Source organism: Natator depressus, chromosome 16 (genome assembly GCF_965152275.1).
Source record: "Natator depressus isolate rNatDep1 chromosome 16, rNatDep2.hap1, whole genome shotgun sequence".
NCBI classification, from domain to species: domain Eukaryota; kingdom Metazoa; phylum Chordata; order Testudines; family Cheloniidae; genus Natator; species Natator depressus.
Genome location: NC_134249.1, coordinates 1,775,974 through 2,352,689, shown reverse-complemented (window position 1 = coordinate 2,352,689; position 576,716 = coordinate 1,775,974). Strand labels below are relative to the sequence as shown.

Sequence of the window (576,716 nt, the reverse complement as noted above, 5' to 3'; positions counted from 1 at the left end):
AAGAGGGGAGGAGCTGGAGTGGGGAGTGCAGAGGAGCAGAGGGGGAGGGTGGCAGGAGCCAGGCAGTGGGGGTGGATAGAGGGTGTTCTCAGGCACACCGTCACTGACTTCACTATGAATTTTTCCTAAGTACAAATTAAGGCTCTCAGGAGCTCAGAATCTTGTCACCCCAATATACCCGTTGTACCCTTTGAAAGCTGAAGGGAGATATAATTTATTGCACCTTCTTATAGCACCGCCCATGCAGAATACTGCTGCAAACTCAGCATCTCTTGACATGTATGAATGCATTTGCAAAAGCATGTGACTAAACTGCATTCAGACATAAAGATGCAGTTTTCAGTTTCCTAGCATGCCAGAATTGCACTAGCAAATGAAGCCTTGGGAGACTGCAAATGGTCAGCAAGGCCAGAGTCTCTGTCTCAGCACAAGGATCTGCATGTGTTATGTGGGCCATTCAGGTGTATAGTATCAGGGGGTAGCCGTGTTAGTCTGTATCCACAAAAACAACAAGGAGTCTGGTGGCACCTTAAAGACTAGCAGATTTATTTGGGTATAAGCTTTCGTGGGTAAAAAAACCACTTCTTCAGATGAATGGAGTGAAAGTTACAGATGCAGACATAAATATACTGACACATGAAGAGAAGGGAGTTACCTCACAAGTGGAGATCCAGTGCTGACAGGGCCAATTTGATCAGGATGGATGTAGTCCACTCCCAACAATAGATGAGGAGGTGTCAATTCCAGGAGAGGCAAAGCTGCTTCTGTAATGAGCCAGCCACTCCCAGCCCCTATTCAAGCCCAAATTAATGGTGTTAAATTTGCAAATGAATTTTAGTTCTGCTGTTTCTCTTTGAAGTCTGTTTCTGAAGTTTTTTTGTTCAAGTATAGCTACCTTTGATTGGTCCTGCTTTGAGCAGGAGGTTGGACTAGATGACCTCCTGAGGTCCCTTCCAACCCTGATATTCTATGATACCTTTAAATAGCTGTTATAGAATGTCCTTATTAAAAGAATAAATGGACACAAATCGGACATCAGGAACAGTAACATACAAAAGCCAGTGGGAGAACACGTCAATCTCCCTGGACATTCTGTAACAGATTTGAAAGTAGCTATACCCGGGCGTTGGTGACTTTCCTTGCTGTTGCCTCTGGGGAGCTAAGATCTGGCTGATTCCCCAACTTACAGCCTGTTTTAGTGACAACCATACCACACAATCTCATAACTTCATATCCATCAATGATACACATGTAGGGATAGAGAAATGACTTTCAGCAGATCATACCCTTTCTCCGGGTACGTTACCAGGCATGCTTTACATGTAAGATCACGATTATATAAAAATGAGGAATATGGGGGTTACAAGACGCTCCCCCAAGGTATAGAATGTCACAGTGGCAGATTCACAGGGGCTCAGCCTCTAACCATTCTCCTGGGAATATCCCTTTAGTGTGTTGTGCCCAGGGATCCACACATTGTTCCAAAGGGCAGACCAGTGGCCTCCACAGCTCCAAAACTGGGCCTTTGGACTCCAATCCCTGTCTCTCTCCATGGCTCCCTGCAGCAAGTCCAGCCAGACTCTTTCAAGAGATTCTTTTCACTCCTTTGGGGCACAGTGCTCTTGGCACCAGGCAGCCTTTTCAAAGCAAGGCAACAATGTATTAGTCACCTGGAGTACAGAAGCTGAATGTCTTTGGGTCGGCATGAGGGGGCAGGCTTAGGATATGCCTCCTATTGAAAGAAGCTGGGGCTTTGCCATTCTCTGCTTCCATAAGCCCCATCCTCACTCTACCCCCTTTATCAGTCCCAGGTGAGAGCTGTTGTGTCTCTGTGAGCCCTGTTCTTAAACATTCATGACACCTGTGTGACCATTGTCCTTTTGCTGCAAAACCATGCTGGTCTCCCATGTGCAGCTCCCTGAGCTTCCCGTTGTTAAGTGTCAATCGCTGGGTCGTTGGAATCCCATTGTCTTTTCCAGATCCTCCACTGAGATGTGTGTTGTTCTAGCCAGCCCTCGATGGCTCATTCATATCACCCAAGACAGCTACAGGACACAAACTCCTCGTGCCACCTGGTCTGCACTAGGAGAACCATTTTAAGGTAGCAATACCAAGTCAAATGGGTCAACTGCCATGCACACAGATGCCTAGACTCATAGACTTTAAGTTCAGAAGGGAGCATCATGATCACCCAGTGCACATTGCAGGCCACAGAACCTACCTCAGTCATAAAACTACTACAGAAAATCCGCACTGCCATCACAGTAACAGCTATGGCACCAGTTGAGTCTCCCTACAGCCAAGTGTCACAATGTTAATCACAACAGTCCCTGTCCATGCTGACAGCTAAGTCATGTTTAACACCAGGTTAGTTAACACAGCTCCTCAGGGGCATGAGCTAACACTGGCTTTGTCTTGTGAAGATATGCCCATGGAAGTAATGAAAGGTCTTCACGTGAAGAAGGTCTGCTCTGGAGGTGCAGTAGGGTCTTGGTCTGATTTCCCTCTGCCCTTTTACCCAGTGTGGGGGTAGTTCCCTCGCAATGATTCTGCACTCTTCCAGCCTGCCTGTCCACCCGGGAGCTGGGAGTGGGCCTGTGAGCTCTTACAGAACAACAGACACACTCCCCTCTCTGTCTCGCTCCAGGATATTGGAGTCTGTCTTTCTTTTTCTTTCCTTCCTTCCTCAAATCTCTCCCTCATGACCAAGTTGTCTGTCATACTTTCCACACATATAAGGCAAACAACACGCTTTCCATCTGAATACACTACAAAGAAAAAAAAGAACAAATACAAAGTTTCTTTGAGAGGGCAAGCAGAGTGTCTCTCTCTCTTTAAGAGCCTGCATCCTGAATCCCCCTTACCTTGTGCAGGCAGGGTGCCTACATCTAAAGGTGCAGTGTGTTGCTAACAGTCATGGTCTTGTCATGAGTCTCATGATAAATTAGTGTTTCCTTAAAGCCCCAGCTCCTGGAGTCAAGTGGAGATGTGATGATTTCAGCCTTCATTCATAAAGAAAAAATAAGTTTCAAGCCCTCATGTCTGTGCAGAAAGCTTCCCAATGTGACCCCAGTGAACCCTAAAGGCTGAAAAAGCAGAAGGCAAAGAAAGAGAACCCCACAGCTATTATTTGTACATAATCCCATGATTTTTGGTGAGCCTGACTCGTGATTCTTGACCATTGTGGTTGGCTGGGCTGAGTACAAAGAAATAAAATCATATCTGTGGTGCGTTGAGGGCTATGTTCGAATTGCAAGCTATCGCTTTAAGAGCAAGGCTCTTTCCTAGGCTTCTTTGAAGGCTAGGAGGGCTCAGGATCAAAGTTTGCAGTCATCAGGCTGAAAAGAAACGGATTAAAGCAGGGTGGGGTGAGCTGTGCCTCTCTGCTTTAGAAGGCAGCCTGCTTGGTCTCTTTCTGTTTTGGGTTCTTGTGTGGTCTCATTCTGAATTTTACGCATTTCTGTTTTCTAATTTCTCTGTTTGCACGGTGTGAAACGTAATGATGCCCATCGCCCTCACTGTGTTCATTTCCATTGCCGGTGACTGACTGGAGACTGGGTTCTGGCAGGGTTAGGAACACAGCATGCTTGTTCTGCAGCCCACATGGCCATGCTAAAGATCAATCTACCTGTCACCACACCAACGCGATTCTGATGAACACCGACTGCAGCAGTCTGCGAAATGGGTTTGATGTGCAGAGAGTGGGTAGCTACTGTACAACACGGAGATTGCTCCGGACACAGAGAAGACAGCGTGGGGGGATGGACGCCAGAGGAGGAGACGGTAGAAGAGTACCGAGAGGATGAGCCAGAGGGATTAGCTGCAGCAACATAAGCTGATCTATCCAGATATAAAACTCATCTGAAGACCTTTCACTTTCCGTGGGCGGAAGGAAATGATTTGTAATGATCCTGGCAGGGGAGATGAGAGGGTGACATGGAGGGGAGTGGAAGGGGTCGTTGTGCTTTGCCATATGTAGAGTCTGTCTGTCTGTTTCCAGGGGTTTCCACGGCTTCCCTCCATCCTGCTTGGAAAGCACATCTGAGTAAGAGACACAGTCCTCCCATGCCCATGCTGAGGTGTACAAGAGACCTATTCTATGGGCTCTGTCATCCCAGGGCAGTGGTGGTGATTTGCTCATGTCCTGGGGCTCTCTGTCAATACAGATAGAGACCAAGCCCTGGGATCGCACTGCTCAGTGAACTGGGGAAATCCAACAGCCTGGCCTGGGCTCAGAATATTTCTCATGGCCTGGTACTCATGAAAGGAAAGCAAATCTGCGAGGCCGGGGCAGAAGGACTCTTGCTCCGACAGGAGTTCTGCACACAGACCTGGGACAATCTCCCGCTCTTAGATACAAATAGGACATAGCATAACATATAGCCCTTGTCCCAGCTGCAGTGTGTAAGCCAGCAAATAGCCTGTGTCCAGGCACAAATGTGCAAGGAAAAATAAATTCCAAGGCTGCTGCAATTAAAATAGACTGGAATACAGGAATGACCTTTCTAGTGTGTCTGTGTGTGTGTGCACCAGGGTCTTAGCTTCTGGAGTCCTGTGATATCTGCTTTCAATTAAAACAAACTAGGTCCTAAGCCTCCACAATTGTGAAGAAAAGCTTGAAAAGCCTGACCTCTGTGGAACCAATGCACTGGCATCTACCAGTTAGCATCCAGCTGAAAACAACAGCTCAGAGAGGGGGAGCTGCCCCGTGCTTCTCATTGGGAACCCATCCCAGGATTTCTCCAGGGGGCTCTGCCAGTGCCCCCCCTCCCCCAACAGGGAACTGTGTGGGTGTGCAGGAGGAGAGCACAGGCCAATTGCACCTCCGCACTCACACAGAGACACTGCACTGCTGGGAGACGTACTGAGGGGCTGCTGCCTCTCTACAGGGAAGAGGGGTGCCTTGCTGCTGTTATGCAAGTGGAGGACAAGGTGCCCAAGATGCTAGCTCTGCCTCCTGGGAGGGGAAGAGGCCCCCCTGCCTTCACCACTCCATGTGGGGTTGGACCAGAGCCACAAGGGCTCCATGTCATGGTGTGCCTAGGGCCCTACGTGGCCTCAATATGGCCCTGGTATGCCAGAGACCAGAACAGCTGGGCTGGGCGCGGCTCTCAGGAACTAGAGCACATCAGAAACATTCGGCAACATTTCAATGGGAAATGACAACAGCGAAAGATGTGATTTTGACGCAAGTGGGTGCTATTTGGTCACCTTCTCCAGTGGTGCAGTGTGCCACTTTTCGGGGTGTAGTAGAAAGAGAGCCTGAGACATGAGGCCTCGTCTCAGAAGTCCGGTGTGAGCCCTGAGGCCTGAACAAAAGTAGTGGGCAAGTTTTTCTGATATAAAGCAAAGTTAGCAAAAGACAGGCTCACGAGCAGGAGTCAGGCTCTGCCTGTGTGCAAGCTCACAGAACCTGGCAAGAACAGGGCTGGGACTGCAAAAACCTCACACATTCCTACTAAGTACTAGGCACAGGACACTCATGCAAGCGTAGTCCAGAAGGGTGGTACCAGAACCCCCGATACCATGTATGGTGCAACCCCACCCCCCAAGGTAATGAGAACACACTGACCCCTCCTGAAGAGGAGGTCAGGATGACAGGGTGATGGATAGAGATGTTTTGATTGAATCAACATGTACAAGGTAATGGGTGGTAGCTAACGATGTCAGGGGGCAGCAACTAACTATGTCAGAGGCTCAACACGTAACTTGTTTGTATTAGTGTATAAAGAGGGGTCTCAAAGGGGTGTCTTTGGCCAGTCAAGTGGGGAATGGAAAATCCCGCCATTCACTGAGCTGCCTCCATTGTCACGGCATGCATGCCTTGAGTGTACTGGTAGCATGTATAGGGCACCCATGCCGTGCTTCGTCGATGATCAACCTGACCGAGTTCCTTCACCATGACTGGAACTGTGGTTATTGGGCAGGTCAATCGAGGTTTGTTGTGCCAGCTATCTGCACAGAGCTGGGGCGGCACCCAGAGAGAACACACACCTAGCCAACATCTGCCCACATGGGGTTCCTCGAGGTGTCAGGGTAAATCACTACCACCTGCTCAGGGCACGAGGGAGTCCTGTCTGTGCCACCAGGGGAAAAAAACCCAGCTGATGGTGACACAGGCACTCCACTCCAGGCTCCAGGAGCCCAGCTCTTTTGTGCTGGAGGCTAGCAATATACTCACCCAGCTCAAGTGCCCAGTCCCCATAACAGAGCTTAGCGCAGAGATTCATGTGCAAGCCAGGATAAGGGCCTGGAGGTGTAAGGTTACAGGTAAAAGAACAACATAACACACACTCTATAGCCTGTAACATCTTACCAAGTTACTTTCCTGGCTAATAAAGTCTCACCCCAAGGTTATTCCCTGCAGTGCTCGTCCTGTCCAAAGAGCTGGGCCCAATCCTTCATGAGCCCTCCCCACGAGCAGAAGCTCCGCCTGTGACGACTAGCCACTGGTGCCATTTTTTATCCAGTCACAAGCTACTGTCTCTTAGCTCCCGCCCCTTGCGCCCGAAAATCCCCCTGAGGTTCGTTTGCTTTTGTCACTGCTCAAGTGTGATGTTGACCAGATAGGAAAAAAAGTGCCACTCCCCAGACGGGCGCTGGCCTCACCGCTAAGCGTGTTAGCCCGGAGACCCACTCGCCACAGGTGACATGTCCCAGCTCACTTCAACAGGTTTGCAACCTAATAGCCCACAGTCTACATGGCTCTCGACCTTCTGGCAGTAAGCATGGCAAACAGCGAGGTCCTAGCTCTTGGCAGAGCTCCCGTATGACCCCCTTCGGTGTAAGAGCGAGAAGATGGAATATACCAGCCTGAGCACATTTGGGTCACTCATAGCTACAGTAGTGCAGTCACAGCAGGACCTCAGCGTTCTGGGGGCCCACCCAGTAGAACCCTTTCCACGTTAGGCACCATCGTGGTGACACGTATAGGCAGACTAGGCAGCTGCCTACCAGCCAGGGCTCTGAGGAGCAAGAAGCAGCCTCTGCCAGGCTGCTAAGGGAGCACTCCCGCCCACTGCCCAGCTCCCCACCCCCAGTACAGGCAGGGCTGGATTACCCAATAGGCAGACTAAGCACGTGCTTAGGGCACCAGCAAAGCAGGGGGCACCAAAAAAAAGAGATTTTTTTTTTTTAAAATTGATATTTTATATTTCAAAAAAAAGCATCGAAGTAGTCATCATGGGAAAAATCAGAACTTTGTTAGACTTCCTTACACTCCACTACACACTCTTCCCCTGTTTTTCTGTTCTCTTTTTATTACTTATCCCCACCTAAACCAGGGGAGCGTCCTACTAATGTAGATTGAAATAATGCGAGGAAATCAGATCCTGCAATACATTTATGTTTTATTATTGATATATTCTTCTGAGTATACCTGAAGACCAATCACAGAAGGGAGAAACTATAGGAGAGGCAGAAAACATTGCAAACAAGATGCAAGAACTAGAGTTTGTATTCATGTTGACCACGTGGAATGAAATTTTACAGCACTTTTACCACACAAGTCAAGCTCTCCAAGAAAAAGAATTGGATTTGAAAACATGTGCAGACCTCTGTCAATCACTAGCAGACCACTTACACACTTTGAGGAATGATTTTGAAAGATTTGAAGACCTATCAAAAGACATCTTGCCTGATACTAACTACAAAGAAGCCCAGTCCCGCAAGCGAATCAGGAAAAAACAAGCAAATGATAGCAGTGCAACAGAAACAGCACTGGCTCCTAGAGACAAATTTTGTGTATCTACTTTCTATGCTATGATTGGTACACTTGAAGCTCATATGAAGAGGAGAGGTGAAGTGTACAAAGTATCAAGTAGATTTTCTTTTCTAAACGATATGGACTTATCTGATGAACAATATTCATGAGGTTCCCAAAAGCTCGTTGGCTCAGACCCTGTTGATTTGAACATGTATCTCTGTGGAGAAGTACGACAGTTCCACTGTTATATGCGCGCAACGTTTAATGAAACAGGAAAAATCTTCATGACACAATATGGAGAGACGGAATACGATGTGTATTTCCAAATGCAGAGATCGCACTATGGATTTTTCTAACATTGATGGTTACTAACTGCTCCGCAGAATGCTCTTTTTCTCAGCTAAAAAGAATAAAAAACCCTCAGAGAACAACAATGTGCCAGGACAGACTTGATTCACTTTCCCTAGTGTGTATGGAAGCGGACATGCTTCATCGAGTCAGCTTCGATGAACTTATCCAGAATTTTGCAATCAGAAAATCTAGAAAGAAGCTATTTTCATTTCAGCATACAGGTAAGTTTTGTGTCATTTCGAAAAATAAAATTTTATTTTACGGTATAGCATTGTTTTTATTTTGAATTACATATGGGGGGGCACCATAATCTTGTCAGTGCTCAGGGCCTCTCAGCGTCTTAATCCAGCCCTGAGTACAGGTAAGATCGTAGCTGTGGCTCACACGCTGAGGGGCTTGGGTGAGCGCTGCCGGTGCTTCATGTTAGCGCCCAGCCCTCACCTGCCTCCCTTCCCCCCATAGGTTCTGCAGACCAGGCAGCCCCTGTCAATACCCTGGCCTTGCACTGTGGCCGCCCCACACTATGAGCCCAACAGCAAGGAGCTCATCCCAAAAGGTGCAGAGGGTAGCCTGGGGGGTGCTGTGGGGAGCCAGGCAGGGCGTGTATGTTGGGCTGGGCTGGACGCAGTGTGGGGGGTGGGTACATGTGTTGTGGGGAGGGCAAGCAGGGCATGTGGGCTGGGATGGGCTAGGGGTGCTGGGTGCATGTATTGTGGGGGGGGGGGCCAGGCAGGGCACACCTGATGGGGGTGCAGTGGGAGGCTAGGTAGGGTATGCGGGATGGGATGGAGGTGCAGAGTGCAAGGGGCAGGGGGAAAAGGGGTGCCTGGGTCCTGCTGTAGCTGAGCTGATAAGCTCCATGGGAAAGATTCGGGGGAAGACAGAGGGGATGAGAAACTGGTCTCCCAACCCCGAGGCGGGAGGCCAGAGGAGTGTTTCTGGGAAGGCAGATGGGGAGTGGGTCTCTGGCCCCAGGGGTAGAGGCTAAAGAGGCCAGGGGAGGGTTGCAGGGGATGGATAGGCAGCAGGCCCTGGTAGAATGTGTGTTTCCTAACTAGGCTAGATTCACTGGGGCACTCTAGCTCCTATTCAACACTTTGACAGTGGAAAACCATTGTCAGCCTGGTCTGATCAATCAGTTACATTGGCTTTATGAAGTGGCTGGAGCATACCAGAGAATCTTGCGCCCTATGGCCAACCCTATCAGAACAGTGTGTGGTATCTTAGAGCTACTGTATTTAGAGGAAGTTACATAGTATCATAGAATATCAGGGTTGGAAGGGACCTCAGGAGGTATCTAGTCCAACCCCCTGCTCAAAGCAGGACCAATCCCCAACTAAATCATCCCACCCAGGGCTTTGTCAAGCCTGACCTTAAAAATATCTAAGGAAGGAGATTCCACCACCTCCCTAGGTAACGCATTCCAGTGTTTCACCACCCTCTTAGTGAAAAAGTTTTTCCTAATATCCAACTAAAACCTCCCCCACTGCAAGTTGAGACCATTACTCCTTGTTCTGTCATCAGCTACCACTGAGAACAGTCTAGAGCCATCCTCTTTGGAACCCCCTTTCAGGTAGTTGAAAGCAGCTATCAAATCCCCCCTCATTCTTCTCTTCCGCAGACTGAACAATCCCAGTTCCCTCAGCCTCTCCTCAGAAGTCATGTGTTCCAGTCCCCTAATCATTTTTGTTGCCCTCTGCTGGACTCTTTCCAATTTTTCCACATCCTTCTTGTAGTGTGGGGCCCAAAACTGGACACAGTACTCCAGATGAGGCCTCACCAATGTCAAATAGAGGGGAACGATCACGTTTCTCAATCTGCTGGCAATGCCCCTACGTATACATCCCAAAATGCCACTGTCACCCCTAGGTCCTTTTCTGCAGAACTGCTGCCGAGCCATTCGGTCCCTAGTCTGTAGCGGTGCATGGGATTCTTCCATCCTAAGTGCAGGACTCTGCACTTATCCTTGTTGAACCTCATCAGATTTCTTTTGGCCCAATCCTCTAATTTGTCTAGGGCCCTCTGTATCCTATCCCTACCCTCCAGCGTATCTCCCTCTCCTCCCAGTTTAGTATCATCCGCAAATTTGCTGAGAGTGCAATCCGCACCATCCTCCAGATCATTTATGAAGATATTGAACAAAACCGGCCCCAGGACCGACCCCTGGAGCACTCCACTTGACACCGGCTGCCAACTAGACATGGAGCCATTGATCACTACCCGTTGAGCCCGACAATCTAGCCAGCTTTCTACCCACCTTATAGTGCATTCATCCAGCCCATACTTCCTTAACTTGCTGGCAAGAATACTGTGGGAGACCGTGCCAAAAGCTTTGCTAATGTCAAGGCAAGTTGGTGAAGGCTGGCTTTTTGTCTTGGTCAGGCATCATTTCTGTGATACAGAAGCAGACAGACCGTAAGTCCCTGACTAAGCTATTAATAGAACATCAACTAGGTATCATGGTCTGTGAAAAGTGCTGAGGACGCAATTGTTTTAACAGGGCTTGTTTGTTTAATTGCATGGCAGCGTGGAGCTGTGTGTTTGGTTTCTGTAATCCACCAACCACATTTTCAAAAGTGGCCTCTATCTTTGCATTTGGTGCCCAGCCACAATAAGTGAATGCAAAGCGAATGCTGTTTGTGCTCAGATTGCATGTTTTCCCACATGCAAACTTGTAGGTTGAGGTATGAAGATTTGGGGCTTGATTTCCCCATTGCATTATTCCCCTTTTGTTGAGAGGTAACGCCATTCATTTAGTGCCTAGAGACTTGCACCAGCTTGAAACTAGAGTAACTCAACAGTGATTCAAATGCTTGGCTTTTTGACTGACTACGTGTGTGCTTTGGATGTGCCTTGCTACAGTACTTAGTTTAAAGTTTGGCACAGAAAAAGCTGTATTAAGTGTGTTTTATGTTGCTAGGATATGTGTATTTATCACTAATATAAACTCCTACATGCCACAGGGGGCTACAACAGTGGTACCCTTAACTCATTCAACAATATTGTTAATCTATCCAACCACACACTCAGCCTGGCAGAAGAGTCTGTCCTATCTTGGGAACTCTCTGCCCCATCACCCCCACACACATGATACAGTTCTGCAGTGATCTGGAAGCCTACTTTTGCCATCTCCAGCTCAAGGAATATTTTCAACACACCACTGAACAGTGCACTGACCCACAGGAACCCTCCTACCAACACTACAAGAAGAAGAATTCTGTGTGGACTCCTCCTGACGGTCGAAATGACAGACTGGCCTTCTACATAGAGTGCTTCCACAGATGTGCTCAGGCTGAAATTGTGAACAAACAGCATCACTTGCCCCATAACCTCAGCTGAGCAGAACACAATGCCATCCACAGCCTCAGAAACAACTCTGACATCATAATCAAAAAGGCTGACAAAGGAGGTGCTATCGTGATCATGAATAGGTAGGAATATGAACAAGAGGCTGCTCGGCAGCTCTCCAACACCACTTTCTACAAGCCATTACCCTCTGATCCCACTGAGAGTTACCAAAAGAAACTACAGCATTTGCTCAGGAAACTCCCTGAAAAAGCACAAGAACAAATCCGCACAGACACACCCCTGGAACCCCGACCGGGGGTATTTTATCTGCTACCCAAGATCCATAAACCTGGAAATCCTGGACACCCCATCATTTCAGGCATTGGCACCCTGACAGCAGGATTGTCTGGCTATGTAGACTCCCTCCTCAGGCCCTACGCTACCAGCACTCCCAGCTATCTTCGAGACACCACTGACTTCCTGAGGAAACTACAATCCATCAGTGATCTTCCTGAAAACACCATTCTGGCCACTATGGATGTAGAAGCTCTCTGCACCAACATTCCACACAAAGATGGACTACAAGCCATCAGGAACAGTATCCCCGATAATGTCACGGCAAATCTGGGGGCCGAACTTTGTGACTTTGTCCTCACCCATAACTATTTCACTTTTGGGGACAATGTATACCTTCAAATCAGTGGCACTGCTATGGGTACCCGCATGGCCCCACAGTATGCCAACATTTTTATGGCTGACTTAGAACAACGCTTCCTCAGCTCTCGTCCCCTAATGCCCCTACTCTACTTGCGCTACATTGATGACACCTTCATCATCTGGACCCATGGAAAAGAAGCCCTTGAGGAATTCCACCATGATTTCAACAATTTCCATCCCACCATCAACCTCAGCCTGGACCAGTCCACACAAGAGATCCACTTCCTGGACACTATGGTCCTAATAAGCGATGGTCACATAAACACCACCCTATACCGGAAACCTACTGACCACTATACTTACCTACATGCCTCCAGCTTTTATCCAGACCACACCACACGATCCATTGTCTACAGCCAAACTCTATGATACAACCACATTTGCTCCAACCCCTCAGACAGAGACAAACACCTACAAGATCTCTATCAAGCATTCTTACAACTACAATACCCACCTGCTGAAGTGAAGAAACAGATTGACAGAGCCAGAAGTGTACCCAGAAGTCACCTACTACAGGACAGGCCCAACAAAGAAAATAACAGAAAGCCACTAGCCGTCACCTTCAGCCCCCAACTAAAACCTCTCCAACGCATCATCAAAGATCTACAACCTATCCTGAAGGACGACCCACCACTCTCACAGATCTTGGGAGACAGGCCAGTCCTTGCTTACAGACAACCCCCAACCTGAAGCAAATACTCACCAGCAACCACACACCACACAACAGAACCACTAACCCAGGGACCTATCCTTGCAACAAAGCCCATTGCCAACTGTGTCCACATATCTATTCAGGGGACACCATCATAGGGCCTAATCACATCAGCCACACTATCAGAGGCTCGTTCACCTGCTCATCTACCAATGTGATATATGCCATCATGTGCCAGCAATGCCCCTCTGCCATGTACATTGACCAAACTGGACAGTCTCTACGTAAAAGAATAAATGGACACAAATCAGACGTCAAGAATTATAACATTCAAAAACCAGTCGGAGAACACTTCAATCTCTTTGGTCACTCGATTACAGACCTAAAAGTGGCATCTCTTCAACAAAAAAACTTCAAAAACAGACTCCAACGAAAGACTGCTAAATTGGAATTAATTTGCAAACTGGACACCATTAACTTAGGCTTGAATAAAGACTGAGAGTGGATGTGTCATTACACAAAGTAAAACTATCTCCCCATGTTTATTTTCCGCTCTCCCACTGTTCCTCACATATTCTTGTCAACTGCTGGAAATGGCCCACCTTCATTATCACTACAAAAGGTTTGTTGTTTTTTTCCTCTCCTGCTGGTAACAGCTCACCTTACCTGATCACTCTCCTTACAGTGTGTATGGTAACACCCATTGTTTCATGTTCTCTGTGTATTGTGACAAAGTTCCTGCTCTACCTTGGTGGGTCTTGCTCTTATTGGCGGATTTGCTCGCCTTGGAGCTTCACGGCAGCCCTCAGCTTGGCCGTTTTTCTGAACCCACAGTCCAGGTCGACTCCTCCTGTGTCTGATCAGGAGTTGGGAGGTTTGGGGGGAACCCGGGCCCGCCCTCTACTCCGGGTTCCAGCCCAGGGCCCTGTGGATTGCAGCTGTCTAGAGTGCCTCCTGTGACAGCTGTGTGACAGCTACAACTCCCTGGGCTACTTCCCCATGGCCTCCTCCCAACACCTTCTTTATCCTCACCATAGGACCTTCCTCCTGGTGTCTGATAATGCTTGTACACCTCAGTCCTCCAACAGTCCGCGTTCTCACTCTCAACTCCTAGTGCCTCTTGCTCCCAGCTCGTCACACGCACACCACAAACTGAAGTGAGCTCCTTTTTAAAACCCAGGTGCCCTGATTAGCCTGCCTTAATTGATTCTAGCAGCTTCTTGATTGGCTGCAGGTGTTCTAATCAGTCTTAATTTTCTCGAGAAGGTTCCTGATTGTTCTGGAACCTTCCCTGTTGAAGGACGGACCGTCCCTAGCTTGCTCCCCAGCTATCTGCTTTCTTTTCTTTCCTAAAGCCCCCTGGCCCGGATTTTTCTTACTTTTGGACCCTGCCTTAGTCATCCCCCCCGGACCGGGCTGGACGCTTTGCTGATTTAGTTTGATTTTCCGCCGTTTTTTTGCTTTTTCTTTTTTTGGATTGTTGACAAGTCGCCATCTTGCAGTCAACACTACCCCCCCTCGCCTGCTTTCGGGCGCAGCTATTTGTTTTAGCTGAACCCCCGGAGGAGGGGGGGAAGATTGCCGATTTTACTGTTTGGAGGGGGAGTGAAAGCCCCCAGACCCAGCCGCTTTGCTGGCAACTCGGACTGTCTTTACAACATTCTTAGCATGCCGGAAGCCTTGGAACACAGCCAACACGGCCGGAGAAGAAGGATTTCAGAAGACAGGAGACATAATTTAAAAAGCTATGAATCATCGTGAACGGGTCGTAAGACTGAGGTTTTTTTTCGAATTCTACTCTCGTGGGGGGGAGCTTGACTGTGTTTTAATTGCATTTGTGGCGGCACAGGGGGTGTGGCAATAAGCTGCCCCCCTGATCCATCGGTCCCCGCTCCACCCCCCACCACCATTACTACAACTGTCACGACCCCCCCGCCACTTCGTCCCTGCTGGCAATTTGCCATCCGCCTTCGGATCCAGCTGTTTGCTTTGAACTTTGCCTTTCGGACCGGACATAACAGCTGACCAAACGAGACTCTTTGGACAAACGTGCGTGGGTTTACACCGCCCCCCCCCCCCGGATTGCTTAGCTTATAGCTTGCCCCTATTATTGGATTTTCCCCCCCCCTTGTTCACCCCATTTGGTATTCCTCTCCCCTCCTGTAGCTTAGTAGGGAGGAGTGGTTATTTTGTTTCCCCCCTCCCCCTTTTTCCTTCCGGTGTCTCTCCGTCCCTCCCTGCTTACAATGGCGGGGAATGAGGAAGGCGAGGCCCCTTTAAAAAATTTAGCTGTTTCTCCCCCACCCCCCCTGCCCAACCCCCAATCTTGCCCCCCCCACCACGATTGCCAAAAAACCTGCCACCGCCCCTGCTGGAGCACCGGCAGCAGGAGGCACCGGAGTGATTACTGCTGCTGCTATGCCCCCTCCCACCTCAGGTTCTAGGAACCCTCTGCCAGCTGGCCGCAAAAGCCAGGACGGGCAGAAAAGAAAGGGCCCCGCCAAAACATCTGGGCCCTCCATGGCAGGGGCGGCCCCCACAGCCGTGGCCTCGTCATCGACCGCGGCGCCCCTCCCCGCAATTCCCTCCACCAGCGCTACATATGTCCCCCCCCCGGCCCCCAGGACGTATGCCCGGGCGGTGGCAGGCTCCCCCCTGCCTGCCGCCTCGTCATCTCGCCCACCCACTGCCTCCGCTACAATCACCAGCAGTCGGGGCCCTTTTTCCGCCCTGACCAGGAAGCACGGTGTCCGTTGCCTCCTGGTGCCCGCCTCGCCCCACGTGGAGACATACGTGCAGGCGTTGGCGAAGGTGGTAGGACCCACGGCTATTGTGGCGGCCTCCAAGATGTATGGGAAGGTCGTTTTTTTCTTAGCTACAGAGGCCGCCGCCCAAGAGGCGGTGGAGAGGGGCCTGGTGGTAGGGGGGGTGTTTGTCCCCCTAGAGCCGCTAGAAGACCTGGGTGTTCGCCTCGTCCTTACCTCCGTTCCCCCCTTTTTACCCAATGCTGCCCTGTTACCCGCTCTCTCCGCCCTGGGGAAGCTTACCTCTGTCATCAGCCCTCTCCCGTTGGGCTGCAGGGACCCCACCCTCCGTCACGTCCTTTCTTTCCGCCGGCAAGTGCAGCTTTTACCGCCGGCGGGGGTGCGTGACGGGGAGGCGCTCGAGGGGTCCTTCTTAGTCCCCTACCCGGGAGCCCGCTATCGGGTCTTCTACTCCACCGGAGAGGCCCGGTGCTACCTCTGCCGCTCGGCCAGGCATGTCCGCAGAGACTGCCCTTTGGCCCGGAGGGGAGGGGCACCTGAGACCCCCGAGACCTGGCAGGATATCGGCCCCGTTGTTGCCGACGCCCCTGGCTGCCCAGCACCTGAAACCAACCCTCCTCCTACTCAATCCACTGCTGCTCCCGCCCGGGCCCAGGAGACTCCTTCCCTACTACGCCCGGGCGAGCAAGGGAGTCCCACCCTTGCTACTACCACCTCAGTAGAACCTATGGAGGAGGGCGCGACAAAGATATTATCGGGCATAGAAGAGGGCCCACCCCAAGGAGAACCCCCCCCTCCTCATGCTGCCTCACCGCTGCCCCCCCGAACCCCTGAACCATCACCTCCACCCCCTGACACGACCCCTGCTAACCAGCCCCCGGACGACGCTATGGAGGACTGGAACTTAGTCCAGGGGAAACGGAGCAAGCGGAAGGCTCGAGCTCCGCTGCATCCATCCGACGCGGAAGCCCCCCGGAAGACCAGGAAGGGACGCACTGACATCGAGCCCTCCGCTACGACCACGAGTGAGGTCCATCCGCTGGTGTTGGGAGGAGAAGACAGACTGGCTTTGGAGGGCAGAACTCCCCCTCCACGGGAGACCCTCCCCTCCGAGACCCCTGAGGACGCCCTTTCTGCTCGGATACCATCCGAACCCCCCGCGAACCCCGAGGTGACCGCTGAGGCGGGCCCTAGAGGAGAGGCCCCCGGGGTAGCAGGCGTTGGCCTCTCCTCTGTGTACGCGGAGATTGAGGCCCTAGATTTGACCCCGGTCACCCAGGGAGAGGATGATCTACTCCCGGCTGGCCTCAGACTGGGCAACCTCACCCCAGCCCCTTTTTCCCCATACTCCCTCCCCCTGATTGCCTTCCCGGGCGAGCACCCTGCAGAAGGTGGTCCACCACCTGATGCCACGGCCGCCAAGACCAACGCGGGGCCAGCGCCTAGCATTACTGGGAGCCCCCTCCCTTACCCCTTAATCCTCAACTCTGCTCAGGAGGCACCTTCCTTCAGTTGCTTGCCTCCTGAATTTCAGAGCCTTATCTCTGCCCCTGCCCCCTCCCCTAGCCCCACCCAGTTTATCCCCTCCTGCGATGCTCCTGTCGCCCCTGGGGTCGTTTCTTTTCCGCCTTCTGCAGATTCCCCCCAAGGAGCAGTCTTTGCACTTTCTAGTCGCGACCCATTAGGAGTTGCAATTTTTCCCCCGCCATTCCCTTCCACCCCAAGGCATGAAATGGATTTCATAACCCCAGCCTGTCAGACCCCCCGTCGGTGGTCCGCACCCTGCCTACCCGCCTTAGCGGACCTCGAGGCTGTATTAAGAGTCCCACCGGGGAATACCCCGGGAACCGTAACCCCATCCCCCCATGAGCTGCGGCATGCACTACGGAAGTTCTTAGAACACACCCGTGGTGCCCGCAATAAGGTACAGCTAGCTCTTCAGCTCTGGGGGGACTTTGAGCAAATTTTTCGGACCACAAGGGCCCTTATAAAGGAGGGCAAAGGGCAAGGCAGGCGCGGTGCTGCGGCCTACGAGCAGGCCCACAGCTTCCAAAGCGATCTACTCATCTATGAGATGGGTCACGGGTTGGTGCGCAACCCGCCGGGGGCCACAAACACCCCCGCCACCGAGAAACCTCCACCCCACCAGCCCTCCGCATGATGCCTACTCTTATTGCAACCTTGAATACCAGGGGCTGTAGGATGGCTCTCCGCAGGTCCCAGGTGCTCTCTTACCTTCGGGAAGGAGGGTACTCTGTAGTTTTCCTGCAGAAGACCCATATGGACCCGACCTTTGAGGACAGGTGGCGGCTGGAGTGGGGGGACGGGGTCTACTTTAGCCACTTCACGACTTGGCAAGCTGGAGTGGCGACCCTGTTCTCCCCCACCCTACGGCCCGAGGTGCTAGGGGTCACTGAGGTCGTGCCGGGCCACCTGCTGCACCTTCAAGTCCGTATGGAGGGGCTCGTGGTTAACCTTGTTAATATTTATGCCCCACAAATGAGCCCAAAGCGGCCACAATTTTATCAGCGGGTGTCCGACTTTCTCGGCACCCTAGATTCGCACGAGTGCCTGGTCCTGGGAGGAGACTTTAACACCACCCTCGAGGAACAGGACCGGTCAGGCGCCGAGCCGAGCCCGGCTGCCGCGAATATTCTTCGGGGAATAGTTGAATATCACTCCCTAGTGGACGTCTGGCGTGACCATCACCCAGATGACACCTCCACGTTTACTTTTGTCCGGGTGGAGGCCCATCGGTCACACCACTCTCGGTTGGACCGTATTTATTTATCCCGTTTCCATCTTTCACAGGCCCACTCCTCCACCATTTGGCCGGCCCCTTTTTCCGACCATCATTTAGTTACTATAACGGTCTCCCTCCGTGCAGAGAGACCGGGGCCGGCCTATTGGCACTTTAATAATAGCCTGCTGGAGGACGAGAGCTTCGTGACGTCCTTCCGGGAGTTTTGGCTCGCCTGGCGAGAGCAATGGCGTGCCTTTCCCTCGGTGCGGCGATGGTGGGATCTAGGGAAGGTCCGCGCCAAGCTCTTCTGCCGTGACTACACTCGGGGCACCAGCCGACGGAGAAATGCGGCGATAGAGCAGTTGGAACGGGAGGTCTTGGAGCTGGAGAGGCGCCTGGCCGCCGACCCCGAGGACCCGTCCCTCTGCAGAGCGTGCCGGGAGAAGCGGGAGGAGCTTCGGGCCCTCGAGGACCACGGGGCCCGAGGTGTCTTCGTCCGGTCCCGCATCCGCCTCCTTCGGGAGATGGATCGCGGCTCCCGCTTCTTCTATGCCCTGGAGAAAATGAGGGGGGCCAAGAAGCACGTCACCTGCCTTCTAGCAGAAGACGGCACCCCGCTCACGGATCCGGAGGAGATGTGTGGGAGGGCCCGCGACTTCTACACAAGCCTTTTCTCCCCGGATCCGACCGATCCTGGCGCTTGCGGGGTGCTCTGGGAGGACCTCCCCACGGTCAGCGTGGGCGACCGAGAGCGGCTAGAACTGCCTCTCACACTGGCCGAGTTCTCGGAAGCCCTCTGCCGCATGCCCACCAATAAATCTCCGGGCATGGACGGGCTGACCGTGGAGTTTTACCGCGCGTTCTGGGACATCCTCGGCCCAGACCTAGTCACTGTCTGGGCTGAGTCCTTGCAGGGCGGGATCCTCCCTCTGTCGTGCAGGCGAGCGGTGCTCGCCTTGCTGCCGAAGAAGAGGGACCTCCGCGATTTACGAAACTGGCGTCCCGTCTCACTCCTTAGCACGGATTACAAAATCGTAGCGAAAGCAATTTCGCTGCGGCTAGGGTTCTTGATGACGGACGTGATTTACCCAGACCAGACCTATACTGTCCCAGGTCGCAGCATTTTTGACAACCTATTTCTAGTCCGAGACCTTTTGGAACTCGGGCGGAGAGATGGTCTGTCGTTCGCCCTCCTGTCCCTTGATCAGGAGAAGGCGTTCGACAGAGTAGACCATGGGTACCTCCTGAGCACTCTGCAGGCGTTTGGATTCGGACCTCAGTTTGTGAGTTTTCTCCGGGTGCTGTATGCCTCCGCGGAGTGTTTGGTTAGGCTCAACTGGACCCTGACCGAACCGGTCAGCTTCGGGCGAGGAGTACGACAAGGGTGCCCCCTCTCGGGCCAGCTGTACGCTCTTGCGATCGAGCCTTTCCTCTGTCTCCTCCGCAGGAGGTTGACAGGGTTGGTGCTGCGGGAGCCGGAGCTGCGGCTGGTCCTGTCGGTGTATGCCGATGACGTACTTCTCGTGGTCCAGGACCCGGGCGACCTGGCGCGAGTGGAGGCATGCCAAGCCATCTATTCGGCAGCCTCCTCCGCCCGAGTCAACTGGGTCAAGAGCTCTGGCTTGGCGGTGGGGGACTGGTGGCGGGTAAGCTCCCTCCCACCCGCGCTTCAGACCATCCGGTGGAGCGCGGGTCCTGTGCTCTATCTCGGCGTTTACCTTTCCGCCACGCACCCTTCCCCGCCGGAGAACTGGCAAAATGTGGAGGGCGGGGTGATAGAGTGGATCCGGAAATGGACAGGGCTACTCCGATGTCTCTCCCTCCGAGGGAGAGCACTGGTGCTTAACCAACTAGTCCTGTCCACGCTCTGGTACCGGCTCAACACCCTGGCCCCGGCCCCGGGTTTCCTGACCCACCTCCGGAGATTGATTCTAGAGTTCTTTTGGTCGGGAATGCACTGGGCCCCTGTTGGAGTTCTTCATTTACCCCTGAAGGAAGGAGGACAGGGCCTGAAGTGTCTGTACACTCAGGTCCGCGTTTTCCGCCTCCAGGCCCTGCAGAGGCTCCTTTACAGTGCAGGTAGTTCGACATGGAGCATACTGGCGCACGCCTTCCTGCGCCGCTTCCAGGGGTTCCGATACGACAGGCAGCTCTTTTACCTTTGTTCGAGAGGTTTTCCGCGAGACCTCTCCGGGCTGCCGGTCTTCTACCAGGACCTCCTCCGGACCTGGAAAGTGTTTCTAACGACCAGGTCCGTGGCGGCCACCGCGGGAGCAGATCTCCTCACGGAGCCCCTGCTACACAACCCCCAACTCCGTGTGCAGGTGGCGGAGTCCCGCTCGGTGCGCCAGAGGTTGGTCTTGGCGGAAGTCACGAAGGTCGGAGACCTCCTGGACTATGACCGGAGAGACTGGCTGGATCCCCTGACGCTCGCTCGGCGCATGGGGCTCTCCAGCCCCCGTACTCCCCGGCGCGTACTTCAGGAGGTGAAGGCCGCCTTGACCCCTGCAGCTCGGGATTATGTCAACCGAGCCTTGCGCGAGGGCGCACCACGCCCATCCTCTACCCCGGGCTCGCCGGACCTTTCCATTGGGCCCCTACCCTGCCGATCCCGACAAACCCCTCACCCTTTCACTGCGAGCCGGCTGCATGAACTGCAACTGGTCAGTTTTCAACTTGCATCACGGAAATATTTGTATACACTCACGCTTCACACCCTTCACGCCCACACCCGGGTGTCCCGCCCCGACACAAAGTGGCGGGACCTCCTGCCACCTTTGGAGGGTGAGCAACCTCGATGGGCCAGCTTGTATTCCACCTTGGTCCCGAGGCCCGTCGGAGACATCAGTTGGCGGCTCCTTCACGGAGCTGTGAGCACGGGCGTGTTTTTGACACGGTTTACTTCCATCCCGGATACTTGCCCTTTTTGTAATGTGAGGGAAACCCTGGCACACGTCTATTTAGAGTGTACCAGATTGCAGCCCCTTTTTCGGCTCCTCACAAATATTCTGTTGCGCTTTTGGCTTCATTTTTCTCCCCACCTCTTTATCTATACACTCCCCATCCACGGCCCCACAAAGTCGCGGGATCTCCTGGTTAACCTCCTCCTAGCTTTGGCAAAAACAGCCATTTATAAAACCAGAGAGAGGAGGTTGGCCCATGAAACGTCCTGCAATTGTAGGGCCTTTTTCCTATCCTCAGTACATTCACGTATCCGGGCGGAGTTTCTTTGGGCGGCGACCACCGACTCCCTTGACACCTTTGAAGAGCGGTGGGCGCTGTCCGGGGTTCTTTGCTCGGTGACCCCATCCGGTTCCCTCCGTCTAACCCTTTGCTAGGAGGGCCCTATAATACGTGGGTGTCTACCCCCCCACCCCCAAACTGCCCACCCCGCAGCTGTGCCCATCTTGCCGGGCACTCTCAGGGGGGGGGATAATTGGTGACACTGGGCGCGGCCCTAGGTAACTCGAGGGGGTGGAAGACCACGAGTGTCGAGGAAGCCCCCCCGCTCTAGGCCACCAGGTAACTCAGGAGGGTGGAAGACCAAGCCCCCCGCTCTGGGCCCAGGCTAGCCTGAACAGTTCTCCCTCCTGAAAGCTGCTGTGTTATACCTTCTGTTTGCGTTGTTTTGTTGCATACTTTGATTTGGTTCTTGATAATTCTTGTAATTGTCACAATAAAATTTTTTTTCTGTTTCAATAAAAAAAAAAAAAAAAAACTTTCCCTGTTACCTTACCCAGGGAAAAGGGACCTACTTAGCCTGCTCTCCTACTGCTGCCCTCTGGCTTGGGCTTTTCTTGCTTTTTGCCCCTGCTTTTGGCTTCCCCCCCGACCGGGCCAGACGCTCTCCCCCTTTCTTTTCTTTTTGTTGTTTTTTTTTCTTTCTCTGCTGTTGCTAGAGTGCTGGCCGGCTGCCGGCTGGCTGTTAGTCCCTCCCCGCCCGCCCTTGGATGCTGCTGCCTCTCCAGCTGAAACCCCCCCCAAGAGAGGGGGGCCTGCTGACCCGCTCCCTGGAGAGGGGGAGTGGAAGGACGCAGCCCCCAGACCCAGCCGCTTGCTGTTTGTTTGTGGACCCGTCTCCGGCTGAGAGAATTTCTTATCACCTGCTCCGGCATCCCTGGAATGTTGGAGCTGCGAAAAAGAAAGCCCAGACAAGGAAGGGAAACAGCCGTCTACCGGAGGAACACCGCCCGGGGAATCTACAAATCGCCGTGGAGGGGGCCCAAGACTGAGTAACTTTCGAACTGTGCTCTCATGTGGGGGGAGGCCTTGACTGTGTCGTGACTATGTTTGTAGGGACACAGGGGGTGTGGCACGGAGCTGCCCCCCGATCCATCTGTGTCCCCCACACACACACACTACTATCCTCATCACTGCCCCCTCCATTGTCATTGCTGGCTGTTTAACATCTGCCTCTGGACTCAGCTGCTTGCCCTGATTCCACCGTCACCAAACAACCAGCCAACCAAACAGGACTCTCTGGACAAGCGTACGGTGGTTCATGTGCCCCCCCCCCAACTGCCCATCCCACAGTCTGTCCCTTTTTACCTGACCCCAACTCCAGTTAACCACCTGCCACCGCCCCCGCTGGGGCATCGGCAATGGAGGGCACCGGGGTGACTTCCGCCGCTGCTATGCCCACCGCCTCCCCAGACTCTAGGGGAGCCCCCCCAGCCGGAGGGAAAGGCCAGAGCAAGAAGAAGGGGAAGGGCCCTGCTAAAACCACCAGGCCCTCCGTGGCAGGGGCCACCCCCACTGCTGCGGCCCCACCACCGACCACGGCGTCCTTCCCCACTACCCCCTCCACCAGCTCTGCGGGTGTCCCTCCCTCGCCCCCCAGGAAGTATGCCTGGGCGGCAGCACCCTCCCCGCCTGCCGCCTTGTCATCTCTCCCGCCCACTGCCTCCACCACCATCAATAGCGGCTGGGGCCCCTTCCCCACCATGACAAGGAAGCACAGCATCCGTTGCCTCCTGGTGCCCACCTCGCCCCACGTGGAGACCTACGTGCGGGCGTTGGCAAGGGTGGTGGGGCCCTCAGCCATTGTGGTGGCCTCCAAAATGTATGGGAAGGTCATCTTCTTCTTAGCATCGGAGGCTGCCACCCAGGAGGTGGTGGAGAGGGGCCTGGCGGTGGGGTGGGGGGGGTGTTTGTCCCCCTAGAGCCGCTGAAGGACCTGGGCGTCTGCCTGGTCCTGACCTCTGTCCCTCCTTTTCTACCCAGTGCTGCTCTGTTACCCGCTCTCTCCCCCCTGGGGAAACCCGTTTCTGTCATCAGCCCTCTCCCATTGGGCTGCAAGGACCCCACCCTCCATCACGTCCTTTCGTTCTGCCGGCAAGTGCAGCTTCTACTGCCATCGGCGGCTTGTGACGGAGAGGCGCTCGAGGGGTCCTTCCTAGTCCCCCACCAGGGGGCCCATTACCGGGTGTATTTCTCCACAGGGGAAGCCCGGTGCTACCTCTGCCGGGTGTCAGGGCATGTCCGGAGGGACAGCCCCTTAGCCCGGCAAGGAGGGGCACCTGGGATCCCCGAGACCCGGCCAGACATCAGCCCCATCATTGCCGATGCCCCTGGCTGCCCGATACCCGAACCTACTCCCCCTCCTCTTCGGATCACCACTTCTCCCGGTGAGGCCCAAGGGGCACCTCCCCTACAACGCCCAGACGAGCGGGAGAGCCCCGCCCTCGCTGCTGACAATCTGGCGGGGTCTATGGAGGAGGGTGTGGCAGAGATACCACCAGGCATGGGGAAAGATGTGGTAGCACCGGAAGGTAGTGTCTCCCCTCCATGGGAGACCCTCCCCTCCGAGACCCTCAAGGAAGCCCCTTCTGTCCTGACACTACCCGAAGCCCCCGTGAACCCCGAGGCAACCATCGTGGCAGGTGCCAGCAGGAAGAACCCCGGGGCAACAGAAAGTGTCCTCTCCTCCATGTTCGAGGAGATCGAGGCCCTAGATCTGACCCCGGTCGCCCAGGGGGAGGACGACCTTTTGCCAGCAGACCTCGATTTGGGCGACCTCACTCCACCCCTCTTTTCCCCATGCTCCCTCCCCCTAACTGCTGCTTCTGCTCCCACCTCCGAGGAGCCCCTGGACTCCTCCATCGACGCGGCCGCTGATGGCACCCCGCTGATGACCACCGAGCCTGCTCAGGTGACAGCCGGTGCCACACGGCCGGGATACGATTTCCTTCCCGGGCGGGGGCCCAACAGAACATAATCCATCTCCTGATGCTGTGGCCGCTAAATCCACCATAAAGCCCGCTCCCAGTATCACTGAGAGCTCCCTCCCCACCCCCTTAACCCTTGAGCCTGATCGGGAGCTGCCACCATCTAGCTGTTTGCCTCCCGAAACCCAGAACCTCGCCTCTGCCCCTGCCCCTGCCCCTACCCCTATCCAATTTACCTCCTGCAATGTTATTGCCACCACCGGGGCTGTCTCCTTCCCTTTCCCAACTGATGACCCACAGGGAGCGGCCTTTGTGTTCTCCTGCCACGACCCATGAGGAGCTGCTATCTTCCCTCCACCTCCCGCTATCGCCCCAGAGCTTGAGGCGGGCCTAGAAGCTCCAGCCCATCAGGCACCCCGTCGGGGGTCTGCACCCTGCTTGTCCATTTTAGTGGACCACGGGGCTGCACCAAGGGCCCCACCGGGGAACAACCGGGAAACCGTAACCCCACCCCCCCCATGAGCTGCGAGGAGAGCTGTGGAAGTTTTAGAGGATGTCCGTGGCTCCCGCAACAAGGTACAGCTAGCTATCCAGCGATGGGGGGATTTTTTTCAAATCCTCCAGGCCACAAGGGCCCTCATGGGGGAAGGTAAAGGGACGGGGAAGCAGGATGCCACGGCCTACTGGCGGGTCCACGTCTTCTGTGACCAATTACTCACCTACGGGATGGGTCAAGGACTGTTGCGCGGCCTGCTGGGGGATGCGAGCATCCCTGCCAGTGAGGATCCCCCCGGCCCCCCCCATGACACCTCTCACCATTGCAACGTTGAACACCCGGGGTTGTAGGGTGGGTCTCCGCAGGTCCCAGGTGCTCTCCTTCCTTCGGGAGGGAGGGTACTCTGTGATTTTCCTGCAGGAGACCCATACGGATCCGACCGCTGAAGATAGCTGGCGGCTGGAGTGGGGGGACAGGGTCTACTTTAGCCATTCCACGATTCGGCAGTCTGGAGTGGCGACCCTGTTCTCCCCCGACCTATGGCCCGAGGTGCTAGGGGTCGCCGAGGCCGTGCCGGGTCGCCTGCTGCATCTCCGGGTCCGTATAGAGGGGCTTGTGGTTAACCTCATTGACGTCTATTCCCCGACATTGGGCCCAGAGCAGCTGCAATTTTATCAGCAGGCATCTGCCTTCCTCGGCACCTTAGATTCTCACGAGTGCCTGGTCCTGGGAGGGGATTTTAATACCACCCTCGAGGAGCGAGACCACTTGGGGACTGAGCAGAGCCCGGCCGCTGCGGACACCCTCAGGGAGATAGTCGAACATCACTCCCTGGTGGACATCTGGCGTGACCACCACCCGGATGACACTTCCACGTTCACCTTTGTCCGGGTGGAAGCCCATCGGTCGAGCCACTCCCGGTTGGACCGCATTTATTTATCACGCTTCCATCTCTCATGAGCCCACTCCTCCAGCATCCGGCTGGCCCCATTTTCTGACCATCACCTAGCCACTGTGACAGCCTCCCTCTGTGTGGAGAGGCCGGGGCCGGCCTATTGGCATTTTAACAACAGCCTGTTGGAGGATGAAGGCTTCATGACATCCTTCCAGGAATTCTGGCTGGCCTGGAGAGGGCAGCAGCGTGCCTTTCCCTCTGCGCGGCAATGGTGGGACCTGGGGAAGGTGCGCGCCCGGCTTTTCTGCCGCGACTACATCCGGGGCACCAGCCAACAGAGAAATGAGGCGATAGAGCAGTTGGAATGGGAGGTCTTAGTGCTGAGGAGCGAGACGGGACGCCAATTTCGTAAATCGCGGAGGTCCCCCTTCTTCAGCAATAAGGGGAGCACGGCTCGCCTGCACGAAAGAGGGAGGACCCTGCCCTGCAAAGACTCAGCCCAGACAGTGACTAGGTCTGGGCCGAGGTCGTCCCAGAACACGCGGTAGAACTCCACAGTCAGCCCGTCCATGCCCGGAGATTTATTGGTGGGCATGCGGCGGAGGGCTTCCGAGAACTCGGCCAGAGTGAGAGGCAGCTCTAGCCGGTCTCGGTCGCCCGCACTGACCGTAGGGAGCTCCTCCCAGAGCACTCTGCAAGCCTTAGGATCGGTCGGATCTGGGGAGAAAAGGCTTGCGTAGAAGGCTCTCGCCCTCCCGCACATCTCGACCAGATCCGTGAGGGGGGGGTGCTATCTTCTGCCAGGAGGCAGGTGACGTGTTTCTGGGCCCCCCTCGTTTTCTCCAGGGCGTAGAAGAAGCGAGAGCCGCGATCCATCTCCCGAAGGAGGCGGATGCGGGATCGAACAAAGGCACCCCGGGCCCGATGTTCCTCGAGGGCCCGGAGCTCCTCCCACTTCTCCCGGCACGCTCCACAGAGGGGTGGATTCTCGGGGCTGGCGGCCAGACGCCTCTCCAGCTCTAAGACCTCCCGTTCCAACTGCTCTATCGCCGCATCCCTCTGTCGGCTGGCGCCCCGGGTGTAGTCACAGCAGAAGAGCTGGGCACGCACCTTCCCCAGGTCCCACCATCGCCGCGTCGAGGGAAAGGCATGCCACTGCCCTCACCAGGCCAGCCAGAACTCCCAGAAGGACGTCACAAAACCAGGTCCAGTGTCCAGGTCCTGTGGATCCCCCTCTTAGGCTGTGAGGGGATCCTCTAGCCGTGGATGGGCTCACTCGCCCACTTCCTGGATCTCGATAGGGCTACTGCTGTTGCTGCTCCAGCTGCTCCCCTGGCTGGGCCAGACACCACCCCCCCCCCGCCCCTTCTCTGCTACCTGGTTGCTGGATCCCCCACCTTCGGGCGCTGCAACTGCTCCAACTGCAGGCCGCACAACAGTCTGTGACCTACCTTCGTTTGACCCTGTGACCACACTCCTGTCCCTGTTATTTCATTAGTTGTCCCCCGGATTTATTTGGTGTCTTAAAAAGATTACTCTCCTACAGCCATCTGGCCCGACCCTGTCACAGTATATACATCTCCCCACTGTATTTTCCACTGCATGCATCCGATGAAGTGAGCTGTAGCTCACGAAAGCTCATGCTCAAATAAATTGGTTAGTCTCTAAGTTGCCACAAGTCCTCCTTTTCTTTTTGCAAATACAGACTAACACGGCTGCTACTCTGAGAACTGATCATTGTAACTAATACAAAATTAATAGAGCAGGCAACAGTTGGGAGTTCCTCCTCTTGAAGACACTTTGATTATCTCCAGGGAGCAGGCTGGAACTTCCTGCCCCTTTAAAATAGACATTTGAGCCCGATTCTGTGCTGCCCCTCCAGGAGGTGCAGCTGAGGGCAAGTGGCTCTGCACCCCCTCTCTGCCCTTTGGGTGTTGCTGCTGAGCCCAGCCTGGTTTATGCTTTAATTTATGGTAGTGTTACTCAGCCAGAACATCCCTTCCTCCCGACACACACCGCTGCTAAGTGCTGCCCAGGGAGAGAGGCAGTGCAGGCTGCATACAGTGGCCCTTCAGCCAGTGGAAGTTTTTCCAGTGGCTGCAGGGCTTTTACTGCCCCTGTGAGCCGCCAGAGCGGAGGCAGAATAAGCCCCCGAGTCCCCAGGCTGATGCACGCTCTGGCTGTTAAGTGGAAAATCCAGCCCCTCTCTGCGATGAACAGTGAGGTGGGGCCAGCAGCCACACAGCTATCTCAGACTGCATGAGCCTTTGGAATTTTCCTCTCCTAAGTATCACCTTACTCCCGGCACACAAATAGCTCCTCTCCTCCAGGCTGGCCCTCCAGGCAATGACAATAGCACCCAGAAGGGTGAGCAGCTGCTGCAAAACCCCTGCCCCAGTCCTGGGTTAAAGAGAGTCCAGGAGCTAAGAGCGGGGGCAGAAGCAATGGGAATCATGCCATAAAGCTGAGCTTGTAATTGCGAGCAGCAAGGCTTGCATCCGCATGGGCTGCAGGGAGATCCTTCAGAGCTGTGGAAACAGAAACCAGCATCCATCCCATCTCTGGGCACCCTGACAATGTAAATCCACAATAAATGCAAATTCGATTGACTGCCCGTCCCCTACGCCGTAGGCCAAGGAGAGAAGAGGGGCCTTGCAGGCTCTGGTGGACCAGACTGTAAAGCTGAGACCACCCTGCCAGTCACCCGCTTCTGTTTATATCAAGGGGGGGCTCCAGTCTGAGAAGCACCAGTGATTTCAATCACAGCAGCATGGCAGGGAGAGAGGCAGCTCCCATGTACCCAGGTTCCCTGCCATTTAGAGCTTTATAGGATAAACCAGTCCTGCAATTCCTCCCAGAAACACATTAACAGCCAGCGCTGAGAGGCAGCATTGCCTAGTGGATTGGGGCACAGGCCTGGGAGTCAGGAGACCCGAGTTCTGTTCCCGGCTCAGTCACCAGCCTGCTAAGTGACCTTGGGACGGTCACTGCCTCAGTTTCCCCTCCCACTCCTGATCTGTTTAGATTGTAAGCTCTATGGGGCAGGGGCTGAGTGTTTATTCAGCCCTAGCACAAGGGGCTTTAGACATTACTGTTATATACACCGTAACACTAAATGCTGCTCCTGGTGTGAAACTCAGGCATGCCTGCCATCTGTACTCCCCTCGCTTGCTGCCAGGCTCTGCGGCATAACACGCTGCAGCAGTCTAACCTCAAGGTGACCAAGTGAGAGCTCACATGCTTCTTGCCAGTCCCAAAGGCAATAAAGCACTCTCGGCCACAGTTGCAGCTCACCATCTGTCGACACACCTAAATTACACACCTGCAACTGCTGCTCCCTGAGTCAGATCTAGCATTTCACCCATGGCTGAGGCAGGTTTTAGGACCCCTGACACAGCAAGCACAGCCCGGGGGTTGTGGGTTGGGCTCCCCAGCACGGGGGCCACTTCGGAAAATTCAGCAGTAAACCATGAAAGACTAAAAACTCCAGCTGTCACCGTTTGTCTACAGCTCTGCACACCAGCCAGCCCACTCAGGGCAGACGTCAACCCATTCCTCCCTGTTTCAAATGCAGGTTTCCAGTTTCCTAAAGTAATCAAATTACAAAACAAATAAAAGAGATGACAGCAAACAGAAATGGCACCTCCTGTCTCAGTCCACCTCGGCAGAACACCGGCCGAAATGCCACCCTGGGGCACAGGGCATTACTCTTTGCCAAGGGAGCACCCTGGGGATTAAAGCATGGAGCAGGGAGCCCGGAGGTCTTGAGGCAGCCTGTCAGGATGGGGCCTGTAAGGGAGGGCAAGCAATGCGCTAGTCTGTTACCTGCTTGCCCTGGCTTGGTCACAAAGTGACCTGAATCTGGGAGGGCTCAGTCTAGTTCCCCAGGGCCCCCCCTGCGGTCCCCCCCATTTGGCCCAGTGGGTGCCCGAAGGGGTCACAGTTGTGCAGTGAGTGGTGCCCGTCTCTCCCGGGGGCTGATCACAGCACCTCCGCAGCACTCCTAGCTACCTGCCAGCTGGTGTGAGCCCAGGAACCCACCCTCAGGCCTGGGCAGAGCAGTGCCAGCAACTTTCAGCAGCTGCTGTATAAAAACGCTGTGCTGAGCCTGTATTTTTAGCTTGACCAGACACATCCTTCAAGTTCATGGCATGACCTACTTTAGCCAAGTGAAGCAGCAGATCCTAGCAGGCACCTGCAGCTCTAGGCCCCTGTTCCATTTTGTCCTTGCTAAATGTGCCCGCTTCGCATGAGTGCAAAGGGCTGTGCGTCGCCAGATGGCCACGTTATCCCCAGGGGGCTCCCGTCACACATGACCGGCCATTCAGCAGATGAATGTGGCCACTGTGAGAACCCGTTGTCTCCCACCAGAAAGCTCGGGAGGTGCATGGCTGTGCTATCCCCTCCCCTGCAGAAGACCCTGTATTCACCATGGACGTGAGCCGGTGCTAGGCACCATCAACTCTCACCGAGGCCAAATGGAGTTGAGAGTGAGCAGGCTCAAAGTGACTCAGCAGCTAAAGCATTTATCAGCCTTTCCCCCGTTGCTTACAGGATCTTCCCCCCAGCAGCCTTTGGTATGGTATGGGCCCCTGCCCATGGTCTGCTCTTGCATCCGCCAGCAGCAGGATTTGAACCTCCTGTTGCTGATGAGGAGGTTTTTACTTTGCTCCCTATCAAGCCAGCCATTCACAATGAACGTCGATTTCCATCTCAGCCATTCAGCCCCAAAGAGTCCAAAGCGCTGTAATGGCCAGATTTCGAAGAAAGCCCAGCACATTGCTTGCTGAGCCCTTGAAACACCTGGTGCAATTGTGCTAAGTGGCTGAAAATCTGCATCAGAGTTTCATTGAAACTCTGACCTGAAATGTCAAAATCATCCTGCCCACCACTGAAATGCAGCCATGCCCCCCCCACGTCAGGCCTACCTGGCGAAATGGTCTCAGTTTTCCCGGTGGGCTGCTGATCAGGGCATCTCACCTGTGTCTGCTCCAATCCAGCTTATATTAGACTACCTCCTGCATCTTAGAGCCCAGGGCCTAGCGCCCTCGTCCGTCAAGGTGCACTTGGCAGCCATATCGGCCTGCCACCCACCAGTGCAGGGTCACACAATATTCTCTCATGCCATGACTGGCTGATTCCTTAAGGGTTTGGATTTCCTCTTCCCATATGTTAGGCCCCCAGTCCCACAGTGGGACCTGAACTTGGTGCTGGCCAGGTTAACTGGACCCCCATTTGAACCGCTAGCTACATGCTCCGGGTCACAACTCTTGTGGAAGGTAGACTTCCTGGTGGCGAAAACGTCTGCTAGATGGGTCTCAGAACTCCGGGCCCTGACCTCCGAACCCCCGTACACGGTGTTCCATAAAGATAAGGTCCAGCTCCGACCACATCCTTCGTTCCTCCCTAAGGTGGTCTCCGCCTACCACGTGGGCCAGGACATTTTCCTGCCAGTGCTCTGTCCCAAACCCCACACGTCCAGTAAGGAGCACCATCTCCACATGCTGGATGTGAGACAGGCTCTGGCTTTTTACCTGGAATGTATAAAACCATTCAGAAAGTCTTCACAGCTGTTCATAGCCTCGGCCGAACTCATGGAAGATCAGCTGATCTCCACTCAGCGGCTCTCCAACTGGATCACCTCGTGTATTCGTACCTGTTACGACCTGGAGGGACTCCCCCCACCGCCGATGGTGAGGGCGCACTTGACTAGGGTGCAAGCCTCATTGGCTGCCTTTCTGGCCCACGTCCCTATTCAGGAGATCTGTAGGGCCGCCACGTGGTCATCTGTTCACACGTTCACCTCGCACAGTGCGATCATCTCCCAGACCAGGGAGGATGCCAGGTTTGGCAGGGCTGTGCTCCGTCCCGAAAGTCTGTGAACTCCTACCCACCTCCAACAGATATAGCTTGGAATTGCCTATTGTGGAATACACATGAGCAATCACTCGAAGAAGAAAAGACAGTTACCTTTCCCATAACTGGTGTTCTTCAAGATGTGTTGCTCATGTCTATTCCACATCCGGCCCTCCTTCCCCTCTATCGGAGTTGTCTGGCAAGAAGGAACTGAGGGTGCGGGGGGGCGCACAGCACCCCTTATACCGAACCATGGCAGCGCCACTCCAGGGGTCGTGGGGGGCGCTCCCCTATGGGTACTGCTAGGGGAAAAACTTCTGGCACCAGTGCACATGGCAAGCACGCACACCTATTGGCCTATTGTGGAATAGACATGAGCAATACATCTCAAAGAACACCAGTTGTGGAAAAGGTAACTGTCTTTTTCCCTTGGAGAGGGCCCCGTGGACTCTTGACTCCAGAGTTTGGCCCTGGTAAATTCCTGTTTAGCTACAGAACTCTCCCTCCCTCCCCGTCCCCCCAGATCTTTGAAATCCCCAGCAGAGACTGGCAGATCCCCAAGCCCTAGGGCGAATTCACTCCATCCACCTCCCAGGGATTCCAAGGAAGCACCTAAGACTCCTTTCTCCTTTTGCAGATTAACACCTCATCCAGCCAGCTGGGCAACCCTTTAAATCCATCCAGCAAGCCCCCTCACATGGCAGCTCCTGCTGCCCAGCCAGCTGGCTGAGACCCAACCTGGGGCCCAGCCATGCACCCAGTCTGCTGCCTGCGTCTGAGATTGAACACCAGGAGATGGGGTGACTTTTCCCCTGGAGTTATCAAAGGCAGGTCTGCACAGAAGTACCTCTTTGCTGCTTGCTCTCCCTCTCCCCCACTATATTCTCTGGGGCCAAGCGCCTTGCCGGGCCATCCTGCTGAAAGCTCTGCAGTGCTGCTCTTCGTTAAAAGCTTGCTATTTTTAGCAATAACCCTGAGCAAAGGGAAAGGGGATTGTGATGACAACTCAACTGCTTGTCTTGTCTGAGCCAGGGCCAAGGGCAGGAGTTTGAGGAAAAGAGGAACCGATCGCATGGTCGCTCCTTGCACTGGACGGGGGTCCATACAGTCAGGAGAGCAGGGCCTTGCACTGTCATTTCTGCTTCTCCCCACAGCTCCTCACTGCAGTAATGTGTGTCCGAGACTGAAGCTGGTCTCTGGCTCCCTCCAGCCCTGCCCTACCTAGGAAAGACTGGAAATGAGTCTGTGTGAGAGATTTGCAGCCCAAAGTGCTGTGAATAAACAGACACACAAGACCTCTGCTGCTCTGGGGGGTTGCCCATCACTGAACAGCTTTCAAACGACACAAGCACCTGCACTACCAGGAATCTTGTTATCATTGAGAGAGGCCTGGCAAACAGCTCATGGCACTAGCCCCAGCATTAAAGAGGGGAACAATAATTTAGCAGGAGAGTTTGCATTTATATGGCTGCTTCCATACAAGGATCTCAGCCTCACAGGCAGCTCTGTTCTCAGAAGGGGACCTGGGAGCCCAGGAACAGCCCCAGCAGGGAGGTTTTCCTGGTCTGCTGCAGTTTGTTATCACTGCACAGTATCCAAATAGAGTGTGTCCATGCTGGACTCCTGTCAGGGTTCCTTCCCCACTCTGAACTCTAGGGAACAGATGTGGGGACCTGCATGAAAGACCCCCTACGCTTATTCTTACCAGCTTAGATTAAAAACTTCCCCAAGGTACAAACTTTGCCTTGTCCTTGAACCCTATGCTGCCACCACCAAGCGTGTTAAACAAAGAACAGGGAAAGAGCCCACTTGGAGACGTCTTCCCCCCAAAATATCCCCCCAAGCCTTACATCCCCTTTCCTGGGGAAGGCTTGATAATAATCCTCGCCAATTTGTTCAGGTGAACACAGACCCAAACCCTTGGATCTTAAGAACAATGAAAAATCAATCAGGTTCTTAAAAGAAGAATTTTAATTAAAGAAAAGGTAAAAGAATCACCTCTGTAAAAATCAGAATGGAAAATACTTTACAGGGTAATCAGATTCAAAACACAGAGGATCCCCCTCTGGGCAAAACCTTAAAGTTACAGAAAACAGGAATAAACCTCCCTCTTAACACAGGGAAAATTCACATAAAACAAAAGATAAACTAATCCGCCTTGCCTGGCTTACCTATACTGGTTGCAATATTGGAGACTTGGATTGGGATGGGTTGGAGAAGATGGATTTCTGTCTGGCCTCTCTCAGTCCCAAGAGAGAACAAACACGTAAACAAAGAACACAAACAAAAGCCTTCCTCCCCACCGCCCAAGGTTTGAAAGTATCTTGTTCCCTTATTGGTCCTTTGGGCCAGGTGCCAGCCAGGTTAGCCGAGCTTCTTAACACTTTACAGGTAACAGGATGTTGCCTCTGGCCAGGAGGGATTTTATAGCCCTGTATACAGAAAGGTGGTTACCCTTCCTTTTATATTTATGACATGCCCCCCAAATCACAGATAGGGTGAAACATTGGCTGTGATTTCTTCCTGGAGCTCTAGGAGAAAACAGAGTTAATAAGACACATGCATCTCTAAATATACTACTAACTATATAAAGACTAACAATATTTCCCACATCTTAAGGACGATTTGGACCAGTTGATTCTGGGAAACTGTCATGGGAGAGTGCATCAGCCACTTTGTTGGAAGCTCCTGAGATGTGTTGGATGTCGAAATCAAAATCTTGGAGAGCTAAACTCCACCGAATAAGTTTTTTGTTATTTCCCGTGGCGGTATGAAGCCACTGTAGCGCAGCATGGTTGGTTTGCAGGTGGAAACACCGTCCCCAAACGTATGGGTGTAGCTTTTCCAGAGCATAGACAATGGCGTAACATTCCTTTTCACTGATTGACCAGTGGCTTTCCCTCTCAGACAGCATCTTGCTGAGAAACATGACAGGATGGAACTCTTGAAGGTATGAACCAGGATTGAAGACCCATCCCAGCTGGGGATGTTCTCCAGAGACTTGATTTGAACCTGCAGTTTATTCCATCACTGCTGCAAGCCTGAACCAAGAACTTGGCCATCACTGGATGTCATTGATTCCATTTCACCAGTTCTAGCTCTCATCTCTATCCTTTTCCTTTTATGAATAAACCTTTAGATTTTAGATTCTAAAAGATTGGTAACAGCGTGACTTATGGGTAAGATCTGATTTGTATAGTGACCTGAGTCTGGGGCTTGGTCCTTTGGCATCGAGAGACCCTTTTTTCTTTTACTGGGGTATTGGTTTTCATAACCATTCATCCCCATAACGAGTGGCACTGGTGGTGATACTGGGAAACTGGAGTGTCTAAGGGAATTGCTTGTGTGACTTGTGGTTAGCCAGTGGGGTAAAGCCAAAGTCTCCTCTGTCTGGCTGGTTGGGTTTGCCTTGGTGTGCACAGAAACCCCAGCCTTGGGCTGTAACTGCCCTGCTTTACGCAATTTGTCCTGAATTGGCCCTCTCCGTTGGGTCCCGCCAGAACCAGCATCGTTACAGTGGCGTAGTCGTGCTTGGATCCACAGAACCAGGTCAATTAAACTTTGGGTTAGAACCCCACGCCATCCAAATTTGAATTATGGTATTGAGAGTTTGGTTGGTTAAAGAGCAGTTGCAATGGGTGAGCAAAGAGCATATGAGGGCCTTGGCAAAAAAGCCCTGGAACGTTTGTGTTCAGAAAAGGGGATAAGCTTTAGAAAGAAAGCTACGAATCAAGCACTGAGAGATTGTTAATGGCCAGTGATCAGGAGGCCGGAGCACAGCCCTTAGCTGAGGCTAAAGACGCTGCAGAAGCAATGAAACTGCAAGCCCTGAGAGTCGGCCTGCAGCCGGAACATGAACAAAAACTGGCAGAAATTCGAATGAGAGAGAAGCAAGCCTTGGCCCAGCTGGAGAAGGAGGCTGTTGAAAGTATCTTGTTCCCTTTTTGGTCCTTTGGGTCAGGTGCCAGCCAGGTTAGCTGAGCTTCTTAACCCTTTACAGGTAACAGGATGTTGCCTCTGGCCAGGAGGGATTTTATCGCCCTGTATACAGACAGGTGGTTACCCTTCCCTTTATATTTATGACAGCTCCACATGCCCAGAAACAACCTTCTCAGAGTTGCTCACCTGCCCAGTGGTGCACTCCACAACAGCACAGCCACTGTGCCCCCACATTGTCAGTGCCAGCCGTTATCCAAACTCCTTGTGCTGACACTCTGACTGTCTCCAGGAAGAGCCTGGGACAATTCCCATTGCCAGTCAGAGAGGACTTAAGGCACAAGTGAAGCAGGATGCTGACAGTGGCAACCCCACCTAAAGGGGCTTGGCGGAGATATTCATAGACTTTAGGGCCAGAAGGGACCATCATGATCATCTGTCTGACCCATTGCTCAGCCCAGGCCACAGAACCTCACCCACCCACTCCTGTGATGGACCTCTAACCTCTGGCTGGGTCACTGAAGTCCTCAATCATGGTTTAAAGACTGCAAGTTACAGAGAATCCACCATTTACACTGGTTTAAACCTGCCAGTGACCCATGCCCCATGCTGCAGGGAAGGTGAACCCCCTCCCCTCCCCCGGATCTCTGCCAATATAACCCGCGGAAAATTTCTTCTCATCCCAAATATGGTGATCAGTTAGACACTGAGCATGTGGGCGAGACCCACCAGCTAGATAGCTTGGAAAGAATTCTCTGTAGAACTCAGAGCCCATCTCATCTCTTTGCCAGCAGGCTGGCTAACCTAGTGAGGAGGGCTTTAAACTAGGTTCACCGGGGGAAGGACACCAAAGCCCTGAGGTAAGTGGGAAAGCGGGATACCGGGAGGAAGCACAGGCAGGAATGTCTGTGAGGGGAGGGCTCCTGCCTCATACTGGGAATGAGGGGCGATCAACAGGTTATCTCAAGTGCTTATATACAAATGCACAAAGCCTTGGAAACAAGCAGGGAGAACTGGAGGTCCTGGTGATGTCAAGGAACTATGACGTGATTGGAATAACAGAGACTTGGTGGGATAACTCACATGACTGGAGTACAGTCATGGATGGTTATAAACTGTTCAGGAAGGACAGGCAGGGCAGAAAAGGTGGGGGAGTAGCACTGTATGTAAGGGAGCAGTATGACTGCTCAGAGCTCCGGTACGGAACTGTGGAAAAACCTGAGTGTCTCTGGATTAAGTTTAGAAGTGTGTGCAACAAGAGTGATGTAGTGGTGGGAGTCTGCTATAGACCACCGGACCAGGGGGATGAGGTGGATGAGGCTTTCTTCCGGCAACTCACGGAAGCTACTAGATCGCATGCCCTGATTCTCATGGGTGACTTTAATTTTCCTGATATCTGCTGGGAGAGCAATACAGCGGTGCATAGACAATCCAGGAAGTTTTTGGAAAGCGTAGGGGACAATTTCCTGGCGCAAGTGCTAGGGGAGCCAACTAGGGGGGGCGCTTTTCTTGACCTGCTGCTCACAAACCGGGTAGAATTAGTGGGGGAAGCAAAAGTGGATGGGAATCTGGGAGGCAGTGACCATGAGTTGGTTGAGTTCAGGATCCTGACGCAGGGAAGAAAGGTAAGCAGCAGGATACGGACCCTGGACTTCAGGAAAGCAGACTTCGACTCCCTCAGGGAACAGATGGCCAGGATCCCCTGGGGGACTAACATGAAGGGGAAGGGAGTCCAGGAGAGCTGGCTGTATTTCAAGGAATCCCTGTTGAGGTTACAGGGACAAACCATCCCGATGAGTCGAAAGAATAGTAAACATGGCAGGCGACCAGCTTGGCTTAATGGTGAAATCCTAGCGGATCTTAAACATAAAAAAGAAGCTTACAAGAAGTGGAAGGTTGGACATATGACCAGGGAAGAGTATAAAAATATTGCTCGGGCATGTAGGAAAGATATCAGGAGGGCCAAATCGTACCTGGAGCTGCAGCTAGCAAGAGATGTCAAGAGTAACAAGAAGGGTTTCTTCAGGTATGTTGGCAACAAGAAGAAAGCCAAGGAAAGTGTGGGCCCCTTACTGAATGAGGGAGGCAACCTAGTGACAGAGGATGTGGAAAAAGCTAATGTACTCAATGCTTTTTTTGCCTCTGTCTTCACGAACAAGGACAGCTCCCAGACTGCTGCGCTGGGCATTGCAACATGGGGAGTAGATGGCCAGCCCTCTGTGGAGAAAGAGGTGGTTTGGGACTATTTAGAAAAGCTGGACGTGCACAAGTCCATGGGGCCGGACGAGTTGCATCCGAGAGTGCTGAAGGAATTGGCGGCTGTGATTGCAGAGCCCTTGGCCATTATCTTTGAAAACTCGTGGCGAACGGGGGAAGTCCCGGATGACTGGAAAAAGGCTAATGTAGTGCCAATCTTTAAAAAAGGGAAGAAGGAGGATCCTGGGAACTACAGGCCAGTCAGCCTCACCTCAGTCCCTGGAAAAATCATGGAGCAGGTCCTCAAAGAATCAATCCTGAAGCACTTACATGAGAGGAAAGTGATCAGGAACAGTCAGCATGGATTCACCAAGGGAAGGTCATGCCTGACTAATCTAATCGCCTTTTATGATGAGATTACTGGTTCTGTAGATGAAGGGAAAGCAGTGGATGTATTGTTTCTTGACTTTAGCAAAGCTTTTGACACGGTCTCCCACAGTATTCTTGTCAGCAAGTTAAGGAAGTATGGGCTGGATGAATGCACTATAAGGTGGGTAGAAAGCTGGCTAGATTGTCGGGCTCAACGGGTAGTGATCAATGGCTCCATGTCTAGTTGGCAGCCGGTGTCAAGTGGAGTGCCCCAGGGGTCGGTCCTGGGGCCGGTTTTGTTCAATATCTTCATAAATGATCTGGAGGATGGTGTGGATTGCACTCTCAGCAAATTTGCGGATGATACTAAACTGGGAGGAGTGGTAGATACGCTGGAGGGGAGGGATAGGATACAGAAGGACCTAGACAAATTGGAGGATTGGGCCAAAAGAAATCTGATGAGGTTCAATAAGGATAAGTGCAGGGTCCTGCACTTAGGATGGAAGAATCCAATGCATCGCTACAGACTAGGGACCGAATGGCTAGGCAGCAGTTCTGCAGAAAAGGACCTAGGGGTGACAGTGGACGAGAAGCTGGATATGAGTCAACAGTGTGCCCTTGTTGCCAAGAAGGCCAATGGCATTTTGGGATGTATAAGTAGGGGCATAGCGAGCAGATCGAGGGACGTGATCGTTCCCCTCTATTCGACACTGGTGAGGCCTCATCTGGAGTACTGTGTCCAGTTTTGGGCCCCACACTACAAGAAGGATGTGGATAAATTGGAGAGAGTCCAGCGAAGGGCAACAAAAATGATTAGGGGTCTAGAGCACATGACTTATGAGGAGAGGCTGAGGGAGCTGGGATTGTTTAGTCTGCAGAAGAGAAGAATGAGGGGGGATTTGATAGCTGCTTTCAACTACCTGAAAGGGGGTTCCAAAGAGGATGGATCTAGACTGTTCTCAATGGTAGCAGATGACAGAACGAGGAGTAATGGTCTCAAGTTGCAATGGGGGAGGTTTAGATTGGATATTAGGAAAAACTTTTTCACTAAGAGGGTGGTGAAACACTGGAATGCGTTACCTAGGGAGGTGGTAGAATCTCCTTCCTTAGAGGTTTTTAAGGTCAGGCTTGACAAAGCCCTGGCTGGGATGATTTAACTGGGAATTGGTCCTGCTTCGAGCAGGGGGTTGGACTAGATGACCTTCTGGGGTCCCTTCTACCCCTGATATTCTATGATTCTATGATTCTATGATTCATCTCCAGGTGTTAGAGATACTTGCTTATTAGCTGTCGCAGATCAGCTACTTGCCATTGTAGGCAGTCCCATCATACCATCCCCTCCATAAACTTATCAAGCTCAGTCTTGAAGCCAGTTAGGTTTTTTGGCCCCCACTGCTCCCCTTGGAAGGCTGTTCCAGAACTTCACTCCTCTGATGGTTAGAAACATTTTTCATTCCTCGGATCATCCTAGTAGCCCTTCTCTGCACCTGTTCCAGTTTGAATTAATCTTTCTTGAAGATGAGAGACCAGAACGGCACACAGTATTCCAGATGAGGTCTCAGCAATGCCTTGTATAATGGTATTAATACTTCACTGTCTCTACTGGAAATACCTCACCTGATGTATCCTAGAACCACACTAGCCTTTTTCACAGCCACATGATGTTGGCAGCTCATAGCTGCCCTGTGGTAAGCCAATACACCCAGGTCTTTCTCCTCCTCTGTCGCTTCCAACTGATAAGTCCCCAGCTGATAGCAAAAATTCCTGTTGTTAGTCCCTAAGTGCATGACCTTTCACTTTGCACTATTACATTTCAGCCCATTTCTGTTAACCCAGTTTTCAAGGTCATCCAGATGTTCTTGTATGATATTCCAGACCTCCTCCTATATTGACAATAGCTCCCAACTTTGTGTCATCTACAAATGCTATTAGCACACTCCCTCTGTTTGTGCCAAGGTCATTAACCAAAACATTAAATAAGATTGGTCCAAGACCAATCCATCAGGAACTCCACTTGTAACCTTTCTCCTTATTACCTGGGAGAATAACATGAAGGGGAAAGGAGTCCAGGAGAGCTGGCTGTATTTTAAAGAATCCTCATTGAGGTTACAGGGACAAACCATCCCGATGTGTAGGAAGAATAGTAAATATGGCAGGCGACCAGCTTGGCTTAACAGTGAAATCCTTGCTGATCTTAAACACAAAAAAGAAGTGGAAGATTGGACAAATGACCAGGGATGAGTATAAAAATATTGCTCAGGCATGCAGGAGTGAAATCAGGAAGGCCAATTCACACCTGGAGTTGCAGCTAGCAAGAGATGTTAAGAGTAACAAGAAGGGTTTCTTCACATATGTTAGCAACAAGAAGAAAGTCAAGGAAAGTGTGGGCCCCTTACTGAATGGGGGAGGCAACCTAGTGACAGAGGATGTGAAAAAAGCTAATGTACTCAATGCTTTTTTTGCCTCTGTCTTCACGAACAAGGTCAGCTCCAAGACTGCTGCACTGGGCAGCATAGTACGGGGAGGAGGTGACCAGCCCTCTGTGGAGAAAGAAGTGGTTGGGACTATTTAGAAAAGCTGAACAAGCACAAGTCCATGGGGCCAGATGCACTGCATCCGAGGGTCCTAAAGGAGTTGGCGGATGTGATTGCAGAGCCACTGGCCATTATCTTTGAAAACTCATGGCGATCGGGGGAAGTCCCGGACGACTGGAAAAAGGCTAATGTAGTGCCCATCTTTAAAAAAGGAAAGAAGGAGGATCCTGGGAACTACAGGCCAGTCAGCCTCACCTCAGTCCCTGGACATGTTATTCCTTGACTTTAGCAAAGTTTTTGATACAGTCTCCCACAGTATTCTTGCCAGCAAGTTAAAGAAGTATGGGCTGGATGAATGGACTATAAGATGGTTAGAAAGCTGGCTAGGTCATCGGGCTCAACAGGTAGCCAGGTACCCCAGATCCGGCTGGCTTGTCTTTGAACATCCCCTGCAGCTTAAATACTTCCCCATAAAGCCTGCTCAACAGCTTATCAATTGCTCCATGTCTAGTTGGCAGCCGGTATCAAGCAGAGTGCCCCAAGGCTCAGTCCTGGGGCCGGTTTTGTTCATTCAGGACCATGGGGATGACTTTTGTGAAAACTACCAGCTGCCTTGTTTTCCCTCGGACTGGCCCTCATGTTGGGTGAAGACCACATCTTTGTTCTAGGGCAGGCATAGCAGGGTTCAGGGGGCTGGGAATGCACAGACATTGCTCGAGGTTTCTGACCCTTTGGCCTTTGTGAAGTGTTCTGGTGTCTCCACTTCCAGAGGCCATGGAGAGAAACCCACCCCAGACACGAGCTGCTCAGAGCACCTAAGTCCACTACCCACTGAGCGCATCTACACGCAGCGACCCGGGGGAAGTCCCCACTGGGTTTCACCAAGACCAGTCCAGCTGGCAAAGCATTGCCCAAGGGCACTGGTGTGTCAACACCTAGTGGTGGGAGCAGGCGTCAGTCCTAGTGGTGGGAGCAGGCGTCAGCAGCCAGGAATAGGACCCAAGGGTCAGGGCCACAGTCAGAAATCAGAGTCAACGGTCAGAGCCAGGTTTCCATCAAGATAGTCATAATATTCCGCAGAGATTACTGGGACCCATGTCTCGCGTATGCTGCGGGCTGCCCAGCTCTTCCTGCTGATGTAATGCAAGGTGCACTTGTCTACCCCAGCCCCACCCCAGAACAGGCTGTGTAAAACCAGACAACTGCAAGCCATTGAAGCCACTGGCGGTAAACGGAACTTTATAGCAGGCAGGAGGCTGCGTCGCGGCAGCTGCAGTGCAGCTATTGTTAATCTGCAAGGCAAAGCCAGGCTGGCATAGCTCGCAGGAGGACGCTGGAGTGGCTGAAAGGCTGGTGGTGTGAGGGAGCTAAGCTCCAGCTACCGCACGCAGGTCTCCCTCAGGCAGGGGGTAACCAGGTGATGCTCAGTCCTGGGTGAGTAGGAGAACCATTACCCACGCGTTGCCTATACTATACTGAGTTTAATTTCTCCCCTGGGGGGAAATTAGCCCCCACTTGCTCTGCCAATGGCTCTTCCCATCTCAGGAAACATCTGGGCCAGTCTCTTTTCTGGCCGGGGCTCAGAGTGGCCCTTATTCGGAGACCAGTGATCACCCCTCCCCATCATCGTCTGACTCCAAGCAGTGAGCCTGCCATCCCGCCCCCACCTGGCCAGCCAGTCTCCTCAGACACTGCAATGCCCCTAACAGCTTGTCCCACAGCTGGCCTAGTGCACTCTTGGCCCCCACAGCCACCCCTGGCAGGAGGCTGGTTCCATTACTTTGGTTTTCATGCAGCATGTTGTGGGCCTGACGGTGAGGCTGCACTCGCGCCAGCCCAGGGCAGGTCTGCAGGGGGTGAGCACTCCGTTGTGGCCCAGCAGTCCTGCATGGCAGTGCTCCAGCAGCTCTAGTGCTGAGCCCCTGCCGCTCTGCTAAGCCGTTCCCCTGACCTGCAGCACCCGCACTACTCAGCCATGGGCCACTCGACCCCAGCCTGGCACGAGCTCTGCCACACTACGCAATGTGTCAGTGGCATGCACAGATCCCCACCGGGGAGGCACTGAAACCCCAGGACTCATTTCACTTATGCCCTGAAAGCAGGATTTGTTTCTAGGGTTAAAAGTCCAAAGCACCAACTCCAGGGGGACATCACAGCCTCCTGGTGTTTATTGTGGACAGGGCTGATAGCAAGTCCCCAGATCTGGCTAGCTTGTCCTTGAACATCCCCTGCAGCTTAAACACTTCCCTATAAAGCGTGCCCTTGGACAGACAGACACGGGGACATGTCCCGAGAGCCTCTGAAGCTTCCGAACGGTAGCTGTGCCCTGAGAGCTCAGCTGTCCATCTCACAGAGACTAACCAGCTAGGTTTGTTCCAACAGGAGAGACACAGAGCCCTGCTCCAGCATACCCAGCCCAGGTCCTGTGCCTGAGTGAGGGGAGACCCAAGTTCAAGTTCCTTCCCCATGATAAGCAGAGGGGGAATGAACCAAGTGTCTCCCACATCCTGGGGGAGAGCTCTAACCACTGGGCTAAAAGCTACAAGCCTGAAATCTTTACCTCCTCCTCTGACCATTTGATGTGGGTTCAGGGATGTTCTGAGAACACCTCCCGCTGGGCGAGACAGGCAGGGGAACACCCAGTCTGAGCGTCCCACTCAGGCTAAGGGGCGATATAGGCACGCGGGTGCCTAGACTGAAGCAGCCGTGCACATGCTCACTGGCAAAACTTGGGTGCCAAGGGACATGAATGGTAGAAATTGAGCCCCTCTGGACTTTAGGTGCCTACAAAGTTAGGCAGCAGCCGAGTAGGGGCTTGGGGATCTCAGTGGTGCCTACATGTTGAACATAAGCACCCAAAGGGGCTGGTAAGTACTTTTCTGGATCTAGGCCTTGGCTCTCAGTCAGCTCGAGCTCTGGGAATTTCAAACTACTGGTCAAGTGACCTGCTCTGGCTAAAACTGAATGTAAATCGGCTGGTCCCCAGCTAGGATTGTATTTATCCCATGTGAATGTCACTGCTTTCGTTCAGCAACTTGGCTAATTATGTGGATTGTTGTGGTCACCAGTGCAGGTCCTGACTCTGTAAGAACGTTTTACACTGCAGCACATCCCATGGCAGCAGTTCCATGCCTGCTGCTGCTGAATAGCCCACTGCTTTGCAAACTTCTCCTGAGGCTTCCTCCTTGGGCTGCACACATGCACTTGATTTCAGAGGCCCTGGGGGCAGAATGTCACCCAGCTGCTAAAGGTGAGGCAAGGGTTGAGCCGGAGTCCACATTTGTAAACTGCTACAACCTCTTGACAGCTGCTGCCAAAATGCTCCCCCTTTTCCAGCCTGGTAGGCTAAGGTGCAAAGGTGACCCATCACTCCTCATTTGATCAGCTGGGGTGCCCAAGCAGAGGCAGAGATTGAACAAAAACAAGGCAGGTGCCAGGAATCAGACATTCCCATCCTGCTGGAACTCCAACAGCAAAGCAGACAGACCAACAGAAGAGCGGCTCTGGAGGTGAGGTCAGGGTGATTTCAGAGGGGTTCTGCTTTTATGCCTCGCCTCCTTGCTCAGCAAGTGGAAAATAAGCACAGCATTTTCATATTTTGGAGTGGCTCGCACTGGATCCATTGAGCTCTGGGAGACATTTCACAGCCGATTGCACTCTGCTTGGCAACCACAGCCAGCAGAGGATGGGAACACCTGGGTTTGGGAGTTTTCTGTTTTTAAAATAATTTGTGGGCTCAATTTCCCTTCCCCTTGGAGAATGGAGATGCAAATCCCACCTTGCACGGCAAGTTGCTGTTTCTGTCTTGGCTACTCAAACACAGAAGCCATCTGGGATAACTTCTGGAGCTGGAATTTAGGAGCCAATAAAACTGCACTGCAAAGCAACCCCCCAAAATAAATAATCCATCCATATTTGTGACAAAGCCCTGGTCTACACTAGGAGTTTAGGTCGAATTTAGCAGCATTAAATCGATGTAAACCTGCACCCATCCACACCTTGAAGCCCTTTTTTTCAACTTAAAGGGCTCTTAAAATCGATTTCCTTAATCCACCTCTGACAAGTGTATTAGCGCTTAAATCAGCCTTGCTGGGTCGAATTTGGGGTACTGTGGACGCAATTAGACGGTATTGGCCTCCGGGAGCTATCCCAGACTGCTGTATTGTGACCGCTCTGGACAGCACTCTCAACTCAGATGCACTGGCCAGGTAGACAGGAAAAGGCCCGCAAACTTTTGAATTTCAATTTCCTGTTTGCATGGTCACCTGCAGCTTGCCACGCTGGCCAGACCTCATCAGCAGAGTGACCATGCAGAGCTCATCAGCAGAGGTGACCATGATGGAGTCCCAGAATCGCAAAAGAGTTCCAGCATGGATCGAACGGGAGGTATGGGATCTGATTGCTGTATGGGGAGAGGAATCCGTGCTATCAGAACTTTGTTCCAGTTTTCGAAATGCCAAAACATTTGTCAAAATCTCCCAGGGAATGAAGGACAGGGACCCGAAGCAGTGCCATGTGAAACTTAAGGAGCTGAGGCAAGCTTACCAGAAAACCAGAGAGGCAAATGGCCTCTCCAGGTCAGAGCCCCAAACATGCCACTTCTATGATGAGCTGCATGCCATTTTAGGGGGTTCAGCCACCACTACCCCAGCCGTGTTGTTTGACTCCTTCAATGGAGATGGAAGCAACACAGAAGCAGGTTTGGGGGACGAGGAAGATGATGATGATGAAGTTGTAGATAGCTCACAGCAAGCAAGTGGAGAAACCGGTTTTCCCGACAGCCAGGAACTGTTTCTCACCCTGGACCTGGAGCCAGTACCCCCCGAACCCACCCAAGGCTGCCTCCCGGACCCGCCAGGCGGAGAAGGGACCTCCGGTGAGTGTACCTTTTAAAATACTATACATGGTTTAAAAGCAAGCATGTTTAATGATTAATTTGCCCTGGCATTTGCGGCTCTCCTGGATGTACTTCCAAAGCCTTTGCAAAAGGTTTCTGGGGAGGGCAGCCTTATTCCGTCCACCATGGTAGGACACTTTACCACACCAGGCCAGTAGCATGTACTCGGGAATCATTGTACAACAAAGCATTGCAGTGTATGTTTGCTGGCATTCAAACAACATCCGTTCTTTATCTCTCTGTGTTATCCTCAGGAGAGTGATATCATTCATGGTCACCTGGTTGAAATAGGGTGCTTTTCTTAAGGGGACATTCAGAGGTGCCCGTTCCTGCTGGGCTGTTTGCCTGTGGCTGAACAGAAATGTTCCCTGCTGTTAGCCATGTGGGGGGGTGGTGGTGGTGAGGGGCTAGCCACGTGGTGGGGGGAGGCAAAATGCGACCTTGGAACGAAAGCACATGTGCTGTGTATGTAATGTTAACAGAAAGGTTTACCATGAAAGAGTGTAGCCATTGTTCTAGAAAATGTGTCTTTTTAAATACCACTGTCTCTTTTTTTTTCTCCACCAGCTGCATGTGTTTCAATGATCACAAGATCTTCTCCTTCCCAGAGGCTAGTGAAGATTAGAAGGCGAAAAAAACGCACTCGTGATTAAATGTTCTCTGAGCTCATGCTGTCCTCCCACACTGACAGAGAACAGATGAATGCGTGGAGGCAGACAATGTCAGAGTGCAGGAAAGCACAATATGACCAGGAGAAGAGGTGGCGGGCTCAAGAGAGTAAGTGGCGGGCTGAAGAGAGGGCTGAAGCTGAAAGGTGGTGGCAGTGTGATGAGAGGAGGCAGGATTCAATGCTGAGGCTGCTGGAGGATCAAACCAATATGCTCCAGCGTATGGTTGAGCTGCAGGAAAGGCAGCAGGAGCACAGACTGCCGCTACAGCCCCTGTGTAACCAACCGCCCTCCTCCCCAAGTTCCATAGCCTCCTCACCCAGACGCCCAAGAACGTGGTGGGGGGCCTCCGGCCACCTGGCCACTCCACCCCAGAGGATTGCCCAAGCAACAGAAGGCTGGCATTCAATAAGTTTTAAAGTTTTAAACCTTTAAAGTGCTGTGTGGCCTTGTCCTTCCCTCCTCTACCACCCCTCCCAGTGCTTCTCTCCTGGGCTACCTTGGTAGTTATCTCCCTATTTGTGTGATGAATGAATAAAGAATGCATGAATGTGAAGCAACAATGACTTTATTGCCTCTGCAAGCTGTGATCGAAGGGAGGAGGGGAGGGTGGTTAGCTTACAGGGAAGTAGAGTGAACCAAGGGGCAGTGGGTTTCATCAAGGAGAAACAAACAGAACATTCACACCGTAGCCTGTCCAGTCATGAAACTGGTTTTCAAAGCTTCTCTGATGCGCACCGCGCCCTCCTGTGCTCTTCTAACTGCCCTGGTGTCTGGCTGTGCGAAACCAGCAGCCAGGCGATTTGCCTCAACCTCCCACCCTGCCATAAATGTCTCCCCCTTATTCTCACAGATATTGTGGAGTGCACAGCAAGCAGTAATAACAATGGGAATATTGGTTTTGCTGAGGTCTAACCGAGTCAGTAAACTGCACCAGCGTGCTTTTAAATGCCCAAATGCACATTCTACCACCATTCTGCACTTGCTCAGCCTATAGTTGAACAGCTCCAGACTACTGTCCAGGGAGCCTGTGTATGGCTTCATGAACCATGGCATTAAGGGGTAGGCTGGGTCCCCAAGGATACATATAGGCATTTCAACATCCCCAATGGTTATTTTCTGGTCTGGGAATAAAGTCCCTTCTTGCAGCTTTTGAAACAGACCAGAGTTCCTGAAGATGCGAGTGTCATGTACCTTTCCCAGCCATCCCACCTTGATGTTGGTGAAACGTCCCTTGTGATCCACCAGAGCTTGCAGCACTATTAAAAAGTACCCCTTGCAGTTTACGTACTCGCCGGCTTGGTGCTCCGGTGCCAAGATAGAGATATGGGTTCCGACTATGGCCCCACCACAGTTAGGGAATCCCATTGCAGGAAAGCCATCCACTATGACCTGCACATTTCCCAGGGTCACTACCCTTGATAACAGCAGATCTTTGATTGCATTGGCTACTTGCATCACAGCAGTCCCCACAGTAGATTTGCCCACTCCAAATTGATTCCCGACTGACCGGTAGCTGTCTGGCGTTGCAAGCTTCCACAGGGCTTTTGCTACTCGCTTCTCAACTGTGAGGGCTGCTCTCATCTTAGTATTCTTGCGCCTCAGGGCAGGGGAAAGCAAGTCACAAAGTTCCATGAAAGTACCCTTACGCATGCGAAAGTTTCGCAACCACTGGGAATCGTCCCAGACCTGCAACACTATGCGGTCCCACCAGTCTGTGCTTGTTTCCTGAGCCCAGAATCGGCGTTTCACCACATGAACCTGCCCCATTAGTACCATGATGCCCACATTGCCAGGGCCCATGCTTTGAGAGAAGTCTGTGTCCATGTCCTGATCACTCACGTCACCGCGCTGACGTCGCCTACTCGCCCGGTATCGCTTTGCAAGGTTCTGGTGTTGCATATACTGCTGGATAATGCATGTGGTGTTCAATGTGCTCCTAATTGCCAAAGTGATCTGAGCAGGCTCCATGCTTGCCGTGGTATGGTGTCTGCACAGAAAAAAGGCGCGGAACGATTGTCTGCCGTTGCCCTGACGGAGGGAGGGGCGACTGACGACATGGCTTACAGGGTTGGCTTACAGGGAATTAAAATCAACAAAGGGGGGTGGCTTTGCAAGAAACTGAATGGCCCCCTCAAGGATAGAACTCAAAACTGGGTTTAGCAGGCCATTGATTTCACAGAGGGAAGGAGGAGAAAATGAATACAAAACAAATCTGGTCTATTTCTTGTTTTAAGCCACTTCATCTATCTTTATACATCTTGCTGGCAGCAGACTGTGCAGTACAACCACTAGCCATCATTATTTCCTGGGTGCTCGGCAGAAGACGGTGCAGTATGACGACTAGCCATCATCTTCTGCTGGCTGGAGGTTAAAAGACAGCGCACTGCTGGTAGGACTGAATCGCCACAAGACGAAACAAAGGAAATGACCTGGCTGAGTCACTCCCATGTTTGCCCAGGCGCCCGATTAAAAGAGCTTCCAGGACTACGTCGATGACGGCTACCAGTCATACTGCACTGTCTGCTGCCAAAAGGCAATGAGCTGCTGGGGTGTAGCAATCCAGTACCACGTCTGCCAGCACCCAGGAGACATACGGTGACAGTGAGCTGAGCGGGCTCCATGCTTGCCGTGGTATGGCGTCTGCGCAGGTAACTCAAGAAAAAAGGCGCAAAATGATTGTCTGCCCTTGCTTTCATGGAGAGAGGGAGGGAACGGGGGCCTGACGATATGTACCCAGAACCACCCACGACAATGTTTTAGCCCCATCAGGCACTGGGATTTCTACCCGGAATTCAAATGGGCGGTGGAGACTGCGGGAACTGTGGGATAGCTACCCACAGTGCAACGCTCCGGAAGTCGACGGTTGCCTCGGTACTGTGGACACACTCCGCTGACTACATGCACTTAGAGCACTTGTGTGGGGACACACACAATTATCTGTATAAAACCGCTTTCTACAAAACCGACTTCTATAAATTCGACCTAATTTCGTAGTTTAGACATACCCTAAAGACTTTAAATCTGCTTCAGATCTACCCAGAGCCACTCCCAAAGGGTATATGGTTTCCTGGTGCAACACTGAGCGAGCGAGTGCTTCTGTTTTTACACACACTGTACCACAAAATGCCTTTCCAGAGTGAAACAACGGAACTGGAGTTCGCATATCTTCATTAATGATCTGGAGGATGGCGTGAATTGCACCCTCAGCAAGTTTGCAGATGACACTAAACTGGGAGGAGTGGTAGATACGCTGGAGGGTAGGGATAGGATACAGAGGGACCTAGACAAATTAGAGGATTGGGCCAAAAGAAATCTGAGGAGGTTCAACAAGGACAAGTGCAGAGTCCTGCACTTAGGACAGAAGAATCCCATGCACTGCTACAGACTAGGGACCGAGAGGCTAGGCAGCAGTTCTTCGGAAAAGGACCTAGGGGTTACAGTGGATGAGAAGCTGGATATGAGTCAACAGTGTGCCCTTGTTGCCAAGAAGGCCAATGGCATTTTGGGATGTATAAGTAGGGGCATTGCCAGCAGATCAAGGGACATGATCGTTCCCCTCTATTCAACATTGGTGACGCATCTAGAATACTGTGTCCAGTTTTGGGCCCCACACTACAAGAAGGAGGTGGAAAAATTGAAAGTGTCCAGTGGAGGGCAACAAAAATGATGAGGGGACTGGAACACATGACTTCTGAGGAGAGGCTGAGGGAACTGGGATTGTTTAGTCTGCAGAAGAGAAGAATGAGGGGGGATTTGATAGCTGCTTTCAACTACCTGAAAGGGGGTTCCAAAGAGGATGGATTTAGACTGTTCTCAGGGTAGCAGATGACAGAACGAGGAGTAATGGTCTCAAGTTGCAGTGGGGGAGGTTTGGGTTGGATATTAGGAAAAACTTTTTCACTAGAAGGGTGGTGAAGCACTGGAATGGGTTACCTAGGGAGGTGGTGGAATCTCCTTCCTTTGGAGTTTTTAAGGTCAGGCTTGACAAAGCCCTGGCTGGGATGATTTAATTGGGGATCGGTCCTGCTTTGAGCAGGGGATTGGACTAGATGACCTCCTGAGGTCCCTTCCAGCCCTGATATTCTATGATTCTATGATTTTATGTGCCATGTTAAAGTTATGTCTTTTTAATTTTTTAATGAAAATATCATATAGTACTAAATCAAATGCCTTATAGAATTCTAAGTGTATTACTTCAACACTATTATCTTTATCAGTCAAACTCATAAATCTCATCAAAAAAAGATATCAAGTTAGTTTGACAGGATCTAATTTCAACAAACCTATTCTGATTGGCATTAATTATATTACCTTCCTTTAATTCTTTATTGAATTGAGTCCCATATCAACTGCTCCATTATGTTGCCCAGGATCAATGTCAGACTGAAAGGCCTATAATTACTTGAGCTGCTTTTAAATATTAGCACAATATTAGCTTTCTTCCACTCTTCTGGATCTTTCCCTTTGTTCCAAAACCTATTGAATATCATCATTAATGGACCAGTAAGCTCCTCAGCTAGCTCTTTTAAAACTCTTGGATGTAAATTATCCAGACCTGCTGATGTTAAAATATCTAACTTTAGTAGCTGCTTTTTCACATCCTCATGAGATATTAGTGGAATAGAAAGAGTGTTATCATATGAAATAGCTACATCATCTGTTTTTCCTTAAATAGAGAACAGAAATACTTATTGGATACGTCTGCCTTTTCTGCATCTAGTAATGGACCAATACCATTGCTAGGATTATTTTTGGTCATAATGTACTTAAAAAACTCATCCTTATTATTCTTAACTCTGCTGGTCATATATTTCTCCTTGTGTCCTTTGCTTCCCTTGTCATTTTTCTACAATTCCTAGCTTCTGATTTATATTCCTTACTATCAACTTCCTTTTTCTTCCATTTGTTATATATTATTTTTATAGCTGCCTTCAGTTCCTCTCTAAATGAGGTAAGTTTTTAACCAATACAGCCTTCTTCCTTGATTGTGACTTTTTAGCATCTTGCAAAGTGTTCTTAAACAATTTATAATTATCATTCACATTTTTTGATTAAATTCTTCCTCCCAGCTGATTTGACTCACAATTGTTTTCAGCTTTGTTATGTTTATTGTTTTTCTATGTATTTTTCAAGAAAAATTAGACCATACAGAGGTGTAAGTAAATCTGATGCTGATGAAATCCTGACTGACCCAGATAGACCTCAGACACACGGAGGCTAAATGGGAGCTGTTGTGGGGTGAAGTTGTGACGCAGTCTTCTTGCTAGTGTAACTCAAGAGCTCAAGGGCTGTGTATTTTGGGTGGAGCCAAAAGGAGGAGTTTTCTGTTCCTAGCTCCCCAGGTGTGTGATTTATCTCATAATTGTATCTGATTTTGGCAAAACCTGCATCTGCTCCAGTTTGCTCAGTGAAGCTCTCTCCCCTCCACTTAGAGATGGTACATGAGTCTGAAGGCTTCCAAGTTTCAGTAATTACAGGGATACTAGAATAACTTGGTCACTTTGCTGACCAACACTTGGCACATTTCACAGCACATTCAGTTTCATAGAATCATAGAATATCAGGGTTGGAAGGGACCTCAGGAGGTCATCTAGCCCAACCCCCTGCTCAAAGGAGGACCAATCCCCAACTAAATCATCCCAGCCAGGGCTTTGTCAAGCCTGACCTTAAAAACTCCAAAGGAAGGAGATTCCACCACCTCCCTAGGTAACCCATTCCAGTGCTTCACCACCAGCCTAGTGAAAAAGTTTTTCCTAATATCCAACCTAAACCTCCCCCACTGCAACTTGAGACCATTACTCCTTGTTCTGTCATCTGCTACCACTGAGAACAGTCTAGATCCATCCTCTTTGGAACCCCTTTTCAGGTAGTTGAAAGCAGCTATCAAATCCCCCCTCATTCTTCTCTTCTGCAGACTGAACAATCCCAGTTCCCTCAGCCTCTCCTCAGAAGTCATGTGTTCCAGTCCCCTAATCATTTTTGTTACCAATTTATTGTGTCCCTTTCTGCCCCCAATTCTAAATATCTTGAAAATTGGCTGGTTCTGTTTATCAGTTGAAGCACTCCAAATAAACAAGTCAATATTCTGAAGGAAATTCAATACTCAGCTCTGTACTTGCAGAACTGTACACCATTACTTCTGTGAAAAGAAAAGGAGGACTTGTGGCACAAATTTATTTGAGCATAAGCTTTCGTGAGCTAGAGCTCACTTCATCAGATGCTGTAGCTCACGAAAGCTCATGCTCAAATAAATTGGTTAGTCTCTAAGGTGCCACAAGTCCTCCTTTTCTTTTTGCGAATACAGACTAACATGGCTGCTACTCTGAAACTGTCATTACTTCTGTGTAATTACAGCTGTCCAGTAATTACAAGACATTACAAGAAAATAGTCATTCCTTACGTCTATTCAAACACAGTGTGCTACAGTAGCATGGAGTTAGCATTGCTGAGCTGCATGCATAAAACCACAAACATTAATGCCACATGACACCCTCAGAAAAGAGAATCTCCAACTTTAAAAATCACAGGGTGCTTGTTTTTACAAGTGGGGCTACAATGAGGTACTTCACAGCACACTTCTCCACTGCTAATACTCAACCAGCTATAGCAATGTCCAAGAGGCTGCACCCAGTCATCCACAGATGCTGCTGGGGTTGGAGTTTTTAGAAGTGAAATAATTAAAAATCTGCAGAACATGGATCATGCTGACACTGAGGCCAGACCATCCCCACAGGCTCAGCATCCACAGATGGGTACAGAAGGGCTCAGCACACTGGGTCAGGAGGGTGCTGTGCACTTTTTACTGGGCCTTTGAAAATCAGGAGGTTCTTTGAGATGTGCGGTCCTTGTCTATATTCCACTGTGCAGGTACACATGTGCACCATGTGCCTGGCATCAGAGAATTTTGAAAATAGCATCCATTGGTTGGTGCATGCACCCTGGCTCAACTCAGTGCTTCCAACTGCGGGGTGGGGTGGACCGACTGCCTCTTCAGTTCCTTCTCCACTGCAAAACAGATAGGATCCAAAGCAGATGGGAAGGAGGGCAAGTAGTTAAATATAGACAAGGACCACAAATCTTAAAGAACCTCCAAGTTACATGTAAGTAATGCCCTCTTCTTCTTTGTGTGGTGGTCCCCATTGTATTCACTACCCCAAATGAAGCATCAGCAGCTGAGTCCTGCACCAGGGCACAGTGTTTTGAGAATGGGTGGATGGAACTTCAAGTAGCAGCTTTACAGATGTCCAGGAAGGGGACATCCTGAAGAGCCGCCAGGGTTGTTGCTTGCGATCTAATGAAGTGAGCTCGTACCCCTCTAGGGGGAGGGAGGTTTGACAGCTGAGAGCAGAGTTGGATGCAGCCGGATATCCCTTTAGAAATTGTCTGGGTGGAGATGGCGTGCCCTCGACTCTCTCTGCTATCACAATGAACAGTCTCGGAGACTTACTGATTGGTCCTGTTCTCCGCAGGTAAAAGGCCAAAGCTCATCACACATTGAGGGACTGGAGTCTAAATTCCTCTGCAGATGTGAGGTTTCAGGAAGAATACAGGTGTAAGCAGTGTCAGGATGAGCTCCACCCTGACATCTGGTGGTGAGGTGTGGCAAGTTGTGGAAAAGAACTTCAGGGGCTGATCTCATTTGCATAGGCACACCCACCCTGCCTAGAATGAGGCCATAGCTGCCCAAATGGTCACTCTGGCTGCTGTGGGATCCTCAGTGTCTCTGTTATTGGGGCAGGAAGAATAAATTGTTATTACCCTGATTATGGGAACTGTGCTTGGAACTGTACTTGGCCTTTTGTTATGATGGAGGGACTCACCATCAACTAAGTAGCACTCACTAGGCAAGGGACATGGGTTCCAAAACCCTGTGAATAGAGAGAGGCTGGGGACAAGCATTAATACTTGGTGGTATGGGCCCCTTGGTGAGGGCCTTACATGTTAATTGCATTTCTGCCTCTCTCCACTGTGGAATATCAGAGCTAATTTTGATTCCATTAGGAGTCTAGTTACAGGCTGCTGAGCTCACTTTGGGCTAATGGTGCACCAGCACTGAGGCTTTCCTACTACAAGCTGAATTCACCTAAGAGCTGAAATCACTAACTTTGTGTTAAGTAGTGGGGGAGCCTGAAGATATATTGTGGAGCAGTTTGTGGGATGGCTGGAGTGCCTTGTGGACAGGCTGGTGGAGCAGTTCATAGGACGGTGGGAGCTGCTTGTGGGACATGGAGCAGTTTGTGGGGAGCGGAGCGGAGTGGAGCAAAGCAGTTTGTGGGGCGGCTGGTGGAGCGGAGCGAAGACCTATGGAGCTGTGGGGCGGTCAGCTTCAGATCATGTAAGGTGCCCCTTACCTCTCTTCCCCCCCCATCTCCACCCAGGTTGGGAGGTAAAGCTCTGCAGATAAACTTTCGAACTCTGGGGCTGCCCTGACCAGGGACAGAGACTTTTGGGTCATTGGACTTTTGGGACTTTGGGTGATTTCGGGTTGCTGGACTCAAGAACCAAAGGGAAAGGGCATGCCCCAATTTGCTTGGGGTGGGTTTTTTGCTCATGGGTTGTGTTACGAATCCTGTTGGTGGTGTTTCCCCAACATACTGCCACATTATTTCTCTCTGTTATTAAAAGGCTTTTTGCTACACTCAGACTATGTGCTTGCGAGAGGGGAAGTATTGCCTCTTGGAGGCGCCCAGCGGGGGTGGTATATATTTGTCCCAGGTCACTGGGTGGGGGCTCGAGCCGGTTTGCATTGTGTTATTGGAATGAATCCCCTAGATATTGAACCCGGCCCTTGTTGCTGCCATCTCTGACGGGCAGAAGGGTTACACAGGTAAGGGAATGGCTTGCTTACGGTGAAACCCTGAAACTGCTTTATGGATAAATCTGGGGTGTAGGTGTAAGGAAACTTTGTCTTTGCGGCACACAGGGAACGGAGGGTCTGCCATCCTTGCTCCGAGTTCACTGACCTTCTTGCTGAAGTGATGGCTGCAAGGAGGGCAACCTTCATGGAGAAAAGAGACATTCAACAAGTAGCTAACGGCTCCAAGGGGGACCTAGTTAGTACCAAGAGAACAAGAGTAAGGTCTCACTGGGGTGTGACCTTTTGAGGAGGTGGGAGGTTCTTAGGAGGCCTTTCCAGAGTCATTTGGTTAGTGGGTGTGTAAAAATGGAGCAGCCCACAGTAGGAGGATGGAGGGCATCGATCGCCACTAGGAGGACTTGCAGGGAGCTGAGGGAGAGACCTGATGTCTTTAAAAACAGGCTATAGGGGAATGTCTGCAGCTTCTGGTGTAACACCTCTCAGCTGTGTTTAGGAGGAGAAGCGTTTCCATTTAGCCAGGTGACACTTTCCAGCAGAGTTCTTTCTGCTATTAGAGAGCATGCACGTTCTAAGGATGATGCTCATTCAAACACCACACTCTGAGGCAGAGTGGTCACAGATTGGGGTGTTTGATCCTGCTGTTGTACTGGCTCAGGAGCTTGGGAAATGTTGAGATAGTAATCGGTGGCCACGACATGCACAGGAGGTTGGGGAACCAGAACTGTCTGGGCCAGAAGGGGGCGATCAGGCTGACTGTCGCCCTGTCTCATCTGATCTTGGGGTTTTGGAGGAGATAGCGTTACACACTCGATCCTATAGCCATAGTGGTCAACATATAGCACCACTTGTCCATTGTTATCATTCTCCAGGTGTTAAAAAAGAGTGCTAGACAACCCCCCAATGGAGTAGTGGGATTGTGAGGTTCATGGTTCAGAGGTTCATGGCTCTCAAGCTCATGTCAAAATATCTTCTGGTTGGGGGTTGGGATTGAGATGTTGAGGCCAGTGGGGTGGCATGGGGAAGTGGGACCTTTGATTCTATTGCTTTTTGCATGGTGGATCATGATGGGAAAAGTGTTGAGACCTACACCACATTGTGGTAGAACTTCCTTGTAGGGACAGGTATGTAGATGCTGATTGATCAAAGGGTAGCCCTAGAGTTCTTTAGGATGTGTAGAGACTCAGCCGTCTTCTGATTGAAGAGGTGAGATTCATCGAAGGGGAGGTCCTCCATGGTGTTCTGGACCTCACTGGGGAACCCTGAGCCATGGAGCCAGGACTCCCTTTGCATGACAGTGGCTGAAGCCATGGCCCTAGAGGAAGTATCAACCGTATCGACTGCAGATTGGAGGGCAGTTCTGGCTATTAAATTACTTTCCTCAACGAGAGCTTAGAAACTGGTATGATTCTTCAAATTTAACATAGTTCAAGAAATCATTTTTAGCCAATAGTACTTGGCTAGCCTGAACTGTAAACTGCACGATGAGAAAACCTTTCTCCCCAGTAAGTCTAAGTGTTTCCCTTTATCGGTGGACGTAGATCTAGGATATTGCTGCTTGGATCTCTCCAAAGCAGCCTGAACCACCAGCAAGCTGGGTGTCAGAATAAAAATTCTGAGCCCTTAGCTGGCACATTAATGTCTTTCTGCCCTTTTGGGGCTACAAGCATAGGTGGCAGGGGTGTGCCACACTGTCCTAGCTGGCTTCAGTATGGCCTTTTTGACAGGCAGGGCTTTTCTCATAGGTTCAAGAGCTTGTGTTGGGAGTCCTGGACTTCCTCTAGTGGGATCTGAGTTCCCCAGTGATTCTGTGCAGGTGGTCTTAGAACTGCTTGAAGTCATCGGCGGGGGGCGGGGAATGTCAAAATCAAGACTTTACCTGATGATGATGATGGTAGTCTAGCCAGTTCAGGTGGAACTGCAGGAACCAGAACAAGTACTCCTCCTCTGTCTTCAGATCTGGGGGCAAGTTCAGTGGTTCCCTCAGAAGGGAAGCAGGTGGTGACTCCCTGACAGGGCAGATGGACTCTGAAGTGGGGATTGGTCCCAGGGACCCCAACATGGCCAGTAGGAGGGATTGATGGGTAGTCATGAAGGTCCCCATGGCATGGGATACAAATGGCTCTGGGCAGGTGCTCCCCAGGATGTGCGGGTCTCCTGGGTCATTACCAGGGAGTGCTATGGGAGAAGCAGTTCTTTCACTTGTTCTGAATCCCCTGAGGAAGAAAAGGCTGATTTGGGCTCTAGGGGCAGCACCATCAGTGTGTGTTGTATATGGGCCGGGAGGTGGGGGGGCGCAATAGGTTCCGTACCATAGACGGGTCTCTTGGAGGAGGATTCTGGATCCAGGACAGCAAAATTGTCCTGTGGTGCAGCCATGGATCTGGATCTCCCATGTGTAAGAGGGACTGTGTCTATTCCAGACATCAGTGTCAGTGCTGAAGATGGTATCCGGCAGTGGTTGGTCTTCGCCAGTGCCGGAGAGTCCCGGGTCTCATGAGGAGCTGGGGATGGCACTGTTGAGGGAGCACAGTCTGGAGCTGGTGGAGCCCAGTGATTCTGGGCTTTCTTTTTGTTGCTAAGGGACTTAGGACGTTCTAAGTCCTCATGGGCAGAGCTGATGGATGGGATGTCCATTTTCTTTTAAGTGAACTTAGAGTCCAATGCTTATGAGAGAGCTCCCTAACTTCCTGACTAGGCCCCACCCTGGGGTTTGTGGGGGTGGATTCCTTAGCACTGGAGCTGGACTTCACAGGAGGAGGTGTGCTCCTTGCTGAGCCAATGTCTGGGGGAAACGGGGAGCAGGTTGCCCAGCCTGGGTCTGATTGGTGTCTCATAGCCATCTCCATGAGATATTGTGAGGGTGAAATGCCCGCCCTTCTCGGGAAGGACTGGCAAATACTGCACCAAGCCACAATGTGAGCTTCTCCCATGCAGTAGAAGCAGTGTTGACTGTCATTGCTGACCGAGAAGGGGGTGCAGAGTTTGAAGCTCGGAGTTCTGGTCATAGTCAGCGTACCAGGAAGGCTGGGGGGTGAGGATCCCTGTAATCTGATTCTACATTAAAACTATTTAAAATGAATAAAACTACTAATGTATAGGTTATTTAAGAATAAAACTACGTACAACTATTTATTTAGAACAACATCCGAGATGAGGACACTGAAGGTTCCGACCTGGAGCATGTAGCGGTGAGAAGGAACTGAAGAGGGGGCTAGTCTGTCCCCAACCCCCTTGTTGCCTCAGTCGGGAGCACGAGGCGAGCCAGGGCACATGCGTACCAACGGACACTCCTTTCAAAATTCTCTGACACTGGCAGCATGGTCAGCATGCGTAACATACAGTGGAATACAGAGAGAGATCATGCATCTCGAAGAACAACTCAAGGTTTTACCTAGAGATCAATCCAGGGGATGCGAGACATAGGCACCGAGTTTATAATCTGCTGGGGGGGTGCTCCCTGCAGCTCTGCCCAGGCCCTGCCCCTACTCCAACCCTTCCCCCAAGGCCCCACCCCCGTCCTGCTTCTTCCCACTCCCACTCAGTTCCACCCCTTCCCCTGAGCACGCTGCAACCTCGCTCCTCCCGCCTGCACCTCCTGAGTCCTGATGCTGCAAAACAGCTGATCTGCAGCAGGTGGTAGGTGCAATGAGGGAGGGGGAGGCGCTGACCGGCGGGGCCTGCTGGTGGGCAGGAGGCGCTGGGCAGGGGGAGGCTCTGGTAGGGGGCTGCCGGTGGGTGCTCTGCACCCGCCATTTTTTTCCCATGGGTGCTCCGTCCCCAGAGCACCCACAGAGTCGCACCTGTGATGCTAGATCTGCAAGGAGGCTTCGTTCCTCTGGGATTTGCTATGATGATAATGAACTCAGGGCTTCCTGTATATTTAATGTTCGTAGTTGTATGAAGGGAGGTTGGTGATGTTCATTCAGTTATACAGGTTTGAGCTTCCCTCAGGTTTTTTTAAAGTTATATAAACAAATAAATAAACACACATCACAATTTAATTGTACGCTCATGGGAGTGTTATGAATGAACACAACTTTGATAGAGGAAGTGCTTTTTAATGTTACAGAACATTTCATTGCACAGAACTTTAGGGCATAATGCAAAAAGCAATTAACTGATTTTCCCTATTTAGCAAAGCAATTAAGCATGGGCTTAAGTCCCACTGAAGTCATTTGGACTTAAAGTCATGCTTAAATGATTTGCTGAACTGAGAAGGGCCCAGGCACTGCTCAGAATGAAGTTCATGCTTTACAAGCTCTGCAGAATTAAGGTGCCAGTGAGAAAGGCTGAAAGGAAACCCGTTTGGAAAGTGCCGGAGTAGCAGCAGGAGAGAGCTGATGTCAAGCCAGACGCAGATGTAGTCTGGGATTTACAGGAGAAGGGGATGTGACACAGGCTCAGAGCTCATGTTGCCGTGATGAGGACAGCCTGCCTAGGACCTGGTACACATGCATTGCCTGGGCACAGAGAAGAAGGATGGTCCAGTAGTCAGGGCACTCGCCAGTGCTTGGGGGACCTGGGTTCAAGTTCCTGCTCTCCCACAGGCAATTCCTGTACATAAGAACAGCCATACTGAGTCAGACAAAAGGTCCATCTAGCCCAGCGTCCTGTCTTCCGACAGTGGCCGATGCCAGGTGCCCCAGAGAGAATGAACAGAACAGGGAATAATCAAGTGATTACCAGAAAGTCACTCATTCCCAGCTTCTGGCAAACAGAGGTTAGGGACACCATCCCTGCCCATCCTGGCTAATAGACATTGACGGACCTATCCTCCATGAATGTATCTAGTTCTTTTTTGAACCCTGTTATAGTCTTCACCTTCACAACATCCTCTGGCAAAGAGTGCCACAGACTGACTGTGAGTTGTGTGAAGAAATACTTCCTTTTGTTTGTTTTAAACCTGCTGCCTATTCATTTCATTTGGTGACCCCTAGTTCTCGTGTTATGAGAAGGAGTAAATAACACTTCCTTATTTACTTTCTCCACATCAGTCATGATTGTATAGACCTCCTATCATATCCCCCCTTAGTCGTCTCTTTTCTAAGATGAAAAGTCCCAGTCTTCTTAATCTCTCCTCATATGGAAGCCGTTCCATACCCCTAATAATGTTTGTTGTCCTTGTCTGAACCTTTTCCAATTCCAATATATCCTTTTTGAGATAGGGCGACCACATCTGCACACAGTATTCAAGATGTGGACGTACCATGGATTTATATAGAGGCAATATGATATTTTCTGTCTTATTATCGATCCCTTTCTTAATGATTCCCAACATTCTGTTCAATTTTTTGACTGCCGCTACACATTGAGTGGATGTTTTCAGAGAACTATACACAATGACCCCAAGATCTCTTTCTTGAGTGATAACAGCTATATTTAGATCCCATCATTTTATATGTATAGTTGGGATTATGTTTTCCAATGTGCATTACTTTGCATTTATCAACACTGAATTTCATCTGCCATTTTGTTGCCCAGTCACTCAGTTCTGAGAGATCCTTTTGTAGCTCTTCACAATTTGACTTGGTCTTAACTATCTTGAGTAGTTTTGTACCATCTGCAAATTTTGCCACCTCACTGTTTACCCCTTTTTCCAGATCATTTATGAATATGTTGAATCGGACTGGGCCCAGATCAGACCCCTGGGGGACACCACTATTTACCTCTCTCCATTCTGAAAACTGACCATTTAGTCCTACTCTTTGTTTTCTATCTTTTAACCAGTTACCAATCCATGAGAAGACCTTCCCTCTTATCCCATGACAACTTACTTTGCTTAAGAGCCTTTGGTGAGGGACCTTGTCAAAGGCTTTCTGAAAATCTAAGTACACTGTAACCACTGGATCCCCCTTGCTGACATGCTTGTTGACCCTCTCAAAGAATTCTAGTACACTGGTGAGGCATGATTGCCCTTTACTAAAACTGTGTTGACTCTTTCCTAACAAATTATGTTCATCTATGTGTCTGACAAGGGTACATCTACACTGTGCTAAAACGCCCAGGTCAGCTGACTTGGGCTGCAGGGCTATAAAACTGCAGTGTAGAGGCACGGGCTTGAGACCACATGAGTGTGGAGGGTCCCAGAGCCCAGGCTCCAGCCCAAGCCTGAACATCAACACTGCAATTTGATAGCCTCCTGAGCCCAAGTCAGCTGACTGGGCCAGTCACAGGTGTTCTATTGCAGTGTGGACATAAATGAAGGGTACATCTGCATTGCAGAAAAACCCACCTGTGGCAGCAAGTCTCAAAGCACAGGTCAACTGACTTAGACTCACAAGGCTCAGGCTACAGGGCTAAAAATAGCAGCGTAGCTGTTCCCACTTGGGCTGAGACTCTTCCCCCTTGGCAGGTTTCAGAGCCCGAATACCTCGGTTGCTATGCCTAGCCCTGCAGCATGAGCCAGAGTCCGTCGCAGGGCGCTGAGACTCACTGCTGGGAGGTTTGTTTGTTGCTCTGCAGATGTACCCTTACCCAGACCCTCCTAACTTCCATTGACTGAAATCAAACCACAGCCTCTTTGTTCCTCAGTTTGCCACCTGTACAATCGGGATAACAGCCCTGCCTGGCTGCACAGAGGGGGGTGAGGACAAATCTTTCGCAGACAGGGAGGTGCTCAGACACTGCAGTGACAGGGGCCATAGAAGTACCTAAGGGCACGTCTACACTGGCAGAGTGAGAGCACCGGCAGGTACAGCGCCGCTCAGAGAGCGCTGAAGGGAAACTGCTGTGGTGTGTTCACCCTGTCAGCTGCCTGCACAATAGCGTGTTCACACTTGCAGCACTTGCAGTGGTATTCAGAGCAGTGCACTCTGGGCAGCTGTCCCACAGAGCACCTCCTCCTCTTCTGCCGCTAAGACTTGTGGGAAGGCGGAGGGGGTCACAGGGCATCCTGGGTCCTGTCCCAATGCCCCATGATGCATTGCTTCGCACCCCAGAAACCCTTGTGCTTCCGTCTGCATTTGGCACCATCTTTCAACGGTTTGTGTACTGCGCGCCCTGCCTCCTCGGGCTGCAGGAATGGATCCCGAGCTGCTGACCAGGATGCTGCTCGCTCCGACCAGCACGTCACGAGTGGCCGTGGAGTTATTCCTTAAACTACAAAGGCAAGAGGAGTGAGACATTGATCTCGGCACATGTAGTAGCTACAATACAAGATTGCCTGTGGCATTCACGGAGCTGCTGACCACAGAGGAATGGCGCTTTTGGGCTCGGGAAACAAGCACTGAGTGGTGGGATCACATCGTGATGCACGTCTGGGATGACGAGCAGGGGCTGCAGAACTTTCGGATGAGGAAAGCCACATTCATGGGACTGTGTGATGAGCTCGCCCCAGCCCTGCGGTGCAAGGACAGGAGAATGAGAGCTGCCCTGCCGTTGGAGAAGCGCATGGCGATTGCACTGTGGAAGCTGGCAACTTGTGGAGGTAGGTTACTGACTGGATCTGTGCCAGTAGATGTTCAGTGCATGACCCCACAGGTCTGACACCAACTGGGACAGCACAAAGTGTTTTACACAGGGATACTGGAGTTTTCCAAAGTTGCAAGAGGTTGCTGTGATGGAATACACCACTATTCACACCCTACACACTACTATAATAATATCTGTACAAAATATGCCCTATAAGGTATAATTTCAAAACCAATATCTTGCTGGCCAGTATTGTCATGCTGAAATGTATGCAGCAACCAGACTGCTACCGATTGGTCACTAACCAGTTCAGAATGGGAAAGTTGACTGTTTGACTTGTGTTGACGGAAGTCTGCAGGGCCATTAATAGCATCCTGCTCCGAAAGACCGTGACTCTGGGCAATGTGTGGGACATTGTGAATGGCTTTGCACAAATGGGCTTCCCTAACTGCGGAGGGGCGATAGATGGCACACATATTCCAGTTCTGGCACCAGACCATTATTTGTAAGGGTATTTCTCAATGGTGCTCCAGGCACTTGTGGATCACCGTGGGGGTTTCACAGACATTAACACAGGCTGGCCCGGAAAGGTGCATGACGCACGCATCTTTTGGAACACTGGCCTGTTCAGGAAGCTGCAAGCAAGGACTTTCTTCCCAGACCAGAAGATCACTGTAGGGGAAGTCGAAATGCCCATTGTGATCCTGGGAGACCCTGCCTGCCCCTTAATGCCGTGGCTTATGATGCCATACATGGGGCAACTTGACAGCAGCAAGGAGCGGTTCAACAACAGGCTGAACAAGTGAAGAATGTCTGTTGAGTGTGTTGGTGGTGTCTGGGGGGGGCATGGAAAAGAGTTTTGCTTCAGCGGCTGCAGGGGAGGGAGGGCAGGTGCTGCTGAGTATTGCGTCCAGCTCTTTGTAGAACCAGCAGCTCGTGGGCGCAGCACCGGAGTGGCGGTTTGCCTCCCGCGCCTTGTGGTAGGCGTTCTGCAGCTCCTTCACTTTGACCCTGCACTGCAGTGTGTCCCGGTCATGGCCCCTTTCTGTGTCTGTAGGTATCCAAATTCCTACGGCTGGAGCACAGCTGGGACTGGACAGCCTCCTCTCCCCAAATGCCAATGAGGTCCAGCAGCTCGGCAACTGCGCCAAGCAGGGGATCGCCTGGTGCGTGGAGCAGGCCTGGCCACCTGAAAAGATGTGCTGAGACCACTGCACGTGTCACTGAGCAGACAGGATGGGGACTTTCAAAATTCCCAAGGAATGTCCAGGGTGGGCCTGATGGTTGGTCACCTGAGGACAGGGCAGTGGAGTTCAAACCGATGACCAGAGAGGCGAGAACAGGCATTGTGGGGCACCTCCCGGAGGCCAATCGCAGTGCTGTCATCGACCAGGGTGCCTACACTGGCCCCGCGGCACCGTACCCCCGGCGCAGGAAGCTCGACGCCGCTCGTCGGGGTGGGTTTTTTACAGCACAACAATTGTGCAGTTTCTGTGCACTCAGTGGCTTGGCTGCGTGCTCCCCTCAGGAGTTACAGAGCAGAATGCTGCTTTACTGCCCAGAAACTTGCCAGTGTAGACAGGGCCTTAGCTAGAGAGATTTGTGCCAAGAATGCTGTGTCTGAAGTCTCTGCTTAAAGGTGTAGAATGAGAGCAGGCATTTGACTGGGGCTTGCACACAAACGAAATGCTCCCTGCCTTAGCTGATGCTGATGAGGGGAGAGACAGCCTGGCCCTGGGGTCGGAGCTCCTCCCCTGCTCACAATTCCCACCTTTCTTCATCTTTGTCCCGGGGCAGCGCTTCAGAAAGAGGGATGCTGCATCCCTGAGGTAAGCGATTCCAGACTCTGTCAGGACAATCTCTCCACCAGCTGGACCCATGCTCAGCCCCCCACCCCAGAGGGCTCTGGGTGCCCAGCTCTGGAACACGTGAGCTGGCTTGCTCATGGAGTGAGTCTCTGAATGTGTGCAGGGTGGAGTGTTGGAGGACCATGAGTGTGGAAAGCATTTGCCATAATTCTTGTTTGCTGATTTTATTACCAGCTCTTAGTCACAGCAACAGTAAATTAAGCCCAGAAGCACAATAGAGCCCCTGGATCCTGACAGCTCAAACACAGACCTCAGAAGGCATGAAAGGAAAATTACACATTGGAGGTGGTCATGGGAGGAGGAGTAAATAAGACAAACTTAATTTTGGAACAATGTGCAATGAGAACAGCGTCTGCCAGAAAAAGAGATTATTACAAATGGGGAATTGTGCCTTAATGAGCTGACGCTGAAAGGTTGTGTGAAAGCTCAGATTGGAATAACAGGGCAATTTGTTCGGAAAGGGAGGAATTAAGTCTAAAATGCCTAACAGAGAAATAATCTCCCTGACAGTGCTGCGAGGTAATTATGAAGTACAATGCCTGGCTCCACCCTGGGCACAAATGGCAGCTGACACTGTGCCATGCTCCTAAGCCACCCAATGCTCACTGGCTGCAGCCAGCACTTACTCACACTGCGTGACGCAAACATCCCACGCACAGCTCTGCCAGTGCCCTTCAGTCCCAACCCACAGCCCCGGCTAGCCCAGTGCTGGGCTCCCCCTGCACACAGAGCTCTGTCCTGGTCTCATTAGGCTTTGCTGATGCATCTCAATGCTTCGCTGGAGCCCCCTCCCTCACCCATCACCATAGGCACGACTCCGTAGGTGCCCCGAGGCTGGAGCACCCACAGAGAAAAATTGGTGGGTGCTCTGCACCCACCGGCAGCTCCCCACCCCACCCACCCACCCCAGCTCATCTCTGCCTCCTCTCTGCCTCCGCCTCCTCCCCTGAGCACATCGTGTTCTCCCCCCTCCCTCCCAGTGCTTGGCGCCGTGAAACAGCTGTTTTGCAGCCCCTCAAGGGTACGTGTAGCACTGAAATTACGCTCAGATGTACCTGCTCATCCTGGGTACCATGAGCTAAATGTCAGTGAGGAAGGGGCACTAGCCTGTGTGTCAAAGACTGTATACATGCAAATGCTCTTGGCTGGCCAGTCTATTCTTGAAGTAGGGAAGTTGAAGAAGGTGAGGAGGAGAACACAGAAGATAACGTTGCAGAAGAATGTAAAGATGAGAAACAGGAATCATATCAACGGTCCTGGGTGTTAATATTGCACAGCATTTCATCGACAGTGCCAGGGGAGGTAGGAATTGGACATCCAAACACATTGGGCTTGGAAGCACCTGTCACCAGGCCACAAGATCAGAAAAACTTGTCCAGGTGTTTCACAATGCTGGGCACTGAATCAGCCAGAAGGATGTACTTCGAGTGGATACAGCACTGGCCAAGAGCACACTGATGACAAGGAATGAGGATGGAATATTGATCCCATCAAATTTGGTTAAAAGAAGATTGACCCATTTCACTGCAGACAGTGATATAAATAAATAACAGTGATATAAATGAGTGTACGCTTGTTGGGCCGATGCATTTCATGCCACATAGCATGCTGCCCGGCAGAGAGGACACTCAGCTGACCTGATACTGCAGGATGTTGAGCCAACTAATCATGCTAATTTCAATGTGAACACCATCTCTCCTGCTAATATCACAGAAAGTGCAGCAGAATCATAATTCCATGGAGCTGTCCTGGCAGAATGGTGGTATGGACACATAAATGATTGCCAGGCAGCTTTGAAAGCACGACCACAGGACATGGCATTTTTCTTCAAACATCAATTTGAAAATCCAAGATCTGGCTGGACAAGTTTTAATGAAAAGCAGAACAATAACACCTCTCCATTAACTACATGCGGCTACATGCCTATCATTCAGTCCCCAGCTCATGTATCTGATACCCAGAATATTGTCATGAAAAGATTTTCTCAAGTCACACACTATCTTCAGCAGAAACATACAGTCTTGACTGTTGACCAAGTGCTCTTCCTTGCTCTGATGGAGCTAAAATGGACTTTACCAGAATATAAAGATATCCTGATTCCATGCTTAGGAGGTCTACATATCAATGAACTTCCTAAAAGTGCTGGGGTTGTATACACAGGAGTCTGGATTCTTGAGTGTGTGGACAGAAAGTGGAATTTTAGGTAGACTAACGATAGAGCATGTAACTACTGGTAAAATTATGTAAAAGCCACTTGTCCTCACAAGATCACTCTACAGGCAATAAGAAAAGGAATACTTGTGGCACCGTAGAGACTAACCATTGGTCAGTCTCTACGGTGCCACAAGTCCTCCTTTTCTTTTTGCAAATACAGACTAACACGGCTGCTGCTCTGAAATCTACAGGGAATGTGGCAACTGTTAGTTCCACAACTTCTGAGCCATCTACAGCAACGTGGCAAGAAACTCAAAGAAGGCTCTGGGAGTTTGCAAAATCTGATGCTGCGGAAGATTAAAATAACGTCCTAATGTCTATTCTGTCATAGGCAAGTTTCTGTGACAAGATGGCACAGTCAGTGCTCAGCAACACAGAGAACCAGCCCAATTTCCAGTCCCGGTAGCAGTACTTTGATACGATGTGTGTACGCTTACTCTTCAACAGAGCTCAACAGGATGCAATCTGGGAGCCTTGTCTGTATGCCTGCAAAAGAATATGCCTGTTCTGTCATCAATATGACCACACAAATTATGCTCAGTGGGGATCTCTGTAATTAGCAGAAATGAACAAGCTCCCTCTGAAGGTACATGAAGAGCTTGATAGAGGCAACTGGGTTGTGAAAGGTTCTAGCCACAGATTCAATCAGGCAGGTCTGGACCACTCCCAAGAGCGGCTCAATGCCACTGGTGAAAGAGGAGGAGGAATTATAGGTCTCACAATAATGGCCTCAGCACTCAGCAGATGGACTCTCTCCTATAATCTGTGTGCCCAAATTGCAGCCCAAACCAGAACATTGTTCAGTCTTGCACTTGATGACCAAATGACTTGCAATGAATCCACACCAGCATGAAAGCTGCATGATTGTGTTGATGAAAATAAAGTGTTAATGAACTTCAAAGATACAAATTATTAACTGGTTAACTTCTCTGAAGAACTCCTAGCCAGTGCTCCACATAACAAAACAACTGTCGTATTTAGAAAGTTCAAAGGACTGTTAAATCAACAAAACCAACTCTGGATAAACGTGAGTTAGAATCATAAAATCATAGAATATCAGGGTTGGAAGAGACCTCAGGAGGTCATCTAGTCCAATCCCCTGCTCAAAGCAGGACCAACACCCATTAAATCATCCCAGCCAGGGCTTTGTCAAGCCAGGCCTTAAAAACCTCAAAGGGTGGAGATTCCACCACCTCCATAGGTAACCCATTCCAGTGTTTCACCAACCCTCCTAGTGAAATAGTGTTTCCTGATATCCAACCTAGACCTCCCCTGCAGCAACTTGAGACCATTACTCCTTGTTCAGTCATCTGCCACCATTGAGAACAGCTGAGGTCCATCCTCTTTGGAACCCCCCTTCAGGTAGTTGAAGGCTGCTATCAAATCCCTCCTCACTTTTCTCTTCTGTAGACTAAATAACCCCAGTTCCCTCAGCATGTCCTTGTAAGTCATGTGCCCCAGCCCTCTAATCATTTTTGTTTCCCTCCGCTGGACTCTCTCCAATTTCTCCACATCCCTTCTGTAGTGGGGGGACGAAAACTAGACACAGTACTCCAGGTGTGGCCTCACCAGTGCCAAATGGAGGGGAATAATCACTTCCCTCGATCTGCTGGCAATGCTCCTACTAATGCAGCCCAATATGTCATTGGCCTTCTTGGCAACAAGGGCACACTGCTGACTCGTATCCAGCTTCTCATCCACTGTAACTCCTAGGTCAGGGGCGGGAAAACTTTTTGGCCTGAGGGCCACATCGGGTTTCAGAAATTGTATGGAGGGCTGGCTAGGGGAGGCTGTGTCCCCGCCCCCTATCCGCCTCCCCTTGTTTCTCGCCCCCTGATGGCCTCCCCCGGACTCCTGCTCCATCCAACACCCCCTGTTCCCTGACAGCCCCCCCAGGACCCCTGCCCCATCCTCCACCCCCCCCACTCCCTGTCCCCTGACTGCCCCTGGAATCCCTGCCCCTGATTGCCCCCCACCGCCCCATCCAACCCCCCTCCTTCCTGACTGCCCTCCCCAGGACCCCTGCCCCCATTCAAACCCCCCCATTCCCCGCCCTCTGACCGCCCTGACCCCATCCACATCCCTTCCCCCCACCCCAAACTCCCCTGCCCTCTATCTACCCCCTGCCCTCTATCTACCCCCCACCCCGCTCCCTGCCCCCTTACCGTGCAGCACAGAGCACCAGTTGCTGGCAGCGTGCCGGTGTAGTGTAGTAAATTGCTCCCCGTAACTGCTACCAGGAGCACATTCCTACCCGGAGCAGTTTAATACACTACACCAGCAGTACGGCGTGCTGAGGCTGCGTGGAGGGGGAACAGCGGGGAGGGGCCGGGGGCTAGCCTCCAGGGCCAGGAGCTCAGGGGCCGGGCAGGAGGGTCCCGCAGGCCGGATGTGGCCCGCGGGCCGTAGTTTCCCCACCTCTGCCCTAGGTCCTTTTCTGTGAACTGCTGCCCAGCCATTCGGTCCCTAGACTGTAGCAGTGCACGGGATTCTTCCGTCCTAAGTGCAGGACTCTGCACTTGTCCTTGTTGAACCTTGTCATATTTTTTTTGGCCCAATCCTCTAATTTGTCTAGGTCACTCTGGACCCTATCCCTACCCTACAGCATATCTACCTCTCCCCGCAGCTTAGTGTCATCTGTGAACTTGCTGAGGGTGCAATTCATCCCATCATCCAGATCATTAATAAAGATGCTGAACAAAACCGGCCCCAGGACCGACCCCTGGGGCACTCCACTTGATACCAGCTGCCAACTAGACATGGAACCATTGATCACTGCCCGTTGAGCCCGACAATCTAGCCAGTTTTCTATCCACCTTATAGTCCATTCATCCAGCCCATACTTCTTTAACTTGCTGGCAAGAATACTGTGGGAGATCATATCAAAAGCTTTGCTAAAGTCAAGATATATCATGTCCACGGCTTTCCCCTCATCCACAGAGCTAGTTATTTCATCATAGAAGGCAATGAGGTAGGTCAGGCATGACTTGCCCTTGGTGAATCCATGTTGACTGTTCCTGACTGTTCCTCTCCTCCAAGTGCTTCAAAATGGATTCCTTGAGGACCTGCTCCATGATTTTGCCGGGGACTGAAGTGAGGCTGACCGGTCTGTAGTTCCCCGGATTCACTTTCTTCCCTTTTTAAAATATGGGCACTCTATTTGCCTTTTTCCAAACATCCGGGACCTCCCCCAGTCGCCACGAATTTTCAAAGATGTGGCCTATGGCTCTGCAATCACATCTGCCAACTCCCTCAGCACCCTTGGATGCATTAGATCTGGACCCATGGACTTGTGCACGTCCAGCTTTTCTAAATAGGCCTTAACCTGTTCTTTCACCACTGAGGGCTGCTCACATCCTTTCCATACTGTGCTGCCCAGTGAAGCAGTCTGGGAGCTGACCTTGTCTGTGAAGATCGAGGCAAAAAAAGCATTGAGTACTTCAGCTTTTTCCACATCATCTGTCACTAGGTTGCCTCCCCCATTCAGTAAGGGTCCCACACTTTCCCTGACCTTCTTCTTGTTGCTAACATACCTGTAGAAACCCTTCTTGTTACCCTTCACATCCCTTGCTCGCTGCAACTCCAATTGTGCTTTGGCTTTCCTGATTACACCCCTGCATGCTCAAGCAATATTTTTATGCTCCTCCCTAGTCATCTGTCCAAATTTCCAGTTCTTGTAAGCTTCCTTTTTGAGTTTAAGCTCACCAAAGATTTCACTGTTAAGCCAAGCTGGTCGCCTGCCATGTTTGCTATTCTTTCTGCACATCAGGATGGTTTGTTCCTGCAATAAGGATTCTTTAAAATACAGCCAACTCTCCCGGACTCCTTGCCCCCTCATATTAGCCTCCCAGGGGATCCTGCCCGTCAGTTCCCTAAGGGAGTCTAAGTCTACTTTTCTGAAGTCCAGGGTCTGTATTTTGCTACTCTCCTTTCTTCCCTGTGTCAGGGTCCTGAACTCAACCATCTCGTGGTCACTGCTGCCTACGTTGCCACCCACTTCTATTTCCCCTACCAATTCTTCCCTGTTTGTAAGCAGCAAATCAAGAGGAGCACAGCCCCTAGTTGGTTCCTCCAGAACTTGTACCAGGAAGTCGTCCCCAACACTCTCCAAAATCTTTCTGGATTGTCTGTGCACTGCTGTATTGCTCTCCCAGCAGATGTCAGGGCAATTGAAGTCCCCCATTAGAACCAGGACCTGTGATCTGTAAAACTTCAGTTACCTGTCCAAAGAAAGCCTCGTGTACCTCATCCTTCTGATCCGGTGGTCTATAGCACACGCCCACCATGACATTGCCCTTGTTGCTCTCACCTCTAAACTTAACCCAAAGACTCTCAACAGGCTTTTCTCCAGTTTCAAACTGGAGCTCTGAGCAATCATACCGCTCTCTTACATACAATGCAACTACTCCACCTTTCCTCCCGTACCTGTCCTTCCTCAATGGTTTATACCCATCCATGACAGTACTCCAGTCACATGAACTTCCCCACCAAGTTTCTGTTATTCCAGTCACACCATAGTTCCTTGATTATGCCAGGACTTCCAATTTTTCCTGCTTGTTTCCCAGGCTTCTTGCGTTCGTGTATGTGCACCTAAGATAACTAGCCGATTGCCCTACTTTCTCAGTATGAATCAGGAGGCTTCCCATCTTGTACCCTCCTCCTTCTGTTTCCTCCTTGTATCCCACTCCCTCACTTATCTCTGGGTTTAGGTCACCATCCCCCAGCAAACCTAGTTTGAAGCCTTCCTCACTAGGTTAGCAAGCGTGCCTGTGAAGATGCTCTTCCCTCTCTTCATTAGGTGGATCCCATCTCTTCCTAGCAATCCTTCTGCCTGGAACAGCATCCCATGGTCGAAGAATTCAAAGCCCTCTCTCTGACACCACCTGCGTAACCATGCATTCACCTCCACAATTCGACGGTTCCTACATGGGCCTTTTCCTTCAACAGGAAGGATGGACGAGAACACGACTTGCACCTCAAACTCCCTGATCCTTCTTCCCAGAGCCATGTAGATTGCAGTGATCCACTCAAGGTCATTCTTGGCAGTATCATTGGTGCCCATGTGTAGAAGTAGGAAGGGGTAGCAGTCCAAGGTCTTGATCAGTCTCGGCAGACACTCCGTCACATCCTGGATTCTAGCTCCAGGGAAGCAGCACACTTCTTGAGTCTCCCGGTCTGGTTGGCAGATGGATGACTCCATCCCCGTTAGGAAGGAGTCTCTGACTACCACCACCTGCCTCCTCCTCTTGGGAATGGTGGTCATGAAACCCCCATCCCTAGGACAATGCCTAGGAGTTGCAAGCGGACCAGGAAAAGGCAGACACCAGGACTGTACTGCACTGACTGCATACTGATACTGACTGTGTTATTGTGTCAGCACAAGACACTGATGTTCTTCTGTTAATGGCACACTATGACAAAATGCTTTGCAGCAAATTGTAGCTGAAGACTGGAACATCAAAAACCCCAAATACATTCCTGTGCATACTATTTGAGAGAAGCTTCTGCCCATATTTCCTCAAGCAGACACAGAAATAATATTCTCCTTCCATGCCCTGTGTTTCCCATGTTGCTGGGCACAGCAAGAAAACTGCTTGGACAATATTCACGGAGAGACATGGATGTGACAGAGGATGTGGACCTAGTGACAGAGGATGTGGAAAAAGCTAATGTACTCAATGATTTTTTTGCCTCTGTCTTCACGAACAAGGTCAGATCCCAGACTACTGCGCTGGGCATCACAGCATGGGGAGTAGGTGGCCAGCCCTCTGTGGAGAAAGAGGTGGTTAGGGACTATTTAGAAAAGCTGGACTTGCACAAGTCCATGGGGCCGGACGCGTTGCATCCGAGAGTGCTAAAGGAATTGGCGGGTGTGATTGCAGAGCCATTGGCCATTATCTTTGAAAACTCGTGGCGAACAGGGGAAGTCCCGGATGACTGGAAAAAGGCTAATGTAGTGCCAATCTTTAAAAAAGGGAAGAAGGAGGATCCTGGAAACTACAGGCCAGTCAGCCTCACCTCAGTCCCCGGAAAAATCATGGAGCAGGTCCTCAAAGAATCAATCCTGAAGCACTTACATGAGAGGAAAGTGATCAGGAACAGTCAGCATGGATTCACCAAGGGAAGGTCATGCCTGACTAATCTAATTGCCTTCTATGATGAGATTACTGGTTCTGTGGATGAAGGGAAAGCAGTGGATGTATTGTTTCTTGACTTTAGCAAAGCTTTTGACACGGTCTCCCACAGTATTCTTGTCAGCAAGTTAAAGAAGTATGGGCTGGATGAATGCACTATAAGGTGGGTAGAAAGTTGGCTAGATTGTCGGGCTCAACGGGTAGTGATCAATGGCTCCATGTCTAGTTGGCAGCCGGTGTCAAGTGAAGTACCCCAGGGGTCGGTCCTGGGGCCGATTTTGTTCAATATCTTCATAAATGATCTGGAGGATGGTGTGGATTGCACCCTCAGCAAATTTGCGGATGATACTAAACTAGGAGGAGTGGTAGATACGCTGGAGGGCAGGGATAGGATACAGAGGGACCTAGACAAATTGGAGGATTGGGCCAAAAGAAATCTGATGAGGTTCAATAAGGATAAGTGCAGGGTCCTGCACTTAGGACGGAAGAACCCAATGCACTGCTACAGACTAGGGACCGAATGGCTAGGCAGCAGTTCTGCGGAAAAGGACCTAGGGGTGACAGTGGACGAGAAGCTGGATATGAGTCAGCAGTGTGCCCTTGTTGCCAAGAAGGCCAATGGCATTTTGGGATGTATAAGTAGGGGCATAGCGAGCAGATCGAGGGACGTGATCGTTCCCCTCTATTCGACATTGGTGAGGCCTCATCTGGAGTACTGTGTCCAGTTTTGGGCCCCACACTACAAGAAGGATGTGGATAAATTGGAGAGAGTCCAGCGAAGGGCAACAAAAATGATTAGGGGTCTGGAACACATGACTTATGAGGAGAGGCTGAGGGAACTGGGATTGTTTAGTCTGCGGAAGAGAAGAATGAGGGGGGATTTGATAGCTACTTTCAACTACCTGAGAGGTGGTTCCAGAGAGGATGGTTCTAGACTATTCTCAGTGGTAGAAGAGGACAGGACAAGGAGTAATAGTCTCAAGTTGCAGTGGGGGAGGTTTAGGTTGGATATTAGGAAAAACTTTTTCACCAAGAGGGTGAAACACTGGAATGTGTTACCTAGGGAGGTGGTAGAATCTCCTTCCTTAGAAGTTTTTAAGGTCAGGCTTGACAAAGCCCTGGCTGGGATGATTTAATTGGGGATTGGTCCTGCTTTGAGCAGGGGGTTGGACTAGATGACCTCCTGAGGTCCCTTCCAACCCTGATATTCTATGATTCTATGTCTAAAACTTGGGGAAGGACGATCTACAGAATGAAACAATCGTTTCAGCAGAAAAGTTCATCTGCAGCCTGCAAAATTCTCCCGAAGGAGAGCTGCAACAAGGCATGGGTGATATTGTTCTCCGGGTGCCAATCATCAGAGGCATTGCCCCCAACTAGTGATGCATTGCATTAGTACATCCAAAGAGCTCATTTTCAAGCCATGGTGTGGAGGCAGGAAAACTCCAACCATCCCTCACTACCCTGACCAGAGATTATGGGTTGGCCCAAACACAATGGAGAACTGGTACCCAAGCTAATGTCACTGGAACCAATTCCCAACAGCTGTGCAGAAATTATTACCTGTGGATGTGTCAACGGGTGCACATCACAATGCCGTAGCTGCAGAAATGCCACCTGTGCATGCTCTGGGGCTTGTAATTACAAGGGGTGTGTCGGCACATGTAGGAACTGTTACATTACGCTGACCTAAACAATGTGTAGGATCTAGAGTAACTTTGTAGTGGAATAAAAACCATAGAAATCTACTAATTTTCCAAATTTTACTTAAATTTTGAACTCCAGTTTAGAAGGTGATATATTCAAAATTCAGCTTGGTAACTCATTTTGTTTTTTCAGACTCAGCACATTCAGATTATGACAGATAACTTGTTTACTTACTTTCCCCCCAAAATGCTTCCTCCATTTCATTTTATAGACAATGTGCTCACTCTATCAGCTGGGAGGAGCACTGCAGCAGGTTACAGCCTGATGTGATGGCACTGCTCTACAGGGCCTTGAATGAGCAGGGGAGAGTGGGATGGAATTTCAAATGCAAGCCAAGTAGAGACATTCCTTTCCAGAAGATTCTGGGGCTGTTGGCCTTTCTGTCTCCCAAAGCAGCAGTGAAGGGCAACTGCCCTTTAAATAAAGGCATCTTTACCCTCCATGGGCTGAGGATCTTATTTATGGGTCTGTTTCTATCTACTGTCTCACACCAATCTCTGCATGTTCACCCAGCCCTTGGCTATCAAAGGCAGCATGAAGGTGAGAGACAGAGACTTGATACAAGTGACTTCATTTGATTAAAAATACAACTTAGGACAGATAAGGAGGAAAAACTAAACAAAACCCTGGCCGCAACTCACTATCCCAAACACTTTGAATCTGGCCAGGAAGGACCTTCTCTCCTCACAGGCCTGCTGGGCAAAGTCCCCAGAGGAGAAATATTAGTGGGGCCGGCTAATTACAGCAGAACTCTCTGCTGTGAAAATCATGACAGATGCTAACACAACACTGGTTGCAAAAACCTCTCTGCGGCTGGATTCCTTTGGTGCATGTTATGAAACCGTTCAAGTACTGTACAGATCCCAACAAAGGGGCCCTGTGTCATGGAGACAAAACCACTTCACAAGTAATGCCTGCCTTTCAGGTGCCATTTCCCACTGGTTTCCAAAGAGCGATGCTCAGCTCCCCTGCAGAGCCTGGCATTAATTATTAATGACTCGCTTATTGAAATAATATCACAATAGCCCAAGTGACCTTATCACAGCAAGTAATGAACTAAAGAGACCTCTGCACTCACATGTCTCATTTGCAACCAACACTCGCCCTGCATGTCTGTGTCTGAATGATGCACCCGCGTGCCCTAGGTGCTGTTTCCCACCCCCTGTCCCGGCTGGAATGCACAGGGGATGAAACAGTGACTGCTGTAACAGAGTTGTGCTGCAGTGAGTCATCTGAAAATAACTCTGACATTCCAAACTGGCAGCCTGCGTCACTCTCAGGGGATGTCCAGATGCTTTGGAAAAAAGACATGCATTGCCAGCATAGCTCTCGCGTCTCTGCAGACCACAGAGCAGCCAAGTTACAACACATCACCAACTAAGGAGCATCAGCACAAACAAGAGCAGACTAACTCAATTGCATGATGCATTATGAGGCGTGGGCCAAGCCCACCCCAAGGCCTGCCATCCTGTACAGAGTCAAGCAGTTCTCCTCTGCTCTCTCCTCTCCCACCTCCGCTGAATCCATGTGAGCCTTGCTGAAGCAGCAGGAACACACAACCCTAGCGACCGGCTCATTTTTAACTAGAGTCTCATCCCCACAGGAGGGTTGAAACAACAACACTGAGCAGTTTGTGAGTTTAAAGTGCTGTACAGTCCTGGATGGAGCCTCACAGCCCACATGAGGCAGGGCGTACAGCAGCACCCAGCCCTTCCAGAGTGCTCAGCAATGTGCTACCCTGGCAATATGCGGCCATAGGACAGTCACACTTTATCCTGCAGTGACTGTAGTTAAACTCCCGACTTTAGCTTTTGAGCCCTGTAATAACAATCGGATTCTATGAATCCGTGATACACGATTGGACTGAATTCTGTATTCTTGCATACCTCATTCATGTCCTGTCGAGTGCAGGCTCATTAACTGCACTGTCTGTCTAAGATGCTTTACATTACCACAAAAAGAAAAGGAGGACTTGTGGCACCTTAGAGACTAACCAATTTATTTGAGCATGAGCTTTCGTGAGCTACAGCTCACTTCATCTGATGCATTCAGTGGAAAATGCAGTGGGGAGATTTATATACACAGAGAACATGAAACAATGGGTATTACCATACACACTATAACGAGAGTGATCCGGTAAGGTGAGTTTTTACCAGCAGGAGAGCGGGGGGGAAAAACCTTTTGTAGTGATAATCAAGGTGGGCCACACTATCAGAGGCTCGTTCACCTGCACATCTACCAATGTGATATATGCCATCACGTGCCAGCAATGCCCCTCTGCCATGTACATTGGCCAAACTGGACAGTCTCTACGAAACAGAATCAATGGGCACAAATCAGACGTCAAGAATTATAACATTCAAAAACCAGTCGGAGAACACTTCAATCTCTTTGGTCACTCGATTACAGACCTAAAAGTGGCAATACTTCAACAACAAAAATTCAAAAACAGACTCCAACGAGAGACTGCTGAACTGGAATTAATTTGCAAACTGGATACAATTAACTTAGGCTTGAATAAAGACTGGGAGTGGATGGGTCATTACACAATGTAAAACTATTTCCCCATGTTTATTCCCCATCCCCACCCCCCAGCTGTTCCTCAGACATTCTTGTCAACTGCTGGAAATGGCCCACCTTGATTATCACTACAAAACGTCCCCCTCCCCCCCGCTCTCCTGCTGATAATAGCTCACCTTACCTGATCACTCTCCTTACAGTGTGTACGGTAACACCCATTGTTTCATGTTCTGTGTGTATATAAATCTCCCCACTGCATTTTCCACTGAATGCATCCGATGAAGTGAGCTGTAGCTCACGAAAGCTTATGCTCAAATAAATTGGTTAGTCTCTAAGGTGCCACAAGTCCTCCTTTTCTTTTTGCGGATACAGACTAATACGGCTGCTACTCTGAAACCTTACATTACCACAGTATCCCAGAGCGCCTTCAGTGAGGCAGGGCTGGGCTGAGCTATTATGCCCAGTTTCCCCCCAGAGCCTAAGGGCCTTGAATGCTGTTCCTTCCAGTCCTAGGCTAGTGCTCTAACCACTGGACCACCCTCCTCCTGCCCCACCCTTTGAATTAGATATTCAAAGATATGGATAGTTACTCTGCTACATGTAACTATCCTAAAAAAGCATCCAAGAGTTCTAATTGCAAACTGAGAGAAATTATGGTAATAAGGAATTCAGTCAGGTCCTTCGCTTTCTGGGTACTGGAGTGATGGGAATTACAGGTATCACAAAAAACGGTTACTCACTTTCTCATAACTGTTGTTCTTCGAGATGTGTTGTTCATGTCCATTCCAACCAGGTGTGTGCACACTGTGTGCACGCCAGCCAGAAGATTTTTCCCTTGGCAGTGTCCGTAGGGTCGGCCTAGGCATCCCCTGGGGTCGCGCTTTCATGGCACCCAATAGAGCACCCTACCGACCCCCACCCTCTCAGTTCCTTCTTGTTGGCTACTCTGACAGAGGGGTAGGAGGGTGGGTATTGGAATGGACCTAAACAACACATCTCGAAGAAGAGTTATGAGAAGGTCAGTGTTAGGGGGCTTATTCCTTCACCCGCTTACTTCCCTGATCCTTTTCGCATGAACAGAGAGCAACAATACCCGAAGTCCAAAGGTGCAAACAATTCAATGTTTATTGGGGTGAACTTCCAGCAAGCATGATTCCAGTCTCCTTCCTTAGTGTCCCCCTTCCCAGCTCTGACACCACAGAGCCTTATCTGCGCCCCTGTTCCCATTTCCCCCCTTAGCAAAACATGATTCCAATTTCCCCACCCCCATTCCCCACCCCTTGCTTCCTGATTGACTGCAGACTATATAGTAAAACTTGAGTTCTGCTTAGCTATACCTTAACCAATCATTTTACTGAAATTTAACTAACCAATTCTAACATATTGTAATATGATTATTTAACCAATTATATCCCACCACCTTAATTAGTTTACACCCAGCAAAATTAATTATACAGCAGACAGAAACAATCACAGAACCAGACAGAGATTATACAGACAAACAATCGGGAAATGGGGACTACAGTGATAGAACAACAAAGAAATGAGGATTTCACATCCCAGCTATTGATAAGTGAGTTCTTGCCAGACAGGATGCTATCAAACTGTTTCCTTTTACATCTTCTAGGCACTTCCCTTTCTCTGGAGGCGATAGGAATAATGCCTAACAGCCCCAGATTGCCTTATTTCAATGTGACTAGTTTGGAATGTGAGGATGTGACCGGTCGCTTCCCAGCTTATGGCTGCCTCTGCTCCTTAGCCAAAGGCCTTAGCCTAAGCACAGGGCCTCAGACTGTCACAGTAAGAGAAGGCCCTTACACTGGCAGGCAGTGATTTTGATTCTTTCTTTTATACCTCTATAACTAGCTAAGTGATAAGAATACACCTAAATTAGAGTATAGGCTTTTACAGACAGGCCTGAATATCTATATCCTAACAGTGAGTAACCATTTTTTCTTCTTCGAGTGCTTGTTCATGTCCATTCCAATCAGGTGGCTCACAAGCCAAAGTTCAAGAGGTGGGGTTGGAGTCATCCACTGATTGGAGCATGGCTCGTCCAAGGCTGCATCATCTCTGGCCTGTTGTGTGATCACATAGTGCATCGTAAAAGTGTGTATCAAGGACCACGTTGCCACTATGCGGATTTCCTGAGTGGGAACCTGCACCAGGAATGCTGCTGAGGAGGCCTGAGCCCTGGTGGAGTGTGCGGTGATCGGCGGAGTGGGCACCTTCACCAGGTTGTAACACTCCTGAATGCATGACGTGATCCATGACGAGATGCGTTGGGATGAGACAGGGAGGCCCCTCATTCTGTCCGCCACCGCTACGAATAACGAGACGGACTTTCAGAATGGCTTAGTTCTCTCTATATAGAAGGCTAGCACTCTGCGGACATCCAGTGAGTGAAGCCTTTCCTCCCTGTCGCAGGGATGCGGCTTAAGATAGAACATTGGGAGGAAGATGTCCTGGTTGATGTGAAACTGGGAGACAACCTTAGGGAGAAAAGCCAGGTGAGGCCTGAGCTGAACCTTGTCCTTATGGAATACTGTGTAAGGGGGCTCTGATGTAAGGGCCCTGAGCTTCGACACTCTCCTAGCTGAGGTTATCGCCACCAGAAACACCACCTTGTATGAGAGATAAAGCAGGAAGCATGTCGCCAGTGGCTCAAATGGTGGTCCTGTAAATATGGAAAGGACCAGATTAAGGTCCCGAGCCAGGATAGGCTGTCGCATTTGCAGGTGGAGTCTGTTGAGATCTTTAAGGAAAGAGCTGACCACTGGGTTCGCGAAGACTGAGTGGCCTTTTGAGCCCAGATGGGCCTTGAGCCTTCCTGACACAGGGGAGAGGAGCGCGCACCCCCGTTTGTTGATATAAAACATCGCTGTGGTGTTGTCCATAAGGACTGATACACATCTGCCCGATATGTGGGCTCTGAAAACCTGACATGCCAGGTGCACCACTCTCAGCTCTCTGACACTGATGTGCTGAGCTAGGTCTGCCTGAGACCAGAGACGCTGTGTTCTGAGGTCTCCCAAATCTGTTCCCCATCCGAGATCTGAGGCATCTGTCACTAACGAGAGGGCTGGCTGGGGGCTGGCGAAGGGAACTCCTGAACAAACTACCTGTGGGTCGAGCCACCACAGGAGGAAGTCTAATATGGGGCGACGCAGGGTTACAATGCTGTCCAAAGCGTTTTGAGCCAGTCAACACTAGCCATGACTGGAGCGGGCGAAGTCTGAGTCTGGCATGCTGCACTACATAGGTATATGCAGCCATGTGCCCCAGCAGTTTCAGGCAGTTCCTTGCTGTGGTCATAGGGAACTGTCCGAGGCCCTGTATGATGTCCCCTAGAGACCGAAACCTGGTTTCCGGGAGGTACGCCCCGGCTTGAGTCGAGTCTAGCACTGCGCCTCTAAACTCTATCCTCTGTACTGGGGACAGTGTGGATTTGGCCTCGTTGAGAAGGAGACCTAGTTCAAGGAATGTCCTTCTTATGAAGCCAACCTGCTCCTCCACTTGGGATCTGGAGCGGCCTTTGATCAGCCAGTCGTCAAGGTACAGGAAAACCTGTATCTGGCACCTGCACTGGAACACTGCGACCACTGCCATGCATTTGGTGAAAACTCAAGGTGCTGCTGACAGGCCAAAAGGGAGGACAGTAAACTGATAGTGGCTGTCATTCACCACAAATCTGGGCTAACATCTATGAGGTGGAACTATTGCTATGTGGAAATATGCCTCCTTCAAGACGCGGGCGGCTTACCAGTCTCCTGGATCCAATGAGATGATAATGGAGGTCAAGGAGACCATGCGGAACCTGAGTTTCTTGACAAACTTGTTGAGCTCCCTCGGGTCCAGGATGGGTCTGAGGCCACCCTTGGCTTTCGGTATTAGGAAATACTGGGAGTAGAAGCCCTCGCCCCTTTGCTCCTGAGAAACCTCTTCCACTGCTCATACCAAGAGGAGGGAGTGCACTTCCTGTATTAGAAGTTGCTCGTGAGAGGGGTCCCTGAAGAGAGATGTGTAATGGGGAGTAGAAGGGCAGGAGAGCACAGAATTGGATGGAGTATCCCCTCTCTATCATGCAGAGCACCCAGTGGTCCGAGGTGATACAGGACCAAACATGGTAGAAAGGGGATAGATGGGACAAGAAGGTAAGAGGGGATGGATCCAGATGTGGTACTGGTGTGCCATCCTTGACCACACCTTCAAAAGGGGGGGTCTGGGGCCAGCCGGAGGCTTGCACTGGCCAGAGCTCTGCCCCGAGGAGGGATGCTGCCTCCTTCTTCCACTCCTATTCTGCCTGCGAGGAGCGTCCTGGCGGTTCTGGGGTTGGTAGAACCTGGAGAGAGGCTGTGTCCTGAACTGCCTATGCTTGGTGGCTGGTATATGGAGCCCTACAGATCTTAAGGTGGCCTTTGAGTCCTTCAGACTACGGTGTCTCTTATCAGTTTTGTCAGAAAAGAGGGCCGAGCCCTCGAAGGGGAGGTCCTGGATCGTTTGCTGGACCTTGTGGAGCAGACCAGAGACCTGCAACCAGGAGCTCCTTCTCAATACAACCCCCGTGGCCATTGTACATGAGGCAACATCTGCTGTGTCCAATGCCACCTGTAGGGAAGCTTGGGAGACCAGCCTCCCTTCCTCCACTAATGCAGAGAACTTAGAATGAGAGTCCTGCGGCAGGAGCTCCGCAAACTTGGCCATCGCTGCGCAGGTGTTGTATGCATATCTGTTCACGATGGACTGTTGGTTTGCGATGTGGAGCTGTAGTCCCCCCATCAAATAGATCTTCCTGACAACAGGTCGAGTCTTTTTGCCTCCCTATTCTTAGGGGAGGGACCCTGGATGCCCTGGCGCTCCCACTGATTGGCTGCATCAACCACCAGTGAGTCAGGGAGTGGATGGGTATATAAGTGTTCATATCCCTTAGAAGGGACAAAGTACCACCTTTCGTTCCTCTTGGCCGTAGGGGCCAGAGAAGCAGGGGTCTGCCACAGGGTTTTGGTCATTTCGATTATTGTCTTTATCAGCGGTAAGGAGACCCACAATGGACTGGAGGGTGCAAGGATTTCCACAACTGGGTCTGATTCCTCCACCATTTCCTCTGCCTGTATGCCCAGGTTTTGGACAGCACGGCATAAGAGCGGCTGGAGTGCCCTGTTATCCTCCAGAACTGGGGCCACTGACGTCCCCGTGAGCGCTTCATCTGGTGAGGATGAGGAGGAGAGGCCTGGCAGTGGACCCTGCTCACTGCCTTCAGCGCCCCGTGGATCTCGCGGAACACGGTATTCCGTGGTGTGCAGTGCCGGGGCTGCTGGAGGTGGAAATATCAGTGCAGCGGTTGGTGCTGAAGCTGCTACATCCAGCCGTGCCGATCTCGTCGATGCTGGTGGAGTCGCAGCCGAAGCCGTCAGCGGTGCCGCTGATGGGAGGGTTGGTGCGGGAGCTGTGGAGTGTAACAGAGGTGTCGGCATTGCCTGTGCAGGGGCGAAGGATTGACACCATTGCCAACCTGGACCTTGGGCCCTGGTGATGTGCCCAGGGTGTCCAAAAGGGCCACTGAGATGACAGCTGCCCCTGCGGAGGCCACGGTGCTGGGTAGGGCTGATGGCTATGGTGGGATCTGGACCTCCTGCTCCTGGTCCTACTGGAACGATAGGAGTCTGCCCCTGACTCCAAGGTCCCTGAGTGGGAGGACCACGGAGGAGCGGTGCCCTGGGCTGCCGGAGAGTGGTGCTGAGAGGCCGGTGATTGGTGTGGCTCCCCTGCATGGGTGGGCTGTGCCAGGGAGAGGTGCGCCGGGGATGGGGATCGGCGCGCCATCGGCACTGGTTTGCCCCTCAACTAGAAGTGGGGCCACGCAGTCACCGGCGACTTGTCCTTCCTCTGCGGGGAGGATGGCACCGGGAGGCGCATCAGGTCCTTAGCCGCCTCAAATGCCTCTGGCGTAGATGGGAGCTGGAGGTGGTCACCTTGGCGATCCGGGGACCATGTGGGGGTTCAGACTCACCTGAACCCCAGCCGGGGCAGGAGTCGACGAAACCTTAGAGGGCTGGAGGGAAGAGGTAGCTTGGCCCGAGGTGCTTGTGGACTCCACAGGACCGTTAGACTTTAGCGGGGGGGACCGACCCCTCTCCATCCTTTTCTTCTTTAGTGGCATCGGGGACTGAGACCGGTGCTGCACCAAAGACGGCTTTTGATGGCTAGAGCCATGGAGGTGCTGAGGGATTTAGGGTTCTTGTTTGGTGCTGGCTCGCGCACCGTCAGCACCCGAGGACTGTGGACCAACAAAGAAGTACTCAGTGCGGGTTCTGCAGACCTGGGGTCGGAATGTGGCCGTAGCGCCGCTTCCATCAGCAGGATCTTAAGTCTCTGCTCTCGGTCTTTGAGGGTCCTAGGTTGGAAACCTTTGCAGATCCTGCACTTGTCCTTCTGGTGGCTCTCCCTGAGGCACCGGAGACAAGAAGAATGTGGGTCACTCTTGGGCATAAACTTGCCACAGTCCTCACAGAGTTTAAACCCTGGACACCCACGCATACCCCAGAGGCAGGGAAGACATTGAGGGAGACCCCCCCAAACAAAACTAAACTACTACAAAACTATTTCTAACTATTTACACTATTGTACAAAAACTACAGAGGACACTGCCAAAGCGCTTGCAAGCAAGAGCGAGCAATGTTCCAGCTAGCCATCACTGGCGGTAAGAAGGAACTGAGGGGGTGGGGGGTCGGTAGGGCGCTATATTGGGTGCCATGAAGGCACGACTCCAGGGGGTGCCCAGGCCGACCATACGGATGCTGCTAAGGGAAAAATCTTCCGGCTGGTGTGCACACGGCGCACACACACATCTGACTGGAATGGACATGAACAAGCACGTGAAGAACATCATATCCAAAATGTGGTCACACTGGAAGGGCAGCCAGTGCACTATAAAGCATAACCACCTGCTGATTAGAGGATACGGCCAAGTGTTCTCATTGCTATTCTGTGAGCCCAACTTCAAACGCCCCCTCGCAAACCAGCCAAAGCCAAGTCAGACGTAAGAGCAAAAGAGAAGGGGCCTGACACTTGCCTTGACTCACACATGACCTCTCTCCGTGAAATAACCCATTCCCCCAGGCAGCCCCTTGTATCAGCTCCCAGAGTCTGATTAATCCTTGTGTCTTGTGCATTGTCTTTTACGGCATCAGGTGTGCTGTCAATCCTCCTCCCATCCTGGTTCTCACTAGTGCTCTCCTTCAGCCACCACCATCTGGCTGCTCCTTCCCATCACTGCCATGAATGCTTTTCACTAGGCCATGGTCACCATCTCCCATCCCGTCCTTTTGTCTGTCCAGAACCCTCCTGTTAACGTTAACTTCGCCCCCTGCCCTGCATACAGACCTCTTCACTGGCTCCCTGGGCTCCAGCACATCATGTACAAGGTGAGAATAAGGACAGGCCCTGCATCTGCTCATTTTCTACTCCCGCTCCCTCCACAACCACTCCTGTAGTCTCTCTCCAACTCCCTGGGCCAGCAGCAGTCCCTGCCAAGCACCCCTCTTGCCTTCTCCAAGCCCTTCCATTCCTATGGCCTCCCAGGTCTCTCCCTCTCTCTGAAGGGGGAATGGGGAAGAGGCAAGAGAACCCTGCAGCCTGGTGCTGAGAGCACTCGCCCAGGGCGTGGGAGACCCAGGATCCTGTTTCCCTGCTCCACTGACATTTTCACTCTCTATCCACCATGCAGCAGCTTCAAAAGGGGCCAGCGAGAATATCCCAGAGCCCAGTGCTTCGGCACTCCCCTGGGAGGTTCAGATCTCTTCTCGCCCCTAAGGGGAAGGGGGTCTTGAACTGGGAGTCTCCCAGCTCCAGGTGAGTGCCCTAATCACTGGGCTCAAAGTTATGCGGGAGCCCATCCTCCTCTGCCACCACCCACCTTCCTCCTGGGACTCACCTACTGGGGCCTGATCCAGTAGGCAGCCTAGGAGCACACCTACCAGATCGGGCCCTGCCTGTGTATTAGGCAGACCAACACCTGCCTTCCCCTGCTTTGGGAATTGCTCTGGGGCTCAGACAGGAGACAGGCAGCTGGAGGGGCACAGGGAGGCAGCCCAGAAACACAGGCTCTGCAGAACTTTTACTGCAAACAGTTCAGGTGCTTGCAGGGTTTCAGCAGGAGGTTTGTGCATCACAGGGGTCCCAAAACTGGGACTTCGGCTCCTAACTGCTTTGAGCAATCAGGCCACAGTGTTTGCAGTACGGGTCATTTGCTAGTGGCTGTAGCTCGATACAGGAAAGAACAGGACAGCAGGATTTGACCGAACTTTCTAATAGATGTTCAGACAGCCAAACTGGTTAATTGACTACGCAGTCATTGAAATTAGAAAGCAGTTGCTTTGAAAATACAACACACATTGCAGAAGAAACAGACCATTCCATTGTACAGGCACCAGACCAGAGAAACCTGGGACCGACGCCCTGGGGAAATTCTTACCGTTACATGGGAAAAAATCACACCCCTTTGTATGTGCATGCTTATACTACTCTCAGAAGTTTAATTCAATTGCTGGGGGGAGGGGGGAAGTGTCAGCTGCAGCTCAGGCTGCAGGCTAGAATCGTTCAGATTGCCTGATACATAGTGCCCTCCGTCTAGCTCCGTTACAGTTAGCCGCCAAGTACCATAAGCATGATGGTGCAATATGCTGCGCCGTCTGCAGAGTGACACCGGTATCAAATACGGAGTCTTATTAATTCCCTGGGAATCTCACCACTACACAGAATTAAGACAGAAGAGGGGGCTGGTTTTAATTCTGGGGGTTTTTTACACACAACATTTAAAAGCTATAGTGAAGATTCACAGGGAAAAGAGAGGTGCACCCACACCGCAAGGCTCATGAGAATCAGGCCCTTTGTATGCCAACTGCTCCTGGTAGTGCAGAACTTCAGAGTATGTGACTGGTTAGGGCTGGAAAAACCTGCTTTGTACTCTGTTCCAGTGCGAGATAGCACTTGTTTCCATGCTATTAAGCTGCAAGACATTGGCCTAAACCCATGCTACAGGGTATAGAATCATAGAATATCAGGGTTAGAAGGGACCTCAGGAGGTCATCTAGTCCAACCCTCTGCTCAAAGCAGGACCAGTCCCCAATTTTTGCCCCAGATCCCTAAATGGGCCCCTCAACGATTGAGCTCACAACCCTGGATTTAGCAGGCCAATGCTCAAACCACTGAGCTACCCCTCCCCCACATTTGAGCTCTGGGAGGTGATTCCATTTTTATAGACGTACCTGTGCTAGCTCTGCTCAAGCTAGCATGCCAGATATAGCTGTGTAGCCGGGATAGCACAGCACCTGGGATAGTGAGCACCTGTGCCAAATGCTATCCAAGCAGATCACACCAGGCCCCTAGGACCTGGCCTGATTGCCAACAGGTTCCCTGGTGGAATTCAAAGTGGATTGGGGTTCACTTCTAACCCCCAGAATGGTTGGAGACCTGCTGCCTATCTGTGAGCATGGCTCCCCTGAGGCTGGATCAGAGCTGCGACCAGGGGAGGCTGCTGAGCACAGTCAGGACTGAGTAGCCTGCAGGGTGTTCTCCAGGAACTCACATCCACTGTGATCCAGAACCTGGATTTGGTGCCTGCAGGGCATGCTGCAAAGCCCCCTTTTCCCACAGGCTTTTGGCGAGGGGCAGGGCTGAGGGGTGGAGGCAGCCTTAGAGGGTCACTTTTCTCCGGCCAGCTGGCAGATGAGCGTGTTATAAGGGGCGGAGGAGGCCTTTACACTGAACTCCGCTGTGTTTTTTCCATAGGGGAGGGGCCCCAGCAAAGAATGGGGCCAAGAGAGGCTTTAATAAATGTGAAGGATACAAAATACACAGAGCTATTTCTATATTTAAACAGGCATTACCAAAACCCCTGACCAAGCCCCAGCAACTGCTGTGAGCCTGCCACCCCAGAGGTCTCATCAGCACTGTCAACAGACAGCTTGGGCAGACCAGATGATATCCCAAAATGACACATGGCCAGTTTGCTCCCAATAAAACACTAGCCTTTCACATGAACAAACCCCAGCTTGCTGACTGGCCAGACTGCAATGGCTTTTACTGATATTCTTGTGTCAGCGTTTAGCCCTTCAACCAACTGACAAGAGTGGCAGCTGGCCCTAATCTGGACAATTCTGAGGTGACTGCAGTAGCTAAGGACAGTTGCTGTCTAAACTGGTAACCCTGACTTCGGATGGAAACTCATTCACACATGATGATTCCAAGGTTTCCTTTGTAAACATAACACTGCAGTGTCCTGGGTCAAGCGTGAGGACCAAGGACCCACCCTTGGAGCAAACACACTTCTCAGAGCTTCGCACACAGCAGTCAGTCACCCCGAAGGCTGGCTTGCAGCTATACAGCCCAGTTTCTGCTTGAATAAAGAGCGGGCCAGTGCATGTTGGGTCTGTTAGTATCCACAGGCCATACCTTCATTTTAAAGAGGATGGTGGCTGCAGTGAGCTCTATTTAGAAGGCTTAGCCATCTCTGCAGTTTAGCATATGCTTTCTGGGTATGTGTCTAATTTCCTCATCAGAAAAAGAGGTTCTGTATCATCATTGCAGATTCAAAGGCCAGAAGACACCAGTGGGATCATCTAGCCTGACCTCCTGTATAAGACTGCCCCAAAATAATTCCTAGAGCAGAGCTTTTAGAAAAACATCCAGTCTTGATTTGAAACTTGCCTGTGACAGAGAGTGCCCCTCGATCCTTGGTAAATTGTTCCGAAGGGCAATTACTTTCCCTGTTAAATAAATATTTACACCTTATTTCCAGTTTGAATTTGTCTAACTTCAACTTCTAGTCATTGGAGCATGTCCTACCTTTCTCTTCATTATCACCCTCATCCTGGTAAATCCCAAATGGACGTAGCCTCCTTGTAGACTGAGCACTGTAGGGATCGATCTCTAGGTAGGTCATTAAGATGGTCAGGCAGGATTTTCAGTCTATGTTCATCATTGGCAATTTTATCACTTCTATGCTGTAACCCAGCTATAAATGGATGGTGAAGAGACATTATCTCCTTTGTACCCTGTCAGTTTACTGACACCACAGGTCTTTGTTTCAAGATCTAGTCATGTTAAATATTTTTGGATGTTTTCTACATTTTCAAATATATTGATTTCAATTACAACACAATATAAAGTGTACAGTGCTCACTTTATATTTACAAATATTTTCACAGTAAAAAACAAAAGAAATAGTATTTGTCAACTCATCTAATACAAGTACTGTAGTGTAATCTCTTTATCATGAAAGTTGAACTTACAAATGTAGAATTATGTACCAAAAAAACCCCTGCATTCAAAAATAAAACAATGTAAAACATTAGAGCCTACAAATCCACTCAATCCTACTTCAGCCAATCACTCAAAAAAACAAGGTTGATTACAATTTTCAGGAGATAATGCTGCCCGCTTCTTGTTTACAATGTCACCTGAAAGCGAGAACAGTCATTTGCATGGCACTGTCGTAGCTGATGTCACAAGATATTTACAGGCCAGATGCGCTAAAGATTCATGTGTCCCTTCAACCACCATTCCAGAGGACATGCGTTCATGCTGATGACGGGTTTTGCTCGATAACAATCCAAAGCAGTGCAGACCAAGGCATGTTCATTTTCACCATCTGAGTCAGATGCCATCAGCAGAAGGCTGATTTTCTTTTTTTTGGTGGTTTGGGTTCTGTAGTTTCTGCATCGGAGTGTTGCTCTTTTAAGACATCTGAAAGCATGCTCCACACCTTGTCCTTCTCAGATTTTGAAGGCATTTCAGATTCTTAAACTTTGGGTCGAGTGCTGTAGCTAGTTTTGAGTTTTGTCAAATCTGTTATGAAAGTTTTCTTAAAACGAACATGTGCTGAGTCATCATCCGGGACTGCTGTAACATGAAGTACATGGCAGAATGAACGTGTAAAACAGAGCCGGAGACACACAGTTCTCCCCCAAGAGGTTCAGTCACAAATTTAATTAACACACTATTTTTTTTTAACAAGCATCATCAGCATGGAAGCATGCCCTCTGGAATGGTGGCTGAAGCATGAAGGGGCATACGAATGTTTAGCATATGTGGCATGTAAATACCTTGCAACGCCAGCTACAAAAGTGCCATGTGAATGCCTGTTCTCACTTTCAGGTGACATTGTAAATAAGAAGCAAGGCAGCATTATCTCTTGTAAATGTCAACAAACTTGTTTGTCTTAGCGATTGGCTGAACGAGAAGTAGAACTGAGTGGACTTGTAGGCTCTAAAATTTTACATTGTTTTATTTTTGAGTGCAGTTATGTAACAAAAAATATACATTTGTAAGTTGCACTTTCACAATAAAGAAATTGCACTACAGTACTTGTATGAGATGAATTGAAAAATACAATTTCTTTTATTTTTCATTTTTACAGTTGTGATACAGGAGGGCCAGGGAGCAGTGCTAGAGTGGTCGAGGGGAAATATATAAGCCCTAGGCTAATTAAGGCTTGGTTTCCTGTAGACTAGGGAGGGTTGCTACAGGTTAATTGGAGCACCTGTAGTCAATTAAGGCCCTGTCAGGAACCTAATAAAACCCCCTGCTTCAGGCAGGGCCACTAGCGGGGCCTTTGGAACCCAAGAGCAGGGGCAAAGGGTGGCATTTTAGCCCCCCACCAAGAAAAGCGCAGGACCCACCATACGAACCTTGGCCATCTTGTCCCACGTGGTGTCGGGAGTGGGGTTTCTGCGTTGTGAACATAGTCCAGGGGGGTCACGACCACCCTGCCCCAAGACGTGGTCAAAGCACTGGTGCAAGCCACGGCTGCCCAGCAGGAGGCTACCCGGGTCCAGGCAGCTGCCCAACAGGAGGCCATCCGGCTGCAGCAAGAGACCAATCGTCTGCTGATGACCCAGGCCACCCAAGATCGGGCCATGCTGCAGGAACTAGTGAACCAGGTGAAGGCCCTTATGGAGAAGAGCCGCGGGTATGACGGGACAGAGATCATACGGGCCAGCGACTATCGGCAGAAAAGGACCTGGGAGGAAGATGTGGAGGCGAACCTCCTGGCCTTCGAGAGCACAGCCCTGCGGGAGGCCTGGCCCTGAGGCCAGTGGTCGGGCATCCTTGCCCCATTTTTGTGCGGGGAGGCCCCGAAGGCCGACTATGATATGACCACAGAGGAGGCGGCAGATTACCCCCGAATGAAGGCGGGGATCCTGGACAGGGCAGGGGTAACGACGGCCCTGCGGGCCCGGAGGTTCCATGAATGGCAGTATTGCGAGGACAAGACACCGCGGTCACAACTGTTTGACATAATCCACCTAGCCCGAAAGTGGTTATGCCGGGAGGCTCTCAGCTCAGAGAAAATGATGGAGCTCCTGGTGCTGGACCGTTATACGAGGGGACTGCCCTCGGGCCTCCGAGCCTGCGTAGACCAGAATGATCCCTCCACCTATGAGAAACTGGTCACCCTTGTCGAGAGACAACTGGCAGCCCGTGAACTGTTCGAAACCCTGGGAGGTGAAACACGGCGTTTCAAGAAACCAGTCCCGACCCTGAGGCCCCGGATCATCAAGAACTCCAGGAAAACCACAGCGGGAAGAGCAGGCACCAAGGAGCGGCCTGAGGCCCCAAAGGGATCTGGGGATCCAGGGGGAGAGGGCTGGGGGAGCGTGTCAGAGGGCCCAAGACAGAGGGCAACCTCCGGGATGAGATATCACTGTTATGAGTGTGGGGAGTTGGGGCATATAACAGATCAGTGCTCCAATAGGGAGGAGCCCATGCAATGCAACCTGGGGGATCCCGGAGACCAATGTAGCCTAATCAGCCTGGTGGGGGTCACGACGGCCCACATGAGTACATGAGGCCGGTAAAGATGAACGGCATCCAGACCATAGCTTTGGTGGACTCTGGGAGTGCTGTCACATTGGTCTCAGGGAAGTTAGTGGGACTAACTGAGCCAGGCCAAGAGCACCAGAGTGACATGTGTCCACGGCACAGTAAATTTCTAACCCCACAATTCCAATACAGATTGAGATCCAGGGAAACACTACCAAGATGACTGTGGTCCCCAAGATCTCCTACCCGGTATTAATTGGCAGGGACTTTCCTGGGTTCAAGAGCCTACGCCCCCTCATCAAGTTAGGGGAGGGAAATAAACCCTGAGCAGAGTTCAAGGCGCCCAAGGATGGCCCTACCACAATTTTTGCTGGGTTTTCCCCAAGAGTTATTTTCACGCTCCGGGAAGTTCCGGAAATCCAGATGGGAAAGGAGGGCAGACAAAAGATTAGGAACCAGGATTTGGCAGCAAACCAGAGAGCTGCCCTGGTTGGGAGGAGGCCCCATGGAGACCCAGAGACGGCCCCCAGCACGAGCGGAAGCACCCCAAGAGAAGGAGAGGAGGCCAATCCAACAGAATCAGGCCAGATCGGTCCTGCACGCGAATGTTTTGGGCAGGACCAAGTCGATGACCCACTGTATGCGAACGTGAGGGAGGAGGTAGTAGAGGTAAATGGTGTGCCAGTAGAAGGGAAAACCAAAGGCCCAGGGCCATACTAGATAATCAAACAGGATCTGTTGTACCAGGTAGTGCCAATATGGGGGAGAGTAGTAGAACAACTCTTGGTGCCACGGAAGCACACAAGGGCCATATTAGAGTTAGCTCACAGTCATCTGTTTGGGGGACATTTAGGAGCAGACAAGACCCTGGATAGAGTCCTAAGGAGGTTCTACTGGCTGGGAGTATGGGCAGAAGTCCAGCGCTATTGCACCTCCTGCCCAAAGTGCCAGCTGCATAGCCCACGACCTCAGTTAAGAGCTCCGTTGGTACCCTTGCCTATAATTGAAGTTCCTTTTGAAAGAATAGCAATGGATCTGGTAGGCCCACTAGAAAGAATGGCCCGGGGCCACCGAAGCATACTTGTCATCCTGGACTACGCTACACGGTACCCCCAAGCCATTCCTTTAAGAAACCCCACATCCAAGGCGATTGCAAAAGAACTGGTGCAGGTTTTTGCTACGGTAGGCATCCCTAAGGAGATCCTGACAGACGAAGGGACTCCCTTCATGTCAAGAGTAATGAAAGACTTATGTACCCTGCTCTGCATCCAACCCTTGTGGACCTCGGTCTATCATCCCCGAACAGATGGTCTGATTGAGCGATTTAACCGCACTCTCAAGAGCATGATCCGAAAGGTGGTGGCCCAGGAGGGAAAAGATTGGGATACCCTCCTCCCATACCTGATGTTTGCAATATGAGAAGTTCCCCAAGGATCTACTGGTTTCTCCCCCTTCGAGCTACTATATGGTCGCCCACCCACGTGGCATATTAGACATCGCAAAGTAGGAATGGGAGGAACAACCCAACCCAGGGAAGAACGTAATTGCACACGTAGCCCAGATGGGAGAACAAATAGCCCAAGTGACCCCCATAGTACGAGAAAATTTGGAGAAAGCACAAGAGGCCGAACGAACCTACTACAATCGTCGGGCAAAAACACAGAAATTTCAACCAGGAGAACAGGTGCTGGTACCAACAACAGAAAGGTCCTGGTCAGTTGGCATGGACCCTATGAGATTGTGGAAACCATTGGGGAGGTGAATTATAAGGTGAAGCAACCAGACCGCCGAAGTCCAGAGCAGATATACCATGTCAACTTACTGAAACCCTGGATTGATTGGAAAACATGCCTGGCCGTCCTGCTGGCTCCATCCCAGGCAGATGGCCCACAAGGGCAGGTAAAGAAATCCCCCGAATTAGGTCATTGAAATGATCCAGCAGAACCAAGACGTGTTTCTCCACACAACCCGGCCGTACGATGCTGATCCAACACCACATTGTCACCTGTCCTGGAGCAAGGGTGACGATAAAACCATATTGCATACCAGAGGCAAAAAGAGAAGGAATTAGGGCAGAAGTAAGAAAGATGCTGGAACTTGGGGTGATTGAGGAATCATACAGCCAGTGGTCCAGCCCTTTTGTCTTGGTCCCCAAGCCTGATGGCAGCCTGAGGTTTTGTAATGACTTCCGGAAGTTAAATGATGTATCCCAATTCGATGCCTATCCAATACCATGTATTGATGAGCTGGTGGATCAGTTAGGTAAGGCCCGATACTTGACCACGTTGGACTTGACAAAAGGCTACTGGCAGATCCCCCTGGCTGAGGATGCCAAGGAAAAAAACCGCTTTCTCTACATCCAATGGCCTTTTCCAATACACCCTCCTCCCTTTTGGGCTCCATGGGGCCACCGCGACTTTCCAATGATTGATGGACAGATTACTTCAACCCCATGCCAAGTATGCTGCCGCCTACTTAGATGACTGGGAGATGCACCTGGGGAACGTGGAAGCAGTATTGGATGCTCTTAGACAGGCTGGCCTTTCCGCTAACCCATCCAAATGTGCAATAGGGTTAGCCAAGGCCAGACACCTCGGGTATGTAGTCAGAAGGGACCTGGTGAAGTCCCAATGGAACAAAGTGAAGGCAATACAGGAATGGCCACACCCGATCCGCAAGAAGCAAGTCAGAGCATTCTAAGGGATAGTGGGGTACTAGCGCCAGTTCATCCCTCACTTCGCCACAAGGGCAGCACCTCTGATGGACCTGATAAGAGCTCGGGGCCCAGAGACAGTTAAGTGGATCGAAGCGGCAGAAGAAGCTTTCACAGACCTAAGGACAGCCCTTTGCAGCCATCCACTGCTCATAGCCCCAGATTTCAAAAAGGAATCCATCCTATAAACAGACGACTCAGAGATAGGACTTGGGGCCGTCCTTTCCTTGGGGGATGAGAAGCACCCAGGGAGCAACGGTACGCCATAGTAGAAAAGGAATGTCTAGGGGTTAAATGAGCCATGGAGAGTCTACAGTACTAACTGCTTGGGTGGCGGTTCACCCTTGTGACAGAGCATGCCCCACTGCAATGGATGCACACAAACAAGGAGAAGAATGCACGAGTGACTAGATGGTTTCTATCCCTACAACCTTTCCAGTTCTGGATATAGCACAGAGCTGGAACCCAACATGGCACCACGAACAGCCTCTCACGACAACACTGTCTCTGGTCCCAAGTAGCCCAAATCCATGGTGTTGAGCGGGGGGGGTCGGGGGGGGAGAGGGAGGTGGGGGGAATATGTGATACAGGAGAGCCAGGGAGCAGTGGTAGAGTGGTCGATGGGAAATATAGAAATATATAAGCCCTAGGCTAATTAAGGCGTGGTTTCCTGTAGACTAGGGAGGGTTGTTACAGGTTAATTGGAGCACCTGTAGTCACTTAAGGCCCTGTCAGGAACCTAATAAAACCCCGTTTCAGGCAGTCAGGGGAGGAGGAGGAGGAAGGAGAGAGTACTGGAGCTTGGAGGTGTGTTGAGAGAGCTGAAAGACCAGAGAACCGAAGTAAGGGAGACCCTGCCCCTCCTCCAGCGTCTAAGGACCGAGGGTAACCCCACCCAAGGGGGAAGAGGGTAAGAAACCTGCAGGGGTTGAGAGAGGCTGGGACTCAGAGCAAGGAGCAAACCCAGACCCCTTCCCTGCTTCCTTCCTCTACCACCTTCCTGGGCCACTAGTGGGGCCTTCGGCGCCCAAGAGCAGGAGCAAAGGGTGGCGTCTTAGCCCTCCCGCAAGAAAAGCACAGGACCCACCATATGGACATCGGCCATCTTGTCACACAGTGCAGATATCTGTAATAAAAAAAAATAAAATAAAGTGAGCACTGTACACTTTCAGAGTAGCACCCGTGTTAGTCTGTATCCGCAAAAACGAAAGAAGGACTTGTGGCACCTTAGAGACTAACAAATTTATTTGAGTATAAGCTTTTGTGAGCTACAGCTCACTTCATCAGATGCATGCAGTGGAAAATACAGTGGGGAGATTTTATATACACAGAGAACATGAAACAATGTTCTCGGTGTATATAAAACGAGAGTGATCAGGTAAGGTGAGCTATTACCAGCAGGAGAGAGAAAAAAAACCCACCTTTTATAGTGATAATCAAGGTGGGCCATTTCCAGCAGTTGACAAGAACGTGTGAGGAACAGTGGGGGTGGAAGGAGGGAATAAACATGGGGAAATAGTTTTACTTTGTGTAAAGACACATCCACTCCCAGTCTTTATTCAAGCCTAAGTTAATGGTGTCCAGTTTAAAAATTAATTCCAATTTAGCAGTCTCTCCTTGGAGTCTGTTTTTGAAGTTTTTTTGTTGAAGAGTTGCCACTTTTAGGTCTGTAATCGAGTGACCAGAGAGGCTGAAATGTTCTCTGACTGGTTTTTGAATGATATAATCCTTGACGTATGATTTGTGTCCATTTATTCTTTTACGTAGAGACTGTTCAGTTTGGCCAATGTACATGGCCGAGGGGCATTGTTGGCACATGATGGCATATATTACATTGGTAGATGTGCAGGTGAACGAGCCTGTGATAGCGTGGCTGACGTCATTAGGCCCTATGATGGTGTCAAGCATTCTTACAACTACAATACCCACCTGCTGAAGTGAAGAAACAGACTGACAGAGCCAGAAGAGTACCCAGAAGTCACCTACTACAGGACAGGCCCAACAAAAAAAATAACAGAACGCCACTAGCCGTCACCTTCAGCCACCAACTAAAACCTCTCCAATGCATCATCAAGGTTCTACAACCTATCCTGAAGGACGACCCATCACTCTCACAGATCTTGGGAGACAGGCCAGTCCTTGCTTACAGACAACCCCCAACCTGAAGCAAATACTCACCAGCAACCACACACCACACAACGAAAACACTAACCCAGGAACCTATCCTTGCAACAAAGCCTGTTGCCAACTGTGTCCACATATCTATTCAGGGGACACCATCATAGGGCCTAATCACATCAGCCACACTATCAGAGGCTCGTTCACCTGCACATCCACCAGTGTGATATATGCCATCATGTGCCAGCAATGCCCCTCTGCCATGTACACTGGCCAAACTGGACAGTCTCTACGTAAGAGAATAAATGGACACAAATCAGACGTCAAGAATTATAACATTCAAAAACCAGTCAGCAAACACTTCAATCTCTCTGGTCACTTGATTACAGACCTAAAAGTGGCAATTCTTCAACAAAAAAACTTCAAAAACAGACTCCAAGGAGAGACTGCTGAATTGGAATTAATTTGCAAACTGGACACCATTAACTTAGGTTTGAATAAAGACGAAGTGGATATGTCATTACACAAAGTAAAACTATTTCCCCGTGTTTATTTCCCCCCCATACTGTTCCTCACACGTTCTTGTCAACTGCTGGAAATGGCCCACCTTGATTATCACTACAAAAGGTTTTGTTTTTTTTCCTCTCTCCTGCTGGTAATAGCTCACCTTACTGGATCACTCTCGTTACAGTGTGTATGGTAACACCCATTATTTCATGTTCTCTGTGTATATAAAATCGCCCCACTGTATTTTCCACTGAATGCATCCGATGAAGTGAGCTGTAGCTCACGAAAGCTTATGCTCAAATAAATTTGTTAGTCTCTAAGGTGCCACAAGTCCTCCTTTTCTTTTTACTGTACACTTTGTATTCTATGTTGTAATAGAAATCAATATATTTGAAAATGTAGAAAAACATCCAAAAATATTTAATACATTTCAATTGGTATTCTATTGTTTAACACTGTGATTAATCGCAATTAATTTTTTTGAATTAATCACATGAGTTAACTGTGACTAATCGACAGCCTTACTAAGAACCTTAAAATACTCTATTCCAGTTGACTAATAAAAGCTGTCTTGCTTTGAAAAGGCTGACCTGTGTCACTGCAAATATCTGCTGAGTTCTTCGCTCCAAAGGGGGAAAGTTTCCAACAGGAGTTCAAGTTCTTTTGGATTTGCTGAGGGAACCTGGTGAGAAACAGGGGTACTGAAGGCAGGGCCCAGTCTCAGAGTAGTAGAGCCACGGGGCTCCCCTTTGCAAAAAGGTGATGGCTAATGTCTAGCACTATAAAGTAAGCGACTCCTTGAGAGATGGTACAAAGCTCAAAGGCAACTTGCCCTGCAGATCCGTGACAATCCTGGAGGTTGCCCCAACTTTCTAGATGTTGCAGGGCCTTACGTGGATGAATGACCATGTGTACTGGATTGGTGCAGCCATCCACATCTTCCGTAGCCTTCTGGTAAATGACAACAGCAAGCATTGATTTCTCTGCTGCAATTTTATTTTAAAGTACATATATAAAAAGGACTCCAGCTGTGGTTATAAACTGAGGGTGTCTTCTTAAGTACAAGTGTCACCTTAGGAGGTTCTGATCTCAGCAGAAGTGACTTAAGATCTTTGGACTACTGGTGCATTCCCAAAAATCTTTAGCATTGAAACACCTTCCAGCGGGGTCATGACAGAGAGTACCATGCTGGGAATGGAACCTGGGCTGCTCCATTTTAGATGGCTGCAACCTTTGTGGAGCTCCTGAAAAGTTGGGCAAAGTTTTGCATGCCTGCAATGAGACCTTTAAAACATGAACTCTTATCGACTCAACATAACCTCCCTGGCAATTTATCACACTCCACAAAACAGTGACTGATCAATGACAGAATCTTGTAACCCACTGAGAACCACGTACTGGCATTTCATTTCAGCAGTTACTACTTTCTTTCACAAGGCAGCTACAGCTATGTAGCTACTCTGTAACTGCCTGGCAAATAGCAACTAAATGTGCCATCATTACATGCTCCTGCAGCTGGCTTGATTATACAGTATCTGAATCAAATGAGTAACCTTTAGAGTAATTAACTTGTAGCATTTAGATTTCCTGTTAAGTCTTCAAGCAGACAGAGACCCTTTATCCTACTATCACAGCATTGCTCCTACTTACACAGTTGCAAAATAAATACAGAGCTGAGTTAACAACGTGGCTGCCTGGCTCCTGTGACAAACACCCCTGCACGCTAATGCTCACGTATTGACCCTTCGCAGCAGTGGCCGTGCACATACATTCCAGCAATGTTTTTTTTTTTTTTTAGCCTTCTGGGCCAGAACAGCAAACAGAACTCATGGTGGCAGACAGCCAAAGCAGCATCTGAACACACTTCTAACCATAGACAACTCCCAGCACACCCCTTCGCCGTACAAACCCCAGAGAGATCAATGACTTGCAACCCACAATGGTACCTGGAGAAAGGAGCAAAGACATTGTAAATTTCCATGGCATGAGATATCACTGGGCATGGAGTTGTGGGCAGCGCACTGGCACTTCTTGTGCTTCATTATGGTGGGTCTCCTCTCAGGACAGTTAAACAGCCCCTCCATCCTGATCGGAGAGGGATGAGAAACTGCAACATCTCAACCAAGCAATCGCTTTATAAAAAGGGCTGTTAGTCAGTGAAACTACAGTTATGTGACCAAATGAAAGACAAGTCCTGATGGCTTCCCTGGGGATTAGCTGGGCTCCCCTGTGCTGTTGGGTCGACTCTCCTGTTTGGGGATGGTGGTGCGTTTTCTTATCTGTACATCCTCATCCTGAAGGAGGAAACAAACATACTCATCAGCAGGAGATATCGGATCTGAAATGATTTAACAGACTGTTCCAGATAAACAAAGACACTCCTCTCTCTCCTTCCTCCCCCAGGAGCCCTTTACATATCAGACTTCAGTCTCAGAAGGATTAGTTTAGCAGATGAAGATTTTAAATACAACTGGGAACATGAATCTGTGTGGATCTACGAGACAGCCCTCGCGCTCTGCTGCTATCACTTGGAAACACTGAAGCCATCTCACGTCCTTCCCTGTGTATCTTATTTGTGTAGGTCCCCAAACCTGTTCACATGCTCCCATCCAAGAACTGTTCATTCCAAATATTAGCAGGGATTTGTAGCTCTTTCAAACTGGCCAGGACCCTCCCCGTAAGAGAGAGAGAGCAGTGACATAGATTTGATGTAGAGTTTTTCATTACCTAAGTGGAGCTGTGTGATCCCATTTACGCTTTGCTCCAAGATGGAAGGTCAGAAAACTTCATGGTCGACACAAATTAGAGATGGATTATAACTATTTAAATGCCAGTACGTGAACTCTGGCCATGAGACACGCATTCTCTCTGCTATGTGTATAGGAAGGGACAAAGCTTATGTCAACACTCTGCTAAATTATGGACCCTTTAAAGGATGCTGACAAGTTTCAGCCACACAAAAGCTCCTGTTTATGACTTGGTTCCTTCCAACAATCTCCCCTAAGACTGAAAGGTTTGGCTTTGCAGGGTTGTAGGTCACATGTAACCAAAGATATCAAATAGCCTGCATATGTTGCTCTGTGACCAACTGCTGTACACCTGAGAGGGATGGAACATGGCTTAGGAATGCACTCAGTACCTGCACTACACTACAGACGGTCGAATTTTCTTCTACCAGATTCCTTTCAGCACCAGCCTTAGAGGCTGCTTCTCTCAACTGCCCCTTATCACACCTTCCCACGAAATTGTGATCCCACCACCTAACCTAGATAAGGCTCTATGCCTGCAGGAAAACATTTGGCTTTGACATGCTTGTCAGACTAAAGGCCGGCAAAAGGACACACAGAGCTAGTCTAGAGCACAGTTCTTACGGAGTCAGAATCCTCTTCCACCTGGCTGCTTAGGAAATTAGCGTAATCGTCCTTCTGGTTGTCTAGAATTTCTTCTTCATACTCAGTCTGATAGTCAGATTCATCTGAATAGGAGGGAAAAGAGAATAATTGGTTTTAGTTGGCACAAGTAATGGACAGAGGGCACTGCAGGAGAATTACAAAATGTTTGCTAACAACATCCTGAGCTACAGAGCACTCAGCCAGGAAGGAGAGTCAGGTTTGGCCAACTAATGGCAACTCAATGAACTAGTTACTTTTCCCTGGGGACCACAAATCAAGCTGTCATTTTAGAAGTATCAGTTCTCTAGCCTGCCTGGTTGCAGAGATAACCTTCAAAACCTGGATGTAAACTGATGTACCAATGTCTGCTAGTAGCTGCATTAAAATTGCCTGGTTAAGGAGGTGTGAAATATCCCATTCATCTCAATGGGGCCTTCCCTGTCAAGCCTAATGATAATGTAAAATGTTGACATATTAACACCACTGATCACTGCACACAAATATTACTGCCACTGATTAATACACACAAATATTAATACACTAATTCATGCAAACATAGAAGAAAAGGGACAATCTTGTTTGGCAGATCTGAACAATCTACTTTTGGCATCATGCCATGGATTGAGTTTGGAAGAGACCTGCCACTTATATATTCTCCAGCGTGACTCTGTTAAGATCTGGGAAGATCTATATTTGTGGAAGTCAGAGCAAAGCAAGGGACAATGAAAGGTGCTGTCCATGTTCAGTCGCAGAGATGCCTCTGTCAACACCAGTCCTTTCAATGCCAATGCCACCCGCAGGACAAAACCTTGGGACCTCTCTGTCCCTCTTTTACAATGTTGAAAATTGAGCCCGTATTGTTATTCCTTCTTTGCTGTCTCTTAGCCAGCCTCTGATCTTCCCATCACCACCAGTTTACAGAAGTTTCCTCTTAGAAGGGTCTTTGTCAAAGGCTTTTTGAAAGTTGAAATAAATAAATGATATTCACTAATTTGTTGATGTACTTGGGAGGTGTGATATTCCCCTATTAAACCCATGCTGGCTTGTTCTGATCATATAACAATTACCTGGGTGTTTTATCATTCTATTTTAATGTTGTTTCAACCCATACTCCTGGTTTTGCAGTATGACTCACTGTTCTGACATTATCAGGATAATCCCTAGCGCCAGTTAGAGAGTTAGGTAAGACATTAGTTACCATCTGGAATCACAGGCACTGAATTAACTGAAGGATCAGGGCTGTCCCTAAGCATACGGAGAATATGTGGCTGCGCAGGGCACCTGAAAATTTGGGGCACCACTGGGTCTTAGTGTCCACCCTCCCAGCTCTTCTTATCCCTGTTCTGACCCTTCCTGCAGGCTCCCACAGCTAGCTGCTGCAGCCTGGTGAGGGGATCTAGTGACTTAAAAGTGAAAGTCTTCCAGCCTGCCAGATCTATTAGCACAACACTGAAACTGTTAAAGAGCCATTCAAGTGGTAATGAAGCCATTTAACAGGCATTTGCCAAACCCCAGGTATATACTGTCAGTTTCTGAATTTACTGACAAAAACAGTTCTGCATTACTGTAATATTTACTCAGAACATGTTAGTCTACAGGACCTTAGTTTAAAATTTGCTTTAAAAATATTTCTTTAGTGAGTTGGTGAAGATTATAAAATCAAATCTCGAAAAAATCCTTGAATAGATTTTTAGATGCACAATCATCTTTAGCCTTAAATGCTTGGATCTTCAGACATATAGATTTTTAAATAAATCCTTCAAAAGACCACCCTTATCTAAAATACACATTTTAATTTTAATTACTATAGTAAAAAAAACCTTGCTTCCAAAGTTTTCCTGTCTTTTCTGTCCAACCCTTTCTCTCCCTTCCCCCTCCCAACCTTGAAGCGAGCCCTTAAAGGGACAACACCCCTTTCCTTCCAGAAAGCTGGACAAAGAGTTTCCCTTTCTTTACTTCTGACTAATCTGATGAACTAGTTTTAAGAGAACCCTCCAGCAAAATCAGCGCCTTAGTAAGATATAAAATCTTTTGTTATGCCTAAAATCTTTGGAAACATATTTTTTTAAAGTTGGTGAAATTTCATAAATATGTCTATTGTTATGGAGATCACACAAAGTAAATTAGTGTTCCCCTTTTCTAAAAGCAATGAACATTGTTATGAACACACTAAACCGCTGTGACTGATTAATTTAAAATAATGTCTTTGTTTCAGTGAGTTAAATATGTAATAATCTGGAATGATTACTTTATGAAGGTTTAAGAGTACATTTAAAATATGGAATCAGCTTAGAAATACTGATTGAGAAAATGTAAAACAGAGAAGAGCTGCATCATGTATCCCATAATATTTAACATTGTATTCAGCAAGACAGCTGACTCACCCTTACTACAAAGTTTTTGCAAATAAATCTCGACAAACTTCAGGGAATATCAAAAACCCTGTGACTGACAATTTTTATTCCCAAATTTACTGCTTTTAATTAGGTACCTTCTGCATGTCCTTTCTCCGTGAGGGAGAGGGTGCGGGGGTCTCTGCGGGGAACTGTGACTCTCCGCCACCATAAGGCAGGCAGGGCATCTTGCTATCCTTTTCTGCCTCGTCCCTCCCCCTGCACCCCTGGGCTGTGAGCCCAGGCTGTCATCAGGTACAGGGGCACCAGTTTAATAATATTGCATAGGGCCCCATAAATCCTAAGGACGGCCCTGTGCAGGATTGCAAATTTATGTCACCAGTTCAGTCCCTTTTATCTTAAACTTTTTCAGAACTCTTGGACATATCATCTGGTCCTGGGGACCTGACATTCCTTAATTTATCAGTTTGTTCCAGCAACTTCCATCTGAATTGCTTAGTCTACCTCTTTTATTACCTGAAGAGCACACGCATGGAGTATCTCCCCAATATCTTCTGTGGTGGTGACTGATGCAAAGAAATTGTTTTGCTTCTCTGCAAAGTGCACAAAATTCTGAACCACCCCTTAGATCTTTCACAGATTGCCTTGTTTCCAAAGCACTTACAATTCTTTATTTGATTTTTGTCTTTGGCTATTTGCTCTTCCCTTTTAGCCTCCTAATTTTGACTTTGTATTTCATCCACCCTAGTTTATGCTCCTTTCTCTTGGCGTCAGTAGAGTTGGAGCACCTTTTTCTGAGGGATTCCCTGTTTAGCTTGAATAAACTGTTGAAGTTAAATCACTGAACCATTTACATCATGCTCCCCCTGCCCCCCGACCCTCCCTCTTTCCTTCTTCCTTTCTTCTTTAGGGGTAAGCGTGCCTTTTGGTATTCTCTTATGGGTTGCTTAAGTAGCCTCCACCCTGAGTCTAAGAATTTTAATATCCTCTCTTTTGCCTATAGGTCTGTTTGATCAGCTACAGATGGGAAAACTGAGGCCCAGCGGGACCAGTGGCACAACAGTCCCCCTACAAACCCCAACTCCATTCACATGTTCTAAGCGCTAGACAATACTCCAGCCTAGAAACAGGATAATGTTACTTAGAAGATTTAATCATTTTCGAGTAATCACAAAGAAACCTCCAGATATATCACAAGACAGACAACAAGAGACTGTTACAGACTCATTCATGCTGCCCCACATCAATTCAGCATTCTATTTAAGAACTCAAGATGCTTTCAGAATATTGATCAGAAGGACTCCAGTGAACTCCCTGAACCTGCATTACTGTACACATCCATTGTAGCTAACTTCCAGCTCCTACCTTGTAAATCAATCCTGAAGCCACATGCAGCTCTACTCTCTAGACTGTGGCAGTTTCTGCAGGCACACCAAGGGAAATGCTCTGACTGCCAACCGGCGGGGGTAATAAACCAGCAAAGCAGTGGCATCATCACCACATGGGTTTGAGCTATTCCTGCTCTCATGCCCAACCTTTACCCTCAAAAATCAAACAAGATGCATATGCAGCCAAATTAAACAAATCTGAACTGCTCCCACTGGTCACGTTGGGCGCTGATGCACCTTGCAGAGCAGTTTATCAAAAAGCCCAGCTTTAGACTGGTTCCTTCTGCAGTGCCTGCAAGGAGTCTGTCAATAATCACAACTAAACACATCAAGCACTTTTAGTTGAGCCATCACACGTCTCAGCAAAGTGTGATACAGCATGGCCAGAGGGCAGCAGGAGAGTGGTTTTTTTTTTATTAAAAGCAGAAAAGAATTTTATCTGTGTAACACTTACAAAGAATCACCAAAAAGGATAAAGCAAAACTATGCAACAAAACAAAAGCAAACACAAGGTATAACAAAGCAGCCTTCAGGAGGGAGAAGTGTTCAGGCTAGCCTGGGCCCAGAGCGGGGGGCTTCCTCGACACTCGTGGTCTTCCACCCTCCTGAGTTACCTGGTGGCCTAGAGCAGGGGGGGCTTCCTCGACACTCATGGTCTTCCACCCCCTCGAGTTACCTAGTGCCACGCCCAGTGTCACCGATTATTCCTCTCCTGAGAGTGCCCGACAAGATGGGCACGGCTGTGGGGTGGGCGGTTTGGGGGTGGGGGGGACGTACACCACATGTGATAGGACCCCTCCTAGGTGACAGTGATGATGGTATCCGCAGCGGCAACGGCTGGGGCCTCTCACTCTTCCCCTCAATCAAAGGGTCAGACGGAGGGAACCGGTCGGGGTCACCGAGCAGAGAACCTCGGACAGCGCCCACCGCCCCTCGAATGCGTCAAGGGAGTCGGTGGACGCTGCCCAGAGGAACTCCGCCCGGATACGTGAGTGTACTGAGGATCGGAAAACGGCCCTACAATCGCAGGACGCTTCATTAGCCAACCTCCTCTCTCTGGTTTTATAAATGGCTGTTTTAGCTAGGGCTAGGAGGAGGTTAACCAGGAGATCCCGCGACTTTGTGGGGCCACAGATGGGGAGTGTGTAGATAAAAAGGTGAGGGGAAAAGTGTAGCCAAAAGAGTAATAAAATATTCGTGAGGAGCCGGAAAAGGGGCTGCAGCCTGGCACACTCTAAATATACATATGCCAGGGTTTCCCTCACGTTGCAGAAAGGGCAAGTATCCGGGATGGGGGTGAACCGTGTCAAAAACACGCCCGTGCTCAAAGCTCCGTGAAGGAGATGCCAACTAATGTCCCCGACGGGCCTCGGGACCAAGGTGGAATACAGGCTGGCCCACCAGGGTTGCTCACCCTCCAAAGGTGGCAGTATCGGGGTGGGACACCAGGGTGTGGGCGTGAAGGGCGTGAAGCGTGAGTGTGTATAGATATTTCCGTGACGCGATTTGGAAGCTGACCGGCTGCAGTTCATGCAGCCGGCTCGCAGCGAAAGGGTGAGGGGTTTGTTGGGATCTATGGGGTAGGGGCCCAACTGAAAGGTCCGGCGGGCCTGGGGTAGAGGGTGGACGGGGTGCGCCCTCGCACAGGGCTCAGTTGAGATAAGCCCGAGCAGCGGGCGTCAAGGCGGCCTTCACCTCCTGAAGTACGCGCCGGGGGGTACGAGGTCTGGAGAGCCTCATGCGCCGGGCGAGCGTCAGGGGATCCAGCCAGTCTCCCCGGTTGTAGTCCAGGAGGTCTCCAACTCTCGTGACTTCCGCCAGGACCAAACTCTGGTGCACCGAGCGGGACTCCGCCACCTGCACACGGAGCTGGGGGTTGTGTAGCAGGGGCTCCGCAAGGAGATCTGCTCCCCCGGTGGCCGCCACGGACCTGGTCATTGAAAACAGTTTCCAGGTCTGGAGGTGGTCCTGGTAGAAGACTGGCAGCCCAGAGCGGTCTCGCGGAAAACCTCTCGGACAGATAAAAGAGCTGCCGGTCGTATCAGAGCCCTTGGAAGCGGCGCAGGAAGGCGTGCGCCAATATGCTCCACGTCGAACTACCTGCACTATAAAGGAGCCTCTGCAGGACTTGGAGGCGGAAGACACGGACCTGAGTGTGCAGACACTTCAGGCCCTGCCCTCCTTCCTTCGGGGTAGATGAAGAACCCCTGCAGGGACCCAGTGCAGTCCTGACCAGAAGAACTCCAGAATCGATGTCCGGAGGTTGGTCAGGAAACCCGGGGCCGGGACCAGGGGGTTGAGCCGGTACCAGAGCGTGGACAGGACTAGTTGGTAAAGCACCAGCGCTCTCCCTTGGAGGGAGAGACATCGGAGTAGCCTCGTCCATTTCCGGAGCCGCTCTATCACCCCGCCTTCTAAATTTTGCCAGTTCTCCGGCGGAGAAGGATGCGTGGCAGAAAGGTAAACGCCTAGGTAGAGCAGTGGACCCGCACTCCACTGGATGGTCTGAAGCGCGGGTGGGAGGGAGCTCACCCGCCGCCAGTCCCCCACCGCCAAGCCAGAGCTCTTGACCCAGTTGACTCGGGTGGAGGAGGCTGCCAAATAGATGGCCTGGCAAGCCTCCACCCGCGCCAAGTCCCCCGGGTCCTGGACCACGAGGAGCACGTCATCGGCGTACGCCGACAGGACCAGCCGCAGCTCCGGTTCCCGCAGCACCAACCCCGTCAACCTCCTGCGGAGGAGACAGAGGAAGGGCTCGATCGCCAGAGTGTACAGCTGGCCCGAGAGGGGGCACCCCACCGTACTCCTCGCCGGAAGCTGACCGGTTCGGTCAGGGTCCAGTTGAGCCTAACCAGACACTCCGCGAAAGCGTACAGCACCTGGAGAAAACTCACAAACTGAGGTCCGAATCCAAACGCCTGCAGAGTGCCCAGGAGGTACCCATGGTCCACTCTATCGAACGCCTTCTCCTGATCAAGAGACAGGAGGACGAACGACAGACCGTCTCTACGCCCGAGTTCCAAAAGATCTCGGACTAGAAATAGGTTGTCAAAAATGCTACAACCCGGGACAGTATAGGTCTGGTCTGGGTGGATCACGTCCGCCATCACGGACCCTAGCCGCAGCAAGATTGCTTTCGCTACGATTTTGTAGTCCGTGCTAAGGAGCGAGACGGGACGCCAGTTTCGTAAATCGCGGAGGTCCCCCTTCTTCGGCAATAAGGCGAGCACTGCTCGCCTGCACGAAAGAGGGAGGACCCCGCCCTGCAAAGACTCAGCCCAGACAGTGGCTAGGTCTGGGCCCAGGATGTCCCAGAACGCGCAGTAGAACTCCACGGTCAACCCATCCGTGCCCGGAGATTTATTGGTGGGCATGCGACGGAGGGCTTCCGAGAACTCGGCCAGGGTGAGAGGCAGCTCTAGTCGGTCTCGGTCGCCCATGATGACCGTGGGGAGATTGTCCCAGAGCACCCCGCAAGCGCCAGGATCAGTCGGATCCGGGGAGAAAAGGCTTGTGTAGAAGTCACGGGCCCTCCCACACATCTCCACTGGATCCGTGAGGGGGGCGCCGTCTTCTGCTAGAAGGCAGGTGACGTGTTTCTTGGCCCCCCTCGTTTTCTCCAGGGTGTAGAAGAAATGGGAGCTGCGGTCCATCTCCCGAAGGAGGCGGATGCGGGATCGAACAAAGGCACCTCGGGCCCGATGGTCCTCGAGGGCCCGGAGCTCCTCCCGCTTCTCCCGGCATGCTCCGCAGAGGAACGGGTCCTCGGGGTTGGCGGCCAGACGCCTCTCCATCTCTAAGACCTCCCGTTCCAACTGCTCTATCGCTGCATTTCTCCGTCGGCTGGTGCCCCGGGTGTAGTCACGGTAGAAGAGCTTGGCGTGCACCTTCCCTAGATCCCACAATCGCCGCGCCGAGGGAAAGGCACGCCGCTGCTCTCCCCAGGCCAGCCAAAACTCCTGGAAGGACGTCACGAAGCCCTCATCCTCCAACAGGCTGTTGTTAAAGTGCCAATAGGCCGGCCCCGGCCACTCTGCACGGAGGGAGGCTGTTATGGTGTCTAGATGATGGTCGGAAAATGGGGCCGGCCGAATGTTGGAGGAGTGGGCCTGTGAAAGATGGAAACGGGATAAATAAATACGGTCCAACCAAGAGTGGTGTGACCGATGGGCCTCCACCCGGACAAAGGTGAACGTGGAAGTGTCATCTGGGTGGTGGTCACGCCAGACGTCTACTAGGGAGTGATGTTCGACTATTTCTCGGAGAATGTTTGCAGCGGCCAGGCTCAGCTCGGCCCCTGAGCCGTCCTGTTCCTCAAGGGTGGTGTTAAAGTCCCCTCCCAGGACTAGGCACTCGTGAGAATCTAGGATGCTGAGGAAGTCAGACACCCGCTGATAGAATTGCGGCCGCTTCGGGCTCACTGTCGGGGCATAGATGTTAACGAGGTTGACCATGAGCCCCTCCATACGGATTCGGAGATGCAGCAGGTGGCCCGGCACGGCCTCAGTGACCCCTAGCACCTCGGGCCGTAGGTTGGGGGAGAACAGGGTCGCCACTCCAGCTTGTTGAATTGTGAAGTGGCTGAAGTAGACCCCGTCCCCCCACTCAGCCGCCAGCTGTCCTCGGCGGTCGGATCCGTATGGGTCTCCTGCAGGAAAACCACAGAGTTCGCCCCTTCCCGAAGGTAAGAGAACACCTGGGACCTGCGGAGAGCCATCCTACAGCCCCTGGTGTTCAAAGTTGCAATAATGAGGGGCGTCATGCGGAGGGATGGGGGTTCCTTGTTGGCGGGGGTGTTCGCAGCCCCCGGCAGGTCGCGCAACAATCCGCGACCCATCCCGTAAGTGAGTAAATCATCACGGAAGCTGCGGACCCGCCCGTAGGCCGCGGCACCGTGCCTTCCTTTCCCTTTACCCTCCTTTATAAGGGCCCTTGTGGCCTGGAGGATTTGATCAAAGTCCCCCCATCGCTGGAGAGCCAGCTGTACCCTGTTGCGGGAGCCACGGATATCTTCTAAAAACTCTTGCAACGCTTTTCGCAACTCATGGGGGGGTGGGGTTGCGATTTCCCGGTTATTCCCTGGTGGGGCTCTTGGTGCAGCCTCGTGGTCCGCTGAGGCGGGCAGGCAGGGTGCGGACCACCGACGGGGCATCTGACAGGCTAAAGTTATTAGGTCCGTCTCAAGCCTTGGGGTAGAAGAGGACTGCGGAGGGAAAACTGCAGCTCCTAATGGGTCGCGGCAGGAAAATGCAAAGGCTGCTCCTTGGGGGGGATCCTCAAAAAACGGGAAAGAAATAACCCCAGGGGCGGCAATAGCATTGCAGGAGGAGGTGGATTGGGCAGGGACAGGGGTGGGGGTGGGGGCAGAGGCGAGGCTCTGGGCTTCGGGAGGCAAGCAGCTGAGAGGTGGTGCCTCCCGAACAGATTTGAGGGTTAAGGGGGTGGGGAGGGGGCTCCCAATGATGCTAGGCGCAGGCTCTGTGGTGGATTTGGCAGCCATGGCATCAAGTGGTGGACACCTTCTGCAGGGTGCTCGCCCGGGAAGGCGGTTAGGGGGAGGGAGCATGGGGAAAGGGGGGCTGGGGTAAGGTTGCCCAGATCGAGGTCAGCCGGCAGGAGGTCATTCTCTCCCTGGGTGATCAGGGTCAAACCTAGGGCCTCGATCTCCTCATACATAGAGGAGAGGTCGTCTTCTGCTACCCCGGGGGGTCTCCCCTCTAGCGCCCGCTACGACGGTCGCTTCGGGGTTCGTGGGGGGTTCGGGTGATATTCAGGCAGAAGGGGCTTCCTCAGGGGTCTCGGAGAGGAGATCCTACCTTCCAGTGCTATTTTGTCTTCCCCTCCTGACACCGGCGGATGGATCTCACTCTTGGGCATAGCGGAAGGCTCAGTGTCAGTGCCTCCCTTCCTGGTCTTCCGGGGGGCCTCCGCATTGGATGGTTGCAGCGGAGCTCGAGCCTTCCGCTTGCCTCGCTTTCCCTGGACTAGGGTCCAGCCCTCCATAGCATTGTCTGGGGGCTGGTTAGCAGGGGTCGTGTCAGGGGGAGGAGGCGATGGTTCAGGGGCTCGGGGGGGTAGCGGTGAGGCAGCATGAGTACGGGGCGGTTCCCCTTGGGGCGGGCCCTCTCCTATGCCCGGTAATATCTTTGTTGCACCTTCCTCCATAGGCTCTGCTGGATTGTTAACAGCAAGGGCGGGGCTCCCTCGCTCGTCTGGGCGTTGTAGGGGAGGTGTCTCTTGGGCCCAGGCAGGAGCAGCGGTGGATCGAGCAGGAGGAGAGGTGGTTTCAGATGTTGGGCGGCCAGGGGCGTCGGCAAGGACGGAGCCGATGTCCTGCCGGGTCTCGGGCGTCTTGGGTGCCCCTCCCCGCCAGGCCAAGGGGTAGTCTCTTCGGACATGCCCCGCTGATCGGCAGAGGTAGCACCGGGCCTCTCCTGTGGAATAGTAGACCCGATAGCGGGCTTCCTGGTAGGGGACTAGGAAGGACCCCTCGAGCACCTCTCTGTCACGTGCCGCCGGCGGCGGTAGAAGCTGCACTTGCCGGCGGAACGAGAGGACGTGACGGAGGGTGGGGTCCTTGCAGCCCAACGGGAGAGGGCTGATGACAGAAACGGGTTTCCCCAGGGTGGAGAGAGCGGGTAACAGGGTGGCATTGGGTAGAAAGGGAGGGACAGAGATCAGGACTAGGCGGACGCCCAGGTCTCCTAGCAGCTCCAGGGGGACAAACACCCCCCCCCCCCCCCGCCAGGCCCTTCTCCACCGCCTCCTGGGCGGTAGCCTCCGATGCTAAGAAAAGGACGACCTTCCTGTACATTTTGGAGGCCGCCACAATAGCCGTGGGTCCTACCACCCTCGCCAACGCCTGCACGTATGTCTCCACATGGGGCGAGGCGGGCACCAGGAGGCAACGGACGCCATGCTTCCTGGTCATGGTGGGAAAGGGGCCCCGGCTGCTATTGATGGTAGCGGAGGCGGTGGGTGGGCGAGATGATGAGGCGGCAGGCGGGGGGGGCTGCCACCACACGGACATACGCCCTGGGGGCTGGGGGAGGGACGCTCGCAGAGCAGGTGGAGGGAACAGCGGGGAGGGACGCCATGGTCGATGACGAGGCCACAGCGGTGGGGGTAGCCCCTGCCATGGAGGGCTTGGTGGTTGTGGCGGGGCCCTTCCCCTTCTTCGCACCCTGGCCTTTCCGGCTAACCAGGGGGGCTTTCCTAGAATCTGGGGGGGGCGGTGGGCATAGCAGTGGTAATAGTCGCCCCGGTGCCGATGCCGGGCCGTGGCAGGTGTTTTGGCAGCAGTGGTGGGGAGGGGGGCTTGGGGGTTGGGGAGGGGGGTAGATGGGGGAGGGGCAACTGAGGTTGTTAGAGGGGCCTCACCCCTCTCAGTCCCCGCCATCGTGAGCAGGGAGAGACGGGGAGACACCAGAAAGAGGGGGGGGAGGGGGAAGCAGATTAACCACTTCTCCCTGTTGGGCTGCAGGCAGGGGGGGGGCCAAATGGGTCGGACTGGACAGGGGAAGGAAACAGGAGTTGGGGTCAGGTAGGGGCAAACTGTGGGGTGGGCAGTCCGGGGGGGGGGGGCAACGCGGACCCACGCGCGTTTGTCCAAAGAGTCTCGTTTGGTCGGCTGTCGTGTCTGGTCCGGACGATGGAATTCAAAGCAAGCAGTTGAGGCTAGAGGCAGACGGCAGGTTGCCAGCAGGGACGGACGGCGGGGGGGCCGTGACGGTTGTAGTCGTGTGGGGGGGGCACCAATGGATCGGGGGGCAGCTCCGTGCCACACCCCCTGTGCCCCTACAAATGCAGTTAAGACACAGTCAAACTCCCCCCACACGAGAGTACAGTTCAAAAGTTACTCAGTCTTACGGCCCCCTCCACAATGATTTGTAGCGTCCCTGGGCGATGTCTCTGTCAGCTGTCTTCTCTCCCGGTCTTCGTGGAGCATTCCAAAAATGCCAAGCAAAGATAAGGAGATGATTAATTGCGGGTCCACAAACAAACAGCAAAACGGTTGGGTCTGGGGGCGTCCACTCCCCTCCTCTGGGGAGCGGGTTGGCAGTCCTCCCCTCTCCTCCGGGGGTTGCAGCTGAAGCAATAGCAGCGTCCGAGGGCAGGCGTGGGGGGGCTGGCAGGCGTGGGGGGGCTGGCAGGCAAGCTGGCAGCCGACCAGCACTCGAACGGCAGCAAAGAAAAACAGCAAAAAAAAAACCAAAACACAGAACGAAGAAAAAGCGTCTGGCCCGGTCACGTGTGGGGGGGGGGACCTAAAGCAGGGGCAAAAAGCAAGGAAAGCCCAGGCCAGAGGGCAGCAGGAGAGTGCCAGAAGGGAGCCTTCTTCCCTGGAGAGGAGAAAGTTTGCTATAGATTAATTAAAGCACCTGAAGCCAATTAAAGCACCTGAAGCCAGTCACATGATAAAACCTCCCTGCTTCAATCAGACAAGAGGAGGAGTTGAAGCAGAGCGGATTGGCGGTGGAGCAGAGAGCCGTTTGGAGGAGTTGAAGCAGAGCGGATTGGCGGTGGAGCAGAGAGCAGTTTGGAGGAGTTGAAGCAGAGCGGATTGGCGGTGGAGCAGAGAGCAGTTTGGAGGAGTTGAAGCAGAGCGGATTGGCGGTGGAGCAGAGAGCAGTTTGGAGGAGTTGAAGCAGAGCGGATTGGCGTTGGAGCAGAGAGCAGTTTGAAGGAGTTGAAGGAGAGTGGATTGGTGATGGAGCAGAGAGAAGTTTGGAGGAGTTGAAGCAGAGCAGATTGGTGCTGGAGCAGAGAGCAGTTTGGAGGAGTTGAAGCAGAGTGGATTGGCATTGGAGCAGAGAGCAGTTTGGAGGAGTTGAAGCAGAGCGGATTGGCGTTGGAGCAGAGAGCGGTTTGGAGGAGTTGAAGCAGAGCGGATTGGCGTTGGAGCAGAGAGCGGTTTGGAGGAGTTGAATCAGAGCGGATTGGCGTTGGAGCAGAGAGCGGTTTGGAGGAGTTGAAGCAGAGCGGATTGGCGTTGGAGCAGAGAGAAGTTTGGAGGGAAGTAGAGGAGAGTTTGGAGAAGTGCTGTGGTGGGCTAAGACAACCAAGACCCTAGGTAAAGGGACACCTGGTTTGTGCAGAGGGAGGGCAGGAAGCCCCACAAGCTGAAGGGCAGGAAAGGGAAGTAGCTCAGGGGAAGGAACCGCTAGTTCAAGTGGTTTACCGCTATCCCTAGGGCCCCTGGGCTGGGACCCGGAGTAGAGGGCAGGCCCGGGTCCCTCCCTCTCCAGTCCCCTCTTCTAGGACACTAGTGGGGCAGTTAATACCCCAGTTCAGGGGCACGAAACGGTGCCCTGAACCCCCTCCTCCCCCCAAGAAGAGAAAGCGCGAGACCCATCATAGTAGTGCTGGCAATTTGCCACAAAAGTAACGATGCCGATGTGCTGCTCCACTCGTGTCCACCGGGACCCTAGCCTTCTGTTTACTGCTTCTTGCCTGAACACATCACAGCTAAGACGAGGCATAGTGCTCTACCCACAAGGCCAGCTGGGACTCAGGAGAGCTGGATCCTGTTTCCAGATCTTCCCCCTGCCTCCCCGTGTGAACTTGGACAAGTCACTGGATCCCTCTGTGGCTCAATTCCCCATCTGTAAAATCCTGCTCCACTTCATAAGATGGTTCTGAGGATAAATGAATTCCTGTTTGTGAAGTGCACAAATAGCTCTCTGAAGGGGGCCATACACAGTGATCAGACAGATCCATCATGGCTACATACACAGTGCAAGCAGAGACCTGGGTTTCTATTTGTGTCACTAGATCACCACTCCTGCTTTTGGGGGCTTAGGAAAATAACCATCCTCTTGTGATGTCTGAAACGTTGGTGGGTTTGCAGTGAGTGGGCAGGGAGATGGAGCAGATGTGCCAGTAGCAGTTAAACCAGCTTCACCTAGACGCTTAACAGCTACAAAGTTATCTGTGTAGATACCAAGTATGGGGCATATACTGCGAGATGGATGAACACCTTCAAACATGGGAGTTGCTGGATCCTCCTAGCTGACCCCTACAACCCTAAACTAACTCCACATTTTAAATCAATTGGCCCCCTTTCCCATGGGGGGGCTGTCAGAGCAGACATGCCAGTGTCCCCAGCACTGGCCTGTGTGTGGAATCCTGCTCCCTATTAGCCCCCTAGGTAAGCCCAGATTCTCTTGGGTTTAAAACACCCGTGACATTTGGCTTGTCTGTTTTTAAAGTTTCCGTGAGGTTTGCACTTCTGCCCTAATCACCATTCCCTCCTGTGATGGTGCTAGAGCACTGCCATAGTAATTAAGACTTCGTTAGTCTCTAGGGCCTTAGCCTTGTAATAAGCATTGTGCAAAGTGAACCCTGAACCCATGTGGAGCCTTACTGATTTCAATGGGGATCTAACTCCAGTATCAATAATGTCAAACTGAACCCTCTTACAGCAGGTGTGGGTTTAAGTGAAATGTGCACAATCAATGATTTACTTGAAATCTCTCTAAGAGCAGAGAGATTTGCTGCGAGGGAACAGATAACTGCTGTGAGGGAACAGATAACTCAAAGGTTTAGCCTGGTGTCTATTTATAAGCAAAGGCCGATTTTGCCCAAATGGAAATGTTAAAGCCTCTGAGGATGGCATACTCATTGCTAAGCAGCAGTATAAGGGTAATCCCACCTGTGATCCCAACAGTCATGGCAAACGCAGACACCACTGGACTGTGTATCGAAGGGCCATACAGGAGTCACATGATAAAGAAGAAGAAAAGTCTTTTTCAACTTGGTTCTGAGGAACAGGTCTTGTACTTAAAATGAATTAGCTGATTACTTAAGTATTGCTCACGCTGGAACAGTCAATAGATGACAGTACATTCTGTTCCTTAGCATTTTATTCTAATACAATGGCTATAACAAGCTGGCAGAAAACGGATTAAAAACACTTGGCCATTACTTTTCCCTCTAGTGGTTCAGAGAGCAACTTGTAGCTTTAATTAAATATAATGGCTACGATTAAAAAGGAGGCCCTTGATATAAACTTGGTGAGGAAATGCTGGAATTAAACTCACTGCACCTGAAGTTTACCACAGATGATAATGTTTTCAGAGGTTTACAACTTTTTTGTTAAAACTTACTTTGAGCTAAAAGTGAACAAACAGCCTAAGATGGCTTTCTAAACAAATGCTTCCAACAGCAGTGTGGTCACTAATGTTATTGCGTACTTGTACTGCGAGAACAGAGCCCACTGCGGGCGGTGCTTTATTCACTTCCAATCACCTTGGTTCAGAAAGACAAACAATAAAACAAATGGCAACAGTCATTCTTGCAGACTGGAATGTGTTCACATGCACTAGGCTATTCCGATGCGGTAATTCCCCAAGGTTTTCATTATTCAGCAGTTCTACAGCACTCAGCAACAGTGCTCTAGACTAGAGAACAAACGGGAAGGCGTGGTCCCTGCTTCAAAGAGCAAACAATCCAAATGTTACACATGACAAGAGGTGAGTATAACAGAGAAACAGAAGCAGGAGAGGCAGGGGAAGACAAGGATGATGGTGAAAAGATCACATGGCTGCTCTGGGAGGCGCAGGCCCATTCTTGCTAATTCTGTGTGGTTTTTGTTTCTCTTTTATAACTCCATTTCTGCAGGTGATACAGCTGATGCGAAGGAATAAGGTTCTGTGGGTTAGATCTTTTGTGTGCCAATAACTCTTCCAAAATAGCAGGCTGGGGCCGCATCACTCCACTTCCCGCAGGAGGTGGCCAGCCCCTGTACATCATGGAATCAGGGGCAGTCTGCCACAATCTTATGTGGACTCGTACTTTTTAGACATTTATATTGAATTATTTTTTAAAATAGCCAGACCCTAAGGCTGCCGCATGTGCACAATAATTACTTTTCCTAAGGGGGTTTTAGAATGTCTTTAGTGCAGTAAAAAGATTACACACCATTTTATTGCTTAAATGCTGCTCGAGTCAATTATGCAGCTACGATAATATTGTGTGTCCCCAACAGTATACATTGACATAATGGACAGCACCACTCTTTTAAGCTGTCTTCTGTACCAGTGATCTACAGTGGAGAAGAATGGCTCTTTTATATATGTCCAGTGCTACTACAAAGAAAGGGCAAAGAAAATAAACATACAAAATTGTGTTAAAGGGCAAATGAAGTCAGAGCTGAGCTGTGCCATTTTTCACTTGCCCTATCAGGGCTGTCCTTACCCTCATGCAGCTGTGTAGGGCACCAGGAAATTTGGGGCACCACATTTCCTGGTGCTCTGCGCAGCTGCGTGCTGCCCCAGCCCCTGCCCTGCTCCTTCCCCATGGCTCCCGCCCCAGCCCTGCCTTTTCCCGCCCCAGCCCTGCCCCCACTCCCCTGAAGACTCCAGAAGCTGTCGGGCCTGCACTCACCGGTAAATAGAGTGACCCAGCCCCCGCCTGCTCCGCTCCCCGCTGCGCCACCGGTGAGTGCTGGAGGGGGCGGTTCCCCCCTCCCCCCAAGCCTGGGAGCCAGGGCAGCAGAGCAGCCTGGGGGCCCAGGCCTTCGCAGGGGAGGCTGTGCCCCAGGCCTCCGTGGGGGATAGGGGCGGGGGAGGTTGGCCACTTTCTGCAGGAAGTGGAGGGACCTGGCCCCAGCCTGCTCTGCTCCCTTGGCTCCCAGGCTTGTGGGGAGGGGGTAACCGCCCCCCAGCACTTGCCGGCGGCGCGGCTGGGAGCCAGGGGAGTGGAGCAGGCTGGGGCCGGGTCACTCCACTTCCCGCAGGAAGTGGCCAGCCCCTGTCCCCCACGGAGGCCTGGGGCTGCGTAGGGCACCAAAATAGCTAGGGATGGCCCTGTGCCCTATTACACCTTGGATTAAAGCACACTGGGCCTCCCAATGTCTCTTGCATTGACCTTTGGCCCTTTTAACATGTAAGCACCTTTGAGCTAGTTATAGATGAAATAGAAGCCTTAAGAGCACAGAAGTGAGGAAAATTAAGATTGAAGTCAGACTCATTAACTTCACTTTAAAGTGTGCATATGTGAATCCCTGAGCACAGCTGTCATAAATACAGAGAGAAGGGTAGCATAAAATCCCTCCTTGGCAGCTGTACTGAATCGCCTTACCTTAAGGGGTAAAGTAGGTCAAATAACCTAGTTGGCACCTGACCAGAAGGACCAATGAGGAAAGAAGATACTTTCAAATCTAGGGGGGAAGATTTTGTTTGTGTTCTCTTTGTTGTTCCCTCTCCAGATGGAGGGAGAGACCAAGCAGGTACAACAGCTCCTGAAAATATATCTGGAATAATAGATCTAAAAGTACAGAAATTGTAAGTAGGCAAGGAAATGCATTAGGTTATCTTTTGTTTTAGCTTGTGAATTTTCCTATGCTACAGAGGTAGTTTTATTCCTGTTTCTGTAACTGACAGCGCGGTGGGATCGTACCAGGCAGGCAAGCAGGAGGTTTACTGGGGATCAGGTTGCTGCAATAAAGCTTTTAAATCACAACTGGTCTAAATAGTCACGCCACTAGTAACCGTGTTATGCAGAACCTTTTGTTCCTATTCTTAATGACTGTTTAAATATATTTGATTAATATTTTCTTCATTAGGCACAGGGATGGGAATTAGCATGTCAAAGAGCTGCAGGGACATCGCAACAGAGTTGTAGATGGAGGGGCTGCTAACTTCTCAACCCGTGGCCCACAATGATAGACAGGTTGAGAACCCCTGGGAGTGTAGCAACTGTGTGCACAAGCAGAGCAGCCATTACATGTTCTTCGGTATTGCCCATTAGAGCCTGGTTAAGTGAGAGAGGGAATGGGAAATAAGAAATGCTTGAAAAAGCCTCTAATGTGCTGATGTTCCCAATGGGGGGGGGGGAATAAAATGTGAGCCAGTGAATCATTCAGCACTGTTTTAATAAGAGTGGGGAAAGTTCCCTGCATTGGGCCTCCAGACTACCTTCCTTTCCCATCTCAAGACTATAGATGACCAAGCCAAAAGGTGAAGACACAACAACTTGGGTGGCCACATCAACAAAGCCCCAATCTACAACTCAGCACTTTCCACACAATGTGGGGAGGAGGATTTGAAGGAGACCTGGCTTCTGCATGGCTGAGGCTGCACTGGGGCGTTGTCAAAACATTAACGCTGAGGGATAAAGGGAGAAAATAAGGCCTACTTCATGTACAGGGCATGGCACTTCACATCCCTGAAAGGCTCACAAGAAATGCAACTGAAAAAGTATAAATAGGATTCATTTCAGAAGCCTTGCCTATGGGGAATGGGTAGACTCAAGGCATGGTGGAGCAGAGGAAGGCAGATTAAGATGAATCCAAGAAGCATCTGAACAGCATTCCTCATCACTAAAGTCTAAGTTCCTCCAGGATGGGATAGAATCATAGAATCATAGAATATCAGGGTTGGAAGGGACCTCAGGAGGTCATCTAGTCCAACCCCCTGCTCAAAGCAGGACCAATCCCCAATTAAATCATCCCAGCCAGGGCTTTGTCAAGCCTGACCTTAAAAACTTCTAAGGAAGGAGATTCTACCACCTCCCTAGGTAACGCATTCCAGTGTTTCACCACCCTCCTAGTGAAAAAGTTTTTCCTAATATCCAACCGAAATCTCCCCAACTGCAACTTGAGACCATTACTCCTTGTCCTGTCATCTTCTACCACTGAGAATAGTCTAGAACCATCCTCTTTGGAACCACCTCTCAGGTAGCTGAAAGCAGCTATCAAATCCCCCCTCATTCTTCTCTTCCGCAGACTAAACAATCCCAGTTCCCTCAGCCTCTCCTTATAAGTCATGTGTTCCAGACCCTAATCATTTTTCTTGCCCTTCGCTGGACTCTCTCCAATTTATCCACATCCTTCTTGTAGTGTGGGGCCCAAAACTGGACACAGTACTCCAGATGAGGCCTCACCAATGTCGAATAGAGGGGAACGATCACGTCCCTCGATCTGCTCGCTATGCCCCTACTTATACATCCCAAAATGCCATTGGCCTTCTTGGCAACAAGGGCACACTGCTGACTCATATCCAGCTTCTCGTCCACTGTAACCCCTAGGTCCTTTTCCGCAGAACTGCTGCCTAGCCATTCGGTCCCTAGTCTGTAGCGGTGCATTGCGTTCTTCCGTCCGAAGTGCAGGACCCTGCATTTATCCTTATTGAACCTCATCAGGTTTCTTTTGGCCCAATCCTCCAATTTGTCCAGGTCCCTCTGTATCCTATCTCTGCCCTCCAACGTATCTACCACTCCTCCCAGTTTAGTATCATCCGCAAATTTGCTAAGAGTGCAATCCACACCATCCTCCAGATCATTTATGAAGATATTGAACAAAACCGGCCCCAGGACCGACCCCTGGGGCACTCCACTTGACACCGGCTGCCAACTAGACATGGAGCCATTGATCACTACCCGTTGAGCCCGACAATCTAGCCAACTTTCTACCCACCTTATAGTACATTCATCCAGCCCATACTTCTTTAACTTGCTGACAAGAATACTGTGGGAGACAGTGTCAAAAGCTTTGCTAAAGTCAAGAAACAATACATCCACTGCTTTCCCTTCATCCACAGAATCAGTAATCTCATCATAGAAGGCGATTAGATTAGTCAGGCATGACCTTCCCTTGGTGAATCCATGCTGACTGTTCCTGATCACTTTACTCTCGTCTAAGTGCTTCAGGATTGATTCCTTGAGGACCTGCTCCATGATTTTTCCGGGGACTGAGGTGAGGCTGAACGGCCTGTAGTTCCCAGGATCCTCCTTCTTCCCTTTTTTAAAGATTGGCACTACATTAGCCTTTTTCCAGTCATCTGGGACTTCCCCCGTTCGCCACGAGCTGCCCAAGCTGACAATAATAGTGAGGAATAATTTCCTACTTAATGAACAGAGCTCACGTGAGAGCAAACAAGAACACAGGGATGATTTGACAGTATTCCTTGGATTGCTATTGAGCAGAGACAAGCATGTGGATGGCACTATGTACTTTGTATATTGTAGCAATAATCTTCACCCAGAAAAGTGTATCATCTGTCATATAACTGTCTCGATAAGCCAACTCACCATCTACCAGAGCTGCTTTGACTGGCTCAATTCTGGACACGATTTCTGCCAAGTCAGTGAAAGAGGTACTAGGACAGGTCACAATCTGAAATACAACGCAAAATACATGTATAGTATTCAAATGCATGCACAGGAATAAGAAATACCAGGCACTGAAGTTGTATTAAACATCAGACACAAAGCCACAAAAACAGAAATTCTCAGTGATGGTTGCCATGGAAAACACAGACCCTTACCACAGTAACAGGATTCTCCAAAATGACGGCCCCCATGGAGCTCCAGTCTTGGGAGACGTGTGTTTGGGTTACAGTCAGCAGTCCCTGTAGGCCCATGTGCACAGGCACCCTTTCCCTACACGCTGGGGTCCCAGGGGGTAAAAAGGGGAGCTACCCTAATTACCACTCACCTCCTTCCATTATTCCTGGAATTCATTGGAAGAGACTTCAGAGAAGTTGGACAGCAAACACCCTAACGAACAGAGAAATGGGGGAGAGCCAATAGGGCAGTGTTAGGAGCCCTGAGCTGTGTTTGGATCCTGCCACTCCTTTGGCACTCAGGAGGCCGTGGCGGCCAGGTCCCTTTATACCCTCAGTTTCCAGCACATTGGGAGAGTTGCCTAGATGCCTCCCAGCCTGTGCATGAGAATGCACATATCAAAGATGGGGTCGTAGACAGCGCCAGGAGACTCACTCACTCTTTTCCTCTCTCTCAGACACACACTATGGCTCACATCCACTGGTGGGGGGCTCCCCGGAGAAGACCATGAGTATTGCAGCATGAGGGCAGCCAGCAAAAAGCTGACAAATCCTCAATGATCGCGGTAACTGGCACACGACTAGTATGAAGCGCATGTGCTGTGTAGTTGTCGCCATGTCGACCCCGAGATATGAGAGAGACAAGGTGGGAGAGGCAACAGCTTTTACTGGACCAACTTCTCTTGGTGAGAGACACGCTTTCGGGCCACACAGCGCTCTTCTTCAGGGCTGGGAAAGGTACTCCCAGCACCACAGCTACATGCAGGGTGGAATGGTCCCGCAGAACATGGATGCCTAACCTACGGCCTGCAGGCTACCATTTTAGTTTACACAAGTGTGTAAATAGACAATACTGTACATAGAAACAACCTATCTAAATACATACGAAACAAGCTGAACTTAAAATCTCAATCAATACAAAGTGACTTTAAATCTTATTAAAATATGTACAGGTTTCAGAGTAACAGCCGTGTTAGTCTGTATTTGCAAAAAGAAAAGGAGTACTTGTGGCACCTTAGAGACTAACCAATTTATTTGAGCATAAGCTTTTGTGAGCCACAGATGAAGTGAGTTGTGGCTCACGAAAGCTTATGCTCAAATAAATTGGTTAGTCTCTAAAGTGCCACAAGTACTCCTTTTCTTTTTAAAATATGTAGAATCTGTTTGGCCCACACAAAGATGTGCTAAGGTTTATCTGGCCCTTCTGTGTAATAAGGTTGGGCACCACTGTCTTAGAATCTGTACTCACTACTTATCCTAAACAATCTGTTCCACCCTGCATTTAGCTGTGATGCTGGGAATACCTTTCCCAGAGCTGAAGAAGAGCTCTGTGTGGCTCGAAAGCGTGTCTCTCTCACCGACAGAAATTGGTCCAATAGAAGATATTACCTCATGCACCTTGTCTCTTAATGAAATGTACAGGCAGGCTGCCAGCATAAATAAGTAACAGACCTAAAATCCATTGTGTTGGGGAAAGCAGGCTTAGAATTGGGGCACTTGTCTGATGCTCCTCACCTCATGCACTTTTAAAGTTATCCAGTGAGCTGGTAATATTTGATGCAATAGAGGATGCAATAAATAACACTCCTATAGGACGGACAGGAAAGCAGCAGCAGCAAAAAGAAACAGCTTTATTGCTTGGAGTTGGACATACATACTACTTTAGCTAACATCAGCAGCTTCTTTTACTACCTTGCAAAATCACTTGTTTTCAGAAGTGAAAAACGTACACAGTGAGCTGGGCAGAGTTTAAGTCTAATTCAAGTGGTTAATAACATCCTCCAGGATATGAGGTTTGCTCAGTTAGAGCTTCTGATAATTTCAGAAAGATTTCCCTAGAACAATCAAAACTGTAAAAAACAAAAAAAACAAAACAAAAAACCCCCTCACAAATCAAACACTCTGAGTCTAAAAACTGAGTTTTATCTCCACAGCTTCCAGGTCAGTAGTTCATTAACATTGTCTCCACTAGAAATAAAGCAGCCATGTCAGGGTATGACCAAGGCTAAGTCTGGTTATAAAACCATGTTCACACCATGTTTGTAACCAGGTCAGGGAATATCTATGTTGTAAGAAGGTTCTCTGGCACAGTTATATTTGTAGTGTAAACAGGGCCTTAATCATGTGATCTCCTCACCTACCAATCAGCATCCAGGGAGTCTTAAAAGCTAGGAATCAGAATTTTATCTTGCTGAGCTTAACTTCTCTCAGAATTCAGAGGACACAGCTCTCTAGGCCGAATGAAGAGATTGCCCTTCCACTACAGCCCAAGTGTGGAGGCAGAGCTGGACGCAGCACTAGACAATCTACGAATGCTTTTTTATTGTTTATGACATTTATAATTCAATCCCCATTACTACAGGTGGGGTGGGTAGCACAAGCCTATTTATAAAGCTGCCTGCCACGTCCCATTATAAGATCCTGTTTTCCATTGCTCATAACTTTACCAAACTTTAGCGGACAAAAGCTGGATGGGGAAGAGAGAAAGGAGTAGATTAGGTCAAGCCATCTGGTGAGACTGGAACTCGAGTGGTGTGCAGAAAAACTAGGACTGGCTGGACAAGGCCATTGGGGTGAGGAAGGGAGGTTGGTACTGGTGAGGTAAGGAGACTGGTACTGGGAGCTGAGGTGGGCAGGACTAGGACTGAGAGCTGGTGAGAGAAATATAGGGGGATGGAGACTAGAAGCCTGTTGGCTGGGGAGAAGGAACGCTGAGATTGGATGAGGAGCTGATGGGATAGGAGGAGACTGGGACTGGCTGTGCAAGGAGACTGTGAGTGAGTGTGGGAAGTGGGAGATTGTGATTCAGATAGTAAGCCCAGAGGAGGAGACTAGGACGGATTAGACAAGGAGACTGGGACTGGAAAGCAAGGAAGACAGGACTGGGGAAGAGACAGGACTGGGATAGATTAGAAGTGATGGGGCAGAAGGGGTCTAGCTTGGGGGAAAGCAGGCAGAAGAGTCTGTGCTCACTAGCGCACATTCCCCTATAGAGCCTGGAATGGAGCCCAAGATTCCAGAGTCTCACTCTTCCTTTGCTGTCAGAAACCTACTGGCAAAGTTGTGTCTCATTCCCCTCTATTGCTGGTTCACATAGAGTAATAACAACCTATGACTGCTATCAGGTACTCCATTAGCTCAAGTGGCAGAGATCCATGCAGTGGATCTAAATGTTCCAGATCTGCCGAGGAACCATGTGGGTGTCAATGATGACACACAGTGAAATTTCTGTTTTTTTCAGTTTGATTTTTAAAACCCCTAGGAAATTATACACAAAAAAGGACATGAAGGCTGCAAAGTCAAGAGCTCAAAAGCTAGAAAATATCAGAATTAAGGCTGTCTGTGCACCCTTAATTCGGCCCCCTTGTGTGTATACATTATGACAGTTTTTAAATTACATAAGCACATACTATTTTCCCATTGCACCCTGCCCCATTCAGTTCACAGGATGATGAGTCTCACTTAACAAACAGCTATTCAATATTTTGTTTCATTTTCACTGTCCATGTGTAGCTCAATCTGTTCCCAACCTGCCCCTGCCCACGGAGGGACCCACCTACAGAGTGCAGACAACAATGTAGTCTGCAATCCCCTTCGATCCTTGGCCTCTGCTGTGACAAGACAACAAGGAGACCAATTAGTGCTCACTGCCATGGTGGTTTATGTAGCCTGAACACATGGAAAGTAGGCTGTGAACATTGACTCAATTTACACAGGTCATCAAACAGCCATAAGACAGAAATGAGAACTATCATTTACTGCTCACCTGGGGTCCCTTTGTCCATGACTAGGTCTTAGTGCCACCCAGACTCTTCTAAGTCTTTTTAATATCTCTTTGTTATGGTGGCTCTTCACTTTTTCTGTCCACTTTAGACCTCAGTTCCTCCTATGCCTCTGACACATGGGTCAGTACAGTTCTTCCATTGATCATGGTTACTCACTAATTGTGGTATGTGTTCCTAGGTGATGCCAGTGCAGTCAGTATCCTCTGTCACCGTCTTCTGCCAGTTCTTCCTTGGCCTTCCTCGCCTTCTCTTTCCTCTCTCAGGTACCCAGTTCTGGGCTTGCTTCGCGTGTTCACTAGATGGAGGACATATCCCAACCAGTCGAACCAGTCTTCCTTTGGTGGTATTTCCTAACACGTCCTGCTCTGTCAGCTAGTTTACTCTCATGTGTGTTACATTTTGTCTTTCCAATAACCCTATGTATCTTCCTCAGCCACCTGTGATGGACAGACTCCAGTCTCTTTTTGCTAGCCACTGTCATCGGCCAAGTTTCTGCCCCCCACAGTAGCATGCTCAGTACTATCACATGGTATAGTCTGGTGTAGCCCTAGGTCTTACTTATTGAGCATTATTCAAACCCCACTCTGAAGACAGAGTTGTTAACTTCCTCACAGGCTTTTCTATGGTGCTCATCACTATACTGAGCTCTTCACAAACATTAATTTCTCTTCACAACCCCTATGAAGTGCAGGCAGGAGATTTACAGATGGGGGACTGAAGCACAGAAAATTCAAAGTCAAAAGTTTCCACTATTTTTGGTGTCCAGTTTGAGACACAGGACCTGATTTTTCGGAGTACTCAGCATTATATATAGCACTTTTTATGTTCAAAGCACCTGGGAAAAGTTTGGTTTAAGCGACTTGCCCAGCACTACATGGGAACTCACACGGAAACTCCGTGGCAGAGGCAGGGATAGAATGCAATTCTCTAGGGCAGCATTCACCTGCTTCAGCCATGAGACTCTCCTCTTTCTGCCTGCAGTCCCTGCCTTACTCATTATACAACTGCCAATTTCTCCAAGAAATGAAGCACAGCAGTCCTTGAAAAAAACAGCCTCCCTTACTAACGACAACCCTGATTCACCCCCAGAGCAGGCCTACCCTGTGCACTGAATGAGGCAGGGATCCTGTGGAAAAAACGCTATGTGACAATGTAATTTAAAGACTGTAACCTAATGTATATGCACAAGGGGGCTGACTTAGGCAACTTTAATTTTGGCATTTCCTGACTTCGCAATCTTAATAAATGTTCTTTTAGCAAACTGTGTGTGTAATATGTATGTGGACAAAAGGTTTAGGAGGTGATTTCCCACATTTAATTTCTATTAACTAACAGAAAATTCACTATCTCCTTTTCAAAAATGCATGTCATGCAGAAAAAGTAAAAGCAATGAATACACACTCTGCAGACAGGTCAACACGGTGCTTCTCCATCCCCTCAACTGCATACCATTGAGAGGCTATGACATTTTTAGCAGTGTAAGTGCTATGACATTTTTGATGGGGTTCCATAACTCCATGGCTTTGCCCTTCTGGAGAGTCCTCTGAGTCACCCCTCTCCCAAGAGGGCTGTGACAGATGGATCTCTCTGGACACTGAATTTATAACTCAGACAGTATGTAATACTGGTATGACTAAGGCACAGTGAGGATCCTGAACTAACAGCTCCCCAGGGCAATTGGGGACACAATGGACAGATGGAATTCTGGACAGGTAGGAATTAAGAAATTAAGTGAAATGAAACGTCAGGGACTCAAGAGGTAGGTTTCAGTGTAGAAGAAGGGAAGAGGGCTCAAAAGGAAGTTACACAGCTGAAGAGAAGGACGAGTCATTCAGTCCTGGTTTTGGGCACAAGAAGTCAGGGACCCTAGTGGGAAGCCTTTGACAGGATGGAGGTATGGCTCTTCCCGACAATCACTTCCCAGAACAGGAGAGGAACACAGACACGCTGTGGATTCCTGATGTGGGACACTGAGTGAAGGACACACAGATGCTTCCAGCTGTGAAAGAGATGAGGACATTGCAGTGTGCTGTTGAATCCACAGCCCTTTCCCAGCGGCGGGGACTCTGTTGTGTTTGGGGAGTCCTCTCTCCTTTCCTTCAACAAAAATGCAATTAATAAAGACCACCTGCACTCGTTTGTGGCAAGTGTTGATGAGGACACGTGCTGCTGGGTACTCCTGAGATAAATGGAACCAGAACTGACCTCACAGGAGACTGAGTAGGAACAGAGAGAACAGCTTGAGTCATAGATAAAAACCATGCAGGGCCTATTCCAAAAGATGCTGCAGGGAAACTAGCATAAGTTGGCATGGGCGCAAGGAAAGGCCAAAGACTTGAAGGATGCCAGGCATCACAAGGACACTATCAGAACCATAAGCACTTCCCTCAGGGGCATCTGCTAGTTTATACCAGGTGGAAGATTCTGTGCATAAGCCAACTGGAGGAGTGCTTGCACAGGCATTGTGCCCTGGAGCCCTGGCACACATTCTAGGAGGCTGGCATGCCATCCACTCCAGGAGCGTTTCAGTGCTTCCCCATCCTGGCTTAATTCTTCCCCAAAAGGAACAATGTAAAGAGGAGAGAGAAAACACTTAAACATCATCCACAAAAAACATGTTCCTGTCTCAGTTACATGGGGGGAGGGGCTGTCTCTTACTTATTAGATATCTTCTGAAAAATCCTGGGTTTTTAAATCCAGGAGGGAAAAAAATATTCTCTGCTTGATACACCCATTAATAAAGGAATGAAGATACAACTAAAGAGTCTGCTACACTGTATTAATCTTTGATCAAGGCCACAATCTTCACGTAGATGGGATCCCTGAAGAGAGCCAGTGGGAAATATTGGATTGTTCTCTGCTATGGGGATAAGTGGAGCTGGTCAAGTGAACTCTGTTTCTATTAGGCTTCGCTTGTTTCTGTCATTAGCATTTCAGCCTTAAGAGAGATAGTGCAAGAGTAAGGGTGTATTGAGGAGAATCCTAGAGATCTGGGTACTGTTCATGGTATAAATTCAACCTTGAAATGCTGGAAATAGGGAGGAGGAAAGTCCAACCCTGGGGTACAAGGGAGTTGAAGGCACGCAGCACTTTGCTGGATTGGGCCCTTGGTTTGCTCCTGCTATCCCTAGGCACAGGACCCTTTGTATCTTGTGCTGCCTCCCCAGAACATGTGGATAGGGAGTGGATTTTAGTTTGGGCCAGCAATAAGAATGAGAGATTTATTTTCTCATCCCGCTGTCTGCACACTATTGTACAACTGGACTGTTGTAGCACTCTTCCCTCCAAACCTGGTATTCGGGGGCATAGTGCTGAGGTTCCAATGAGCTGTGAAACTGAGGAACGCCTGCTGTCCTTAAAGACCCCATAGCACACACAGTATTTCTCTCCAGAGTAGAGGTATCTTGTATCTGGTATCTTGGCCGCATCCCAAATTGGGGTATTACTGCCAGACATTCTGCGCTCTGCATTTTGTACCTTGTTTTCTCCCATTGTGTAGTGTTGCTATATGCTGTTAAACAGCTGCTGTGTTCCAGCCCAGAGGTGGCTGAAGATAGACACACATACACAGCACTGGCACCTCTGTTAAAGAAAGGCCTAATAGGAAAGTAAAACATTGCTTCAAGTTAGCAAAGAACTTTCAAAAAGCAGGTGATTAAAAAGGACCCTGGAACCTATAGCAGCAAACCAGTTCCTTCAGACACAGAAGAGGCTGCTAAAAGAGAAGTTAGATGTCAAACCCAGCTTTGGTTTTCTTGATTTAATTTCAGAAGTTTTAGCATTGTGGCGAGCTACAATGAAATCCTTGCTAACCCCTTTGAACACTGGACCTTGATAAGGCAGAACCAAAGAACCCTGGAGCATACACCCCAAGCAGGTAGTCCTCACTAAGGAACCAAAAATGCAGGCATGTGTCCAAACAGCTGTTAGCCATTCCCATCAATCCATCATTTTTGTAACCTCAGGGTCTCTTAGAAACCCCCCTGCCCGCACACAGACCCTAGCTACCCCCTCCCTGCACCTTGAGCTAACCCCCTGCCCATATACAGCCCCTAGTTACCCCTCCCTCCACCCTGAAGTACCCCCTCCCTGCATCCTGAGATACTCCCTTGCCTGCACACAGTCCCTAGTTACTCCCTCTCTGCACCCTGAGCTATTTTCAAACTTTTTGAGCTGAGTCCCCCATCTTTGAGTTATAATTTTTGGTTGCAGTCCCTCCCACAACCCAGACAGATGGGTGGCCTGCTGAGGTGAGTCGGGGGTGAAGGTGGCGCTCCCTCCCTGAACCCCACCATGTGGAGCTGGCTCGAGCCCCGCTGGCCCTTGCCCTCCCCCCAAATAGAAGTCAAACTATGCCTATGCCCAAGGTCCCTTCCCTGAGGCCTCCCTATGCCTGCTGGGCCCTGGAGTTTTTATAGCATGGGGGGATTGCAGGGGGAGAGAAAGCTCAGAAAGAAAAGAAAGTCCTGTCTTGGAGCACAGGGATTCCCTTCCCCAATGAGCCATAAAAAGTCCTGTCTCCTGCTCTACGTGGAAATCTCAGTATGGTTATAACGACTCAGCCACACTAAGTAACCCTTAGGTTTGTCTGGACCAGCTCAATTCTGCAACCTAAACATTGGCTGCTCAGATGTGCTGAAGCAGATGGCACGAGTAGAGAAGGTGGTACAAGTAAAACCTGTACTTTAACTACCACCGATGGCAATGTCTCGAGCCTTCACAGGGTCTTTGATGGCTGCTGTATGAAATTCCTTTCCTGAAATAGGCTGTGCAGGCATTTTGGTACTGGACTGAACACAGTAAGGGCATAATGCAAGATTTCTGACAGTGGTTGAAAGCCACTTAATGCTTCATTCATGACAACCGAGCAGTGGATACGACAGACAGCAAGGCTTTTAACATGCCAACAGTGCCTGCTCAGCTGCCTGGGGCTGAGTACTATGCAGCTGATCAGAGAAGAGTCCCAGGCCTAGCAAACCATCGTCAGCGAGCAGGAGGGATGCCTGGGCACTGAGTATTGCATGAACATGATAAAAATAACTCCAGATGCTAAAAATCGGAGAATAACTAACTTTACTGCAATACATTTTTAATGAATGTGCCTATATTCCCAGTAAGGGTCCATGAGAAACCCCTCCTGCTTTGATCGCCTTTAACACATTATACAGCAAGGCCTTGGTCAGAGAGCTCTGCTCAGCTGTGTGCTGGCTGCTGGGTGGCATCACGTAATGAGAAGAGTACTTTTAAACTGAACACTTACACCTGATGTTTTGGATTTGCAGATCTCCTGCCTGTCTTTTAACATCTTGTCAAGGACTCCGCTCCTGCCCCAGACATTAAATACTGTCTTCCCATGCTGATATCCCACTTCCTGGAAAGAGACAATCAGAAATAAACACTCATCATCATCATCATCATCATCATCAACTGGACAAACACCATGCTCCATGCCACCTGCTCTAAAACCAGAGTGCTAAGCACAGCGCCACCCTCTGGGCCTGGGATTTAGAATGCAGTATCTACTGCTTCAGCTCGGAGTTACTCCGAACATTCAGCCAATGAAATGGGAAGCCATTAACTGGAGCAAGGTGCTATTTTACATCAGGAAGCTCACATGACCTTTGGCTCTAATGTACGTTATGGAACGTGCCACTTCTTATAATCATCTTTCTGGAGACGGCTTTGTGCAGTACTGCACATCAGACAGTGCTGCATATAAGGAGACATCAACGAAACATGAGCAAAGGATTTATTTGTATCCCAAGGCCTTCTTGTACAAATCTCTGTATGGGAAAAGACAACAGCAAAGCTAATTAATATGGGCCTCCTCCCTGCTGGGCCAGGTCTGACACAGGAATTACTATCAGCACTGCTGCCAAATGACCTGTACATGTGAATCATGAACACACACAAGCCAACCAGCACGTAGGGGCTATTGCTTTTACAAACAAATTTCAGGTTCTGTTAGAGGTGATATGAGTAACTACTGCTCAAGTGCCTGGGGGAGTTTGAATGCATATACTCCATCTTCCAGCCCTTTAGAACTCTAATTTGCACTGGGAATGACAACTTGGCACCCATATTGTCAGCATGAAAACAATTAAAAATAACTCCAGTCTTAGGCCTTGTCTACTCTGCCACTTTACAGCACTGCAACTTTCTCGCTCAGGAGTGTGAAAAAAACAGCGCTGGTAGCTACTCTCCTCGTGGGAGTGTTTTTTTTACTCTCCCAGCCCTGGTGCTGCGACTACACAGCCACGTTAAAGTGCTGTCGCAGCAATGCTTCAACGTTGCTAGTGAAGATATGCCCTTATTCTTTTTCCTACAAAGCAGCAGAAAAGGCTCTGGGAAGAATTGAATTCTAGTGCTTAGGGCAGTGGTTGTTAGGAGTCCAGGGTTCTATTCCCAGGTCTATCACTGACAGACAGAATAAGTGTCAGGAACAGCTCAAGGTTTCATAGCGACCATAATCTGCCCCAAGTGGTTCCTAGCTTTGTAGGTCACACTCTGGATCTTGTGTCTGGAATGGCACTGGAGGTCGCGGGGGAGTGGAACTCCCGGACAGACCACTGACTCTTGTGGTCTAGGATCGGGACACATCTTGACGGGGAAGAAAGGCCTGTTTAGAGGGGCTGTCCTTGGAGGTGAATGGAGCCTGGGAGATCACCAACAGGCCAGAGGGAAAATACTGTTCAGCCTTCAGACCATTCTGTCAATGGTTTCATAGATTCCAAGGCCAGAAGGGACGATTGTGATCATTTGGTCTGATCTCTTGTATAGGACAGATGAGAGAACTGCTCCATGATAATTCCTAGAGCAGATATTTTAGAAAAACATCTAATCTTGACATGTCAGTGATGGAGAATCCACCATGACTCTTGGTAATGGTTCCAGTGATTGAAAACCCATACTGTCAAAAATTTACAGGTTATTTCCTGTCTGAATTTGTCTAGCTTCAACTTTCAGCCATACTATCACGTTAAGACTTTTCTCTACTAGACTGAAGTGCCAATTATCAAATTTTTGCTCCCCAAATAGGTACTTGTAGACTGTAATCAAGTCACGCCTTAACCTTCTTTTTGCTAAGGTAAATAGATTGAGCTCCTCGAGTCTAATCCTTTAATCATTCACGTGGCTACTCTCTGAACCCTCTCACTGTGGACACCAGAACTAGTCACAGTATTCCAGCAGCAGTCACACCCGTGCAAAATATAGAGATAAAATAATTTCTCTACTCCTGCTCAAGATTCCCCCGTTTATGCACCCAAAAATCCCATTAGTCCTTTGGGACACAGCGTCACACTGGGAGCTCATGTTCGGCTGATTATCCACCATGACCCCCAACTCTTGTTCAAAGTCATTGCTTCCCCAGCCTATCAACATGACCTATATTCTGTGTTTGTTTAGAATGGCCCGAAATAGCCTGGATCAGGTGACCTTCAGGACATATGGCAAGGGCTTTCTAGATGCATGGGGTGCTGCACAGGTGGGTTTTTGAGGGGAATCAGCAGGGAATTGTATGCTCAGTGACTGTTAAATTTAATTGGTTTCAGAGCCAATGAAACCAGCCGTGTTAGTCTGTATTCGCAAAAGAAAAGGAGGACTTGTAGCACCTTAGAGACTAACAAATTTATTTGAGCATAAGCTTTCGTGAGCTACAGCTCACTTCATATTTGTTTGGCAGAGGTGTCTGGAATGTTGGATAGATACCCCTTTTTTATTTTGGAATAAATCTAAATAAATAGGTAAATAAAAACCTTTGACACAGTAGCCCATGAATGCCCACTCGGGTCACCATGGTTTACAGAGACCCTGCGACAGGTGAAGTCATAGGGTGTTTGGCTGGTATGCCAGTGGAGGAAGTCAAGAAATGTGTCTCCATCAGATCTGTTAAAGCAGGATGACAGCTTGGTATATCTGCATGGCCCCCAATCATCTACTGTCAAGCTTCTCTTGTTGCAAAGAATATAAAGTTACTTTGTGGCTTCAAATCACTCTCTTGGCCCTGAACTATCTGCTTCCACAGACAGAGAACAATGGTTTGAGGGGTCAATGCTTGTTCATCTCTTAGTGTCGGCCAGTCTCATTCACTGAGGCTCTGGAGGGGCTGGAATCCCTTCCCCACCCCCCTGATCCCACAGTTTGTGAGTTGGATCCATGCCCATCCTGACTGGTGAAGCACCAGGGCAAGTGTTGGGTCCGTTGCTGGTGGAGATTATCAGAATCTGCCCATGGGTAGCAGGATGCCTGACTGAAAAAGCTATCATGCAGCCCCTGGTTAATAAAGCATCACTTGACACTGACAGTCTCAACAGCTCGCAACCCATCCAGGAGATGGTGTGGGAAGTTCAACTCTCCTCAGATTTCCTACATTCTGGTCAGTCAGGTGTTTGAGCAGGAACTGCACTGGTTGCACAGGGTGAGGATTTTCTCCTACCAATGAACAAGAAAGAAGGGTGCATGCTGACACCACAGGCCATGAGGTATGATTGGGACGGCTGAAGACACAGGGTGCTGCTGAGTGTTCAGACCCCTCTGGGAGGTCGGAAAGAATGGTCCGGGGCAATTGGTCTTCTGCCCAGAGGACTCTCACGTGGAGCTCTGCAGGGCTGATTTCATGTCTCTTGTGTGTGAGAGGGTGTTAGGAGAGTTACTGAGGAAACGTGTCGCACACGTAGGAATCCAGTTTGCTGACGACGCTCAGCTCTAAGCTTCCATCCTTCCCAACACAACTAGGGCAGTGGAACGAATAACTGCTTGTTCTGAACTAAGGGAATGGATGAGGGTGAACACGCATGTAAGCAAACATCTATTCCGTTAGCCAGCAGCAGGTGGAGAACAATAGTACAGCTCTACAACAGTGACAATGAGCATAAGCTACTAAACAACAGTCCACTGGAAAGGAAAGAAACCTTATTCTACTCATTTTAAACTGCTGAATTATTTTTCTCTGAAAAACATCAGTTGCACATCTGGTGTCAGTACTTTGCATGCTGATTTATGACATACACAGACAGACAAAACTGAACCCCAAAGACCTGTGAACCTGATACTATCCCTTAACAGTCCTTCCACGGACACTGGTGGTGTTCTGCTGATCCTATATCAGGTGCAAAGGAAGTGCAGATGGTCCATAATAGTAATAGAAGCGTCGGAACGTTAACTGTGCAATAGACATTCTACTATTCTGCTCCCTTTGCCTGGACAATTCACAGCCCTTCCGGCTTATTCAAACCCTCCTCCTGACTTTATGAGCTATTCTCACCCACTCAGGGAAAAGAAACAATGCCATGTGACTTATGTGCCACTTATAACTAAACAAAACAACTCTGATTTCAAATACCTACAGCGAACGGTCCATGCCTGACCCCCAGAGTAAAGTTACTGGCAAAAAAAAAGGAGAGGAGTTGCAGTCTGCTCAGGGACGTGACACGAACAGGGTGAATGATTCTATTCAGGTTCTTATCCTGAGCCCCTTACCATATGTCTTTCCATGGTATTATTCAGTGTGACTTCTTTGCTCAGCTCTCATATGTACATAGCCTACAGAGAGCTAAGCAGTAAGAAATCGAACTCTTGAGAACAGCTTCCCCAAGACAGAGAGCCTAGAACTCGCCCCTAGCACTAGGTTTGTATTGCTGCGGTGTTCACAGGACTCTGTTGCTGCACAGAAGTAGCTACATCGGGGCCCCCTACACCCTCCAGATTCACTTACACAGATTTCATCAAACTTCCCAAAGTCAAGGGTGCCATATCTGTCGATGGGCGGCCGAATGTACTCGCAATATTCACTGTTCTTGACCATCTCCAGCTGCCGCACGCAGCACACATACGCAAGCCGGGTCTGGATCTCTGCCATGTTCAGCACCTGCCAATCAGCCCCAGACAGCCGTTAAATGCATTGCAAGACTTTCATTAGCACAACTTGCCCTGAACTGGCAACAGTAAAAGGGAGAAATGCACTCCAGTGACTCAGGAGTATCTGCAGAGGTTGTCACATCCCACATCCCTCAGCCTCCCAGGAGCACACTGCTGACCGCCAGTCAATCTGTCATCAATGGCAGAGACTCAGCTTCCATCTAACAAATGATGTTTCTGCAGTTCAAGCCGAACTTGGTCGTTAATTCCAGGAAATACTGGTACCTAGAAGGAGATATATAGGGTGACGTAGGAGGGTTGCTAAGCTCTCTCAGGGTGGGGATGAGTAACAAGCCAGCTTGATTTTCTAGTGCCAGACACCGCTTTAGGTAAGAGCTGGGTTTGATTTGCTGTCATAGCCTCTCGTTCCTTGGGACAGAGAACAGCCCAGTGTGCTATGGAAGCAGCATGTTCAACCCCACCCTGCATCACTCACAACAGACACCCACTGGAGGAGTCCAGTAGTACTGAGCTCTGAAAAGGAATCCTGTCCAGTCCTCAGACCAGGCTTTTTTGAGGAGGGGACTGCTAAAGAGAGAGACCCTAAGGATTACAGCAGGGACACAGGGAACCACAAGGAAAATGGAGGAAATGAAACGTTAATCCGGTCTGATCTGACTTCACCCAGGAAGGAAATCCTTAGCTCATGCAGCCTGTCATGAAAACAAACATCTAAGAATTTATTATTACTGCCCAATGCAAAAATCTCTATATTCAGCTGCTAAGAAACACAGAGAAGTGGACAAAGCTCCACTCACTTTCACTTGGAAAGCAGCCAAATCCTAACTGCATCAAGATTAATTGTGCCAAATTCACTCCAATTGGAGAGGGGCTCTTTCAGCTCTATCAAAGCCAGGTCAACTGCTCTTGTCTATATTCAAGGAGCATTTTGGGAGAAGAGGTATTCATTTTTGTTCTGTGATTGTACAGCACCTAGCACAATGAGGTCCTGGTCCATTTCCAGGGTTCCTAGGTGCCACCATAATACAAATATGGAATAATAATAATCTTGTAATTCTGCAGTCCCCCACTCAGCACCCAGCAGAATTTGCTCTTGCATGGAGAGCTGGAGTTGGACTCCTTAGAGGAAAAAATGATTGGCTATATGAGTGCCACTCCTAGTTCCTCCCCAGATTCGAACAACTGAATTCTCCCATAACATTGTATTTTCTTTTATGCTGGGACCTTGCCCAGCTTTCCCACGCCTCAAATGTCATCTTGCAACACAAGATGCACGTGACAGAGCAATCGATTCCCAGTCTTGTTTCTCGGATACACAGTGGGACAGTTCCCTTCTGCTTACTGAAAATCACTGTGATTTTAACATAAGCTTACGGTACCTTCACTTTTTCAACAAGGGGATTCCATCTCTTCCACAGCAGCCACCAGCCAGACAGAGTGTCGCCATAGTTGGTGAGGTCCATCTCATCCCGGCTGCCCACATCAATTGCTATCACCACTTTTGCCCCCATGGACCTTGCAACATCCGCTATTGGGAACAAAGCCACATCATCATTACCCATCACTCCTCTCTTCTACAGCACTTACCTGTCTGGAGCTGGCCACTGGAAGCAGGGAAATGTATTTCCAAGGATCAGGACAGACCACACAAGCACAGCATGGGACAGTACAACAGGATTCCTTTTCATACAGCTTCCAGCACAGACATTCATGAATGCTTTGCAGGGAGAATGACTTACCTCAGAATAATGCTATACTAATTATACTCTTCATAGTGATGTATGGTACCTGGGTATAACTATCTCTTTATAATCCCTAGTTATTCTAATAATTTTCTTTCAGAAACCAACACAAATGTTGATAATTAAAAGAAAGGCCTGTGGGATCATCCTCATCATGGCAAATACCAAAGGGACATGTCCTCCTTGCAGATCAAGCACCAGCCAGAATAATCTCTGGCTAGGTCCTTAAAGTGGCCTGGCTGTATATTCAGATTGGATCCGTCATAGGCAATATTATTGCACCACCAAAGCTTCTTGTACCCACATGATCACTGGCTGCATAGTTGCCTTCCTTGATATACGGATGAAGCAGCAGAAATGCAAGAGGACACAGAAGAGGTCGAGGCAGAATGACCAACTGAGGAGAGAAATTGATATCGGTCAGAGGTTGGGAGAATATCAGTCCATGAAGAGCTTTGAAAGTAAGAAGGAAAATTTTGCATGAATTTAGAAATGGACAGATTAGTGATGGTGATGGGATGGAGGAACATTTCCCACTTCCTGAGGGGACAGAGTGGTCTGGCCATGACGTTCAGGACCCTGACAGTTTAAGAAGCAGGAATTTAGAAAGATGCTGAAGGAGGGACTCGGGGTGCTGGGCAACTCACAGAAAAGAGAAATGTAGGGAGGAGAAAAAGCTCAAGATCCAGGATAACTATGTATATTAATTCCATGCTTGAATAAAAGACACTATAGGTGTGCGTGCTCGCCACGTGCACCAGTGTCGGAAGTTTTTCCCATAGGGGAGTGCCCCTAGCGACCTCTGGAGTGGCGCCACTTTGGCTGCGCGCTCCCCCCACCCTCAGTTCCTTCTTGCCAGACAACTCCGACAGAGGGGAAGGAGGGCGGGATGCGGAATAGACATGAGCAACACATCTCGAAGAACACCAGTTACGGGAAAGGTAACTGTCGTTTCTTCTTCGAGTGAGTGCTCATGTGTATCCCACAGTAGGCGATTCCAAGCTACATCTGTTGGAGGTGGGTAGGAGTTCACAGACGTTCAGGACGGAGCACAGCCCTGCCGAACCCGGCATCCTCCCTGATCTGGGAGACGATCGCACAGTGCGAGGTGAACGTGTGAACTGAAGACCATGTGGCGGCCCTACAAATGTCCTGAATAGGGACATGGGCCAAAAAGGCAGCTGACGAGGCCTGAGCCCTAGTCGAGTGCGCCCTCACAATTGACAGTGGGGGATTCCCGCCAGGTCCTAGCAGGTATGGATGCATGAGGTGATCCAGTTTGAGGGAGAGGGAGGCCGACGGCTGTTCTGAGGCTCCGGCCACGGAGCGAGCCCCCACTGGGGGCTGCGTCGGGGGCACGGTCCCAATGGTACCATTGGACTGGCCACGGGCCCGGTGCCACTGCACCTGCTGTGGCAGCGGCGGAGCAGGCAGTTTGGCCTGGCTGGCCTGATCCATCGACGGACAGCTACGAAGGGAGGCCGGGCTAACGTATGGCCGGCCGCTGTCCCTGGACTGGGAGGACTGGCAGCACTGGGAGTGGTGCCAACCCCGAGACCGTGACTCCGACGTGGAGGAATGGTACAGCTGGTAGCAGCTGCTCCGCGATCGGCTCTGGCGGGTGGATCCACGACAGCGAATCGCCAGCGATCGATGCCCGGGGCTGCAGGAGCTGTGCCGTGGCAGGGTCCTGGAGTGAGACCATGAATGGGAATGGCGTTGACGTTCGTGCTGCGACCAGCTACGACAGCCCCTCCAAGAGGAGGGCCTTTGGCTATGTCTGCCTCGATCACCATAGAATCATAGAATATCAGGGTTGGAAGGGCCTCAGGAGGTCATCTAGTCCAACCCCCGGCTCAAAGCAGGACCAATCCCCAACTAAATCATCCCACCCAGGGCTTTGTCAAGCCTGACCTTAGAAACCTCAAAGGAAGGAGATTCCACCACCTCCCTAGGTAACCCATTCCAGTGCTTCACCACCCTCCTAGTGAAAAAGTTTTTCCTAATATCCAACCTAAACCTCCCCCACTGCAACTTGAGACCATTACTCCTTGTTCTGTCATCTGCCACCACTGAGAACAGTCTAGATCCATCCTCTTTGGAACCCCCTTTCAGGTAGTTGAAAGCAGCTATCAAATCCCCCCTCATTCTTCTCTTCTGCAGACTAAATAATCCCAGTTCCCTCAGCCTCTCCTCAGAAGTCATGTGTTCAAGTCCCCTAATCATCTGTGTTGCCCTTCGCTGGATGCTTTCCAATTTTTCCACATCCTTCTTGTAGTGTGGGGCCCAAAACTGGACACAGTGCTCCAGATGAGGCCTCACCAATGCCGAATAGAGGGGAACGATCACGTCCCTCTATCTGCTGGCAGTGCTCCTCGGTGGCGGAGTAGTGCCCGGAGTCTCTGTCAGATGGTACCCAGCCAGACAACCTGATGGGAGTTGCTGGCGACCCACGTGGACTATGCACGGAACGGTTGCTGAGCGGTGAACAGCGTCAGGAATGTTCCCTCGACCGAGACCGGTACCAAGTTGGGGGTGACTGCGGAGACCCCAGCGGCGGCTTGCCTCTGGACCGCGGGGCCAACACTGGCGGTGCTCCTGGTACCGGCATGGACATCATGTCCCGAGCTACCTGCAGGGCCTCTGGTGTGGAGGGCATCTGGACATTCGGGGAAGCTGCTTTGAACAGGCCGGACTACTCCGCATGACTTGAGTCAGACACCTAGAGGCTGATGGGGATCGAGGACTGCCCAACATGGGTCTAGTCTCTGCCCCAGATTTACTCCGGTGCTGTGGTGGAGAAGGCCTCTTCTTAATCTTCTTGCCGTGCCCCGTGGACGGGGAGTGGTGCCGACTAGTAGATGGTGCTGGGGGGGTCACCACACACCAACACGGCAGTGCCCGATGCCGACTTGGAGCGGCGTGCAGGAGTCAGGGTCAACGCTGACTCCATGAGTATAGCCCGGAGCCTAATGTCTCTTTCTCTCTTGGTCTGAGGCTTAAACAACTTGCAAATCTTGCAGCGATTGCTGAGATGTGTTTCAAACAGCGTAAACAGTCCACGTGTGGATCACTCTCTGGCATCAGGCTTCTACAACTGTTGCACGACTTAAAACCCGGGGTACGGGGCATGCCCCAGCCCGGGCGCACTAGCTAAACTAAACTAAAAGTGTACTAGCTACAGGTCACATACCCTGAACGAACAAGCGTTCTGGGGACAAGCTGTAGCAAAGCTGGAGCAGAGCAGTTCCGAAACACCTTCACTGGCGGCAAGAAGAAACTGAGGGTGGGGGGAGCGCGTAGCGCCCCTTATACCGCCCCCTGGAGGCGCCACTCCAGGGGTCGCTAGGGGCGCTCCCCTATGGATACTGCTAGGGGAAAAACTTCCGATACCGGTGCACATGGCAAGCAAGCACACCTATAGTGGAATACACATGAGCAATCACTCGAAGAATAATAATATAGCAGTAGGAATATACTACCAACCACCTGACCAGGATGGTGATACTGACTGTGAAATGCTCAGGGAGATTAGAGAGGCTATTAAAATAATAATAATGGGGGATTTCAACCAACCCCATATTGAGGTGTCATTAGAGGAGGTTTTGAAACAAATTGATAAACTAAACAGTAATAAGTCATCAGGATCAGATGATATTCACCCAGGAGTTTTGAGGGAACTCAAATGTGAAATTGCAGAACTGCTAATTGTTGTGTGTAACCTATCATTTAAATCAGCTTCTGTACCAAATGATCTGAGGATAGCTAATGTGACCCACATTTTTTAAAAAGGCTCCAGAGGTGATCCTGGAAATTACAGGCTGGCAAGCCTAACTTCAATACCAGGCAAATTGGTTGAAACTATAGTAAAGAACAGAATTGTCAGACACATTGATAAACATGATTTGTTGGGGAAGAGTCAACATGGTTTCTGTAAAGGGAAATCATCCCTCACCAACCCACTAGAATTCTTTGTGGGGGTCAACAAGCATGTGGACAAGGGGGATCCAGTTGATATAGTGTACTTAGGTTTTCAGAAAGCCTTTGACAAGGTCTCTTACCAAAGGCTCTTAAGCAAAGTAAGCTGTCATGGGATAAGAGTGAAGGTCACCTCACGGATCAGTAACTGGTTAAACGATAGGAAACAAAGGGTAGGAATAAATGGTCAGTTCTCAGAATGGAGAGAAGTAAACAGTGGTGTCCCCCAGGGGTCTGTACTGGGACCAACTATGCCATACAGATCACAAATGAGCTGGAAAAAGGAATAAACAGTGAGGTGGCAAAATCTGCAGATGATACAAAACTACTCAAGAAAATTAAGTCCAAAGCAAACTGCAAAGAGTTACAAAGGGATCTTGCAAAACTGGGTGACTAGGCAATAAAATGGCAGATGAAATTCAATGTTGATAAATGCGAAGTAATGCACATTGGAAAACATAATCCCAACGTTACATATAAAATGATGGGGTCTAAATTAGCTGTTACCACTCAAGAAAGAGATCTTGGAGTCATTGTGGATGGTTCTCTGAAAACATCCACTCAATGTACAGCGGCAGTCAAAAAAGTGAACAGAATGTTGAGAATCATTAGGAAAGGGATAGATAATAAAACAGAATATATCATATTGCCTCTATATTAATCCATGGTATGCCCACATCTTGAATATTGTGTGCAGATGTGGTCACCCCATCTCAAAAAAGATGTATTGGAATTGGAAAAGGTTCAGAAAAGGGCAACAAAAATTATTTGGGGTATGGAACTGCTGCCATATGAGGAGAGATTAATAAAACTGGTACTTTTCAGCTTGGAAAAGAGATGGGGGGGAGGGATAGCTCAGTTTAGCTCAGATAAACCCAGGGTTGTGAGTTCAATCCTTGAAGGGGCCATTTAGGGATCTGGGGAAGAAAAAAAAATTGGGGATTGGTCCTGCTTTGAGTAGGGGGTTGGACTAGATGATCTCCTGAGGTCCCTTCCAACCCTGATAGTCTATGAGTCTATGACTAAGAGGGGATATGATAGAGGTTGATAAAATCATGACAGGTGTGGAAAAAGTAAATAAGGAAGTGTTATTTTCTCCTTCTCATAACACAAGAACCAGGGGTCACCAAATGAAATGAATAGGCAGCTGGTTTAAAACAAACAAAAGGAAGTATTTCTTCACACAACATACAGTCAACCTGTGGATCTCTTTGCCAGAGGATGTTGTGAAGGCCAAGACTGTATCGGGGTTCAAAAAAGAACTAGATACATTCATGGAGGATAGGTCCATCAATGGTTATTAGCTAAGATGGGCAGGGATGGTGTCCCTAGCCTGTTTGCCAGAAGCTGGGAATTAGTGACAGGGGATTATCACTTGATGATTACCTGTTCTGTTCATTCTCTCTGGGACACCTGGCACTGGCCACTGTCAGAATACAGGATACTAGATGGACCTTTGGTCTGACCCAGTTTGGCCGTACTTATGTTCTTATAACTGAGATTCCCAGAACGGCTATGCACAGTGACAGCTACAACTCGGTAGGGTCCTGCTTTGAGCAGGGGGTTGGACTAGATGACCTCCTGAGGTCCCTTCCAACCCTGATATTCTGTGAGTCTATGATTTAATTCAAACCAGAACTGAACTCTCACTAGGTTTATGTGACTGGACAATCCAGTCCATCATCCATTGTTGAACCAATCCTCAACATCATCTTCAGACACTGTGCAATCTTAGAATGTACAGATGGATAGCTGGGACAGGTGGAAAGATAGCTAGATTAGGAATTCATATTTGTAGAGAGAGGCCCAAGCTGCAAATGGCAGGTACAGTTTTCAAATTTGTGGGAGCATTTGTAGTTCTGCCCTTTAGGGAGATAAGGACCTTTTGCAAAATTTGGATCTGGGTTTGAATTTTTAACACCGTGCCCCCTCCCGCCCTCCCAGATTGGGCTGCTCAGATTCCAGGCCTTTTACTCAGGCTGCTCTCTAATTATTTGCACACAGCTCATGGAAAATGTACTATGAAAACAAATTTTCAAAGCATTAGATATTATGACAAAAACTCTGACCACCTTTATTCCATAAACATTTGACAACACAACTAAAAAAACACACACACAGTTTAACATTCCTGGCTTCATTTGGTGTTTAACATTCCTGGCTTCATTCAGCTGTCTAATGAGAAAAACATTTTAATAGGATGATTTTAGATTGATTTTCATTGATTTTAATGTTTCATTGAATTTAATAAAAAGAAAAGGAGTACTTGTGGCACCTTAGAGACTAACAAATTTATTTGAGCATAAGCTTTCTTGAGCTACAGCTCACTTCATCGGATGCATTCGATGAAGTAAGCTGTAGCTCACGAAAGCTTATGCTCAAATAAATTTGTTAGTCTCTAAGGTGCCACAAGTACTCCTTTTTTTTTTGTGAATACAGACTAACACGGCTGCTACTCTGAAACCATTGAATTTAATGTTATATGAATTCTCCAGTTAAGATAGACATTGCTTTGAATCTTAGACACTAAGAGCAGTTAATATTTCACCACTGTTGCATATTTAGAATCGGTTCATATTTATGCTCTGTTCTTCCAACAGATTCAAGGAAAGAGGTACATTTCTAATTTTATTCCTTCACTCCTCCCCAACCCTTTTTTAAAAATACACACTAGAATATGTTCTAATAATTAGCCTGATATATTTTTGACACATAATTTGAAAGGAAACATTCCATCCCAAGAGGCCGTCTTGGAAAAGCCTGTATAACAACAAAGCAAAGGCCCTGTATCCAGAGGACAATGCAGCTCTGCTAGCCGCCAAGAGATCAGAATGGAGTTGTTCTGGAAGGTAATCACACTGACATATGCCTGTGCAGATGGAGTTTTACCATCTGTCTTCTTGGCAAATTGCAAACAACTATCCACAAACATACCTGGAAGATTGTTGATATAACCTCCATCCATCAAGAGATGCCCATCCTTTGGATCACAGAGAGGGGGCATGTACCCAGACAGTGACATGCTGGCACGGACATACCTCCAAAGGGAACCTACAGCAATAAGAGGGAAGACATCCATACTAACCCACTATGGCAGGACTGGGTGGGGGTGGTTTCACAGTCATTACATGCAATTTTGTGACAGATATTATCCCAACGGTCGGATTGCAGAATGTTATTAAAGCACCCGAATGACTCCCAAATCATAATACAGGCTAGGAAAAGGGTTACTCAGTCTCCAACTCAGCAAAGCACTTAAGCTCATACTTAACTTTAACCGTGATCTTAAGCACTTTCCTGTATCACAGCCTCCACCACCAACCATGAAAGAACAAGGTTTCTTCTGCAGACAAATGATGGGGAGGAATCACGAGCCTCAACTGTCGCTGAAGGGCATTAACCCCCAGGAAATGCCACATGTGGCAGAATCATTACCGTTCATAGGAGCTGAACACATGGGATACACATTTGACTCCCACACACAAGTTTTACCCGTGTTTAGATTTTTAACAGGACACCAGAGACATCACTCTAAAGATGTGGGATTCACACCCTGCACCTTCTTGCTAAAACTGCAAGAGCCTCTCTGCAGGATCCAGTTAGTCAGGATGCAAACCTGGCCTCCTCTGATTAACACAGCACCTTTGAGGACTCCATCCAGACTTGTGCCATCCACTCAGTAACTTCAGCCCCCTAATCAGAAGGAGGTGTTACGCCTGCACCGCCAATCTCTCACAGAACATCTCAAGATTTTAATTTTACTGTACTCTACTTAGCACAGGTGCTTGAGCCCCATAATCGCATCTCCTGCCCAGTCCTGGGTGCTTCACAGAGGAAACAACCTGCTCTTTCATTTCAGTTCTACACAGAGAGCATTAGAGATTGGCCAAAACCAAAACCTCCCAAAACTTTGATGGTCCAGATCAAATGACACGCAAAGACAAACTACTCCCAGGGTGAGATGTTCCAAAACAAAACTCAGCAAGCAAGGATGAACAAAGCCCCAAATGACCCCATTTTGTCTATTTCAACAAAGCACAAGACCCGCAAGAGAGCAGCCTGTGAGACTGCTGTCATACCACAAGTACTCCAGGGAAGTGTTCTATACGTAGTGGCAATTGCTTTAAATCACCATGGAACGGTCGCACTTGGGAAGCTGTTATGTGGTACAGGAGGAAGCAAAACAACCATCTCTGAATCACCACGTTAATCTATTAATTAGCTGACCGAACAGATTTATTTGTTAATACAAGAGACCTTTTCTCACCATTTAAAAGAGTATGCAGCGGATGAGAGAACATACAGAGACCCAGTTGGCTTGGATTCCTTTGGCAGGGTCACCCATACGGTTCTCATCCCCAGACACCAATACTTGGCTTTAAAGAGTAATAATTACTGTATATTATTTGTATTATGCCAGTGTGTAGGGACGACCAAAAATGGGGCCTCGTTGTGCTAGGCACTGTATTAACTGAATCATGGATACTCCCTGCCTCAACGAGATTACAATGTAAATAAGCCAGACAGGCAAAGGGTGGGAGATACCACACAAACAGAGTGACGGTTTGCAAATGGCAGGTGACAAGATTTTTAATCTGTGTTTGTTTTGGGTGGGTTTTGTTGGGAGGGGACATTGAAGGGAGGGGAAATAAGGGGGCCAGAGCAGGGCAGAGGAGAGGGTTTCATGGAGAGCTGGTGGAGAAAGGCTGAGGTGAAGAGACAGGGAGGGAGGGAGCAAACTGCCAATCAGCATGGGGAGAACGTCTCTGGTCCTTCCCTGGAACTTCTTTCTTCGCCAGCCCAACCCTTCCCCGCCTGGCTGTTACAATGATAGTCTCTGTACCTTTCGTTCTAGGACCACAAAGCTTTTACAAACGTTATTTCAGCCTCACAGCCCACTGACAGTTGGGTAGGTAGATACCATTATACTATTTAGCAGCGAGGGAAATTGGGATCAGAAAGGTTAAAGTGACTTGCCCACGCTCATAGTTTCAGACACTGGCAGAACCAGGACTAAATCCCAGGATTCCTGACTCCCTGCTCCTTATTATAAGCACTAAACTTCCTCGTAAAGACAACAATGCCAGTACTGGGCAGGGATCGTTGAGATGTTTCTGTACTGCTGGTTTCATGCATGTTATACCGGGCATTTTTGCCCAAACATTCTATCATATAGACTCAAAGTCCTTAAATGCATGTCTAGGTGCATACTGACCCCAAGCTGGGTCAGCACGTGTGTTGAGCTGTGATTTGCTCCCTTACCACACATTTTGCACTGTGGAAGTAGTAAAGGTGCAGCTATCAGGGCTAGATAGTCCTCCACTGCTATTCCCACAATTCCCTGTACAGGAAGTCCTTGGACTTACAACGCCGACTTACATTTGGACGCCACTTACAACGCTTTTCAGTTGACTGCTCGTTTCGCCCTTACAATGGTAGATTTGCACAAAGTTCGCTTGAAATCACGTCCTGGTTGCATTATACTTGTATGGAGCTGGAAGGGGTCGCTTCTGATTGGCTTTGAAGCAGCAGGGTAGCTTGTTGCCAGGTAGGGTTGCTGCTTGTTTTTGATTGGCTCCCGGCCCTGTGCTCAGCCTTCTGAAAGCTTGAACAGTGATTGGTTAAGGCTCAGCATGTGTGCCGTTCTCCCTGACTTTCTGAGCCTGTGTTGCTGGGATTCTGAGCAGCATATGTGAGTTTTTATGTTTATCTGAATGCTTTTTACTAAATACAGTGTACAGTAAATACATTGATGTTGCAACATTAGTCATCTATAATTCATTGAGTACAAAAATCTGGATAATTGTGGGGAAAATAGTGTATCAAGCCTTGGTTCAGAAACCAATCCCCCCTTCATACCATTGATTCAACAAGGACAAGTGCAGAGTCCTGCACTTAGGATGGAAGAATCCCATGCACCGCTACAGACTAGGGACCGAATGGCTCGGCAGCAGTTCTGCAGAAAAGGACCTAGGGGTTACAGTGGACGAGAAGCTGGATATGAGTCAACAGTGTGCCCTTGTTGCCAAGAAGGCCAATGGCATTTTGGGGCGTATAAGTAGGGGCATTGCCAGCAGATCGAGGGACGTGATCGTTCCCCTCTGTTCGACATTGGTGAGGCCTCATCTGGAGTACTGTGTCCAGTTTTGGGCCCCACACTACAAGAAGGATGTGGAAAAATTGGAAAGCGTCCAGCGAAGGGCAACACAGATGATTAGGGGACTTGGACACATGACTTCTGAGGAGAGGCTGAGGGAACTGGGATTGTTTAGTCTGCGGAAGAGAAGAATGAGGGGGGATTTGATAGCTGCTTTCAACTACCTGAAAGGGGGTTCCAAAGAGGATGGATCTAGACTGTTCTCAGTGGTAGCAGATGACAGAACAAGGAGTAATGGTCTCAAGTTGCAGTGGGGGAGGTTTAGGTTGGATATTAGGAAAACATTTTTCACTAGGAGGGTGGTGAAGTACTGGAATGGTTACCTAGGGAGGTGGTGGAACTTCCTTCCTTTGAGGTTTTTAAGGTCAGGCTTGACAAAGCCCTGGGTGGGATGATTTAGTTGGGGACTGGTCCTGCTTTGAGCAGAGGGTTGGACTAGATGACCGCCTGAGGTCCCTGATATTCTGTGATTCCTATGGGAAAAGCAGTTTCGACTTACAACGTTTTGACTTACAATGCAATTCTGAGGAACGAATTGTGTCGTTAAGTCCGAGGACTCCCCGTACCTGTAGCTTCCAGCCGTTCTAGCAACTCACTTCCCACTCATCCTCTATACACCAAAGTCATCTGCCAGTTCATGTACCTTTGCTTGGTGTTTGGGGTTCTTCATTTTCCATGCAGCCTGCTCCAGTTTCTGAACAGCTCAGTCCAGCTCTGTCGAACAGCATCAAGGAGGCCCACCACCCAGCACGCTACTAGCTGGCTGGAGGAGCACACCAGGGTCCTAGTTAATCTCTGATGTAGACACACCAGGGATCATTATTCCAGCTGGAGCTCCAGAAATTCTATGAGACCATTTTGAAGAAACTGATGGAGGTGGGCACCCACCAGACTGGTGAGCAGTGCAGGAAGTGCATCAAGCACCTAAAGCAGTTGTACTACAAGGTGAAGGATGCAAATGGCAGGTTTGATAGGCACCCTCTACATGCCCCTGCTATGAGGAGCTAGACTGGCTGCTTGCCACCCTGAGCACAGAGCCCACTGTCCTCCATGACATAATATTGACCGGGGGCAATCTTACATGTGATCCAGCCTGAACGCAAAGCAGGGAAAATTAAATTTAAACACAAGTAGTGACTCTTTCAAACTACCTTTATAATTATTCCTGGCAAAACAATTAAAAGAGTACAGGCTTTGCAAGCATGAGCCCAAATCTTTGCAAATTCTGCTCTTTAATAACTCTGCCACATCGATGTAATCAGCGATGAGCTGCCAGAAGCTGAAGAACCAGTTCCTTCAGTTGCTCCGAGCCTTCAGCGGCACTTCGGCAGCACGTCCTTCAGTCGCTCCAGGTCTTCGGCGGCACTGAAGGACCTGCTGCTGAAGTGCCGCGAAGGCTCGGAGCAAGTGAAGGACGTGCCGCGGGGTGAGCAAAAATTCATAGGGGAGCTCAGGTTGGACGGACAGGACGGTCCTGAGGGCCGCATGTGGCCTGCAGGCCGGAGTTTGCCCACCCCTTTAACAACCGGTTCTAAACCGGCTTCTAAATTTAACAACTGGTTCACGCGAACTGGTGCGAATCAGCTCCAGCTCCCCACTGGATGTAATGATACAGATTTATACCTTGACTAGCAAAGCACTGTCCCAAACACCTTGCTAGGACTTCACCTCACCCTCTCAGCCAAGCCCAGATTTTTAAAACCTGGTTAACGAAACGCACATCTAATTCTTACCAGAATGTGTCTGTGGGCTGCCAACATTAGCTGTAATGAAAGCATTCCAAAGTGATAAAATTGTAGCCTGGTGCTGATGCAGAACATATAGTGAGGGACTCTTTCCTCTTTTAAATCATGACCAAAAAATGCTCTTTCACTGCCTTGGCAGGCACTTCCACCTCAGATTGACCGAGCCTCCCAGCCAGGACTCTTGTTGATAGGACTGTCCATCAGTAGGGTGTGATGAATATGGGAATTTTGACAATATTTTTTTTATGCCTTTGCATGCCTCAGTTTCCCCTGGGCTTTGCACTGCTATACACTGAGTGTAAAGGGAAGGCACAAGGTGTTTGACTCACACAGCAGCCTGGTTGGAGACCAGAGACATTAACAAACTGAATAAAGTCTGCACATGTGACGGGAGGATCCAGATGAGACAATGGAAATCCCAATGGCTGGGACAGTCACACTTAGCAATAACAGCCAAGAGGACGGAGATTCCCTTCCCGCCACACCTCTCTGCAGAAAAGGCCCCAAGCTAGAGAACAAAGTGGAAAGGTTCTGTGGCTATGATAAGCAGGGATCCTAGTTTTCTGTGATAAAAAAAACCTCCTATAAAAAAAAAAACATAAAAATTTGCATTTTTCCACTATTAAAATGAAATGCTGAACTTTAGTTTCCTTGGCCACTATATATATAGGTATCAGTTGAACACAATATTTACAATTTTGAAGCAAGTTCAAAGACTACCAGGGCCTTCAATTATTATAATAAAATAAATTAGTAGAATTGCAATTTGTATTTCTTACATATACCAAATACTTCTATGTCTGTATTCTGTATTTTCAGAAAACTGTTTTTTTAAATGCACAAAAAATCGAAAATTGCTTTTATATTAACATTATTCACTGTCTGAGTTAGTTCGGGAGGCTGAAGTGAAATCTGAGATGCACTAAAACATGAACACCTATACGCCGTTGGGTAACCTCTATACGCCGGAGGCAGTTTATTGGCGTATGTTTAGCTATGTAAATTTATAGCGCATTCAAAAATCAACCACAAGAGGGGAAGGTTGCGCACATTGAATAAGCGACATTGGTACTTTTAGTAAAATGTAGTTAATAGCTAATATATGTTTTTATTTTTTCACAAAATGTAAAAACTAAAGATTCTCTGTAAAAAACATACATTCCATGGTTTTCTGTGTCAAACGGATTTCTAGGCTCCCTAGTGATAAGAGTACAACAATAAAAATTGTTTACAAATTACAGGCCCCCATCACAGCATCACATCTCTTCATCCACATCCCCCTCCTTTCCAAGGATGGGGGAAAACTAGGCAACCCTTACTTCCTTTTCCTGCCTGGACCCAGCCCCAGTGATGCCAGGTCTACTTTCTGGTGGCCTATGCCTGGCCTGCGAATCACTCCATGTGAAAACACTCACTTTTATCCTCACAGATGTTGTGCAGAGTGCAGCAGGCCACAATAGAACAGAAGGCACTGGCCATATTGTCACTCTCACACCAAAGGGTAAAGTTTAATTATATTAATGTTAAATTGGAGTTGCAATGTTCCCTCCACAAGCTCAGCTCTCAATAGTTAGCCCTTAGCACATCAGACTTCAAATCTTGCTGGTCAAACTGGGTGTAGAGAATTTTGCATCTAGAATCTTTCATTACTGGATCTTCTGAGGTGGGTATGGATTTGTAACAGTGTTTCTTTTGTCTATCAGAGGTCAATGCTGGTAGGACGTTTGCTCTTCACTACTTTTGGTTATAGGTTTACTGGGGATCTCTAGATGGGGAAAAGCTTGGCTTTTGGGATCTCGTCAATAGAATACTGAAGACTGAATAATGCTTGAGGTGGAGGTGTTTGGGGGGTTTTCCCTCTATTTTTTTGATGCATGCACTGAATTCCAGAGACTGGTCTGAGCAGTTCTCAGGGTTTCCCCTATGCTTTAATATTCTGTTATTATTTTAAAACTTATTCCTGGAAAAAGGAATCTGTGTTCTCAAATGCCAAGCAGGATGTAGCTGGATTAACAAAACAGACACACTGGTGGGGGAGGAGGAAAGCAGAAAGATGTGCCAGCAGGAGCCAGCACTGATAAGTGGCTGCCTATTGATTTTACAATGTGTCTTCATAACTGGTATTTCAGATATAGGCTGTTCTATAGTATTAAAGGCCTCTCCACAAACCACTCCACCAAGATAAGGCTGCTGGTGCTGAACAAAATTTGACCATAAGATCAATTTCCATTAATGTCAAATGGTAACTCATTACATCTCAATAAATAGGAAGCAATTCCTATGAGAGATTTTTGGCACTTGAAGAGCCCATTTATGATCCCCTAGAAGAGGAGACTGCAAGGGAATGATGAATGAGAGAACTAAAAGGGAAAGCTCCCGGCTTCCTCTTATCCCTTTGCTATTGCAAGTGTTTAGAAGGAAGACATGGGAATCAGATGGGTATGTTTTACTGAGAGAAAAACAGAAGTGATCAAAGCCACACGGTGCAATGGCTGGTAGAGCGCAAAACTTGTCACTGTTTTCTTTCAAAGAGAAAATCACCTGACCAGTATTGAAAATGAACACTGTTGTGAATAGCGGCTAAATTCTAATCTATTGTCTTGGAACACTCCAGCTTGGTGTAGCATACTTGCAAGTTTGTCACTTCCCTACTAAGAGGCAAGTTCTCCAACAGCCCAGTTTAAAAGAAGCAGGGAGAACTCAGCCATATTTGTAAATGGTTTTGTGAAAAACCACAGAAAAGGACAATAATCGGGAGCCAAACAGAGGTGACTATAAAAAGAAAAGGAGTACTTATGGTACCTTAGAGACTAACCCATTTATTTGAGCATAAGCTTTCGTGAGCTACAGCTCACTTCATCGGATGCATATAGAGGTCACTATATTGCATAAGCAAAAATAGTCATCAAACCAATGGGCCTGGTTTCTCATTTACACTAAGACCCTTTTACACTGCTCTGGCAATGTAAGACAGCCTTAAAGTTATAAAGATCCCTATATAGTGCCAGAGCAACAAAGGGGCCTTATTGTAAATAAGCATCTGACCCCATGTCTCTTCCTGGGGAGAACAGCTAGATTCATGAGGGCTTTTATTTAAATGCATGATTTTTACAATTAATTCTGATTTAAGGGGGAGTTTTTGTATTCCATGCATGTTTTTATGAACACATTGGTGTCCATGAACTAATTTACACTCCACGCAGTGAATCATCTTGCCTATTTCAATTCCTCAGGTGCTATGGCTCCTTGTAATCTGTGTGCAGCCATGGATCTGGTGTTCAGCAGGTAGCACTGAGAAGGACGAAGGAAAAGTAAAGGGATGGAAAGAAATGAAACTATACAGAAAGGCTGGCATTCAAACATCACTGCAAGCTCAGAGACACCCCCCGCCCCGCAGAAGGCTATCTGGACACACTTACCATCTGTGTGGACTCTCATGGCTGACGCAGTAATGTCAGTCGTGATAGTGAAGTAAGGAATCCACAGATCCTGCAATACAGGAAGTGTCAGTTTTACAGTCATCAGTAACCCTGGGCATAAGGTGACAAGCAATTCTAACACAGGGACATATACGCATAAATGCCTGCACACAGAGATGAAAATGCGAGCCCTGCGTGGGTGGCTAAAAATCTGGCTCTAAAGCAAACACTTTATGTATAACCAACTGGGATGAAAAGCCATGTTCTCTTTTCCTAACACTAATGAAATAATATTTCCAGGAAAATAAGAAGGTTTTTGAGATTCTCAATATACAATACAGGGTATAGCAGATCCATAACCTATGTTTGTAAAAGTCTATATTTACTCCTTTTGGAGTTATGTTAACCTACAACATTAGCACTCTTTACAGCAAAACCCGTCTTACACAATTACAGATGAGAAAATGTGGATGCCCAGAAGAAGTCAGTTTTTAAAGGGCAAACAAAATTGTATTGGAAACTTTGGGGACGCTTTGAAATAATCCTTTAAGACAAGGGTTTGCCCAGTGGGAGTCCTCCTTAGCGCAAGTCTCACTGTTACTTTTAGGAGACATTCTTGTGTATACACATCCCTACATATACTCATTTTTCAGTCTCAATATCTTTACTGGCATGAGTAGTGAACAAGTGCTAGCAAAGTTAATTTCTCTCTCTCTGTACGGCAGGTATAACAGTGATAATGGGGTAGCTGGGTTCTATAACTGTCCATTTTGCATCAGTGTCTATTTCTGAGGTGGTGACAGCTGATGTCTTCACAGACAAGGTCAGCTTCCAGACTACTGCACTGGGCAGCACAGTATGGGGAGGAGGTGACCAGCCCTCTGTGGAGAAAGAAGTGGTTCAGGACTATTTAGAAAAGCTGGACGAGCACAAGTCCATGGGACCTGATGTGCTGCATCCGAGGGTGCTAAAGGAGTTGGCAGATGTCACTGCAGAGCCATTGGCCATTATCTTTGAAAACTCATGGCGATCGGGGGAGGTCCCAGATGACTGGAAAAAGGCTAATGTAGTGCCCATCTTTAAAAAAGGGAAGGAGGAGGATCTGGAGAACTACAGGCCAGTCAGCCTCACCTCAGTTCCTGGAAAAATCATGGAGCAAGTCCTCAGTGAATCAATTCTGAAGCAGAGGAAAGTGATCAGGAACAGTCAGCATGGATTCACCAAGGGCAAGTCATGCCTGACTAACCTAATTGCCTTCTATGACAAGATAACTGGCTCTGTGGATGAGGGGAAAGCAGTGGATGTGTTGTTCCTTGACTTTAGCAAAGCTTTTGACATGGTCTCCCACAGCATTCTTGCCAGCAAGTTAAAGAAGTATGGGCTGGATGAATGGACTATAAGGTGGACAGAAAGCTGGCTAGATCGTCAGGCTCAACGGGAAGTGATCAATGGCTCCATGTCTAGTTGGCGGCCGGCATCAAGTGGAGTGCCCCAAGGGTCGGTCCTGGGGCCGGTTTTGTTCAATATCTTCATTAATGATCTGGAGGATGGCGTGGATTGCACCCTCAGCAAGTTTGCAGATGACACTAAACTGGGAGGAGTGGTAGATATGCTGGAGGTTAGGGATAGGCCACAGAGGGACCTAGATAAATTAGAGGATTGGGCCAAAGGAAATCTGATGAGGTTCAAGAAGGACAAGTGCAGAGTCCTGCACTTAGGACGGAAGAATCCCATGCACCGCTACAGACTAGGGACCGAATGGCTCGGCAGCAGTTCTGCAGAAAAGGACCTAGGGGTTACAGTGGACGAGAAGCTGGATATGAGTCAACAGTGTGCCCTTGCTGCCAAGAAGGAGCATTTTCGGCTGTATAAGTAGGAGCATTGCCAGCAGATCGAGGGATGTGATCATTGTCCTCTATTCAGCATTGGTGAGGCCTCTTAGCAGGACCAATCCCCAACTAAATCATCTCACCCAGGGCTTTGTCAAGCCTGACCTTAAAAACCTCTAAGGAAGGAGATTCCACCACCTCCCTAGGTAACGCATTCCAGTGCTTCACCACCCTCCTAGTGAAAAAGTTTTTCCTAATATCCAACCTAAACCTCCCCCACTGCAACTTGAGACCATTACTCCTCGTTCTGTCATCTGCTACCACTGAGAACAGTCTAGATCATTCCTCTTTGGAACCCCTTTCAGGTAGTTGAAAGCAGCTATCAAATCCCCCCTCATTCTTCTCTTCTGCAGACTAAATAATCCCAGTTCCCTCAGCCTCTCCTCATAAGTTATGTGCTCCAGCCCCCAATCATTTTTGTTGCCCTCTGCTGGACTCTTTCCAATTTTTCCACATCCTTCTTGTAGTGTGGGGCCCAAAACTGGACATAGTACTCCATATGAGGCCTCACCAATGCCGAATGGAGGGAAATGATCATGTCCCTCGATCTGCTGGCAATGCTCCTACTTATACAGCCCAAAATGCCGTTAGCCTTCTTGATGCAGTACGTTTTTAAAAAAGCTGTTTATTAAACATAGTCTGATACCAAGAGGATTCCAAAGAGATTCACAGATTCCAAAGCCAGAAGGGACCATCGAGAACATCAAGTCTGGCCTCTTGTATAACACAGGTCATAGGACTTCCCTGAATTAATCCCTGTTTGAACTAGAGCAGATTTTTTAGAAAATCATCCGGTCTTGATTTACAAATCGCCACTGATGGAGAATCCACCATGACCCTTGCTAAGTTGTTCTAATGGTTAATTAACCTCATTTTTAAAACATATGTCTTATTTCTAGTCTGAACTTGTCCAGCTTCAACTTCCAGCCATTGGACTGTGTTGTGCCTTTCTTTCCTAGATATAAGAGCCTGTTATCAAATTTTTGTTTCCCGGGTAGGTACGTATGATCAAGTCACCCTTAACCTGTTCGTTAAGCTAAATAGATTGAGCTCCTTGAATCTATCACTATAAGGCAGGTTTTCCATTCCTTTAATCATTCTTGTGGCTCTCCTCTGAACCCTCTCCAATATATCAACATCCTTCTTGAATTGTGGACACCAGAAGTGGACACTATACTCTAGTAGTGGCTGCACCAGTGCCAAAAAACAGAGGTTATATGACGTCCCTACTCCTATTTGAGATTCCCATGTATACATCTAGGGATTGCATTAGCCCTGCAGCCAAGGCGTTGCACTGGGAGCGTCTCTGACAAACATGCAGGCATATGGATTACAGTTGAGCAAAATGGGATACGACCCCTGAGCTAGACAAATGCTCCCCTGATTGGGATTGCTGGGAGAAGAGTTTTTAATCATGTGCTTTATGACAGTGACAGTGGAGGATGAGGTGACATTTCACATGTCAGTCGTTTCACAGGCATCTTACACAGTGCCTAAAAATGACCAAAAAGGTCCTGACCTACAATACAGAGAGCAGAAACGGTTAACATTCAGTATGTTCATTCTTAAAAAGTCAATGCACATTTTAAAATGTTCACTGCACTTTTTTAAGCCCTTTCTGTGGAATGCACCCCAAAGGGTTACACAAACTCTTCTTTCAAAAGAGTGACTAGTTTAAAAGAATTACCGACTGGACTAGCGAGACAATAATGAAAAACCATTTAGGTTTGTGGTCAGGTGTACTCCCCACACCAACGCTGAGAGAGCTGAATTAGGCAGGCAGGCCCAATCAGCCAATTAAGCAGCAAATGAGGGTGAATTAGGCTGGAGAGCCTTGATTAGAAAGGACACCTGGAAGGGATCAGCCAGGGGCTTCCATAAGGCCAGGAGGCTGGCAGCAGGGAGGAAGTCTGTAGCCTCTCTCCCTGGAGTAAGGTAGAAGGAAGCGGGGAAGGAACTCCTGAGACCTACTAGGCCTTAGAGAGATCTGACTTGGAGACCTGGAGAAACACAGTAGGAAGTAGTTCAGGGGCTAGAGCAGTAAGGTGGGTGCCCTGCAGACCTCAACCTCTTGTTACAAGGCCCTGGACTGGAACCCAAAGTAGAGGGCAGGCCTAAGGTCCCCTACCAACCACTGCAGAGTATTACTGCTTGGGGCAGCATCAAGGCCTGGGCATGAGGAGGACTGCCTGATGCACTTGAGCAGAAAGACTCTGAAGGACTCCCCACTGGGAGGGGAATTACAGTGTGACCTGGCTGGAAGGCTAAGTCACAAAGCAGCTGTGCTGCGAATCTGTGAACGGGAGGAGAGGTGCAGACAGTGGAGGAGACAGAAGGGGGCGCTAAACTGGGCAGAGCTAATCCCCAGAACACCAAAAGGAGGCACAACCCAGCAGTGAGTGACAAGGTCACATGGCTCTGACTCAGGCTCTCAGCCAGGCAGGTTTAATTGGCAATCCAAACAGAAGTGATTAAACAGATATTTTACCTACCACATGGTAGGTCCAAATTCCATTAAAATGGCATTAGAGGTAAATCCTCCCTCCCAGGCTGGTGCAATGTTAAGTTAATTGTTACAGCATGCTGTACATCAGGCCAGAATACCTAAACTATTATGAGCATAGAAAAAACAGACCTTTCTATTGCAATCCAACAGCAGAACATTTGTTACACATTAAAGCAAACAAGCAAGTTACCTCAATCTGTTTGTCTTTGAAGATGTTGCTGATGCCATTGTTAAATGAAGCTCCAGAGAACATGGAGGTTATTGGATATGTCAAGTCTAGCACAGTCTTAAACACTGAATTCATTTCCTAAAAGTAGGAAGAAAATATTTCAAAGGTGAGCTATATGGTGGAAACCCACTGAAATCCTACTCATCTGCATTTGGAGTGAGGTTCTGTTCCAACTTTAAAAGCAAAGATGAGCGAGCTACTCTGGTGAACACAATCATCAAAAGAACCAAAAACATAACAGCAAGGGTCACAAACAATATCTGCTTTGTTGGGTGTCACAGATTAAAATAACTTCAAACTCTGTATTTAGCTTCTATTAAGGATACAGAAAAATATGCATCTGCATTACTTAGTTTATGTAAAAGTCCACACTAAAGTAGCAAACTCTCTACAGCAGAAAAACATGGGCACTGCCATTAGGTGGACATTTCCCACCCAATCTATTTCTGGAGACTGTGGAGTATGGAAGGATTAGAGGACCTCAGCACTTCCCATCTTCTTTGTTGACGCTAAAATGAGTAAGTTTTACTATACTGTATATGATCTGTCCCGTTGCTACATAGAAATGACACTATAAAGCTAGATTATCCTGACTGGGATGCACAGGGATATGGTATATGGGGCTAGAACAGGGGGCTGGGTGTGAGGATTTCTGGCTCTATTCTTGGCTCTGCCACTTGCTCATTTTTGGGCACGTCTATAATTTCTTTGTGCCTCGGTGTAACACTTCTTCAATCCATATAATTCGACGTGCAAGGGTGATGTCATGCTGAATTCATTCATCTTTTAGAGCTTCCAGAGCCTCTCTATAGAAGTGTAAATAATTTTTATTCCTAAATCAATTAGCACTTTCTTTATCTTTTTTCTTAAAAACCAGCACTGAGCTATGATGATGTTGGGCCTCCAGAAAAAACATAACACAGGTTCATCTAGTGTAGCTAAATAAATGAGTTTAGATTAGACAGGCAGGCAGGCAGGCACTCTCAAATATCTTCAGTGTAACAGGCCCAAACAAGAATTAAGCTTTCATGGAATTTCTTTTAATTTCAGATTTGCTAAATCTTTGTGCTAAACAATGTTTCCTTTATTTAATTTACTAGTTTATTAATTTAATTTGAAAATCAGGAAGCCTCCAATCCATTAGCATAGCTACATTATCTGGGCTTGAGTGAAATACAGGACTACAGAAGCGTAATGTCTGAGTATATTATACCGAATTAAATTAAAATTCAATGCAAGACATCTAAATATGCAAATGATATCTTCCCACTTACTGTGTCAATTTTAAATACCACACCAAGAGAATAATCCACTATTCTTTTTCTCAATGAAATAGCATTTTATTAGACAAAAATCTTTTTTCCTTTCCACATCTTTTCCACGACTTAATGAATGGGGCTTAGGCACGCAGGAACTGGGGCGGATTAATGCACCAACAAGGCCTCTATGGCTGCAGTCCATTAAATGATTTGTAATCAACATCTAGTTGCCTCTTCACTTTAGCAAGGGTTTAAGAAAGTGCAGAACTAGCCCACATCATGATTTCCATTCTCCTCTATCGATACTCTACCTGCTCCGAGACAGTGTGACTGTTAAAACAAAAAGAAAAGGAGGACTTGTGGCATCTTAGAGACGAACAAATTTATTTGAGCATAAGCTTTCGTGAGCTACACGATGAAGTGAGCTGTAGCTCACGAAAGCTTATGCTCAAATAAATTGGGTAGTCTCTAAGGTGCCACAAGTCCTCCTTTTCTTTTTGCAAATACAGACTAACACGGCTGCTACTCTGAAACCTGTTAAAACAAAGTTCTATAAAAACAAGTCAACTAAAAGCAGCTGAATAGGGAACCCCTAAAAGAGCTGAAATGCCTTAGCAGAAGATAACAGAACTGTCAGCTTCACACCTTTGCACACTTAAGGCTTTGAGAGGGTGGAGAAAGTTTGCCAAACCTAATAATGAACATGCTGGTCATGGGTCCAGAGTTAATAGTGAGGTAAGTTTTACACTTCAAGGAGGGATTCAACCTGTTATATGTGACAAATACAGTGAATCCGTCCAAAATTAAAGTACTTTTTTTAAAAAAAAAAAGTATAAAATTATTTTTGGGAACATACCAGAAAATCCATTAGTTTATGAGCTATAATTAAATTGTTAACTAGAACCTTCAAGAAATTTAGTGCCCAGTGTCATACCTGTTTTTGTCCCTACTGGTCTTAACAATGCAGACTTCCCATAGAGTAAATACTCGCTGAAACCTTGTATGTAAGGTACCGTGGAAGAAATATTTTAGAATGAATGGTAATTAATTCTACTTCAAAATAACATATTCTTATTCTTTATAACTGAAAGTTTCTCCTTTAGCTGAGCTGTCCTCTTCCAAAATAGCTGACATCTCCTATTGCTCTTCGCGGGGCTGAAGGTACAGGCTGCCCTTAGCAAAGATGGCTCATCGCCTGCCTTTACCTGCTCCTCCCTAGTGCTCCCTTCTCTACTTTTCGAAAATAAAGAAGGCCAATATCGTCCCTAAAAGTAGCCTGGCTTCACTCCCAAGGCAGTGTGCGTTTGTAAAGAGGACATCTTAACTGTGTACAGTCTGTGGCCTCATTCTCAATTGGCAGGATATGGCAGCCATTCTGAAAGATGGCAATTCTTCATGAGTTCATCAGAGAGATGATTTTATTGTTCACCCTCTGCTGAGGGATATATTTGCATTTTTAAAAACAAACAAACATGATCATTAATACTAAAACAGGTATTTTCAAAAACTACCTACTGCACCAGATCCACTCAATGAGCAGAGGAAAACTAGGGTTTGTGAGCAGGGGAATGTATGGGGTGCAGAAGTGAGAGGAAACTGCATGCAGGGTAACATGGAAGTCAGGAGACAGGGGCGCCACTGAAGCGCACACACCAGCTACTTTGTTTTTCTCTGGAGATGCAAAACTGCCATAAACTCATCTTAACTGGCCAGGACACTGGCAACCAGAGCGTCTGGGTGAATTTAACTGTATAAGCTAAAATTTTAAAAAATGGTTCAAAGTTAGTATTACATATTTATATTCTCTTCAGGTTCTTGTTTAATGTTCATGTATAATACTTTAATAATTTGAAAAAACCCAACAAGCAAAGAAATTCCCAAGGGAAATCTATATTAAAATTGATTAAAGGTGGAGCATACGTGTCAATATTTTAGAGTAAACTACATTGCATGGACGTTGTAATTATTCCAAACCCAACCACTTTAAACCCAGGAAATAAGACTGAACTTCAAAGAAATCCAGATAGTTCAAAGTCTGAAAATGCATGGTTAGAGCATCCAAAACCTTAACAATATTGTAGTGGCATGGGGGGGAAGGGGGAAGATATAATATTTTTAAAAATCAGTTTAAGTTCCTCTGGAACTATAAAAATTGAAAGTTTCATTACAGGGGACAGTTAAGGTTGTTTGGGTGCCTTTGGTGCATTGCAGGACCATAGGCATGTTTAGATTTCTTTTAAATTCACCCTTAGCTCTATATTTCCTGGGTTTATAATGCTTATGTTGGCCCCTTATTGAAACTTAGTGGGTTGGTTTTTTTGGTTGGCCCTCTCCCAGTACCAAAAGAAAGGAGAAGAGCTAAAGAGAAATGAGGATCTTGAGTTGACAGTCCCCAAGGCCAATGGGGAGCAGCCACCCTGATTGATAGGGTGGACAAACCAATGAGAGAGTCAGGAGCCTGAGGCACATCCTCTGTGTTAGGTGGAGCTGCCTGAGCCAGGATAGGGCAGAGCTAAGGGGAGAGCAGCAGACTGAGCTGAGCTGGAGGCAGAGCAGCAGCAGCCAGCATCAGAGGGGCCAGAGAAGCAGCCCAGAAGGCAGATGAGGCTGGAGCCAGAGCTGGGCTGGAGGCAGGGCAACAGCACTGAGCCAGAAGAGGCAGAGCTGGGGAGCTGGAACAGCCTGGAGCTGGGGAAGCACAGACCATCCGTGCCTATGGTGAGTAAGGGCTGAGCTACCTTGGCCAGCTACAGGGCCAGAGGCTAGATGGAGGAAGCTAGACATGCCACAAGTAACCCCACTGTTGAGCGCGGCGAGGAGCTGGGGAGAGTGAAGTGGGACCTTGGGCAGAGGGCTGAGTGGAAGGAGACGTTGCCAGACAAGAGGGCCTTGAAGGCTGGTCGGGGTGGGGGAGGGAGGAGGGGAGACGACGTGAAGCCAACGGGGGGAGGGGCCTGTACTGGGGGAGAAGTGTCCCTGGCACCTAGCGCCTGAGGCCACCGCCAGAGCAGGCGTCTGACCCACAATATCACCCCAGTGCAGCCAGGACCTGAGAGGGAGGTCTAGGACGGGTGAGGAACAGACTGTGAACTTGCCTTACATCCCAGAGATGGCTGTTTGTGGTGTTCCCTGTGCCCATAAGGGAAGATTCTTTATTTCCTTTACCCTTTTCCATTTTATACTTATTTTTCTTACAGTTGCTGTTTAATAAATATTTGGTTTGAACTTAATGTAGTGCTCACTAGGCCAAGGAAGTAGGAGAGAGCACCCTGGAGTGGGGACACCCTAACCCCTGTCCTAAGTGACCATGACAAGATTGGGGGTTCAGCCTCTCAGGAATCCTGGGCCCAGCCTTGTTGGGGTTCTGAGGACTCTGCTGCACAGGAGAGTGGAAGGGGAGCCCTCGAGGTCAGGCAGGGCTCTGGGTAAAGGGGGTGGGAGCGGGGACTCAGATCCTTTCTCTAGCCAATGCCACTGGGATACCGCAGGAGCCAGGAAAGCTCCCCACAGTAGCGGGACCATTCCCCCGCTTACACTTGGGTTGGGGATGGTTACAACATCTGGGTAAGGCATTTTACCCTAACTGACAGACAAGACCTTCTCTGCCCTAACTCCATATTACTGTATTGTCTGTGACTATTAAATAGCAATGTTTTCATGTTTGCTTTTTAAAGGCTTCCACAAAAAACATGTTCAATACTTCAATGTTCCCTTCTAGTGCGGGGACCCAAACACACCAGCACTTGGCTAGTGCATGGGAATCAAAGCAAGCTCACTTGAACTGTACTATAAAGGAGAAACCGATCAGCCTGCTTTCCTTGTCCAAATGGAATAGAAACCCTGGGAAGATACAATGAATAAAACCTTCACGATTGCTTAAAAAGATTTTTTTAATGCAATTTAAAATTAATGAGCTGTGCTAATGGCAGTAAATCGCACCAGAGAGTTCTAGAGCAGGCTGCTGATGCACTCCTCATGTCCACAGACAGGAGGCTAAAGCACACCTGAAATGTGTGTGCCCCGCTGCTGGTATTTTAAACTGCAGAATTATTTATCATTTGTTTACATGCAGCCTGTTATGGATCAGGGACTTTTTAAAAACTCTGCATTTCACCTTAAACATTCCTTGGCTTGTGCTATGACTGTGTTAGATCTGAAGCTAACATAAGAGCACTCACTCACGTCTGACTACCAACTTCTGCTATCTCTCAGCTGTATGTGCTATCACTCACTGGGACCTCTCACAGGGAAGTTTTCCCACCTCCTGAGAGTAGAATGAGCTCTCTTTTCCTTTAGTATCCTTGCCTGGTGTTCATGCCAATGCCTTTGGCAATGCCTGCATTTTCTTCTTAGGTTTGTGTTTGTTTACATTGTTTTGTACTTGTATGTGTTGATATACATGAAGATTGGCATATGAACAAAAAAACCCCAACAGTGTAGGATGTGAAGTGATTTGCAAAGTGCAGTACCTAATAACTAATTATTCTCTACTTCCTAATGAGAGCTGTATGCCTCCCACAATGAAAACACCACATGTGGCCCTCAACTTGTGGACATCACACTGCAATCCTCACTCAGTGTTCTTCCCCAGAAGGCTATGTCACGTTCACAGCACCCTCTGACCCACTTTCATCTGCCCTATGTCCCGCAATGGGACTCTGGATTTAGACCCAGTCCTGATATTGCAGTGTGGCCCTCAGAGGATGGCTTCCTTTGTCCTGCAAAACAACATTTGGGCTGTGATGCCAGGCTGCAAAGAGCCAGCATGCCAGCATGGGAGCCAGAGAGTGGCTAATACCCTCAGTGTCCTGGCTAACAACTCCCCTTTCATCAAAACCTGTTTGCATGTATGAGGCTGTGTGCATGGCTCTGTGGAGCATGTGCCCAGTCACTGCTCTTCCAACCTCTAACTCCTTAAGATAGGAAAAATTTTAGCCACCTAATATAGGCACTACATAAAATCAAAATATTTTCTATAGTAAGAACTGTAAGTGGATCATATATACTTTGATATAATATTAGTGTGGATTCATTATCAGCTTTAAAAATTATATAGAAAACTGTAACTTGCTAAGCACAACAGAATAAATGGAGTAGAGTACATAATTGATATGCTCTGTGAGTTTCACACCCCATCTGCAGCATAGCAAATGAAAGCCATTATTTACTGGCTGGTCCATTATATCCAGAGATCCCACCAAATTAAACTGCGTGTCCCCCCTCAAGCACACTAGCAAAGAGATGCCAATTTCTAAAAATACCTAAAAGCTTTTTTGTCCTGCAGCCATTTCTCATGTGGGCTGGTGGCACAGAAACCAGTTGAAGTTATTTAATACATCACAATAGAGAATGTAAATAATAAGGTCCCTATAGGCTACGAAAGCCAGAACATGTGGTTCTAAACAACCATAACCTTCAACAGCCACAGCTAATGGGAACTAGGGCAGCAGGGGAAAAAAGGATGTTTCCACAGAACAGGGGCTTTCTAGCCTTTATGTATCAGGCTGATTTTGTAAAAATCTACTTCCAGACTGTTCTCCTCTAGCAACACACTGATCCTCCCATTGACTGGTTCTTGAATATCTGGCCTCTTTCCTGCCTCTGAGCAAGCCCAGTGGAGAAGTTTTCATGGAGACTCGTGGGGAGGGCAGAAGTGATCTTGCAGCTTTTGGACCCTGGAACTTTGAGGCTGTCTGGTGTTTGGCTGAGTCTCTGTAACAGACTCAGATTAGGCCCTCTGTGGAGAGTAAGGGATTTCATGAACTCCCTAACAACTCTGAGCTCCTGACACTAGGAACAGTGTTAGTGGGTAATGAAGAAAGTCACACCAAAGCCTTGGTCTCAAAGACAGCTACTGTAATTTGTGATGTGACGGGGAAGTATGTGGAAAAGCCATTCCTGGAAGAGTCACACTCCCATAATCTTAAAAAGTTTGCCACTTTGGGCTTCCACTGCTTTGTGCGGCACAGAAAATAATTTTGCTGGATCCAGTCCCACAGCACGCCATCCGCAGTGAAGAGGCCATCACCCAGAGCTGTCTGTTCTTATCTTGCCACATTTTGACATCTCCCTAAATAATTAAGCAACTCCTGTTTTGCATGTGGAATGGTGTGTGCTTGTCAAAATGGTTATAAAAATCCCAAGCAGCTTTTCAAAGCACTCTTCAATAATAAGATGAAATCAGTATTTCTGAGGATAATATTACCTAGTTTTTATTTGTACATTGCAGGGATACGGCAGTCTGGATAGAAAGTGGGGCCACTCCACACTGGATTAACAGAACAGCACCGATGCTAAGAATGAGCCATTTGACAACATATGCTTTGTGTATCAATAAAATTAGACTAAAATCTGCATGTACAATTTAAAAGTCTATCCCATCTGGATGATAAATAACATTTGACAGATACAGCTCTCTTCATCTCAAAGGCTTGCAAAGAAAGGGCTTTTCAGACTGAGAGGATGATTGTCCCCCCATGACAATTCAGTTCTCTTGGAGGTGCAACCCACCAGCCATTCTTATGGTAGACTTGTGTGCACTGGAGGAGACTAGCACGCTCCCTCCCAAACCTTAAAGAGGTGTGGGAAGGCTGATCTATTGTTACTAAATTAAGTTTATTTCTACAAAGTTACTGAGTGCCAGTTTAATTGTGAGGCCTCTTCAGCCACCCAAGTGTAGTGACCCAGCACCTGCAACCACTGGGAAGCCCAGAATCTCTGCTTTCAAAAGGCACCAAGCTCGAGCTACCATTTCAAGAGGCTGCAGAGCTGTAAGAGTTACAGGAAGTTACTTAAAGCTGTTTTAATCCACAAAACCTTCATGACCTCTCTTAAATCCCTCCATAGGGTCTCAGAATAACACCCCTGCACTCTAGTAATGGTGCTGTGAAGCCAAGACTGCTGCAGTGATAATGGCATGTTGGGAAATGGGTGCAGAGTTAGAGTTGGGAGGGCAGGGAACAAGTGAACTTCAAGGGAGAGTGGGATGGAAGGGCGGACCTGAGATTGCTATGGTAGCAAAAACAAGCAGAAAACGTGGGGAAGTTTGTGGGCTTTGTTATCTGGACACTCCCCTTGAAGTGACTGTGTGTGTATTTGGTAAAGGTGGGAACCCTCAATCTAGGGGTTTATTCAAATAACGTCTGACAGTCCATCCCATTTTAGAAGTGTAACTGGGTGGGTGGGGGGACTAGATGACCTCCTGAGGTTCCTTCCAACCCTGATATTCTATGATTCTATGATAAGATATAGCCTTAGGCAGGGACCTTGACACATCCTTGCTGCACATGAATAATATCCCAGGACTAAAACCTACAGCATGGATCATTATTTGTGCAACTGTGACTTTGGCTAGGAAAGTAGCCAAACATGTAAATTTACACAGTGTAGGGCTGGTGTACATGCAGAAGCAATGGGTGTCTATTTCAGCCCTGCAGTCCTTGGGAACTCACACAGACCCGACCTTCCACTATGGTAGTGGAAACTTAACAGTCCCTCTCTGGAAGCCTAGGGCCTTGCGTGTTACAATGCTATCATAATATCCCAGGACTAAAACCTACAGCATGGATCGTTATTTGTGCAACTGTGACTTTGGCTAGGAAAGCAGCCAAACCCACAGCTGACTACAGCTGGAGAAGCTACCTGCAAAAGGCAATGTTAGAATAGATCTGCAAGATGCCAGTTGCAGATTTCTCTGTCTCCCACTTTAAGTCTCACAAGATATAAGAGGACTGTTAGTTTCAATCCAGCTAGGAAACTTCATCAGGTCACTTTCCTTTCATTAGAAAAACCAAATTGGAAACAATTTTTATATAAAAACTAGAAATAAAATAAATACATTAAATCACTTTATAATTGGCAGATCCCAGATGTAACCAATGCTATCTTTTACCATCAGTCATCTATAACCAGCACTGCTTGATGCTAGGGCAGTTTTGTGCATGTTTTCTGGTGTTTTTAATTCCTCAAACAAATTATAAATTGTTATTTGAACAGTCAGCACACAGCTAAGTGTAGCTAAAAAACCCAGAGTTTCGTATATTTAAAAAAATAATCAACATTTTCCTCCCTAATGCAGTACCTGACCCCTGGAACACTGGGGCTACATCTTACATCAGACATTTGGTTCTTAGTTAGTTTAGAGAAGAATTACCTCAGTCAATCACTTCTACTCAAAAGATGACAGCATGTGAAAGTGAAAGAGAGAAAGTTATATGGTCAGACTTGGAAAGAAAACAGACTCCGGCACATATAAAGACAAGAAACAATGATAAACACCAGCTAACCATCTTGTGCAAAGATGTACATTCATACTGAGAGTAGGGCTGGTGTACATGCAGAAGCAATGGGTGTCTATTTCAGCCCTGCAGTCCTCAGAAACTCACACAGACCCAACCTACCACTATGGTAGTGGAAACTTAACAATCCCTCTCTGGCAGCCGAGGGCCTTGCGTGTTACAATGCTATCATTGTGCAGGTTTCTCTGTCTCCTTAGGAGAAAACCAGCATCTGTGCTTTCAAAATATCTTATCTGAAGATTTTCCAGGACTTGAAGGATTCTCTCGCCTTTGCCCCCTGAACTAGGCAAATATCCTGAGACTGATGTGCCAAATTCATAACAAGTTTGGAGTGACAGACTGGCTGCTTGATGGGTAGCTTTGGGTGATTAACATACAGCCTGTCTTCAAAATGGACTGGGAGGCATTCCTTTAAATTAGGGCTGTTGATTAATCGCAGTTAATTCACGCTATTAACTCACTAAATTAATCGTGATTAATCACAGTTTTAATTGCACTATTAAACAATAGAATACCAATTGAAATTTATTAATTATTTTTGGATGTTTTTCTACATTTTCAAATATATTGACTTCAGTTACAATACAGAATACAAAGTGTCCAGTGCTCACTTTATATTATTATTTTTATTACAAATATTTGCACTGTAAAAATGATAAACAAAAGAAATAGCATTTTTCAGTTCACCTCATACAAGTACTGTAGTGCAATCTCTTTGTCGTGAAAGTGCAACTTACAAATGTAGTTTTTTTGTTACATAACTGCACTCTAAAACAAAACAATGCAAAACTTTAGAGCCTACAAAGTCCACTCAGTCCTACTTCTCATTCAGACAATTGCTAAGACAGACAAGTTTGTTTACATTTATGGGAGATACTGCTGACCGCTTCTTATTTACAGTGTCACCAGAAAGTGAGAACAGGCGTTCGCCCGGGACTTTTGTAGCCTTCATTGCAAGGTATTTATGTGCCAGATTGCTAAACATTCATATGGCCCTTCATGCTTCAGTCACCATTCCAGAGGACATGCTTCCATGCTGATGACGCTTGTTAAAAAAAATAATGCGTTAATTAAATTTGTGACTGAACCCCTTGGGGGAGAACTGTATGTCTCCGGCTCTATTTTACCTGCATTCTGCCATATATTTCATGTTATAGCAGTCTCAGATGACCCAGCACATGCTCATTTTAAGAACACTTTTGCTGCAGATTTGACAAAACGCAAAGAAGGTACCAATGTGAGATTTCTAAAGATAGCTACATTCAACCCAAGATTTAAGAATCTAAAGTGCCTTTCAAAACCTGAGAGGGATGAGATGTGGAGCATGCTTTTAGAAATCTTAAAAGAGTAATACTCTGATGTGGAAACTACAGAACCTGAACCACCAAAAAAGAAAATCAACCTTCTGCTGGTGGGATCTGACTCAGATGATGAAAATGAACATGCATCGGTCTGCACTGCTTTGGATTGTTATCGAGCAGAACCTGTCGTCAGCATGAACGCATGTCCTCTGGAATGGTGGTTGAAGCATGAAGGGACACATGAATCTTTAGCACATCTGACATGTAAATATCTTGCGACGCCGGCTACAACAGTGCCATGCGAACACCTTGTTCTCACTTTCAGGTGACGTGAACCAGAAGCAGGCAGCATTATCTCCAGCAAATGTAAACAAACTTGACTGGCTGAACAAGAAATGGGACTGAGTGGACTTGTAGGCTCTAAAGTTTTACATTTTTATTTTTGAATAGTTATTTTTTGTACATAATTCTACATTTGTAAGTTCAACTTTCATGGTAAAGAGATTGCCCTACAGTACTTGTATTAGGTGAACAGAAAAATACTATTTTGTTTTTACAGCGGAAATATTTGTAATAAAAAATAAATATAAAGTGAGCATTGCACACTTTGTATTCTGTGTTATAACTGAAATCAGTATATTTGAAAATGTAGAAAACATCTAAAATATTTAAATAAATGGTATTCTATTATTGTTTGAGGGCAATTAATTGCAATTAATTTTTTAAATTGTAATTAAATTGTTTTAATCGCTTGACAGCCCTACTTTAAATTCAAGCTCCTGTACTGTCTATTTACTGCACCAAATGCATTAATGTGATCCTTCCCCATCACACATCCACCCCAAACCCACCTGTATAATGAGAGAAAGAAAAGCCAGATCCACAGCAAGAATGCAGCTGAGTACAGCACCAGAGTGAGGCATTTGTCCTACTGATGCAGTGTAATGTTACAAAATATGATCAAGTCCAGCAGAGTGCCCTAAGAGCGCTCTATTTTTCCAACAGACATGGTAGATATGCTCCATGATCAAAACATCAGATTCCTGATTTATGGAGATTAGTTCTGTACAGAGCTGCTGACATGCCTCACTCCAATAGACACCAGTTCTGTCTACAGGAAGCATCCTGCACTCTGCCAACAAAGTTTCTCATGCTCTGTGGCAGTGTACACTTTTGCATAAGGCACTGGCAGCATCTCATCCTTCACTACTGGTAAAACAAACATATCAGAGCCATTTCAAACACCCTTCTTCACCTCTCCTAACATCCAGAGGCTGTATTCTGACCTTGGACTGCTCCTTCTGTGCTGCGATGTGTGCTGTGGCTAATGTCAAAACTCCTATACATTAAAAGTGGAAAAGAATATAAACATATATTCTACTTTCTTACCATTGCCCATTGCCTTGCTTTGATCCTCATCTGATTATAGCTACGCTCTTCAGCATACAGGGCACTCATGAATGAGCCAATGGAAGTTCCTCCAATCATATCAACTGGGATGCCTGCTTCGATCAGTGCCCTGATAATCCCCACCTGGGAGCACCCTCTGTGTCAGAAGAAAAAAAACCAACACTATCAGACAAATAGAACTGCTGAAGGGAAATAAAAACTATTACCTCTTAAGGGAAAAGAGCCAGGAAAGCACATTTTTTGTGCATTATACAAATAATCTGTGACACTATATGAAGCACAGAAATTAGAAATGGAAAAGGCACCAATCTGTCCATCCTCTCACCAGTGTAGAATTGTTCTCTACACTTTCAAGTGCTTTGCCCAGTCTACTTTTAAATATTCTAGTGATAAAGTTGGTGCCACTTCCTTGGGAAACTCTTTTACCATCTATAAATCTCAGTTGTAAAAACTTCCTATGCTCCATTTCATCCTATTCCTGTCACTGCCCCTTGGATCACTTTATACAAATCCTCTCCCTCCTTGCTGTTTACACATCGTACACGTGCTTCAAACAGCTACACAGAGAGGTAGATACGCTGGAGGGCAGGGATAGGATACAGAGGGACCTAGACACATTTCATTCTTTCCATCTAAGGCTGTGTCTACACTTAAACCGCTCCAGCAGCAGCTATGACACTGCAGCACTTCAGCACAGATACGCACTACATCAACGGGAGAGGTTTTTTCTGTCGGCATAGTTAATCAGCCTCTCGGAGCGGCAGTAGCTAAGTCAATGGAAACATTCTTCTATCGACCTAGTGCAGTTTACACTTGGAGTTAGCAAAAAGAAAAGGAGGACTTGTGGCACCTTAGAGACTAACCAATTTATTTGAGCATAAGCTTTCGTGAGCTACAGCTCACTTCATCGGATGCATACTGTGGAAAGTTCAGAAGACGTTTTTATACACACAAACCATGAAAAAATGGGTGATTATCACTACAAAAGGTTTTCTCTCCCCCCACCCCACTCTCCTGCTGGTAATAGCTTATGTAAAGTGATCACTCTCCTTACAATGTGTATGATAATCAAGGTGGGACATTTCCAGCACAAATCCAGGTTGCTCAGGGGTGTGGATTTTTCACACCCGAGTGACGTAGCTGGGTCAACATAACTTCTTAGTGTAGACCTGGCCTACCGCAATCTCCCTGGCTGCTGGAACGCTTTGAGGCAGAGTCTCATCTCAGTTACACTGGCGAAAATGGCTTAGCTGGAGTCACTCTAGAGAGACGCTGTTGTGAACAAGGGCAGCATCTGACCCTTTTATTACTCCTCTCTGAATTCTCCTCCCCACTCGTCCATCACGACACCTTCTTGCCCAGGACTAAGCAGAGTATTCTAGCAATGGCCTCACCACTGCCAGAGAACCCTATCAGTTTTAAAACTCTAAATGGTGGCTGCCTTCAAGACTTGTTCCTTGCACCTGGTACTGATGAGTCTCTGCGCTCACACACCTGCCCTGCACTTCAACCTCATGTCTGAAGTCAGCAACTTGCTTTTGCCGATGTTGCTTTTGCCAAGCAGAAGGTCCTACAGTGTGAAACTTGCTATCTGCTTAAATCCACAGCCTTTGTGGATTTTCTAACATATGTTAATGAAGTATTTTAAAGCTCGTCTTTCTCAAAGGGTGCTTTTAGAATGACCAGTACTGGCCCTAGGTCTGTCTTCTTCCCCATATTTACATTTTAGAACTAAATTTTTATAAACACTTTTGGTTTTTGAAATGTTTGCCAATTGTGCTCTCATTAAATGTGAAATGTCACCTTTCCTCTTTTAATAGAGCTTTTCTTTGGAACCTGATTTAAATAGTTAGCTTCCTAATCATGTCATTGAACTAATAGCTTAGCTCACCTTTCTCTTTAAAAAAAAAAATTCCTCTGTTCCCATGTTCCTAAATAAAGATTTTCTTTCTAAAAAAAACAAAACAAAAAACCCCCTCTGGTTTTCCCTGTATAATCAGATACCCTTGTTCATGTGTGTGGGATTTTATTTTATTTTTATCGCTCTGGATTTGTTTTTTTCTGTTGTATGGCTGGCTCCCTGAGCCTCCTGGATCCACATAAATAACATTTGTATTATTTCTATGAGGTAATATCTTTTATTGGACCAGCTTTTCTTGGTGAGAGACACAAGCTTTCAAGCTACACAGAGCTCTTCGTAAGCACAAAAGCTGATGTCTCACAACAGAATGTTTCCTTGGCGCGGTCTGGAAGCAGACCAGCTGCAGCTCGTGCAGCAAGCTCACGGTGAAGATGCAGGGGGGTCGGTTGGGTCCACGGGGCAGGGGCCCAATGAAAAGGGCCGGGGGTAGGCCGGGGGTGGAGGGTGGGCGGGGCGTGCCCTCGTGCAGGACCTGGTCAAGGTAAACCCGAGCAGCGGGCGGCAAAGCGGCCCTCACCTCCTGAAGTATGCATCGGGGAGTACGAGGTCTGGAGAGCCCCATGCGCTGAGCGAGCGTCAGGGGATCCAGCCAGTCTCCCCGGTCGTAGTCCAGGAGGTCTCCGACTATGGTGACTTCTGCCAGGACCAACCTCTGGCGCACCGAACGGGACTCCGCCACCTGCACACGGAGCTGGGGGCTGTGTAGCAAGGGCTCCGTGAGGAGATCTGCCCCCTCGGTGGCCGCCACGGACCTGGTCGCTGTGAACAGTTTCCAGGTCCGGAGGAGGTCCTGGTAGAAGACCGGCAGCCCAGAGAGGTCTCGCGGAAGACCTCTTGGATGGAGATAAAGGAGTTGCCAGTCATATCGGAGCCCTCGGAAGCGGCGCAGGAAGGCGTGCGCCAGTATGCTCCACGCCAGACTCCCTGCACCATAAAGGAGCCTCTGCAGGGCCTGGAGGCGGAAGACATGGACCTGAGTGCGGAGACACTTCAGGCCCTGCCCTCCCTCCTCCAGGGGTAGATGGAGAACCCCTGCAGAGACCCAGTGCAGTCCTGACCAGAAGAACTCCAGAATCAACGTCCGGAGGTTGGCCAGGAAATCCGGGGCCGGAACCAGGGTGTTGAGCCGGTACCAGAGCATGGACAGGACTAGTTGATTTAAGCACTCCTCGAAGGGAGAGACACCGGAGTAGTCCTGTCCATCTCCAGAGCTGCTCTACCACCCTGCCCTCTAAACCGTGCCAGTTCCCCGGCGGAGACGGATGCGTGGCAGAAAGGCAAACGCCGAGATAGAGCAGCGGACCCGCGCTCCACCGGATGGCCTGAAACGCGGGTGGGAGGGAGCTCGCCTGCCGCCAGTCCCCTACCACCAAGCCAGAGCTCTTGACCCAGTTGACCCGGACGGAGGAGGCTGCCGAGTAAACGGCCTGGCAAGCCTCCACCCGCGCCAAGTCCCCCGGGTCCTGGACCACGAGGAGCACGTCATCGGCGTACGCTGACAGGACCAGCCGCAGCTCCGGCTCCCGCAGCGCCAACCCCATCAACCTCCTGCAGAGGAGACAGAGGAAGGGCTTGATCACCAGAGCGTACAGCTGGCCCGAGAGGGGGCACCCCTGCCGTACTCCTCGCCCGAAGCTGACCGGTTCGGTCAGGGTCAAGGTGAGCCTAACCAGACACTCCGCGGAAGCGTACAGCACCTGGAGAAAACCCAGAAACTGGGGTCCGAAGCCAAATGCTCACAGAGTGCTCAGGAGATACCCATGATCCATCCTGTCGAACGCCTTCTCCTGATCCAGGGACAGGAGGGCGAACGACAGACCATCCCTACACCCGAGTTCCAAGAGGTCCCGGACCAGATACAGGTTGTCGAAGATGGTGCGGCCCAGGACAGTGTAGGTCTGGTCTGGCTGGATCACGTCCGCCAGCACGGACCCTAGCCACAGCGAGATGGCTTTCGCTACGAATTTGTAGTCCGTGCTGAGGAGCGAGACGGGACGCCAATTTCGTAAATCGCGGAGGTCCCCCTTCTTTAGCAATAAAGCGAGCACGGCTCGCCTGCACGAAAGAGGGAGGACCCCGCTCTGCAAAGACTCGGCCGAGAGGGTGACTAGGTCTGGGCTGAGGATGCCCCAGAACACGCGGTAGAACTCCACGGTCAGCCCGTCCATGCCCGGAGATTTATTGGTGGGCATGCGACGGAGGGCTTCCGAGAACTTGGCCAGAGTGAGAGGCAGCTCCAGCCGGTCTCGGTCACCCGCGCTGACCGTCGGGAGTTCATCCCAGAGCACTCTGCAAGCGTTAGGATCAGTCGGATCCGGGGAGAAAAGGCCTGCGTAGAAGGCCCTGGCCCTCCCGCACATCTCCGCCGGATCCGTGAGGGGGGCGCCATCCTCTGCAAGGAGGTAGGTGACGTGCTTCTTGGCCCCCCTCTTTTTCTCCAGGGCGTAGAAGAAGCGGGAGCCGCGATCCATCTCCTGAAGGAGGCGGATGCGGGATCGAACAAAGGCACCCCGGGCCCAATGGCCCTTGAGGGCCCGGAGCTCCTCCCGCTTCTCCCAGCCTGTTCCGCAGAGGGGCGGATCCTCGGGGCTGGCGGCCAGATGCCTCTCCAGCTCTAAGACCTCCTGTTCCAACTGCTTTATCGCCCCATGCCTCCGTCGGCTGGCGCCCCGGGTGTTGTCACGGCAGAAGAGCCGGGCGTGCGCCTTCCCCAGGTCCCACCACCGCCGCGCCGAGGGAAAGGCATGCCGCTGTCCTCGCCAGGCCAGCCAGAACTCCCAGAAGGATGTCACGAAGCCCACATCCTCCAACAAGCTGTTGCTGAAATGCCAGTAGGCCGGCCCCGGCCTCTCCGCACAAAGAGAGGCCATTACGGTGGCTATATGATGATCAGAGAAGGGGGCTGGCCGGATGCTGGAGGAGTGGGCCCGTGAAAGGTGGAAACGTGATAAATAAATGCGGTCCAACCGGGAGTGGCGCAACTGATGGGCCTCCACCCGGACAAAGGTGAATGTCGAAATGTTGTCCGGGTGGTGGTCGCGCCAGACGTCCACCAGGGAGTGGTGTTCGACTATCTCCCGGAGGACGTCCGCAGCGGCAGGGCAGTGCTCGGTCCCCGAGCAGTCCCGCTCCTCGAGGGTGGTGTTAAAGTCCCCACCCAGGACCAGGCACTCGTGAGGATCCAAGGTGCCAAGGAAAGCGGACGCCTGCTGATAGAATCGTAGCCGCTCCGGGCCTGATGCCAGGGCATAGATGTTAATGAGATTGACCACGAGCCCCTCCATACGGACCTGGAGGTGCAGCAGGCGGCACAGCCTCGGCAACCCCCAGCACCTCGGGCTGTAGGTTGGGGGAGACCAGGGTCGCCACTCCAGCCGTACGAACTATGAGACGGCTAAAGTAGACCCTGTCCCCCCATTCCAGCTGCCAGCTGTCTTCAGCAGCCAGATCCGTATGGGTCTCCTGAAGGAAAACCACAGAGTACCCCCCCGCCCCCCGAAGGAAGAAGAGCAACTGGGACCTGCGGAGACCCATCCTACAGCCCCAGGTGTTCAACGTTGCAATGATGAGTGGTGCCATGAGGAGGGCTGGGGGGGATCCTCACTGGCAGGGACACTCGCAGCCCCCATTGGGCCACTCAGCAAACTGTGACCTACCCCGTAGGTGAGCAATGAGTCACGGAAGCCACGAACCCACTGGTAGGCTGCGGCAGCCTGCTTCCCGGTCCTTTTACCCTCCCCCATAAGAGCACTCACGGCCCGGAGGATCTGATGAAAGTCCCCCCATCGCTGGAGAGCAAGCTGTTGCGGGAGCCGCGGACGTCTTGTAAAAACTCCTGCAACTCCTCTCGCAGCACATGGGGGGGTGGGATTACTGACTCCTAACCATCCTCTGGCCGGGCCCCGATACAGCCCCGTGGCCCACCGAGATGGGCAGGCAAGGAGCAGACCCCTGACATGGTGGCCCGCCTCATACCCTGGGTCAATAGGGGCGGTGGAGGGAAGATAGCAGCCCCGAGTGGGTCGGGACAGGGAAACAAAAAGGCCGCTCCCTGGGGGTCATCTGCTGGAAAAGGGAAGGAGACAGCCCCAGGAGCGGCAATAACATCACGGGAGGTGGAGGGAATAGGGACAGAGTTGGCAGCAGAGGCAGGGACTGGGTCAGGGGCAGAGGTGAGATTCCAGGCTCCAGAAGTCAAGCAACTCTCCCATGCCCGGCAATGTCCCTGCCACACCCTCCTCCATGGGCTCCGCCAGATTGTATGCAGCGGAGGCGGGGCTCTCCCGCTCGTCTGGGCATAGTGGGGGAGGTGCCCCTTGGGCCCGAGCGGGAGCAGCGGTGGACTGGGAAGGAGGAGGGGTGGCTTCAGGTGCGAGGCAGCCAGGGGCGCCGGCGATGACGGGGTCAGCGCCCTGCCGGGGCTTGGGGGTTCCGGATGCCCCTCCTTGCCAGGCCAGGGGGCAGTCCCTCCGGACATGCCCCATCGCCCGGCAGAGGTAGCACTGGGCCTCCCCTGTTGAATAATGCACCCGGTAATGGGCCCCCTGGTATGGGACCAGGAATGACCCCTCGAGCGCCTCTCCGCCACGCGCCGCCGGCAGCAGTTGAAGCTGTACTTGCCGGCGGAACGAGAGGACGTGACGGAGGGCGGGGTCTTTGCAGCCCAGTGGGAGAGGGCTGATGACAGAAACGGGTTTCCCCAGGGTGGAGAGGGCAGGTAACAGGGCGGCACTGGGAAGAAAGGGAGGGATGGACGTCAGGACCAGACGGACGCCCAGGTCCTCTAGTGGCTCTAGGGGGATGAACACCCCCCCACTGCCAGGCCCCTCTCCACCGCCTCCTGGGCGGCGGCCTCCAATGCTAAAAAGAAGACCACCTTTCCGTACATTTTGGAGGCCGCTACGATGGCCGTGGGCCCCACCACCCTCACCAACACCCGCACGTAGGTCTCCACGTGGGGCGAGGCAGGTACCAGGAGGCAACGGACGCCGTGCTTCCTGGTCAAGGTCGGGAAGGGGCCCCGTCCCCTACAGATGGTAGCAGAGGCGGTGGCCGGGAGAGATGACGTAGCTGCAGGCGGGGGGACATGTGCACGCACGTGCGCTTGCACAAAGTCAGTTTGGGCTGGCTGCTGCTTCTGGCCCAAATGGTGGAATCAGGGTGTGGGAAGCCAAGCAAGCAGCTGAGTCCAGAGGCAGGAGCTGAAGCAGGTGGTAAACAGTCAGTGGGGGTGGTGGAGGGGGCAGTGGTGGTGTGGGGGTTGGGGGGGACGCAGATGGATCAGGGGGCAGCTCCACGCCTCAAAGGGCTGCAGTTTCTGTGCACTGCACAGAAAAGAGATAAAAATTAGCATAACAAGAGCTGGTTAAATAACAGCTGCAGAGAGGAGGCTAAAACGCACCTCTCCACAGGATAATGGAGTATGCTGCTAACAGCACCTAATATAAAAGAGGATGTAACTTACCTGTAACTGGAGGTTCTTCAAGATGTGTGGTCCCTATCTGTATTCTACTGTAGGTTATGTATGCCCACCATGTGCCCACCATGTGCCTGGAGTCGGAGAATTTGAAAGTAGTGTCTGTTGGTCCATGCATGTGCCCTGGTTTGCCTCGTTCTCCTGACCAGGCGATAAAGGGTGGGGTGGACCTCCCGCTTCTTCAGTTCCTTCTCCACCATGAATCAGATAAGATCAAAAGCAGAGGGAAAAGAAGGCTGGTAGTGGAATATATATAGGGACTACACATCTCAAACAACCTCAAGTTACAGGTAAGTAACATCATCTTCTTTGAGTGATGGTCCCTATTGTATTCCACTGTACATGATTGACAGGCAGTCCCTAAATAGGTGGACGGTGTGAGGATGAGGACAGTAGGAGTGAGCAGAGGTCTGCCATCCCAAATCAGGAGTCAGCAGCCAAGTCTTGTACCAAAGTGTAATGTCTTGCAAATGTGTGGACGGAGCTCCATGTGGCCACTTTACAAATGTCTAGGAGGGGTATGTCCTGAAGAGACACTATAGTTGTGGAGTGTGCTTGTACCCCCATGAGGGAGCAGGTGGGGAAGGTTTGAGAGCTGATAGCAGGGTAGTATGCAACCAGATATCCATTTGCCAATTCTCTGGATGGAGATGGCGTGACCTGTGATTCTCCGTTATAGCAACAAACAGCCTCAGGGATTTTCTGAATGGTCTTGTTCTCTGTAGGTCAAAGGCCAACGCTTGTTGAACATCTAGAAAGTAGAGCCTATGCTCTTCTGCAAACACTTGTAGTTTCAAGAAGAACACAGGTAAATGAATGGATTAGTGAAGGTAAAATTCCAAAACCACTTAGGAATACATTTGGGGTGTAGGTGTAAAGAAACCTTATCTTTGTGAAATATAGTGTATGGAGTGTGTGCCATCATTGCTCCAGGTTCACCAACCCTCCTTGCCCATGTGACGGCTATGAGAAAGATGACCTTCATGGAGAGGAGCAACAAGGAGCAAGTCGCTAAGGGCTCAAAGAGGAGCCATATCAGAACTGAAAGAATAGGATTCAGGTCCCTTTGGGGTGTTATCTTTCAAGGAGGTGGGAAAATCCTTATCCGGCCTTTCCAGAATTGAGTGGTTAGCACGTACGCAAAAACAGAGTATCCCTCTGTAGGGGGATGGAATGCACGGATAGCCATCAAATGGACTCTCAGGGAACTGAGAGATAAGCCCAATGTTTACAGAGATAGGATATAGTCTAGGACGAGTGGGATACACGTAGCTTCTGGTAGAACGCCTCTCTGCTGCATCCAGGATGAGAAGCGTTTCTAGCTAGAATGGTAACATTTGCTAGTTGAGTCCTTTCTGCTATTAGAGAGGAGCACGCCCATTCTAGAGCTGATGATTATCCAAATGCCACACCCTAAGGTGAAGCAGGAGGGGATTGGGGTGTCTGATCCTGCCATTGCACAGGACCAGAAGCTCAGGGAATATTGTGAGGGTAATCAGGGGACGAGATGACAGGCGCAGGAGGTTGGGGAACCAAAACTGCCTGGGCCAGAAAGGGACGATCAGGATGACTGCCACTTGTGGCAGACGCAGTAGACGAGGGAAGGCACAGGTGACCTGGTCTGACCAGGGAAGAAGGAGAGCCTCATCCTGGGAGCAGTAACCTAGGATTCCCCTGGAGCAATGAGACTCACTTGTTGCTGGACTGGGAAGTGAATCGATCCCTGGTTTGGTTTCCCCATTGAGTGAAAATATCATTAAGCACAGCGTCATGAAGTTCCCACTCGTGTCTGCTGAGGGAGTCCGCGATCACATTCTGTGTCCCCAGAAGGTAGGTTGCAGATAGGGTGATCTGATTGCTGATGCACCAGCTCCAGAGATCTTGCTCTCCCCTTGTTCGCTGATGTAGATTTTGTTGTCTGACATTATGAGGACATGGTGAGAGCAGATGAAATGAAGAAAGGACTCGCAGGTCTTCCCTACTGCCTGTAGTTTCAGGACATTGTTGTGCATTCTGGACTCTCAAGATGTCTACGTTCCCTGTGCTGTGTGGTTGCCCATATGGGCTCCACAATCTAGTAGAGACATGTCTGTAATGATGGTCTTGTCCAGTGAAGAGGGGAGAAAGGGGACCCCTACGCATACATGATGAGGAAGACGACGCTGGAATTTCTGAGATAAAGGAAAGCTGTGTCTGTATGTGCTTTACTCAAACACTTCGTAGTTTCGTCTCCACAACACTATGTTCCTATCTCTTTAAAGTGATATAGAAAGAAACAAAGCAAACCTACCACAAACAGAACCAGAAGTTATTACCTCAGTGTTGGGCACCTTAAGGCTTATACAGCTGCCACTAGCATATACAACTCTGCTTTCAAATCTAATCACTCTTCCGTCCCTGGGTTCCTCTATGATAAAGATTACTTCCCAGCTCTCATTACATGAGAACAATTTCCTATACAATCAGTTTGCCTTGAGAGCTTAAGCTATGCAGCTCAAAGGAGGAAGAGATGAAACTATCACATTGCCCTCTCCACTGTACTGTGGGTGCACAAAAGTGTTGAGGAAGCCCTAGGTCAGGAAGCCTTTAATAATTAAGCCTTATTAAAAGCAAAGTAGAGGGGGAGATCAGGTGAAGTACTTGGATACTGACCCCCCACTTGGTAAGGCAACTCCCATCTTTTCATGTGCTGTGTATATATACCTGCCTACTGTATTTTCCACTCCATGCATCTGATGAAGTGGGTTTAGCCCACGAAAGCTTATGCCCAAATAAATCTGTTACACTTTAAGGTGCCACAAGTACTCCTCTTTGTTTTTGGATACTGTAGTAGCTCATGTTGCCTGCTGTATTCATAAGGAATCAGCCTTAGACAGTCTCTACACACTTGCAGAGCATGCAGGATACCTGTAGCTACACGCCACAATGAAAGGCAAGCTGTGTCCACACTCACTGCAGTGTGTAGCTACATGTAGTAGTGAAAGGCTCAGGCAGGGGGGAATGGAGGGTAAGGCCCTGTCAGGAAGGAGTGGCCAGAGCCTTTCCCTGCTGCCTTCCCCCTGCCAGCAGCATAAAGCACTGTTTGGGTACGTAGAGAACTACGTAGGGCAGTCTACTGGCCTAAGCCGTACCTCACCGTCTACACTGTTATTTATACCCGTGCTAGCTGGGCATGCAGCGTTTACACACGCCTTCCCCCAGGCATATCTGACATATGCAGTAAGCCCACATTGTCAGTATGCCCTCCCAGCAACTGTCTGCAAGCTCAATTTTCCCCACCCAGTGCTTTGCTGTGACACACCTGCCTCCCTCCATTCCACACACCTTTAAAGATAACCCTCCCCAGTATCTAACACATGCAAATCCCAAAGTCCTCCCTCTGCCTTCTCTACCAGTGCCAGGAGCCCTATTGCACCCTCCCACCTGACTACATCCTCCTGACATCCCCTCCTCTCAACGGAGCAGTAAGATACGGTATACCCTCTAACTCAACTGTACTGTGCAGGATGCAAAAGTCAGCCTGACATCCCTGGAGATCTTTACTCTGAACTATCTACAAAGGAAAGGAAGTGAGTATTCCAGTCTCCTACTGATCACATCCCCAGTGCAACTCATTTCCTAAAGGAGAACACAAAGTTTGTTATCAGTATGACATCAGCAATCCAGTTTCATCTTTTAATTCTAACTTCCTGAGGAACTAAACTGTGATGTATTTGTGCTTGGAACATACAGCTGGCTGAAATGACCAAAAGCCTCATCATTGTTCAGGTGTCGTGTGAAGGCAGCTGGATCAATGGAATCCTGGAGCCTTAAATGTTGTGTATGAATAAATCAGTAAAAAAAAAAAAAACTAGAGGGAAAAAACAAAAACAGTGAAAACATGTGAGGGGAAAACTTCAAAGAATTTTTGCTTTGTGATCATACCTAGCAAAACCGCACACTGTATGGATGCTCAGGAGCTTTGGACAGCTGCCATTTCTATACTGACATACAGGGCATAGATAATATTATATACATAGGGCCAGATTCTGTCACCTTTACTCACACTGAGTAGTGCCTTACTCTACAAGCAGTTGCATTGAAATCAGTGGGAGTGCTCATGGAGTAAGGTACTTCTCAGCACGACTAAATATATCAGAATCTGGCCCCCAGACAGCAATGCAACTCACAAGTCCAATCCAGAGACTCAAACTCCCATAGAGAACTGAATCTCACATATTTCATCAGTAATTCTTATATGTCCCAACACACACAGTACGCCCTCCTAGGACCGCCCTGCTCGACGGATACTGTCCTGCTGGTAATAGCTCACCTTAGCTGATCACTCTGCTTCCTGTGTGTACGGTAACACCCATTGTTTCATGTTCGCTGTGTATATAAATCTCCCCACTGTATTTTCCACGGAATGCATCCGATGAAGTGAGCTGTAGCTCACGAAAGCTTATGCCCAAATAAATTTGTTAGTCTCTAAGTTGCCACAAGTCCTCCTTTTCTTTTTGCGGATACAGACTAACACGGCTGCTACTCTGAAACCTGTCATAATAATTTGCATTTATAAAGTCTGAAACCTTTACTGAGGGCTTCTCTCTCTCCCAAGCAAGAGGCTCAATTAACATTAAAATCACACTATATGTTTGAGCACTCCAGAGCTTTGTCGAAATAGAAAGGGCAGTCCATCCGGTCACACATGCACACAATACTATGGCTGTTTCAGAGGAATGTTTTAAACTCTAATTGTATGTAGTGTAGGTGTAGCTGTGTCAGTCCCAGGATATTAGAGAGACAAGGTGGGTGAAATAATAGCTTTTACTCTGCCAACTTGCCTCTCTCACTAACAGAAGTTGATCCAACAAAAGTTATTACTTCACCCACCGTGTCTCTTTAAACTCTAAATTGTCAGTTTTGTGCTATAACCATAGCATATAACACAAATGCAGTGCGAGATTATCAGTGGTGTAAATAATGTACATTGTAGTGACCTGAATCACCTGACAAACAGTCACAACAGAGAATGACTTGAAAGATCAGAACAGCATAAGAAAGCTGGGGTCACATGGTGCTCAGTTGCTCATAAGAGAGCCGTGCGTGTACATTCACACTCTGCCACTAGGTACCACGTTTTCTAATTACAGTGTGAATAGACATGAAACCCACAAGTGACCACTCATGCAGCAGTCTGGGCTCAGAAGGGGGGCAGAGGGCAATGTATACCAAATACAATAACTCACACCACCACCACAGCAAGCAGCTTCCGCTGAACTGAACCTCATCTATCCGAGTAGTAGTAATTTAGTCACGTAGGAGACTGAACAGAATTTCAAGCTGATAAATGCAGAGGTCAGTCACGATTAACCTTGGGCGTGCTAACTTGCCACCTTTCCAAAATGGTCAGACTGAGCTCTGACTTGGAGTATAATGGGTTTCCTTAAAAGGGTGGGGATTTGGGAAAGGATTGTATCCATGATGCATGTTACTTCTCAGCTTCATTTAATGGGTCTTACAGGACTCACCCTCTTCCATGCCCTCTTGACACGTCACTCAGGCAGGATGTGCTGCAGCTGATGCTCACACACAATCTGTTATTCCGCTAACTGATTGTGAGAATAGAAGAGGCAGGTTTCATTCTTTAATTCACAGAATGGGTTTTTAAGGCTTCTTTGTTATTTGACAGTTTCCTGATAACCTTAAGAAGTAGCAAGTGCTTACTTTCCAAAGCTTATTCACCCTATTATCAAAAGCTGAATCAAACTCTCCTAAATACCACCTCAGGATCTTGGGTCAGTGGTTTGAAATGAAGTGACAATATTTTGGAGACAAAGTCAGTCACACAACCCATAAGCCAGTCAAACTCAGAAAAAGGAATACAGAGCTAACTACTGTGACAGTGAGGCCTGACCACAGCTTTCAACTAGACTCCATAGAATACATTCATGTCAACGCAGTGAGCTAGGGGCATAAAACTTTCACATTTCAAACCCCAGCTAACAGTATCTCTATTAAATAATTCATTGTGACAGTGCTTCACACTTAGAAAGCACCTTTCACGTAAGGACCTCAAGGCATTTCATAAAGTCTGATCCTCACAACTTCCCACAGACAACTGTTATCTTCCCCATTTTACAGAAAGAAAAACTGAGGTACAGATGTTTTAGTGACTTGCCCAAGTTGCACAGAGTCAGTGGAAGAGTAAAAAATAAAGCCCAATGCTTCTGACTCCCAGTCCCCTGCTCTAGCCCTTGGCCAGAGCAATTTATAACAGCACACGCACCATTGGCAGAGACTTTTAATTCTCTTCAGGTTCTATACTGTAAGTTCACACAAGTAAAATGGTCTCAAATGGAATTTCAGTGGTAATTTTATGCAAAGCTAAATTACTGAACCAGTGCACAAAATGGTCATGTGTTTTTGAACAATTCAAAGAGCTAGTCTCTAAGTTTTGCATTCTATTTTCAATATCGTGAGCTCCTCCATTACTTGAGAATTTTTCATTGGATGCTCTGTCTGGAACAGAAGTTTAATAAAGAGGATATTATTTATTAAACTCCAGCAGCATGCTTGGGGCATTAGAAATCACTGAGGGGGACCCAGCACTGTGCAGTTATAATTTAGACAAACAATACAGTGCAGTCCAAAAATGCACAGCATGATCTGAAGAGAGATTTGTTGAAAAGCAGGGCACATTTCTGTTTTTAAGTACATCAATAAAGACACTTCTTAGTGCAGAGGATTAGTAGCAAAAGACATCCTGGGGAAAGTGTGCTTTCAGGAGGTATTTGAAGGTGGGGGGACCTGGTGCACTGGGAAAGAGAGGGGCTGACAGATGCAAGGGACTGCTAGAAAACAAGTGGGAACATGAGAGTGGAAGGGAGAAAGTTGCAAAGAGCCTGTCTAAGTAGAAGGCTTGGGCAGGAGGAGGGCAGCAGGGTGGAGTGGTGCAGAGCCTTGAAAGGGACAAGATGTTTAACCATGGCACAGAAAGAAAGGGAAAACGAGAGGAGTGATTCAAAAAGCAATTCCTAGGATGCGTAGCCGATTTGTTTCCCATCACAAGTAATTGAGAATATTAGTAGATTCGGGATCTCTGAATCTCAGGGCACATCTACACTACAGACTTAAGTCAACTTATAGCCACCACAGTAATCACTGCAGTGGCTGATGTCCACACTACCCTCCTTGGTGGTGCGCATCCTCACCAGGAGCACTTCCACTGACAGAGACAGGAGACTCAGCTCTGCGCAGCTCCCTGCTGGGAGCCCAGCTGCCCCCTGGGCTCTCGCCTCCCCGTTCCCCACCAGAAGCAAAGGGCTCTAGCTGTCCGACTTTCTTGTCAATTTCAGGGCTCCAGCATGAGCCCGGAAATTGACAAGATAGCCAACAGCTGATGTAAGTAATGCAGTGTCAACACAGATATTGTGTTGCTCTAATTTACAACAAGCCCTACGCCTCTCATGGAGGTGGAATTATTAAGTCGGTGTAGTAGGGCACTTACAACGGTGTGACAAGGATGTAGTGTATACACTGACATAATTAGGTCGACGTAAGCTGCCTTACATCGACCTATTTAGCGTAGACCACACCTTAGTCCCTTACTACTAAGCATGCACTCTCTCATTAGGCCTTGTCTACACTACCACAGTAAGCTGACCTAAGTAGCTTAGGTCAACTTACCGCGGTGTCTACACTGCACTGCACCAACGGGAGACACTCTCCCGTTGATTTACCTTACTCTTCTCCTCCCAGTGGAGTACCAGAGTCGACCGGAGAGCGCTCCGCGATCGATTTCGTGGGTCTTCACTAGACTGATTGCAGCAGCTAGGATCTACTGGTAGTGTAGAATCAGCCAGTGCCTCAAAGGGCTAGAGTGTAGCAAATTTGGTCTTTAAATTAAAACAACAAAATGTTGCTAGATATGAGCCTAAGAACTCCTGCTCTACTTCAGTACCAGGTAAATTGGTTGAAATGATAATTTAAAATAGAATGTTATTTAAAACACCCAGATTAACACAGTGATAGGGACAAACCTGCATAGTTTCCGAAAAGAAAAAGCATACCTCTGTTCTACTAGGATCATTTCAGCATGTCAACAGAACAACAAATACAGCAGGAGTGGCTGATAACTAAGGACCATGAAAAACCCATGATCAGAGCTTCATAAGAGGTTATTAAAACACTAAATAGTTATACGCACAGGTGTCAGCTTCCTCCGGGCTCTAGGGGTGCTCAACCCCCTGCTTGGCCCCAGGCCCCACCCCACCCCTTCCCAACCCCACTCCACCCACACCCCACCTTTTCCCACCCCTACCCACTCAGTTCCGCCTTCTCCCCCGGGCACACCCCATCCCTGCTCCTCCCTCTCCCTCCTAGTGCCTCCTGCACGCCACAGAACAGCTGATCGCGGTGGGCGGGAGGCGCTGAGAGGGAGGGTAGAGAGTTGATCGGCAGGGCTGCCAGCAAACGGTAGGCGCTGAGGGGAGAGGGACGGAGCTGGCTGCCGCTGGGTGCTAAGCACCCACTCATTTTTTTCCATGGGAGCTCCAGGGCAGGAGCACCCACGGAGTTGGCGCCTATGGTTCTATGCAAAAAGAACAGGAGGACTTGTGGCACCATAGAGACTAACACATTTATTTGAGCATAAACTTTTGTGGGCTAAAACCCACTTCATCAGATGCATTCAGTGGAAAATACAGTAGGGGGATTTTATATACACAGAGAACATGAAACAATGGGTGTTATCATACACACTGTAACCAGAGTGATCAGGTAAGGTGAGCTATTACCAGCAGGAGAGAAAAAAACCCCTTTTGTAGTGATAATCAAGGTGGGCCATTTCCAGCAGTTGACAAGAATGTGTGAGGAACAGTAGGGGGGAAAAATAAACATGGGGAAATAGTTTTACTTTGTGTAATGACCCTTCCACTACCAGTCTTTATTCAAGCCTAAGTTAATTGTATCCAGTTTGCAAATTAATTCCAATTCAGCAGTCTCTCGCTGGAGTCTGTTTTTGAAATTTTTTTGTTGTAATGCGACTTTTAGGTCTGTAATCAAGTGACCAGGGAGATTGAAGTGTTCTCCGACTGGTTTATGAATGTTATAATTCTTGACGTCTGATTTGTGTCCATTTATTCTTTTACGTAGAGACTGTCCAGTTTGACCAATGTACATGGCAGAGGGGCATTGCTGGCACATGATGGCATATATCACATTGGTAGATGTGCAGGTGAACGAGCCTCTGATAGTGTGGCTGATGTGATTAGGCCCTATGATGGGGTCCCCTGAATAGATATGTGGGCACAGTTGGCAATGGACTTTGTTGCAAGGATAGGTTCCTGGGTTAGTGTTTTTGTTGTGTGGTGTGTGGTTGCTGGTGAGTATTTGCTTCAGGTTGGGGAGCTGTCTGTAAGCAAGGACTGGCCTGTCTCCCAAGATCTGTGAGAGTGATGGGTCGTCCTTCAGGATAGGTTGTAGATCCTTGATGATGCGTTGGAGAGGTTTTAGTTGGGGGCTGAAGGTGACGGCTAGTGGCGTTCTGTTACTTTCTTTGGTGTTCTCGTACTACAGGGGCCTGTCCTGTAGTAGGTGACTTCTGGGTACTCTTCTGGCTCTGTTTCATGTTCTCTGTGTGTGTGTATATATAAATATATATCTTCCTACTGTATTTTCCACTGAATGTATCCGATGAAGCTCACGAAAGCTTATGCTCAAATAAATGTGTTAGTCTCTAAGGTGCCACAAGTCCTCCTTTTCTTTTTGCGAATACAGACTAACACAGCTGCTACTCTGCAACCTATGGTTATATGGTGAGATATAAAGTTTTTTCATGAATTAGAAACTGGCTAAGAGTCTAAAGACAAGAAGAAAGCAGAAATGGACCCTTTTTCAATATGGCAAAAGGTTAACAATGAGGTACCCCAAGATTCTGTACTAGGCCCAGTGTTGTGTATTTTTATTAAATACATACAAAAATGATGTTAAAAGAAAATTATTCAGGTGGCAAAATCACGTACTCAGAAGTTAGGAAATACAAGATTTACAGTTGCCTGTGCAACCTTATTTCGGCCCCTTGCACACCCCATGCGCTCTCTGAGCCAGGGGTCCTGTGGAAAAAAATAGCCTGTGATGAGGTTATTAAAGACTGTATTATAATATGTAAATCTGACATTTGCTACTTAGGAGTGTTTGAATTTGCCCCTTAACAAAGTTCTTTTAACCTAGGTTTTTGTATGTTATTTCCTAGTTTATTTTTTTTAAAGGAAAAAGTGACATGACATTCTATTGTATGCAACTGTAACAATCCACCAGACATAATCAGCAGGTTTTGAATTCTGAACTTTCAGCACCACAGCACAAGCTGCTACCACTTGAGCTACGGGGTAACCTTACAGGAGCTGGCAACAGGAGAAGGATGGACGCAATGTCCAGATGCTGGTCCTGGGGATTACTCTGGGTGGGGAGTGTCCAGTCCCCCCTTCTCTCTCTCTCTCTCTCTCTCTTCCCTCCCCCCCCCATGCAGATATTGGGGGGAGCTCCAGCCCCATGTGGTGGTGCACCTAGAGGACTGGAGAGGTTTGGGGGGATGGGCAGACAGGTCGCTGGGACCATTTGCTGCATTTAGAGGGTGGTTGAGGGAACCTGGCCAGTTCTCTTTTGTCCTGTCACCAGGAGATTAGTGATACTGCCCTACGTGGTGCCCCTTGACGGGGACAGGAATCACTGTGACCATGTGCTGACTCCAGTGGAGGGAGCCCAGCCCAGCTCTCTTCACCCTTCAGCTGCTCCAACAGCTCCTACGAGTTCACATTACCGCGTGTGCTACGGCTGCAGCAACTCTGCAAGCTCAGTCTCAGAATATCAGTGCGGCTAGGTATTATTTTGACAGCCTGCCAAAGTTTTCCTGAGCAATGCAAGAGAGAGAAGAAAAACAGATTTTTTAACCATTTATACCTCAGCCAAAGCTCCACAGAATTTCACGGGACAAAAAAGAGCCCTTCCTTAGCCTGTAAGCTATGGCCCGCCAATTTCAAAGGCCCACTGCACACAATGGAGACAAGACACCTTCTCAAAGACAAGGTCACAAAAATCTTTTATAATGGAAGGTGTTAAGAAATTTAAATATAAGGGTAACTATCAGATCCCCTATAATAATCTAAAAAAGGAAGGGAGCAGTGACATGGCAAAATTATTTAGATTCATCAACATGAGAAACTATGAGGAACTGTACAGGGACCTAGCATAGGCCCTGATTCAAGACAGCACATAGACACACGTTTAAAGTACTCTCCTGAATGGGGATGCTTTCCTGAACTGCAGTATGACTTAGGTGAATGCACAGTGCAATGGCAGATGAAGTTCAGCATTGACAAATGCAAGGTAATGCACATTGGAAGGAATAATTAGAATAAATAAATAAATAAATAAATAACCACCAAACTCTTGTCTAGGACTTTTCATCAGTATCTCTCAAAGCACTTTACAAAGGGGGCAGTATCATTAGCCTCATTTTTAAGATCGTGTACAACTGTGCCTCAGTTTCCCTAAGCACTCAGCAGAAAGATTTGACATCACTGGGACTGCCCCAATGAAACCCTCTGCTCCATGTGCAAGACCTCTCAGAAAAGAAAACAAAATATTAGGATGTCTAAAGAATAGGACAGAAAACAATCCTGAAAATACTGTAATGCCATTATATAAATACCTAATACCCCCTTCCCTGGAAAGCTGTGTTTAGTTCTGGTTAACCTACTTTTTTAAAAAAGCAGCAGGAATAGCAAGATATCCATGCCCAGTTTTCAGAGTAGCAGCCGTGTTAGTCTGTATTCGCAAAAAGAAAAAGAGGACTTGTGGCACCTTAGAGACTAATTTATTTGAGCATAAGCTTTCGTGAGCTACAGCTCACTTCATCGGATGCATGCAGTAGAAAATACAGTGGGGAGATTTATATACACAGAGAACATGAAACAATGCGTGTTACCATACACACTGTAACCAGAGTGATCACTTAAGGTGAGCTATTACCAGCAGGAGAGGGGGGGGGGGGAGCCTTTTGTAGTGATAATCAAGGTGGGCCATTTCCAGCAGTTGACAAGAACCTGTGAGGAACAGCAGTGGGGAGGGGAGGGGGGAGGGGGAGATAAACATGGGGAAATAGTTTTACTTTGTGTAATGACTCATCGACTCCCAGTCTCTATTCAAGCTTAAGTTAATTGTATCCAGTTTGCAAATTAATTCCAATTCAGCACTCTCTCCTTGGAGTCTGTTTTTGAAGTCTTTTTGTTATAATATTGCGACTTTTAGGTCAGAGATCAAGTGACCAGAGAGAGTGAAGTGTTCTCCCACTGGTTTATGAATGTTATAATTCTTGACATCTGATTTGTGTCCATTTATTTTTTTACGTAGAGACTGTCCAGTTTGGCCAATGTACATGGCAGAGGGGCATTGCTGGCACATGATGGCATGTATCACATTGGTAGATGAGCAGGTGAACGAGCCTCTGATAGTGTGGCTGATGTGATTAGGCCCTATGATGATGTCCCCTGAATAGATATGTGGACACAGTTGGCAACGGGCTTTGTTGCAAGGATAGGTTCCTGGGTTAGTGTTTTTGTTGTGTGGTGTGTGGTTGCTGGTGAGTATTTGCTTCAGGTTGGGGGGCTGTCTGTAAGCAAGGACTGGCCTGTCTCCCAAGATCTGTGAGAGTGATGGGTCGTCCTTCAGGATAGGTTGTGGATCCTTCAATCTCTTTGGTCACTCGATGCTCAAATAAATTTGTTAGTCTCTAAGGCGCCACAAGTACTCCTTTTCTTTTTGTGGATACAGACTAACACGGCTGCTACTCTGAAACCACGTAGAAAGAGCACTCAATTGAGGTATATACGGAAATGAATGGCATAGAGCACTGGGCACTTCTAGTCACAAAACCTTCCTTATGACCTCACGCTTCCCTTGAAACAAAGAACACACAGCACATGTGGCCTTTGCAGTGGCAGGCCGGCCTTAGGGAAAATGGCATCCTGAGCAAACTTGTATTTTGGTCCCCTGGCCCCATGGCATGGCGACCCCCCCATTGCCTTTGGCCCCCCAGAGCTCATCAGGCTCCCCACCCCTCTTTGCCCCAACCCCTGCACTTCCCTACTCCACCTCTAACCCCTGCACCCCCTCCTGTGCCTCTAACCCCTGCATCCCCCTCCTGCACCCATGTGGGGAAACTGACCTGGATGTATGGAGCAGCTGGCATTGCTGCTCGCTCCTGCCACGAACGATGCTCTTCTACGCAACACTACAGGGTTGGGGGGGGGAGGGGGGGAGGGGTGAGGAGTGACATCAGGGCTCCCTGCATCCAGGTCACTTTCCCTACCTGGGCTGCCTAAGGGGAGGGCATCAGGAGCAGCAGCTCCTGATGCCACGCAGCACATGTGTGGAAAGTGACCTGGATGCATGGAGCGGTTGGTGTTGCTCCTCCCACCCTACCACCCCATATCCCCCCTAGAGAGGGTGAGCAGTATCTGTACATCATTGCTGCCCGCCCCCAGGAAGCAGGGCGAAATCTGGGCAGCCCCCACGCAGCGTTCCCCTGTCAGCCAAGAGCAGTTTCTGATTTTACACTGGCAGCACGCACTTCTGCATTGCCACATGGTGCCCCCTTGATCATGCCACTCCTGGGTGGTTGCCCAGATGGCCCACCCCTAAGGCCGGCCCTTTGTCAGACGCATTAGCAGAGACTGTAAGGAAGGTTTTACGTTGCACAGTGAGGGAGATCAGGACATTGTGTATAGTGTGTGTCCCCTGGCTGCTGAAGGAAGCTCCTTGTGAAGAAGCAGAATCCTCCATGTCACTGGAAACAGGCTGTGTGAGCACCATGGTACGGTTATGGCATCTCAGAGTTCAGCATCTCTCTGCTTTCAAGGATTTGCATTGGGGGAGGTGTCCCCAATATCCAACCTTCATTCCTTTTAAATTATGTTATTTATGGAATTTATGTGGATTTATCTTCAGGTACACCTTTCTACTTCCCTAAGCCCATCAGAGCAAATTCATCCCTGAATTAACTTCATTAAAATCAAGAATGAATTTGACCTGTTGTCATGATTTTGTTTAAATCGGTCTTTTGTTGCATCCGTTACCAGTAAAATAATCTCTACCAAAACCAAAGTACTGCTCTCTGAATTTCAAAACATTCCCAAGATGCCTGTATATTAGTATTTCATCACCATATGGGTTTTCTATTGAAATGTGAGTTTCAAATGGCTTTGCTAAAGCAGCTGTAGAAAAGCAAAGGCAGGCTGCGGCTGTGTGTGGGAAGAACAATGCTCCAAAGAACTGTTTGCGGCGGGGGGGCTGAGTTTTTGTTACAGTATTCAGTCTCTCATTACTCCTGAAACAGAGCTTGCATGGGGGGATTTTATTATTTTTAACGATAAAACATCCCACCTCCCTTCAAACACCAGGAAGTTTCTAATCAAAATAAAGTTACCATTTAACAGAAGTAAAATGCTACAATGTCAGCACAGTATCTGTTTGATTTGTTATATTTTTATACTAAAAAGAGAAAGAAAAGCTGCTTCCCATTGTCATGACAAGCCGCACAGATAATTACTAGGAGGGGGGTTGGGTAAACCCTCCCAAACAGACTGTCACAGGAGAAGCCAAGTAAACATTCCACAAATAACAGCCAAGCAATTTTGATTACTGAGATTACAGAACACAATGATGTGTTTACACTTCACCAATCCCCTGTGGCTTTACTAGGTGTCTATCTTCATGTGTTTGTGGCTGACCTGATCCATGCTCCCAAAATAAGGAAAGAGATACTAAATGTATCTTCTACAAAGACTGAGCTGCTGTCAAAAGCCTCTGTAGCTTCTCTTCAAGGCAAATTTAATTGTAAAGGACTTCAACCACAGGAAGCAAATTATAAATATCTACTGTACAATGTCTCTGAAATCTCCTTGCTAGTGGAGACATACACCGAGAAACTTGCTTTAATGCCAACTGCTGAGTTCTGGACTACTTATGAATCTTCAAAATAAAGAGTCCTACAAAGTCCAAAGCAAATTTGCCCTGACTCACCGGGCAGAAAAGGAGTCGGAATTACATTCTCGCAGTTTAAAATACAAAGTGTGCTTTTCATCAAACCACAGCTTAACTAATGATCCAATTGCTGAAATTGCATCCAAGTACCTTTCCATTCAAAACGCAGCACGCACAGCCCATGTGTGCATGCCAGTCTGGGATCCTGGAAGCAGTGCGCTACGCTGTAGCATGAATTGCCTTCAGTTTCTTCACTCAGGGTGGCTGAGCTCAGGGGAAGGAGACAGTACAACACTTATCCCTAGTGTCTCCGACCTCCCTGTTTCACAGACACACTGGTGCTTGGGCTGTTCACACACACTCTGGGGAGAGAAGGGGTGGGGCAGAAGAGCTGCAGCCATCAGAAGAGGCTGAAAGGAAAGAAAATGGTGGAGGGCTTCAAGATAAACTCATTACAAACAGCTTACTGGGAAAGAGGAAGTTACTCATCAGTGAAGTGAGCTGTAGCCCATGAAAGCTTATGCTCTAATAAATTTGTTAGTCTCTAAGGTGCCACAAGTCCTCCTTTTCTTTTCGCGGATACAGACTAACACGGCTGCTACTCTGAAACCTGTCACCTTGTGCAGTAATGATGGTTCTTCGAGATGCGTGTCCCCCTATGGGTGCTGCACTGTAGGTGTGTCTGTGTCCCTGCGCTGCTGATTGGAGATGTTTGGTAGCAGTGTCCATTCAGCCTGCACATGCGCTCTCCCGCACCTCATGTTCTGCCTCGAGACTAACTAGTGCTGCATGGAAAAAATCACCCTCAGTTCCTTCTCTACCGCAGAGCCCCTCATAAGATCTCTGAAGTAGAGGGGATGAGGGCAGGTCATGGAGCAATCATATGGACACCCATCTCAAAGAACCATCATTACTGCACAAGGTGAGTAACTTCCTCTTAGGGTAGTGTCCCTATGAGTGCTACGCTGTAGATGACTCACAAACAGTATCCCCAATGGGAGGTTGGGGCTTCAGAGAAGAGTGTTATGGATGATAACACTGTGGAGCTGAAGATAGCATCGGAAACAGTCTCCAGTAATCACATAGTGTTCTGTGTAGGTATGAGCTTCCTATAGATTCCGAGATAGTAACATTCTTGAGGAACGCAACAGAGGTGGAAACCAACCTCACAGAGTGTGTGTGTGGGTTTCAAATGGAGGTAACAAACTGTGAGCATGATAGCAGTGATTAATAGTTTGAGACCCCTTTGGAGAGTCTTTGGGCCAATATTGCCTTTTGACCTTTCCGCAATGGAGAGGAAAAGCTTAGGAGATTTCTCTGGCCAGATAAAAGGCTAAGCGTCTCCTAATGTCCAACGTATGCAGTATAGCCTCCTTGTTATCATGGTGAGGCTTAGGATAAAAGATCGGGAGGTGAATCAGTTGGTTTATGTGAAAAGACGAGATCACCTTAGGGATGAACTTCAGATGTGGCCTAAGAATAGCTTTGTCTTTAAAGCATACTGTAAAGGGGGGACAGGGGGGCATGCAACATTAGTGCCGCTATCTCTCCTAGTCTCCTGGTCAAGGTGATGGCCACCAGAAATGCCATCTTCATCAATAGATATGTAAGGGAACAAGTGGCCATAGGTTCAAAAGGTGTTCTAATCAGGCTCTTTAAAACTAATGAGTGTTTCTGGAGGTCAGCTCTGGAGCAATAGAGTGGGCATTTCCTGTTCAAGTAAGTAGTGAACAAGTCTATTTTTGGGGTCCCGCACTGATAGAATATGCTCTGGTGCACTGTTGGGTTCATTCCCACTTGTGGTTGTGTGAGAACTTCAATTGAGGCTGTCCGCTGTTATGTTCTGCACTCCCGGTAGGTAGGCTGCTGATATTTAAACATTGTGGGGAATGCACCAATTCCATAGCTTTAGTGCTTCTGGACACAGGAAGGATGATCTGGCACCCCTTGACAATTTAGTAATACATAAACACCACGCTGTCTGATCAGTGGAGGAAAGTGAGCATAAGCATTTCTGACCACTCTGAGTTAGAGGAGGTTGATATGGAGAGTTGTCTCCATAGGTGACCACTTGTCCTGAGTCTTGAGGTTGTTGAAATTCGCTCTCCAGCCAATTAGGGATGCATCCAAAATTAGAAGCAATGTCGGGGGTGGTAATTGTGTGAATGGGACCCCCAGCCAGACAATTGTTGGATCTTTCCACCAATCCAGGGAGTGTTTGACACTAGAGGGCGAGAGAGGTTTGTCTAACCTGTCTTTTTTGGTCTGTAAACAGATCTAAACCATGCCTGTAGACCCCCTCATGTGTAGTCTGACATGAGATATTACGAACGCACCTGCCGGCATGTGTCCTAGAAGCTGGAGGCAAAGTCTGGCTGATATTTGTGGGCTGGCTTGAATTGTCTCTATGAGCATAGTCAGGCTATGTAATCCGTGTGGAGGGAGGAGTGCTCTCACTTGCCGTAAGCTGAGATCGGCCCCTGTAAATTCCAAGTACTTTACTGGAGTTAAGGTCAATTTTTGGACGTTGATTTATAGACCCAGCTTTGTGAGTAAGTCCATAGTTCCATGCATGATCCGTAGGGCATCTTTAAAGGAGCAGGCCCTGAGGAGACAGCCAGCCAAGCATGGGTAAATCTTGATCCCCAAAGTGCATAGCTGAGCCGCTACTATGGAGAGGACCTTGGAGAATACGCTAAGAGCCGTTGAGAGGCTGACCAGAAGTACTCTGTACTGGTAATGGTCCTGACCTAGGGTAAACCTGAAGAATCATCTGTGGGACAGTAGAATGGATGTGTGGAAATATGCATCCTCGCGGCCGAGGGCCAAGAACGAACCTCCCTGTTCCAGAGATGGAATAATTGCTGCTAGTGTGACCATCTTGAATTTTTAAGTCTTCATGTATTTGTTTAGTGCTCTGAAGTCCAGTATGAGTTTCCAACCTCCCTTTTTCTTGGGGAAAAGGAAATATCAGGAATAAAAACCCTTGCCTCTGAAATGTACTGATATGGTTTCGATGGCTCCCAGGTGCATAGGCACCAACTCCATGGGTGCTTTGGGACTGGAGCACCCACGGGGAAAAATTAGCGGGTACTCCGCACCCACCAGCAGCCAAGCTCCTCCTGCCTCCACCCCCTCCTCGCCTCCTCGTCCCCCGAGCGTGCTGCGTCCCAACTCCTCCCCCCCCCAGTGCTTCCCGCCTGCCGCCTAACAGCTGTGTGGCAGTGCTTAGGTCTTTCCGGGAGGGCGGGGGAGGAGTGGGGACGCAGCATTCTCGGGGGAGGAGGCAGTAAAGAGGCAGGGCAGGGGCGGGCACTTGGGGAAGGGGGTGGAATTGGGGCGGGGCGAGGGTGGTGCAGGGGTGGGGTTGAGCACCTATAGGTCAGAGGGGAAGTCTGCCTATGCCCAGGCGTATGAGGTGATCTATTTCCTGTCTTAACAGTCTCTCATGAGAAGGGTCCCTGAAGAGAGATGGGAAGGGAGGGCAGGAGTGTTTGTGAAATGAATAGAATACTCATTAGAGATAATCTCCAGAACGCATCTGTTGGTTCTTATGTGTTCCCAATTTTGGAACAGAGCAACGTGGCATCCAAAGGGATGTGAGAGGTCAGAAAGTTGCAGGGAGTGGTCTCTCTGGGCCTCAACCACGGCATCAAAACTGGTGTTTCGGAGGGGAAGGTTGTGATGTTGAGGACTGAGGGTCTAATGGTTTACACCTCTGAAATTTGGACTTTTTCCACTATGACTAAATTTCCTTTTCTGTCCAGGTGTATAGATCCCCAGTAACCATAGCGTGGCCCTGAAGTCTTTAAGAGTGTCAAGCGATACATTGGTCTTATCTGCAAACAATTTGGAACCTTCAAAAGGGAGGTCCTCGCCTGTCATCTGTACCTCCTTCGGCAGCCCCAAAAGATGCAACCACCATGCCTGCTGCATCACGACCACTGTTGAAATCAAGCAGGCCACTATATCTGCAGCATCTAGTGTGGTCTGGGGTGCTGTTCTCACCATTACATGCCCTAATGGCCTGAAATTGTTCCTGTTGTGACTCTGGAAGGTGGTCAATAAAGGTGTTAAATTTCGTGTAGTTCATATGGTCATATTTGGCTGTTAAGGCCTGGTAGTTTGCAATTCTAAATTGCAAGGTCGTGGAAGAACAGGCCTTCCTACTAAACAAGATCAGCCTTTTCCAGTCCCCATCGTAAGGGGGCGTATTTTGAGTGATGTTGGCAGCCACAGAAGTTCACTGCATCTAACAAAATGGAATTAGGTGGAGGGTGGGAAAAAAAGAAATCCCACATCTTTGGGGGGTACATAGTATTTTTTATCAGCCCTTTAGCATGACCGATGCTGGTCTTTGCCATATAAATTGAGCGGGATTCAAAAGCACCACACTGATGGGGAGGGCGACCCTCGAGGAGGAGGAGGTATGTAATACATCCAGCAACTTATGTTGAGTGTCCTTCACCTCCTGAGAGGGATGAGAAGTGCATCTGCCACCCTCTTTGTAAAATCCTGAAAGAGCCTGAAATCGTCTGCCATGGACGGTGGAGGCATCACTGCCTCGTCTGGAGAGGAGAAAGAGAAATTAGTTTGCGGCGTGGTCTCCTCTTCTAGTCAGATCTCCTGCTGCTCAAAAATTTTCTCAGGAGGTTCTGAGGTTCTAGATATGCAGGCTGAAGGAGAGCACCTCACAGACGCTCAGTGGGTGACACTAGGTGCCCAGGATTTATGGTGCCTGTAGACAGCCCACAGATCCCAATAAAGCCACTGGAGCGGTGGAAAGGGCATGGATGATCATACAATGGGGCTTGAGGTCCAGAGTGAAGGTGTGTCTGGGAAGGTCCAGGTAGATGGTGGGAGGAAGCATAATGAGAGCGCCAAGAGAGAACATCCTTCTGGTCACTGAGTCTCTGCTGGATATTGGCGAAGCAGACAAGGAGACTAGAGGTGAACAGCTTGGTACCAGTGGTGACTCTGGGGTTCAAGATGCGCCCAGTAAATGGAACTGAGTAAATGGAACTTTGGGGTCTCAGATACCGCAAGGTCCTTAGACAACTGAAATTCCTATGGTGCCATGGTAAATCGGTACTGGCAGAGTTTGTCGGTGTTGACACGCAGGTACCGAGAAAACCAGCAATCTTGGCCGCGATGAGCAGTCCAATGAGGGCTGTCTAGAGGTCATAGACTCATAGAATATCAGGGTTGGAAGGGACCTCAGGAGGTCATCTAGTCCAACCCCCTGCTCAAAGCAGGACCAATCCCCAACTAAATCATCCCAGCCAGGGCTTTGTCAAGCCTGACCTTAAAAACCTTTAAGGAAGAAGATTCCACCACCTCCCTAGGTAACCCATTCCAGTGCTTAACCACCTTCCTAGTGAAAAAGTTTTTCTTAATATCCAACCTAAACCTCCCCCACTGCAACTAGAGACCATTACTCCTTGTTCTGTCATCTGCTACCACTGAGAACAGTCTAGATCCAGCCTCTTTGGAACCCCCTTTCAGGTAGTTGAAAGCAGCTATCAAATCCCCCCTCATTCTTCTCTTCTGCAGACTAAATAATCCCAGTTCCCTCAGCCTCTCCTCATAAATCATGTGTTCCAGTCCCCTAATCATTTTTGTTCCCCTCTGCTGGACTCTTTCCAATTTTTCAACATACTTCTTGTAGTGTAGGGCTCAAAACTGGACACACTACTCAGGGATGAGGCCTCACCAATGCTGAATAAAGGGGAATGATCACGTCCCTCGGTCTGCTGGCAATGCCCTTACTTATACAACCTAAAATGCCATTAGCCTTCTTGGCAACAAGGGCACACTGTTGACCCTCATCCAGCTTCTTGTCCACTGTAACCCCTAGGTCCTTTTCTGCAGAACTGTTGCCTAGCCATTCGGTCCCTTGTCTGTAGTTGAGCATGGGATTCTTCCGTCCTAAGTGCAGGACTCTGCACTTGTCCTTGTTGAACCTCATCAGATTTCTTTTGGTCCAATCCTCTTATTTGTCTAGGTCCCTCTGTATCCTATCCCTACCCTCCAGCGTATCTACCTCTCCTCCCAGTTTAGCGTCATCTGCAAACTTGCTGAGGGTGCAATCCACGCCATGCTCCAGATCATTAATGAAGATATTGAACAAAACCGGCCCCAGGACCGACCCTTGGGGCACTCCACTTGATACCGGCTGCCAACTAGACATGGAGCCATTGATCACTACCCGTTGAGCCCAACAATCTAGCCAGCTTTCTATCCACCTTATAGTCCATTCATCCAGCCCATTCTTCTTTAACTTGCTGGCAAGAATACTGTGGGAGACCGTGTCAAAAGCTTTGCTAAAGTCAAGGAATAACACGTCCACTGCTTTCCCCTCATCCACAGAGCCAGCTATCTCATCATAGAAGGTCATTAGATTAGTCAGGCATGACTTGCCCTTGGTGAATCCACGCTGACTGTTTACTATTCCCCCGATCGCCATGTTTACTATTCTTTCTACACATCGGGATGGGTTGTCCCTGTAACCTCAATAAGGATTCTTTAAAATACAGCCAGCTCTCCTGGACTCCTTTCCCCCTCATGTTATTCTCCCAGGGGATCCTGCCCATCAGTTCCCGCAGGGAGTCAAAGTCTGCTTTTCTGAAGTCCAGGGTCCATATTCTGCTGCTCTCCTTTCTTCCTTGTGTTAGGATCCTGAACTCGACCATCTCATGGTCACTGCCTCCCAGGTTCCCATCCATTTTTGCTTTCCCTACTAATTCATTGGTACTGAGGGCTTCCATACTGGTGCCATCTTCACAGAGATGATATGGTCTATGTTCCTGTCTCTGACAGGAGGTACCGCTGCTTTGGTGCCTGTGCCCATAGGATCCTTAGGCTTACTAGCGGTGTCTGAAATGGAAGTCCCAAGCAATTTGTGGGTACCATGCTTAGAAGCCGTCGGTGCTGTCAGCACTGAAATGACTGAATGTGCCGTGAATCTCCTCTGGATAGTTCAGGACTCATTGTGAGGGCTCGTAGCTCTTTTTGTGGAGGTCTTGCACAGGGAATCTGAAGGTTTTTTCCCTCGGTTCACCCTCTTTGAAGGTGGAAGGCTGTGGCGATGGCTCGCATTGCCAAAGAGACTCAGGACCTGGATTGGTCAGAGGTTGAAAAGGTCCCTCCATAAGGAGTAATTTCAGTTTTATTTCCCGTTTTTTGGGGATCTGGCTTTCAGCTCTTGTCAAAAAGCACACTTCTGGGGAATGAGGGCCTGCCTGAGGCAATGGATGCAGCGGAAATGTCCATCTGTTACTGGTGTGGCCTCCCTGCAGGAGAGGCACCGCTTAAAACTGGGGGAAGCCAGGCATGCCCCTTGCTGGGGACAATCTGGGGGGCGGGGGGGGGGGGGAAGTCAACCTTTAAAAAAAAATTTAAAAAATTTTTTTTGAACAGGAAAGAAAACCCTATCAAACTAAGAAGAAAGGGCGAACGAAAACACTAATAATATCCAAGAGAAAGACTTGTAAAGAGGTAAAGTATCCATGAACAGACTGCTAATTACTCTGTATCTAGCCAGGGGCAGTTGAGAAGGAACTGAGGGTGGTCTGCCTGTGCAGCGCTACTTAGCCTCAGGGCAGAGCATGAGGGAGGGAGGGTGCATGTGTGGGCCAAACAGACACAGCTACCAAAAGATCTCTGATCAGAAGCACAGGGACACAGACACAGCTCCAGTGGAGCACCCATAGGGACACTGCTCGAAAGAGTAGTAAGGATTGTGAAATAAGACACTTGTTACTAGCAGCTTATATTGTTCAGAGGTGTCTTTCAAAAAAATCAGCTCATCCGCTCTACGGTCCAATCCTCTCCTGTCCTTGCAGCGGCACCATTTACAAACCCACAGTGTGCAAACACACTCTGCAAAGCGATGGTACATAGGCCCTGGGCACGTTCCTCAACTCACATCACCGACTTAGCAATTTCAAATACAGCAGAATAAGAATTAATTCATTTGGGTTTGTGAAGGAGGTGTGGCAAGATGGCCGACGTTAGTATGGTGGGTCCTGCGCTTTTCTTGGCAGGGGACTAAGACACCACCCCTTGCCCCTGCTCTTGGGATGCTGAGGTCCCCGACAGTGGCCCGGGAAGGTGGTAGAGGAGGGAAGTGGGGGAGGGGTCTGGGTTTGCTCACTCTGAGCCCCAGCCCCTCTCGACCCCTGCGGGTTCTTACCCTCTTCCCCCTTGGGTGGCGAACCTTCAGTCCTTAGATGTTGGGGGAGGAAGTATCCCTCCCCTGCTGGGGCAGCGTCTCCCTTATGTTGGTTCTCTGTTTTTTCAAATCGTACAACACACCTCCAAGCTCCAGTCCTCGCTCCTTTCTCCTCCTCCCGTGACTGCCTGAAGCAGGGGGTTTTGTTAGGTTCCTGACAGGGCTTAATTGACTATAGGTGCTCCAATTAACCTGTAGGAACCCTCCCTAGTCTACAGAGAACTACGCCTTAATTAGCCTAGGGCTTATATATTTCCCCTCTACCACTGTCCCCTGGCCCTCCCGTATCACAGAGGACAAAAATAAATCAAGAGCCATTACCCTCTGATCCCACTGAGGGTTACCAAAAGAAACTACAGCATTTGCTCAAGAAACTCCCTGAAAAAGCACAAGAACAAATCTGCACAGACACACCCCTGGAACCTCAACCAGGGGTATTCTATCTGCTACCCAAGGTACATAAACCTGGAAATCTTGGATGCCCTATCATCTCAGGCATTGGCACCCTGACAGCAGGATTGTCCGGCTATGTAGACTCCCTCCTCAGGCCCTATGCTACCAGCACTCCCAGCTATCTTCGAGACACCACTGACTTCCTGAGGAAACTACAATCCATCAGTGATCTTCCTGAAAACACCATCCTAGCCACTATGGATGTAGAAGCCCTCTACACCAACATTCCACACAAAGATGGACTACAAGCCGTCAGGAACAGTATCCCCGATAATGTCACAGCAAACCTGGTGGCTGAACTTTGTGACTTCGTCCTCACCCATAACTGTTCCACATTTGGGAACAATGTATACCTTCAAATCAGCGGCACTGCTATGGGTACCCGCATGGCCCCACAGCATGCCAACATTTTTATGGCTGACTTAGAACAACCCTTCCTCAGCTCTCGTCCCCTAATGCCCCAACTCTACTTGTGCTACATTGATGAAATCTTCATCATCTAGACCCATGGAAAAGAAGCCCTTGAGGAATTCCACCATGATTTCAACAATTTCCATCCCACCATCAACCTCAGCCTGGACCAGTCCACACAAGAGATCAACTTCCTGGATGCTACAGTGCTAATAAGCAATGGTCACATAAACACCACCCTATACCGGAAACCTACTGACCGCTATTCCTACCTACATGCCTCCAGCTTTCACCCTGACCACATGATCCATCGTCTACAGCCAAACTCTATGATACAACCGCATTTGCTCCAACCCCTCAGACAGCGACAAACACCTACAAGATCTCTATCAAGCATTCTTACAACTACAATACCCACCTGCTGAAGTGAAGAAACAAATTGACAGAGCCAGAAGAGTACCCAGAAGTCACCTACTACAGGACAGGCCCAACAAAGATAATAACAGAACGCCACTAGCCATCACCTTCAGCCTCCAACTAAAACCTCTCCAACGCATCATCAAGGATCTACATCCTATCCTGAAGGACGACCCATCACTCTCACAGATCTTGGGAGACAGGCCAGTCCTTGCCTACAGACAGCCCCCCAACCTGAAGCAAATACTCACCAGCAACCACACACCACACAACAGAACCACTAACCCAGGAACCTATCCTTGAACAAAGCCCGTTGCCAACTGTGTCCACATATCTATTCAGGGGACACCATCATAGGGCCTAATCACATCAGCCACACTATCAGAGGCTCATTCACCTGCACATCCACCAATGTGATATATGCCATCATGTGCCAGCAGTGTCCCTCTGCCATGTACATTGGTCAAACTGGACAGTCTCTACGTAAAAGAATAAATGGACACAAATCAGAAGTCAAGAATTATAACATTTAAAAACCAGTCACAGAACACTTCAATCTCTCTGGTCACTCGATCTCTGACCTAAAAGTCGCAATATTACAACAAAAAGACTTCAAAAACAGACTCCAACAAGAGACTGCTGAATTGGAATTAATTTGCAAACTGGATACAATTAACTTAAGCTTGAATAAAGACTGGGAGTGGAAGGGTCATTACACAAAGTAAAACTATTTCCCCATGTTTATTCTCCCCCCTACCCCCACTGTTCCTCACACATTCTTGTCAACTGCTGGAAATGGCCCACCTTGATTATCACTACAAAAGGGTTTGTGTTTTTCCCCTCTCCTGCTAGTAACAGCTCACCTTACCTGATCACTCTGGTTACAGTGTGTATGGTAACACGCATTGTTTCATGTTCTCTGTGTATATAAAATCTCCCCACTGTATTTTCCACTGCATGCATCCGATGAAGTGAGATGTAGCTCACGAAAGCTTATGCTCAAATAAATTTGTTAGTCTCTAAGGTACCACAAGTCCTCCTTTTCTTTTTACTGTGGCCATTGCAGCCCACAGGGCCTGACCATTAGGACAGAGGCCTTATCAGAGTACACAGAACAACCTTATGGGACTTACCTGGCTCCACCACCTCCGAGCACTAGGGCCACAGCATTTCCAGTCAAAACACGGGCTAGTCGAGAGAAGTCAGAGTGACGGTCTGGTGGTTTCTGAAATACTCGTTCATACATTTCTATCTGCAGGGCAGAGAAAGGGCAATTTAGAGCATTGTTTATCACACACGTGCAATGAGCCATTAGGAGGTAGGTAGACATAGCTAGATTAAAGCTAGCACTGTAACAGTAGCCAAATCTTCACTATTATTGTTACCTGTGTTAGGCGGATTCAAGTGAAGGTGTAACTGTAGCATGGGTAGGATCCGCATCCTGGTTTTAATCCGGCTACCACTAGATGCTCTCTTCATGGCAGTCCAGAACTGCAAGCCACCATGTTACCACTCTGCCTTAGCAAGTGTGAGCATGAACTTTGCTGAAGATTAGCATGTGTGTCAGCTCTCTGAAACTCCAGCCTTTCTGCCTTGCTAGCCAACTCCTCAAGTCTCTAGCAGTCTAAACCCTGTCTTGCAGGTAACAGTGATCCCCACATTCCTGAGTTCCCCAGACACATCTCCCTGGAGCGTCCTGTCCCTCTCCCCAGTCACTCACAGAAGTTAAGTTCCCTGTCTCCAAAAGAGACTCAGCACACACCAGTCTGCTAGCTTAGCTAAAGACTCACACTGACTTCAATATAACAGCACTGAGATGATTTATAGTACAACTAAAAATGCCTTTATTAACAAAGAACAGAAATTTAAGTGATACTTAGCAAGAGTAAAAGAACAGGCATGGCTACAAACAAAATAATATGAAACATGCTTTCCAATGTCTACTACTAACTTTGCCTAAACAGCTTTCTCACTTACATCAAGCCACCAGCATCTCCAATCCTTCTGGCAAGAGGATCCAACGTTCACAGAATCAGAGGGTGCTGTCTCCTTTGTTCCCTAAATAATGGACAACTAGAGTATCTTTCTGGTCTCCTTATATTTCCCCAAAGTCCATTGTCTTTCCTCAAGAGCCAGGGAGACTTCCTGGGGATACAGACTCTGTCCCCTAGCGTGCTCACTAAGCTATTTTCCCCTTTTTAACTTGATTGCTGTGATTATCTTACATGTAAATGTGCTTTCATTGTCCTCTGCCTGCAAGCAAGTCGGACAGACAGGTCAATGCACATTCCTTTGTTTAGGGTAGGCTGGGTTTATGCACTGCCGTACAAACACATCTGAAGAACATACTTCCAGCACATACGTAATTCATTATACACAACTTGTATATACATCACGCGTCACCAGTTTACATACGATACCGTACAAGATATCCTTTGGATATATATTATGATGACAGTGTGTCGGGTTTCAGAGTGTGTCAGGCCTGATATGAGTTACTGTACAGTGGGCCCCCTGCCAGAGGGCATGAAGGTGCTCTTGGGGTCACACACAAGTAACAACATGACTGAAGACATGATGGCACGGGCTTGTACTTGGGCAGCTAGCCCGAGTACAGGCCCGCCAGGGACCTCTGATACATCCTCAGGTTGCTAAGCTGTGCTGAAGCCTGTGCCACTGGTCTTTACTGCTGTGGTTACCCAGGCTAGTTTTCATCTTGCTCCATCTACGCATGCTACAATAACACCTTCACTTGCAGCTAAGGTGTACTCTAAATGAGGAAGCTGCCCTTGGGAGGAAGATCATGTGTGTCTGAACAGAGACTTCATTCTTCAAGGAGCTACCAGTTATCACCACTAGGAACATTCCTGTCCTGGACAGGGACCTCAATTTGTAGAGCTTCAATTGTTCAAAATAGTAACAAATGTCTAATTTCACTAACAATAACATGCCTTACCACTTCAAGTGTCCCTGAAAAACAATCCTACAAGCAACCTAGGGGCACGCTATAAATCTCCTCTTCCCAGACCTTTCACATGCCTTCAGTTTGTACACTTGGGCTTTACCTTTGATCCTCAACTATTCCCCTTTCACTTTTTCTGTATCTGTACATCTGCTTTTTAGTATCTGTGGAACAATACCTGTGTCCACCACTGCTCGCATCCTCATTCAGACCTACATCTCCTGTTGCCACAGTTCTTACAATAATTTTCAATATAGGCTCACCAAGTTCAAGGTCACTAGTATGTGCATGGTACTGCCAACCAATTTCACACTTGTACAAATAAGTGCAACAACTTTACCCCAACCTCAAATTCTCCCCATTCGTTTCAGAACACTGCTCCAAGGTGAGGCCCCATCACCTACCCTGTCCTTGCCCCTCTTCTCTGCTCATTCCCTCACTGAATGTTTGCCTCTATACTGTCTTGCCACTGCTCAGGCAAGCACCACCTCATCTGCAGCTTCAGCTGCACAGAAAAACTCCCCTGTTCCTCTGCTTCATCAGCTCTCCTCCATTTCTTTTTATCTGAAAATCTCTCCCTTCCCCTGCATGTATCTTTTCATTCCTTTTTTCCCTCGGCCATTTATTATTTAACTCTGGGAAGCACCTGGAGATGCCTTTGGCATGGAAGAAATTACACAAATTAAAGTTGCTTTAATTTTATGGCAAGCACAGTGCAGCTGGGATATTGCAAACATCTCTTATCACTTATGCAAATCTCACTCATCTGGATCAAGGTTCTGTCCCCAGAAAACAAAGGGACTAATAAATAGTGGGTTCAGGTAGTGGGGGAAGCCTTCTTGCTGGCTCTCTAATTACCTGGCAAAGGGTTGCCCAGGGAGAAGGGGACACTCAGTACCTAGAGCCAAGGAAGGTACGGACACATTGAAAGCACTTTTGTACCCAGCATCTATTTAAATGCTTTTAGGGTATTTTTACACTGGAATAAAAGATGCTGTGCTGGGCCGGAGCAGAGCTGGGGACAAAGCGGGGCTGGGCGGTTTTCCCTCCCTGCCCCCCGTGGGGGCTGGGCTGGGCCCCGCTGTGCGGTGTCCCCCCAGAATGTTCCTCCGCACTCCACAGTTTGGGGACCATGGATCTACACTGCTGTTGTTACATATGCTCGGGGAACTGCCCATGTTTGAACATTACATAGTGCTGAAAGAAGGGTGCAGTGTAGATGCACTCTTAGTCTCCCTGGTCTTCCCCCCGCATTGGTAATAGTGAAAAACAGCCAACATGTTAACCTCATTTATCCAGACCTCCGATGATCTAGTGCTTTGGGGTGTGCTTTGAGACCTTAATCGGGATTGTAAATTACTGCCTCAACAGCGGGCTAGTTCACAACATTATTTCAATCTCTGACACTCCCACCTTAGAATACAAAGAACGTGTTTCAGTGATCACATTAAGTGTCCCGATTAATGGCAATGCCATTGCACCTCTGTGTGTGTGTGTGCGCCTTTCCAACTTGTTTGTTTTCTCTGTCTCTTTCATCCTCTCCTCCCTCTGCCTGGTATTCTTCTGGACACTGTCTTTCCATCTCTCTCCCCAAATCCCAGAAGGCATAAGCTAAAGATCAAATTTTTAAAAATATTTTGCATATAACTAGAGAAATCCTTTTTATATCAGACTTCTCACTCTACCAACCCTGCAATGCTCTCTATCAAATAAAGAAATTTACACAAATGGGTTTTGTTCAATATCTTCATTAATGATCTGGAGGATGGTGTGGATTGCACCCTCAGCAAGTTTGCGGATGACACTAAACTGGGAGGAGTGGTAAATACGCTGGAGGGTAGGGATAGGATACACAGGGACCTAGACAAATTGGAGGATTGGGCCAAAAGAAATCTGATGAGGTTCAACAAGGACAAGTGCAGGGTCCTGCACTTAGGAGGGAAGAATCCCATGCACTGCTACAGACTAGGGACCGAATGGCTCGGCAGCAGTTCTGCAGAGAAGGACCTAGGGGTTACAGTGGATGAGAAGCTGGATATGAGTCAACAGCGTGCTCTTGTTGCCAAGAAGGCCAATGGCATTTTGGGGTGTATAAGTAGGGACATTGCCAGCAGATCGAGGGACGTGATCGTTCCTCTCTATTCGACATTGGTGAGGCCTCATCTGGAGTACTGTGTCCAGTTTGGGGCCCCACACTACAAGAAGGATGTGGAAAAATTGGAGAGAGTCCAGCGGAGGGCAACAAAAATGATTAGGGGTCTGGAACACATGACTTATGAGGAGAGGCTGAGGGAACTGGGATTGTTTAGTCTGCAGAAGAGAAGAATGAGGGGGGATTTGATAGCTGCTTTTAACTACCTGGAAGGTGGATCCAAAGAGGATGGATCTAGACTATTCTCAGTGAATGCAGATGACAGGACAAGGAGTAATGGTCTCAAGTTGCAGTGGGGGAGATTTAGGTTAGATATTAGGAAAAACTTTTTCACTAGGAGGGTGGTGAAACACTGGAATGAGTTACCCTGGGAGGCGGTGGAATCTTCTTCCTTAGAAGTTTTTAAGGTCAGGCTTGACAAAGCCCTGGCTAGGATGATTTAGTTGGGGATTGGTCCTACTCTGGGCAGGGGGTTGGACTAGATGACCTCCAGAGGTCCCTTCCAACTCTGATATTCTATGATTCTATGAATACCTGCCCCTACACAGTTAATGAAAGAAGGGAATAATGCACAGACAGCAGAGGAAATTAAGGGCACACAATATTCCCACACTGTGCTCTAATCATTGTGACATTATAAAATCCAACTGGAGCTGCCACATTTGGGGATAATGATGAAGAAACATTCATTTAAGAATAAACGTGTTAGACATCTGGGTAGGAATTAACATATCTGAAACAACAGTAAGTGCTCAGGTGCAGAACATCCATGACATAGCAAAACAAAATAGCTGGCAGCTGAATATGAATTCCAAGGCACTGTACTCCAAACTAGGCCAAATGCTGCCTTTGTTTTTCCACTGCACTTCACCAGTGCATCAGTGTTTGGAAATATATAGTTAGATATTCCAAGACCAGTTGAGCAGAAAAGCAGCGAGCAGAGCTGCCCTGAAATCATCAATAACTATTTTTCTTACACATGTAAAGTTTCTTTATTTGAAATCCACTCTTAAAACCTATAGAATGGTTATAGTAGTACTGTCAGAGATTTCCAAAACCATGAAAAGTCATTGGGAAACAGTGTATGTATTTATTCATGAAAAGAATTCTTTAAATATTTATCCTTAAAGACCTTTTTCTGTATCTAAATATCTGATTAACTTTACTGTAGATATAAATGTGAGCAGCTGTATTTGAAAGAGAAATCACCAAGTTTGATTCAGCTTTGAAGCTGAACCTTCTCGGATTTGGATAAATAATAATAACAGTGTCTTAATAGGTTTCAGAGGGGTAGCCGTGTTAATCTGTATCAGCAGAAACAACGATGAGTCCTTGTGGCACCTTAGAGACTAACACAGTTATTTGGGCATATGCTTTCGTGGGCTAAAACCCACTTCATCAGATGCATGGACTGAAAAATACAGCAGGCAGGTACATATATTACAGCACGTGAAAAGATGGGAGTTGCCTTACCATCTGATGAAGTGGGTTTTAACCCAGGAAAGCTTATGCCCAAGTAAATTTGTTAGTCTCTAAGGTGCCGCAAGGACTCCTAGTTGTTTTTGCTGGTATCTTAATGTGTCCCATATGGCTTGTTTACTGTATTTCCTCAGCTCTCAATACTGCAGGACAAAACAACCCTAAGTTATCAGACAAGTCCAAATGTAAAAGCTTTCACAGAAGAAATGGTTACTCACCCTGTGCAGTAACTGTGGTTCTTTGAGACGTGTGTCCCTACGGGAGCTCCAATCTAGGTGCGTACTGATTGGAGATTTTTCATAGCAGTGTCTGTGTCACCTTTGCATGCATGCTAGTCAGTCTTGTGCCCTGTTCCATTGTTATATAACCGCCCACAGTTCCTTCTCTAACGCCAAGCTCCACAGCAAAGAACTCTGAAGCAGAGGGGAAGGAGGACAGGAGGTTGAGCACCTGCAGGGGGCCACATCTTGAATAACCACAGTGATTGCACAGGATGAATAACCATTTCTTCTTCTTCCAGCAGTGTCCTTATGGGTGCTGCACTCTAGTGATTTCTGAGCAGTTCCCTCTAAGGTGGGGGAGACTTTGGAGTCCAGTACCAAAGAAAGTAAAGCCAAATCAAACACAATATCTGCAGCAGAGTTGTGAGTTATAACATCGTGTTCAGTGAGCAAGTAGCAGCTTTACGTATTTCAATAATGGGCACATTCTTGAGGAATGCCATAGATGTGAAAATGGACCTAAAAGAATGAGTGTATATATTCAAAGGTGTTTGAATATTGAAAGATTTGTAGCAAGAATTAATGCAGGCTGATCTCCATTTGGAAAGCCTCTGATTAGAGATTGCAGAACCTTTTGACCTATCTGCCACAGAGACAAACAACTTGTGGGTCGTTCTGAAGGACTTTGTCCTACCCAGATAGAAGGCCAGTGCTCTCCTGACTTCATCTAGATAACCAGGAGGCACTGCTGCAGCAGTGCCTCCTGGTTATCTAGATGCAGTGTGGGGTGGAAAACAGGCAGGTAAATGGGTTGGTTAATATGAAACTTGGAAGGAACTTTGGGTAAAATTTCTGAGGGGGTTGCAGCACGGCCTTGTCCTTAAAAACTACTGTGAAAGGGGGGCATGTAATCAGGGCTCCTAGTTCCCCAACCTGCTGCGCCAACGTGATGGCTATCAGGAATGGAGCATTGCGCAGGTAGCTATTGGTTCAAACGGGGGTCCTGTGAGACATTTAAGGACTAGACTGAGGTCCCAAACAGGAGTAGGGCATTGGACTCGCGTGTAGAGGTTTTCAAGTCCCCTGAGGAATCTCACTGTGGTTGGGTGGGCAAAGACAGAATAATCCTTTATTGGGGGGTAGAAAGCCATTATGGCTGCCAGGTAAACTCTTATGGAGTTCATCAAAAGTCCCAAGCTTTTTAGAGTTAGGATATAGTCCAGTATATCCAGCGGCAATGAGGTCATTGGTGGCATATGTTTGAAGTCACACCAACAGACAAATCTCGTCCATTTTTGAGAGTACGTGCAGCGAGTGGACTGCTTTCTGCTGTGCAACAGTATTCATTTTACATCCTCTGAGCAGGTTGCCTGTGAACCATCAACCATAGTTTGAGATGAAGCACTGCGAGACTGAGGTGAAGGATCATCTCGCTTTCCTGGGAGAGGAGATGAGGAGCAGCATGGAGAGTGATTGAGAGCAAACGGTCAGCTGAATCAGGTAAGAAATCTGGGCCGGGTCGGAACTGTTAGGATGACTCTGGCTTTGTCCTTTTTTATTCTGAGCATAACTTTGGAGCCCAAGTGGGTTTCTTCTGTACCAAGGAAGAAGAAGCGCTCTTCTTGCAACCTCAGTCTGCTAACAGTGCAATCTCTCCAGACCAAGGCTTTGCCATCTTTCAATCTAGCAGTGCCCTGGGTATTGGAGGAACCAGCCACCTCGTGAGTACCTGACTGGAGAGCAGATGGTGCCTTAGTGGTTAAAGACACTGACAACCTTGGCTTTTTTGAGGTAGATTCTCTACCTGGTGATCCAAGGGCATTGTCCTTTGAGGAATTATGAGAGGAGTCTTGGGTCTCCTCTTAGATGACCCAGAGATATGGGGCTCCAATATTGTGGACGCAGCAGATTTGCTCAGATACCAGAGTACAGGGGGTGCCCCTTGGCATGGATCAGAAGCCGGGCACAGAAAGCTCTCCATCATGAGGAAATGAAGTTCTTCATTTTTCCTGGCATGACAGACAATGTTTGAAGCTGGAAGAACCAGACATAACCTCCCAGTGAACAAGAACTGCTACCTAGTATCCATAATATATAACATATATGAAAGAAAAATAAACATTTTTTAAACTAGGACACTTAAACTACTACTACTTACAACTAATTAGTCTAATGCTAAGAGCTACTAAGGGCAGGTCTACATTATGGGGCTAAGTTGACCTAAGTTATGCAACTCCAGCTACTCCAGAATAACTTAACTGGAGTCGACGTACCTTAGGTCGACTTATTGCGGTGTCTACACCATGCTGGGTTGACGGGAGAAATTCTCCTGTCGACTTACCTTATGCTTCTTGTGCCGGTGGAGTACTGGAGAGTGATCGGCAGTTTCGGCAAGACGTAAATAAAAGCAAATGAAGCTTTAGTTGGGGATTGATTTAGTTGGGGATTGGTCCTGGTTTGAGCAGGGGGTGGGACTAGATGACCTCCTGAGGTCTCTTCCAACCCTGATATTCGATGATTCTATGCTTCCATAAGTTGCATTCAGAGTTCTTAAGCCAAAATGGGGGAAGGCAGAAAAATGATAGATGTGGAGAGCAGTAACCACAGACATGATGTTACTACGATATTAAGAGTCTGGGCTTTAATACAAACAATGATTTTAATGCCAGGTTTGTCAACAGTTGCACTTGCACAATTGGTACTGTCTTTATGTAGGAGGTAAAGATCACAGGAATATTATGACTCACATCTGGTGGGTGGGTTTTCTCCTGGAAGATCAGAAGGTAGATCAAAGCTGTTCATATTGAAGTGTCGAAGACCCACTCACAAATTCCCACCCAGAAGGCTGTAATTTATACAGCTAAAAATAATGAAAGTTCCTTTTTAAAATATAAGAAAATTGAAGTGCGTATGTTTGCTTCCCTCTAAGAATGTTTACGTTAGTATTAATGCTGACCAATACAGGGTCAGCCACAGATGCTGCACAAGCATAATTGAAGACAACTAACTTACAGGCAAAAGCCAAATATTTCTCTTCTTCATTGATATGTTCCCATATCCCTTACAGACACAATGCAATTAGGAACAGACCCAGATGGACTTACAAGACTCATCCAAGCAGCAACAGATGAGGGGGGCTGCCCTTAACCAGTGGGTCTGAATCCTGTACTTGGCAGCAGAGATCCGTATGAGAGAGGTCAATCGAAGACATGCAGTCTCCCAGGTGAACCGGTGCCAGAACAGACAACAGTGTACCCTCCAAGAGCTAGAGCCTGCGCAAGGATTTCAGGCTCCCAACTGCTCTGAAGCCTCTGACTTTTGTGAGTCTATGAAAAAAATACAGTCCATAGAAAGTTATGGATGGAGGAACATGCTTTATAGCCCTGATATTCAGACAATGCTGCATGGCTCTTAGCATGGTGGCAGTATCTGGGTAATCCTTTGACCTTGTAGCTTGCAAGTACCTTGTCAGAGATAGGAGATAAAGGAAATTAAAGGTTGCAACCTTGGATAATTGTCTCTAGAACTCATTTGTCCATTATGGAGAACCATGTGGAGAGGGGAGTGAACCAAAGGACAAGAAGGCACAAACATGTCCTCATCCCTCCTTCCTAGTCATGGCTGACAGATTACACCTTCGGGCACACAGAGAATTGGCTCAGCTTGTGTTCTTAACAAAATAATTAAACAAACTGAGCAGGATTTAAGTTTTATTTTAGATGTCATAATCAGAGCGAAGCCCACAAACCTGTTTCCGCCCACATTTCAAAACAAACCAGTGTTAAGGGATGTTCGCTTCCCTGGTATTTAAAGAGGGGACCTAGGTCAACAAATAAACTAAGGGAAGGCTTGCCAGCCAAACATAGGGAAATAATAACATTTTGCACTATCACATTTTCATCTATAAACAGGGACACTGAGGCAAAGAGGATATGGTCAAAATATTAGGCATATAACCCACATTTAGGTACTAAAGAGAGGTGGCCTAATTTTCAAAGTTGCAGAGCACTAAGAGCTCCCAGTGTAATCAATAGGATAGAACTGATCCCTAAATGAACAGCTAAATAGAGCTGAAACTCTCTCCCGCTTTCTAACACTATACCAGTTTATCCACTTTAAAGATGGACCTGCCTGCAAAATAAGTCACTTCCTTCACTACAACTTCAACTAGGCAAAACCCCATGATATACAACCAAGCTTCACATTGATGCCATTTACCATTGTTCTGACATTTTGTTACAAAACCTGGAGGCTCAGGGAATTTGTAAGAGAAACAGCTACTCGGCCTTCATTGCATTAAGGTGGCCACCAGTTCTGACCACATGTTTAAAAGACTCCCTCTTCCACTGAGTTGAGAATGTGCAATTGCCCTGCATGACAAGATATGCACTGTGCAACTTCTTGGGAAAGATAAAGTCATGACATTCCTTTCTCCTCCCACCCATCCCCCTACAAAAAATAAATAAGTAAAAAAAAAAAAAAAAACAGGAACGAAAACATCAAATGTTGAACTCAACCTCTAAGAAAATGCAACTAGTCGCAACTAACCATCTGAAAGCCTCATTCTTGTATTCCACAAAGAAGTCCCTCAATTTATGCAGGATTTCAGCCTGCTTGGCTCTCTGCACCCTCTCCTCAAACACTGAGAGCCTTCTGATAACACTAAGGGCTTATAACCTAGTGTACTGAGTCTGGCTCTAACGCAGCACCCTGTCACTCTACCACCACCAGGCTATATTAATTGGGACCTAACTGGAAGACAGATAGTTGGCAGAGGCGGCCAATTAACTGAATAGAGATACAGCTGAGGGGCTAATTGGGCAGAAGTACCCCCATCAGCTAGGACTATATAAGCAGGCAAGACGGTAGTGCTGGGGGAACATAAGAATGGCCATACGGGGTCAGACCAAAGGTCCATCAAGCCCAGTATCCTGTCCTCTGACAGGTTTCAGAGGAGCAGCCGTGTTAGTCTGTATTCGCAAAAAGAAAAGGAGGACTTGTGGCACCTTAGAGACTAACAAATTTATTTGAGCATAAGCTTTCATGAGCTACAGCTCACTTCATCCGATGCATGAAAGCTCACGAAAGCTTATGCTCAAATAAATTTGTTAGGCTCTAAGGTGCCACAAGTACTCCTTTTCTTTTTGTCCTCTGACAGTGGCCAATGGTAGCTGCCCCAAAGGGAAGGAACAGGCAGGTTATCATCAAGTGATCCATGCCCTGTCACCCAATCCCAGCTTCTGGCAAACAGAGGCTAGGGACACCATTCCTGCCCATCCTGGCTAACAGCCATTGATGCACCTATCTTCTATGAATCTATCTAGCTCCCTTTTGAACCCTGTTATAGTATTGGCCTTCACAACACCCTCTGGCAAGGAGTTCCAGAGGTTGACAGTGCGTTGCATGAAAAAATACTTTCTTGTGTTTGTTTTAAACCTGCTACCTATTAATTTCATTTGGTGGTCCCTTGTTCTTGTATTATGAGGAGGAGTAAATAACACTTCCTTATTTACTTTCTCTATACCACTCATGATTTTATAGACCTCTATCATATCCCCCCTTAGTCGCCTCTTTTCCAAGCTGAAAAGTCCCAGTCTTATTAATCTCTCCTCAGACAGGAGAACAGGGAGCCTGAAAAAAGGCTGAAGCCGGCAGGACTAGATGCTGCGAATACAGTTCCCTTCCCTAGAAACAAGCAAGGAGGGCTGGCTATGGACGGAAAGTAGATGTAAATAGCACTACTGGCTGTGGCCTGCTAGAAGAATACAAGAAAACATGGTGATGAAGGAGATCTGGGGTGGATGCGGTCTGTGATTAAGGCCTGAAAGGACTCTCGGGGGACCACCCCGTGGCAGGGCTACATAACAGCTATACATATTCACTGGCTCCAACAGATCAAAATCCCTACAAACATCCTTCAGTCCCTAAATCAGCTGTAAACCAAGGATCTCTACTAGGTTTCTACAATGAATTAGGTCCTCGATTAATGGAGACAATATCTTGGTAATACCTTTCCCAACTGTTGGTCACAACACGATGCACTGACATTATCCCAGGTTATCTTTAATGAACAGTAAATGTGCTGCTAGGACTGAAAGTGCTGACAGAAGACCAACACACGGGCAGGTGTCCCTTACCAGCTTGGGTAGGCTCCTCCGGGAGAAGACTCGACGGGGACAGCGGAGGTGAAGATGAGCTGAGCACCAGCTTCTCATATTGAGCCACTCCACAGTTCGGCAAGGGAGAGGCCCATCCTCTTTATGGAGCAGGATCAGCTGCTTCTGGGCTCGGACTGCAGTGTTCTCCAGCATCCTTTCCAGCTGAAGCACATTACACTCACACAGTCAGACAATCAGTTATCCATTACTTCAGGGCCAATGTCACAGAGTACAGTACTTCTTACAAAAGTACACCCCCTCTACTTTCCTACACATTCCCATCTTGCTCCTCACCTCATATGCGTATGTAGAGAGCTGTGGAAATCTGCATACTAGGACCAATCAGACAAAGGTAATTTAGGCTAATATATTTACACCTTTGCATGTATATGGCTACTCTTAATGTTAGCGAGTTAATTTTTCCCTGCTTGAAGATTAGCAGGGACTTATGAAGAGCCGTTTAAAGTAAACAAGTTGAACACTATATCTATATAATGCCTACTGTACACCTAAACAAGGTGGACCTACAATGCTCAAATAAAATGAAATCTACTCCCACGCTGATAAAAAGTAAAGTTTAAAAACGCTTAATGCTGCTTATTGTGCTCTCAGCCTATTTTACATGAGGCCACTTTTTTCAAATATTTTCTCCTTCTTCCATTGCTTCCCTCCTTGTCTTCTTTACTTTTCATTATCATCATAGCTTCACTTACAGCACTCCCATTCTCCATCTACTCACTAGTTCTGTTCCAAGACTGAGACAAGCCAAGGAGGTGATGTATACAGAGATTGTAGGTGGTAGCTTTCCCCAAACTCCCAGGAGTTCAAAGAAACTTCCAGGGAGCTGATAATGAAAATGCCCATTTCTCAGCCGTTTGGCTGCACTATTTGATGCCCAAGGGGTCTCAAATCCAATAAAACAAAAAGCCAGAAAAAGGCTGCTTATCACCTCAGTCACACAATAGGTTGTTTTGCAACTTTGCCCCCACCCTCAGATAAAAAGAAAGACATTCCGCACCTCTCCAACAGTGGGCTCCTGTTCTCCCAACCCCACTATTAAGATGCAGTCCGCCTGTCGGATACAGCGCTGCGTCCAAGGAGTAAGGGTGCTGTCAGACTGGTAGAGCACAATACGGTGAATATCTTCCTGCTGCCCCAGCCAGCTAGATAGCCTGTACTCGTGGATACTGGGGGATACAAACAAATAAAACGATTACCATCAATTCACAGCAAGAATTCAGCCAGAGTGGAGGACTGAGCCCACAGAGGAAATGTTGGAAGCTACAAACAGAAGCTGGGGTCACCCAAACATTTTTGAAATGGGACACGTCTAATGACTGAAAGGACTGAAATCTAATCTAGCTAAATATTCTTTTTTAAAAATACACTTTCTTCTTAATCATGGGGAAGTGGGGCATCTGTCCCTCCACCCACTGCACCACTGCTAGAATCCTAGCTGCTCAGCTCCACTGTCATCTTGGTATGGGAAAAGCCAATCTGGAAAAAACAGAAGCCAAAATAAACCTTCCTCCATCCTCCAAGTTAAATGTGAGACACTCTTCACATGTGAATAAAATTAATTCCCGTAGAGTTCCCGCACAGCCAAAGAACCCTCCCTGCAGCCCTTCTCTCCCCTATGCTACCTCTGAGGATGCCTCTGGTGCAGCTGAAAACCATGACCACTGCCCAAATCTAACAGTGCATGTTCCTGGGATTGTCATGTTCTCTGGGGTGCAGAGCCCCAGAGCAAGTGCACTTCGAATGCAATGCGACCAGAGAAGCTCTGCTCTGCAACAGGGTCTTCAAGAAGTGAAGGAGGAAGGTTGGTAGTTTTAATAGGGGTCATGGAAGAGGTGGAAGCCAGAGCCTCTTAGAGGGAAGGACAGACAGGAACATTTATAAAGTTTGGATCAGCATCGACAAAACTTCTAAAACCTTCAGGGTTCGGTCACAACCATAACAAATCCAGGGCTAAGCTACTCTGCAGTCATCACAGGCTTTGCAAACAAACAGCACTGTTCTTCTGCTTTACTCTTGTAAACTAGCAGGGTACTGCCATTTTCAGGAATCCTGCTCTCAGAACCAAAAGCTGGGCTAGAAGGTCCAGTTGTAATGAGCCTTTACCAAAGTTTCTATTGTAGAATCAGATAAGTCCCGGGTTCTCTACTCCCAGACAGGCTGGCTGGGTAAGGACATTCACAAGCACTACAAAATACTGGAAATTAAGCTATTTGAGCAAGGCAGTTAAGCGAAAAGAAAGCCTAACAGATTTGTAACTGAGAAGTTCCTCATATCAGTCTATGTCTCAGCTAACATTTACAGGCTCTCTTACCAATTTATTTTCCTGCTATTTGTTCCATTAAATACACACACACTGAAGAACCAGGATATGCCTCTGCCGAACATTAATCAGACATTTCATGACATTTTTACAAATGAATACAAAACATCCACTCACTCAAGGACAGGGATAATTAACCTGACACTATTTCAAAAGCATATGCTTGACAAGTGAAAAATGAGAGTCTGTGGAAAATAAAGTTAAAAAAAAACCTTAGCTCTATTTTAAAAGGATAGTATGCCTGACTTATTTTTTGATGGGAATGTATATATTTTAGCAAATGGTACTACATTCCCCATGCTGAGTGTGTGATTTTTAGACAAGTGCATCTTGGGCCTTCCTTAGCATTGTTCGGTAAGTAATGGGTCAAGGGAAATGGTTACCTGTCCAGTGCAGCAGAACCAAGCCGCTGTTTGATATTATCACTGGTGAGCAGCAAAGCAGGACCTAAGAAAATAAAAAATTGTTATACACAAACATCTGCCGTCTGGTTGCTGACAAGTCATTCAGAGAAAAAAGAACATACAAACTACTTTATCAAGAGGCAGCACGAATCCACATTCTTTCAAGATCCTAAGGGACAACAGCACTGACACAGTGGCTCTCAACCCATGTCCGGCGGGCTGTTTGTGGCCCAATCAGTGCACAGCTGTGGCCCATGTGACATCCTCAGGGCCATACAGGTAGCATATGTATATTGTGTGGATGCAGCCCACAGAACACAGAGAGCTGTATATGCAGCCCACAATGGTAAATTGGTTGAGAACCACTGGACTAGAGTCAAGGCAGAATAGAAGGGTCGGCTCCTGAAAATAGCTCCGACAAAGCACTTCCATAAAAGTTTGTTACAAGGAGGAGGGAGAAAAACTGTTCTTCTTAACCTCTGAGGATAGGACAAGAAGGAATGGGCTTAAATTGCAGCAAGGGAGGTTTAGGTTGGACATTAGGAAAAACTTCCTGTTAGGATGGTTAAGCACTGGAATAAATTACATAGGGAGGCTGTCGGATCTCCTTCATTGGAGATTTTTAAAAGCAGGTTATACAATCTCCTGTCAGGGATGGTTTAGATAATACTTAGTCCTGCCATGAGTGCAGGGGACTGGACTAGATGACCTCTCAAAGTCCCTTCCATTCCTAAGATTCATGTTAACCTACAATGACCCCCTACCATAAACTCCCAAGTCCCAGAGCTTTGCTAATGCACATCACTCCTGACTAGAGCTGATCATGAATTCTCAACATAGCAGTTTTTCAATCTGAAAATGCAAATTTGTCAATACAGAAACTTTTTGCAGCCATATACCTGTTTATTTTATATTTTGAAATGGATGAAATTTCTGGTCAAAATGAGAAGAGAGAGAAAGAGAATTTCTCTCATTCAATCCAGGGATTTGAACCTGGACCTCCCACATCCCAGGTAAGTGCCCTGACCACCAACCAAGCCATTGACTGTTCTCCATCATCACTGGCCAGCCAGCCCATGTTGTTCTAAATCAGGCTGTTTGGCCACCTATGTCAGTCAATCCTCTCTTCTCTCAGGGGTGGAATCAATTACCCATGTTCTCCACCAGTATGTAATGGTCTCCACTCAGAGTCTGATTGGGAAACGTGGCCTAGTGGTCATGACCACAACCCCAGTCTGTCAAAGGGGTTGTGGGGAGGGGAGTCTGGGCCCTTCCACTCCACTGGGCTCCAACCCAGGGCTCTTTGGGCTACCAGTAACCTGCAACCAAGGCTACTTAAGGTGGTCCTCCCTGGGCGTCTTCCTCTCGTCTCCCCCACAGGGTCAGCTCAGTCCAAGATCTTTGCCTCGTGGGAAAATCCAAATAAAAAAGAAACAAGAGGGAGTTGCCACTGTCCAGGGCCAGAGGATACTTCCCTCTCTGCGGAGGGTCCTCTCTTCCCCCACAGAGGGCCCCTTTGGGCAGCTGCATCAGAGCCTTTAGGTTTCACTTTGCTCTGCTGGATCTGTGGGCTGCAGGTCTGCTTACCTTCAACACTGCTCTCCAACTAAGCTAATTTACTGCCTTTTCATTCCTCCAGCAGATGGAGCATTTGCTGCAGGTGTGGTGGTGAGGGCTGGCTGAGCCCAAAATGAGCCCTTAAGCCCTTGTTGCTCCGTGTGGGGTTTGTACACCCCACCACAGTCCCTAAATCCATGACCTTGCACTTCACACTATTCACTTTCATTCCATTTCTGTTACTCCAGTTTTCAAGTCCATCCAGATCATCTTACGTGATAGTCCGGTCCTCCTCCGTATTGGCAATACCTCCCAACTTTGTGTCATCCACACATTTTATAAATACACTCCCACTTTTTGTGCCGAAGTCATTACAAAAGTGTTAAATAAGACAAGTTCCAAGGCCAGTCGGTGAGGAACTCCACTCGTAACCTCCCTCCAGCCTGAGAGTTCACCTTTCAGCATGACAGTGATTTTTGTGACATGAACAAAAATGTTCACCAGGTATGTGGATTAGAAGCATCAGACACCTTTCTCGGTTGTGGAAACCCTGGTTTTTAAGAATGACAAGCTAAATCATCAACCCATTGAACCACCTAGTCCCCATAAGACGGGCACTGGGGACCCCCCTTCACAGGTATTGGGGCCTCCTTTCATCAGATGGAGTTCTAAAGATTTCCATAAGTATTTTCCCTGTTCAAATCCCCAATAAGGGTTTATTTCCAACCCACAATCTTCCAAGTACAAAAAGGTTTCAGAGTAGCAGCCGTGTTAGTCTATATTCACAGAAAGAATAGGAGTACTTGTGGCACTTTAGAGTGGTTATTCTCTAAGGTGCCACAAGTACTCCTTTTCTTTTTGCAAGTACAAAAAGACAGCAATGGGCAGTCCTTCACAGTATGTCAGTGTTGCTCCTAAATTGGATTATTGGGTCATAATTAAGGTCTCTCACAGTAGAACAGCACCATTATGCCACTGAAGCAACATTTCAATGCACACAATTAATACGATTTTTTTCTTGCTGCCATTTTATTCAATATTTTTATTAGCTGCTCTGTTTTATTAGTTGCAATAAATGTCATACGTGACAACGTTTTCCCACCAAAATAACTGCGCCTAGACACACAAGACAAGAGAAATTCAAGGAATTAATCTCATGATGAAAAGAAAGGTCCTCTCACATACTGAAAGAGACATTTGCTAAAATTTAGCAAAACATGAAATAAAAATCCCATTGCCCTAACATTTTCCCACTGGAAGAACTCATTTTATTGTTAATGCAAGAACAGAATCTATTAATCAAATAATAAGACTCTTAAAATTATATGCTATTTCTTAATGCATCAAAAACCAGTATTGTTTAGTGCACTGAGCAAGGTGCTGGAAACCAGATACTGAAGAGTTTAATTCAGGTTCTGTCATAACTTGTTATATGGCCATAGACAAGTCACACAATTTCTCTATGTAACCCACAGAAACCACATGATGCTAAGAAAATGTTACAGTTACACAGCTAGGCACTGAAAAGATGGAAAATGAGAAAAGTAAAGTGGCGTGCACTTCCTTAGACTGCCTCTTTTAGCTTTAATTACGCATGATTAGAGCCCTAATTCATGGTCCATTTTGGTCAATTTCCCCACGGTCACAGGATTTTAAAAAGAATAAATTTCATGATTTCAGCTATTTAAAGCTGAAATTTCATGGTGTTGTAATTGTAGGGGTCCTGACCCCAAAAGAAGTTGGGGGGGGGGTCAGAAGATTATTGTAGGGACAGGCTGCGGTACTGTTACCCTTAATTCTGCGCTGCTGCTTTCAGAGCTGGGCAGCTGGAGAGCGGCGGCTGCTGGCCAGGAGCCCAGCTCTGCAGGCAGAGCCGATGCCAGCAGCAGCACAGAAGTAAGGATGGCCTGGTCTGGTGTTGCCATCGCTGCCTGCAGAGCTGGGCCCTCAGTCAGCAGCTGTTACTCTCTGGCCGCCCAGCTCTGAAGGCAGCAGCGCAGAAGTAAGGGTGGCCTGGTACGGTGTTGCCACCCTTACTTCTGCGCTGCTGCTGGCGGGGCGCTGCCTTCAGAGCTGGGCGCCCGGTCAACAACCGCCGCTCTCCGGCCACCCAGCTCTGAAGGCAGCGCAGAAGTAAGGGTGGCCATACTATGACCCCCCCTAAAATAACCTTGTGACCCCCTGAAACTCCCTTTTGGGTCAGGACCCCCAATTTGAGAAACTCTAGTCTCCCCTATCAAATCTCTATAGTATAGGGTAAAAACACACAAAACACCAGATTTCACAGTGGGGGACCAGATTTCATGGTCCGTGACGCGTCTTTCATGGCCGAGAATTTGATAGGGCCCTATGCATGATGCAGTCCTATTATTATATTTACATAATTATTGTTTATATCAGCCTTTCTCAAAGCTAGTCCGCCGCTTGTTCAGGGACAGCCCCTGGCTGGCCAGGCTGGTTTGTTTGCCTGCCGTGTCCGCAGGTTTGGCCGATTGTGTCTCCCACTGGCCACGGTTCGCCGCTCCAGGCCAATGGGGGCTGCAGGAAGCGGTGCGGGCCAAGGGATGTGCTGGCCGCCCTTCCCACAGCCCCCATTGGCCTGGAGCGTGGCCAGTGGGAGACGCGATTGGCCGAACCTGCGGACGCGTCAGGTAAACAAACTGGCCCGGCCTGCCGGGGCTTTCCCTGAACAAGTGGCGGATCGGCTTTGAGAACCACTGGTTTATATTACAGCCTCACTACAGGGTTCCAATGTGCCAGAGTACTAGGGGTTAGCATTTGAATAGTCCAAAAATAAGGGGGTCAATTCTCCCGTCAAATATTGTCAAAAAAGGTCAAATATTTTAAAGCCTTAATTTATTTGAAAAAAAAGTAAGACTTTATAGTCTCCAATAGGCTTACCCTTAGACAGATACTAATTAGGGCTGTCGATTAATTGCAGTTAACTCATATAATTAACTCAAAAAAATTAATTGAGATTAAAAAGCTAATTGAAATTAATCATAGTTTTAACCACACTGTTAAACAATAGAATACCAACTGAAATATATTAATGATTTTTGGATGTTTTTCTATATTTTCAAATATATTGATTTCAATTACAACACAGAATACAAAGTGTACACTACTCACTTTATATTATTATTTTTATTACAAATATTGGCTTTGTAAAAATGATAAAAGAAACAGTATTTTTCAATTCACCTCATACAAGTACTGTAGTACAATCTCTATCGTGAAAATGCAACTTACAAATGTAGATTTTCTTTTGTTACATAACTGCACTCAAAAACAAAACAATGCAAAACTTTACAGCCTACAAGTTCACTCAGTCTACTTCTCGTTCACCCAATCACTAAGACAAACAAGTTTGTTGACATTTACGAGAGATACTGCTGCCTGCTTCTTATTTACAATGTCACCTGAAAGTGAGAATAGGCATTTGCATGGCACTTTTGTAGCTGGCGTTGCAAGGTATTTATGTGCCAGATATGCTAAACATTCGTATGCCCCTTCGTGCTTCGGCCACCATTCCAGAGGACATACCTCCATGCTGATATTGCTTGTTAAAAAAAAAAATGCATTAATTCAATTTGTGACTGAACCCCTTGAGGGAGAACTGTATGTCTCCGGCTCTGTTTTACCCACATTCTGCCATATATTTCATGTTCTAGCTGTCTCAGATGATGACTCAGCACATGCTCATTTTAAGAACACTTTCACTGCAGATTTGACAAAAATGCAGAGAAGGTACCAATGTGAGATTTCCAAAGATAGCTACAGCACTCGACCCAAGGTTTAAGAATCTGAAGTGCCTTCCAAAATCTGAGAGGGACAAGGTGTGGAGCATGCTTTCAGAAATCTTAAAAGAGCAATACTCTGATGCGGAAACTTAGAACCCAAACCACCAAAAAAGAAAAGGAGGACTTGTGGCACCTTAGAGACTAACCAATTTATTTGAGCATAAGCTTTCGTGAGCTACAGCTCACTTCATTGGATGCATACTGTGGAAAATACAGAAGATGTTTGTTTTTATACACACAAATCATGAAAATGTGTATAAAAACAAACATCTTCTGTATTTTCCACAGTATGCATCCGATGAAGTGAGCTGTAGCTCACAAAAGTTTATGCTCAAATAAATTGGTTAGTCTCTAAGGTGCCACAAGTACTCCTTTTCTTTTTGCGAATACAGACTAACACGGCTGTTACTCTGAAACCCACCAAAAAAGAAAATCAGCTAGTGGCATATGACTCAGATGATGAAAATGAACATGCGTCGGTCCACACTGCTTTGGATTGTTATCGAACAGAACCCGTCATCAGCATGGACACATCCTCTGGAATGGTGGTTGAAGCATGAAGGAACATATGAATCCTTAGCACATCTGGCAGGTAAATATCTTGCAACGCTGGCTACAACAGCGCCATGAGAATACCTTGTTCTCACTTTCAGGTGACATTGTGAACAAGAAGCGGGCAGCATTATCTCCTGCAAATGTAAACAAACTTGTTTGTCTGAATGATTGGCTGAACAAGAAATAGGACTGAGTGGACTTATAGGCTCTGAAGTTTTATTTTTGAATGCAGTCATTTTTTTTGTACACAATTCTACATTTGTAAGTTCAACTTTCATGGTAAAGAGATTGCCCTACAGTACTTGTATTAGGTGAACTGAAAAATACTATTTCTTTTTTACATTGCAAATATTTGTAATCAAAAATAAATATAAAGTGAGCACTGTACACTTCGTATTCTGTGTTATAATTGAAATTAATATATTTGAAAATGTAGAAAACATCCAAAATATTTAAATAAATGGTATTCTATTATTAACAGTGTGATTCAGCACGATACATTTTTTTAAACGCAATTACTTTTTTTAATCGCTTGACTGCCCTAACACTTATGCCTAATTATAAAACACAAGCTACTTAATTGAGTTATTTTAACTCCGAAAAATGAAAAATACAATGAAATTACTTCTAAAATTATTATCATCATTACCTTTTTAGGAGTGTTAGGTTAGCATTTAAATGTGAATGTTATTCAAGGCTGAACAATTACAAAAGAAAAGAACAATGAAATGAAACGGAAATAAAACAAACACACAGCAACTAGAAAAGCAAAGAGTCATTTAAAATGCAGGTATGCTAGGTAGGCAGCAGACCAACTCTCCAAGCAGCTTAATGGCTGAGCAATTATTCTCTTTGTGTTGGGGGAGGAGGTTTAATGACAGTGAACCCTCCTCTCCATCCCCCGCACCCTTCTGAGGTAATTTCCGTATGTTTGTCTAGTCTGTTTAGCTTGTAAACTCTTTGGGGACAGAGACTGTGTCTTTTAACTTGTTTAATGCTCTTTGTAAGCAGCCATGTACACTGATGGCCTAGGATAAAAATAAAGATGTACATGCAATGTTTATTCCAGAAGATTCCACCCAATCAAGATGCTCAACTAATTCACCTTTTTCTCAAAAGGTGATATTGGCATGTGGTAAAGTGAGCGATCAAGACTTTCATGAGGCTTGCTAATATTATTAAGTGCTTGCATACGAACACTAGAAATCTAAATACTAAGATGGGTGACTTTGAGTACCTGCTTTTAAATGAAGATATTGATGTAATTGGCATCACAGAAACTTGGTGGGATGATGACAATCAATGGGAAACAGTAATACAGGGTACAAATATACAGGAATGACAGACTAGGTTGCGCTGGTGGCGGAATGGCACTATATGTGAAAGAAAGCAGAGTCCAAAATAGTAAAAATCTTAAAAGACTCAAACTGTATCATAGGATCTCTATAGATAAAAATTCCATGCTTGAGTAACAGCATAGAACTAGGAATATACTACTTACCATGATACTAACAATGATTAATCTCCCTGAGCATGTCAGAGAGAGAGACTACAAAAACAGAAAACCTAATAACTATGTGGAATTTCAACTATCCCCATATCGACTGGGTACACGTCACCTCAGGACAAGCTGCAGAGGTAAAATTTAAAGACACCATTAATGACTGCTTCTTGGAGCAGCTAGTCCTGGAACCCACCCGGGGAGAGGCAATTCTTCATGTAGTCCTAAGTGGAGCACAGGATCTGATCCAAGAGGCAAACATGGCTGAACTCTTCAGTAATAGCGACTATACTGTAGTTATATTTAACATCTGTGGAGGGGGAAAATACCAAAGAAACCCATCACAATAGCATTTAACCTTAAAGAAGGGGAACTACACAAAAATGAGGAGACTAGTTAAATGGAATTAAAAGGAACTGTTACAAGAGTGAAATGCTTGTAAGCTGTATGGAGACTAATAAAAACATCATATTAGAGTCTCAAACTAAATTAAAATTAAAGTAAAAAAAAAAAAACAGTAAGAGGACCAAAAAAATGCCACCATTGCTAAATAACAGAGTAAAAAAGGCAATTAGAGGCAACAAGGAGTTACTTAAAAATCGGAAGTCAAACCCTAGGGAGGAAAATAGAAAGGAGCATATACTCTGGCAAATCAAGTGTAAAAGTGTAATTAAGCAGCCAAAAAAGCACTTGAAGAACAACTAGCAAAAGACAAAAACTAACAGCATTTTTTGTTAAAGTACATCAGAAGCAGGAAGCTGCCAAACAATCAGTGAAGCGACTGACAATCAAGGCGTTAAAAGAGCACTGAAGGAAGACAAGGCCATTGCAGAGAAATTAAATGAATTCTTTGCATTGGGGTCTTCACTGCAGAGCATGTGAGGGAGATTCTTTTTAGGTGACAAATCTGAGGAACTGTCCGAGATGGAGGTGTCAATAGAGAAGGTTTTGGAACAAACTGATAAAATTAAAGAGTAATAAGTCACTAGGAGCAGATGGTATTGTAGAACTACTAACTGTGGTATAAGGAAAAGGAGTATTTGTGACACCCATTGTTTCATGTTCTCTATGTATATAAAATCTCCCCACTGTATTTTCCACTACGTGCATCCGATGAAGTGAGCTGTAGCTCACGAAAGCTTATCCTCAAATAATTTGTTAGTCTCTAAGGTGCCACAAGTACTCCTTTTCTTTTTGCGGATACAGACTAACACGGCTGATACTCTGATAACTACTGTATGCAACCTATTGCTTAAATCAGCCTCTGTACCAGATGATTGGAGGATAGCTAACATGACACCAATTTTTTAAAGGCTACAGAGACTTTAATACCTGCCAAATTGGTTGAAACTATAGTAAAGAACAGAATTATCAGACACACAGATGAACACGATTCTTTGGGGAAAAGTCAACATGGTTTTTGTAAAGGGAAAAGACAGTTACCTTTTCCGTAACTGGTGTTCTTCGGGATGTGTTGCTCATATCCATTCCACAATAGGTGTGCGTGCTCACCACGTGCACCGGTACCGGAAGTTTTTCCCCAGCAGTACTCGTAGGGGAGCGCCCCTAGCGACCTCTGGAATGGCGCCACTTTGGCTGCGCGCGCTCCCCCTACCCTCAGTTCCTTCTTGCCAGACAACTCTGACAGTGGGGAAGGAGGGCGGGATGTGGAATGGACATGAGCAACACATCTCGAAGAACTAAATAGGAAATAAACTAATAAGACTAAAGAGGATCTTAGGGATAATGGTAGCATGACAAATGGGAATGAGGATATGGAGGTAGACATTACCATATTTGAGGTAGAAGCGAAACTCAAACAGCTTAATGATAATCAGATAAACCAGATAATCTTCATCCAAGAAAATTAAAGGAATTGGCACATGAAATTGCAAGCCCATTAGCAAGAATTTTTAATGAATCTGTAAACTCAGGGGTTGTACCATATGATTGGAGAATTGCTAACATACTTCCTATTTTTAAGAAAGGGAAAAAAAGTGATCCGGGTAATTATAGGCCTGTTAGTTTGACATCTGTAGTATGCAAGGTCTTGGAAAAAATTCTGAAGGAGAAGGTAGTTAAGGACATTGAAGTCAATGGTAAATGGGACAAAATACAACATGCTTTTACAAAAGGTAGATCGTGCGAAACCAACCTGATCTCCTTCTTTGAGAAAGTAACAGATTTTTTAGACAAAGGAAACGCAGTGGATCTAATTTACCTAGATTTCATGAGGAATTATTAGTTAAATTGGATAAGATGGGGATCAATAGAAAAATTGAAAGGTGGATAAGGAATTGGTTAAAGGGGAGAATACAACGGGTCCTACTGAAAGGTGAACTGTCAAGCTGGAGGGAGGTTACCAGTGGAGTTCCTCAAGGATCGGTTTTGGGACCAATCTTATTTAAATCTTTTTATTACTGACCTTGGCACAAAAAGTGGGAGTGTGCTAATAAAGTTTGCGGATGATACAAAGCTGGGAGGTATTGCCAATTTAGAGAAGGACAGGGATATCCTACAGGAGGATCTGGATGACCTTGTAAACTGGAGTAATAGTAATAGGATGAAATTTAATAGTGAGAAGTGTAAGGTCATGCATTCTGGGATTAATAACAAGAATTTCAGTTATAAGCTGGGGACGCATCACTTGGAAGTAACAGAGGAGGAGAAGGACCTCTGAGTATTGGCTGATCACAGGATGACTATGAGCCGCCAATGTGAAATGGCCATGAAAAAAGCTAATGCGGTCTTGGGATGCATTAAGCGAGATATTTCCAGTTGAGATAAGGAGGTGCTAGTACCGTTATACAAGGCACTGGTGAGTCCTCACCTGGAATACTGTGTGCAGTTCTGGTCTCCCATGTTTAAGAAGGATGAATTCAAACTGGAACAGGTACAGAGAAGGGCTACTAGGATGATCCGAGGAATGGAAAACTTGTCTTATGAAAGGAGACTCAAGGAGCTTGGCTTGTTTAGCCTAACTAAAAGAAGGTTGAGGGGAGATATGATTGCTCTCTATAAATATATCAGAGGGATAAATACCGGAGAGGGAGAGGAATTATTTAAGCTCAGTACCAATGTAGACACAAGAACAAATGGATATAAACTGGCCACTAGGAAATTTAGGCTCGAAATTAGACGAAGGTTTTTAACCATCAGAGGAGTGAAGTTTTGGAATAGCCTTCCAAGGGAAGCAGTGGGGGCAAAAGATCTATCTGGCTTTAAGATTAAACTTGATAAGTTTATGGAGGAGATGGTATGATGGGATAACATGGTTTTGGTAATTAAATATTCATGGTAAATAGGCCCAATGGCCTGTGATGGGATATTAGATGGGGTGGGATCCGAGTTACCCAGGAAAGAATTTTCTGTAGTATCTGGCTGATGAATCTTGCCCATATGCTCAGGGTTTAGCTGATCGCCATATTTGGGGTAGGGAAGGAATTTTCCTCCAGGGCAGATTGGAAGAGGCCCTGGAGGTTTTTCACCTTCCTCTGTAGCATGGGGCACGGGTTACTTGCTGGAGGATTCTCTGCTCCTTGAAGTCTTTAAACTACGATTTGAGGACTTCAATAGCACAGATATAGGTGTGAGGTTTTTTGCAGAAGTGGTGGGTGAAATTCTGTGGCCTGCATTGTGCAGGAGGTCAGACTAGATGATCATAATGGTCCCTTCTGACCTAAATATCTATGAAATTCTATGAACACCAGTTATGGAAAAGGTAACTGTCTTTTCTTCTATGAGTGATTGCTCATGTTCATTCCACAATAGATGATTCCAAGCTATATCTGTTGGAAGTGGGTAGGAGTTCACAGACACTCAGACAGAGCACTGCCCTGTAGAACCTGGCGTCCTCCCTTGTTTCGGAGATGATCGCATAATGCGAGGTGAACGTGTGGACCGATGACCATGTGGCAGCCCTACAAATGTCCTGAATAGGGACGTGAGCCAGAAAGTGGCCAACGAGGATTGTGCCCTTGTTGTGTGAGCCCTCACAATCAGCGGTGAGGGAACTCCCGCCAGGTCATAACAAGTATGGCGTGACAGGGTCAGGCCAGATGGCTACAGGAGAGTAATAGAAGGCAGATATATTAGCTCCAAGTTAAGTAGGTCCCTTTTCCCTGGGTAAGGTAACAGGGAAGGTTCCAGGACAATCAGGAACCTTCTCGAGACAATTAAGACAGACAGGCTGATTAGATCACCTGCAGCCAATCACAAAGCTGCTAGAATCAATTAAGGCAGGCTAATTAGGGCACCTGGGTTTAAAAAGGAGCGCACTTCCGTTTGTGGTGCGCGTGTAAGGAGCTGGGAGCAAGAGGCACTAGGAGCTGAGACTGAGAACGCATACTGTTGGAGGACTGAGGAGTACAAGCATTATCAGACACCAGGAGGAAGGTCCTATGATGAGGATAAAGAAGGTGTTGGGAGGAGGCCATGGGGAAGTAGCCCAGGGAGTTGTAGCTGTCGCACAGCTGTTCCAGGAGGCACTCTAGACAGCTGCATTCCACAGGGCCCTGGGCTGGAACCTGGAGCAGAGAGCGGGCCCGGGTTCCCCCCAAACCTCCCAACTCCTGTTCAGACACAGGAGGAGTTGATCTGGACTGTGGGTTCACAAAAACGGCCAAACTAAGGGCTGCCGTGAAGCTCCAAGGTGAGCAAATCCACCAATAAGTGCAAGACCCACAAGGTAGAGGAGGAACTTTGTCACAATGGATACAGGAAGTGATCCAGTTGGAGAGCTGCTGAGTGAAGACTGGCCAATCTTTCATGCCTTTGGCTGTGGCGATGAACAGCTGCGAAGACTTCCTGAATGGTTTTGTCCATTCCAGGTAAAAAGCCAGGGCCCTTCTCACATCTAGCATGTGTAGGTGGTGCTTCTCACTAGACGCCTGGGGCTTGGGACAGAGCAACGGCAGGAAAATGTCCTGGCCCATATGATAGGCGGAGACCCCCTTAGGGAGGAACGAAGGGTGTGGGCGGAGCTGGACCTTATCCTTATGGAATACCAGGTACAGCAGTCAGGGCCCGGAACTCCGAGACCTTTAAGAACATAAAAATGGCCATACTGGGTCAGACCAAAGGTTCATCCAGTCCAATATCCTGTCTACCAACGGTGGCCAATGCCAGGTGCCCCAGAGGGAGTGAACCTAACAGGTAATGATCAAGTGATCTCTCTCCTGCCATCCATCTCCACCCTCTGACAAACAGAGGCTAAGGACACCATTCCTTACCCATCCTGGCTAATAGCCATTAAAGCAGTTAAATTCATGGAGGTTATCCAGTTCTCTTTTAAACCCTGTTATAGTCCTAACCTTCACAACCTCCTCAGGCAAGGATTTCCACAGGTTGACTGTGCGCTGAGTGAAGAACTTCTTCCTTTTATTTGTTTTAAACCTGCTGCCCATTAATTTCATCTGGTGGCCCACAGTTCTTAGATTATGGAAACAAGTAAATAACTTTTCCTTATTCACTTTCTTCACACCACTCATGATTTTATAGACCTCTATCGTATCCCCCCTTAGTCTCCTCTTTTCCAAGCTGAAAAGTCCTAGCCTCTTTAATCTCTCCTCATATGGGACCCGTTCCAAACGCCTAATCCTTTTAGTTGCCCTTTTCTGAACCTTTTCTAATGCCAGTATATCTTTTTTGAGATGAGGGGACCACATCTGTATGCAGTATTCAAGATCTGGGCGTACCATGGATTTATATAAGGGCAATAAGATATTCTCCATCTTATTCTCTATCCCTTTTTTAATGATTCCTAACTCCCGTTTGCTTTTTGGACTGCCGCTGCACACTGCATGGACGTCTTTAGAGAACTATCCACGATGATTCCAAGATCTTTCCCCTGATTGGTTGTAGCTAAATTAGCCCCCATCATATTGTATGTATAGTTGGGGTTATTTTTTCCAATGTGCATTACTTTACATTTATCCACATTACATTTCATTTGCCATTTTGTTGCCCAATCACTTAGTTTTGTGAGATCTTTTTGAAGTTTTTCACAGTCTGCTTTGGTCTTAACTATCTTGAGCAGTTTAATATCATCTGCAAACTTTGCCACCTCACTGTTTACCCCTTTCTCCATATCATTTATGAATAAGTTGAATAGGATTGGTGCTAGGGCTGACCCTTGGGGAACACCACTAGTTACCCCTCTCCATTCTGAAAATTTATGATTTATTCCTACCCTTTGTTCCCTGTCTTTTAACCCTTCTAGCAGACGTGATCACCACAAGAAAGGCTACTTTCCATGAGAGGTGGGACCAGGAGCATATAGCAAGCGGCCCAAATGGAGCTCCTGTTAGCCTGGCCAGAACCAAGTTCAGGTCCCACTGAGGGACCGGGGCTCTAATATAAGGAAAGAGGTGGTGCAAGCACTTAAGGAATCAACCGGTCATGGCATGAGAGAATATTGTGTGGCCCTGTACCAGCAGGTGGAAGGCCGATATGCAGGGGTGAAAGTAAGTTGAGTGACTTTCCGGTATGCTGGGGCCAGCGTTGGCCCCTGGAAGGGGTGGGGTTGAGGGGGTCAGAGCCAGCCCGAGCCCACCATGTAAGGTAAGTGGCCCCCCTACCGGGGTAGCAGCAGCAGCCTGGGGCTCCAGGGGCTATTTAAGGGGCCTGGGGCTCCCCCCTTCTACTGCCCCAGCCCTTTAAATATCTGCCGGAGCCCCGGGGAAGCAGCGGGACTCCAGCAGCTATTTAAAGGACCGGGTGGCAGAGGCAGCCAGAGCCCCGGCCCTTTAAATAGCCCGTGGAGCCCCCCCCCCACCCTAGGGCTCTGGGAGCTGTTTAAAGGGCCTGGGGCTCCCCTGCTTCAACCACCCCGGTCCTTTAAATAGCCCCCGGAGCCCTGGGGAAGTGGCGGGGCTCCAGCGGCTATTTAAAGGGCTGGGGCGGCAGAGGCAGCTGGAGCCCTGGCCCTTTAAATAGCCCCGGAGTCCCCCACCACCACCCTAGAGCTCTGGGAGCTGTTTAAAGGGCCCGGGGCTCCCCTGCTTCTACCGCCCCAGCCCTTTAAATAGCCCCCAGAGCCCTGGAGTAGTGGCGGCGGGGCTCCGGTGGCTATTTAAAGGGCTGGGGCGGTAGAAGCAGGGGAGCCCCAGGCCCCTTAAACAGCCGCTGGAGCCCCGCAGCTGCTACCCCAGGGCTAGAGCAGTGGGGCTCTGGAGGCAATTTAAAGGGCCTGGGGCTCCAGCCACTGCTGGGAGCCCCAGGCCCTTTAAATTGCCCCCTGGGGAAGCTGGGCTGCCCCAGTACGGTGCACCGGCTCTTGCCAGTACGCCATACCAGGGCGTACCGGCTTACTTTCACCTCTGCCGATATGGCTGCCAGATGCACTTTGACGGACGAGGGTGCTAAGCCCTGGGCTCTGAGATGAAGGAGGTAATCCAGAATAAGCTGGATCGGGGCAGCCGCTGGCGAGATACCCCGATCAGCAGCCCACCAGGAAAACCAAGACCATTTTGCCAGGTAGACCTGACGCATGGAGGGCCTCCTGCTCATCAGGAGGACATGCTGGACTCCCTCAGAGCAGGTCCTCTCTTCCTGTCCTAAGCATTGAGCAACCATGCCATGAGGTGGAGGGCTGCTAGGTTGGGGTGGAGGAGGCAACCTTGGTCCTGAGAGAGAAGATCCAGGCGAGTTGGCAGCAGCCACGGTGGGGGACAGCCAGGCTCGTGAGAGTCCCATACCAGTGCTGCCTGGGCCATGCCGGGGCGATCAGAAGGACATGAGCTCTGTCCGTTTTGATCTTTTCCAGGACCTTGCTGATCAGCGGAATCGGGGGAAAGGCATACTAAAGCTGACCCGACCAGGACAGAAGGAAGGCGTCGGAAATCGTGCCCATGCCCAGGCCCCCCCGGAGCAGAAATGAGGACACCGGCAGTTCTGTCTGGTTGCGAACAGGTCCACTTGGGGAGTGCCCCACATTCGGAAAATTCTGTGCACCGCCTCCAGCTCAGCCGATCTGCCTGAGAGTTTCAGACGCCCGGTAAGCGATGGGCTTCCAAGTTCATATCGTAGGCTATACAGAAGTCCCACAGCCTGAGGGATTCCTGGCAGAGGACTGAGGAGCAGGCCCCGCCTTGCCTGTCGATGTAGAACATTGAGGCCATGTTGTCGGTGAGGACTCTGACTACCCTGCCTGCCAGGCATGAGCGAAAGGCCACGCAGGCCAGACGGACCGCCCTGAGCTCTCTGACATTTATATGCAGGGCTAGTTCCTGCACGGACCAAAGGCCTTGGGTCTGGAGGTTACCCACATGGGCTCCCCACCCCAAGTCCGACTCATCAGACACCAGCTCTACAGTCAAGGGCTGGCCCCTGAACGGGACCCCTTGGAGCATGTTCCTCAGGGTGGACCACCAGTGGGGGGAGGCTAGCACGAGTTCGGGCACAACGAGGACCTTGTCCAGACTGTCTCTGGACTGGGAGAACGTCGAGGCCAACCAGAGCTGAAGAGGCTGCATCCTGAGTCTGGAGTGATGAACCACGTACGTGCACGCCGATATATGGCCCAGGAGCTGGAGGCACACTCTGGCAGTCGTCACAGGAAACCTCATGACCACCCTGATGAGCTCCCTCAAGGTGTCAATCCTGTCCAGTGGGAGAGAGGCTCCGGCCAATGTCGCGTCGAGAATCATGCCAACAATCTCTATTCGCTTCACCAGTACCAGTGTGGATTTGGTGCTGTTTACCAGCAGCCCCAGGGCGGTGCACATGGACAGGAGGAGCGCTACGTGGTCCTGTACCTGTGATCGGGAGCTGCCTTTGACCAGCCAGTCATCGAGGTAGGGAAAAATCTAGACCCCCCGATACCTGAGGTAAGCCGCTACCACAGACATACACTCTGTGAAGACTCTGGGTGCCATCGAGAGGCCAAATGGGAGGACAGTGAACTGATAGTTTTCCTGTCCTACCATGAAGCGGAGGAAACGCCTGTGGCCCTCGAATATGTGAATGTGGAAGTACGTGTCCTGGAGATCGAAGGCGGTGTACCAGTCTCCGGGATCCAGGAAGGGGATGATGGAGGCCAGAGAGACCATGCGAAACTTGAGCTTTACCATGTACTGGTTCAGGCCTCACAGGTCCAGGATGGGCCTGAGCCCCCCTTTGGCCTTTGGGATAAGGAAATAGCAGAAGTAGTACCGCTTATATCTGAACTCCAGTGGCACCACCTCCACTGCCCCTAAGAGAAGGAGCCGCCTCACCTCTTGCTCCAGTAAGTTTGCATGAGAGGAGTCCCTGAAGAGGGACGGGGAGGGAGGGTGGGTGCATGGGGTAGAGAGAAACTGGAGGGTATAGCCCTGGGAGATGGTGTTGAGGACCCATCGGTCTGAGGTCAGCAGCAACCACTCCGGAAGAAAAGTACATAGATGGTTAGAAAAGGGTAGGTCGGGTGGATCCCTGGCACAAACTAGTAAGTCATCCCCGGGTGTCCCATCAAAACTGATGCTTACCCGCCTGCTTGCCCTTTAAGGGCCCAGGCTGGGGCCCAGGCTGAGACTGCCGCTGTGGGCGCTTCTTATAGTCCCTTGATTTTTTGTAAGGGGGCTTGTATCTGGAGTGGGTGGCCTGACTGCGTGGCCTGCTGCGCTTTGAATTTAGTCCTGGCTGGGGAAGGGACATAGAGACCAAGAGTCTTTAATGTTGTGTGGAAGTCCTTGAGACCGTGTAACTTCATGTCTGTTTGTTCTGCAAACAGGGCCTTGCCGTTGAATGAGAGGTCCTGCAAGGAGCTCTGTGCCTCGCTGGACAACCCAGATAACAGGAGTCACGACGCCCTTCTCATAGACACCGCAGAGGCCATAGTTCTTGCAGCCGTATCCATGGCTTTGGAGGCCGCCTGAAGGGTTGCTCTAGTGGCAGTTGTGCCCTCCTCTACCACAGCCTTAAACTCCTTCCTATCACGCTCCTGGAGGGAGTCTGCAAACTTTGGCACTGAGCCCCACAAATTAAAGTCATATCTGCCCAGCAGGGCTTGGTGGTTCGCCACCCTCAGTTGGAAGCTTGAGGAAGAATAAATGTTTCTACCAAACAAGTCTAGTCTCCTTGAGTCCTTATTCTTAGGGGTAGGAGCAGGTTGGCCCTGATGCTCCTTATGGTTGACTGCCTCAACCACTAGGGAGTTGGGGGCGGGGTAGGTATATAGATATTCATTCCCCTTGGCAGGCATGAAATACTTTTGTTCTGCCCTCTTAGAGATGGGGGCAAAGAAGCCGGGGTTTGCCACAGGGCATTTGAGATCTTTGCCACCCCTTTGCGGAGAGGGAGAGCCACCCTGGCCAGCGCTGTAGCCGAGAGGACATCAAAGAGAGGGTCCGAGGGATCCTCCACCTCCTCAGCTTGTAGGTTGAGGCTTGAGGCCACCCTTTTCAAAAGTTCTTGGTGGGCTTTCATGTCCTCCTGAGGGACAGGAGGAGGAGGTGCTGTGATCGCCTCACTGGGTGAAGATGGGGGTGTGGTACTCTGTGTCCCCACCGGTGCCGCAGATCCCAACACTTGGTCCCCTTCTGAGCGCGGAACTGGGGAAGAGTGCTCCACTGACCCCTTCCTGGGGGGTTGAGAGAGAAAGGCCGACGGACTTTCTGAGGCTTTGGCCACTGAGCGAGCCACCACCGGGAGCTGCATTGGGGCCAACGTCGGGGCCCAGGGCGCTGCTCAGGGAGCCTGGTGCTGCTGCCCCTGCTGTGGCACCGTCGGAGCAGGCTTCCCCACGTGACTCACTGACTGCTGACTCCGAAGGGAGGCCGGGCTGGCATACGATCAACTGCTATCCCAGGAGGGGGACGAGTGATGGCGTCGCGAGCGATGCTGAGCTTGAGACTATGATCCTGGCGTGGAGGAGAGGGAGTACTATCTGTAACGGCTGCTCAGCAAACGGCTCCTATGGGCAGATCTGTGATGGCGGGGTGCTGGAGATCAATACCGGGGCTGGAGGGAGCGGTGCCGTGTCAGGGACCTCGATCAGGATTAAGAGTGTGAGCGGCGTCGACGTCAGTACCGCGAGGGGCTACAATAGCTTCTCGGAGTCAGTGACCTCCAGTGCCTTCTGTCCTGGTCGAGCACGCTCTGATCCTGAGGTCCGTGCTCCCTCGAGGCGGCGCGGTGCCTGGATCCCCTACTGCTCAGCACCCAGCCAGACTACTTGGTGGGGGTTGACGGGGACCAGTGTGGACAACAGTGTCGGGAACCTTCCCTCGACCGTGAGCGGTACCATCCAGGCGGCGACTGTGGCAGTCCGAGCGACAGCTTGCCTCTGGACTGAGGCGCTGCTGGTGTCGGTGAAACCGGTACCAGGAGAGACATTATGTCTCGAACTGCTTGTTGGGCCTCCGGCGTGGAGAGCACCCATATGTGGCCACTGGCGTCAGGGGAGGTCGGCTCGGAGTGGGCTGGGATACTCTGCTCGACTTGAGTTGGAGGCCGCGAGGTTGATGGGGATTGAGAGCTGCCCAACGTGGGTCTAGTCTCACCCTCAGCCTTGCCCCGGTCTCTTGACGGAGAAGACCTCTTCTTCATCTTTTTAGAGTGTCCCGTGGACGGGGAGTGGTGCCGGCTTGTGCTCGGTGCTAACTCGGAGCAATGCAGCGGTGTCAGGGTCAGGGCCTACTCCATCAATATGGCTCTGAGCCATATGTCCAACTCCTTCTTGGTCCGAGGCTTAAAAGATGTACAAATTTTGCAGCAGTCCCTGAGGTGGGTTTCCCCGAGACAGCGTAAACAGTCAGTGTGCGGATCACTTACAGGCATAGGCCATTTACAAATGTTGCATGAATTAAAGCCTGGGGCATGGGGCATGCCCCGACCCGGGCGCACTTATCTATTCTAACTATACTACTTTTTTAAACTACAGGTAATAACTAACTATGAACTAAACAAAGTCCAAACAGGGAAAGCTACAGCAGAGAGCTGGAACACAGTAGTTCCAAAGCACCTTCACTGGTGACAAGAAGGAACTGAGGGTGGGGGGAGTGCGCAGTGCCCCTTATACAGCCCCATAGCAGCGCCACTCCAGGGTTCGCTCCCCTACGGGTACTGCTAGGGGAATAACTTCCAGGCCGGTACACGTGGCGAGGACGCACACCTATTATGGAATGCACATGAGCAATTGCTCTAAGAAATCATACTTCACCAATCTATTAGAATTCTTTGAGGGTATCAACAAGCGTGAGGACAAGGGTAATCCGGTGGATATAGTGTACTTGGACTTTCAGAAAGCCTTTGACAAGGACACACAGCTAAGACTCTAAGCATAGGAAGCAGTCATGGGATAAGAGGAAGGTCCTCTCATGAATCAATAACTAGTTAAAAGATACGAAACAAAGGGTAGGAATAAGTGGTCAGTTTTCACAATAGAAAGAGGTAAACAGCTGGGTCCACTAAGGACCTGTCCTGGGATCTGTGCTGTTCAACATATTCATAAATGATCTGGAAATTGGGATAAACAGTGAGGTGGCAAAGTTGCCCGGTCTCAAAAACAGATATGTCAGAATTGGAAAAGATACAGAGAAAGGCAACAAAAATGACTGGGGAATGGAACAGCTTCCATACGAGGAGAGATTAAAAAGACTGGGACTGTTCATCTTGGAAAAGAGACGACTGAGGGGGGAGACGATGGAGGTCTATAAAATCATGAACGGTCTGGAGAAAGTGAATAAGGAAGTGTTATTTACCCCTTCACATAACACAATAAGCATGGACCACCCAATTAAATTAATATGGATTTTAATTAAAGCATGTCTAAAACCAACTCATGGTTCAGAAACAGTAAGTCCTCTCACTGGGGACTAAAATAATCCCCCTAATTAGCTTTATCAACCTCCGTCAGAACACGATACACTGAACAAAGTGGCTTTTATTTTATACAAACATGTTGGATAGTATACTCTCTCTTTAAATATCACCAGCCACAAAGATAGCATAAACTGTCAATCTCTCTTCCTATGACTAACTGACCATGGAATTTTCATTTGTTCTCCTTTAATGCATTTTCTCCACTAATGAAACTGAAATATATTATAATTAAAAAATTTTAGGACTCTCATGATTTTGCTACCTGAGAAACTATCACTTATCCAGCGACAAGCCTTTTCACCAAGGAAAATGACATTTAGATTGAAAATTTGAGGTGGAAGAGGGGAAACAGGCAGAACTATTCCATGCAAGCGGATTTCAGAGTAGCAGCCGTGCTAGTCTGTATTCGCAAAAAGAAAAGGAATACTCGTGGCACCTTAGAGACTAACCAATTTATTTGAGCATAAGCTTTCGTGAGCTACAGCTCACTTCATTGGATGCATTCAGTGGAAAATACAGCGAGGAGATTTATATACACACAGAACATGAAAAAAATGGGTGTTATCATACACACTGTAAGGAGAGTGATCACTTAAGATGAGCTATTACCAGCAGGAGAGTGGGGGGGCAGAGAAAGAAAACCTTTTGTAGTGATAATCAAGGTGGGCCATTTCCAGCAGTTAACAAGAACGTCTGAGGAACAGTGTGTGTGTGTGTGTGGGGGGGGTGAATAAACATGGGGAAACAGTTTTACTTTGTGTAATGACCCTTCCACTCCCAGTCTCTATTCAAGTCTCAGTTAATTGTATCCAGTTTGCAAATTAATTCCAATTCAGCAGTCTCTCATTGGAGTCTGTTTTTGAAGTCATTTTGTTGTAATATTGCGACTTTTAGGTCAGAAATCGAGTGACCAGAGAGATTGAAGTGTTCTCTGACTGGTTTATGAATGTTATAATTCTTGACATCTGATTTGTGTCCATTTATTCTTTTACGTAGAGACTGTCCAGTCTGACCAATGTACATGGCAGAGGGGCATTGCTGGCACATGATGGCATATATTACATTGGTAGATGAGCTGGTGAATGAGCCTCTGATAGTGTGGCTGATGTGATTAGGCCCTATGATGGTGTCCCCTGAATAGATATGTGGACACAGTTGGCAACGGGCTTTGTTTCAAGGATAGGTTCCTGGGTTAGTGGTTCTGTTGTTGGTGTGTGGTTGCTGGTGAGTATTTGCTTCAGGTTGGGGAGCTGTCTGTAGGCAAGGACTGGCCTGTCTCCCAAGATTTGTGAGAGTGATGGGTCGTCCTTCAGGATAGGTTGTAGATCCTTGATGATGCGTTGGAGAGGTTTTAGTTGGGGGCTGAAGGTGATGGCTAGTGGCGTTCTGTTATTATCTTTGTTGGGCCTGTCCTGTAGTAGGTAACTTCTGGGTACACTTCTGGCTCTGTCAATTTGTTTCTTCACTTCAGCAGGTGGGTATTGTAGTTGTAAGAATGCTTGATAGAGATCTTGTAGGTGTTTGTCTCTGTCTGAGGGGTTGGAGCAAATGCGGTTGTATCGTAGAGTTTGGCTGTAAACGATGGATTGTGTGGTGTGGTCTGGGTGAAAGCTGGAGGCATGTAGGTAGGAATAGCGGTCAGTAGGTTTCCGGTATAGGGTGGTGTTTATGTGACCATCGCTTATTAGCACTGTAGTGTCCAGGAAGTGGATCTCTTGTGTGGACTGGACCAGGCTGAGGTTGATGGTGGGATGGAAATTGTTAAAATCACGGTGGAATTCCTCAAGGGCTTCTTTTCCATGGGTCCAGATGATGAAGATATCATCAGTGTAGCGCAAGTAGAGTAGGGGCATTAGGGGACGAGAGCTGAGGAAGCGTTGTTCTAAGTCAGCCATAAAAATAAGCTTATTATGTTGATCATGACTATCCTAGTCTGTTACCTTGTGCTCCCTTCATTTAAACTCTCTGGGACAGAGACTGTCTTTTTGTTGTATGTATATACAGCAACTAGTACAATGGTTATAATAATCCCTTATTAGGGTTCTAGGCACTACTACAATGTAAGTATTAAATAAATAATTATTATAGAACTAAAGCAGTTTTATAACTGATCTGCAGAATGTGATCAGTTAAAAACATTAGGACTACTCTGCACTGTCCCGCCTGACACCCCTCCGACAGAATGCCTCCATCTCAGGCAAAGAGAATGAGAAGTTCTGCTCCGCTTCATTCATAGTTGCATAGAACCCTGGGGCTGGCACCCAGTGACTTAATCAATGCATCATTCATAATGCGACACCTAGAGTACTTTGTTCCTCTGTAAAAGTAGTGAAACCACTGAGGTGGCTTCCAAGTTATAATTTGCAATCAGCTATTCTTTTAAAAAGAGATTTTTTTTTCTGACCAGACAAGTGATACTGATGAACAGCATCAAATCTGTACAAAGGAACCATATGTCACAGATACCAAATGAGCCTGTTCTCACCTGTGTGGGGATTTCCCTACCCTTTCAATGTAATGCTATGTAACAATTCACTTTCAGCAGCCTAATTCGACAGCCCAACAGTTACTTAACTTCTTTCAGAATTTGCTTACATCTCCAATCTGCTCCCATTTTAACAACAGAGCTTCAGGCTATTGGGAGTAGCTGCTGTTTACTTAATCAAAACTAGGAAGGTAAGAGAGAGAATAAGAAAAAGCAGTTTAGACAAATGTGCAATGGTAATTATTCCAAAGAATTTCAAGCATGCTGGAATGAATCAGCACAATTATTGTAAAAATAGAAAAGTATAATTTAAAAAGGACGCTGTCAAGCTATCAATCTTACCTAAAAAAAATCCTTTCGTGTTCTGTGTTCTTAATAAAATTTTTTCTATTTATGCAGGATGTTTCTTTGGCCTTTTTTGGCTTGGGAAATAATTCTTTGCATTCCTAACGTGCCCTTCATCAGAGGCTTTCCACCAGATACACAGGAAAAGAAAACTGGCTCACAGCTGGCTGAGTTCTACTACTACTGTTTCATGAGAAGTCAGAAAGTTTCTGCTTACTCCCTTAGAGGTAAATCCTTTTATGTAAAGTAAAGTTAACCAAGCAAATTGTTCCTGCTAATGAGCACTCCCTAACTGGCTCACATGAATCTTTTCTTTCTGGCGTTCTAACTTCATTTCTGCTTCACATTTAAGTTTCATAATAAATATTGTGACAAAGTTCCTCCTCTGCCTTGGTGGGTCCTGCGCTTATTGGCGGATTTGCTCGCCTCAGAGATTCACGGCAGCCCTCAGTTTGGCCACTTTTGCTAGTGGCTTAAACCTGCCGTTCACTCAGCTAACCTCATCACTGGCCAGCATGGGAAAAAGAAAGGAGAACAATCCCCACAGTCTCTGCTGGTCCACCTAGTGGGTCGGGGAACAGGCCAGGGACCTTCCCCTCTGGTGGGACCCACAGTCTAGGTCAACTCCTCCTATATCCAATCAGGGGAACCCGGGCCCACCCTCTACTCCGGGTTCCAACCCAGGGCCCTGTGGATCACAGCTGTTCACAGTGTTTTGTGTAACACCTGTGTGACAGCTACAACTCCCTGGGCTACTTCCCCATGGCCTCCTCCCAACACCTTCTGTATGCTCACCACAGGACCTTCCTCCTGATGCCAGATCGCGTTTGTACTCCTCAGTCCTCCAGCAGCATGCCCTCTCACTCTCAGCTCCTTGCACGCTCCGCACTGACTGAAGTGAGGTCCTTTTTAAACCAGGTGCCCTGATTAGCCTGCCTGTCTTAATTGATTCTAGCAGCTTCTTAATTGGCTCCAGGTGTCCTAATTAGCCTGTCTGCCTTAACTGGTTCCAGCAAGTTCCTGATTGTTCTGGAACTGCCCCTGTTACGTTACCCAGGAAAAGGGACCTGTTTAACCTGGGACTAATATATCTGCCTTCTATCACTCTCCTGTAGCCATCTGGCCTGACCCTGTCACAATATTTATACTTTGAAATTCACATCCATAGTAAATGGAAAGTTTTCTGGTTGAGACTTTCAGAATGTGTGTGTGTGTATGTATGTATAAAATACTTTTTTCATACCAAGTGCCACTATTTTAAGGTCACATCTTTAGGGATCTATCAGGCCTAGAAACAAGTGCTAGTCACCCCTTTGGAAAGCTGGGAACGTACCCTTTCTCATGGGATAAAAGAAGGGCAGGTGTGGAGTTCAGAGGTGCATGATAAATGCAATATTTTCATCACCACCACACTCAGGGAGAGGATGGCTCTAGCCCCAGTTTGCCACTAACTCCCTGCGTGACCTTGGCCAAGTCGCTGCCCCTATCTTTGCTAGGGTTCCCCCACAGCTAAGGAGAGTATCAAAGCAGATAGTTATTGTTGGGCTGAATCCCCAAATTTTCTTAAATAAACCAGTGAAGTGAAATTTAGATAAAATGGGAGGATTTACTATAAACTCCATTTTTTTTAAAATGGGGGAGAGGAGGGATGCAAATCACTCTGAATTACTAATTTTGTCACTGGAGTACACTATCAATAATCTGAGACGCCACAAAGCATAGTTTCTGCTCTGTGCCCACTAAGGAATAGACAAATGATTTACAATTACATTTTATAAAAGAGGAAAAAATGCTTCCAGAGAATTTGAGATGATACTTCTCTCCTGTTTATAATCCTAATTAAAATGGATGGATTAAAATCCCTTCAAAAATAGAATGTGTGAGAGAGGTGAATTATATATTGTACACTTGTGGTTTTTTTATATATACAGAATAACATGGGCAGAAGATTAACCATAGATTCAGAGTATTTCAGGGTTGGATAAACAATAACAAGACCTGATGAATGAATAATTTCAATTTCAGTATGCTAAAAATCTGGTCTATTGGCTGTGTTCTGGATTATGCGGTGTCTGTGTTTATGGCACTTTACCCTCCCACTGTGGCTGTCTGCTCCATTCTTCAGCTGATGAGGTTGTTCTCGTACAGTATTGTCTGCTCACAAGAAGCAAGTGAAAAGGACAATAGGGAAGTCAGATGGTAACAAAGGAAAACTTGCCCCCCTTTGTTATGGTAGGGTCTCAACATGAGCAGCCATTTTGTTTCAAAAATAGACAGTGTGGCCTTTTTTTTTTTTTTTTTTTTTTTTAAACATACTGAAGTTATCTGCCGGGCACTTAGGATCCAGCTGTAGTTTTCTGCCGTAAATCATAACGATATCATATTATGGAGAGGACAATAGCAGTTTAGGTTGCAATCTAGCTTCCATTCTGTCTTATCTCCATTCTCTCCCTAACTTTTCCCAGGACAGGGATTGTCCTGAAAAGATTATGATTAACGGGGAGGACAACAATTCCTGCCTTATGATTCCCAACAGGAGAGGACGAACACTTCAAATTACAAGAGTTTTTAAAAAAAGAAAAGGAGGACTTGTGGCACCTTAGAGACTAACCAATTTATTTGAGCATAAGCTTTCGTGAGCTACAGCTAAGTGATTCACAGTTACTATTTTTAACCAAGTATCCCAGGATTCTTTAGCCACTTCTCACACAGGAGTAAACCCTTTACAATGTTAACAAATTCACACATGCTCACACATCTGCACACTGGACTGCACAAAGTGTTATACTTGAAGAGGTGAAAAAGCCTAATGAACTGCCCAGTTTAACAGGTCCCCACTTATCGTTTCTTGCACACAGAAGTTGGAGATTCTAAGCTGGTTGATTACTAGGACATTTACCTTTTCAAGCACAAAAGTGTCTGCAGTTCCATAAGGTGGGGGCTTCCTCCCAGCACCCTGCAAAGCGTGTCCTGGACTCCTTGGCAGCTCCCCGTGGAGCTCTCAAGCTCCTGCTCCTCACCTCTGCAGCAGAAGGGCATCCCAGGAACTCCACACAAAATGGAAGTCTCTGCTGCTTCTCTGCAATTGAGCTCAGAACCCGCCCCTTTCCTTGCTCTGTTCTGGAGCCCAGCAGATGGGCAGTGGGACTCCACCCTCCAGCAGAGTTTCAGGTGCACAAAGCCTTCCAAGTACGAACAGCAGCCCCAGCCCCACACCGCCTTCAGTGTCTTTTCTGTGTTAAAGAGCCAAGAGCCCTTCTCCTTTGTCCATCTTAGGACATGTATTTATATATATTTACAAGAAGGGTAGCTCTGGAGATCCGTACATGAAATGAAGTACAAAGCACAGAATGAACTATGCATCCTGCCTCTGAAACTGCAGTTACCAGCATAGCATCATAAAAATTCTAGAATTTAGTGGGAACTGGAGTGTTAGCACTCCCAGCACCGGCTGTCTATCAGGCCATATATTCTGGACCAGCAAACAAGTTTTAAATGAAAAAAGTCTACTGTATTAACTCACAGCAGCATTCAGAAAGGTATTTTCTATCAGTTAACATAATCATTTATGTCCATCACTGAATGTACATAAATTATTTCACATCATGCCAGTTAAGGACCTCCAGCTCCATTTTGAGATTTCACTAAGATTCAGAGCTAACTATGCTGGCTATTTCATAGAATTACTTCAGAAATCCAGTATAGTTGTAGCCATATTGGTCCCAAGATATTAGAGAGACAAAGTGGGTGAGGTCATATATTTTATTGGACCAACTTCTGTTGGTGAGAAAGACAAGCTTTTAAGCCACACAGAGCTTAACAACAACTATGGGTGAAATCAGACAATGCTCTGGAATGAACTCACACAGGAAAAGACAAAAACATCCTATCACCTGTGGGTCAATACTTTTGATAAAGCAATCATTCTATAGCTGACCGATCAGTCCTCATCCTCAAAGGAAACCAGCACAACATTTTCGAAAGACGAGCCTCGGATCTTAAATTCATTACTTTGCTAAATGCTGAAAATCATGGACTGAACAGGGACACTGGATTTATCATAGAATATCAGGATTGGAAGGGACCTCAGGAGGTCATCTAGTCCAACCCCCTGCTCAAAGCAGGACCGATCCCCAATTAAATCATCCCAGCCAGGGCTTTGTCAAGCCTGACCTTAAAAACCTTTAAGGAAGGAGATTCCACCACCTCCCTAGGTAACCCATTCCAGTGTTTCACCACCCGACTAGTGAAAAAGTTTTTCCTAATATCCAACCTAAATCTCCCCCACTGCAACTTGAGACCATTACTCCTTGTTCTGTCATCTGCTACCACTGAGAACAATCTAGAGCCATCCTCTTTGGAACCCCCTTTCACGTAGTTGAAAGCAGCTATCAAATCCCCCCTCATTCTTCTCTTCCATAGACTAAACATCCCAAGTTCCCTCAGCCTCTCCTCACAAGTCATGTGTTCCAGTCCCCTAATCATTTTTGTTGCCCTCCGCTGGATGCTTTCCAATTTTTCCCACATCCTTCTTGTAGTGTGGGGCCCAAAACTGGACACAGTACTCCAGATGAGGCCTCACCAATGTCAAATAGAGGGGAACGATCACGTCCCTCGATCTGCTCTCTATGCCCCTACTTATACATCCCAAAATGCCATTGGCCTTCTTGGCAACAAGGCCACACTGTTGACTCATATCCAGCTTCTCGTCCACTGTAACCCCTAGGTCCTTTTCTGCAGAACTGCTGCCAAGCCATTCGGTCCCTAGTCTGTAGCGGTGCATTGGATTCTTCCGTCCTAAGTGCAGGACTCTGCACTTGTCCTTCTTGAACCTCATCACATTTCTTTTGGCCCAATCCTCTAATTTGTCTAGGTCCCTCTGTATCCTATCCCTACCCTCCAGCATATCTACCTCTTCTCCCAGTTTAGTGTCATCTGCAAATTTGCTGAGGGTGCAATCCACACCATCCTCCAGATCATTTATGAAAATATTGAACAAAACCGGCCCCAGGACCGACCCTTGGGGCACTCTACTTGATACCGGCTGCCAACTAGACATGGAGCCATTGATCACTACCCGTTGAGCCCGACAATCTAGCCAGCTTTGTATTCACCTTATAGTCCATTCATCCAGCCCATACTTCTTTAACTTGCTGACAAGAATACGTGTCAAAAGCTTTGCTAAAGTCAAGGAACAACACGTCCACTGCTTTCCCTTCATCCACAGAACCAGTTATCTCGTCATAGAAGGCAATTAGATTAGTCAGGCATGACTTGCCCTTGCTGAATCCATGCTGACTGTTCCTGATCACTTTCCTCTCCTCTAAGTGCTTCAGAATTGATTCCTTGAGGACCTGCTCCATGATTTTTCCAGGGACTGAGGTGAGGCTGACTGGCCTGTAGTTCCCAGGATCCTCCTCCTTCCCTTTTTTAAAGATGGGCACTACAGTAGCCTTTTTCCAGTCTTCCGGGACTTCCCCCGATCACCATGAGTTTTCAAAGATAATGGCCAATGGGCCTGCAATCACATCCGCCAACTCCTTTAGCACTCTCGGACGCAGCGCATCCGGCCCCATGGACTTGTGCTCGTCCAGCTTTTCTAAATAGTCCCAAACCACTTCTTTCTCCACAGAGGGCTGGTCACCTCCTCCCCATGCTGTGCTGCCCTGTGCAGTAGTCTGGGAGCTGACCTTGTTCATGAAGACAGAGGCAAAAAAAGCATTGAGTACATTAGCTTTTCCCACATCCTCTGTCACTAGGTTGCCTCCCTCATTCAGTAAGGGGCCCACACTTCCCTTGACTTTCTTCTTGTTGCTAACATACCTGAAGAAACCCTTCTTGTTACTCTTAACATCTCTTGCTAGCTGTAACTCCAGGTGTGATTTGGCCTTCCTGATTTCACTCCTGCATGCCCGAGCAATATTTTTATACTCATCCCTGGTCATTTGTCCAATCTTCCACTTCTTGTAAGCTTCTTTTTTGTATTTAAGATCAGCAAGGATTTCACTGTTAAGCCAAGCTGGTCGCCTGCCATATTTACTATTCTTTCTACACATCGGGATGGTTTGTCCCTGTAACCTCAACAGGGATTCTTTGAAATACAGCCAGCTCTCCTGGATTCCTTTCCCCGTCATGTTATTCTCCCAGAAGATCTTGCCCATCAATTCCCTGAGGGAGTCAAAGTCTGCTTTTCTGAAGTCCAGGGTCCGTATGGCTTATTATGGCTTATTACAACAATCTGTAAACCACTAACACCCCCTTTTGTCCTATGACTTCAGAGGTGTTTGTAAATGGGCCAATCTACCTTGAATGGTTCCTTACAATATGTGCTAACTACTTATGCTAAACAATCTGTTCCTCTTGGATTTTGCTGAGATGCTGGGAGTACCTTTCCCAAACCTGAAGAAGAGCTCTGTGGGCTAGTCTACACTAGAGGCACTACATCAGTGCAGCTGCATTGCTGTAGCGCGTCCAGTGAAGATGTTCTATGCCGATGGGCGAGAACTCTTCCATCAGAATAATAAATCCACCTCCACAACAGTGGTAGATATTCAACAGAAGAAGCTCTCCCGCCGATATAACACTGTCCACAACGGCACTTAGGTCGGTGTAACGAACGTTGCTCGCAGGTGGCTTATTCAGACCCCTGAGCGATGCAAGTTTTACCAAAGTAGGATAGATCTGGCCAGTGTGGCTCGAAAGCTTGTCTCTCTCACCAACAGAAGTTGGTCCAATAAAATATATTACTTCACCCACCTTGTGTTTCAGAAATCCAGACATTCTCATGACCAGCTAGTACTTTGGATTCAAAAACACCTGAAGTGTGAAACGGGATAGCTGGTCTTGATGAACCATTTGCTGTTCAACTAAATTGGATGTGTTTTTTAAGGGAGACAGCCAGGTAACCATGTCATTCCATTTGGCAATTATGTAGGGTGGCGTATTAGCTCATGACAGGATTATTATTACTGAAGGCACAAAACAGGATGTTTTCCCTGAAGTTTCAAGTTCTCCATACCTAAGTCCTCTCTGTGCATATGCATCGTGATGACCACTTCTTACACTAAATAAATTAGATCAAAGGGACACTGTTGAAGGTATTATGTCTAAAGAACTAACTACAATAGGGGTCCTTCTCTCTAAGACATGGCCTGCAGGGTTCTTTCTGGGTATCTGTTTCAAACTGAACATTCATGCCACAAGGGAACATAAAACTAGAAATTTTTCCAGTGTTTCTTACAAAATGCCAGTAAAATAGGTGCACACATGCCCTCTCGCTCACAGAGCATGTCTGATACCCACTGAAATCCTCCAATGATGCCAACAGGCATTGTGTCAGACCCCTAGTGCATGGTGGTTATGGTTAATGCACCATGTAGATGAGTGTACACGTGTACCTTCTTGTTTACGGGAATCTCACAAGCAACAGGTTGATATGTGTTTTTCCTGAAAGAAAAACTGGTGTCGATGGAAGAGATCTGAAAATAAGTCTTAAAATGTTACAGGGCAACAACTCCATAGGCATGACAGTAATGTCCCTTGAGCAGCAAAGCACTCGTCTTTCACATAAGTTGCTCTATCTCCACTGTCTATCCCCTTCTCTTTCCTTTGAATAAAATGACATGGGGTCAGCAGCTCTAACATGTACAATCATGGGCCCAGTAAAAAGGAGGACGGAGTAAGCAGGGAATGGCACATAACCCTTATGTTTTCCGCACATTACATTTTACTCTATGGAAATAACCTGTAGATCGGCATGAGTTGCAGGAAAGCTCCCAGTAACTCCCAAAACACTCAACAGCAGGTTGGTAACTGCGGTGCCAATTGGCTCCAATGGGGAGACATGCGACCAACATGCCCATTTTTCTCGTTAAATTTCTCCAGACAAATGAAAACGAACCCATCCAGCAGTGAGAAGGCACAAGCCCACCATACACAGGACTAGGAACCAGGGTGAAGAAAACAAATGAGGCTCAAGGGCACTTCCACAACTTTTGAGAACTCTAAACAAGAATTTGGTGTTACATATTCACATCACTGTGCATTTCGAAGGACAATCTTGTTTGGAACAGCGGCTCCTGGAACACACCCATGACTACAATAACTAATGCATATTACTGGCTGAGTTCTGATGCCTCTCAGGAATCACAGGGCTTGCACTGTACCATGGAGTTTCTCCAAATACATTAAAAGCAGGAGAGAAAGGGTTAATTAAAAGAAGCAATAATTAGTTTTTTAAATCCTGGGAAAAGACTTTCATGACAACAGACATGATTTTGTTTTACCGAATAAAATGCCTCATTCTGTGCCCCTATTGTAAAATTTCCCTTCCAAGCCAAGCAGCAGCCTGTCATACACAGTGACAGACAGCCTGACTGATGCTTTGCTAGAACGTTACGATTTGCAGTAACATACATACAAGCTCTTACCAATAGCACTGACAGCGTGTTTGAGCTCCAAAGTAAAGGCGGTAAGTGGTACCTCTTCAGACACTGGCATGATTGCTACGGTGGAGAGGTTGTTGGCAGCGTTTCCAGCATCCCACTTGCTGCCAGTGGTATGCAATCCAAGAGGATGACCTGCCAAAAAAAGTATGTAATTAGCCAACCAGAAAGCTGCATTCCCTTTTGGCACCAGGTCTCCTTTTCAATTGTCAGGCTATAGGGAAATAATTATTGAATTGTTTAATCTGTGAGATGCACAATATCCTCTATTTATGCCAAGGGAAATATTACAGACTATTCCATTCTAGACAGGGTGCAGGCAGACTCTTATTTTCAGTTGCAGAAGGGGCAGGCTTTGGGTAAAATTCAGGCAATGTCAGAATTCAGATTCTGAGACTACGAGAAGTGGGATGCATTTTCACCTAATCCAGGCTCCCCTGAGAGACCAAAGATGCTTCTCACCCTATCAGAGCTCAGCCCTGGCATAATGAATTTAGACGGCAGGCATCCTCTTGGCCTGGGAAAGAACTCATTTAGTTAACAAAAAGTAACAACCTATTTTCATGGGTCAAAGGATTCTAAGAATCAACACACACTTTGTATAGTCTTCCCAATCAGGGAAATAAGCAAATATCCAGGAGGTCATTTCAGATATGGTCCATATTAGGGTTTGAAATCTCCACTGTCCTTTCTTTTTGCATTTGTGGTGGGGAATTCCAGACCACTGAGGGAAAGTGATAAGGAAGGGACCATTTCCACAATAGGAAAGTGCTCTCACACTTTTCACACTAATAACTGCAGGTTCCTATTAAGCAGCTTTCTTGATTTCTGCATTAATGTGAGTGAACAAGCACATCTTACCAGAACCCTGCAGTACTTTATTTTCTGATATTAAACGTGAAGATTCCTATTTTACACAGGGTGGCGTTAGACTCGCTGGGTCCCAGGACAGAAACTAAGGAGTGGGACCCCATCCTGCCTTCCTTACCTGCTTGCACATTGGATTTCTGCAATGTTTTGGTTTTATGAATATTGTGACAGTCATATTACTACTACTCCTGGGGGAATTCTGCGACAAAAAAATTAAAAATTCTGCACCTGATATTTTAAAATTCTGCAAAATTCTGCATATTTTATTTGTCAAAATAACACCACATAATCACACCCGTTTCAATTATTTTGGTAATTTATTTCAAAATACCTGTCAGCAAATATGTCTGTAACAATATAGACACACACACAAATTCCCCCAGGAGCAGAGAGTTAAAGGAACTCCTATGACAACCCAGTACCTGTTTCTCTGCTCCCTCCCCCAACCTCCAGAGCCCAGCCGTGGGGCGCCCCCCCCCCCAACCCAGATACCCACACCACCACCAAGATCCCAGCTGAGGGGTGCCCCCCCAGCCCAGATACCCGCACCCCCGCTCCCCAAGATTCCAGCTGCGGGGCGCCCCCACAGGCCAGACACCTGCACTCCTACCCTCCAGAGCCCAGGTATCCAGAGGGAGCAACAGCCTGATGCTGGGTCCTGGGGTTGCATGGAGTTTCCTGCATGCCACTTCCTTACTTCAGGGTGTGCTGAGAACTGCAGTGGCGCAGAATTCCCCCAGGAGCATACTACTATGATTATTGCTACTACTGTCATAATAATCATAATAATACAGTATAAAAAGCACTTTTATGCAAGAAAATAACCAAATCAGAACACATTGACAAACTCATCTAAATCACTTAGAAGTGGACCCTCCTTGCCTTTGAGGAGGCAAATTCTTCAATTATTTTAGAGATGTCCAACTTGCAACAAATTTCGTGTTCAACTGAAGTTTCAGACAGACCATTCAGACGATCTTGTGAATAGTTCTTCAGTAACTTTAAACGCGAGAAGCTTCTCTCTCCTGAGGCCATGGTTATGGGTACAGACAAAAGGAGACACAATGCAATGCTTAGGTTTGGGTACAGATCCAACAACTTTTCAGCGTAGATCTTGTTTAACATCTCCAGAGGCAAATTAGACACCCCAGCTGACAAAGCATTTACAGCTGGGAATCTCTGGAGATTCAAGTCATCAGCATCAATGTCACCCATTTCTTGAGCCAAATGCTTGCAACTTTGCGGACTGAAGGTGATGGCTAGTGGTGTCCCTACAGTGGGGCTCTGAAGGAGTTTGCTTACGTGACTGATTTGAAACAAAACATCATGCCATACAACAATGAAGATTATGAAGTGCCCTGAAGAGATCTCTCATGGAAGGCTTCTTGCCTCTGAGGCTGTCATACCATCTCTTTTCTGAACTGCATGATCAACGAGTGCTTCAAGAGCACACTGCACTTCAGTTAGGTGATATCGAAGCACCTTAAAATGGTCAATATGAGACTCCCAGTGAGCGTCTGACAAGTGTTTGACTGTAAGCTGGGTAATGTACTTTTAAGTATGGACCAGCGCTGAGTAGAAGAACTGAAAACAAGAAAAATACACTGTAACACCCCCAAAAATGTGACATACAGCACAGATATTTAGCAGCATCCAAGATGACCAAATTCATAACTAGCCATAGGGCACGGACAACGCTTTTTTGTTAATGTTCTATATTATTTTTTGGACATCTTGTCTTTTGTCCTTCATATTGCTTCCATTGTCATAGCTTTGTCCTCTGCAGTCATAAACACTAATTTTCAAGTTCTCAGGGTGGACGAAAAAAGCGTCATATAGCATCTCGCCAGTAGTGGCCTCAACAGCAAGGAATCCAGTAAAATGTTCTGTAGCTGAAGCCCCAACAGATAGTTCACAATTAACAACGCGGAGTGTAACTGACAGTTTCTCAGTGTGGCTGCTGTCAGCAGTTCTGTCCATTATCACACCAAACATTCTGTATGATTAACTCTTTCAGCAATGACATGAAGGATGTACTTTCCCATTCTAGCAATCAATTCATTTTTAATATCTTTGCTGAGGTAATGACTGGCAATTTCTCTTTTTTCAATTCACTGGTGTTCACTCCTTACAGGGTCAAATTTTGCCAACAGTTCAACCTGACCAAGGAAATTTCCATTGCTTGGATCATGTTGTTCTTCTGTAGTTCCACGAAAATCCAGATTCCACTCTGCTGAACAACTATGCAAATGACTTTCATTACAACAGTTCCCCAATAATTCCTTTCCATTGCAATTAACTCCATATTGACACTGTCAACAGTTTTATCACCACTGATCCCTGCTTTCAGATTCTGCCATGCCTCCATACTGCATAAATGTGCTGATGAGCATTCATGCTCTTTGAGACAAGAATGAATATGCTTCCACGCATTGAAGCCGTCCTTCAAATAGGAATGATTGCATTTTCCAAAAAGAGTACAACAAAAACAAAACACTTTATCTGCAGACATTTAAAACAGAAGCCAGGATCAGAGAATCATGTCACCATTTTTAAGGTTAATCTAATAGTTCTCCTTTGTAAAGCATCCAACAATGTCAGAATGACCTCAGTGGACTCACCTCACAGATCAGTGTCCTCAGATTTGGCCTGAACGTTATCCCCAGTTTCAGCTTGCTCCTCAAAATTCAAAGGTGACTTCTCAGTGGACAGAGTGACAGAAGTCAAACATTCCCTACTTTCTGCCTCTTATGGTGTGAAGAATGTAGCTAATTTAGGATATTTTCCCAAGCGTTTGGCCTTTTCCTCAGAAGCACATCTTTTTTGAGCATCACTGGGAAATGAGCATTTCATCTCTGGCTCTACTTTTTCCCGCCGTAATTTTATGTAACTTATTAGCGGTTTTGTTTAACTTAAACCTAATGTAATTTTAATGGAAAATAAAGTACTTTTTTCAAACACCCCAAATCCCAGACTCGCCTCAGTGATCACCTAATTTTACTCCACTATCTTTCTTCAATCCAACACCAATCGAACGCAAGCAATTCATTCTTTCAAAGTGCAGATGTAACAAATCAAAGAAACATGATGAAGCTGCAATTCAGTAAGCAAATGAGTTTGCAAAAAATATGCCAGACAAATTTGTTCTGCAATACAGTAACTTTTTTTTTTTTAGATTTTAGTACAGCAATTTTCAAATGTTGTGAGCGGAGTCCCCCCTTTGAGTTATAATTTTGGTTGTGCTCCCCCAGTACCTGCTCCTCCCCTCTCAAATTTTCAGGGGGGGAGGTGAGTGCAATAGTCTCTGTGGGTGGGGCCAGCACTGGGTGCGGAGGCGTTGACACTGACCCACAGGCTGGGTGGCTCACTGAAGTGAGTCAGGGGGTGGAGGTAGCGCTCCCTTCCCGAGCCCCAGCACCTGGGGTGGGAGCCAGAGGCCGAGCCCTGCCACCTATAAGGTAGCTTCGCAGAGCCTCCTATGGGATGGGGCCCTGGGCAATTGCCCTGCTTGTTGCCTCTTACCGCTGGCCCTAACTTTAGAGCCCCAATTGTTCTGTTGCTTAGGTAGCACAAGCCAGCATGGCAATGAGCTATTTCTTTGTCAAAAGCATCAATTATGTCTAATGATCTCTATCCCATTTCTCAGGTCTCTAGACCCTGGTTATGGAATATTCTGAAGGAACAGCTAATGTAAAATAGGCTGGAAAATTATCATGAATATATAAACATCACACACAGTAGATACTAAATAAGAGATAATTCACTGCATTCAATTTTTCATTTGACCATATATACATTTCATTGATCATTTAGGCAACAGTCTAAACACCCTTTCCAAATACATACACAACACAATTAGACATTTTTCTTTTTGTTTCTGATGAATTTGAAAGTCGTGAGGGTTCAAAGTTCAAAATGTTCACTGCCTTCAACTTACGCAGTTAAGAAAATACTTAACACCTGTTCCCTATGCTCCTTTTATTTCGTCTGGTTGGCTCAGCGCAAACTTATGGGTTTATGAAAAACAGATCCTATCAAACTAACTCGGTATCTTTTTTTAATGAGATTATAAGTCTGATTGATGAAACTAATAGTGTTGATGTAACATACTTAGACTTCTGTAAGGTATTGCATGATATTTTAATTAAACTAAAAAGGTATCAAATTTATATGGTACATATTAAATGGATTAAAAGCTGGCTAACTGATACAAATGTATTACAAATAGGGAACTATCACTAGTGGGGTCCTGCAAGGATTGAGTTCTTCGCCGTACACTATTTAACATTTTGATTAACGAGCTGGAAAAAAACATAAAATCATTGCTGATAAAGTCTGCACATGACACCTGTTAGGGTTCCCTCCCCACTCTGAACTCTAGAGTACACACGTGGGGACCCACATGAAAGACCCCCTAAGCTTATTTCTATCAGTTTAGGTTAAAAACTCCCCAGGCACAAATTCTCCCTTGTACCTTGGGTTTAAGTAACGCTGCCACCACCAAGTGGTTTAACAAAGAACCAGGGAAAAGGACCAGTTGGAGTTCCTCTTCCCCCAGCAATCCTCCCAAGCCCTTACATCCCCTTTCCTGGGGAGGCTTGAGAATACTATCCTAACCAATTGGTTACAAAATGATCAAAGACCCAAACCCCTGGGTCTTGGAACAATGGAAAAATCAGTCAGGTTCTTAAAAGAAAGATCTTATTTTTAAAAAAAAAAGAAAGGCAAAAATCATCTCTGTAAAATCAGGATGGAAAATACTTTACAGGGTATTTAGATTCAAAACACAGAGGATTCCCCTCTGGGCAAAACGTTAAAGTTACAGAAAACAAGAATAAACCTCCCTCTTAACACAGGGAAAATTCACATGAAAAACAAAAGATAAACTAATCCACCTTGCCTGGCTTACCTATACTGGTTGCAATATTGGAGACTTGGATTGGGATGGGTTGGAGAAGACAGATTTCTGTCTGGCCCCTCTCAGTCCCAAGAGAGAACCCCCACACAAAACAAAGAGCACAAACAAAACCTTCCCCTCTCCCAAGATTTGAAAGTATCTTCTTTCCCCATTGGTCCTGTTGGTCAGGTGCCAACCAGGCTATTTGAGCTTCTTAACCCCTTACAGGTACGGACGAATTCCAGGCTACCCTTAGCTGTATGACAGGTTTCAGAGTAGCAGCTGTGTTAGTCTGTATTCGCAAAAAGAAAAGGAGTACTTGTGGCACCTTAGAGACTAACAAATTTATTTGAGCATAAGCTTTCGTGAGCTACAGCTCACTTCATCGGATGCATTCAGTGGCATTTATGACAACACCAAAGGAGTGGTAAATAATGAAGAGCACAGGTCACTAATTCGGTGTTGCTGTGGATTTTGTATTGTTAACTGTACTTGTGTTACGCTGCATATGGAGATAACCTATAAGTAATGTAGTAAGCCTTCCAAACCCTACAGTATATTAGACAACCCGGACCCAACCTTCTCGGGCCCACTATAATGGGAAGTCTGGAACACTAATTGGAACAGGTGTGGTATGCCCGTATGAGAGAAGGTGCAGGGCACTATACTACACAAGGGGCAGTGGGACAAATGGAATAGCGACACCTTCCACCTTGATGCCTGGCCCTATCAGGAAATGTGTCGCCATATGTCCTATGTTTTTCCAGGGATACCGGGGCAGGAGGATCCCAAAAGAAAAAAAAGGGGTGGAGTGTTAGGATATAGATATTCAGGCCTGTCTGTAAAGGCCTATACTCTAAGAATTTAGGTGTATTCTTATCACTTGGCTAGTTATACAGGTATAAAAGAAAGAATCAAAATCACTGTCTGCCAGCGTAAGGTCCTTCTCTTACTGTGACAGTCTGAGGCCCTGTGCTTAGGCTAAGGCCTTTGGCTAAGCAACAGAGGCAGCCATAAGCTGGGAAGCGACCAGTCACCTCCTCACATTCCAAACTAGTCACATTGAAATAAGGTGCTATTGGGCTGTTAGGAATACAATCCTGTCCTGATAATGCCTATCACCTCCAGAGAAAGGGAAGTGCCTAGAAGATGTAAAAGGAAACTTAGTTTGATAGCATCCTGTCTGGCAAGAACTCACTTATCAATAGCTGGGATGTGAAATCCTCACTTCTGTATTGTTTTGTCATTATAGTTCCCACTTTGCTATTGTTTGTCTGTATAATCTCTGTCTGGTTCTGTGATTGTTCCTGTCTGCTGTATAATTAATTTTGCTGGGTATAAACTAATTAAGGTGGTGGGATATAATTGGTTGAATAATCATGTTACAATATGTTAGGATTGGTTAGTTAAACTTCAGTAAAATGATTGCTTAAGGTATAGCTAAGCAGAACTCAAGTTTTACTATATAGTCTGCAGTCAATCAGGAAGTGAGTGGGTGTGGGGGCGGGAAATGGGAACAGGGAATGGGGGTGGGGAAATTGGAATCATGTTTGGCTAAGGGCAGGAATGGGAACAGGGACACAGGTGTAAGGCTCTGTGGTGTCAGAGCTGGGAAGGGGGATACTAAGGAAGGAAACTGGAATCATGCTTGCTGGAAGTTCACCCCAATAAACATCAAATTGTTTGCACCTTTGGACTTCGGGTATTGTTCCTCTCTGTTCATGCAAGAAGGACCAGGGAAGTAAGTGGGTGAAGGAATAAGCCCCCTAACATCTAAAATCACTAATATACAGCCATCTGGATTGCCTGTAAGCAGAGGATAAGCAAATAATGTGTTTTCATATGTCTAACTGTAAACATATACATCTAGGAACAAAGAATGTAGGTTATACACACAGAATGGGGGGGTTCTATCTTGAGAAGCAGTGACTCTGAACAAGATTTAGGGTTTGTGATGAATAATCAACTGAACATGAATTCCCAGTGTGACACTGTGGCCAAAAGGGAGAATACTATCTTTGTATGCATTAAGAGGGGAATCTTGAGGAGCAGAGAGGCTATTTTTCCTCTGTATTTGGCACTGGTGCCACCACTGCTGGAATCCTGTGTCCAGTTCCGATTTCCACAATTCGAAAAGGATATTGGTAAACTGGAGAAGATTCAGAGAAGACCCATGAGAATAATAGAAGAATTTAGAAAACATGCCTTATGTTGTGATAGACTCAAGAAGCTCAATCTATTTGGATTGAAAAAGAGAAGGCTAAGGGGGTGACTTGATCACACTCTGTAAGTACCTCCATGGGGAACAAATATTTCACAATGGGCATTCAATCTAGCAGACAAAGGTATAACATGATCCAATGGCTAGAAGCTGATGCTAGACAAATTCAGAATGGAAATAAGGTGTAAATTTTCAACAGTGAGAGTAATTAGCTATTGGAACAATTTACCAAGGATCATGGTGGATTCTCCATTGCCAACAGTTTTTAAATCAAGATTGGATGTTTTTCTAAACAATCTGCTCTAGAAATTATTTCAGATAAGTTTCTGCCCTGTGTTATACAGGAGGTCAGACCAGATTTTCACAATAGTCCCTTCTGGCCTTGGAATGAGTTTACCCTGCCACTGTGATGGGTTCAGTCACAGAAACTCCCTCAGGACCGTCGCTAGATGTGCTGGGATACCACTGAGAACAAACCCCCCTGCCAGAGAAGGCTTCCCTCCACTCCCGTCTTGCTGAGTAAGACATTCTAGTCAACTACAGCACAGACCAAGAGGTTGGGCCACACCCCCCTGCAGTTCACTGAAACTGAGATCCACTCAGCTCAGGGGCTTAGTTAACAGAGACTTTCCCAGTACTCAGGCTTTCTGGGAGCCTAAACCACAAATATGAAACAAATCCATTTTACTCTGTATAAAACTCTATATAATACAGGGTAAACTCATAAATTGTCCATCCTCTATAACACTGATAGCGAGATATGCACAGCTGTTTGCTCCCCCAGGTATTAATTACTTACTCTGGGTTAATTAATAAGCAAAAATGATGTTATTAAATATAAAAAGTAGGATTTAAGTGGTTCCAAGTAATAACAGACAGAACAAAGTAAGTTACCAAGCAAAATAAAACACAACACGCAAGTCTAAGCCTAATACATTAAGAAACTGATTACAGATGAGGAGTACTAGTGGCACCGTAGAGACTAACCAATTTATTTGAGCATAAGCTTTCGTGAGCTACAGCTCACTTCATCGGATGCATACTGTGGAAAATACAGTGAGGAGATTTATATACACACAGAACATGAAAAAATGGGTGTTATCATATACATTGTAAGGAGAGTGATCACTTAAGATGAGCTATTACCAGCAGGAGAGTGGGGAGTGGGGGGGGGGTGGGGAGAAAACCTTTTGTAGTGATAATCAAGGTGGGCCATTTCCAGCAGTTAACAGGAATGTCTGAGGAACAGTGGGGGGTGGGGGTGGGGAAATAAACATGGGGAAATAGTTTTACTTTGTGTAATGACCCATCCACTCCCAGTCTCTATTCAAGTCTCAGTTAATTGTATCCAGTTTGCAAATTAATTCCAATTCAGCAGTCTCTCGTTGGAGTCTGTTTTTGAAGTCTTTTTGTAGTCATATTGCGATCTTTAGGTCTGTAATCGAGTGACCAGAGAGACTGAAGTGTTCTCCGACTGGTTTATGAATGTTATAATTCTTGACATCTGATTTGTGTCCATTTATTCTTTTACGTAGAGACTGTCCAGTTTGGCCAATGTACGTGGCAGAGGGCATTGCTGGCACATGATGGCATATACCACATTGGTAGATGTGCAGGTGAACGAGCCTCTGATAGTGTGGCTGATGTGATTAGGCCCTATGATGGTGTCCCCTGAATAGATATGTGGACACAGTTGGCAACGGGCTTTGTTGCAAGGATAGGTCCCTGGGTTAGTGGTTCCGTTGTGTGGTTGCTGGTGAGTATTTGCTTCAGGTTGGGGGGCTGTCTGTAAGCAAGGATTGGCCTGTCTCCCAAGATATGTGAGAGTGATGGGTCATCCTTCAGGATAGGTTGCAGATCCTTTATGATGTGTTGGAGAGGTTTTAGTTGGGGGCTGAAGGTGATGGCTAGTGGCGTTCTGTTATTTTCTCTGTTGGGCCTGTCCTGTAGTAGGTGACTTCTGGGTACTCTTCTGGCTCTGTCAATTTGTTTCTTCACTTCGGCAGGTGGGTACTGTAGTTGTAAGAATGCTTGATAGAGATCTTGTAGGTGTTTGTCGCTGTCTGAGGGGTTGGAGCAAATGCGGTTGTATCGTAGAGTTTGGCTGTAGACGATGGATCGTGTGATGTGGTCTGGGTGAAAGCTGTTCCTCAGACGTTCCTGTTAACTGCTGGAAATGGCCCACCTTGATTATCACTACAAAAGGTTTTCTCCCCCTCCTCCCCCTACTGCTAATAGGTCATCTTAAGTGATCACTCTCCTTACAGTGTGTATGGTAACACCCATTTTTTCATGTTCTGTGTGTATATAAATCTCCTCACTGTATTTTCCACTGAATGCATCCGATGAAGTGAGCTGTAGCTCACGAAAGTTTATGCTCAAATAAATTGGTAAGTCTCCAAGGTGCCACAAGTCCTCCTTTTCTTTTTGCGAATACAGACTAACACGGCTGCTACTCTGAAACCTGATTACAGATGAAATCTCACCCCCAGAGATGTTCCAATAAGCTTCTTTCACAGACTGGACTCCTTCCTAGTCTGGGTCCAGCAACCACTCACCCCCCCCACCCCCCCGTAGTTACTGTCCTTTGTTCCAGTTTCTTTCAGGCATCTCTTTGGGGTGGAGAGGCCATCTCTTGAGCCAGCGGAAGACAAAATGGAGAGGTTTCCAGGGCCTTTTATATTCTCTCTCTTGAGGGAGGAAACCCCTTTGTTCCTCTGTGCAAAGTCACAGCAAAAAGACGGAGTTTGTAGCCACCTGGGCAAGTCACATGTCCAGGAATGATTCCGCTTTTTGCAGGCCGACGCCATTGTTTACAATGTTAGTTTGAACATTCCCAGGAAAGCTCAGATGTGGATTGGCATCTCCCAAAGTCCATTGTCAATTAAGTGTTTCTTGATTGGGCACTTACTGAGAATAGTCCTTTCTCAAGAAGTTGACCAAAAGCTTCACGGAGGCTACTTAGAATCAAACACATTGAGATACAAGTACATAGCCAATATTCATAACTTCAAAAACAAAAATGATACACACATACAGAAAGCATAATCATAATCAGCAAACTAAAACCTTTCCATAGACACCCCAGTCGACCTCCTCTGTGCAAGATCTGGTGCAACCATAGGACCCTGGTTGCAACAATGATCTATATGGTCACAGTTCATATCAATAATGTCACACGCTTCTGAGAGATGCAAGAAGTTTTCTCATCTTTCTATTGTAACTAAGCTGAGGATTGTCTTATCCCAAGGGTTCTAAAACTGGGAGTTGGGACCCCTCAGGGGGTCGTGAGGTTATTACATGGGGGGTTGCGAGCTGTCAGCTTCCACCCCAAAGCCCTCTTTGCCTCCAGCATTTATAATGGTGTTAAATATATTTAAAAGTGTTTTAAATTTATAGGGGGGGGTCGCACTCAGAGGCTTGCTATGTGAAAGGGGCCAACAGTACAAAAGTTTGAGAACCACTATCTTATCCAGTTCAGCTGAGAAGTTTAGATCTAGGTATGCTCTACAACATTTGTTTTGTATTACTACTGTCAAAGTTGCAGAATAACTGCGCCTGTATTTCCCGCTCTGCAGTCCCTCAAGGGCACCCACTTAAAGTTTCAGACTCCCAGCCATTACCTTTCCTGGGCGGGGTTTATAAAGGGTTATAAGACTGCACAGTTCCCTGATCTACACTGTGATATCCCCAGCAAGCCTGTCTGCCTAAAAGGCCAGCACCTTGCATTTCTTTCTTTACAAGGACTATGATCAGTGTATTGCCAGCAGTTACAAGTCACCACCCAATTTCTTCTAAGTAAGCACCTTTATTCTTAAGATAAAAGCATTACAGAGAAAACATGTAAAACAGTAAAAACCTACACACATACTAGAAAACCTGAAATGAGATTACCCCCAAGTCCAATGTAGGGCTCTGATACCTGACAGTCCTTCAAACTCCACAAAGGGGTTTTCCCTGTGGTTACAATTTCATATCAGTCTTTATATCAGGAACCAGAACGAAGGGTGGAGAAATCAGTCATTTCTTTGTACAGCTTGGACTCTTGCTCAGGAACAGGTAATCAGCAGCTACACCTCTCCTCAGTGTGTAGTTTCAAAAGGCTGGACTTTCTGCATAACCAGAGTTCTGGCATTACCCACTCCCCATGGATTCCCCAGGAAATCCATATAATATATATTGTCTCACATGTCCATGCTTGTCAGGCACATTTCAATATAGAGACAAGGGAGTGAGATAGTATCTTTTATTAAACCAACTTCTGTTGGTGAGAGAGACAACAGACTAAGGACCAAGAGTAGGTGAAGATGCTTTCTTTCCAAGGACTACAACCAGTGTATTGCCAGTAATTACAACTTACATGCAGCTCAGATGCTGGCACGCTCTCTATGGAAGCTTTCCTCACTAAATTCTGAATTTAACAGCAGGTGAAGTTTTTAGGTCCAAACTACTTTCATATTCCTTTAAGAATCCCTTTCACCCAGAATAGGTACCTATGTGGACCCAGAACCGAGTGAATTATTGATACAAATGCACATCAATTCCTGCAAAATAGCAATGATCTTGTTAGAATCCAGTTTCATAAGAGGGAAATAATTATTCCCCTCTATTTCGCACTGGTAAGGCCACATCTGGAGTATTGCGTCCAGTTTTGGGCCTCCCACTACAGAAATGAGGTGGACAAATTGGAGAGAGTCCAGTGGAGGGCAACGAAAATGAACAGGGGGCTGGGCCACATGACTTATGAGGAGAGGCTGAGGGAACTGGGGTTATTTAGTCTGCAGAAGAAAAGAGTGAGGGGGGATTTGATAGCAGCCTTCAACTACCTGAAGGGTGGTCCAAAGAGGATGGAGCTCGGCTGTTCTCAGTGATGGCAGAAGAAAGAACAAGAAGCAATGGTCGTAAATTGCAATGTGGGAGATCTAAGTTGGATATTAGGAAACACTATTTCACTAGGAGGGTGGTGAAGCACTGCAACGGGTTACCTAGGGAGGTGGTAGAATCTCCTTCCTTAGAGGTTTTTAAGGCCCAGCTTGACAAAGCCCTGGCTGGGATGATTTAGTTCGTGTTGGTCCTGCTTTGAGCAGGGGGTTGGACTAGATGACCTCCTGAGGTCTCTTCCAACCCTGATATTCTATGATTCTATGATAAGTCAGTCCTGGAGGAGAGGACTATAATTAGCCCAAACCCCTTATATATGCAGAACAGAGTAACTTTCCCTTAATCTCTCTGAACTCTAACAGACGTTTTCCCCTTCCTGATCTTTTTTATATTGTATATTTTGTGGAACACACACATTCCAACACAGGCACTGACAGTGATTAAAAGTAATTGGCCAGCGGTTAGTAAAATTTACATTTTAAAGCCCATATTTTTAAAATCAGTCTTTTTGTTGTGTTGTGCACTAAGTAAAACAATAAAAACCTCCCAATAATCTTCCATCTTGCTCACTCTGCACGTGCAGAACGTCAGCACTCTACCAGATAAAAGTTCATCTATAGGAGGCAAGATAATATGCTTCAGAGACGATAAACAGATTTCTCAATTAGTTTATCTTATTTCTCTCTTGTACATTGGTCATTTTTTCTTGCTACCTCTTCTTTATAACAAAAAAGTTCTTTAGCTTTCACAGCATCAAGGAAGAGAATGACAGGTGCACTGCTGTTCTGATTCATTTCATCTCCTTTCAAGTCCTCCTGGGGGAAGTTTACTTTTAGTACCTGATTCATTCCTTTTATCAGTTAGACTCTCTCGTCATTTTAACAACACTTGCATTCAACAGACTGAAGTTTGCCTCCATCAAGACTCTAGCTTATCTTTATTTTAAAAGAATGAGTCAGAGGAAATTATGTTTTTTTGTCTGAAGTATTTCTGCATCTGCAATGAAAACAGGGTTTAGCCATTTTATTATCTTTATTTATACACTGGCAGATAGCACACCAAACCAAACTCTCATCAGGCCTGACACACTCATTGCCTCTAACTCACTGTTGTCATAATCTGTAATGTGCCAGATGAAAACTGGTAACACACTGGTCATTAATATTGTGTGGTGTATGTACGGGCAGCGTATAAAGAATTATAGAGGTGTGCTGCCAACATGTTCCTAAAATGTGTTTGGCAAATAGTGCCTAAGCCCAGCCAATCTTCGAAAAAGAAATGCTGTTTCGCCAGTTTGACTGTGTTTCCAGTGTAAATTACACAAGGTGAGATCAAAGACAATGAAAAGGGCATTTACATGTAAGGCAAACAAAGCCATCAGGCAAGCAAGTGGGGGAACGTGACCACTTAAGAATCTTGTTGGGGAACAGAGGTTGCATCCCCATGAAGCCTTCCTGCCTCTTGAAACAGGGTCAGTGAACTTTTGGAAGACATAAGCAGAAGCAAAAAGCCATTTTGTCATCCATCACCTAGGGCACCAGCACCTTTTGAGCTCATGAAATGTGGCTCCTCTTCACCCAGGAGGAAAGAGTAGCTCGAAACTGACAGCAGGTGAGAAACCTGCTTAGACAAAGATTGTAACTTGCTGAAATTAAGTTTTAGTCACTAGAAAGTGTGTTTTGTTTTGTTTTGTTTATATCCATAACTCTCTTCTAGTCTTACTTATTATCACTTAAACATCTGCTCTTTGTTAATAAATTTAGCCTCCTTTTACCACAAAACCATCTCAGTGCTGTGTATTAAACCAAAGGGTAAAATCCTCAGCCAGGCAACCAGACTGGTGTGTGCTCTCTCTCCTTGGAGGCAGCGAACTTTACTTCTGTAAGGGTCCTGTGAGAGGGACTGGACACTGCAGGAGAGATGGTTTTGGGGAGACTTGGGATTGGACAAGCTGTTGGTGTCACCTGCAAGAAGTAACCAGGCTAGTGGCAGCCAGGGAGAAGCCACTGTACTGTGAGCAGGCTACACAGAGCCAAAGCTGCACAGCACAGAAGCAGCCAGGGGTTACAGGGCAGGTGGTGACACAACTGGTCTGGGTGAATCCCCAAGTGTCAGAAGTTCTTTGAAATTTACTGTCAATGTAGATTCCACTTCTGCTGTGCATACACCCCATGCCAGTCAGCTCAGATTCTTTTGGCCAGCAGGGTCCACTGGGGTTGCACTTATACCCCAGATTTTCTCGTGTCCCCCAACTGAGAGAATAAAATGCAGAGCAGGTCCAACTTTTTCTCAGTTCCATCAGCAACACAGAATCCAGATGGTATAAGAGGGAAGGTATAGGAAGGATGGTATAGGAGAGAATCCAGATGTAGTAGCAGGGAAGGAGGGTGGATTGCGGAATCAATGTGGACAACACATGTAGGAATAAAGTGAGAAAGACCAAAAGCCATGTAGAGTTGGACCTTGCAAAGGGAATTAAAACCAACAATAAAAGGTTCTATAGCCACATAAGTAAGAAGAAAACAAAAAAAGTGGGACCGCTAAACACTGAGGATGGAGTGGAGGTTAAGGATAATCTAGGCATGGCCCAATATCTAAACAAATACTTTGCCTCAGTCTTTAATGAGGCTAATGAGGAGCTTAGGAATAATGGTAGGACAACAAATGGGAATGAGGATATGGAGGTAAATATTACCACATCCGAGGTAGAAGCCAAACTTGAACATCTTAATGGGACTAAATCGGGGGGCCTGGATAATCTTCACCCAAGAATATTAAAGGAACTGGCACATGAAATTGCAAGCCCATTAGTAAAAATTTTTAATGAATCTGTAAACACAGGGGTTATACTGTATGACTGGAGAATTGCTAACATAGTTCCTATTTTTAAGAAAGGGAAAAAAAGTGATCCGGGTAACTACAGGCCTGTTAGTTTGACATCTGTAGTATGCAAGGTCTTGGAAAAAATTTTGAAGGAGAAAGTAATTGAGGACATTGAGGTCAGTGGTAATTGGGAAAAAATACAACATGGTTTTAAAAAAGGTAGATCATGTCAAACCAACCTGATCTCCTTCTTTGAGAAAGTAACAGATTTTGTAGACAAAGGAAACACAGTGGATCTAATTTACCTCGATTTCAGTAAGGAATTTGATATGGTTCCACATGGGGAATTATTAGCTAAATTGGAAAAGATGGGGATCAATATGAAAATTGAAAGGTGTATAAGGAATTGGTTAAAGGGGCGACTACAACGGGTCACACTGAAGGGTGAACTGTCAGGCTGGAGGGAGGTTACCAGTGGAGTTCCTCAGGGATCGGTTTTGGGACCAATCTTATTTAATCTTTTTATTACTGACTTTGGCACAAAAAGCGGGAATGTGCGAATAAAGTTTGCGGATGGCACGAAGCTGGGAGGTATTGCCAATACAGAGAAGGACCGGGATATCATACAGGAAGATCTGGATGATCTTGTAAACTGGAGTAATAGTAATAGGATGAAATTTAATAGTGAGAAGTGTAAGGTCATGCATTTAGGGATTAATAACAAGAATTTTTGTTATAAACTGGGGACGCATCACTTGGAAGTAACAGAGGAGGAGAAGGACCTTGCAGTATTGGTTGATCATAGGATGACTATGAGGCGCCAATGTGATATGGCCATGAAAAAAGCTAATGTCGTCTTAGGATGCATCAGGCGAGGTATTTCCAGTAAAGATAAGCAGGTGTTAGTACCACTATACAAGGCACTGGTGAGACCTCATCTGGAATATTGTGTGCAGTTCTGGTCTCCCATGTTTAAGAAAGATGAATTCAAACTGGAACAGGTACAGAGAAGGGCTACTAGGATGATCCAAGGAATGGAAAACCTGTCTTCTGAAAGGAGACTCAAGGAGCTTGGCTTGTTTAGCCTAACCAAAAGAAGGCTGAGGGGAGATATGATTGCTCTCTATAAATATATCAGAGGGATAAATACCACGGAGGGAGAAGAATGTGGACACAAGAACAAATGGATATAAACTGGCCATCAGGAAGTTTAGACTTGAAATTAGACAAAGGTTTCTAACCATCAGAGGAGTGAAGTTCTGGAACAGCCTTCCAAGGGAAGCAGTGGGAGCAGACGACGTATCTGGCTTCAAGACTAAGCTTGATAAGTTTTTGGAAGGGATGATATGATGGGATAGCTTAATTTTGGCAATTAATTGATCTTCAACTATTAGCGGTAGATATGCCCAATGGCCTGTGATGGGATATTATATGGGGTGGGATCTGAGTTACTACAGAGAATTCTTTCCTGGGTGTCTGGCTGGTGAGTCTTGCCCACATGCTCAGGGTTTAGCTGATCGCCATATTTGGGGTCAGGAAGGAATTTTCCTCCAGGGCAGACTGGAAGAGGCCCTGGGGTTTTTCGCCTTCCTCTGCAGCGTGGGGCAAGGCTCACTTACTGGAGGATTCTCTGCACCTCAAGGTCTTTAAACCACGATTTGAGGACTTCAGTAGCTCAGACATAGGTTAGAGGTTTGTTACAGGAGTGGGTGGGTGAGACTCTGTGGCCTGCGTTGTGCAGGAGGTCAGACTAGACGATCATAATGGTACCTTCTGACCTTAAAGTCTATGATTCTAACACATCTCAAAGAACCACCGTTATTGTAGGGTAGGTAACCATTCTCTCTTCTTCGAGTGATTGTCCACCTGGATTCCTCTTCTGGTTTCTAGCAAACAGAGGACTCCTTGCACCCACTTCCTGATTACAAGGTCAATTTAAAATAATGATTTGAAGACTGCTCTGTCAGATCTTGAGGCTTGAATTAAGAAACAGTGCTGGGTGAATGTGTGGACTGATCCCCACATAGCTGCCCTGCAAATTTCTGGAATTGGGAGATGCCACAAAAGTGGCCTGAGCCCTGGTGTAATAGGCTCTAACCTTCATGGATGGATCCAATCTAAACTAATCATAGCATTCCCTAATACAACAGTCTTTGAATTGATATTGCCTCACCTTTCACCCTTTTTACAACTATCAACAGCAAGCATGGTCTTTCTTCCTGGACCAGAAGATCACCGTATGGGAAGTCGAAATGCCCATTGTGATCTTGGGAGACCCCGCCTACCCCTTAATGCTGTGGCTTATGAAGCCATACATGGGGCAACCTGACAGTCGCGAGGAGCGGTTCAACAACAGGCTGAGCAAGTGCAGAATGACTATTGAGTGTGCACTCGGCCATTTAAAAGCCCGCTGGCGATGTCTGTATGGGAAGCTGGACATGGCAGATGACAATATTCCTATGCTTATAGCCGCATGCTGTATGCTCCATAATATTTGTGAAGAGAAGGGTGAAAGCTATACTCAGGGCTGGACCACAGAGGCTCAGTGCCTGGAGGCTGAGTTTGAAAAGACAGAGACCAGGGCTATTAGAGGGGCACAGCGCGGGGCCATAAAGATCAGGGATGCCTTGAGGCAGCAATTTGAAGCTGAAAGCCACTAATATTTGCTGCTATGCTTGGGGATTGCAGTGTTTGTAATCCCAGGAGGTGACTGGTGCACATGATCCTGTAAGGGGGTTTAACATAATTGCATATTGCTTTGCTGTGCTCTTTTTGCTTTCACTTAATAGAATAAAGATTGCTTTCAAACCAACAACACAATTCTTTTATTAAAAGAAACAAATGGAGGAGAGAGTCAAATGACAAAAATACATCAGCAGGGAGGGGGTTGGGGGAAGGGAAGGTCACCAGAGGAGGAGGGGTCCTGGGACAGCTACAGATTTGTGTATGTCCAGGGATCATACCCAACCTTTTCCTTTGGAGTACAATGCAGCGAGTGCTGCTCTTCAGCAGGGCCAAACTGCAGAGGGATGGGTGTTGAGTGCAGTGGGTAGTGCTAGTCCACACTGCTGGACTGTGAGGAGGGAGGAGTGGAATGCTGCGGGTAGAGTGGAGCCAGGAGGTTGATAACAGTGTGTTAGTGGTGTGGGGGGCGGTGCATGGGAAAGTTTTGTGACAGCAGCTGCAGGGAAGGGCGGGTGCGGAGGTGCTTGGTTCGCAGAGCTAGTATCGCCTGGAACGTGTCTACTTGGCGCTCCATAATGTTTAAGAGCTGTTCCGTGACTTCTTTCTGGTGTGCCACGTTCTCCTTTCGGTCCCTCTTCTCGTTATCCAACCACTCCTGCGATTCCTGTTTCTCAGCGGCGGAGTGCATCATAACCTCACGGAGAAAGTCCTCCTTAGTTCTTCGTGGTCACTTTCTAATTCTGCGCAGCCGTTCTGTCGCCGATAAGGGAGACTGGCCTCCCAAGGCCATCCCTGTGAAGTTTAAATGCAACATTTTACAGAAGCAGTATTGTTTGTAACACTACTTTAAACAGTTTGTAACAGTGCTTTAAAACACAGCCAGTACTCACACACCTGTCACTAACTGGCTGACCCCAGGCAAGCACACATGAGCCACAAGACCCCCAAAATGGTGAGTAGCCACAGGGGCAGGGTAAATCACTCTTCCTGAACCCTGCTGTACGCTGGGCATGTGGCTCTTGGGGAGAGCCAGCACTGTCGGGAGGGGGGGCCTGATAATCATTCCTGTCCCCACACTTTCCACAGGATGTGATCATTATGGAAGATCTCTCTGAGGGTGAGCAGGAAATCAAGAGAGGGTCTTCTCCAAGCCTGTGGCTTCCGTCCTGGCCCCTATGCGGCTCGCCTCTTTGCAGCAATGGTCCTCTCCCCCTCCCACCCGTGACAGCACAGTGGCGCAGGAAAGTTACCCTTAATGGGGCAATAAACAAAGCAGCTCTGCTGTGGAACCCACAGCAGTGGATTGCCCAGTATCTCCATGAGAGTTTCCTGGAGATCTCTGAGGGAGATTCCCATGAAGTGAGGGAGTCTATCAACAGCCTGTTCCGCCACTCAGAATAGGCATGCAGTGGGAGACAAGCCTGCTTTCTGCAACCCTCCTTCCCTCAACAAATCGCTTCAGCAATTCCCCAAATCAGATCCACTTACCAGGGGTCTCCTCTCCTGTTTGTGCTTCGCCAAGATCCAACTGCTGTGACTGGCTAGGCTCCTCCAGGTAGAAAAGAGCTCCTGACTGCATGCATCTCTGGTCTCCGAGCTATCCTCTGCCTCTGGGTCCCCCTCCCCCTCTTCGTCCAAGATTTCCTCCTCCTGGCTTGGTTCACTCTCGACTGGCACATGAGCCAACGAAGTATCAACAGGGGCCTTTGCAGTGGAGGTGGGGCCGCCACCGAGTATCGCGTCCAGCTCTTTGTAGAACCGGCAGCTCGTGGGAAAAGCACCGCAGCAGCGGTTTGCCTCCCACGTCTTGTGGTAGGCGTTCCGCAGCTCCTTCACTTTGACCCTGCACTGCAGTGTGTCCTGGTCATGGCCCCTTTCTGTCATGCATCGAGAAATCTGCCCATAGGTATCCTAATTCCTATGGCTGGAGCGCAGCTGGGACTGCACAGCTTCCTCTCCCAAAATGCCGATGAGATCCAGCAGCTCAGCATTGCTCCAAGCGGGGAATCGCCTGGTGCATGGAGCAAGCACGGTCACCTGGAAAGATGCACTGAGACCACTGCTCACATCACCAAGCAAACAGGAAGGGGACTTTCAAATTTCCCAAGGAATGTCCGGGGTGGGGCTCACGGTTGGTCACCTGAGGGCAGGGCAGTAGAGTTTAAACTGATGGCCAGAGAGGTGAGAACAGGCATTGTGGGACACCTCCCGGAGGCCAATCACAGCGCTGTAATCACCATGGTGTCTACATTGGCACAGCTGCGCTGTACCCCCAGCGCAGAAAGCTCTACGCCGCTCGTCGGGGTGGTTTTTTTACAGTGCGACAACTAAGCAGTTTCTGCGCACTAAGTGGCTTGGCAGTGTGCACACCTCAGGAGTTACAGCGCAGAACGCTGCTTTACTGCACAGAAACTTGCCAGTGTAGACGGGGCCTGAGTTTCCTTAGACCCTTGATAGTAACATGATTGGTGGACTAGCATACATTACCCCGGGAGTCTATGACATGAGAAAAGCATCCAACAGGGATTCTTGGCTCAAACTCCTCCTCTTGAGCAGAATGCTTGGCATTTCCTTTTCCAATCCGAAGCAAACAGCAGAAGAGGCTCTGCAGGATCAAGTACCTGACAATTTATTCATGGTTGTCAGTGAATTGACTGCTAAGCTGCTCCACTAGACCTTTCTGTAAGAGGTGCAGAGCTACTAGCATGATTTGACAACAAATGTATCAGGTCCAGAGATGAACAGTTTTTTTTGGAAAGAGGAGAAGATAGTGCTCCTCCCTGTCTGTTATAACCCGGATTGTCAGTCTGCACAGCAGGGGTAGAAATGCTTTGCACACTAGAGGAATTGTTGTGACTTCTAGTATATCTATGTGAAAACGAATCTCTTCAGGAATCCAGAGGCCTTGGGTTTGAATGTACTCTAGGTAAGCTCCCCATCTGAGTGCAGAGGCATCCTCCACCAGCCTACTGGTAGATGATGGTAGCGAAAATGGTACTTCTTTGTATACCCAAAGAGGGTACTTCCACTAACTGAAGATGAGAGTACTTTTTGGGGACCTGCACCCTCATGTCCATGTGATCACCATTGGGTAGATGCACTGATTTCAACCACCAGTTGCAAGGAACTTGGTGATGTCTGGCATAGAATCATAGAATATCAGGGTTGGAAGGGAACTCAGGAGGTCATCTAGTCCAACCCCCTGCTCAAAGCAGGACCAATCCCAAACTAAATCATCCCACCCAGGGCTTTGTCAAGCCTGACCTTCAAAACCTCAAAGGAAGGAGATTCCACCACCGCCTCCCTAGGTAACCCATTCCAGTGCTTCACCACCCTCCTAGTGAAAAAGTTTTTCCTAATATCCAACCGAAACCTCCCCCACTGCAACTTGAGACCATTACTCCTTGTTCTGTCATCTGCTACCACTGAGAACAGTCTAGAGCCATCCTCTTTGGAACCCACTTTCAGGTAGTTGAAAGCAGCTATCAAATCCCCCCTTATTCTTCTCTTCTGCAAACAATCCCCGTTCCCTCAGCCTCTCCTCATAAGTCATGTGCGCCGGCCCCCTAATCATTTTTGTTGGCCTGCGCTGGACTCTTTCCAATTTTTCCCACATTCACACAGCACATAAAAAGATGGGAGTTGCCTAATCCAGTGGGAGGTAAGTCTAACGAGACAATTCAATTAAGAGAAGGATACTAATGGAGGAAAAAACCCTTGCTGATGCCCTGCCCTTATTAACTCTATTCTCTGAGTCAGCAACAGTGATGACAGTCTTTGAAGATCCTGAGTCCGAGTGTGCTGAAAAGTACAATTAAGTGAATGGAGTCTTTCACCAGCTATGGTGACCTTTGGTGAATGAGATAATCACAGAGGTACAGATATACCTGAATGCCTGGTCTCTTCAGATGAGCCACAATGACTAAAAAGCACTGGGTGAATACCCTTGCTGCTGATAAAACGCCAAAAAGCAGGACTCTGTACTGGTAGGGAGATTCTCCCACTTGGGACCTCAGATATTTTCGGTGTGCCAGGTGACGTGATACCTGAAAATATGCATCAACAGCTTCATAATCCCATTGCTAGCTCCCAGAGGTCAGAGTGTCATTCTGAACTTGAAATAATCACGGATGAATGTGTTGCAAGCACCCTTTTCCCTTTGGGATCAGAAAACAATACGAGTAAAAGCCCTTCCCTCTGAAATCCAGAGCCACTTCTTTTACTACTCTGAAATTTAGACGGGAGGACAATTCTTGATTTAACAATATCTCATGAGAGAGATCCCTGAAGAGGAATGGGGAAGTGGGGTGAGTTGGTAGGAAAGGACTGGAATTGAACTGAACACTCCACGTTGATGATCTCTAAGACCCACTGGCTGAGGCAGATTTCCAACCACTCCAAAATGCCAAAAGGGGTGAGGGAGGGATGGAAAAACCATCCAAAGACTCTATATGGCTCTTGATGATGGCATCAAGCTTGCTGCTGTGAGGTGGATACGGAATGTGCAGTAGAGGACAAAGAGGCAGAGAGTCTTCTGTTTGGGAACTTCTGCTTCTTCCTCAGCAATTCTGATGACTTTTGTGGGTTACAATAATATGTGGAGAGTTCTTTGTCTAAAGCAAAATTACCTTCTCCACGGGTCTGGTGTGCAGACTCCCAAGAAACAGAGAAAGGCTCAAATCTTTCAGAGTGCAGGGCTTCATTAACTGTTGCATTGACTATGTCACAACCTCCAAATGAGAGGCCCTCAATTGTTGTCTGCACCTCCTTGGGTTTTCCTGAAGATTGTACCCACGAATCCCTGCAAATGATGACTGAGGTGGCCGTTGATCATTCTGTGGCTGATGCATACAACGTCGCCTGCAGGGATGGATGATCCACTAACAGTCCCTCAGATACAACGGACTTCGTCCCTGCTTATGTTCATGTGGGAGTTTCTCAATAAGCTGCAATGCTGGGTGTCAGTTAAGGTAATCATACTTCGACAGAAGTGCCCAGTACTTTGCAAGGCACATCTGCAAACTTCATGATGAATAATTCTTCCTGACAGATAGATCTAACTTTTTCAGATCTTTTGTCTCTGAGTTATTTTTGTGGTCCCTGCTGCCTGGACCTTTCATGCACCACCATCACTACCAGAGATCCAGGAAATAGGTGAAACATTCAAACCCACTTGAAGGGACTCAATAGCGTCCATCTTTTTACAGGTAGGTGCCACAGACACTGGGGTCTGCAATAAATGTTTGCTGGTTCCAATAGCCCCTTGTTAATTGACACAGCAACACTTTCATACATGGAGGAATGCAGGATGTGCAGAAGGCATATGCCATTTTTCCTACACTATCGCCAAAGATTTCTGAAGTATCTGCCATGTGACACAGAAACACTCTTCCATCTGCGGGTGTTATTCCTCAGTTTCCCTTTCTTCCTGGGGCATTGCATGAGTCCACACCAGCTACCCTTCTTGAGCTACTGTCCGAAGCTTCATAGGAGAAGGAAACTAATTCTGGAGGGTGTGACACACTGTACCTCAAAGAAGCATGCTGTAACCCCCATAGTCATCATTCATATATGGTTGAGGTATTTTGTACAAAGCATGCCATGTAAGATACTATATGAAAGGTCATGATCTGCTGAAACTCACTGTTTTGTCAAAATATGTATATTGGTAGCATGCATGAAGTTATGAGATTTTGCTATATGTTTGTTATTGAAATATGTTGCGCGTCTGGGAGTCGCTCACTGCTAGTTCTCCAGTGGCAACAAAGGAGGTGACTCACACCCAAAGCGACCATCCTGAGCTACTGACCAGTAGGGGAATTGTAAACAAGAAATTTACAAATTCTGTAAGAGATGGGGCTTGCTCAACTCTGTGACTCAGCAAGGCCCACCAGGACATATTTGGGGCAGTATTTTTAGAGGCACATGGACTGAGGATATAAGATAATGGACAGTGGCATCATGAGACCACCTCTCTCCCCTCCCCCACCTACACTGAAGGCAACAAGAATGCTGGGAAGACAAAGACTTGAACTGAGGAGACTGGTCCCAGGCTGAGAAGGAAATTCAGCCTGCGTCTTAAGAACTGTAACCTACCTGCAACATCCAGTGGGGTGAGAAAAGCTTTTGATTCAACTCTTGCTTAGTCTAAAAGTTTAAGATTTAGAATGCACGTTTACTTTTTATTTTCTTACGGTATTTATTTTCTCACCTTTATGCCTACCACTTTAATTAATAAACTTATTTTAATGTTTTATCCTTCCCAGTGAGTTTGTCTAAGGAGCTTGGGAAATCTGCTCAGGTTACAAAGGCTGGCGCATGTCCACTTTCCTTTGACAAAGCGGCAAACTAATTAATATGATTGCACTGTTCAAAAGAAGTCTTGAGTAGTGTAAGACAGTATATTTCTGGGGTCCAAGGCTGGGGGCTTGAGAGATTTGCTAGAGTTTCCCTGCCTATAGTTCATGAGAGCCTTGTAGAGTATTCGTACAATTTAGCTGGGTGTGCCTCAGCATGCAGATGGCTGAGTGATCACAGCACCGCGAGGGGTTTGCTGCTTGTCACTGGCAAAGCATTATGAAAGACAGCCCAGGCTGGAGAGTTAAGGGGACATAGTGGTCCCATACTTCCAGGTTGTACCCCAGGGATCCCGTCACAGAGGGACAGCTGATGTAGGTTTCCTTGCTGGTTACATCCCCTGAGAGGCCCACTAGGGATAGGGGCTGTGAGCGACCAGGGTGGATACCTAGGAGAGTGCTCTCCTGGAGATCACATAGGTCTATGCCTATACTAATGGTGTCTAGATTCCCTGTCAGACCTGAAGGGGTCATATGAATGTGAATGAGATGAGCGGATGCGGGATGCCTCCCCATTTGCTTGGGAGGAAGAAGAAAATGAATATTTCTCTAATGGTGGGGTTACCTTAACTGGAGATGTAGGGTAAGCTTGAGTACTGACCACCACTAGAGCTGAAAAGCTGATTGGTTCCATGACTATACTGGTAATCAGTACTGTACAGGGGACACTCACAGGCAAGGATAGTAATGATGACTTGGGCTGTGTGGTCAATGCAAGATTACGTGGATTGAAAATAACTTTGTTGCCGAGAAAACCTGTGCCAGGGGCCTCTGTTCCGCAGGAGCTGGTACCAGTCTCGTGGACACTGGGGTCACTGGCTCCACGTGCACTTATGTCAACAGAGAGGGGCTGGTACCTGGCAAAGTGTGGACTTCTGCCTGAGACAGAACCATATGTGCTCAATGACTGAGTTTTGCCAGAGTGTCACAGGGATCCAATTCAGGCTACAAACTACTTTTTGGATCTATGCCTCCTTTTACTAGGTGTTAGAGCTGTTCTCCCTGTGGGAACGATGTTCTTCCCACCCCTCAGATCAGATCACTGGTGCAGGAGGACTTCGATGCTCTGCTAGGCTCAGTGAACGAAATTTTATTGACCAGTGAGCACAGGAGCTTGGAGTTCATCCACATCTCACAAAAGCACTGATCAAGGAAGTCTGTGTTCTGGTCTACAGAGCCCCTGCTTCTGAGGCAACTCTTATTGAGTTATCCAGGAGAAAACACTAAACACAGGCCTCTGTTGCCTTCAGCATCCTCCTAGAGGCGTAAGAAAAGAAAAAACTACACTACACCACTGTACAACTATACTAATATTACTATCAAACTCTCATATTGCATATACACACACACACACACACACATACACACACACACACACATACATACAGAGGACCAGTCAAGTTGCATAGCGTGCTAAGAAGCAGACATGCAGAAGTTCCATCTCGCAGACACAGTTGCCCATGACTCAGTGGACACTACTGGCAAAAAGAATCCAATCTTACACGCATGGGGCACATGCCTACCAGAAGTGGAATCCATGTAGACAATCACTTCAATTGTATTTAAGCCAATCTAACAGATGTGTTAATAAAACACCGAGTAGCTTAGTTCACTAAACTAATGAGAATGTGCCCTTCCAAGAACAAATCCATGAGCAACAGTTTTTTGCTCTGCCTCTAGGATGGCAAGGAACGTGCTGGAAAATAGAGCAGAATCACAAGAGAGTTGCAAAATTATGCCCTCCAAATCTAAGTGCCAGGTGGCAATTTTAATGTGTGCTTAACAAAATACCAAATTTAAACACAGAGGAAGTTGCAAATTAAGTGACATGCATTACAGATTTGCTGGGTTATACTGGGAGAGAACACTGTAATGATATATAAGTTATACAACATTCCCAGCCAATACAACACAACATGCAGGGTTATAGTGATTTTTCCAAGTATTGGAATAGCACAGAACTAGAGATAAGTTACTCTGACTGATTCAGAAAAACTCTTGTTGAGAACCTGTATTCAGTAAGGGTCTGTCAATACAATTTGCACTTTATTCTAAGTGTAATAGGGTCACGGTATTCGTATGGCTTGACTACCATACCAGTGGGGGAAAAACAGCATTCAAATGATAAAATAATTAATCAAATAGATTTAATGGGACCAGGTAATTTGGCCCTTTGCAGTTAACCAGGAAGAATGCTTTGCTTGACAAATACCAGGAGATTCACGGTTATGGTATGACCAGAAACTGTAGAAGTCTAATCTGAGCCCAAGACAGACAAGTTTTTTTAAATAAATTCTGTGTGAGGGAAAGACACTGCCACAGTTCAGAAACACTGCAGTACAGTCGGTATCAAAGCTTTATCAAGACGACTGGAAACAGCAAGGACACATGGGACCAGATGGCTCCTTACCAATGACATGAACTGTAAACTATCAACCGAAAGACTGGCAATCGCTACCAGTCATTTAAAAGTGGACACTTAAAGCTCCAAGACCAAGGAAGCAAACTTTGAAGTGTTTAGTACAAAGAGAATACTTCTTCAACCAGATGAAGTATAGGTATCTGTGATGCATCATGTCCTAGACACAGTGGCATTGTGCTGTAGAGCACAGCATGCCAGTGTATAAAAGGATACTTCTTGGACAGCTGAGTTTGGTTGGCAAATACTGCTTAAATATAGCTCAGGCAGAGGGGAGAAAATATCTTCCATGGTTTATTATATCTATTTTGCACTGAGTACATACCGTACAGCAGTTAGAGGACGTGTCAGACCCAATATATACATCTAAAAACCAAAGCCAAAAGAGCCACAGGATAGAACTGAAGGCTAAATTTCTTCAGCTGTTCTATTTTACACCCACAGCACGCACCCTGTACTCCTGAGGGCATTCTGAGTCAAAAAAAAAAAAATTCTGCACACAATATTCTAAAATTCTGCAAATTTTATTTGTCAAATAAATGTGGAGGCTCCCCCATGGTAGTGGGGAGCACACAGGCCACTGGCTGCACGGAGGTGGGAGATCACTGTGCAGGTCCCCACCCCACCCCCAGGGACACAAACTCAGCAGTGAGGCTGCACCCAACCCTGACACAGTGCAAGGAGCGGGCCTGCCCCAGAAACACTCCATGGCCCTGCCTCTCAGTGTCGACATGCAGGCTCAGCAAAGCAGGATCCAAGAGTGGAGGGGCTTAGTGTGGGGGATCCAGGTGTGGGTTGAGAGGGTTCTGTGAGAGGCAATATGGGTGTGAGCAGCTCAGTGGGGGATCCGGGTGCGGGAGGAATCTGGATGCACAGGAGCTTGTTGGGGGGTTCTGCGTTCAACAGTAATGGGACTCTGCAGGGGGGTCCAGGTGAAGGTGGTTGGGGCTCAGCAGGGGGGTGTCTGGGCATGGTGGGGAAATGGAGCTTGGCAGGGAGGTCTGGGTGTGGGGGGCTTTCTGGGGGCTCAGTGGGGTGGGGATCCAGGTGCAGCTGGTTGGGGCTCATTCTGATGGGGATCCAGGTGTGAGTGGATTGTTGGAGTGGCCCAGGTGTAGGGGGAGTGGGGCTCATCATGGGAAGTTCTGAGTGTGTGTGTGTGTGGGGGGGGGAGGCTCAGCAGGAGGATCTGGATATGACGGGATGTGGATGCATGAGGGCTGGGCAGATGGGGGTGCATGTCCCCATACGGGGATCCCTCCCCATGCAGCTGAGGAGCAATGGGTGCAGGAAGTGGGGGAAGAAGAGGGGGGAGAGTTTTCAGAGCTTCCTGCAGCTGAGGAGAAATCTGGGGGTGGGTCTGACCTGGCCCTGGATGCCGGGAAGAGGAAGTCCTGTCCTCCCCAGCCCAGCCAGGACTAGCAGTTGAGCCCGATGCAGCGTAGGAGCCACCAGGCAGATTCCTTTCCCAGTCCCGCCTCCTGCCCCACAGTGATTTACCTCTCTGCTGGCTGCCCTGGGCACCCGAAACATACTGCTGGGGGGGGGGGTCACATGACTGCTCTTGTGGCTTCCCTTTTGGTTCCCCATCAGAAACTCATTTTTCTGCAGGGAAGCAAAGAAATCTGTGGGGAATATAAATTCTGTGCATGCGCAGTGGAGCAGAATTCCCCCAGGAGTAACTCTTCAAAGGCATGAAGGCCAAAATGGTTGCATCCCTCCTTCAGCTCCATCACAGTTCAAAGCCCATGCTTGCTGAGCACTCTGAAAGCAGGGATGGATGGTGGGTCATGTGATCCGCACAGACTATAACATCTTGAAGAACCACAATTAGCATAGGTTAAGTAACCATTCTCTCTTCTTCAAGTATGTCAGCGTGGATCCCCCTATAGGTGACTGGCAAGCAGTAGCATCCTTGGATGGCTGGACTTAGTTGGGGATTCATCCTGCTTTGAGCAGGGGGTTGGACTAGATGACCTCCTGAGGTCCCTTCCAACCCTGAGATTCTATGACTGAGGTGTCACAGCTGATCAGGGAAACGAAGACGGTAGCACTGCTCATCCAAGCTTGGCATTTGCCCTGGCTGTCATGTCAAGTGCACATTTAATGAAGGTCACAGGATTACTCCACACAGCTGCCGTGCAAATCTCCAAAATCGGCACATTTCTGAAGTAAGCCAACAATGCTGCCGGTGCTCTGGTGGAGTGTGCATTCATGTTAGGCAGGAGAGGTGCACCAGGCAGCTGCTACCAGATGGATGTGCACTGTGTGATCCACTTTAAAAGTTTCAAGGAAGAGACTGCCTGGCCTTTCACAGATTCATACATTCCGAGGCCAGAAGGAATATATGACCACTCTGCCCTTTGTGCCCTCACATGGGAGAGTAAGGAGGCACAGGACAGACACTTGCACAGACTGGACACTGCTAGCTAAAAGAATCTACTCTCACAGGCATAAGGCACATGTGCCCCTTGCAATGGGAGCCACACTGACACGTACTTGAAGAGCTGAACATTCTTTCCACATCAGTGGGACAATCATAACTGCACAAGTCACTTTGTTGGGATGATTTCCCGCCTAACTGGCTGCCACTTACAATTAGAGAGATTAAAATGGCCCTGCGAAGTTATAAATTGGTTGTTACTTTTACTCTCTGATTGTGTCACAAAATGGCAAAGCAAGAAATATCCAGTAGCCTAGTGGGGATTATAGGTTAATTTTAATGTGCTGATGTTTTTAAGCTGTGATACAATGCAAAGTTAATCATAAGAACACATAACAGCCATACTAGGTCAGACCAATGGTCCATTTAGCCTAGACTCCTACCTTCTGACAGTGGCCAGTGCCAGATGCTACAGAGGGAATGGACAGAGCTATGCAATTTAAGGTGATCCATCCTCCATCATCCAGTCCCAGGTTCGGGCAGTTGAAGGTTTAGGGAGCACGGGCTTGTGTACCTGGCCATCTTGGCTAATAGCCATTGATGGACCTATCCTCCATGAACTTATCTCATTATTTTTGAACCCACTCATACTTTTGGCCTTTGCAACATCCCTTGGCAACGACTGACTGTGTGTGAAGAAGTACTTCCTTATGTTTGTTTTAAACCTGCTGTTGATTATTTCATTGGGGGATCTCTAGTTCTTGTGTTATATGAAGGGGTAAATAACAATTCACTTTGTCAATTCAATTCATGATTTTATAGACCTCCATCGTCTCCCCCCTTAGTTGTCTCTTTTCTAAACTGAATAGTCCCAGTCTTTTTAATCTCTCTTTGTCCGGAAGCTGTTCCCTGCCCCTAATCGTTTTTGTTTCCCGTCTCCAAAGTACTTGGTCCAAAGAAGACAACGGAAATTCAATGGAATTCTTATAAATGAGCATCACAGCACAGAGGTTTTCTAAACTTACCAGTACTTAGAACATTATTTTCTTTTAAAACTGGTTTTGTTTTATAGTCCAAGAAGAACAAACAGTAAGGGAAGTTTCCTCCCACCCACTAACAATCAACCCAATTAGTAATCTAAACTAATTCAACCAAGGCAATTCACAAGAAATTTCTCAGGATAAAAACTTGGGAACACCTAAATACTGAATGATTTGCTATTAGGCAACTCAGCAAGATAAGCAAACTACAGATTCATTAAAAAAAGAACAGGAGTACTTGTGGCACCTTAGAGACTAACAAATTTATAAAAGCATAAGCTTTCGTGGCTACAGCCCACTTCATCGGACGCATAGAATGGAACATATAGTAAGAAGATATATATATATATATATATATATATATATACACATACAGAGAAGGTGGAAGTTGCCATACAAACTGTAAAAGGTTAATTAATTAAGATGAGCTGTTATCAGCAGGAGAAAAAAACTTCTGTAGTGATAATCAAGATGGCCCATTTAGACAGTTGACAAGAAGGTATGAGGATACTTAACTTAAGGGAATAGATTCAATATGTGTAATGACCCAGCCACTCCCAGCCTCTATTCAAACCCAAGTTAATGGTATCTAGTTTGCATATTAATTCAGCTCAGCAGTTTCTCGTTGGAGTCTGGCTATGTGGACTCTCTCCTCAGGCCCTACGCTACCAGCACTCCCAGCTATCTTCGAGACACCACTGACTTCCTGAGGAAACTACAATCCATCAGTGATCTTCCAGAAAACACCATCCTGGCCACTATGGATGTAGAAGCCCTCTACACCAACATTCCACACAAAGATGGACTACAAGCCGTCAGGAACAGTATCCCCGATAATGTCACAGCAAACCTGGTGGCTGAACTTGGTGACTTTATCCTCACCCATAACTATTTCACATTTGGGGACAATGTATACCTTCAAGTCAGCGGCACTGCCATGGGTACTGGAATGGCCCCACAGTATGCCAACATTTTTATGACTGACTTAGAACAACGCTTCCTTAGTTCTCGTCCCCTAACGCCCCAACTCTACTTGCACTACATTGATGACATCTTCATCATCTGGACCCATGGAAAAGAAGCCCTTGAGGAATTCCACCATGATTTCAACAATTTCCATCCCACCATCAACCTCAGCCTAGACCAATCCACATAAGCGGTCCATTTCCTGGACACTACTGTGCTAATAAGCGATGGTCACATAACCACCACCCTATACCGGAAACCTACTGACCGCTATTCCTACCTACATGCCTCCAGCTTCCATCCAGGACACACCACACAATCCATTGTCTACAGCCAAGCTCTATGATACAACCGCATTTGCTCCAATCCCTCAGACAGAAACAAACACCTACAAGATCTCTATCGAGCATTCTTAAAACTACAATACCCACCTGCTGAAGTGAAAAAACAGATTGACAGAGACAGAAGTCACCTACTACAGGACAGGCCCAACAAAGAAAATAACAGAATGCCACTAGCTGTCAACTTCAGCCCCCAACTAAAACCTCTCCAGAGCATCATCAAAGATTTACAACCTATCCTGAAGGATGACCCATCACTCTCACAGATCTTGGGAGACAAACCAGTCCTCGCTTACAGACAGCCCCCCCAACCTGAAGCAAATACTCACCAGCAACCACACACCACACAACAAAAACACTAACCCAGGAACCTATCCTTGCAACGAAGCCCGATGCCAACTGTGTCCACATATCTATTCAAGTGACACCATCAGAGGGCCTAATCACATTAGCCACGCCATCAGGGGCTCGTTCACCTGCACATCTACCAATGTGATATATGCCATCATGTGCCAGCAATGCCCCTCTGCCATGTACATTGGCCAAACTGGACAGTCTCTAAGTAAAACAATAAATGGACACAAATCTGACATCAGGAATCATAACATTCAAAAACCGGTAGGAGAACACCTCAACCGCTCTGGCCACTCAGTAAAAGATTTAAGGGTGGCAATTTTGCAACAGAAAAGCTTCAAAAACAGACTCCAAGGAGAAACTGCTGAGCTTGAATTAATATGCAAACTAGATACCATTAACTTGGCTTTGAATGGAGACTGGGAGGGGCTGGGTCATTACACATATTGAATCTATTTCCCTATGTTAAGTATCCTCACATCTTCTTGTCAACTGTCTAAATGGGCCATCTTGATTATCACTACAAAAGTTTTTTTTCTCCTGCTGATAACAGCTCATCTTAATTAATTAGTCTCTTATAGTTTGTATGGCAACTTCCACCTTCTCTGTATGTGTGTGTATATATGTTCCATTCTATGCATCTTACTACATGTTCCATTCTATGCATCCAATAAACTGGGCTGTAGCCACGAAAGCTTATGCTTTTATAAATTTGTTAGTCTCTAATGTGCCACAAGTACTCCTGTTCTTTTTGCGGATGAGGACGAACACGGCTGCTACTTTGAAACCTACAGTTTCATTAGGTCATCCTGCATGCAGATTCCATTTGGTGTGATGTGATTCTGTGCAAGGTTACTGAATTCAGTATTGCTCCCTATCCCTGAAAACCCTCTCTCTCTACAAATATTTGAAGCAGATTTCACTGTGCATGTACATCAGTACCTTTGGGACTCAGTGGTATCAATTACATTTGATTTCATTCCCCCACCCCATTTATCTTACCAATGCACACTCATTCTGTACTTATGAAATTGTTACTCCCTTGAAATTGTTACTCCTGGCTAAAGTGGAATAATCAGGGGCAAAGTCTTATCTCTGACAGGAATTCTCTGTTCTCAAATTTACTGGTGTAAATCCAGCAGTATTCCACTGAATTCAGTAGAATTACTTGGAAAATGTATCAGTGTAGCTGAGATCTGAATCTGGCCCTTAGACATCTTTTCTGAGCACTGCAAATAAAGCAAATAGCCCAGGAAATGTTTCTTACCCCCCTGCTGAAGGCTGCCAAGAATCGTCTCACCCAGCAAATGGATCAGTCTGGTCACAACCTGGCAGGGGGAAAGAAATGAACATTTCAGACTGAATGCATTAAAATAAAATATCCTAACAGATAATGGAAAAATTTAAGAGAAGGGCTTAAATAGAACATTGTTAAGAATTGCTAAGGGTTTTACAAAGCACAACTTCTCCATGGGAAGCAATTACTTCCACTCTGTGATATAGTGACAGCTCATTTTTCTTGTATAAAGTTATCTGTCATTTTTATTTTACACTAACCTTTAAAACTTAAAAAAATAGGTCATTTACAATCTATTCTGCTTTTAAAAAAACTTTTCCGGAAAGACTCCATGTCACATTTTCACTATCTCTCCAATGTGCACATACGGTGAGTATTTAAGAAAGGAAGGGTCATGTGGTAGTTACTGAATACCACTTCATCTGTATACTGTACAATTATCCTGGTCCATACTCAGACCAGATTCCTCATATACAACAAGGAGTTATGGGTGAAGAGGTGGAACACACACATATTCAAAGTCCTGTATACGTCTTGGCAAGCTGAATTACCTTAATTAAACTGATCTGGAGGCACAAGAAACAGGCATGGTTCATTCCAAGGAATAGATTTTGACCTCAACGGAGTTACTTGGGATTTATACTAATATTATATTATATATATATATATTATACTAATTATATCTGGCCCTTAATCTAATTTCAAAAGTGATAAATTAATCTTTACAAGAAGTAATCAGTAGTTCCTAACAAGAGCAATAATAGAAAGCTAACAGTTGTAACACTAAGGAGTGGCTGAAATGGAAAATACTTCGGTTGGTTTTGACACTTACCAATTTATCACTAAGTAAAATAAAGGCAGTAACTGCCTTAGTAAAATTATAGTAAACTACAACTGCTAATATGTAGTAAAATACAAACACTTGGGTTTTTTATATAAAAGCCATTTCCCGGTAAATAAAAGTAGTTTTGACCCGCATGAAGATGTTAAAGAGAAAACTGTCCCCCATTTTGACTTGATTCATCAACAGGATAAATGTATTACTGTTTGCCAGACAAGAAGGACCTAAGTGGCAAGCGGAGCGTGATTTTCTGTCTGCGTGTTGGTGTGTGACTGGCAGTTACACAGCCCCTCCGTCACTAGCATGACAACACTAATGACATCTGTGAATACACCTTCCCTCTCTCCTCCCTCCATGTTGTAAAAATCAATAACTTGAAACAATAAAACATAAATTTCTCCCAAGTGTAAGAACTTCAAGATTTAACCTTAAAGTGGAAAACCTTGTAAGATATCGCAGCTTGATAATTAGTATTGTTTTATACATCCTGTCTAAAGCAGTTTTGTCCCAGGCAGCCAATACCATTGATTAAGCCTGCATAGTTCATGGAATCCCATAATTTTAACAAATGTGAGCGTTAAAGAGCATTTGGAGAAAAACTCGGGGCGTCTCCAACACAATATCAATTACTAATGTCAGAACTGAAAGTAATGGCTGAACTTCAGACAGGGCCAATGTATTCGAACAATAAGTTTGCACAGAACCATATACCTTCTATCTCCAATATTAGGGACAGTCAAGGCAAATAGTCCATATAGAATATAATGGAAATATAAGCATATATTACAGTCAGAAGTCAGAGATGGAAGAGGCCCATTAAATCATCTTTTCCCACCTCTCTGCCAGTGTAGGTTTGTTCCCTAGTGTACATCTTCTAACATTTTATTCAATCTAGTTTTCAATGTCCCAAGTGATGGGATTCCCACCTCCCCCACTGGGAGAGTATTCCACAGCCACAGTGTGAAGTATGGGCCCCATACGGTCAGTTGAATATTACAGAATATCAAAACAACATTCATGGACCCCAACAGTTACAACACTGTGAAATTTCAGATTTAAATAGCTGATATCATGAAATTTATGATTTTTTAAAATCCTGCGACTGTGAAATTGACCAAAATGGACTGTGAATTTGGTAGGGCCCTACTCATACTAGCAGTGACCTAAGGAGATCCACTTTGGTAACTTACCCCTTACCATCAGTTGAATTGTCTCGTTAGAACTGACCCCCCACTTGGTAAGGAAACTCCCATCTTTTCATGTACTGTGTATATATATTTCTTCCTACTGTATTTTCCACTCCATGCATCTGATGAAGTTGGTTTTACCCCACGAAAGCTTATGCCCAAATAAATTTGTTAGTCTCTAAGGTGCCACAAGGACTCCTCATTATTTTTGCTGATACAGACTAACACGGCTACCACTCTGAAACCTATACATACTGGAGTATCAATCTGCACCCTCAAAATATGAATTTACTATAACAGTTATGGAGTTACTATTTAACCATATTTCGCACTTCTAATGCACCTTTCACCTGAGGAGCTCAAAGAGGTTAGCAAACAATTAATACCTGCCACCCATTTATTATTTCCCCCCCACTTTACATAACGGTAAGGAGAGTTATAGCAAAGTTAAGTGATTTATCCAAACTTAGTGGCAGAACCAAGAACAGAACCCAGGAGTCTCGATTCCCAGTCTGCAGCTCCTACCACCAGGACACACGATTTGCCTTACTAGTTAAATCAAATCTTATACCCCTGGAATAGCTGTGGAAAAATTGTTTTTCCAATGCCCCGCATGAGAGAAGCAGGCTGCTTACCATCATAGGATGAGTCACCATGCTGCTGTCATGGAAACATAAGAACATCAATTCTGGATCTAAGATAGGAACTGGTCTGAGATTTCCTTGGAGTTTTAAAATATGCCAAGCATTTTCTCATAAAAAGGCACCGTGTTCTTTAAAAAAAGACTTGGCCCTCAGTCTTCTGAGATGCCACTATAAATCAGAGCTGCTGCTATTCCCAACCTGAGACTTGAGCTCTTTGAGATTCCTCTGAGCAGTCAAAACATGCATTGTAAGAGCCTCCCACAGCAAAGAACGTAGTTAATACAAAGCCCGTGGGAAGAATTCTAACAGTGAAGAAATTCTCAGTTAATTTCCAACCACCTTTATTCTAAACCACAATGAAAGTGTATGACAACACGACTTAGCCAACTCACTCCCTCAGGTCCAGGAGCAATTCTGGCCAAGTGCAACCAGGGAACCACTGGTTTCTTCTCTGGTAGAGAGGGCAATGCCAAGGAACAAACCATCCCTGCTCCTCCTGAGAAATGAGCATCATGAGGAGCTGGAGCTGCTATACTTTCCCCAGGAGAGGAGTGGAGAGCAAGTAGCAGAGCAGCCTTGTTTTTAAGAAGAGAAAAGGGGCATCAGGGACAGGGAGCCCAGGGGCAGGGAGCTGGGAAGCAAAGGACCTCCTGAATGCTCAGGACAGTACAATTGGCCTAAAGGAGGCTACAAGAGTCTAGAACTTTTCAGCACATCTAGGGCTGCCTCTATATTGACAGAATTGGGACTTGTAATTTTCCACCAGGGCTACTCCACTATGCATAGCAACAGTAGATCCTGTAGCGAAGACAGAGCTCAGTCATTTTTAACACAGATTACAAGTTAGATGGCATGGTGGGAAATACACCTGAGTCGTCTTGCACACTACAGATTCCAGCATCACTGCCACCAGCTGAGCTGAACCAGTGGTGAATTCTGGCCTCCATTTTTGAAAATGTAGGCAAGACTTAGAAATCTCAGTGAGGTGGTTCTTTCCCCCCTCTCCACAGGCTGGAGGAGAGTGAGCCGTCTCCTCTTTGCAGGCGGAAGAATGCACCTGGGAATGCAGCATTCACTCATCTCTGTTGTAATGTGCTTTGTCTGGTGCCAGACAGTAGACTCCACTAGCCCAGAGTGTAACGTCTCTGGCGTGCTGCAGTATCTGTAGTGCACTACAGTCACCACGGCACCTGCTAACACACATCCAATTCTACTCAACCGACCTCCTAACACGTAACGGGTTTACAATCACAGCTGTTGGCAGATCACCAGTCAGTTCACAGCCAGCCTTTGCACCACTACTCATGGAAAATCTGTACTTCTAAAAGACAGCTGGTTTGGAATTGAGACTCTCTAGAATGTCAGACAACTTTTGAAAAATGTTAGAAGTGTGCTTGAGTAACCATAGTGTTTGTGGAGCTGGACAGGATCCGGTAACTGTGTCCAGGAGACTAAAAATATCAGAATGGAAGCCTGCACTGATGTGATCACATAACTGTGATATCAGAACAACTCTTTTAAAGATTGTCAAACTGAATGCTACTACAGTTATGATCCAGAAAACTCCTTTTCACGGAGGTAGTTAAGAAATATACCCAGGGTAAAATTCTCAAATGCACCTGGAGTGACTTAGGAGCTTAAGTCCCATTTTCAGGAGAGACTTTGGGACTTCAGAGACTCAGGGTATGTCTACACTATGAAATTAGGTTGAATTTATAGAAGTCGGTTTTTTAGAAATCCGTTTTATATATTCGAGTGTGTGTGTCCCCATAGAAAATGCTCTAAGTGCATTAACTCGGCGGAGTGCTTCCACAGTACCGAGGCTAGAGTCGACTTCCGGAGTGTTGCACTGTGGGTAGCTATCCCACAGTTCCCGCAGTCTCTGCTGCCCATTGGAATTCTGGGTTGAGATCCCAATGCCTGATGGGGCTAAAACATTGTCGCGGGTGGTTCTGGGTACATATCGTCAGGCCCCCGTTCCCTCCCTCCCTCCGTGAAAGCAAGGGCAGACAATCGTTTCGCGCTTTTTTTCCTGAGTTACCTGTGCAGACGCCATACCACGGCAAGCATGGAGCCCGCTCAGCTCACTGTCACCGTATGTCTCCTAGGTGCTGGCAGACGCGGTACTGCATTGCTACACAGCAGCAGCAACCCATTGCCTTGTGGCAGCAGACGGTGCAATAGGACTGGTAGCCGTCATCGTCATGTCCGAGGTGCTCCTGGTCGCCTCTGCTCTAAGGTCGATCAGGAGCACCTGGGCAGACACGGGCGCAGGGACTAAATTTGGAGTGACTTGATCAGGTCGTTCTCTTTAGTCCTGCAGTCAGTCCTATTGAACCATCTTATGGTGAGCAGGCAGGTAATTCGGATTGCTAGCAGTCCTACTGCATCATCTTCTGCCGGGCAGGCAAGAGATGAGGATGGCTAGCAGTCCTACTGCACCATCTTCTGCTGAGCAGCCATGAGATGTGGATGGCATGCAGTCCTTCTGCACCGTCTGCTGCCAGCCAAAGATGTAAAAGATAGATGGAGTGGATCAAAACAAGAAATAGACCAGATTTGTTTTGTACTCATTTTCAAACCCCCCACTCGCCCCCCGTCTAGGGGACTCATTCCTCTAGGTCACACTGCAGTCACTCACAGAGAAGGTGCAGCGAGGTAAATCTAGTCATGTATCAATCAGAGGCCAGACTAACCTCCTTGTTCCAATAAGAACAATAACTTAGGTGCACCATTTCTTATTGGAACCCTCCGTGAAGTCCTGCCTGAAATACTCCTTGATGTAAAGCCACCCCCTTTGTTGATTTTAACTCCCGGTAAGCCAACCCTGTGAGCCGTGTCATCATTCGCCCCTCCCTGCGTCAGAGCAACGGCAAACAATCGTGCATCTGAGTTGAGAGTGCTGTCCAGAGCAGTCACAATGGAGCACTCTGGGATAGCTCCCGGAGGCCAATACCATCGAATTGTGCCCACAGTACCCCAAATTTGACCCGGCAAGGCCGATTTAAGTGCTAATCCACTTGTCAGGGGTGGAGTAAGGAAATCGATTTGAAGAGCCCTTTAAGTCGAAATAAAGGGCTTCATCGTATGGACGGGTGCAGGTTTACATCAATTTAACGCTGCTAAATTCGACCTAAAGTCCTAGTGTAGACCAGGGCTAAGGTCATGTCTATACTAAAAATTAAGTTGACTTAAGTAATTAAAGTAATTGGTTCACGTCCACACTATGCTCCTTCTGTTGGCGATGCACGTCCTCACCAGGAGCCCTTCCACCAAATTAACTGTGTAGAGCATGGTGGGGCACTGACAGCTGGAACCCCATGGAGGAGGGGGCTCCAGCAGTCAGCCCCACGTTGGGGGTGGGGGGAAAGAAGGGGGAGGCTCCTGCTGTCAGCCAAAAGGTGATGTAAGTAGTGCAGCGTCGACACGGACACTGCGTCATCCTAACTACATAGACCAAAACGCTACACCTCTAGTGGGCGCAGAGATATTAAGTCGATTTAGTGGGTGACTTAACATTGGTGGGAGTTACATTTTACCTAAGCTGCTTTATATCAACCTAACTCTGTAGCGAAGACCAGGCCTAAGTCCCATTGACTTTCAATGACACTTTGATTCTGAGTGACTAAGTCACTTAGGTGCTTTTGATAACTGTATCTCTAATTATTTTGCAATGTGATTTCAAGCACTGCAAAATTTTAAACAGAAGCCTAATATCCAAATGCTTCCAGCCCGGCCCTCTTAATATGTTAACAGATTAACCCCATCAGCTCTCCTCCTCTGAGCTGTATATTTGCCTACTCTCAGCTGGCTTACTTCAGAACTGAACACTCTTCAACACAGTGGGCTAAACAGTACTTCAATTACATATCATTTGTTCCAGTTATAATACAAGTGCACAGCTGTGCACTCCATCCGCCCCATATAATTTCAATTTCATTACTATCCCTCTTCTCCAGAGCTCTGTTTGTTTAACAGCTACTCCAGTCCCCATGCTCAACTATCCGTGGTTATTCTGCACTGTTATATTTCAAGGAATCTGTAATTCTCTAGGTCCATTTCCATCTATGAGTTACCTACATGATCTTTCAAGGCCAGAGTTTTAGCCAAAATTTTGTTTCCACTCATCTGTGAAATTTAATTTGCGTTACTGTAAACCATCCTGAAAATCATTCTAATGAGAATTCAGTTCTAAAAAAGATATCAGTGGGAAATGCTGTCTTTTCTTTGTTTCATCTGTAGTTTGGACTGCTGGGAAAATTTACAACTTATTTATTTATAGAAGCTGATTGTGCTAAACACATCTAAATTTAATTTTCCACTATAGATAACTTACTTTTTTAAAAATATTGCTCACTGATCATTTCCATAAAAACCATCCCAACAGTTGATTTCCACATACAGAGACCATCACTATTAATTTACTGGCAGGAAGTTGATTCACAGTAGAAAAGCAATCTTCATTTAAAAAAATACAAACCAAGGATAATGAACAGAATTATGTCCCAGAAAAATTGCGCTCTTTGTCCTATAAAAGAAATACATATCACTTTACAGCAATTTTTGTGTAGGAATAATTACATTGCTATGGTATTTTATAATTAGGCCCTCCCTGATACTTTCAACAGAAATAAGTCTTTGGCAGTAGTAATCATTTTTCATTGGTTAAATCTCAAGCATAGAAGATTCACATATTAGGAGTGGACCTGCTCTAGCCAATATTTCAGAACTTTCACCTCTACCTAGAAAAGTAGGTTTCACCTGAAAGAGTGGCGAAGCTTTGCTCAGAACATTGACATTAACAAATGCAAGCTCCTGGACGCCTCTCAAGGTGAGCACACATCTCCTCCCAAAGCTGCCCGATGGATAGACATGACCACGTAATGGCATAGACTTGCTGGGTCACAAACTAAATTAATTCAATTTAAGATTCAATTAGAAGGGACCATTACAATCATCCAGTTTACCTGCATAGCACAGGCCAGAAGATCCCACCCCGTGATTCCTGCACCAAGCTTATAACTTCTGGTTGAGAGAGAGCATATCTTTTAGAAAGAGACACCCAGTCTTCATTTAAACACTCCAGGACCAAAGGACGAAGAATCCAGCACATCTTTAGGTACGTTGTTCCAATAGTTAATTACCCTCCACGTAAAATCTGCACTCATTTGTACATAAACAGGTCTAGCTTCAGCGTACAGCCATCAGATTTCTTTATGCTTTTGTCTGCTAGATTAAACAGCCCCCTCCTATTCCAGCTAGAATGCTATGCCACTAGCACAGGCCCCAGTACGTACGTCCCTCCCTGGGTAGTGAGCAATGGCTCCATGTCTAGTTGGCAGCCGGTGTCAAGTGGAGTGCCCCAGGGGTCGGTCCTGGGGCCGGTTTTGTTCAATATCTTCATAAATGATCTGGAGGATGGTGTGGATTGCACTCTCAGCAAATTTGCGGATGACACTAAACTGGGAGGAGTGGTAGATACGCTGGAGGGGAGGGATAGGATACAGAGGGACCTAGACAAATTGGAGGATTGGGCCAAAAGAAACCTGATGAGGTTCAATAAGGATAAGTGCAGAGTCCTGCACTTAGGACGGAAGAACCCAATGCACCGCTACAGACTAGGGACCGAATGGCTAGGCAGCAGTTCTGCGGAAAAGGACCTAGGGGTGACAGTGGACGAGAAGCTGGATATGAGTCAGCAGTGTGCCCTTGTTGCCAAGAAGGCCAATGGCATTTTGCGATGTATAAGTAGGGGCATAGTGAGCAGATCGAGGGACGTGATCGTTCCCCTCTATTCGACACTGGTGAGGCCTCATCTGGAGTAGTGTGTCCAGTTTTGGGCCCCACACTACAAGAAGGATGTGGATAAATTGGAGAGAGTCCAGCAAAGGGCAACAAAAATGATTAGGGGTCTGGAACACATGACTTCTGAGGAGAGGCTGAGGGAACTGGGATTGTTTAGTCTGCAGAAGAGAAGAATGAGGGGGGATTTGATAGCTGCTTTCAACTACCTGAGAGGTGGTTCCAAAGAGGATGGTTCTAGACTATTCTCAGTGGTAGAAGAGGACAGGACAAGGAGTAATGGTCTCAAGTTGCAGTGGGGGAGGTTTAGGTTGGATATTAAGAAAAACTTTTTCACTAGGAGGGTGGTGAAACACTGGAATGCGTTACCTAGGGAGGTGGTAGAATCTCCTTCCTTAGAAGTTTTTAAGGTCAGGCTTGACAAAGCCCTGGCTGGGATGATTTAATTGGGGACTGGTCCTGCTTTGAGCAGGGGGTTGGACTAGATGACCTCCTGAGGTCCCTTCCAACCCTGATATTCTATGATTCTATGGTGCAGGCAGGCAATCACCTTCTGCCTCCTCCCAGACTAGTACACATGCAGAAAAGAGCTCTGTCAGGGGGACAGAGGGCCTATCTCATGAGAGGAGACTGGAAGAGCTTTGATTAGCCTATCCCAGCAAAGAAAGGCTGAGAGGGGATATGATTGTGTAAGGGGACTGTTGCCCCCTTACTAACATTCAGTGGGGGTGTTTTAGTTGCTAGCTCCCAGTACTAAAAGGGGGAAGAGTCGATGGGGAATCAGCACCCTGAGACTGACAGTCCCCAGGAACAATGGGGAGAGGCCAATGCTCTAGGTCAGCCTGATTGACAGGGCAGGCAGGCTAATCAGGGAGTCAGGAGGCCAGGGAGGTCCCGTCCTCCACATGAGCTGGAATTGCCTGGGTCAGACAGAGTGGGGCCGAGCTAAGGAGAAAGCAGGGGCCCAAGCTAAGCTGGGGAGCTGAGCTGGGCCAGATCCAGAGGGACCAGAAAAGCAGCCCAGGAAGCAGGTCAGTGCTGGGAGCAGAGTCACAGAAGCAGCCTGCAGAGCAGACCTGTCCTGGGAGCAGAGCTGCAGCAACCAGAGCCAGAGGGGCCAGAGAAGTGGCCCAGGGAGCTGGACGCAGAGCAGCAGCCGTGCTGAGGCAGAGTGGGGCTGGAGCAGTCCGGAGCCGGGTGTTGTGAGCAGCTGGGGAGAGCGAGGGGGACCCTGGGCAGTGAGCCCAGCACAGGGAGACGCCTCAGCCAGGAGGCTCTGCCGGCCAGACTCGGAGGAGGATTGGTAACCCTGACAGGGTGGGGGCGACACTGGGAAGAAGGGCCCTGCCACCTAGAGCTTGAGGCCATGTGACCACCACCAGAGCAAGCGTCCAACCCACAGCATCCCTGCAGCACCGCCAGGGCCTGAGCAGGGGGCCTGGGACTTACCAGGAGCAGACTGCGAACTGCCCTGACGTTCCAGAGACACTGTTTGTGATGTTCCCTGCCACAGAGCGGGGTGATGTGTTTCCTTGAACCTTTCCCATTTTCCCTTATTCTCTTTAAAATTAATTGTTGATTAAATAACTTGCATTTGCTTCAAATTGTATGTAATGGTCAGTGGGTCAGAGAAGTGCCCAGGGCAGAGAGAGTACCCCGGAGTGGGGACACCCTAGCCCCTGTCCTAGGTGACCACAGCAGGGTTGGGGTCGAGCCCCCCAGGAATCTTGGGCCCAGCCTTGTTGAGGTTACGAGGACTCTGCCAGACGGGAGAGTGGAAGGGGAGTCCTCAAGGGCAGGGAGGCCACTGGATAAAGGAAGTGGGAGCAAGGACTCAGATCCTTTCGCTAACCCACTTCACTGGGGTAGTGCAGAAGCCAGCAAAGTTCCCCACAATAGCGGAACTATTCCCCCGCTTACAGCTGCTCCCCATAAATACATCAGGGGGGTAAATAACAGGGAGGGTGAAGAGCTATTTAAGCTAAAGGACAGTATTGGCACAAGAACAAATGGGTATAAACAGGCTATGAACAAACTGAGGCTGGAATTAGAAGGTTTCTAACCATCAGAGGAGTGGGGGTCTGGGACAGTCTCCCAACAGAAGTTGTGCGGTCAAACAACTTGATTAGTTTTAAGAGAGAACTGGACTCGTTTATGCGAGTGGGACTGTATGAGGGGTTTCTTGTGATGATGGGAGGCATGGCTCCACAGCCCTAGAGGTCCCTCACAGATTATGTCCTATGTTCCTAAAATCTCATGGCTCAGATCTCAGCCAGTCACCTGCAGGCTGAACTCTCCCGCCAGTCCCAACCTCCAAATATTCTGGAGGGTTGTTTATTTTCCTGGCTCCTTCCTCTGAAGCATCAGAGATGGCCACAGAGCATCAGCCCACCCTGTCCAGTGTCTCCTGGTGGCATCGAACATTCTCTCTCATATGCTCACCTGGCTTGCATGCTCAGGCTCTAACTGATTGCCATATGTGGAATTTTCCTCCAGGGCACACTGCCAGTGACCTTGCAGAGTTTTCACCTTCTCTGCAGAGTGAGGTGAAAGTCATTCACCGGGATCATCTGGATATATCTCACTTAATCAATTCCCTGCCCTTGCAGGGGCCTCGGGCACTGTGCAACTCAGTCCCTCTTATTCTCTGCCTGTTGCCCATGATTTAGTCTCCTGTGGACTATAATAATTTGGTCTAATTTTGGTTGTTGGGTTAGGTGTGTGGGTTCTGGATGGCGCTGGTTGTCTGTGGTACACAGGAGGTCAGACTAGATGTTCTGGCAGTTGTAACCTTTCTGGCCTTATACTCTGATTGACCCTATGATTGAGTGCAGGCAGACACCCATTAAGGGCTGGTCACTGGTCCAGGACCATTGCTTAGAGCAGGGGTGGGCAAACTTTTTGGCCCAAGGGCCACATCTAGGTATGGAAATTGTACGGCGGGCCATGAATGCTCACAAAATTGGGGGTTGGGATATGGGAGGGGGTGAGGGCTCTGGCTGGGAGTGCAGGCTCTGTGGTGGGTCCAGAAATGAGGAGTTCAGGATGCGGGAGGGGGCTCTGGGCTGGGGCGGATATGCGAGGAGAAGGGGGCTCCAGCTGAGGCTGTGGGTCTGGGGTGGGGCTGAGGATGACGGTTTGCGATGCAGGAAGGTGCTCCAGGCTGGGACCGAGGGGTTCGGAGGGCAGGAGGGGGATCAGGGCAGGGGCAGGGGCGTGGGAGGGGGTCAGGGGTGCAGTCTCCTGGTGGCGCTTACCTCAAGTAGCTCCCAGAAGCAGCGGCATGTCCCCCCCTCCAGCTCCTACACAGGGGCGCAGCCAGGCAGCTCTGCACACTGTTCCTGGCCAATGGGAGCTGCGGGGGCAGCACTTGGGGCAGGGGCAGCGTGCGAAGCCCCTTGGTTGCTCCTATGTGTAGGAGCCGGAGCAGGGACATGCTGCTGCTTCCAGGAGCTGCTCAGAGCCACGGTACACGTGGAGCGGGGCAAGCCCCCAACCCTGCTCCCTGGCGGGAGCTCGGGGGCTGAATTAAAATGTCTGAAGGGCTGGATGCAGCCCCCCGGGCCCTAGTTCGCCCACCCCTGGCTTAGAGGCATTTGAAGTAGCCTGGCCAAGAGCTTCTCAGCCCTGGAAACAGGCAAACCTCTGGCCCTTCTTTTGGCTTCATAACCGGGTATGTGTCCAGGGCAGCTGTCCTTTATGGGGAATTAGGGCCCAGTCTGCACATGAATGCCTTATGAAGGCCACATCTGGGGGTAACTGACTGCCTCAGGTGGCAGATTAGTAAACAAGCACCTGGACCTAATAAATGTTACCCCAAGCTCAGTTAGAAGGGAACTCCAAAGGGACACAGGAAGCTGCTGTGGAGAAGCTAAGGAAAGGCCTGAGCAGAGGGCCTAGAGGGGGAGGGCCTAGAGGGTGAACCCACCAGAATAGAAAGCCTGTAAGGGGTGCTCCTAGACAGGGGAGCCTCCTAGATGGAGGGCTGCAGTCAGCAAGCATCCAAGAGGGCCAGGGATTTCCCAGACACTGTCCAGAAGTCCGACCTGGCAAGGATCACCTGTTATCCCAGGAGAAGAGTCACAGTGGGTAGACTTCCCCAGACACCTAATTCCAGAGAAGGATATTACTCCAGTAGAGGCAAGAGGGCTAACACCAGGAGCAGAGACTGGAACTGAGAGAACTCCGAGGGAAGAACCTGGGTAGAGGTGAGCACTGGATTCAGGCTGGTGAGAGACGGACTAAAACATGACCCAGTCACCCAGCTGAGATTTTGGGGGAGAAAGTTTTGTTTCTGTTTTGCATTAATAGAGAAGACCCTTCACAATAGGGTGCTCTTTTGCACCTAGCAGTCTGTTCAGACTTTATGATAGCCTGGGTGAGGGGAAAAATCAAGTAAGGGCTCTCCTGCAACACCATGCCTGCCTGCAAGGGGCCCATTGGGCCAACTCAGAATGATGACAGTATAATCTGGGGGAACCCTGTCCCTTATTCCTTTTTCCCCAATCTGAGCCCTCCCCCCATGCAGGCATTGTACATGCTTCCAATATAACCCCTCTGCCAACGCAGCTTAGTCCTAACCAACAGCCCCCCATTTAGTCCCAACACTGGTCCTCTCCAAACATTGCCAGCCATGCCCAACAGTGCAGTATTGTTGTGATGTGCAGAGACAGACAAGGACAAAGCCAAACATTTTCAGAATTTCAGTTAAGGTATTTAGAGTTTAAAAGCCAGTAACCAACCTATTAAGTCATCTTTATTTCAACCATGTTAAATGATAATTTAATGAATCCTATACTGCAGGATATTAGAGACCCTGGCACACATCGGTGGCTTAACCCATCTCCTGTCCTTTGCCTATCCATTACTCAAAAAATTCTGAAGAAACTGACTTGAGGGGCTGCCAAGAGTTTACTGGTAGGCAGGGCATAATTCAGATTATGGTGAAGTAGTAATACTGGCTGCCTTACCTGTACTAAGTTCCCATTATATCTAGATCACTTCTATAGCCTTTAGTTCAGGCCTGTTAAGAACATTTGTAGAAAGCAGCCCAGATGTTGTTTTTAAAATGGGACAGACAGCAGCTCAGAGAACATGAACAAAGGCAAGCAAACATGTAGCCTGGGAGATACCCTACTTGTCACAAAACTGAATAGTCTCAGAAGAGATTTCACATGAAAACGTCCAATGGTTTGACAACAGCAATGCCAAAACAAGTACTAGCTGTTCACTCTCTGATTGCCTTCAACCATTCCTAGCACCTCTGCAAGTACCAGAGAGGTGTCAAAGCACTGCCCAAGACCCACGGGACTTTGATTGCTTGTGATTTATTGTGTCTTGAAGAAAACTGTCAGCTTCCCAGCACCACTGTGCCTGCCTTATCTGGGAGACATAGCTGGTGATTAAGGTTCAGCTGTAAGTTTTGCTTTCTCCTTTCTCCCCACACCCCACCCCTCCCGTGGTAAGAAAGAATTGATTTTAACGCGTTGTGAGAATACACAGTATAGTGAATCCAGGAAGGCCAGTGGCCTCTCCTGCCCTATTGTACATAGCCACCATACCAAGCGTAATGAATGCACACAACAGCATACACATTGCTTGAGGGAAGTTTCTTGAGATAGGAGTACATCACTGAAATAACTGCACATGGCAGAAACCCCCGGGAAGGCTTGATCCACTCAGGAAAAGTTTATAGTTGAAATATTCTCAGCCGGCGGGACCCCAACCCTGGGCGCCTGGCACCAGCCCGCCGGAGTGACCTCAGTTCACGATATAATTTTAATTATTTAACCAGTTAACTTTTTAAAACGATATTTACATCCCTACTATACACTGTGGCTAGCTGAATGGCAGTGGGTTTTAATCATCCCCAAGTGGCATCCTTTTTGACAATAGTAGCCACATGCTAGAAGTATCCCAGGTAACATGGTATATTGAATTTAGATGTCTGGATGACACAAGAACAGGCTTAAAGAATATGCAAGAGACATCCAGTGGCCCCCAATGCCTAATAACTAAGGATACAGTTTCAGCACAGAGGTCATGTGACTTTAACGGACCTCAGACTTTTTAGGCTTCAGCCCCCACCGCCCGCAGCAGTAGGACTGGAGAAGCTGTCAACTGCTGCCCCCTGTCCCAGCGGCGAGGCTTGGACTGTCAGTTCCCCCTACCCCCATGGACAGGTTGCAGGCTTCCATGAAATTTGGTTTATTGCCCACAATTTGTCTATGACTTTTACTAAAAATAACTGTGACAAAATCTTAACCTTACTAATAACCAAGCACAGGAATTCTAAAAACACCTTTCTACATAAGCACCAGTTTTTGCCATCCACTTAGAGACCAAGAAGTTGAATTTTAAGCAGTAGAATTTTGGAACCTTTGCTGGAGCGGCTTGATAAAATACTCCCATAACAATAATACCAATACAAAACAATCTCCGTGGGATCTAAATGCAGGAACACACATTCTAAAATTCAGAGAATAATCTCATAAAACACTTTCACTGGCTTTGGGGAAGGGAAAACATATAAATATTTTAAGCATTTTTGCTACTTTGTGATACAGTCCAATTTTAAAAAATAATACACAGCCAGATACAAAAATACAGAGCTTTGGATGGAGGGAGTCACCAGTATTAGGAAGGGGAGAAATTTAAATAAATCAGTATTAATAGTACAAAAGAAAAGGCGACAAGGAGCTGGTGGGATGACCTAGCACTATGCACACAACACATTTAGGGATACCAGCATTAGATTCCCACTCCTCAGACTTACAGGGGAGTGGAGAAATTCAGCCCAGGTCGGCTAAGTAAGAGTATTGATGGACTCAAGGGAACCCCAACAATTGTTCCTCATTAACAGAGATGGTGGCCGCAAAATGAGGGCATGCCATTTTAAGGTACAGAGAAGGGAGAAAACAGAATCAAATTCTCAAACATAAAAGCCACAGAGACAGAGGTGGAGGTAACAAAGCAAAGACCTCCAGTCTTCAGTAGCTGAGAGAATTCAGCAGTCAAAGTGGTATATTACTCCTGAGGGCATTCTGTGCCAAATAAATTAAAATTCTGCGCACAATATTTTAAAATTCTGCAAAATTCTACAAATTTTATTTGTCAAATAAATGTAGAGGCTCCAGCCTGGCATTGGGGAGCACAGGCCACTGGTGGCACAGAGATGGGAGATCACTGTGCAGCTCCCCCTCTGGGACACGGACTAAGCGGTGAGGCTGTACCCAACCCTGACACAGCACAAGGACCGCGCCTGCCCCAGAGACAACCCAAAGACCTGCCCCTCTGTGCCAGTGCACCAGGTGTGGGCAGACAGGCTCAGCAAGGCAGGATCCAAGAGTGGAGGGGCTTAGTGTGGGGGAATCCAGATGTGGGTTGAGAGGGTTCTGTGTGGGGCAATCTGGGTGTGGGTGGCTCAGATTCAGGTGCGGGGGGATCTGGATACAACTGTAATGGGACTCTGCAGGGTGGTCCAGGTGAAGGTCGTTGTGGCTCAGCAGGGGGGTCTGAGTGTGGGTGGGGACAGACCTCAGCGGGGGGTCTCGGTGTGGGGGGTCCAGATGCTGGGGGAGTGGGGCTCAATGGGGTTGGATCCAGGTGCAGCTGCTTGGGGCTTGGTAGATGGGGATCTAGCTGTGGGTGGCTCGTTGGGGTGGTCCAGGTGCAGGGGGAGTGGGGCTCGTCAATGGGGTTCTGAGTGTGCGGGGTAGAGGGTGAGGCTCGATGGGAGGGTCTGGGTATGAGGAGGTTTGGATGCAGCTCCCTGTACAACAATCCCTCCCCCTGCAGCGGAGGAGCAATGGGTGCAGGAAGTGCGGGAGGGGTTGGGGGCGGGAGGAGTAAGGTACTGTTCAACATAAGGGCATAAGAAGAGTCATTGTAATCTCCCATACAGCATGCAGTTAATGCAGGGGTGGCCAGCCTGTGGCTCCGGAGCTGCATGCAGCTCTTCAGAGAGTAATATGTGGCTCCTTACCTAGGCACTGATTCCGGGGCTGGAGTTATAGATGCCAACTTTCCAATGTGCTGGGGGGGGGGGGTGCTCACTGCTCAACCCCCTGCTCTGCCCCAAGGCCCCTGCCCCTTCCCTGAGCCTGCCATGCCCTTTGCTCCCTCCTGCGCATGTGAAACAGCTGATTGCAGGGGGACGGAGTAGGCGCTGATTGTTGGGGGCTGCTGGGAGGCAGGAGGCGCTGGGGGCTGGGGAGTGGATGGGGGGCTGCTGACATGTTACTGTGGCTCTTTGGCAATGTACATTGGTAAATTCTGGGTCCTTCTCAGGCTCAGGTTGGCCACCCCTGAGTTAATGCATCACCATTGTTCTGCAATACTTATCTATCAAAGGAAATTTTATATTTAAAGAAAGGCCAAGATATTAGATTTCAAGGATGTCCAATTGGTGCATGATGCAATGGGAGAAAATATTACATTCCAAAATATGTGAAGGGAAGGCTGAAAAATTATAAAACACCATAATTAAGACAAAAGATACAACTTCTTTGTGTGTCTCGGGGAGCGGGGAAATCAATGAGAGGAACAATATGGCTTCACGAGGGAATGCCTGAAGGTCTGATGAACCTGCCCTTGGAACAGTGTGTTCAATTCTGGACACTGCTTCAGGCAGATATTAAATTGAAGGGAATTCAATGCTGAGCAACAGAATGATCAGGGGGCTGGAAAAAGACTTATAAGAAAAGATTAAAGGAACTTGACTAGGAGAAAAGCAAAATCTGTAAATACAAAGGCAAGGGAAGGACAATGGAAGAGTGGTATAGAAGTATTGCTCTGAGCAACGAGGTGAAATGAGGACAGCTTGAGTTTAAATCAGGAAAGATACCCTGACAGTAAGATCTGTTCAGCTGGGGAATCATCTCCCAAATGAAGTGAAGGCAGCTCCTTTCGCTTGGGACATTTAACACGGGCCTGGACAAAGCATTAGAAATTAAACAAAAGGGAACAATCTTGCACTGTCCAATGAGCAGATAACACTCTTATATCACTAATTATAGTCACCAGTTCAGAAATTACAAGTATTCATGACCTCATTTTCTTTATATCCCATTAAAAATAACCTGTGTTATGCAAGTAACTCCCTTTGCTAGTTTACCTTCTGAAACAAGGTGCGTCTTATTTAGACAATATTTATGCTTTCCAGTCATCAGCACCTCTACTCAGCTCCACCTGGGGAGCGATACATTAATTCATTCTCATGTTTAAGCAACATGTGTATTTCACTGAACAGCAGATGAGAATTCAACCCTAGCCTCAGATGTACCCCCACAACAAACTTTACTTACAGATAACAAGACTGAAGAAATAAATCTGCATATGGAACATTACTCTTTTCTTTATAAGGGAGACAACTAAGCTGTGGCTCTTGGAAGCGGGCAGGAGAGAGAAGAGTGCTAATTTTCTTACCTGTGGGAATTTGCGTTTGATAGATGTCAGTGCTCCCTCTGGTAGCTTGGCCAGTTCAGAATCTCGGACTGCATGTACTGTTGTGGCTCTAGGCTGATGGGTTAATGCCTCCACCTGCCAGAGGAGAGAGAAAAAATACAGCTAAGACTTCAAATGTAAATCTTAGACCTAGCACTGCCCAAATAAAAATGCAACAAAGCAGAACAGAACCACCTAGGGAGGTGGTGGAATCCCCTTCCTTAGAAGTTTTTAAGGTCAGGCTTGACAAAGCCCTGGCTGGGATGATTTAGTTGGGATTGGTCCTGCTCTGGGCAGGGGGTTGGACTAGATGGCCTCCAGAGGTCCCTTCCAACTCTGTTATTCTATGATTCTATGATTCACCTGATCACTGGAATCAGCTTTACCCATCTCTAGTCTTTTTTCCCCCCTAATTTTTTGATAACATGTTGTAATGATGGTCCCCGTGGCAGCCAGCTGAGGTCACTCAATTAGGGTGAACTGCAAACAAAATGGGGCAGACAAACCCCAAACGCAGGTGGATATTCCAATATTTAGATTTACCAAGCCAGCCCAAAACAGCTTCTGTATTATCTCTGTTGCATCTGATGAAGTGAGCTGTAGCTCACGAAAGCTTATGCTCAAATACATTTGTTAGTCTCTAAGGTGCCACAAGTCCTCCTTTTCTTTTTGCGTACACAGACTAACACGGCTGCTGCTCTGAAACCTGTATTATCTCACTGGTTACTCAGATGTCCAAACAATGCAGTTTCCTTAAAGTACCCAGCCTCAGGCCTCCATCCAGACACACATGTCAAACATATGATGATAAATTCTGAAAATCTTATTTCATGTATAAAAGAAAAGGTTCTCCCAATCTCAAAGGATCAGCCACATACCCAGGTCAAATGCTAACTTAGATCTTACCCAAAATACATGCTTATAGCCAATTCTTATTAACTAAACTAAAATTTATTTAAAAAGAAAAGAGAGAGAGAGTTGGTTGAAAGATCAATATACATACAGACTTGAGTTTAATTTCTTGAGGTCCAGATACATAGCAGAGATGGTGAGTTTGTAGTTGCCAAAAGTTCTTTTAAAAATAGTCCCTAGGTTATAGTCCAATGTCCATATCCAGGGTGAGTCAAGTCAGTGACTGGGGATCTCAATTCTTATGGCTTAGGGTTTCCCCTTCTTGAAACCCAAAGCAGATCTGAGATGAAGAAGGATCGTGTCCCAGGGGTTTTATACATTTCCAGCAGCCTTTTGGCCTGAGAAAACCATAGGCTTAACTTTCCTTCTCCCATCATGGCAATTAGCACAGGGTAATTTATCCATTAAACAGTTCAGATACCGGTTACCACAACCTTCAAAGAGACATATAGACAATAATACTATTTCATTCAAGTGTCTTCCTAAATGTTAATACTCCTTTTTTGATCTTTGAATCAAAGCCATAGTAATAGACAAGACTTGTTTGCTTCCACCACAAGACCTGAGCCAACATCTACCCTTCTATCTCTAACAATGCAGGCATGCATTTCAAAGCTCTATTCATTTACATATCTTCCTAACAAGTCTTTAAAGTTCAGCCATGGGTCATGTCAGTCTGTGAGTTAAAATAACTCTTTCTGGCCCTATGTCACCTTTCAATGAGATATTATATTACACTCATAATGTCACACATGTACTTAAGTAGAACAAGCTGCCCAGTGCTAGTGAATGGTCTTGTGTTGATACCTTACTTACTGTACCCACATCCAGCTGCAGGAAAACCATTCAGTTAATCAGAGTCTTTGATAAATGAGCATTTCCTCATCTAGGTAGTTTGCTGTTCTTCATGGAACTGAACTCGACAGTAGCTGGAAGTTAGGCTGAAAATGTTACAGGAGAAAAATTCCCTTTGAACTTCGACAAGTACCCACACACTGCACATATATAAGAACAGTGTGAAAAAGGAAGAGAGTTTGGTAATTACACTTTTTTCATCAGTGCAAAAGCTTATAACTAGATGAGTGATCATATTATCAGTCAGAGAAGATGAATAAGTAGGAATTTTCTGTAATATTTGTATTAATCCTATGTATGACTCAGTTTCCCCCTGTACTTTACATTGTTACCCAATGAGGGCTAAAGGGTTAAGTCTGCACTTGGGGCAGTGCAGGAGACATGAGATTGGTGCATTGCCTAGCAGTCTGGGGCTACATAATGGGTCATTAAAGGACTGGCCAAAGCTGACCCATATCAGTGGAAGATCCAGAGAGACAATGAAAACTCCTAATGACTGAACAATCAACACTTCACAGTGGGAAGCTCCTGCGGGGAGGGGGTGTGTGTGTGTAGTGTGAACTCAGTGTGGCTACATGAAGACAAAGAACAGACAGGACAGGGGATAAGAGTTGGTTTTTGGAAAAGGCTTGGCTGCCCTCACCTGGGACTGAAAGTGGCAGAGAGACAGAGCCTGAAATGGAGTCAAGAGCAGCTTGGCTAGGCCAGATGGACTAGGTCTTAACCCTCTCTCTGCTACCTGAAGCACTTCCAATACTTTGTTCTGGGTGACTAAAATCCTATTCTGTTTTGAAAAGGCTGCTTGGTGTCTGTGCAAATCCCTGCTGCGGCGCATCAGTCCCTGCAGAGTGTCTCTGACTAAGGCCTTGCCTACACGACAAAGTTTTGTCGGCAACAGTTATGCCGCTTTAATTAAAGCTGCTGTTGCCTGTCCACACTAGCTCCTTGTGTCGGCAGAGTGCATCGGCACAGAGAGCAGTGCCCTGTGGGTAGCGATCCCACTGTGCAACTGGCCGCGGGTGCGTTGGGAAGGGTTTGCAATGTCTCGTGGGGCTGGGACAGCATCACATGATGCAGGTTTCTCAACCCCATAGTTCCAGGGGCTTCCTACTAGATTGTCAGTTGCTTTTTCAACTGAAGTGGGGTGGGGGAAGGGAGAGGAGAGCAGAGTGGTGTGTCTGGGGCAGGGGAGACAGCAGGCTGACCTGAGGTGGGGGACGGGGACACCACCACCCCAAGTCAGCCCCCTCTGCTCAGCACAGCAGTCTCTCCTGAAGCAGCCCAGTCTGCCTGCCTGCCTATGGTTCTATGATTCCCTCTGAGCTCTCCCGCAGCCTCCTCGGCTGCAGCATCCTGAGCAGCTCTGTGAGCTCTCCCTGTGCTGAGGAATGTCAAAGCAGCACAGCAGCCACCTCTCCCCCGCCGCAGCCAGTGGCTATGCAGGGCCAGAACAGGAGCATCCCACGCGAATGATTTGCTCTTTGTTCACCAAAAAGGAGCAGCATCCCCAAGCTTTGAAAGGGGAGGGGCGCATGCCTGCAGAGATCAAAACAGTGAGCAGAGTGGTCATGGCAGGCATTGTGGGATACTGGTAGAAGCCAGTTATGTCAACAAAACTAACAGCAGTGTCTACACTGACGCTTTGTCGCTTTAACTTTGCCACAAAAAGCTCTATGTCTCTCATCGAGGTGGTTTTGTTTTGCCACCAAAAGTAGCTTTATAGTGTGTACACCTCCCGTTTTGTTGGCAAAAGGCAGCTTTTGACGACAAAACTTTGTAGTGTAGACAAGGTCTAAGAGCCTATCTCATTTGGCCTCACTGGACAGAGCTCACGGAGAGAAACAGGAGTGATGGAGCTCAGAGGAGCTCAGTCTCAGAGGTGGGGAGGTCATGTGGCCCATCCTTAAGGAAGAATAGGGCCCATGGTGGGTCTAGCACACTACAGGGGTTCCTCCAAGAGACTGTTTAAAAGCTGGGGCTGTGGATCCGTGACAGGGAGAATCAGCCCATCATACACTGAAACATGCCAAGGCTCTGTCATTTGTCACACCCACAGTTCTTATTTGCAAAGCCCCCTAATATAACAACAAAACCATAAAAAAGCCTCAAGGTGCACAAGTTATTCCTGCTAAGCCTTCAGTCTTCTTCCCAGAGCATGGGGCACCAACAACATTGCGAAAGAACAAAAGCTTCCTACAAGATTAAAGAAAGTAATGGGGAGCAAGCCATTAAATCACGTCCATGTGTGCCCCAGACTTCATTACTGTTTTCAGACAGTTTTAGATACACACTTAGGACACACATTTGATACAGGGCACATGACCGTATAACTACAATCAAGGTACATGCACATGCCCCCTCTTTATTATGTTAGGTTAAGATGAATGTTTACAGAGAACAGAATGATCGAGAGTTGAAAATGGAAGCCAGGACACTATATTTCATATGGGAACTCCAACAGGTTACTTTCTGGGTGCTGGCCTGCAAAGTGCAGCTTTTCATTAAAGTCGTTTGGATTCCTGTCCATTCTGCTACTTAGCAAATAATTAACAATGGTCAGTTTTCATTGTGTTTTGTTAAAATCCAGAAATTGAATCCCCTGTTGAAAAACCATCAGATGCTTAATAAGACAACCTGCTGTGCGAGATGTCGTCATTCAGGGCCCAGGGGTGCGCCACGACATTTCATTGCTTAGTAACACAGCCTGGTGCCTAGTTCCGTATGGTTCAGCAATAGGAGCAGTTTGCGGAGGTTAAAATCCACACATCATTTGTTTAGAAAGAAACAGCAAATATAGTAGCAGCTGTAATTACTATGGATTGTATAATAAAAATTGCTCAGGGGTGAGCAACTAACAGACACCTACAATAAAAAGGCACGTCCCTTTCCATCTTGGTCTATTTTCCCATAGCAAAGGGAACACAAACAGAACAACAGGGTTTTATCTGTCATTATGTTATTCATAATGTGTTCCAATGTTGAAGATTCCACTAAATTCTTCTAACAGAATTAACTGATCTCATCAGATAGATTTAAAAAAAACAAAAAACCCCACAAATATGCCTGTAACTACAGGAATATTTATACAATAGCTTGTTACATATCACTACCAAAAAATCTATGGTAATATGTCAAAGTTTCATTAAGTCCACAATAGTCCAAATACACAAAAATTGCCAGTACACATGTGCACCATCCTACACATGTGTATCTAAAGTTGCAGAATGTTTTTTATTACACTGTATTATTTAAAATGTGATTGTATAATTAAAGACTGTATCATAATGCATGTGATTAAGGGATAAGAGCTAAGGCTGTGTTTTCATCCTTACCATTCCCATTTCCTGGACAGCATGTGCATTACTGTGTGTGCTAAACTTACTATTTTGAGTGCAATTTCCTACATTCTATTTTATTTTTTTGAAAACACAGATAAAATTAAAACAATTAGAGAAAATTGGAAAAAAGGAATTTTCTTAAGATGTGCTTTGTTTTTACTGACCCTCTCCCCAATATTCTATATGCATATGGACATACTGAGTACGTCTACACTGCAATTAAAAACCCATGGCTGGCCCATGCCAGCTGACTCAGGCTTAGGCTAAAGGACTGTTTAAATGTGGTGTAGATGTTTGGATTGGGATGGCACCCGAGCTCTGGGACCCTCCCCCTCATGGGGTTCCAGAGCCTGGGTTCCAACCCGTGCCCAAATATATATGCTGCAATTAAACAGCCCTTGAGTCTGAGTCCCAAGAGCCCAAGTCAGCTACAAGGATTTAATTGCAGTGTAGACATTCCCAGTGTGTCTACATGAGAATGAAAACTGAAATGTCTAAGTAACGTCTGGGTCCCAGAAAGTGTGCAAGAGACAGATGTAGCTTTGCTTGTAACCCTTTATCAGTAGGGCCATACAAATTTTAGTTCAGCTGGTACAGAGGGAGTTAAACACTAGCTGTGATGTTAAAGTGTGCACTTAAAAAGGCATAGATGTTTAACTACAACTTGCCTTTGCCTTCAGATGCCAATGGTTTGTCATAAAATAGTGCAATTTGGGGAAGTTTGTAAAAAAAAAAATTACCAGCAAAAGAAAAAAGTAGTTCTCTTTGATTCTTTATGATTTTACAAAGACTTAAGAGTCCCTGTTACCCCCACAAAAATGGATGTGACGACTTCTTGTTTCTTGCCTAAATATCAAATATAAGGCTGGTGTCTACTACTGGTGCTGGCAGTTTTGTTGGACTTGTCATCCAGCTCCAAACTCAACCCTTAAGAGAGAGTATACAGAAGCAAGAGTGTTACCTTTAGTAACAAACCTTCTCTCCCAACCATTTGTCACTTGTCAGAGTTCAGTGTGTGCAAACAAAAGACAAAGACAAAACAGTCTGAATAAAATGTCTCTTTCCTCTCTCTAAAAGAAAAGGAGTACCTGTTAACTGCTGGAAATGTCCCACCTTGATTATCACTACAAAAGGTCCCCCACCCCCGCTGGTAATAGCTCATCTTAAGTGATCACTCTCCTTACAGTGTGCATGAAAAACACCCATTTTTTCATGTTCTGTGTGTATATAAATCTCCCCACTGTATTTTCCACTGAATGCATCCGATGAAGTGAGCTGTAGCTCATGAAAGCTTATGCTCAAATAAATTTGTTAGTCTCTAAGGTGCCACAAGTCCTCCTTTTCTTTTTGCGAATACAGGCTAACACGGCTGCTACTCTGAAACCTTTCCTCTCTCTGTTGACAGTTATATCATAACATATATTATATCTCCAGTTGGCTCCAGAGTTCAGGAAAAAACAGATTTTTTTTTAAAGGGACCTAAGTGTCCCGTATAAAACACCAATAGACATTTGGAAGTGTGATTTTATTTACTTGTTTAATTTAATTGAATCCACTTTGGGGGCAGGAGGGTGATGACGGGGAGACACCTTTAAGACCTCCTTTATGCATCATGAAGCAGCAAAAAAAGGCCACAAAACCATGTTTTTCACTTGGCAGTTCACCTGCTAAATGGTGATAAATTCACTTCATGATCACACCTGGCACAGAAGCTCTTACTCCAGTCTTTTGAAAGAAAAAACATCTGTTTTGCCCTGTTTACGTGAGTGTAAAATAAAGATGAATGAATCCATTCTTGACACTTTTCCACTGACAGGCCTCCAACTGTCACATTTCTAAAATAAAATTTGGCAAGTGTCGTATCTATAATTTGGCTCAATTGGTCTGAATTCTCTTTTTTGTAACAATAGCCCTGATCCAGCAAAGCCTGTAAGAACCACTTACCTTCAAGCCTATGAATAGCCCCACTGAAGTAAACAGAACTAAGCTTTAAGCAAAAGCATAAGTGCGTCACTGGACTGTAGCCAAAATAAGCAGCAGATGTAATGGGTTTTGAAAGGCAGTTTCTATGTAGGACAATTCATTGCTTTTCATGCAGGATTTAATACGTATTTTAAACCCACACAATGCTATCCTATACACCATGCAGGGCCAGCATGTATGTGGTAACCATTTATCCAACAGATCAGATTTGTTTAAATTGAGCAGTACCAGCTTACCAAACTGCATTTCTGAATTACTGATCCAAGGCCAGCTAAACAGTGTTCGTATACATGTACCAATCCTTCCAGCTATTTAATCACTTTTGCTATTTCTCTTGTCTTCCATGTGTTCCCCTCCCATGCAGGATTTTTTCAAGATCTTCCACGTTCTCTCTCTCTTCCCTCATGGCCACTCATTCCATCCTGAGATTCTTTCAGTCTCACATACCAATCTCCAACAATTTCTGGTTTATACAAAATAGTGGCTTTTATACAGGCAAGAACAGATCTAGTTTAAGACACAGTACTGCCACCTACTGGATAAAACAATGAGCACGAGTAACAGATATGAGAATGATGGGATTAGTTACAATAGAAACATTTGGACGCGGCTTGGTTTTTTGTTTTCTTGAATTAAATAACTTTTAATATGAATTGGTTTCTCCCTCCCCTGAGCCCCATTGATGAGGACTACTGTAAATAATGTCTGTTAGGGACTTTGCATGCAAACACTGAGAGCTTACAACAGCAGAGTTCCCTCACACACTGAGCAATGCACTAACAGCCTCAGAACACATGGTCTGCTGTGGCACAAAACAACAGGGAGAGTGGAGAGGACAAAAAGCTCAGCCCTACTCCACTGAAATCAACAGTTTTGTCAGACACTTCAGTAAAAGCAAGATGAAGCCTGTTTAAAGAAAAAAAGGGAGGAGATCTAAAGGAGAGATAATACCAATATAGCAAGGTGATGTTTTTATTCTCTTTTTCACCACTCATATAACTCTCAGTAGTGTCAGTGAGAAGCAGAGACCAGTTGGCACCATGTTTAAGAAGGGTGCTTCCTCAGGAGAACGTATTGCAGCTGCAGAATTTAAATATTCCCCTCTAGACCACACATAAAACAGTAAATAAATAAATAAAATGGACCAGAGTACTGGATGCTGCCATTCAGCTTGCTACTGCATCTCTTTACACAACATACCTTTAGAGCACCATCATTATCAGAGTGCCCAAAACCTGCCAGGTGCCACACAAAACAAGTATAAACATAGTCCAAAGAGCATTTGGCAGGGCACAAGGGAGGGTCAAAGAGATAAAGGCCTGGTCTACACAGTAGAACCCTGATTATCCAATCTAACTGGTACTGGAGCCCAAATCGGATAACCAAAAATCAGGATAAACTGGAGAATGGGTGGCGGAGCTCAGACCGTCTGCCCCGGTGGCTGGTGGTTCGGTTAATACAGATAGTCAGTTAATGGAGGCTTGGTTAAACGGGGTTCTACTGTACTTAAAACTTATACCAGTGTAGCTATGTCAATCAGGGTTGCAAAAAAACCAACATTCCCTAGTGACATCGCTATGCAGTCAAAACCCCCAGCACAGACCCAGCTTTGCCAACAGTGCGGTCAGCGTTTGCGGAGGGATTATTATTACATTGGCCAAAGAGCTCCTTCTGTCATCTTACATCATGTCGACACGAGGGGGCGATGCAGGTGTAGTTATGTCAACCTAGGCTCGATAGTGCGGACGCAGCCAAAGTGGGAGGAGGGAGGGGTGACAATAAGGCTTTTCTCCACTTGAAATGCTAAAGCAGCACAACTGCAGCTGCACATCATTGTACCAACTGCCTCCGCCAACAAGGGGGGTTCTCCCATCAGCATAGGGAATCCACCCCCCAAGAGGCGGTAGCTAGGTCAATGGAAAAAGTGCTGTCTACACCAGGGGTAAGTCTGCTTAACTAAGTCGCTCAGTGGGCTGGATTTTTCACACCTGTCAGTGATGTAGCTGGGTCTACCTTAGTGTAGTCCAGGCCTAAGGCCATGCCGTAACTCAGCAACGACAGACACACCTTGATGGCTTTACTTGATCCCTTAACTTTAAAATAAATTCAATTACCAACTCCCACCCTCACATTGCATAAGCAGGACAACAGAACAAGGTTTTAGGAGCAATCTGGGGGTGGCTTGGCAAACAGGTTTGGAGAGGATGGGCCCTGGAAGAAAGTGTGGAGATATCAGTGAAAGAAGTTGAGGTAGCAATGCTGATTGCTAGTGGAGCCGAGGGGAGCCAAGGGAAGAGGGATGCTAAAGGAGACCATGTCAGACATACAGGCAGGGGCTGCACTGTATAAGGCTTTTAAAGCAAGGGCATGCAGCAAAGCAATTAAAAAAAACAGGATGACATGGATGAAGCAATAAGCAAGAAACACAGATTTTGGCAAGTGTTTTGGATGGCTGGCACTAGAAGGCTTGAGGGCACTGCTATGGCAACAGCACCTAAAGACAGTATGGAACATTGTCTTCCAGTGTAAAATTCGCTACTGTCACTTGTTCTCTTCGATTTCTTTTGCACCTGAAGCAGAGAGTGGATTAAGCCGGTTTAACCCAGAAATGCAGTCTCTCCACAGCAGACTTCAAAAGGGTCTGAAATATTAGCCTGTCTACACCAGATGAGAGGAGAGAGATTATTTGCAGTACTGTGTTGGGGTTCCCCTGAGACCTCTTCTCCTAGGTTCTCCAAGAATTTAGTTTGACTCCAGTCTCATCACTCAGGTTCCTTTATTTGGCATACAGCAAAGCTATGCTGAGTTGATCGGACTCAAGTGTAGGGGGTGAGGATAGGGCAGGCCACATATCTGAAGTTACACAGCAAACCTCTTCTTTTATATACATTTACACATTACATTGCATTTACTATACATTGCATCACACGTCTGGGAATCGGCTTAGTCACTTTGTAGGAACCAATCCCTGCACAGCAGACACTGGCCATGCACCACTTACTCTTTAACTCATCTTACTTTCCAGGCTTATTTTATCCATTGTAATGGTCCCCTGTGCATTCCATCTTACCTTAGCTCAGCCAGACATTCCATTTCCAGCCTGCTGATCCATTTACCTCCCTAATCCTGTCTCCCAAGAAATGAGGCCTCACCCATGTCAAACCAGCCCTACATTCCACTGCTTTTGTTTTTCTTTTCTATATTAGCATTTATTATATTTGTATTCTACTCCTGTCTTTCTGTGCTTTCTTTTTTAAGTTCACTACCCAGCAACACATTCACAAGACCATAGTAGTTGTAATTATTTGAACCACCATTAATACTAGGCTCAAACTACAAACCAGGGGGTGCAAGCTTACCTGCTATGGGATAGCCCACCAGGGTTTAAGACTACATAATAAGCTTGCTCTGCCTTTAAAGCATCCTTTTGTAATTTTAAACTTTGCTTTTATTTTAATGACATTATAAGAAACTGGTACAAAATATAAAAATCTTTCCATGTATTATCACAAAAAACTTGTGTGAAACAATTCACAGGCCTATTAAAATAACATTCCCCGGGTCCATACCAAAAATGGCCCTTTTCAGCCACCACACAATATTTCTTATCACCAATGTAGGCAGTTTTTACTTTACCAATGTCCCAGCGTCTCAACCATACTGCGAAATTTGGAGAATGAACCCATGTGCCAGCAACTCTGTCTGCAAGTCATTACACCTGCACACGTAAGTGTCCCCCAGGTACAAACACCAGCACAAGTCTGGGCCTTTATTAAAACTCAGTGACCCCTTAAGCAGACATAGGCCTGGGAATCAGGACATCTGTTCTAATCCTAGTTCTGACACTAAATTGCTGTGCAAACTTGAACTAGTTACTTCAGTTTTGCCTAAGCCTAAAATACCCCTGTGTAAAAAGGGGATAATGATATTTACCAACTTCACAGCTAAGTAATGCTTGTAAAATGTTATGCCAATAGCAAATCAGAGTCTTGTACTGCAAAGCAAGTCAGTGGCAGAAACGGGAAAAGACCTCAGGAACATTACTCTGCTCAAACTCACAGACCGCCTTTTGAGCATCAATCACCTCTTCCATTCAGAAGTGCGAACTCTGCACTGAAAGGGCCTTTCAAGTGTTCACCTGCCTATGTCAATTTTTCAGTGCCCTGACTTTTCATGAGGCGAGGGGGGAAAATAGGGATACAAAGTCACCTGAAGTTAACTGGCAAAAATTTTACACATTTTCACATTAAAAAACATCCATTTGTTCTCCAAGGCACGAAGCAATAGCTACTATAGCACTAACATTCAACTTTATAACATTCAAAAACCAGTCGGAGAACACTTCAGTCTCTGTAGTCACTCAATTACAGACCTAAAAGTGGCAATTCTTCAACAAAAAAACTTCAAAAACAGACTCCAAGGAGAGACTGCTGAATTGGAATTAATTTGCAAACTGGATACAATTAACTTAGGCTTGAATAGAGACTGGGACTGGATGGGTCATTACACAAAGTAAAACTATTCCCCCATGTTTATGCCCCCCCACACCCTCCAATGTTCCTCAGACGTTCTTGTCAACTGCTGGAAATGGCCCACCTTGATTATCACTACAAAAGGTTCCCCCTCCCCGCTCTCCTGCCGGTAATAGCTCACCTTAAGTGACAGGTTTCAGAGTAACAGCCGTGTTAGTCTGTATTCGCAAAAAGAAAAGGAGGACTTGTGGCACCTTAGAGACTAACCAATTTATTTGAGCATGAGCTTTCGTGAGCTACAGCTCACTTCATCGGATGCACAAGTACTCCTTTTCTTTTCACCTTAAGTGATCACTCTCGTTACAGTGACAGGTTTCAGAGTAGCAGCCCTGTTAGTCTGTATTTGCAAAAAGAAAAGGAGGACTTGTGGCACCTTAGAGACTAACCAATTTATTTGAGCATAAGCTTTCGTGAGCTTTCGTGATGCATCCGATGAAGTGAGCTGTAGCTCACGAAAGCTTATGCTCAAATAAATTGGTTAGTCTCTAAGGTGCCACAAGTACTCCTTTTCTTTTTACTATAGCACTGTTGTCAAGCACATTTTTTAACACTTAAGCTGCTTTTGTAATTTTTGTGAAAGGAAACAAGGTTGTGACAATGTGGATTCTGGTAAAGAACTAAAGCTTGAAGAAAAAACTGATACTGCCATTTCCTTTCGGGATTGCACAGAGATTAGAGGTTACTAACATTTAATTTTAAAAAAATGAAAAGGAATGTGTTCTCAATCCCCAAAGAAATCAGAATCCATTTAAGAATCATTCTTATCATTGGTCTTGAACATTTCTTAACTTTACCACATTAATATTTATGAGTTGAACTGCATTTCTAAAGACTACAAGATTTAAAACAGACTAGATTATTCATAATTTCTAGAGTGTAAAATGAAATTCACTGCATAGCAGATCTGGCTCACTGCAGCATTTGCTGTTTTAATTTAATCTCCACTGTAATTAATCACTGGTTCTCAGTGTGGTTAATGAGAGTGTGGCTGCAGAAATGTGCTTGTGCAGGTTTTGCTATATGGTTTACTTAAAAGATATTTTATTTCCTCTTTGTGGGGAGTAAAAACTGTAGCAAGAGCTGGGTTTCTTTTCCATAGATAGTCACATGCAAGAGAACATGTGCAGAACTTTCCTGGACCTGAAGCATGTTCACCTTTTCATTAATAAAACATTTAAGGAAGCCTTCTGGATTTTCACCAAGATTTTCAGAGGCAGGTAACCACAGGTAAATCTACAGTTTGGTACTTAGGAGCCTAGACAAGTGGCGTGGATTTTCAAAAGTGCTGTGCACTCAGTTGCTCTGATTAACTTCTACAGGTTCTTGTCATAGGGTAGCTGGTCTCCTAGAGTCTTAGACTGAGCCCCGTGTCCCGTGACTGGAACACGTGAGCCCAATCCAGCTAATTAAAGAGAGCAGGGCTATAAAGGGCCATTAGTAGGCAGCTGGAAGAAAAGGACTCTCGGGTGGGAGGGATAGCTCAGTGGTTTGAGCATTGGCCTGCTAAACCCAGGGTTGTGAGTTCAATCCTTGAGGGGGCCATGAGGGGGCCATTTAGGGATCGGGGCAAAAATTGGGGATTGGCGCCTGCTTTGAGCAGGGGGTTGGACTAGATGACCTCCTGAGGTCCCTTCCAACCCTGATAATCTATGATTCTATGAGATGGCCCTGGAGCAAGGGGGCCAGGACTCAAGGAAGCAACCACGTGCCTGCAGCTTTTAGAGGGGAGCAGAGATGGAGGAGGCAAGGAAGCTGCTAGGAGCTGGAGAGCTGAGACCCTGGGAGGGGTGGCCCTGAAGCAGAGGTGGGCAAACTACGGCCCGAGGGACCGTCCTTGCCCCGCCCTTGAGCTCCTGGCTGGGGAGGCTAGTCCCCAGCCCCTCCTCTGCTATACCCCCCTCCCCCGCAGCCTCCGCTCGCCCTGTGCACAGCACAGCTGGCTCCGTCCCGGCAGCGGGGCTGCGAGCTCCTGCTGCTCTGAGTGGCATGGTAGGGGCGGCAGGGGTTTGGATAAGGGGTAGGAGATCCCAGGTGGCAGTCAGGGGACAGGGATTGGGGGCAGTTGGATGGGGCGAAGGTTCTGGGAATGGGGGGGCTGGATAGGGCCCGTCAGGGGGCGGAGGTGTGGCTAGGGGTCGGGGGGGGGCAGTCAGGGGACGGGGGGATGGATAGCAGATGGGGTCCCGGCGGGGGGCAGATTGGGGTGGGGGGGTCCTGGGAGCAGGCAGTCAGGGGGCAAGGATCAGGGGGGTTGGATGGGTCGGGTGTTCTGAGGGGGGCAGTCAGGGGATGAGAAGTGGGAGGGGCGAATAGGGGGCAGGGGCCAGGCTGTTCGGGGGGCACAGCCTTCCCTACCCGGCCCTCTATACAGTTTTGCACCCCGATGTGGCCCTCAGGCCAAAAAGCATGCCCACCCCTGCCCTGAAGCCTAGGGAAAAGGTATTGACTTAAGACTGTGCTATGTTTATTTAAAAAAATAAACTTCCTTGACTGGGCCTGGGCAGGACAGCACATGCCTGGAACTGGGCTGCAGCGGCCCCCCCAGTGACAGAACTACTCGATATTCAGCCCTTTTGTGGGCCTAACATAGGAACCGACTTGGAAAATTGTGTCTGTTTACTGAAGTACAGAAAGAAATGGTTACTCTCTCATGCAGTGACTGTGGTTTTTCAAGATATGTGTTCCTATGGGTACTCCACTCTAGATGCTCTAGCGCCCCCTACACTCTTGATCAGAGATTTCTCATAACCATGTCCGTTTGGCCTGCACTTGCAGTCTGTCTGCAGTCCAGTCTGTCTTGTGCCGTTGTCATATAACACTGCACGCGCGAACTGCCCTCAGTTCCTTCTCTACTACAAAGCTCCACAACTGAGAACTCCAAAGCAAAGGGGAAGAAGGGCAGGTAGTGGAGCATGCATAGGGACACACAATTCAAAAAACCACAGTTACTACATAGGATCAGTAACCATTACTACTACTTTGAGCAGCGTCCCTACAGGTGCTACAGTCTAGGTGACTACCAAGCAGCACTCTTTAAGGCAGAGGAGGCTTCGGAGTAAAGTCCAGTACCGAGGAAAGTCCAGCTGAGCCAAACACAGTATCAGAAGCAAAACTGAGTTATAGCATCGTGTTCGGTGAACATACATATAGATGCCCAAGTAACAGCTTTACAGATCTCAATAATGGCCACGCTCTCGGGGAAGGCCATAGAAGTGGCAATGGAACTTGTAGAATGAGCACTTATTTAAAGGCGATTGAATACTGCAATATTTGTAGCAAGAGTTAATGCAGGTTGATAACCACTTGGAACGCCTCTGGTTAGAGGCTGCAGACTCTTTTGCTTTATCTGCTAGCGAAACTGACTATGGGTCTTTCTGAAGGACTTTGTCCTATCCAGATAGAAGGCCAGGGCTTTCCTAACATCAAGGGTGTGTAGCAGTGCCTCCTGGTTATCTAGCTGCAGTGTGGGGTGGAAGACAGGCAGGTAAATGGGCTGGTTGACATGAAACTCAGAACAAACCTTTAGTAAGGTATTTCCAGTAGAGACAGGGAAGTGTTAGTACCACTATACAAGGCAGTGGTAAGACCTCATCTGTAATACTGTGTGCTATTCTGCTCTCCCACATTTAAGAAAAATGAACTCAAACTGGAACAGGTACAGAGAAGGGCTACTAGGATTGTCTAGGAATGGAAAACCTACCTACTAGAGGAGATTTAAAGAGCTTGGATTGTTTAACCTAACCAAAAGAAGGCTGAGGGCAGATATGATTTCTCTCTATAAATACATCAGAGGGATAAACACCAGGGAGGGAGAGGAGTTATTTAAGTGCCGATGTGGACATAAGAACAAGTTTAGACTTGAAATTAGATCAAGGATTCTAACCATCAGAAGAGCGTAGTTCTGGAACAGCCTCCCAAGGGGAGCAGTAGGAGCAAAAAACCTAACTGGCTTCAAGACTGAGCTTGATAAGTTTATGGAGGGGAGGGGATGATGAGACTGCCTACAATGGCATCTAGCCGATCTGTGACTGCTAGCAGCAAATATCTCCAACGGCCAGAGATGGGACACTAGATGGGGAGGGCTTTGAGTTACTACAGAGAATTCTTTACCATGTGCCTGGCTGGTGGGTCTTGCTCACATACTCAGGGTCTAACTCATCACCATATTTGGGGTCAGGAAGGAATTTCCCCCCGGGTCAGATTGGCAGACCCCGCCGGGGGGGGGGGGTTGCCTTCCTCTACAGCATGTGACATGGGTCACTTGCAGGTTTAAACTAGTGTAAATGGTGGATTCTCTGTCACTTGAAGTCTTTACATCATAATTTGAGGACTTCAGTAACTCAGCCAGAGGTTAGGGGTCTATCACAGGAGTGGGTGGGTGAGGTTCTGTGGCGCGTGCAGGAAGTCAGACTAGATGATCATGATGGTCCCTTCTGGCCCTGAAGTCTATAAGTAAGTATTTGGGGTGGGACTGTAGCATGACTTTTTCCTTAAAAAAATACTGTCATCAGGGCCCCTATTTCTCCAACCCATTGCGCCAACATGGTTATCAGAAATGCAGTTTTCATTGGCAAATGGAGCAGTGAGCAGGTAGCCATCATTTCAAACGGGGGGGGGGGGGGGGAGTCTTGTGAGCATTTAAGGACCAGACTGAAGTCCCATACTGGAGTAGGGCCTTGGACTAGTGGATAGAGGCTCCCAAGCCCTCTGAGGAATCTCACTGTGGTTGGGTGGGCAAAGACAGAATAACCCTCTAAGAGGGGGATGGGAAACCATGAGGGCTGCCAGATGGATTCTTGCAGAGCTCATCAAGAGTTCCAAGCTTTTTAGAGTTAGAATCATAGAATATTAGGGTTGGAAGAGACCTCAGGAGGTCATCTAGTCCAATCCCCTGCTCAAAGCAGGACCAACACCAACTAAATCATCCCAGCCAGGGTTTTGTCAAGCCTGAGCTTAAAAATCTCTAAGGATGGAAGTTCCATCACCTCCCTAGGTAACCTATTCCAGTGCTTCATCACCCTCCTAGTGAAATGGTTTTTCCTAATATCCAACCTAGACCTCCCCCACTGCAACTTGAGACCATTGCTCCTTGTTCTGGCATCTGCCACCACTGAGAACAGACGAGTTCCCTCCTTTTTGGAACCCCCCTTCAGGTAGTTGAAGGCTGCTATCAAAGTCCCCCTCACTCTTTTAGAGTTAGGTTGTAGTCCAGTATATCCAGTAGTGACGAGGCCATTGGTGGATCTTCCCACCACCCTGGGAGCAGAGATGAGGAGCAGTGTGAAGAGTGATCAGAGAAAAAACAGCCAGTTGCATCAGATAAGGAAACCACATTTGCCTGGGCCAGGTCAAAAATATTAGGATGACTCTGGCTTTGTCTTTATTTTGAGCGTAATTTTGGCTATTAGCGGAGAAATGCATACAAGAGAGTTGATGACCAATGAAAGTGAAAACAGTTGCCCAGGGATTGATGACCTAATCTGCCACTTGTGCAAAACTGGGTAAATTTCTTATTTAACTCTGTGGCAAACATGTCTATTGGAGGGGTGCCCCATTGAGGGAATATGCTGGGGTCTCTTTCCCACCCAGGATATTTTCTGTCTTATTATCTATCCCTTTCTTAATGATTTCCAACATTCTGTTCGCTTTTTTGACTGCCGCTGTAAATGGCCAAAATCCATTAATGTGTATGTAAGATCTTGGCCATAGTCTCTGTTAAGAACTTTTCACATAGGCCCAAATTCCACAGCTTGGTCTGGGGCCTAGCTAACAATGAACAATATATGGCTAACAAAAACAGGAGACAACTTTGTTTCAACTAAATAAGCGGAGTCAGCAGAACTCCAGATGGGGAGTAGTAACTGGGTGTTCTTATCATGAGTTACAGACACACAAAGCACTGAGTAGGGCCTCAAAGTGTACTCCCGGTACAGGAAGGAGATAGTGAACACCCTCCTCAAATGCCTACTAGAGTTAAGGGAGAGGCCCAACGTGTCAGTATGAGATATGACATCCTCCCCCTTCACAGATGTATCCTCCTTCACAGATGCCAACCCTAGTTCTCAGAAACACAATAGTGAACCCTAAAAACAATTTCTATTGCCATGTACTTTTCAATGTCTTTTTGCTTTACCCCCCCCGCCCCAGGAATGTACCTGTTGGCCAACCGGAAGAGCTACCTCATTCCTATGGACCCCAAAATCAGGATTCAACCTACAAATTTCAATAGGAATAGGTTTCAGAGTAACAGCCGTGTTAGTCTGTATTCGTAAAAAGAAAAAAGAAAAGGAGTACTTGTGGCACCTTAGAGACTAACCAGTTTATCTGAGCATGAGCTTTCGTGAGCTACAGCTCACTTCATCGGATGCATAGCATATCGTGGAAACTGCAGAAGACATTATATACACACAGAGACCATGAAACAAAACTTCCTCCCACCCCACTCTCCTGCTGGTAACAGCTTATCTAAAGTGATCATCAAGTAGGGCCATTTCCAGCACAAATCCAGGTTTTCTCACCCTTCCCCCCCCCCACACACACACACATACAAACTCACTCTCCTGCTGGTAAGAGCCCACAGGGTCTCTGTGTGTATATAATGTCTTCTGCAGTTTCCACGATATGCTATGCATCCGATGAAGTGAGCTGTAGCTCACGAAAGCTCATGCTCAAATAAACTGGTTAGTCTCTAAGGTGCCACAAGTCCTCCTTTTCTTTTTTCTTAATAGGAATAGTTTGAGAGAAACACCTGTGTATTAGCAACATGTTAACCTCAGCCATGGGCGGAGCCATTATGTAATCTTGTAGACTACTGGCTTATTGTGCTAATCTTGTCTTGCTGCTAGAACCTATCCAGGGGCTCGGGAACTCCCCCCCCTTCACTTCTCTCCGCCCATGAGCACCCTATAAAATCTATCGTAATCAATTGTTTAGCAGTGTCTCACTGAGCCTAATAAGCGAAGTGACACTCCGCCAGTGCTATGGTAATAAACCCTCGTGCTTGACTCTACACAGTGTCCATTTCTGTTCCTTCACACTGCACACTGAGTGGATGTTTTCAGAGAACTATCCTGGTGACTTATTACTGTTTAGTTTATCAATTTGTTCCAAAACCTCCTCTAATGACACCTCAATCTGGGACAGTTCCTCAGATTTGTGACCTAGAAAGAATGGCTCACGTTTGGGAACCTCCCTCACATCCTCAGCCATGAAGACCGATGAAAAGAATCCATTTAGTTTCTCTGCAAAGGTCTTATCGTCCTTGAGTGCTCCTTTAGCATCTCGACCATCTAGTGTCCCCACTGATTGTTTAGCAGGCTTCCTGCTTCTGATGTACTTGGAAAAATGTTTGCTGTTACTTTTTGAGTCTTTGGCAAGCTTTCTTCAGCTTCTTTTTTGGCCTTCCTAATTATATTTTTGCACTTCACTTGCCAGAGTTTATGCTCCTTTCTGTTTTCTTCAATAGGATTTAACTTCCACTTTTTAAAGGATGCCTTTTTGTCTCTCGCTGTTTCTTTTACTTTGTTGTTTAGCCACAGTGGCACGTTTTTGGTTCTCTTACTATATTTTTTTAATTTGGGGTATATATTTAAGTTGAGTCTCTATTATGGTGTCTTTTAAAAGTTTCCATGCCGCTTGCAGGGATTTCACTTTTGGCACTGTACCTTTTAATTTTTGTTTAACTAACTTAATCATTTTTGTGTACTCCCTCTGTCATAAATATAAAGGGAAGGGTAACAACTTTTATGTATGCAGTAACACCAAATCCCTCCTGGCCAGAGGTACAGAGTCACTTAACTGTAAGGGGTTAATCAGTTCAATTAACCTAGCTGGCACCTGACCAGAAGGACCAATGGGGAAAGAAGATACTTTCAAATCTGGGGGGAAGGTTTTGTTTGTGCTCTCTTTCTCTTTCTCCTGAGAGGGAACCAAAAACAGAGACCAAGCAGGTAACCCAGCTCCTAAAAAGATCCTGAAATGATACATCTAAAATTACAGACATTGTAAGTAATAGCAAGGAAATACATTAGATTATCTTTTGTTTTAGCTTGTGAATTTTCCCTATGCTAAGAGGTAATTTTATTCCTGTTTTGTAACTGGGAAGCAGAGTCAGAGGGGAATCCTCTATGTTTTAAATCTTTTTATTTACCTTGTAAAGTTATCTTCCATCCTAATTTTGCAGGTGTGATTTTTACTTTTTTTTTTTTTTTTTTTAAATAAAATTCTTCTTTCAAGAACCTGATTGATTTTCAGTGTCCTAAAAACCAGGGATTTGGTCTGTCCTCAGTTTGTTAACATATTAGTTGATATATTATTCTCAAGCCTCCCTAGGAAAGAGGGTGAAGGGGCTCAGGGGGATATTTGGGGGGAGGCGGGGATAGGGCTCCAATTGGCCCCTCCCTGAACGTTTGTTTAAATCACTTTGTGGTGGGAGTAATACCATCCCAAGGACAAGGAAAGGAATTTGTGCCTTGGGGAAGTTTTTAACCTAAGCTGGTGGAATATAAGCTTAGGGGGTCTTTCATGCGGGTCCCCACATCGGTACCCCAGAGTGGGGAGGGAACCGACACCCTCTTTCTGAAATTAAATGCTACAGTGTTGGGCTGCTGTGGTGTTTTTTCCCACCCTAGGGATGTTACATTTATTTATATTATGGTCACTATTACCAAGCGGTCCAGCTATATTCACCGGTTGGACCAGATCCTGTGCTCCACTTCGGACTAAATCAAGAATTGCCTCTCCTCTTGTGGGTTCCAGGCTAGTTGCTCCAAGAAGCAGTCATTTAAGGTGTCAAGAAACTTTCTGCATCCTGTCCTGATAGCCTCTCTAATCTCCCTGAGCATTTCACAGTCACTATCACCATCCTGGTCAGGTGGTTGGTAATATATCCCTACTGCTATATTATTCGACCATGGAATTACTATCCATAGAGATTCTATGGTATAGCTTTCAGAGTAACAGCCATGTTAGTCTGTATTCGCAAAAAGAAAAGGAGTACTTGTGGCACCTTAGAGACTAACCAATTTATTTGAGCATAAGCTTTCGTGAGCTACAGACTTGAAAAAGTCCTGGCTGGGATGATTTAGTTGGGGTTGGTCCTGCTTTGAGCAGGGGATTGGACTAGATGACCTGCTGAGGTCTCTTCCAACCCTGATATTCTATGACCTGCAGCTGCCACCAGGGCGATGGTGTAGTGAGACGTGAAGATGTGAATGGAGCACCACGTTACTGTGTGGCAGATGTCTTTCAACGGTACATCTGCAAAGCAGTCAGATGTAGCTGCGAGGCTCGCGTATACCATGACTCCAGCCAGTGGAGGGATGTCAGCATGTGTGTAATATTTATGGATGCACCCAGAGATCAAATTGGAGACTCACTGCAAGGAAAGGGCTTGTCCTTTGCTACGGCAAAGGCAATAAAGAGTCTTGACGATACTTGAAAGGCATGGGTGCATTGTTGGTAGCACATCAGCGTACATCAGACGTTGAGAGAATGTAGTGTTCTGTCCACATGAGAGGCATGGGGTTCAAGATAGAAGACCGGAAGGTGAATGCACTGATTCAGGTGGGATTCTGACACCACCTTCAGGAGGAATTTTGGGTGCAGCCGCAGCTAAACATTATCTTTGTGGAAGACTGGGGGGCGGGGGTTGTCAGCTTTATGGCTGCCAGTTCACTGACCCGTCTTGCCAAGATAATGGCGACTAAGAAGATTACCTTCATGGAGAGGTGGGAGAGAGAGCATGTGGCAATGGGCTCGAAGGATGGTTTTGTGAGTGTGGCGCTATCTAAGTTAAAGGTCCCAGGAAGCTGGGGGTTTGAGCACCGGTGGGCAGGAATGCTTTGCAAATGCTGCAGTGGGTGGCGACACGCAATACAAGCAGTGTTGGTGCTTGTTGCTCACTGAAAATAAATGCAGGCAGGATGCACAGTTCTTGAACCCAGGCTGACAGGGCACCGTCCCCAGATGGGGATGGGAGGAGAGCTGTCCCCCAAACAGAGAAAAAACTAAACTAACTCTATGAACTGCAAGGAAAAACATCCATCAAGATAAAAAGACAACTATTTTCAACTATGTACAGATGAAAGGGCAAAGAGTACTCTCTTAGTGGAGCTACAAGTAAGGAGGAACCGGGGTTCCGACTCCAGCCATGCGGCAGTAAGAGGGAACTGGAGTGGCATCAACCCGCATGGCCTATTATAGCCTCAGCTGCAAACACGCTGGGGAGGGGAACACATCACACACATGCAGGTCAAAGGGCACTGCTATAAAAACCTTCCGGCTCCAGCACATGGCATGCATGCGCATCCACATTTGGAATCCATATGGGAATCATGTAGTGGGGCGGTCACCTCGCTCCGGCTCAGTAAAGGTTAAAAGCCAGCCCTTGGAGAGGGCTGGGACTGGAAGCCAATCAGAGAAGGCTGGGATGCAGCCAACCAGGGCCAGGCTGGACCTTATAAAAGGGCTGCAGGACCAGAAGGCAGCCAGTCTCTCTCCAGCCTTGCAGAGAGAAAGACTGGCTGCCTGCAAGCAGAACAGGGTACCTCGGACAGAGCAGTGCTGGGAGGAGTAGGAGAAGCTGAGGAGCTCCAGCCTGACAACTCCCAGGCTGAGGCATTGCTTCCAAGGCCTGAGGAGATCCTGGGGCTGTGGGGAAATAGCCAGAGAAGGAAGAGACAGCAGGTCCAACCCCCTGGCTCATGATGAGTGGCCACTTCAGACTGCAGTTTGCCCGAGGGAAAGGGTTAGATGAAGACTGGCAGTGGATCGCTGAGGCGAGGTGGGCTTAGGGGACCAGGGTTCCCCAGGGAGGGGAGGAACCCAAATGTGGGAGCACTGCTGTGGGGCAGTACGTAGGAGAAGGGGCACCGCAGGCCAGTGAGGGATGTGGGGTCAGTGGTGGAGATTAACAGGAAGCAAGTACCAGTAGAGATACACTGGCCAGAAGGAGGCGCTCCGAGGCTGGAATCAAGCTAATTCATGTACGACTAGCAGGAGGCACCGCAGCGGTGAATGTGTGCCATGTTACAAACCATCACTCGAAGAGGAATATATGCTTTTGCCATCTCCAGGATGGATGAAAACAAGCTTCACCGCGATCTCCCAAAGGAAAAAAGATTTGACAGAGTGCTTAGTGGAAAAGGTTGCCACATACATGACATGTAACACTGTGAGTTGGCATCATGCCTTCATCAGATAAAGTCTTGAAGTCAACAGCACTGTTGAGCCAAAAGTAACGCTGCTCTCAGTGATCATCAAGTATTGCAATTCCAGAGGTGGGGGTCACAGGCATTGTAGCAAGACCTCCACCAACTTCTGTTCTCTCTCTCTTTCTGACTCTGCACTTACTGCTGGAACTCCATAACCTCACTGCAGCTACCCATGCTGTCTAGGGGGGATCCAGTAGGGGCGACCACCAAGCACAGTCTACGGGGCTCCGGCAGATATGTCTGAGGAGCGTAGGCCTCCCAGCCTAAGGAGGGGGAATACTGCCACCCAGGGGTGGGATGGTAAGGGGACGTGGCCTGCCCAACTCCATCACGTCCCAGCCCAGGTCCCTAACAGTGGCACAGTGGTTCACCACTGGGTAAGTGGGGATCTGCCCGCAACACGCTGATCCTGTATCAGACCAGCTCTCGACCAGACAGTTTCCCTGAGCTGCTTCCTACTCTGCCTCTTGGGTGTACCTGCAGCCAGGAGGCATCCTCAGTCTCCCTGGGATATATCGCCCAGGGTAGCAGTAGCAGCTACTCAGCATCAGGAGTGGCAGGGCTCTCTGGGAGCTCATGCAGGCCCTCGGGGAAGCCGTGGTTCTCCTCAGCATCCCGCTCCAGCAGCAGAAAAGAAATGTCTGTCTCCCTTGGCGGCTCCCTCTCAACTGAGCTGCTGGGCCAGCCCTTTATACTTCCTCTTCCAGTCCCGCCCTCTGTTCTGGTATGCAGGTCATGGTCATCCTGGCTCCGCCCACCAGGCAGCTTGCGGCGTTCCCTCCGCATCCACCTCTGAGGAAGGCCACACCTCCTCGCTACACTATACTTTGCAACAAGTGTTTCCCACCTGCAGTCCCAATACCCACTAGGTTATTTTCATTAACCTGCTGCCTGCATGCTGCCGCTATTGCCTTTAACTAGTGCAAATAAGATGTTGTAATATCATTTGATCGTTCTGTGTCTCAACGGAGCTCCCATTTGGCAGGCCTCCTAATGGAATGTTGCATTAGCACATCTATTTATAGACCCAACTGTTAGTCCTCAACAGCCCGAACAAACAGGAGAGGGTTTGAATTGAAGCCTCAGCACTCAGAGGGCCCCTTGGTTTACGTTTAAGATAGGCAAAGTGCCTGCACTGCTTTGCTGGACGTCCTTTTCATATTTTAACCTGGGTACTAAGCGCAAGCAATGAACAGAGGCATGTGGGAGAGAAAGCAGTCTGACGTGAATATACGCTAACATCAAACCAGCTCTTTCAATTCCAAATGACACTGATTTAAAGAAATCGGCACAGTGCACGCGCCGTACCCTTTACGCTGTCAGAAGCAAAACAGGATAGTAGCAAATTGAAAAGACTATGAGCAGCCTACACATGTACTATCCTGCCACAGAGCTTGCTGGTAGCAGCAGCTTCCTCCCTTTCAAACAGCTGACAGCCTCACTCGCACAAGCCAGGACCAGCAAGCTGTTATGATCAGACCTATTAACGCATTTGTTTGTTTTGTTCAGAAAGCCAGAATTTTCTAGAAAGTTTAGCAAGTAAATTCTAAAGCTGGTTCTTACCACCCCGATTAGGTCTCCTCGCCCATATTCACCAGTCAGTTGTTTTTTCCCATCATCCATCCTAATGACAGAACGAAGTCGCCCATTCAGCACAATGTATGTGCAGTCTGACTTGTCCCCCTGCCTGGGAGAGAACAATCCATACTATGAATTAGCGGGGTGTCTGTGCTCAGCAAATGCACTCAAAAAAAACAATTAACTAATCAGCTCTATGTAAACCTCTCCACCATCCCTTAGTAGCTCTGCTCTCTGCAGAGATGAGAGTAAAAACATTTACTGAACAATTAAAAAAAAACCAACCTAATCACAGATTTGTCAAATGCAATTAGCAAACACCTTTCATCTTTTACTATATATAATCAACAACTGGTTGGTTTTAGGTCACCAGGCAGACAGCTGGAATTTGAACATTCCCTAGCAAAGCAAACAGGCTTCAGGAAAATCGTTGAACTCTGGGAATAGGGCAATTGTGCAGAGAGAAAAGAGAATAAACTGTGTGGGTGAGTTGCTTGACTCAAACCTCAGCCTCCTCTTCTGGTGGGAGAGCCTATGCACGGTGTGAGGCTGTAGCCTTTGCCTGGGTTCAAGCCCAACTGTAGATATGGCAGAACGCTGTTTGGCATTCAGGTCTCCAGCACAATGAAGGATACAAGCCGGGCTTAAAACTTTGATATTGGAACCAATACTAGGGCATAGCCTGGCCATATGATTTAAAACAAATTTCCCCAGCGACACACGATGTTTTCATGCACTGACCAAGTATCTGAGATTTCTATTAGTAATGACATTGCAAAAGCTTGAATCTACAAAAAACCAGAATTACAGTTACCTGCTATTTCTACTAATTGCAAATCAGAGCTTTGTCCTCCCAGCTGTTGCTTTCATGCAGTGGATCAAATTTATACCACAGCTAACTCTATAAATCTAATGGAGCTATCCAAGGAGGAATCTGGCCCAGTACATATATTAAGTGCTGTAAAGTCAGTTTTAATTTACTGTTAGGCAAACCTGAGTTCCCTTTCAGTTGGTTTATTTCAGACTGTAAGCTCCTTGAGGCAGACACGAGTTTTTATCCTCTGCACACACGGAAGACTTTACTGGCAAACAAAACCTGTCTATATGAATTGTTATTGTCCTAGTTATCTATGTGTTATCTGTTCTGCTACATCAGAAAGGTACCAAAGAATTTAAACCAAGGCAGCATGCAGGGATTTAGCATCCCATTCTCATTAATGTAAATGAAAACCACGAGGCTGAAAAGTCTTTAAATACTATGCTGATGGGCACAAGAGAAACCCCTCAAAAGGCAGACAGATGAACCCTTCATACACTTGTTGATGAGCGTGCCCCAGCGAGCAAGCAGCGTGACTCCATGGGGGATGACAGTTAGGTAAAGCACTCTTATTTATTTGTGTATGACTTTGAAACCTTTGATATCATTCCAGCGGGGGTATTGGAACTTACAAAACATGGGCATTTTGCTCACATCTCACCTGTAAACAGCTCGTCCAGCCTCCACTTCCATCCAGTCCAAGGCAAAGTCAATCTGCCTCACAAATGAGGACATCCTCTTTACAACACTGTGGGCCACACCCAGCACTACACTTGGCTGCACCCGCATTATCCTAGAAGAGAAACAAACACAAAGCCACCTAAACACTTCACTCAGACAGAAACCAACACAGACACCTTCCCCAGAGCAAACCACAGCCGCTGCAGGTGCAACGCAGGGCTTCACAACGAGAATCAGGTTAATGGGTTTTCACTTTAGAAATGGAATAAAAATACAATCTACATAACTACTGCTCCCTTGGTGCCCAAGACTCCAGTTTTCCATGGTACATTATGCACTGGCCTCCCCCCTCACCCACCCACCCACCCGCAGTGAAGTGTTTAAGGAGATTCTCTCTCTTTACAGAGAGCGGCACACTACTGCATTTTTACAAATCTCACCCCCTTGTGCACTTGGACGTGCCGTGTAGACAAGCCCTGAGAGTCTTACTAGGTTTGGCAGTTGACCATGATCTTAAAAATAAAATTAAAAAGACAGAGACCTGCACCCTGGATGACACAGTGCTCGCTATTGGAATTTCAGTGGCTTTAAGTGGTAATTAAAGCCCATACACTCACAAATTGACCTTGAGGGCAAAAAAGTTAGCCATACACAGAAGGAGTGGGATAACAGCTAGTTCCATCAGACCCTGACAAAGTAGCATACCTCTACAATGTCCCTGACTTTGGGAATGGCTGCACTGCAGCTAGGAGTGAGCCGGGAAAACAGACTTGTGAAGCAGGGCTTGAGCTAGCATGCCACAAATAACAGTATATGTTGTGGCTTCTGCTGGAGTTCAGGTTCTCAAATCTAGCTGGTCAGATGGGCTTCAAAGCCCAAGCCCCAGCCCACGCCATAATGTCTACACTGCTATTATTAACGAGCTAGGCTGAGCCCTGCTAATGCAGGAGAGCTGGCTGTATTTCAAGGAATCCTTGTTGAGGTTACAGGGACAAACCATCCCGATGAGTCGAAAGAATAGTAAACATGGCAAGCGACCAGCTTGGCTTAATGGTGAAATCCTAGCGGATCTTAAACATAAAAAAGAAGCTTACAAGAAGTGGAAGGTTGGACATATGACCAGGGAAGAGTATAAAAATATTGCTCGGGCATGTAGGAAAGATATCAGGAGGGCCAAATCGCACCTGGAGCTGCAGCTAGCAAGAGATGTCAAGAGTAACAAGAAGGGTTTCTTCAGGTATGTTGGCAACAAGAAGAAAGCCAAGGAAAGTGTGGGCCCCTTACTGAATGAGGGAGGCAACCTAGTGACAGAGGATGTGGAAAAAGCTAATGTGCTCAATGCTTTTTTTGCCTCTGTTTTCACTAACAAGGTCAGCTCCCAGACTGCTGCGCTGGGCATCACAGAATGGGGAAGAGATGGCCAGCCCTCTGTGGAGATAGAGGTGGTTAGGGACTATTTAGAAAAGCTGGACGTGCACAAGTCCATGGGGCCGGACGAGTTACATCCGAGAGTGCTGAAGGAATTGGCGGCTGTGATTGCAGAGCCCTTGGCCATTATCTTTGAAAACTCGTGGCGAACGGGGGAAGTCCCGGATGACTGGAAAAAGGCTAATGTAGTGCCAATCTTTAAAAAAGGGAAGAAGGAGGATCCTGGGAACTACAGGCCAGTCAGCCTCACCTCAGTCCCTGGAAAAATCATGGAGCAGGTCCTCAAAGAATCAATCCTGAAGCACTTACATGAGAGGAAAGTGATCAGGAACAGTCAGCATGGATTCACCAAGGGAAGGTCATGCCTGACTAATCTAATCGCCTTTTATGATGAGATTACTGGTTCTGTGGATGAAGGGAAAGCAGTGGATGTATTGTTTCTTGACTTTAGCAAAGCTTTTGACACGGTCTCCCACAGTATTCTTGTCAGCAAGTTAAGGAAGTATGGGCTAGATGAATGCACTATAAGGTGGGTAGAAAGCTGGCTAGATTGTCGGACTCAACGGGTAGTGATAAATGGCTCCATGTCTAGTTGGCAGCCGGTGTCAAGTGGAGTGCCCCAGGGGTCGGTCCTGGGGCCGGTTTTGTTCAATATCTTCATAAATGATCTGGAGGATGGTGTGGATTGCACTCTCAGCAAATTTGCAGATGATACTAAACTGGGAGGAGTGGTAGATACGCTGGAGGGGAGGGATAGGATACAGAAGGACCTAGACAAATTGGAGGATTGGGCCAAAAGAAATCTGATGAGGTTCAATAAGGATAAGTGCAGGGTCCTGCACTTAGGATGGAAGAATCCAATGCACCGCTACAGACTAGGGACCGAATGGCTAGGCAGCAGTTCTGCGGAAAAGGACCTAGGGGTGACAGTGGACGAGAAGCTGGATATGAGTCAACAGTGTGCCCTTGTTGCCAAGAAGGCCAATGGCATTTTGCGATGTATAAGTAGGGGCATAGCGAGCAGATCGAGGGATGTGATCGTTCCCCTCTATTCGACACTGGTGAGGCCTCATCTGGAGTACTGTGTCCAGTTTTGGGCCCCACACTACAAGAAGGATGTGGATAAATTGGAGAGAGTCCAGCGAAGGGCAACAAAAATGATTAGGGGTCTAGAGCACATGACTTATGAAGAGAGGCTGAGGGAGCTGGGATTGTTTAGTCTGCAGAAGAGAAGAATGAGGGGGGATTTGATAGCTGCTTTCAACTACCTGAAAGGGGGTTCCAAAGAGGATGGCTCTAGACTGTTCTCAATGGTAGCAGATGACAGAACGAGGAGTAATGGTCTCAAGTTGCAATGGGGGAGGTTTAGATTGGATATTAGGAAAAACTTTTTCACTAAGAGGGTGGTGAAACACTGGAATGCGTTACCTAGGGAGGTGGTAGAATCTCCTTCCTTAGAGGTTTTTAAGGTCAGGCTTGACAAAGCCCTGGCTGGGATGATTTAACTGGGAATTGGTCCTGCTTCGAGCAGGGGGTTGGACTAGATGACCTTCTGGGGTCCCTTCCAACCCTGATATTCTATGATTCTATGATTCTAAGTCTGTCTACCCCGACTGGGAGGCTCACTCCCAGCTGCAGCATAGAGAAACCCATTGACTGATATCAGGGATTTTAGATTTAAAGTCCCGCACCTTTCATGCAAACCTGGTGTCTCCTCTTGTCTTTCATGGAAAATTATTCACATTAGAAACAAAGAATCATGAACCTAACATTACAGAAAGTTACTATAACACTAAAGGAAAGATCCCTCTGCATTTTAGGTTTCCTGCATGAATCATTCCTTGGTGTCCCTAATTTTGAGGTTTTAATCACAGGCTTGGGTCTTGGGGGTAGAGATGAATGTGCAGAAGTTCTATGTTTGTGTGTACCCTTAACTCACACACACTTATAGAGTGGGAGAACTAGTCAGAGGGCAAGCGGTGCACCAATACAACAGAGAGAGACAAACTACAATTAGTCTTTGAAAAGCTGGGTGGGCTCCCTGAGCACGTGCGTGGTGCTTAATAGGCTGCTGCGTGGCAGCTTACAGGGAACTTAGGTATGTACCTTCTTTGGTAATCCTGAAACTTGTAACCAGGAAGCTGGTCTCATCACCACCGCCGTTGACACTGGGCGGGCTGCTGCATCAGCGGCATATAGTGCAGTCTTGTGGCGGTTGACGCTATTATCTTCACCACTTTTACAAGACTAAGATAAATTTTGTACAGTGTATGTCTTGTGAGGTATCATTTGAAAAGTCATAATCTGCTGAATATCATTATCCTGTGGAAATATGTGTAGCAACAATATATGTGAAGTTATCAGACTCTGCTGTATGATTGTTACTAAAACATGCTGTCCACAAACCAGAGACAAAGACACACTGGCCCCAGCCAGGTGTCAAAGAGCTATCACCTGCTTAAGCAGCCATTCTCCAGCAGGGGAAAGGTGACAACAAGAACTTTACATTCCATCACAGAGACAATTCAAACCTCATGTCCACAAGAGACTGTTTTGTCACCATGACACAGCAAGGATGTTTCTAGCACAAGAAATTGAATTAAAAAGAGGGGAGGAAAAGGCTTGTCTTCACTCCTCCTCCCATCTCTCTGCTCATGACATCAATGAATACCTGAAGGACACTGAACTAAGGGGGAGGGGTCCCAAGCTGAAAGGAAATTTACCACAGCCTGTGAAATTTACCACAGTGTATGGTGAGGAAAACCTTCGCTTTGAATTCTGTTAGTTTGTTAAGTTAGCCATTAGCTTGCATTTTACGTTTATTTTCTTTTAGAACCAATCCTGACTTTTATGCATCATCACTTTAAATCTATTTTTCTGTAGTAAATAACTTATCTTATTGTTTTATCTTAACCAGTGTGTTTGGATTCAAGTGTGAGAGAACCTCCATTTGGGATAACAAGGCTGGTGCATTATGATTTTCCTTTGATGAAATGACAGACTTTCTGTGAGCTTGTACTGTTCAGAAGGGTACTGAGCAGCACAAAATGCACATTCCTGGGGGAACAAGGCTAGGACTAGGAATTTGCAGGTGACACCCAGTGTGTAATTTATGAGTGACTAGTCATAGTGCTCATGTGTTAAGCTGGGAGTGAATTTGCATGCTGAAGGTTGTGTGAACGGGGCAGGTGTGGTTGTTCTGACAGCAAAGCAGTGTAAAAGGCACCCCAGGCTAGAGAATTAAGGGGACACAGCTGTTCAACAGTCCAGATTGTACCCTGGGTAATGTCACAAGTCTATAGCTCTGTCCTCGCTATTAGCTGACCTTCACTGATGATGGCTTGAAACGGTTCTTTTTGTTCGGTTGGCAGGAAGTCAATAAAGGCACTGTTTCCAATAATTGGTGTGGTCATATTTGGCTATTAGGGCCTGGAAATTTGCAGGGTTGCAGAGGAATACACTTTTCTACTGAATACATCAAACCTTTTCCAATCCTTGTCATAAGCAATAGACTAAGTATGGTGCTGTCTTCCACATGCATTGACTATGAAATTCGATGAGGGGTGTGAAAATAGAAGTCCACATCCTTGGACTTGGACATCATATTTTTTTTTAATCGGCCCTTTTGCATGTCGGTGCTATGGAAGCCAGTGTGTATCAAATAATCTTGGTGGGATCCAAGAGCACTGCACTGACTGGGAGAGCAATCCTTGATGAGGAGGTCATATGCAGTATGTCTAATAATTTGTGATGCAATTCTTTTACCTCTACGAGGGGAATCTAGAGTGTGCTGGTAATCCTCTTAGTGAGGTCCTGAAAGAGTTTGAAATCATCTGACATTGATGGTGGAGGGGGCATCACAGCTTCATCCAGTGAGAATGAAGAGATATTCATTGGAGGAGTCATATCCTCTAGTCTGGCCTCCTGTTCCTCAAAAAAGTTTCTTCTTGAGGTTCTGGGGCTCCAGAAAGAGAGACTGAAGGAGATCGCCTTGCTGTCTCTCTATAGTAGACATGAGAATCTCTAGCCTAGAAGAATAACTTCTGTAGGCTGCCCATGGGTCCCAGTATGGCCACTTAGGTGGGGGAAAAGAAATGGGTGTTGGCACCCATGGGTGTCCATACCAGGTAGGTTGAAGCTCTGAACATGGATGCACTTCGGAAGGCCCTGGGTGTTGTTCAGGTGAGCTTTGGTGCAAGACTAAGGAGAGGTTGTCATTCTCCTGTCTGCCTCTTTGCTGGAGAAAGGTGGAGCCAACGCGGGGGCTGATGGTGACTGTCCTAGTACCAAGGGTGATCCTGGAGACCGAGACGTAGTCGGTACCGGAGCACAGGTACAGAGCAGTGGAAACTCTGGCGTCTCAGTAACAAGAAGGTCTCTGGAGAAACAAAACTCCTGTGGTATTGTAGTGGTGGGCGATCGGTACTGCTAAGGTTTGTCTCTGTTGGCTTGTCAGTACCAAGGGAGTCAGTGGAGACAGAAGCCTGTTGTGAGATGAGCAACCAGAAGAGGGCTCCTTGGACGTGCTCAGTACGATAGACTTATGCGCTGGTGCCGATTTTGCAGAGACAGTACAGTCTCTGCTTTTAACTCTGTCAGACGGTGCCAACGCTTCTCAGCTTGTGCCCTTCAGGTCTTTAGGCTTGATAGCGGTATCTGTACCCAAAGAATCATGAGCCTTATGGGTACCGTGCCATGATGCCAAAGTCAATGATCTTGCCAGAGATCTCCTTTGCCTGGTCAATGTCTCAGTTTGGGGACTTGTAGCCCTCTTCTTAGAAGCCTTACAAGGGGAGTTGGAAGATTTGCTCTTAGGCTCTCCTTCCTTGGAGATTGATGGTACCGGGGGGTGACTGTTGCTTAAGGGGAGTCCCAGGACCAGGATCAGAGGCTGGCCTGAGGGAACTCCATCATGAGGAGCTTAAGTTTTAACTCACAACTCTTCCTCGTTCTGGCCTTTAATTTTTGGCAGAAGGTGCACTTCTGAGGAACGTGAGCCTCTCCGAGGCATGGAGTACAACATGAGTGACCATCGCTGATCGGTATTGCCTCTCTACAGGAGAGGCAACGTCTGAAGCCAGGGGAGTCGGGCATAACCTTTGGCGGGGAGGTTGGTTCCCAGAGGGGTAGGAAAAAATTGTCCACAAGGACAGGGAGAAAAATGAAGGTATTAAAAAAAAATGATTTAAGAATAAATGGGTGAAAATAAATTTTTAAAACAGAAACTCTACTAAATACTATGAAAACAAACTTTACAGCTACTATAAAATTCAAGGCAAAAAACTGTAATCTGAATTGGACTGCTAATTGCTCCATCTCAGGCCAACAACAGTTGAGAAGGAACTGAGGGCGGTTTGCCTGCACAGCACTAGACAGCCTTGAGGCAGGGCACGAGACAGGGAGAGCACATATGCAGGCCAAACAGACATGGCTACCTAAAATCTCTGATCAGAGGCGCAAGGACACAGGTACACCTACAGAGGAGCACACACAGGAACACTACTCGAAGAAGAAATATGCAATTTCTTGGTTGGGAAGAACAGACACTGTCATAATGAATATTCTGCCAAGGATATCTTTCTTGTTTCAAAATCTTTCTTTGATGACCCCAGATAAAACTCTAGAAGGAATACAGAGGATGCTGTTACAATTTACTTAGAATAAGAAAAGACCAAGAGTGAGAGCACATACTTTGTACAGTCCCATTAAACAGGGCAGCCTAGCTGTTCCAAATATTCTATGGTACTATCAAGCCAACCAGCTCAAAGCAGTCGTGGGGGCACTCTAACCCAACCAAATACTGGGTCTTTATTGCACAAGAAAATTGCAGCAGTGTAAAGATTGCTATTGTCATAAATATAAAGGGAGGGGTAACCACCTTTCTGTATACAGTGTGATAAAATCCCTCCTGGCCAGAGGCAAAAACCTTTCACCTGTAAAGAGTTAAGAAGCTAAGGTAACCCCACTGGCACCTGACCCAAAATGGCCAATGAGGGGACAAGATACTTTTAAGTCTGGGGGGGGGGGAAGGGAGGGGGGACAGGACAAAGGGTTTGGTCTGTCTGTGTGATGCTTTTTGCCGGGAACAGATCAGGAATTCAGCCTTACAACTCCTGTTAAATTAGTAAGTAATCTAGCTAGAAAATGCATTAGATTTTCTTTTGTTTAATGGTTTGTAAAATAAGCTGTGCTGGGTGGAATGTATATTCCTGTTTTTGTGTCTTTTTGTAACTTAAGGTTTTGCCAGGAGGGATTCTCTATGTTTTGAATCTGATTACCCTGTAAGGTATTTACCATCCTGATTTTACAGAGGTGATTCTTTTACCTTTTCTTTAAATAAAATTATTCTTTTAAGAACCTGATTGATTTTTCATTGTTCTTTAGATCCAAGGGGTTTGGGTCTGTGTTCACCAGTACCAATTGGTGAGGATTATCATCAAGCCTTCCCCAGGAAAGGGGGTGTAGGGCTTGGGGGGATATTTTGGGGGAAGACGTCTCCAAGTGGGCTCTTTCCCTGTTCTTTGTTTAAAATGCTTGGTGGTGGCAGCATACGGTTCAAGGACAAGGCAAAGTTTGTACCTTGGGGAAGTTTTTAACCTAAGCTGGTAAGAATAAGCGTAGGGGGTCTTTCATGCAGGTTCCCACATCTGTACCCTAGAGTTCAGAGTGGGGAAGGAACCTTGACAGCTATACTACTACAGATTAATTTTTTTTTAAAATTACACACTTCAGAAATTTACACACATCCTTTAGCAAAGACGACTCTATGGGTTTGGGACATAACTAGAGGTAAGATCAGTTATTTTCCCTCACCAATGACACTCATTGCAAATAATCCAGATCTTAACCTGAACTGCAAACCAGAGAGCTTCAAAGATTAGGAAAGCCATTGAATACACACAGTTGGCCAGCTATTCAGTAAAGACATTTTTCTAACTTATTTAGAGACCAAAACTAATTTTAACTGGCTCACTCTCCCCTGGTACCAAATCTGAAGCACTTCGAGGAGAGGAAAGTGATCAGGAACAGTCAGCATGGATTCACCAAGGGCAAGGCATGCCTGACTAATCTAATTGCCTTCTATGACGAGATAACTGCCTCTGTGGATGAGGGGAAAGCAGTGGACATGTTATTCCTTGACTTCAGCAAAGCTTCTGACACAGTCTCCCGCAGTATTCTTGCCAGCAAGTTAAAGAAGTATGGGCTGGATGAATGGACTATAAGGTGGATAGAAAGCTGGCTAGATTGTTGGGCTCAACGGGTAGTGATCAATGGCTCCATGTCTAGTTGGCAGCCGGTCTCAAGCGGAGTGCCCCAAGGTCGGTCCTGGGGCCGGTTTTGTTCAATATCTTCATAAATGATCTGGAGGATGGCATGGATTGCACCCTCAGCAAGTTTGCAGATGATACTAAAATGGGAGGAGAGGTAGATATACTGGAGGGTAGGGATAGGATACAGAGGGACCTAGACAAATCTGAAGCAAAGAAAATGAGGTCGGCAAGGAGGCTGAAGGTGCTGTAGGCTAGGAGAAGCCCAACCTGAAGCAAATACTCACCAGCAACCATACACCACACAACAAAAACACTAACCCAGGAACCTAACCTTGCAACAAAGCCCGTTGCCAACTGTGTCCACATATCTATTCAGGGGACACCATCATAGGGCCTAATCACATCAGCCACACTATCAGAGGCTCGTTCACCTGCACATCTACCAATGTGATAGATGCCATCATGTGACAGCAATGTCCCTCTGCCATGTACATTGGCCAAACTGGACAGTCTCTACGTAAAAGAATAAATGGACACAAATCAGACGTCAAGAATTATAACATTCAAAAACCAGTCAGAGAACACTTCAATCTCTTTGGTCACTCGATTACAGACCTAAAAGTGGCAATTCTTCAACAAAAAAACTTCAAAAAACAGACTCCAACGAGAGACTGCTAAATTGGAATTAATTTGCAAACTGGACACCATTAACTTAGGCTTGAATAAAGACTGGGAGTGGATGTGTCATTACACAAAGTAAAACTATTTCCCCATGTTTATTTCCCCCCCCCATCCCTCCGCCACTGTTCCTCACACGTTCTTGTCAACTGCTGGAAATGGCCCACCTTGATTATCACTACAAAAGGTTTCCCCCCGCCCCCGCTCTCCTGCTGATAATAGCTCACCTTACCTGATCACTCTTGTTACAGTGTGTATGATCACACCCATTGTTTCATGTTCTCTGTGTATATAAATCTACCCACTGTATTTTCCACTGCATGCATCCGATGAAGTAAGCTGTAGCTCATGAAAGCTTATGCTCAAATAAATTTGTTAGTCTCTAAGGTGCCACAAGTACTCCTTTTCTTTTAACTTTAATTAAGCCTCACAGCACCTGCAAAGTAAGTAGCATAGCTAAGATTTTTCAAAGGAGACCAAGGGGGTTAGGTGTCCAATTCCCACTGAATTTCAAAAGGAGTTGGGTTCTAAGTTCCTTAGGCACCACTGAAATTCCAAGTCTTTTTCTGTTTTGCATATGATGAAACTGAGGCAAAAGGACATGAGATGACTTGCCCAAGGTCCCACAGCAAGTTTGTAACAGAGCCAGGAGTAGACTCCAGATCTCCATTCCCAGTTCCCTAGTTTTATAGCTAGAACATGCTTCCTTATCACCTTTTTGCATTATATACTGAGTGTTGTTTCTTTGGTTTTCCTTAATTCATACAGAAAAACAACAAAATTGAATAAACTTGCAAAGACTGCAAAGACCTCCTGAATGTCCCCACCAAAACAACTTCAAAGGGAGGGAGATTGGGGGAGAGGGACTTTATAATGGTTTCTGAAACCCCAGGGAAGAATGGGTAATTATTACCCGCGGGTCCGAATATCATCCAAACATTACAAGTTGTATGCCCCTGAATATCAGCTTGTTCACTCATCACCAGTAACAATTCCTAGGAGTGGAGTTTGACAAATTAAACTTTCCATGGTTTTCATTATCCTACCTGTGTATCTTCCCTCCCAACCCTGTATTATAGGATTTGTCTTTCAAAATCTGTCGCTCTGAGGGCTTCCCCCTCCCCAAGCTTTTCCTTCCCTGATGATATGCCCTGACCCTACACGCAGACCCAGTTTCCAGCAAAAGCTCTGCTGTTAAGCATTACTCCACTTCCAAAACCAGGTCACTTTGTTCACCTATGAAAACAGAGGAACTCTTTTGTGCTCTCATTGCTACATCTAGCCTCCACCCACACACTTGAGTACAGTTCAGTTTAAAGTTGAATCACAGGTGCTGGCACTAGGGGTGCTGTCACACCTCCTGGGTTGAACTGGTTTCTGTCATATACATGGTTTACAGTTCGTTCCAACAGGGATGAAAGAGATTTAGGCCCAATGTTCATTCAGCCCTTGGCCTCTCTACTTATGCTGCCCAGAAGATGAAACATGCTGTTAAATGAAGTGGTGGTTTGGGGGATATGATTACCCATTTGCCTGTACCTGGGTCACTTAAAATAGCTATGATCTATGAACAATCTGGTATCTGAGGGTGCTTTACCAATCACATATGCCATCCTCTCATCTTTTTCTGCCCTGCCCCATCACTTCTTTGGGTCACCTTGTCTTCAGGTTAACAGACTTAAGATGTCCACTTCTGGCTATTTAATGGGGATGTTAAGAAGCATATGTTTCCATTATTTGAATATTGTGTTTGCTTTTCTGGATTTATCTCCCCATCAAAAAGACAATGAAAATTATATAAGAAGGAAAGCTGCTCTGAACACTCTGGACAGCCACAGAATAAAAAACATTTACTGACAAGAATATTTATTTGGGGGATGGGTAGGAGGTCTGAGCTAGCATTATGGGAGCCCAGAGTCAGCCTGAAAACACACTGTCTACTCTGCTTTAATAATATGTCAACCGCCACAAGAACTTTACAGGAAAACACGAAACCATGAAAGCATAATTACATCTGATTGCCAATCTCTTCCAATAGGTTCCTGTGCAGGGAGCCTGGTTTTGAGCAAGCTGGCCGGCATTTGTAACAGCACAGTAACCAGCGGCATTGGTATCACAGAGCCCAAGAACTGCACCTGCCCCTCTCCTTGGAAAGAAAAGTTACATGTTTTATGGGGGGCAGGTGGCAGAGTGCTGAATCTGCGACAGTGTGTAATTTCAGGGAGGTTATACCAAGTACAACATTTACACACTACTAAGATGTGAAAATATGTTTGAGGGCACCCACTACTAATATAACACAATGGAGGGCAGAATAGGTCCATTTCAGTTGTGTCCTCTCAAAATTTCTTACTTCCTCTGCACAGTTTAGAACAACGTCCAATACCATGCTTTACAGGGTGTGGGGACAGGGAAGGGGCCTTAGCACAACAGGAAGAAACTCACTTATAATCAAATGTAAGAAAAGAAAGGCGTATTTCTCCCCTTCCCAAAATCATCACAGTCTTTGAGGCTCCGTCACTGGCATCTGGAAAGCAAAGAGCCAAATGCCTGCTACTCCAGAGGCCTGGTTTTTGGTAAAGATTCCTGTATTCTTCATCAGCAAACCAAGAAAATGTAGCTATGAAAGTTCTCGGCAAACTGTTTGTGAAAGGCTGGGACTGCCATATAATTCCTCTCTCGAGGGTTCACACCCAGCCTCACTGGCAGTGCACTTTTAAGCACAGTATCTCTGCTCCTTTGGCAGTCACATATCATCAGACTCCAAACTGAGGTTTACTGGTGAAGAGAATGTGACAGAGCATTCCAGAGCCTGTACCCCCTACCCACCCTCCTGCCCCAGGAGACTCTGGCGACAAGTTGATTACACTGTTCATCAAGAGAAACACACGTTTCAGAGTAAGCACCCTGCACTTAGCATGTCAATTTGGTGAAATAACAGAGTATTTAGGGGAAACTATATAATCAGCTCATGTCATTCCTATGCTTAATCTCCCCATTTACACAGTGTTTAGTAGTTCAAGCACCAGGCAATAGCTCCCTGCTCCAAGGTATTAGTGAGGGGAACTTAACCCACTGCCCAGCACCCTAGGCCACATATTTCCAAACACTAGGCTGTTATTACATTACATGTAATAATAATGTTATTATATTATTACATTGTTTGCCTGTGGGCAATCTTTTAGTGTCACTTCTCCACAGCGAACCTTGGCAGTATTTGCCCAATGTGAAGTGACACCAGGAGAAAAGAATGATTGGAGAGATTCCAAGTCAAGTCACAAGAGAGGAAAACACCTTACATAACTGTTGTTCTTCAAGATGTGTTGCACATGTCCATTCCATTCTTAGAGTAACCACACCCTGTGCACAGTCATCTAATTTTTCCCCACAGTGGTACCCACTGGGGCAGCTGGAGCACATTTGGAGTGCTGGTATAAAGGGCCCAGGCACCCCACAACTCCCTCAGTTCCTTCTTCCTGGACAACTCCAATGCAGAGGATTAAGAGGGTGGATCATGGAATGCACATGTGTGACATCTTAAATAACAACTATTACAGAAGGTTAGTACTGTACCTGTTTTTCTTCAAGTGATTGCACATATGGACTTACGCATTAAATGTTGCCAATCTTGTTGAATGCTCAGTTACTGTGCTCCGTGGGAAAATCCCAGCCAGATCACAACATTCGCAATTATTGGAGGCTATCCACGATGCAATTTTCTGTGAAGAGATTGGGAGGCCCTTCCTCCTGTCTGCAAAGGTCATGAATAGTTACGTTGACAACTGGAGCTGTTCAGTCCTGTCTGCAGAATGTCAAAGCCCTTCTACCATCCAGGGTGTGCAGGCATTGCTCCTCTCTATTGGAAAGTGGCTTTGGGTGAAACATAGGAAAGTAAATCAACTGGTGAATATGAAAGTTAGAGATCACCTTCAAGAGACGTCTCAGATGAGGGTGCAGATATACTTTGTCCTTAAAGAAAATTGTGTAAGGAGATTTCAACAGCAGACTGCACAGCTCAGCCACTCTCCTGGCTGAAGTGATAGATGTAATAAGGAGCACGTGGCTAAAGACTCAAACGAAGACCCCATTAGTTTTGACAAAACTAAGTCCAAGTCCCAGGGAGGAACAGGTTCCTTTATCTGTAGGTACAACCTTTCCAGGTTTACAAAACCTTACAAAATTTCATTGTCATAGTATTAGAAAATACAGAAAAGTTGTCCACATTAGGATGGAAATATTGCTGCCAAATAGACCTTGATAGAACTAGCTGGCAGTGACTGTTGTTTTAGGTGAAACATATCAAGGATATATCTGTGTAGGAGTGGAACAGAAGGGGAAAGTGTAACAGAGTTTGTTCGATCAGGGTAGTAGGAAAGCGTCTCTGATGGAATCCGGACTATGATCTTGTGGGGAACAAACTGATGGCATTTCCTGTTGGCTTTGGTTGTGAACTGGTCTACCTAGGGATTCCCCCACTGCTGGAAAATGCATCTGGCTACATCCAAGCAGAGACTACTCATGGTGACTCATAACCCATCTGCTTGGTGGTCTTCAAGCTTGTTCTGGTCAGGTAAGAGGCTTTGAGATTGAACTGGCAATGCAAAAGTTCCATAGGTGAACTGCCTCTTCACAAAGTGGTGACGAGCAAGCTCTTCCTGCCTGTTGAGATAAAACGTTGCCTCTGCTTTATCTGTGAGAACAAACAAGATTTCTCTCTTGATCTGAGATAAGAAAGCCTGAAAGGCTAGGTGGACAGCTCCTTACTTCCCTGAAACTGGTATGTAGAGACTGGTCCCATGAGGACCATAAACTCTGAGTTTCAAGGGGACTGAGATGTGCCCCCAACCCCAGGGAAGACATGTCCATCACCAATGTCAGCAAAGATTGAGGGAGGACAAAGGCAACGCCTGCACATACACTGACTGGGTCTGTCTGCCAATCTAGAGAAGGCAATACTCAAGAGGGAACATTCAGCACAAAGTTTAGATGGCAACAACTTGGCAAATAAATGCAGGCCAGACAACTGAGTCCTGAGACAAGGTCTGAGCAGTTGTGACTGGGTGAGCCTTGAGATCTGCAACAAGTGATCACATTGTTTGGAACCTTGAGTCCGGAGGTAAAGCTCTGGCTTGAGCAGAATCCAGTACTGCTCCTTTAATTCTGTCCTCTGAACTGGAAAAAGTCGATAGTGTGAAAAAGTTCCTCCTCTACTTTGGAGGGTCTTGCACTTATAGGCAGATTCGCTCCCCTTGAAGCTTCACAGCAGCCCTTAGTTTGGCCGTTTTTGTGAACCCACAGTCCAGGTCAACTCCTCCTGTGTCTGACCAGGAGTTGAGAGGTTTGGGGGGAACCCGGGCCCGCCCTCTGCTCCAGGTTCCAGCCCAGGGCCCTGTGGAATGCAGCTGTCTAGAGTGCCTCCTGGAACAGCTGTGCGACAGCTACAACTCCCTGGGCTACTTCCCCATGGCCCCCTCCCAACACCTTCTTTATCCTCACCATAGGACATTCCTCCTGGTGTCTGATAATGCTTGTACTCTTCAGTCCTCCAACAGTATGCGTTCTCACTCTCAGCTCCTAGCACCTCTTGCTCCCAGCTCCTTACAAACGCACCCCAAACTGAAGTGAGCTCCTTTTTAAACCCAGGTTAGCCCTGATTAGCCTGCCTTAATTGATTCTAGCAGCTTCTTGATTGGCTGCAGATGTTCTAATCAGCCTGTCTGTCTTAATTGTCTCCAGAAGGTTCCTGATTGTTCTGGAACCTTTCCTGTTACCTTACCCAGGGAAAAGGGACCTACTTAACCTGGGGCTAATATATCTGCCTTCTATTACTCTCCTGTAGCCATCTGGCCCAACCCTGTCACAATCGTTAGACCCAGAGCTGCAAAAGCTGACTGGATGAGAGATATCCTTGCCAGTACCTAAGCCCTGGAACGGCCTGTAACTATCCAGTCATACAAGAAAGGGTAGGCTTGTACTCCTGGCCTCCTCAGGAAAGCAGCTACCACTGTCACACATTTTGTGGAAACTTGGGGAGATGCTGCACAGTGAGCTGCTGATGAGAGCATTTCACTACCAACCTGAGATACTTTCTATGACCTTAATAAATCACCACATGAAAGCAGGCATCTTTTAAGTCGAGGGCAGCATTCCAGTCTCCAGGGAGGGAATAATGGAAGCCAGGGTGACTACGCAAAACTATCTTTTTGATATATCTGTTGAGCTGGCACAGGTCTAAAATTGGCAAGTGACCCTTTGCTTTTGGGATTACAAAGTAATAGGAGAGAACCCCTTCCCTCTGTGAAACTGAACCCTTTCCCTCTCCCACACAAAAGAGAGTCTGAACCTCCTGGAGGAGGAGCTCCTCATGAGAGTAGTCCCTAAAGAGGGATGGGAGGGAAGGGGGAGAGGAGCAGAAATAAATTGGAGGGTATATCTCACTTCCACAGTGCTTAATACTCATTAGTCTGAAGTAATCTGGGACAAAGCACTGAGGAAGCGGGAAAGACAGTTTGCAAACACCAGGGAGATAGAATCTGGCATCCTGGAAACTGGTATGGCATCCTCATCTGACTCCAAAACGCCTATTTAGCGCTCCTTGGTATCTGGATGGAGCAGGCATTGACATAGATGCAGTAGGAGGAGGTGGCCTGTGTCTATAACCTCTACTCTTCTTTCTTTCTAAGTCCTGATGAGGAGCAGGAGCAGAGTATCAGTGGTCTGCTGCAGGCAAAAATGTTTCCTGGACAGGGCCAGAGTATACAACACCAAAGACTTTAAAGTCAGCATAGAATCCTTCAATCCATAGAGATTAGAATCTGTTTGCCCTGAAAAAAGTGAAGACCCTTCAAAGGACAGGTCTTGAATTGTTTGTTGGACATCATGTGGAAGCCCCAACGACCACAGACAAGAGCTCCTGTACATGGAAACCACAGAAGCCAGGGTCCTAGCAGCCTACCACACATGTAGTCCAACATGCAGTGAAGTTCTCACTATGAATTTCCCCTCATCAGCTAAAGAAAATTCCTGTCCAGTGTCCTCCAGCAACATGTCCTTAAACTTTAACATGGAGTCCCAAATATTACAATAACAATGTCCCAAAAGGTTTGTTGGTTGGCAATTTTGAGTTGCAACACTGCAATAGAATAAACTTTTCCACCCAGTAAATCTATTGTTTTTTAGCTTTTCCTTTGATTTGGAAATTGCCACCTGTTGGCCCTGTCGTTCCCTTCCACTGGCCACTGACTCCACCAGACAACCCTGGGGCAGGGGGACGGGACATAATATTAACATTTGGTCCTTTTCTGAGAAGGGAGGAAGGGACAAAGGAGCCTGCCAGAGTGGCTTCATGAGCTCCAAAATTGCTTCATTAACAGGTAAAGACACCTGCAATGGCCTGGTTGTGGCCAAAATGTCACTATGCTGACGGGAGGACTCCTTAACTTCCTCTACCTGGATCCCCAAACCTGAGGCAATCTTCTTCAATCCTTGGTGAGCTCTACAATCATCGGGAGGGGGTGAAATGCCCCATGAGGAAACTGTCTCATTAGGAGAGGAGGAGAATGAAGCCAGCACAGGCTGAGGATGCCCCTCCTCTGCTAGCTATCCAGCAGGCTCTTCCTGAACTACCTCTTCTGCTCAGCATCAGGACCTGTAACAGGCTCAGAAACAGGTAGTGCCTAGAGAGCAGACTCCCCATGCCTCTCCAAGGACACAGAGCAGGACCTAGAAACTGGGAAAATTCCCACAAGTTCCAGAAGGGCCACTGGACCAGCAGTGAGCCCCAGTGACTCCCTGGCCACATGCTCTTTCCCATTCCAGCTGTAGGATCTCGAGGCAACCCAGGGTAGTAATGCCTAGGTGGGGTAGCATGACTGGCTCCGAGGCTGGGAAACATAGGAGGCCATCTCTGATGCAGAGGAGTCTGAATCACACTCGGCTGACCACGCAGGGGCTGCTCTCAATGGTACCAGAGACTAGTGCCTAGTTGGCAAAGAGTGTAGAGCAGCCAATATTGCAGGCTTCCCCTTCAATGCACCGATGGGCATGAAGTCTAAGGCACAGGAGACTCTCACTGCACTGAGTTCTGCACAGACAATACTGGTGACCCTCTGTCTGCAAGGAAAGATATCAGGAGGGCCAAATCGCACCTGGAGCTGCAGCTAGCAAGAGATGTCAAGAGTAACAAGAAGGGTTTCTTCAGGTATGTTGGCAACAAGAAGAAAGCCAAGGAAAGTGTGGGCCCCTTACTGAATGAGGGAGGCAACCTAGTGACAGAGGATGTGGAAAAAGCTAATGTACTCAATGCTTTTTTTGCCTCTGTTTTCACTAACAAGGTCAGCTCCCAGACTGTGCTGGGCATCACAGAATGGGGAAGAGATGGCCAGCCCTCTGTGGAGATAGAGGTGGTTAGGGACTATTTAGAAAAGCTGGACGTGCACAAGTCCATGGGGCCGAACGAGTTACATCCGAGAGTGCTGAAGGAATTGGCGGCTGTGATTGCAGAGCCCTTGGCCATTATCTTTGAAAACTCGTGGCGAACGGGGGAAGTCCCGGATGACTGGAAAAAGGCTAATGTAGTGCCAATCTTTAAAAAAGGGAAGAAGGAGGATCCTGGGAACTACAGGCCAGTCAGCCTCACCTCAGTCCCTGGAAAAATCATGGAGCAGGTCCTCAAAGAATCAATCCTGAAGCACTTACATGAGAGGAAAGTGATCAGGAACAGTCAGCATGGATTCACCAAGGGAAGGTCATGCCTGACTAATCTAATCGCCTTTTATGATGAGATTACTGGTTCTGTGGATGAAGGGAAAGCAGTGGATGTATTGTTTCTTGACTTTAGCAAAGCTTTTGACACTGTCTCCCACAGTATTCTTGTCAGCAAGTTAAGGAAGTATGGGCTAGATGAATGCACTATAAGGTGGGTAGAAAGCTGGCTAGATTGTCGGGCTCAACGGGTAGTGATCAATGGCTCCATGTCTAGTTGGCAGCCGGTGTCAAGTGGAGTGCCCCAGGGGTCGGTCCTGGGGCCGGTTTTGTTCAATATCTTCATAAATGATCTGGAGGATGGTGTGGATTGCACTCTCAGCAAATTTGCAGATGATACTAAACTGGGAGGAGTGGTAGATACGCTGGAGGGGAGGGATAGGATACAGAAGGACCTAGACAAATTGGAGGATTGGGCCAAAAGAAATCTGATGAGGTTCAATAAGGATAAGTGCAGGGTCCTGCACTTAGGATGGAAGAATCCAATGCACCGCTACAGACTAGGGACCGAATGGCTAGGCAGCAGTTCTGCGGAAAAGGACCTAGGGGTGACAGTGGACGAGAAGCTGGATATGAGTCAACAGTGTGCCCTTGTTGCCAAGAAGGCCAATGGCATTTTGCGATGTATAAGTAGGGGCATAGCGAGCAGATCGAGGGACGTGATCGTTCCCCTCTATTCGACACTGGTGAGGCCTCATCTGGAGTACTGTGTCCAGTTTTGGGCCCCACACTACAAGAAGGATGTGGATAAATTGGAGAGAGTCCAGCGAAGGGCAACAAAAATGATTAGGGGTCTAGAGCACATGACTTATGAGGAGAGGCTGAGGGAGCTGGGATTGTTTAGTCTGCAGAAGAGAAGAATGAGGGGGGATTTGATAGCTGCTTTCAACTACCTGAAAGGGGGTTCCAAAGAGGATGGCTCTAGACTGTTCTCAATGGTAGCAGATGACAGAACGAGGAGTAATGGTCTCAAGTTGCAGTGGGGGCAGTTTAGGTTGGATATTAGGAAAAAGTTTTTCACTAAGAGGGTGGTGAAACACTGGAATGCGTTACCTAGGGAGGTGGTAGAATCTCCTTCCTTAGAGGTTTTTAAGGTCAGGCTTGACAAAGCCCTGGCTGGGATGATTTAACTGGGAATTGGTCCTGCTTCGAGCAGGGGGTTGGACTAGATGACCTTCTGGGGTCCCTTCCAACCCTGATATTCTATGATTCTATGATTCAGTACCAGGAGCACAGTCTCCTGCACTACCAGGGACATCAGTACCGATAGGCTCAGCATATCTCTTGCTGACACAAAAGCCTTTGACATGGTCTTGAGTCACTGCAGTATTGCAGACATAGAAGGCACGCCTCCAGCTACCAGACTCGATGATACCTGCCCTGGTACCAGAGTCAGTGATGCCCGTTTCAGTGCTACCAGAGATGAAAAGTGCTTTGGTTCCGGCTGCACTCTACTCTCCTCCCCATGCTTAGAAGATTCTGGAGCCAGCAACCTTCCTCTCTTGGCAGTATGTCTAGAGGTCTTATGGCTCTTCTGAGACATTGGGGACAGCAATTGGTGCTGGGTCTCAGGCAGCATAGGAGGTGCACTCCTAACTGATGCCAAAGCATTCTGTGCCAAGTCAGGATGGCTAGAGTCTGATGGAGATCTCAGGGCTGCCTCCATGAGCAAAACATTTAGCCTGGCTTCTCTGGCATTTTTTGTCCTTGGCTTAAAATATTTGCAAATTTGACAACAAACCTGAATAGGAGCTTCCCCCAACTGCTTTAAGCAGCTTGAGTGTGGGTTGCTCATGGGCATTGGCCGAGCACAAGAGACGCAGAGCTTGAAGCCCAGTGACCATGTAACAGAAACCCCAGAAGTGTTGACCAAAAAGGAAACTAATCCTACTCTACTCTAATACGCTAATAACTAAGTACTAATCAGCTAGAAAACTATTTACAAGAAATTTCCATGAGCACACTGACAGCAGGTGCTAATGCAAGCCAAGCAATTCCTTCTTATCACCCATGACAGTCATCAGAACTGAAGAAGTTCTGGGGCGCTTGTGCCGTTTATACTGGCTTGCAAGGGCACACTATGGTAGAGGGAACTTGAGTTGCCCCAATGGGTACCACTGAGAGATGGTCACACACCAAGCATGAAATTTACAAGTGGAATCACTCGAAGAAGAACTTAAGGCAGTGGTTGTAGATGGAACATTCAGCAAGTTTGGTTGTAATGGGCAATAGCTAGAGTGGCAGGGGGATTGAGGATTGATATTTTAGGGACAGTGGAAGCAAGTGTATTTGTATACTGGAGGGAAAGAAGCAAGAGGACAAGGACAGGTAAAACGAGGAGGACAAGGAAAAGGCTGTGAGTAGGGAACAGGGATGCCAAGAGAGGATTGGGGTCACGGGGCAGCTGGAGGGGTTTCAAAGAGAAAAACAAGTGCGAAATCTGCCAGTGAAAGGGAGAGGGAGGAAGGAGTGTTGCGGAATTGTGATGGCGCTTATCATAGAATCACAGAATCACAGAATATCAGGGTTGGAAGGGATCTCAGGAGGTCATCTAGTCCAACCCCCTGCTCAAAGCAGGACCAATCCCCAACTAAATCATCCCTCCCCATCTCCTCCTGGCGCATGGGGGAGGGAAATCAGCAAAATCTTGCATGGAGGGCACAGGAAGGAGACAGAGATTGCACACGTGATAGGGATTGCGAGCTGGGGATTCAATGACAGTGGAGAGGCAGTGCTGTTCAGCCAGCGATACAGTAGAACTAAAGAAGGAAAGAACAATTTTGCAGCAGAGGACATCCATGTTGTCTTGAGACTCTCTCCAGTGACAGTCACTGACATGAGAGCAGGTTTGATGAAAGCTGAAGCTGGCAATGAGGCAGGTTTAGGGTTTTGGAACAGACTTTTGGGGGGAAGGAGAGGTGAAGGAATCAAGTGTAGAGAGAGCAGAGTGCAGTGAACTAACAATGGAGTCTACAGAGGCGGAGGAGAGGGAACAATACAGGAGTTGAGTGCGGTGGAGAATAAGAGATTAGATCACTGAAGTGTTGGTAGAGGGGAAAGAGGCAATAAGGAAGAAGTGATGGAGTAGCGTTTGGAGAGAGTCACCACTCCTGAGAGATCAGGAAAGGAACACTTGAGCAAAGGTAAGGTCAAGCAAGTGGCCACTTTGGCACGTAGGAGAGGTTGAAAGTCAAAAGAGAAAATGAAGGCAAAGAGGAGGAACAGCTTATGGGTCAGAGGGGGCATCAGCATGAAATTTGAAGTCACCAAGTATGATGGGGGGGGACTATGGGGAGAGGAATAAAAAAAGTTAGGTGTCAAAATCAGAGAGGGTAGGGGAGATGGAGACGACAGCTATCTGGGGAGGGACAGCAGAGGAGTATATAATTGAATGTGATTTGAACAAGGAGATATAGTATAAAGAATGGGGTAGAAAAAACAACGTCTGTTGGAAAGCTATTATATAAATTGATGGTGCACTATCACCGAGGGCATTGTGTTCAGTTCCCTTTACCCTACCTCCAAATAAGATATCACAGAAATAGGAGCCTGGAGACAAAATTGGTTAGAAGCATGGAGAGACTAAAGATAGGGAGCGTTTAGAGAGGAGATAAAAAGAGGCAGCAGAGGTATGCAAAATAATGAATGGTCTAGGGAACATAAGCCAGAAAAACTCCCACTTACACGCTCTCAGTCAAGAACTAGGGGACATTCCACTAAAAACTGAAAGCTCAAGCTCACCATGACTCAACTGAAAAGTTCAAGCTCAGCTCAAGCTTATCATGGCTAAAATAGCTCAATCTCCCCACCACCAAGTCCTCTCCACTAATGCTGTTCTCAATCACTGTGGACAAAACCACCATCCTGCCTGTCATTCAGGCTCATAACTTGGGGTTCATCTTCGACTCAAACCTTTCTTTAGGTCCTCACATCCGGGCTATATCTAAATTTACTGATTCTTTATGCAAAACATTTTTGAGATATGGCCTCTCTTATCCATCTACATGGCTAAAACGCTCATCATCTTGCATCTTGATAACGGCAACAACCTTTTCTCTGGCCTTGACAAACGCAATCTTGCCTCGCTCATATCTATTCAGAATGCTGCTGCAAAAATAATATTCCCAGCTCATTGCTTTAACCATGTTACCCTTCTCTTTGCATCCCTCCACAGATTCCCTTTCCTTCATCATAGCAAACATAAGCTACCTGCCTTCACTTCTAAGGCCCTTCCCAGGCTATTCCCATCCTATCTATCAGCTCTCATTCTGTTCGACTCCAACTTCCAGTTGGTCCATGATGCCAGCCTCCATCACCCACTTGTTAAATTTTCAAACAAGCCCCTTCATGTTTTCTCCCACACTACCTCTCACACTCAGGAGGAGCTCCCCAGAAACACCAGCAAAACTAATTCATTATCTCCTTCAAAACCCTCCTCAAATCTGTCCTTTACCATGATCCCTACAAAACACTTGACAATGGTTAGGCTGCTGGTGTGCTGAGACAACAGCCTGTCCTGTTGACCAAGTCTCATTGTTTCTTTGTGCTCCCCCACTGGTCTGTCTGTACCCATCTGCTATCTCTTGACTTATACTCAGATTGTAAGTTCTTTGGGGCAGTAGCTGTCTGTGGGTTTGCGTTTGTACAGTACCTACCACATTGGAGTCCTGGTCACAACAACAATACAAATAATAATGAAATAAATAAAAGACAACTAATTTTAAACGAATGAAAGGATTTTTTTTTTTAGTATGAACTATTAGAGTGAACTCACTGTCACAAAACCTCAATGATGAGATCATAGCAGGATTGATGTTTATATGGAATAATGAGAACATTTACAGGATGTTTATACAGGATAAAATACTAAGGTATATTCACCTTCACGCTTCACGGCTCATGATAACCACCAATTAACAGGGGTCAGGAAGAAACCTGCCCTATGGGCAGGTGTAGCAGGGTTCTTCTTTTGACCTACCCTATTAGTAAGTGCTGTAATCCTGCAGGGAGATACTGACTTATACCCTATGAATCATGTAGCAGGGGAGGCTCATTAACTCCACTCTGGTTAAAAAGAAGTGGGAGTGATACTCCGGTGAAAGGTCTAGGACAGAGAGGTCTTTTTAGAGAAACACTACCAACATGTAAGCATGAGCTGAGGTTGGCATTTTCCTTATTATCTGAGTTATCAGTAAAGCCAAATTCCAGGGCTAGGGTATGTCTGGACTAAATACAGGGTGTTAAAATATTGTTCAGAGGAAAGTGGGCATTTAATCTGCTTACAGCAGATTATTCCATCATTGAATATTACAGTTTCTTGCACCTTTCTCTGAAGTAATTGGTACTGACCCTGCTGGAGACAGGAAGTTGTAATAGATGTAATAAATTAGATCTGAGGTCTAACCCAGTGTGGCACTTCCTAAATTCCTACCCCAAGACATCTAGTTTGCTATTCGGTGTGCTCTAGCAATAGCACATCATACTCACCTCCTCTGTGACGAAATGTGTCCAAAATACCTGTGCTTTATGGGTGGGTGTAAAAATGGAAAGCAATGCACCACTCAAAGGGGGAACTCACTCATAAAAATGGGATTTGGAAATGGACAGGAACGTGCAGTCTCGATTGGCCTTGATGGTGAAAATGAGAGGTTCCCCAGTAAGGACGGCTAGTTGGCCTACTATTTCCCCCGGATGGGTGATGAAAAGACAGGTCTCCTCCTCAGAGTCTATCTTCCGCTGGTACACATGAAGCAAACCCGAGATCACAAACTGGATGTTGACATCCTGAAAAGGACAGAGAGAGAGTCCTTCATTATAAACCCTCCTGGATTTTAAACCAACATTAATTGTAACAGTACTGCAATGACTGATGTGTTTGCTGTGGGGCTCTATGTAGCGTTAAGCACTTAGGCAATACAATAAGGCACATTCATGAATAATTAAAAGCATTTATTAATGCTGTAAACTGTTCCAGTCACAATATTGAAAATGGCGCTTTCTGACTGGGGCCATAATTGGGAGACCTCAAGAGGTAGAGATGACACAGAATTAATAGCAAAACTCTGTGAATAATGCTGTATTGTGACAAAATGGAATATATTAGCACTGGAAATTAGCAAAAATTTATTCCCTTAATTTGCATTTGCACACAGTTACATATTTTCAAACAAACAATCTCCTAGTGCTATTACAGAACAATATTATGTGCTGAATGATATGCTTGTTGCAAAATGAACTAATATGCAAAAAAGTCCAATAGTGTATTAATAGGAGAAGGCATTCTAATAAAACTGAGTGACATACATCATGCACTGAGGGTTGGGATTTTGTAAGCAGGTTATCTGGGCATCTGTAATGCACACAATTTCTTGGGAAAATATGCAATATATGTATAAACTTGAAACCCGATGAGAAGGATGCTAAATTTACATTGCAACTTTAGCTATGCACTCTTCCAAACAAAACAAAACCCATAATCTGTAGCTAAGATTGCTGTTGCTATTAAAAGAGCTCCTCTCCTCTTTAATTACAAAGGAAAAACTGAACACCATGCAAGGGAGAAAAGGGGTGGGGGGGGGGGGAGTTTCCCTGCTGTCTGTGTTTGCATTGCATTTCTGAGCCTCTGCACCCAGATGGCTAAGCGCCTACCAAGTCCTCTTGATCTTGTTCAGCTCCCCATTCAATAGGCAACAGAACCATAGAAATGTAGGAGTGGAAGGGACCTCAGTAGGTCATCTAGTCCAGCCCTCTACACTGAGGCAGGACTAAGGATTATCTAGACCATCCCTGACAGGTGTTTATCTAACCTTTTCTTAGAAACCTCCAATGACGGAGATTCCAGAACTTCTCTAGATAATCTGTTCCAGTCTTATAAGTTAGGAAGATGTTTCTAATGCCTGACCCAAATCCTCCTCCCTACAATTTAAGCGCATTACTTCTTGTCCTCTCCTCAGTGGATATGGAGAACAATTGATCACCCTCCTCTTTATAACAACCTTTTATATACTTAAGTCCTTTTCATGTCCCCCCCTCAGTTTTCACTTCTCCAGACTAAACAAACCCAATTTTTTAGTATTTCCTTACAGGGTTATGTTGTCTAGGCCACAGACTGCCTGATGCGCACTCTTCAACCCAACCTGTTTTAATCCAGATTATATGGCCCTCGTCACCAGAGTATCTGGGTGCTTCAGAAATGTTTTAATGAGTTTATCCTCAGAATACCCCCGTTAGGTTGGTCACCTATCAGTCTCATTTTACAGAGGGGGGGCATGAGGCACAGAGTGGTGAAGGTAACCTGTACAGGAAGCCTGTGACAGAGGAACTGATCCCAGAACCCCCCAAACCCAGTCCAGGGCCACTCACCTCAACCCTAGTCCGCCTTTAGTCATACACTAAGTTCTTGACAGGACGCCCACTATTTGAATGACGGGAGAGTAGTAATAATATCAAACAATTTTTAAGCAACAGGTTCACTTTTCCCTTATTGGAGGGCACTCACCTGGTCTCCCTGCCTTGATACCACAGTCCCAGCCGTAACTTGATGCAATGTTACTTTACCCTTCAGCAACAAGGGGTCCTGAGGGAACAGAAGATATCCACACACACTATTTAAACATCTGTGCAGATGTAAACTGAGGTGAAAATGAAGGAAGTACGCAATCTACTGAACAGTAAGTAAGGTTATAAATCCCTTGACCTTGAAGCTATAGGTCAAGTTCACACCTTACCATTTCTCTGCCAATATACATCTTCATAGGAATAATGTAGCTCTCTGTCTTCACATGCATAGATTTAGTCGTTTCAGTGCTTTATTTAACTCCGATTTTGCCTCACTAAATATATACATTCTAGGCACTATAACTTAAGTGTATTTCTCCCACACCATACCCACTTCTATGAATATGTATTTAACACAACATTAACATTAATAGTAGTCAGTTTCAGTACTTTTGGCTAGTAAACAGCAAGCAAAAAAACTGTAGCAAGTTTTACTATGGATTATAGGTACCCTTTAAAATTTCCTCCCACGGATCTCAAAGCCCACAGCACAATACATAGGTAAGTGCACGATTTAAAAAAATAGTTGGGGAATGCTAGCAAGAGGTCTGCACCAATTTCTATGTTTCTGCTTGTGGTTTGTACAGAGCACTGAACTGGCACCCAGGAGACCTGCATTCTATTCCCAGTTCTGTCAAAGGCTCATTGAGCAACCCCAAGTCACTTCACTTCCCTGTGTCTCAGTTTTCCAGTGGTAAAATTGGGATTAGTGATACTCACCTTCATTGTAAAGCACTGAAATCTGCCAATGAAATATGCAATAGAAAAAGCTGATAATTAGAATTACTTATTCAAATGCTCTGGATTCACGTTAACTTCGCCTTTCTCAATATTTATTCTCTCAACCTACCTTGAAATGTCATCTACATGTGCTGCTATAACTGAATTGAAAGGTGGCCTCTCTCTGTTCTCCAAATGCCTCTCTCCTCCTCTGCTGAAAAGTTTCTCAGTAACCTTACACAAAACATCTTGATGAATCATAAGAAATATTCCTATGCCTCCTACTGCAACACCACAGTGGGATGGGAGGGGAGATTTTTCTTCTCTCCCTCTCTTTAGTGATGGAACAATCATAGGTGCTGTTCTAAATATCTTTGCACACATAGCAGCAGATTTCGCAGGTTGAGTGCAAAGATCAAACTAGGAGACGTCTTTCAAATTAGATTGGTTCCCCTCTTCCCTAAAAAGATGCATATTAACTGAATCCTCCAATCTCTCTCCTGTCCTTTTCCTATTAGACTCAATCATGAAAAGCAGCTGCTCCCATCTCATGTTCTTTTCCCTGTAGGAACATGCCAAGCCAGGTGCCATTATTAAAGCACCCAAAAATACAGAAACTAGCAACAAAGCTGTAGGAGGCACCACTGACTCAGCCAATTACAACAGCAGAGGCTCAGAGGGACAGGTGTGTGTGCTGTTGTCACGCAGCATTGACAAATGGCTGAGCCACTCTTCTATGTTGCAAAAAGAAAAGGAGGACTTGTGGCACCTTAGAGGCTAACAAATCTATTTGAGCATAAGCTTCCATGAGCTACAAGTTCACTTCATCGGATGCATGAAAGCTTATGCTCAAATAAATTGGTTAGTCTCTAAGGTGCCACAAGTCCTCCTTTTCTTTTTGCGAATACAGACTAACATGGCTGCTACTCTGAAACCTCTTCCATGTTGCTGATTAATCTACTAGGCAGATTTTGCCAACTTTGTTCAATTGTGGCAACACCTTAATCTGAATAGTCCCACTGAAATCAATAGGGCTATTTGCAGTATTCAAAGAATATTCGTTGCGGGTAAGCATGGCAGAATGTGTCCCTCAATCACTATCCCCTTTGTACTAGGAAAACAAATACAGCAAGAGTGTTAACTTTTTAGTATGGTAACTGTTACTCTAACTTGCTTTGCATTTCCATTATCTGAAGAAGGAGGGTGATACATGAAAGTTTAGTTACTTCTATTTTACCGAATTAAAGCAAAGAGCTAGGTTGCTCCCTACAACTGGAGCTTGTGGAAAGATTGTCGAGGGGGGTAAAATGTTTAAACACTTCATTTCAACAGTGTTTCAATTCATTTCAATTATTTTATATTTAATATATAAAATTAAAAATGAAATTAATTAAAACAACACTATTGAAACAAAACATTTTGATGGTCCAGAATTGAAATTTTTGCAAATTTTCATTTCATGGAAAATTTTGAAAATTTCAGCTTTTTGTTCCAAATTTGAAAAAAAAAATATTTTTTTGAAATGTCAGAACTTCTCATGAACAGAAATTCCAGTTCCTGAAAAACTGTACTTATAACCCATCTTTATTTATCTTTTTGATCTTTGACTACATTTGCACTATTACCACTGCTATTTAGGAACACATTGCCAGATGTTGCCTGATCTTTTTTGAAGATTAATAATATTTGTATTAATTGACAATTGATCACAAGGTTCTAATCCCAGAATCAGGCTACCTAGAACTATAACCAATGAGTTTAATATCTTGCATTTAATATCTCAGGGCTTATGGCAAGGACACTTATACTATTGGCAAAGTAAAGCCTTCAAGATTTTTATTAAAATAAGGAATAAAGCCAGAAAAGCTCCAAGTCCTATAAAAAGATAAGAGTAATACAGTATTGGGGATATCTGTGGTATTATTCTTTGCATAAGCTCTTAGATTTGCATTCTTATACCCTTTCTTGAGGACCTGGTGGTAAGAGATAAAGAACCAGCCCTGTCTCTGGCATGCCAAATGAGTCCAATGGTTCAGGTTCCTCACTACCCAGGATTGATGGTAAATAACGATAGAGCTGAAGGGTCAAATGATGGATGGCTAACAATGATGGAAAACGTCTAGCCTCTACATGGTGGTTTGTCCTATTATAGGGCCTGAGCAACATCATGAATATTCATGCTTATGCTCAGCCTTCCATGGCCAAATACAGCTTCCTCACCCTATCATATTGGGGTACACTTATCCTATAGGTTAGCATATTAATTAATACATATTAATGCCATTTAACTCATTATCATACCAGTCACTTCTTGCTCAAGCTATGTTACGGTTATCACTGCCATGTTCCTCCGGTTGCTGCTTACCGTTAGGTTTCAACTCCTGCCCTTGAGCAAGCCATTCCTAGCTCCCCAAAACCTAAGGAGTAACAGTCAGACCATTTATCTATGCCAAAGGTTGCATGCCTACTACACTTGACTACATTTATGCTAACTTGCTTAAGGTAATGTCTTTCAGGATACAGGCCTGTAGGTTCCTTGCATTACAGCTGAATATAGTGAAGGCAAGCCAACCCTCTGGGCTACACAGACTGGATCCAATCTGTAGTCCATTTCACACGGTGTCCTGTCTCTGACAGTGGCCAGACCAGCTGCTCCAGAAGAAGATGCAAGAAACTCAGCAGTAGGCAGATGTGGGATCTGTCCTAAATAAAGTTTCTTGCACTAAAAATGGTACTTTAAAAAAAAAAATGTTGTGTTTGTACAGTGCCTAGCACAATGGGCCCTTGTCCATGACTGTACCTCCTAAGTGCTACAGTAATATAAACATCAAATAATAATCAATTGAGCGTTAGCGGTTCTTGCTGCAGAGAAGAAAGCATGATCTGCTTCTAAATAAAATAAACCAGTGTTGCCCACACTGGGCTATAGCAGGTCTGTCTAGATAAAAGAAGCCACCGAGAGAGAGAAGTAAACTGACAGCTTGTGTTTCAAAATTTCCACTGACCACAATATTCTAATATGCTTGGAGTAAGTGAATAATTTAATTACTGACATACTGACTGAACCCCAAACCCTGGGTGGGAATAGGGAAAGGCATATCATTTCTCTGCACCGATAATTATACTATCGCTTAGTTCACACAAGAGCAATGTTTCCAAAGAGGAGCTCACTCCAATGCAATAACAGAAGGAACAACAAATTCTGGAGTGAAAGTGGCCAGTGACTGGCAATAGTACTACATATTTTTATTTGAAAATTCCACATGATGGATGAGCGAACATCTGGGGTCTTGTGAGCTATTGTTGGCAAAGAGGAGGCTGAGTATGAAGGCCTGGGGTTCAACAAACTATGAGGAGAAAATAGGAAGGGATGGCAACAAAGAAAAGAGTTTCCCAAAAAGTTCTCAGACAAGTCACTAGGCTAGTCCCAACCTTCCTAGAAATAACCCAACTAGGATACAGAATGGATACTGAGAGAGCCAAGGGAAGCAGATGTTGGAATTGTGTGATGAACAAAAAACAAAAAGGTGGTATTTTTATCAATTGCAAACTTCTTTCCTTTCTGGAGGAAGAGGCCTTAGGACTCAAAAAGAGACTGTGAGAAACTCGATGAAGCAGAGAGGTTGGAAACATCAGAAAAAGCAGCTTACGACAACAGCTGAGATAGATATGGAGGAGCAAAAGAATGTGGCAACAAGCAAGAGAAGCAGAAGGGAAACGCATTGAACTTTCCAGCCAGCCTGCTGGCCAACAAGGCATATTTCTGCCTGGGAGGAAAAGGCAGTGATTGAGAGCAGGCCAGTGGCTTGACCAGAAGCATGGAGTAACATGAAGCATCCATAAGAAGAGAAAAAAGAGAAATGTAACACAGGCCCACTGGCATCAACTGGCATAGGGTTCACTGTTCTTTACAAGCGTCTCCTGTCTCAGACCTGACAAACTCACTACACCTAATACACCACTTTCATGGTATTTATCCATCAAGGGTAGCAATGTGAAGTCTCTACTGGAAGCATGTAACTTAATCAGTACTCATTATCATTGAAAGATGCGTCTACACGTAATATTTAAGGTAACTTTGCCTTATCCAATGAAAACTATGCCTTATGGTCTTGGAGTGAAAGTAAGTCACAAAGGAACCATATGCCTCAGTGATGGCCCTTTCAAGTGGGAGGCAGTTGTCAACCCTCCCTGGCTAGCCAATAATATAATGTATTGTTCAATTGTCCATTGTTGCAACAACACAGAAATGTCAATGAAAAACAGTCAAAGATAAGCTATAAACATCAAAACCACTTGGAGGTAAAAAGGAACATTATATTAGACAGGGATCACCCTATTGGTTAAAAGGAGTAATTCAGTGTATCACAGATTGAAAATAGACATTCTGCATCCATTCACTAAGGGGACATTTTGTTGAGCATGAGTGTTTCATGAAAGAATGGATCCTGGCTCATGGGAAGCCAGCCAGCTCTGCAACACACTGAAGCGGGGTGAAAAACCTACTTTATTAGCTAGGAAAGGCAACTATTCATAAGTGCAGGCCCTAGTTTGCCTTTTACGGTTTTATTTTGTATTGTAACCATCTGTTCCCATCACTCCCTCGTTTCTAATGGAACCTCTATTTTTTCCTTAAATAAACTCTCATTTTATTATAAGTGCTCACAAGTGCTGAGCACAATACAGGAGCAGTGATTTAAGATAACACAGGTAAATTGGGGTACACTGTTCCTTTGGGAGCAGAGGATCCAGGATTTCTGTGAGTAGCCAGTTTCAGGGCTGGATATCACAGGGGAATACTTCAAGTGGATTTGGTTGCACCTATTGTTAACTTGCAAAATAAAGACAAGGCTGGCATAGCCCCGGGGACAGTGCTTGAGTGACTGAAAGGCTGGTGGTGTTAGGGAGCTAACACCCAGCTATCAGAGGCAAGACTCTCAAGCTAGAGGCAGGGGGTAACAATGTGTCACAGCCCTGGGTACCCCAAGAACCATCACAGTAAGCAACCCTGATCATTGACTCCACAGTGAGGAACATGGGTAAACATCTCTGTGGCCCAAATAAAGAGAACAGGAGTCTGCCATCCAGGGCTAGCCATATCACAATAAGGGTGAGATGTCCCAAAGAATGCTCAGAATGGGAACAAATATCACCAAGTAAAGGAAAACTGGCTCGAGTCAAACCACTGCAAGGACCTGTGAAAAGAGGAAAGCAGTTATCTAGGAGATATGGTCACTAACGTACCTGGGTCCTGACCTACTGATGGCTTGAAGTCGGTGACCAGAGGCTTGAACTGGTAATGGATGTGAACTGGATGCCAGTGGAAAATGCAGGGGTAATAAATTACTTTTCAAAAAAATGAGTTTTCATGCAAGAGACTGATGTCAGACTGAAGCCCTGAATGCTCACGGCCTCTATCTAATCACAGAACAGGTACAGCAGGATTTCACTCACACACTGTCCCACCAGCATGCCTCTGTTGAGCCTTCAGAGTAGCCACAAAGGGTAAGAGAAAACAGTTTACTGTCCATAGCCCATCCTGCCTTTTGCCTCTCTATTAAGAGTACCAGCAAGTACCAATTACTATGAATTGTGAAGTGCTTCTGTGACATCCACAACAAGCTGGGCTGATACCACCAACCCATTTCCCAGAGGTCAAATAACCTCCAAGGCAAATGAAATACTAAATATTCTATAGCAAGCTCTACAGCAAAAATTAGAAGATACTAATTTGAGAATATTAATCTGGCCAGGTATATGGTCTTACCAGACACTACACCTGTAACCCACAGCTGCTGTGATAACCACAGTGTCACAAATTCCATTCTTTATAAGCCACTCTCCAGTCTGGTTGAAGAGGTGGAAGTAACAGCTTTTTCAAAATCCCCAGCCAAGAGCAATATTCAGTTAAAAGGGAAATAAAGTTGGCATTTGCTTCACCAAGCCCATGTGGACAGCCTGGAAACTACCCATTTTCTCTGCTATGAGTCAGGCCCTATGTTTTAAGCACGACTGAAGTCACCTGGCAGGTTCACTCTTTAAATTATAGATTAGGAGAGAGGCTATTGTTTTAAACACACTAATTAACGGGTATAATTAGACTAGATGGCCTCTATCTGACATCATGAGAACAATGGGCGCATTCAACTTCCAGGCCATTATAACTATTTGAAACATTCAAACCGACTTTTGTTTTGCCTTGAAAGCAAAATGATAGGGCACGTTAAGAGTCCCAAAAGATACGTCAATGCAGCTCTGCAGAGCTAAATTAAGTCTTCCATAAATAATAGTGCACAAGGCTACAAGAACTGAACTATTCAAGTTTCAGAGTAGCAGCCGTGTCAGTCTATATTCGCAAAAAGAAAAGGAGTACTAGTGGCATCTTAGAGACTAACCAATTTATTTGAGCATAAGCTTTCGTGAGCTACAGCTCACTTCATTGGATGCATTCAGTGGAAAGAATGCATCCGATGAAGTGAGCTGTAGCTCACGAAAGCTTATGCTCAAATAAATTGGTCAGTCTCTAAGGTGCCACTAGTACTCCTTTTCTTTTTTTGAACTATTCAAATTAGCTTTCTTTCTCTCCTTCTTTCAGACACTGAGGTGTTACAATGTGCATTAATTTTAGAGCCCAGAATGTCTAAGTCCCAGCTATAGTTTGCAATATGCTGTGCTAGAGTGCAAGAGCTCACTTGGTGACTAGCTGCTCAACTGAATTATTTCCTGCATTTGAGCTATGCCATTTGCACCCCAAGTTTGGCCCCCAGTTATGGTGGAAAGAAAGGTGACCCAGAGCTCTTCGTTTAAAAATCAACTGCAACAGACATTTATTTTTGTGCTGCTAAGATAATTACTTTCAGAGCACCTTCCTTTGGAAAATTTCTAAGTGCTTTTCATACACTAAATGATTAAACTTCACAACACCCCAGTGAGGTAGGGAAGTATTAACTCCATTCATAACAAGGGGAAACCACAGCACAGAAAGACAAAGTGACTTCCCCAATGCCACATCTTGAGACAGGATCAGCTCTAGGACTAGGAGTCAGCTTTCCCAATTCCTATTCCCTGCTCTAGCCAGAGGATCCTGCTGCCTCTCTCCCTAAAATATATGTAGAAGGCAAGAATTTTTTCCTTTTCTATTAGAAATCAAAATCGCTCCTTAGCTTAAACTATTTTTGGTAGCTACCATGCCCTTATGTTGAACTTCTGGATATTTTAGGGTGGCAGGAGAATATAACTCGGAACTCTAATATAGGGGTCTCAAACTCAAATGACCATGAGAACCACATGAGGACTAGTGCATTGGCCCGAGGGCCGTATTACTGACACTCTCCCCTCGCTGTCCCTGGCCCCGCCCTCATTCCACCCCTTCCATGAGGCCCCGTCCCTGCCCCGCCTCTTCCCACCCCTTCCTTGCCCCCATTCCAACCCCTTCCCCAAAGTTTGCCCACCCCTGGCCCAGAGGTAGGCAAGGCTGGGAGGGGGGCGGGGGCGTGCGGGGAGCTTGGTGGGCCGCAGGAAATAGCCCTGCAGGCCATGTGTTTGAGACCCCTGCTCTAATGCCAATATAGTACATGACTTTGTCAACACACAAAAATTGCATTGATTTAGCTAAATCAATTTAGAAATACAGTTAATTAAATTAGTGCAACTCCCTTATGTGGAAACTCATGAACAGGTTTAAGAGTGCCTCATATCAAGTTAATGCCTTAGTGTAGACCTGGCCTTAATTAAGGTAAGGCAACCCAACTACCTCACTCAGGGACATGAAAAATCCACAACCCTGAGCGACACAGGTTAGCTAACCTAAACCCTGGTGTAGAAAGTGCTAGGTCAACAGAAGAAGTCTAGCTACTGCCTCTTGGGAAGGAGGATTAACTCCAGCGACAGGCGAACGCTCCCAACACTGTAGTAAGTATCTACACTGAAGCACTACAACAGGACAGCTGCAGCTGTGCCACTGTAGCAGTTTAAGTGTAGACATAGCCCTGGTATACACTACGAGTTTAGGTTGAATTTAGCAGCGTTAGATCGATTTAACCCTGCACCCGTCCACACGACGAAGCCATTTACTTCGAATTAAAGGGCTCTTAAAATCGATTTCTGTAATCCTCCCCAACGAGGGGATTAGCGCTGAAATTGACCATGCCGGGTCAATTTTTGGGGTATTGTGGTCGCAATTCGATGGTATTGGCCTCCGGGAGCTATCCCAGAGTGCTCCATTGTGACCGCTCTGGACAGCGCTCTCAACTCAGATGCACTGGCCAGGTAGACAGGAAAAGGCCCGTGAACTTTTGAATCTCATTTCCTGTTTGGCCAGCATGGCAAGCTGCAGGTGAGTGCAGATCTCATCAGCAGAGATGACCATGATGGTGTCCCAGAATCGCAAAAGAGCTCCAGCATGGACCAAACGGGAGGTACAGGATCTGATCGCTGTACGGGGGGGTGAATCCGTGCGATCAGAAATCCATTCCAAAAGACAAAATGCCCAAAGGCATGAAGGACAAAGGCTATAACAGGGACCCGCAGCAGTGCCACGTGAAACTTAAGGAGCTCAGGCAAGACTACCAAAAAACCAGAGAGGCAAATGGCCGCTCGGGGTCAGAGCCCCAGACATGTCGCTTCTATGATGAGCTGCATGCCATTCTAGAGGGTGCAGCCACCACTACCCCACCCCTGTGCTTTGACTCCATCAACGGATTATCACGCAACAGGGACGCGCATTTTGGAGACAAGGAAGATGAGGAGGAGGAGAAGGAGGTTGAAGATAGAGCACAGCAAGCAAGCGGAGAAACTGTTTTCCCCAAGAGCCAGGAACTGTTTCTCACCCTGGACCTGGAGCCAGTACCCCCTGAACCCACCCAAGGTGGGCTCCCGAACCCTGAAGGTGGAGAAGGGACCTCTGGTGAGTGTACCTTTGTAAATATAATACATGATTTAAAAGCAAGCATGATTAATGATTAATTTGCCCTGAAGACTTGGAATGCATTCGCGGCCAGTACAGCTACTGGAAAAGTCTGTTAACGTGTCTGGCGATGGAGTGGAAATCCTCTAGGGACATCTCCATAAAGCTCTGCTGGATAGCCACTCCTCATGGTCACTTGCTTGAAATAGGGTAATTTTATTAAGGGGACATTCAGATGTGGCAGTTAGCTGGGCTGTGTGCCTGTGGCTGAAAAGAAATATTCCCCGCTGTTAGCCACGTGGTGGGGGGAGGGGCGAAGCCATCATCCCAGAGAATTGGGTGTGTGTGGGGGGGGGGGGAGGTTAGTGGGTTTGTGCTGCACGTTAACCCGAAAACCGCAGCCCCTCCTTTTAAATTGCCAACCCATTTTAAATGGCCAACGCAACGGCTGTTTGGTATGGGAAATGAGGGCACTGCTGATTGAAACCATTCCCACATGCAGACTGTGGTTTCCCATGGCTACCTGCAAGCCAAATTCTGTTGCCTGGCCCTGCATGTGTGATCTCTCATACCAAACTGGAAGATCCTCAATATAAGAGGCAAAATGCGACCTTGTACTGAAAGCACATGTGCTATGTAATGTTAACAGCAAGGTTCACCGTGAAAGAGTCTACCCATTGTTCTCTAAAATGTGTCTTTTTAACTACTACTCTCCGTTTTTTTCCCTCCCACAGCTGCAAATGTTTCAACACTCACACTATCATCCGTCCCAGAGGCTAGCGAAGATTAGAAGGTGAAAAAAATGCACTCGCAATGAAATGTTCTCTGAGCTCATGCAGTCCTCCCACACAAAGATCCCAGCAGAATGCGTGGAGGCAAGCAACATCAGAGTCCAGGAAAGCACAATATGAACCTGAGGACAGGTGGCAGGTCGAAGATGATAGGTGGTGGGTTGAAGAGGATAGGTGGTGTCAGCTTGATGACAGAAGGCAGGAGGCAATGCAGATGCTACTGGAGGATCAAACTGATATGCTTCAGAGTATGGCTGAGCTGCAGGAAAGGCAAGAGCACAGACCGCTGCTACAGCCCCTGAGTAACCAACCGCCCTCCTCCCCAAGTTCCATAGCCTCCTCATCCAGATGCCTAAGAACACAGTGGGGGGGCCTCCAGGCACCCAAGCACCCCACCCCAGAGGACTGCCCAAGCAACAGAAAGCTGGCATTCAATAAGTTTTGAAGTGCAGTGTGGCCTTGTCCTTCCCTCCTCCCCTCATCTCCCACCCCACCCGGTGCTTCCCTCCTCCACCACCCCTCCTGGGCTACCTTGGCAGTTATTCCCCTATTTGTGTGATGAATAAATAAAGAATGCATGAATGTGAAGCAACAATGACTTTATTGCCTCTGCAAGCGGTGATTGAAGTGGGGAGGGGAGGGTGCTTAGCTTACTGGAAATTAGAGTGAAACTGGGGGAGGGGGGGAGTTTCCATCAAGGAGAAACAAACAGAACTTTCACACCGTAGCCTGGCCATTCCTGAAACTGGTTTTCAAAGCTTCTCTGATGCGCACCACGCCCTCCTGTATTCTTCTAACTGCCCTGGTGTCTGGCTGCGCGTAATCAGCGGCCAGGCGATTTGCTTCAACCTCCCACCCTGCCATAAATGTCTCCCCCTTACTCTCACAGATATTGTGGAGAGCACAGCAAGCAGTAATAACAATGGGAATATTGGTTTTGCTGAGGTCTAACCGAGTCAATAAACTGCGCCAGCGCGCTTTTAAATGCCCAAATGCACATTCTACCACCATTCTGCACTTGCTCAGCCTATAGTTGAACAGCTCCTGACTATTGTCCAGGTTGCCTGTGTATGGCTTCATGAGCCACGGGAGCAAGGGGTAGGCTGGGTCCCCAAGGATAAGTATAGGCATTTCAACATCCCCAACGGTTATTTTCTGGTATGAGAAGAAAGTCCCTTGCTGCAGCTGTTGAAACAGAACAGAGTTCCTGAAGATGCAAGCGTCATGTACCTTTCCAGGCCATCCCACGTTGATGTTGGTGAAAAGTCCCTTGTGATCCACCAGTGCTTGCAGCACTATTAAAAAGTACCCCTTTCGGTTTATGTATGCACTGCCTTGGTGCTCCGATGCCAAGATAGGGATATGGGTTCCGTCTATTGCCCCACCACAGTTAGGGAATCCCCACTGCAGCAAAGCCATCCACTATGACCTGCACATTTCCCAGAGTCACTAACCTTGATAGCAGCAGCTCAGTGATTGCATTGGCTACTTGCATCACAGCAGCCCCCACAGTAGATTTGCCCACTCCAAATTGATTCCCGACTGACCGGTAGCTGTCTGGCGTTGCAAGCTTCCACAGGGCGATCACCACTCGCTTCTCAACTGTGAAGGCTGCTCTCATCTTGGTATTCTTGCACTTCAGGGCAGGGGAAAGCAAGTCACAAAGTTCCATGAAAGTGCCCTTATGCATGCGAAAGTTTCGCAGCCACTGGGAATCATCCCAGACCTGCAACACTATGTGGTCCTACCAGTCTGTGCTTGTTTTCCGGGCCCAGAATCGGCGTTCCACAGCATGAACCTGCCCCATTAGCACCATGATGTCCAAAGTGCCGGGGCCTGTACTTTGTGAGAAGTCTGTGTCCATGTCCTTATCACTCTCGTCACCATGCTGCCGTCGCCTCCTCGCCTGCTTTTGCAGGTTCTGGTTCTGCATATACTGCTAGATAACACTTGTGGTGTTTACAATGCTCATAACTGCCGCGGTGATCTGAGCGGGCTCCATGCTTGCCGTGGTATGGCATCTGCAGGAGAGCAGAGTGGCAGCGGAAGCAGCGGGTGGATGACGATGCTGACAGCAATATGGCGCCCGCACGGAAAAGGGCGCGAAACTATTGTAGACCGTTGCTTTCACAGTTGCTTTGTAGACCGTTGCTTTCACTGCAGCAGGCGGTGCAGTACGACTGTTAGCCGTTGTCGTCTCCTGGGTGCTTGCCAGAAGATGGTGCAGTACGACTGTCGCCACCATCGTTTCCAGGCAGAATGAATCTCCATGAGACGAAATTTAAGAAGAGAATGACCTGGAGTCACTCCCATTTATGTCCAGGCGCCCCGACAGACCTCACCCATGTCTGCCCAGGCGCCCCGATCAAGGTTGGCCAAGAGCACCCAGGAGAAGACAACAATGATGGCTACCAGTCATATTGCACCTTCTGCTGTCACAAGGCAATGAGCTGCTGCGGTGTAGCAATGCAGTACCGTGTCTGCCAGCACCCAGGAGACATATGGTGACAGTGAGTTGAGTCGGCTCCATGCTTGCTGTGGTATGGCGTCTGCACAGGTAACCCAGGAAAAAAGGTGCGAAACAATTGTCTGCCGTTGCTTTCATGGGGGGGGCGGGGGGGGGCCTGACGACATGTACCCAAAACCACCCACGACAATGTTTTTGCCCCATCAGACATTGGGATCTTAACCCAGAATTCCAATGGGCAGCGGAGACTGCGGGAACTGTGGGATAGCTACCCACAGTGCAATGCTCCAGAAGTCTACACTAGCCTCAGTACTGTGGACGCACTCTGCTGACTTAATGGTCTTAAGTGGGGGGACACACAATCGACTGTATAAAATCAATTTCTAAAAAACTGACTTCTATAAATTCGACCTAATTTCGTAGTGTAGACATACCCATAGCCTCAGTAAGGGCCTGACTTATGCTAATTCAATATAAGGCACTCTTAAATTGAGATAAGAGTGTCCATATAAGGACTGCTCTGATTTGAACAACTCTCCAGTGCAGACATGGCCCAGATCTACCACCTTCCTCTTCCCAGGAATGACAATTTCAAAGGGAAGGTTTCAGAAGATAGCTTAGTGCACTATTAGGGAATGAGAAACAATCACAGCACAGCACATCTTTGTTTCATCTGGACTGACACTCACTCACTCTCACTCTCACTCTCACTCTCACACACACACACACACACAGAATTTAGACTCTCTTTTGGAACTCATTTGATCTAACAGAAAAGAGACTTTTTTAAACAAATGGCACAGATAACTGGGTTGCTCCTGCTATTAGTTCTTGGAATTCAAGTATCCAGGACAGTGCCAGTCCTTCGCAGTTGAGGGCTCTTGCAGTTTCTGTCAATCTGCCAGAGCTTGGCACTTCATGGCACCATTTACCTATTCATTCAGGCTTTTAGCTAGCCAACTGCCTCTACAGCAAGGGGACTCTACTGCCTTTTATGAAGCTACCCAGGTGGATGACTCATTTATTTGAATGGATCCATTTGTAAATCAAGTGAGAGATGTTCAGGTACCACGGCAGCAGGGCTATAAACTCAGCAAGCCCTGAAAACTCTGACTCAAGGAAGGACTTTGTATGCTGAGCAAAACAGTAGCTCTGAAGGTTTTCTTTTGCTCTTGGAGACACAGAAGCAGAACACAAAAGCTTATATAATGTTGTCCCACACCGAGCACAATGGGGGCCCCATAAATACGAAATTGTTACACGGTGACATTATTTATATTTTCAGTCACAAATATAAACCTTCAAACATCAGGATATTAAAATGTTAAGTCCCAAAATCTAGCTCAGGCACGTTGGACACAGCTTGTATTAGTCCCTTTTTTTTTTCTTCCTTCCTTTCTTTTTTTTTTTTTTTTTTTTTAATGTGCATCTTAATATATTCAGGGTTCAACACATATCACTGAAAAGAAAGGCTCTGCAGTGTGCTCCAGTTCCTGTTATTCCAAGAACCTCAGTTTCCAATCTTATACCATGATCAGTTTTTACATATTAATATCCATATATCAGGTGTCATTTCAAAAAGTCTGTACACCATCAAAAGCCATCTGCTCCACTGGCAGCCTCCTCTCTTTATAAGAGCCCGAAAGCTGTGAGCGCGCACCCCCCCCCCACACACACACACCGTTTTTCTTTCCAAAGGTACTGATATTTGCACTTGTTGCAATTGACTATCACATTACCACCTATAGGCAGTCTGAGGAGGACTGTCAACATGGGTTGTTGACAACAAAAATTGTAAGACTAGATAAAAATGAGAAGTTGTTTCTCACTTACCTGCAGTAAAAACCCTTTTGATTTCTACCACACAACTGCAACTTCAAAGGCAAAAATAAACTCAAATGGCCAACAGTCACGCATTAAGCATGACTTAATAGTTATATCTATTTCAATCCTGCTTTCAACTTTAACAGGCTGAGGAACAGAACAACTCCCCCTCAGCCAGTCCATTTCCCTTCTAAAGATTTCCTTTTACTGATTGTGCAGAATGGGATGAAAGGCACAGCAAGGTCATTTCTCCTTTAATAACTTACATCGAGTTTCATCAATGTTAAAAGGTCTTTCTTAGCAGCTTCGAAGATGGCATCAACTTGTTTGCTGGCACAGGAGTCTGGTGCAGTTAGGTCACCCTCTATGTAATGGAAAACCGCAGAGGGAGTTCCTGTCACGGTCACAGTCTTCTTCAAGATAGACTTAAAAAAAGCAGAGATGCCAAACATTATTTTTCATGCTGCAATTAGCATCTACCTGGGAAAAAGAAATTGTGTTATCATCTATGCTCTCCAACCTACCACAACCGGTGACCTAGAAACACGTAGGAATTTAAAAAAAAAAAAACACACACACACACACAACTGCTCATTAAATTAATCATCCTTTTGTTTCCCTAGACAGGCAGTCATTCTAATGCAATAATAGGTTTATTCATCTGGCCTCCCAGGAGCCTGGAAAAGAGAGAAATAAGACTTCTATCTTTTAAAGTTTTTTTCCCCTCAAGTATCTCTCAAATTAGGCAGCTGCTGCTATGATGGAATTAAGATTTAATTAAAACAGTAAGACATGTAATTACACATGACACGGGAGTAATGAATCCAGAGAGATAAATGTCTGTGGAGGCTGGAGAAATATGTCTCAGAAAATTCCAAACCTCACCAAGGACACGAGAGTAAAACTGCTTCTTCATCACAGTTCTCAGAAAGCAGGATTCTGAATAGAGTGAGTCTCAGAGGATCTAGCACATACCAGTCAAATACAGGAGCACTCAGACAAAAATCCCAGAGGCTTCTGGAACAAACACACTCCACTCTGATCAAAGACCAGCCTGCTAAGTCACATATATTGTGTGGGTAGCTCCCAGAAACTCAGGCCTTCCCCTTTTCAGTCTCCAAAACACCATCATCACCTGCATGCAAAGTGTTTTTGAGATTGAGAAGGTTTCTTTGTTTAATCTGGTCTGAAACCCAAATGCAGAAGGGGGTGGGGATGGCCACTGCCAGATGCAGAACCTAGAAGATCCCTGACTACCAGCTTCTTCTGTGAAGAGCACCTCCTCTCCCAGTTCTGCTCACCTCCCTTATATAGCAGCACCACTGCAGCCTCCAGGATAGGAGGAACATAGTAGAAAACCCAGATTCTGCAGCCCTTCATCCTCCTTTGCAGGAGGTGCTGTAGGCAGAGGACACCATTCAGCACTGCATTCTCCAGGTCCTAAAGCTCCTTTCCTCCTCACTGCAGTGACTAGCATAAGAAGCATTTTAAAGTAGCATTTTAAGAAGAGAGGAGCAAAGACTAGACCAGATGGTCCCCACATACACCGCCTCCTGCAAAGCTGACACCTAGGAGTCCATCTGAAGACTGCTACCTCATCACTAGGGCCCTACCAAATTCACGGTCCATTTTGGTCAATTTCATGGTCATAGGATTTTTTAAATCATAAATTTCATGATTGCAGCTATTTAAATCTGAAATTTCACGGTGTTGTAATTGTAGGGGTCCTGACCCAAAAAGGAGTTGCGGGTGGGTCGCAAGGTTATTGTGGGGGGGTTGTGGTTCTGCTACCCTTACTTCTGTGCTGCTGCTGACGGCGGCGCTGCCTTCAGCGCTGGGCAGCTGGAGAGCGGCAGCTGCTGGCTGGGAGCCCAGCTCTGAAGGCAGAGCCGCCGCCAGGAGCAGCGCAGAAGTAAAGGTGGCCTGGTACGGTGTTGCCACCCTTACTTCTGCGCTGCTGCTGGCGGGGCGCTGCTTCAGAGGTGGGTGCCCAGACTTCAGCTGCTGCTCTCCGGCTACCCAGCTCTGAAGGCAGCGCAGAAGTAAGGGTGGCAAGACTGTGGCCCCCCCTGCAACTCCCTTTGGAGTCAGGACACCCAATTTGAGAAATGCTGGTCTCCCCTGTGAAATCTGTATAGTATAGGGTAAAAGCACACAAAAGACCAGATTTCGTGGGGGGAGACCAGATTTCACAGTCCGGGATGCGTTTTTCATGGCTATTAATTTGGTAGGGCCCTGGTCATCAGTCTTCAAGGGTCTAGTCCTACTCCTGGAGACTGCAAAATTTGGGGACCTGTAGAAGCACAATGTCACTATTCATGCTGCTATCATTGGAGCTGTACCAGTGTTTTAGAAAATAAATACCTTTACCAACATTTCAGTTCAGACTTTAATTTTCAGAGATGTATCATTAGTCAGCTGTATACTTTAGCTCTGAATTGAAACCTGCAGCTCATGCCTCAGTACCAGAGTCCTTGTTGGGACTAATGAGCCAAACGAGCCATTAAACTGTATTGAGTAATTACAAGTTTTAAATACATTTACACAAAAGATGACTGATCTGCTTCTGCAAATGTCTGGTTTTACATGAAGACTGGACTCTGACACAACTCTCCTGGAGAGGGCCAGAGCTCCATCCGCATATGTGTAAGTGCATGGTTGCAGAATATTTTATGTGACCGTGCAATCTGTAAGCACAATCAAATCCCTTATTCAGGTGCATGAGGAGGAACCACATTAAGGGGGAAGGAGGGAAGTGCATCTCTGACCTCATGCAGAGAATATCTACCTTGCTCACAACAGGACTGGTCGGAGCTTCATCTGGTGCGAAATGCACCCTGGCTCTCTCGTACGCCATATCCAAGTCTGATTTAGTGCCACTGGAGCTACCTGCAAAGAGAAGAAAAGAGGTTTTTTCAAAGCACTCCCACCACCATGGCTCATTTAGCCTTCCCTATAGCACCTCTTGGTCAGTCTTCTCAAGGACAGCAGACACCATATACATCCATAGGCCACTTTTCTTTTTTTATTCCGAAAGTTAAGAATTGCACAGACAGCAAAGAAAACGCAGCCTGATGTTGCAATGTAGCTGGATCATCTTGCAGCTTCTAGAAATTAATATATCCACAAGGGCTGCTATGGGAAGGCTTCACAGACAGCAAGACAAGGAAAACAGCATTAACTTTTTACTCTCTCTGTCAATTTTGCCTTTACTAGAGCAGCATTTTCTCACCAGGCTATCTGGTTCAAGCCCTTCTGCACAGACTGTGTGGTTCCATTACAGAACAGTTAAAGTGACCTCCAAAACAACCGCCAGAAATTGACAAGTGGAGAGAACTTCATTTAATTTTCTATCATTCTGAGCAATTGAAGAAGACATTTTAAAAAATATAATTTTTTTTAATTTCTGAAGGTGAGGAGCTATGTGAAAGCTTGGACTCCTCCAAGTCCATAATGGTCTCCCATCACCTTGAGGAACTCCAGCCCATCCAAGGTAGTGGCATGGGTTATCTCCAATTTCTCTCTGGCATATCTTTTCCATCTCTTTCATTCTGCCTCTAACAATAAAGCAAACTTGGCATTTCTGGAAGCCACTAAGCTCCAATGGGGCCATTCGCTATTCAGTTATCAACCCCCATGAAAGACTAGTATTAGCTGCCCCAAAAACAGTCACGCCAGCAAAACTTCCATAGGAGCATTAGAAGAGCACCTCAAAGAGAACAGGGTCACCTACATGCTTGTGTTATGCCACCAGCTGAACTGCATACATTAAGGCTCTGGTCCAGCAAAGCATTTAAGCTCATGCGTAAAGCTAAGCATGTGCTTAAGTACTTTGCCAGACAAGGCCTAAAAAAGGAATCCAGCAACGTGGCACATCTTATCACACAGCCATGAGAAGCAATTAAAATCAGAGAGAGCAAAGAAAAGGCAGCACATGGATGAAAGTACTACTCTATTAGAATTCTACAAGTCATGTCTTCCTACAACCCTTGTTTGTGCCTGGGAACACACCCTCTCTTAAATTAAACTATCTTGCTGCCAAAGTGGGAATCAGAATGGATGTAGCAAGCAAATGTTACCTAGAAATCTTAAAACAAAGGAAGAGAAGGACATAAGCAACTGAGTGGAGCTTCATCCTGATTGGTCAATACTTGCTCACTGCTGACCCACACAGTTCTGGTATGAAAGTCACTGTGCAAGTACCAGAATATGGGCAAACTTCTGACAATATCTCACTGCTTCTCCCTTCCTGAACACTCATTCACAAGAGCAAAGCCATCACTTATAACTATGCAGCCTTGCTCCAGTCAATAGGATTGCACTTCTGTACAACACACAGTTTGTTTTGAGGAAGGAAAAATCTAGTCTTCATTTTGTCTCCAACAAGCAGAGAGTTGCTATTTTACTTTCACAATTGCTTATTCTATAAAACATTTAGAATAAGGACACTAGTTATGGAGAAGTGATGATAATACTTTGTACTTTGACAGCTCCATCCATCATGGGATCTCAAGTGGTTCACCTGTTTCTGTTGTCCTTAAATCCAGATCCTCTGTATGACACACTTGCCTGTCTGTCCTCTGGAGAGGATTAATGTGCTGTAAAGCAGACATGCAACAATAGGTTGCGGGGCGTTGATACACGCACATGCATTAATCCATTTTGCTATGTTCTTTGTACATAACCTAATTTGAGAATTGGGAGTAGAGTATGCTCTGCACCCCAGAAATACAGGGAACTGGGGTGGTGGAAAGAAAAATGGTTTTCCCAGATTTGGCTGCTTCTAAAGTTCTTCCCACAAATTGCTGAGACTTGTCAATTCTCACCAGCTAAGCAAGATAAAGGATGGTGGGAAATCCTTTGTGTGATACTGATCATTTAATAGGCACCAGTCTTTTCTCTGAATCACCAATTGACATCCCAACATGGTCTGAGTAGTCAATATGCTGCAGGGATAAAATGTAAAAACCAAGGTCTTGATCACTTGTCATTATTAAAGATCTCATGGCATCTTTTGCATGAGTAAAGCAACGACAGCAGCCACAGGACCACAGGCAAAGAGCAACTCCACTTATTACATTCTGCCTCACTCGGTTTCCAGTCACTGTCTGGAGTTCCTCTTCTCCAATTCTGTCCTAGACCCTCTCTAAACTGGTTTCTGTTCCTGCACTCAACTGAAACTGCTCTTAACAAAGTCTCTAATGACCTTGCCGCCAACTCTCAGAACCAGTACTCCATCCTCATCCTCCTTGACCTTTCAGATGCCTTGGACACAGTCTACCGTGCTCCTGTCCTTGAAATCTTGCCCTCCCTTGGCTTCTATAACTCTGTTCTCTCTTGATTCTCCTCCTAACTCTCTAATCACTCCTTCAGCATATGCTTCAGAGGATCTTTTTCATCTCCCCTCCAGCTTTCTGTGGTTGTACCATAGAACTCTGTCTTTGATCCTCTTCTCCCTCTACATCTTACCTCTGGGTAATCTAATCCCCAAACAAATTCAACTACCATCTTTATGCAAATAACTCACAGATCTACCTGTCTACTCCAGGCCTGTCTCCTTCTGTCCACATTAAAATATCAGCCTGTCTCTGACATTTCCTCATGCCTGGCTAGCTGTCAGCTCATCCTCAACATGGCTAAAAAAACAGCTCTTAATTTTTTCTCTGTCCTCCCCCAAAAATAAATTCACCCCCCCCCCTTCCCCACCTCTTTTCTTGATCCCTGTGGAGCACACCACCATCCTCAGGCCTGTAATCTGGGTCTCATCTTCGACCTCTCTGTAGGTCCTCACATGCAGGGTATGCCTATGTCTTGCAGAGTTTTTTTGCATAACATCTTTAAAATACAGCCTTTCCTATCCATCTGCACAGCTAAAACTCTCTCCAGGCTCTCATCATCTTGCATCTTGATTACAGCAACATCCTTTTCTCTGGCCTTCACAAATACAATTTTGCCTCGCTCATATCCATTCAGAATGCTGCTGCAAAGATCATTTCCCAAGCCCGTGTTACCCTTTTCTTTGCATCCCTTCACTAGCTCCCTCCTCTCTATTGTATCAAACATAAGCTACTTGTCTTCCCAACCTATCCCCACCCTACCTATCATCTCTCATTCGCCCACGGGTTAAATTTTCAAAACAAGGCACTAGAGAAACGTAAGGACACTAATAATATGCTGCAGGGCTAGACTGACTGTTCTCACTGGTCTACTAGTATTTTGCACAAGATAAATACTGCATCTTGAAACACAACTAAGTATTCTTTTGATTTGCCACAGAATTTCATTTTCATAGTATATTTTACAGAGCACAGTGAAAAGCAAAATAAGACAGAAGCATAGGGAAATGAACCCAGGTCCTGTATAAAGTGCTTTTAAATATTTTCCCTTCACTCATTCCCATAATGCAACAGAGAAAGTCCATTCCATATAAAGTGACAGTGGATGCTCTCTGAGAAGAGAGCTCTTATTTCCTCTGCAAACAAATATTAGAGTGTTATTTCAGATCAGTAAGGGCATGGAACTAAGGGAAGTGGGTTACCTTACATCATCCCCCTACATAATAATTAGACATTTTGTATTTCCTGCAATTTTCCCCAGCCCCTCCTCACCAAGCGCCTCTGCTGATCCAGAAGAGGATGTCAAAGAAACTCTTCTTTTGAGAAAATTCTCAGAATTCTCTGTACCTGAAGTCTTCACTGTGTCTGACATTTAGGAACAGAATAAAGGTTATCACAGATTTAAACATGTAGCACACCCCAACAAAACTAAGTACGCTGTGAACAGGTGCCTTCACCCACCTGCTCTCAAACACAATGCACATACTATCACCTTAGGATTTGATTTTATTAACAACTAAGTCAAAAGAAAGAACAAAATTCAGCTCAAACCATCTCACCACGCTTGGCTCCTCTGAAGGTTCCTCCTTCCAGACTGCTGCACCCACACTCTAGATCCTTCCTCAATTTGGAGAGTTGATTCCACTTCCCTCATATTTCAGTGAGTTAATCAATGACCTGCCCCAGTGACAGCCCTGGATTTTAGGTATTAGACTGAAACTCAGGGAACTTGGATTCGGTTCTTGGCACAGCCCTCCAGTGTAACTATGGGCAAGCCCTCGTCTGCTTGGGCCTCAATTCCCCAATCTGTGAAATGAGGACAATACTACTGCTACACCTCAGAGAGGGTGCTGAGGATAAATTCAGCAATGTTTGTGTTACACTCAAATACTATAATGATGGAGGCCACAAAAGTACAGCAACAAATAGCAGAACCCCATTCAATATTACTCTGTAGGATCAACACTTGCTAATTGAGCAAGCTGTTTCAGGCACTACCTGAAATTAATAGAAATTAAGAGGAGGTTACTCACCTGTGCAATAACTGACGTTCTTCGAGAAGAGTGTCCCTGTGGATGCTCCACTCCAGGTGTTAGTGCGCCCCTGCCCCTTCACTCGGAGATTTTTACAGCAGTACTCATGCGGTGCCTACCTCACGTGCCAAATGTGCCTCAATAACACCAGGCTCCTCAGTTCTTTCTCTACAAAGGAGACCGCTCCAAATGCCGAAGTAGGGGGGAGGAGGGTGGGTAGTGGAGCACCCACAGGGACACTCATCTCAAAGAACGTCAGTTACTGCACAGGTGAGTAACCTCCTCTTCTTCTCGAGAGGTGTCCCTGGGGGTGCTCCACTCCAGGTGACTGAAAAGCAGTATTTCTTAAGGAGGTAGGGACTTCAGATCTGGTAAGAAAGCTGTAAACAGCACAGCACAGCCCATTCGAATGTCAGTCAGGGGTCCCTGAGTAATAGCTTAATGTTTAGCAAAGGTATGCTGTGAAGCCCAGATGGCAAATATCTGTGAGAGGAATGTTACGTAAAAATGCCACAAATGTTGACACAGATCTGGTGGAGTGTGCTCTAACAGAAGTTGGAGGATTCATCTTCTTTATCATAGAATCATATAATATCAGGGTTGGAAGGGAACTCAGGAGGTCATCTAGTCCAACCCCTTGCTCAAAGCAGGACCAATCCCCAACTAAATCGTCCCAGCCAGGGCTTTGTCAAGCAGGGCCCTAAAAACCTCTAAGGAAGGAGATTCCACCACCTCCCTAGGTAACGCATTCCAGTGCTTCACCACCCTCCTAGTGAAAAAGTTTCTCCTAACATCCAACCTAAACCTCCCCCACTGCAACTTGAGACCATTACTCCTCGTTCTGTCATCTGCTACCACTGAGAACAGTCTAGATCCATCCTCTTTGGAACCCCTTTTCAGGTAGTTGAAAGCAGCTATCAAATCCCTCCTCATTCTTCTCTTCTGCAGACTAAATAATCCCAGTTCCCTCAGCCTCTCCTCATAAGTCATGTGTTCCAGGCCCCTAATCATTTTTGTTGCCCTCCGCTGGACTCTTTCCAATTTTTCCACATCCTTCTTGTAGTGTGGGGCCCAACACTGAACACAGTACTCCAGGTGAGGCCTCACCAATGCCAAATAGAGGGGAATGATCACATCCCTCGATCTGCTGGTAATGCTCCTACTTATACAGCCCAAAATGCCGTTAGCCTTCTTGGCAACGAGGACACACTGTTGACACTCATCCAGCTTCTCGTCCTCTGTAACCCTTAGGTCCTTTTCTGCAGAACTGCTGCCTAGCCACTCGGTCCCTAATCTGTAGCAATCCATGGGATTCTTCCGTCCTAAATGCAGGACTCTGCCCTTGTCCTTGTTGAACCTCATCAGATTTCTTTTGGCCCAATTCTCTTATTTGTCTAGGTGCCTCTGTATCCTATCCCTACCCTCCAGTGTATCTGCCACTCCTCCCAGTTTAATGTCATCCACAAACTTGCTGAGGGTGCAATCCACAGCATCCTCCAGATCATTAATAAAGACATTGAACAAAACCGGCCCCAGGACTGACCCTTGGGGCACTCCGCTTAATACCGGCTGCCAACTAGACATGGAGCCATTGATCACTACCCGTTGAGCCCGATGATCTAGCCAGCTTTCTATCCACCTTATAGTCCACTCATCCAGCCCATACTTCTTTAACTTGCTGGCAAGAATACTGCGGGAGACTGTGTCAGAAGCTTTGCTGAAGTCAAGGAATAACACGTCCACTGCTTTCCCCTCCTCCATAGACCCAGTTATTGCATCATAGAAGGCAATTAGGTTAGTCAGGCATGACTTGCCCTTGGTGAATCCATGCTGACTGTTCCTGATCACTTTCCTCTCCTCTAGTTGGTAGCATAGGTGGATGCGGCCTGCTATCCAATTGGATATTTTCTGGGTAGAGATGGATTTGCCTCTGGATCGTTCTGCGATTAAAATGAAAAGTTTAGGGGAAGCCCTAAAGGGCTTAGTCGTATCCAAATAAAAGGACAATGCTCTACGCAAGTCAAGTGTGTGCATTCCTGCTTCAAAAGTGTTCGAATGCAGTTTAGGAAAGAAGGTTGGTAGATGGATAGGTTCATTGAGGTGGAAGGAGGAATGCACCTTCAGGAGAAATTTAGGATGCATTCGGAGCTTGACTTTGTCTTTAAAAAAAAGATAGTGTATGGTGGGTCAGCCATAAGCTCTCCAAGTTTTCCTACACGTCTGGCAGCTATAACGGCAACTAAGAACACAGTTTTCATGGATAGATGTAGGAGAGAACATGTTGCAAGAGGCTCAAATGGATGGCGCATCAAGCATGTGAGGACCAGGTGTAGGTCCCAGTGTTGAGTGGGTGGTCTAACGTCCTGGTTTAAGGTCTGGAGGCCCTTGAGGAACTGCTTTGTGATGGGGTGAGCAAAGATAGTAGTGTCTCTGGTCTTATTGTGAAATGCCATAATTGCTGCTAGATATACCTTTATGGAGCTACAGGAGAACCCAGATAGTTTAAGTTCTAAAAGATAGTCTAGTATTAGTGAACGAGGGGCAGAAACAGGAACGGTTTGCTTGGCATAGCACCAGTGAGTAAACCGAGTTCATTTATGGAGATAGGTGATACGTGTGGATTGTGTTCTGCTATGTAATAGTACTCTTTGTACCTGTTCAGAGCAGTCTAGTTCCTCATTAGAGAACCACTGAGGAGCCATGCTTTGAGGTGCAGCATCGTTACACTGGAGTGGTGTAGCTGACCCCTGTGTTGTGATAATAAGTTCGGAAGTGGGGGAAGTGGAATTGGCGGGCAAACTGACATCCTCGTTAAAAATGGGTATCACACCTGTCTGAGCCATGTAGGGGCTATTAGTATGACCCTGGCCCTCTCCTCTCATATTTTTCGTAATACCCCGTGAAGAAGTGGTTATCGGGGGGAATGTGTATAGGAAATTGTCGTTCCATTTGATGATAAATGCATCTCCCATCGAGTGTTTTCCTAGGCCCGCTCTGGAACAGAATTCCAGGCATTTTTGTTGGTCATTGTAGCGGGGCGGCCACCCTGCTCCGGCTCGGAAAGGGTTAAAGCCCGCCCCTGGAGAGGGCTGGGGCTGAGAGAAAAGGCTAGGCTGATTGGGAAGGCAGCCACAGCTGGGGCCACGCCCCGATCAGGCCATAGCTGGCCCTATAAAAGGCCAGAGAGCCAGGAGCTCAGGCAGACTTTCTCTCTAGCTGTAGGGAGAGAAGGACTGGCTGCCTGGGAGAACAGGGTACCTGGAGTGGAGCAGGACTGAGGGAAGGCCAGAGGAGCTGGGGAGCTCCAGCCTGAAAAACCCCCAGGCGGCAGGCCTTGCTCAAGGCCAGGAAAGGTACTGGGGTCGTAGAGAATGTGGGCAAGTGCAGTCTGCCCCGATACAAGGGGCAGGGCATGGACTGGGACTATTGCTGAGCGAGAGAAGAAAGGGGACAATGGACACAGCATATACAGAGGTTTTCTTTGCTGAAGGCTCTTGTGCCATCCCTGGCTGGTCTCCGGTGCCAGGGCCCCGACAGAAGGGGACTGACAGGACACAGGAGAGGCGTGAGACCTTACTCCGTGTGCTCCGGGAGAACCAGGAGAGACAGTGGGAAGTACAGTTGGCCTTGCAGGCACAACTGGGGCAGCTGGCAGAGGAGCAGCGGTCCCTGGTGAAACTCCTGCGGAGGGACTTCCAAAAAGACCGCCGAGACTGGTGGGAGAAGCCCAGTGCTGGGCTGGGGCCAGGAGGCCCAGGGCAGAGCACAGGGCTTGTTACACCTGTGGGAGGTGTAAGGTGAATTGTCCCTACTGGGATGGGGGCAGGGAGCCTCACCCAGGACGGGGGAAGGGACAAGCCCCTACAACAGGCCACCTGGCAAGGGAATTCCTGAGGCGAAGATGATGTTGGGCCTGTCATCGGTGGGGGCACCTATGGAGGGAGTGCCCTGCCCCAAGAAGCATGGCCCAGGGCAGCCCAGGGAGGGCTGGCCCTGAGAAGGACCAATGGAAGAAACCGGGGCCCAAGGCAGCAAAGGGGCGGTGAGCCTGCTTTGGCTGCCATGAACAGGGCCACATAAAGAGGAACTGCCCTCTCAGAGAAGGGCGAACTCAGGTGGAGGGGCCTGAGGACCCAAAGGGATCAAGGACCGGCCAGGTAGCTGCTGCAGAGATGGCAGTAGACCTGCCCAAGAGCCACCCACGGGGGATGGTGGACAAAGAGACTGGGACAGAGCGGGCCCAGCAAGAGGCTGGGACCCAGGCTGTAGTGGAGCAGGTCACAGTACGCACCCAGACCCTGAAGGAAGAGGACCTGGGGGAGTCTGGCCTATGTGTGCAGCTGGAGGCTACAGAGCAGGCCCGCCACGAGGCCGAAGTGAGAGCCCTGGACCTTGCTAAAGAGTATGTGGCCATCGTAAAGGAGGAGACCTGTTTGCGTAAGCAGCTAGAGGAGTCGGAATGGAAACGGGTGGCTCTGGAGGCGCACGGGCGACTGGTCCAGGCCAGGAGACCACCCTACCCCCAGGGGTGGTGATCTTGAGGTGGGGGGCGGGGTAGTGGGGCGGTCACCCCGCTCTGGCTCGGAAAGGGTTAAAGCCCGCCCTGGGAGAGGGCTGGGGCTGAGAGAAAAGGCTAGGCTGATTGGGAAGCAGCCACAGCTGGGGCCACGTCTCGATCAGGCCATAGCTGGCCCTATAAAAAGCCAGAGAGCCAGGAGCTCAAGAGTCTCTCTAGCTGTAGCGAGAGAAGGACCTGGCTGCCTGGGAGCTGAGCAGGGTATCTAGAGTGGAGCAGGGCTGGGGGAAGGCCAGAGGAGGTGGGGAGCTCCAGCCTGGAAAACCCGCAGGTGGCAGGCCTTGCTAAAGGCCAGGAAAGGTACTGGGGCTAGAGAGGGGTAGCCTGGGAATAGGCAGAGGCAGCTGGTCCAACCCCCTTGCCGGTGACGAGTGGTTTACAGACGGCAGTCTGCCCTAGTGAGCGGGGGCTAGATGGTGACTGGCAGTAGCCACTGAGGCAAGGTGGGGATAGAGGGTTGGGGGTTCCCCTGGGTGGGGAAACCCAGATTGTGGCTTACTGCTGGGGGCAGAACCCTGAGGTAGAGGAGCACTGGGGTCTGGGAGCGACACGGGGGCCAGCAGCAGGCGAGACACCGGCCTGCAGAGGGCACTCCTTAGGCTGGAGAGCTAATTCCCAGGATGACCAGCAGGAGGCGACACAGCAGTGAGTCGTCACACCGCTACAGTCATGGTTGCAAAAAGATACAGTTGTGGGTAGCCCTATATTTGGAATATGTCGTGTAGGATGGTATCGTTTATCTCCCATTCATGATCTAGGGGAAAAGATCTGCTGAGCTCGTCCGCAGTGGTGTTTAGCGAACCAGGTAGGTAGGAGACTGAAATTTGGATATTGTGTTGGAGGCACCAATTCCAAAGTTTCATAGCCTCCATGCAGAGCAAGTGGGATCGAGCTCCCCTTGCCTGCTTATATAAAACAAGCAGGCGTTGTCAGTCATAATCCTGATGTGTTGATTCTGGATTTGCGGGAGAAATTGGAGGCAGGCGTGGCGGACCACTTGGAGCTCTGAAAGATTTATGTGTAGTGAGGCTTCTGTAGGGGACCAGAGTTCCTGAGTGGTGTGGTGTGGTGTGCCATGTGTGCTCCCCAGCCCGTGAGGGAAGCATCCATGGTAATTATAACAGAGGGGGACTCCTGCATGAACGAGATTCCGAAGCAGAGGTTGTGTGGAAGAGTCCATCATGTGGGTGGGTCCTTGACTTTGGCAGGTATGGACAGAAGTCTGTTTAGGCTGTGCACATTCAGTCTGTAGATGTTGATCATCCAACCCTGCAGGCACCGCATGTAGAGGCATGCATTCTTGACCACAAAAGTGCAACAGGCCATATGGCCGAGAAGTTGCAGACAGTCCCAGACAGTGACCTGCGGGCTGTTTTGCAACTTGGTGACAAGATTCTTTATGGTATTGAATCTGTCAGATGGGAGAGATGCAAGTCCGGTTGTGGAATCGAGATGAGCATCTATGAATTCTAGTCGCTGAGTAGGAGTTAATGTGGATTTGTTTTTGTGTATTTGTAGGCACAGACCGTGGTAGTAGTAGAGGGCTTGGATGGCCTCCTCAAGAGTCTGTGTGTTGACAAGGCAATCATCCAGGTAAGGAAAAATTGACTCCTTTTTTCCATAGGTGCGCCATTGCCACAGTGAGAATCTTGAAAAAGACGCGGGATGCTGTTGAGAGGCCAAAGGGCAGAACCCTGTATTCGTAGTGATTTGAGCCCATAACAAATGTGAGAAAATGCCTGTGGGCGGGGTAGTTACATGAAAATAAGCATCCTGCAGGTCGAGGGCTGAAAACCAGTCTCCCTGCTCCAGCGCTGGAATTATGGTTGTGAGGGGTAACCATTTTGAATTTTTGCTTTTTGACGAACTTATTGAGTCACGTGAGGTCAAGGATGGGTCACCATCCCTCACTTTTCTTTTCTGTCAAGTAGTGTGAATAAAAACCCTTTCCCCTGTGCTGATCGAGCACCATCTCGACTGCTCCTATTTGTAGAAGATGTTGCATCTCTTGGTGGAGCAAGTGGTCGTGAGAGGAGTCCATGAAGAGGGATGGGGTGGGGACAGACATGGGCAGGAAAGGGATGGAATAGCCCAATCGGATGACCTCTAGGGCCCATCTGTCCGTAGTGATGGCTCACCAGTTGTGGTAGAATGGGAGTCAATGGTGACCAAAAGGTTGGATGGGAAGTATAAGCGCTGGAGAGGGTGGGAGGTCTTCAATACCCTTGACCAAGGCTTCAAATCTGCTTATTAGATGAAGGGGGTTGGGATGGTGCCAATGTTGTGGAGCGTCGTCGTTGATGCCTGGGTCTCTGGCGGTGTTGCTGCTGGTGGTGATCGTATGGCTTCTGTTGTTGTCGTGTGTAGACCAGGTATCATGGGCGTTGGTAAGGTTGATACCTGTATTGTCTTCTTCTAGTTGCCAGTGTATGGATGCCTAGGGATCTGAGCGTCACTCTGGAATCCTTCATGGTGTCCCATACCTCACTGGTTTTTGCTGCAAATAACTTCTCACCATAAAAGGGGAGATCCTCCACAGTGTTTTGTATTTTGTGAGAGAAAGAAGAAGAGGTAAACCACAAAGCCTGACACATCACTATGGCTGTCACGGTGGACCTGGCAGCTATGTCCGCAGCATTGAGAGCAGCCTGCAATGCCATGCAGGAAATAATCGGCCCTTCAGAGACTACTGCTTTGAATTATTGTCTTTTGTCCTCTAGGATGTCATTAATAAAGTCCATGAGTTTCCCATAATTTCTGTGATCATATTTGGCCGGTAGGGCTGCGTAGTTTGCCACTCTAAATTGTACCATGGATGATGCATAAACTTTGAGGCTGAGTAGGTCCATTCTTTTGCTGTCCTTGTCAAAGGGAGTGGACTGGAAATGATGCTGTTTGTTCTTTTGGTTGGCTACTTCTGCTACCAGTGAATTTGGTGCTGGGTGCGTGAAAAGGAATTCTCCCTGGAGGGGACATAGAATTTCCAGTCTACCCTTTTGTAGGTGAAGGGTATGGTGGCTGAGGTTTGCCAGATATTCTTGGCAGGGTCCATAATGGCTCCATTAATAGGTAGGGTGATCTTGGAGGAGGTCTAAGGTTGTAATATGTCAGTCAGCTCATGCTGAGTCTCCGACACTTCCTCCAGAGTGATCTTGAGCTCATTAGCCACTCTTTTGAAGAGGTCCTGAAAATGAGTAAAATCATCCACTGTTCTTGGGGGTGGGAGCATAATAGCCTCTTCTGGTGAGGTGGATGAATTATTATTATTTGGAGAGGGTTCAGGTGCCTCCTCATCTGCATGCAAAGTTGCAGGTTGCTCCTGTCCGTCCATTGCAGAAGTGTGGATAGGTACAGGAGGAGATCTAATGTCGCCTCTCCATAGGCTGTACCAGCTACTGTGGTGCCTGCTGTAGGACCCCCACGGGTTCCAATAATGGCACTGTCCAGGGAAGGACATGGGTGGTCCCATACACGAGTGTCCACACCAGGGTGGTAAGTCCCTGGAATATGAGGACCTTGGTCCCATGCTAGCGGGAGTGTCAAGGGGGTAGAAATGGTATGGTGAAAAAACTCCCTCCACTTCGTAGTCCTCATCACTAGAAAAGTGAGAGGGAACAGGGGATAGCAGTCAGTGCTGTGCCGATGGTCCCAGGGAGAGATCAGTATCAAGTAATGGGGAATCTGGAGCTGGCAAGATTAGCAAATCGCTGGAATGAATCAATTGTGGTGCCAACGTAGAAGTAGCCGGAATATATAGAGCTGGGTGTGGCAGCTGTGCCCTAGGTTCGGCTGGTGCCGACCGCTGCAGCGCCGTAGGCGGAGTCACGGTCGGTCGAGGTGTCAGTGCCAGGACAGCGACTGTCACTCTGTGCAGCACAGGCAGGCTCAGCCGAGTAGGCACCAAGTCCTTGTGCGGTGCTGGGCGGTGCCATGTTCGAAGAAGCAGCCAACTTTAGTTTTTATTTTTGCGCACCGGCCGTCGCTGGGGGACGGGCGGCGCGCACCGGCCGTCGCTGGGGGACGGGCAGTGCCGGAAGTGCCTGGAGCATCGTATGTGCTGAGCCACGGAGTGGTCAGCACCAGCGAGACAGGCCTACTCAGAGACCATTTGGATACCGGCTGGTCTCTGAGGTGATGAAGCTGGCTGTTTTTTTTGTTGTTTTCTTGTCCTTCGTGGACTGTCTCAAGTAGGACTCCTGACCTAGGTCAGAGGAGGTCTGAGGGACTTCTCCATTAGAATTAACTTGAGTCTCAGGTCTCTGTCCTTTTGTACCCTAGCCTTCAGTTTACTGCAGTGGGCACATTTCTGGGGGACGTGGGGATCGGTCCTGCTTTGAGCAGGGGGTTGGACTAGATGACCTCCTGAGGTCCCTTCCAACCCTAATATTCTATGATTCTATGGAACACCGAACACATTGAGAATGGCCATCAGAGATAGGGATGGCCTCTCTGCATGTAGCGCATCTCTTAAAACCTGACGAGCCAGGCATACGATAAACTGTCTGACAGAAAAAAACTGGGAAGGGAAAAAAAAAATGTTCTTGGGTTTGTTTTTTTTAAAGAGAAGGGGGAAATGAAACTTATCTGCCAAAAAAAAAAAAAAAAACCCTAGATAAACTGTATAAACAACTATCTATCTATCTAAAGCAAGAAATAATTGAGTGAGACTGCTGAGCTCCATCTCAGGCTGGGGATGGTAGAGAAGGAACCGAGGAGTGCGGGCCCCGCATGCATGTTATTGAGGCACATTTGGCGTGTGAGGCAGGCACCACGCGTGCACAGTCTGTGCGAGTTCTGTTTTAAAAATTTCAGAGCAAAGGCAGAGGGGAGCACCAACACCTGAACTGGAGCACCCACAGGGACATCTCTTGAAGAACAACGTCTTGTTCTGTAAGAAAGATTCAGACACATTCACTTCTTTGAGCTGAGGTCGAAGGAAGCAGAACACCAAATCCACCCAAATAAGGTCGGAAGATGCAATTTTGAGGGATTTTAAAAGCTCCCTTACGGACTCTTGCCAAAGGAAGTTATCTTGCACAACCATTCAAGATGGAAGCCTACTGCATTCTACATGCCCCCATGGCTACATCATAGGCATGTGCTGCTGCTCACTACTGAGCTGCCTTTATTTAATTTCTTCTAGGTAAATTCTAGGGAGGTCTCTTAGCTCAAACCCCTCCATATTTTTAGGATTTCTCCTGCTACTACTTAAGTCAGGTAATTCTCTTATAGTCTCACAGCATATTCAATTAAAATTAAGGAGTACTCTGGTCTTGCAGATATATTCATGAAATAATATTTTTCTCTATCCTTAAATTTTTAAAAATTAGGCTTGGTTTTTCTTTTTCAAGATCTTAAATCAAGAAGAAATATTGGTTCCTATTAAGGAAGTTTAGGATTCTCCGAAGACTTGGGATCTGTATCCAAAACGTAAAGACATTTCCCATCTACCTAAATCAAACAAAAGATTGTTGATACACAGCACAATACTGTGCTGCCCAGAGTATCATGTTAGTGATCAATGGCTCCATGTCTAGTTGGCAGCCGGTATCAAGTGGAGTGCCCCAAGGGTCGGTCCTGGGGCCGGTTTTGTGCAATATCTTCCTTAATGATCTGGAAGATAGGGTGAATTGTATCCTCAGCAAGTTTGCAGATGACACTAAACTGGGAGGAGTGGTAGATCCGCTGGAGGGTAGGGATAGGATACAAGAGACCTAGACAAATTAGAGGATTGGGCCAAAAGAAATCTGATGACGTTCAACAACAACAAGTGCAGAGTCCTGCACTTAGGAAGGAAGAATCCCATGCACTGCTACAGACTAGGGACCAAGCAGTTCTGCAGAAAAGGACCTACGGGTTACAGTGGACGAGAAGCTGGATTTGAGTCAACAGTGTGCCCTTGTTGCCAAGAAGGCCAATGGCATTTTGGGATGCATAAGTAGCAGCATTGCCAGCAGATCAAGGGACGTGATCGTTCCCCTCTATTCGACACTGGTGAGATTTGATCTGGAGTACTGTGTCCAGTTTTGGGCCCCACACTACAAGAAGGATGTGGAAAAATTGGAGGGAGTCCAGCAGAGGGCAACAAAAATGATTAGGGGGCTGGAACACATGACTTATGAGGAGAGGCTGAGGGAACTGGGATTGTTTAGTCTGCAGAAGAGAAGAATGAGGGGGGATTTGATAGCTGCTTTCAACTACCTGAAAGGGGGTTCCAAAGAGGATGGATCTAGACTGTTCTCAGTGGTCCCAGATGACAGAACGAGGAGTAATGGTCTCAAGTTGCAGTAGGGGAGGTTTAGGTTGGATATTAGGAAAAAAACTTTTTCACTAGGAGGGTGGTGAAGCACTGGAACAGGTTACCTAGGGAGATGGTGGAATCTCCTTCCTTAGAGGTTTTTAAGGTCAGGTTTGACAAAGCCCTGGCTGGGATGATTTAGTTGGGATTGGTCCTGCTTTGAGCAGGGGGTTGGACTAGATGACCTCCTAAGGTCCCTTCCAACCCTGATATTCTATCATCATCGAGGGTGCTCTGTACACACTAAAATAAACGTTACCTGTTTCTGAGGTATCCCCTGCTTTCTCCAATTTTTCTCCCCGTTCCTCCTCTGATACATTAGACAGTTGTCTTTTCACCTCTTTGTTTGAACTTCCTCCAGATGTTACACTTGCCACAGATATCAATGGGATGGCCTGGCTCTCCTGAGGGAAACGAGAGATGAAGATTTACACAGATTCACATGTATACACAGTTTCCTGTGTCTTGCAGTGCTCCGTATGCAGCACATTACCTGTTAGGATCTTTTAAAAGTGTGAAATAACTGCAGTTTCTTTGGGCTTTCCAGCTTTTGATGCGTTATTCAATGTAGTCTTTGTGTAGCAACACCTAGGTTCACAGCTGCTCTGCAGCCAATATAACATCATTAATCAGACATACCTCTTCTTTCTTATACTTTTCTCAGTCTCACCTTACACACGATATATTTGTACGCTCTCTTATGGGGTGTGGCAGGCATTTGATGCCCCCTGCTGGAGGCCCTACCTCATTGGCACACCCCATCCAAAGGTGGTGTCTTTTTGAAGGAAAATGGTGTATTTAGACCTCCACAAACTGCCTTGAGAAGCCACCACAATCAGAGGTAGGCAGAACCAACAAGAGTTGGTCCTCCAGTGGCTAGAAGGGCCAGGAGCAGGCCAAAGCTAATCAGGGCCCAACAGGCAAGACAAAAACTAAAAGTAGAGTGAGTTTGCTGTGTGAGATGCCCCACTTGTTCAGGCTAACCTGTGACAGTCCCATTCGCTCTGCAGAGCCACTGAATTTATGAGAGAGAGATTCTAAGTCATATGAACAAAACTGTCAGCTAACTTCCAATTATTTAATCTTTGCTACTGGTGATAATGGAAGAAGCAGAAAGAGCACTACCTGAGATTCTGTGATGTTAGCACTTAGAGAAATTTTTAAGATTGCATACTGAGCAAATCTACTATGGAAACAAAAACAGGAGAGACAAGGAACGCAGCCCCCAAAGTCACTTTTCTAACCACACAGATTCAACTGAGCTTTGTGTTTCATTCTTTTTACATACATACATACATACACAAACACACACTCTTCACAGTTACTGCCTGGGAATAATAGTTACGAGCTATGCCAAGAAATAACAATAATAGTACACACACTATTATAGGTCTGCAACATGCAGTGAGCTCAGGCATATAATCATATTAAAGAATACACATATTCCCAGGACACAGTATAACAGCATGCTCATTTAAATGATTACAGGGAAGTGTGAACATAGATTAATAATGCTTTTCATTTTAAAGAAGCCATACTATCAAATGTTTAGTAAGATCCCTAAACTAGTGAGAAAATGAGTCAATGCACATTCTGACCACGCTCTTCAGGGTCCAAGATAAACCACAAAGCAGACTTGAGTAGGGTGCAAAAGTCCACAGAGTTTACTGAAGCAGGTTCCAACACTTCCTGGGCAGGGGCTCCCTGCAACAGTCTAGTTAGGACAGCACAGACAGCCCAAGAGTCCTTTTTGTAGTAAAGCAAAGAAATAGTCCCAAAATACAATAGTCCTGTGCCAGACCTATGATCCTCGGGGGGGTTCTGGCAGGCAGCAGTCTCTGCAGAGGTTCTGAGCTGGTCCTTTCCTCAGGGACCAAAGGACAGAAGTCTGTGCTCCTCGCTGGTCAGCCACCTACTGAGCTGTTCTCTTCCCTTTTTAACTACCCCTTCATCACCAGACAGCAAGTGCAGGTATAACAAGGTGAGGCTGAATGGGCCCATAGCAGCTCATTAACCCTTCCTCACTCAGTGTGGGGTTGGTATGCCCTCATCAGACACACAGACAGCCATGAAATGACACATTTTCAAACCTCCATCACATCTTCAATCCCATTTATTTTAAAATTCAAAATATATAATTCATATTCCAGACTAAGAGTGAAATACATTACTTAAAGGAAAGTGCTTTTCAGTAACAGAGACATAAATATGCCCCAGAACTGCAACAGGCAGGAAGGAATAGAATGGCTCAAGATAAGCCACCTCCCAGAAACATGTAAGAGTTGTTAAGAGACAACACTTGAACTATTAGCCTTCATGATTTTGCCTCCTATCCAGCCCACCTACTGCCTTGGTTTGCACCAGGACAGCCAGCGGCTAGGAACATGGAAGAACAAGGGAGCTCTGGCAGAAGTAAAAGGGACTGTCTGCAGAGATGGGGAGTAACTGTTCAGGGGAACCAAGCTGAGACAAAGGACCCTTCTGAGGATGTCTGAAGAAATAGGCCTGCTCAGGTTTCCACTGGGATGGTAGGACTCTAGGTAAGAGAGATGTGTGCAGACTGTTTTAAAATTCCGTTTTCTCTTATGCTTTTTTCCTACTGAAAAAACAAACAATACTTTGATTTAAGATGGCTGTTTGTCACTGTATTTCCCGGTCATAGGCTCCCAAAGGGAAGAACGGCAGGTACACAAGATCAGTTGAATCTGCAGGGCAAGCACAGCTGCTACACAGGATACTGTAAGCCAGAGCCCAGTCCAGGAGCAGGAGAACAGACATTTCACCCTGTCATAAATACAAAGGGTAGGGTAACAACTTTTATGTATGCAGGAATATAAAATCCCTCTTGGCCAGAGGTACAGAATCACTTACCTGTAAGGGGTTAATCAGTTCAATTAAGCTAGTTGGCACCTGACCAGAAGGACCAATGGGGAAAGAAGATACTTTCAAATTGAGAAGGGGTGGGGGGAGGTTTTGTTTGTGCTCTCTGTGTGTTCCCTCTGGAGACTAAGAGAGAGACAAAGCAGGTAATCCAACTACTGAAATGATACATCTAAAATTACAGAAATTGGAAGTAATAGCAAGAAAATGCATTAGATTATCTTTTGTTTTAGATTATAAATTTTCCCTATGCTAACAGGGAGGTTTATTCCTGCTTTTTGTAACTTTGAAGTTGAGTCTAGAGGGGGATCTTCTATGTTTTAAATCTTTTCATTACCCGGTAGAATTACCTTCCATTCTGATTTTACAGAGGTGCTTCTTTTACTTTTTTTCTTTATAATAAAGTTCTTTTAAGAATCTGATGGGTTTTTAGGACACTAAAAACCCAAGGGTCTGGTCTGTGCTCACCTTGTTAACCTATTTGGTTAGTATATTATTCTCAAGCCTCGCCAAGAAAGGGAGTGAAGGGGCTTGGGGGGATAGGGCTCCAAGTGGCCCCTCCCTGGATGTTTGTTTAAATCACTTGTGGTGGTAGCAATACCATCCAAGGACAGGGAAAGGAATTTGTGCCTTGGGGAAGTTTTTAACCTAAGCTGGTGGAATATAAGATTAGGGGGTCTTTCATGTGGGTCCCCACCTCTGTACCCCAGAGTTCAGAGTGGGGAGGGGACCCTGACATGGTGGTAGAGGTGGGATCATTTTGAACCTGAAGCACAGACCTCAGAATTTTAAAAACATTTTTTCTTTTGGCTGATTGAAAACCAGGGAAATTTGGGGTTTTTTTTTTTTTAAAGGACACTTTTTTTTTTTTCTTCTTCTTCTTAGTTGAGAGCAGCTGGAGGGTTGCTTTTTTTTCCCCCTGCCTGAGGGCAGAGTAGTTAAGTTCCCGCAAGGGAATTCACAAGCTGTTTGGTTTTTTGTTTTTTTTTCTTTCTAGCTCTCGGGTTAGGCTAGGCTAAGCACAGGAAGGCTAGGATGATGGAAAGTGAGGTCCAAAAGAAACTAGAATTAGCCAGATTAGAAGCTGAAGAGAGACAAAAAGAACATGAAAGACAAATGGCCTTAAAGCACTTGGAGTTGGAGGCAGAGACAGCCAGAGATGAGGCTGCCCATAAAAGAGCCCTGGAGTTAAAAGACAAAGAAATACAGGCCCAGATTTCGGCCTAGAAGCATGAACTGGCTGTTATGGAGTTGAAAAGACAGAACCCGTCAGCAGCTGGCTCCACTTCCCCAAAAATCCACAAATAGGTGCGACTATGTCCACAGTATTATGAATCCAGTGATATTGCTGAATATTTCATCACCTTTGAGAGACTGTGCACCTTCCATTCAATTCCTGAAGATCACAAGATGACCACACTGGCAGCAAAATTGACTGGAAGAGCTCTGGATATATTCAATAAGGTGCCTATTGATGAATCTTCAAACTATGATACATTTAAGGAACTGGTTTTGAAACAGTTTCAGGTTACACCTGAAACCTACAGGGTTAAATTCAGGAGCTGGACTAAGTAAAGTGGCTTAAGAGGGGAGCTGGACTAAGTAAAGTGGCTTATGTAAACCAGATGAAGGATCTGTTAGATAAATGGGTCAAAGGAAGGGGTGTAACTAGCTTTGAAGGAATGTGTGATTTGGTTGCACAGGAGCAGTTCCTGACTATGACCAATGATGAGGTAAAACAGTGCTTATAGGATAAGAAAATGGACACAGCAGAAAGTCTTGCTTCTTATGCTGATCAATATGAGCAGTCCCAGACCGCCAGAGAGGCGGGGCAAATCGGAACAAAACGGGTGGAGGTAGCAAAGAGAAACCACCCTGGTCGCAGTTGGGACGGATACCAGAAGGGACACCCCAAGACCACACCCTACCACCGGGGGCAGCTCAAGGCCCCACCTACACCCCAAGGAAAACCCAGACACCTTATCGTCCCACCACACCATTCTCCAGCAACCCACCTAGCCCCACTGACCAGTCAGGCTAGGCAATGTTTTAAATGTAACGAGCTGGGGCATGTAAAGGCCAACTGCCGCAAGAACCCCAACAGATTACAGTTCGTTGCACCAGGGTCACACCAAAGGTCCTCAGGCCCAGATGCCTCCCAGATACCCTCAGAGCAAAGGGAAATTGTGAGTGTGGGCGGAAAGAAGGTTATCGCGTGGAGGGACACTGGAGCACAGGTGTCATAGAATCATAGAATATCAGGGTTGGAACGGACCTCAGGAGGTCATCTAGTCCAACCCTGTGTCAGCTATCCACCAATCCTTAGTGGACCCCAAATTCATCAACCCAGAGGCCCAAGTGATGATTCAACCCTTCAAGTCAAACTCTTTTGACTTGCCTACAGCCAAGTTGCCTGTCCAGTACAAGGGCTGGTCAGGAACATGGACTTTTGCAGTCTATGATAATTATCCCATGCCCATGCTGCTGGGGGAAAATTGGCCCACCATGTGAAGCTAGCAAAGAGGGTGGGAATGGTCACCCGCAGCCAGGCTAAGCAAGCCTTCCCACCTAGCTCTGTTCCTGAGCCTTCTACCAGGACCCCGTCTGTGTTACCAGAGACCCAGACTGAGGTGGTAGAACCGGACCCCAGGCCAACATCTGCAACAGCAGTAGTGGATCCAGTCCCAGAGACCCAGCCAGAGCCAGGCCCAGAACCGGAACTGGAGGAGCAACCAGCACCAGAACTGTTGCCAGCACTGAGTCAGGCGCTTACAACTCCGTCTGCAACCCCAATACCAGAGGGCCCCACCGAGCCCGCCCTGGCAGCAGCAGATAAACCTGCACAAGAGGCTCAGCTAGAGCCTGAACCCCAACCTAGCACACCCGCGGAGAGCGGGTCACCGTCTCTGGAACCAGCCCCGTCCCCCGCATCGCTTCCCGAGGGACCAAGCCCAGGTCCACCATCCAGTGAGGAACTTATGTCTCCAGCATCAAGGGAACAGTTTCAGGCTGAGCAGGAAGCAAATGAAAACCTCCAGGGAGCTTGGACGGCAACACGGAGCAACCCACCACCTCTCAGCTCTTCTAATCAATCCCAGTTTGAGGACTTTTATCCACGGAAACACTTTCTGGGGGGCACCGGGAGGACTGGCATCTGCAGAGACAGTTGGTAGTTCCAACTAAGTACCGGGTAAAGCTCTTGAGCTTAGCCCACGATCGTCCTAGTGGCCATGCTGGGGTGAACAGGACCAAAGACCATTTGGGGAAGCCCTTCCACTGGGAGGGAACAGGCAAGGATGTTTCTACTTATGTCCGGTCTTGTGAGGTGTGCCAAAGAGGGGCACACCTCACAAGAGGGGGGAGGGATAGCTCAGTGGTTTGAGCATTGGCCTGCTAAACCCAGGGTTGTGAGTTCAATCCTTGAGGGGGCCATTTAGGGATCTGGGGCAAAACTTGGGAATTGGTCCTGCTTTGAGCAGGGGGCTGGACTAGATGACCTCCTGAGGTCCCTTCCAACCCTGATATTCTATGAAAGAGTGGGAAAACCCCAAGAACAGGTCAAAACCCCTCTCCAGCCACTCCTCATCATTGAAGTTCCATTTCAGCGAGTAGCTGTGGATATTCGGGGTCCTTTCCCAAAAAAGACACCCAGAGGAAAGCAGGACATACTGACTTTCATAGATTTTGCCACCCAATGGCCGGAAGCAGTAGCTCTCAGCAACACCAGGGCTAAAAGTGTGTGCCAGGCATTAACAGACATTTTTGCCAGGGTAGGTTGGCCCTCCGACATCCTTACAGATTCGGGAGCTAATTTCCTGGCAGGGAGCATGAAAAGCCTTTGGGAAGCTCATGGGGTGAACCACTTGGTTTCCACCCCTTACCACCATCAAACAAATGGCCTGGTGGAGAAGTTTAATGGAACTTTGCGGGCCATGATATGTAAATTCGTAAATGTGCACTCCAATGATTAGGACCTAGTGTTGCAGCAGTTGCTTTTTGCCTACAGGGCTGTACCACATCCCAGTTTAGGGTTTTCCCCATTTAAACTTGTGTATGGCCGTGAGGTTAAGGGGCCATTACAGTTGGTGAAGCAGCAATGGGAGGGGTTTACACATTCTGGACTTTGTAGACAACCTACAAAACACCCTCCGAAACTCTTTAGCCCTTGCTAGAGAAAGCCTAAAAGATGCTCAGGAAGAGCAAAAGGTCTGGTATGATAAACATGCCAGAGAGCGTTCCTTCAAAGTAGGGGACCAGGTCATGGTCTTAAAGGCGCTCCAGGCCCATAAGATGGAAGTGTCATGGGAAGGGCCATTCACGGTCCAAGAGTGCCTAGGAGCTGTTAACTATCTCATAGCATTCCCCACCTCCAACTGAAAGCCTAAGGTGTACCATGTTAATTCTCTAAAGCCCTTTTATTCCAGAGAATTAGAGGTTTGTCAGTTTACAGCCCAGGGAGAAGATGACACTGAGTGGCCTGAAGGTGTCTACTATGAAGGAAAAAGTGACGGTGGCGTGGAAGAGGTGAACTTCTCCATGACCCTTGGACGTATGCAGCACCAGCAGACCAAGGAGATGTGCACTAGCTTCGTGCCGATGTTCTCAGCCACCCCAGGATGGACCGAACAGGCATACCACTCCATTGACACAGGTAATGCTCGCCCAATTAGAGCCCAACCTTACCGGGTGGCTCCTCAAGCCAAAACTGCTATCGAACAGGAGATCCGGGACATGCTACAGATGGGGGTAATCCACCCCTCTGGCAGTGCATGGGCATCTCCAGTGGTTCTAATTCCCAAACCAGATGGGGAAATACACTTTTGCGTGGACTGTAAGCCAAATGCTGTGACTTGCCCCGACAACTATCCAATGCAATGCACAGATGAGCTATTGGAGAAACTGGGACGTGCCCAGTTCATCTCTACCTTAGACTTAACCAAGGGGTACTGGCAGGTACCCGCTAGATGAATCTGCCAAGGAAAGGTCAGCCTTCATCACCCATGTAGGGCTGTATGAATTTAATGTGCTCCCTTTCGGGCTGCAAAATGCACCCACCACCTTCCACAAACTTGTAGATAGTCTCCTAGCGGGATTGGGAGAATCTGCAGTCGCCTACCTTGACGATGTGGCCATATTTTCTGATTCATGGGAAGAACACCTGGAGCATCTGTAAAAAGTCTTCAAGCGCATAAGGGAGGCAGGGCTAACTGTTAAGGCTAAAAAGTGTCGAACAGGCATAAACAGAGTGAGTTACCTTGGACACCAGGTGGGTCAAGGAACTATCAACCCCCTACAGGCCAAAGTGGATGCTATCCAAAAAAGGCCTTTCCCAAAGTCAAAGAAACAGGTCCAATCCTTCTTAGGCTAGGCCAGATATTACAAGATTTATACCGCACTACAGCCAAATCACTGCCCCACTGACAGACCTGACCAAAAAGAAACAGCCAAATGCTGTTCAGTGGACCGAAGAGTGTCAGAAGGCCTTTAACCAGCTTAAAGTGACACTCATGTCTGACCCTGTGCTAAGGGCCCCAGACTTTGACAAACCATTCCTAGTAACCACAGATGCATCCGAGCATGGTGTGGGAGCAGTTTTAATGCAGGAAGGACCGGATCAAGAATTCCATCCTGTCGTGTTTCTCAGCAAAAAAATGTCTGAAAGGGAAAGCCACTGGTCAATCACCGAAAAGAGGAGGTTACTCACCCTGTGCAGTAACTGACATTCTTCGAGATGAGTGTCCCTGTGGGTGCTCCACTTCAGGTCAAGGTGTGTCCCAGCGTCTTCGATCAGAGATTTCTACAGCAGTATCCCTACAGGCTGTGCACACACTGTGCCTGCCTCTCGAGCTGTCAGTGTTCTAATAACACGTGCGTGGCCTAGTCTCCTCAGTTCCTTCTCTACAACGGAGTGTGTTACAAATTCCCAAGTAGAGGGGAGCAGGGCGGATAGTGGAGTACCCACAGGGACACTCATCTCGAAGAACGTCAGTTACTGCACAGGGGTGAGTAACCTCCTCTTCTTCTTTGAAAGATGTCCCTGTGGGTGCTGCACTTCAGGTGACTGAAAAGCAGTATCCCTTAGGATGGTTGGGACTTCGTATGAGACAAGAAGGCTGTTGACACGACAACTCTACCCAATCTGGTGTCGGACGCTGCAGTGTGAATGAGAGCATAGTGATTAGCGAAGGTAAGGTTCGATGCCCAGGTAGCTGCCTTGCATATGTCAGACAGTGGGACATTACGGAGAAAGGCCGTGGAGGTGGAGACAGCTCTGGTAGAGTGTGATCTAATTGACGTAGGAGGTTATATTTGCCTGAGTTGGTAACAAAGGCGTACGCAGTCAGCAATCCATTTGGAAAGTCTCTGTGTAGAGATAGCATTTCCTTGTGAGCGCTGAGTAGTAGAGACAAAAAGTCTGGGGGTTTTCCTAAACGGTTTTGTTCTATCCAGGTAAAAGGATAATGCTCTGCGAACATCAAGAGTGTGTATTGTTGTTTCAAACGCATTAGCGTGACGTTTTGGGAAAAATGTTGGAAGGTGTATAGGTTCATTGAGGTGAAAGGAAGAGAGTACCTTAGGTAAGAACCTTGGATGTGTGCAGACTGTGTGACCTTATCGCGGAAGAACGTGGTATACGGCGGGTCCACCATAAGCGCCCCCATTTCTCCTACTTGTCTGGCAGACATGATTGCTATGAGGAAGGCGGTCTTCCTGGATAGGTGGAGAAGGGAGCAGGTAGCCATCGGTTCAAACGGTGTATCCATCAGGGCTTTGAGGACTAGGTGTAAATCCCAAGGTTCAGCAGGTGGTTTCACATCTGGGTATAACGTCTGGATGCCCTTCAGGAACCTTTTGGTGATTGGATGGGCAAAGACTGTTACATTGTCAACCTTATGGTGGAAGGCGGTGATTGCCGCGAGATGAATCTTGAGTGAACTCGTAGAGAGGCCAGATGTTTTAAGGTGTAACAGGTAATCCAATATCAGTGGGCGTGAAGCAGAAACTGGAGAGGTTGGTTTGCCAGCACACCAAGATGTGAACTGTTGCCATTTATGCAGGTAGGTAGTGCGCGTGTTGTGTGTTCGCCTGTGTAGCAAGACAGTGCTTACTTGGTCCGAACATGTTAACTCCACATTAGAGAACCATTGATCAGCCAGGCCCTCAGATGGAGACGTTGTACGTTGGGGTGAAATAGTTGTCCTCTGCGTTGTGATAGGAGGTTGCTGAGTGGTGGAAGGGGAATGGGTGGCTTGACTGACATGCGCAGGAGAAAGGGGTACCACGGTTGTCTGGGCCACGCTGGGGCTATGAGAATGATGTTGGCTCTGTCTGTTCATATCTTCTGAATTACTTTGTGCAATAGAGGCATTGGTGGGAATGCGTACATGAGAGTCTCGGTCCAAGGGAGCATAAAGGCGTCCTCCCATGAGTGTTTCCCCAGGTCTGCTCTGGAGCAGAATGTCGGGCATTTTTTGTTTGTTGCTATGGTGAACAGATCCAGTTGGTGATAACCCCAGATCTGGAAAATGTTGGAACGAATGGTGTAGTTGAGTTCCCACTCGTGCTGTAAGGGGAAGGATCAGCTAAGCTCGTCTGTGGCGGTATCCTGAGAACCTGGCAGGTATGAGGTAGAGATATGGATGTTGTGTTGAAGGCACCAGTTCCAAAGTTTTACCGCCCCTCTGAGCAAAGGGAGTGTGATCGGGCTCCCCCGTGTCTGTTGACATGCACATGCACGTGATGTTGTCGGTCATGATTCGAATTCGGCGGTTTTGGATGATGGGAAGGAAATGGAGGCAGGCATTGCGTACAGCCCAGAGCTCTAGCAAATTACATGAAGCCTGGTTTCTGAAGTGGCCCAGAGACCCTGAGTGGTGAGGTGGCCGATGTGTGCTCCCCATCCCATGAGGGATGCATCTGTGGTGATAGTAATTGAAGTGGGATCTTGTTGGAAGGGAATCCCAGTGCAGAGGCTGATGAGAGAGGTCCACCAGAGGAGTGAGTCCTTGACTTTCTGGGGCATAGTTAGTCACCTGTTTACCTGTGCTTGTTTGGTTAGTATATCATGGCTAGCCAACCCTGAAGGCATCGCATGTACAGGCGAGCATTTGTGATGACAAATGTGCAAGTGGCCATATGTCCTAAGAGCTGTAGGGAGTCTCAGACTATAGTCTGTGGGCTGGCACGTATCTGGGTAATAAAGATACCCATTGTGTGGAATCTGTCCTGGGGGAGAGATGCAAGACCGGTGGTGGAATCGAGGTGGGCGCCAATGAAGTCAATTTGTTGGGTAGGTTGTAAGGTAGATTTGTTTTTGTTTATTTGCAGGCCCAAGGTGCGGAAGCAGCGAAGGGTTGCAAGACTTGCATGGTTCGCTTCTAACTGAGTGAGAGACTTGAGGAGACAATCATCCAGGTAAGGAAATATGAGGATTCCTTTTTTCCTGAGATGGGCTATTACAACTGCTAGCACCTTGGAGAAGACACATGGTATGGATGAAAGGCCAAAAGGGAGGACCCTGTACTGGTAGTGTTGCGCTCCCACAGCAAACCTGAGGAAACGTCAAGGGGCAAGGTGGACAGAGACATGGAAATATGCGTCTTGGAGGTCGAGGGTTGAAAACCAATCTCCTTGCTCCAGCGTCGGAATTATCATTGGGAGAGTAACCATCCGGAATCTCTGTTTCTTGACAAACTTGTTCAAACGTCGAAGATCAAGGATAGGGCGCCAACTGCCGCTTTTCTTTTCCATCAAGAAGCAGTGGGAGTAAAACCCTTTCCCTCTGTGTTGAGGGTGTACCTCCTCTATTGCTCAGAGATGTATGCGATGTTGTACCTCCTGACAGAGCAATTGTTCGTGAGAGGGGTCCCTGAAGAGGGGTGGGTGGGAGGTAAGGAGAGGAAGGGGATGGCATAACTCAATCTGATCATTTCCAGGACCCATCTGTCTGTAGTGATGGTTTGCCAGTTGGCCAGGAATGGACGCAAATGGTGTCCAAAAAAATGGTTGGTTGGAGTTGGCGCTGGAGAGGGTGCAAGGTTTTCTATACCCTCGACGAAGACTTCAAATTTGTTTATTTGGGTTAGGAGGGTAGGTCGCTGTTGTTTGCGGAGGGCGACGTCATTGGTTCCTGGGCCTATGTCGTTGTTGTTGTTGCGTATCATATTGTCTGAAAGGTGGATGTTGCACAAAGGTATGGTAACACAGTCGTTGGTATGGCTGATATAGATATTGTCTCTTCTTTGAAGCAGATGTTTGGATGCTTAAGGATTGGAGAGTGGCACGGAAATCCTTCATGGAGTGAAAGACCTCATTGGTTGTAGCGGCAAAGAGCTTCTCTCCATCGAAAGGCAGCTCTTAGACCATATTCTGTATCTCCTTCAGAAAGGAGGAAGAAGCAAGCCATGAGGACCGCCGCATGATGACAGCTGTGGATCTGGCCACTGCGTCCGCAGTGTCAAGGGCAGCTTGAAGAGCTGTGTAGGAGATCAGTTGGCCCTCGGACACCATTGCTTTATATTGTTGTCATTTATCCTCCGACACATCATCAATAAATTGCATTACCTTAGCATAATTTTTGTGGTCATATTTTGCTAAGAGCGCTGCGTAGTTCGCTACTCTAAATTGCAAAGTGGAAGAATACACTTTGCGGCCAAAGGAGTCCAGTCTCTTGTTATCTTTGTCTGTGGAGCAGTGGAATGGAGCGGAAGTGTTGGTATTTGTTTTTCTGATTGGCCGCATCGACCACTAGTGAATTAGGTGAGGGGTGCATAAATAGAAACTCAGAACCCTTAGATGGAACAAAATATTTTCGGTCCAATCTCTTGTTAGTGGGTGTTATTGTATCTGGGGTCTGCCAAATAGTTTTAGCAGGTTCCATAATGGACCCATTAATTGGTAGGGCTATTTTGGAGGAGGTCATAGCTCGCAGGATGTCGGTAAGCTCGTGGTGTGTTTCAGGTACCTCCTCCAGGGTAATCTTGAGCTCTTCTGCTACTCTGTGAAACAACTCTTAAAGTGAGCGAGTTCATCAGTAGCGGGAGGTGGTGGGGGTACCATGGCATCTTGTGGTGTTATTGATATATATATATATATATATATATATATCCATCCCTACATTTCCAACTGCCAACATTTCCTCCCACTGCTCGAACATCGCACCATGAGAGTCATGACGGATAATCCATAAAACTGGAAATCCTGGGCGCCCCATCATCTCAGGCATTGGCACCCTGACAGCAGGATTGTCTGGCTATGTAGACTCCCTCCTCAGGCCCTAAGCTACCAGCACTCCCAACTACCTTCAAGACACCACTGACTTCCTGAGGAAACTACAATCCATTGGTGATCTTCCTGATAACACCATCCTGGCCACTATGGATGTAGAAGCCCTCTACACCAACATTCCACACAAAGATGGACTACAAGCCGTCAAGAACACTATCCCCGATAATGTCACGGCTAACCTGGTGGCTGAACTTTGTGACTTTGTCCTTACCCATAACTATTTTACATTTGGGGACAATGTATACCTTCAAATCAGCGGCACTGCTATGGGTACCCGCATGGCCCCACAGTATGCCAACATTTTTATGCCTGACTTAGAACAACGCTTCCTCAGCTCTCGTCCCCTAACGCCCCTACTCTGCTTGCACTATATTGATGACATCTTCATCATCTGGACCCATGAAAAAGAAGCCCTTGAGGAATTCCACCATGATTTCAACAATTTCCATCCCACCATCAACCTCAGCCTGGTCCAGTCCACACAAGAGATCCACTTCCTGGACACTACAGTGCTAATAAACAATGGTCATATAAACACCACCCTATACCGGAAACCTACTGACCGCTATTCCTACCTACATGCCTCCAGCTTTCACCCTGACCACACCACACGATCCATTGTCTACAGCCAAGCTCTGCGATACAACCGCATTTGCTCCAACCCCTCAGACAGAGACAAACACCTACAAGATCTCTATCAAGCATTCTTACAACCACAATACACACCTGCGGAAGTGAAGAAACAGATTGATAGAGCCAGAAGAGTTCCCAGAAGTCACCTACTACAGGACAGGCCTAACAAAGAAAATAACAGAACGCCACTAGCCGTCACCTTCAGCCCCCAACTAAAACCCCTCCAACGCATTATTAAGGATCTACAACCTATCCTGAAGGATGACCCAACACTCTCACAAATCCTGGGAGACAGGCCAATCCTTGCCTACAGACAGCCCCCCAACCTGAAGCAAATACTCACCAGCAACCACATACCACACAACAGAACCACTAACCCAGGAACCTATCCTTGCAACAAAGCCCCTTGCCAACTGTGCCCACATATCTATTCAGGGGACACCATCACAGGGCCTAATAACATCAGCCACACTATCAGAGGCTTGTTCACCTGCACATCCACCAATGTGATATATGCCATCATGTGCCAGCAATGTCCCTCTGCCATGTACATTGGTCAAACTGGACAGTCTCTACGTAAAAGAATAAATGGACACAAATCAGATGTCAAGAATTATAACATTCATAAACCAGTCGGAGAACACTTCAATCTCTCTGGTCACACGATTACAGACATGAAAGTTGCAATTCTTCAACAAAAAAACTTCAAATCCAGACTCCAGCGAGAAACTGTTGAATTGGAATTCATTTGCAAATTGGATACAATTAACTAAAGCTTGAATAGAGACTGGGAGTGGCTAAGTCATTATGCAAGGTAACCTATTTCCCCTTGTTTTTTCCTACCCCCCCCCCCCCCCGACGTTCTTGTAAAACCCTGGATTTGTCCTGGAAATGGCCCACCTTGATTATCCTACACATTGTAAGGAGAGTGGTCACTTTAGAAAAGCTATTACCAGCAGGAGAGTGGGTTTGTGTGTGCGGGGGGGGGGGGAGGAGAAAACCTGGATTTGTGCTGGAAATGGCCCACCTTGATTATCATACACATTGTAAGGAGAGTGATCACTTTAGATAAGCTATTACCAGCAGGAGAGTGGGGTGGGGGGAGGTATTTTTTCATGCTTTGTGTGTATAAAAAGATCTTCTACACTTTCCACAGTATGCATCCGATGAAGTGAGCTGTAGCTCACGAAAGCTTATGCTCAAATAAATTGGTTAGTCTCTAAGGTGCCACAAGTACTTCTTTTCTTTTTATTAATAAACGTATGCTTAGTTTTACTATAAATGACCTCAGTGCTGTTTATTAAGTTAGACTGTGCCCACAGTGAGTCAACAAGCTGGTGTGTGCATGTGCACTGTTACTTTGGAGACAGCAGACTTCATAATTCCTGCGAGTGTCCAGTGAGAGGGACTGGACACTGCAGAGAGGCATGTCTGGGGAACTGGGTCTCGCTGAATGTTACCTGCAAGACCAGGTTAAGACAGAGTCTTGAGGAATTTGCTGGGGAGGCAGACAGTGGTGCAGCAGGGAGCTGACACTCAGCTGAAGGTCCAGCAAAGCTCTTTCTTCCTGAGGCAGGGGGGTAACACATTGGTAGGGCCCTATCAAATTCACAGCCATGAAAAACCCATCACGGATGATGAAATCTGGTCTTCCCTGTGAAATCTGGTATACTTTTTCCCTGTACTACACAGTTTTCTCAGGGGAGACCACCGTTTCTCAAGCTGGGAGTCACGAACGAAAACAGGGCTGTGGAGGAGGAATGTTGCAAGGTTATTGTAGGGGGATCGCCGTTTTGCCACCCTTACTTCTGTGCTGCTTTCAGAACAGAAAGTTGGCCAGAGAGTGGCGGCTGCTGGCCAGGCGCCCAGCTCTGAAGGCAGTGCAGAAGTAAGGGAGGCAATACCACAACCCCCTACAATAACCTTGTGACCCCCCACAATCCCCCTTTGGTTCAGGACCCCAACAGTTACAACACTGTGAAATTTCAGATTGAAATATCTGAAATCATGAAATTTATTATTTTTTAAATCCTATGACCGTGAAATTGACCAAAATGGACCAGTAATTTGTTAGGGCCCTGCACATTGGCTTACGGTTTTGGGAGCAGTGGAGAAGAGCATGACAACAGGTAAAAGCACAAGACCCTACACCTGAGGGGGTGCACTCAGAGGGACCAGAAAGGGGACAGAGGTGCAGCTAGCCTGGCAGCCATGACAGCCTCCATAATAAAAATGCCCAAATGAAATGTTATTCAGGAGGTTTCAGCACTGAGCAGATTTTATATCTTGAGAGCTTCACTCTCAAGCACGATAGTATTAATATTCTTGCAAACAATAAATTTATGTTAGTTTTATATGGAGATTATGCTTGCGAGCTACTGGAGTAGAAGACACACTCCAACAGCCAGGGTCAGAATCAGATACATACAGTGTGACGAGCCAAATACATACAGTGTGATAAGAGTTGTGGGTTTTCTACCCATGAAAGCTTATGCCCAAATACTCTTTAAGGTGCCACCGGACTCCTTGTTGTTTTTGTGGATACAGACTAACATGGTACCCCCGATACAAGAGTATATTGCTTTCATTCTACACTTACGGAATTGAAGAGCTCGGTGGTCAGGCCAAGATAGTTGTGCAAAGCCAAGAATGTCACTCTCTGGAGCCTCACCATGATGATCTAGGAGCAGGAGATCAAACACAGGGAGCAGGTAAATACCAAACACACCAACACCCACTAACCCACTCTTTTTGTCCTATGACTGCAGAAGTGTTAACAGGCCACTCTACCTTGAATAGTCCCTTACAATTTGTGCTACTTATGCTAAACATTCTGTTCCACTTTGCATTTTGCTGTGATGCTGAGAATATCTTTCCCCACAGCTGAAGAAGAGCACTGTGTGGCTCGAAAGCTTGGGTCTCTCACCAAGAAACACAATAGGTGGCTGAGCCAGAGACACCACCCAAAAGACTACTGACACCCAAACTTCAGCTCCACGCACAAGACACCAGCCTCGCTGCTAAGCTTACTGAAATCATTGAGAACATTTAATTACTGAAATAAATGCATTTATTTCAGTTTTCCCTGCTTGGCTTCCCCGAGCTCTAGGTGCAACACCCAAGACAGACACTAAAAAACAAACCTCCCCAACAAAAATATGCACCTGAAACCACAAACACCGCGTGGGGGTCACTATACACAGAGGATAACAATAAACACCAAATGGCTCAAAAAGAAGAGAGAGGGCTGGTGCCTGAAGTCTGCTTTTCCTTGTTATGAGGAAGTGGGCATTTTTCCTCCAACAGTAAAGGAGGAGAGTATTTCCATGAAAGACAACTTTCCCAAGATCCTGGAAAGATTGGAACTCAACATCCTAATTTAAGAAAACAGTGCTCTAATCCCTGGGCCACAGAGCCTTGGGTTGGTTTTGGGGGGAGGGGGTGTTTTTGTTTTGTTTTAATAAAATTACAATCTCAAGGGGCAAGTTGGGTCTGGAGTCCCAATTTTGGAGGCTCTTGCAAGAACTATAAAGGGCCTATACACTGCTGACAATCAACAAGTAATGATGATATTTATAATATTGATCATGACATCTTGATGTCACAAACACCCTTCATAAGAGCATATGATCCAAAATCCACATGCAACCAGTTCTCATTTGGCATCTTCCCTTTGTCACTCTCCTCTTTAACTAGACTCCTCTTTCCTTCCCCACCTCTCCCTATCTCCCAACATCTTGTCTGGCATATGGATAAGGTTGCTTATTACACCAAGAGGCTGATCTATGTCTATACTAATGAAAAAAGCAAACTGATTTTCAGAAGTGCTGAGCACCCAGATGCTCAGATTCTAAGCCCCCATTTTTTAAAAAGGACAGAGTATTGGGGGTTGGCGAGGGAATGACTTATGACCAGTCCCAAGGAAAAAGACTATGTCTTGAACTAGAGACACTGGAAACTTACAGAGGGGCACCAATAAGCTGTCTTCATAGAATATCAGGGTAGGAAGGGACTTCAGGAGGTCATCTAGTCCAACCCCCTGCTCAAAGCAGGACCAATCCCAAACTAAATCATCCCAGCCAGGGCTTTATCAAGCCTGACCTTAAAAACCTCAAAGGAAGGAGATTCCACCACCTCCCTAGGTAACCCATTCCAGTGCTTCACCACCCTCCTAGTGAAAAAGTTTTTCCTAATATCCAACCTAAACCTCCCTCACTGCAACTTGAGACCATTACTCCTCGTTCTGTCATCTGCTACCACTGAGAACAATCTAGATCCATCCTCTTTGGAACCCCCTTTCAGGTTGTTGAAAGCAGCTATCAAATCCCCCCTCATTCTTCTCTTCCGCAGACTAAACAATCCCAGTTCCCTCAGCCTCTCCTCAGAAGTCATGTGTTCCAGTCCCCTAATCATTTTTGTTGCCCTCCGCTGGACGCTTTCCAATTTTTCCACATCCTTCTTGTAGTGTGGGGCCCAAAACTGGACACAGCAGTCCAGATGAGGCCTCACCAATGTCGAATTGCCATTAGATTTGCCTCTGCCGTTCTTTGCCCAGCACATATTTCAAGGCATTCTTTCCAGGGGAAAGTTACTTATATCATTCTTAAGAATCCAATAAAGGTGTCACAATAACACAGATTAGTTAAGTGGTAGCATTATTCGAGGTTATTCAAGGTTAGCATTATTCAAGAGCGAAGATTAGAACTTATTTCAAGTACCCACTGCTACAGCAGTTCAGAGTTTGCAGATGTCTGATCAGTAAATATCTAGGGCCAAATTCTGCTCTTTGATGGGCAGAGGCAGCCCCCATGGACAGTAACAGGAGCTCCATATTTCTGAAGCCAGAATCTGGTCTCAGGGGGGAAGGAAACTTCGGTACGTTGGTCCAAGGGAGGGTATAATGTGATTAAATTAAGCCGAGACACATTTAGGAAATATTTCCCTCATCTCCGCCTAATGTAAAGATCAATCAGACGGTGCGATAATCTCCTTAGATATGTGGTGGCAGCCCCGTCACTTGGGACACTTAAATATTGGACAAAACCCTGAGAATATGCTAGGGAGAACAATTCTGCACCAGCAGAAGGATGGACTAGCTGGCCAGATAGGGAAAACCCTTTTAAAGAAAAGATGGATACTACATTTAATAAAAACAAACTACATATCAGTCTTACCTGTACCACTCTGACAAGAGTTTCAGGGTACTTCTGGAAAACATCCTGAAAAACGCTGGCTGGAAGTCGCAATATAGTGGATGGTGTTCCTGCTCGGGCTGAAACTGTTTTATATGGAGCAGGGTGACCCTATTAAAAAAGCATTAGAGAAATGAGTATACTATTTGCTCCCTCTTGTACCACTGTCCACCTGCCTCAATTCTTCCTAATGACATTACACCACTTTTTCCTTTGACACACACCATCCTAATTCTCTGGCCACAAGAGAAAGATGTGCTCCTATACTCCATGGATTGGCCAGTCAGGGATGTAAGAGGTCAGCATGCTCAACAGCATTCACAGGGTCAACTTCATTTGCCTAGGAAGGGGGTAGGAGAAATCCCCACAGTGTAGTTCACCATCAAGTAGATGAATCTGCTGGTTTACTGATTCTGTAATGCTACGGAGAAAGCCAGGTTTCAGAATTAAGGTCAAATTGATACTCCAGCTCTCCAAAGAGGTTGAGAAAAGGCCTTTTGGCAGGTCTATTAATCTATGCTGCCCTCTGTAACATTCTGGGGTGCATTCCTGATCAGTGAGAGATTGTGTCACCACCTGCACTGCAAACCTGCGTGCCGCACAATGCTTTGCTATTGTAGCTCCCAACTTGGGCGACTCACAAACAGCCTGCCAGAACGCAGGTCACTCCGAGTGTCTGTATGTAGCTGCAGCCCTGGTCCAACAACTCTGACCCCAGCAGCCTGTCAGCAACACTCCAGCCCCACTCTGGCTTCCACCAGTCTTAGTTACAGGGTGACACCCTGCAGGGTGACACCAACCAATACACTCCAAGTCCTCAGTTTTCCCAAAAAGTGTGTGTTCTGCACCATCCAGCTCTCTCCTCGGAAGTTTAGATATTAAAGGTCTGTAAAGGGTCAATGTTCAAAGGTTTGGTAACTCCAGTTAAAGTAGCAAACAGTTTGGTTTAAACAACACTGAATTTGTTTAGATTAAAAATAAAACAAGTTTCTTTAACTACAAAGAAATAGGTTTCAAGTGAGTACAGGTATAAGGCATTAAAGTCAGAAATGGTTGCAAGAAAAATAAAGATAAAACGTTTCCTAGTAGCTAAAACTTAACAAGCTAGACTTGGTTCAAGGTAAAACCTTACCACACATTCCAATATATCTAACTAAATTCCCAGATTAGAATCTCCCCCAAGAATCAAAGGGTTGGTTCCTTTTCTTAGGAGAAAGAGAGAGATGAAATGTATTTTCCTGAGGGTTACCCTGGGATAAAGTTCATTCCAGCTGTGAGAAAGGAGCCTTGGAGTCTTGGGTGAAAGAGGTTCCATGTTGTTGTTTGCTAAAATGCAAATCAATCTCTTCCTGCCCCCTTCTTTGCAAAAGAATGGCCACTTAACAGGTGATGGCCAATCAACTTTGATGACACCTGGCTAGAGGCATCTGCTTGTCTTGTGTCTTTGAAAAACAGGTTTACCCCTCCTCAGACTTGTCTTGCAAATACATTTTAGTCTTAATTTCAGCTTGTGTTCATAACTCAATACACTATTCATACATACATTACACAAGAATTTTAACAAACAGTGTGTTGTTAGTTTTTAAATGATACCTCACAAGGCATATTTTGCGCAAATATTACAACAATAAAGTCTAGGGTGTGAATTCAGGGAGCTTAAGGTCACAACCTCCACTTAGCATATTTGCTGCCATGGCAATCTATGGATTCGCACAGTCTGCAGAAACAGACTAATCTGCTACTTCCACTATTCCAGATGTGGCTAGATCCTAAGAGCTACAGGGACAGTGGATGGGAAAGCAATAGTGACCAAAAGACCTTCAAGATGTGTGGAGAACTTTTACCCTTCTGGAACCAAGGTGTAATAGATAGGGAAGACAGAGACCTGCCTGCATATCTTAAAGGAGGGGAGAAATTCTGAAGCTAGGCTTATATTTTTAATTGTAGGATTGTTCCCTTTTACACTTTTTATCTTCAATAAAAGGAAGGTGTGAAACATTCTTTTTTAAAAACCCCAGTTTTTCACATGAGAAACATCAGGTCTAGACCTCCCTGTTTTTGCTGGAGGACTGGAGAACCAGCAGAATGACATCACAAGACAGGAAATGCGGCTACAGATTTTTAGGTTGTTTTTTGTTTGGGTTTTTCTTCTTAATGTCTGTTTAACTCAAACTCTTGCTAAACACTTGGGAGAAAAGCTTTCATTGCAAAAGATTCAGTGCCCCTGCTCCCCCACTTCCCTGAGTGCTGAGAAAGCGCATGTCAGTCCTCTGTAGATTCCTCCTAAAAATCCAGGAAAATGAAGACCTGATTTAGCTATTTCCAAGATTAAAAAAAAAATAGCAGAAAAAAAATGGAGGAATGGGGAGAATCTTTTATGGGATGGAGCCTGAGCAGGAAGCTGATGCAAGAACAAACTGGAGTTCTTGCTTACTCAATCATAAGGGTTTACATTTTCTTCCATTGTGCAATACAAAGCAACTACATAAAATCCGCAGGACACTGAATGTGGAGATGCCAACCATGCTCCATACAAGTAATACTGTCAGTGGTAATCAAACCCAGGGCCTCCCACAGCACTATGCAGTCAGGTGCACCCACTGACACTGACTCAGAGGAATTTTCTGCCCAAGGAATGATGAATAAAAACACTAGACAAGTTACTTTCTGCACTGCTATCACCTCTCTGGAAAAGAAAGTTGACGGATTCTTAGTAAAATCAGTACAGCTGGAAGCCTGGACGAAGAAAAGCACAGGACTTGGACAGCAAGATCAAATGAACTGTATCTCTGGATTATACTGATGTTGTACAGCAGAACCTCAGAGTTACGGACACCTCGGGAATGAACGTTGTTCGCAACTCTGAAATGTTTGTAACTCTGACCAAACTTTAGGGTTGTTCTTTTGTTTTGTTTTAACTCCTCCCACGCTTTTTTTTTTCCTGGTAGTTTACGTTTAACACAGTACTGTTCTGTACAGTATTCGCTTTGTGTGTGTGTGTGTGTGTGTGTGTGTGTGTTTCCCCTGCCTGACTGTGTACTTCCGGTTCCAAATGAGGTGTGTGGTTGACCAGTCAGTTTGTACCTCTGGTGTTGTACTGTATGATATTATAAAAAGTAAAAAGGCTATGGACAGTTTTGAGTGCAGTCTGTAATTCTGAATATCTACTCAGTCTGTGCCCTGGAATTGCATGACTTCTTAAAAAGAATTTCAAGGACACCACACATAGCCTTTCAGGGCTTTTTACATAAATCAAAAAGGGCTCAATGTTCCTTCCTTTTATACGTCACTTTAAAGCCAGCCTCTAAAAGTCTGCTCCTACCTAATGAGATTATTCTGCTTTTCATCTACTCCCACGCAAACTGTTTTAGAAAAAAGTAAAATTACACTCTTTGCTTTTTAAAGATACAGGTCCCTGTATTATTTACCAACTGTATTTTCCACCAGATCCTAAAGCAAATGGGTGGGGAAATTAGTTGCTGGATGAAAATAATTCTCTTCAATAAAGATTTATAATTAACTTTATAAAATGTTACACAGAAGTAATTCAAAAGACCAAGGATTGGGTTACAGATCGCCTTCAGATGTTCGACTCTGAACTTCAACTGAGCTGGTTGGGCTCACTCTGAAAATGACAGTGTAGACGCTTACACGTTGCTGGAGCCTGGGCTCTAGGACCCTTCAAGGTGGGAGGGTCTCAGAGCTCAGGCTGCAGCCAAGCCTGAATATCTACTCCGCAATTAAGCAGCCCCTTAGCCCGAGCCCAGTGAGCTGGCATGGGCCAGCCGTGGGTGTCTAATTGCAGTGTAGACGTGCCCAGAGACTCTCCCTCCCCACCGGGTTTCAGAGCCCGGTTCCAGCCCAAGCCTGAACATCTATACAGTATTTTTAACCCCACAGCGTCAGGCCTGCAAACCAAAGTCAGTTGACCTTGGCTCCGAGACTCACTAGCATGTGTCTTTTTTTTTTAAATACTGTGTAGACGTGTTCTTTCAGAACAGAGTTTAAGGACCTCTGAGAAAATCATACTCTAAAGATTACAATACAAAAAGGAGCAGAGGACTCTAAATCCAGCAGGGCACTTAAGAGAAGAATAACTGTGACATTTCCAGCCTTCCATTTATCCTGGGTCCAATTTTCCTTTTTAAACACTAATCAGCATGATGAGAGGAGCTTGGTTTTCGAAAACCCCAAAAGCAGGCTGTACTGTGTAACTGGCCAGAATGTACTAAAAGCTGCTTCAAAGGAAGAACAGAGGAAAATGTTCTCAGACTTGTCAGTTCTCTCAAGCACATTGTAATGTAATCAACGGTACTGAGAACACTGTTTAAACTGTAACGTCAATCAGTTTATTATAATTACATACAGGGAACTCTTTAGGGACTGCCTTTCAGGACAGATTCAGCAGTGAGCACCTCATTCCCCCCCTCCCTTTTTTTTTTTTTTTTTTTTTTTTTAAACAAAAGGGAACTATTTGTTCTAGCTGGGGATAAGAGTTTCTCTCCATATTGTTCTGTCACCTGCAGAGTAATTGCACGTTCCCTGAAGCACTGTTGACGGGAAGTATTTGTTGTAGTTACAAATGTGACAGCAAAACACAAGTAGTTGAGGCCTCCCAAGTGGACCTGGAATGCGATAAAACATTTCTGAAATGGATTTCAATAAACTTTTCATTAAGTGGAGTGGTGGGATTTTTCGTTTCTCCCATTTGGAGTGGTAATGCTCTCTTCCCTTCCATCTTCAAAATCCTGGAGTATCCTTTCTATTCTTTCTGCTGGGATTACCCTCTCCAGTCTGACTTCCACCCTCTCCACCCCACCACAGCCATCCTAATCAAGAGCACAAGGGACCGCCAAGCTAAATCCAAGGGTCACTTCTCTATCCCCTAATCTTTTCATCTGTCTGCTGATCACATTTCTCCTTTTCTGTTCTCTCCTGGTTTCTGGGACTTTGGTTATCAGGTGAACAGAGAATTGGGAGAGCTCATTCTTTCCACATCATGTTTAATGCTTCATCAAACTCTCTTCTTTCCTTATCTACTGATGTTACTCAGCATTCTGAGACTTCAGCTGCTCCCACTCTTCCAACCGCTACCCTTATATGGAGGATACAAGAACACTTGTAGCCCCAAACTCTCTCTTTTTGTCCTGTCCTGGATGGCTCTGTGCCATCTCAAACTTAGTCTCTACAAAAACTAACTCCAGGCTTTCCTATATGGCTATTTGGTGCACAGGGTGACTAGCCAACAAAATGGCAGATGAAATTCAATATTGATAAATGCAAAGTAATGCACATTGGAAAACATAATCCCAACTACACATATAAAATGATGAGGTCTAAATTAGCTGTTACCACTCAAGAAAGATCTTGGAGTCATTGTGGATAGTTCTCTGAAAACATCCACTCAATGTGCAGCAGCAGTCAAAAAAGTGAACAGAATGTTGGGAATCATTAAGAAAGGGATAGATAATGAGACAGAAAATATCATACTGCTGCTATATAAATATATGGTATGCCCACATTTTGAATACTGTGTGCAGATGTGGTCGCCCCATCTCAAAAAAGATATATTGGAATTGGAAAAGGTTCAGAAAATGGCAACAAAAATTACTAGGGGTATGGAACAGCTGCCATAAGAGGAGAGATTAATAAGACTCGCACTTTTCAGCTTGGAAAAGAGACAACTAAGGGGGGATATGATAGAGGGTTATAAAATCATGACTCGTGTGAAGAAAGTACAAGACGGGAAGCCTCCTGATTCATATTGAGAAAGCAGGGCAATCGGCTAGCTATCTTATGTGCATGTATACGAATGCAAGAAGCCTGGGAAACAAGCAGGAAGAATTGGAAGTCCTGGCACAATCGAGGAATTATGACATGATTGGAATAACAGAAGCTTGGTGGGGCAGTTCACATGACTGGAGCACTGTCATGGATGGGTATAAACTGTTCAGGAGGAAAGGTGGAGGAGTTGCACTGTATGTAAGAGCACGCTATGATTGCTCAGAGCTCCAGTTTGAAACAGGAGAAAAGCCTGTTGAGTGTCTTTGGGTTAAGTTTAGAGGCGAGAGCAACAAGGGTGATGTCATGGTGGGCGTCTGCTATAGACCACCGGATCAGAAGGATGAGGTACACGAGGCTTTCTTCAGACGGCAATGCACAGACAGACAATCCAGGAAGTTTTTGGAGAGCATTGGGAACAACTTTCTGGTACAAGTGCTGGAGCAAGCGACTAGGGGCCGTGCTCCTCTTGACCTGCTGCTTACAAACAGGGAAGAATTGGTAGAGGAAGTACAAGTGGGTGGCAACCTAGACAGCAGTGACCATGAGATGGTTGAGTTCAGGATCCTCACAAAAGGAAGAAAGGAGAGCAGCAAAATACAGACCCTGGACTTCAGAAAAGCAGACTTTGACTCCCTCAGGGAACTGATGGGCAGGATCCTCTGGGAAGCGAATATGAGGGAGGGATAGCTCGGGGGAGGGATAGCACTGTAGTTTGAGATTGGCCTGCTAAACCCAGGTTTGAGAGTTCAATCCTTGAGGGGGCCATTTAGGGATCGGGAGCAATACTGAAGATTGGTCCGGCTTTGAGCAGGGGGTTGGATGAGATGACCTTCCAATCCTGACATTCTATGATGGAGCAAGGAGAGCTGGCTGTACTTTAAAGAACCTTATTGAGGGTGCAGGAAAAAACCATCACGAATTGCAGAAAGAATACCAATGGATGAATGGACTATAAGGTGGAAAGAAAGTTGGCTAGATCGTTGGGCTCAATGGGTAGTGATCCATGTCTAGTTGGCAGCCGGTATCAAGCGGAGTGCCCCAAGGGTCGGTCCTAGGGCCAATTTTGTTCAATATGTTCATTAATGATCTGGAGGATGGTGTGGATTGCACCCTCAGCAAGTTTGCAGATGACACTAAACTGGGAGGAGTGGTAGATACGCTGGAGGGTAGGGATAGGATAAAGAGGCACCTAGACAAATTAGAGGATTGGGCCAAAAGAAATCTGATGAGGTTCAACAAAGACAAGTGCAGAATCCTGCACTTAGGACGGAAGAATCCCATGCACTGCTACAGACTGGGGACCGAATGGCTAGGCAGCAGTTCTACAGAAAAGGACCTAGGGATTACAGTGGATGAGAAGCTGGATGAGCGTCAACAGTGTGCCCTTGTTGCCAAGAAGGCTAACGGCATTTTGGGATATATACGTAGGGGCACTGCCAGCAGATCGAGAGACGTGTTCATTCCCCTCTATTCAACATTGGTGAGGCCTCATCTGGAGTAGTGTGTCCAGTTTTGGGCCCCACACTACAAGAAGGATGTGGAAAATTGGAAAGAGTCCAGCGGAGGGCAACAAAAATGATTAGGGGGCTGGAGCACATGACTTCTGAGGAGAGGCTGAGGGAACTGGGATTGTTTAGTCTGCAGAAGAGAAGAATGAGGGGGGATTGGATAGCTGCTTTCAACTACCTGAAAGGGGGTTCCAAAGAGGATGGATCTAGACTGTTCTCAGTGGTAGCAGATGACAGAAGACGGACTAATGGTCTCAAGTTGCAGTGGGGGAGGTGTAGGTTGGATATTAGGAAACACTATTTCACTAGGAGGGTGGTGAAGCACTGGAATGGGTTACCTAGGGAGGTGGTGGAATCTCCATCTTTAGAGGTTTTTAAGGCCCGGCTTGACAGAGCCTTGGCTGGGAAGATTTAGTTGGTCTTGGTTCTGCTTTAAGCAGGGGATTCAAACAAATGACCTCCTGAGGTCTCTTCCAACCCTAATATTCTATGATTCTAAAGTAAATAAGGAAGTGTCATTTACCCCTTCTCATAACACAAGAACTAGGTGTCACCAAATGAAATTAATAGGCAGCAGGTTTAAAACGAACAAAAGGAAGTATTTTTTCACACAACGCACAGTCAACCTGTGGAACTTATTGCCAGAGGATGCTGTGAAGGCCAAAACTATAAAGTTCATGAAGGATAGGTCCACCAGTGGCTACTAACCATAATGGGCAGGGATGGCATCCCTAGCCTCTGTTTGTCAGAAGCTGGGAATGAATGAAAGGGGATGGATCACTTGATGATTAACTGTTCTGTTCATTCCCTCTGGGCCAACTGGCATTGGCCACTGTCGGAAGACAAGATACTGGGCTAGATGGACCTTTGGTCTGACCCACCATGGCCATTCTTATGACAAGCTAGTGCGCTGTAGCTTTACACCCCAGCTTGCCATATAGGGAAGTCATTGCTTATTCCCCTTTTATTTGCCTTATCTCGCTAATATTGCAAATTTTCCAGGGCAGAGAACGTGCGTGTACGTGTTTGTAAAATACTGTGTAAATTTACAAAGCTACATGAAGGAGCTTTTAAGTAAACATTATTATTACAATTATAAAACTACTAGTGGACATAATTTCGAAGGCTGGAAAAGCACCCAAAACATATGGCTGTTCATCCAGAGCTCTGTCATGAGATCTCTGGCACTTCATACCCCCAGTCAGGACATACGTACCCCCACAATAAGTCTTGCATGATATTTTAGAAGCTCCAGTCCCAGTTGCAGCCCAAAAGAGCTAGAACACAACAGAAAATTAAAACTAATTAACCAAACTTTCAGAATCTTCGTAAGCGTTCAACTGGAGTCTGGAAAAGTGCACCAGTCCCTGTATGTCCCCTCACAGGCTCACCTTTCTCTTCTGGAAAAAGTTCTAGTAGCTTTATATTTAGCTTTATTTTTACTTTTAAAAAAAGCATTAACTCAAAAAACAGACTTTCCGGGTTTGGATGTTGCAATAATCCAAAATGGAGGCACACTTCTGGGAAAGGACTCTCCTCCACTAGAAATGGAAGGGCTGCAAGAGTTATCAGTTATTTTGTCCAATGACTGATGGCAGACAACCAGTCATGGACTCCCACACGTCCCTCTGCAAGGCAGGTCAGAATTATGCAGTTGAGAAAACAGCAGCACAGAGAGATGAAGTGGCTTGCCCACCCACAGCCACAGAGTGAGTCCATGAGAGGCCCAAGGATAGAACAAAACCTCCTGACCCTGTTGCTTCCTTGAGCTCAGGCAGTAAGGCCCTTTTATTTTAGGGTATGTCTACACTACGAAATTAGGTCGATTTTATAGAAATCAATTTTTAGAAATCGATTTTATACAGTCGATTGCGTATGTCCCCACTAAGCGCATAAAGTCAGCGGAGTGCGTCCTCACTACGGTCACTAGCATCAACTTACAGAGCGGCGCACTGTGGGTAGCTACAGTTCCCGCAGTCTCTGCTGCTCATTGGAATTCTGGGTTAAGCTCCCAATGCCTGGTGGGGCAAAAACATTGTCGCAGATGATTTCGGGTACATGTCATCAGTTGCCCCTCCCCCCCGTGAAAGCAACGGCAGACAATCGTTTTGCACCTTTTTTCCTGGGTTACCCCATGCAGACGCCATACCATGGCAAGCATGGAGCCCACTCAGCTCACTGTTACCGCTGCTGTTGTGAGCATTGTAAACACCTCACGCATTATTCTGGAGTATATGCAGAACCGGGCTAAGAGACGCCAGCATGAAGAGGATTTTGAGGAGGACATGGACACAGATGTTCCTGAAAGCATGGGCTGTGGCAATTGAGACATCATGGCGGCAGTGGGGCTGGTTGATCCAGTGGAATGTCAATTCTGGGCCAGGCGAACAAGCACAGACTGGTGGGACCACACAGTGTTGCGGGTATGGGACGATTCACAGTGGCTGCGAAACTTTCGCATAAATAAGGCCACTTTCCTGGAACTCTGTGAGTTGCTTTCCCCCACCCTGAAGAGGAGAAATACCAAGATGAGAGCTGCCCTGACAGTTGAGAGGCGAGTGGCGATAGCCCTGTGGAAGATTGCAACAACTGACCGCTACCAGTCAGTCGGGAATCATTTTGGAGCAGGCAAGTCTACTGTGGGGGCTGCTGTGATCCAAGTAGCCAACGCAATCACTGAGTTGCTGATATCAAGGGTAGGGACTCTGGGAAATGTGCAGGTCATACCGGATGGCTTTGCTGCAATGGGGTTCCCTAACTGTGGTGGGGCGACAGAACGAATATCCCCATCTTAGCACCGGACCACCTTGCCAACCAGTACGTGAACTGCAAGGGGTACTTCTCAATGGTGCTGCAAGCACTGGTGGATCACAAGGGACGTTTCACCGACACAGAATCATAGAATCATAGAATAACAGAGTTGGAAGGGACCTCTGGAGGCCATCCAGTCCAACCCCCTGCCCAGAGCAGGACCAATCCCAACTAAATCATCCCAGCCAGGGCTTTGTCAAGCCTGACCTTAAAAACTTCTAGGGAAGGGGATTCCACCACCTCCCTAGGTAACGCATTCCAGTGTTTCACCACGCTCCTAGTGAAAAAGTTTTTCCTAATATCCAACCTAAATCTCCCCCACTGCAACTTGAGACCATTACTCCTTGTCCTGTCATCTGCTATCACTGAGAATAGTCTAGATCCATCCTCTTTGGATCCACCTTTCAGGTAGTTAAAAGCAGCCATCAAATCCCCCCTCATTCTTCTCTTCCGTAGACTAAACAATCCCAGTTCCCTCAGCCTCTCCTCATAAGTCATGTGTTCCAGACCCCTAATCATTTTTGTTGCCCTTCGCTGGACACTCTCCAATTTCTCCACATCCTTCTTGTAGTGTGGAACCCAAAACTGGACACAGTACTCCAGATGAGGCCTCACCAATGTCGAATAGAAGGGAACGATCACGTCCCTCGATCTGCTGGCAATGCCCCTACTTATACAGCCCAAAATGCCATTGGCCTTCTTGGCAACAAGGGCACACTGTTGACTCATATCCAGCTTCTCGTCCACTGTCACCCCTAGGTCCTTCTCTGCAGAACTGCTGCCTAGCCATTCGGTCCCTAGTCTGTAGCGGTGCATTGGATTCTTCCGTCCTAAGTGCAGGACTCTGCACTTGTCCTTGTTGAACCTCCTCAGATTTCTTTTGGCCCAATCCTCCAATTTGTCTAGGGCCCTCTTTATCCTATCCCTACCCTCCAGCGTATCTACCACTCCTCCCAGTTTAGTGTCATCCGCAAACTTGCTGAGGGTGCAATCCACACCATCCTCCAGATCATTTATGAAGATATTGAACAAAACCGGCACGAGGACCGACCCTTGGGGCACTCCGCTAGATACCGGCTGCCAACTAGACATGGAGCCATTGATCGCTACCCTTTGAGCTCGACAATCTAGCCAACTTTCTATCCACCTTGTAGTGCATCCATCCAGCCCATACTTCTTTAACTTGCAGGCAAGAACACTGTGGGAGACCGTGTCAAAAGCTTTGCTAAAGTCAAGGAACAACACGTCCACTGCTTTCCCTTCATCCACAGAACCCGTTATCTCATCATAGAAGGCAATTAGATTAGTCAGGCATGACTTGCCCTTGCTGAATCCATGTTGACTGTTCCTGATCACTTTCCTCTCCTCTAAGTGCTTCAGAATTGATTCCTTGAGGACATGCTCCATGATTTTTCCAGGGACTGAGGTGAGGCTGACCGGCCTGTAGTTCCCACGATCCTCCTTCTTCCCTTTTTTAAAGATGGGCACTACAGTAGCCTTTTTCCAGTCTTCCGGGACTTCCCCCAATCGCCATGAGTTTTCAAAGATAATGGCCAATGGCTCTGCAATCACAGCCGCCAATTCCTTTAGCACTCTCGGATGCAACGCATCCGGCCCCATGGACTTGTGCATGTCCAGTTTTTCTAAATAGTCCCGAACCACTTCTTCCTTCACAGAGGGCTGGTCACCTCCTCCCCATGCTGTGCTGCCCAGTGCAGTAGTCTGGGAGCTGACCTTGTTCATGAAGACAGAGGCAAAAAAAGCATTGAGTACATTTGCTTTTTCCACATCCTCTGTCACTAGGTTACGTCCCTCATTCAGTAAGGGGCCCACACTTTCCTTGGCTTTCTTCTTATTGACAACATACCTGAAGAAACCCTTCTTGTTACTCTTAACATCCCTCGCTAGCTGCAACTCCAGGTGTGATTTAGCCTTCCTGATTTCATTCTTACATCCCCGAGCAATATTTATATACTCATCCCTGGTCATTTGTCCAATCTTCCACTTATTGTAAGCCTTTTTTTTGTGTTTAAGATCAGCAAGGATTTCACTGTTAAGCCAAGCTGGTCGCCTGCCATATTTACTATTCTTTCTACACATCGGGATGGTTTGTTCCTGTAACCTCAATAAGGATTCTTTAAAATACAGCCAGCTCTCCTGGACTCCTTTCCCCCTCATGTTATTCTCCCAGGGGATCTTGCCCATCAGTTCCCTGAGGGAGTCAAAGTCTGCTTTTCTGAAGTCCAGGGTCTGTATTCTGCTGCTCTCCTTTCTTCCCTGTGTCAGGATCCTGAACTCGACCATCTCATGGTCACTGCCTCCCAGGTTCCCATCCACTTTTGCTTCCCCCACTAATTCTTCCCAGTTTGTGAGCAGCAGGTCAAGAAGAGCTCTGCCCCTAGTTGGTTCCTCCAGCACTTGCACTAGGAAATTGTCCCCTACACTTTCTAAAAACTTCCTGGATTGCCTGTGCACCGCTGTATTGCTCTCCCAGCAGATATCAGGATGATTGAAGTCGCCCATGAGAACCAGGGCCTGCGATCTAGTAACTTCTGCAAGTTGCCGGAAGAAAGCCTCGTCCACTTCATCCCCCTGGTCCGGTGGTCTATAGCAGACTCCCACCACGACATCACCCTTGTTGCTCACGCTTCTAAACTTAATCCAGAGACTCTCAGGTTTTTCTGCAGTTTCATACTTGAGCTCTGAGCAGTCATACTGCTCCCTTACATACAGTGCAACTCCCCCACCTTTTCTGCCCTCCCTGTCCTTCCTGAACAGTTTATACCCATCCATGACAGTACTACAGTCATGTGAGTTATCCCACCAAGTCTCTGTTATTCCAATCACATCATAATTCCCTGACTTTGCCAGGACCTCCAGTTCTCCCTGCTTGTTTCCCAGGCTTTGTGCATTTGTATATAGGCACTTGAGATAACTCGCTGATCGCCCCTCGTTCTCAGTATGAGGCAGGAGCCCTCCCCTCTCACACGCTCCTGCTTGTGCTTCCTCCCGGTATCCCGCTTCCCCACCTACCTCAGGGCTTTGGTCTCCTTCCCCCGGTGAACCTAGTTTAAAGCCCTCCTCACTAGGTTAGCCAGCCTGCTTGCGAAGATGCTCTTCCCTCTCTTCGTTAGGTGGAGCCCGTCTCTGCCGAGCACTCCTCCTTCTTGGAACACCATCCCATGGTCAAAGAATCCAAAGTCTTCTCTCCGACACCACCTGTGTAGCCATTCGTTGACTTCTACGATTTGATGGTCTCTACCCAGGCCTTTTCCTTCCACGGGGAGGATGGACGAGAACACCACTTGCGCCTCATACTCCTTTATCCTCCTTCCCAGAGCCACGTACTCTGCAGTGATCCGCTCAAGGTCATTCTTGGCAGTATCATTGGTGCCCACGTGGAAAAGCAGGAAAGGGTAGTGGTCCGAGGGCTTGATGAGTCTCGGCAGACTCTCCGTCACATCGCGAATCTGAGCCCCTGGCAAGCAGCAGACTTCTCTGTTTTCCCGGTCAGGGCGGCAGATAGATGACTCAGTCCCCCTGAGAAGAGAGTCCCCGACCACCACCACCCGCCTCCTTCTCTTGGGAGTGATGGTCGTGGAACCCCCAACCTTAAGACAGTGCATCTCATGCCTTTCAACTGGTGGAGTCTCCTTCTGCTCCCTTCCCCCAGATGTATCATCTGGGCCACTCCCCGCAATGGTACCTGTGGAGAGAACATGAAAACGGTTACTTACCTGTATCTGCGTTGCTGGTACATGGACGTTTCCCCTTCTTTTTCTGGAGGTCACATGTTGCCAAATTTCTTCACCATCCTCCTGTCCCCGCTGCACAGCATGCTCTGAATCTTCAGAACCTTGTGCCTGTAGAAGCATATCCTGACGTCTGTCCAGGAAATCTTCAGTTTCAGACATCAGCGTGGGATGGTCAAGAAAGGTGTATGACACTCGCATATTTAGGAACTCCGGGCTGTTTGAACAGCTGCAAGAAGGGACTTACTTCCCAGACCAGAAAATTACCGTTGGGGATATTGAAATGCCTATACTTATCCTTGGGGACCCAGCCTAACCCTTGCTCCCATGGCTCATGAAGCCTTCCACAGGCAGTCTGGACAGTAGTAAGGAGCAGTTCAACTATAGGCTGAGCAAGTGCAGAATGGTGGTAGAATGTGCCTTTGGATGTTTAAAAGCTCGCTGGCGCTGTTTGCTGACTAGGTCAGACCTCAACGAAACCAACATTCCCACTGTTATTGCTGCTTGCTGTGTGCTCCATAATATCTGTGAGAGTAAGGAGGAGACGTTGATGGCAGGTGGGAAGTTGAGGCAAATAGCCTGTCGTCCGATTTTGAGCAGGCAGACACCAGGACGATTAGAAGAGCACAGCAAGGCACGCTGCGCATCAGAGAGGCTTTGAGAACCAGTTTCACGACTAGCCAGGCTTCAGTGTGACAGTTGTGTGTGTTTCTCCTTGATGCAAACCCACCCCCTTTGTTGATTTTAATTCCCTGTAAGCCAACCACCCTTCCCCCTTTGAAATAAAGTAACTATCGTTTTGAAACCATGCATTCTTTCTTTATTAGGCCACACTAATACCATTATTACAAGGCCACATTGTTTATTGTAGCCACACTACAAAATCAAACTGTTTGAATGACAGCCTTCTGTTGCTTGGGCCATCCTCTGGATTGGAGTGGCTGGGTGCCCGGAGCCTTCCCCCCAGCATTCTTGGGCATCTGGGTGAGGCGGATATGAAACTTGGGGAGGAATGCATGCGGTTATACAGTGGATGCAGCAGGGGTCTGTGCTCTTGTTGGCTTTCCTGCAGCTCCAACAGATGCTTTATCATGTCCGTTTGCTCCCCAATTAGCCTCAACATGTCATCGCGAGTGCGTTTTTTTTTTGCCTTCTAATCTGCGATAACCTCTGGGAAGGAGATGATAGGGGGAGCGTAGAAACATTTTCACCTGGGGGGAGATAAAAAGGGACAGTAAAATTTAAGATGATATATTTCTGAGACCAAAAGGGGGAGACTTTCACAGTGAATCAAGCAATTCACAGCAGACAGCACATGTGCTTCAGGTACAAGGTCGCATTTTGCCTTTTATATTGAGCGCCTGCCGTTATGGTGACACATTACACACAGCTGGGCAAAAGAATTTGGTTTCCAGCCAGCCATGGTAGGCCTTTTGGTATGTGGGGTTGGCTTCTTACGCCTTCATAACCTGTGGGAATGTTTTCAAACTGCAGCGCCCTTCTTTCCCAGAGCAAGCAATGGGTTGGGTTTCACATTTCAAAGGAAGGGCTGCGGTTTTTGGGTGGATGTGCAGCACACACCTACCCCCACCCCACCGTGTGGCTATTCTCCAAGATGATCCCTTCACCCCTCCCCCCCGCCACGTGGCTATTCTCTGGGATGATCCGTTTTAGCCAAGCGCAAACAGCCCAGCATGAACAGTGTCCTTTTACTGTTCCCTTACAAAAATTCCCCTATTTCAACCAGGTGACTGTGAATGATATCACTCTACTGAGGCTAACACAGAAAGATATAGACCGAATGTTGCTTGAATGCGACCAAAACCCAGGACCATTCGCTGCCATGTTTTGTGCTGCAATGATTCCAAAATACTTGCTACTGGCTTGGCGTGGTAAAGTGTCCTACCGTGGAGGATGAAATAAGGCAGCCGTCCCCAGAAACCTTCTGCAAAGGCTTTCAGAGTACCTCCAGGAGAGCATCCCAATTCTTCAGGGCAAATCAAACATTAAACACAATTGCTTTTAAACCCTGTATTGTAGTTACAAATGTGCACTCACCAGAGGTGCCTTCTCCGGCTTCAGGGTCGGGGATCCCGCCTTGGGAGGGTATTGGCTCCAGGGTGATAAAAACGTCCTGGCTGCCAAGGAGAACGGATTCACCGCTTGCCTGCTGCGCATTCTCCTCTCCTCTTCCTCATCCCCGAAATCCTCTTCCCTGTTGTGTGAGACTCCCCCCAGCAGGTGTCCACGGACAGTGGTGGGATAGTGGTAGTGTCCCCCCCTAGAATGCCATGCAGCCAATCATAGAAGTGGCATGTATGGGATCTGACCCGGTGTAACCGTTTGCCTCCTTTGTCTTTTGGTAGGCTTGCTTGAGCTCCTTGACTTTCACACGGCACTGCTGCGTGTCCCTGTTGTAGCCTCTGTCCATCATGCCCTGTGCGATTTTGGCGTATATATTAGCATTTCTTCTTTTTGATCAGAGTTCAGCCTGCACAGATGCTTCTCCCCATACAGCAATCAGATCCCAGTGTCTCCCTTTCGGTCCATGCTGGAGCTCGTTTGCGATTCTGGGGGGACTGTATGGTCACCTGTGCTGCTGAGTGCTGCTGAGTTCGCCACGCTCAAACAGGAAATGAAATTCAAAAGTTCCTGGGGCTTTTCCTGTGTACCTAGCTAGTGCATTGGAGTTCAAAGTGCTGTCCAGAGCAGTCACAATGGAGCAATCTGGGATAGCTCCCAGAGGCCAATACAGTCAATCTGCGTCCGCACTACCCCAAATTCAACCCAGCAAGGTCGATTTTATCACTACTCCCCTCGTCGGGGAGGAGTACAGCAGTTGACTTTAAGAGCCCTTTAGGTCGATGGAACGGGGTTGGTTGTGTGGACGCAGTCATTTTTAAATCGACCTAAAGCAGCTAAATTCGACCTAACCCTGTAGTGTAGACCAGGCCTTAGGGTATTTCTCTGAGGATTAATATAAAGCTGATTTTCAGAGGCAAGGATTATGCATTGAAGGGCCCCACAGTGACAGGCTATAATTTTATTTAAAAAGACTTCAACAATGACAGACTGAAATACCTACAAAAAACTAGACAACAGTCAGGCTGCTGGTGTGAGACTACTGCCTATCATCCTGATTAATACAGTCTCATTGTTTCCTTGTACCTCTCCAGTCTGTCTTCTCTATCTGTTGTCTCTTGTCATATACTTTGATAGTAAACTCTTTGGGGCAGGGACTGCCTGGGATAATGGGGTCCTAGGCCAGGACCAGGGCTCCCAGGCACTATGATAATACAGATAAATAATAAATAATAGTGAAAAGAAGAAAGAGCAAAATAAAGACCAGCACGTTCCAAATTATAACAAGATCTGAAGCCCTAGTACTATACACAGCAAGTATTGTGTGTATGGAGGAAGTACCTTCAAAAACACCTTTCCAGCAAGCCGGGCAGAATTTGCAGACACACAGTGCAAATACAAAATTTCTGAGCATAGAAATTGTTCTGTTTCCTTGTTCCTTCTCTCCTTTCCTCCACCACTCAAAAAAGAAATTTTTTTACTACTTTTCTCAGACTTGCACAGAATGTTCCCATCAACAAAAAGCGTCATACAAAACAACTTCACTTTTAGCAGCTAACAAATTTCTACACTATTAAAACTGCAACAAAAGTAGATTAGACCAGGGGTGGGCAAACTTTTTGGCCCAAGGGCCACATCTGGCTATAGAAACTGTATGGTGAGTGCTCACAAAATGGGGTTGGGGTGCACGAGGGGGCGAGAGCTCTGGGTGGGGGTGCGGGCTCTTGAGAGGCCGGGCAAGGTTTTATTGATGTACGTACTCTGTGAAAATCTAAATAGCAACAACTCCACTGAACTGGTGTCCTTCAAATCCAGCTATGGGCTGCAGGGGGCATTGTGACTGGCTTGGTCAGGTTATTGGGATGGACTTGGAGCAATGGGATTCCTCAAACAGACCTTTCATACTTTGTATTTCAGTCTCTGCCCAGCCTGAACCGGGCACGAGAGTGAACATGGCTGCCCATTTCAGTAGCTGGCCTTAAAACAATAACCCTCTGGCATTTCTTCACCTGTGGAGAATCCCAGGGATACCCTCAATTAGCAGCTTGGTTTTTGGCAGACAGCGCAATGTATTTCACATTCTTGGTACCTGAACCATTTGGTGGTGAATCAGGCTCTACTTTCTTCATGTGAAGTCGGGGGGTGGTGTGGTGGTTAGAGTTAAACATTTTAAAACACTTAATCCTCCCAGTACCTCCCGCTCTCCCCTCAAAAACCACTCAAGCCCAATCCAGAACACCCAGCCGCAAACACACCTAGGAGGTTTCAGGTTAATAAGCAGTGCAGTTATCCAGCTATCTGCTCTTAAGTTCTCAGGCAGGTCACCCCGCTTCTGGAAATTCTCTCAGTGATTTCCATGTTATCTGTACATCTCTACTTAAAACTGTTTTTTGCTTTGTTCAAGGGGTTTCCTTTCCTTGTAGTAAACTTAAGAATTAATAGAAAAAAGTAATTCTGAAGTAATCCATATTCTTATTCTATTTTAGGAGGGAGGGATAGGTCAGTGGTTTGAGCATTGGCCTGCTAAACCCAGGGTTGTGAGTTCAATCCTTAAGGGGGCCATTTAGGGATCTGGGGCAAAAATTGGGGATTGGTCCTGCTTTGGGCAGGGGGTTGGACTAGATGACCTCCTGCGGTCCCTTCCAACACTGATATGCTAGGATTCTGGGGTGAGGACAGAAATGAGACATTCAGGGTATGGGAGAGGGCTCTGGGCTGGGGCAGGGAGGATGGGGTGCAGGGTGAGGGCTTCAGCTGGGGGTGCGGGCTCTGGGCTGGGATCGAGGGTTTTGGAGGGTGGGAGGGGGATCAGGGTTGGGGCATGGGGGTGGGGGGCACGCTCAGGGGTGCAGGCTCAGGGCAGCGCTTATCTCAAGCAGCTCCTGGAAGCAGCAGCATGTCCCCCCTCCAGCTCCTATGCGGAGGCACAGCCAGACAGCTCTGCTGCGTGCTGCTCCCTCTGCAGCGAGCGGCACTTGGGGCGGGGGCAGCATGCGGGGCAGAGCTCCCTGGCTGCCCTTACACATAGGAGCCGGAGGGGGGACATGCCACTGCTTCCGGGAGCCACGCAAACTGGCCCTTGACCCTGCTCCCCAGCTGGAGCGCATGAGCGGGGCAAGCCCCAGACCTCGCTCCCCAGCGGGAGCTCAAGGGCCGGATTAAAGTGGCTGGCAGGCCGGATGTGGCCCACAGGCCGCAGTTTGCCCACCCCTGGTTAGACTATTAGAATAGTCATCAGAAAGAAAGACTGAACATGCTACAACAACAAAAATAAAATATTTCTTGTTGGCAACACATATGCAGAGCTCCAGCTGTTGCCATCTTTGGTGGGGAAGGGGAAGTGGGGCCCCTGAAGGGGAGAAAGTCAGCACTGGCATCGTTAGAGTTATGCAGGTTTTTTCCTGGGTTTCTCTTTAATTATTAGTGCTGTGCTTTGTGGCAATGCTTTGCCTTTAACACAAAAGAGTACAGAAATCTCCTGATAGGTTCATGATGTGCAGAGACATATTGCAGCACTGATAGCCCCTCCACTAGTGGTAGGAGAGCTGGCCTTTGCACCTCAAGAGGCGAAGCTACAAGTGGGTGCTCTCCCACTGGGATTCTCCATCCCCAGCACATACACAAAACAGATGGATCAGAAGAAAAAGCTACCCTCACTAGCTTCCCTTTATACAGTATTACAAGCTATTAAGGTCACTTGAGCAAAGGAATCATCTTACTTTTTTCATAGAATCATACAGTATTAAGGTTGGAAGAGACCTCAGAAGGTCATCTAGTCTAGTCCAATCCCCTGCTCAAAGCATTTTTGGTATATACACTCCTTGTCTCCAGATTTAAAGGATATTATTTATTAACTGTACTATGGAGGCACCTACATGCCCTACCCCAGATCAGGGCCCCACTGTGCTAGGCACCATACAAACACATTCTAGAGACCATCACTGCTCCAGAGGATTCAGCATCTAAATAGAAGAGATGGAGAAAGGGTGGGAGAATGGAAGCTTTCTTGTCCCCATTTTATAGATGGGGAACTGAGGCATCGAGACACTAAATGACATGCCCAAGGTCACACAGAAAATTGGCAAAAGACACAGGAATCATACCGAGTTCCTGAGTCCCACACCTGTGCTTTAACCACAAAACAATTTTTAAGGAAGATATGCCAATTTTGACTTAAATACCATTTTTTAAGTCAAAGAAGGAGAAGGTAAACAAATTTACTGCCCTGATCAGAGAAGACATGTGGGATAGAAAAGGGGAAAACAGATTAAGAGCATTTTGGGGTTTGGTGGAGTAAGGAAGAGGTGCCCAACCCTGGCCCTCTGAAGAGAGGCCAAGAGTTCAAATAAATTCATGACTGATTTTGAATAGGTCCCATCTTGAAGCTGAAGAAAGTTTATTGTATTCCACCCCAAGCCCTTGTAATTTCTTCAGTGAATAAGGATGGAAACTGAGATTTGTAAAACCATTATCGTTACTTTTATCTCTTCTTTTGACAATGACCATGTGAAGGAGAATACAAATGAGTACTTCATCAGGGATGAGTATTTTATCAGGGTGTTGGGTTGCCAGATTTGTCTTGCCAAATCAAAATTGAGACACAAGTTATATTTTCCTAAGGCAGAGTTTTCTCAAAAATGGTACTCTAATAGCCATTTCCTCCCAATCAAATTCCAGATAGTTTCTAGGCCCCACATAAAACTCTTTTTTTTTGGGAGGGGGGGCAGTAGTGCAAGTAGGGTGGTACCCTACAGTACACAGTACCAGCAAGAGATTTTTAGCGGGTACAGGGTACCGGAAAGACTTGGGGCTAGTCCCTCCGGAGGGTGGTGGGGGGCGGCTGTGCTCTGCTCCTTAAAAGAGCAGCACGCGGCTAGGGAGGACATACATTCTTTATCTGGCTTTAACAGCACAATACATATGCAAACAAACTTAAACAAAGGCTTTGTTTAAGTTTGTTAGCATATATATTGTGCTATTAAGTTGGTCAGGAGTCCTCAAGAGGGGAGGGGTGGGGAAGGGGATGGAAGGTGTTTAAACAGTTTGTATTCTGTTTCTCCCCATTGGTCTGAATTATCCATGACATCCATACTGCATCACATCAAGTCCAAATCATTAGAGGAATGCCTCTGCTTGCACTGACCAGAGGATGTTTGGATTCTGATGTCAGCCCAGTTCTGAAGCCTGATAGGAATCAGATGTTGTCCCCAATGTACACAGAATTCTTCTTTGCAGCCAAACTAGTCTAACATGCATTTTAACAACTGGAACTGGAGCAGCAACACAAAGAAAACAAATGCCTCATTTTCCAGCTTTGTGGGTGAGAGAACTATAAGTGACGATTATAATGCCTTAAACCAGCTGCCTCAGGAATCTGCCAAGAACTTTGCTGGAAATATGTTCCTCATCTTAACAACGGAGCTAAGATGTATCACACATCTGCCCACCTTTCGTCGAATGAAGCTCCTTCTGATCTGACAGCTCAGGCATTGTCAGTTTCATCCAGAACAATTTACAAACTTGGAACCTAATCCTGTAAACCCTTAATCATTCGATCAATCCCATTGAAGACAATGGGACTATCTGCATGTCTATGGACCACATTTGTGGACTGGTAAGAGTTTTAGGAGTCTGTTCTGTTCCTATAAAGGAAGTTGAATCTCCCATTGAAATGCAATGTTTGGGTACAATATCATAATGCAGTTTAGGATACAGTTCTACTTAAAATTTGTCTTTTAATAAGTCCTACATATGTTGAAATGGCTCCTCACCTAACTCCCATATTCCATATAAACAGACTGAAATACTACATATTTCGGGGGAAAGTGAGTAGTTAAGCATGTTGATGTTTGTACATACAAATACCCATTTCACCACTGTACTGGAAATATAGTTCAACTTAATTAATTGATTTCTGTGTTAATCTGTGTGTACCTGAAAAAATTACATGCCTTCTAAGAGAAAAGAATCAGTCCACACTTACTGAAAAAAAATTCCTTCCAACTGGTGTTCAGAAGAGTGATACAAGACACATACATAAGCTCATGAGCAGAGGGCAGAGAGGATACCCTCCCACATTATGACCAGCAAAATAAATAAATAACAATAATAAAATCTCAAAGAGGCAAAGGTTCACAGATTTGCAAACCTAAAAAACTGTGTTATGCTTTAAACCACCTCAACACATACTAGGTTTATGAACATTAAAAACTTAACTGCAAAGGAACACTAAAGCCCATTAACCTGAATGTGTGCCAGCCAGTATGCCCTCACTGACTAAAAGCTGTCACACCTGAACAGCTAAAATTAACCTTGCCCTTTTAGGCTAAACAGAGTCATGTCACTGGCTCCATTTCTGTTGTTACATAACAGATAATAAAACTCTAGTAGGGCATGGTGCTGGCACATAGGGTTTTAGGTACGTGGTGTGATTTTTTCAGAATCTCTTTTGGGAATAGTCATGTATTTGAAATAGCTGGTACTTATGATTATGCTATTTCTATGCATGTATCATCTTGGTATCTGAAGTTATGAATATTAGCTATGTTTGCTCCTGTGGTAATGCCCACAAGTTATTTATCCAGCACACGAAGGGATAAGTCAAGCTGAATGGCCCATTAAGGAACACTTAGCCCACAATGGACCCTGGAAATCGCCTGTCTACACTTAATGGACTTTTCCTGTGAACTTTTTAACTAGAATATGGGTGAGGGTGATGGACATGTAACTTGCCCATGTGACTCCAAACACCATCTTTCAGAGTGAGAACAGATTTCCCCTCACTTGGCAGGAGGCGGGGCCCCAGGCTGGGGAGGAGTCACAAGGAGGGTCATGTGTGGAGGTCACTTGTCCCCCCCTTGTGTCCCTCCCATGAGTGCAGTACTGGCAAGAAATGATTTCTACTTGTACCACTGGGGAGGGGGGAAGAGGAGGGGCAGAGAGTAATGTAACAGGGGCTCAGCTCCAACCACATTCTCTTCCCTGCAGAAATCCCACAGACACAGTATCAGGTGTACTCTTAGGTAGGGTGACCATATTTCCCTATGCTGAATATGGGACACCTGGTAAAATTACTCGTATTCAAGCAAGTTGAACCGCAATCATTCTATACAGAACAAACATTCAAATTAACATCAAGTTGACTGAGCCCGTTAAAAAGAATACTGCGTAGTTGGATTCTTTTTATTTACCTTCTTATCTTTAAGGCTTTAGGGTTCACACAGGGAGAGGTGACACAGGTACTCTCATACACCTTTCTTCCACAAGGTGGGTGACCAACCTACCTGACCCTCCTTGCCAGGCACTCTCCGTCCTCCATTCTTGGCTAGATCCCTGAGATGGACCTGCCTCTCCTGATACCTGGCGCCATGTCTTCCTGAGGCAACACATGGGGACGGGCATGCAGGGTCACATGCCCCCTCTGCCCAAATTTCTTCCAGGGTTCACACCGGAATGTGGCCAGCAGCAGCCTTTCAGCACTGTGCAGAGGGAAGGGACAGGAGCTGCTTCCAGCCATAGGGGGGCGGGGGGGGGGAAGGGGAGGGAGGACGGCAGCCAGGAGGAGGGATGACCTGGCCTGTGTCTTTGCAGAGCTTATCTCTTCTCTCCCGCCCCACATGGCTGGAAGCAGCTTGTCTCTTCCTGCTAGTACAGCAGGGGTGGCCAACCTGATCCTGAGAAGGAGCCAGAATTTACCAGTGTTCACTGCCAAAAAGCCACAGTAACACATCAGCAGCCCCCATCAGCTCCCCGACCCCGCTCCCAGCGCCTTCCACCCACCGGCAGCCTCGCTGATCAGCGCCTCTTATGCACCTCTCTAGCACCCCCAGGAGCCTGGACTGATTAACACCAGCTTTTCAGGGAGCTTCATGTTTCCTGCTGCTCCCCTGAACCCACTTGAGAAGAACAGGCAGTCAGCTGAAGTAGTAGGAGCCAGTTAGGCCCTTAAGACGCTGATATCTTCCCTCACTCAGGCCCTGCTACCAGCCTGCTTATTTGTCCTCTTCAACTGAGTGTTGAAAGCCACTATAGCTGGCACAGAACAGCAGTCAAGAGAGAAAGAAGAAAACGCCCCTCTGGGGCAGCATTCAGAAAAAGAAAGCAAGCAAAGGAAGCTTTTCTAGCTAAGAGGAAGGAGCTCTCCTGAGATACATAAACACAAATAATGAGGAGTCCTTGTGGCACCTTAGAGACTAACAAATTTATTTGGGCATAAGCTTTCGTGGGTTACAAACCATTTCATCAGAACCCACTGCATTAATGATCTGGAGGATGGTGTGGATTGCACCCTCAGCAAGTTTGCAGATGACACTATACTGGGAGGAGAGGTAGATATACTGGAGGATAGGGATAGGATACAGAGGGCCCTAGACAAATTGGAGGATTGGGCCAAAAGAAATCTGATGAGGTTCAACAAGGATAAGCGCAGAGTCCTGCACTTAGGACGGAAGAATCCAATGCACCGCTACAGACTAGGGACCGAATGGCTCGGCAGCAGTTCTGCAGAAAAGGACCTAGGGGTTACAGTGGATGAGAAGCTGGATATGAGTCAACAGTGTGCCCTTGTTGCCAAGAAGGCCAATGGCATTTTGGGGTGTATAAGTAGGGGCATTGCCAGCAGATGGAGGGACGTGATCATTCCCCTCTATTCAACATTGGTGAGGCCTCATCTGGAGTTCTGTGTCCAGTTTTGGGCCCCACACTACAAGAAGGATGTGGAAAAATTGGAAAATGTCCAGCGGAGGGCAACAAAAATTATTAGGGGACTGGAACACATGACTTATGAGGAGAGGCTGAAGGAACTGGGATTGTTTAGTCTGCGGAAGAGAAGAATGAGGGGGGATTTGATAGCTGCTTTCAACTACCTGAAAGGAGGATCCAAAGAGGATGGACCTAGACTGTTCTCAGTGGTAGCAGATGACAGAACAAGGAGCAATGGTCTCAAGTTGCAGTGAGGGAGGTTTAGGTTGGATATTAGGAAAACCTTTTTCACTAGGAGGGTGGTGAAGCACTGGATGGGTTACCTAGGGAGGTGGTGGAATCTCCTTCCTTTGAAATTTTTAAGGTCAGGCTTGACAAAGCCCTGGCTGGGATGATTTAGTTGGAGACTGGTCCTGCTTTGAGCAGGGGGTTGGACTAGATGACCTCCTGAGGTCCCTTCCAACCCTGATATTCTATGATTTTAAGTGGGTTCTCACCCACAAAAGCTTATGCCCAAATAAATGTGTTAGTCTCTAAGGTGCCACAATGACTCCTCATTATTTTGGCTGATACAGACTAACACGGCTACCACTCTGAAAATAGAAACAAATGTTCACGGTGAGCCTTCCGGCCCCAGTGAGGATGTGAGTGGTGAGGAGATGCCTGATCTTCCAGTTAGTCAGAGTGCAGGTGACCTGGCAGCTACTGCAGCATCCATATCTCCATCCCAAATGGATGTAACCATGCACGTTCCTGAAGAAAAGCGTAGATCAGAGAAGAGTGTGGTGGAGGTGCAAGAAACAGCTGCTGCTGAGTTTAGTTCCTTAAGTCTAGATGACCCAGGACTGTGGACCCACTTGAGCCTGAGGGACTTTGTGTGGCCCATGCAGTACTAGGAAATGAAAAACTTCATGTTCCCCAAAGACAATGAATACAGAAGTTTCCATCCAACGCATTACTGGTGTGAAATCCCCAATGGTGACAAAATGGAGAGGCCATGGCTTATGTACTCAAACCCAGAATGCTGCATACTGTTTTTGTTGCAAACTCTTCCAGTCTAATGTTACAGCCACATTGGGTTCTACAGGAACAAAGGACTGGAAAAATCTGGCTAGAAAACTGGCATGCCATGAGAAGGCAGCAAATCACCAGAGAGCATTCCATAGGTGGAAAGAGCTTGAGATGAGACTAAAGTTAAAGGCCACCATAGATGATCAGCATCAAGAGAAGATTGCATCAGAGTCTCTTTACTGGCAAAATGTTCTGAAAAGACTCATTGCCATTGTGAGGATGCTTGCTACCCAAAACCTAGCACTGCGTGGCACTTCAGATCAGCTGTATGTGCCAAACAATGGAAACTTCCTTAAAATTGTGGAGCTGAAGGCTGAGTTTGATGCTGTACTCCAGGAGCATCTAAGAAGAGTCACCACCCAAGAAATGTACACACACCACTACCTTGGAAAAACAACTAAAAATGAGATCATACAGTTACTGGCAACAAAAGTCAAACAGAAGATTGTGGCAGATCTGAAGTCGGCAAGATGTTATTCTGGACTGCACACCTGACATTAGCCATACAGAACAAATAACTTTAATGGTGCGTTTTGTAACAACAACAGAACCTAGCGAAAATGTCCCTGCAATGGTGACTGTCAGAGAGCATTTTCTAGAATTTACTGACATTGATCATACTACAGGAGCTGGTATGTCAAATGTGCTTCTTAAAAAGCTGGAAGATATGGGAATTGCGATAGCTGACTTGAGAGGTCAGGGCTACGATAATGGTGCCAACATGAGAGGAAAGAACAGAGGAGTGCAGACACGGATCCGAGAGTTAAACCCTCGAGCTTTTTTTGTCCCATGCAGTTCTCATTCATTGAACTTGGTGGTCAGTGATGCAGCATCAGCTTCTAGTGAGGCTGCTGAATTTTTTAATGTAATTCAAAGCATCTATGTGTTTTTCTCTGCATCAACTCATCGATGGCAAATTTTGAAGCAGCATCTGGAAACATCCTCTCTGACACTGAAACCACTGAGTGCCACATGATGGGAAAGTCGAGTGGAGGCGATAAAGCCTATCAAACCCAAATTGGGAAGATAGATGATGCCATAGTTGCCATTATGGAGGATAATGCTATGACAGGAACTGTTCATGGGAGAACAGTGGCAGAGGGAAATGGAATCACCAGAAACATACATAACTTCAAGTTTCTGTGTGGCTTAGTGTTGTGGCATGACATACTGTTTGAAATAAATGTTGTAAGCAAGAGACCCCAAGGTGTTGACCTGGATATATCTGGAGCAATGGAACAACTGGACAAAGCAAAGTCAGACCTACAGTCTTACCAGTCAGATGAGGGACTTCAAAACGTTCTGAAGAGTGCACAGAAATTGGCAGAAGAACTTCACACTGAAGCTATTTTCCCACCCATTCAAGAATACAAGAGTCACCGAAGACGACGACATTTTGATTACGAGACACAGGATAATCCCATAAGAGACCCCAAACAATAATTCAAAGTTGGATTCTTTAACCAGGTGCTAGATTGTGCAATACAGTCAGTTGAAGAACGTTTCATGCAGCTCAAGGAACACAGCAATACATTTGGGATGTTGTATGATATTCCAAAACTCCTCACTATACCCGAAGACGACCTACACCAGCAATGCAGGGCACTAGAGACAGTGTTGACAGATGATGACATGCGCGATATTGATGCGAGTGATTTAGGTGATGAACTGAAAGCCCTTTCAAGATACATTTCAACTCCAAAGGCTGTTCTGGAATATACATGCACAAATAAGATGACCACCCTCTTTCCAAATGCTTTTGTTGCTCTGCGCATACTTCTAACACTTCCTGTAACAGCTGATAGTGGAGAAGCTGGCAGTTAATAAAAGTTAATAAAGACATCTACTCTCCACAATGACACAGGAGAGGCTGGTCGGCCTTGCAACCATCTCAATAGAGCATGAGCTGGCCCAGACTGTGGACCTTCAGGAAGCAGTTCAAATCTTTGCAACCAAGAAGGCACAGAAAGCACCACTGATTAGTCAAACAGATAAAAAAGCCAGTGTTTACTATGCAGACAAGAAAAGTTAACTTTCAAACGCCTGAACAGCAAATGTAAGTATTACTTAAAATTTTTGAACAAGGCATTTTAAGTTGTTAGTTCTCCTTTATCGGGGTAGGTAGCAGAGCAGTACCATGAGAGGAGTAGAACAGGAAGAAGGCAGAATTGAGACCTTTCAAAGTTTTGGCCCAAGCGAGGGGACATGGGAGCGTCATTTGAGCTCCCTGCCTCAGGTGCCAAAATTGTGGGCCGGCCCTGGCAGCTGGCGAGCAGGGCTCCAGCCAGCAGCAGAACCTGTCAGTACTGATGCGAGGAGGAGAGGGAAGACAGAAAATACAGGACAACTTGCCTATTTTTAAGAAAAAGTCAGGACACCTGCAGGAGGGCTTAAATACAGGGCTGTCCTTTTAAAAACAGGATGTCTGGTCACCCTAGACTCTTAGGGACACTTTGTTTCTATTTCCCCTTCACCAATATCACCACAGTTCCCCAGGCTCCCACTTATTTATAATCTTTGCTGAGCTTTAGGCCCTCTCAGCAGGACCTGAGGGGAAGAGAGATCTCCCTTCTGAGACCTCTGTATAGCTAGGCTTAGCTAGCCCTATTCCTCCCTCTCTTCCCTGCATGTCAATCCTTCCTGTGCCTTTTATCAGCCCAGGGCTGATGGGGACAATAATTAAGTTTTTACCCCACCCAGACCACTAGCCTGATTAGATCATTTTCCCAATAAGCTTCTCCTGGGGCACTAATTCACCTCCAAGTAATCAGAGTTCAGGCTCACCTCTGCACTGTCACAGGTAATTATGAACAAGCTAAAAACCTTTTCTGTGATCAGAGTCTGTCCAGACTCTGGAAGATATTTCCTCTAGAGGATTGATAAAACCAACAACTAATGGGGTTTAGGAAGAAAATTTCCCTTGGGGAATAGCTGCCTTCAGTTACCCATTATGGACTTCTTGCATCTGCCTCTAGGCTCTGAAACATCAGGTACTGGCCAATGAAGAAATGGACACTAGATTAGATGGATCACTGCTGGTCTGATCCAGTATAATAGCTACATCCCTCTACGTACTCTCATTTGCTCATCACCTTGCTAAATCCATTTCACTAAGTCTCCGTCATAATGAAAAATTGACTTTCCAGTCATAGCTTCAGATTCCATCTTTACAGCCTGTGACAAAGTGGGACTGTTCTTAACATTCTCGCTGAGTGCTGTTGGGTGTCTCGGTTTCCCCTGTGTCTTTCTTGAGCGTCTAAGGGCTGGGATAAGGGTGTGTGATTGTTGCAGAGCAGAGGGCCAGTGTGTTGCTGTCTGCACAGAGAATGGCCGACACCCTGTTTCCTGGCAACTGATGGCCTGGGCCCCTCCCCTGAAAGGTGCAAGTTGAAGGTGTTGGAGAACAAAGAGATCAGGTGGCCTCCTGGCCTGGGAAAGAGACAAAGGCCAGTGGAGGGGCTAGAGGGGGTTTTGGAGAGGGAGGCCCAGAGCTGGAGTCTGGCTTCCCTGCCCCCAAAGATGGACGTGACTGAGGGGTCCTGTTTCCTATAACTACAAGCTCTGTTTTGGACTGTGTTCCTGTTGTCTAATAAACCTTCCGTTTTACTGGCTGGCTGAGAGTCACATCTGACTGCGGAGTTGGGGCCCAGGGCCCTCTTGCTTCTCCAGGAGCCCTGCCTGTGCGGACTCGCTGTGAGAAGCACACAGTGTGAAAAGGGAATGCTGAATGCTCCAAGGTCTTCGTCAGGAGTAGTTCCAGAGCACTGCCCGGTGACTCCGTGACACAGCCACCCTCTGCTCCAACCCTCATCAGATTTCTCACCCTTCTCTAAGTCATTCTTGTGGAATGTTAACTACTCCTATCTTTGTCAATAACTTTTATGCTACCATATTTATTTATTTATTTATGTGTATGAAAAATAGGCAATTTTGCAGTATAAACCTGAGACTTCAAAAAGTACCCAGAACAATTATTTGAAACCACAGGTTCAAACCTCAGCAGGGTTGACTCATCTTTTCAACCTTCTTAGATAAAATGAGTGTCATGTGGTTTAGTGAGCATAAGTGGAGTGGGAGGGGGCAGGCAAGAGAGAATCTTTCAGAGAGACCTGAAAAGATAATCCTTGTATCCAGTGTGAACAGTAGCATAGCACTTTTTGATTACAGTAGGGATTTGCCCCTGGCTAGTAATTCCTCTCTTGCTCACTGTTTTACAGCATACTGTGGTCTGTCCTCTCCCCAAAAGCCAGCTACATTTTGGTGGTATGCGTATGTAGTTTGTCAAGCCCTTTGGGATCACTCAGGACAAATGTGGCACTATGTAAAATATGCATTGGACTAGCAGTCTGGAAAATGCCACCCATCTAAGTGTTAATATTTGATTAGCAAGAGAAAAGGGTACATAGATAGATTCTAAAAAACAGTCAATTATTCATGACCTGCTCAGTACACAATACATTTTCAGCTCATGAATCATTACTTAATTTTTCCATTCCTACTTCACTTAGTTAATAAAAATCTATTCTTATCACCATTTAACTATTAGTAAATCTGCTGACATTAGGATAGGGCCTCATCTCCACATGCTGTAAAATTAATGAACAGATCAAGAGAGACTGATTGCTAGAGCCTGGCATTAAATTAAGGGTTTTGTTCATATGATACAGTGAGCTGAGTGAGTGATTCAACAGCATGATCAGTCATCAGCCATTATGGCACATACAAGTCAAGTTACATGAAAGATACCAGGATAAGATTAAGAGCAGCTAGGAAACAAAGAACCCCACAGAAAGACATATATCCACACAGCCACAGACTGTTATGACCAGGGCTTGTGCCTAGGGGACACAGCAGTGGTACTCAGAGGCCAGAAACAGTGCTGAAGGCCAGAGCTGGAGTCAGGAGCCATGAGTCCAAGGGCGAGCCAAGAGACAGGACCATTGCTACAACTGCTGGGGTGTCCACCTCATTGGATGGACACTTCCTGGATCTCCTCATGGGCTTAAATAGCACACCTGGACCAAACAGCGGCCACAAGAGAAGCTGTCTGTCCGGCCTTCTGAGGTGGTGTTTATTTCCATAGGGTCTACACAATAATGCATACAGCCCTATCACAGCTGTCAGGTAGTGGCGTGATATCAGTCGTCCCGCACCTTGCAGCTCCAGGTTCTAGTCCCCACAGAACCTCACACAGACAGTCTCTCTCTCGCTAGTTAAGCAAATACTAAATCAATGCTCCAACAGGAATTTCCCTAATCACAGCTTAGTTTCCATTCATGATCATCAGCACAGCTGGATCTAGAGAGCCCATTCCTCCCTGTTAGCAGGAGCCCATCAATAACTAAAATTGGCTATTGAAAAACAGTACTAACTGGTTACTGTACTGGGCATTAACACGATTAATGCCTTGGTAACTGGCTGAAGCAGTATCAGACATGAGTCACATGGTACTGTGCACAGACGCACAAATACCAGAAACAAAACCAAAAACTGGAACTTACATTGGCAACAGCCACCTTGACACAAGACATTTCACTGGGTTTAATCTAGTTTCCCCTTGAGCCATCAGCTCCCAGGAAACATTCTGTTCTTTGATGGTTACTGGGTAATTAGCAGCAAAATTAACAACAAGCACGTGATAAGTCTGTGTTGCTAGGGAAAGGTTTACAAGAGGACTAATGCAGGACTGAGAAAATGCTTCAGAATTAACAAAAAAGATCAATAAGTCCATAAGCACGTTCCCTGGAGAGCAGCCACAAAACTATCCTTGTAAGGAGAAGTTTATTATTGTTTGCTGAATTACTGGGATCAGAATGTTTCCCTTTTCTGGGTATCCAGCATCTCTCCCCCTTTCATCCCAACCAGAAGGGGGCTCCGCTCCATCAAGAGAGGCAATCAGGATAGTGGGTGGCAAGGGGATGACTGAATTAGGATGGAGTTTAACTACTACCTGTAGTCTGTAATGTATCATTTAAATCAGCTTCTGTACCAGATGACTGGAGGATACCTAATGTGATGCCAATTTTTTTAAAAAGGGCTCTAGAGGCGATCCCAGCAATTACAGGCCTGTAAGCCTGACTTCAGTACTGGGCAAACTGGTTAAAACTATAATAAAGAACAATATTATCAGACATATAAATGAACACAATTTGTTGAGGAAGAGTCAACATGGTTTTATTAAAGGGAAATCATGCCTCACCAATCTACTAGAATTCTTTGAGGGGGTCAAAAAGCATGTGGACCAAGGTGATCCAGTGGATACAGTGTACTTAGATTTTCAGAAAGCCTTTGACAAGATCCCTCACCAAAGGCTCTTACACAAAGTAAGCTGCCACGAGATAAGAGGGAAGGTGCTTTCATGGATTGGTAACTGGTTGAAAGATAGGAAACAAAGATTAGGTATAAATGGTCAGCTTTCAGAATGGAGAGAGGTAAATAGTGGTGGCCCCCAGGGGTCTGTTCTGGGACCAGTACTATTCAACATGTTCATAAACGATCTGGAAAAAGGGGTAAACAGCGAGGTGGTAAAATTTGCAGATGATACAAAATTACTAAAGATAGTTAAGACCCTGGCAGACTGCGAAGAGCTGCAAAAGGATCTCTCAAAACTGGGTGACTGGGCAACAAAATGGCAGATGAAGTTTAATGTTGATCAATGCAAAGTAATGCACATTGGAAAGCATAATCCCAACTATACATATAAAATTATGGGGTCTAAATTAGCTGTTACCACTCAAGAAAGAGATCTTGGAATCATTGTAGATAGCTCTCTGAAAGCATCCACTCAATGTGCAGCAGCAGTCAAAAAAGCAAACTGAATGCTGGGAATAATTAAGAAAGGGATAGATAATAGGACAGAAAATATCATGTTGCCTCTCTATAAATCCATGGTACACCCTCATCTTGAATACTGTGTGCAGATGTGGTCGCCCCATCTCAAAAAAAAGATATATTAGAATTCGAAAAGGTTCAGAAAAGGGCAACAAAAATTATTAGGGGTATGGAACGGCTTCCATATGAGGAGATATTAATAAGACTGGGACTTTTCAGCTTGGAAAAGAGATGACTAAGGGGAGATATGATTGAGGTCTATAAAATCATGACTGGTGTAGAGAAAGTAGATAAGGAAGTGTTGTTTACTACTTCTCATAACACAAGCACTAGGGGTCACCAAAAGAAATGAATACGCAGCCAGTTTAAAACAAATAAAAGGAAGTATTTCTTCACACAACGCACAGTCAACCTGTGGAACTCCTTGCCAGAGGATGTTGTGAAGGCCAAGACCATAACAAGTTTCAAAAAAGAACTAGATACATTCATGGAGGATAGGTGGGCAGGAACGGTGTCCCTAGCCTCTGTTTGCCAGAATCTGGGAATGGGTGACAGGGAATGGATCACTTGATGATTACCTGTTCTAGTCATTCCCTCTGGGGCACCTGGCACTGGCCACTGTCAGAAGATAGGATACTGGGCTAGATGGACCCTTGGTCTGACCCACTAGGGCCATTCTTATGTTCCCCTTGATATCCCATCCCAAGCCACGTGGAGAATTAAATCAAGGGAGAGGATCCCACTAGGCAGAGCTCTATTTCAGTCCCTAATGCCACATATCTGTGCTGGCCCAGGGTGGGAGGGCCACCCATTTTCCACTGATCCCGCTTAGTTTTGCTGGTTTCCAAAGTGAGGTTTAAACATTACTGGGTTGTTTAAATGATTCAAACATAAATTGAAGGCAATATACTTGAAATGTGCATAAGCATCAGCAGGCCATGGAGCCTGACTCGCTTCACAATTCAGAGGTACCTTGTACCTTTTACACTAGTCAATATGGATTATACTGGACCATCTTGTGCTTCCAACACAAAACCTCCAATGTTAACTTTGGATTCATGCTACATTACAGAGAAAGTCTTACCTTACTTCTATGCTGCTGGAAGGAGGGATTCCCACCACACTTCACTTTCCAGGGCTCCCCACTGCCACCACCACACCTATATGGAGGCCCTTGCTAACAGTCTTCCTCTTTGTGAGCTGGAAACTGTTTAAGGGTTTGCTTTTTTCCCTATTAAATCAAAACTACTTTAGCCAGCAATGTCATTTGGATCCAGTTCTGCAAATCCACTTAACAAAGAGAACGACAAGATCCTTCAAAATACAAACAACCCTGAAAAATGCTCCAGAGTGTAGGTGGGCTACCTCTGAACGAAATAGCTTGGGTTATAGTATTACTAACCCTGGAAGCATTGTTAGTGACCTCAGTAAAATCCTTCTGTTTTATCGTTTAAAAATTTCACTTAGCCTCCAAATTTGGCCAGATATTTAAATCTTCATGGTATAATTTTTATTTTTTTTATTTTATTTTTTTTAAAGAAGAGAAATAGTTGGTTCTGCAGAGGAAACACTTTAAGATGTTCCTGTTCTGAAACCCTTCTATGTTTTCCTCATATTTCCTTGAGTTCCTCTAACCTGAAGCATAAGTGTAACACAGCCTTCAAATTTCACCCCACAGCTCAGCTGTGCAGTCTCTCAGACACAGGCCAAGCCGTCAAGCTGGACATTTTAAAGCTTTAATGTTATTGCTACAACTTGTCATTGCCAAATTGAATGTCAAAGAGAGACAGTGGACATGGGAAATGTTGTCAGCCACACTCTGTTAAGCATCAGAACGCTGCCCTATTACTGGAGGGAAGGAAGGCTGTGAGCAGAGCGATGTAGGTGGCGTGAGTGAGTGGGAATATGAAGGGAGGGGGAAGAGCCAGGAGAAGGCAGGGAAGCAGTAGCTGCCTTGCCTTCTCCACCATCAGACCTGCTGTGGCTCACCAGCGAGGGGAGTCAATGCTCCAGGCCATAGTGTGGCAGCTCTGCTCTGCCTCTGCATCCGACACACCAGACAGGACAGGGCCCAGGGCCCAAGGCTCCCATGTACTCGCTGGTCCCTAGGCTGCCTGGTGTACAACATGCAATGGAAGAGAACACTTGCAGTGCTCCCACTAAGGCTCAGGTTAGAGCAACTCTCCACCTGGACAAGCCACATTGGCTCCAGTGGATGGAACAGGCAGGGAAGCTAAGTTCCCCCTCAGCTGCGCGGCCGCCCAGCAGTCTATCATGGGCTGCGCACTTCAGGTGCCCCTCCCCCCACTGCCGCGCTGCTCCTGCCTTCCCCCTTGGAGCCCCTGGCCAGATGCTCCCAGGAGCCTCCTGCTTGCTGCGCAGAGCGGGGAGGGAGGGGGGATACTGATGTCAGGGTGTCCCCCTCCCCCTTCTTCCTCTTTGCCCCATCTCCACAGAGAGGGGAGGGGGGAACACAACAGGGCTCGGGAGTGGGACGGAGGGAGCAGCTGCTGCTGTGTCTGAACAAGCAGGCTTCAGACTGGTGAGTGCCAATCTACTTAAAAGGGCAGCGTACTTAAAGGGCAAACACGTCTCTCTCTCTCTCTCACACTCACACACACACACTGTGCGTCTCTCACACTTACCTCCCAACACATACTTGTATTATTATTGTTGTTGTTACTTCTTTCAAAGTGTGCTATTTTATTTATTTTGACTAGTATATGCATTTCATAATTTTTATTTCTCTTACGCTTAAATTTAATTCTTTGAGTGGCAAGTTCTAAAATGCCTAACCTGTCCTGGCTGGAATAATTGTCCCTATGGTAACTTTTTTTAAATATATATTATATCTAGGTTTTTTTGTTTCTACTGGTGGCATACATCTGCACATTACCTCGATATGGTGCACATAACAAAATTTATTCCACACATGGATGGAAAATATTAGCGGGAACATTGCAGGGAAGCATTAGTATTCTCTTTCCCGACCAAACACATGTAGTTTGTCAGAGTCAGACTGCGCCTCTCTTCCACAGCAGAGGCATTAGCTGAGTTTGTTAGAGGGAACAGTGACAGCTAAATTGAACTACCTGCCCCTTCTTATCACCTTTTCCGCAACAGCCACAAGCGTCACCACGCCCTGCAGCACCCTGAGCTTTCCTTGCAGGTTTCCCATCCAAGCAGTGACCAGGCCCAACCTTGTTTAGTTACACGAGTTAGCTCGTAATTAAACAAGGGAGCTCACAGCTGAATCTGCTATAGCATTAGCCGATATTCTATCATTAAGAAATCTCCCTGCTGACATCCATTAGCTGGAAAATGTTTGACATCGTTGTGAACCCTACTTCAGCTTCTGATTTTCAGTTTAAGAGAAAAAAAAAAAAAAGCTAAAAATTTGACAAGTGTCATTCAACACTTTTTTTGGATGCCATAAATCAGTTTCTCTGTACTTTTCTAACTCAATTAATGTCATTTTCTCTCTTCTTGTCTTTTGATGCCAGTTTCATACCACTCCTTTTGGTGAAATTAACAAGGAACAAAACAAAGAGGAAAAACAGAACAAAAATCAGCCACTCAATTCAAAGGGGTTGGACCTAGTCTGTAAAAGGCAGGCATACAGGTGAGTTCAACAGGGTAACCTGCCGCTTTTCCAGTGGAAAATCTACTTCCATTATAAGTTCTTCTAGATATGGACTAAGCCTTCCCGTAGCTTTGTGTGGCACCACTTGCACACTTGCAGCCCTACTGTACTATAAATAAATCATTAATAATAGAGATCCTTATTTCTAACTTTGTAACAGTTGTAACTGCTGTATTGTTTTGCCATTTGATTGTGGTTGCCATTCAGAGTGATCATAGTCTTCTAGAGGAGCATTGTTCCTATTTAGCCAAGAGCATATTGGCTGGTGTGCCACACAACTGGCATCTCTGTGGTCACGCCCTTTGAAAAATGCTTTCACTACAGGTTATGAAGGGAGGTAAGCAAGATGGAGGTACTGCTAGGTCAGCCAATAATGGGGATTTGAAAGCAGGACTGAGACTTACACAATATAAATCTTTTTATCAACCTGTCTGCTTGCCCTGAATGACATGCCATCACTTTACAGGAGAAGCATGCCCAAGCCTAGATAGTGGAATACTGCTGATTGTAGGAGCCATGGAAATAGAAATATTTATGTCTGCATTGCACTGTGGACTCACCAGCCTAAAAGTAGTGAGCAGAAAACCTTTCAGGATTGTTAGGATCGTCAGCACTTAGAGTCTGTGGCTTCTCTTAATAGAAAGCTACTCCCAAACACGAGAGAAAGGGTACAGGGTCAAGTATCATTAATAGCAGAGCTTGACGACTGAACTCTGTTTCCACCTCTACTTCCAACACCCTCCAATGAATACTCACATGCCTGTGCACTACTGGAAGAGGCAAATTCACCACCTTGTATTTAACAAATCCTAAATAGGTGCAGTAGTAATACACACAATAGCCCAGAAAATCCCCCCTGGAATTCTAGTTAGTAGCATGCATTTTGTTTCAATCAGCATAAAGTATCTCACCAGCCAGTCCATCAGCGTATAAGCAAAACAAGTTAAAGGGTACAACCCATATATGGTCACTGGCAGTATGAGCAACATTAAAAAGGATGAAAGTCATTAGCTTGTTTCACAGTATAATTGCTATGTTATCAACTGAAAGATTTATTTTTAATTAGAGTAGATAAAAATAATTGACTAAGTAATTAAATAGGCCACACCATCTAAGGCCAGGAGCCCGTGGATCCTAATCCTAGCTTTGCCACCATTAGTTGCAGGCATGGGGTGACTTGCTCAAGGTCATGCAGGCACAGTACAATCATTGGTGCTATATGTGCTCTGTCTAGGTATTTCAGGATGCATACACTGTAGACAGCACCCACATCCTAAGATGGCAAGATGTGGGGTTTTATTCAGGTGTCCTGCTGATGATGCTAAGTGTAAGAGAGGATGGGGTGGTCAAAGTGCAGCCTGCAGGCTACAGGATCCCAGACCCACATCCACCTTCTTCTTCAGCCTCTGTGGGATTCATTCACCCTGCTGGTATTACAGGCTCCAGCATGCAATGCTTCAGCTTCCTCTGCACAGAAAGCAGCTCAGCTACAGGTGGAGCACTGCATGGTGGGACTTGTCTTCTGCACAGGCCACCCCTTCCTATTAAAAATAAAGGTAGCTGCTATTTGCTCCATGCCAATTAGGTACTTGTAACTTTCAACACGTTGCCAATATAGGACTTGGCTTAATTTGAGCCCCCAATGTAGGGAAATACATGTTTCCCTAGTCACTGATATACCATGGAACTAAATTTACAGCAGTGGCGAGGGGGAGGGCGAGAGAGGGGGTCTTCCTGGTTTCAATGGCTGTCATGTAGCTACCTCTCCCAGAGTTAAAGTGCTGGAAACATAACCAAACATCTTAAAGAAAAACAAAGTTCAGTCTGTTTGCTTTAAACAAACTAGAAGAAAGAAACCCAGGGAGGGGTTCAAAGGCCAACCAGCTGAAAGGTGAGGAAATAATCACACGTAAACAGTCAATTCAAATGTACACTCAGAGAGCTTTTCAATTATGGCATGTGGCTTGTTAATTGGTGAGAGGCACACTACCCAAAGTGATGCCAGGAAAGAATCAAGGTGACAAATGTAACACTAATGTGCCAAGGCTGCATAGCTCTGACAGGCGCACTGATATATGACAAGGTCTCAGAAAAATCACCCGCGCGTAGGAACTTACCGTGATAACATCAAGAATGCTGAGGAGGCTGTGGACACTGTCCCCTGCCAGCACTTCTTTAACGACCACTTCAGTGCCATCCTACAGATGGACAGAAGGAGAAGATTAACGGCTCGTATTCCATCACCATGTTTAAATGGGCCAATACAGGCAGGCCCATGCTTCAAAAACATGGCTGTTCAACTTTCGCATTCTAATATTGCAAGATAACCTAAGTACCACCTAACGGTGGAATTCACCCAGCAGAACTAGACCCCAAGGGTAATTCTCCCTGTGCCCCCTGGAATTGTACTGATCCATTCTGAGAAGGCTTTGAACGCTACTTTCACTGTGAGTGACAGAAGCAAAGGTAACCTGTGGCACTGGAACCCAACACTAACACTATTTACTTTAACTCATTTCAGATTTACATGGGGTGAGATGCAAGTGAAAGCCCTGCTTTCCTTGTATCCCATCATCTCTTCTTTCCTTCACTTTGCAGAAACTTTGCTTCCCCCTTTGAAAGGCTGTGATGTTGCTGAGCATTGCAACACACAGAACAGCTACACAGTAAAGGTAGCCTGTTTTAGTTTCAATGCTGTTACTTCACAGGTCTGATACCCTTTAATTTGTTTTAACACATGAAGGGAAAGAGATTAGCATTAACAGTACCTCTCTCACTAGAAATGCTGACATGGAAGTCACAAGGCTGGCAAACTACACAAAGTATAATTAACTTCTTTTAGACTGGAGATTGAGATGACATTGTGTCACACTAGGCTGTAACGCATGGATTTTATTTTTTGTGCATACACTTTGATATGCCAATAGGTGCATTTTATAAATTGAAAAATAAATTACTGTTGATGACCATGTATCAGTAGCCGTGTTAATCTGTATCCACAAAAACAATGAGGAGTCCGGTGGCACCTTAAAGACTAACAGATTTATTATGGCATAAGCTTTCGTGTGTAAAAAACCCCACTTCTTCAGATGCAGGGAGTGAAAATTACAAATACAGGCATAGATATACTGGCACATGAAGAGAAGGGAGTTACCTTACAAGTGGAGAACCAGTGTTCACAAGGCCAATTCAGTCAGGATGGATGTGGTCCACCCCCAATAATTGATGAGGAGGTGTCAATACCAAGAGAAGGAAAATTGCTTTTGTAGTGAGGCAGCCACTCCCAGGCCCTATTCAAGCCCAAATTAATGGTGTTAAGTTTGCAAATGAATTGTAGCTCTGCAGTTTCTCTTTGAAGTATTTTTGTTCAAGTATAGCTACTTTTAAATCTGTTATTGAATGTCCAGGGAAATGGAAGTGTTCTCCTACTGGCTTTTGTACGTTACCATTCCTGATGTCTGATTTCTGTCCATTTATTCTTTTATGTAGAGACTGTCCAGTTTGGCCAATGTACATGGCAGAGGGGCATTGCTGGCACGTGATGGCATCGATCACATTAGTAGATGTGCAGGTGAATGAGCCCCTGATGGTGTGGCTGATGTGGTTGGGTCCTCTGATGGTGTCACTAGAGTAGAAATGGGGACAGAACAGGCAACGGGGATTGTTACAGGGATGGGTTCCTGGGTTAGTGTTTTTGTGATGTGGTGTGTAGTTGCTGGTGAGTATTTGCTTCAGGTTGGGGAGCTGTCTGTAAGCGAGAACTGACCTGCCTCCCAAGGCTTGTGAGAGTGGGGGGTCATTTTCCAGGATAGATTGCAGATCGTTGATGATGTGCTGGAGAGGCTTTAGCTGAGAGCTGTACATGATGGCCAATGGTGTTCTGTTACTTTCCTTGTTGGGCCTCTCCTGTAGTAGGTGACTTCTGAGTACCTATCTCACTCTGTCATTCTGTTTCCTTATTTCCCCAGGTGGGTACTCTAGTTTTAAGAATGCTTGATAAAGATCTTGTAGGTGTTTGTCTCTGTCTGAGGGATTGGAGCAAATGGGGTTAAATCTTAGGGCTTGGCTGTAGACAATGGATCGTGTGATCTGTCCTGCACAGAAGCTGGAGGCATGTAGGTAAGTATAGCAGTCAGTAGGTTTCCAGTATAGGATGGTGTTTATGTGACCATCACTTACTTGCACTGTAGTGTCCACAAAATGGATCTCTTGTGTTGACTGGTCCAGGTTGAGGTTGATGGTGGGGTGGAGATTGTTGAAATCCAGGTGCAATTCTTCAAGGGCCTCCTTCCCGTGGGTCCATATGATGAAGATGTCATCAATGTAGCGCAAGTAGAGAAGTGCTGGGGACGAGAGCTGAGGAAGCATTGTTCTAAGTCAGCCATAAAAATGTTGGCATGCTATGGGGCCATGCGGGTACCCATAGCAGTGCCGCTGACTTGAAGGTATAAGTTTTCCCCAAATCTGAAATGGTTGTGGGTGAGGACAAAGTCACAAAGCTCAGTTATGAGGTGTGCCGTGGCCTCATCAGGGATACTGTTCCTGACAGCTTGTAGTCCTCCCACATGTGGAACGTTGGTGTAAAGAGCTTCTACATCCATGGTGGCCAGGATGATGTTTTATATGAGAGTCTCCAGTTTTGAGAACTCATTCTTGATCTCCTGTTTGCTGTACAGGATGCTGATCAGGTGGTTCCTCAGTTTCTTTGAGAGTGTGTGTTAGTCAGTGTAGTATGTCAATTGCAATGGATTTTTTACCTTCAGTCCATTTGGTATGATGTCCATCTGTTTGCACTTGGAGGGGAAGATGAGGTCTGTCTGTATCTGTGTGAGTTTTTTCATTAAGTTGATGGATTTCCACTTCATACGGCTAAATTCAGTGCCTTGCATGGTGCCAAGTACTTACCTATCTTCGAGACACCACCGACTTCCTGAGGAAACTACAATGCATCGGTGATCTTCCTGAAAATACCATCCTGTATCTGCAATTTTTACTCCATGCATCTGAAGATGTGGGGCTTTTTTATCCACGAAAGCTTATGACCAAATAAATCTGTTAGTCTTTAAAGTGCCACCAGACTCCTCGTTGTTGATGACCATGTTGCCTAATGCACTGGCTCTCAATCTTTCCAGATTACTGTACCCCTTTCAGGAGTATTGCTATTAGCCAGGATGGTCATTGGCTATTAGCCAGGATGGGCAGGGATGTTGTCCCTAGCCTGTTTGCCAGAAGCTGGGAATGGGCGACAGGGGATGGATCACTTGATGATTACCTGTTCTGTTCATTCCCCCTAGGGCACCTGGCATTGGCTACTGTTGGAAGATGGGATACTGGGCCAGATGGACCTTTGGTCTGACCCAGTATGGCCATTTTTATGAGTCTGATTTGTCTTCCATATCCCCAAGTTACACCTCACTTAAAAACTACTTGCTTACAAGATCAGACATAAAAATACAAGTGTCACAGCCCACTATTACTTTTACTATTACTAAAATTGCTTACTATACATTTCAGTGTATAGTCTATAAAGCAGTATAAACAAGTGATTGTCTGTATGAAATTTTAGTTCATACTGACTTCGCTAGTGCTTTTTATGTAGCCTGTTGTAAAACTAGGCAAATATCTAGATGAGTTCATGTATCCCCTGGAAGACCTCTGAGTATCCCCAGGGATACATGTACTCCTTATTGAGAATCACTGGCCTAATGAGTCACAGTCTGCCAGAAAGTTTAACACTCGCCTTACAGGGGCTAACATAGCCTGTTCCAAGTCATCACATGATGGAGATGTTGATCTCTAGCCATATGCCATTCTAATAAGAGATTTATGAAAAAAGGAGTCAGTGGCTGGGCTTATCCTTACACTTTCTTGAACGCAAACATCTAGCTTGCCATCCTGCACGACATAGATGCTGTTATCCAGCTGCCCAGGACGGAAGATGTATTCGCCTTCATGCAGTTGCACAAAGAACATGTGCTTGCACAGCTCCAGGAAGAGAGGCTTCTCAAAATGGCCAAGAACCCTGCAGGAAAGAAAAGGATCAGTGACACCATCTCTGCTGCAAAAGGAAACCTGCAGATGCCGTGGTGCATGAGAGCCCTCCCTAAACTAGCAAAGCCTCATGGTACCAATACTGTGGGAATCCATGAGGGAACCTGGAAGTCCCATGCCATATGCAGCCACATAAAGGACAGAACTCTCGGAGCCAGAAGAGCAGGAGCACTGTGTGATCCTTGCAGGGATGAAAAGATTTGGGATTGCTTTCCAGCAAGGCCCTTTGGTCAGCACTTTGAGTGATGCTGATGGGCTAAAAGGCATCCACAACCTGCCCTCCTCAGCCAAAAGTTGATGTGTGGCCTTTGAAGGTGGGAATGTGGAGAGGAACATCAGAAGGGTCATACTGGGTCAGACCAATGGTCCATCTAGCCCAGTATCCCATCTTCCGACAGTGACCAATGCCAGATGCCTCAGAGGGAATGAACAGAAGAGGTAGTCATCAAGTGATCCATCTCCTGTTGCCCATTCCCAGCTTCCAGCAAACAGAGACTCAGGACACTTCAGAGCATTGTTTTTTATCCTTGCCTAATAGCCACTGAGGGGCCTATCCTCCATGAATATATCTAGTTCTTTTTTTAAACCCTGTTATAGTCTTGGCCTTCACAACATCCTCTGGCAAGGAGTTTCACAGGTTGGCTGTGCATTGTGTGAAGAAGTACTTCCTTTTGTTTGTTTTAAACCTGCTGCCTATTAATTTCATTGGGTGACCCTAGAAGCCTGAAACATAGCCACACACTTGAAGAAGAAAATCACCCAGAAAACTTCTCTGTTCACTAATGTAACTAGAACAGCGAACTCACCAGAAAAATGTCAGAATAGAGGGGGAGGAAAATGCCAGTTTCACAGGAGTATTTGGGAGTTTGGGATAAGCACCCCTTTCAGGGAACATGCAAGCAGGCTCTCATCACAACCAAGATCACCCAGGCAAAAGCAGAAACACCAGTCTCTACCCTCATTTCCTGTCAGTACACAGCACTGAAAAGGGCTCTTTAGGCATCTCCCTAAATTTAGATTTAAAAAAAAAAAATTCTCCCATGACAAATTCATGTTTCAGTGGAATTTATCTGACCCATAAAATGTGTCAAGAATAATACATATTAATTGTGCCATCAGTCCATAGATAAAAGCCTAGGTGACTAACAATAACTCTACTAGATGGCCAAGGAAGGCAGAGACTCTGCTATAATTTAGTCTTCAAGGGCATGGTGGAAAAGTTTTTTAAATCATGAAAACATCCACAAACCTACAGAGAGGAGACAAAAGATGCATAGGTTGTTTAATCACTTACATAAAGTGAAAGGATTAGCTCAGGTTAGCTGTTAATGGACGGAAGTCCACTGTTCTCAGTGGTACCAGATGACAGAACAAGGAGTAGTGGTCTCAAGTTGCAGTGGGGGTGGTCTAGGATATTAGGAAAAACTTTTTCACTAGGAGGGTGGTGAAGCACTGGAATGCTTTACCTAGGGAGGTGGTGGAATTTCAATCCTTAAAGGTTTTTAAGGCCCAGCTTGACAAAGCCCTGGCTGGGATGATTTAGTTGGGGATCGGTCCTGCTTTGAGCAAAGGGTTGGACTAGATGACCTCCTGAGCTCTCTTCCAACCCTAACCTTCTATCATTACCTCTCAAAAAATATAACAAGCAAAATAATTGGAGGCAACTGGCTCCTTTAACTGTCTCAGCAAAGAGATGCAGATGCCAGACTGAGTGAACATGAAGAGTGAACTCTCCTCCCCTCAAGCCGGTCCCTCTCGGAGCAAAGTGCATACATTTGTGCTGCTGCTCGTGGCAAGTCTGCAGAGCTGTCAGTCTGACACGGAACACACCAAAATGGTCCAACTGCCCTTTGTTACACATTTCCGTAGCAATGTAGAAAAAAAGTCCAAAAGGAGTTTCCAAGGGCATAGAAAGAGCATTAACAGAAATCTATTCCATCTAGCAGAGCTCAGCATTTTTACTCCCAAACCTAGTCCATTGGACCACCCTCTTCTTTTCCTTACCTAATGCTTCTTGGCAACTGCAAATCAGTATTATTTTTTCCCCACCTGAAAAGCCTTATGCCACATACTTAAATTCATTAAAAGGCCTCATTCTGATTTCACACTCGTAAAGCTTGGTGACTTCTCTGGAGTTACTGCTGATTTACACCAGTTTAGCACATATCAAGATCAACCCTCAATCTTTCACTTCAACCTTACCTGACATTTTTAAGCATGTACAGGACTTCTGATGGCAAGTGGGAATTCTTCACATCAAATTCAGTTAGATCTGCTTCCAGCAGGGAGGGAGGCGGCTCCTTTGGTTGCAGAGTTGGAGACTCCTTCTTAAAACGCAAAATCCTACAAGACAAAAAACAAAATGAACAGAATTCAGGGGCTCAGTCAGCTTCTGTTCATGCTGGGCTTTTGAATTACAAGCTTTCTTAACATTAATTAAATTATTTATTAATTATTATTATTATTATAAAGCAGTGAAGGTCTCAGTTTCCAATGCAGTTCCTCCCTTTTCTGGCCAACAGCAAATTCAAAAAAAAAAAAAAAAAAATTTCTTACAGATCTCCCTTTCCCTCCTCGACCCCGCAAAAAATAGTGAACATGTCCTGGGGCATATCCAGATTCAGGGCTTAGACACAACCCAGGGTCAAATAAAGGGAGTCTGTGTGGGTTTCGTAAGGGGACCAACCAGAATGAAATAGACACTAACCTGACACTACAGTACACAACAGTTCTGGGTAGAGTTGATGCCTCATAGCTCATCACCAGCTCTATCCCTGCACTCCTCCTTGAGCCACTGTGCATTGTAGAGACTATGGAACAAACCTGCACAGCAGCTAAGAATTACCGCAAACCTCCCCACTTTCCACTCCCAGTGCAAGTTTCATTATTCGGGAAGAATAGAATTTATTCCATTTTAATCCAGTGTTTGTCAGAAAAGTAGGCAAATGCATTGGAAACTATGAGACCTTCACTGCTTTATGAGAAAACCTGGTCAACTAAAAGCCCAACATAAACAGAGACAGACTGAGCCTCTTGGAAATCTAAGGGTATGTCTACACTACGAAATTAGGTCAAATTTATAGAAGTCGGTTTTGTAGAAAGCGTTGTTATACAGTTGATTGTGTGTGTCCCCACACAAATGCTCTAAGTGCATTTAGTCGGCATTTAGTCGGCAGAGTGCGTCCACAGTACCGGGGCAACCGTTGACTTCCGGAGCGTTGCACTGTGGGTAGCTATTCCACAGTTCCCGCAGTCTCCGCCGCCCATTGGAATTCTGGGGAGAAATCCCAATGCCTGATGTGACAAAAACATTGTCGCGGGTGGTTCAGGGTACATATCGTCAGGCCCCCCCTTCCCTCCTTCGCTCCCTCCCTCCGTGAAAGCAACAGCAGACAATCATTTCACGCCTTTTTTCCTGGGTTACCTGTGCAGACGCCATACCACGGCAAGCATGGAGCCTGCTCAGCTCACCGTCACCATATGTCTCCTGGGTCCTGGCAGACGTGGTACTGCATTGCTACACCCCAGCAGCTCATTGCCTTTTGGCAGCAGACAGTGCAGTATGACTGGTAGCCATTGTCGCCGTACTCCAGGGTGCTCTTTTAGCCAACCTCGGTGAGGTCGGTCGGGGCGCCTGAGCAAACATGGGAGTGACTCAGCCAGGTCATTTCCCTTTTAAATTTCGTCTCATGGCAATTCATTCCTGCCGGCAGTCCTACTGCACCGTCTTCTGCTGAGCAGCCAGGAGACGACGATGGCCAGCAGTTGTACTTCACCATCTGCTGCCAGCAAGATGTATAAAGATAGATGAAGTGGCTCAAAACAAGAAACAGACCAGATTTGCTTTGTATTCATTTTCTCCTCCCTCCCTCTGTGAAATCAACGGCCTGCTAAACCCAGGGTTTTGAGTTCTATCCTTGAGGGGGCCATTCTGTTTCTCTGACACAAAGCCACCCCCTTTGTTGATTTTAATTCCCTGTAAGCCAAGTTGTCGGCCACCCCTCCCTCCGTCAGAGCAACAGCAGACAATCGTTTTGCGCCTTTTTTCAGCGCGGACGCCATAGCACTGGGAACATGGAGCCCGCTCAGATCACCGCGGCAATTATGAGCACTATAAACACCGCGCGCGTTATCCAGCAGGATATGCAGAACCATAACCTGCAAGAAAAGCGAAATCAGGCGAGGAGGCGGCGACTGCAGCACAGTGACGAGAGTGATTTAAAAAGTGTGAACAGGGAGTGCTTTGTTCCAGGTGAGCCTTGAGTGGGCCTGACTGTATAAAAGCCAGTCAGCTGCGAACCAGCTGAGCAGCAAACAGCAGAGGGGCTAACAGAGGGAGTTTGCCTGGGATCTGCCTGAGAGGAGGTAAACTAAGGGCTGCATTAAGGAGGCTATGTTGGTGAGTATCTGAGTGCCTGTTGTGGGGACAGTTTGACAGTTTGACCGTGTGCTTGATTGGTGGTCCGAAAATGTGAACAGGGAGTGCTTTGTTCCAGGTGAGCCTTGAGTGGGCCTGACTGTATAAAAGCCAGTCTGCCAGTCAGCTGCGAACCAGCTGAGTAGTGAACAGCAGAGCGGCTAACAGAGGGAGTTTGCCTGGGAGTTCGCCTGGGGAGAGCCTGCTGAGGCTTACATCTCGCCTAAGTCTCTGAGTAATTACTACAACTCCTGAGGAAGCTCGTAGAAGGAAGGTAATATGGATGGGGGGGGGGGTGTTCAGCTGTTGTGACCTGCACTGGATGTGCCATGTTTGTCTTTCTTCCACAGGACAGAAGTGACTTTGTACAAAGTGCAAGCTGGTCTCCATATTGGAAGAGAAGGTTCAAGGTCTGGAGCAACAGGTATCAACCCTGCGTTGCATAAGAGAAACTGAAGACTTCCTGAACAGACGTCAGGATATGCTTCTACGGGCACAAGGTTCTGAAGATTCAGAGCAGGCTGAGCAGCGGGGACAGGAGGACGGTGAAGAAATTTGGCAGCATGTGACCTCCAGAAGAAGAAATGGGAGCGTCCATGTACCAGCAACGCAGATACAGGTAAGTAACCGTTTTCATGTTCTCTCCACAGGTACTAATGTGGAGAGTGGACTAGATGATACATCTGAGGGAAGGGAACAGAAGGAGACTCCGCCGATTGGAAGGCATGAGATGTACTGTCCTAGGGATGGGGGTTCCATGACCACCACTCCCAAGAGAAGGAGGCGGGTGGTGGTGGTCGGGGACTCTATCCTCAGGGGGACTGAGTCATCTATCTGCCGCCCCGACCAGAAAAACCGAGAAGTCTGCTACTTGCTAGGAGCTAGGATTCACGATGTGATGGAGAGACTGCCGAGACTCATCAAGCCCTCGGATCGCTACCCCTTCCTGCTTCTCCACGTGGGCACCAAGCCACGTGATACTCGAGCGGATCACTGCGGACTTGGTGGCTCTGGGAAGAAGGATAAAGGAGTTTGAGGCGCAAGTGGTCTTCTCGTCCATCCTCCCCGTGGAAGGAAAAGGCCAGGGTAGAGACCATCGAATCGTAGAAGTCAACGAATGGCTACGCAGGTGGTGTCGGAGAGGCGGCTTTGGATTCTTTGACCATGGGATGGTGTTCCAAGGAGGAGGAGTGCTAGGCAGAGACGGGCTCCACCTAACGAAGAGAAGGAAGAGCATCTTCGCAAGCAGGCTGGCTAACCTAGTGAGGAGGGCTTTAAACTAGGTTCACCGGGGGAAGGAGACCAAACCCCTGAGGTAAGTGGGGAAGTGGGATACCGGGAGGAAGCATGAGCAGGAGAGCGCGAGAAGGCAGGGCTCCTGCCTCATACTGAGAAAGAGGGACGACCAGCGAGTTATCTCAAGTGCCTATACACAAATGCAAGAAGCCTGGGAAACAATCAGGGAGAACTGGAAGGCCTGGCACAGTCAAGGAATTATGATGTGATTGCAATAACAGAGACTTGGTGGAATAACTCACATGACTGGAGTACTGTCATGGATGGTTATAAACTGTTCAGGAAGGACAGGCAGGGCAGAAAAGGTGGGGGAGTAGCACTGTATGTAAGGGAGCAGTATGACTGCTCAGAGCTCCGGTACGAAACTGCAGAAAAACCTGAGTGTCTCTGGATTAAGTTTAGAAGTGTGAGCAACAAGAGTGATGTAGTGGTGGGAGTCTGCTATAGACCACCGGACCAGGGGGATGAGGTGGATGAGCCTTTCTTCCGGCAACTCGCAGAAGCTACTAGATCGCATGCCCTGGTTCTCATGGGTGACTTTAATTTAACTGATATTTGCTGGGAGAGCAATACAGCGGTGCATAGACAATCCAGGAAGTTTTTGGAAAGCGTAGGGGACAATTTCCTGGTGCAAGTGCTAGGGGAGCCAACTAGGGAGGGAGCTTTTCCTGACCTGCTGCTCACAAACCAGGAAGAATTAGTGGGGGAAGCAAAAGTGGATGGGAATCTGGGAGGCAGTGACCATGAGATGGTCAAGTTCAGGATCCTGACACAGGGAAGAAAGGTAAGCAGCAGGATACGGACCCTGGACTTCAGGAAAGCAGACTTCGACTCCCTCAGGGAGCGGATGGGTAGGATCCCCTGGGGGACTATCATGAAGGGGAAAGGAGTCCAGGAGAGCTGGCTGTATTTCAAGGAATCCCTGTTGAGGTTACAGGGACAAACCATCCCGATGAGTCGAAAGAATAGTAAATATGGCAGGCGACCAGCTTGGCTTAATGGTGAAATCCTAGCGGATCTTAAACATAAAAAAGAAGCTTACAAGAAGTGGAAGGTTGGACATATGACCAGGGAAGTATAAAAATATTGCTCGGGCATGTAGGAATGAAATCAGGCGGGCCAAATCACACCTGGAGCTGCAGCTAGCAAGAGATGTCAAGAGTAACAAGAAGGGTTTCTTCAGGTATGTTGGCAACAAGAAGAACGCCAAGGAAAGTGTGGGCCCCTTACTGAATGAGGGAGGCAACCTAGTGACAGGGGATGTGGAAAAAGCTAATGTACTCAATGCTTTTTTTGCCTCTGTCTTCACGAACAAGGACAGCTCCCAGACTGCTGCGCTGGGCATTGCAACATGGGGAGTAGATGGCCAGCCCTCTGTGGAGAAAGAGGTGGTTTGGGACTATTTAGAAAAGCTGGACGTGCACAAGTCCATGGGGCCGGACGAGTTGCATCCGAGAGTGCTAAAGGAATTGGCGGATGTGACTGCAGAGCCATTGGCCATTATCTTTGAAAACTCGTGGCGAACGGGGGAAGTCCCAGATGACTGGAAAAAGGCTACTGTAGTGCCCATCTTTAAAAAAGGGAAGAAGGAGAATCCTGGGAACTACAGGCCAGTCAGCCTCACCTCAGTCCCTGGAAAAATCATGGAGCAGGTCCTCAAGGAATCAATCCTGAAGCACTTACACGAGAGGAAAGTGATCAGGAACAGTCAGCATGGATTCACCAAGGGAAGGTCATGCCTGACTAATCTAATTGCCTTCTATGATGAGATTACTGATTCTGTGGATGAAGGGAAAGCAGTGGATGTATTGTTTCTTGACTTTAGCAAAGCTTTTGACACGGTCTCCCACAGTGTTCTTGTCAGCAAGTTAAAGAAGTATGGGCTGGATGAATGTACTATAAGGTGGGTAGAAAGTTGGCTAGATTGTCGGGCTCAACGGGTAGTGATCAATGGCTCCATGTCTAGTTGGCAGCCGGTGTCAAGTGGAGTGCCCCGGGGGTCGGTCCTGGGGCCGGTTTTGTTCAATATCTTCAGAAATGATCTGGAGGATGGTGTGGATTGCACTCTCAGCAAATTTGCGGATAATACTAAACTGGGAGGAGTGGTAGATACGCTGGAGGGCAGAGATAGGACACAGAGGGACCTAGACAAATTGGAGGATTGGGCCAAAAGGAACCTGATGAGGTTCAATAAGGATAAGTGCAGGGTCCTGCACTTAGGACGGAAGAACTCAATGCACAGCTACAGACTAGAGACCGAATGGCTAGGCAGCAGTTCTGCGGAAAAGGACCTAGGGGTTACAGTGGACGAGAAGCTGGATATGAGTCAGCAGTGTGCCCTTGTTGCCAAGAAGGCCAATCGCATTTTGGGATGTATACTTAGGGGCATTGCCAGCAGATCGAGAGACGTGATCGTTCCCCTCTATTCAACATTGGTGAGGCCTCATCTGGAGTAGTGTGTCCAGTTTTGGGCCCCACACTACAAGAAGGATGTGGATAAATTGGAGAGAGTCCAGCGAAGGGCAACAAAAATGATTAGGGGTCTGGAACACATGACTTATGAGGAGAGGCTGAGGGAACTGGGATTGTTCAGTCTGCAGAAGAGAAGAATGAGGGGGGATTTGATAGCTGCTTTCAACTACCTGAAAGGGGGTTCCGAAGAGGATGGCTCTAGACTGTTCTCAGTGGTAGAAGAGGACAGGACAAGGAGTAATGGTCTCAAGTTGCAGTGGGGGAGGTTTAGGTTGGATATTAGGAAAAACTTTTTCACTAGAAGGGTGGTGAAACACTGGAATGCGTTACCTAGGGAGGTGGTAGAATCTCCTTCCTTGGAAGTTTTTAAGGTCAGGCTTGACAAATCCTTGGCTGGGATGATTTGATTGGGGATTGGTCCTGCTTTGAGCAGGGGGTTGGACTAGATGACCTCCTGAGGTCCCTTCCAACCCTGATATTCTATGATTCTATGACAGGCAGGGCAGAAAAGGTGGGGGAGTTGCAGTGTATGTAAGGGAGCAGTATGACTGCTCAGAGCTCCGGTATGAAACTGCAGACAAACCTGAGTGTCTCTGGATTAAGTTTAGAAGTGTGAGCAACAAGGGTGATGTCGTGGTGGGAGTCTGCTATAGACCACCGGACCAGGGGGATGAAGTGGACGAGGCTTTCTTCCGGCAACTCACGGAAGTTACTAGATCGCACGCCCTGGTTCTCATGGGAGACTTCTATCATCCTGATATCTGTTGGGAGAGCAATACAGCAGTGCACAGACAATCCAGGAAGTTTTTGGAAAATGTAGGGGACAATTTCCTAGTGCAAGTGCTGGAGGAACCAACTAGGGGCAGAGCTCTTCTTGACCTGCTACTCACAAATCAGGAAGAATTAGTAGGGGAAGCAAAAGTGGATGGGAACCTGGGAGGCAGTGACCATGAGATGGTCAAGTTCAGGATCCTGACACAGGGAAGAAAGGAGAGCAGCAGAATACAGACCCTGGACTTCAGAAAAGCAGACTTTGACTCCCTCAAGGAAATGATGGGCAGGATCCCCTGGGAGAATAACATGAGGGGGAAAGGAGTCCAGGAGAGCTGGCTGTATTTTAAAGAATCCTTATTCAGGTTACAGGGACAAACCATCCGCATGTGTAGAAAGAATAGTAAATATGGCAGGCAACCAGCTTGGCTTAACAGTGAAATCCTTGCTGATCTTAAACACAAAAAAGAAGCTTACAAGAAGTGGAAGATTGGACAAATGACCAGGGAAGAGTATAAAAATATTGCTCGGGGATGTAGGAGTGAAATCAGGAAGGTCAAATCACACCTGGAGTTGCAGCTAGCAAGAGATATTAAGAACAACAAGAAGGGTTTCTTCAGGTATGTTAGCAACAAGAAGAAAGTCAAGGAAAGTGTGGGCCCCTCACTGAATGAGGGAGGCAACCTAGTGACAGAGGATGTGGAAAAAGCTAATCTACTCAATGCTTTTTTTGCCTCTGTCTTCATGAACAAGGTCAGCTCCCAGACTACTGCACTGGGCAGCAGAGCATGGGGAGGAGGTGACCAGCCCGCTGTGGAGAAAGAAGTGGTTCGGGACTATTTAGAAAAGCTGGACGAGCACAAATGCATGGGGCTGGATGCGCTGCATCCGAGAGTGCTAAAGGAGTTGGCGGATGTGATTGCAGAGCCATTGGCCATTATCTTTGAAAACTCATGGCGATTGGGGGAAGTCCCGGAAGACTGGAAAAAGGCTACTGTAGTGCCAATCTTTAAAAAAGGGAAGAAGGAGGATCGTGGGAACTACAGGCCGGTCAGCCTCACCTCAGTTCCTGGAAAAATCATGGAGCAGGTCCTCAAGGAATCAATCCTGAAGCACTTACACGAGAAGAAAGTGATCAGGAACAGTCAGCATGGATTCACCAAGGGAAGGTCATGCCTGACTAATCTAATTGCCTTCTGTGACGAGATAACTGGCTCTGTGGATGAAGGGAAAGCAGTGGACGTGTTGTTCCTTGACCTTAGCGAAGCTTTTGACACGGTCTCCCACAGTGTTCTTGCCTGCAAGTTACAGAAGTATGGGCTGGATGAATGGACTATAAGGTGGGTAGAAAGTTGGCTAGATTGTCGGGCTCAACAGGTAGTGATCAATGGCTCCATGTCTAGTTGGCAGCCGGTATCAAGTGGAGTGCCCCAAGCGTCGGTCCTGGGGCCGGTTTTGTTCAATATCTTCAGAAATGATCTGGAGGATAGTGTGGATTGCACCCTCAGCAAGTTTTCAGATGACACTAAACTGGGAGGAGAGGTAGATACGCTGGAGGGTAGGGATAGGATACAGAGGGACCTAGACAAATTGGAGGATTGGGCCAAAAGAAATCTGATGAGGTTCAACAAGGACAAGTGCAGAGTCCTGCACTTAGGACGGAAGAATCCAATGCACCGCTACAGACTAGGGATCAAATGGCTCGGCAGCAGTTCTGCAGAAAAGGACCTAGGGGTTACAGTGGATGAGAAGCTGGATATGAGTCAACAGTGTGCCCTTATTGCCAAGAAGGCCAATCGCATTTTGGGATGTATACTTAGGGGCATTGCCAGCAGATCAAGAGACGTGATCGTTCCCCTCTATTCAACATTGGTGAGGCCTCATCTGGAGTACTGTGTCCAGTTTTGGGCCCCACACTACAAGAAGGATGTGGAAAAATTGGAAAGAGTCCAGCGGAGGGGAACAAAAATGATTAGGGGACTGGAACACATGACTTGTGAGGAGAGGCTGAGGGAACTGAGATTGTTTAGTCTGCGGAAGAGAAGAATGAGGGGGGATTTGATAGCTGCTTTCAACTACCTGAAAGGGGGTTCCAAAGAAGATGGATCTAGACTGTTCTCAGTGGTAGCTGATGACAGAACAAGGAGTAATGGTCTCAAGTTGCAGTGGGGGAGGTTTAGGTTGGATATTAGGAAAAACTTTTTCACTAGGAGGGTGTTGAAACACTGGAATGCGTTACCCTGGGAGGTGGTGGAATCTCCTTCCTTAGAAGTTTTTAACGTCAGGCTTGACAAAGCCCTGGCTGGGATGATTTAGTTGGGGATTGGTCCTGCTTGGAGCAGGGGGTTGAACTAGATGACCTCCTGAGTTCCCTTCCAAGCCTGATATTCTATGATTCTATGATGAGGACATGGACATAGACTTCTCACAAAGTACGGGCCCCTGCAATGTGCACATCATGGTGTCAACTGGGTAGGTTCATGGCGTGGAACGCCGATTCTGGGCTCGGGAAACAAGCACAGACTGGTGGGACCGCACAGTGTTGCGGGTCTGCAACAATTCCCAGTGGCTGCGAAGCTTTCGCAGGCATAAGGGCACTTTCATGGAACTTTGACTTGCTTTCCCCTGCTCTGAAGTGCAAGAATACCAAGATAAGAGCAGCCCTCACAGTTCACAAGCAAGTGGCAATAGCCCTGTGGAAGCCTGCGATGCCAGACAGCTACCGGTCAGTCGGGATTCAATTTGGAGTGGGCAAATCTACTGTGGGGGATGCTGTGATGCAAGTAGCCAATGCTATCACTGAGCTGCTGCTATCAAGGGTAGTGACTCTGGGAAATGTGCAGGTCACAGTGGATGGCTTTGCTGCAGTGGGGATTCCCTAACTGTGGTGGGGCGATAGATGGAACCCATATCCCTATCTTGGCACCGGAGCACCAAGGCAGTGAGTACATAAACCGAAAGGGGTACTTTTCAGTGGTGCTGCAAGCACTGGTGGATCACAAGGGACGTTTCACCAACATCAACGTGGGATGGCCGGGAAAGGTACATGACGCTCGCATCTTCAGGAACTCTGGTCTGTGTCAAAAGCTGCAGCAAGGGACTTACTTTCCAGACCAGAAAATAACCGTTGGGGATGTTGAAATGCCTATATTTATCCTTGGGGACCCAGCCTACCCCTTAATGCCATGGCTCATGAAGCCATACACAGGCTCCCTGGACAGTAGTCTGGAGCTGTTCAACTATAGGCTGAGCAAGTGCAGAATGGTGGTAGAATGTGCATTTGGGCATTTAAAAGTGCGCTGGTGCAGTTTACTGACTCGGTTAGACCTCAGCAAAACCAATATTCCCATTGTTATTATTGCCTGCTGTGCTCTCCACAATATCTGTGAGAGTAAGGAGGAGACGTTTATGGCGGGGTGGCAGGTTGAAGCAAATCGCCTGGCCGCTGATTACGCGCAGCCAGACACCAGGGCAGTTAGAAGAATACAGGAGGGCGTAGTGCGCATCAGAGAAGCTTTGAAAACCAGTTTCAGGAATGGCCCGGCTACGGTGTGAAAGTTCTGTTTGTTTCTCCTTGATGGAAACGCCCCCCTCCCCCAGTTTCACTCTAATTTCCTGTAAGCTAAGCACCCTCCCCTCCCCACTTCAATCACCGCTTGCAGAGGCAATAAAGTCATTGTTGCTTCACATTTATGCATTCTTTATTTATTCATCACACAAATAGGGGAATAACTGCCAAGGTAGCCCAGGAGGGATGGTGGAGGAGGGAAGGACAAGGTCACACAGCACTTTAAAAGTTTAAAACTTTAAAACTTATTGAATGCCAGCCTTCTATTGCTTGGGTAATCCTCTGGGGTGGAGTAGCTGGGTGGCTGGAGGCCCCCGCACCGCTTTCTTGGGCGTCTGGGTGAGGAGGCTATGGAACTCGGGGAGGAGGGCGGTTGGTTCCACAGGGGCTGTAGCGGCAGTCTGTGCTCCTGCTGCCTTTCCTGCAGCTCAACCATATGCTGGAGCATATGAGTTTGATCCTCCAGCAGCCTGAGCAATGACTCCTGCCTTCTTTCAGCAAGCTGACGCCACTAACCATCTTCAGCCCGCCACCTCTCCTTGCGGTCATATTGTGTTTTCCTGCACTCTGAGATTGTCTGCCTCCACATATTTTGCTGTGCTCTGTCAGTGTGGGAGGACAGCATGAGTTCAGAGAACATTTCATCACAAGTGCGTTTTTTTCGCCTTCTAATCTTAGCTAGCCTCTGGGAAGGAGAAACATGCAGCTGGTGGAGGGAAAAAAAAGGGAGAGTGGTAGTTAGAAAGACACATTTTATAGAACAATGGGTAGACTCTTTCACGGTAAACCTTGCTGTTAACATTACACAGCACATGTGCTTTCATTACAAGGTTGCATTTTGCCTCTTATTGAGGGTCTGCCGGTTTGGTGTGAGAGATCACTCACGCAGGGCCGTGCAGCAGATTTCCGCTTGCAGGCAGCCATGGTAAGCCACAGTCTTTTGGCTTCTTTAACCTTCATAACATGTGGGAATGGTTTCAAACAGCAGCGCCCTCATTTCCCCTACGAAATAGCCGTTGGGTTGACCATTTAAAAGGTGGGGCTGCGGTTTCTGGGTTCACGTGCAGCAGAAACCCAACTTAACACCCCCACACCCCCCAACACACACACACAATTCTCTGGGATAATGGCTTCCCCCTCCCCGCACCGCGTGGCTAACAGCGGGGCAGATTTCTGTTCAGCCACAGGCAAACAGCCCAGCAGGAACAGGCACCTCTGAGTGTCCGCTTACTAAAACCACCCTATTTCAACCAGGTGACCATGAATGATATCACTCTCCGGAGGAAAAAGAAAAGGAGGACTTGTGGCACCTTAGAGACTAACCAATTTTTCTGAGCATAAGCTTTCGTGAGCTACAGCTCACTTCATCGGATGCATTCACTGGACTCACGAAAGCTTATGCTCAAATAAATTGGTTAGTCTCTAAGGTGCCACAAGTCCTCCTTTTCCTTTTGCGGATACAGACTAACACGGCTGCTACTCTGAAAACTCTCCTGAGGGTAACACAGAGAGACAAAGAACGGATGTTGTTTGAATGCCAGCAAACACCGGGACTATATGCTGCAATGCTTTGTTCTGCAATGATTCCCGACTATGTGCTACTGGCCTGGCGTAGTAAAGTGTCCTACCATGGAGGAGGGAAATAAGGCTGCCCTCCCCAGAAACCTTTTGCAAAGGCTTTGGGAGTACATCCAGGAGAGCTTTATGGAGATGTCCCTGGAGGATTTCTGCTCCATCCCCAGACACGTTAACAGACTTTTCCAGTAGCTGTACTGGCCGCGAATGCCAGGGCAAATTAATCATTAAACACGCTTGCTTTTAAACCATGTATAATATTTACAAAGGTACACTCACCAGAGGTCCCTTCTCTGCCTTCAGGGTCCGGGAGCCCACCTTGGGTGGGTTCGGAGGGTACTGGGTCCAGGTCCAGAGTGATAAACAGATCCTGACTGTTGGGGAAACCGGTTTCCCCGCTTCCTTGCTGTGAGCTACCTCCTCCTCCTCATCTTCCTTGCCCCCAAAACCCGCTTCCGTGTTGCCTCCCACTCCTTGGACAGAGTCAAAGCACAGGGTTGGGGTAGTGGTGGCTGCACCCCCTAGAATGGCATGCAGCTCATCATAGAAGTGGCATGTCTGGGGCTCTGAACCGGAGTGACCGTTTGCCTCTCTGGTTTATTGGTAGGCTTGCCTGAGCTCCTTAATCTTCACGTGGCACTGCTGCGGGTCCCTGTTATAGCTTCTGTCCTTCATGCCACTGAAGATTTTTTCAAACTTTTTGGCATTTCGTCTTTTCGAAAGTTGTTCTGCCAGCACGGAGTCGTCTCCCCATACAGCGATCAGATCCCGTACCTCCCATTCAGTCCATGCTGGAGCTCTTCGGCGATTCTGGGATTGCATGGACTCCTGTGATGATGAGCTCTGCATGGTGACCTGTGCAGGTGAGCTTGCCACATAGGAAATGAGATTCAAAAGTTCACGGGCCTTTTCCTCTATACCTGGCCAGTGCATTTGAGTTGAGAGCGCTGTCCAGAGCGGTCACAACTGAGCGCTCTGGGATAGCTCCCGGAGGCCAATACCATCGAATTGCGTCCACAGTACCCCAAATTCGACTTGGCAAGGCCGATTTCAGCGCTAATCCCCTTGTGGGGGGTGGAGTAAAGAAATCGATTTTAAGAGCCCTTTAAGTCGAAAAAAAGGGCTTCGTCGTGTGGACGGGTGCAGGGTTAAATCGAGATAACGCTGCTAAATTCGACCTAAACTCGTAGTGTAGACCAGGCCTAAGTTTACAAAACAAATAGGAGTCCTTCACCCCTAGTACCACAGGAGCCAAACTAGAACTCCTACAATTGTTGCATAAAGTTAATTGCATCTATACACAATGACAGCAATGCACAGGACCTCCATTACCACGTAACTGTACCTCTTAGCCAAAGACAAAACCTTTGCTCTTTTCCGCATCCTTTGACGAGGCACCATGTTCCCAACTAGAGAGTTTGGGAGAGTTGTCACCTACAGGAAACAACAAAACAAAAATCTGTTTCAAGAAAATTCCAACAACCTCTAAAGGTCCTGATCCTGCAAAGTCACGCACATGTGTGGCACCATTGGAATCCATGTAAAGTTAAGTGCATATGTAAGGCTTTGCAGGATCAGGACCTACATGAGCGCTAGGGCAGTGTGCTACATCATGGCATTTTCTTTTTAGAGAGAAGTTTCACTGTACTTTTTAGTGAGCAATTAATATAATGGTGATGGGAGATACAGAAAAACCTCAGACAGAGTATTTCTGACCAAGAATTGCAAGCACCAGAAACATAGAAGTAATCTTTTAAAGTGTAAATATTAGTCTGGCAATCACTAATGCTGATGCACTGAGGCCTGATACACTTAATCAATGCCAAGAACAAACTTATACATTTTAGTGAAATATATAAATGAGGAAACGGGTCCTAACACTTAAATAGCACAATAAATGCAGTAACTGGAGTGCCACTTAGTGGAGGAATGAAAACATTGCAAGATCAAGAAAACTTCCTAGTTTTTAATTTTTTTTAAATATCCCGTTTATCCCTCAGGAAATTCAATTCCATTATATGCTTCTGTAATGAGAATTTGCAGACTCTGTCTCATCTCTTGCATCAACAGACAAGTGGGTCTCTGGGCCATCAATATCTCCAAGCATCATAAAATCAGAAACTCAGCAATTTAACTTTACCAGAAGTATAGCAGACAGAAACTAGTATCTTTCACTTGCTTTATACCTTCAGACAAAGAATAAAAATAAACACAGGTCTAAATTCCCAGAAGAAAAAGAAAAGGTGATTTTATCATATGAATACAAAATGCCTTCAAATATGAGCATCTCAGTGAAAGGGTTGGAAGGGTTTTTTTGCCTTCTTTTTTTAAAAACATAGGCAAAACAACACATTTTCCCCAGATTCCTGCCCAGAAATGACCGAATACCCAGCATCCAAAACTTCAGCCCAAACAACGAAAGTATGGTAAAGTTAAAAGCAAGTGCAAAACCAGATCTTACAATGGGAAGTGTTAGTCAGACAGCACTACCAGATCACCCATCATATATTTATTTTTTACAAACAGTTATTCCTACTGTATTTAGTCAGATTGTTTCTTCATAGCTTCCATGCCCCCTTGCATGGAGTTATATGGACATTAAGCTTTCTCTTGCCTGTTGAAGACCACACAATTAAGCTAAATGTAAGCCAAAAATGGAAAAAACTGAATTGCATTCTTTACTAAGAGAGGAAACTGTTTCTTCAAAATCAAGATGTCCTCTTTACGTACATTTGTCAATAGGAAACAATACGACATTCGCTCCATCCCAGTGTAGGGGAAGAAAAAAGAAAACAAAACCACCACACGTTCTGGAGAAAGAGTGGCTGGTTTGAAGAAATCAACAGAAGAACAAAATTGGGATCAAAGTGCATTTAGGAAGACTGAACTCAGAATGAACACCTATATTTGCCAAATTGGCTAAGGATGTCCTTTCAGGAATGGAATGAGGCTTAGAAACCTGGACTGTCCCTATGAACAAAGCAAGAAATCGCTCCAGTCTCTTGAGAAGTCCTGCATGGTGAGACAGCAAGAACTGGCATTTGCAACAAACAATACTGCAAAGATCAAGAGAGGCATGTCATGGCAGACAGGCATTTCACCAGAAATAGAACAACCGCCAAAGACAGGCAGCTAAGCAGCTTTAAGGCAAATCCTGGCAAAGAGTCTCAAAATGGCAAAGTCTATGGAAACATCACTGATGCAGAAAACACACAAAGATGTTAAGTACAGCTTAACAAGAACTTCATTCAAGAGTGGATTTACCCCAGAGCCTGTCATAGTAATAAGCTGGATGTTGCTGCTACTGAAAACTTCCGTATGAAAACGGGCAATTTGTTTGCAAATATAACAGGAGTCATTTAATAAGTGCTACCATTCTGCCTGAAAATCAGTTCCACTATTATCTTGTTTTCCTCATTCTCATGTTTTTTTTATTTTTAAATTCTTTTGTGATGGAAGTGCTCATGTTTGATCTGTGTGTGAAAAGTCTGAGGACAATCCAGTCAGCCATTTTTGAATTTGGTATGATTGAATGCACATTCTGAACGTGGTGTAAAACCTTACAGTCATAATTTTACCCATACAGGAAACAGGTGAATTTTTAAACTTGAAATATGGCATGCAGACTCAAAGAGTCACTGAAGAGTCCATTCACAATTCAGCTTGAATAAAGTCTGTCTGGAACTTAAGATTCAGGAACTTTTGAAAATTGCAGAGTGGGCATGAGCAGTAGAAATCAGCACCAAGCCTGAGCGTTTGCCTATCTAGAGATGCACTGCACACTGCACACACATGCTGTTTGCCCAGACACACACACTTTTCAATTGATTGTTAACTGTCTTTTCATTCTGGGTTTGTTCAGCACCTACCATAATGGGGTCCTGGTCCATGAGTGGGGTACCCAGGCACTATCGTAATATAAATAATAAATAGGTAACATGGAACCTCTAGCCTCCTCGTCAGGTCTCCAGACACTTATTCTCTCCCCCATATACAGACTTTCTGGATACAGGATCATTAGATAGCACAGTTAAAAGAAGAAGTCAGAACTCCAAGATTCCTACAATAATGGGATCTCAGCCACAATGCCCATATGTCACATTTTCTATTCCTTGTTAAATGGCTATTGCAATATATTATCCATTATGTCATTACATGAAAAACCATAATACACACACCTACAAAAAAGCCTGTGTAATGCATCTGTTAGAATCTTAATTTCTGCATTTCCTGATTTATCTTACACCTCATGCACTGATTACATAGTCCTAGAGATAAAACAATCACGGAACCCCACAATGCCATTTTTACCAAGCCGGTATTCAGATTAGAACTAAAAAATAAAGCACACATTACCTGGAAAAATAAAATAGCAATAGTCTCTGCCATCACTTACACATAAAGGGTAGAGAGCTGTTATAGGTGTTAATGAGGATTATTGGATTAAACAGACATCAAGAATAAACCATCACACCAAGGTCTTAGCAGTTTTTTTCATATGAAGGATGAAGTAATTTTAATTATCTTATTTCCAAATGTAACAGTACGTGTAAGTTTCAAGTTAAAATGCATGCCCCATTAAGGAGCTTGAATGTTAAGGACAATACAAAAGTTTATTTATTCATTTTTTTGATAAGTGTAAAAGTATTTTAAATACAAATCTCCATTTACCTTACTAAAGTTTCAAATTAATTCACAACTAGTTTTCTGTCTCTTTTTTAAGAAGCTTAAAATAAAAGACCACAAACACAGAGAGAACCCTAAAAATAGAAACAAGGATGGAGTATTTTTCAAAGAAACTGAATTGTTCATTTTAAACTCTCTCTCTCTACCTCAGCATTTAACAATATATACATTAGTTTTAAAAAATAAACTTCACACACAGATTGATCTCAGGAGGTTACCAAGTCATACACTTGAAATGGATTTTAAAATGTAGGGACAGAAAGGGGGTCTTTGGATAGTTTAGGAACTATTAGTGAAGTTTTATACTTATACATGCTAAGACCTGGGCAATCATGTCTCATCTCTCAGGTTATAAAACTGGTAACTACAGAACCATAGAATATCAGGGTTGGAAGGGACCTCAGGAGGTCATCTAGTCCAACCCCCTGCTCAAAGCAGGGCCAATCCCCAACTAAATCATCCCAGCCAGGACTTTGTCAAGCCTGACCTTAAAAACTTCAAAGGAAGGAGATTCCACCACCTTCCTAGGTAACCCATTCCAGTGTTTCACCACCCTCCCAGTGAAAAAGTTTTTCCTAATATCCAACCTAAATCTCCCCCACTGCAACTTGAGACCATTACTCCTTGTTCTGTCATCTGCTACCACTGAGAACAGTCTAGAGCCATCCTCTTTGGAACCCCCTTTCAGGTAGTTGAAAGCAGCTATCAAATCCCCCCTCATTCTTCTTTTCCGCAGACTAAACAATCCCAGTTCCCTCAGCCTCTCCTCATAAATCATGTGCTCCAGCCCCCTAATCATTTTTGTTGCCCTCTGCTGGACTCCCTCCAATTTTTCCACATCCTTCTTGTAGTGTGGGGCCCAAAACTGGACACAGTACTCCAGATGAGGCCTCACCAGTGTCGAATAGAGGGGAATGATCACGTCCCTCCATCTGCTGGCAACGCTCCTACTTATACAGCCCAAAATGCTGTTCGCCTTCTTGGCAACAAGGGCACACTGTTGACTCATACCCAGCTCCTCATCCATTGTAACCCCGAGGTCCTTTTCTGCAGAACTGCTGCCTAGCCATTTGGTCCCTGGTCTGTAGGGGTGCATGGGATTCTTCCATCCTAAGTGCAGGACTCTGCACTTGTCCTTGTTGAACCTCATCAGATTTCCTTTGGCCCAATCCTCTAATTTGTCTAGGGCCCTCTGTATCCTATCCCTACTCTCCAGCATATCTACCACTTCTCCCAGTTTAGTGTCATCTACAAACTTGCTGAGGGTGCAATCCACACCATCCTTCAGATCATTAATGAAGATATTGAACAAAACCGGCCCCAGGACTGACCCTTGGGGCACTCCACTTGACACCGGCTGCCAACTAGACATGGAGCCATTGATCGCTACCCTTTGAACCGATGATCTAGCCAGCTTTCTATCTACCTTACAGTCCATTCATCCAGCCCATACTTCTTTAACTTGCAGGCAAGAATACTTTGGGAAACTGTATCAAAAGCTTTGCTAAAGTCAAGGAATAACACGTCCACTGCTTTCCCCTCATGGACAGAGCCAGTTATCTCGTCATAGAAGGCAATTAGGTGAAAAGGTGAAAGGCATGACTTGCCCTTGGTGAATCCATGCTGACTGTTCCTTACAGCTATGGAGATAACCGTAAGAGTTAGGAAGGAATCTTTCCCTTCCACACACAGCCCTGCAAAACTAGACAAGTGCATTCTTTCCAAGGGGAAAGAGGAACTTGCTCTGAAACATCAGGCATTACCCACTACCTGTTAACAGGATACTGACTACAAAACGTATGATCCAGGATGACCAACCCAACGTATTAGAGACTTCTCGTCTGAAAAAATGCAGTGGGGCTGGGGCTAATAACCATAGTAAGCAGGTCAGGCGTCTGGGAGTTCACATTTATCTTCCTGGATTTTAATCTTTATATTCCACCCTCCCTTCCCTCTCCATTAGATGTACTTACCTTTCTCATGATCTTCCGCCCATAGAACATGACTTTGTCTCTCTTGCGAAATCTGTACTGAGGCACTTGTGGCTGAGGTTGTCCTGAAACACAAAAGAATCATCAAATAACTCTGCAGATAGTTTGTAACAAGGGGAAAGAGGAGCATGCAGGTGCATTGACCTTGCTCACTAGTTGGAATCCAACTTACATTATTAACAGAAATTCATGTGAAACTCAACTTCTTCCTGTTGGAGACTAGGCCAAAAACCCACTCCTTTTTGTCAGTACAATTTCAAATGAATGACAAGAAAGAAACCTATTCTGTCCAAACACTCTTTTTGGATGATGAGCTACCTGTGTTCAAGTTGTCAGTGGACTGATTTAACCCTGTGTTACTTTTGCCTCACAATGTAGTTAATTATGGGATGCATTCCAAGGAACCTCGATTGTAGGTATCATGGGGTCAAAAACTGCTATGGAGATAGCAAAAATACAAATGGTAGGGAAGTCAGAGTGTGAGGCTTCTCCTAGTCAGTCCTGGAAGCAACACTGACCAAAGGGAGCCAAATTCAAGTGCTTATTTCCCAGAAGAGAAGGTCATCATAACACTTAATGAGGAGAGGAACAGAAAATAAGGACAGTCCCAGAAGTCTCTTCTCACCATCCCCTCCCCAGAGAGGTAGAGCTCTGAACACATTAGGATTTCTAAGTATTACTCCCTCTTTCTAAGCAGCTTTAACGTCATAGGTGCAGAATCTCTACAGTGCTGAACAACTGCCAGTCATGCCATCTGCGGCAGGTGATTTTAGGAACCATTCCCATTTCCAAAGCTCCTCTTTATCTAGAGCAGGCCCTGCTCTCACAGGGTCTGTGAGAAAGATGCTTACTGCAGTTATGCTCTCAGAGTCCTTTAGCAGACTATGGTTAGATCCTAGAGAAAGAAAGCTCTCAGCTGTGGCAGATCAATGCTGGTCACCAGAGGTGCCGACTTCCTAATGTGCCAGGGGGTACTCCCCCTCAGATCTACCCCAGGCCCCACCTCACACCTTGCTCCAAGGCCCCACCCTGCCTCTTCCCACCCCAACTCCGCCCCCGAGCACACTCTACCCTCACTCCGCCCCCTGTCCCCCCAGCTCCTCCTGCACGCCACTGAACAGCTGATCACCAGCGGGCGGAAGGTGCTGAGCGGGGGGGAGGGGAGAAGAGTGCTGATCAGCCAGGCCACCGGCAGGTGAAAAGCACTGGGGGATGGGAAGGACCTGATCGGGGGTGGGGGGTGCTGCCGTTGGGTGCTGATCATGCACCATTTTTTTTTCCGTGGGTCTGGAGCACCCATGGAGTCGACGCCTATGTTGGTTACATGGCTACTACTGAAGCATAAGGATGTGCAATGACAGTTGCCTATCCATAACAACATGCAGCCCAGAAGGAGATGCAGGAAAATAAAACAGCTGAAGTTCACTGAAGGGAAATTCAAATTTCCCATGTAGCCCCTGAACCATCAAGCCCAAAAATCATTCCCAGCTCTGCCTTATTTTCAAACAGTGAAAAACACTCATCTAAAGTCAGCAACATTGCATGAGATGTTAAAGATTTGTCCAGTTCACATTCACCCTCGTGATCGAGGTGATAAAAGGCTTGCTTTTTGTTTTTAATACTCTTGAAAAAACATGTGTGATACTTTGAGAAGCTCTGATGAGCTCAGACAGCTCCTGGGAGCGGGAGTTGCACAGTAGAGAAATCGAAAAGAGGAGTTAAAGAGACCAAGGGCTGTCAGCACTGCCTGACAGTGGAACTACAGAACAGCAGTAATCTAGGGTGTTTCTCTGCTTTTCCCTTTGATAGAGGCACCCCTCACTTGTGCAATAAAATTTATTAAATGCACTAAGTTTCAACACAAAGCAGGGAGAGCAGAGAAGGGAAATGCACTGCAAAGTTCAGGAACGTTTACTCATTTTCCTTCCCAGTGAGAAGGAAAATGAGTTCTAGATCTGTCAAGAGAGAGAAGGGCTAAGAATCCAGCCAGCAGACTTTCTCTGGAGCCTGACAACAGCCCCCAAGTTGGCCCAAGAACCATACTAAGGGCCCTCCTAGCAGCCACCAGGGATACTGCCTCCATAGTACTTCCAGCCCCTGATGGCCATGGAGACATGATGTCTAGAATTTGGACTCTGATCCACCACATGTTGTCTCATTTATGTCATTTCTGCTCCGACAGGCCAGGCCAAACAACAGAAAGCTGAAGAAGGAACTTAACTTGTCTCCAATACACAAGGAGCAGTTGTTATAAATTTAATTTTTTAAAAGGCCATGAAGGGCCTTTCACCTCTCTCCCAAAGATTTGGGCTCCTTCTATAGCTGTGCACTGGATCCATCAGTTGTCCCTCACAGGGATGCCCCCAATTTTCACCTCTGTCCCACTCAAACTCAGTGACATCTTCTGATTACACCAAGTTATTTACATATTGATTGTGATGCCATGGAGTTTATTATATGCTAAAGAAACTAAACCCATCTAATTTTAAGCTTCCTGAACACTGCAGACACTTGGACAGTTAACACAATCAGCAATGCAACAAAACTTCTGTGTCCTTTTAAGGCTATTTTCCTGCTTGAATCATTACCTCCAGAACAAGCACTGGCTCCGTCACATTACATTAAGGAAATATTAGGGTAAAGGAATTCCACTGAGAAGATTCTCTTTTAAAGCATGTGTAGCAAGTTGAGTACTTACTAGATTGCTTCACCTTTCTGTAAACGACAAACACAAAAATCCCTATAAGGGGCAATGCCACTGCAGCTCCAATTACTATTCCAGTTAGCTGTGGGGAGAGGTTAGGAAAAAGAGTGAATAATTAAAATATTCCTTAAAATTTTGCTAAATCCTACAGCAAACACTCAGCAAGGTGTGAATGTGGAATTCAGGGCATGTTCAGAAATCCTCATTTTGAAAAAAAGGAAAAAAAAAAAGTGACCCAACTGTGATATAACTAAGTACTGCAACATTTAAACAATTTCACAGTCTCCCTCCCACACACATACCCCTGGGATCCTCTGTTTCTATTTGAAGGACCTATGAGTTGAATAAATAGGTAGCACATGGGGTGAAAACTCCATTTCACGTATTGCAGTAATGTGAGATCACATAACCCACTCAAGCTCTGACTTACTCCTGGGGGAATTCTGCGCCACTGCACATGTGCAGAATTCAGGTACCCCACAGATTTTTTTTTCTCCACAGAAAATACATTCTGTCGGAGAGGCACTGCAGTTGCATCTTTCACTCAACAGGGGCTGCTGTGGCACCAAAACAGAGGGTAGCAAGCTCACTGTAGCAGCCAGCAGCCGATAGGGAGAGAGCAGAGGCTGGTTTTCTCATAGTGATGTGGCTGTGAGGTCAGGTGAGGAAGATGCGATATTGGGGGGGACAGACAGAGAAGGGCATACGGGGCTGTTGCGGGGGACAGACTAGAGTGGAGGCTAAACGAGAGTAGGGCTGCAGGAAAACCGGGGGTGGGGGTGTGCAGGGTCAAATGGGGACCAGGGGAGGGGGTGCATGGGAAGGAAAGTGCAGGGACACATGGGGACAGTGGTGGAACTGTGGTTGAGTGGCAGTGCAGGGACACATGGGACAGGGGCAGATGTGCCTGACTGAATGGGAGAGGCTAGTGGACAGCCAGGGTTAGCATGGGGGAGGTTCCCCAACTCCCTAACAATCTCTCTCCCCAAAAAAACCCTGTTTCATACTTCTCCCACCCATACCCACCAACCATTCAGGTTCAGTCCCAGGCTGCTTCTGAGCAATTACTTCCCTCTCCCTCAGCTCCTCCATTACCCACAACTCCCCCCAAGCCTTTGCACTGCTTCTGAGGGGTGCAAGAGATACATTTCTAAATTGTATTGTAATTAAATGAATTATTACTCAAATCCTACTCAAAGTTCTATATTAATATTCCCAGTAAGGAATCTATTTGTCAAAAACATTTCCTGAATCTTTTTTTCCTTGTCTGTACTGTTACAGACATAGTTCTTGACAAGTATTTTGAAGTAAATTACCAAAATAATTGAAACCAGCGTGATTATATTGTGTTATTTTGACAAATAAAATACATAGAATTTTAAAGAATTTTAAGATATTGTGCACAGAATTTTCTATTTTTGGCACAGAATTCCCCCAGGAGTACTGACTGTACCTGAGAAGTAACACACAGGAGGCTATTTATACCCACATTTTATCTTGCATCCAATCAATGAAAATAGTATATTACCATAGTAGTTTGCATTCTGTCTTCTATGAACTGAAGAACTCGTGTTCGTAGATCTATGCCCACTGGGAATCCAGCCTAAAGCCAGAACAGAAAGGGAACGATTAAGGAAAAAGCTTGCAAAAACTGAAGATTCTTTAAAAGACTATCTGTACACATAGCAAGAAATCTCAGTAACAGTTACTCTACATCTGGTCTCATGCAACCAAAGTAATTTTCTTACATTTATATAGTGTCTTCCTTTCAACCACATAGTAAGGCGCTTTAGGATCTAACAGGTTTCAGAGTAACAGCCGTGTTAGTCTGTATTCGCAAAAAGAAAAGGAGTACTTGTGGCACCTTAGAGACTAACCAATTCAAATAAATTGGTTAGTCTCTAAGGTGCCACAAGTACTCCTTTTCTTTTTAGGATCTAACAGATTGTGTGAAGTATAGGATCTGATCCTGTGATTCCTTATTATTAAATTTCTACTCATAACAAGTATTTTAAAACCATTTGTTTGAGGATCCAGGCGCCTTTCATATAAATGCCACATACATACAGCCACAAAAGAAATAACTCAAGAGCTTCCCTAACCTTAAAACAACCAGTGATAAAAATCAAACACTGTCATCCACAAATACCAGCCCTTATGTTCCTCCCTCCCCAAAGACTTAGGCTATTTTAGTCCTGGGTGGCGAAGGAGTGTGACTCAGGGGCCTCTTGATGCCAATTGGCAGAGGGCACATACTTAATACTTCATTAAAGGTGGCATGTAAGGTCTCTACTAATGGTCATCATAATCATTGCAAAATGTATGCAAGGATAATATTTAAGAAGTTATGTATCTATACTAAAAATTATGTTCTTAAGGTAAGGCAGATGAAGGTGACATGCCTCGGACAGGTTCCTTTCAGGCAGGACGTAACAGATGCTTAAACCTCCCCGTCTGGTCATATCTGTACTGTCCGCTCCATAATGGAGGCCTATTTGCATACTGAGCCAGATATCGATTAAGAGATGGAAAAATCTACAAGAAAGGAGTTTACAGGGGGAAAAAGAACAAACAGGAGAATGTCCTGCTTATGAACAAGGACAATGGTTTCCTCTGAGATGCCTGTGTGTACAGACAGACACCCTGGATCTTTCACAGAGGAGGCAACCTGACAGCGTAACTTATCTTTAAGGGCGTGTGGTAGCAAGATGCCTCAGAACCCTGGGTACCCCCAAGAAGCATCACAAGGAATAAGTTCCAAAGTCAAGGGCCCTCAAAGAGAATGCCTTGTCAGCATCTCCTTTTCTTTTAAACCAAGGGGACTTCAATTCAGGCACCTTCACTAACCACAGCTGTGGCCCAGGAGAGGAGAAAGGCAAGGCCCTATAAGCAGGAACCAAGCCATTTGGGGGTTTATAGTTGACAGCAAACACCTTAAACTCCACTCCAAAACCAACAGGAGACATGCAGAGTCACGGATGTCATCTGCTCCCAGCAAGATATGCTCCTTAATAAGCACCAACTTCAGTATCCAGATCAGTTTAAGGCACATCTGTATGTAAAGGGCAGTACAGTGCAGTCATCGAATCTTAACATGGCAGAGGCTCAGATAAGGGTAGACTTCCCCACATCCAAAACACAGTAGCAAGATCTGGGACAGATATAGATGAAGAAGTGTTTTCCTGGCAACTCATAGAATCATAGAATATCAGGGTTGGAAGGGACCTCAGGAGGTCATCTAGTCCAACCCCCTGCTCAAAGCAGGGCCAATCCCCAATTAAATCATCCCACCAAGGGCTTTGTCAAACCTGACCTTAAAAATATCTAAGGAAGGAGATTCCACCACCTCCCAGGGTAACGCATTCCAGCGTTTCACCATCCTCTAGATCATTTATGAAGATATTGAACAAAAGTGAAAAAGTTTTTCTAATATCCAACCTAAACCTCCCCCACTGCAACTTGAGACCATTACTCCTTGGCAAAAAGGGCACACTGTTGACTCATATCCAGCTTCTCGTCCACTGTAACCCCGAGGTCCTTTTCTGCAGAACTGCTGCCGAGCCATTCGGTCCCTAGTCTGTAGCAGTGCATGGGATTTTTCCCTCCTAAGTGCAGGACTCGGTACTTGTCCTTGTTGAACCTCATCAGATTTCTTTTGGCCCAATCCTCTAATTTGTCTAGGGCCCTCTGTATCCTATCCCTACCCTCCAGCGTATCTAAAACTACTCCCAGTTTAGTGTCATCTGCAAACTTGCTGAGGGTGCAATCCACACCATCCTCTAGATCATTAATGAAGATATTGAACAAAACTGGCCCGAGGACCGACCCTTGGGGCACTCCACTTGATACCGGCTGCCAACTAGACATGGAGCCATTGATCACTACCCGTTGAGCCCGACAATCTAGCAAACTTTCTATCCACCTTATAGTCCATTCATCCAGCCCATACTTCTTTAACTTGCTGGCAAGAATACTGTGGGAGACCGTGTCAAAAGCTTTGCTAAAGTCAAGGAACTGTTGCTCTGTGTTTGATTAACAGCAGCTGGTGATCCAACAATATCCTGTGATGGCAGACTCTAGTAACTAACAGCACAATTGACACTCCGGCTATGGTCAATAGGAGATCTGGGTACACATGGACTCTGGGATCAAACCCTGTACAAACAGAAGTCCTTTTGCCTACTACTGAAATACAGGCACCTCTGGGGTGAACAGGTTTCATTTAGGGTCAGATAATTGTTAGCATGCTCCAGGAGAGGCAGGATAAGTTACTATTTTGTAGGGATCACCAATCCAACTCCAGCTATGAGCCCACTCTCTAGGGGGCCTCCTCAGGAGATAAGAACGCTGTTCCATGTCCCTAGCCCAGCTGCAGCCTTACTAGGTACTGAGCTCACATAGTATACCTCTACGCCAGTGGTCCCCAAACTGTGGGGTGTGCCCTGTCCATTGGGGCGCAGTGGGGCCCAGGTATCAGAGTAACAGCCGTGTTAGTCTGTATTCGTAAAAAGAAAAAAGAAAAGGAGGACTTGTGGCACCTTAGAGACTAACCAATTTATTTGAGCATGAGCTTTCGTGAGCTACAGCTCACTTCATCGGATGCATAGCATATCGTGGAAACTGCAGAAGACCCACAGCCCTCATGGGAGGGTGTGGAGGGAGCATCATCCAGGCCTGGTCTGCCCCCAGCTCTGCTTCAGCTGTGACCCCAGCTCCGCCCCCAGTCCCTGGCTGCTGCCCTGCCTCTGCTCCCAGCCATGGTTTGGTTGTTGGCCCCTGCTCTCTGCCACAACTCTGCTCTCAGACACCAGGGCGGGGGCAGACAGAACACATTCCATTATTGGTAGGGGGAAGCACGAGAGGAAAAGTTTGGGCACTGCTGATCTACACAGCCAGCAGCAGTGAGTCTCTGAGCCCAGTCAACAGACTTGGGCTTGTGGGGCTCACACTACAAACAACAGTGCGGACAGTGCTTTTAAGCTGCAGCGCAGGCTGGAGCTTGGTCTCTGAATCCCACCTGTATGCCCAGGCTTCAGAGCCCAAGCTGCGACTTCTACACAGCTATTATTAGCATGGTAGTGCAAGCCCCAAAAGCCCAAGTCTGTCAACCCAGATTCAGAGGCTTGTTGCAGCAGGCTGTGTAGATGTACATAATTACACTAGTGCAACTTTAGGAGACTGTCCTCAGGTCCTACCCACGGAGGTAGAAATAGCTCCTGGAGAGCCCTCTTTGAACAGCAGCATCACTGGATTTACCAAAAATGGATTAGTCCCCTACTCTAGACACAGGTAAATGTGACAGATGAGCGCAGTAGGAGGGGCACACACAACAGCGAAGCTATTACACCAGGTTGCTTCCCCAGGACCCTACTTGAAGGGTCAGTCAGCCTCTGGCTAGCGGTAGGTTTCTGATAAGTTTGAAGCTAGCTATTGGTATTTGGGATGCAGAGAGTGGACATGTCATAAGACACCCAGGGACACCACTTGAGGGACGGGAAGAAATATCTTGTATGATAATATGCTATTGAAATATAAAAGGGCTGAGTCAAGTAAAGAGGAGGGGAAGAACACAAAAACTCCATTGGTCTCTAACCAGCAGGCCTGCCAAGAGCATCCTGGGCAGAAATGAAGGGCTCAGGGCTTGTCTACACTTGAAATGCTACAGCTAGACGAAAGGTTGCCAACACTCTCAGTTTCGCCAGGAGTCTCCCGGAATCAGGCTCTATCTCCCGGACACTACTGAAGCCAAAAAGGGAGATTTTAGGCCGCTAAAAGTCCAGCAGTGCAGCAGGGCTAAGGCAGGCTCCCTGTCTGCCCTGGCCTTGCGCTGCTCCCAGAAGTGGCTGGCATGTCCCTGCAGCCTCTGGGAGGGGGGAGAGGGTCTCCACACACTGCCCCAACCCCGACTGCCGACTCCGCAGGTCCTGTTGGCCGGAGATCCCCCTGCCCCCCCTCCCTCTCCCGCAGGGTCATGCCGGCGGCTTCCAGGAGTGGTGCAGGGCCAGGGTAGGCAGGGAGCCTGCCTTAACCCCACTGCACCACCGCCCAGGAGCCGCCCGAGGTAAGTGCCACCTGGCTGGACCCCACACCCCCTCCCACACCCCAACCCCCTGCCCCAACCCTGAGCCCCCTCCCGCATGCAAACTCCCTCCCAGAGTCCACACCCCGCACCCCTACCTGCACTCCAACCCCTTGCCCCAGCCCAGAGTCCCCTCCTTCATAGAATCGTAGAATCATAGAATATCAGGGTTGGAAGGGACCCCAGAAGGTCATCTAGTCCAAACCCCTGCTCAAAGCAGGACCAATTCCCAGTTAAATCATCCCAGCCAGGGCTTTGTCAAGCCTGACCTTAAAAACCTCTAAGGAAGGAGATTCTACCACCTCCCTAGGTAACGCATTCCAGTGTTTCACCACCCTCTTAGTGAAAAACTTTTTCCTAATATCCAATCCTAACCTCCCCCATTGCATCTTGAGACCATTACTCCTCGTTCTGTCATCTGCTACCATTGAGAACAGTCTAGAGCCATCCTCTTTGGAACCCCCTTTCAGGTAGTTGAAAGCAGCTATCAAATCCCCCCTCATTCTTCTCTTCTGCAGACTAAACAATCCCAGCTCCCTCAGCCTCTCCTCATAAGTCATGTGCTCTAGACCCCTAATCATTTTTGTTGCCCTTCGCTGGACTCTCTCCAATTTATCCACATCCTTCTTGTAGTGTGGGGCCCAAAACTGGACACAGTACTCCAGATGAGGCCTCACCAGTGTCGAATAGAGGGGAACGATCACGTCCCTCGATCTGCTCGCTATGCCCCTACTTATACATCCCAAAATGCCATTGGCCTTCTTGGCAACAAGGGCACACTGCTGACTCATATCCAGCTTCTCGTCCACTGTCACCCCTAGGTCCTTTTCCGCAGAACTGCTGCCTAGCCATTCGGTCCCTAGTCTGTAGCGGTGCATTGGATTCTTCCATCCTAAGTGTAGGACCCTGCACTTATCCTTATTGAACCTCAGACTTCTTTTGGCCCAATCCTCCAATTTGTCTAGGTCCTTCTGTATCCTATCCCTGCCCTCCAGCGTATCTACCACTCCTCCCAGTTTAGTATTATCCGCAAATTTGCTGAGAGTGCAATCCACACCATCCTCCAGATCATTTATGAAGATATTGAACAAAACCGGCCCCAGGACCGACCCCTGGGGCACTCCACTTGACACCGGCTGCCAACTAGACATGGAGCCATTGATCACTACCCGTTGAGCCCGACAATCTAGCCAGCTTTCTACCCACCTTATAGTGCATTCATCCAGCCCATACTTCCTTAACTTGCTGACAAGAATACTGTGGGAGACCGTGTCAAAAGCTTTGCTAAAGTCAAGAAACAATACATCCACTGCTTTCCCTTCATCCACAGAACCAGTAATCTCATCATAAAAGGCGATTAGATTAGTCAGGCATGACCTTCCCTTGGTGAATCCATGCTGACTGTTCCTGATCACTTTCCTCTCATGTAAGTGCTTCAGGATTGATTCTTTGAGGACCTGCTCCATGATTTTTCCAGGGACTGAGGTGAGGCTGACTGGCCTGTAGTTCCCAGGATCCTCCTTCTTCCCTTTTTTTAAAGATTGACACTACATTAGCCTTTTTCCAGTCATCCGGGACTTCCCCCGTTCGCCACGAGTTTTCAAAGATAATGGCCAAGGGCTCTGCAATCACAGCCGCCAATTCCTTCAGCACTCTCGGATGCAACTCGTCCGGCCCCATGGACTTGTGCATGTCCAGCTTTTCTAAATAGTCCCTAACCACCTCTATCTCCACAGAGGGCTGGCCATCTCTTCCCCATTTTGTGATGCCCAGCGCAGCAGTCTGGGAGCTGACCTTGTTAGTGAAAACAGAGGCAAAAAAAGCATTGAGTACATTAGCTTTTTCCACATCCTCTGTCACTAGGTTGCCTCCCTCATTCAGTAAGGGGCCCACACTTTCCTTGACTTTCTTCTTGTTGCCAACATACCTGAAGAAACCCTTCTTGTTACTCTTAATATCTCTTGCTAGCTGCAGCTCCAGGTGCGATTTGGCCCTCCTGATATCTTTCCTACATGCTCCTTCACCCAAACTCTCTCCCAGAGCCCACACCCCTCACCCCATCCTGCACCCCAATCCCCTGCCCCATCCCTGAGCCCCCTCCTGCACCCAGCTCCCGCCCAGAGCTTGCATCCCACACTCCCATCTCCACCCCAATCCCTTACCCCAGGCTCAGCCTGGAGCCCCCTCCCACACTCTGAACCCTTCGGCCCCAGCCCAGAGCCCGCACCCACTCCCACAACCCAACCCCCTACCACAGCCTGGTAAAAGTGAGTGAGGGTGGGGGAGAGCGGGCAACAGAGGGAGGGAGGAGGGAGTGAGCGGGGCGGGGCCTTGGAGAAGGGGCGAAGCAGGGGCATTTGGGTTTGTGTGATTAGACAGTTGGCAACCCTCGCTAGATGCTACCTACACCAACACAAGGCGTTCTCCCATCGGCATAGGTAATCCACCTCCCCAAAAAGTGGCAATTAGATCAATGGAAGAATTTACTATCTACATTAGGGGTCAGATTGCCATAACTATGCTATGCTGCTAGTAAGTGTGGCTCTTCCACACTCCTGATGGACTTAGTTAAGCCAACCTAATTTTCTAGTACAGACCACGCCTTAATCCAAGGTGAACCTATCTAGCTTCAATTCGGCTGAGAATACGACTAGGTCTATTATGGATACAGTTTATTTTGTCTTTATCTGATCGTCTCCCTTAATAAATCTCATTTTCAGAGCACTTAATTCAAAATCAAAAAACCATATCTGAAATGCAGTGTGACAGGGTCAGACCAGATGGCTGCAGGAGAGTAACAGAAGGCAAATATATTAGCCCCAGGTTAAGTAGGTCCCTTTTCCCTGGGTAAGGTAACAGGGAAGGTTTGTTTTTGTTTTTTTTTTGAAACAGAAAAGAATTTTATTGTGACAGTTACAAGAAATTACCAAAGAAATAAACCATAGTATGCAACAAAACAACGCAAACAGAAGGTATAACACAGCAGCTTTCAGGAGGGAGAAGTGTTCAGGCTAGCCTGGGCCCAGAGCGGGGGGGCTTCCTCGACACTCGTGGTCTTCCACCCTCCTGAGTTACCTGGTGGCCTAGAGCTGGGGGGCTTCCTCGACACTCGTGGTCTTCCACCCCCTCGAGTTACCTAGTACCGCGCCCAGTGTCACCGATTATCCCCCCCCCGAGAGTGCCCGGCAAGATGGGCACGGCTGCGGGGTGGGCAGTTTGGGGGTGGGGGGGTAGACACCCACGTATTATAGGGCCCTCCTAGATGACAATGACGATGGTAGCCACAGCGGCAACGGTTGGGGCTGGTGTCTCTCGCTCTTCCCCTCAGTCAAAGGATTAGACGGAGGGAACCGGATGGGGTCACCTAGCAGAGAACCCCGGACAGTGCCCACCGCTCTTCAAAGGTGTCAAGGGAGCCGGTGGACGCCGCCCAGAGGAACTCTGCCCGGATACGTGAATGTACTGAGGATCGGAAAAAGGCCCTACAATCGCAGGACGTTTCATGGGCCAACCTCCTCTCTCTGGTTTTATAAATGGCTGTTTTTGCCAAAGCTAGGAGAAGGTTAACCAGGAGATCCCGCGATTTTGTGGGGCCATGGATGGGGAGTGTATAGAAAAAGAGGTGGGGGGAAAAATGAAGCCAGAAGCGTAACAGAATATTTGTGAGGAGCCGAAAAAGGGGCTGCAATCTGGCACACTCTAAATAGACGTGCGCCAGGGTTTCCCTCACATTACAGAAAGGGCAAGTATCCGGGATGGAAGTAAATCGTGTCAAAAACACGCCCGTGCTCACAGCTCCGTGAAGGAGCCGCCAACTGATGTCTCCGACGGGCCTCGGGACCAAGGTGGAATACAGGCTGGCCCACCGAGGTTGCTCACCCTCCAAAGGTGGCAGGAGGTCCCGCCACTTTGTGTCGGGGCGGGACACCAGGGTGTGGGCGTGAGTGTATACAAATATTTCCGTGGTGCAAGTTGAAAACTGACCGGCTGCAGTTCATGCAGCCGGCTCGCAGTGAAAGGGTGAGGGGTTTGTCAGGATCGGCAGGGTAGGGGCCCAATGGAAAGGTCTGGCGGGCCTGGGGTAGAGGATGGGCGGGGTGCGCCCTCGCGCAAGGCTCGGTTGACATAAGCCCGAGCAGCGGGGGTCAAGGCGGCCTTCACCTCCTGAAGTACGCGCCGGGGAGTACGGGGGCTGGAGAGCCCCATGCGCCGAGCGAGCGTCAGGGGATCCAGCCAGTCTCTCCGGTCGTAGTCCAGGAGGTCTCCAACCCTCGTGACTTCCACCAGGACCAACCTCTGGCGCACCGAGCGGGACTCCGCCACCTGCACACGGAGTTGGGGGTTGTGTAGCAGGGGCTCCGTGAGGAGATCTGCTCCCGCGGTGGCCGCCACGCACCTGGTCATTAGAAACAGTTTCCAGGTTCGGAGGAGGTCCTGGTAGAAGACCGGCAGCCCGGAGAGGTCTCGCGGAAAACCTCTCGGACAAAGGTAAAAGAGCTGCCGGTCGTATCGGAGTCCTTGGAAGCGGCGCAGGAAGGCGTGCGCCAATATGCGCCACGTCGAACTACCTGCACTGTAAAGGAGCCTCTGCAGGGCCTGGAGGCGGAAAACGCGGACCTGAGTGTGCAGACACTTCAGGCCCTGTCCTCCTTCCTTCAGGGGTAAATGAAGAACTCCAACAGGGGCCCAGTGCATTCCTGACCAAAAGAACTCTAGAATCAATCTCCGGAGGTGGGTCAGGAAACCCGGGGCCGGGGCCACGGTGTTGAGCCGGTACCAGAGCGTGGACAGGACTAGTTGGTTAAGCACCAGCGCTCTCCCTCTGAGGGAGAGACATCGGAGTAGCCTCGTCCATTTCCGGATCCGCTCTATCACCCCGCCCTCCAAATTTTGCCAGTTCTCCGGCGGGGAAGGGTGCGTGGCGGAAAGGTAAACGCTGAGATAGAGCAGAGGACCCGCGCTCCACCGGATGGTCTGAAGCGCGGGTGGGAGGGAGCTTACCTGCCGCCAGTCCCCCACCGCCAAGCCAGAGCTCTTGACCCAGTTGACTCAGACGGAGGAGGCTGCCGAATAGATGGCCTGGCATGCCTCCACTCGCGCCAGGTCGCCCGGGTCCTGGACCACAAGAAGTACGTCATCGGCGTACGCCGACAGGACCAGCCGCAGCTCCGGCTCCCGCAGCACCAACCCCATCAACCTCCTGCGGAGGAGACAGAGGAAAGGCTCAATCGCAAGAGCGTACAGCTGGCCCGAGAGAGGGCAAACCTGTCGCACTCCTCGCCCGAAGCTGACAGGCTCAGCTGGACCCTGACCGAACCGAACCAAACACTCCGCGGAGGCATACAGCACCCGGAGAAAACTCACAAAACGAGGTCCGAATCCAAACGCCTGCAGAGTGCTCAGGAGGTACCCATGGTCTACTCTATCGAACGCCTTCTCCTGATCAAGAGACAGGAGGGCGAACGACAGACCATCTCTCCGCCCGAGCTCCAATAGGTCTCGGACTAGAAATAGGTTGTCAAAAATGCAGCGACCTGGGACAGTATAGGTCTGGTCTGGGTGGATCACGTCCGCCATCACGGACCCTAGCCGCAGCGAAATTGCTTTCGCTACGATTTTGTAATCCGTGCTAAGGAGTGAGATGGGACGCCAGTTTCGTAAATCGCGGAGGTCCCCCTTCTTCGGCAGCAAGGTGAGCACCGCTCGCCTGCACGACAGAGGGAGGACCCTGCCCTGCAAGGACTCAGCCCAGACAGTGACTAGGTCTGGGCCGAGGATGTCCCAGAACGCGCGGTAAAACTCCACGGTCAGCCCGTCCATGCTCGGAGATTTATTGGTGGGCATGCGGCGGAGGGCTTCCGAGAACTCGGCCAGGGTGAGAGGCAGCTCTAGCCGCTCTCGGTCGCCCACGCTGACCGTGGGGAGTTCCTCCCAGAGCACCCTGCAAGCGCCAGGATCGGTCGGATCCGGGGAAAAAAGGCTTGTGTAGAAGTCGCGGGCCCTCCCACACATCTCCTCCGGATCCGTGAGCGGGGTGCCGTCTTCCGCTAGAAGGCAGGTAACTTGCTTCTTGGCCCCCCTCATTTTCTCCAGGGCATAGAAGAAGCGGGAGCCGCGGACCATCTCCCGAAGGAGGCGGATGCGGGACCGGACGAAGGCACCTCGGGCCCGGTGGTCCTCGAGGGCCCGAAGCTCCTCCCGCTTCTCCCGGCACGCTCCGCAGAGGGACGGGTCCTCGGGGTCGGCGGCCAGGCGCCTCTCCAGCTCCAAGACCTCCCGTTCCAACTGCTCTATCGCCGCATTTCTCCGTCGGCTGGTGCCCCGAGTGTAGTCACGGCAGAAGAGCTTGGCGCGGACCTTCCCTAGATCCCACCATCGCCGCACCGAGGGAAAGGCACGCCACTGCTCTCGCCAGGCCAGCCAAAATTCCCGGAAGGACATCACGAAGCTCTCGTCCTCCAACAGGCTATTATTAAAGTGCCAATAGACCGGCCCTCTGCACGGAGGGAGACCGTTATAGTAACTAAATGATGGTCGGAAAAAGGGGCCGGCCGAATGGTGGAGGAGTGGGCCTGTGAAAGATGGAAACGGGATAAATAAATACGGTCCAACCGAGAGTGGTGTGACCGATGGGCCTCCACCCGGACAAAAGTGAACGTGGAGGTGTCATCTGGGTGATGGTCACGCCAGACGTCCACTAGGGAGTGATATTCAACTATTCCCCGGAGAATATTCGCGGCAGCCGGGCTCGGCTCGGCGCCTGAGCAGTCCTGTTCCTCGAGGGTGGTGTTAAAGTCCCCTCCCAGGACCAGGCACTCGTGCGAATCTAGGGTGCCGAGAAAGTCGGACACCCGCTGGTAGAATTGTGGCCGCTTTGGGCTCATTTGCGGGGCATAGATATTAACAAGGTTGACCACGAGCCCCTCCATACGGACTCGAAGGTGCAGCAGGTGGCCCGGCACGACCTCAGTGACCCCTAGCACCTCGGGCCGTAGGGTGGGGGAGAACAGGGTCGCCACTCCAGCTTGCCAAGTCATGAAGTGGCTAAAATAGACCCCGTCCCCCCACTCCAGCCGCCACCTGTCCTCAACGGTCGGGTCCGTATGGGTCTCCTGCAGAAAAACTACAGAGTACCCCCCTTCCCGAAGGTAAGAGAGCACCTGGGACCTGCGGAGAGCCATCCTACAGCCCCTGGTATTCAAGGTTGCAATAATGAAAGGCATCATGCGGAGGGCTGGTGGGGTGGGGATTTCTCAGTGGCGGGGGTGTTCGTGGCCCCCGGCGGGTTGCGCAGCAACCCGTGACCCATCCCATAGATGAGTAGATCACTTCGGAAGCCGCGGGCCCGCTCGTAGGCCGCAGCACCGCGCCTGCCTTGCCCTCTGCCCTCCTTTATAAGGGCCTTTGTGGCCTGAAAAATTTGATCCAAGTCCCCCCAGAGCTGAAGAGCTAGCTGTACCCTATTGCGGACACCACGGGTGTGTTCTAAGAACTTCCGTAGTGCATGCTGCAGCTCATGGGGGGGTGGGGTTACGGTTCCCGGGGTATTCCCTGGTGGGGCTCTTAATACAGCCTCGTGGTCCGCTAAGGCGGGTAGGCAGGGTGCGGACCACCGACAGGACGTCTGGCAGGCTGGGGTTATTAAATCCATTTCATGCCTTGGGGTGGAAGGGGATGGCGGGGGAAAAACTGCAACTCCTAATGGGTCGCGACTGGAAAGTGCAAAGACTGCTCCCTGGGGGGAATCTGCAAAAGGCAGAAAAAAAACGACCCCAGGGGTGGCAATAGCATTGCAGGAGGGGGTAAACTGGGCGGGGGCAGGGGAGGGGGCAGGCGCAGAGGTAAGGCTCTGGGATTCAGGAGGCAAGCAGCTAAAGGAAGGTGCCTCCTGAGCAGAGTCGAGGGTTAAGGGGTAAGGGAGGGGGCTCCCAGTAATGCTAGGCGCTGGCTCCGCGGTGGTCTTGGCGGCCATGGCATCAGGTGGTGGACCACCTTCTGCAGGGTGCTCGCCCGGGAAGGCGATCAGGGGGAGGGAGCATGGGGAAAGGAGGGCTGGGGTGAGGTTGCCCAGCTCGAGGCCAGCCGGGAGTAGATCATCCTCTCCCTGGGTGACCGGGGTCAAATCTAGGGCCTCAATCTCCGCGTACACGGAGGAGAGGCCAACGCCTGCTACCCCGGGGGCCTCTCCTCTAGGGCCCGCCTCAGCAGTCGCCTCGGGGTTCGCGGGGGGTTCGGATGGTATCCGGGCAGAAGGGGCGTCCTCAAGGGTCTCGGAGGGGAGGGTCTCCCGTGGAAGGGGGGTTCTGCCCTCCAAAGCCAGTCTGTCTTCCCCTCCCGACACCAGCGGATGGATCTCACTCGTGGTCATAGCGGAGGGCTCGATATCAGTGCCTCCCTTCCTGGTCTTCCGGGGGGCTTCTGCGTCGGATGGATGCAGCGGAGCTCGAGCCTTCCGCTTGCTCCGTTTCCCCTGGACTAGGTTCCAGCCCTCCATAGCGTCGTCTGGGGGCTGGTTAGCAGGGGTCGTGTCGGGGGGTGGAGGCGATGGTTCAGGGGTTCGGGGGGCAGCGGTGAGGCAGCATGAGGAGGGGGGGGTTCTCCTTGGGGTGGGCCCTCTCCTATGCCCGATAATATCCTTGTCGCACCCTCCTCCATAGGCTCTGCTAAGGTGGTAATAGCAAGGGTGGGACTCCCTTGCTCGCCCGGGCGTAGTAGGGAAGAAGTCTCCTGGGCCCGGACGGGAGCAGCGATGGATTGAGTAGGAGGAGGGTTGGTTTCAGATGCCGGGCAGCCAGGGGCGTCGGCAACAACGGGGCTGATGTCCTGCCGGGTCTCGGGGGTCTCGGGTGACCCTCCCCCCCGGGCCAAAGGGCAGTCTCTGCAGACATGCCCGGCTGAGCGGCAGAGGTAGCACCGGGCCTCTCCGGTGGAGCAAAAGACCCGATAGCGGGCTCCCTGATAGGGGACTAGGAAGGACCCCTCGAGCGCCTCCCCGTCACGCACCCCCGCCGGCGGTAGAAGCTGCACTTGCCGGCAGAACGAAAGGACGTGGCAGAGGGTGGGGTCCTTGCAGCCCAACGGGAGAGGACTGATGACAGAGGTAAGTTTCCCCAGGGCGGAGAGAGCGGGTAACAGGGCAGCATTGGGTAAAAAGGGAGGAACGGAGGTAAGGACGAGGCCAACACCCAGGTCTTCTAGCGGCTCTAGGGGGACAAACACCCCCCCCACTGCCAGGCCCCTCTCCACCGCCTCTTGGGCGGCAGTCTCCGTAGCTAAGAAAAAAACGACCTTCCCATACATCTTGGAGGCCGCCACAATAGCCGTGGGTCCTACCACCTTCGCCAACGCCTGCACGTATGCCTCCACGTGGGGCGAGGCGGGCACCAGGAGGCAACGGACACCGTGCTTCCTGGTCAAGGTGGGGAAAGGGCCCCGGCTGCTGGTGATGGTAGCGGAGGCAGTGGGTGGGCGAGATGACGAGGCGGGAGGCAGGGGGGAGCCTGCCAGCGCCCGGGCATACGTCCTGGGGGCCGGGGGAGGGGCATTTGCAGAGCTGGTGGAGGGAACTGCGGTGAGGGGCGCCGTGGTCGATGACGAGGCCACGGCTGTGGGGGCAGCCCCTGCCATGGAGGGCCCAGATCTTTTAGTGGGGCCCTTTCCTTTCTGCCCGCCCTGGCCTTTGCGGCCAGCTGGCAGGGGGTTCCTAGAACCTGAGGGAGCAGGGGGCGCAGCAGCAGCAACAATCACTCCGGTGCCTCCTGCTGCCGGTGCCCCAGCAGGGGCGGTGGCAAGTATTTTGACAATCGTGGGGGGGGGGGCGAGGTTGGTGGTTGGGCAGGGGGGGAGTGGGGGAGAAACAACTAAAATTTGCTAAAGGGGCCTCGCCCCTCTCATTCCCCGCCATTGTGAGCAGGGAGAGACGGGGAGACGCCGGAAGGAAAGGGGGAGGGGGGGAAGCAAATTAACCACTCCTCCCTGCTAGGCTGCAGGCGGGAGGGGGGAAAGCCAAAGGGTTGGACAGGGAGGGGGGGAAAAACAAAAAGGAATCCAATAATAGGGGCAAGCCGTAAAATAAGCAATCCGGGGGGGGGGGGGGCGTGTAGGCCCACGCACGTTTGTCCAAAGAGTCTCGTTTGGTCGGCTGTTATGTCCGGTCCGAAAGGCAAAGTCCAAAGCAAACAGCTGGATCCGAAGGCAGATGGCAGATTGCCAGCAGGGACGAAGCGGCGGGGGGCCGTGACAGTTGTAGTAATGGTGGGGGGGGGTGGAGCGGGCACCGATGGACCAGGGGGCAGCTTATTGCCACACCCCCTGTGCCGCCACAAATGCAATTAAAATACAGTCAAACTCCCCCACACGAGAGTAGAATTCGAAAAATTACTCAATCTTACGGCCCCCTTCATGATGATTCGTAGCTTCTTGAATTATTTCCCCTGTCTTCTGAAATCCTTCTTCTCCGGCCGTGTTGGCTGTGTTCCAAGGCTTCCGGCATGCTAAGAATGTTAAAGATAAGAAATAAAGTCCGAGCTGCCAGCAAAACGGCTGGGTCTGGGGGCTTCCACTCCCTCCTCCGGATGGCAAAATCGGCAATCTTCCCCCCCTCCTCCGGGGGTTTCAGCTAAAACAAATAGCTGCGCCCGAAGGCAGGCAAGGGCGGGGGCGGGTGCTGGCTGCAAGCTGGTAACCGACCAGCACTCAGCAAGAAGCGGCGGAAATCAAACCAAAACAAAAAAAAAAAAAAAAAAAAAGCGTCCGGCCCGGTCGGGGCGGGGGGGACTAAGACAGGGTCCAACAGTAAGAAAAATCCAGGCCAGGGGGCTTTAGGAAAGAATAGAAAGCAGATAGCGGAGGAGCAAGCGAGGGACGGTCCCGTCCTCCAACAGGGAAGGTTCCAGAACAATCAGGAACCTTCTCGAGAAAATTAAGACTGATTAGAACACCTGCAGCCAATCAAGAAGCTGCTAGAATCAAGTAAGGCAGGCTAATCAGGGCACCTGGGTTTAAAAAGGAGCGCACTTCCGTTTGTCGTGCGCGTGTAAGGAGCTGGAAGCAAGAGGCGCTAGGAGCTGAGAGTGAGAACGCGGACTGTTGGAGGACTGAGGAGTACAAGCATTATCAGACACCAGGAGGAAGGTCCTATGGTGAAGATAAAGAAGGTGTTGGGAGGAGGCCATGGGGAAGTAGCCCAGGGAGTTGTAGCTGTCGCACAGCTGTTCCAGGAGGCACTCTAGACAGCTGCATTCCACAGGGCCCTGGGCTGGAACCCGGAGTAGAGGGCGGGCCTGGGTTCCCCCCAAACCTCTCAACTCCTGGTCAGACACAGGAGGAGTTGACCTGGACTGTGGGTTCACGAAAACGGCCAAACTGAGGGCTGCCGTGAAGCTCCAAGGCGAGCAAATCCGCCAATAAGCGCAAGACCCACCAAGGTAGAGGAGGAACTTTGTCACAGCGGGTTTTATCTACCTTGTTGTTCCATGGATGTGTGGGGAAATCGTAGGTTTAGAACATCAGACATATCAAGGAAAAGAAACCCAAGCAATTGGGATGGGAAGGAATTTTTAATACGGCATTTTAAAACTTATTTTACTTTTGTTAACACTTAGGTAACAAATATCACCTAAGAAACAGTTGGAAGAAGAATCTTTTTAAAGAGCTTAACACCCCTGCCTCCTCAATGAAGGGCCAGGAGATCTCTCAACCTACCCCTGGGTCTTCCAGAAAAACAGGGAAGATTTGACATTCCTCTTATTTCTAAGGCCTGGTTCTACACTCCTAAGGCCACGTCTACACTACCCATCGGATCGACAGGTAGTGATCGATCTATCGGGGATCGATTTATCGCGTCTAGTGTACACGTGATAAATCGATCCCCGATCGCTCTGCCGTTGACTCCGGAACTCCACCATGGCGAGAGCGGGAAGCGGAGTAGACAGGGGAGTGGCGGCCGTCGATCCCGCGCCGCAAGGACGCGAAGTAAGTGATTCTAAGTCGATCTAAGATACGTCGACTTCAGCTACGCTATTCTCGTAGCTGAAGTTGCGTATCTTAGATCGATTCCCCCCCCTCCCCACCGCAGTGTAGACCAGGCCTAAGAGAAGTATTTAAGCCAACCTAAGTCCTAGTATAGACACTGCTAGATCAACGGGAGAATTATCCCATCAATCTAGCTACCACCACTCAAGGGGGTGGCTCAGCAGTGGCAAAACCCTTTCCAATACTGTACCAAATGAAGTTTAAAAACCAAGAATAAATACCTTTCCAGAACTCCATCAAACACCACAGGGAAACAAAAAAGCATAAATGCAATTTCATCAGATGTCCCTTTTCAGTTTCCCTTAAGAGATTTTTTTTTCCCCTGTTGCCTTTGCAGAAACTTTTCAAATAAGTTGTTTGGTTGTTAACTACACTTATGTGGCACTTTGTACAGAGCTTAGGACATGTAGTTAGCCAAACCCCAAAACACTCCTGTTGTGTAACTAGGTATACACTATCTCAAGTAACCTACATGTATATTGCCCTGCTGACCCAGAGGAAGCCAGTGGCAGAGCAAAGAATGGAACTCTGGAGTTCCTAAATTCCATCTACTAGATCATGTGCCTTCTCAACTATAGCTCAAGTGGACTGCATGCTTAATAAACCCTGCCCTTTCCTGACCAGCCCATGAGAATGAACACTATTATAAATGCATAATAATTTCAGCCTCATATGTTGTTTGTATATTTAATCTAAACAATTTCCTTCCCAAATACTAGCCGTATACCATGCTCACACAGAGACCTTGCTGACCTACTATGACATACTTCGTAAGAATTGTATACGTCCCTGATGCTGGCTTACTGTCCAAGGGAAATAATATAGCTATGCAACACAGTTCATATTTGTCACAAATTGTATGTAAATACTGGCTAACGCTTGGTATTCATGATTTCAGAATACGAGAAAAATAATCAGGAAGCCGTAGGGTGAAAGAACCTGGTGCCTGTGATCTAGCTCCTGGAAAAAGTGGGAAGGGCAGGAAGAGATACAAACCCTCCAGGAAAATGTGGAGTAGCAGTTCTCAACCATGGGTCCAAGGGCCCCTGGGGGTCCATGAGCAGCAGATTTCAGAGGGTCCACCAAACAAGGCTGGCATTAGCCTCATTGGGGCCCAGGGCAGAAAGCCCATGCTGCCCTGACTCCACCACCAGGGGCTGAAGCCAAAGCATGAGCAGCTTAGCTTCGCAGGGGCTACCATGGTGTAGGGCCACATGCAATTGCCCTGCTTGCCTCCCATTAATGCCGGCCCTGGCTTTTATACGCAGAAAAACAGTTGCTGTGGCACAGGTAGGCCATGGAGTTTTCATAGCATGTTGGGGGGGGGCCTCGGAAAGAAAGAGGTTGAGAACCCCTGGTGTGGAAGATCTCACACGATGTTCATACCAGTGTGTGCAGCAGGAGAACATTCGCTCCAAACACAGGCTCACAGAGGCCTGATGCAGGTGGGGCAGTCCCTCAGGATACAAGGGGAGAGGAAGTGACCTCAAAGACCTGAGGGAAGAGAGCACATCAGCAGCACACAAGGGGAGAGGTAGTTACCTCACAGAGGCTTGGGGCATGTGGAGAGTCCTAAAAGACCTTGTAAGCTCCATGCTTATCAACACAGACCTCTCATATTTCTTACCATACCTGCAGACCAATAGCTTGATTCAAGGAACTTACAAGTTCCTCACATACAGTCAGCAATGCTTGTAAATTCCACAAACCAAATAACTATAGTTAGAGGAAGTGACAAGCTCTACAGAGCCTGGTGCTGAGAGACCATAGTCCCACAGCTTCTTCTTCATTTTTTAAGTGTGTACATCATGCTTACAGAGCTAGCTGCACCTCTGACCTCTTCTCTGGTCTCTGAGTGCATCCCCTTCATCTCAGGTCTCATAAGATCATAAGAAGGGCCATACTGGGTCAGACCAAAGGTCCATCTAGCCCAGTATCCAGTCTTCTGACAGTGGCCAGTGCCAGATGCTTCAGAGGGAATGAACAGAACAGGTAATCATCCAGTGATCCATCCCGTCACCTATTCCCAGCTTCTGACACCATCCCTGCCCACCCTGGCTAATAGCCACTGATGGACCTATCCTCCATGAATTTATCTGGTTCTTTTTTGAACCCTGTTATAGTCATGGCCTTCACAACATTCTCTGGCAAAGAGCTCCACAGGTTGACCGTGCGTTGTGTGAAGAAATACTGCCTTTTGTTTGTTTTAAACCTTCTGCCCATTCATTTCATTGGATGACGACTAGATCTTGTATTATGAGAAGGAGCAAACAACACTTCATTATTTACTTTCTCCACACCAGTCATGATTTAAAAGACCTCGATCATATTCCCCCTTACTCATCTCTTTTCCAAGCTGAAAAGCCCCAGTCTTTTCTTTCCCTAGGGTGGCATCCCACAATTCTCCCTCTCTTAAATCGAGTCCTACACAACAGGACCTTGCGTATTGACCATGCTTATCCCAGCAGGCCTGACTAAATATGGTACCTGCAGGTCTTTCCCTCAGGAGAGTGTGACCTGAAATGAATACAGTGACCCAAACCAGCTTTCTTAAAACAAATCTTAACAGTCAGAACATAGCATAAGAAAAAAAGAGTTTAAAATAATAAAAGGTCTACACACACATCTATCTTACCTCCAGGTCAACCATTCCCCTTGAAGCCTAAAAAAGGTCTAGCTTCTTCATGCCCCCAGAAGGGCACATTTATATGTCAGCCAAAAACATTTGCCTCCCCCGCTGGGCCAGAGTTTTGTTTTGTTTTTTTTTAAACAGTTTATAATCCTTTTGAGCCACAGGCTCCGAGAATTGGCAAAACAAGCTTTATAATTTAGCAGGAGCCAAGAGAAAGATCTCCCCAGTTAATGCCTGAGCCACTGTCTCTTACCCCCTTTGAAGTATTTACCCAGAAGTGTCTTCACTGGAGCTCTTGTTTTGCCTTCCTGCTTGTTTCCCAACATCCAGCTATTAAAGTAAACCAACATATTCAAACAGACACCCCAATAGCCTGGTCAAGCATAAATTATTATAGGCCCCTCCAAATCCATCACAGTACATATTAGATTGGATACCATTAGTCTTCTTTCCCCAAGATTAGTGCTCATATAACTTATTTTGATTTTATTTTATTTAAAAACCATCATACACTGGAAATTCAGAGGCATCATCTGAGAACAGGTATGGTTAACAATACATTTAACTTACAAAAAGAGTTACTAGAACATTCTAGTTGTTTAAAAAAAAGTAAAAGACAAAAAGTACAGACATCTGAAGTTTTCCTACACCACCCTTTATTCCTGGGGGAATTCTGTGCTACTGCACATGTTTAATGAACCATGCATATTTTTAATTTTTTGTGCAGAAAAAAAGCTTCTGCCAAAATGTGTCTGCAGTTCTGCCTTTTGCCAACCAGCGGGCGCTGTGGCACTACAGCGCAGCAGCAGCTCCCAACCAGCTAGAGACGAGAAAGAGCCTGCCTTCTTCAAAGCACCTGTCAGGCCAGTCAGGAGACATGGGCTATGGGGAAACAGACAGTGCAGGGTGCTGGGGGGTGGTCAGACAGGGGCTCATAAGGGCTAGTGGGGGATGACAGACTGGGGCAGGGGCTGAATGGGAGTGGAGGCATAGGGCCACAGGGGGGGAGGGAGGTTCAGGGCCACATAGTGATGGGAGAGGGGGTGCAGAGCTACACAGGGACAGAGGGTGGCTAAGTGGGTTCAGGGACACATAGGGATGGAGGAGTGGGTGTCTGAGTGGAGGCAGAGGAACACATGTGGACAGGGGGTGCAAGGACACATGGGGATACAGGAACACATGGGGACAGGGGCAGATGTGCCTGACTAAATGGGAGAGGCTAGGGGACAGCCAGGGTCTGCATGGGGATGCTCCCAAACAATCCCTCCCTGCCCCCACAAATTTTTGTTCCATACTTTTCCCACCCATACCCAACAACCCTCCAAATTCACACCCAGGCTCCTTCCCAGCAATTTACTTCCCTCTCCCTCAGCTTCTCCGTTACCCCTGACTCTCCCAAGCCTTTGCACCGCTTCTGAGGGGTGCGGGAAATAAGTTTCTGTACTGTAGTTTAAATGAATTATTACTCAGAGTTCTGTATTAATATGCCTAGTAAGGAATCTATTTGTCAAAAAACATTTCCTGAATCTTTTTGTTGTCCGTATTGTTAAAATACCTGTCAACAAGTATGTTTGTAAAATATTGTGTGCAGAATTTTTAGTTACAGAATTCCCCCAGGAGTGACCCTCAGCTTTTCCCTCTTGCCACAACCATATTCTGATTGAAGGCAGGAGATCCCACCCAGCTGCCACATAAATGGATTCTTGACTGTTTTAGAGAGATACAGATTACAATTTTAACTATTGAGTGGCAATCTATGTTCCATTATAAAGCTTACTTTATTCACTAACTTTTTAGTTGTAGAAGCACATAGTGTTCTTAGATTGTTTTCAGAACTACTTATACGAAAACTCAAAACAAAAATCTGATTTTTCACAAGGGGGGGGGAATTTTTGTCCATTTACAACTGACCATTCATTCATTTCAGAAGTTTAAAAATTCATACATATGTATATTTCAATGCTTTGCTGTGATTATTTACTTTGCCAGCAATTTCAAATTTTTAAAAATATTTCAATTATTTATTTGCTATATGTGTAACTGTACAATATACCTGTCAGGAACTTTGATAAATTTACAATCTGACATTCAGATTCTGCAAAATACAAGCTATTTTAACAAAATTGAAGTTGCATACATCTAACCCTTTTAGTTGTGAAGATAACTTTCAAAATGTGAACTTACAGCAGTTAGTCTAAAACAACTGTTGACTGTGAAGTTTTAGACGTCAAATGTTTTGTCATCTAACTTCAGATAAGTGCTCAATCTGGCCTAAAGAGTATTATGGCTGGCTGTTTGTCACTGTCATGAATTCCACAGTTTTTTGTTTGTTTTTTTTTTAAGTCAACAATGGCTCCATTCCACTGCAGAGTTCAGTTAGTTTTCATCTAAAAACAAAATAAATAAATAAAAACTTTTTTAAAGAGCTTTCTAGCCTTTATGGTTACAAATCTATTTTCCAAAACTAAATCAAACATAACCAATGCAGTGTTCTCTCAGTCCCACCAACAAACTGCGCCTCTGCAGGGTGTTCTTTATTTCTAATCCGACAATACGTTTTAAGAGGACAGGAAATCTGTACCTAAGGCTATACAGTTTAGAAATATACAACATGCTTTCTCAAAATAAGACCTAATATTTTAAGAACTGTACCAATATTTTGTATGAATACATTATGTTTCTAAAATGCACTATAACTCTCAATATACTTGAAGCAAATGAGAGCTGTGATTTGAGGGCAGTCACCTAAAATAGTAACTTTCTGTACCATCACAAAGCCACAATTTTTCCAAAAAGAAAAGGAGTACTTGTGGCACCTTAGAGACTAACCAATTTATTTGAGCATGAGCTTTCGTGAGCTACAGCTCACTTCATCGGATGCATACTGTGGAAACTGCAGAAGACATTATATACACAGAGACCATGAAACAATACCTCCTCCCCACCCCACTCTCCTGCTGGTAATAGCTTAAGCTAATATTAAGCTATTACCAGCAGGAGAGTGGGGTGGGGAGGAGGTATTGTTTCATGGTCTCTGTGTATATAATGTCTTCTGCAGTTTCCACAGTATGCATCCGATGAAGTGAGCTGTAGCTCACGAAAGCTCATGCTCAAATAAATTGGTTAGTCTCTAAGGTGCCACAAATACCCCTTTTCTTTTTGCGAATACAGACCAACACGGCTGTTACTCTGAAACCTAATAATTTTTCCAATTTGTTACCAGAACAACAAACCAATTTTAGATACAATAATTTATACAAGATCCATAGGATATATCACCTCAAAAGGAATTTTGGGGGGGAAAGTTCTATGGCCTGTGTTATATAGGAGATCAGACTATATGATCACAATAGTCCCTTCAGGCACTGGAATCTATGAGTCTATGAACCTCCTACATAAAGTCTGAAAGCCCTTAAAAGTGATGTTAAGGAAATAAGATTATATAATACTTTTAAAATAAAAGCCTAGGAAGATACAATTCAGATTGCTAAGTGCAATTCAAGAAAAGATGTACCATTATACACAGGCACAGAAAAACTCAAAGACTATGGAAATCACAATTTAAGGTTACATAAATAATTCTGCACCAATCTTAGCACTCAGTTCCTACACACTGAACATTAAACAGAAAAATTCTAAACAACCAGCTTCCAACCTACTTTGGACTCCTTTTTAAAGTTAGGTTTCTAGTACTAATGATAACCTGAAATATTTTTCAAAATATGAACTGATGCAGTATGTTACTCCTGATTATAAGAATAGCTCCACTGCTGATCGCAGCTGCCAAGGGAAAGTAGTAAAACACTGGTCATTTCAAGAGCTGTTATTAAAAATGCTGCATATAGCAGAAGTGAGTACCAAACTATGGATGAGATGGGGCACAATATGCAGATACTGGGTTACGGACAGACCAGTACAGACACACTTACTGGAGCAGTAGCCAGGAACTTGGGTGAAGGATAAGAGAAGCAGAGCCACCCTCAACTCAACAGTCAAGAATGGAAGGGGCAGAGAGAAAGTTTCTTCTTTCCTTCATAACCCTTGTGGGACAGGACGGGTTTAAACATACGAGACTCACTAGCCAAAGGCCATATGAAAGATGGAGTCCCCCAACAAGGTCCAGGCCAGCATATTTACAGAAATTCCAGCAGTTAGGGGTACTGTAGTCCTGAGTTCTCTTCCACCTGCCACCCCTTTCAATATTTCATATCACCTAACGAGTAGGTGTCTGGTAACTTTTTCAAGCTTTGCTTTAAATTATACATAATTATATTATGGCAGAGGTGGATTAAGATTTTTTGGGGCCTGGACACAAAGAACATTTGGCCCCCCACATATCCCTCACCATGAGGCCCCACCCCCGGCTCCTCCTCTTCCCCTCAAAGCCCCTGCCCAGGCAGGAAACTGTAGCTGTGCCATGGTAAGAGCTGCCCAGAGAGCCCAGACAACCATGTGGAGCCCCAGACTCTCCACCTACCATGGGCGGCACACGCCAGGGGGCAGGGACACATACTGAGGGCTGCTCTCAGGTCACCTGGCGCACTGCCCAGGAGAGGTGGAGGGTCCAAGGCTCCCCACAGCAACCCAGGCTCTCTGGGCAGCTCTTACCATGGCCCACCTCTGGCTTCCAGCCTGGCTGGAAGCGGAGCCTCGGGGGAAGAGGAGGAGCAGGGAGTGGGGCCACAGTTCTAGCACTGGTGGTCCTCCCACTTCTACACAGGTTCTGGCACACCTGCAGGGGCCCCCAAATTGGTACAGGCCCCATCCATTAATCCACCACTGATTATCAGAGAAAATAAACAGGTAAAAAATTCTTACAACTGTTAGCTTAATCCTTATGCTGCTATTTTTAATCTTCCTCCTTCCTGTTCATTCAAAGAGTAGTTCCATTCCCAACTTCTTCTCCCACCACAACTTGTGCTCTTTTGTTCCCAATGGGATCTCTTTTGAATGATACTGTAGTGACTGGGGAAGAGGGAGTTCGGTTTTGTGGGTAGACTAATCCCTGCTTATTCTTTCCTACTAGTCTCTTTTCTGTGAGAATTAGTCCAGATTGTTTACCTCCCAGGACAATACCCTTTAGATGTCTGGCAAATATACACAACCTTCTGTTGCCAATAATTACTAAATCATAGCAATTCATATGGTAATGTGCCCTGAATGTTCTTCGGGGTTCATGCTGTAATAGACTATGGGTCCATCGGGGACTGTAAATCAACAATTCTATCTTGATACAACAATTTTACCTTGCTGTTTCTGACGGGGATGTATGTCCCATCTGGGCAGTCACCAGTAAAGAGAGCCTTGTCTTGCTGTTATTACCACCAGCTCCCTCTGAGATTACCAGATATCCTCCTGGCTTGTCAAGTAGATTTGTTTCCATGTTGTTATGCTTTGATTGCTGAAACTGTGATTTAAATAAAGCTGGCATGGCCTACCTTTTTTCCCCTAGGAATAAGTAATTCCCAACACATAATTGCCTTAAGGCTCTATTAAATCATATATTTTAGTACACCAAGGTATAGCCATGGTAAAAGGCAGTTGTCAGGGGACTCTACCTTTTTCCAGCTCTTCAGTCTGTGGCTGTATTATTGAAATGAATGGGACAACTCACCTGAGCAAAGTTAAGCGCATCCATAAGCATACACAGAATTGGGGCCTGAAAGCTACAGGGCAACCAAAGAAGTGTGGGAGTATATTATATGCAGTTTACATTGCGTTACTTTGGTAATATCTTAGACTATAATGAAGGCTGGAGGAGATAAGAAATGCAACTGGATGAAGAGGATTAGAAAAATTACAGCAAGCTGGGGCCAATCTTTTAAAGATTTTGGAGGGTGAAAACAAAAAATCTTACATGTGGAACAGTTCTTATTTAAAGCCAATATTCTTTAACAAGTTAGCCAGATGTTACTAAACTGGGCAAGTTAAGTTCCAGATACTGGAAACACAATAAGTGCTTGAATAAATCAGAGTATAAATATAAAAACCCAGCATACTGTACCTCGAGGCTGGAGTTGCTGTCCTCATCTCCCATGGCTTGGGACGGGGGAGGAAGGAAATAAATGAGAGAAGAAAACCTAGTTAATAAGTGACATTCGTCATTCCCACAGTCAGCGTTAATAACCATAATGCGAAGTGTTTGAGAACTAATCCTCCAAGCTTCTTTATTTGTCATGACAAGGCAAGTTAAGAAGAAAAATGCAATATTTCTAATCTTCCTGAGAGAAAATATAGGAAACAGCAAGTTTCTCGGTGAAGAAATAAACAAACAGGGTGATGATTTGCTGTTCTAATATTCTAGTACAACAATGATAATTAATGAAGCTCTCTACATGGTAACCAAGCTGCGTTTATGGGTTTCAATCAAGGGTCTCATATGCAGCCCAAACAGAAAACAACAAGCCAGCACCCCCATACCACCAAATTAATTAAACCTGCTCAAAGAAAGTCCCAAACATAATATTGAAAATGGCTGCTGGAGCCAGAGAGCCTTCCATGCTAGGGCTCCCACTGTTTCTAATACAAGTGCAACTGAATTGCTATTAGCAACAATGAGATTTGTTTTTAAACATTTGGCCTGTATCTTCACTGAGAAAAAAGATGTGTTTTACTGGTGTTTTGCTAACCCATGTTAAAATCCTAGTGATGGATAAAGTAGTTGTAATTTTAATCTGTGTTAGCTGCTCAAGGTAAACCCTACAGCATTCACCTCAAACAGCTAACTCAGGTTAAAACTGCAACTGCCTTGTCGATCTTAAGATGTTAATATCGGTTAGCTTAATACAGATTGAAAAATACACTTTTTTGCCTAGAGAAGTCAAGGCTTTGTAATGTACACAAGGCCACAGCATTAAAAGTCAACCCTCCTGAGATCTTAATGTATTTGCCCACTACTTCCAAACTGAAAACCCAGCCCAAGCCTTCTCTTCAAGCTTGACTACCACTATGCTTACCTCACCAGAGCATAAGGCTATGCTTAGGTTTCATTTTTTGCTCCAAACTCTACAGTGCAGTGTGTGCTCTCTCAGTCCCTGAGGGCTATATCCACTTTCCTTATATCCAGGTGGGCGTAACAAGCTAATTGTACCATTGAGTCAGCAAAACAAACACCATTTTCCAGCAAGGTCCCCGCTTTTAACATGATGCAGTTTTCAGGCAAAGACCATCAGCTGTTACAGCTTCTTTTCCCTTATACTTTCATAGCCATATCGTTACCACTTGTAGAACCATTAGAAAACCCAGACCTGACACAATACTTAACACAATTCAAAGCATAGACCTGAACTGCAGATCAGTAGCCAGGTCAACCTAGGAAGTTCTAATACACAGCATCACCATATCCTACATAATGCCTTTACGCAAACAGTTTGAGTTTTCTGGGGAACAATACTATAAAGTACTACATATGTGCCAAAAATACTGCTTCTGCGATGAACATTAGCCTGTCTTATCCCATTGCATGGTGTTTGCTTTTTTAGCACAGTTCATAATTACCCAGTCAGTAATTAAATGAAACTAACACTATGTCTACACTACAGACCTTACAGCAGCACAGCTGTACTGCTGCAGCTGAACCACTGTAAGGTCTCCTATGTAGCCACTCTATGCCAGCAGCAGAGAGCTCTCCCGTCAGCATAATTAAACCACCCCCAATGACCAGAGATAGCTATGTCCTGCCAACATAGCGTTGTCCAGACCGGCATTTTTGTTGGTGAAACTTATGTCAGAGGTGAGTTTTTTTCACACCCATGAATGACAAAATGGTAGACGTAGCCTAACATTCTTCCCAAAGCCTTAAAAAACAGCAGCCCTATTTTGTACCCCAACAAATTATCTTCCAGAAAGACTGAGTTTAAGGTAACAGTGGCTAATCCAATGAGTCACACAATTAGTCAATTTCCTCTGCTGTCAATCTTTCACACAGCAACAGGGAAGACAAATTCATTAAAAATGAAACAAAACAAAAATAAAACCACAGAAACTGGAAAGGGGACTCAAAGGCAGCAACAAGTGCCTTGAACTAAATTTCTTATATCTCTTTTAAATAGAATAGATTTCAAGCTGACACTGTCCCTTTTAGTCACTTTTTACAGAAAAAGTTTTAATTAAATATCTCTTGAGGGACATTTTTAAAGTATTTCAGCATCTCTAGTAAATAATTCCATATTCCACAATGAAAAAGTAAAATATTTAAAAGTATAACAGATTTTATTTTGAGTCTTATGAATCTTAGTTTTTCTGCTCAAATTATGAAAAACAACATTATTTTCTGTCAGTGTACAAATTTATATAAATAAAAATATTAACTACACAGAGATCTAATGAAACTCAATTTTAAAAAACTGGGGAAAAAAACACAATATTCACCCTATCATGCATGTCTTATTATTTAAATATGAAGAAACATCCCCTATAAGTATAATGGATGTAAAGGATTTTGTATTAGCTTAAATGTGAATTCCATTAATCTGCACACTTTACCTCCTGTACGAAAATGTAGTGCATTCTTGCCACCTCATTATACTTTTATTTGATTTTGACAGACTACACAATGTTACATTCACTAGTACACTATGAAGTATCCTAAGTTATACACTAAACCAGGGATTTTCAACCTATGGTCTCTGGGGTCCAGAGGCAATGTCTAAGGTTTCCAAAGGGGTCCGCACAATCATGTAAAATTTGTTAGGGGTCCACAAATGAAAAAAGGTTGAAAACCACTGTAGTAAACTATAGCTGTCAAAATGAAGGACATTTTGTGATGCAGCATCTTTGTGTTTTTTGTTTATTCACTTAAAAGGCTAGTCAATTTTACTTTTAAAAAATCATTTTTCTTTAACTATTAACATCAAAAAGGGTAGATAAGTAGATTTTTGTGCCTGGGCTGGTACACTTCCATGACAATTTTGCAAGGCTTTGGGGGGGGGGGAGGGGGGGGAATTGATTCACAATATACTTTGACATTTTGTTTATGTTTTTTCCTGTCTGTTTAGACCCTGATCTTCCAAAGACTTAAATTTTTGCATTATGAGTAGTCACACTGAAGGACTACTGCAGCACAATCAATGGGAATATTCACTATATGTAAAATTAAGCAAGCAGGTAAATCTCTGTACAATTGGGGCTTTAGACTGAGAACTCTCTAAGGTGAAGACTCCATCTCCTTTGTGTTTGTACAGCACTGAGCACAATGGTCAATGCTCTTTAATAGCTACTGCAATATAAATAAATAAAATAATAAATAGAGACACAAAGCGGATGTGGTAATATCTTTTATTGGACCCACTTCTGTTGGTGGGCAAGATAAGCTTTTAAGCTTATACAGAGATCTTCTTCAGGTCTGAGAAAGGCACTCAAACACACTGAGTACCTTTCCCAGACCTGACGCAGAGCTCTGTGTAAGCGCAAAAGTTTGTCTCTCACACCAACAGAAGTGGGTCCAATAAAAGGTATTACCTCCTCCACCTTGTCTCTCTAAAGTCCTGGGACCAACACAGCGAAAACCACGCTGCAAACGGCAGTGATAATTCTCACCCTACCCCAACCAAGCACGGGCGCAGGTTAGTGCAGTGCTGCCCCGGGATACCCAGCGCTCGCGGCAATAACCCCGCGTCCAAGAGGAGACGCGCAGCGCGAGAGCGGACTCTGTGCAGAAGCGAAGTGAGCAAACGGGGCCCATCCCCTGTCCGTGCCGCGGCCCGTCACTGCTCCGGCCATGGCCGGATCGCCCAAGCCTCCAGCGAGGCCCCAGAGCAGCCAGGGGCTGGGAGAGGCTCCACACCGTCCCGGTCCGCTGCCCTGAGGCGCCCAGCTCCGCGGTGACCTCGCGTGCGGGGGAGTCTCAGCAGAGGCGAGTCCGGGGGGGGGCCGGGCCGAGGCGGGGGTGGGGGACCAGGAGCGCCCAGGGGGCGGGGTGACTCACCGAGGGGCTCCCGGCGCCTTTAAAGCGTCTCTTCTCGACGGGAGACGGGGGGGCCCTGCAAAGGAGGTCAGGGGTTAAAAGTCAGGGCAGAGGGCGGAGGTCACTCAAGAAACGGGACCGTGCTTCCTGGGCCGCTTCCGCCAGCAAAAGACGCCGTGTGCGCACGCGCGACGCGATGACGTTTCTTTCCTCCCTCCGTCCTCTCCCCGGCCCGACTCTCCGCGCTGATTGGCCAGAGCCTTGGCACGTGCCGTCACGGCGGCCGCGCTGGCAGTTGCGCCGCGGGCGAGCGCCGGGCGGCTGAGGGGAGCGCGGCGCCGGTGAGGCGGGACGTGGGAGGGTCTGTCGCCGGAGGCGCCGTCGGGGGCCGGAGAGACAGGTCAGGCCACCCCCTCGTCCTGGCGGCCTGTCCAGAGGGACCCGCGGCGGCCCCGCCCGCCCTGGCTCGGGGGCCCCAGGCCGGCTGCGCCTGCCGGGCACGGCGGGCTGGTCCCCACCCGCGCGGGCAGCCGGCTGCTGAGGCGCCACGGCTGGGAGGGAAGCGGCGAGGGCTGGGGCCCGCTCGGAGCGGCGGCGCTGTGTGCAGCGGGAGCTCCCGGGCTCTCCCCGGCGAAGCGCAGGCCAGGGTCCTACCCACGCGCCGTGCGAGGAACAGCCGCTCGCGCTCTCTTCTTACGCCGCCTTTTGTTCCCTCTTGCAGACATTCAGCATGGGGTTGCTTACCAACCTCGCTCGAGGCCTGGTCCGAGGTGCGGACAGAATGGCTGAATTTACCAGCAAACGTGGACCCAGGAGCCATAACAAAGGCAGAGGAGCCAGGAAATTGGGTTATGTCACCTTAGGTGGGAAATTTATCAAAATTAAGGAAATGGTCCCTGAATTTGTGGTTCCGGATTTGACAGGGTTTAAGCTCAAACCGTATGTTTCCTATAAGACTCCTAAAGGGACAGAACCACCATTGACAGCCAAACAGCTTTTCATGGAAGTTGTTGCCCCACAGATTGAGAAGGATATTAAAGAAGGAACTTTTGACCCCAATAACCTTGAGAAATATGGATATGAACCTACTCAAGAAGGCAAGCTCTTCCAGTTGTTTCCCAAGAACTATGTGCGTTAAGAAGCAAAGAATATTATAGCTTTCCCTTGAAAGTATCTGCAGCAACTAATCCGTAGGAAATTTAAAAAAAATGTTTTTAAATCTGATAAAATGTTGAATATGGAGATTTCAGCTAGAGAGGGAAACACATCCTGCCCTTTTTCAGTACCTATTAAAAGAAAATCCTACTGACTTGGCGTGTGTAACTTTTAGATATCTCAAACATTTTAAAAAAGTAACCAGATTTGTAATTCAGAAATGGAGGAGGGCAGAGCGTTGAATATAACCAGCTATTGCCTGGGCCGTGCCTGTCTTTTCATGTTGTGGCCTGGGATCAAAAGCAGCAGATGCTGTAATAGAATCATAGAAGATTAGAGTTGGAAGAGACCTCAAGAGGTCATCTAGTCCAATCCCCTGCTCAAAGCAGGAACAACACCAACTAAATCATCTCAGCCAAGGCCTTAAAAACCACCTCCCTAGGTAACCCATTCCAGTGTTTCACCACCCTCCTAGTAAAATAGTGTTTCCTAATATCCAACCTAGACCTCTCCCACTGCAACTTGAAACCATTGCTTCTTGTTCTGTCATCACTGATAACAGCCTAGCTCCATCCTCTTTGGAACCCCCCTTCAGGTAGTTGAAGGCTGCTATCAAATCCCCCCTCGCTCTTCTTTTCTGCAGACTGAACAATCCCAGTTCCCTCAGCCTCTCCTCATAAGTCATGTGCCCCAGCCCCCTAATCATTGTTGTTGCCCTCTGCTGGACTTTCTCCAATTTCTCCACATCCCTTCTGTAGTGGGGGGACCAAAACTGGACACAATACACCAGTGCCGAATAATCACTTCCTTTAATCTGCTGGTAATGCTCCTAATACAGCCTAATATACCATTGGCCTTGGCAACCCGGGGCACACTGCTAACTCATATCCAGCTTCTTGTCCACTATAATCCCCAGGTCCTTTTCAGCAGAACTGTTACTTAGCCAGTCAGTCCCCAGCCTGTAGCGGTGCATGGTATTCTTCCTTCCTAAGTGCAGAACTCTGCCCTTGTGCTTGTTGAACCTCATCAGGTTTCTTTTGGCCCAATCCTCCAATTTGTCTAGGTCACTCTGGACCCTATCCTCCATCATATCTACCTCTCCCCCCCAGCTTAGTGTCATCTGCAAACTTGCTGAGGGTGCAATTAATCCCATCATCCAGATCATTAATAGAGATGTTGAACAAAACCGACCCCTGGGGCACTCAGCTTGATACTGGCTGCAAACTAGACATCGAGCTGTTGATCACTACCCATGGAGCCCGCCAATCTAGCCAGCTTTCTATCCACCTTATAGTCCATTCATCCATCCAGTCAGCCATCTGCTTCCATTGTTAGATGAGACAGGGATACAAGCACTCATCCTTCAGGGTATTAAGCCAACCACTAAGTACCTGGGGCAATTTCCATCTTCCTGCTCTTAGGTGACCAAAGATCAATCCTATATACAATGGATTATTATAAATGGAGTATTGCACAAGAGCAAGGGGAAATTTCCAAAAAGAACAATAGGAACCCTTGGCCTAAGCTATAAGCTGTCTCAAAGGGTGGGGACTATCCTGTTGAAACCTAAACATGTAACCAGTCTGAGGCTAGTCCCAGTTTTAAGGCAACTTTCTTTGGATGCAATCAGTATCCCTAGTATTTATGTACAGCTGAGGCCTGCTTCTGAGTCAGGCAACTGAATGTCAGAGCATTGCACTTTTTAAAGCTCTTGTGTAAGGAAATCAAATTAACTTTGTCCTTATCTCACAGAACCACTACCAGCAGCTACGCATCTTCCAACTTATCTAAGCTAGCAGTACTTCTATCCTAAGAATTTTAAAAATTGATTTAATATTAAAGTACCTTTATTTTTCATCAACTCCTTTTACTGGAGATACAAAAGGCATCTCCATGTGTAAACAGGGCATATAAAATGACATGAGCAGGAGTAATAAATCAAGATGTTTCATTGTTTAATGGACAAAGTGTTAGAAAGCAAAAATTCCTGGTTCTGCTCAAGGTCCCACAGCAAGTTTGCTATAAACAATTAATCCCTTCTCCAGTTTTACAGCTGGGGAACCTTACACTCCCAATGTCTAGCTGTGGTTTGTTTGTAGAAGGCTTTGCAAATGTAAAATATTGATTCTTAAGCATGAGGATGTAATTCCTATGTCCTCTTGTTCGGAGAAGAATGGCCACTTTAATGTACTCTTCGCCAGCATCTCACTTATGATGAAAACTGGGTGCCTAAGCTTTTATGTTTCTAATTTTAAAAAAGCAAAGAAGCTTGAGGAAGGTGGGGAGGAGGTGAGAGCAGTTAACTAGTGCCCACTGCAGCAGGTTCTAGTCCAATATTTTTCAGAGGGCATCTCGTTTTTCTAGATCTGAGATACATTTTTCCATCAACTACCTATTTTAACTTCATGCAAATGGTGGGATTTTACTCTGCTGAAATTAGTTGTTTATTGTTGCATGAAAATGAATAGTCACTGAGCCAGGGAAAGACAGAATGACTATAGCCTGATAGGTTAGATGCTCACCGAGGTTTTGGGAGATCCAACTTTAAGTCCCTGCACCAGTGACACTTGCTTTATAAAAAGCAGAACAGCTTCCACAGGAGAGATTGAGAAAGCCCAATACCAGAGTATCCCATAGTCCTCCGGCTAGGGCATCCTGCAAAGTGGGACACCTACATTCAAATTTCTTCTCCACATCAGGCGGAGAGGAACAGAACCCAGGTGAGTACCCTGAATCCAGTGGTTCCCAAACTTTTTACTAAAGTGATCCACCATCTGCATTGTGGCTTTTTGGGGGACCGACTATTACTACTACTCCCCCTCTCCTCAGTCCTCTAGTCCTGCAGCCATTTGGCCCCCAAACCTCCTGCTTGGCTCTCCTTTGCTCTTGCTCTCCCCGCAGCCCTGGTCAGCTCCTCTCCCCTCACAGCTAGACTGCAATTGCTTCCAGGCTGCTGACTCTGACCATTTCTTCTGTGTGGCTAGTAGTACCCAGATCCCTCTTCCCAGCCCACTGCCTAAAGCAGAATCTAGGCAGCAGCACAGAGGAAGTGTTTTGAGCCAAATAGCAGAATCAGTAGCCTGTTCCACATGTTCCTCTGAGGCTTTCCTTCATGCTGCTGCCCATTGGAAAGGTGGGGAACATCTCTGGGGCACCACTTTGACCCTTCCCACATCCCACTGTTAGTTCAAGACCCAGCATTGGGGAAACACTGCAACCAGTGGGCTAAAGGTTATAATGGGGGGAGTCCTGCCCTGGCCATTTTATGAATCTAGTACACCTTTGCATGTCAAAACGCCCAAAATTGAAATGAGAAAGTTCAGGTCAAAATAAAACCTTTTGTTCTGACCCTACTTGGAATTTTTGATTCAGCAAAAGTTTTGAAACAGTTTGGGGTTCAACCTGAAACAATGTTTTCAGAATAGCCAGTAACACAAAAAAATCCAGTCACCCACCTCCACTCAGGAGTTCTTAAGCACAAGGGGCTAGGAAATACATGTTCTCTAGAAAGAAAAGGAGTACTAGTGGCACCTTAGAGACTAACCAATTTATTTGAGCATTAGTCTCTAAGGTGCCACTAGTACTCCTTTTCTTTTTGCGAATACAGACTAACATGGCTGCTACTCTGAAACATGTTATCTAGAATGGTTTTTCAGCTCACAGCTATCCTGGGATAAGCCTGAAATGATTGAACATATGTTATGGATTCATCAAGTGGTTTTTGTAAGACCTAACACTACAAAGCCCTTTCCAGTCTAGCGAATTACCTCGATATGAGCACATTCTGTGAACACTAGCAAAACTTCACTAGCTCCAAATGTGCTACAAACTCTTACAAATCACTGACATGCCAATGAAAAAGTATTAAAGTCCTTTCAAATTAGATTAAGGACAAAATCCTAGCCTTACAAGAATAGTGTCATTAGATTTAACTGATACTATTCAGTGCACTAAGGACAGTAGGAATTCAGACCAGGCTGCAGCTCTTGGAAGATAAAGCCCTCACAGGCTATAGTGCAATTTAAGGATGAGGAGGGCATATTGGGCAAAGAACTGAAAGGCTGAATATAGGAGCCAGTCAATTTAGGGGTTAGACTGTTAAATTCATCATGGAAGCTACAGGCAGAGTGAGCTAGCTGCTGAGCAGAATGTCCACCATGAGGAGGATCACTATCAGTGTACACTTTCAGTAACCCCCTAGAAAGCATGGTGTGAAAGTTCACTCATTTTATTTTTGATAGTAGAAAGGGATATAATTATTAGCAGGGATGCAGAAAGGGGAAGTTTCCGCAACAGCAATCTGTTAAACTGAACAATGTATGCAAAAAGAAAAGGCGTACTAGTGGCACCTTACACACTAACCAGTTTATTTGAGCATAAGCTTTCGTGAGCTACAGCTCACTTCATCAGATGCTGTAGCTCACGAAAGCTTATGCTCAAATAGATTGGTTAGTCTCTAAGGTGCTACTAGTACTCCTTTTCTTTTTGCGAATACAGACTAACACGGCTGCTACTCTGAAACCTGAATAATGTATGCTAAGTCACCTTTTGCATCCCTTTCTTTCCAGATGTTCTCCTCAGGGTCCTGTCTTGATCGTTGTCAGTCAGGCAGTGAACTCTTCAAGAAAGGGAATGTCTTTTTAATAGCTACACTAAACACAAAATGTTAATACTGTAAATGAGGGAAACAGTCGGAAACTTGGCACTTGGGCCACCTAACTGTAGGCTTGCAAACACAAGTGTATGGAACAAACCTGCACTGGTAAAGCTGGATTTCACAAAACAAGAATATAGCTTGAATCCATAGCTTTAAAAATGAACACAGTGCTAATCTCATCTAAAAGTCATCATCTTCTGGTCAAGAATCACAGCTAGTCTGCATAATAAATACTTCTCCCTTCTATAGCACATCAGCAGCCAAAAATTTCTCATCCCTACAATTCTATTCCTAATTTCTTCTCACTGCCTCCCGACAGCATCATTTCACATTTGGTAGACTAATCCCAGACAGTTTCTTGTTCTTTAGTCTTGGTTCTCAGCAGTATTATCCCACATGCAAAATAAAAGCACAGAGTATCTGTTTAACAATAATCTGTCTCTGAAATCCAGCAGCAGATACCACAGAACAGGACCAATATATTTGAGTTTCCTTGGAGCTTTTCAACTGATAAGAAGAGATGTAACTCACTTAAACTTTTTATTTCAGAAACATCCAAAAATATTTTAATTTTAACAAAAACTTTTGTTCACAATGCTGATATGCATCTCCATAAAACAGCACTCAAAATACACATGGTACCCACAAACAAGGTTTTGCGCCTTAAGAAGCTTAGTTACTTCTGTATGTTGTTTTAATAGCCTGTATGTATTTACTGTTACAAAAATCTATCGTTGCTGCTGGTGTTTCTTCCCTTCTAGGCTAATGATTCATTAAGATTCCCAAAGAAAAACCCTACAAGTTAGAAGTTACTTAAATATTTTAAGCTGGTTTTGACCCTAGTCTCATAGGTCTCACTCTCTGGATACCAGGGATATGGGTTTGTTGCAGAGTTTGCTTTTTTAAAGATTTCTTTGCTGCAAGCACTAATATACAATGAGATTCACTGCATGATCATGCAAAACCAAGTGGTGCTTGTTGACAAGTGATAACCTGAAAGTCAACTTGTACTCATGCAGTAAATTAGGTGTAAAATTACACATACGCAGCCACAGCAGAATCCTCATGATTAAGACATTTTTCAGTATACAACTTCACTGGAGCTGACTTGCAATCTGTTCTGTCATGTACATTGAGACAATCTGGGATTTCATTCTTAAAGGAATCTCTCTCTATCCAAGGTCACTATAAACAGGTTCCCTGTGCAGCATGTCCTCACAGTGTGTGGCAGTTTACAAAACAAGCCAGTGACCTATGTTTATATTCAAACATCCCAAACACCCTTGAACATTCAAATCCAAATTTTGTAGCTATTATGTAACAGTGGACTTAAATAATTTAGCGTTGCAGCAAAGTTTGGTTGATGCGGGGGAGGCGGATTCTGCTGGGAGAGAGGGACAAGGAAAGATGGCACCCACCCACATCTCTGGAACTGGAGGCAAGACTTACAAACAGACTAGTCGTCAAGGGAGGTAAATTTCATGCCTAAAGAAGCATCCGTTGAAATGCACCATCATCACTCTGAATCACAACAATGAAGTATAGCCAAGTAGAAGCACCCATGTTTTACTATGTCCTTCAGCAAAGGTAGGAGACTATTCATTTTGATTTAGTCAGAGTTAGACACAAAACACTAAGAATGTAGTTGCCTTAATTTAACAGTACAGGTCTTCAGAAATTCAGGAGCCTTAAGCTCCCAGGCAATAAAACTGGAAAAACCCCAGTGGAAGTTATACTGGGCACAGGCTGCAGATACAGTTCTCAATACAAAAAGTCTCCTATACTTTCCCTCCGGGACATTTGAAAGAGGGGGACTTTTCAAGTGAAATTGTGTTTTCAGAGTGGGAGTAATATTTTTTGTATTTTACTCTGAAGGGTTGATTTGACTTGTTTCCCATTTCCAAATATGTAGGATGTTATCATAAAATGAACAAGTCGCTAGGATGCTGGTCTCTCTTGGAGCCTTTGCTAATTCAGTTTGATCACTCTTGATGTCCAATCCCCTTCCATCAAGACACTGAGAATGAGGATCAGAGCCACTTTCTGGTCTGACCTGTGAGGCAGTGCCTTCACCCTCCTCATCTAACACTACATCAAAGGTAGCTGTAGGAGATTCATAAACTATCTTCAGGTTCTGGATTTGCAGATCCAGTTTCTTGCCTCCTTGATCTGAGCTTGCCACTGGTCCCTCAGACAAGTCAGGTGCAGAAAGTGGGTCCTGTTTTACAGCCAAGGGATCCCTTGGGGAGAGTCTTGACCAATCAGCTCCATAAGCCAAGGAGTTATGCAAGATGTAGGATGACACAACAGTGCATTCCTCGGTGTTTTCTGCTAAAAAGAAGAATAAGTGGAAATCAAGCTGCGAAGCCCAGTTTAGGTAGCTAGTCTGCTAGCTGTTCTAATGCTGACAATTTAGTCAATAAGAACTCCGCTCTTCCACCCCAAGTATTACTGGTTACCATTCTCCTTCAAAAGACAAAAAGAATCAGACACCTTCAAAGAGATATGAGGCAATGGTAAAAAGGAAGTTTTCCTCATCAACTTTCTATTGCCTTTTTATAGTCTCATCTTCACTCAGCTCATTGGAGGGGAGAAGAGGATCAGCATGCCCATGCAGCTCTTAAAGGGCTCAGAGGAGAGGCACCATGAAAGTAAGTCTCACACAAACTGTAAATGCTACAATTGCCAAGATCTATACACTATGTTCTTTTATGGCAGGTTGTTGTCCCCACTGAATCTCTGACCTTCCATTCTATGAGGTGGAGAGCACATTTTAAGTGTTCAAATAATAAGAGTTTAGCACTGATCAACCATAGCACTTTTCAACTTCAAAGTGCTGCACAGATATGACCCAGTTCATCCTCATCACCCCTTCCAACATGAAGTATTATCCCCTTTTCACAGAGAGGTTAGGTGACTTGCTCAAGGTCGTACAGCCAGGCACTGGCAGAACCAGGAATCTGACTGCAGTCCTGTGTAGCATGGCCTGAACACAAGTGCAAGCTATAACTAATACCTAATGCAGTAACTGTGCTCGGACTGGTTTGGAGGTTGTTTGAGGCGGCAACCAGTTTTCTCAATAGCAGACCCGTTCGCTCAGGATAGTTATTACCAAGTTGATAGGAAGCATCTAACAGGCAATCATACATGCAGAAGTGTCTCGTCATCCTGTCATTTGGATGAAGCAATAAACTGAAGTGGCCACATGAATGGCTACTACCCTCGTGCCAGAATACAAGGGTTTGCATAATATGACTGAAAACTAGTTAAAGGTTACAAGTCAGTAGTTACAGTGTGCCTGCACTATGATTGGAGAGACCACTCCAAAATGGTACAATAAAATTGTTGGTCCATCAGGGGAAGGATAGAGGAGTTCAAATGTCAAGCAAGGAGTTCTTACAAGTGAATTGAACACCTAGGCTTCTTGACAGTATTAGTATATTTCTACCATTTCTTCAGTGCAGTAGCATCCACTGGCCTTCCCTTCCATCTATAGTCAGAGAAGATGAACAGCGGTGTATGGAGGAGAGGGAAGAACATCCTTTCCCGCTCTATTGAACACTCACCCATACTTCCTTGGCAGTCAAGGATTTTGAATCCATTATGCATGCAAGCAGCCAACAGCAAGTGCTCACGTGTTGGGTGCCACTTCAACCTCCAAACTCCACCCTCAACATGGGTGTCTGCCAATGGCTGCTTCATATTCCTGGTGTCCCACAGGAGAATGTGTTCATCATAGCTGGAAACACACCACAAATAAACATGCACAGACAGAAAAGGAATTTTAGTGCATACTGCACAGAAGGAATAAAGAGGATGCAATGCACTTTCCACCATGCTCCTCTGATGTCAGCCTCTTCCCACAAGAGCTTTTGGGGAAGCAGCAATGGACTGCAAATAATGAGGCAGGTTGGGGATGTCAGGTCAGAGCATCTAGAGATAACTCACCTTCCTGTAGCCAGAAGATACTCCCGGTGTGGATTGCACTGAATGCTGCACACGCCCATTGAATGTCTGCAAAGGAACAACATGCATTCGGAGAATGGAGACCAAGAAAGAGTGCACACAGTGAGAAGACAGTTTCTTTTGTTCTCAAAATTGGAGAGTTCTAGGGCGACCTTCATTGCAACAAAGCTTCTTACAATAAGGAGTTAAGGACAGCCTTAAACCCCGGTATAGTGATTGTAGTGCAGTACACAGGAAGAGAGTAGTCCTTTTGCCAATTCCAGATAAAATAATGGAACAGTGATGCCCACTTTTAATTTATTGAGTCCTGTAATATAATTCATACCCAACAACATGGGGTATGGAAAACAGACTTTGTCAAACTAACTTAATTTTTTTTTTTAAATGAGATTACAAGTTAGGTTGATAAAGATAATGGCATTGATATAACAGACTTCTGTAAGGTGTTTGACTTGGTACCAGATGATATTTTGATTAAAAACTAGAACAATGCAAAATTAACATGGCACATATTAAATGGATTAAAAGCTGCCTGACAGGTCTCAAAATATATATGTCAACAGGGAATCATCATTGAGCAGTTACGTGTCTAGTGGGGTTCTCTAGGGATCAGTTCTTGGCCCTATACTATTTAACATTTTAATCAATGATCTGAAAGAAATCAAAATAAATACTGATAAAGTCTGCAGATGACTCAAAGTTGGGGGAGTGGTAAATACTGAAGGAGATGGTCACTAACACAGAGCGATCTGGATTGCTTGGTAAGCTGGGTGAAAGCAAACAATATGCATTTTAAAAGCACAATATGTAGCTCAGTGGTTTGAGCATTGGCCTGCTAAATCCAGGGTTGTGAGTTCAATCCTTGAGGGGGCCATTTAGGGATCTGGGCCAAAAATTGGGGATTGGCCCTGCTTTGAGCAGGGGGTTGGACTAGATGACCTCCTGAGGTCCCTTCCAACCCTGATATTCTATGAATATGCATTTTAATAAGCCAAATGTAAAATCCTATATCTAGGAACAAAGAATGCAGGCCATATTGACAGGCTGAGGGACTCTATCCTGAGAAGCGGTGACTGTGAAAAAGACTTGCAGTTATGGTGGATAATCAGCTGAAAAGTAGGAAAGTTATATTACTTTTGTATTTGGCACTGGTGCAACTGCTATTGGAATAATGTGTCCGGTTCTGGTGTCCACAATTCAAGAAGGATGTTAATAAATTGGAGAGGATGCAGAGAAGAACCATGAGCATGAGTAAAGGACTAGAAAAACATGCCTTAGACTCATGGAGCTCAATCTATTTAGCTTAACAAAGAGAAGGTTACGGGGTGAGTTGATCACAGTCAATGAGTACCTAACTGGGGAACAATTTTTTTTTTTAAAATAGATTCTTCAGTCTGGCAGAGAAAGGTGCATAACAAACTCCAGTGGCTGGAAGTTGAAAATAGACAAATTCAAACTGGAAATAAGGCATACATTTTCACAGTGAGGGCAATTAGCCATTAGAACCATTTACCAATGGTTATGGTTGATTCTCCATCACTGGCAATTTTTAAATCCAGATTGATGTTTTTCTGGAAGATATGCTCTAATTCAAAACAGGAATTAATTCAAGTAAATTTATCTGGCCTGTGTTACACGGAAGGTCACACTACATGATCACATTGGTTCCTTCCAGCCTCAGAAAATATAAACTGCCAGTGCCCATGTGTGTCTTGAGCGTTCTTAAGAGCAATACTCCTGCCATGCAGCTTTCTAGCAGGAGAGTATTCATTGGCAGCAATTCCAAGATTCACAGAGGAGCAAATTTATGGCATGATGTGGCATGGGTTTCTGCAAAATAGCTGCATGCAAGAGAGGTTGATATAGTTCCCCAAGTAGTAACTAACAATAAACCACAGTGTTTTGGGATTATAAACAGAGCTTAGTTGAAAAGTGATTCACGCTGTTTTAATGTACGATATGTCTAGTAAAACACAACTACAAAAGAAATGTAAAAGGATGGGAAGGGAGAAAAAATAAAAGTTTAGCAAAAAGCTGCCCTGTCATTTTAAAATGCAGATAATGTTACTCTTGGGAGTTTTTCTTCGTCTCCATCAATCCACTTATTTTAAGAAGAACTCACCTCCACCATTTTAGTGGGGAATGCAGAGAGGAAAGGAGACAAAAGAATCCCAGACTGAGATAAACTGGTAAATTTAATAGGTCTCTCCATTTCCCAGAAGCTAGTGCAGGACATTTTCTAGCATTTAGTCCAGTGATGGATTTTTCACTTCCCTTGGAGAAAAGCATTCTACAGCCCAACAGAACTTTGCCAGGAAGTTCTTCCCTCTATCTAGCCTAAATTTTGCCTCAATTTCCATTCCATTATGGATGGGCACATCTTTTTGTTCCAGTTCCTTGTACCACACTAATTCTCCTCCATAGTTAGCATTTACACCTTTAAAATCTTGGTAGTTTTATATCCCCCCTCATTTCTTAGGCAAGCTGAACATGTTTCCTATAGCTCTTATTTTTCCTGCACAAGTCCTTCAGCTCCAGCTCCACAGGAATCCATGCATGCTATCATGTAGCAGTGACTTTGTTTAGGACATGGACAGAGCCAGGACATCCACCAGCAAACCCTCCCTGCATAGAGGCCAGAGACTACTCCAGTCACAAGAATACCATACAGGTTAGGAAGTTGCTCACTCCACAGCCTTGGAAAAGAAGTAAGATCCCTTCCCCGCCACCTCCCCCAAACACCACAACTTGAGTACAAATGACCAAGCACTCAAAGTAGCAGCTAACCAACCAAAGGCAGCAGAACAAAGGGCACAGATAGACAAGACCATGGCATGCCTCAAATTTAAATGTCAGCTTTTAACCATTCAACTGGAATTCTGGGAGAGAACACACTTAGTCATAGTCAGTCATGCATCATGATTCTATGACCATCTGTCTGAGTGACTTAGTTACCTCTCACTGGTGAAGATAGGCATCTCTGGGCAGCGCCTGGTGTCCCAGCCCCTCAGCATGCAGTCATCTCCACCTGTACAAGGAGAGATTGGCTCTGTATTAACACTAGTTGGGAAATCAGTGCACCATAGAAGAAGCTGAGATTTGACAGCTCTGGAGCATGACTAGAGCAGGAGACAATGCCCTTACTGCTGTTGCACTCAGAAGACCATAGCAGGACTTGCGTTTTTCAATGGAATGAAGGGCAGAGCTGTTGCATGTACCACAAAGATTTCACTTCATCCAAAAGCGTGAGGTAGGATCAGGGAGGGGAAACGGTTAGAAGGAACCCTACCTAAATGGAAGTAAATAGTAATCAACATTTATTTGGCACCTTTCTTCCAAGCATCTCAGAGCACTTCACAAACGTAAGTTGAATCTCACAAACCGTTTATGGAGGTATCTTCACTTCACAATGGGGATATCAACACTCAGAGAAGTGAAGTGACTTGCCAAGATCAAACTCTAAGTCAATGGCTGAGCTGGAACTAGAATCCCAGAGCCTTCACGTCAGTCTCCTGTTCTGATTACAATGTACTACTCCCTCTTGGTTAATGAACAGTCAGGGTGGACATTTTAATATCCACAACTTCCCACAGTCACTCCTTCAAGGATTATTTTTCCGAGAAATGGCACAAACACTGAGAAAATAGCAGCCTGGTGCAGCAGCAAGAAGCGTCATCATGATGCACATGCAAAGGGTAGGAGGGGCAAGAGAGGCAGCCACCATGGAAATGGGTATTTTGATAGCCCCTCTCCCCACAAGAAAAGGCTTCTGGTGTTCACACCTGAATACACAATGTCTGTGTCCCAGTAATTAAAAGCAGCAATCCAGGCCTCAAAGTTGTGAGCCTTCCACTGGCTGAGGATTTTCACAGAAGGAGCAGACTCATCTATTGACAGTAGGTTCAGCGTCCCCTTTGAATCACTGCTGATTACTCTCAGTGGGTGCCCACTACAGCAGGAAAGAGACAATATGTTAGAGTTTAAGACAACTCATGTCCCAGCATTTAATCCAGTGACTTTCTCCTTCACACCTGCAGCCATGTTACAGCCTGAAAAGACCAGTTAACACACAAATGATGAGTATCTGTCTATTAACACAGACATGGAGCAACACTAGGGGAGCAAGGCTTCCAAGCAGACACCATTGCTGGGCATCTGCAGAGTGCACCAGTCCCCTGTTCTTAAGAGCTGGATTTCATCTTCAGTCCACACTGCACAGGAAGCACGGCAATATTCACAATCCCAGCTCCCTGCTCTCAATCAGGAAATGATCAGCTCATATTGATTTTGGATAATTAATTGAAACAAGGTCTTTGGTCACCTGTAAGCTCCAAAACGCTATTGAAACACCCAGTAAGATGTCTCATCTCTCCTGTGTGGCAACTTCCCACACGGCTCTCCCACTCACTGGGTCTGCAGGGGCTGGGAATGCTGCAGATGCTGCATGTTCAGCCCTGTGGGAGGTAGAAGGCCTTTTGCTTCCCAAGTGATTGAGCAGCAGGGACAGACTTTACAGGGATGCCCCTCTGAATCAACACAGATAGTGGTTTTCCCTTTTTAAAGATGAAGAAGAAGAAATATACACAAAGGGACTTGCCCAAGTTCAGAAGTTTTGTCAATTCATTACACAGCGTGCACAGACACAGTATAATGGGCACACGCAATTAAAAAAAAGATACCAAATTAAGTTAAACAATATTAACTACAGAAATCCCCCTGGCTCCCAGCCCCATGATCAGTCCACACTTTTCTCTCCCCCTAACTCTGAAAACAAACAGTCCCCTTCAGCCTGAGGGTGACATCTAACTAATTTGACATGGTGATGACATTCCTGGAATCAACTCTGGGAGCAGATAGCAGAGCAGCCACTTCTAGACTGAGTTTCTCAGCTTCCCCATTACAGGAGACTACTGGGGCTCAGACTAAATGGAGTTTAGATTTTACACAAGCACTAAAGCTGCCAACCCATTTCCTTGTTAATGGTTCATAGACAGAGACCCCACAGTAAAAGTTTCCGCATGAAGGAGCCTCAAAGGCAATTCTAAGCCTTCTGAGAGCAGGGACTGTGCAAGTGACAATGGACTCTCTCTCTCTCTCTCACACACACACACACACACACACACCCCGTACAACAGAGTGCCATAGTTATTCCCCTCCTCACCACTGCTCCCGTCCTGTGGACCAGTCCAGAGACAAGGCAATGCATTGTGCTCCTAAATCAACACTGCAGAGTGGCTCCAACATGCAGCTGTTCTTCTACTGGAGAGAAAAGGAAATCGATCAAGATCAGGAAGATAGAAACAACCACATAGACAGTATCTAATTGCTCTTTCACCCCTGACTGGGGGATCCCACAGGCGGCTGCATTCCATGGATGCTGTAGGTTCATACCCTGGAGAATTTTAGGATTCTTGGCATTACAGAAGAGAAAAATCCTAACATATAAGCCACTGAAGTGCTAGATACAAGGAGTACTATCTACATAGGGTCCCTCCCATTTCCTGTCCTTAAACTCACTGACTCCTACCTCCCTCCCCAACTATCCATCCCAGCAGCTCCTCTATTTCAAACCTCATTGTGGCTAGAGGGCTATCTAGCCATAGTGTCCTAATTTACCTCGAGGCTGGCTTCTGCTCTGTCCACTGCATTGAAACTGCCATCTAGTCATCAATAACCTCTTCCTCACAGAGCCCCTTTTTTACACTCAATCTCTGTGCTGCCTTTGACAATGGCCCACGCCTCCTCCTCAAAACTTTCTTTCTTGGGCTTCTATGACTTTCCTTTCACAGTTCTATCTTGCCAACTGCTCTTTCAACAGTTGTTTCTTCTCCCCAGAGACTGAAGACCCCAAGCGCTGTCTGTCCTCATTCCCTACCCCTTCCCCATTTCTCCCCTCACCATCCATTCTTCACAGATGGATAGAGGCAAGCTTGACTCCCAGATCTCAGGGACAAATTTTGGCATTGGCATTTAGGAAAAATGCCACCCAAAAAAAAATCTCACTTGTAAACTGAACACATTTGCCCTGGAGTCACTGAGAGCGCCATGGAGCCTCCGACATCTTTTCAGTAACACCACACTGTAAAGCCTTTGAACATTATTAATGAAGCTAGAGGCATTTACATTAATGACTTGTATCCCAGTCACCTACCTCACTTCCAGTCAGGTGGCAGAGCTCCACAGTTCCCTTGGCATTTGCAATGCCCAACATGGGATGTTCTGCGACGGGAATGTGGCACCTGGAAGAGTAATTGACAATGAGGTCTTGAACTCATGTCCATGTCTTGCATTAGAGGAAACTAACACAGTCCCGAAGGAGGAGCTATATTGTTTTTTTTCTAAAGTTCTCTGACAGGTCTCAGCCAGGCAGCAGACTCTCTTACTGCAACTTGCATAGCTCCTGTTCCCCATGGGGGTTGAGGGAGACAAGATCCTATCCCCTAATGCAGCTTTTGCTCCCAGCGGCACCCATCTCACTCTCTAAAATGGCTCCCCCTGCCCTCAGCTGATACTTGGTGGAGGGTTGGGGGGGAAGGTTATTAATTTAAAAAGAATCATAGCTTTAAAACTAGTTTTCAAAGCCAATGAAAAGCTAGCACCCCCAGCTGCTACTGTCTAACCTGCTGCTTCCCCTGGTTCCACAAGCACTGACAGAACTGCCCCAAGGCTGGATACGCAGCAGGCACAGTTCAAGTGCGGGATGCCCACACTGAGAGCTAGCAGTGGCTTACTGGTATTTTTCATCCTAGAACAGAACAATACTACAAACGTTATGAAACTAAAAGCCAGAAACCTTGTACAGCAATGTGGTCACAAGAAGCTGCTTATTCGTTACTGCAGTAGAAGCTATTGGCGGTCGGAGAGAAAGGAAGAACACCTAGAGCAGCAGCCCAGCCACAGATAGCCCTTGGCCACAAGTGCCAAAGGAGCCTGATGTCCCCCCTCACTAGCCAGCATTACCATTTGATGTCTAGGATGGCGGCAGTTTCAATCCTCTGAATTTCAGTCAGCGGGATAAAAGGCTGCTCTTCACTGTAGCGATACAGGTAGAGGCGACCCAGCCGTGTGTGGGCCTCATCACTCTCACTGGGGTTTACACCAGGCTGCATCGAACAAGGGGAAGGGAAGTCTGTAAGCTTTAGGGGCTATTTTCTCACCTCTTTCATACATTGTAACATTCCTCCCGCAAAGATCCTGCCAGAAAGCTAACCAACATCTACTAGCCAGAGCATGGGACAGAGTCAGCACTCATTGAGTTGAGTTCCCAGCTCTACCAAAAACATGCTGTAGGACCTAGGGAAAGTCACTAAGAGTGACATTTTTCAGAGATGCCAAGCAGCCGCAACTCCAGGAAAAGCCAGTGATAGCAACACATCCTCAGCAACTCTGAAAAATCAGGCCCCAAGCTCTGTTAGGAGGCAGGTAAGGGATAGCTGTATCACTTCACCCAGCTCTGGGATGGAACTCTGCAACTGTTTAACAGCCCTCAGTGACACTCAACAACCGTTTAGGGCAGTAAGGAGTATTAGATTCCCATATTTAGTTAACTGAGAAGGAATTTAGGGAGGCAGAGTGAGCTGATATTTGGCTAGGAAACAAGGGCTAACACTCTCTACACTTATGAAAAGGGCCATGGGCTCTTTAGCAATAACCAGTCCATAAGCATACCTTTGTATTGCACCTTTCAGAAAGACAACCCTCTCACAGCTCAGCTCCTCTTAACACCATGCTGTAGCACTGATTCAAGACTCAGAAAAAAGCATGCTACCTACTGAATGAGCATCATGCACCACCTAGGCATTCCTTGGAAGTCTCCCATACAAGTACACTGCTTAGTTCTCAAGATCAGACAAGAACACAGTTTATGTTGAGGGTCCACTGGAAGTGGTTTTCAATATGGAAGTATGCAAGTGAACAGGGTAATGCCCTGCCACTTGATGGAAGCAATTCAAAGTGCTGTTCTGCTTTGAAAAAAAGTGACTGTACAATTGGTCACTACTTACTCACAGTTTTGCCAGCTCTAAGGGTATGTCTACACTACGGAATAAGGTCGAATTTATAGAAGTCGGTTTTTTAGAAATCAGTTTTATATATTCGAGTGTGTGTCCCCCCACAGAAGTGCATTAAGTGCATTAACTCGGCAGAGTGCTTCCACAGTACCGAGGCTAGAGTCGACTTCCAGAGCGTTGCACTGTGGGTAGCTATCCCACAGTTCCCGCAGTCTCCGCTGCCCATTGGAATTCTGGGTTGAGATCCCAATGCCTGATGGGGCCGAAACATTGTCGCGGGTGGTTCTGGGTACATATCGTCAGTCTCCCCTTCCCTCCCTCCCTCCCTCCGTGAAAGCAAGGGCAGACAATCGTTTCGCGCCTTTTTTCCTGAGTTACCTGTGCGGACGCCATACCACCGCAAGCATGGAGCCCGCTCAGGTAACCGTCACCGTATGTCTCCTGGGTGCTGGCAGACGCGGTACGGCATTGCTACACAGTAGCAGCAACCCATTGCCTTGTGGCAGCAGACGGTACAATACGACTGGTAGCTGTCCTCGTCATGTCCGAGGTACTCCTGGTCGCCTGTGTGAGGTCGATCAGGAGCGCCTGGGCAGACATGGGCGCAGGGACTAAATTTTTAGTGACTTGACCAGGTCATTCTCTTAAGTCCGGCAGTCAGTCCTATTGAACCGTCTTATGGTGAGCAGGTAGGCAATATGTCCTTCTGCACCGTCTGCTGCCAGCCAAAGATGTAAAAGATAGATGGAGTGGATCAAAACAAGAAATAGACCAGATTTGTTTTGTACTCATTTGCCTTCTCCCCTGTCTAGGGGACTCATTCCTCTAGGTCACACTGCAGTCACTCACAGAGAAGGTGCAGCGAGGTAGATCTAGCCATGTATCAATCAGAGGCCAGGCTAACCTCCTTGTTCCAATAAGAACAATAACTTAGGTGCACCATTTCTTATTGGAACCCTCCATGAAGTCCTGCCTGAACTACTCCTTGATGTAAAGCCACCCCCTTTGTGGATTTTAGCCCCCTGAAGCCAACCCTGTAAGCCGTGTCATCAGTCGCCCCTCCCTCCGTCAGAGCAACGGCAGACAATCATTCCGCGCCTTTTTTCTGTGCGGACTGCCATACCAAGGCAAGCATGGAGTCTGCTCAGCTCACTTTGGCAATTAGGAGCACATTAAACACCACACGCATTATCCAGCAGTATATGCAGCACCAGAACCTGGCAAAGCGCTACCGGGCGAGGAGGCGACGTCAGCGCGGTCACGTGAGTGATCAGGACATGGACACAGATTTCTCTGAAAGCATGGGCCCTGCCAATGCATGCATCATGGTGCTAATGGGGCAGGTTCATACTGTGGAACGCCGATTCTGGGCTCGGGAAACAAGCACAGACTGGTGGGACCGCATAGTGTTGCAGGTCTGGGACGATTCCCCGTGGCTGCGAAACTTTCGCATGCATAAGGGCACTTTCATGGAACTTTGTGACTTGCTTTCCCCTGCCCTGAAGCGCATGAATACCAAGATGAGAGCAGCCCTCACAGTTGAGAAGCGAGTGGCGATAGCCCTGTGGAAGCTTGCAACGCCAGACAGCTACCGGTCAGTTGGGAATCAATTTGGAGTGGGCAAATCTACTGTGGGGGCTGCTGTGATGCAAGTAGCCCACGCAATCAAAGATCTGCTGATATCAAGGGTAGTGACCCTGGGAAATGTGCAGGTCATAGTGGATGGCTTTGCTGCAATGGGATTCCCTAACTGTGGTGGGGCCATAGACGGAACCCATATCCCTATCTTGGCACCGGAGCACCAAGCCGGCGAGTACATAAACCGCAAGGGGTACTTTTCAATAGTGCTGCAAGCTCTGGTGGATCACAAGGGACGTTTCACCAACATCAACGTGGGATGGCCGGGAAAGGTACATGACGCTCGCATCTTCAGGAACTCTGTTCTGTTTCAAAAGCTGCAGGAAGGGACTTTATTCCCAGACCAGAAAATAACTGTTGGTGATGTTGAAATGCCTATATGTATCCTTGGGGACCCAGCCTACCCCTTAATGCCATGGCTCATGAAGCCATACACAGGCAGCCTGGACAGTAGTCAGGAGCTGTTCAACTACAGGCTGAGCAAGTGCAGAATGGTGGTAGAATGTGCATTTGGACGTTTAAAGGCGCGCTGGTGCAGTTTACTGACTCGCTTAGACCTCAGCGAAACCAATATTCCCACTGTTATTACTGCTTGCTGTGTGCTCCACAATATCTGTGAGAGTAAGGGGGAGACGTTTATGGCGGGGTGGGAGGTTGAGGCAAATCGCCTGGCTGCTGGTTATGCGCAGCCAGACACCAGGGCGGTTAGAAGAGCACAGGAGGGCGCGGTACGCATCAGAGAGGCTTTGAAAACCAGTTTCATGACTGGCCAGGCTACGGTGTGAAAGTTCTGTTTGTTCCTCCTTGATGAAACCCCCCGCCCCTTGGTTCACTCTACTTCCCTGTAAGCTAACCACCCTCCCCTCCTCCCTTTGATCACCGCTGTCAGAGGCAATAAAGTCATTGTTGCTTCACATTCATGCATTCTTTATTCATTCATCACACAAATAGGGGGATGACTACCAAGGTAGCCCAGGAGGGGTGGTGGAGGAGGGAAGGAAAATGCCACACAGCACTTTAAAAGTTTACAACTTTAAAATTTATTGAATGACAGCCTTCTTTTTTGGGGGCAATCCTCTGTGGTGGAGTGGCTGGTTGGCCGGAGGCCCCCCCACCGCGTTCTTGGGCGTCTGGGTGTGGAGGCTATGGAACTTGGGGAGGAGGGCGGTTGGTTACACAGGGGCTGTAGTGGCAGTCTGTGCTCCAGCTGCCTTTGCTGCAGCTCAACCATACACTGGAGCATACTGGTTTGGTCCTCCAGCAGCCTCAGCATTGAATCCTGCCTCCTCTCATCACGCTGCCGCCACATTCGAGCTTCAGCCCTCTCTTCAGCCCGCCACTTACTCTCTTCAGCCCGCCACCTCTCCTCCTGGTCATTTTGTGCTTTCCTGCAGTCTGACATTATTTGCCTCCACGCATTCGTCTGTGCTCTGTCAGTGTGGGAGGACAGCATGAGCTCGGAGAACATTTCATCTCGAGTGCGTTTTTTTTTCTTTCTAATCTTCACTAGCCTCTGGGAAGGAGAAGATCCTGTGATCATTGAAACACATGCAGCTGGTGGAGAAAAAAAAGGGACAGCGGTATTTAAAAAGACACATTTTATAAAACACTAACTACACTCTTTCAGGGTAAACCTTGCTGTTAACATTACATACATAGCACATGTGCTTTCGTTACAAGGTCGCATTTTGCCTCCCCCCACCGCGTGGCTACCCCCTCAACCCTCCCCCCTCCCTGTGGCTAACAGCAGGGAACATTTCTGTTCAGCCGCAGGCAAAAAGCCCAGCAGGAATGGGCTCCTCTGAGTGTCCCCTGAAGAAAAGCACCCTATTTCAACCAGGTGACCATGGATTATATCTCACTCTCCTGAGGATAACACAGAGAGATAAAGAACGGATGTTGCTTGAACGCCAGCAAACATACACTGCAATGCTTTGTTGTACAATGATTCCCGAGTACGTGTTACTGGCCCGGAGTGGTAAAGTGTCCTACCATGAAGGACGCAATAAGTCTGCCCTCCCCAGAAACCTTTTGCAAAGGCTTTGGGAGTATATCCAGGAGAGCCGCGAATGCCAGGGCAAAGTACTCCTTTCACATGCTTGCTTTTAAACCATGTATAGTATTTTAAAAGGTACGCTCACCGGAGGTCCCTTCTCCGCCTGCTGGGTCCAGGAGGCAGCCTTGGGTGGGTTCAGGGGGTACTGGCTCCAGGTCCAGGGTGAGAAACAGTTCCTGGCTGTCGGGAAAACCGGTTTCTCCGCTTGCTTGCTGTGAGCTATCTACAACCTCGTCGTCATCATCATCATCTTCTTCGTCCCCAAAACCTGCTTCCGTATTGCCTCCATCTCCATTGAAGGAGTCAAACAACACGGCTGGGGTAGTGGTGGCTGAACCCCCTAAAATGGCATGCAGCTCATCATAGAAGCGGCATGTTTGGGGCTCTGACCCGGAGCGGCCGTTCGCCTCTCTGGTTTTCTGGTAGGCTTGCCTCAGCTCCTTCAGTTTCACCCGGCACTGCTTCGGGTCCCTGTTATGGCCTCTGTCCTTCATGCCCTGGGAGATTTTGACAAAGGTTTTGGCATTTCGAAAACTGGAACGGAGTTCTGATAGCACGGATTCCTCTCCCCATACAGCGATCAGATCCCGTACCTCCCATTCGGTCCATGCTGGAGCTCTTTTGCGATTCTGAGACTCCATCATGGTCACCTCTGCTGATGAGCTCTGCATGGTCACCTGCAGCTTGCCACGCTGGCCAAACAGGAAATGAGATTCAAAAGTTCGCAGTTCTTTTCCTGTCTACCTGGCCAGTGCATCTGAGTTGAGAGTGCTGTCCAGAGCGGTCAAAATGGAGCACTCTGGGATAGCTCCCGGAGGCCAATACTGTCGAATTGTGTCCACAGTACCCCAAATTCGACCCGGCAAGGCCAATTTAAGCGCTAATCCACTTGTCAGGGGTGGAGTAAGGAAATCGATTTTAAGAGCCCTTTAAGTCGAAATAAAGGGCTTCATCGTGTGGACGGGTGCAGGTTTACATCGATTTAATGCTGCTAAATTCGACCTAAAGTCCTAGTGTGGACCAGGGCTAAGGATTCAGAGTTGCTAATTTTAACTCTAGTTTTTTTTAGTTGTGTTTTTCTTCTAATAATCTTGCACAGCCAACACAACTATAAAAGGGGGAATTGGGATCTATTCCATGTTGTACATAATCATCAAAATTGTTAACCAAGTTCTCATCAGCTACACCAGAGCAACCCACTGAAGGCCAATGAGACCACACAGGTGTCACTGAAGGCATAATTTGGCCCAGTGGATCTTTGGTGGTGATCATGGTGGTCATGAAAGAGATACGAAGAACCCAGCTTCACTCTCAGCTTTCAGAGTGAGTCTGTACAGCTGGGGGGGGGGGGGGGGAAGCAGCCGCCAAACCACCACCACACACCTTTTTACATATTAACCAAGCACACTGTATCTAAGTCACTAGGAGACAGCAAATGTGAAATTCACAGTGCCAATTTTACAGTGATTTTCAGAGTAGAACCACACTTTACATGAAAATATCAGACACACAATTAAACATTCCCAAATTACCAGAGATCAGCATCCTGAATCTCACTGAATGCATCCGATGAAGTGAGCTGTAGCTCACGAAAGCTTATGCTCAAATAAATTGGTTAGTCTCTAAGGTTCCACAAGTCTTCCTTTTCTTTTTTCAGAGATCAGCACTATATAAAGGGCCAGATCCTGTACTGAATTCCTTTGGGTGGACCCCCTCACCACAGTTCCAGCCCTAATGCATCAACCCCCATAACCAACACAACACTGTATTTACACAGTTATTCACATACTGGAAGCAAGTAGCAAACAGAGAGAACTTGGAAGTTCTAACAAGTCCAGAGTTCTTTTTATTTTTGATTTTCTATTTTCAGTAAAAGTATCAACAAAGAAAAGACCAACACAAAATCCCAAAACTACAACCAGAGATATACTTAATCAGTCTCTTCATTGTCCCCAATTACAAGGCTTTAGAGCACAACTGTCCTTCCACAATTGGTTTTTTGTTTGTGCGCTTTTTACTGAGGCTATAGAAAATATTTATACTTCAGAAATGCCTCCCACATTCTCTACAGCTGCCAACTTTGATAGTTCGCCTGTCTCTCTCAATTTTGAGTCTTTTCCCCACACTTAGGCCTTGGCAGGGTGAGAGTGACACACAGCCAGAGTCCCTGAGAAACCAGAAGATGAGATACATTTCAAGGGAAGTACCCCACCACCCAGTGCAGACAAATGCACAATGCAAGTCAGGAATGGATGTAAGCTAAGCAATTTCAATGTAGTAAGGTATTTCCCTGAATTCAGGCTTGTCTGGATCTGGGGGTTTGGGTTAGGCCAGATTCTTATTCTCTTATGTTGTGTCCAAATAAGATGTCATATTTGTGCAGTTTACTGCTGGGAAGGGGGTAGCAACAATCTGAAAACGCAAGGAAGCTGAACTCAGTTCACACAGGTTTCAGAGCAGCAGCCGTGTTAGTCTGTATTCGCAAAAAGAAAAGGAGTACTTGTGGCACCTTAGAGACTAACCAGTTTATTTGACCATAAGCTTTCGTGAGCTACAGCTCACTTCATTGCTTATGCTCAAATAAATTGGTTAGTCTCCAAGGTGCCACAAGTCCTCCTTTTCTTTTTTCAGTTCACACAATGCATGAGAGGTCGGCAGGACTGGCCTAGGTCACTGCTGTTCCATCAGTCCTCCTGATACCACAACTTCCGTCACCTACCTTTCCACCAGGTTTCTTCAGCTGGTAGGTGCCACAAGCCAGGAGGCTGTGCCAGCCTGCCACGGGGCACCACTCCACAGCGTCCGCGCTCTGCTCAGTGTCCACCACCTGAAGAGTCCGGGTCCGGCTCGGCGGCGCCATGCCGGGACATGCTCAGCCTGCGAGAGAAGCGCAGCGCGCGGGAACAAAGGTGAGCGGGGAACGAAGGGGACCAGGGGAGACACCGCGACGCTGCCTGGGGCGAGCAGGGCGCGGCGAAGCGGTCCCTGGGGGGCTACAGCCGCCGCCTGGGAGAAGCGAGCCCGGCGAGCTCCAGGCCGCTCGGCCCGCGAGCTCAGCAGCGCGAGGGGAGCCAAGCCCCGCTGGATAAAGTCCCCCCAAGAGCGGGCTCCCAGGCAGGGCCGGGCCCACGCCCATCCCCCTCCCGGTGCGCACGGGCTGCCGCGAAACGGGCCCCGGGCTCGGGGGAGAGCGCAGGCCGGCCGACCAGCCGCGGGCCCGGCGACAGTCTGCCCGTTCGCCAGCGCGTCGCTGGCCCGGGGGCCGCCGGTCGCCTCCGCGCGCAGCCGGGACTCGGGCCGCCCCCCAGGCGGAGGCGGGGCCCGGCCGCTCAGCGACCCCGGCAGCGCTCGGCGCAACCCACCGCTCCCAGCTCAGGGCTGAGCGCTCGGCTAGGCCGGGGCGGGGCTCCGGGCGGGGGGCGAGGCGGGGCGAGCGCAGGGCGGGGCCGGGTTCCAGGCAGGGCGGGGGGGTGGGGCCGGGCTCCGGGCGGGGCGGGAGAGGGGCGCGAGGCGGGGGGCGGGGCCAGGCGAGGGGCGCGAGGCGGGGCGGGGCTGGGCTCCGGGCGGGGCGGGGCGCGGGGCGGGGCTGGGCTCCGGGCGGGGAGTGGGGCGGGGGCGGGGCGCGAGGCGAGGCGGGGCCGAGCTCCGGGCGGGGCCAGGCGAGGGGCGCGAGGCGAGGCGGGGCCGGGCTCCGGGCGGGGAGTGGGGCGGGGGCGGGGCGCGAGGCGGGGCCGGGCTCCGGGCGGGGCGGGGGCGTGGCGCGAGGCGGGGCGGGGCCGGGCTCCGGGCGGGGCGGGCGAGGGGCGCGAGGTGGGGCGGGGCCGAGCTCCGGGCGGGGACGGGGCGCGTGCCGAGCACCGGCCGTGAGGGCCCCGCCGCAGCCCAGCGCCCTGCCGGGGGGGGCTTCGCGCGTCTCCCGCCCACAGCGGCTCGTCGCCCGGCTTCTGAGCATCCGCCCGCCCTGCCCCTGGGCGCTGTCTTTGGCAGCGATCCGAAAAGCTAAAGACACTCGTGTCGCGTGTCCCCCGGTCTTGCTCTGCCGTCACAGCCCAGCCGCAGCTGGGTCGGGTCCTCAGCCGGGAAGTCACGCCGCGCGGGAAGCTCGCTCCCCGTTCAGCTCTCCGCCCGCTGCTGCTAGGGCTGCTGAGAAGGCGGGATGGATCCCAGCGCCTCGTGGGTCCGGGCTCACGGTGCCAGGCTGCGCTGCTTTCCGTCCCAGCAGTCCCGGCGCTCCCATCTTCGGTTCGCGGCATTTCTCAACATCCCTTGTTTTCTGCTCACCCCCCCCCCCCCCCCACGGATCCCGCATTGCTTTCCCATGCTCTGCCAGCTGTCAGGAGTGCATTGCAAACGGCAGTGCCGTTAATCTTGACGTTCTGAAGTCAACAGGAGTCACAGTTGCCTGACATGCTAACACTGATAGGATCAACGTTAGATTGCTTCTGACATTCACGGAGCAGCTGCACACAATGGACTGTTGCTTCTGGGCTCCTGAAACAAGCACTGAGTGGTGGGATGGCATAGTTATGCAGGTGCGGGACGACGAGAACTTTCAGATGAGGAAAGCTACTTTCCTGGAACTGTGTGCTGAGCTTGCCCCAACCCTGGTGCAGGGACACCCAAATGAGAGCTGTCCTCTCACTGGAGAAGCATGTGGCGATCACAGCATGGAAGCTGGCCACTCCAGACAGCTACTGTTCAGTCACAAATCAGTTTGGAGTCAGGAAGTTGACCTTTGGGGCTGCGTTAACGCAAGTGTGCAGGGCCATTAATTGCATCATGCTGCAAAGAACCGTGACTCTTGGTAATGCGTGTGAAATAGTGGATGGCTTTGCAGCAATGGTTTTCCCTAACTGCAGAGAGGTGATAGATGGCATGTCTATTCCAATTTTGGCATCAGACCATCTTGCGATGGAGTACATCAATAGGAAGGCGTATTTTTCCGTGGTGTTGCAGGCACTTGTGGATCACCACAAGGGTTTCACTCACAGCAACACAGGATGGTTGGGAAAGGTGCATGACTTTCATATCTTCAGGCACACAGGCCGGTACAGAAAGCTGAAAGTGGGGGCTTTTTTTCCCCAGACCCGAAAATTCCAGTAGGGGATGTTGAAATGCCCATAGTGATCTTGGGATCCCCTGTGTACTCCTTAATGGCATGAGTCATGAAGCCTTACACGGGAAACCTAGGTAGCAGTAAGGAGCGGTTCAGCAACAGGCTGAGTAGGTGTAGGATGCCCGTAGAATATGCATTTGGCAGATTAAAGGTGCGCTGGTGATGCCTTTAGGGCAGGTTAGACCTAAATGATGATAATAATCCCATGGTCAGAGTCCTGTGTTGCACAATATTTGTGAAGGTAAGGATGAAAAGTTTGCTCAGGGGTGGACTGCTGGTGGGGGGGGGGGGGGGAGGAAGAGACAGGAGAACGCCTGGCAGCTACTTTTCAGCAGCCAGATACCAGGGCTGTTAGAGGGACACAGGAGACTATCTGAATCAGAGACACTTTGAAGATGAGAACCAGTAATGAATGTTGCTATACTATGGACTACAATGCTTAATGCAATCGACGTTTGCAAGGCAGCACTTGTGAATTTTGTGGCCTAGGATTCAATGTAAAGCAATGAAATCATTTGCTGGGGAAAAAATAAAGTTATCATTCAAAAAACTTTGCAGTTATTGCACCAAAAATAAATCTTCACACCACAAACACCAATGCTTGAGGAGGGCGAGGGGGTACTAAGGGAGGGCCAACTTTCACAGCTGTGCTTAAGTCCAGCTCTCATTTAAAAAGGTTTTGTTAGCCGATGGCCAGGGATGTTTGGTGAGGTGCCAGCTATGCCCGTTTATACCATCCGTGACTTTAACCGCTAGGACGCACTGTCCCTTCGCGGCGGGCAGCCCGGGCTAGGCTGACGGATGCCCCAAGGTCCTAACCACCCGTGACTTTAACTGCTAGAGCTCAGAGCTCCTTCGCAGCGGGCAGTCAGGATTGACTGACAGGTGCCCCAAGAGTTTGCCCCGTGGAGGCGGCACAACTCAACGCTAGGCTCTTAGTACTCTCACCTAATGGCCAGGCTTTATAGCCAAAACGGCTGAGGTTCTTTTAATTGTGTTGGCTGCTTCACAGTAAACCAGAGAAACAAGTCAGGCTTATGCATAAATGGTTACCAAAATTTATTAAACTAGATTCTAATCATGTGGTTACAAAATTGCTAGTGCCTACTTATTTAAATGTAGAGATGTTACACACACAAACAAGTTACAAAACTGAAGCTACAATCCCAAAGAAAGAAAACAAAGTATAGAGCTCTATTTCAAAATATGTGTACACTAAAGATAGGAGATCAGGTGTGGGTGCTTCTTACCCTCCTTGCATCTCTCGATTCCAGCGGTGCCAAGCCAGGATCGGTCACTCAATTCCGCAGAAAGACGAATAAGGGACAAGGCTTAGGGACCCTCTTAGCTGCAGAAGCCTTGGGAGGCTGTCACTTATCTGACCAGCAGATAGATAGTGAAAAGCACTCAAAAATCATGGTGCTGTAGGTCCCCTACTTATACCTCTGTACTCCTTTATTCTCTTTCTCCTTTCTATGGTAAATTGGGGCTGGTCTGTCGGGGTGACACCAGCTCTCGCAAGAGTAGTTCACACTTGCAAGGGAGAAACAATAAGTTTCGACTACTGGACACTTCTTTTATCAGGGTAAATATTTTCCCACCTAGGATGTTGGTGGGTGTGCATCATGCTGTTTTAGTAGGGGCTAAGAGCCATGTCTGTCACAGCGCCTCTGCCTGCTGTGAGCCCAATTGTTGTATACGTTCCCAGAGGCACATTGTCGCAGCACACCTGTGCTTCTCTCAGCTTCAAAGGCTGTGCTGGAGTGCCCTGGTGTTTTGGCTCCCGTGTGTTTCCAGCAATGCTGGTCTGAGGGGGGGGGGGGGGGGGGGCTGGCTGTCTGGCTACAGGTTTCCATGGAGGTGTAGTGAGGGGGATAGTGAGAAACGCCAGACAGCAGAAAGGAATTTGTGGGTGAATTTTGGGGAGGGCATGGGAGAGAGTTCTGAATGTGCTGAAGGGGACGGTGGGCACGCATCTGCTCACGCTGGAGCGTTATAAGAGCCTGTTTTGCTTCTCCATCACTTTAATTATCCCTTCCATTGCAGCCATAGAATAGGCCTCATTTTCTGCTATTTCCTGACTCTTTCCCTCCACTGCCTGCATTCCTTGTTTTGGCATCTGAGCATTCCATCACCGGCAGGAACATGTCTTCCTTGCTCTGTCTCAGGCACTTTTTTAGCCAGTGGAGGCACTCCACAGGTATGTAGGGGATGCCTGTCAAGGCCACAGCTGAAGCAGCACAAATACACAGAGGCATGATTGTTAACTACATGTACAGCATTGAAACAGGGTAGAAAATACACCTCTGCTAACATACTTTCACACTGAACCTTGACAAGTCCACATGCCACCAAATGCCCCGGGCATGGTGAGTTTCCCCTGGGGCGGGGAGCATTGTACTGGGGGAGAAAATCCATATGAAAGGGTTGTGGAGAAGTGGTCTAGGGATAATACTCTAGATTTTCCCACTCTTTTCAACAGGTGGGGTTCATTGTGCCAGACATCTCACTCCTGAGGGTAAGCAGGGAAGAAAAGGAGCATCTACTACAAGGTTGCAGCTTCTGCCCTGGCCCCTATACTGGTCGCCTATGTGCCCGTTTGGTATCCATGCAAGTGATTGCAGAATGGTGTGGGAAAGTTTCCTTCAATGGGGGAAGGAACAAAGCAGCTCTGCCAAGGAACCTTTGGCAGAGAATTGCCAAGTACCTCCAGGAAAGTTTCCTAGAGATATCTCTGGAGGATTCCCGTGATATCTCAGTGTGCATCAACACCCTGTTCTGCCATACTGCCTAGCTGCATAGGGAAAAGTCCAGCAGAGAACCACAGCCAGCCTTGTACATTTCTATGCCCTCAACACACCACCTCACTTCACAAAGATAAACCACTTACCAGGAGTCCCCTCTCCTGCTTCTTGCTTGCTGGATTGTGACTGCCAAGACTGGCTAGACACCTCTGGAGTGGAGAACAGTTCCTGACTGGACACACCAGCAGGCAACCCCAAGGTGGGCTCCACATTGTTCTCTGCCTCTATCTCTTCATCTTCACTGTTAGGTCCACTTTCTACCAGCTCCAGACCTGCCGAAATATCCATGGGGATCTTAGCGGTGGAGGTGGGGTGGCCACAGAGGATAGCGTCCAACTCCTTATAGAAATGGCAAGTCTGGGGCTCAGCACTGGAACAACGGTTTGCCTCCCTTGCCTTCTGGTATGCCTGCCTCAGCTCCTTGATAGTTGCTCTGCACTGCACCGTATCCTGATCATAGCCCTTCTTACACAAGCTTCAAGAAATCTGCCCATAGGTATCAAAATTCTTATGGCTGGAGTGCACTTGGGACTGTACAGCATCCTCTCCCCAACTTCTGAGCGGATCTAGTAGCTCCGCAGTGGTCCAAGCGGGAGAGCGTCTGCTGCATGGAGCCGCCCTGGTCAGCTGGGAAGATGTGATGTGAGCTCTCCACACCGAGCAAACAAGAAGTGGAATTTCAAAAATTCCTGGCACTTTAAAGGAGGGGGTTGCTTACCTGGCTGCAGGGCAGCAGAGTTGGAACTAACTGCTGACCAGAGCAGTCAGGATGGGCATTGTGGGACGCCTTCTGGAGGCCAATTAAAGTGATAAAAATCAAGCACAGTGTCTACACTGGCAATTTGTCAATGAAACTTTTCCGTAAAAGCCCTTTGTTTCTTGGCAAGTGGTTTTATTTAGTCATGAAACTGAGTTGTGGTGTCACTGAAAGTGGCATTGTATGTACACCTCCACTGTTTTGTCAACAAAAGTTGTCTTTCCCCCCAAAAAACTTGGCAGTGTAGACAAGACCTAAGTGAAGTGGCTAACATATGTGGTTTGTTCTTCCTCTAATTCTCTAATCCAATATGCAATACTTTATTTATCATCAACACTGAATTTCATCTGCCATTGTGTTGTCCATTCTCCTGTGTTAATGAAATCTCTGCAGCTACTCAGTCTTGACTAACCTAAATAATTTTGTCACCTGCAAATTTTGCCAGCTCACACCCTTTTTCCAGTGTGTTAATAAAGGAATATTTGTTTAATATATCATTCAATCCATACCTCACAGTCATTACCAGGGCCAGCCTTAGGGGTGAGCGACTGTCCAGGGTGCTGTAGTCAAGAGGCAAGGCGTGGGGTGGGCCTGGGGTGCAAGGTGATGGAAGGGAGCTCAGGGCAACGTGGGGAGAAGGCAGTGCTTAATTTGTGCCGGGGCTTGACAGTTCATAGCCCCAGCAACCCAGCTCTGAAGGCAGTGCTGCTGCCAGAAGCAGTGCAGAAGTAAGGGTGTCAATAGCATGCCATGCCATGCCATGCCACCCTTTGAAGGCAACACTGTCACCAGCAGCAGGGAAGCTTTCAGGGCAGGGCATCCAGCCAGCAGCTGCCACTCTCCAGCTGCCCAGACAGTGCTTAGTTTGTGCTGGGGCACCTCTTTCATTACAACTTAAGCAGTGGGAGGAAGCAGTGGAGGCCGGGGTACCAAAATGTGAGTGGGCCCACAGTGCCCTTTGCCTTAAGGCCAGCCCTGGTCATTACATACGTACGTGCGTGAGAGAGAGAGAGCGCGCACGCGAGAGCGAGCGCACATGGGGACAGGTTGCCAAGCTGATGTCACATGAGAATCAGCAGAACCAGCTGGCTGAAGAGTGGTGTGGCAGAGAGGACTTCCCATGGAGGTTGGAGAGTCAGACCAACAAGTCCCAATTTATGGAGTCATACCTGTCAATCTACCACAGCCAAATGTGGGATGCAACATCTGAGAAAGACCTAAATATGCAAGACAAATTATTCATGCAAACTTAAAATGCAGTGAGATTCTTTCCCTTGGTGTCAATGACTCTAATCTCAGCTTCAAGACTCTTATTGATGAAAATTGTTCACATCAGAAACAAATGTAAGGAACTTCGGGACAAAATGAGGGACACTTGAGAGGCATGGAGCAAGTTGATCTGAGGGTTTTGTCCCAGTCAGAGTTTTCATGTGTACTGGATTTTGCAGGATGTTCTGCATTTCTGATGAAATGGGACACCAGTACTGCTGCACCAAAAAAGTAGACATAGACCCAGTAGCCTACAGGAAAGTGCACTGAGTCAGAAGACCATGAATTCAAATCTCACCTCTATTAATTGGTGCTTATATTTCCCATGCATTTCACAACCCTTATTGAGCAAGGCCTAATACTCCAAACCTAGAAGACAGTCAAATATTAGCCCTCCCCCTCCCCTATTTTACATACAAGTAAACAGAGGTTGCACAAAACCACTAGAGGAAAAGCTAGGAATAGAATCCAGGTCTCTAATGACAGACCTAAATTTTATCCACTGACCAACCTGCCTTTCAGATTAAATGTGCCATATATGCTTTGGTTAGTCTATTGCCAACCTTCTGTCCTAGAGCCAGGGATTTAACCCAGGATTCCTTATCTGCAATATTGCTATCCAGCAGATAATTGTGTACCCCACTGTGACGCGCACTGATAAAGTGTGTGTCAAGACCTCTTCTAGTGCCTTGTCTGCACTGAGATTAGCAATTACTCTTGTAGGTCATGTGGTGGTCTATGCTGGGATTCAAAGGGTACATCTGTGGTGCAACAGAAGACCTGTGACACAACTGCAGCTGGCCCAGATCACCTGACTTAGGCCGTGAGGCTATAAAATTGCAGTGTAGATGTTCAGGCTTGAGCAGGAGCCCAGGCTGTTGGATCCTCTCCCTTTGTGGGGTCTCAGAGCATAGGCTCCAACCTGAGCCCAAATGTCTATACTTGTGGCACCTTAGAGACTAACCAATTTATTTGAGCATAAGCTTTCGTGAGCTACAGCTCACTTCATCGGATGCATAAAGTGAAAAATGCAGTGAGGATGTTTTATACACACAGACCATGAAAAAATGGGTGTTTATCATTTAAAAAGGTTTTCTCTCCCCCCACCCTGCTCTCCTGCTGGTAATAGCTTATCTAAAGTGATCACTCTCCTTACAATGTGTATGATCATCAAGGTGGGCCATTTCCAGCACAAATCCAGGGTTTAACAAGAACGTCTGAGGAACGGGGGGGGGGGGCGGGGGGGGGAGTAGGAAAAAAACAAGGGGAAATAGGTTACCTTGCATAATGACTTAGCCACTCCCAGTCTCTATTCAAGCCTAAGTTAATTGTATCCAATTCGCAAATGAATTCCAATTCAGCAGTCTCTCGCTGGAGTCTGGTTTCACAGGGCCTAATAACATCAGCCACACTATCAGAGGCTCGTTCACCTGCACATCTACCAATGTGATATATGCCATCATGTGCCAGCAATGCCCCTCTGCCATGTACATTGGTCAAACTGGACAGTCTCTACATAAAAGAATAAATGGACACAAATCAGATGTCAAGAATTATAACATTCATAAACCAGTCAGAGAACACTTCAATCTCTCTGGTCACGCGATTACAGACATGAAAGTTGCAATTCAACAAAAAAAACTTCAAATCCAGACTCCAGCGAGAAACTGTTGAATTGGAATTCATTTGCAAATTGGATACAATTAACTTAGGCTTGAATAGAGACTGGGAGTAGCTAAGTCATTATGCAAGGTAACCTATTTCCCCTTGTTTTTCCCTACCCCCCTACCCCCCCCACTGTTCCTCAGACGTTCTTGTTAAACCCTGGATTTGTGCTGGAAATGGCCCACCTAGATTATCATACATATTGTAAGGAGAGTGATCACTTTACATAAGCTATTACCAGCAGGAGAGCGGGGTGGGGGGGAGAGAAAACCTTTTGAAGTGATAAACACCCATTTTTTCATGGTCTGTGTGTATAAAACATCCTCACTGCATTTTCCACTTTATGCATCCGATGAAGTGAGCTGTAGCTCACGAAAGCTTATGCTCAAATAAATTGGTTAGTCTCTAAGGTGCCACAAGTCCTCCTTTTCTTTTTGCGAATACAGACTAACACGGCTGCTACTCTGAAAAATGTCTATACTGCAATTTTATAGTCCCACAGCCTGAGCCCTGCAAACTGGAGTCAGCTGACCCAGGCCAACCACAGGTTATGTATTACAGTACAGTCACACTGAGGGCCCTACCAAATTCACAGTTTGGTCAATTTCATGAGTGCCCCCCACAGCCGATTGTTCTTTCAGCAGGTCTTCAGTGACTCAGCCGTCCAGCCAAGTCAGACACTGTCCCTCCTTCCAGGGTATACAGTCTCTAGTTCTTTCTCACAGCACTGGTATGCGGCTGTAGCACTAAGGCTTCCTTCCTAGAGACATTGCTGTCTTTAACAGCCCATCAGGGGCCCATATTGATACCCCCAGTTGCTGCTCTTCCAGCCAGCCAGGCACCTGGTATTTGGCAGCCTTCTCGGGGCTCAGTCCTACCTGCAGTGAGCGGTCCACAGTCCTGCTGTTCTTTCTTCTGGCCGGCCAGGAACCCAGTCCTCCCTCTTCAAGTTCCAGGCAGCAATTGACTGTTCTTCCTCTGCTGCTTCCTTTTATGTGGCCCCTCTGGCCCCTGATTGGCTGCTCCCCTGCAGCCACTCTAGGCTGCCTGAAGGAATGCTTCTCTGCTCTTTTCTGGGGTGAGGTGAGGCAGGGCCGCAAGGCCTCCAGCAGAGAGCCTCCGGACCTAGTCTACACTGTCACAATATCCTTCAAAACAGGTTTTGATAATTAAAAACCACTGGACTCTAAATTATGATGCAACGCAGAACAAAAATTTTCACATTTATCATTTGCCACACAATTTGATTGCTGCTGTCACACACTGGCAGATTTGAATTTGAGAGTTATAGTCCCAGTTTCATCAAAACCCTCACCTTTCAGCCAGCACAGGAGAGGAGAACAAAGATGTAGACGGTCCAGATACCACTGCTGCTCTATCAGGTGGGAAGGGAGTGAGGAGCAGAGCAGCCTGGATGCAGAATTGCTTATAAATTGTATAGTCAATTGCTTGATCACACTTTGGTTATTTGGCCTTGTAGTCAGGTGGTGGTCATCCCTCCCCGTCTGGGTCGGAGGGAGACCACACCGCCTCACTATGTCGTCAGGATCTCAGCCTAGTATTGGGGGAATTAGCAGTTTGACGTTAGTATCCCAATGGGCCTAACGGGGTTGAATTCCCAGATAGGCAGCTAGCTTTGGCCTGTTATGTGAGGGCAGGTTCTCCCCGGAGTCAGTACACTTTGCCCCGAGGTGGGGGCTGAACAGTCAACGGACTATAGCCCTAGCGCCCTTTAAGCAGGGACCAGGCAAATGCTGTAGTAAACTGGCCCTATCTCTTGCTGCATCCCAATATCAGCCCTGGCCTCTTGTTGCAGAGCCAGAGCACACGCAGTAGTCAATGAGCTCTGGTCCCTAGTCACAGCAGTGGAGACAGAGCAAACCCCAGGGGTTGAGCGTCCTAGCTCCAGCAGACAACCAATGAGCATATGCCACTGGGCCTGGCGAGGGGAGGCTGCCACCTCAGGGGTGGGGTGGCAGGTGAGGTCTGGGCCCACCCTACTCCACCGGACCCCGACCCAGGGCCCTAACAGCGACGGAGTGGTCTGACACTGGGTCAGCGGGGATTCCAGCCACAACACACTGACCGGGCCTCTGTAAAAGCTGAAGCCAGGCTAAGGTCGGCTGTCCCTGGGCCATTCCCTGCCCTCCCTTCCCCTCGAGGTGTACCTGGGTGAGTGGGGCATCGTCTGCCTCCTCTGGGTAAGTGGCCCACAGCAGTCCCGGCAGGTCCGCGGCAGCAGTAAGTTCCCCGGTGGACAGGGCATTGCTGGGCTTAGCAAGGAGCAAGCAGGATCCGTCTGCCTCCCTCGGCATCTCTGCTCCAACGGAGTGGGAGGCCGCACCCTCCACACTTTCTGTACCGCTGGCATGTTTCTGGTGGGAGCAGTGAGGCAGTCCTGGCTCAGCCCACTTGGGAAGGGAGGAGGATGCCTCCCCCTCTGGCTGGGAGGGAGGCCACACTGTCTCACTACGGGCCTCTTGAATATATTTTGTAACGAACCAATGTCGGTCAGGTTTATTGCTCTAAGACAATAATATAGTACAGAAGAAAGGTTCCAATCTATATGATACCAGTCTCCAAGAAGCCATCTTGTGCAGTTATGTTACATTCACCTTATGCAAAAGGTTTACTCCCAATGTTATACATTTCAGCTGATATTATTTATGAGATGATTTTACAAGTTACACATCTCTTTTCACGTCACTAAAACCCAACCTATCAGTTTGTCCCAGTTCCTTAACTTCTTGTGCTATTCCTTCCTTATCTTTGTTTTGGATACGAGTATTCCAGGTACTGGTCCATGAAGGTGCTTCCCTAGCTTGTACTAGGACATAGAACAAAAGTGTCTTGATTTTGACAAGTTTCCTGTTTGCTTATGCCAGATGGTTACTTCAGCAAATTACTGCAGTGGCTGTAACTCGATCTAACATAAATCGACTTATGGCTGTAGTGTAGACATGCCCTGCAGGCATTAAGTCAAGAGCATAGCGATTTTCTGGTTTCACCCAAATAGTTGTTCAGTTATTTGAGGCACTGGATGAGGTACAACATATGTTTTAATAAGGGATCTTGAAAGGTGTGTTGTATGGGGTACTGATCATCGTCGTAATGGAGATATGTTTGCAGGTTTTGCATCCGTTGTTTTGGCAGGGTCTGGTGCTGCTTTGAGTTGTGTCCTTGTATGTGAGGAGCTTGCTTCTGATGATGAGCTTAGTGAGGCTCAGGAGTTGTTTGAAGGCCAGAAGTGGGGGGTCGGGAAAGATTTGTTTCAGAACGTGGTCTCCATCAAGTAATTGTTTGATGATACCCCATATGGGTTCCAGTGTGCAGCGGTAGGTGACAATATTAATGTTATTAAGATTAAAAGTATCTTGGTTCCAAGCCACTGATAACAAAAGAAAATGATCTTGAATGCTTCTGGATCAATGTCCTAACAAATAAAACACAAAATGGAGTATCTGTTGGTGTCTGCTACAGACCACTAAATCCCAGGAGGGAACAGGATGACTGCCTCCTTACACATCTGCAATATGTAGGAAAAAACCTGTGTGATCGTGGGAGACTTCAATCTGAGTGACATGATGAAGGTCTCATGCTGCCAGTATTAAAACACCCTTGTCATAGGCACCAACTCCACAGAAAATAATCATCAGGTGCTTAGCACCCAATGGCAGCCAGCTCCTCACACCTCCCAGTGCCTCCTGCCCATTGGTGGCCCCCCCGCTCCCTCCCAATGCCTCCTGCCTGCCACAATCAGCTGCTTTGAGGCATGCAGGAGGCTCTGGGAGGGAGGGAGGGGGAAGAGCGGGGACGGGGCATGCTCAGGGGTGGAATGGGCAGGAAGAGGTGGGTCGGGGGTGGGAAAAGGCAGGTCGGGGGTGGGGACTTGAGAGATGGGGTGGGCAGGAGCCAGGGCGGAGCAGGGAGTTGAGTACCCCCGGGCCTGGAGGAAGCCGATGTCTATGATCCCTGTAATTTCTAAAAATTATAAATGACAATTCCCTAACTCAAAAAGTGTCACAGCCAATATGGGAGAATTATTTAGTCGACCTTGTTGTTCTAACAGTCAAAGAGGAACTGATCTCAGAACTCAAACCTAATGGTAGTTTAGGTATATGTGGTCATGACTTGATCACATTTATAATGTGCAAGCTGATCTTTAGTAGGGTCAATTTCACAAAGCTAAAAACAATTATAAGCCAAATAAGATGGGAGGAAGAATTTAATCATGAAAATTTTAATGATAATTGGGACTCATTTAAGAACACCTTATTAGGTGCCTAAAAAGCCTCAATCCAACAATTGACAAAGATGATGTGCTGGTTAAAAAACCAACCTGGTTTAGAGGGAAAGTGAATGCAGCTATAAAATAAAATTATAATAATATATAACAAATGGCAGAAATGATAAGTTGATAGTAATGAATATGTAAGCACTTAGGAATTGTAGAAAATTGATAAGGGAAGACAAAGGACATAAGTAGAAGTATAGCCTATAGAGTTAAGGACAATAAGAAGGAGTTTTTAAAATAGATTAGGAACAAAAATAATCCTTAGAATGGGAAGGTCCATTACTAGATAGAAATGGTAGAATTATCATTAAACACTGGAGAAAAGGCAGAAATGTTCATTAACTATTTCTGTTCTGTATTTGGGGAAAAACATCATATAATCTCATCATGTGGTAATGACAACACCCTTTCCATTCCAGTAGTATCTCTGGAGGACATTAAACAGAAACTACTAAAATTTGACATTTTAAAATCAGCAGGTCCAGATAACTTCTTCCAAGAGTTTTAATAAAGCTGGCTGATGAGCTCACTGGACCGGACCATTAACGTTGATTTTGAATAAATCTTGGAGTCCTGGGAAAGTTCCAGAAGACTGAAAGAAGGCTAACATTCTTCTTCGAGTGCTGACCCAGTGAGTGCTCCACTCCAGGTGACGGTGCATCCCAGTGCCATTGATCAGAGATCTTCGGTAGCAGTGCCTGGTCGAGACGCACGCACCCAGCTGCTGTCTCGCGGCATCGTTAGAATCTGCCTGAGTGTGTGCATCCCGCACCCCTCTCGGTTCCTTCTCAACCATTCTTGGCTGAAGACAGGACTCGGGGCAGTGCTGATCCTCTTCCCTGGTCACTGAAGGAAATAAGTAAAAAGACATAGAAATAGTTGGAAACATCCCAAATATTTCCCTTCCTTTAGAATAGTTAACTAGTTTTTTTTTTAAATGGTTTTCTTTTCCTCAAGTTTGTCTTTTCCTCAAGACACTCTACCCAGGCATTCCTAGTGCAATAATGCCAGGCTCCTCAGGATTTAAGAAATGTGACTCTTGTCAGAAGCCTATGCCACAGTCTGACGGACACTCACGCTGTGTGAAGTGCTTCAGCAAGAAACACGTCCCTGCCAAGTGTGTCAATTGTACTAGCCTGAAAACCAGGGCTTGTCATGACAGAGACCTGCAGCTGAAAATGCTCCTGATGGAGAAATCCCAATAGCCACCTATGGAGACAGGCAATCGCAAACCCTCTCCCTCACGCTCCCCGGCCAGGTCAGAACCAATTGGGAGTACAGCTTCACTCTCTCAGGCAAAGAGGCAGGAAGCCCAACTGTCTCTGTGCAGAGACTTTCAAAAGGGTAAAGGGTCTCCTGTGAGATCCTTACCCTCAGTTCTGACAGCGCCGAAGGCAGGCGCCTCCAACTGTCCCAGCACCTCAGCCATAGCTTCCCGTAGCAGGAAGGTCCCCTTGGCACTGAAAATAGACCCAGTGCCGACAGCGCGTTCTACCCTGGTGCTGATAAGAACGTCAGCACCAAGCCTGCCTATCGCTCCAGCAGCAGAAGCGGATCTCCCGCAGGGCACCTACAAATGGCCCGCGGCACCCACGAAAGCAAAGCAGAAGTCAGTACGTGCTTCTGATCACATATCCCACTCAGCTGGATCACAGCCCAGGGAGCGGAAGCAATTCTGAAATCAGGACAACATCTCAGTGGCCCCTGAGCCTGACTCTCCACTCCTTGACACACAGCGCTCACTGTTTGACCAGCCGCTCTCCCCACCTGACCTGGCCACCTTCACTGACAGCAAGTCCGATATGCAGCAGCAGATAGAGTTCTCCCCACCTGCCTCTCCTCCTCCACCGGAACCATTTATACTTCAGGACACGGCTCACAAGCACCAGCCTCAGTTTCCCTACTTCATCCCCCCCATGAGTGGCACCTCACTTCTCTTATACTATGTCTTGGCCTCAGTGGTACCCTGGGCCAGCTCCTGCTGCCACTCATCCTTGTGATTCTTCCACCAGACCACCAGCTTGTTCTGCACCTCTATCTCCAGCTCCATCTACATCTAGAGTGCCTGAACCCGCCCCCAAAGAGGTGGGCTATGAACCATACCCTGATTCACCGACTCCTAACTCTCCATCAGCCCCAGATGGAGCCCTCATGTCTCCGTCTCCACAAAATGTGGACGACTTTAAGCAATTCCAGGAACTTATCAAAAGGATGGCCTTTTTGATGTATAGGACATCCCTATAGAGGAAGTCCAGGAGTCACAACACAGACTCCTCAAAATCTTCCAACCCTCTGCACTCTCAAAGATCATGCTCCCCATAAATGAAGCACTCGTAGAACCAGCTGACACCCTCTGGCAGACCCCAGCCTCTATCCCACCAACTTGCAAAAAGGTTGAACGTAAATATGTTCCTGCTAAGGACCTAGATTTCTTATTTTCTCATCCACAATCAAATTCTCTTGTAGTGGATGCAGCGACACACAGGACGAAACAGCCACAATACCAGCCCACCCCGCAGGACAAGAACCTCAAACGCCTTGACCTCTTGAGCTGTAAGATTTATACGTCCTCCACTTTGCAATTCAGAATCGCAAACTATTCTGCCCTACTTGCAAGCTACAACTTCGACAATTTCAATAAGCTCTTTGATTTTATCTCCCATATCCCGGAGAACAGAGAGCAGACTTTAAGTCAGTCCTTGTCAAGGGCCAATTGGTGTCCAGGACTGCCCTACAAGCATCTATGGACATAGCGGACACAGCAGCCCGCACTACTGCAGCTGCAGTGGTTATGCACAGATCTTCCTGGCTGTATGCATCCAGTATCCCCAAAGACCTGCAGACCAAAGTGGAGGACCTACCTTTGGATAAAGATAAGCTTTTTTCCAAAAAAACCAGACGAAGTCCTTCACACTATGAAAGACTCTAGAGCAACCCTGCACACACTGGGCATATACCTGTCCCTCCCCAGGAGAAACGGTATCAACCTTATCAGAGGCCATGCACACAAAATATCACTGGCCCCAGCCCAGACCACAGGATATAGCCAGGAATCACTCTAGACCAGTGGTCCCCAACCTTTCTTGTGGGAATAGCAATGTGCACAGAAGACTGTAGCGGGCGCCAGGCGCCAGACACCCCGCCGCCAAAATGCCGAGAAGCGGCAGCGGCAATAAGCGTCACTGCCGAAATGCTGCCGAGAAACAGCAACGCTTCTCGGTGGCATTTCGTCGGCAGGGTGTCCTGCCGGCGCACAAAAACGCCCCGGCGGGAGCCATGGTGCCCGTGGGCACCGTGTTGGGGACCCCTGTGCTAGACCTCCTAGGCGCAGACAAAACCAGGCGCAACCAGCTACCTCCCACCCATCAGGGAACAAACAGCAATTCTGAAGTGTCGGTCTCGGGTTTGTGCAACCACCCCTTGACTCCACCATCTATTTGCCCACTTGGCCACCGCCTCCAGGTTTTCCACCATGCCTGGTAGCAGGTCACACAGGACCATTGGGTCCTGGAAATAGTTCAGTCAGGTTACTCCATCCCTTTTCTATCCTACCCGTGCACCCTTCCCCGTCCCCCTTCAGGGCCCCTCTCATGAGCACCGACTTCGCCTAGAAGTGGCTCATCTTCTGCAGCTAGGTACAGTAGAACCTGTGTCGACACAACGTCGAGGAAAAGGGTTCTACTCCCACCACTTTCCGACCCAAAAGAAGGGCGGGGGATGGAGACCTATACTAGACCTACGCCGACTGAACAAATTTGTACATGTCCACAAATTCAAGATGGTCACATTGGGCACAATAATACCTGTGCTGGAACAAGGGGGCGGGTTCACAGCCCTCGACCTACAGGATGCCTATTTTCACATATCCATTCATCCAGCACACAGACGCTTCCTGCGATTTACACTTGGACACGACCATTTCCAATACAGGGTACTCCCATTCGGACTCTCCGCAGCACCGAGAGTATTCTCCAAGACCCTAGCCGTGGCCCACCTCCGCAGACACAGGATTATACTTTTCCCCTACCTAGAAAACTGCCTCATCAAAAAGGCGGCTCATACAATGAGACATTAAGAGCTACCCGTTTCGCTATCTCCCTCTTCCACAGTGTAGGTCTACAAATAAACTTTCAGAAATCCACCGTGACCCACCACAGTGGATCGAATTCATTGGAGCTCACCTGGAACCAATTTGAACCAGAGCCTCGCTCCCACACAACAGATTCCTAGCTATTACACTTCTCATATGCATGCTCTCCATTCACCCTAGGATAAAAGCAAGAATTTGCCTACAGCTTCTTAGCCACATGGCAGCCACCAACTTCGTGGTCAGGTACGCCAGGCTGCACATGAGATGTCTTTAGGATTGGCTCAACTCCAACTACAAACCCAGCAGACACAGTTTCTGCATGATGTTAACTCCTCCAGTGAACGTATTAGCCTCCCTACAATGGTGGGCAAAACCAGACAATCTATGCATGGGTGTTCCCTTCCAACAACGCTCCCCAACACTCATGCTCACCACAGATGCTTCCCTGATCGGTTGGGGAGCGCACCTGGGGGGACACATGGCACAGGGCCGCTGGTCCCTGTCAGAGACATATCTGCACATAAATCTCCTAGAGCTCAGAGCAGCCAGACATGTCTGCCTTCACTTCCTCCCCCTTATAAAGAACAAATCCATCCAGGTCCTAATGGACAATATAGCGTGTATGTTTTACATCAACAGACAGGGGGGAGCACAATCACACTCCCTATGCATGGAGGCCATCTGGTTATGGAATTGGTGCATACAACACTACATAGAAATTACCACTTCATACCTAGCCGGATGTCACAACACTACCGCTGACACACTCAGCAGACATTTCTCCAAGGAACACGAATGGGAATTACATCCCACAATACTACGACAGCTCTTCTCCCACTGGGGCACACCATCAATAGACCTCAACCCCAGAATCGCAAATGTCACCTATTTTGCTCCAGAGTGGGGCTTGGGACTGCATCCCTAGGAGACGCGTTCCTCATCCCGTGGAACAACTCCCTCATGTACGCTTTTCCACCGATCCTTCTGATACAAAGGGCTCTCCGCAAGAACAGAGATGACAAGGCCCGGGTCATACTTATTGCCCCGGCTTGGCCCAGACAGACATGGTACCCTTACCAGCTACACATGTCCATCCGTCCTCCAAGGACTCTCCCCAACAGACCAGATCCGCTGTCTCAGGACAAGGGCCGACTTCTTCATCCGCAGCTCCAGAAACTCCATCTGACAGTGTGGTTCCTTCATGGTTACAAACCCATGAACTGTTCTGATCAGGTCCGGTATGTCCTCCTGCACAGTAGAAGAGACTCCACTCTTAAGACTTAACTGCAAAGGTGGAAACGCTTCTCCGTCTGGTGCTCCCATAAATGCTTGACGCCCCATGCCGTGACCCTCCCTAACATCCTAGACTACCTTCTGAAACTAAAACAGGATGGGCTCTCACTCAGCTCCATCAGAGTATATCTTGTGGCCCTCACAACCTTCATAGAATCATAGAATATCAGGGTTGGAATGGACCTCAGGAGGTCATCTAGTCCAACCCCCTGCTCAAAGCAGGACCAATCCCCAATTTTTGCCCCAGATCCCTAAATGGCCCCCTCAAAGATTGAACTCACAACCCTAGGTTTAGCAGGCCAATGCTCAAACCACTGAGCTATCCCTCCCCTCCTTCCATGACTTACTGGACTGATATTCACTTTTTGCCCACCCACAATAAAATGCTCTCTCACAGGCCTGCAAAATCTCTACCCTGAGATTCATCCACCGGCAGCCGCCTGGAATCTCAACCTTGTTCTACGCGGTCTTACGAAACCTCCCTTCGAGCCCTTAGCTACCTCATCCCTTTTCCACATGTCTATGAAGGTAGCTTTCTTAGTCGCCATAATGTCAGCGAGAAGAGTAGGGGAAATAAGTGCCTGATGGCCTACCCTCCCTACACAACCTTCTCTAAAGATAAGATTACCCTTGCGATCCCACCCTAAGTTTCTCCCTAAGGTGGTGTCTACCTTCCAATATACTTACCTGCATTCTATATCAAACCCCATAAGACTCCTCAAGAAGCAGCACTACGTACCCTCAACATTAGACAGGCAATCGCCTTTTATCTAGGCAGAACTAAACCATTTAGTAAATCCCCTCAGCTATTTGTCTCCACTACTGAGAGACTGAAGGGGACAGCCATCTCTAAGCAACGACTTTCCAAGTGGATCTCTGACTGCATGAGATCCTATTACCAAACTCAGACTGCCCAACCACCCAAGGGCATCAGAACTCATTCTACTCGGGCGATGACGACATCCATTGCTTTCCTCCATAACGTACCTATTACTGACATCTGACCACACATTTGCCAGACATTATGCTATCACACAGGATACCACAGCAGATACCATAATAGGCTACACAGTACTGTCTACAGTTGTCACTGCCGCAACTCCAAAGTCCCACCAACCATAGTGGGTACTGCTTCACATTCACCTGGAGTGGAGCACCCACAGGGCAGCACTCAAAGCAGAAGAGATTACTTACCTTGCAGTAACTGAGGTTCTTCGAGATGTGTCCCCCTGTGGGTTCTCCACTACCCACCCTCCTCCCTGATATTCTGATATCTCTACGGTTGAGAAGGAACTGAGGGGGGTGTGGGACGTGCACGCTCAGGCAGACTCTAATGATGTCGCGAGACAGTAGCTGAGCGTGTGCGTCCCAACCAGGCACCTCTACCGAAAATCTCCGATCAATGGCACCGGGACACACCGTCACCTGGAGTGGAGCACCCACAGGGACACACATCTCGAAGAACCTCAGTTACTGCAAGTTGAGTAACCTTCTCTTGTGCCAGTTTTTAAAAATGGTAAACAGAATGACCTGGGTAATTATAGGCCTGTGAGCCTGACAAAGACCCCAGGCAAGATAATAGAACAGCTGATAAGGGACTCAATTAATAAAGAATTCTATGATTCTTGCACCCAGTTTACTGAGCAATCCAGATTGCCCTGAGGTGTATGGATGGCGCACACCTCATGACCCTTTTTTCCTAGTGAGGGTTCTGCCTCAATGTGAAACAAAAAGATACAAGAGGAAAATCAGATATCAGTTTATCCAATTCCCAAAAGCTCCAACTCCTTTCTCCAGTGTCCCTGCCCATAACATTTCACCATTACACTCCATCCTCCCAGAGCCCAACCCTTTCCCATTCAGAGATGGTGGCTCCCATACCTGATATACTGACCCTTAGGGAAGGCGCACACAAGCTATACTACTGTATTACCCCAAAAAATCTGCATTAATTAGGTTGCAAACTCAAGCACTCTAAATTTAGGAAATGCTAGAATTACAGTTCCTAAAAGATGGATGGTGTTCAATTCATGAGCAGCAATTCAATATTTTGTTTTCTCCTCACTGTTCGATGTGTGGCTTTAGATACTTACTGTGTGCAATTCAAATCCTGCTCCGATGAGAGAATTATTTTCTCATGGGCTGTTGTCCAATGTTCATCACTATAGTATTCCAGTGCTTCACAACCATTTAATCAATCTTCATAAAACCTCTGTGAGGCAAATGGATGGCATTATTCCCATTTTACAGATATGGGAGTCTACAGACATAGCTGAGTCTATATTCAAGCACAGCTCCCATTGACTTCAGTTACAGTCAAGAGCACTCAGCACTTCTGCAAATCAGATTTTAGGGTCTCAAGTGATAATTCTAGCAGAGAAAGCTAAAACAGGATTCACTGCCTGGCAGTTGAAACTAAACACATTCAGACTGGAAAAAAGGCATACATTTTAACAGTGAGGGTTATTAACCGTTGGAACAATTCACCAAGCGTTATGGTGGATTCTCCATCACTGGCAATTTTTAAATCCAGATTGGATGTTTTTCTCGGATATGCTCTAGGAATTATTTTGGGGAAACCTAGCCTCTGTTATACAGGGAGTCAGACTAAATCCCAATGGTCCATTCTGGCCTCAGAATCTATGAAGTTGGGGACCCAGAAAATGAGGAACACACAATTAGTGACCACAAATGTTTGCGTAGCATCACACACAAACTCTGTGGCAGAGGTAGGGATAGAAATTCATTCTCCAGAGCAGCAGTCATCTTTCTCCTCCTCTTCGAATGATGTCCCTATGGGCTCTCCGCTGCAGGTGCAGCAGCGTTCCCTGTGCCTGGGATTGAAGATCTTCATCAGCAGTGCCCGTAAGACTGCACACGTGCACCTCCCCACTCTCGCGCTGAGAATGGGACCTCCATATATAGTGCTGGATGGTCCAACCATCCCTCCTCCCCACAGTTCCTTATCTACCGCCTTTGGTCTGGGACAGAATCCAAGCCGAGCCTGCTTCTCCTTTTCCCCTCAGTAGATAGTGCCTTACCTGCCCGTTTTAGTGTAGTTAGTACTTCTCCTTTTCTCCATCAAATAAACTTTTTTTGTTTTTGTTTATCTTTATAGTTATTGCATAGCTTAGGCTTTTGTTTCCCCACTTCCTGCCCTTCCCAACCGGGAAGCTTTTTTCCCCTCACTCTTATGCCTGGATCTCCCAGGGTTAAGAGGAGCGTCTCTTGCAGGGCTGCCTTCCCAGTAACAGACAGCCAACCACAGTGTATTCGCTGTCTAGGAGCGGGACACATACCACAAAAGTGTTCCCACTGCCATGACTTGACTGCCAGGGGCCAGAAAAGACCGGGACAGTCAGTTAAAACTTCTCGTCATGGAGAAATCACTGCATCCAGCATGAAGACCCACCGGGCCTGGACTCTTCTCCTGTGCAGCCTTCACAATCTGCCCGGTCATCCGCCAATCCTCATTCTCTGCCTTCCGCTAAGAGAAAGTCATCTCTTTCTCATTCAGACGAAAAAAACAAAACAAGCTTCCTCCTCACACGCTGAGGCACAGCCCGCCAGGACTCCATGCCCTGCAAAGTCAGTCACCTCAACATTCTCTGAGGGGACATGGCTCCACAACCCACTCGAATACCTCCAGCACCGGCACAAAAAAAACAATTTCCCATTAGTGGCACAGCTTTCTAGTCACCTACAGTGCAGCACCTAGAGAGACATCACTCAAAGGAGGTTACTCACCTTGTGCAGTAACTGAGGTTCTTCAAGATGTGTTTCCCTGTGGGTGCTCCACTGCCCAACCTCGTCCCTTCTGCTTCGGAGCCAACAAAGACTGTGGCAGAGAAGGAACTGGGAAGCGGTCAGCTGCACAGCACTAGATATACACATCCCACGCTCAGCGCGAGGTGCGCGTGTGTGGTGCGACGGGCACAGCTGAGGAAGATCTCCTATCCCAGGTGCAGGGGGCGCTGCCGCACCTACCGTGGAGCACCCATAGGGAAAGTCTTCCTGAAGTCCCCTGCCTCATTCCCTGCACACCTTCCAACTTCCACAACAAACAAGGGAAGGGTCCTACAGACAGTAGCTTCCTTCACTACACATGCTTGCTTCATCTCCAGAGATGGTCTAGCACGTGCACAACATGAGACAGGAGCCTGTGGAAAAAAATTGATGTTATGTAAAGAAAACTATTGTAATGCACACACCCAGGGGGCCAAATTAAAGTTGCACAGGCAACCTTAGTTCTGGCATTTCCTAACCTTTGAGTCTTTGATTTTACAGTGGTAATTTTATGTTAAGGTGCTTTGTAATTTCCTACATTTAAAAAAAAAAAAAAAACAAAAATGATATTCCATCATATGGCATCATCTATGACACCCACATGGGTCACCCTTTGCACCAGAAGGGGATGAGACCTGCACATTGCCAGTGGGAACACGGATGTTTTCTGACAGCAGAAGAATGGGGTGACTCAGGAATCTTGGGTCCCAATCCAGATTCTGAAAAGAAATCTGCTCAAATGAACTTTCTGCCAGTTTCCCCCAAGATTGATTCTTCCTTCCCCATCCCCTTCAACCTGTTCCAGTCCTGGATATCCCCTTCCCCTGGCTTTGTCCCAGTCTTTTCACCTTCCCAGTCCCCTCTCCTCAGGCTTCTCATCCTACCTGCTTTCCCCACCCAGCCAGTCCTAGCTGCCTAGCTTCTGAGGCAGAATGTCCCCACCCCACAAAACCCAAGTCTCTCCCTCTTCCAACACCTAATCCCTGTCTCTGACCAGCCAGCCCATTCTTGCCCCACAGCCCAGCTCCTTGCCCTGGCTCTCCTTCACTCCCTTTCCCCCTACCCCACCCCTACTAATTTCTAATCCTAATCTGTTTGCTCAGTCTCAACCCTCGGCTCCCAGGCCCTTTCCCTCATCAGCTCCAGTCCCTCTCCTTACCGAGCCAGTCCCAGTCTCCCTAACCCTCTCCTTGCACAATCGTCCCAAATGGCCATTCCTCCCTCTCTCCAGCCCCCAGCCTACCCCCATGCATTGCAGTCCTTCTCTCACCAGACTCCTTGTCCAAATCTTCTGCTTCACCTCCACTGGGCCCAGGCTCTATTTTTGGCAGCTTCTTCCTTCATGCTGCCTGGGCACCAGTGGCTGGGCGAAGGGATCACTGAAAAGCAGAGAAGAAAGGCCCCCTTGTCTCAGTTCCAGTGCTCAGCCCCAGCCAGGCCAGCAGCAGCCATTACAGGGAAACTCTGGCTTTGCTTCCATGGTAGCCATGGGCTGGCATGTACTCTGTGTGACCAGCAGCAGGCATGGTGGGAGGCTTGAGCATGCTCAGTGAGGACCGAATCTGTGGAGATTTTAGCTGTGAAAATGCAGCAAGTCTCGGGGGGGCGGGGGGGGGGGAAATCAGCCCACACGTTCCAAGGCTAACTCGGGCAACAATGAGCCAAATTGCCGTGGAAGTGACAAAAGGCACCTCCCTGCCAGAGGCCACTACCCTGCCAAACTTTACATCTCTGCTCCAAAGCAAGGGAGTGTTAGAGTACTTCAAAAAGACTTTTAACATATGAAAAATGTTTTTCACTAGCCTTATTCTCAGCAACAGCTGAACCATTTTGGCTGAAATTTTCCAAGAAAATTCAGCCTGAGGCAGACACAGAACATGGAAAAACATCAACCCAGTTCCAGCTTGGCACTTATAAGCAACTGAAAACAGTCTTGTAACGAGAGGCATCGGACCACGTTAATATGCAGTGCTACCAGCCCCACTTCTAACAGAGCAGATTTTCTTCCTTCTTGATACCTAGCTCACCAGAGGAGTCTCTGTATTCACTGGTGCTTTCCATGAAACTGGGCCAGAGCTAGAAACCACTCCACCCGTACCCTCTTCCAACAACTCCTGCCACTGCTTCTTCCTATTTCTAGTATCTTCTCTCTCCATTCTACAGCAGAGTTTAATTTTTGAGAGAAGCAGCTTTCTCTCCTAATTCTTAGGGAGCCAATGGTACTCTGTACTAATAGACTAGTACTAATTTCTGTACTAATAGACTAGTCTTTTTCATTAGCGTTTCTCAAAACTTTACAATCCTAAGATTAAAATTATCTGACATTCATGGTTAGCCCCTAACAGGATCCAGGTAAGTCATCTATGCTCACCTTGTTTTTTTTTGTTTTTTTTACAAATAAAATCTACCACTATAGCAAAAAGTTAAAAGTTATTTCTAACAGTCTGTTCTGCACAATGATTAAAAATCCTCAAAGAGCTGCTGCATGGATTGTGGTCCTTAGTGCCAGTGCACTGAGATAGTGCCATGAAAAAAAATGTCAGTCATGCTAATTATCTGTCTATTGAAACAAGCAGAAAACAGGACCAGCATCATATGTATCTATGTCCCTTTTTGCATTCACAGGAACTTCTACTGGTTCATTTAAAGCAACTAATTATGTGCTACTTTATAGGCTAAGGTGTTAATTAAAACCAGCATAGTTTTACTGGTATAACCCCCGGTACACATTCCCATGAGAGGGCTTTTTCTTGGGCTTAGTTTATACGTTGCTTGGGAAGGGGTTTAAGCTACAAGAATAAAAGGCCCTTATAACTATGCAAGTATGACAGGTAAAACTACTGGGGTTTCATGGCAGATGCTCGAGAGAAATGAACTACGAGGACTGACCCACGGACCAAAGAAGTGAAACCCAACTGAAGTGATTTTTTTTTAGGTTCTTTAGGTTAACACTTATTTTACTAAAAACTTGGAGAAAAAGCTCTTTAAGAATTCAATACCTATTAATATTCTATTAAGGACAGAGAAAATTTACACTGCGTATTTGAGTCACCCATTTAGTTCCTCAAAAACAATAGCGAGCATCCAAATTTGATGTTTCTGGTATTTCTAAGGAAAAGCAAGCATAAAATTCCAGTATCTATTATACATAATAACAAAGCAAGAGGGGCCAAAATAGTTCTCTTTTCCAAAGCAGGTCAAAAAATTTTCCTTCCAACATTTTTGGTGTTAATTTTCACTATTAGGTAAAAAAAATTCAGAAAGATATGATTTTCAGATTGATAGCATCTCTTTAAAGTCAGGAGTATCCCAAAGCAATCACTGGACCTACCAGATCAGTTACAAATATCTGGAGAAGCAAGAGAGAAGATCCTTTGGCTACAGGTACACATTCATGAGCATACAAAGGTTTGACAGCAGGAAACCAGATTTAACTTTCTGCAAACACAAAGCATAATCTCTAGCAGCCCTTCTCCAGTGCAAGTGGGATCAACTAGCTCCATGCCCTTCCAGTCTCTTTGATGATACCCTGAATTCTGCCCAGTGTCAAGGCTTGGTGTACTAGAAAGAAAATGCTTAGTAAGAGATGTAAAGACCAAGTGTTACTGAGCTTCAGAAATGGCTAAAAGGGAACAACAGGAGAAAACTACAGAGCAGAGCAGACAACAGTTCATTCCAACCCTTTACTTTGTTTGTTTTGCTTTTTTAAATATAACTTCCATGCAGAGTTCTCCAGAGTAACTGCTGATGTCTGAGCCAGTCTCCTGGCCTTGGCACAGCCACAGATACCATTTAGCCACATGGGAGGAAAAGCTTTTGCTACATGACAGTTTTTTTACTTGTAGGCCAACAATGTGTTCTCATCTGAACATTACAGTAAATGTGTCCTATTGAGAATTTCTAACAAAAAACTGTACATGAGTTTACAAACATATTAACATATAAATAATGAGAAGCTTCCTGCCCGGAGCCTCCACAGTAGTCTTTTTGCTTGAGAATATAATACTGGAAGGGAAGACCCAATCCCTTTCCACAGCACCAGTCAGAGCTGGCTTAGTCCAGTCAGCTGTTCTGCTCAAGCATCACAGGGTTTGTCTTCTTCAGTGCCTCTGGCTTCGATAAGCAGTCTGTCATTACTGTGCAAAAGCAAGAGTCCAATGCCTTTGAGAAGGAATCCTGCTGCTGAGAGGCCTGTGCCACCCGGTCATCGTTCTGGTCCGAGCTCTTGCTGGAAGGTTCGTTTCTTCTCCCGACAGTGCTTCTTGTGAGCAGGCCAGTCCTTCTGCTGGCACTGAGACCCACAGTACCTTGCTACCTGGCATCGGCCACATATATTGAATTCACGTAACTAGAAAAAATGCAGAAGAGTGATCAGTTAGCCAGCTCAGCCCCAACAGTCCAGGTAAGCCATTCCCCAAGAAGCCAGACACACTGACAAGCCCCATCATAAATCTATCAGCATTTGGGAAATATGAACATCCAACAACTAGATTCATTGACTCAGGAGGGTGTGCAACCATTGCACTAGCTTATGCTCTAAGGGCAACTGCAGCACTGAGAAGTTAACAGGTGTAATGAGCTGCGACCACTGACAGTTTCACATTTTCAGATATCTGCTTCATTGAGATGAGGCTCAGCACTCAGACCACCCCTCACCCCATCTACTCTCTGCCAGTTTCCCCTTCCAAAACTCCTTTGTCTAAAGGTTGCCTATCACCTCCTTCCTAGCAATGGCTAGGCATGCTACTACTTTGACGACTCTACTGCTCAGATCTTCATCTGCAGTTTTATCGCCTCTTGTCTAATGCAACTCCCCTCTTTTCAGTATTCTGCAGCTCTCCAACAAGCACAGAATGCTGCTGCCCATCCTCTGACATACAAAGCAGCATTAACACCCTCTCAGCAAGTTTATTAGATCAGTTCGTGTTCCAGTTCAAGATTTCCTATTTTTAAAACCCTCAATGGATTTGCTTAACCCTTCCCCACCACTGGCTGCCTTGCTGTCCCTTCACAACCTTGCCACTTATAATAGAAGAGCCTTCTCTGCAGCTCTTGTCATCTGGAATAGCCCACTTTGTGTACCTCCCACCATGCATACTTGCTAAAGCATTTTGATATTCAGTCTGCATGGATTATACACGTAACTGTGGTATACAGCCAATTACTCAGAGTGTAAACGCCTTAACAATTCCTCAGGCTTCGTGGTGGTCTAATGGGGAGTAATGAAATTCAAATGAAAAAGAGAAAGTTAGTACTACTAGAAAAAATACCTTGCAGTTATTAAGGCAGGGAATTTTCTTCTATAGAGACTCAGATGAAGATTAGGGATGGTTTGAGACACTTAAATCTAGACAAGGCAAAGCACTGGAGACTATACTGCAGGAAACAATCTTTGGACACAAAGTGGCCTAGTGGGTCTCTTCCATCGCTACTTTCAGTGTACTTTGAACACACCTGTTTTTCAATCATTGTGCATGGGGGGTAGTGACATTCATAGTATGTGCATGAGTTTTCCTCTTCCTCCACAACGTCCCCATTAGCGTTGTAATACCGCGTTACATTCAGCACAGGAAACTGCTCTTCTATCGGATCAGTGGGAAGCTGCTGGATCGCCAGCCAGTACAGACTTTGTTCCCTTTAACGGAAAAAACACATGAATTCTTTAACCCCATTAGAGTTAAGGGTCCATTTGCATTCCTCCCTTAACCAGCCTCTTTTCAGGCCTGATGCAAAAACCACCACCAAAAAATGTTTAATTGAGGACACTGTATTTAAATAAGGGTCAATTAAAGGGCTTGTTCCCCAGTTTGAGCTCTCCTGGCCTGCTCTAATGTAGAAACTCTTGCCATTCACCGGTTTCTCAAAGGAAGTTTCTTAAATTGACCAAAGTTCTGAACATCTTACTGGTGCTGCAGCTATTTCAACTTAGTAGACAAAGAAGAAATTAATGGGATTGAAGCCCATAGGTCTCCACTAACATAACACATACACTGTTCTAATGTTATTAAGACTGTACCATACAATTGAAACAAAACATCACTCAGGGAGATGAGTGAGGTCTGAAACTTACATGGGCCATAGTCTATGCAGCAGAGGACAGACTCAGGCCCCCACAATACACTAGCACAATAGGATGGAATCTGATTCCAGTAACTCGCTTTATGTTTAATACATATTAAGTTTGAATACCACTGCATTTGTTGGCTCATATCAGCTATGCTGGAATTTTGGTGCCTCAGGATAAGAGCCACAAGTGCACTATAACCAGCTAAATGCCAGATGACTAAAGATCATGCTACTGGCTTCAGCAACACAGTAGTTGAGCACCAAGCACGGGATTTCTCAGGACTAACTGTATGTGGCAAGATTTTTCTCTGCACTAAATCTCTATGCAAACTATGCTGGAAAGACCCCCAAAATAGTTTGCACTCAAGGCTGAGCTATCATCTCCCTTCATGTTTTTGGATTAATTTTAGTTTCCTCAAGTTGCAGGAGATAGGTTTTTATCTTTTATTGCTTGATATTAGCCAGTTGTAATATTGTCATGCTTGGCTTGTTACACAACACTTTAATACATTTAAAAGATCTATATTATGGGGATTGAGTGATCTTTATTACTAGCAATGCAACACAAGTGACAGGATTGTTTCAGCATCTGATGCTGTAGTGATGGACATTACAGAAACATCTGCTAGACAGTTGTTGCATCTGCTGATGCGTCTACTTGACCTAAGAAATCCTGACATCACAGGTAGTTACTGCAAAACTACTGTGATGTCAAACTATGACTCCAAACAAGCACTCCTGATCCTAGGGGCTGAGCCATTTTTTTAATAGTATCTACTTCAAGTCACATAACCCCTATTATCACAAGGGATTATAAGCACTTTACAAACTACACACAGGGAACACTTCATCAACTGACCTACAGCAACTTCTGGAAAGTTAGGAGGCTACCGTGTAGCGTTTAACAGTTTAGGACAGGAATTGAAATCCTTTATCCAGTTAAAACTGCAGACTTAGTTTTATGATGCCCAAATGCCATCATCCAAGTGGAATGGAATGTATGCAAGTTTAATAAAAAGCTACATTTGTAGCCAACAAGATTTTGATTGTTTTCTTCTTTCAACAATTATGATATAAATAGCCTTCGTGGAATTCAATTTTTGTAGTTTAAGTAGATATCGATGTATTTTTAATTTTTTGTATTTTAATCTAAGTTTTCACAGTTGCGGAAAATTACAGGGGGAGGGTTAGACAATATGTAACAACAGAACACATTGAAACTCAAAAAAGTAAAGCTTTATAACCACTAAACTACATATTGTCAATGTCATATCAGAATAGACAAAGTAATTAGTTCACGACTTTTTTTTTTTTTTTTTTTTAATTTTGCCTATCTAAATTCTGATCATCATCAGTGGAAATTTTTCGTTGGTTTGTGAGTGTCCCTGCCACAATTCTAAAAGACAAAGAACAGAAAAGGAGGGGAGATAGTTGGTCACAGTGATGACAGTTTGTTTTGTCTATAAACCACAATAATAATTTGTTGGATGCAGCTTACTCCTGAGCTCCATTACATCTCACCCATAAATATTGCTTTGATATACCTTTGTTTACTAGAAATGTCTTCAGCCTTGGGTCTCCACCCCCACGGGACTAAACGCAGATTGTCCAGTCGGTTGTCTACCGTCACTGCGTTCAAATGCACCACTTGAAATCCTGGGGCAATCCCTCCCCGGTGCCTCTCCCTGGAAGAGATTAAATACAATTTGCAGTTCACAGCAAAGTACAGTTCTCCATAGACCATGAATGGTGTGCTCCTTGTCAGAAGGAGTAGTGTATCAGCGATAACATTCATGTCACTGTAGTGACAGATCTTCATGGCATTCTTATTAGAATAGACTTATTCCACAAGTTTACTATTCTGCCATAAAAGTGCTCTAGCTCAAAAATTTAATTGTAAGGCCACAGTCTACTCCCTTAATTGAAAAAGAAAATTACAGAATAAAATTTTATAGCACTTCTGCAAGACGTTAGGACAGTCAAGATGCATTAGATCACACACACTTAGGTGCATGCGTGACATGCACATGCAACACTACAGTTAGAGCTCCATTAGGAAGTCTCTGAGCAAGGACTTAAAGGCTCCAGAGCTTCACCAGTAACCAGCAAGCACCATTTTAGTGCCAGTAATTCTATACAGTACACACTATAAAGACTCCTTTGGAACCACTGTGGGCTTTCATGACCAGCAGGTACAAATAGAGATTTGTTTAAACAAAGAGGTTGGACAATTAGCATTTACAGGCCTTGCTTAATATACCACCCTCCCCACCATCTACATTTATTTCCTCCTACTCCTTTCATTCCCTACATGCCTCCCCCCATTACTGTTCCTTTCATCTTTCTTCTGCTCTTTCACCCCATCAACCTGCTCTCTGTCCATGGGCAAGTGTCATTCCCGGCCCATCCTCCTTTTCTATTCCCAACTCATTTCATGTAGCAATCTCTCTAAATCACACCTGTCCTGAATTATTCCTCCATGTCTTAATCTCAGAGTGCAAGTCTGCAGGGCAGGGAGCTGGATCCGGCTATGTGCTTTGGAAAGCGACGAGTAATTTACAGCACTATAAGAGAATGTTAACATTAGGAGCAATGAACATTAAAGGTATTTCATGTGGGGATGGAGGCACAGCTTATTAAGCTTGCCCCACACTTCCCATTATAAGTCCCTGTTTTCAGTTGCTTATAAAACTTTGCCTAATTTTAACAGTTTAAGTTAAAATTTTCCACATTGGGGGTCTGCCTCGGGCTAGATGTTTTTGGAAAATTTCAGCCAAAAAGGTTCAACTGTTCCTGAGAACCAGGATTAGAAAAAATATTTTGTCCATGTTAAAAAAATTCTTGAGTCCTTTTCTTTGAAATGCTCTAGCACCCCCCTGCTTTAGACCAGGGACAGCCAAGGATGTGCCTTTTGCCTTCCCCATGAAAATCCACCCAGATGTGGTCACAAGCCTTTCAAAAAATCACAGTTTGCACATACTCAGTGAAGACATTAGAACTTAGCAGTAAAGACGTCTGACAATTCCATATATGCCTCTCTCTGCTTCCAGTGCTGACCAGACTGCAATGTGTCATCCTCAGAGCCACGATGCATGCTCCAGCCCAGGCTGCAGGGTGCAAAGCTGGATTTTACTTTTAACTGCTCCTCTGGACCTGGGTGGGACCAGGCACTAGAATTAAGAGCAAGGAGCCTGTCCCGCCTGTGCTCTCAATGACCTAACTGGTGGCATCTGATAGAGCCAGGGAGTCAAACTGGGATGAGAAGACTGAGGAGACTGGGACAAGGAATCAATGATTGGGCAGAAGCGGTCAAGCCTGGGAGAATGGGCAGAAGAATACATGCCTACTAGGGTAGGCCAGAGCCTGGAATAAAGACCAAGATTCCTGCATCTCTCCATTCCTCTCCTGTCAAACAATATCTGGGAAACCCATTAGCAAAGTGTGCAGCTCATCCCCTTCGAGTGCTGGTCCACATAAGATGACAACCTATTACTGCAATCAGTTACTCCAGTAGCTCAAGTGGTAGAGGCCTGTGCAGTGGATCTAAATATTCCAATCCTGCTGTTAACACACAGGGATGTCAGTAGGATGCCACATGATGGAATTTGTTTTTTTAGTTTGCTTTTTAAAAAACCCTATGAAATAATACATATGTTAGAAGAACACTACATTTGCAAAGTCAAGCAATCAAAAGTTAGAAAATGCCTGAATTAAAGGTGCACATGCAACCTTAATTTGGCCCCGTGTCTATGCGTGATAGAGTCTTTAATTACATGATCAGGCTATTTTTTCCACAGGACTCCTCATGCCTCTGAGAATAAAAAAGGATGAGTGGGGAAGGAAAACTCATCCTGATGGCAGATTAGCCAGGGAGACATGAAAATCCTGCTTTGGGGAATGAACGGGCAAGGGCCTGTCCTGAGGCCATGGGCAAGTATAACAGGGAAGGATCTGGAGCCCTGTTGTAAAGGACATTGGCAGTGTTGTTTAGGCTGCTGTCACCATTTAGTCCCAACTAAGTGCTGCAGATCACACTCCATTGAAGTAAATAGGATAAAGAGAAATAAGCTTCCCCTTTGCATTCTGGGAGTAGCTAGTTTCCTGTGCTGAGGGCTGAGCTGTGATTTTAAACTAATTTTAGTTAAACTGGTGTCAAAGGCAGTTTCGACACTTATTTTGAAACCGCAATATGCAGTACTAACTCAAGATTGTTAAGTAGACAACCCCTAAAATGGCAACAACTCATCATTAATGTCAGACAGACAAGCTTAGCTCTTGCAGTATAAGCTGCATTCTTGCAGAAAATGCCAACTGACTCAAATTTTTCTACCTGCTGCAGTTTTCTGCGGTTCTGAAATTAGGTTTAGACAAGAGGCAAGGTTTGGGGTTGGGAACCGTGACTGGCTATTGGATGAGGACAACACTTCATCGTTTCATTTAAAGACCTCAAAGTGCTTTAGCGTCACAGCCCACTTGGAGGGAGGGCAGAACTTCAGGCGTGGCCTGCCAAGGAGAACATGGGGTTTTGTTCTGTAAGTCAATTCATGTAAGTCAATCTGAGCGACGCTGGAGCTCGGATTACTGGGGCAGGAAAAAGCCCAAGACCACTGACCAGGCTGTAGCTGGATGGTGCCTGCAACCACGTTGTGGGAGGAATTAGGCAGGGAGGAATACTTGCCCAGAATGTGTCCCCATGTAATTAAAGGTTATCATAATTAAGGCTGCGAGTTTGTCACAGAGGTCGCGGACGTCACGGATTCCGTGACCTCAATGACTTCTGCAGTGGCTGGTGTGCCTGGCTCAGGGGCAGTCTCTTGGGCCACTGAATCTCCCCCTGCCCCCACAGCAGTTGGGGTGTGGAATGGGGCAGGGGATTGGGGCATGGGACGGAGTGAGGCAGACTCTGAGTGGCGCTTACCTGAAGGGCTCCCCAGAAGTGGCAACATCCCCCTCGTTCAGCCGCTAGGCGGAGTCGTGGCCAGGCAGCTCTGCACATTGCCCATAGCGCTAGCTTCACAGCTCCCATTGGTCGGGAACCACAGCCAATGGGAGCTGTGGGGGCAGTGCCTGCAGGCGAAGGCAGCACCCAGAGCTGCCTGGCCATGCCTCCGCCTAGCAGCTAAGCAAGGGGGATGTCTGGAGTACAGTCATGGATGGTTATAAACTGTTCAGGAAGGACAGGCAGGGCAGAAAAGGTGGGGGAGTAGCACTGTATGTAAGGGAGCAGTATGACTGCTCAGAGCTCCGGTACGAAACTGTGGAAAAACCTGAGTGTCTCTGGATTAAGTTTAGAAGTGTGTGCAACAAGAGTGATGTAGTGGTGGGAGTCTGCTATAGACCACCGGACCAGGGGGATGAGGTGGATGAGGCTTTCTTCCGGCAACTCACGGAAGCTACTAGATCGCATGCCCTGATTCTCATGGGTGACTTTAATTTTCCTGATATCTGCTGGGAGAGCAATACAGCGGTGCATAGACAATCCAGGAAGTTTTTGGAAAGCGTAGGGGACAATTTCCTGGCGCAAGTGCTAGGGGAGGCGCTTTTCTTGACCTGCTGCTCACAAACCGGGTAGAATTAGTGGGGGAAGCAAAAGTGGATGGGAATCTGGGAGGCAGTGACCATGAGTTGGTTGAGTTCAGGATCCTGACGCAGGGAAGAAAGGTAAGCAGCAGGATACGGACCCTGGACTTCAGGAAAGCAGACTTCGACTCCCTCAGGGAACAGATGGCCAGGATCCCCTGGGGGACTAACATGAAGGGGAAGGGAGTCCAGGAGAGCTGGCTGTATTTCAAGGAATCCCTGTTGAGGTTACAGGGACAAACCATCCCGATGAGTCGAAAGAATAGTAAACATGGCAGGCGACCAGCTTGGCTTAATGGTGAAATCCTAGCGGATCTTAAACATAAAAAAGAAGCTTACAAGAAGTGGAAGGTTGGACATATGACCAGGGAAGAGTATAAAAATATTGCTCGGGCATGTAGGAAAGATATCAGGAGGGCCAAATCGTACCTGGAGCTGCAGCTAGCAAGAGATGTCAAGAGTAACAAGAAGGGTTTCTTCAGGTATGTTGGCAACAAGAAGAAAGCCAAGGAAAGTGTGGGCCCCTTACTGAATGAGGGAGGCGACCTAGTGACAGAGGATGTGGAAAAAGCTAATGTACTCAATGCTTTTTTTGCCTCTGTTTTCACTAACAATGTCAGCTCCCAGACTGCTGCGCTGGGCATCACAGAATGGGGAAGAGATGGCCAGCCCTCTGTGGAGATAGAGGTGGTTAGGGACTATTTAGAAAAGCTGGACGTGCACAAGTCCATGGGGCCGGACGAGTTACATCCGAGAGTCCTGAAGGAATTGGCGGCTGTGATTGCAGAGCCCTTGGCCATTATCTTTGAAAACTCGTGGCGAACGGGGGAAGTCCCGGATGACTGGAAAAAGGCTAATGTAGTGCCAATCTTTAAAAAAGGGAAGAAGGAGGATCCTGGGAACTACAGGCCAGTCAGCCTCACCTCAGTCCCTGGAAAAATCATGGAGCAGGTCCTCAAAGAATCAATCCTGAAGCACTTACATGAGAGGAAAGTGATCAGGAACAGTCAGCATGGATTCACCAAGGGAAGGTCATGCCTGACTAATCTAATCGCCTTTTATGATGAGATTACTGGTTCTGTGGATGAAGGGAAAGCAGTGGATGTATTGTTTCTTGACTTTAGCAAAGCTTTTGACACGGTCTCCCACAGTATTCTTGTCAGCAAGTTAAGGACGTATGGGCTGGATGAATGCACTATAAGGTGGGTAGAAAGCTGGCTAGATTGTCGGGCTCAACGGGTAGTGATCAATGGCTCCATGTCTAGTTGGCAGCCGGTGTCAAGTGGAGTGCCCCAGGGGTCGGTCCTGGGGCCGGTTTTGTTCAATATCTTCATAAATGATCTGGAGGATGGTGTGGATTGCACTCTCAGCAAATTTGCGGATGATACTAAACTGGGAGGAGTGGTAGATACGCTGGAGGGGAGGGATAGGATACAGAAGGACCTAGACAAATTGGAGGATTGGGCCAAAAGAAATCTGATGAGGTTCAATAAGGATAAGTGCAGGGTCCTACACTTAGGATGGAAGAATCCAATGCACCGCTACAGACTAGGGACCGAATGGCTAGGCAGCAGTTCTGCGGAAAAGGACCTAGGGGTGACAGTGGACGAGAAGCTGGATATGAGTCAGCAGTGTGCCCTTGTTGCCAAGAAGGCCAATGGCACTTTGGGATGTATAAGTAGGGGCATAGCGAGCAGATCGAGGGACGTGATCATTCCCCTCTATTCGACACTGGTGAGGCCTCATCTGGAGTAGTGTGTCCAGTTTTGGGCCCCACACTACAAGAAGGATGTGGATAAATTGGAGAGAGTCCAGCGAAGGGCAACAAAAATGATTAGGGGTCTAGAGCACATGACTTATGAGGAGAGGCTGAGGGAGCTGGGATTGTTTAGTCTGCAGAAGAGAAGAATGAGGGGGGATTTGATAGCTGCTTTCAACTACCTGAAAGGGGGTTCCAAAGAGGATGGCTCTAGACTGTTCTCAATGGTAGCAGATGACAGAACGAGGAGTAATGGTCTCAAGTTGCAATGGGGGAGGTTTAGATTGGATATTAGGAAAAACTTTTTCACTAAGAGGGTGGTGAAACACTGGAATGCGTTACCTAGGGAGGTGGTAGAATCTCCTTCCTTAGAGGTTTTTAAGGTCAGGCTTGACAAAGCCCTGGCTGGGATGATTTAACTGGGAATTGGTCCTGCTTCGAGCAGGGGATTGGACTAGATGACCTTCTGGGGTCCCTTCCAACCCTGATATTCTATGATTCTATGTCGCCGCTTTTGGGGAACCCCCCAGGTAAGCGCCGCCCAGAGCCTGCCTTACTCTGTCCCATGCCCCAATCCCCTGCCCCCTCCCACACCCAAACTCTGCTGCTGCTGCAAGGGGGAAGAGGGGTGGTGCGGAGCCAGGTAAGGAGCCTGCCAGCCCCGGCAACCCAATCCCCCCGGTACCAGCAGGAGTCCCGGATCCAGGACCACGTACCACCGCCCCACTCCCCCCGCCCAAGCACCCGTGAGGGCCCCGGGCAGCCCCCCCTCCACCCCAAGTTTTATTCATTGGTATTTGTTGTAAAAGTCATGGACAGGTCATGGGCCGTGAATTTTTGTTTACTGCCCATGACTTTTACTAAAAATACCCATGACTAAAACGTAGCCTTAATCATAATGCACACATGCATGGGGAGGGAGCATAAAGAGATACTATTTTGTGTACACAATTCAACTGAATTCATTAGAATTTATTCAAACAGTAAAGCAGTCTTGTTACTGAAAGAGGGAATGAATGGGCTGCTCAATATGCAAACAGCTGGACCACCACAATGTGGATAACTTTCAATCAGTCATTTGAACAAAAGCTGCATCCTTTTATGGAATTATTAATTCTACTTATGGACTTTAGTTATTACAGCATTAGGTTTGTGTCTACTGCAGTGGGCAATCTGATTTACCAAACAATTATAGTCAGTTACCTTTGCAACGAGATTATCCAGCATTGCCAGAGGCACTAAACCTAACAGGTGCAGAATGCTAAGGACTTGTCTACACTTGAAACGATACAGCAGCAACGCTTCAGCATAGACACTACCTATGCTGACAGGAGGGTTTCTCCTGTCAGCATAGGTAATCCACCTCCCTGACAGGTGGGTAGCTAGGTCGACTGCAGAATTCTTCTATTGACATAGCGCTGTCTACACAAGAGGTTTATTGTTTAACTGTGTCACACCCCTGAGCAACGTAGCTGGGTTGACCTAACATTTCAGTGTAGATCAGGCCTTAGACACCAGTGAGGGGCAGTATGTGAAAACACTATTTGGGGGGAGAAGGGGGACCTCAGGGGGGTCCCACAGTTGCATGAATATTTAGCCAGAAAATTCATTAAGCGGTAGGTTTGAGTGGATATTTTCTGGGCAACTCCAATTTAGGGAAACAATATACGAACTCATCAAGGTGACCAACAAACAATATCCCTAGGTTTATGTCTCAAAATAAAGGGCTTTCAATGACTACTTCAGGATTCTCTCACCATAAGCAAAAAGAAAAGGAGTACCTGTGGCACCTTAGAGACTACCAAATTTATTTGAGCATAAGCTTTTGCAAGCTACAGCTACACTTCACCAGTGAAGTGAGCTGTAGCTCATGAAAGCTTATCCTCAAATAAATGTGTTAGTCTCTAACGTTCCACAACTACTCCTTTTCTTTTTGCGGATACAGACTAACACGGCTACTACTCTGAAACCTCACCATAAGCAGTACCTTTTCTACAAACTTTTAAGTTCAGTTTTTAGTTACCAATGATAGGCAAGGCTTTGTTCTGTGCATAAAAGGGAGCAAAATAAGTTCCTACAAGATAGCTAGACAGGAGAATACACACTTTACAAAGTTAAATAACCAATTTAAAGTACTGAACATATCAGCCTCTGAAGTGTTTAGATAGGAGGCACAGGTGACTTGCCTGACAAAGGATCTAGAGCACTGACTAGTATTCAATAAAGTGTACAAACTTGGAAGTTAGTAGCAAACAAAGCAACACCACGTTGAAACAGTCTGTTGAACCTTTAGCATTGTCCTACCCCAATCAATCATTCATAAGACTAAGCAAACATACAAAACATTCACATCTCACTGGTACTACTGGAAGTTATACTTGCATATGATGGGGTGAACAGAACCCAAATATTCTAGGAATTTAGTAACTCCTAGATTTAAACTATGGGTATAGATGGGCATAATTCGGGCAAACAATTAGTTTCCCATGAGCAAGATTTCTTACAGAGAGACTGGTTTTGTTCTTTATTAAGCCTTTTAACAAAGCAGATCTCTAATTGCACCACTGTTAGTGTAATAATGCATTTAATGCACATAATACATTATTTAATGTACAAACAAGCTGAAGATTGCAAGCTACACCCCTGACTGAAACCTTTAATATATTAATTCTTTGTACACCTACCACAGTAGCTCATGCAGCAGACGCCCAGATCCCCTTCCTCTGTTTTTGTCAAAAGCATAAGCAAATATTTTAGCACCATTTCCATCAGCATCTACCTCCATCCGAGCCTGGAGAGAAGGAAAGAGTGTTCTGTGACCAAGGGCATTTAACTGTCAGCAGCATTGCTTAACATTCCATTTGGGAAATGGGAGACAGGAAAGACCAACACCCGACATCATCTGCCCCCTGCAACTGCAGGAAACTGATTATGTGCCACTTCATCTTAATGGGATTTTAGTTATTTAATACTTCTGTATTAGACAGAGACCAAAAGGTTCTGCTATTGCACAAATGTGATGATCTGGGGAGAAGGAAGAGGTGGACTACACACAGCAGAAACGCTATGGGCAAAGACGACGTGGGCCTGTGGTTAGGGTGTCAGCCTAGCTTCTCTGCTACAGACAATGGACAAGTCACCTGGTCTCTCTGTGCCACTGCGCCCCGTTTGTAAAATGGGGATAACAGCACTTCCCAATCGCACAGGGATGCTGGTAGGATAAGTGCATTAAAAATTGTAATGACTCAGATATTATGGTACAGGGGCCTTAAAAGGACTTTTGAAAGACAGACAGAATTCACCATTGAGTCATGTAGAGCCCACACTTGTTGCTTCAGAATTTATTATGTTTTCCTCACCACACCACAGCAGCTGCTAATGGGACTGGAATGGAGAAGGAAAAGGGAAACATGATCTTTCTCTACACAGACAAAAAAGGGTGTGTTTTTTAAACAACCCCACCCACCTTAACACCCACATACACAGTTTAATACCTTTAAGGACAGTTGAGCTGGTCTGTGAACACCACAGTCTTAAAGGTTGTGTCTACCCAGGTATAGGGAGGGGGTTCAATTGAGTTAAGCTAACTTGATTGAAAGACCTTTTCTGCCTCTATAGATTTACCCTATAACTTAACCTTTTTAAACAAGGTTGCAGCTTAACAATTGTAATTATGTATGTCTTACAGGTTAATATCCATGTTCAGATGCCATGCTGTAGACTTAGAGGCTAGTAGTAATGTTAATAGCTATCTATCCTCTCTAGAGAGGGGAATTGTCATTTGCTAGCACTATTCTAGCCACTGTATGTCAAGAGTCTAATAACCACATTGGCTCAGAGAACTTAAAGCTCAGAACACTTACCTCAAAAGAGTAACTCTCCACTAATGGGATGTCTTGTTCATCTATTAGCGTGTACTTTGTCTAAAATATATCAAACATGTTAAAGGCAGTTAAGAACAGCTGTAACTTTTTGAAAGATATAAGGTTAATACTGAAGTTATTCTACAGTATGATTTAACTAGCAGTATTTTAACATGGCAAGTAAGCAGCACCTGCACAACCGGTTCCTGATGACATCACTTTACTGGGAACAGATTTTTTAGCTCTATTCTTTACACCAGGGGTTCTCAACCTCTTTCTTTCTGAACCCCCCCCCCCCCCGCTATAAAACCTCCATGGCCCACCTGTTCCACAACTATTTTTCTGCATGTGTAGTAGATTAAAAGCCAGGGCTGGCACTAGTGGATAGCAAGCAGGGCAACAGCCTTTGAAAGCCCACATGACAGGGGCTCCGTAAAGCTAAGTTGCTCCGGCTTTGGCTTCAGCCCCACGCAGCTTTGGCTTTCTGCCCTAAGCCCCATAGAGTCCAACACCGGCCCTGCTCTCTGGTTTACTTTGATGGACCCCCTGAAACCTGCCTGCGGCCCCCCAGGGGACTTCAGAATCTGCTGCCTTACACAACCAAGGCTTGCCATGTGAAGTGGGATGGCAAAGCATCCAGACCCTAGGTTTAATACAGGATCCACTAGCAGTGTGGAAGTTATTAAAATATTAGTGATGTATCCAGTTATTTACCCGTTACCTAATCTAGAAACAGTACGTTCAGCCCTGTAGGGCGAAGGACCCCCGCGGCGGGTCGCCGCTCCGGAGCGGAGGGAAGGAAAACGCCTCCGCGCTCCGGGGAGAGACCAGGGCGGCGAGGTAAGGTCTGTAACTGGACCAACCTCTACAGCGGAGAGAGGCGCCTCTGAGCCCGAGGAGCCCTTCCTCAGCGCGCCGCGCTCACCCGGCCGCTGCCACAGCCCCCGGGGACAGCGCGCCCCGCGCTCGCGGCCGCCCGCGCTCCTGTCCGAGCCCCGCCGCCTCCGCACGAACTTCGAAAAAGCGGAGAACAGAAGCGGAGGCCGCTCAACGGCGACCGCCCGCGTCTCCCCCGAAACCGGGGGGCCCCGCGGAGGCGACCCCGCCCGCCCAGGAGCGCCGCGCCCGGAGGCATCGCGGCGCCGCACGAGCGGCGCGGGGCGGGGACGGGCCGAGCCCCGCGGCAGGAGCCGGGCTCGGCGCGAGCACACGCGCGGCACGGGCGGACTCGGCAGCGGCTCCATCGGCGAGCGGAGCCGGCCCGAGCGCCCAGGCCCCGCGGCCGGAGACCGCCCCCCGCGCTGGCGCCGCCAGCCCCATCGTCCCCGGCACGAGGCTGCGACCCTCGGGCCGGGCCCGCCCCCAGCGACTCCCGCGCCCCGGCTCCGCGCCGCCGCCGCCGCCCGCCCCGGCCAGGCCAGGCGAGGGCCGCGCTTCCCGCCCGCCGCGTGCCCGGGGCAGCGCTGCCGCCCGGGAGCCCCCGCGGGCCCCGCCAGGGCCGCCGCCGCCGCCCAGGGCCCCCGCCCGGCCGCGCTCGAGCCCCGCCGCCGCGCACCTTGCCGGCCACCCGGCCGAGCCGCACGATCCCCAGCTTGAAGTCGGTCATGGCCGGGCCGGGCTCGGCGCCGCCGCCTGCGCTCGGGACTCTGAGCCCGGAGCCGCCGCTGCCACGCGCCGCCGCCTCGCGCACACCCGGGGGGCGGGACAGCACCCCGCCTCCCTCCCTGCGGCGCTCGGCCAATCACGGCACGCGCCGGGCAGCGCGTCACCCGCCTCCGCCGCGCTCGCGCCCAATCGGGAGGCGCGGCTGTGCGGCGTGACGCGAGGCAGCGGCCACACACAATGACGTCACACTCGCGGGAAGCTTTGTGCCGCCAACACTGGAGCGGAGCGACGCCACGGGGGGGGGTTTAAAGGCGCCGCCGCCTCCTCCAGCCTCGCCGGCCAGTGCACCCCCCCCCCCGAAACCCCGCGCACTACGCCCGGCCCCCGTGCACCGGCCCCCGCCCCCTGGGCCCCCTCGGTCTGCAGCCCCATCCCCATGGGCCCCCTGCCCTACCCCTGGCCTGCAGCCCTCGTGCACCAGCCCCATCCCTCTGAGGTCCCCCACACTACCTTTGTTCCCATGGGTTCCTCTGCACTACCGTCATCCCCATGGCCGCAGCCTTCATGTACCAGCCCTGCCCCCTGGAAGGTGGACAGTTGAATCTGAGGAAGACCTTCCTGCAGTCAGTGCTGAACGTGTTTCCCAGGTGAAGGGATTGTTGCATTTAGAGAATGGGGACGGTGCTTGCCTGCTGTCTCGTCAGCAAACTAGGGAAATACTGCCTAGACAAACCTACCATAATGTGGGTGCACAACCGGTTGGAAAACTACTCGGAGAGTAGTTATCAACAGCTCACAATCGAGCTGGAAGGGCATAGCGAGCGTATCTGTCCTAGGTCTGGTTCTATTCAGTATATTCATAAGCGATTTGTATAATGGCATAGAGAGTGCACTTACAAAGTTTGTGAACAGAACTGTGACGGAATCCCGTGCGTACAGCCTGGAGCTGTGGGACTGCTATGCCCCCTTAACTCTCCAGCTTGGGATGTCTCACACAAAGCTATGCCAGTGACAAACAGCAAACCCCTCCTGGCACTGTTATCACTCAGCCACCTGCATGTGGAGCCCCACACCAGCTAAATTGCATGAATGCTCCAAAAGCCACTCATGAATCATATAAAGACAGGCACCAGCAAATCACCCTAGCCTTTAACCCCAGAAATAAGCTATTTTGCACTACTTACGACTCCCATGGACAGCGCAAGCTCGTTAATTAGTTTGCCACTTCAACAAAGGAAAGCAGACATGCACCAGCCTTTGTCATCTGAGCTGAGATTCCCCAAGCATTTCAACCAAAAACACACTGTTTTAGGTAAAATATAAAAACATATTGACTACAGAAAGATAAATTGTAAGTGATTATAAGTAGCAGGCATAGAGATCAGAGTTGATTACATAAGAAATAAGACTAAACTCACAATCTAAATTCTCAGAGGGGTAGCCGTGTTAGTCTGGATCTGTAAAAGCAGATGTGGCACCTTATAGACTAACAGACATATTGGAGCATAAGCTTTCGTGGGTGAATACCCACTGCGATGCATGTCATCTAAATCTAAATTCTGCAGACCAAGCAAGATTTGAATCAAGCAGTCGCTCACCCTAATATAGGTTACAGGCAGTTCACAGTTCTCAGGACCCAGGCTGGAATCCCTTTCCAGCCTGGGACCAATCTCCCCAGTTCAAAGTCTTTGTCTTCCAGTTCCAGGTGTTGAGATGTGGGGGAGAGAGGCCAAGTGGTGCTGCAACTGTCCCTCTTTTATACTTTCTTCCAGCTGATAGAAAGACCCTTGCTGTGATGTGGGGGTTAGGCAATCCCCATGGGTTAGGTAGTCCCCACTACATAGGTGCCCTCTCCAAGGTGTCTCTGGGATTGTGGATTCCTTTTGATGAGCCATCAACGCCGGGCAGTGATGGTTGCCCCTTTGTCATTACTGAAAGGCCAGCAGTGGGTGTCTCCCAACCTCATAACATATTTCAAGAACACGCACATAGTAATACTTCATAATTTCACATGCAATTATACTGCATACAATTCAACAGGATATTAATGTCCAACAGATCAATGATACAATGATACCTCACAAGGCATGCATATGACAGCAGTGAATATGGGGATTCTAGGGTGCTGCTTTGAGGTAGAGTGTAACAAATACCAAGATGGAAGGGTTGCAAGCGCATTGGAGGACAGGGTTAGAATTCAAAATGGTCTTGTCAAATAGGAGCAATGGTCTAAAATAAATAAGATGAAATTCAATAAGGATAAATACAAAGTACTGCATTTAGGAAGAAATAATCATTTGTACAAATACAAAATGGGAAATGACTGTCTAGGAGTACTAAGGATCGGGGGTTAGAGTGGATAACAAACTAAATATGAGTCAACAATGTAATACTGTTGCAAAAAAAGCAAATATCATTCTGGGAGGTATTAGCCCAGGGGTTCTCAAACTGGGGGTCGTGACCCCTCAAGGGGTCGCAAGGTTATTACCTGGGGGGTTGTGAGCTTTCAGCCTCCACCCCCAAACCCTGCTTCACCTCCATCATTTATAATAGTGTTAAATATAAAAAAGTGTTTTTACTGTATAAAGGGCAGTCACACTCAGAGGCCTGTTGTGTGAAAGGGGTCGCCAATACATAAGTTTGAGAACCACTGTATTAGCAGGAGTGTTGTAACCAAGACAAGAAGTAATTCTTCCACTCTGCTCAGCACTGATAAGGCCTCAACTGGAGTATTGTGTCTAGGTTTGTGCACCACACTTCAGGAAAGATGTGGACAAATTGGAGAAAGCCCAGAGGAGAGCAACAAAAATTATTATAGGTCTGGAAAACATGAGCTATGAGGAAAGTTGTGTCTGTTTAGTCTGGAGAAGAGAAGACTGAGGAGGGACATGATAACAGTTTTCAAGTACATAAAAGGTTGTTATAAAAAGGAGGGTGATACATTATTCTCCTTATCCACTGAGGAAAGAACAGAAAGTAATGGGCTTAAATTGCAACAAGGGAACTTTAGGTTAGACATTAGGAAAAACCTTTGAACTGTAAGTGTAGTTAAGCACTGGAACAAATTGTGCAGAGTTGTGGAATCTCCGTCATTGAAGGTTTTTAATAACAGGTTAGACAAACACCTGTCAGGGATGGTCTAGATCAGTGTTTCTCAATGACCGGTCCATGGACCGGCACCGGTCCCTGAGATCTCCCTGACACAGTTTAGGAAGGCAGCAGCTGATCCCTGGTATCAAAAAGGTTGAGAAACGCTGGTTTAGATCATACTTAGAGCTAATCTACATGAGAATCGCTACTGTGGTGCAGCTGCCCCGATGTAGCTGCATCGCTGTAGCGCTGCTCGTGCACCTCTCTGAGTGGCCGTAGTTATGGAAGTGAGAGAGCTTGTTCCACCACCATAGTGCTGTCCATACCAACGCTTAGGCTGGGGTAATGTACAGCTCTGGGGGGGCATGTTCACATCCCTGAGTGACTTAAGTTATAGCGAAGTAAGCACTGGTGTGTACAAGCCCTTAGTCCTGCCTCAGTGCAGGAGACTGGACTAGACCAGCCCTGCATTTCTGTGATTCTATCCCTGATGTCTAGGCTTTGTGGAGTCATTCTCAGAACTCTTTTCTCAGGAGGAACGCCTGCTGGGGTGATCTGGTAGGAAGGTAGTGCTAGAGCAGGGGTTCTCCAGCTGCGGGTTGTGACCCCTCAGGAGGTCGCAAGGTTATTACGTGGGGGGGTCACGAGCTGTCAGCCTCCACCCCAAACCCCCCTTCACTTCCAGCATTTGTAATAGTGTTAAATATAAAAAAAGGTGTTTTTACTGTATAAGGGGGGTCGCATTCAGAGGCTTGCTCCGTGAAAGGGATCACCAGTACAAAAGTTTGAGAACACTGTGCTATAGTGATGGACTTAGAAAAGTCAGCTTAGCCCCATCCTCGTACACCATGACTCCTTCAAGAAAGGAGGGGGAAATGTGTGGCAGAGAATATTGGAGGAAAACGCTTACCTTGCACGAAGCTTAGATGAGGGATCACACAATTGCCATTACAACCGAGGCAGGAAAGGCACTCAGTAGGGTTGCGTGGCACTGTCTTTTGTATTATAGAATTTGGATTTGGAATACCTTTCCTCTAACATATACGTCTCTTTCATTGACAGGTTTCAGAGTAACAGCCGTGTTAGTCTGTATTCGCAAAAAGAAAAGGAGTACTTGTGGCACCTTAGAGACTAACCAATTTATTTGAGCATAAGCTTTCGTGAGCTACAGCTCACTTCATCGGATGCATACTGTGGAAAGTGTAGAAGATCTTATTATATACACAGAAAGCATGAAAAAATACCTCCCCCCACCCCACTCTCCTGCTGGTAATAGCTTATCTAAAGTGATCACTCTCCTTACAATGTGTATGATAATCAAGTTGGGCCATTTCCAGCACAAATCCAGGTTTTCTCACTCCCCCCCCCCAAGGTTTTTAATATGTGTGGGGGGGGGGGTGAGAAAACCTTGATTTGTGCTGGAAATGGCCCAACTTGATTATCATACACATTGTAAGGAGAGTGATCACTTTAGATAAGCTATTACCAGCAGGAGAGTGGGGTGGGAGGAGGTATTTTTTCATGCTTTCTGTGTATATAATAAGATCTTCTACACTTTCCACAGTATGTATCCGATGAAGTGAGCTGTAGCTCACGAAAGCTTATGCTCAAATAAATTGGTTAGTCTCTAAGGTGCCACAAGTACTCCTTTTCTTTTTGTCTCTTTCATTGTTCACCATTAGATAGATTAGATCAAGGGACGTGATCATTTCCCTCTATTCGGCACTGGTGAGACCTCATCTGGAGTACTGTGTCCAGTTTTGGGCCCCACACTACAAGAAGGATGTGGAAAAATTGGAAAGAGTCCAGCAGAGGGCAACAAAAATGATTAGGGGGCTGGAACACATGACTTATGAGGAGAGGCTGAGGGAACTGGGATTGTTTAGTCTGCAGAAGAGAAGAATGAGGGGAGGATTTGATAGCTGCTTTCAACTACCTGAAAGGGGGTTCCAAAGAGGATGGCTCTAGGCTGTTCTCAGTGGTAGCAGATGACAAAACAAGGAGCAGTGGTCTCAAGTTGCAGTGAGGGAGGTTTCGGTTGGATATTAGGAAAAACTTTTTCACTAGGAGGGTGGTGAAGCACTGGAATGGTTATCTAGGGAGGTGATGGAATCTCCTTCCTTTGAGGTTTTTAAGGTCAGGTTTGACAAAGCCCTGGCTGCGATGATTTAGTTGGGGATTGGTCCTGCTTTGAGCAGGGGGTTGGACTAGATGACCTCCTGAAGTCCCTTCCAACCCTGATATTCTATGATTCTGTGATTAGGCTCAGTACTAGCAAACAAGCTAATGGTCACCTGGCTCTCTCTAGGCAGTGGTAGCAGGCAACGGTGCCCTATTTAATTGGTTGTTGGGACAATTGACTATGCCTATTATATGACATCCTCTCATACAAGGCGTAAGTGTTAGCAAAAACATCTAGACATTAGAGCCTCCATTTCAGCAAGCATGTGCCTCACTGAACTGGGACTCATGATACTGGATTTTGTTCCTGATTGTGCTACTGGATTTCTGTGTGACTTTGGGCCAGTCATGTCACCCCCTGGGCCTCAGTTTCCCCATCTGTAAAGTGGAGATAATTCTACAGAACTCTTTTTTATAGACTGGTAAGTGGTTAAAAGATAGGAAACAAAGGGTAGGAATAAATGGTCAGTTTTCAGAATGGAGAGAGGTAAATAGTGTCCCCCAGGGATCTGTACTGGGACCAGTCTTATTCAACATATTCATAAACAATCTGAAAAAAGGGGTAAACAATGAGGTGGCAAAATTTGCAGAGGATACAAAACTACTCAAAATCGTTAAATCCCAGGCAGACTGTGAAGAGTTACAAAAGGATCTCACAAAACTGGGTGACTGGGCAACAAAATGGCAGATGAAATTTAATGTTGATAAATGCAAAGTAATGCACATTGGAAAACATAACCCTAACTATACGTATACAATGATGGGGTCTAAATTAGCTGTTACCACTCAAGAAAGAGATCTTGGAGTCATTGTGGATAGTTCTCTGAAAACATCCACTCAAAGTGCAGCCGCAGTCAAAAAAGCAAACAGAATGTTGGGAATCATTAAGAAAGGGATAGATAATAAGACAGAAAATATCCTATTGCCTCTATATATTTCCATGGTACGCCCACATCTTGAATACTGCATGCAGATGTGGTCGCCCCATCTCAAAAAAGATATATTGGAATTGGAACAGTTTCAGAAAAGGGCAACAAAAATGATTGGGGTATAGAACGGCTTCTGTATGAGGAGAGATTAATAAGACTGGGACTTTTCAGTTCGGAAAAGAGGCAACTAAGGGGGGATATGATAGAGGTCTATAAAATCATGAGTGGTATAGAGAAAGTAAATAAGGAAGTGTTATTTATTCCTTCTCATAATACAAGAACAAGGGGCCACCAAATGAAATTAATAGGTAGCAGGTTTAAAACAAACACAAGAAGGTATTTTTTCATGCAACGCACTGTCAACTGCTGGAACTCCTTGCCAGAGGGTGTTGTAAAGGCCAATACTATAACGGGGTTCAAAAGGGAGCTAGATATATTCATGGAAGATAGGTGCATCAATGGCTCTTAGCCAGGATGGGCCGGAATGGTGTCCCTAGCCTGTTTGCCAGAAGCTGGGATTGCGTGACAGCGTATGGATCACTTGATGATAACCTGTCTGTTCATGTCTGGCTAAACTAGTGAGGAGGGCTTTAAACTAGGTTCACCAGGGGAAGGAGACCAAAGCCCTGAGGTAAGTGGGGAAGTGGGATACTGGGAGGAAGCACGAGCAGGACAGCGCGAGAGGGGAGGGCTCCTGCCTCATACTGAGAAAGAGGGGCGATCAGTGAGCTACCTCAAGTGCCTATACACAAATGCAAGAAGCCTGGGAAACAAGCAGGGAGAACTGGAAGTCCTGGCACAGTCAAGGAATTATGATGTGATTGGAATAACAGAAACTTGGTGGGATAACTCACATGACTGGAGTATTGTCATGGATGGATATAAACTATTCAGGAAGGACAGGCAGGGCAGAAAAGGTGGAGTTGCATTGTATGTAAGGGAGCAGTATGACTGCTCAGAGCTCAAGTATGAAACTGCAGAAAAACCTGAGAGTCTCTGGATTAAGTTTAGAAGTGTGAGCAACAAGGGTGATGTCATGGTGGGAGTCTGCTATAAACCACCGGACCAGAGGGATGAGGTGGACAAGGCTTTCTACCGGCAACTAACGGAAGTTACTAGATCACAGGCCCTGGTTCTCATGGGAGACTTCAATCACCCCGATATCTGCTGGGAGAGCAATACAGCGGTGCACAGACAATCCAGGAAGTTTTTGGAGAGGGTAGGGGACAATTTCCTGGTGCAAGTGCTGGAGGAACCAACTGGGGCGGAGCTCTTCTTGACCTGCTGCTCACAAACTGGGAAGAATTAGTAGGGGAGGCAAAAGTGGATGAGAACCTGGGAGGCAGGGTAGGGATAGCTCAGTGGTTTGAGCATTGGCCTGCTAAACCCAGGGTTGTGAGTTCAATCCTTGAGGGGCCCATTTAGGGATCTGGGGCAAAAATTGGGGATTGGTCCTCCTTTGAGCAGAGGGTTGAACTAGATGACCTCCTGAGGTCTCTTCCAACCCTGATATTATATGATCATGGGATGGTCGAGTTCAGGATCCTGACACAAGAAAGGAAGGAGAGCAGCAGAATACGGACCCTGGACTTCAGAAAAGCAGACTTCGACTCCCTCAGGGAACTGATGGGCAGAATCCCCTGGGAGAATAACATGAAGGGGAAAGGAGAGCTGGCTGTATTGTAAAGAATCCTTATTGAGGTTACAGGGACAAACCATCCCGATGTGTAGAAAGAATAATAAATATGGCAGGCGACAAACTTGGCTTAACAGTGAAATCCTTGCTGATCTTAAACACAAAAAAGAAGCTTACAAGAAGTGGAAGACTGGACAAATGACCAGGGAGGAGTATAAAAATATTGCTCAGGCTGCAGGAGTGAAATCAGGAAGGCCAAATCACACCTGGAGTTGCAGCTAGCAAGAGATGTTAAGAGTAACAAGAAGGGTTTTTTCAGGTATGTTAGCAACAAGAAGAAAGTCAAGGAAAGTGGGGGCCCCTTACTGAATGAGGGAGGCGACCTACTGACAGAGGATGTGGAAAAAGCTAATGTACTCAATGCTGTTTTTGCCTCTGTCTTCACGAACAAGGTCAGCTCCCAGACTACTGCACTGGGCAGCACAGCATGGGGAGGAGGTGACCAGCCCTCTGTGGAGAAAGAAGTGGTTCGGGACTATTTAGAAAAGCTGGACGAGCACAAGTCCATGGGACCAGATGCGCTGCATCCGAGAGTGCTAAAGGAGTTGGTGGATGTGATTGCAGAGCCATTGGCCATTATCTTTGAAAACTCATGGCGATCGGGGAAGTCCCGGATGACTGGAAAAAGGCTACTATAGTGCCCATCTTTAAAAAAGGGAAGGAGGAGGATTCTGGGAACTACAGGCCAGTCAGCCTCACCTCAGTCCCTGGAAAAATCATGGAGCAGGTTCTCAAGGAATCAATTCTGAAGCACTTAGAGGAGAGGAAAGTGATCAGGAACAGTCAGCATGGATTCACCAAGGGCAAGTCATGCCTGACTAATCTAATTGCCTTCTATGATGAGATAACTGGCTCTGTGGATGAGGGGAAAGCAGTGGACGTGTTATTCCTTGACTTTAGCAAAGCTTTTGGCACGGTCTCCCACAGTATTCTTGCCAGCAAGTTAAAGAAGTATGGGCTGGATGAATGGACTATAAGGAGGATAGAAAGCTGGCTAGATTGTCGGGCTCAACGGGTAGTGATCAATGGCTCCATGTCTAGTTGGCAGCCGGTATTAAGCGGAGTGCCCCAAGGGTCAGTCCTGGGGCCGGTTTTGTTCAATATCTTCATTAATGATCTGGAGGATGGTGTGGATTGCATCCTCAGCAAGTTTGCAGATGACACTAAACTGGGAGGAGAGATAGATATGCTGGAGGGTAGGGATAGGATACAGAGGGCCCTAGACAAATTGGAGGATTGGGCCAAAAGAAATCTGATGAGGTTCAACAAGGACAAGTGCAAAGTCCTGCACTTAGGACGGAAGAATCCCATGTACTGCTACAGTACTGCTATAGGGACCGAATGGCTAGGCAGGAGTTTGCAGAAAAGGACCTAGGGGTTACAGTGGATGAGAAGCTGGATATGAGTCAACAGTGTGCCCTTGTTGCCAAGAAGGCTATTGGCATTTTGGGCTGTATAAGTAGGGGCATTGCCAGCAGATGGAGGGACGTGATCGTTCCCCTCTATTCGACATTGGTGAGGCCTCATCTGGAGTACTGTGTCCAGTTTTGAGCCCCACAGTACAAGAAGGATGTGAAAAAATTGGAAAGCATCCAGCGGAGGGCAACAAAAACGATTAGGGGACTGGAACACATGATTTATGAAGAGAGGCTGAGGGAACTGGGATTGTTTAGTCTGCAGAAGAGAAGAATGAGGGGGGATTTGATAGCTGCTTTCAACTACCTGAAAGGGGTTTCTAAAGAGGATGGATCTAGACTGTTCTCAGTGGTAGCAGATGACAGAACGAGGAGTAATGGTCTCAAGTTGCAGTGAGGGAGGTTTAGGTTGGATATTAGGAAAAACTTTTTCACTAGGAGGGTGGTGAAACACTGGAATGTGTTATCTAGGGAGGTGATGGAATCCCCTTCCTTTGAGGTTTTTAAGATCAGGCTTGACAAAGCTCTGGCTGGGATGATTTAGTTGGGGATTGGTCCTGCTTTGAGCAGGGGGTTGGCCTAGATGACCTCCTGAGGTCCCTTCCAACCCTGATATTCTATGATTCTGTGATTCCCTTTGGGGCACCTGCCATTGGCCACTGTCAGAGGACAGGATACTGCACTTGATGGACCTTTTGTCTGACCCTGTACGGCCGTTCTTATGTTCTTGTAATCTGCTCTGAGATCTATGGATGAAAAGTGCTATAATGAGCTTGATATTGTTAGTTTTATTACTCATCTGCTTAAAATTAGCCATGGGCTTAAAGTACCTTCCTGAATTGGGGCCTATATATATATGCTGATGATATATTGCTTATATTTATGAATCTATCCACATCTTTATTACCACCCCTACATCTAATCATGAAATTTAGGTACATGCCTGGTATGACGGTGTACCAACCCTGCACTGGGCCAACAGGGATGGGCCAATCACTGTGGTCCCAGAGGGCCATGTCCCTTTCCCCTGCTGTGCATGCTCCAGGTAGAAGAGCCAGATAAAGGAGGCAGCCCAGCTCCGTTGGGGCTGGCTGCAGAGGAGGAAGGACCAGAGGCGGATTAAGGTTTCCTGGGGACCTGGGCCAGAGCAAGTCGGGGGCCCCTCCCCACTCCTTCCACCTGTGGTCCAGCTCCTGTTCCACCCCCCTCTGCATGTGGCCTCACCCAGGGCCCCACCCCTTTCTGCCCCTTCCCCGGGGCCCTGCCCCTGTTCCACCCAGGGCCTCCCCCATTCTGGCCCCCCCACTGCAACCCCAAGACTGGAGAGAAACTCTGTCCCCCCGCTATGGCCTCAGGCCACAGTGGGGAGTGAGAGCTCCCCCAGCCCTGAGGCCGTGGCAGGTAGCAAGATCTCCTCCAGTCCCGGGGCCGCAGAGGGGGTCCCAGTGCTGGGGCTTCCCCCATACCCGCCCCCACACTTCTGCGGGGGACAAGGGTCAGGGCACTGGGGCTTCTCCTGCCCCGACTGGTGCTTTTGCCAGACAGTGGGGTCAGGGTGCTGGGGGCTTCCCCTGCCATCGGGTGGCTTATGCCAGGGTTGGGGGGGCACTGTGGGCTTTCCCCACGCTGTTGCTGGGAAGCAGGTTTGAGGAGTGTGGGGGGGCTTCCCCCGCCAGTGTGGGCTGCTGCCCAGGAGCAGGGCTGGGGTGTGGGGGCTTTGCTCGCCTGCCCGGGACTCTGGGGGCTCCCAGCTGGCTGGGGCCCCTGGGCACGGGCCCTGTAGGCCCAGTGGCTAATCCACCACTGGGAAGGATGTGTACTTCAGGCCCCTCCAGAGGTGCTGCTGACACTCCAAGCGGCAGAGTCCGTGGATCCGGACTATACTGCAGCTGACTCTCCAACTGCAGAGACTGACAGGTACGCCAGGCCATCGCCAGCCGAGGAGCTGCCTGGGATGTAATGTGTGGTAGGATGTGACCTGGGGATGTAGTGGAAGCTGATGCCTAAACCCTTAGCGGGGAAGCCCCTGGCTTCATAGGACCCTGGGTTCGAACCTGGTGGAGTGGAAGGGACCGGGTTCCCCACCACACCCCAGGAGCCACCAGGAGTGGCTGCTGTTTGCTCTTGGTCCAGCCTGGAGGCTCCAGGACCATAGGCTTTTTGTGCTGCCCTGCCCAGGGGCTACAGACTGATTGCTGTTCTGCCCTGCCCAGAGGGCCAGAACCCCAATTGCTACTGATGGCACCAGCCAGGAGGCTTAGGGGTCATAGACTATTTATTTGCCCAGCCCCGCCCCTGGGGTTACAGTTTGACCATTGTCCTGCCCTGCCCAGAGGGCCAAAACTCCAGTTGTTGTTGTTGGTGTGAGCCTGGAGGCTCAGGGACTACAAGCTATTTGTTTAGGTGGCCCCGCCAGTAGGGTTGCCAATTTTCTAATTGCACAAAACTGAACACCCTAGCCTCACCCCTTCACCGAGGCCATGCCCCTTCCCTGCCCCTTCCCCAAGGCCCCACCCCCTGCTCACTACATTTCCCCTCCCTTAGTGGCTCACTCTCCCCCACCCTCAATCACTTTCACTGGGCTGGGGCAGGAGGTTGGGGTGCTGGAGAGGGTGAGGGCTCTAACTAGGGGTGCAGGCTCTGGGGTGCGGCCAGAAATGAGGGCTTCAGGATGTGATGGTGCCCCCCATAAGGCTTTATGGAAATATGCGTATGAATGTATATATGACATAACTAGAATATGTTTTATGCTACATATGCCATGTAACATATCTCTGTAAAGCTTATGATCTACTGAATCTATTAATTGTATTTGTATGCATGTATCATTTTTGTATTCAAAGTTATGAATATTGGCTGCATACTTGTTTGATTCTAAGTAAGTTTTAGTGAAGCAGTTGGTCAGCTTCCTGAGAAAAGACTATTCTCAGTAAGTGCTCAATCAAGAAGCCCTTAAGCCAACAATGAGCTTGGAGACACCAATCCACATCTCGGCTTTCCCAGGAATGTGGCTTGTCTGGTAAGGAACTCACTCATGAATGGACATGTGACTTGCCCAGGTGACTCCAAAACTCCATTTTGTAGCTGGACTTTGCATAGGAGAGAGGAGGGGGTCTCCACCCACAAGAGAAAGTCTATTTAAACCCCTGGGAGACCCCTCCATTTGGTCTTCAGCTGGCTAAAGAGATAGCCTCTACACTCCCAAGGATACCTGAAAGAAACTGGAACAAAGGACAGTAATTACAGGGGTGTGAGTGATTGCTGGACCCAGACTAGAAGGAGACTAGTCTGTAAAAGAAAGCTTACTGGAACTGGTGAGGTTTTATCTGTATTCAGTTTGATTAGACATAGACTTGTGTGTTCTATTTTATTTTGCTTGGTAATTCACTTCGTTCTATCTGTTACTACTTGGAACCTCTTAAATCCTACTTTCTATATTTAATAAAATCACTTTTTACTTATTAATTAACCCAGAGTATGTATTAATACCTGGGGGGCGGGGGGCAAACAGCTGTGCATATCTCTCTATCAGTGTTATAGAGGGTAAGCAATTTATGAGTTTACCCTGTGTAAGCTTTATACAGGGTAAAAAGGATTTATTTAGGGTTTGGACGGGCATCTGAGTGTCAAGGACAGGAACACTTCTTAAGTTGCTTTCAATGAAGCCTGCAGCTTTGGGACACGTGGAGCAGACCCTGGGTCTGTGTTGGAGCAGACTGGCGTGTCTGGCTCAGCAAGACAAGGTGATGGAGTCCTAAGCTGGCAGGGAAAGCAGGGGCAGAAGTAGTCTTGGCACATCAGGTGGCAGCTCCCAGGGGGTTTCTGTGATCCAACCCGTCACACAGGGTGCAGGAGGTGGCTCCAGGCTGGGGCAGGGGGTTATGGCGTGGGAGTGGGTACAGGCTCTGGGTTGGGGGTGTGGGCTCTGGGGTGGGGCTGGGGATGAGGGGTTTGGGGTGTGGGAGGGAGCTCCAGGCTCGGGGGTGGGGCTGAGGGATTCAGAGTGTGGGAGGGGGCTGTGGGTTGAGGCAGGGGGTGCTGGCTCTGGGGTCGGGCTGGGGTTGAGAGGTTTGGGGTCCAGGAGGGGAATCCAGGTTTGGGGGGAGCTCAGGGCTGAGGTTGGGGGTTGGGGCTCGGGGATGGGGCGCGGGCTTATCTCGGGAGGCTCACTGTCAGCAGCGCAGCAGAGCCAAGGCAGGCTCCCTGCCTGTCCTGGCTCTGCACTGTGCCACGGAAGCTGCCAGCATGTCCAGGTCCTAGGTGGGGGGCCCAGGAGGCTTTCGCGCTGCTCTTGCCCACAGGCACTGCCCCCCCCCAGCTCTCATTGGCTGCAGTTTCTAGTGCTCCGGGTAGGGGCAGCGCGTGGAGCCCCGTGGCTCCCACACCG

General features: G+C 47.3%; 5 protein-coding genes, 1 long non-coding RNA gene and 1 pseudogene across 11 annotated transcripts; 3 read left to right on the top strand and 4 right to left on the bottom strand.

The window, feature by feature from the left end:
* Positions 1–45,008: 45,008 nt before the first annotated feature.
* On the top strand, positions 45,009–46,545 carry LOC141999733 (uncharacterized; annotated as a pseudogene).
* A 50,490-nt stretch (positions 46,546–97,035) lies between these two features.
* PNPLA7 (patatin like domain 7, lysophospholipase) lies at positions 97,036–497,770 on the bottom strand. 2 transcript variants are annotated; one of them, XM_074973883.1, is made up of 36 exons: positions 497,612–497,768; positions 493,691–493,725; positions 468,471–468,545; positions 466,937–467,024; positions 464,221–464,303; positions 458,907–458,995; positions 445,665–445,805; positions 443,274–443,433; positions 439,529–439,609; positions 401,212–401,340; positions 398,637–398,717; positions 382,497–382,641; positions 370,603–370,695; positions 366,783–366,883; positions 364,261–364,419; positions 349,229–349,306; positions 347,309–347,514; positions 323,571–323,702; positions 322,078–322,201; positions 297,664–297,777; positions 279,734–279,794; positions 246,216–246,365; positions 214,719–214,782; positions 213,013–213,181; positions 211,974–212,156; positions 200,156–200,274; positions 167,067–167,223; positions 154,782–154,898; positions 150,197–150,266; positions 141,810–141,926; positions 134,535–134,683; positions 132,992–133,144; positions 128,537–128,647; positions 119,238–119,322; positions 99,443–99,546; positions 97,036–98,365 (listed from the first exon to the last, which is right to left on the bottom strand). In XM_074973883.1, the coding sequence occupies exons 2-36, from the start codon at positions 493,721–493,723 to the stop codon at positions 98,285–98,287; spliced, it is 4,002 nt and encodes a 1,333-aa protein (XP_074829984.1). In that variant the 5' UTR covers positions 493,724–493,725; positions 497,612–497,768; the 3' UTR covers positions 97,036–98,284. The 2 variants fall into 2 exon arrangements, with proteins under 2 accessions (XP_074829984.1, XP_074829985.1); XM_074973884.1 differs by lacking the exons at positions 97,036–98,365; positions 99,443–99,546; positions 119,238–119,322 and adding an exon at positions 123,352–123,571 and having other exon boundaries at positions 497,612–497,770.
* LOC141999962 (uncharacterized) lies at positions 391,177–394,596 on the top strand. Its single transcript, XR_012642125.1, has 3 exons — positions 391,177–391,304; positions 393,446–393,532; positions 394,366–394,596. It is a non-coding gene; the product is annotated as an uncharacterized LOC141999962 (long non-coding RNA).
* On the top strand, positions 497,316–499,095 carry MRPL41 (mitochondrial ribosomal protein L41). Of its 3 annotated transcripts, none has more exons than XM_074973899.1 (2): positions 497,316–497,539; positions 498,312–499,093. In XM_074973899.1, exon 2 carries the CDS (start codon positions 498,321–498,323, stop codon positions 498,726–498,728), a length of 408 nt encoding a protein of 135 aa, XP_074830000.1. In that variant the 5' UTR covers positions 497,316–497,539; positions 498,312–498,320; the 3' UTR covers positions 498,729–499,093. The 3 variants fall into 3 exon arrangements, with proteins under 3 accessions (XP_074830000.1, XP_074830001.1, XP_074829999.1); XM_074973900.1 differs by lacking the exon at positions 497,316–497,539 and adding an exon at positions 497,850–497,931 and having other exon boundaries at positions 498,312–499,095; XM_074973898.1 differs by lacking the exon at positions 497,316–497,539 and adding an exon at positions 497,867–497,990 and having other exon boundaries at positions 498,312–499,089.
* Positions 499,096–503,946: 4,851 nt separating this feature from the next.
* DPH7 (diphthamide biosynthesis 7) lies at positions 503,947–522,518 on the bottom strand. Of its 3 annotated transcripts, none has more exons than XM_074973383.1 (10): positions 522,434–522,518; positions 521,791–521,948; positions 514,329–514,471; positions 513,520–513,607; positions 512,530–512,624; positions 511,151–511,317; positions 510,324–510,396; positions 507,351–507,416; positions 506,969–507,141; positions 503,947–505,730 (listed from the first exon to the last, which is right to left on the bottom strand). In XM_074973383.1, the coding sequence occupies exons 2-10, from the start codon at positions 521,929–521,931 to the stop codon at positions 505,267–505,269; spliced, it is 1,410 nt and encodes a 469-aa protein (XP_074829484.1). In that variant the 5' UTR covers positions 521,932–521,948; positions 522,434–522,518; the 3' UTR covers positions 503,947–505,266. The 3 variants fall into 3 exon arrangements, with proteins under 3 accessions (XP_074829484.1, XP_074829485.1, XP_074829483.1); XM_074973384.1 differs by having other exon boundaries at positions 507,038–507,141; XM_074973382.1 differs by having other exon boundaries at positions 503,949–505,733.
* Positions 517,981–519,792, bottom strand: LOC141999703 (uncharacterized). The gene is made up of 2 exons (XM_074973385.1): positions 519,157–519,792; positions 517,981–518,569 (listed from the first exon to the last, which is right to left on the bottom strand). The coding sequence occupies exons 1-2, from the start codon at positions 519,740–519,742 to the stop codon at positions 518,049–518,051; spliced, it is 1,107 nt and encodes a 368-aa protein (XP_074829486.1). The 5' UTR covers positions 519,743–519,792; the 3' UTR covers positions 517,981–518,048.
* Positions 522,519–547,589: 25,071 nt separating the features above from the next.
* ZMYND19 (zinc finger MYND-type containing 19) lies at positions 547,590–563,101 on the bottom strand. The gene is made up of 6 exons (XM_074973446.1): positions 562,969–563,101; positions 561,414–561,473; positions 560,235–560,341; positions 551,756–551,896; positions 549,600–549,780; positions 547,590–548,493 (listed from the first exon to the last, which is right to left on the bottom strand). The coding sequence occupies exons 1-6, from the start codon at positions 563,017–563,019 to the stop codon at positions 548,350–548,352; spliced, it is 684 nt and encodes a 227-aa protein (XP_074829547.1). The 5' UTR covers positions 563,020–563,101; the 3' UTR covers positions 547,590–548,349.
* Between the last annotated feature and the right edge of the window lie 13,615 nt (positions 563,102–576,716).

Excerpts from the sequence above, each read along its gene's own strand:
- PNPLA7 (XM_074973883.1), bottom strand. The coding sequence starts at position 493,723 with ATGGGAGATGAGGACAGCAACTCCAGCCTCGAG. Across the intron at positions 364,420-366,782 it reads CCAGTCCTGTTGTGAGCAAG|TCTATCTTGAAGAAGACTGT; the intron begins GTAGATATTCTC and ends GCTTTTTTTAAG. Across the intron at positions 347,515-349,228 it reads TATCAAGGCAGGGAGACCAG|GATGTCAACATCCAGTTTGT; the intron begins GTGAGTGCCCTC and ends TGTCCTTTTCAG.
- MRPL41 (XM_074973900.1), top strand. The coding sequence starts at position 498,321 with ATGGGGTTGCTTACCAACCTCGCTCGAGGCCTGGTCCGAGGTGCGGAC.
- LOC141999703 (XM_074973385.1), bottom strand. The coding sequence starts at position 519,742 with ATGCAGAGCTCATCAGCAGAGGTGACCATGATGGAGTCTCAGAATCGC. Across the intron at positions 518,570-519,156 it reads AGGCGGAGAAGGGACCTCCG|CTGCATGTGTTTCAATGATC; the intron begins GTGAGCGTACCT and ends TTTCTCCACCAG.
- DPH7 (XM_074973382.1), bottom strand. The coding sequence starts at position 521,931 with ATGGCGCCGCCGAGCCGGACCCGGACTCTTCAGGTGGTGGACACTGAG. Across the intron at positions 512,625-513,519 it reads GCCACCTGACTGGAAGTGAG|AAGAACAGCTGCATGTTGGA; the intron begins GTAGGTGACTGG and ends TCTCTCCAGTAG. Across the intron at positions 507,142-507,350 it reads TATCTTCTGGCTACAGGAAG|CTATGATGAACACATTCTCC; the intron begins GTGAGTTATCTC and ends GTGTGTTTCCAG.
- ZMYND19 (XM_074973446.1), bottom strand. The coding sequence starts at position 563,019 with ATGACCGACTTCAAGCTGGGGATCGTGCGGCTCGGCCGGGTGGCCGGC. Across the intron at positions 560,342-561,413 it reads TGGAGAGTTACTCTTTTGAG|GCTCGGATGGAGGTAGATGC; the intron begins GTAAGTGTTCTG and ends CCTTCTCTCCAG. Across the intron at positions 549,781-551,755 it reads GACATTTCTAGTAAACAAAG|GGAACAAAGTCTGTACTGGC; the intron begins GTATATCAAAGC and ends TTTCCGTTAAAG.